General features: G+C 36.8%; 100 protein-coding genes, 11 long non-coding RNA genes and 2 other non-coding genes across 152 annotated transcripts; 46 read left to right on the top strand and 67 right to left on the bottom strand.

Annotated features, from left to right (window-relative positions):
- The first annotated feature begins 3,638 nt into the window (after positions 1-3,638).
- Positions 3,639-5,182, top strand: LOC110857630. 2 transcript variants are annotated; one of them, XM_035858095.1, is made up of 5 exons: positions 3,679-3,719; positions 3,802-3,888; positions 3,962-4,093; positions 4,164-4,408; positions 4,558-5,182. In XM_035858095.1, exons 2-5 carry the CDS (start codon positions 3,808-3,810, stop codon positions 4,964-4,966), a joined length of 867 nt encoding a protein of 288 aa, XP_035713988.1. In that variant the 5' UTR covers positions 3,679-3,719; positions 3,802-3,807; the 3' UTR covers positions 4,967-5,182. The 2 variants fall into 2 exon arrangements, with proteins under 2 accessions (XP_021961921.1, XP_035713988.1); XM_022106229.2 differs by having other exon boundaries at positions 3,639-3,888.
- LOC118438213 lies at positions 4,988-9,136 on the bottom strand. Its single transcript, XM_035858094.1, has 6 exons — positions 7,677-9,136; positions 7,515-7,594; positions 6,663-7,442; positions 6,039-6,483; positions 5,643-5,767; positions 4,988-5,567 (listed from the first exon to the last, which is right to left on the bottom strand). Exons 1-6 carry the CDS (start codon positions 7,963-7,965, stop codon positions 5,439-5,441), a joined length of 1,848 nt encoding a protein of 615 aa, XP_035713987.1. The 5' UTR covers positions 7,966-9,136; the 3' UTR covers positions 4,988-5,438.
- A 1,120-nt stretch (positions 9,137-10,256) lies between these two features.
- LOC118438212 lies at positions 10,257-12,009 on the bottom strand. Its single transcript, XM_035858093.1, has 7 exons — positions 11,992-12,009; positions 11,779-11,919; positions 11,544-11,717; positions 11,250-11,472; positions 11,152-11,169; positions 10,776-11,091; positions 10,257-10,713 (listed from the first exon to the last, which is right to left on the bottom strand). Exons 2-7 carry the CDS (start codon positions 11,786-11,788, stop codon positions 10,522-10,524), a joined length of 933 nt encoding a protein of 310 aa, XP_035713986.1. The 5' UTR covers positions 11,789-11,919; positions 11,992-12,009; the 3' UTR covers positions 10,257-10,521.
- A 422-nt stretch (positions 12,010-12,431) lies between these two features.
- On the bottom strand, positions 12,432-16,334 carry LOC118438211. Its single transcript, XM_035858092.1, has 5 exons — positions 15,171-16,334; positions 15,002-15,066; positions 14,515-14,912; positions 14,341-14,418; positions 12,432-14,224 (listed from the first exon to the last, which is right to left on the bottom strand). The coding sequence occupies exons 1-5, from the start codon at positions 15,971-15,973 to the stop codon at positions 12,680-12,682; spliced, it is 2,889 nt and encodes a 962-aa protein (XP_035713985.1). The 5' UTR covers positions 15,974-16,334; the 3' UTR covers positions 12,432-12,679.
- A 533-nt stretch (positions 16,335-16,867) lies between these two features.
- Positions 16,868-18,616, top strand: LOC110857701. Of its 2 annotated transcripts, XM_022106309.2 has the most exons (4): positions 16,868-17,026; positions 17,109-17,184; positions 17,353-17,837; positions 17,905-18,616. In XM_022106309.2, exons 1-4 carry the CDS (start codon positions 17,024-17,026, stop codon positions 18,130-18,132), a joined length of 792 nt encoding a protein of 263 aa, XP_021962001.1. In that variant the 5' UTR covers positions 16,868-17,023; the 3' UTR covers positions 18,133-18,616. The 2 variants fall into 2 exon arrangements, with proteins under 2 accessions (XP_021962001.1, XP_021962002.1); XM_022106310.2 differs by lacking the exon at positions 16,868-17,026 and having other exon boundaries at positions 17,033-17,184.
- Positions 18,617-19,511: 895 nt separating this feature from the next.
- LOC110857700 lies at positions 19,512-20,405 on the bottom strand. Its single transcript, XM_022106308.2, has 4 exons — positions 20,221-20,405; positions 20,132-20,153; positions 19,968-20,060; positions 19,512-19,899 (listed from the first exon to the last, which is right to left on the bottom strand). The coding sequence occupies exons 1-4, from the start codon at positions 20,347-20,349 to the stop codon at positions 19,640-19,642; spliced, it is 504 nt and encodes a 167-aa protein (XP_021962000.1). The 5' UTR covers positions 20,350-20,405; the 3' UTR covers positions 19,512-19,639.
- A 1,115-nt stretch (positions 20,406-21,520) lies between these two features.
- Positions 21,521-25,678, top strand: LOC110857846. Its single transcript, XM_035858091.1, has 7 exons — positions 21,521-22,285; positions 22,375-23,420; positions 23,487-23,735; positions 24,172-24,558; positions 24,631-24,871; positions 24,941-25,236; positions 25,337-25,678. Exons 2-7 carry the CDS (start codon positions 23,252-23,254, stop codon positions 25,537-25,539), a joined length of 1,545 nt encoding a protein of 514 aa, XP_035713984.1. The 5' UTR covers positions 21,521-22,285; positions 22,375-23,251; the 3' UTR covers positions 25,540-25,678.
- Positions 25,679-25,979: 301 nt separating this feature from the next.
- Positions 25,980-28,436, bottom strand: LOC110857699 (UDP-glucuronosyltransferase 2B15). The gene is made up of 7 exons (XM_022106306.2): positions 28,341-28,436; positions 27,970-28,245; positions 27,510-27,783; positions 27,003-27,336; positions 26,709-26,937; positions 26,408-26,627; positions 25,980-26,337 (listed from the first exon to the last, which is right to left on the bottom strand). The coding sequence occupies exons 1-7, from the start codon at positions 28,381-28,383 to the stop codon at positions 26,049-26,051; spliced, it is 1,665 nt and encodes a 554-aa protein (XP_021961998.2). The 5' UTR covers positions 28,384-28,436; the 3' UTR covers positions 25,980-26,048.
- A 2,182-nt stretch (positions 28,437-30,618) lies between these two features.
- LOC110857845 (UDP-glucuronosyltransferase 2B13) lies at positions 30,619-31,447 on the bottom strand. The gene is made up of 4 exons (XM_022106456.2): positions 31,284-31,447; positions 31,115-31,185; positions 30,797-31,010; positions 30,619-30,719 (listed from the first exon to the last, which is right to left on the bottom strand). The coding sequence occupies exons 1-3, from the start codon at positions 31,445-31,447 to the stop codon at positions 30,817-30,819; spliced, it is 429 nt and encodes a 142-aa protein (XP_021962148.1). The 3' UTR covers positions 30,619-30,719; positions 30,797-30,816.
- A 1,397-nt stretch (positions 31,448-32,844) lies between these two features.
- On the bottom strand, positions 32,845-41,883 carry LOC110857698 (titin homolog). Of its 4 annotated transcripts, XM_022106305.2 has the most exons (13): positions 41,865-41,883; positions 41,669-41,705; positions 40,881-41,056; positions 40,378-40,690; positions 40,234-40,301; positions 39,962-40,105; positions 39,676-39,846; positions 39,460-39,600; positions 39,264-39,389; positions 37,536-39,181; positions 33,875-37,443; positions 33,345-33,782; positions 32,845-33,265 (listed from the first exon to the last, which is right to left on the bottom strand). In XM_022106305.2, exons 3-13 carry the CDS (start codon positions 40,886-40,888, stop codon positions 33,260-33,262), a joined length of 6,630 nt encoding a protein of 2,209 aa, XP_021961997.1. In that variant the 5' UTR covers positions 40,889-41,056; positions 41,669-41,705; positions 41,865-41,883; the 3' UTR covers positions 32,845-33,259. The 4 variants fall into 4 exon arrangements, with proteins under 4 accessions (XP_021961997.1, XP_035713982.1, XP_021961996.1 ...); XM_035858089.1 differs by lacking the exon at positions 41,865-41,883 and having other exon boundaries at positions 41,658-41,836; XM_022106304.2 differs by lacking the exon at positions 41,865-41,883 and having other exon boundaries at positions 41,669-41,836.
- Positions 41,884-48,077: 6,194 nt separating this feature from the next.
- On the top strand, positions 48,078-48,482 carry LOC110857844 (DBH-like monooxygenase protein 1). The gene is made up of 2 exons (XM_035858223.1): positions 48,078-48,405; positions 48,478-48,482. Exons 1-2 carry the CDS (start codon positions 48,078-48,080, stop codon positions 48,480-48,482), a joined length of 333 nt encoding a protein of 110 aa, XP_035714116.1.
- A 2,339-nt stretch (positions 48,483-50,821) lies between these two features.
- LOC118438240 lies at positions 50,822-52,322 on the bottom strand. The gene is made up of 3 exons (XM_035858149.1): positions 52,250-52,322; positions 52,139-52,185; positions 50,822-51,994 (listed from the first exon to the last, which is right to left on the bottom strand). The coding sequence occupies exons 1-3, from the start codon at positions 52,311-52,313 to the stop codon at positions 51,557-51,559; spliced, it is 549 nt and encodes a 182-aa protein (XP_035714042.1). The 5' UTR covers positions 52,314-52,322; the 3' UTR covers positions 50,822-51,556.
- A 2,325-nt stretch (positions 52,323-54,647) lies between these two features.
- On the bottom strand, positions 54,648-55,974 carry LOC110857737 (L-selectin). Its single transcript, XM_022106349.2, has 5 exons — positions 55,820-55,974; positions 55,555-55,733; positions 55,140-55,352; positions 55,011-55,076; positions 54,648-54,775 (listed from the first exon to the last, which is right to left on the bottom strand). The coding sequence occupies exons 1-5, from the start codon at positions 55,896-55,898 to the stop codon at positions 54,731-54,733; spliced, it is 582 nt and encodes a 193-aa protein (XP_021962041.1). The 5' UTR covers positions 55,899-55,974; the 3' UTR covers positions 54,648-54,730.
- Positions 55,975-56,694: 720 nt separating this feature from the next.
- Positions 56,695-59,218, bottom strand: LOC110857520. The gene is made up of 4 exons (XM_022106108.2): positions 58,764-59,218; positions 58,550-58,678; positions 57,837-58,445; positions 56,695-57,761 (listed from the first exon to the last, which is right to left on the bottom strand). The coding sequence occupies exons 1-4, from the start codon at positions 58,968-58,970 to the stop codon at positions 57,600-57,602; spliced, it is 1,107 nt and encodes a 368-aa protein (XP_021961800.1). The 5' UTR covers positions 58,971-59,218; the 3' UTR covers positions 56,695-57,599.
- An 886-nt stretch (positions 59,219-60,104) lies between these two features.
- On the top strand, positions 60,105-62,492 carry LOC110857843 (cytochrome P450 2U1). Its single transcript, XM_035858059.1, has 9 exons — positions 60,105-60,226; positions 60,361-60,499; positions 60,631-60,848; positions 60,913-61,226; positions 61,331-61,439; positions 61,508-61,688; positions 61,752-61,869; positions 61,946-62,087; positions 62,158-62,492. The coding sequence occupies exons 4-9, from the start codon at positions 61,191-61,193 to the stop codon at positions 62,334-62,336; spliced, it is 765 nt and encodes a 254-aa protein (XP_035713952.1). The 5' UTR covers positions 60,105-60,226; positions 60,361-60,499; positions 60,631-60,848; positions 60,913-61,190; the 3' UTR covers positions 62,337-62,492.
- Positions 62,493-63,441: 949 nt separating this feature from the next.
- Positions 63,442-64,673, bottom strand: LOC118438283. The gene is made up of 3 exons (XM_035858221.1): positions 64,506-64,673; positions 64,205-64,441; positions 63,442-64,062 (listed from the first exon to the last, which is right to left on the bottom strand). The coding sequence occupies exons 1-3, from the start codon at positions 64,671-64,673 to the stop codon at positions 63,442-63,444; spliced, it is 1,026 nt and encodes a 341-aa protein (XP_035714114.1).
- Positions 64,674-65,789: 1,116 nt separating this feature from the next.
- LOC118438252 lies at positions 65,790-67,527 on the top strand. The gene is made up of 2 exons (XM_035858166.1): positions 65,790-67,303; positions 67,375-67,527. The coding sequence occupies exon 1, from the start codon at positions 66,033-66,035 to the stop codon at positions 67,155-67,157; it is 1,125 nt and encodes a 374-aa protein (XP_035714059.1). The 5' UTR covers positions 65,790-66,032; the 3' UTR covers positions 67,158-67,303; positions 67,375-67,527.
- A 73-nt stretch (positions 67,528-67,600) lies between these two features.
- On the bottom strand, positions 67,601-72,444 carry LOC110857703. 2 transcript variants are annotated; one of them, XM_035858019.1, is made up of 9 exons: positions 72,196-72,267; positions 72,061-72,127; positions 71,051-71,166; positions 69,039-70,976; positions 68,513-68,975; positions 68,127-68,441; positions 67,948-68,058; positions 67,792-67,881; positions 67,601-67,713 (listed from the first exon to the last, which is right to left on the bottom strand). In XM_035858019.1, the coding sequence occupies exons 4-9, from the start codon at positions 69,404-69,406 to the stop codon at positions 67,654-67,656; spliced, it is 1,407 nt and encodes a 468-aa protein (XP_035713912.1). In that variant the 5' UTR covers positions 69,407-70,976; positions 71,051-71,166; positions 72,061-72,127; positions 72,196-72,267; the 3' UTR covers positions 67,601-67,653. The 2 variants fall into 2 exon arrangements, with proteins under 2 accessions (XP_035713912.1, XP_021962004.1); XM_022106312.2 differs by lacking the exons at positions 67,601-67,713; positions 67,792-67,881; positions 67,948-68,058; positions 68,127-68,441; positions 68,513-68,975 and having other exon boundaries at positions 69,540-70,976; positions 72,196-72,444.
- LOC110857784 (CD209 antigen-like protein C) lies at positions 72,072-79,827 on the top strand. 2 transcript variants are annotated; one of them, XR_004836642.1, is made up of 4 exons: positions 72,072-72,145; positions 79,116-79,174; positions 79,257-79,371; positions 79,440-79,827. XR_004836642.1 is itself a non-coding variant. In XM_022106397.2 (4 exons), exons 1-4 carry the CDS (start codon positions 78,792-78,794, stop codon positions 79,676-79,678), a joined length of 486 nt encoding a protein of 161 aa, XP_021962089.1. In that variant the 5' UTR covers positions 78,668-78,791; the 3' UTR covers positions 79,679-79,827. The 2 variants fall into 2 exon arrangements, 1 of the variants encoding a protein (XP_021962089.1); XM_022106397.2 differs by lacking the exon at positions 72,072-72,145 and adding an exon at positions 78,668-78,864.
- LOC110857631 (phospholipase A1 VesT1.02) lies at positions 73,219-77,787 on the bottom strand. 10 transcript variants are annotated; one of them, XM_035858017.1, is made up of 8 exons: positions 77,038-77,787; positions 76,667-76,740; positions 75,397-76,599; positions 75,226-75,325; positions 75,088-75,104; positions 74,008-74,995; positions 73,819-73,928; positions 73,239-73,731 (listed from the first exon to the last, which is right to left on the bottom strand). In XM_035858017.1, the coding sequence occupies exons 1-3, from the start codon at positions 77,661-77,663 to the stop codon at positions 76,370-76,372; spliced, it is 930 nt and encodes a 309-aa protein (XP_035713910.1). In that variant the 5' UTR covers positions 77,664-77,787; the 3' UTR covers positions 73,239-73,731; positions 73,819-73,928; positions 74,008-74,995; positions 75,088-75,104; positions 75,226-75,325; positions 75,397-76,369. The 10 variants fall into 10 exon arrangements, with proteins under 10 accessions (XP_035713905.1, XP_035713907.1, XP_035713909.1 ...); XM_035858018.1 differs by having other exon boundaries at positions 75,226-75,311; XM_022106230.2 differs by having other exon boundaries at positions 75,088-75,325.
- A 590-nt stretch (positions 79,828-80,417) lies between the features above and the next one.
- Positions 80,418-82,293, top strand: LOC110857747. Its single transcript, XR_002548703.2, has 2 exons — positions 80,418-80,584; positions 81,910-82,293. It is a non-coding gene; the product is annotated as an uncharacterized LOC110857747 (long non-coding RNA).
- A 140-nt stretch (positions 82,294-82,433) lies between these two features.
- Positions 82,434-87,331, top strand: LOC110857514 (serine protease nudel). Its single transcript, XM_022106100.2, has 3 exons — positions 82,434-83,126; positions 85,658-85,994; positions 86,060-87,331. Exons 1-3 carry the CDS (start codon positions 82,658-82,660, stop codon positions 87,174-87,176), a joined length of 1,923 nt encoding a protein of 640 aa, XP_021961792.1. The 5' UTR covers positions 82,434-82,657; the 3' UTR covers positions 87,177-87,331.
- Positions 87,332-87,371: 40 nt separating this feature from the next.
- On the bottom strand, positions 87,372-91,210 carry LOC110857516 (vascular endothelial growth factor receptor 1). Of its 2 annotated transcripts, XM_022106104.2 has the most exons (10): positions 90,691-91,068; positions 90,296-90,392; positions 90,121-90,206; positions 89,749-90,043; positions 89,014-89,304; positions 88,633-88,750; positions 88,459-88,552; positions 88,140-88,268; positions 87,856-88,064; positions 87,372-87,583 (listed from the first exon to the last, which is right to left on the bottom strand). In XM_022106104.2, exons 1-10 carry the CDS (start codon positions 90,769-90,771, stop codon positions 87,436-87,438), a joined length of 1,548 nt encoding a protein of 515 aa, XP_021961796.1. In that variant the 5' UTR covers positions 90,772-91,068; the 3' UTR covers positions 87,372-87,435. The 2 variants fall into 2 exon arrangements, with proteins under 2 accessions (XP_021961796.1, XP_035713892.1); XM_035857999.1 differs by lacking the exon at positions 87,372-87,583 and having other exon boundaries at positions 87,862-88,064; positions 88,126-88,268; positions 90,691-91,210.
- Positions 91,211-91,308: 98 nt separating this feature from the next.
- Positions 91,309-94,821, bottom strand: LOC110857515 (platelet-derived growth factor receptor alpha). Of its 4 annotated transcripts, XR_002548685.2 has the most exons (12): positions 94,573-94,799; positions 94,294-94,483; positions 94,121-94,214; positions 93,970-94,055; positions 93,628-93,910; positions 93,277-93,555; positions 93,089-93,206; positions 92,893-93,019; positions 92,711-92,827; positions 92,310-92,527; positions 92,007-92,222; positions 91,309-91,920 (listed from the first exon to the last, which is right to left on the bottom strand). XR_002548685.2 is itself a non-coding variant. In XM_022106103.2 (11 exons), the coding sequence occupies exons 2-11, from the start codon at positions 94,381-94,383 to the stop codon at positions 92,081-92,083; spliced, it is 1,473 nt and encodes a 490-aa protein (XP_021961795.1). In that variant the 5' UTR covers positions 94,384-94,483; positions 94,573-94,821; the 3' UTR covers positions 91,309-92,080. The 4 variants fall into 4 exon arrangements, 3 of the variants coding, with proteins under 3 accessions (XP_021961795.1, XP_021961793.1, XP_021961794.1); XM_022106103.2 differs by having other exon boundaries at positions 91,309-92,222; positions 92,391-92,527; positions 94,573-94,821; XM_022106101.2 differs by having other exon boundaries at positions 91,309-92,222.
- Positions 94,822-95,185: 364 nt separating this feature from the next.
- Positions 95,186-100,504, bottom strand: LOC110857842 (fibroblast growth factor receptor 1). Of its 2 annotated transcripts, none has more exons than XM_035857998.1 (10): positions 99,872-100,504; positions 99,459-99,574; positions 99,303-99,388; positions 98,934-99,228; positions 97,155-97,445; positions 96,784-96,901; positions 96,620-96,713; positions 96,255-96,383; positions 95,975-96,183; positions 95,186-95,694 (listed from the first exon to the last, which is right to left on the bottom strand). In XM_035857998.1, exons 2-10 carry the CDS (start codon positions 99,526-99,528, stop codon positions 95,532-95,534), a joined length of 1,455 nt encoding a protein of 484 aa, XP_035713891.1. In that variant the 5' UTR covers positions 99,529-99,574; positions 99,872-100,504; the 3' UTR covers positions 95,186-95,531. The 2 variants fall into 2 exon arrangements, with proteins under 2 accessions (XP_035713891.1, XP_021962144.1); XM_022106452.2 differs by having other exon boundaries at positions 99,478-99,574.
- A 142-nt stretch (positions 100,505-100,646) lies between these two features.
- On the bottom strand, positions 100,647-104,038 carry LOC110857684 (platelet-derived growth factor receptor alpha). 2 transcript variants are annotated; one of them, XM_022106291.2, is made up of 10 exons: positions 103,669-104,038; positions 103,514-103,607; positions 103,365-103,450; positions 103,028-103,304; positions 102,486-102,764; positions 102,307-102,418; positions 102,121-102,217; positions 101,944-102,051; positions 101,102-101,238; positions 100,647-100,933 (listed from the first exon to the last, which is right to left on the bottom strand). In XM_022106291.2, exons 1-10 carry the CDS (start codon positions 103,756-103,758, stop codon positions 100,798-100,800), a joined length of 1,416 nt encoding a protein of 471 aa, XP_021961983.1. In that variant the 5' UTR covers positions 103,759-104,038; the 3' UTR covers positions 100,647-100,797. The 2 variants fall into 2 exon arrangements, with proteins under 2 accessions (XP_021961983.1, XP_021961982.1); XM_022106290.2 differs by having other exon boundaries at positions 101,021-101,238; positions 103,669-104,028.
- A 6,242-nt stretch (positions 104,039-110,280) lies between these two features.
- On the top strand, positions 110,281-110,739 carry LOC118438349 (protein Star-like). Its single transcript, XM_035858338.1, has 2 exons — positions 110,281-110,485; positions 110,592-110,739. The coding sequence occupies exons 1-2, from the start codon at positions 110,282-110,284 to the stop codon at positions 110,736-110,738; spliced, it is 351 nt and encodes a 116-aa protein (XP_035714231.1). The 5' UTR covers position 110,281; the 3' UTR covers position 110,739.
- A 924-nt stretch (positions 110,740-111,663) lies between these two features.
- Positions 111,664-114,029, bottom strand: LOC110857841 (P2X purinoceptor 2). The gene is made up of 4 exons (XM_022106451.2): positions 113,520-114,029; positions 112,590-113,000; positions 112,030-112,180; positions 111,664-111,951 (listed from the first exon to the last, which is right to left on the bottom strand). The coding sequence occupies exons 1-4, from the start codon at positions 113,615-113,617 to the stop codon at positions 111,721-111,723; spliced, it is 891 nt and encodes a 296-aa protein (XP_021962143.2). The 5' UTR covers positions 113,618-114,029; the 3' UTR covers positions 111,664-111,720.
- Positions 114,030-118,181: 4,152 nt separating this feature from the next.
- On the bottom strand, positions 118,182-119,571 carry LOC110857839 (P2X purinoceptor 6). Its single transcript, XM_022106450.2, has 4 exons — positions 119,471-119,571; positions 119,283-119,402; positions 118,609-118,882; positions 118,182-118,537 (listed from the first exon to the last, which is right to left on the bottom strand). The coding sequence occupies exons 1-4, from the start codon at positions 119,518-119,520 to the stop codon at positions 118,238-118,240; spliced, it is 744 nt and encodes a 247-aa protein (XP_021962142.1). The 5' UTR covers positions 119,521-119,571; the 3' UTR covers positions 118,182-118,237.
- A 400-nt stretch (positions 119,572-119,971) lies between these two features.
- Positions 119,972-122,653, bottom strand: LOC110857571 (oxygen-dependent choline dehydrogenase). 2 transcript variants are annotated; one of them, XM_022106159.2, is made up of 10 exons: positions 122,411-122,653; positions 122,130-122,326; positions 121,845-122,043; positions 121,652-121,777; positions 121,458-121,585; positions 121,211-121,381; positions 120,956-121,117; positions 120,593-120,899; positions 120,317-120,521; positions 119,972-120,245 (listed from the first exon to the last, which is right to left on the bottom strand). In XM_022106159.2, exons 1-10 carry the CDS (start codon positions 122,559-122,561, stop codon positions 120,089-120,091), a joined length of 1,803 nt encoding a protein of 600 aa, XP_021961851.1. In that variant the 5' UTR covers positions 122,562-122,653; the 3' UTR covers positions 119,972-120,088. The 2 variants fall into 2 exon arrangements, with proteins under 2 accessions (XP_021961851.1, XP_035713973.1); XM_035858080.1 differs by having other exon boundaries at positions 122,415-122,556.
- Positions 122,654-123,051: 398 nt separating this feature from the next.
- LOC118438205 lies at positions 123,052-126,560 on the bottom strand. The gene is made up of 4 exons (XM_035858079.1): positions 125,504-126,560; positions 124,890-125,340; positions 124,051-124,724; positions 123,052-123,778 (listed from the first exon to the last, which is right to left on the bottom strand). The coding sequence occupies exons 1-4, from the start codon at positions 126,132-126,134 to the stop codon at positions 123,270-123,272; spliced, it is 2,265 nt and encodes a 754-aa protein (XP_035713972.1). The 5' UTR covers positions 126,135-126,560; the 3' UTR covers positions 123,052-123,269.
- Positions 126,561-127,462: 902 nt separating this feature from the next.
- LOC118438317 lies at positions 127,463-128,851 on the top strand. Its single transcript, XR_004836689.1, has 2 exons — positions 127,463-128,017; positions 128,141-128,851. It is a non-coding gene; the product is annotated as an uncharacterized LOC118438317 (long non-coding RNA).
- LOC110857677 lies at positions 128,778-130,054 on the bottom strand. The gene is made up of 2 exons (XM_022106281.2): positions 129,542-130,054; positions 128,778-129,265 (listed from the first exon to the last, which is right to left on the bottom strand). Exons 1-2 carry the CDS (start codon positions 129,934-129,936, stop codon positions 128,941-128,943), a joined length of 720 nt encoding a protein of 239 aa, XP_021961973.1. The 5' UTR covers positions 129,937-130,054; the 3' UTR covers positions 128,778-128,940.
- Positions 130,055-131,089: 1,035 nt separating this feature from the next.
- LOC118438325 lies at positions 131,090-132,704 on the top strand. Its single transcript, XM_035858291.1, has 4 exons — positions 131,090-131,374; positions 131,475-132,145; positions 132,210-132,462; positions 132,537-132,704. Exons 1-4 carry the CDS (start codon positions 131,161-131,163, stop codon positions 132,566-132,568), a joined length of 1,170 nt encoding a protein of 389 aa, XP_035714184.1. The 5' UTR covers positions 131,090-131,160; the 3' UTR covers positions 132,569-132,704.
- Positions 132,705-133,922: 1,218 nt separating this feature from the next.
- LOC110857634 (pectate lyase A) lies at positions 133,923-135,391 on the bottom strand. The gene is made up of 3 exons (XM_022106234.2): positions 135,200-135,391; positions 134,647-135,110; positions 133,923-134,422 (listed from the first exon to the last, which is right to left on the bottom strand). Exons 1-3 carry the CDS (start codon positions 135,306-135,308, stop codon positions 134,048-134,050), a joined length of 948 nt encoding a protein of 315 aa, XP_021961926.1. The 5' UTR covers positions 135,309-135,391; the 3' UTR covers positions 133,923-134,047.
- Positions 135,392-136,289: 898 nt separating this feature from the next.
- Positions 136,290-136,931, top strand: LOC118438314. Its single transcript, XR_004836687.1, has 2 exons — positions 136,290-136,507; positions 136,752-136,931. It is a non-coding gene; the product is annotated as an uncharacterized LOC118438314 (long non-coding RNA).
- On the bottom strand, positions 136,621-138,925 carry LOC110857649. 2 transcript variants are annotated; one of them, XM_022106251.2, is made up of 4 exons: positions 138,592-138,925; positions 137,293-138,235; positions 137,044-137,114; positions 136,621-136,975 (listed from the first exon to the last, which is right to left on the bottom strand). In XM_022106251.2, the coding sequence occupies exons 1-4, from the start codon at positions 138,634-138,636 to the stop codon at positions 136,880-136,882; spliced, it is 1,155 nt and encodes a 384-aa protein (XP_021961943.1). In that variant the 5' UTR covers positions 138,637-138,925; the 3' UTR covers positions 136,621-136,879. The 2 variants fall into 2 exon arrangements, with proteins under 2 accessions (XP_021961943.1, XP_021961942.1); XM_022106250.2 differs by having other exon boundaries at positions 136,621-136,980; positions 138,592-138,920.
- A 3,990-nt stretch (positions 138,926-142,915) lies between these two features.
- On the bottom strand, positions 142,916-144,956 carry LOC110857838 (cytochrome P450 6j1). The gene is made up of 5 exons (XM_022106449.2): positions 144,502-144,956; positions 144,205-144,368; positions 143,775-144,131; positions 143,379-143,692; positions 142,916-143,300 (listed from the first exon to the last, which is right to left on the bottom strand). Exons 1-5 carry the CDS (start codon positions 144,793-144,795, stop codon positions 143,134-143,136), a joined length of 1,296 nt encoding a protein of 431 aa, XP_021962141.1. The 5' UTR covers positions 144,796-144,956; the 3' UTR covers positions 142,916-143,133.
- Positions 144,957-146,307: 1,351 nt separating this feature from the next.
- LOC110857602 (retinal-binding protein) lies at positions 146,308-150,067 on the bottom strand. The gene is made up of 5 exons (XM_022106200.2): positions 149,956-150,067; positions 149,441-149,642; positions 149,017-149,342; positions 148,589-148,941; positions 146,308-146,773 (listed from the first exon to the last, which is right to left on the bottom strand). The coding sequence occupies exons 2-5, from the start codon at positions 149,615-149,617 to the stop codon at positions 146,403-146,405; spliced, it is 1,227 nt and encodes a 408-aa protein (XP_021961892.1). The 5' UTR covers positions 149,618-149,642; positions 149,956-150,067; the 3' UTR covers positions 146,308-146,402.
- Positions 150,068-153,674: 3,607 nt separating this feature from the next.
- On the top strand, positions 153,675-155,732 carry LOC110857837. The gene is made up of 3 exons (XM_022106448.2): positions 153,675-154,216; positions 154,644-155,014; positions 155,167-155,732. The coding sequence occupies exons 2-3, from the start codon at positions 154,759-154,761 to the stop codon at positions 155,628-155,630; spliced, it is 720 nt and encodes a 239-aa protein (XP_021962140.1). The 5' UTR covers positions 153,675-154,216; positions 154,644-154,758; the 3' UTR covers positions 155,631-155,732.
- Positions 155,733-156,203: 471 nt separating this feature from the next.
- LOC110857606 (ATM1-type heavy metal exporter) lies at positions 156,204-160,030 on the bottom strand. Its single transcript, XM_022106205.2, has 10 exons — positions 159,868-160,030; positions 159,236-159,800; positions 158,521-158,735; positions 157,824-158,443; positions 157,533-157,740; positions 157,288-157,466; positions 157,075-157,204; positions 156,961-157,002; positions 156,484-156,704; positions 156,204-156,384 (listed from the first exon to the last, which is right to left on the bottom strand). Exons 1-10 carry the CDS (start codon positions 159,904-159,906, stop codon positions 156,294-156,296), a joined length of 2,310 nt encoding a protein of 769 aa, XP_021961897.2. The 5' UTR covers positions 159,907-160,030; the 3' UTR covers positions 156,204-156,293.
- An 830-nt stretch (positions 160,031-160,860) lies between these two features.
- On the bottom strand, positions 160,861-167,186 carry LOC110857764. Of its 2 annotated transcripts, XM_035858334.1 has the most exons (14): positions 166,548-167,186; positions 166,189-166,359; positions 165,910-166,075; positions 165,719-165,802; positions 164,014-164,288; positions 163,441-163,503; positions 163,181-163,349; positions 162,564-162,825; positions 162,376-162,492; positions 162,228-162,306; positions 161,721-161,929; positions 161,401-161,651; positions 161,098-161,331; positions 160,861-161,012 (listed from the first exon to the last, which is right to left on the bottom strand). In XM_035858334.1, the coding sequence occupies exons 3-13, from the start codon at positions 165,931-165,933 to the stop codon at positions 161,212-161,214; spliced, it is 1,653 nt and encodes a 550-aa protein (XP_035714227.1). In that variant the 5' UTR covers positions 165,934-166,075; positions 166,189-166,359; positions 166,548-167,186; the 3' UTR covers positions 160,861-161,012; positions 161,098-161,211. The 2 variants fall into 2 exon arrangements, with proteins under 2 accessions (XP_035714227.1, XP_021962067.2); XM_022106375.2 differs by having other exon boundaries at positions 165,910-166,359.
- Positions 167,187-168,896: 1,710 nt separating this feature from the next.
- LOC110857803 lies at positions 168,897-169,372 on the bottom strand. Its single transcript, XR_002548713.2, has 2 exons — positions 169,173-169,372; positions 168,897-169,094 (listed from the first exon to the last, which is right to left on the bottom strand). It is a non-coding gene; the product is annotated as an uncharacterized LOC110857803 (long non-coding RNA).
- Positions 169,373-171,636: 2,264 nt separating this feature from the next.
- Positions 171,637-175,906, bottom strand: LOC110857836. The gene is made up of 7 exons (XM_022106447.2): positions 175,420-175,906; positions 175,002-175,338; positions 174,225-174,560; positions 173,903-174,120; positions 172,961-173,126; positions 172,068-172,345; positions 171,637-171,970 (listed from the first exon to the last, which is right to left on the bottom strand). The coding sequence occupies exons 1-7, from the start codon at positions 175,527-175,529 to the stop codon at positions 171,721-171,723; spliced, it is 1,695 nt and encodes a 564-aa protein (XP_021962139.1). The 5' UTR covers positions 175,530-175,906; the 3' UTR covers positions 171,637-171,720.
- A 2,469-nt stretch (positions 175,907-178,375) lies between these two features.
- Positions 178,376-180,039, bottom strand: LOC110857835 (bacillopeptidase F). The gene is made up of 3 exons (XM_022106446.2): positions 179,771-180,039; positions 179,424-179,702; positions 178,376-179,347 (listed from the first exon to the last, which is right to left on the bottom strand). The coding sequence occupies exons 1-3, from the start codon at positions 180,014-180,016 to the stop codon at positions 178,469-178,471; spliced, it is 1,404 nt and encodes a 467-aa protein (XP_021962138.1). The 5' UTR covers positions 180,017-180,039; the 3' UTR covers positions 178,376-178,468.
- A 1,765-nt stretch (positions 180,040-181,804) lies between these two features.
- LOC110857679 lies at positions 181,805-183,016 on the top strand. Its single transcript, XM_022106283.2, has 5 exons — positions 181,805-182,091; positions 182,178-182,248; positions 182,312-182,377; positions 182,480-182,595; positions 182,686-183,016. The coding sequence occupies exons 1-5, from the start codon at positions 181,972-181,974 to the stop codon at positions 182,916-182,918; spliced, it is 606 nt and encodes a 201-aa protein (XP_021961975.1). The 5' UTR covers positions 181,805-181,971; the 3' UTR covers positions 182,919-183,016.
- A 4,938-nt stretch (positions 183,017-187,954) lies between these two features.
- LOC110857944 (calpain clp-1-like) lies at positions 187,955-190,623 on the top strand. Its single transcript, XM_035858300.1, has 8 exons — positions 187,955-188,417; positions 188,534-188,674; positions 188,759-188,828; positions 188,919-189,043; positions 189,124-189,258; positions 189,481-189,673; positions 189,760-189,902; positions 189,968-190,623. Exons 4-8 carry the CDS (start codon positions 188,961-188,963, stop codon positions 190,131-190,133), a joined length of 720 nt encoding a protein of 239 aa, XP_035714193.1. The 5' UTR covers positions 187,955-188,417; positions 188,534-188,674; positions 188,759-188,828; positions 188,919-188,960; the 3' UTR covers positions 190,134-190,623.
- Positions 190,624-198,777: 8,154 nt separating this feature from the next.
- Positions 198,778-204,934, top strand: LOC110857834. Of its 3 annotated transcripts, none has more exons than XM_035858239.1 (9): positions 198,778-198,997; positions 199,060-199,297; positions 200,377-200,887; positions 201,837-201,867; positions 201,939-202,148; positions 202,225-202,438; positions 202,512-203,070; positions 203,157-203,251; positions 204,631-204,934. In XM_035858239.1, the coding sequence occupies exons 1-6, from the start codon at positions 198,853-198,855 to the stop codon at positions 202,386-202,388; spliced, it is 1,299 nt and encodes a 432-aa protein (XP_035714132.1). In that variant the 5' UTR covers positions 198,778-198,852; the 3' UTR covers positions 202,389-202,438; positions 202,512-203,070; positions 203,157-203,251; positions 204,631-204,934. The 3 variants fall into 3 exon arrangements, with proteins under 3 accessions (XP_035714132.1, XP_035714131.1, XP_035714130.1); XM_035858238.1 differs by having other exon boundaries at positions 204,627-204,934; XM_035858237.1 differs by having other exon boundaries at positions 203,157-203,301; positions 204,588-204,934.
- Positions 204,935-205,062: 128 nt separating this feature from the next.
- On the bottom strand, positions 205,063-207,054 carry LOC118438290. The gene is made up of 2 exons (XM_035858240.1): positions 206,085-207,054; positions 205,063-205,706 (listed from the first exon to the last, which is right to left on the bottom strand). Exons 1-2 carry the CDS (start codon positions 206,953-206,955, stop codon positions 205,492-205,494), a joined length of 1,086 nt encoding a protein of 361 aa, XP_035714133.1. The 5' UTR covers positions 206,956-207,054; the 3' UTR covers positions 205,063-205,491.
- A 5,750-nt stretch (positions 207,055-212,804) lies between these two features.
- LOC110857646 lies at positions 212,805-214,311 on the bottom strand. The gene is made up of 4 exons (XM_022106247.2): positions 214,150-214,311; positions 213,792-214,079; positions 213,394-213,594; positions 212,805-213,323 (listed from the first exon to the last, which is right to left on the bottom strand). Exons 1-4 carry the CDS (start codon positions 214,195-214,197, stop codon positions 213,126-213,128), a joined length of 735 nt encoding a protein of 244 aa, XP_021961939.1. The 5' UTR covers positions 214,198-214,311; the 3' UTR covers positions 212,805-213,125.
- A 3,963-nt stretch (positions 214,312-218,274) lies between these two features.
- On the bottom strand, positions 218,275-220,828 carry LOC110857928. Its single transcript, XM_035858008.1, has 5 exons — positions 220,435-220,828; positions 219,686-219,865; positions 218,992-219,599; positions 218,796-218,917; positions 218,275-218,697 (listed from the first exon to the last, which is right to left on the bottom strand). The coding sequence occupies exons 2-5, from the start codon at positions 219,688-219,690 to the stop codon at positions 218,416-218,418; spliced, it is 1,017 nt and encodes a 338-aa protein (XP_035713901.1). The 5' UTR covers positions 219,691-219,865; positions 220,435-220,828; the 3' UTR covers positions 218,275-218,415.
- Positions 220,829-221,013: 185 nt separating this feature from the next.
- LOC110857738 (glycine receptor subunit alphaZ1) lies at positions 221,014-225,529 on the bottom strand. Its single transcript, XM_022106350.2, has 12 exons — positions 225,425-225,529; positions 224,083-224,624; positions 223,556-223,832; positions 223,108-223,273; positions 222,822-223,010; positions 222,580-222,741; positions 222,357-222,523; positions 222,257-222,291; positions 222,161-222,198; positions 221,968-222,034; positions 221,824-221,857; positions 221,014-221,749 (listed from the first exon to the last, which is right to left on the bottom strand). The coding sequence occupies exons 2-12, from the start codon at positions 224,151-224,153 to the stop codon at positions 221,270-221,272; spliced, it is 1,686 nt and encodes a 561-aa protein (XP_021962042.1). The 5' UTR covers positions 224,154-224,624; positions 225,425-225,529; the 3' UTR covers positions 221,014-221,269.
- On the top strand, positions 221,458-223,270 carry LOC118438176. Of its 2 annotated transcripts, XR_004836641.1 has the most exons (7): positions 221,458-221,597; positions 221,663-221,896; positions 221,974-222,301; positions 222,368-222,453; positions 222,588-222,769; positions 222,840-223,060; positions 223,131-223,270. It is a non-coding gene; the product is annotated as an uncharacterized LOC118438176 (long non-coding RNA). The 2 variants fall into 2 exon arrangements; XR_004836640.1 differs by having other exon boundaries at positions 222,368-222,769.
- Positions 225,530-227,234: 1,705 nt separating the features above from the next.
- LOC110857932 lies at positions 227,235-229,065 on the top strand. The gene is made up of 3 exons (XM_022106541.2): positions 227,235-227,487; positions 227,855-228,159; positions 228,644-229,065. Exons 1-3 carry the CDS (start codon positions 227,409-227,411, stop codon positions 228,935-228,937), a joined length of 678 nt encoding a protein of 225 aa, XP_021962233.1. The 5' UTR covers positions 227,235-227,408; the 3' UTR covers positions 228,938-229,065.
- Positions 229,066-229,718: 653 nt separating this feature from the next.
- Positions 229,719-231,576, bottom strand: LOC110857930 (protein real-time). The gene is made up of 7 exons (XM_022106539.2): positions 231,113-231,576; positions 230,966-231,032; positions 230,854-230,897; positions 230,666-230,783; positions 230,276-230,470; positions 230,124-230,204; positions 229,719-230,037 (listed from the first exon to the last, which is right to left on the bottom strand). Exons 1-7 carry the CDS (start codon positions 231,158-231,160, stop codon positions 229,838-229,840), a joined length of 753 nt encoding a protein of 250 aa, XP_021962231.1. The 5' UTR covers positions 231,161-231,576; the 3' UTR covers positions 229,719-229,837.
- Positions 231,577-232,796: 1,220 nt separating this feature from the next.
- On the top strand, positions 232,797-235,333 carry LOC110857931. The gene is made up of 3 exons (XM_022106540.2): positions 232,797-234,528; positions 234,812-234,930; positions 235,036-235,333. Exons 1-3 carry the CDS (start codon positions 233,258-233,260, stop codon positions 235,230-235,232), a joined length of 1,587 nt encoding a protein of 528 aa, XP_021962232.2. The 5' UTR covers positions 232,797-233,257; the 3' UTR covers positions 235,233-235,333.
- Positions 235,334-235,360: 27 nt separating this feature from the next.
- LOC110857934 (peptidoglycan-recognition protein LB) lies at positions 235,361-236,401 on the bottom strand. The gene is made up of 3 exons (XM_022106542.2): positions 235,913-236,401; positions 235,735-235,853; positions 235,361-235,669 (listed from the first exon to the last, which is right to left on the bottom strand). Exons 1-3 carry the CDS (start codon positions 236,146-236,148, stop codon positions 235,464-235,466), a joined length of 561 nt encoding a protein of 186 aa, XP_021962234.1. The 5' UTR covers positions 236,149-236,401; the 3' UTR covers positions 235,361-235,463.
- A 643-nt stretch (positions 236,402-237,044) lies between these two features.
- On the bottom strand, positions 237,045-238,672 carry LOC110857929. The gene is made up of 2 exons (XM_022106538.2): positions 238,392-238,672; positions 237,045-238,198 (listed from the first exon to the last, which is right to left on the bottom strand). Exons 1-2 carry the CDS (start codon positions 238,575-238,577, stop codon positions 237,578-237,580), a joined length of 807 nt encoding a protein of 268 aa, XP_021962230.1. The 5' UTR covers positions 238,578-238,672; the 3' UTR covers positions 237,045-237,577.
- A 7,987-nt stretch (positions 238,673-246,659) lies between these two features.
- LOC118438308 lies at positions 246,660-247,357 on the top strand. Its single transcript, XR_004836686.1, has 2 exons — positions 246,660-246,815; positions 246,901-247,357. It is a non-coding gene; the product is annotated as an uncharacterized LOC118438308 (long non-coding RNA).
- A 523-nt stretch (positions 247,358-247,880) lies between these two features.
- Positions 247,881-249,590, bottom strand: LOC118438307. Its single transcript, XM_035858265.1, has 2 exons — positions 249,047-249,590; positions 247,881-248,855 (listed from the first exon to the last, which is right to left on the bottom strand). Exons 1-2 carry the CDS (start codon positions 249,459-249,461, stop codon positions 248,026-248,028), a joined length of 1,245 nt encoding a protein of 414 aa, XP_035714158.1. The 5' UTR covers positions 249,462-249,590; the 3' UTR covers positions 247,881-248,025.
- Positions 249,591-250,726: 1,136 nt separating this feature from the next.
- Positions 250,727-251,887, top strand: LOC110857584 (UPF0314 protein BBta_0150). The gene is made up of 2 exons (XM_022106180.2): positions 250,727-250,992; positions 251,066-251,887. Exons 1-2 carry the CDS (start codon positions 250,900-250,902, stop codon positions 251,720-251,722), a joined length of 750 nt encoding a protein of 249 aa, XP_021961872.1. The 5' UTR covers positions 250,727-250,899; the 3' UTR covers positions 251,723-251,887.
- A 24-nt stretch (positions 251,888-251,911) lies between these two features.
- On the bottom strand, positions 251,912-253,609 carry LOC110857585. Its single transcript, XM_022106181.2, has 2 exons — positions 252,594-253,609; positions 251,912-252,510 (listed from the first exon to the last, which is right to left on the bottom strand). Exons 1-2 carry the CDS (start codon positions 253,531-253,533, stop codon positions 252,230-252,232), a joined length of 1,221 nt encoding a protein of 406 aa, XP_021961873.2. The 5' UTR covers positions 253,534-253,609; the 3' UTR covers positions 251,912-252,229.
- A 3,099-nt stretch (positions 253,610-256,708) lies between these two features.
- On the bottom strand, positions 256,709-259,954 carry LOC110857832. The gene is made up of 8 exons (XM_022106442.2): positions 259,694-259,954; positions 259,519-259,605; positions 259,278-259,419; positions 258,938-259,181; positions 258,453-258,858; positions 257,526-258,372; positions 257,306-257,460; positions 256,709-257,222 (listed from the first exon to the last, which is right to left on the bottom strand). The coding sequence occupies exons 2-8, from the start codon at positions 259,582-259,584 to the stop codon at positions 256,965-256,967; spliced, it is 2,118 nt and encodes a 705-aa protein (XP_021962134.1). The 5' UTR covers positions 259,585-259,605; positions 259,694-259,954; the 3' UTR covers positions 256,709-256,964.
- Positions 259,955-260,371: 417 nt separating this feature from the next.
- LOC110857623 lies at positions 260,372-262,764 on the top strand. 2 transcript variants are annotated; one of them, XR_002548693.2, is made up of 5 exons: positions 260,372-261,419; positions 261,490-261,623; positions 261,698-261,804; positions 261,874-262,174; positions 262,252-262,764. XR_002548693.2 is itself a non-coding variant. In XM_022106223.2 (4 exons), exons 1-4 carry the CDS (start codon positions 261,200-261,202, stop codon positions 262,088-262,090), a joined length of 678 nt encoding a protein of 225 aa, XP_021961915.1. In that variant the 5' UTR covers positions 260,373-261,199; the 3' UTR covers positions 262,091-262,723. The 2 variants fall into 2 exon arrangements, 1 of the variants encoding a protein (XP_021961915.1); XM_022106223.2 differs by having other exon boundaries at positions 260,373-261,419; positions 261,874-262,723.
- Positions 262,765-263,150: 386 nt separating this feature from the next.
- On the bottom strand, positions 263,151-265,694 carry LOC110857560 (filamin-A). 2 transcript variants are annotated; one of them, XR_002548691.2, is made up of 4 exons: positions 265,521-265,694; positions 265,360-265,455; positions 265,099-265,192; positions 263,151-263,909 (listed from the first exon to the last, which is right to left on the bottom strand). XR_002548691.2 is itself a non-coding variant. In XM_022106150.2 (3 exons), exons 2-3 carry the CDS (start codon positions 265,148-265,150, stop codon positions 263,689-263,691), a joined length of 273 nt encoding a protein of 90 aa, XP_021961842.1. In that variant the 5' UTR covers positions 265,151-265,192; positions 265,360-265,692; the 3' UTR covers positions 263,151-263,688. The 2 variants fall into 2 exon arrangements, 1 of the variants encoding a protein (XP_021961842.1); XM_022106150.2 differs by having other exon boundaries at positions 265,360-265,692.
- A 3,130-nt stretch (positions 265,695-268,824) lies between these two features.
- Positions 268,825-273,256, top strand: LOC110857662. Of its 3 annotated transcripts, none has more exons than XM_035857996.1 (7): positions 268,825-268,983; positions 269,084-269,284; positions 269,430-270,326; positions 270,425-270,887; positions 270,959-271,089; positions 271,166-271,257; positions 273,091-273,256. In XM_035857996.1, the coding sequence occupies exons 2-7, from the start codon at positions 269,243-269,245 to the stop codon at positions 273,107-273,109; spliced, it is 1,644 nt and encodes a 547-aa protein (XP_035713889.1). In that variant the 5' UTR covers positions 268,825-268,983; positions 269,084-269,242; the 3' UTR covers positions 273,110-273,256. The 3 variants fall into 3 exon arrangements, with proteins under 3 accessions (XP_035713889.1, XP_035713888.1, XP_035713890.1); XM_035857995.1 differs by lacking the exon at positions 273,091-273,256 and adding an exon at positions 272,593-272,989; XM_035857997.1 differs by lacking the exon at positions 273,091-273,256 and adding an exon at positions 271,388-271,432.
- Positions 273,120-274,509, top strand: LOC110857620 (host cell factor 2). Its single transcript, XM_035858219.1, has 5 exons — positions 273,120-273,770; positions 273,873-274,010; positions 274,061-274,256; positions 274,327-274,419; positions 274,505-274,509. Exons 1-5 carry the CDS (start codon positions 273,120-273,122, stop codon positions 274,507-274,509), a joined length of 1,083 nt encoding a protein of 360 aa, XP_035714112.1.
- Positions 274,327-277,561, top strand: LOC110857622. The gene is made up of 5 exons (XM_022106222.2): positions 274,327-274,419; positions 276,369-276,541; positions 276,614-276,892; positions 276,965-277,150; positions 277,245-277,561. The coding sequence occupies exons 2-5, from the start codon at positions 276,494-276,496 to the stop codon at positions 277,449-277,451; spliced, it is 720 nt and encodes a 239-aa protein (XP_021961914.1). The 5' UTR covers positions 274,327-274,419; positions 276,369-276,493; the 3' UTR covers positions 277,452-277,561.
- A 26-nt stretch (positions 277,562-277,587) lies between these two features.
- On the bottom strand, positions 277,588-280,331 carry LOC110857619. The gene is made up of 3 exons (XM_022106218.2): positions 279,345-280,331; positions 278,758-279,197; positions 277,588-278,122 (listed from the first exon to the last, which is right to left on the bottom strand). The coding sequence occupies exons 1-3, from the start codon at positions 280,203-280,205 to the stop codon at positions 277,663-277,665; spliced, it is 1,761 nt and encodes a 586-aa protein (XP_021961910.2). The 5' UTR covers positions 280,206-280,331; the 3' UTR covers positions 277,588-277,662.
- Positions 280,332-282,894: 2,563 nt separating this feature from the next.
- On the top strand, positions 282,895-285,677 carry LOC110857686 (probable phosphoglycerate mutase GpmB). Its single transcript, XM_022106293.2, has 5 exons — positions 282,895-283,055; positions 283,168-283,243; positions 283,334-283,495; positions 283,566-283,721; positions 285,307-285,677. Exons 1-5 carry the CDS (start codon positions 283,012-283,014, stop codon positions 285,589-285,591), a joined length of 723 nt encoding a protein of 240 aa, XP_021961985.1. The 5' UTR covers positions 282,895-283,011; the 3' UTR covers positions 285,592-285,677.
- LOC110857831 (cholesterol 7-desaturase) lies at positions 285,665-288,137 on the bottom strand. The gene is made up of 7 exons (XM_022106441.2): positions 287,855-288,137; positions 287,585-287,798; positions 287,081-287,281; positions 286,836-287,008; positions 286,245-286,466; positions 286,003-286,176; positions 285,665-285,880 (listed from the first exon to the last, which is right to left on the bottom strand). Exons 1-7 carry the CDS (start codon positions 288,008-288,010, stop codon positions 285,716-285,718), a joined length of 1,305 nt encoding a protein of 434 aa, XP_021962133.2. The 5' UTR covers positions 288,011-288,137; the 3' UTR covers positions 285,665-285,715.
- Positions 288,138-288,650: 513 nt separating this feature from the next.
- LOC118438353 lies at positions 288,651-288,769 on the top strand. The gene has a single exon (XR_004836704.1). It is a non-coding gene; the product is annotated as a 5S ribosomal RNA (ribosomal RNA).
- An 8,643-nt stretch (positions 288,770-297,412) lies between these two features.
- On the top strand, positions 297,413-300,385 carry LOC110857577 (acetyl-coenzyme A transporter 1). The gene is made up of 6 exons (XM_022106166.2): positions 297,413-298,080; positions 298,407-298,767; positions 299,180-299,257; positions 299,339-299,445; positions 299,517-299,637; positions 299,866-300,385. Exons 1-6 carry the CDS (start codon positions 297,542-297,544, stop codon positions 300,199-300,201), a joined length of 1,542 nt encoding a protein of 513 aa, XP_021961858.1. The 5' UTR covers positions 297,413-297,541; the 3' UTR covers positions 300,202-300,385.
- A 125-nt stretch (positions 300,386-300,510) lies between these two features.
- On the top strand, positions 300,511-303,195 carry LOC110857544. 2 transcript variants are annotated; one of them, XM_022106131.2, is made up of 4 exons: positions 300,511-300,711; positions 300,972-301,449; positions 301,864-302,591; positions 302,689-303,195. In XM_022106131.2, exons 2-4 carry the CDS (start codon positions 300,983-300,985, stop codon positions 302,823-302,825), a joined length of 1,332 nt encoding a protein of 443 aa, XP_021961823.2. In that variant the 5' UTR covers positions 300,511-300,711; positions 300,972-300,982; the 3' UTR covers positions 302,826-303,195. The 2 variants fall into 2 exon arrangements, with proteins under 2 accessions (XP_021961823.2, XP_035713932.1); XM_035858039.1 differs by lacking the exon at positions 300,511-300,711 and adding an exon at positions 300,753-300,914.
- Positions 303,196-303,600: 405 nt separating this feature from the next.
- On the bottom strand, positions 303,601-305,973 carry LOC110857543 (zinc metalloproteinase/disintegrin). The gene is made up of 8 exons (XM_022106129.2): positions 305,551-305,973; positions 305,283-305,467; positions 305,090-305,186; positions 304,771-305,012; positions 304,384-304,664; positions 304,165-304,314; positions 303,817-304,093; positions 303,601-303,743 (listed from the first exon to the last, which is right to left on the bottom strand). The coding sequence occupies exons 1-8, from the start codon at positions 305,678-305,680 to the stop codon at positions 303,714-303,716; spliced, it is 1,392 nt and encodes a 463-aa protein (XP_021961821.1). The 5' UTR covers positions 305,681-305,973; the 3' UTR covers positions 303,601-303,713.
- Positions 305,974-306,525: 552 nt separating this feature from the next.
- On the bottom strand, positions 306,526-306,644 carry LOC118438352. The gene has a single exon (XR_004836703.1). It is a non-coding gene; the product is annotated as a 5S ribosomal RNA (ribosomal RNA).
- Positions 306,645-307,841: 1,197 nt separating this feature from the next.
- On the bottom strand, positions 307,842-311,768 carry LOC110857830. The gene has a single exon (XM_022106440.1). It carries the CDS (start codon positions 311,766-311,768, stop codon positions 307,842-307,844), a length of 3,927 nt encoding a protein of 1,308 aa, XP_021962132.1.
- A 63-nt stretch (positions 311,769-311,831) lies between these two features.
- Positions 311,832-313,190, bottom strand: LOC110857829. Its single transcript, XM_022106439.1, has one exon. The coding sequence runs from the start codon at positions 313,188-313,190 to the stop codon at positions 311,832-311,834; it is 1,359 nt and encodes a 452-aa protein (XP_021962131.1).
- A 934-nt stretch (positions 313,191-314,124) lies between these two features.
- On the bottom strand, positions 314,125-315,058 carry LOC110857744. The gene is made up of 2 exons (XM_022106356.2): positions 314,905-315,058; positions 314,125-314,824 (listed from the first exon to the last, which is right to left on the bottom strand). Exons 1-2 carry the CDS (start codon positions 314,955-314,957, stop codon positions 314,308-314,310), a joined length of 570 nt encoding a protein of 189 aa, XP_021962048.1. The 5' UTR covers positions 314,958-315,058; the 3' UTR covers positions 314,125-314,307.
- A 589-nt stretch (positions 315,059-315,647) lies between these two features.
- On the bottom strand, positions 315,648-318,710 carry LOC110857530 (chorion peroxidase). The gene is made up of 5 exons (XM_022106118.2): positions 318,411-318,710; positions 317,765-317,996; positions 317,442-317,683; positions 317,339-317,375; positions 315,648-317,261 (listed from the first exon to the last, which is right to left on the bottom strand). The coding sequence occupies exons 1-5, from the start codon at positions 318,676-318,678 to the stop codon at positions 315,836-315,838; spliced, it is 2,205 nt and encodes a 734-aa protein (XP_021961810.1). The 5' UTR covers positions 318,679-318,710; the 3' UTR covers positions 315,648-315,835.
- Positions 318,711-320,256: 1,546 nt separating this feature from the next.
- Positions 320,257-331,092, bottom strand: LOC110857828 (ATP-binding cassette sub-family A member 3). Its single transcript, XM_022106438.2, has 39 exons — positions 330,879-331,092; positions 330,557-330,798; positions 330,364-330,476; positions 330,112-330,281; positions 329,607-329,663; positions 329,409-329,532; positions 329,073-329,323; positions 328,475-328,718; positions 327,914-328,237; positions 327,510-327,541; positions 327,206-327,416; positions 327,112-327,126; positions 326,936-327,049; positions 326,804-326,874; positions 326,583-326,732; positions 326,496-326,509; positions 326,300-326,409; positions 325,982-326,068; positions 325,667-325,916; positions 325,140-325,266; positions 324,996-325,061; positions 324,831-324,926; positions 324,594-324,746; positions 324,240-324,529; positions 323,820-324,125; positions 323,312-323,346; positions 323,010-323,234; positions 322,648-322,942; positions 322,369-322,448; positions 322,243-322,287; positions 322,064-322,170; positions 321,834-321,991; positions 321,714-321,771; positions 321,617-321,641; positions 321,460-321,547; positions 321,220-321,388; positions 321,016-321,142; positions 320,787-320,938; positions 320,257-320,708 (listed from the first exon to the last, which is right to left on the bottom strand). The coding sequence occupies exons 2-39, from the start codon at positions 330,775-330,777 to the stop codon at positions 320,661-320,663; spliced, it is 5,208 nt and encodes a 1,735-aa protein (XP_021962130.1). The 5' UTR covers positions 330,778-330,798; positions 330,879-331,092; the 3' UTR covers positions 320,257-320,660.
- A 9,107-nt stretch (positions 331,093-340,199) lies between these two features.
- On the bottom strand, positions 340,200-341,890 carry LOC110857726. Its single transcript, XM_022106337.2, has 4 exons — positions 341,621-341,890; positions 340,817-341,543; positions 340,641-340,748; positions 340,200-340,478 (listed from the first exon to the last, which is right to left on the bottom strand). Exons 1-4 carry the CDS (start codon positions 341,632-341,634, stop codon positions 340,278-340,280), a joined length of 1,050 nt encoding a protein of 349 aa, XP_021962029.1. The 5' UTR covers positions 341,635-341,890; the 3' UTR covers positions 340,200-340,277.
- Positions 341,891-345,567: 3,677 nt separating this feature from the next.
- On the top strand, positions 345,568-348,819 carry LOC118438179 (glutamate receptor ionotropic, kainate 4-like). Its single transcript, XM_035858033.1, has 6 exons — positions 345,568-345,979; positions 346,221-346,726; positions 346,808-346,876; positions 347,274-347,664; positions 347,737-348,067; positions 348,220-348,819. Exons 1-6 carry the CDS (start codon positions 345,615-345,617, stop codon positions 348,613-348,615), a joined length of 2,058 nt encoding a protein of 685 aa, XP_035713926.1. The 5' UTR covers positions 345,568-345,614; the 3' UTR covers positions 348,616-348,819.
- Positions 348,820-349,317: 498 nt separating this feature from the next.
- LOC110857660 lies at positions 349,318-351,159 on the top strand. The gene is made up of 6 exons (XM_022106262.2): positions 349,318-349,395; positions 349,467-349,603; positions 349,674-349,894; positions 349,952-350,252; positions 350,614-350,819; positions 350,896-351,159. Exons 2-6 carry the CDS (start codon positions 349,492-349,494, stop codon positions 351,064-351,066), a joined length of 1,011 nt encoding a protein of 336 aa, XP_021961954.1. The 5' UTR covers positions 349,318-349,395; positions 349,467-349,491; the 3' UTR covers positions 351,067-351,159.
- A 4,915-nt stretch (positions 351,160-356,074) lies between these two features.
- LOC110857743 (phospholipase A and acyltransferase 4) lies at positions 356,075-357,160 on the bottom strand. Its single transcript, XM_022106354.2, has 2 exons — positions 356,567-357,160; positions 356,075-356,506 (listed from the first exon to the last, which is right to left on the bottom strand). The coding sequence occupies exons 1-2, from the start codon at positions 356,753-356,755 to the stop codon at positions 356,102-356,104; spliced, it is 594 nt and encodes a 197-aa protein (XP_021962046.1). The 5' UTR covers positions 356,756-357,160; the 3' UTR covers positions 356,075-356,101.
- A 1,584-nt stretch (positions 357,161-358,744) lies between these two features.
- Positions 358,745-360,684, bottom strand: LOC110857538 (baculoviral IAP repeat-containing protein 7). The gene is made up of 2 exons (XM_022106127.2): positions 360,357-360,684; positions 358,745-360,262 (listed from the first exon to the last, which is right to left on the bottom strand). Exon 2 carries the CDS (start codon positions 360,219-360,221, stop codon positions 359,331-359,333), a length of 891 nt encoding a protein of 296 aa, XP_021961819.1. The 5' UTR covers positions 360,222-360,262; positions 360,357-360,684; the 3' UTR covers positions 358,745-359,330.
- A 1,392-nt stretch (positions 360,685-362,076) lies between these two features.
- On the top strand, positions 362,077-368,780 carry LOC110857935 (oocyte zinc finger protein XlCOF6). The gene is made up of 7 exons (XM_035858032.1): positions 362,077-362,096; positions 365,869-366,243; positions 366,307-366,580; positions 366,683-367,525; positions 367,587-367,889; positions 367,965-368,043; positions 368,120-368,780. Exons 2-7 carry the CDS (start codon positions 365,880-365,882, stop codon positions 368,528-368,530), a joined length of 2,274 nt encoding a protein of 757 aa, XP_035713925.1. The 5' UTR covers positions 362,077-362,096; positions 365,869-365,879; the 3' UTR covers positions 368,531-368,780.
- LOC110857939 (alpha-tocopherol transfer protein-like) lies at positions 368,532-371,479 on the bottom strand. Its single transcript, XM_022106546.2, has 6 exons — positions 371,274-371,479; positions 371,077-371,177; positions 370,844-370,997; positions 370,570-370,769; positions 370,367-370,477; positions 368,532-369,329 (listed from the first exon to the last, which is right to left on the bottom strand). Exons 1-6 carry the CDS (start codon positions 371,332-371,334, stop codon positions 369,153-369,155), a joined length of 804 nt encoding a protein of 267 aa, XP_021962238.1. The 5' UTR covers positions 371,335-371,479; the 3' UTR covers positions 368,532-369,152.
- Positions 371,480-375,888: 4,409 nt separating this feature from the next.
- Positions 375,889-377,470, bottom strand: LOC110857940. Its single transcript, XR_002548719.2, has 2 exons — positions 376,699-377,470; positions 375,889-376,633 (listed from the first exon to the last, which is right to left on the bottom strand). It is a non-coding gene; the product is annotated as an uncharacterized LOC110857940 (long non-coding RNA).
- A 2,782-nt stretch (positions 377,471-380,252) lies between these two features.
- LOC118438182 (probable leucine aminopeptidase 1) lies at positions 380,253-382,055 on the bottom strand. Its single transcript, XM_035858042.1, has 2 exons — positions 381,707-382,055; positions 380,253-381,643 (listed from the first exon to the last, which is right to left on the bottom strand). Exons 1-2 carry the CDS (start codon positions 381,942-381,944, stop codon positions 380,772-380,774), a joined length of 1,110 nt encoding a protein of 369 aa, XP_035713935.1. The 5' UTR covers positions 381,945-382,055; the 3' UTR covers positions 380,253-380,771.
- A 2,059-nt stretch (positions 382,056-384,114) lies between these two features.
- On the top strand, positions 384,115-387,139 carry LOC118438189. The gene is made up of 4 exons (XM_035858051.1): positions 384,115-384,207; positions 384,296-384,417; positions 384,508-384,590; positions 386,849-387,139. Exons 1-4 carry the CDS (start codon positions 384,159-384,161, stop codon positions 386,955-386,957), a joined length of 363 nt encoding a protein of 120 aa, XP_035713944.1. The 5' UTR covers positions 384,115-384,158; the 3' UTR covers positions 386,958-387,139.
- A 5,850-nt stretch (positions 387,140-392,989) lies between these two features.
- Positions 392,990-394,642, bottom strand: LOC110857938 (probable leucine aminopeptidase MCYG_03459). The gene is made up of 3 exons (XM_022106545.2): positions 394,344-394,642; positions 393,934-394,264; positions 392,990-393,567 (listed from the first exon to the last, which is right to left on the bottom strand). Exons 1-3 carry the CDS (start codon positions 394,576-394,578, stop codon positions 393,111-393,113), a joined length of 1,023 nt encoding a protein of 340 aa, XP_021962237.1. The 5' UTR covers positions 394,579-394,642; the 3' UTR covers positions 392,990-393,110.
- A 2,864-nt stretch (positions 394,643-397,506) lies between these two features.
- LOC110857936 lies at positions 397,507-401,456 on the top strand. Its single transcript, XM_035858041.1, has 3 exons — positions 397,507-398,382; positions 398,561-398,763; positions 400,525-401,456. Exons 1-3 carry the CDS (start codon positions 398,307-398,309, stop codon positions 401,365-401,367), a joined length of 1,122 nt encoding a protein of 373 aa, XP_035713934.1. The 5' UTR covers positions 397,507-398,306; the 3' UTR covers positions 401,368-401,456.
- Positions 401,457-401,459: 3 nt separating this feature from the next.
- Positions 401,460-402,327, bottom strand: LOC118438192. Its single transcript, XR_004836652.1, has 3 exons — positions 402,193-402,327; positions 402,033-402,105; positions 401,460-401,558 (listed from the first exon to the last, which is right to left on the bottom strand). It is a non-coding gene; the product is annotated as an uncharacterized LOC118438192 (long non-coding RNA).
- Positions 401,579-405,451, top strand: LOC118438190. 2 transcript variants are annotated; one of them, XR_004836650.1, is made up of 4 exons: positions 401,579-402,081; positions 402,160-404,878; positions 404,966-405,049; positions 405,134-405,451. It is a non-coding gene; the product is annotated as an uncharacterized LOC118438190 (long non-coding RNA). The 2 variants fall into 2 exon arrangements; XR_004836649.1 differs by having other exon boundaries at positions 401,579-404,538; positions 404,609-404,878.
- Positions 404,405-405,167, bottom strand: LOC118438187. The gene is made up of 3 exons (XM_035858049.1): positions 405,071-405,167; positions 404,585-404,989; positions 404,405-404,528 (listed from the first exon to the last, which is right to left on the bottom strand). Exons 1-3 carry the CDS (start codon positions 405,143-405,145, stop codon positions 404,463-404,465), a joined length of 546 nt encoding a protein of 181 aa, XP_035713942.1. The 5' UTR covers positions 405,146-405,167; the 3' UTR covers positions 404,405-404,462.
- A 4,513-nt stretch (positions 405,452-409,964) lies between the features above and the next one.
- LOC118438185 lies at positions 409,965-411,506 on the top strand. The gene is made up of 2 exons (XM_035858047.1): positions 409,965-411,045; positions 411,131-411,506. Exons 1-2 carry the CDS (start codon positions 410,634-410,636, stop codon positions 411,349-411,351), a joined length of 633 nt encoding a protein of 210 aa, XP_035713940.1. The 5' UTR covers positions 409,965-410,633; the 3' UTR covers positions 411,352-411,506.
- A 707-nt stretch (positions 411,507-412,213) lies between these two features.
- On the top strand, positions 412,214-414,915 carry LOC118438181 (lipase member K-like). Its single transcript, XM_035858040.1, has 7 exons — positions 412,214-412,936; positions 413,010-413,208; positions 413,479-413,602; positions 413,663-413,915; positions 414,204-414,365; positions 414,434-414,661; positions 414,731-414,915. Exons 1-7 carry the CDS (start codon positions 412,754-412,756, stop codon positions 414,905-414,907), a joined length of 1,326 nt encoding a protein of 441 aa, XP_035713933.1. The 5' UTR covers positions 412,214-412,753; the 3' UTR covers positions 414,908-414,915.
- LOC118438184 lies at positions 414,904-416,572 on the bottom strand. Its single transcript, XM_035858044.1, has 6 exons — positions 416,323-416,572; positions 416,058-416,235; positions 415,873-415,988; positions 415,734-415,807; positions 415,312-415,661; positions 414,904-415,250 (listed from the first exon to the last, which is right to left on the bottom strand). The coding sequence occupies exons 2-6, from the start codon at positions 416,191-416,193 to the stop codon at positions 415,033-415,035; spliced, it is 894 nt and encodes a 297-aa protein (XP_035713937.1). The 5' UTR covers positions 416,194-416,235; positions 416,323-416,572; the 3' UTR covers positions 414,904-415,032.
- A 46-nt stretch (positions 416,573-416,618) lies between these two features.
- Positions 416,619-418,320, bottom strand: LOC110857827 (ABC transporter G family member 23). Its single transcript, XM_035858046.1, has 9 exons — positions 418,187-418,320; positions 418,067-418,096; positions 417,946-417,971; positions 417,774-417,877; positions 417,541-417,694; positions 417,410-417,477; positions 417,303-417,342; positions 417,109-417,202; positions 416,619-417,032 (listed from the first exon to the last, which is right to left on the bottom strand). Exons 5-9 carry the CDS (start codon positions 417,639-417,641, stop codon positions 416,634-416,636), a joined length of 702 nt encoding a protein of 233 aa, XP_035713939.1. The 5' UTR covers positions 417,642-417,694; positions 417,774-417,877; positions 417,946-417,971; positions 418,067-418,096; positions 418,187-418,320; the 3' UTR covers positions 416,619-416,633.
- Positions 418,321-419,560: 1,240 nt separating this feature from the next.
- Positions 419,561-428,140, bottom strand: LOC110857825 (ABC transporter G family member 20). 3 transcript variants are annotated; one of them, XM_035858034.1, is made up of 16 exons: positions 425,784-428,140; positions 425,542-425,695; positions 425,425-425,454; positions 425,325-425,350; positions 425,160-425,263; positions 424,927-425,080; positions 424,796-424,863; positions 424,688-424,727; positions 424,488-424,581; positions 424,041-424,423; positions 423,713-423,968; positions 423,462-423,639; positions 423,274-423,389; positions 422,217-422,284; positions 421,796-422,145; positions 419,561-421,722 (listed from the first exon to the last, which is right to left on the bottom strand). In XM_035858034.1, exons 6-16 carry the CDS (start codon positions 425,025-425,027, stop codon positions 421,502-421,504), a joined length of 1,875 nt encoding a protein of 624 aa, XP_035713927.1. In that variant the 5' UTR covers positions 425,028-425,080; positions 425,160-425,263; positions 425,325-425,350; positions 425,425-425,454; positions 425,542-425,695; positions 425,784-428,140; the 3' UTR covers positions 419,561-421,501. The 3 variants fall into 3 exon arrangements, with proteins under 3 accessions (XP_035713927.1, XP_035713928.1, XP_035713929.1); XM_035858035.1 differs by having other exon boundaries at positions 425,542-425,673; XM_035858036.1 differs by having other exon boundaries at positions 425,542-425,638.
- Positions 428,141-428,953: 813 nt separating this feature from the next.
- Positions 428,954-429,936, top strand: LOC118438281. Its single transcript, XM_035858218.1, has 3 exons — positions 428,954-429,068; positions 429,131-429,323; positions 429,530-429,936. The coding sequence occupies exons 1-3, from the start codon at positions 428,976-428,978 to the stop codon at positions 429,934-429,936; spliced, it is 693 nt and encodes a 230-aa protein (XP_035714111.1). The 5' UTR covers positions 428,954-428,975.
- Positions 429,937-431,225: 1,289 nt separating this feature from the next.
- LOC110857704 lies at positions 431,226-434,505 on the top strand. The gene is made up of 5 exons (XM_022106313.2): positions 431,226-431,594; positions 432,206-432,365; positions 432,440-433,713; positions 433,790-434,023; positions 434,114-434,505. Exons 1-5 carry the CDS (start codon positions 431,316-431,318, stop codon positions 434,339-434,341), a joined length of 2,175 nt encoding a protein of 724 aa, XP_021962005.1. The 5' UTR covers positions 431,226-431,315; the 3' UTR covers positions 434,342-434,505.
- A 797-nt stretch (positions 434,506-435,302) lies between these two features.
- LOC110857615 (platelet-activating factor acetylhydrolase IB subunit beta) lies at positions 435,303-436,359 on the bottom strand. Its single transcript, XM_022106214.2, has 2 exons — positions 435,968-436,359; positions 435,303-435,719 (listed from the first exon to the last, which is right to left on the bottom strand). Exons 1-2 carry the CDS (start codon positions 436,302-436,304, stop codon positions 435,358-435,360), a joined length of 699 nt encoding a protein of 232 aa, XP_021961906.1. The 5' UTR covers positions 436,305-436,359; the 3' UTR covers positions 435,303-435,357.
- A 4,157-nt stretch (positions 436,360-440,516) lies between these two features.
- LOC118438188 lies at positions 440,517-442,088 on the top strand. Its single transcript, XM_035858050.1, has 3 exons — positions 440,517-441,416; positions 441,514-441,666; positions 441,743-442,088. The coding sequence occupies exons 1-3, from the start codon at positions 441,261-441,263 to the stop codon at positions 441,818-441,820; spliced, it is 387 nt and encodes a 128-aa protein (XP_035713943.1). The 5' UTR covers positions 440,517-441,260; the 3' UTR covers positions 441,821-442,088.
- Positions 441,817-444,579, bottom strand: LOC110857588. Its single transcript, XM_022106185.2, has 5 exons — positions 444,251-444,579; positions 444,011-444,065; positions 442,643-443,942; positions 442,259-442,404; positions 441,817-442,179 (listed from the first exon to the last, which is right to left on the bottom strand). Exons 2-5 carry the CDS (start codon positions 444,059-444,061, stop codon positions 442,108-442,110), a joined length of 1,569 nt encoding a protein of 522 aa, XP_021961877.1. The 5' UTR covers positions 444,062-444,065; positions 444,251-444,579; the 3' UTR covers positions 441,817-442,107.
- Positions 444,580-445,020: 441 nt separating this feature from the next.
- On the top strand, positions 445,021-448,330 carry LOC110857779 (zinc finger protein 236). 2 transcript variants are annotated; one of them, XM_035858031.1, is made up of 7 exons: positions 445,021-445,187; positions 445,363-445,563; positions 445,639-445,819; positions 445,933-446,130; positions 446,202-446,411; positions 446,479-447,357; positions 447,458-448,330. In XM_035858031.1, exons 2-7 carry the CDS (start codon positions 445,363-445,365, stop codon positions 448,084-448,086), a joined length of 2,298 nt encoding a protein of 765 aa, XP_035713924.1. In that variant the 5' UTR covers positions 445,021-445,187; the 3' UTR covers positions 448,087-448,330. The 2 variants fall into 2 exon arrangements, with proteins under 2 accessions (XP_035713924.1, XP_021962084.1); XM_022106392.2 differs by having other exon boundaries at positions 445,022-445,187; positions 445,903-446,130.
- Positions 448,331-453,318: 4,988 nt separating this feature from the next.
- On the top strand, positions 453,319-454,699 carry LOC110857705 (glutathione S-transferase 3). Of its 2 annotated transcripts, none has more exons than XM_022106317.2 (3): positions 453,319-453,789; positions 453,886-454,057; positions 454,313-454,699. In XM_022106317.2, the coding sequence occupies exons 1-3, from the start codon at positions 453,763-453,765 to the stop codon at positions 454,624-454,626; spliced, it is 513 nt and encodes a 170-aa protein (XP_021962009.1). In that variant the 5' UTR covers positions 453,319-453,762; the 3' UTR covers positions 454,627-454,699. The 2 variants fall into 2 exon arrangements, with proteins under 2 accessions (XP_021962009.1, XP_021962008.1); XM_022106316.2 differs by having other exon boundaries at positions 453,341-453,789; positions 453,886-454,053.
- A 637-nt stretch (positions 454,700-455,336) lies between these two features.
- On the top strand, positions 455,337-456,238 carry LOC110857654. Its single transcript, XR_002548694.2, has 4 exons — positions 455,337-455,570; positions 455,660-455,738; positions 455,830-455,904; positions 455,976-456,238. It is a non-coding gene; the product is annotated as an uncharacterized LOC110857654 (long non-coding RNA).
- On the bottom strand, positions 456,231-457,865 carry LOC110857655. Its single transcript, XR_002548695.2, has 3 exons — positions 457,484-457,865; positions 456,881-456,957; positions 456,231-456,807 (listed from the first exon to the last, which is right to left on the bottom strand). It is a non-coding gene; the product is annotated as an uncharacterized LOC110857655 (long non-coding RNA).
- Positions 457,866-457,908: 43 nt separating this feature from the next.
- LOC118438186 lies at positions 457,909-459,109 on the top strand. The gene is made up of 2 exons (XM_035858048.1): positions 457,909-458,255; positions 458,331-459,109. Exon 2 carries the CDS (start codon positions 458,344-458,346, stop codon positions 458,938-458,940), a length of 597 nt encoding a protein of 198 aa, XP_035713941.1. The 5' UTR covers positions 457,909-458,255; positions 458,331-458,343; the 3' UTR covers positions 458,941-459,109.
- A 44-nt stretch (positions 459,110-459,153) lies between these two features.
- Positions 459,154-461,485, bottom strand: LOC118438180. Its single transcript, XM_035858037.1, has 3 exons — positions 461,086-461,485; positions 460,793-460,882; positions 459,154-460,557 (listed from the first exon to the last, which is right to left on the bottom strand). Exons 1-3 carry the CDS (start codon positions 461,342-461,344, stop codon positions 459,236-459,238), a joined length of 1,671 nt encoding a protein of 556 aa, XP_035713930.1. The 5' UTR covers positions 461,345-461,485; the 3' UTR covers positions 459,154-459,235.
- A 672-nt stretch (positions 461,486-462,157) lies between these two features.
- Positions 462,158-466,861, top strand: LOC110857576 (zinc finger protein 492). Of its 2 annotated transcripts, XR_004836648.1 has the most exons (7): positions 462,158-462,469; positions 462,556-462,729; positions 462,814-462,864; positions 462,956-463,523; positions 463,580-463,942; positions 464,140-465,241; positions 466,043-466,861. XR_004836648.1 is itself a non-coding variant. In XM_022106165.2 (6 exons), the coding sequence occupies exons 2-6, from the start codon at positions 462,571-462,573 to the stop codon at positions 465,159-465,161; spliced, it is 2,163 nt and encodes a 720-aa protein (XP_021961857.1). In that variant the 5' UTR covers positions 462,158-462,469; positions 462,556-462,570; the 3' UTR covers positions 465,162-465,412. The 2 variants fall into 2 exon arrangements, 1 of the variants encoding a protein (XP_021961857.1); XM_022106165.2 differs by lacking the exon at positions 466,043-466,861 and having other exon boundaries at positions 464,140-465,412.
- Positions 466,862-471,960: the final 5,099 nt, after the last annotated feature.

The following is a 471,960-nucleotide window of genomic DNA, read 5'->3' as shown; positions in this document are numbered from 1 at the left end:
ACAACTCATGGTCAAATTTGGATAAGTGATGCACTATGTATGTATCTGTATAAGCATAATGGACTGTATATGCACGCGAAATTTATTGTCAATATATGTACATAAACCTGAAAATCTTCATTTAGCCGGAACTGTTGACCAATTTCTTCATTATTTTATAGTGCTGTTATGAATTTTTCAATGTCCCATGTACATATAATACCATATTATTAATATGTATGTATGTAGATATCAGACAACAAACATAGATGTGATTAGTTACATATGTGGAATGATCTTTTTGCCAATATTAATTCTGCATTTTGGTAGATTAGCTAACCCTAAGTTTTCCAGATTGTTAGTAATTGTTACATATGTATGCAATGTACTCGTGCGATGTGCATTACATATGTATATGTATAATTCAAGTATTAAAGTATCTATGGGTAAAGCATACGAATAAACAGATGATTTAATATTCAAAACATAATAGTTTTATTTTTGAGAACCATTAAATATTTTTACGTACATATGTATGATATGTACTTGCATGCTTAAGCACGTATATAAAAAACTGAAATTCTTTAAAATGTAAGTTAGGATAAAAATGGCATGCTTATATAATTACCCACGGACAGTGCATAAGTGTGAAAATTCCGGCCCTGGTGAAATGTAGGAAGGCCCGGCCCCTTGTCAATTTTGTAATTTTGAACAAGCGCTTAATTGGGTTGCCACGTAGCATACCCGCCTATTTTGCGGTTAGCTAGAACTACCAAACCAGCTCGGCGCGCGGGTATGGATAGTTCAGTCTTTATTAAATTTTCGCCCTAAATAAGATCACCATCAGCGTTACCAAAGCGGGAAAAATGCGCAGCAAATTTAAAACATGAAAAAATTGCCAGCCTTGGGTGTGAGCTTTCTTCTCTTCTTATGCAAATATCCCGCTAAATTTGAGCCTTGGTAGATGGTGCTATTTGCAAATTTCATACTAATTATATTTGTGATCGATTTACACTAATTTGGTCCAAATCCTTGAGAACGTTGGGAGACCCCCATTGTAAGTAATTTTAAATTGTTCTGCAGATAAATAAGCGGACCCATATTTTTGCGTTTTCTTGAATGAGAAATCGTTGGCGGGATTTTTAATTAAATTGAGCATTCATTAAGAATGTGTCATGGTTTGCAAACCAGTTATTGTTAACTGATATCCATTTACACGTGAATAAAAGTTGAAATGAAATGAAATGAAAGAAAATTAGGGTTTTTTAAGAAACACTGGCTTCTCGAATTTTAACCTGAGTTAAGAAATTAAAATATACCCAGTAGTCGCAAAAGAACTGTTACAAGAAAACCTTACTGTAGCGAGCCCAGTTTATACAATTTTGAAAAAATAATTACATCACTGAAAAACCAATGAAATTCTGTATAAGAAACACTTTGCTTTATAAAATTTCAACCTAATAAAACGACACGAGCCCGGAGTCTTGGTGTCAACTTCGCGATTGCGGTACGCATGCGTTCCAAGGGATATTGGTGGTATTTCTAGATGGGATATTTTTGTCGGACTCCAAACCTATATGAGGTTTTGCACATATATATAGCTTCAGTTTGGACCATAAATCGTATTCCAGAGGTTGAGGTTCAGTGATGATGAATTTTATACTTGGTCCAAAATGGAGGCAGGAATTTTTTTATTTCAATCGCCCATTTAGTATTTTGGCATGATGAGCAAGACCTGAGCTGTCCTTAAATGTCTAGAGGCTACTTTTGTATTGGGAATGGCTTCGCTCGAAAACTTCAAAAAAGTTTTTTTTTTGATATGAAAGCTTACCCCTAGAGGTAGAAAGATCACTTTTTCTGACCAAATCCACCTTACGCCCCATAAAAAATTCACAGAAGCAGGATGGTGGATTAAATTGATATTTTTGAAATTTGTGTGAATAATATGAACTGGGGGGGTGTATGTAGACACGGTCCTTTTGCTTATTTTATATGGCCTCAATTGTGAAAGTTTGCGCATCTTTTAAAAATGTTTGTTTTCATTTTTCAAGCGCGTACCGGATGTTTACTTGCCGTAATGTTCGCAAGTGTTTGTCCTCATATCTTAAAGACATAAGTCCAACGTTTAGTTTGAGGGCCCGAAACATTGTTCTATTTAGCCTAACAATTTGCAGGGAAATTTTTGTTAGGGTCTGGTATGAATTTGGACGAATTCAGGTTTGCTGAACCTTCATGATTTTTTATGACCTTTTTACGTTCCTTTTCACTTTTTTTCACTCATCAACATTTCCAGTATCAGCGAATCATTTTAAGAGAGAGTCGATCAACTTGTGATCAGGTCCGACTTTTATTGATCAATTAAAAAATGTCGGACTTGTTTGCTTACCAAATGTTGGTAGAAAATCTCGACACGCCGTCTTCAACAGTATATCATATTTGTACCTTGGGTCATAAAAATTTTGGAACCACCATTTCTGATGAACAATTGCATGGAGATTTCAATAAAAAATAGTACAACTTTCTAAAAAATTGTTTTGCCTGCTTAATTTACCCGAGAATTCTTGTAACAGTTCTTTTGCGAGTACTGGGTACGTTTGTTCGGAATTAAATTAAGTATATAGTTCTTAGAACTGCAAGCTTTTAAAAATTTTGAATTAACATATTTTGCGTTCAAGCATTTTTAAAATTCAGTAATAGCGCAAAATTTGAAATAAAATTTTTAGGGAAGAGAGTAATATTGAACAAATAATTTTTTAAATTTTTGAAATGAGGTTAAAATACGAAAATTATGCAACATTTAGAAAAGCCTTGAATTGCAGTCAAAATTGACTTACGAATTCAGGACCAGGCGAAAACATGTAAATTCATGAAAACACTATAATTTGATTTGATTCACCAACATAAAATTAGTGCCGTCCAAATCGTATCCCCGCATTGCAAACCACAAAGTTTGTTTTAAAATCCAATTAAGTAAGTCAAGCGAATTCTGCCATGCACCACTTTCATAGAATTATCTCAAAGTAGTTATCAGCGAAAAATAACAATTAATTGACTCGATTTCAATTTGGTCGTTGGTTGATTTTGTTGGACTTCGGGTAGCGGATTTTTTTTTCGCTACCGGCTGGAACCCTACTTCCTAAGCCTAAATATAGTACACTAAACTTTGAAAAAGAACCTCTCGTATTCTGAGCTTGCATTAGAATTTAAAAATTAAATTTGTGGGAAAAATCTTATGAAATCCAGAATTTCCTATGACGCGGGCCCGGCCCCTTCGGGGCCCGGCCCTGGTGCGCGTCACCACCTACCACCTGCACGCGGAGGCCCTGCTCACGGAAACTTTCATAACTATGTATGCATACTTACCATGGAACGATCCAGCTTGCAAGATAAACTTTTTCCAGAAAGAATAATTAGCATGATACATAAATATGTACATAAATGGAAAGAGCTCTGGGTAAAGAATAGCATAGTTATATGTACATAAGTACATACATACGTATGTAAATACACATACCTATATTATCAATGCCTGCAACGCTGCTGTATTACATATACATCAATCATAAAATTTACTGATATATGTATGTATGCATACATTCGACGATAGTCTGTATGCTGTTATTACGTAAGTAATTTAGTCCATGTCAGCTTGAGGGATGAGCTTTCATCAGTCCGGATAGAATGTTGTAGATCAGTCTGTGATCAAGTGAACGGCATTTGTAGTATTGCACTCAAAAATTGTAATTAAATATTACAAAGAAACTTTACTCATCAACCTGAAAGGGCTAAACAAATAGATTTTCATATTTTGTAACTACATAGTTAAACATGTCGTTTACCAAAGTCAAGGAAGAAGACTACACAAAGTTGGTTACCACTTTGGAGTCCAGGCTACCAAAATCAAGCATGGTGCATATATAACTACATACAAGTTAACTGACATGGTTCAAAATTAATAACTATTTTTTACTTAAATTTATAGGGCTACAATGTGCTACAAATGAAAATTAAGGGGATACATCCACCCTCAACTATGACGAAAATTTATGCATTTTCTGGAAATTATGAACCAGACGAAGAAAATGTGTTTCTTGTCATAATTATGCAACGTCAGGTAAAACTCTCTAGATACAAAATTTTGAAATTTTGTTCTGAAATTTGTAAAATAAAATTGATGTTCTTAGAATGCAAATGATACCTCGATAATCGTTTCGACCCCACCCAACCCAACGGAGGAGATGAACTCTGCCTTTGAGAAATTGGTTAATTGGGATGGCAAAGTATTTTTCTGTGCTGTCGATATAGCATATTCTGCCAAGATTATTGATATGTGCAAAAGACGAGAAAATCTGGACAGGACGTCGAAATGTGATTTTCTCTACGTTCCACTCGATGTGGCGAGGAATATACGGGATGAGGACATCAAAGGGTATTATACTTCACTAAATGCTAATTTTCACCACATCTTGGGCGCAAGTTGCCACCGAGTGAATTACTAACCCACATTAATTAATAGAATTGTATGCATGTGCACTTGGCCAACAACATTGATTTTAACGAATCTCTAATTTTCATCAGATCTGTTGACCAAGAAAACCTCAAAATTTCCCAACTTTCTCCAAGCGACGCTAAATTTGTCGTGGACAATTGGAAATTTGCCTTCCCAGGGGCTGAAGCTGTCATGTCGGAACAAATAAGCTGCATCGGGTCGGCCGGCGTTTATTTCGGACCTGATTCTGAACTAGTCAGTTGCGTATCAATTTTTACTATGGGCTCAATCAACGCGTTATTTACGTCGGAGAAAGTACGAGGCAAAGGTTACGGGTATCTCACGATGAAAAAGGTCTGTCAGGTGGCTGGAGCTAGGGGACTAATTCCAAACGTGCAGGTGGAAATTGGCAACACCCCGTCGAACAAGTTGATGGAGAAGGTTGGGTTTATAAAATCCCATGAAATAGAGTGGGTCTGGTGTAGTCCGAAAAAGTGAAAATTATGTAAAGATTAGGCATTACTTTGTTGTGGGTGGGTTTTATTGGACAGATTTTTTTACAAAATTAAGCTATGTTACGTAAAGTTATGCATATAACATCAAATATATTCATCACACATTTATTACTTTCAAGTTATCCTAGGTCATGATTTTATCAGGTTAATAAACATCACCAATTAGTTAAATAAACTGTTTTATGTATGGCTCATGTAACCAATTTCGTACTTTTTTTGCAAATGTGTATGCATGTATGTTTTTATTTCTTCCCATTTTTGTTGCATCTTTACGCTTTACTGAGTTCTTTTTATTAAATAAAGAGACAACAAGGATGGCATTATTTGCATATGCACAGTAAACAATGGCTCGGAATCATTTACTGTGTACATACACATTTGGTGACAAAATGTGTTATACATTCATATGTTACATGAGTCATTACCCTGCTGGTTGTGGACGAAGATGTTGGATTTTACATATTTTGAAGGTCTTCATCCAACAAGAGTCGGATGTCCATGCTAATCACCGGTCTTGATATGATAGTAACTGGCAATAAGTTGCCCGACTTGGTGACCAGGTTCTTTCCGATGAGGGGAATAATCTGAAAAATGCGTGTGCAATTAATTATTTTACTTATGTTTACGCATAAAAATTTGCATATGTAAATTCTTGTTACCCCCTCTCCTTCAAAGGTAATTTTGCTAATCTGCTTGCATGACTGAAGCATAACCTCAAATCCAGGTTTGTTGTAGCTGTCGATATATGCGGAACGAGTGAACTCGAGGTTGACGACGACGGATGCTAAAATTAGTAAGGGATATATAATTTTGCACAATTTTGCGAACTTTTATATTCTAGGTATTCATTTGCGAGTTCACATGTTCGGCTCATATATCTGCATTTTTTAAACTTTTTACGAGCTAAATACTTCCCTACATACATATGTAGGAGATGCACAAGTTCGCAAATCAATTCGCAAGCAAATATTTTTGCGAATTTTCGAACTTAATTTTTTTGTTAATAAAGATGCAAACTCGCAATGCATACCCTCATTATTTTGTGTAATGATTACCCTTAAGTCTGGAAATGGCATCCAGTGCAATCATCGCATATATGAAGCGATGAATTCTCGACACCGTGATGGTTAAATGGTCTCTGTTCAACTTGCCGAAAGCTTCAATGCGTCGGGTAAAGTGTCGCATTTTGTTTTCATCCGTCAAATCCGGGCAGATCATGACAACCTCTAAATTCTTCAAGGTTGGAAATATCTGACGAATCCGTTTGACCGAGTCGACCGTGCCATCCCCCCAAAGTTCCAGAGATTCTAGCCGATCGTGCGGAATGTGCAGGGCGGAGACGCAGGAACTCACGCCGAGTCGTTTTTTCGAACGGAGATACAGCTCCTTCAAGACGGGAACTTTCTTTGGGGACCAATCATTCTGGATGGAAAATAGGTCGACTTCCAGTACGGTGAGGATTATGAGGAGCGGCATTGTTGGCAGAGTAAAATTTTCGTCCTAAAAAACATTAAGAATTTTTCTGAGTTGTTTTTTTGCTAGGGAAAATTTTGAAAAAAAATCCCATTTCAGCAAAATGTTTACTGAATCTCAAACTTATGTTTAATTGCTAAGTTTACATGGCGTGAGTACGCCCAATGTGTCATACATTCATAATTAGACTAAAAATTAGCACTCACCACATTATAATTCCCAGCGGTTGAAACCTTACCCTCGAGATCATCCATTTTAAGGACCAGTTCAACCAGCGAATTCTTCACATCGGCCAACATCCCATTCAATTTCTGCATGCTGAACATGACCTGTCCCGTGTGTTTGTAGGTCCCCTTGAACTCCAAGCATTTCAACATCTTGCACTCAGCCAAGCATGGCGTCTGATTTCCAGAAATTTGCAAAATTCCCAAATTGGGTGCTGCATTGACCAATTTTTGCAAAATTTGACCAAACGGAGATTTCTCCCTGGCCAAGTGGACATTCAATCTCGTCAAACTTGGCCGTTTGGGAAGCATGCACAACTGATTTTGGGAAATGGCTTCCTCCGGAACGTGTGGTTCGTGAAGGGTCAATTCTTTCAAGTGCGGAAATTTCAAGATGGACAACGACCTTATTAACGGAGCCAGAGAGAAGTTTGAATTGATGGAGAAGTCCAGCACTTCCGTTACCTCATGAATTTGCGTGAATAAGGTGAAAAAGTTTTTGGTCATGATTTCATGCCGGATTTCCTTGAGTAAGTTGTTTTCGGGATTTCTGCAATTGCAAAATATGACTTTGACAATCTTTGCGAGCTTGGGGTTGAAGGGGGGCAGGATTCTGGAGCAGTGATGTGGGAGCATGTGGCAGGTCATGAAGTAGGTCCGCGTGGCGAGATGGGTGGCGCCAATGTCCGCCCAAGTTTGACAAATTTGTCGGGCGATCTTTAAAGTTCGGGTGTCCAACTTGGAGAAAATGGAGTCGAGAATCTATAGGAAAGTTCAAAAGGGTATATATAAATTGGCACACATTACTGCGAATTATGCGGAATATCGTTGTACCAGAGGATTCATGAGGGCGAGCGATGTCTCGGAGGGCGGACCTGTTGATTGAGTTTCAGGTTTGTGTGGTGGTGGGGAATCTGTTTAAATTATTGAAATTAGGATAAACTCGTTAATTAAAATTTGGCGTAATTGTGTTTTTACTATGTAATTATCACTTACCGCCTTCATCGCGGCTAGATTCCTCCTCCAAGATCTTGTAAAGTTTGCAAACATAACGGGACATTTTGTTTCCAAGTTTTGACAACAAACGAATATTATCTTGCGGATAAATATCTAAGTGTTCTACGCCGACACGAAAATAATATTGAGCCCAATTTCCCGTGTGTGCGGGTAAGGACGAGATGTTATTTCGGAGGAGAGGAGAAAGCAGGAGAGGACGTGGGGAAAGCTGCCGAGAAAATGGAGAAAGCAGGGAGAAAGCACTCACTCCCGGAGAAAGTAATAGCATCCGCCTCCACGCTGGCTGCAACCAAGGGTAACAACTTGTCCTTGATTTGGAGAAATCGCTCTGTGCGCGTGTCGTGCTTTCACCTTCACCTGTGGATCATGTTGTGTGCTTATAGGACTCACCTTTCCCTCCAGGGACAGCTTTATTCTCTCCTCGACAGGGAAACAAGATCCGTAATGATGACATGCTTGACATGTGTATGGACGAGATAGATTAGCCTCAACACCAGAGTTCTTTCCGGTCCGGATATTCATAAGGGAGATGCGAAATCTTGCGAGTTTTACATAAGTATGTATGTACCATGCCTGAAAAAAGCTGCATTGTTGTTGGGGGAGGATGTAGTATTGATTTTGCACTGATTTTTATTAGATTAAGCTGTTATGTATGGATTATCACTGGCAGAAACATAGACTTGCCTGCATGTACACATATGTGCATTTGCATATGTATGTAGGAATGCATACTGATAAGAAAGTATGTCTGAATGATGTTACTTTTAGCATTTAATGAGTAAGCACAATTGCCAGTGTGACTGGTTTTTGGATCATTAATTGTAATAATTGTATCTAATTAAGTATGTTTGTACCTGAAAATGAGCCGATTGTAAAAAATGTTGAATTGGGAGGCTGATTTTTAAGTTTGAACACATTTTATTTTAGAAATGTTACGAAATCTATTGATTTTTTTGCCACATGTCTTCATTTTTATTACATAAATTCCATATCACATTAACGAATATCAGTACACGAAATCGGAGAGGTGGTACTTTGTCATTGGTAGATTGCTTTGACATTACTCTCTCCTTGGAAGGAATTTGATATAGGATTTTGTGCGTGGAGAAAATCACATCTCGAGGAGAGAGCTATTTATGGATAACATCTCTTTGACAACGTTGTTGACAACTTTATAGTTTAGCCCACGCTTGTTTTTCTGTGGAGTGCAAACCATTGTCCAAACAAACTCGATTGAATATGTACTAAAAATTTTAGTTATGCATGCAATGTACAATTTAACTGAAAACATATTTTGTACGGAATTGAATTGTACATTATTCTTTACTCGTGATAAGCAATAATTAATCCAAATATAGATACATCTATCATATGTATATATAGCATAGCAAATTTCTGCATCCAGTGTCAATTATTAGCAAAGAATCGTATAAATCGCTTAATAAAAGTACTTCAGAATTTAGAAACGAATATGTTATGAAGTGGTTATGAATATTATTTACATACTAACGAATTCAAATCATAAATCTCGATTTAAATCACGTCAAAACGTGACGTTAATAACACGATTGCTTCATTCAAGTATCATATAAGTACTTATTTATGTGTATTTCTAGCTGCGTGCAAAAACTTGTAAATATTTGACAATAACAATTTTTTCATATGCGTACCTACTAAACCTGCAGAACAACAGTATCACGATGACCATGCAGTTTAACTACAACTTGTGAGTCACAAGTTTCCCAATTATGTGTATCGTTAAGTGACTGTCTTCACTTAAAAATAAATCTGTACATTTCCATGAGAACATAAGCATCATTTGCAACTCGATACATACATAGATTCGTGACATTCGTCGTTCTCCCGAATCCAGACCAGTGAGGAAAGGGTTAAATTTTGTGATCTGTTTGTCTTTACTTTACTGTGGATGAAGTTCTAACCCTGCAGACTTATTACACCGCTTTGTAGCATTAATTTCACGACGTCACCGGTCAAAAAAATTTTTTCCTCCAAACTGGTCCAAAATAAAAGTCTAGCATGGGAATAGTATAGAAAAATTATTTTTAGCGTTCTATGACCCCTGGGTCATGAATTAAGGGCCCCTGAAGGGTCAAATAGCGTTCCCTGATAACCCCATGCAAATGGGGTATCAAATTAATCCCCTGGACCAGGGGAACCAGAAAAATATTTTTATAAATTTTTATGACCCTTGAGTCGTGAACTAGGAGCCCTTGAAGGGTTAAATATCACTCCCTCACAACTAAAGGCAAGTGGGGTATCAAATTAATCCCCTGGACAAGGGGAACCCAAAAAATATTTTTCTGGATTTTTTTGACCCTCAGGTCAAGAGTTAAGGGCCCCCGAAGGGTCAAAATAGTAACCATGGTAACCCCATGCAAGTGGGGTATCAAATTAATCCCCTGGCAAAGGGCAAGCATAAAAATATTTTCCTGAATTTTTTTGACCTATAGGTCAAGAGTTAAGGGTCCCTGAAGGGTCAACATAGTAACCATGGTAACTAAGGTGAATGGGGTATCAAATTAATCCCCTGGACCAGGGGAATCAGAAAAATATTTTTTGGTTTTTGTGACGTATAGGTCAAGAGTTAAGGGCCCCTGAAGGGTCAAATAATAACTTATTGTATTTTACTAAACGGGACATTATTTTAAAGTTTTCAGTTTTGCAAGAATGTTAAGTAGAGAGGGGTAGGCATATTTTTGAAAATTTCGTACAAATTTAATGAATAATAATTCTTAACACTATGTACAAATCGGATTCACTATTTATAATATTTATTATGTATTGAATCCATTGAAGTTAAAATCTAGGTTGATTCTGGTGGGAAGGTTAATCTCCTCCTAGAAGTTGCACATTCTTCTTCAGGCAAGTCTTCTTCTTCCCCAGCCTGTGAGTATTCAATATCATTGTGTATTTGCATTCGGAATCTATCAACTACTTCGTCAACATCGTCAGGGTCCTCATCTTCGTCGTCAGACACATCATCTGCTGCTGTAATCTGTATATTATGTATAAGTTATGTATTTTTTTACTAATAGTTTACTGTCACCAAGAACTCACTCGAATGGGGTTGGCTGAAGCTACACGTGTTTGGAAGTCATCAAGGAAGTCATCAAAATGTCCATCATTTTTCCAATACTCGTCCTCCAATCTATTTACAATAATAATGTAGAAATTGCGAATTATTCCCATAATAGCGAATCTTGGTTTTACGAACCGGTGCACATGTTTGATGTGTTTCTGCCATTGTTCCTTTGTGTATGTTGTCATAATTCTCTCAGCCTCAGCTTGTGCAAACTCAGCGGTCCCCTGTGTGTTTGCAGCCCTAACTGCGTGCTTGATGTCTTTCCACACGTACTCAATTGGGTTCAAGTCGCTAAAAATAGTTATTACATGAATATTCTTATTACCGTTACCTATGATTACCAGTTCTTACCAGTTATATGTGGGTAATCTGGAAAATACGTAAATACAGTGTTTAAATAAATATTACAAATTATTAGTAAATTACCCATGAATAGAAAATAACTTTACCGGACAACAGTGTTTCCATATTTCAATGCCTCCTTATCCACAATGTAATATTCATTTCCGTTTTTAAGGTCTTGAACCATTTTCCATAATTCAGGTCGTCTCATTTGCTTTACAGGTTTTAGTTTCAGCTTTTCAGGGCCCTCTAAATTATCATTCAGCCAGTCGTATAGCTCTTGTTTTCGGGATGTAGATTTTGGGGCTTCCTTGGTGCTGTGATACGGAGCTGACAAATTTAAATAAATGAAATTCAAATTAAAATGGAATTTACAAATACAAATTATTGGATGATATTACCGTTATCAATAACAATTATGCATGGACCATAATTATCTTTTATCTTTTGATTAAGATCCTTCCACCAAGCCATGTAAGCGACACCGTTAACGTTTGCGTGGTAATCCATCTGGACTTTCTTCTTTGATACTGGATATACCTTCATAGCGCCAGGTACGAATCCATCCTCTCCACCTGTGAAGATAATTATTATTTTGAAATAATTTCCTATTTAATGTGGATAGTTGAACTGCACCTGCATGCATCACAATGATACGTGGTCCTCTAGAAATTTTCGGGTTTTGGAAGGAGTATAAAGCCGCTTCATGAAATGACTTTGGTGAATTAATAACCCAGCCTTTTCCAGTTCTAGCATAACTATCGACCCACGTTTCATCTGAATAAATATAATGCATTAATAATTATATTAAATTAAATTAAAACATTTTTGATATTTAATCAGCCAAACCTGTGTAGACAACACATTTTGGGTTGTCGTGGGACCGTAGGGAGTGTAAAATAATTTATAATATTATTTTAAGAAATTTGTCCACCATTTAGCATTTAGGAATTACGAAATAAGTCATCGATAAGTTTTTTGAATGGTAATTATAATTGTAGAAAATGATCCTTATGGCGGTACACATTACCTATGTACGTACATTACCTATGTACGTACATTACCTATGTACGTATGTACATTACCTATGTATGTACATTACCTATGTATTGAGTGGGTTGTTGAAGGATTCGGATATTGATTAAGTGTAAGAGGGTGAATGAGAAGAAAAGGGGCGCGTTGGCCTGGTAATAAGTTTAAAAAAAAAAAAAAAAAAAGTAGCCATTTGTAAAAAATAAGTAGTCTGTAAGTTGAACTCGAAGAGAGAGGAAGTGTGATTTTTGCTGTTCATGCCAAATAGTTTGATTGAAATAAAGCTCCATTTTAATTTCCAAAAATAAGTATTTACAAGCTTGGTTATTTTAATTGCGAGTTAAAGTTAAGATTTCATCATCCTAAAGTCAAGTCAAGCGCTGAAAGCATTATCAAAGTCATTTTTAGGGCATAAGTAGCCAAAGTCTAGATTTCAAGTAAAGTTATATTACGGAAGAGGTACTAGTCCAGATAAGTAAGCTTGTCACGAGGATATCTGGTCAAGTTAAGTGTGCCTCCCGTGACATGGGTTCTCGGACTGACGATTTTTAATCATTACGGACAGATATTCATATCGCTTCTGCACGATGTCTGATCTCATGAGGATAACTGCTCGCTTATCAACAGTTTTGAATCTAAATCCTAATTGCTTAATGAGTTTTCTTAACGTCCACTTGGAACATTTGAACGCTGTAAGAGTTTCTCCTCGGGCTATCCGACCATCTTCTTCTTCCTTGACTTCCTCCATCAGTTTTGTGTATACGTTATGCATTGTTGGTGCTTGATTATTAGCATAGAATTGATGAATGATTCGTTTAACGTGCTCAGTTCGGAAGTCGTCAAACTGATCCATCACTGGCGTTGGTCTAATACGTTTCTTACCAGGTGTTTTTATACTATTCGTTTTGTAATTCTCCATTGTCTGATAAACTGTTCTCTCTCCAATTCCTAGAATCTGGCTAGTTTTGGTGACAGAGTTTCCTGTTAGTATTTCACACTGTACCTGGTTACTGTCAAAGAATACTTTGGCGTTGACAATTAACTTTTGAGCTGTCGCCTGTAGTGAAACACCAAGTAGTTGGAATGGGAGTTTAGTATTTGGTTGTTTACAGTCGTTTTTCGCTTTCGGTGTTGCTTTCTCAATTTCAAAGGCTAATTGTTGCATAGGAAAACTCGTAGGACTGCACCTCGAAAGACTAAGGTAAGGTTTGGTTCCATCATTCCGTCTAGGAACATCAGATAAAGGAATTCGCATTTCACCTTCCCCCAATACCTGTTCTTTAGCTCTGAGAAGGGAATAGAAATATCCACACTCAGAATCCGGACAAGGAGGACCAACAATTAGGACATCTTGAATGAACTCGTTTATAAGGTTCATCTTTTCGTCGTTTATGGGGGTTGGGAGATAGCCTACCGTGTCACTGCCGGGTGGAACATTTTGGATTAGTGAAAAAGATTGAACTGCTTGATGAAATTGCCCTTGATTGTGTCCGAAGTGAAGTAAAATTATGCAGTACGTCAATGACTCGGCAGGTAAGATTCCTTCGAGATGGTCACTAGTAATCTGGCTGTCAGAAAACAACATATCTGGTGCAACTTGTTTCGATCCGAGGACAAAGTAGAAATTTTTTATTTTGCGTTGCGTAGTTTGTTTCTCTTGTATGATTGAGAAGATCTTGTTCTGGAAAGATGCGTACATTACTTGGTGGATAGTCATCCCGCCCACAAGGATTATTTCAACGAATCCGTTAAGTGAATTAGTTTTTGGAGGACGAGCGCCTTTTGGGGAAATACGAACATGTTCAATAAACGAAATCTGGTTATCATCATTCTTGGTTGCAAATTCGTTCAAAATCATCCTACATCCCCCTTTGTAAGGGGCCGTTGGGTAAATGTCTGTTCCCACACATGTATCTTCACCTTCTGTACTCTTGGATGCATACTCTGTATTTGAAGTGTCCATTGGTGATTCACCGCCAGGAGCTGACCCTTCCCCTAACTCTTCACGTTGTCCACAGTGCCCACGTTCATCATCTCCATCACCATCCTCCTGTATTGATCAGAACAAAAACGTACATGAGCTTGTTACTACAATAACAATTTCACGATGTCCCCCACAACATCCGCGGTCGCTGCTATTTATAAATATGTTGCAATATTTCTCACAAGTGCGTCTGCATTGGTGTCCATTTCATCCACATTTGAGCATGGCATGACGAGGGAATTCATGTCAGACTGTTTTTGCTAAAAGTGATAAACTTGTATGAAATGCGTCTGTGCTCTCAGACAATAAATCGATGAATCTGAGCTAGCATTAATAGTGCAAAAATATAATCTTACATCGATATGCGGTGGATTTACATTAGTTTCTGGATCCACCGTGTAGCAGCTCCCTAGCCAAATATTTTGCAGAATACTTATCCACTTTGACTCCTGAGCTTGGCCTTCCCAGATGGCACGAGCAGTTGTTAGTGTTCCTGCTGAAGTTTTATCGTACACCGTTTCATGTGCAAAATGCAAAGTTAAACTGGGATAAAATCCTGCTGGGTAGAAATATAAGAAGGATGTATAGGACCCTCCAATTTGACTTTCGAAATATTTTTTGGCACTCATTGCGGCCGCAAAAAGTGGGAACAGATCTTTTCGATGTAATTGCACAGTAGTTAGAAGTGCCTCGTCTGCCTCTGATGGTAGAACCCCTAGCAAATAATCGACGTCATGTTTGCGGCATGCTGCATCTGTGAATAATATCAACACAAAAATTATAAAATTAATTTTCACAAATTTGACTTGGTTAGTGTATGAGCATAAATTGGGCAACAATTACCAACAGCATTTATTGGGCCACCGAGATCATCCTGCTTCTCAATATCGGTGGCAGGCCCGCAATATCTTAATTAATACCAATAATAAAATTATGTTAATAAAGAATCATTTCATAAAGATTCCAATCGCAACTTCAAAAATAAAAAAACTCATCCAAAATAACCAATTACCTATATCCAGGGAGATTGAAAGGTAATCCGCTTGGCGCCTTTTTAACTTTAGCTTTCTCCAAGGAAAGTATAATACCACGTGGGCGTCGGAGAGATCCAGGATGGAAAAATGCATCTTGACGAAGATGAAAGCAAGATGGCAATTTACCTTCGTTGGTAGGAATAAACGTGTGCTTTCTGGCAAAGAAGGCTGAATGCAGGAGACTTGTGTAGTTGAACCTGATGCATGATATTTGGTTGCACAGAATTAGAACTGTGCATGCAGAAGGAAGAGGAGTAGTGCCTTGAATAGCTTTAGTTACTGCTTGCTTGGTGGTACAGTTCTTCGTTTCAGCCGCTATATTACAATAAGTGTCACTAATTTTTTCCTGAGTTAAGTCGGATAGTTTATTGGATGGAAATGTGTGGTTGGCGTTTGAAATTGTGATGTTATTTAGTAGATAACGGCTGGCATCCACGAAACTTTTAAAATAAAAAGTTACATAGCTTTCACTTCCCCATACCCGTATCTTTTTATTTTCATACTCTACTTCTTCAATTTTGATAGTGTCACTGAAGAACATAACAGTTTCATTAATTTCCATACACATCGTTTGATTACATATCAGAAATCCACTGCAATTGGATGGTAATGTCTCCTTGAACCAGATAACCAATCCACCCAGGTTATCCGTCTCATCACACACAACTTTAACCTGTTTATCTATTTCTATTTTATCGACATTCGCGCAACTTTTACCACAAACACAATGAACTATATATAACACATACAGTGTTCCATAAATTAAGTTATGCAACGTCATCTTCAATTTTAAAAATTAATAATTGAGCGGATACCAGTAAGTACAAACTCCAAAACTTAAATTTCAAAATGTCGACTGGAGAAGCCAGCAAGGATAAGGGGTCTCCCATCACCTCATATATTTATAATGCATCAGTTTTTAGGGGATATTCATCACCCCAACCATTAACCCAATCCTTCCCCAAACAAGATGGTGCATAAAGATATGTATATGAGAAAGGGACCAGTTTATACAAACATAAGTATGCTGCCTGAGACAGGCTATGAAGCCTGGTTACCATGGTTACTATGTTGACCCTTCAGGGACCCTTAACTCTTGACCTATAGGTCAAAAAAATTCAGGAAAATATTTTTATGCTTGCCCTTTGCCAGGGGATTAATTTGATACCCCACTTGCATGGGGTTACCATGGTTACTATTTTGACCCTTCGGGGGCCCTTAACTCTTGACCTGAGGGTCAAAAAAATCCAGAAAAATATTTTTTGGGTTCCCCTTGTCCAGGGGATTAATTTGATACCCCACTTGCCTTTAGTTGTGAGGGAGTGATATTTAACCCTTCAAGGGCTCCTAGTTCACGACTCAAGGGTCATAAAAATTTATAAAAATATTTTTCTGGTTCCCCTGGTCCAGGGGATTAATTTGATACCCCATTTGCATGGGGTTATCAGGGAACGCTATTTGACCCTTCAGGGGCCCTTAATTCATGACCCAGGGGTCATAGAACGCTAAAAATAATTTTTCTATACTATTCCCATGCTAGACTTTTATTTTGGACCAGTTTGGAGGAAAAAATTTTTTTGACCGGTGACGTCGTGAAATTAATGCTACAAAGCGGTGTAATAAGTCTGCAGGGTTAGAACTTCATCCACAGTAGCATGCGATTTTAGCCAACAGATTACTTTCTATCTATCCTGCTGTGCTGAGTCACGTATACAAAATACACATGCCTGTATGTATATGAACACATATAATACGCAACAAACAACAATCATTTCCTTCCAGTCACTTCTTTTTACAACTAACAAAAAGTATCTACCCAACTTTATGTACAATGGTAAATACGACGTGTACAGTATCATCTAATCTGTCTGGAGTTTTTGTCTGAACTGAAGGAGTATTTTTCTGCTTAATTGTAGGTGATCAGACGTGCAATCTCGAGTAAACTTTCTTTCGTTCTATTATTTACGACTACTACGAGGATGATTTCTGCAGGTTAGTATTTACAAATTGTTTCTTATTAGGGGATAAAATGGGTTTGAAATGTTGTAAGAAAAAAAAGATAGAATCGTTCAAGAAATCACATTTTTCTAAATAACCGGCATATTAAAGTCTGTTAAAATTTTCTTTAGTTTAAACGTGTCAAAATAAATCTGTTTTCAGTTTCTGCCTCCACCGCCCGCCGGGACGTGTACACTCCTCCAGATCTCGACAAGCTAACATCTGACGCCAGGTCTTGGTATTTACAAGGAGTCACAAACGCCAACGCCAGCCTGCGCCCTGAGTTTCAATCCATCGTCGACCTTATTGCGCAAGGGACACAACCCTCCGAGGTCAAACCACTGCTCAAAAAACAGTTGGAGTCCCTTCTTTCGCAAGTTAAGGAGGCAAATGATAACACAAAAATTCTTGTCCCACGACTTGGTGGACTTGTCGATTCGCTCAACAGCTGGGCCGCGGACCCAATCTGTCTCTGGGCCAAGATGAAGTTAAAGGCTACCCTCTGGTTCCTGGAGGGCAAGAGGGATAACAAATCATACTATTTGCTCAACGGGGGTGGTCTGTGGTGCAAGGAGAGGGTCGCCATGCTAAGCGGGACGGAGGAGGCGACGGGGAAAAAGTTGAGGCAGGATTTGGACGGGTTGCAGGTATATATTTTTCCTGAAATTGTTTATAAAAAATGAACCTGGATGAATAAAATTTGATGGATCACAGGACACGATACTCGAGGCAAGGGACACACTTGACGACGCGGCGCAAATATATGTCCAAGGTGTGACCAAGTTGATCGAGTTGGTGAAGGACGTTGGCAGCAATGGGGACGCAATTAGGAAGATTGTCGGAGAAATGAAGGCCAGTGGGGATGCGAGGAGTGGAAATATTTTGAAGAGTGGGGACGATGCTGTGGCTGCGATTAAGGAGAAAATTGATGCACTGGTTTAGAAGACGGTTGGATTGGATTAATTGACATTTAACAAAAATATGAAGAGACTATTGAGCTAAAAAAAACTGGACTGATTTATTTATAGATGTAGTGAGCTTATGTATTTATTGTTAGTTACCAAGCGTTTTGTGATAATATATATCTCACTGTAGCTGATGACAAAGCTACGTTACGCGTATGTAGGATGAAATAATTGGTTCTAGATAAAGTTGAATATAAATTTAGCTTGGTAGTTTCATCACCAAGGCCAAATTTTTGAGTGCATGAAATTATGTACTGCTCAGTGCTCATATGATTTAAAAAATGAATGAGTATTAAGAACAACAGTAAAAAGCGAAATTTGCATTGCATATTAAATATACAGATTTGTGAATACATACCTAATTTGTTAATTGTTATATCATTTAATTTATATTCAATAAAATTGATGCGGAATCTATATACATATGTATGTAGAATTATAACCACACATGTGTACAAAAATCGTATAGTAGTTATAGCTCATTCCATGTTCAACTCTTCAAATTTTTGTATAACTCTCTCATACTCTCTGGATCTACACGTTTACATGAAAAAGTCCAAAGATTTCAAAAATTGCCATTTCATTAATCCACATCCTGTATTTATTATAAGTTATAGAAAGCGACGAAAATAGGGTTTATTGAACGGGATCATGTACATACTACATACATATATATCTGAACATGTGTCAATATGCATGGTATAAGACATTTAATCATACGGCAAATAAATTTCGAATAATTCTCACATTGTTTTAATGCATAAATATGCACCTATATGAAAGTATACGATGGTGATTCATCAACTTCATAAAGTTGATGATGTTAACATCAACCAACATAAGAATGAGACGAATGCATTGAAATATAATTCGTACTTTGCAAACGGCGATGACGCACTATTTTAGGTACTAATTTATGTACATACGTACATTTTTCATAATTTTATTATTTCCCATGAACACCATACTAGCGTAAAATGTCCAGCAATGCGAATAATTAGGTCGTCAAGCAATAAATCAGAGTTGTACATGTATACATACATCTATACCGACAGTGGCGGCGGAAGATGACGTCATCGTGGGGACATTATCGTTGCAGGATATAAGAAGGCGGGACTTCTTAACATTGACAGGATACCAATGTCCCCCCAATGACGTCATCTTCCGCCGCCACTGTATACCGATGATAAGTGCATAGGATCATTACCAGCATATGGCGCTGTTCGTAAACTTCGTAACGCTGGCCAGTATGGGCAGGATAGGGAAAATTCCTATCTTCCCATAGTTAGGCAGCGTTACGAAGTTTATGAACAGCGCCTATGCTGCGTCATTTAATTTATCTCAAAGACTTGTCCCTTTTTAAACATTTAATTAAATAGCTGATTTATTTCAATTTTCACTCATACATATTCAGCATATGAGTATGTACATAAAGCAAATTTCAAATTCTTATTGTTTTTCAAAATCTGACAATAAAACTCAGCTTATCTGCCAACTCCGAAAAGAATGTCGACAAAGGCAGACACGCAAATCTCCAAACGCATAGTGTCTGACGCGCTAATATAGGCTTTGAATTCGACGGTCTGTCCGGACAAGATATCGTTGGGGACAATGGAGTACTTCGCCGTGTAGATAAATCCTGGCTGGACGGAAGAGTTGGCCAGCTCGGTCTCCAAGATGATCATGCAGAATCCGGCAGACATGCAGATTTCAATCTTCAGAATGAGTGAGGGTGCAGCCATGCCTTATCAGGGGCAAAGTACATAATTAGCTAGTTAGTACGCTACATTAATTAAAAGTTGATTGACATACTGGGCATAAAGTCCTCTTCACAATTATAAATTGATCCAGGTTGCAATTCACAGTAGCCTTCACATCCCGAAATTCTCAACTGGAGTGGTGTACCTGCAGATAATTTTGCTCCTTTACTACCTCAAAATATAAGTCAAGGTAAGAATTAATTTAATTGAACGGACCTACACCACCGCAACGGCCGACCTTAAATTTAAACAGAAATGCAAATTAATTATCACACTTTAATGATTTTTTAAGCGTGGCTCCTTACCGGCTGGACCACTCCGAGCGTGGTGCCATCAAAGGGGGCGACCCCTTTCTTTACAACGACGGCAGAGCTGATCGCCGAGGCGATGGAGCCCGTAGCGAAGAGGGCGACGAGGGCGAAAACCTTGAACATTTTTGGAGGTTGTTGAAAAGGTGTGGATCCAGTAAATTGAGTTATGACCAATGTCACCTCTTTTATAAGGTGTTGACGATATTGCAAAATTATCACGAGATGGATTATAAAGTGTGTTGATAAGTAGGATTGAATGGGTTGTCAAGCTTGGTTTTGATAAGGACGCTTGGGGTGCAAGAGGATGACGGGTTGCGTAAGAGTGATGCATAGCGTATTCACGAGGTTCGAATTGTAGTGGGCAGGGCAGCATGGATAGTGTTGCATGCGGATTGGAACCTGACCTGATTTAAGTAAATTTTAATGCAGAGGTTTTTAAAATCTTTTGAGATTTTGTGTAAATTTCCATACATCAAAAATTGCAGATCATTTCTAATATTTCAAAACAATCGAGCTATATGTGTGTAAAAAATCCATAAAAATAAAATAGAAAATACACATAAACTTAAAAATTTTGGAATACAAAAGGTACAATTATATTTTTACGGTACACGTTTGATGAGCGATTTCGATGTAGGGCCATTTTTTAATCCTACAAATATGGAGAGCGGTTTAGTAGAAAATTTCGTTTTTTAGATATGTACGTATGTATGTACATATTTTACTGTGAAAATGTTTCAAACTCGCGTCAAGCTAATTAATATATCCATGGGAATAGTGAAACGATATGATTTCTATATTTATATTTCTCTAAACTGATCTGATCTGATCTATGTATCTGCGTGCAACACTTTACTTGTTCACGCAGTATATGAACAACTAATTGGTTTTGAAGTTTGTACGGCAGTGATTACATTGGAACAATGTGTGTCTTCCGTCAAGTTTAATCGATGGTAGTCCCGAAATGATTAAGTTGTACGATCCCTGGAATTTAATCATTATAAATATGTTTGTAATATCACCTGCCTCCTATGTACATACATATGCAAGTATGCGTTCATTATATTCAATTTATTCGAAATCTGATGCATAGATTTGAACATATAACAGGATCTAAATGTAGGTATACATATGTAAATTCGCACACATAAATTGTCTATGTACAAATAAATCAAAATTCTTGTATTGTGCTGAAATAGGCGCATTAAATACTTATTTGTATATTTAAAAAAATACTGCACACGTTATGCTACAGATTTTCAATCACTTCTCGTATTAAATATCCAAGTTTTAAGTTCGGTTAATCCGTATATTGGTTTCTGAGATTTGTGTGTAAAATGATTTTAATAATAATAATAGCTTATTCCCTTCATATTTGGTAGAAATACATTTCAAAAGAAATCATTTATATCCTGAAGTTCAGGAAATACATGTTGTAGTCATCAAATCATATAAAAAATCTATTACATAAAAATTTACATAACAATTTACATAAATATGTTTCGGATTTACAATGGCTGGTTATTGTGAATCAACAAAAATGACATCTGTCCATTAATCTTGCGATAGTATGTAAATATGATAACTTTGATGATAACAATGAAAAATTAATATACAATTGAGACACCGGAATTTTAGTCGGTATTTCGTCTAATCGGTGCCAAAGCATTTCGAACTTTACATAATAGTGTTCATGCATACATACGTATAACTCACACTTAAAAAACTGGAGGGGGAAACATATCACTATTTACAGATTTTAAATGCATTTACGTCGTAATGTTAGTCAATTGTCTACAATTAGGGGAAAACCACGAGGTCAGGTCGTACAAGAGGAGAGCTAGATAATTGTATGGATGGATAGACTAAATGTTCTACATATTTTTACATATTAAAACAATAAAGCCATTTTGCCACAACAAATTAACCACTAGTTAGCACAAAAGGCATCTCGTAGGATAATTTAATTTCCAGCTTCAGAGAATATTCAATTAAATAGTTTTAATTAATGTTAAACCAATGTTGACTTCAACATGTGCACAGGGTATGTACGATTGAGGTAAGTCACAACAGAATGTGCTATGAACGAATATAATACGATTTGAAAATGTATGAAGAAAGTAAAACTTTTTAAATTGTCCTACATAGTTCATCGACAAGCCTGGATCTTGTTGTGTATGGTGCGAATGTTCGAAGTATTTCGGGAATTTTCGTACGTCGACCACATAAAGTTAATGTATTTAATGCATGTAGGACTAAAACTCGTAAACAGTAAACACATTATGGTACTTCAAATATGTAAATGTGTATACTATGAAAACATTACAAATCGACTAGTTGCACTAACTGGTTATGTAAATTTATAACCTGTATTTATAATTGATCACATTCTTGTTTTTACTAGTTTTCCCGCTACTGAAACATTAAATTTCGACGACATAACATCGTACCCTACAAAATAGATAAATAGACTTATCTAACATATGAATATTTACAAATACAACTGTACAATGTTTCGAATACATACCTAAGTACTTACGCATTATGCTAAAAATTAGACACACGAACAATTTAAACTTATCGTAATTATGCATGCATCCATAATTTATGCATACAAATTTACACACTTTTCTTCTTCTTTATTAAGAATGATGCTCCTCAAAATATATTTATTTATCTACATTCTCCAGTAAGGAAATTGCTACATATATCTTTGGCTCTAGTTATTTTTATTTTATTTTAAGATCTAATTTTATTTTTACATTATAATTTACCACCAACTATGCTTAAATGTATGAAAGAAAGTAATAAAATAAATTGATATCATCTTGATTTTTACATATTTCCTAGGCAATTACCACACACGTGCATGCACAATACATATTTACATATATGCTCACAGCATGGCTGCGCAGGAAAAACCTGTTCCTTGACCAAAAAGTATGGATATGCAACATGCAAATAACTCCTGGACAACTAAATACTATCTCAATGCTAAGTAAAATTGCTAGCATTTAGTCTTAAAATGGTGGCCATACTAATTTTAACGATACTTTTCATTCTCGCTTTGCCCCCACTTTTCTTCATCCCCCTAGTTTTGTGTCGAATTCACAGAATATGTGTCATTCTGGCAGCAAAGATATTTCAAAGGGGCAAGCTACTACATATCCTGCATGACATGAGCACCTTGTTTGGTAAGATTTTGAAAAAAATTATTTAATTCTTGGCTGAGAAAATTTTCAAAACGTCTCTTAATACAGATGCGGGTCCAACTTTCACAAGAAAGGCGATGACAATCGTTACAATCCTGGAAGTAAACAGTAGTCGCTTCGACATTGAAAAACTTAGGAAAAATTTTGAATTCAAGGTTTTAGACCATAGAAAAAAATCGAACGATTCAGCTACTCTATACCCTGAACTTCAATGCAAATTGGTGCAATGGTGGGGCTACTATTTTTGGGAGAAGTGCGAAAGTTTTGATATCAAGAATCAAATAAAATATGTAAATGGTGAGATGCGAGATAATGAGGGTATTCATGACGAGTTCGAAATCGTATCGTTAGCAACGTCAGCACACAAAAAGTTCGCAAGTTGGCAAAAAATTTGGCTTGCAAATTTCGTTTGCGAACTTGTTCTGGATACTGTTCAGCCAATATTAATAGTGTCAATTCATTGGAACATTTTCTCAGAGGTTATTTGGTTTTTGGAAAATAATATAAAACAATCTCCGAGGAAACCTTTCAGATTTTTTCAGACTTATTATAAGTATGTATTAATACATACATATTGGCTGAACAGTAGTATGCACATATTTTAATTCACAATTTTTTTAAAATTAAATACGTTGCAATGCGAAGATGCCAACTCGTAATGAATCCCCCCAATATTTCGTTTTTGAAAAAATATGAGGAAATGTGTCACACAAATTACTGTCGATTCCCATAGAGAGAGAATTTCCAAAATTGGACTTCACAAATCCCGAAAATTTGAGCAAACTGTACAACTACGCCTCCCACGGAAGAGTTTGGCAGAAGGATTCACCACTCTGGGAATTTCTCCTCGTGGAAAACGTCGACACGCCGCGTGGTGGTGGCAGAACGTTTCTAATTTGGAGATGCGCTCATGTCCTTTGCGATGGTCGATCGGTTTTTAAACTTGTGAGAAAATTGTTTGACGATGCAATCGATACTTTGCCTGTGCCGACAACCGTCGAGAGGAAAAATTCGGGTGGATCATCGCTGTCGAAAGTGTCGAAATTTTTACGCCTCCCTTACGCCATAGTTGAATACGTCGTCAACGTGGAATTTGACAATACTCGTGTTCCCCAACAGTGTATGTAAATTATCAAAAAATAAATTATAGTGATAAAATTATTATGTAATTTTATGAAATGTAAATGATCAGATTTCCACCTCGAGAAAGACTCCTGTGACATATTTTCCATGACGACCAACTCCTTGTCAATGGCAGACTTAAAGAGGATAAAAAATGCGTATCGCGTCGACTTTATCACTCTCCTCCTCGCCGGTGTAGCTGCCGGAATAAGGGACGCTTATCTTAAAAGAGGTCTGAAAATCGATACCCATATTAAAGTTGCGTTCATCCTGCCCGCTAAAAATCATCGGGACGTTTTGATGAATCATTTGTGAGTGTATGTATAAGTTATGGCGGGATTTTAAAAAATTTCAGCTTACTTAATTATGTGTGTAATTAGGACAACTGGCGCCATTTTACTGCCAATCGGAGAGGAAGATTCGGTAAAACGATTACTCTTAATTCGCAACCGGGTCGCAGCTTTTAGATCCTCGGGCATACCCGAAATTTTGAATTGGTACTATAATTTGCTGGGATCATTACCACTGCCCATTTTGAAAAAATTGATACAATATCAACCCGAGGCTACCGTCATGGTGAACAATATTTTCGGACATGAGGAGAAATTGTACCTTCACGGGGACGAAGTTAACGTTCCTTTTACAGGAGTGAATATTGCTGTAGCGGAAAATTCAGGTGAGCAAATATGCATAGTCAATTTGTCGACATAAATCCAACCCATTCAGATTTTTATGAATTATAACAAAATAAAATTTCTAAAACAAATTTTGACCAGGATATGCCTACGATGTGAGATTTTACCCCTATGACGGAGCCGGTTATCTGGGTGTGAGTGGATTTGACGAGTATTTTTCCAACGTGGACGATACATCAAAATATTTGGATAATTGTATTTCCGAGTGGAACAATTTATCCAATCTGGTATTCGCCAGCTCCAAGGAGACTTCTATGGAAAGTATGCAAATTAAGTGCATGTAAGGAAATTGTGTCTTCCTTCTACAAGTAAAATCTTGACATGAATAGGTTAATTAGCAATATGCTATTTTTTATTTATTTGTCATGTTTCCAAGGTTAAGATAAAAAATAAAAGTGGAAGTTAACCATAAACTAATTAGGATTTAACTGCCTAATTTTGGTTCCTGTTTCTACATATTAATTGATGTGGGTCTCAATTCCTTATAGGTGAATCATGTACAAATATTTCCTGCTCCAAATTGCATGACATGAATCAAATGAGGAAAACCTTATTGACATTGAATAGATGCATTTGTTGTTAAACAGGTTTCCCTACTGTCATGAATACGAGGAAATGCAGGCGTATCGTAGGGAACCATTAAGAGTAAAAGTACAAGTGGTTCAAGATCAAGATCATGTCGATTGATTAAGCAATCATAAATTTGACACTTGACAACTGCGGATTAAGACAAAAAGCAGGATACATTTTTATTTGTAAAGATAAATAAGTCTAGAAAAAGTAAAACCCGTTGCTAATCTAGTTTGATTTTCGAGCAAATCAATAAATTGAGAACTCCACTAAACAAGTGGTAAATCGCGAATACTAAAATGGCAAAAATGGTGATTCCACAAAAAGCTATGAATCCCCAAATGTCGAGCATCCTTCTCTCGTACCACGTCCTCTGAAGGCCGATCGGTCTCAAGTGGGAGCAGCAGGCGTCATGTCGGAGAACGTATTCGATCCACCAAACCGCACTTTCTACCGGTGGAGAAGGACGGTCTCGGAAAAATTTAGAAATTCTGGCCGTATTTTCCTTATATCTGGGAATGGTTTAATTTTGAGATTAATTTAGCTTGAGATTTTTTTTTGAAATATTTGGCTAACAAATACTTTGGATTGTTGAGAACTTGTAAAATTGCCGTTAACAATTTTTCCTCCGTTAACTCCCGAATTTCCAGAGCAATTGCGGTTTCCCTCTGATGAGCTCGTGCTGCTTGGTAGTCTTGGTCGGAAAAGAAAGGGATAACAATCATCGGAACGGCGTGGTAAATCGCTTCCTGCGTCCCCAGGACACCGCCATGACCGATGAATGCCTTAATTTTTGGATGTGCTAAAAATGAGTGAAATGTTTTTTGCGAATAAATAATTTTATTTAATTTATAACTTTTTAGAAAATTATCTATGTAGGTACCTATCAAATCCTGCTGAGGTATCCAGTTGACTGTTTTAATATTGCTGGCCAATCCGTATGGAGGTTTCGCATTAAATTTGACTATAAACTTCATATCCGGGACTTTCGACATCGCATTGAAAAAATAATTTTGCAAGTATTTCGGCAAACTTGACAAATCTGCGTATGTTCCAAAACTCAAAAGTATGAATCCCTTGGTTGACGAGTTCGTTATAAAACTTTCCAAATCCTGTCAGATTTTTGTTACAAATTAGAAAATTATTCGCATTTGCAAATCTTTCTAATAAATCCGACCTCTGGCAAAGGTTTCCTTTCGTCAGAACAGTGCGTTCCTCCAATGCCGATAAAATTCGGGGGTAAAGATCTCGCATATTCCTCGCTGGGATGCGTGTTAGTGAAAATGAGACTGGTGTTTCGCTCTATGACATCGATCGGGGGCAAATCGTCAAGTTCCAGTCTGTCTCGCAAGATGGCTTCAATCTTCGGAAATGTCGACCTGTATCGCCACCATTGCCAGGACAGGGAAACCAGCTCGTTCCGTAGACTTTGAAAAAATGTCATGTCTTTGGCGTACTGGGTTTGAATTTCGGGCAGGTTTTCATCCGGGTAGGCGTAAGCATCTTTAAACCTAATTTTTGAGATATATTGGGGGTATTCAATACGAGTTCGCATGCTCGGATCGAAAAATCATTTGGAAAAATTTGCGGACCAAATACTACTCTTGGAGATGCGCAAATAAATTTTCAAGCCGATTTTTTTTGCCAGATTATTTTGAAATTTAGCAGCTTTAAAAAAAATTACCACATCATATGGGTCGTTGACGAGTAGGCGATATGTTTCGCACCAAATTTGTGAACCAGACCGTACCCACACTCGTTGTACATTGTGTTTGAAACTATTAAATCAAAGGAAGATGTTTCCACCCAAGTCTGAAATTCAGGCTTCTTCATTAAGGCTTCGCAGCTCCGAATGGCCAACTGGTCCACATGACTCCACATGTTTTCAATTCCTGCGACACCCTCGCGGAGACGGAGACCGATTTTGTCAATGTCCATTATACCAATGTCTTTCGCCACTGTAATTATGAAATAATTATAATAATTAATTAATATAATATATAATATATAATGCAATATAATTATATAATATAATTATATAATATAATTATAATATAAATAAATATAATTATATAATATATAATTAATATAATATATAATTAATTGCATATATGTATGCATGTTTATTTTCGCAAAAATCTTACAATTATGAGGAACATAGTCCGTAATGTTGACGTGGTGGGATTGAGCGACCTGGTTTTTGTTGGGGTAAGGCGACAAAAATGTGACGTTATGACCAGATTCGGCCAATCGCTGTATAATTGGCCACACCCCAATCCTATGCGAGTAACCGGACACCACAAAGTAAAATAATATGTTAGCCGTTGATCCGAAATTGACGAGGGAACAGAATACTATTAAAATTATGAAGCGCATTTTACTACTGTTAAGAGGGAGAAACTGGATTTGAACTTTGGAGACTGTTAAAGAAAATGTGTACCAAAATGATGACTTGTTAATTAAGATATGTATCTTGACAGTGGCGAATTATACAATTATTGAGTATACTATATACCTATTATTGTCGTGCTGAGAGGTGGCAAATGTTCCATGTGCATGAGAACTTAATTTTTGCACGTGCTACAGGGAATTTTAGTAATCTATGTCCAACTCGTTGTATGTAAGCTATGTAAATGAAGAGTGAGACGATTAGTTGTTTTGACCAGGTTGAGATCCTGTCAAGGTTTTTCTGGAAACCAATAATAAGTTTGCCTAATAAATATTTAGTGAACTGACAATGTGTGGAATTGTAGTTCGTCCTGCATGAATTGACATATGCGCATCCTACTGTTTTTAGGTGTAGTGGACCGGAAGTGGATAAGAAGATATATATATGATCATATTTATGTTGGTTGACATATACGAACAAAGAGACAAAATGTTGAAAAGAGGATATAAATAAAGTGTGTAATTAAATCTAAGTAATAAATATGTTTTTACTTTGGAAGTTGTACAATAACAAAGCTGTTAAATTTAGAATAAATGCCATATTTTTTTAGTGAATAATAGAGTTTTCAATTATTTTTAAGCATGGAAAGTAATTGCGTTAAAAAATTCGGGTTCAAAGATTGATTCAAAGATTGGATCAATGATTTTGATTGTTATACTCAAAGTCTAACTTCGCAAAGCCACTTAATGCAAATGCGTCCAATTTTATTTTATTTCACAGCGTCGAATAATAAATGTATCAAAACAATGAGGATTAGTATATGTGCATTTTTTGTAAGAAATTTTATTTTGATCAATTCAACAGTGGAAACTCCAGTCTGTAATTAAACAGTACAGATTATGTTTTTTCTCTACATGAATACATACATAAATCGTACCGTCTCGCCATTGGCGAGACGGTACAAGTTCCATATAAAAAATCCTTAGTGAATTGAATGCAGTGTTTAATGTATGTAAAATCAATAAAAAATAAAAAAATAAAAAAAGTTATCTAAATAATTGCATGCAAACTTTGGATTATCATGGTCTCGTCATTTACATATAAGGTTCCTTAGATGTACATACATCTTATGCAAAATGCAAACAAGGATAAATGAAATGTGCATTTAATATAAAAATGATCAGTCCATCAAAACCTAAAGTGCTTCCGAATTTCGATAAGTTGTCATTAAATTGCCAACCCTAAGCACATTAAGAATGTCGGATATCTTGAACTTGTAACATCATGCAAATTTAGTCATCTAGTCACGTTCAACTGCACATTTGTACTTGAAAGTTCGTTACATGTCACAAATACATAAGTGCATATTTATGCATGTGTTTTCGGTTATTTACGTGATGAAAATAAATTAATCATGCACATTAGGAAATGCATATTGCATATCCAACATTGTATCATACATACGACGCCGCGAAATAATGCTACCAGGGAGGTAATAAATTTATTTCCGTATTCCTTATGTACACAAAATTACGCGAATTTTAAGCTATCATACATCAATATCGTTCGAAGATGATAAAACAAGATCTGATTTGTTTGTATACAATAAATTTCGTTATTCTTCTCATGCATATTAAATATTAAATTTCTGTTGAATTTTTAGTAATCGGAATGGAATAGGATCCCACCGGTAGAAAAATTAGCTTCTTATTCTTACTATACATAATCGAAAGTTAAAACGTCACTTTTATCACTTTCATGCTGATCCCGCACCAAAGTGGTGTATCCCATCGCCAAGAGATTTCAAACATAGCCTGCAGCTCACAATCAGTGGTGTCCTCCGTTTAAAAAAAGTTAAATTGGCATGTCCTCAAAAAAATATATAACGAACGACAAAATGAAATATGAAAAAAGTTTTATGCTTCGAAAAATATGAAATTATGTAAAACCTGCAAGATTTGTTAATAAAAGATGCATGAGCATACATACATACATAAACATTATTGGGTAATTCATTTTATTTATTGTTTGGAATTTTGTTGAGTTATTTCCGTTTTTTCTTTAAAAGTACGTTGTCAGTAGTCGAATTTCTACAACAGCACAATCTGAAAAGCTGTACTAGCACCAAAATGAAAACTAGGACAGTGGTCACGAGGAACATGATAACGTTGAACGAATGGTACTGGAAGGTGGTGAGTTTTCGAGCTGTGGACCTCAAGTGAGAGGCACCTTTGTGCCGCAAAACATACTCCGTCCAGAACACAGCAGTATTCAGAGGACAACTCGCGCCAACATAAGTTTTACAAACTCAACTGCTTTAAGGAAAAAAAACCTGATAAATAATGCTCACGTTGAATTGTTCAAACATAATTAATGGCAAATTCCAATTTCTCCTCGGTCAAGTCCAGTATTTCGGGATTCCTAAAATTAGGACGCCATGATAAGTGCTCTCCTGAGTGCTCAAAAGTCCTCCGTGACTTATGAATAACTTGATGTTCTTGTGACCTGGTCAGGAAAATATATGCGATGTAAATAAATATTCTTGTAAATATCTATCATTCACAACAACAGAGTCAGCTTACCTGCTGAGGTAACCATTTATTCAATTTAACGTTTCAATTTGAAGGTCTGCCATTTGCTCAGATTCAAATTTCCAAAGCACCCTTTGCTTTAATCTAGAAAACGCATTTAAGAACATTTTTCTCGTCTCCTCCGGAAGAGTGACTCCTTTTATCACGGTTCCCAAACTAAAGAAAATGAAACCATCCGGCGCAGCAGACAGCCACTCGTACAAATCTTTGTAAATAAAATTAGGAAATTGTAATGCTACGTTATGTAAATGACCTGATGCGTGTTGTGCTAGTTTGCGCTGACCTTTGATAATGACTCAGCTCCCCTGCAATGAATTCCCCCAATTTCTTCAATATCTTGGAAAATTGGTCTCGGGTTGTTGATGGAGAAATGACTATTACTGAAAATCATGCTGACATTGGATTCAATCTCAGCCACATCGCGATAGTCTTGTCCGAGATATTTTCTATAGATTTCTGTGTTTGAAGGCACAACAACCCAACGAAAAGATAATCAAACGCCCAAGTCAACAGAGAGTTGACCAAACGTTGCGAAAAGGTCATGTCATCCGAAAATTCCAACATTGGATTCGGGACAAAAGACGGTGGCATACGCATTCCCATCATTTGTGCAATGTATCCCGATACCGGCATGCGGCTCATGCTGATAAATGGAGTTTGAAATTTATGTATCAAGCCGTCAAAACAATTGTTGAAATTTGAGCTAATAATTATCAAATCAAACTGCTCCTCAAGTAGTTCTTGAAATTCTGGGTTGTTGAAAACTGCATGACATGCATCGAAAATAAATTGAAACTCAAATGACATAATCCACGTAAACTTGTTCTGACTTCGTCTCCTGCTTTCGATTGGATCAGTGGCGACATTGTCAAGGTCCTCCAACACAAGAGGAGCAATTGGGACGATTTCCTTAAAGTTATTTAGCTTGATGTTGGAAGGAGAAGGCGTCACGAATGTAATATTGTGTTCCTTTAAAGCCAATTCTTTCGCTAAAGGGGTGAACAAATAGTCTCACTTCTCGAAGCCAGTGGTAAAATAAAGAGTATCCTTTCTGCAGAAATAGCTTGAGTGAAAGTGATCATTATGATAAACAAGGATGACGCTCTGGGTGCAAAAGGACCATATTAAAAATTCGTAGATTACGGAATCCGTATTACGGATGGGTGACACAGTAAAACCACACTAAATCGTAAGAACTGATGGGATGTCCTTGAGTTAATGTATTATATCATTTTAATTCTCGGCAATTTAGATATGTAAAGTATTTACATGCAGCCTCTAGCATACCAAGTCAATCGTGCATGGATGGACAGTGTTTTTTGCATGAACCTGAAAGAGTATTACATCATACGAGATGTATCGGACACTGCGGAAAACTACACATACAATCATAGAGCTGTATGTAAATATTAAGTATAAGGTGTTCACAATATTATTATTTTTGTGCATGCATAGTGCATAAAATCTGTCTTCTACGACCATTTTTGAAAATCAGTGGGGCCAACCTTTAAAATAAGAATTTGATGGTTGTGACATTGTATTTTCACTTTGATACACAAATATGACCAAGATTCCGAATACCATCCCGGATTTTACGACCATTCTGAACCAACGACCCCACCGGTCACCACCACTTCACCGATTTTGCTCATCGCTGAACTTATGTAACTCCTCATTTGCCCCTGGGAAGAATTTTTGACCAGTATGTATTTATGTATGTACATATGCATGAGTTGGATTAAAAATCGTCCAACCTAATCTGAATAAGTAAATTATCACAAAAACGCCCAATTTGTTGTTTTAATATTTTCATGTTACGTAAAACTCGGGGAAGTTATACATATGTATTTATTTGTACTGTCCAACATTCCATGAAATTTTGGGAAAGTTACAAATTAATAATTACAGTAGTACAAAAAGTAGGTGTACAAAATATAAAATAACTAACATGCCATAACAGGAATAGAATAAGCAAGAGTATTTCACAACATTGGCAAACTAAGTATCACTGTTACATTTGAGCAGGCATTTAAAAATTGTTATGTATATATTATTACATTATGGCTTATAAGTAGATTACGGTGGTCAAAGTAGAAGAATTAAGTTACAAATCTCGATTTTTTTAGCAATCTCAGAACAGTTGACAATATGTCAAACGAATAAATAAGCTGCACTAAACTATCGTAATTAATAAATATCTCGGTACTTACATATAATAGTTGATATAAATATTTCATCGTAAATAATGTAAATGTCATATTATTTTAAGGAAGGCCACAGAAAATGAGAATAGTGCATTCTGCTCGATTATTCCTTTGTACTAGGTTTACAGGCAAATTGAATTAGTTGCGTATTTAAATATTTTTTGAAAGTGGTAAAGGTATGGTCCGTGGTTTTATCATTATTTATTTGCATGCAGGTTATCCATGTCAGCAACATCACACTTCCCCGAGTTCACATCTGCAAAATAAATCAAGATTTAGTACCGACATCATTCATAAATGTAAATAAGTTCGGTTAAACTTATTGATGTAACTACCTGATCATTGCCCGAGTTATTCATCCCATTATAAATGAGTTGGGTGTTGCAAGCGCTTAAAAATCTGGCCACTTCGTTATTCGGTGGCAGAGAAACTTGCGGTGGTTGATATGGTGGCGGAGGTGGGTGGACCATCGGTGATGCTAGATGAATCGGCTGCCTCTGAACTTCTGTTTGCCTTTGGTGTTGGATTTGTGTTTGTTGTTGTTGTTGATAGTACGAGGCATGCTGGTTGTTATTATGTCCCCGACTCATGTTCTGATTGTTCAGTTGGGGTGCATAAATCAGTTGTTGTTGTTGTTGCTGCTGCTGCTGTCCTTGAAATTGGTTGGTCGGGAGGACGCTGCTTCTTGCCATTCCGACATATTCAACTTCCTCCGGTGAAGGAGGATTGTAGTTATTATTATAGCTAGTCGCTACCTGTTGTTGTTGGTACATCTACGTAAATATTTCCAAACAAATTAGTTAATTAGTACACTGAGTTTCTTTAAAAGAATAATTTACACATGTAATAAAACTTGAATTCTTACATTTTGCGACGGCACTCTCCCACTACTTTGTAATAGCTGGCTAATATTCAATACTGGAGAAGACTGACTTGACCTCGGCTCAGGTGGGGTCATATTTTGCGGCGAAGTTCGATAGACTTCCAGACCAGGCTGATTTTGTGGAAGGAATTGCTGCTGTAATGAATAACTTGTGGAACTATTCATATTATTAATGTATTGGTCAGGGACATGGGTCGTTCTGACTGTTGAGGTTTGTGTTCTCGGTTGTGTCGGAACAATTTGCGAGTTGGTATACCCGGGTACCAGGTTTGATGAATAAGACGGAATTTGGGCAACGGGTTGTTGTTGCTGCGATTGATTAGCTGTCCTCGGGGCCTCCCGCATGATCGGGCCTCCGAGATGGATTCGACTAGTGACATTATTAGTAGCAGTATTAGTAGCATTTGGAGAACTGGCCATCCTGGTGGAAACAGGCTGTATGTTCTGAGGGGTACTTGGCCTCGACTGGCGACCGGTGCCCGGTTCCCCTCTCGAAGGTCGACGTGCACCCCCACGCCCGGCAGGAGTTTGAGGTCTGCTCGATCCGAATGGAGATCCAGCAGGGGTTGCGACGGGCATATTGTACTGTTGAATGCGCGCAGATCGTATGGTGGCATTAGGCGCCACTCCCGCCGCCGTTTCTTTCGGGTTCGCTTCGAATTGCCGTCCACTTATTTCGAACAATATTTTCATATCGTTCTTAAATGAATACTCTTGACTCTCGCTGTCCTGCGGGGGAGGGGTGACATTTTTTCCGCGGTACACATTTTCTCTTATCTTACATACAATGTTGTCCAACTGTTTGCTGAATCCTTTAAATCCAACTTGAAGTTGGTCAAAGAGGACACAAGATTTATCGACTTGTGTCCTGATGTGGAATGTCCTCACGTGGTCCCAAGTTTGCGTTATTTGTTCAAGGGTAATCTTGAATCGAGAAATTTTCGGCTTTATAGCGACGATAATATTTTGCAGAGTTCCTTCCGTTTCGCCAATATTTTCCGTCCTTATAATGTAATAATTTAGGACGCGGCTAATCCGGTAGTGAAGCAAGGAGAGATTTGTCTCCCAGTTCGAACATGCCGATTCACCGAGGAAAAGTGATATGGCGATTAGTTTGAGAAAATAGTCCGCCATAACTTCAATCGGGATTCTCTCTACTTCAGAGTAATTGTAATAACTCTCAGGGATGTCGTATATTGTTGACAAGTTCTCCGACTCTATTTTGACGTTGGAGTAGTCCACGATGGCCAAACTCAATATGAACATGTCGCGAAGCTTGCGAAAGGCGAGGGATTTTTCTGGACCAGGACTTGCAGCAAGGAAATTTTGTATGGATGCATTGATCTTTGCTGCGATCAATGTTGCTTTTGGGTCCATTTCTGTCAGGATGGTTTGAGTACGGTCTTCACTGGTCGTGGAGAATAGGTCCCCTCGAATACGAAGGGCAGGAATTTCACTTTCTCCACCGTTTCCACCGGAACCTTGACTAGTAGTGGCAAGATTAAGATTAATATTGGAAAATTGGTTGACGCTATGTGGCCCCTGGACTTGCGATTCTTCGTCATTGTCATCTATTGTTACGATTTCGAGGGGAATATTTTCAAACGAATTTGACGTTGTATATACGGTGGTTTCCACGGTATCTGAGTTTACACGGTCAGTTTCGATGGGTGGTGGAGGTGGTGTCACGAGTTCTTCGACTGAAGAGTGAGTGTTAATTGTTACACAAGGATTTGGAACAATTACGTTGGTTTCAACCCCAAAATTAGGCAACGAGGAGGGGAGAGTGCTAATTTCTACTTGTTCTGGTACATTTATTGGGGAATTTGTGGAACAAGGTGGTTCTACTATCAAAGAGATATCGGTTCCCAGGAGAGTGGACAAAGTATCTTGATTCGTGATTTCTGCTGGTGGTGGTTGCCCAACCAACGATTCTTTTTCTAGTGCACACTCTGGACTATTTGAAGTTTCCCCGACTGATCTGATCTGTGCTGGTGATTCACAAGCGGCGAGGAATGAGTCCATGTCGACATGGACAAGGTCACTACGAAGGGACAAGTTGGTAGTGTCCAATCTATCTCCTTGTGCAATTATGGACGAGTTCGAACAATTGGTAGAAGACGAATTGTCACCCTCGGTGGTATCCATTTCATGATTAACAATTGGTTCCTTATCAGTGGAAGTATTTTCTTGAATTGTTACCGTACCGCTAATTTGAGAAGAACTGACTTGATCTTCCTGAATAGCGGGACACGTTTGAGGTGCGCCTTCCTCTCGTGTGTCGAGAGTTTGGGGTATTGTTAGTGTTGTTGAATTAATTATTGAAATAATGTCAGAAATATGTATGGTTAGATTGTTTGATAAATTAGAAATCTCCGTACGGCCCGATTCAAGTTCCGGTAATTTGTCATCTTGGAAAGCCTCACTGGAACTTTGCTCCGGTGAAATAATGTCAGAATTATTTATAGCCAGAGTGTTGGTATTTGATACATTAGAAATTTCCATGCTGTCCGATTCTAAATTTCCTCCAGGCTCCGGTAATTTGTCGACTTGGCAAGTGTCACTAGGACTTTTCTCTGGTAAAATAATGTCTGAATTGTTTACAGTTTGAGTGTTGGTATTTGACACACTACAAATTTCCATGCTGTCCGATTTTAAATTTTCTTCATGCTCCTGTGGCTCACCTTGGCAAGTGCCATTTACATTTTTTTCTAGTTCAGTGCTTATTGTGGTTTGATCTTCTATTAATTTGTCCTGTTGAGTATTACTCAACAAAGTGTGTGGCGGTGGTTGCTCCAACTCGATCGATTGACTAGACGTTAAAGGTTTTACCACTAATGACTCTGTTGTCACATCTGCCTCATTTAGACCGACCACGAGAGAGTTGTCATCCTTGGTAGAAATCACTTGAATTTGAGATCGTGTCACTTCATCATTCTCATCAGTATTTTGAACATTTAAATGGCTTGGTACATTGCCAGCATCTTGGTCATTATCTGGGTTGGAGATGGGGCTGTATACATTTGTGGATGCAGGATTTGCAATAATCCCACAATCTTCGTCGTCACTGCTAATTTGATCCAAATTTGATACTGGAGTTTCATTATTCGTTGTGCAAGAAGTAGCTGCTGTAGAACTTGTTCCTGGCTCACCTGACTTGTGAACCTGGTTGGATTGAGATCTGTTCTGAGTTTCTTCAGACTCATGAATTGGCGATCCTACATTTGATGATGACGATACGGGAGAATATGATGTGCTTTTCGCATTGGTCTCGTTATATGGAGAAGGAGAACATTCACCCTCTTCTTCCGCATTATTATCACTATTGTCCTCAGCCTCAGAAGATGACTCTGAGGCGGGGGTATAAGCGAGGATAATTCTATCATCGTGATCGGACTGCTCGGTAACTACTGTTGTCACATCACTCCCGTCAGATTCCACCATCCCATCATGCGTCTCATTCTCTTTAGAGGATGCCTCTAAAGATGCCGGAGCCTGTCTCTCTTTCCACATGCGTAAAGTATTTTGAAAGCGAATTTTCTTTTCCTCATCTAAAAATAAAATTTGTGCTGCGTTAATTAAAATATTTTTAATGAGTATGCAAATACAATGAATTAAATAAGCGATATAAAAATGTACATACCTTGTCGATATTGTTCAAGAATAGCTTGAGCCTTCTCACTAGTCTCGTCCTTATCGGCGGGAACGTCAGAATGTGCTGGTTTGGAAGGTCCTGGATTGGAAGTTTGGGGAGGAGTAGGTTTTGGAGATGGATTGGAAGTTTGGGGAGGAGTAGGTTTTGGAGATGGATTGGAAGTTTGGGGAGGAGTAGGTTTTGGAGATGGATTGGAAGTTTGCAGAGGAGTAGGTTTTAGAGATGGATTGGAAGTTTGGGGAGGAGTAGGTTTTAGAGATGGATTGGAAGTTTGGGGAGGAGGAAGTGTTGGAGATGGATTGGAAGTTTGGGTAGGAGGAAGTGTTGGAGACGGATTCTCGATAATCATGACGCTACTGGTATCTGAATCAGAGTCGGAAAGACCAATAATGGTAGTATCATTTGCCTTTGGAAGGGGATCTGCCACCAAGTTTGGAGACAACTTGATGATAGGTCTTTTCCGTTCATGACGGGAGTCTTTATCGGCTATAGAATCATTTTTCTGTTTTGGGTTTAACGGTGTGGAATCAACCGAAGATCCTTTCGATAATTTTGGTTGATTTTGAAGAGATTTAGCCGTGGAGCCAGATTTGGAATGAGCAGGTTTGGCAAGGTCACGAATAGCTCTTGGAGGTATAGCGGGGATACAATTTCCTGGGTTGTACGTTTTGTCTTGTGCAGTGTGAACAGATTTATTAGATTTCCTAGAACTTGAGCATTCCCCTGAGCTTGTCATCGATTTATCTATAAGATTTGAATTTGGTCGATTTTGTTTTGTTGATATGTCGGATCCACCATCGGACATATCACTTGGGGACGTAGGGACGTTATCAACTATGGTCACCGTTTCAATAGAGTTTTGCAATCGATCCATGTCTTTTGCATTACTTTCAAAAATGAATAAACTGCTCAAAGGCGCAGACGGTTTGGGAACTTCAAAGCTCGGTGTTTTATTTTCTTTGCGAATATTGCTCGTTTTAGTAGAGGATTGATTTGACGACTTGGGGATAGTTGTTGTAGAGCTTGCATTTGTTAACGCAGGAGTTTTTGGCCGTGGAGGAATTTGCACCGGTCGGGGGGGAATTTGAACCTGTCGTGGGCCAATTTGCACCGGCCGTGGAGGAATTTGCATCGGCCGTGGACCAATTTGCACCGGTCGTGTGGGAATTTGTAACGGTCGTGGGGGAGTTTGTACCGGCCGTGTGGGAATTTGTAGGCGGATTTGTATTGACCGTGGGGGTTGCTGTTGGCGAATTTCCTCTTGCCGTGCGGCTGGCTGTTGGCGAATTTGTTCTGGCCGTGGGGGTGGCTGTTGGTGAATTTGTCCTGGCCGTGGGGGTAACTGTTGGCGAATTTCTTCTGGGCGTGGAGGTGAAGGTATTTTCTTTGGTGGTGAAGTTGAAGAAAAATTGGGAGGTGGGACCGGTAGCGGAGATGGTTTTGGTGGTGGAATTGAAACCGGGGTAATTTCGGGCGACGGTGCAAGCTGAGGGGACGGTTTTTGTGGTGTCGCTAGCTGTGGACTTCCAGCTACAGGACTCCACGGACTTGTGTTACTATCAGGGGACGTAAATGGAACTTGTGGTGCCTGAGCTGAGTTTGTTTGCATAGGCCTCAAGGGACGATCTTTCAATCTTAAAAAATATCAAAATAATAATAAGTTTACAATAAGCATACAAAGTTAGTAAGCTAATTAGAAATGCCTCGTCAACTTACTTTGCCAGTGCCACTGCACTGTAAATTCCAGCCTCCTTGCTCCTCAGTCGTGGATCCACGACATCATCTTCCTCCCAGTTCTCTACAACATTCGGTGATGATTGTGGTGCTCGTGATTTGTTAAGCCTAAAAAATAAGGCATAGCCCTTCAAAATACATTGGTGAAATGAGTAACAATACAAAATATCGAACTAACACAAAAGATTCTGCTGGCCGTTTTCTTGAGGCATTATCCATATTACTGGGTTCTCTCCCACCATCGTTTTGTCTATAATTACGCTCCTTGTTACGAGGCGATCGAGATCTAAAGGATGGTGCACGGTACGGTTTGTTGTATCTAAATTAAGAAATTTGCACAGTCATTAATGCAGAGCCATGATTCAGCCTACTAATGAGAACTTTGATAACCAACCTATCACCACCTCGTCCTCTACCCCTTCCCCGACCTCGGTATCGTTGAGATTGAGGTGAATCAGAATCCCTTTGTCTCTTGGGTGGTGGCGGAGATTGCGAATTATTTGAGTGACAAGATTCTTCTTCGTAGTCTTCGAAGACCTCTCCACTGTAATAATATGTTTTCTTTCTGAAAGTATAATAAAGATATTTAATCAAAAAAAAATTTAATCCATTGAGCTAATTTTATTAAATAATCAAATTAGTTGTAAAATTTTTCTCTATTAAGTAGTGCATAATTATACCGTGGTTTTGTTAATCCAGGACTCGCCGTCCCTCGTTGTCGTCGTGATGGTGATGGACTAGTCGATCTGTCACGTTCTGAATCCTTATGTGTATTGTCAGACCTCTGACGGCTGTTACTTCTATTTGGGGAAGGATTCCGACACCTGTGTGACATGACATATTAATACTTATTACCAAATTCAGTAACAAATTGAATTAAACAACAATAACTAAGTAAAATTTATGGATTAAAAAAATTAAAATTTGGCACATCTTTGTCGCCACAGTTTACCGTTCCTTTCGCTCCCTTTCAGAAAATATGTCAGGTGGTGGTGACATTGTTCTCGAGGCACCGTTGTCCTAAAAGTGTAACACCAATTAATTGTGTAATTACTAAATACTTAGAGATTAGGCAATCATTAACTAGACGACGTACGGAACTCCTCTCAGGTCGAAAAGGTCTCCTATCTGAACCTCGACCACCGCGGCCTCGTAAGCTGCCCCGTCTGGGACCTCGGAATTCTAACCCACGTCCACGGCCACGACCACGCGTATTTAAAAAGCCTCCGCGCCGTTCTCCTCGTCGCGTGTCACCACTTTTTCGGGAATCATAGTCATTCCTGCTTCTACCATTGTCCCTGTTGTCAGATCTAGTGATATTAGCGTCACTTTCTCCCACCCCACTCCCACTCTGATTGACGGGCTGAGTACTCGAATGTCCGTAGTCAAACAGTACATTGTTGTCGTCCCTAACAAACGAATTGATAAAAACAATGATTGAAATTTTTTTGGTGTGTGCGAAAAAGTAATAAATGAATGAATGAATAAAATCAACATGGTGGTTAATTTAGCAAAACGAATTTGCAACTGCCAGAAAACTTCAATAATGTAAAAGAACTTAATAATTTGTACAAAGAAAAGTTCAAAACAATTAAATACCTTTCCATCCTCAGTTATTGACTAGTAAAGTCAATAAAAATCATTAAGAATTCAATCAATAACTTTCTTCCCATGGCACGTCACATTCATCCACTTCACAGGAAGACTAGAGAAAGGAAGAGATGAAGAATCCATCAAAGTTGTCCCCTTTTTTGTTTAAGGCAGCTGGATGAAAGCTGTACGTGACAATAAATGATAAAACTTATCAGTTAATTAATTATTTACTGGGTCGTATTTCATATCAGTGCACATTAATTGCATGTATTCCATGTTTTGTATTTGGGACAAACTGATCAAAAAGGTTAATTTGTCCAGGTGAAATCAGAACTACTTTTGTTTATCTCTCTCCAAATATGAACCACAAACTGCAAGCAATACATCTTTATCAATAATAGCGTTCCATTCTTCCACTAAAAAATTAATAGTGACGGTTAATTTCAAATTAATTTTCGCGACAACAAGGAAAACATAGAATACCCTTGTCAATCATGTGTTCAGTTAATTAACTGTGAACCCGTCCTTGTAATTATTTGTACAAACAAATACATATAAATTGTAGTTTCACAAGCAGAACTAAAATTCAAAATCGCTCTAGAACCATTTTCCCGTCAAAAGTAATTATATTCTGCGCAGTATTCACACCAAGAAAACGACGGCACCTCGACAATTTTAACGCGGAAAGTAAACAAACACAAAAAATAGTAAAAGTCTGACCTTAACCTACTTACAATTAATTCGAACAAGCAGTAACAAATTTGCTACGTAAATTTCACTAACCGCAAACTTACACGATATTTAGTATGCCCACAATTCAGAGTATTCATTCTGTAACAATTTTTCAAGAAAATTTAAGCTCGTAAGAATTATTTTTTGTCTTCTTCTCCACTCCAAGTACACATTGGATATGGAGATCGAACTTGGTATTTGTCGAGTGGCGGGCGGCGGAAGGACGAATGAATGAGCAACGTTCAAACTTGCACTTACTTGTTATTAAGTAGCGTCAGCTACTTATTGTGATCGTTTTGTCCGTCCGTCCGTCCGTCCGTAAGCAGGATATCTTTAGAATGCCTCAACATAATCAAACCCCGTTTTCGCCATTGTGCTTCTAATTTTTAGTTCTCGGTCGAGTTCGAAAATGGGGTCAATCGGACCACACCCCACAGCGCCAGGGGGTGTGGTCCAAATTAAATTTAACATTAATTTTCATATGGGGTGTCATTTTAAAGGAAATTTCACCACGAATTCAATGGCGTTAAAATTTTTGACCTCATGACCTTCAGGACGAGGTCAAAGGTCAAAAAATACGTAACTGTCATATGGGATATCATTTTGAAGGAAATTTGACTGCGATTTCAAGGACGTTAATATTTTTGACCTCATGACCGTTGGGACGAGGTCATATACGGAAACTTTAAAGGAAACTTGAATCGGTCTGACGCTACTTATTTACATTCGTTTGGAGGGTTTATTTGTTAAGTCAGCCATGCAGGAATCAACGAGAACACCTGAGAGAGTGATAAAACAATGGAAAGTATTGTGTATTGTACTACGCATTAAATTCCTAATAACAATAATGCAACGATTTGCAAAAATTGATGTTGCTTCCGCTTGTTATAACTACAACAGTGATTAATCTGATGATGGTGGTGGTGGTTGGTTGAGGCAGCAAAAGTTAAATAAATGAATCGTGTCCTTGCAATGTGTTTGATATTTTTATATACCTAATCATTCCAAATATCTGTACAGCTTAGCGTACTGTATATCGCTTGCTATGGTTATGCTATGGTATCATTCTTGGCTTAGGATTAGTACAGTGCAACTGGGAGGAATGAGATTTTTCTGAGACTCGAGGTGAGACGAGACGGGTTGGGAATAATGTTGCGCTGGGAAAATTGAGACCAGTCGGATTCCGTCTGCGACACTTTACTTTATGTACATGGGTAAAAATATGCAATATGCTATGTAAAATGAGCACGTGGGATAGGATGAGATTGAATTTGTAGTCAGGTTGAAATGACAAAGAATTGTATATTCTGAAATTAATGATGTTCTTCATGGGGTGGTTACATGGAATAGAAATACTTACAAGATCGCTCATATATGGGGTGGTTAGTTAGGTTACTTACATATTTCTTAACCATGTACTTAGGATTAAAGACACCCAGACCAGCGACGACGGCATATGCCAGACAATCTGGTGGTCAATCATTTCCTATCGCCAGTCTTTACACATGATTAAATTTCTAGGAAGGAAAGTGATCTTGGATATGCTACATAGTACTTACTAGAAATTTTATGCAGGTTTGAACTTTGGATCTATGTACATATGTATGTTTATACTTAGGATTAATATTTGCGTCATGATTGTAAAATACAATAAACACTCCGCTCACGTCCTTTTTGGACTTTTTGACCCTCACGCTTGTTAAATGTGTATGTTGCTAATGCGGTGGTAAGTTACCATTGGTAACTAACTTACAGATAGGAATGAAACACAGACTTTAGACCGAATGAGACCCAAACAATAAATATGCACTTTTTATCTTATTATTGATTTTGTTACGCTGTTTGACTTCAATAAACATAGATGCATACGTGCCTCTATTCTGTTCTCTTGTTTTATCTACTATATCTTTATCTTGTTTGGCTGTTGAGTCATCAGCGTTGATTGGCTGGTGATAAGCCGGGTTCAAATGTTGAAAGTGTCATTTCGGAGAAACGAAATAAGTTGAGACAATTAAGTTTAGTGGTCATGCTCAGAAAAGACAATTGCATCCAAAGAGGCGAAAATAAGTAAATTATGAGTTTAGATACGGAAGGATAAAGTACACCCAAATCTCAACCTTGCGATTGAAACTCAGGTAGTTTCTAGAACCTGACTTATTTATCGTCATAATAAAATATGTAAGTGCGAAATGAAAAATGAAACCAATATACCCGACTGGCACCCTTTCCTCTTGGAAATATTTTATACTTTCATATTTACGACTTCCATATTCCTACGGTAACAAGCAACACGGGTCTTTATCCCACGATACATATGTAAGCATACAGACATAACTTGACCAGACAAAATATTTTGTTATGAATTTACAAATAGTAGAAAAATTAGAGCTTTTTTATGATACACTTATCCCACATAAAGGATGAACTAATGTGTAAACCTTAAAGTTTTTGCATAGTGACTAAATACATAATCCTAGCACTGCGTCAAAAAATAAATCGGGTAAGGTGAATGACGTCATCTATAACTTGACGCTAATTTTTATGCACATATTTACATAAATAAACCCTGTTGTTCAGTTAGCTAACTAAGCTAATACTTAAATTGCATTTAAATGTCTTCTCCGTGCTGTGCAGATTAAAATATGAAGCCTTTTTTATCAATATTTAACAGAACTGTTAAAGTGTATGCCATGCTATGGCATCAGAAATGTGACTAATCGTAAGTACCTTGTATGAAATTGAGAAAGGACGACATTTTTAACAAAATATACTACTTTCAAACTTTACTTACATATCGCCGCAACTGTTTCAAGCCTTGAGATTTAAAGCACTGTCGTCTTTCTTAATTATATTTCTTGGGTTTTGACCGATCTATAATTAGCTGGACGCCTGAGGGGAGTTAAACCACACAGAACTTCCGAGTCACTAATAAATTGAAGACATGTCCTCCAGAAGAGAAATGAAGTTAAGCACCAAAATATGCACGAAACTAACTTGCTACTGTTAAAATATGCATGTTAACAAAGTTTTCCATATTTATCAATTTTTAAGTTTGTCGACTTTTATGAGGGCTGAGCATTTTCCAACCTTTTTCCCAGGACAAGGGATTAAAAGGGTCCTTTTGTTTTTATGCCTCATTAGAAGGGACACTTCGTTTGAGCATAACTCTGCGTAGTTTGTATGGTCACTTCTGACCACATATTATTACATATGTATGAATGTCTCCTATGTACTGTCAAAACCTTAAAACCAAGTTGTTTAATAAAAATCACCATCAGTCTAAAAATATCTTCCAGTGAGATCATTTTTACTTTCAGCTACCTCATCCATGCTGGCGGAACGAATCATGTCCACTATGTGTCAAGATAACGCACATTTGTGTACCATGGAAGAATATAAGTATGATGACATAACTTGTCTTAAGCATTGCTAGATATGATTTGGGAGTCGTTAGAGTTGGATATCCAACCGCATCCGATCCAGATACTGTATCTGGATCGGATGCGGTATTGATATTTAGGGAATAAAACTCGTCTAGTAGATATCTGTAATGAACCATCTTCGACATCTTTCAAGTATTAGTAAGAAGTTCGTTTTAGGCATTATGAAGATACATATATAAATATATGCATATATGCAAATATGTACATAAATATGTAATACATGCACTTGTAGCATGTACTTTTGTATAGTGGACTCTGGCCGTGGAAGTCGCGATCTCTTGTACTAAAATTTTCTATGACATTCCTACCGAACTCATCTCAACCAAAGTTTGCATTTATCCATGGATTCATTTATGAATATACGTATTTATGTAATTTCTTATAGAAGCTTGCAAATTTCATTGGTTGGAGTGATGTGGTTGCCTTGAAGTCTTAGCGCGACTAATTTATTTAGCCTTTCATTCATTCCATTCCGGCTTGTTAAAGCTAGAATAGTGGATTTGGTTAGATATTTAATATTAACCACTCATCTTCATCTTTTTGAATGAAAATAAATGGCGTGGTTAATTAATAAATTTTGCCAGTTTATACACTTCACACTTTAAAGATATATGTAGATGGAAAAAATTATCGTATTTCGAATGAGATTTAAGTATGTATAACATTCCTATAACATGCGAGTTATGAATGGACAGCAATCTTCCTATTTTGCTGAATATGCACATTTTCACTCTACTTACGAAATATCCGTATTCTTCGAATAAGATTGATAACGAGAATGACGGTTATTCTATGTACGTACATATCTTATTCGCGATACGGGCATACCTACATATATATGTATGTATATATGTATATATGTACATACTTATGCAACCTGAGATTTATACCTTTGACTTACATGTCTCCTTTTAATTAAAATCAAACTTTTGATGAGGATATTTGAAGAAGTATGTACATGTTTAATTCTGCACTGGATGGAAATCTTAATGCCAAATCTGAAAAGGTGCAATTTAATATTAATTTATGTATTTAGGTTTCTTGTCCCGGTTTTGCATAAAATTTCGTACAGCACATGAGCTATGATTGCTTCTAGTGGCTGGGCCTGGGTTCTCTTTCAAACTCATGATTGATGAGTTATGAATCAAATTTACTCCTTTTTTCTAATAATCTTCGGAGGGAAAAAGGGTGGGATTCATTCTCATCACTGGGATTAGTGATGAACAAGGGGTCATCCGAAATCTGAGTGTTTGGCGTAGTGGCGTCATTTTTTACTGCTAATTAAGTTATGATCATATTTCCAATTAATCATTAACTTAATTGTACCTATTACACCTTCTACACACTCGCGTGACACTAAATCGTCTACCCACGGAAATGCATACTATCACATGGTACTTACCAACCATTTTAATAGAAATTAGTTAATTAATTTACGTGTAAATAAGTATGTATTTATCTTATCCAAGTTCATTCATAAAATCTTCCACCTGTTCTCGAGTAGGAACTGAGTCACAGATCATGCGGATCGTAAATTTGTAATCTTTATTCAAGCAAGCATATAATTTGTAATGTCAAATGGCACTTGTTGATACGATGTCAAAATGCATGTTTTGATAACAATATGATGTGCGACTCAATCGCCAAAAAAATAATTTGCACACCACCTTGTGATTCCCCACCTCAGACAAAAAAAAGAAATACCTCAACCTGTCAATTGAACTTACATCCCTCACGAGATTTTGACTCACTTATCGGAGGTATGCACCCATCCACCGCTTACAAGCCTACTTTGGGACAGCATAAATTGGACCGTTTTCGGATTCATGAACACAGTTAACCTTGTCTCGTTCAAGTAAATACAAGTCAATCGATATTGAAGATGCAGAAAAACGTAATATTTCTTCTGCTAACAATTCCGGCCTCATTGGCATTATCAATTCCGAGAGATTACATCAACCAAGAAACTTTAGATGGGGAAGGGAAATTGATTTTACGATGGGAAGTAATCGGCGACACGATTGAATTTGAGTTAGAAGCAGAGTCCCTTGGTTTTGTGGGGTTTGGCATTTCTCCTTCGGGAACAATGACGGATGCCGACATTTTCATTGCGGGCGTTAAGGAGGATGGCACAGTTTATTCTGGGGTAAAAGTTTTAGTTTAATCTAATTAAGATAAATGCTGAAAATCTTAGTTTCTTCAGGACTATCACGGCGTTGGTGAAATGGCTCCCGTTTTAGATGCGAAATCAGATTGGGAATTGATATACGCGAGCGAGGAGGTTTCTGAGAATAAGACGATTTTAAGATTCTCTCGTCTCTTAAATACCTGCGATGATGAAGACTATCCAATCGGGGTGAGGGACGACTGTGACCAATTTATGCCCAATTTTGACATCAAATTAACTAATTCCATACTTTAGAATGACACGAACCGTATCATTTGGGCGTTGGGATCCACCGACACGATCACTTATCACGGACCGACTACTCGAGGGACTAAAAGCACGAACTTGATTCACACCGCAGCGCCGGAAATGGATGTGACCGCTTTGGCAAACTTCACAGTTTCGGTGACAACAACAATGCCAGCGCTGGACACGTCGTACTGGTGCACGTTTCACAAAGGACCCATCCTCAGTGGAAAGCATCACGTGGTTGCAGTAAGTTGAGACTTAAATAATTTTCATATGTGAATATGTGTAAATTTTAATTAACAGACTTCCCTTAATTTTCCATCAGTTCGATAAATCCTACCGTCCCTCGACTCCTTCCAGCACACGCATCACTTCGTCATTTACAACTGCAAAGTTCCCACGGGAAGTAACCAGACGGAGGAGGAAATCTTTGATGAGTTCACGTATGAAAATGGTGTCATTGGCGATCATTGCCACAGCACACAAACCCTTCCGGTCGCACTTTGTCAGTCGGTCATGTACACTTGGGCCAAGGGTGGCAAAGTACGTGCATAATTATTTCTGAGAGATGGGCAAGGATTTAATGCTAGAATTTTTATTTGATTGCAGATGATGATATTTCCTGACAATGTGGGTTTTCCGATCGGGGAGCACGGCGCAATTCCGCATTACTACATGTTGGAAATTCATTACGATAATCCGGCCTTGATCGAGGGCCTTCGTTTCGAATCTGGCCTGGCCATGTACTACACGGACGAACTTCGGCCCATTGATGCAGGAATAATTGCGTTGGGGCAGATGGTCGATGTGGGGTTGACGGTGCCCCCAATGACGGATAATTTCAAGGTGGTCGGTCACTGCAGTCCGGAGTGCACGAGGACCGGTATCAGACCTGAAGGGATCACGGTGTTTGCCTCAATGCAGCACTCGCATAAATCTGGTGAGCAAATCCGTTACTTTTTAAATTGGAGGGTATTGATTTGGTAATAAGTTTTATATTGGGTGTACTCAGGATAACGCCTTATTTAGCATCGAAAATCATTTAGCAAATTTGCGAACCTAAAAAAGTTCAAAAATTCAGAAAACGTTTTATTTAATTTTCATTCATTTCTGAAATTTCTATCAATTGCGGTTGAGAATTGAGAGGATTGAGTTTGCTAGTGAGAGCTAAAAACATTCCCAGTCAGTTGCTGGGTAATTTTACAAAAAATCCATGGTTTTCCAGCAAAAATTTTGTAAAAATCTCTCAACTTCCACAAACAATCACAAATGGAGATCGCTATGCTTTCGTAAGATTTGTAAAGGTTAGCGTAACTACGCTCTATTATTTTTTACAAATGTTTGCAAAATTGTAAGACGCTCTTCGTACGTACAAAATTTGTAGATTTTTTACAGCTAATTGTACCCAGACAACAAATTTATTGAAATTTAAATTTGCACACATTTTGCTTAATTTGTTTGATTATTATCTCATTCCTCTATTTGTAAATATTATCGACAGGAAGGAAAATGAGGACTCGTCACTTTAGAGGAAACTTGGAATTGCCATGGCTCGATTACGATGACCATTACGACTTTGATTTCCAACAGAACAAGATCCTCCTGCAGCCCAGGATCCTGCTGCCAGGTGACCAGCTCTCCGTCGAATGCACTTACAGCTCCTCTTGGAAAAATGGTGAAGCTGTGATTGGGGGATATTCCACGTATGAAGAAATGTGTCAAAATCTGATCTGGTACTGGCCAAGTGCTGGAATGTCATGCATGTCGTCGTACGATGTGAGCAAGCACTTGGCTGACTTTGGGGTGGAGACGTATCACAAAGTGCAAGAGGCTACGGGTACGCGATACCACATCGACACGCCGGTCGAACTGGCCGGAGACTTTTTTGACCTCGTAAGCTACAAGTTTAACTGGACGAAGGAGTTTCAAGATGCGTATTCTTTGGAACGGTTGAATGGACCGCAAATATCGGGATGCAATGGACAAGTCGTTGAAACGAGGTATCCAGAAGGCTTGATCGAGTATGTTCCAGAAGACGTTTGTAATCCTGAACAGGTCACAACCAACCCAACAGTTCCGACCTCAACTCTAGTTACGACACCGACAGACGTAACCACTCCCACGATTCCAACAACAACTGGAAATGGTGATAGTTCTGCAGGAAAGTTTGAGGGTTTTGTTGTCCTGCAAGTTACAGCAGTCATCCTAAGCTCTTTGATATTAAGTTAGGAATTGGATTCATTTTAAGTTTCATTAATCGGATACGTTAGAAATAAGTATATGTAAATAATTATGATATTCTATGATCGTCCAATACTCAAAAAAACAGGCCACAACATTATCATGTTTTTAAATCTGCTCAATAAAAATGAAGCTTAATCAGACTTTCCTCAAATGAAAAAAGGTTGCAATTACAATTCCACAAATGTATGTACATAAGTACATAGATACTTTCCAGTAGCAAATAAATACATACGCACCTCATGCACATGCTATAGAAAAATAATTTTTGATCACTAGACAAATAAAAGTCTCAATTTACCTCATTGAAAAAATAAAAAAACACTGCTTCAGTACTAAACATATATATTCTGCACTGCAGATTTTGCAGAATCTGCAGTCTAAAAATGCAGCCGAGCAGGTAATTTACTTAGAAAAAATAGCCCCCAGTCGTTACTTGATCTAATCCAAATATCATTTCACGTTAAAGCAATTTTACTGACATTTGCTCATTTTAAAAATCCATATGTACCTACCTATATTGATAGAAAGTAATCATTTGATTTCAGACATTTCAAAATGGTTTCACACATGTAAAAACATTTATCAATCACGGGTGGGGAAAATGTACACATCTGCGCGTGAAAGCCTGCTATGAATTTGACGGATTAATTGACTTTCTTTCATCTGTCACACAAATAGGATTGTTCAAAATGTTATTGAAAGGATTTGACATTACGCACATAGGTACATAAATACGTACATAATATGTCATTATCCACACATAGTCATTAATAGCAGCCCAAATTCTACTGTTCTACATAGATTTATAAAGTTCTACCACAATAAATTGCGTATCAATGTAATTTCCACAAATACTCTTCTCGGATTCCTTTCAACCAAAAGCTTGCTCCAGGCAGAAGTTTGAGAATTTGATCAAATATCCGAGTAATTGTGTTTCCAAGTGAGAAAGGGCATAGCATAGCGTGTAAGCTTATCCCGACAGACCGCAACATTCCCATAGTTTCACTTTCTCTCCCGGAGAGAAAGTTAGCCGTAATCTCTCAAGCTAAGTATGTATGAAAGACTTCATTCAAATTCAATTATGTGCCTATATTTACTATTGTGCTGATAAATACATGTAATACTACAAATTCATAAATGTCAAAGTATAAGGTACTTATTTGCACCAAATTCGCAACCATCTACATAAGTATCATAAATGTCTGTATGTACGTACATACATATATATTAATTCATCGGATTATGTACATACACGTTGACTTATATAAAACAACTCCAACATTTCGATTGGACAAAGTACAGCTAGTGGAAATTAAACATTCATTATAAACTTGGCTAACCTGATACAGGACTTCAAGTAAATTGTGTGTACATACATTGAGACAGTTGACACAGTATTTTATAGTTTATAAACTGTAAAAATATAAAAGGATGCCCTGCATCTTTGTAAGCAAACTTACAATAAATTTATAAGGTGATCTTCCTTGACAATCTTTTTTCTCTACACTTGAACAACCTTTTCAGTATGTTTATGGATTTTACTAGTATCTATCTAGATACTTAGGTTACTAAAGAACGTTATGTAACGCTAAATACTTATCATACACATTTAATGTACTCAAGGAAACACCAGAGTGCATAAACTTTTTTGTTGTCCGTGGTTTCTCCTTAGGAGGAAACACACAGAGAAAAAGCTTAGGAATCTTGTTAGGTTGTAAATATCTACATATGTGAATTGGCTTATTACACATACCGGAAAATGTACAAAGGTACCAAACATGTCATTCTTAATAAATTGGCAAGATACATACATGTGTGTTTGACAGGGTCTTAATAAAAAACACGAATTACACATAAACCTCAACTTGCACCTGTTGCATCATCACAGCCTGAGTATCACGTTGAATTATTTCATTACGCTCCGTTGTTATTGTAATGTTCGGAATGTGACATGTCACAATTCCCTGCGTGCTGTGCCGACTAAAATCCGAGTTACTCATCCTCATCTCAATCCCAGCGTGGCCAGATTTCTTCCTGCCTCGTAATAAATCACTCGCCCACAATAATATGAGTGGAAGGCACATGACGTACACGAAGAACAGAATTGACACGATGTACATCGCGGTGGGATATTCTTTAAGGAGACGCGTGGAAGGTTTTCGGGTCAGCTCGTAACAAATGTTGAAAATTCCGAGGGGAATCCAGTAGCTGACAAAGATGATCGAATTACAATAAAGGAACCGGACACGTTGAACTTTCCTTCGGATTTTATCCGTATGAACGACCTGTAACAAATTGGCATTGATTATAAGGTTTGTCACGGTTGGTAATTTTGTAAATTTTATGTAATTGGTGTACATATATTTTTAAAATTCTCCTGATAAATACAGGATGATATATTTTCATATAAAATGAAATTTAGTACTGACCTTAACTTTGTACAAGTACTTGAATTTTGAGCGAACAATGTATAATTCTGTATGAAATAAAATCACGCATAACTTGGCATCAAATTTAATTGCTATATTTCGAAATCTTACCAAAAATTAGGACGCCTCCCACTACGAAGTGAAATATAATACTTCTCACAACTTGGAAAACCATCCTGTGCAAGGTTGCAACCTGCACACATACGTAACAAAGTTGAGAAAATGGCTTGGCTACACATTTATAAATAGGTTTCCATTAATTAATTAAGACGTCTAATTGGGCTTTCACCAACTTTGACACAGACAGCTTTCTCCGAATCGTACTCCATGGTCCAGAGTGCAGGCAGAGCTGCGAACACGGCCACACTCCAAATGGCGAGCAACATTTTGGCAATTTTCACTTTGGGAAAGCTCGGCTTTAATTTTCTCATCCGCTCGTAACTTATGGACAGAATTGTTAAGGGGAGCAAATTTAACGCCATCGCTGCAATTAATACGCAATTTTCCCATGCACTCATTTTTATCGCAAACGCTGACTTTTTTCATATATTTACCTCTCTGAATGTATATCGCATTACAGAGATATTCCAATCTCAACCTTTTGTCAAATTCGAATATTGACAAAATAGAGAGCACCGCACTGTATACGACAACAGTGCACAAATTTCCGATCAGGATTGCCATATCTCTAAAACATATTTACATACATACACAACCATAATTTGTAGTCAGATTTATTGAGACAATTCACATAGTAATTGATAACTTGTAAAATTCGTAACTTTTGTAAGATAATTTTACTAACTTTTGCAACATATTTATGTAAAAAGACGGCCTTGATCTGAATAAGTTTACAAAATTTTGTACCCTAATTCTCCTCAGAAATACTTGTCAAAGTTTGTAAGTATTTATACAGAATTTACGGATTTTATGTATTTACAATGCTACCAAGGCCTTCGTTAATTATTTCAGTATTTTCAATCAAATAACTGAGTAACTAACCTTACTTTCCGCTTCCTGTAAACTCTGCAAATCACTGACACGATCCCAACATTGATAATTATACACGTAACGTATAAAGTTGTCCCGATTACTTTGAAGAAATTAAAGCCACTGCTTTTGTCCCCACTTTCACCAGAGTTGGTTTGATTCGTATGATTTGTAATCATGCTGACAAGTACTTAGCGAAATGAAATCCCTTTATGCACGTATTTACTTATGAGGAGATGACTGTTTCATGTCAGCCATGCAACAGTTGGCAAATACGGTGAGCAGAGCTTGACATGCTTGAAAGACGGGATCTCAACTCCGTCTGACACTTTATTTGCGGAGGCAAGTGAGAGAAAGGTTTGATCCGAGAGAGGACTAAGGGCTATTTATTTTCTCAACTATTTGATCAGGATGCTTTGATCTGCTGATTAAATAAAAATGTGTCAGACGCAGTCGGTAAGTAAATACGCTACATATACGATAAATTGGATGAAACTTAATACCGTGTAAATTCGGATTTCCTAATTTAATTATCATGTTGAACTTTCACCTTGCAAAATGGTATATGTGTGCATGTTCCAAAATGTGTGAGAATTTCAGGGATGTTCATATGTACGTATGCCAATATATGTAAAGGTATTTGCATAAGCACATGTGATTATATACGTTTTATTCATATGTATCTATGTTTGTAACGTTCTGTAGTATCGAATGATGATGGAAAATTTAATTAAAAACAATTCGGGCTCTTTAAGAAGGTTTCAAGTGCGAAGAGGTTCAACCTTCAGTAATGTGCTGGACATAACATACGATTTCGTTGAATTTAACGTGTCACATCCATCGCACACGTAAATGTCAAAAGTAAAGTAAATAACAATTTAAATAGATAAGTAGCTTGAAAAAAATGGTAAAAGTGGGTACGTGTAGAATGTAGAACCATGTTACAAAGTCTGACAAATTAGTCTGGGTTTCCCTCTGCCATTACATATTTATTTCTCGGCTGCGAAGACCCTGCATGCCTTTATGGCGTAAGAAATTTCTATAGATGAGATTAAATAGTAGTTGAAAAGCCTAGGAAAATTGCACTCTGACCTTGATTCGTATACACATTTTGTAAGTATGTAGTATGTACCTACCATAGGTACTGTACCATACAAATGACTTATGTAACAATATATGCATTTACATCGATTTTGTATAAATTCTTTCTGTCTTATAATCCTGTCTGTAATTCAATGTACATACATACATAGTCCAGTCTCAAACTGCCTCCGTTTTGACATGTATCATTTTCACTCGTGCAGATTATTAAGCATAAAAGTACTAACTTTCTTCGTGTTTTGCTGACAATTAAAAAATATATATGGATGTATATGTACATGTACATACAAAAATACTGTGTTCATGAATTTTGGTGCAAATCAATCTAGGAATTAATTAATGTTGACTAGTATGAACTTGATTGATGCTGCAAGTAAATCTTTACGGATTTACTACATATATTTCTATTTATGACATATTTATTTTCACTTATTTTCAAATAATTTATTTTAGAATTAATGGCGCACGTCACAACAAATATATGTACATTAAATATGTATATTACTGACTCTCACAAACGAATGGCTTGGTGTGGTAGCAGGCAACCTAAGAATAGTAATTTAGAATTAAATCATACTCATACTAATTTATGTGTAATCATCAAGTGTAGGAGTTTTTCAATCTGGAATTGAAAAACTTGGGAAAAAATAACGATGAGGATAAATGGACGAGATTCTATTTCAGAATTACGACTTAAAAATTGATACGTGTTACTTGAAAATTGCCAAAGTGTAATGTGTAAAGTGTAAAGTGTAAATTGATTCCGCCTTAATTTACTTACATCATGCCAGCGGATCCCGTCTTGGTAAAAATTGTTAAGGAATGACAGGCAGTGTTCCTCGTAACCCTGAATATACAGAAATAATTATAAATTTGGAACCTTAAACTGTAAAAAAGTCCAGCAACTTACCCGATATCCGAAATCTCCGGGGGTATTTTCTCTATTATCTGGCTGAGGTTTTTTAGCTCCTCCGGTGTGGGACCAGTCGCCATTGGCACGATTGTTGGTGGGTCCAATTCGAGCTCCTGAACCAGCCCAGTACCAACTGTTGACGAGGTCAAAGCCCGGGTTTCGTCGCCCACTGGTCCAAATGTACTTCACTGCGCCAGATGCGATGCGTTGCTGTTGATTAAGAAGTAGAATTAAATATTAACTTTAATTTGCATTTTTGGAAATTTTAGAAATAATTTTTTGGGGATGCACTTTTGGTAAACTAGGGTCGATCTTTGATGCGAGTGGTCATCATAAAATTTTATGAACTCTTCGTTTGGATAATTTTGGAAATGTATTTTTTGCATATTCTTATGATAAGTTCTAATCTCACCTTGATAAAATCATTTTCTCCTCCAGTCTCTATGCTGACGAGGTCCATGCAATGTTCTCTGCAAATTTTTTGTGCACCATCCCAGTCCAGATTTAAATTTGAGGTGGGTCCATTTTCCCAAGAGAACAAATAATTGTGTGACACACCACGGTTGTCTCGGAATTGAGTGGTCCTCGCTCCTACATTACATGACGGATAATTTTTGTTGTTATCCATATTTACCAAAATTTTTGAAATTGTGGAAAGTATGAAAATCTTTACGCACCTCGACAAGAAGTAGACTGGCTAGAGACCAGGGAGCACAAGGCAGCCCCCAAAAATAGAGAACAAAGCGTCTTGTTCATTTCTGATGATGATGCGTTTGATGACAGACGTGAAACTGCAATGAATCAGGTTGAGAAGGAAACTCACTTTTATTGCGGAGATGATGCTGGTGCCCTTGGACTGGGATAAATGCATACGTTCCTCGTCACCCCTTTAGCGAGTCGTCATAACAGGAACAAGAGGGCAAAATTAAGATACTATATCTTCAAATCTGATAAATAATAGATACATAAATCATGCAATTTCTGAATAACGTGATAATAAGCAAGCAGCATCCTTCCGGAATTAAGACAAAACATGGAACTTGTTCTGACCAGATTTAATCCCTTATAGATAAATACAGCACGAGTAGAGGAAGGAAGAAGTACATATTTACTTGGTATATTTTTTTGCGTCATAAATACCTAAAATTTGCATTGATTATGCAAATTTGTGGTTAGAATGAAATGAAGAACGTGACGATGAGGGCATGACAAGGTGAGAAATGATGATGAAGACGTTTGTAAGATGATTATGAAAAGTTGATTGGAACAATATTGCAGTGAAGCTGGTGCAATTTGCATATGTGGTATATGCCTTTCTATGTACATATTTTAGTTTTGCGTGTATATTGTATATTGTCTCATGTTACATACTCGTACTTAAATGAACTTGTCCAGATGTCAAGCAACTAGCCATTTAAATTGACCATGACACTGACACTGAATCTCAAAATTATTGCAGAAAAAGCGTGTGCACCTATGTACTTTAATATATAAATTATTCGCATACTTTTATCAGAGCGTGATAAGTTCACATTTTACTGGTAATATTCTATTATTTAAAAAACATTTATTTACGTATGTTGCGTATATTCTTTCGAGTTACAACGGTTCGTCTATGGATTCGTTTATGATCAAAATATGTACATATCTATGTAAATATATCACAGTATATTTATCTAACTAAATATTTGTGCAGCGGATTCTCGGCTACCTTCATTACGGTACTATGACTAAATTGGTTGAGCGGAATTAATTTGCACAATTAAGATGAATAAGTAAATAAATAAATATTATATCACATCAAGTATTCACTCTTCAGTTTATGATAGAAAACGACGCGATGACTCCCATCTACAAGTTTGACCCCTTGAGCATAATAATTATCAGCAAGCATCTGTTCGGTGTACTCATCCGGTGTAAAATCAATAGGAAGAATTGTTTCGTAACAATTTGGTGGGATTATTGGAGCATGGGAATTAACGGGGAGCGGAACATCTTCACTTGTTCTGGGTTTCTTCGTCCTCTTGGAGGGAAGAAGCATTCTGGCAGACCAACCAAGTGTGTCGTAGGAGGGAAATAGGGTGGGGTTCATTCTTATCACGACATTGGGATCGGTGATGAACAAGGGATCATCCGAAGTCGGAATGTTTGGCATAGTGGCGTCATTTTCTTCATTTGCTGGTGGGGTGAAATATTTCTCTTGTCTTTCTTCTTTAATTGGCGGATTTGTTGCGGCGTCATCATGTTGGGATTGCTTCTCAGTTTTAATTTTCTTTTTCTTAGAAATGGATGAACTGGTAGGGGTCTGAATGGCAGTACAATTTGTTACCAGTTGACATGACTTGTCTGATTCTTGGTCACGTTTTCGTTTCTTTTGAATTTTCAATTTCGTTTTACCGTACGGATCGGTAACAGAGTCGGTTATCATTGGATCATGAATTTCTCTGCTTGACAATTCTATGAAGAATACATTTGGATCATAAATGAGCTTTTTGAGGAGCAAGTCCTGATTAGGATATGTGTTCGATAGAATGGCCCTTGCTCTCCAGAGGTACTACTGGAGGATGGGTTGTGCAATGTGCATATCACGCTCCAAAGGTTTAGAATGTGATTCATATTCTGCAAGATTTATGATTAACCAAAACAAATTAAATTAATTAATAAAATTATAAGTCAAGCAAAATCATACTTCACCTTGTCAATGTCTGTGCGCACGGCTGCCTCGAACAAATTGGCAAACATCTTGTTCTCGCCTGCCGTGAGCACTAAATTGTCCCCTGTCACTTTTTTTCTTCTCAGCAAAATCCCGACGTATACCCAGAGAAAGGATAACGCTTCCACAACACTGTAAGGCTGTGTGCGGTACTCCTGATTAAGATGGTTCAGAATTGTGATAATCGTCCAATTGGCTTTTAGAGCATTATCATGACTAATATCCACCATTTCTCTGATTAGGCTGGGCACCATCATGAGACTACCACCAGACTGAATATATGTCCTCAGCTTGTTCTTTAGTTTGTGGAACTCACGGAAATCAAATTTTTTTCTAATGTCTATATCCTGAATGTTTTCGTAGTAATCAACAGGTTTATTTCCAAACGCGGCTGGGGCAATGTCGTGCAAAGTTTTGATTTCTGCCGAGAATAATTGGGCTCTTGTAGTGATAATTTGTTCCATGGTGCAATATCTCACTTCTCGGGATGATCCTATATCTACCGGTATCATTAGTTGTTCTTGGTCGAGTGGACCAAATCTTTTAGTGCAGTCCATCATAACCATGATTTTGTGGAGGTCGAGCAGCGACTAAAAATAAAATAAAATTATTTGTTGTAATGCACAATTAGCAATTCTTATTTGCAAAAACTGTTCAAATTGTTTTAAACAATGCACAAAATAGACGAACAAACCTCGGCCTGATGTTCGACACAGAATTTATAGAGTTGTTTTAAAAAAGGAGTGCTTTTCTTTGACCCTTGATTAATAATAACCGAATAAGCCCAACAGAACGCGACCCAATATTTGTCATTTGTCTTCATCTACATAAGTATTAACAAATTGAAAAATAAAATATAATGATTCAAATAAGTGACTTGATATTTTTGCATTTGTCCAAAACCTTACCACTTGCTCCATGTGTTTTAAACATCTGTTGACAATGTTGACATCTTGTGATTGGATAAAGAAGACTAGTTCGGTAATGTACTTGAACTCTTTTTTTTTCGAAACTGTATCTTTAGGCTGTACGGATAGATATACTCGTATAATTTTGTTTACCAGATTTTTAAATGTCGTGAGCAAGGGACCACGAGGGATTTCCTTAGGGGCCATTGGCTTCAGTTCTACGGAAGTGTACAGCTAAATGAAAATGATTAATTGCTTATAATTTTGCAATTGCTTAATAAGTTTGGGTATGGTACGAAAAATTATTATTTAAATGTATGTGAAGGCTGTGAATAAGCCGGTTGTGATTTTGGTGGAATTTTCATACTTTTGGATGGAGTGAGATGAGATTGAACTTTCACTCCAAGAGACAAGTTATTTTTTAAACCTTACTGTTTGCATGTTGTTGATGCGAGTTTGCATGTATCTATGTAATTAATGAATCTGACAAATTTTAACTATGAATGTTACGCCTTGTTAATTTATGAAACTTAAAAAATCGTGGAAAACTGACACTGCATAAATAAAGTAGTCTACTACCTATGTTGATTGCAACTGATTAAATTGGTAAATATATTATTTAATAATAAGTTTATGCATATGAATTGGTTTACATATCTGTGGTGCATTACGATAGTTGAAATAAGTTTATGGTGAAATCTGCAATTCCCAAAATAGTGCAAAAACACAATTTTGTAGAATTGCAAGACGAGAGGTTAAAGGATGGTTCTGGTTTTTGCACGTATATATGTACAGTTATCTAATCTAATAAATAGTTATATGAACATGAATATGATACCCATCTCAATAAAATTGCTGTTAAATATGTTGCTGCATGTAATTGGTCAGTCCCACAAAATATAAAACACTTATTAACCAAGTGTCCAATCCTGTTTTTGTTAACCCAGCATGGAACAAAGCAGATTTTTTTGTGTACAATTTTGTATCACCGGCTGAACTGGACATAAGATCAAGTTGTCGTGAAATATTCCATGATTTCATACGCATTATATATGTATGTGCATGTGTATATGTATACATATACATATGCATCATGTATGATGCATATATAAATAGTAAGTACATACATTCAGAATATGCACATATGTAAATGCCCTTCTCCAGTCCAAGGCTGCACGTGTCGAAATCTTCCCGTATGTATATGCTAAACTTACTTGCTCTCATCCTAAACAATATACTGGACATACCACTTTTTACAATCAATTCATTTAAGCGATGCAATATTTACATGCATTTATATAGATAAAATGTCAATGATCGCACTATTTTAGTTACATAATCTCAGTAGCTAAATTTGTTTCGTTGGAGAAAGATGTTTGCCTATTACGCTCTCGCAGTTATTGCTTTCCTGATAATTTACTATTTAGTATTAAAACATGATCATAGTAATAAGGAACCACCTGGTATGCAATTTTATTTTACACGCTTCACGAGTTACATACAAATACAAGTAGCACTTTACATTTGTGAATTTATTCTGAAAAATTTGGGATGATTTGAAAACCTTGATGTTATTAAGCCGTTCATTTTTGTTCAGGGCCAAAACCATGGCCAATTATAGGAAATCTGCTCGATTTGGCAAAGGCATCGGATAACATGACCTTATCAATGGGAACACTGGCAGAAAAATATGGGGAAATATATTCCTTAAAGATAGATGGGATCCAAAAGGACAGGTGGGTACAATTTTTGTCATTCATTGGTAATCAATGCCAATGCCTCCATAATTTAAGTAATTTCCTAATTGCGGATACATGCATGAAAATTAAAGATGATATACTAAGGATTACTTTCATTTCGCCAACAGTCATCCTCACATCGAAAGAAGCCATACAAACCATCTTCACCAATGAAGCCACCTTTGCTCGAGATTTCTCTGGAATGTTTGCAGATCGAAGTTTTAATAAAAATTTAGGAATTGCCCTTTCTGAAGGAGAAGTTTGGGAAAAGTTGAGACCTTGGGCGTTTAAAACTTTACGAGAATTCGGTTTCGGCAAATCTTCCGACATGGAACATTTCATTCAGGTGAAAGAATATTCAACACGTACATAAATTTAAAGGGTGCAGATTTTAAACATGAAATTTTCAGGATGCATCCCAGCGCTTATTCGCCTCAATTGACGACAAGATCAGAACTGATAAGAAGAGTTGTGACCTCGATGTCGAGCTTCTCTTCAACGATTCCATTCTTTCGATCATGTGGCAAATGATTGTTGGTCAGCTTTCTCCAAAGACGAACCGTACATCAAAACACTAGCGGAGAAAGGAGATGCTTTCATTCGAGCCAGCATTTTTGGGACAGGGATCGTCAATGCATTTCCATTTTTGAGATTCGTCTTTCCAAAGGCGTTAGGATACGATGTGCAAATGGATTATTTCAACACGTCAAATACAGTCGCACTAGTAAGGATCATAGAACAAAATTCAAAAATTTAAAATTTCAACGTTAGGATTTCAAATTTTTAAATAATGTACATACTTAAACAAGTATTTTATCCAATTTGCAGAACTTGTTCAAGGAAATGCAAGAAAAATGGACTACATCACATATAACCCCGACAAATTTATTGGAAGCCTTTGTTCAAAATTGTAGCACGGATCCGAAGATTTTTAATAGTAGTGAAATTTAAGATGAACAAATTAAGCTTAACTAATAATTAGTTAACCTATGTTTATTTATTCAGGTGAAAATTTCCAGCTCACATTTCAAGACTTGCATCTCGCCAGTACCGACACGTCCAGCACTTACATGGAGTTTGTGATGCTGTACCTCGTAACTTATCCGGATGTACAGGAGAAGATTTATCGAGAAATTTTAAAAGTTGCCCCGGATGGGAGAGCCTTTCGTTTTTCAGATAGAAAAGAGTATGCTTAAAAGATTTGATTTAAGTTGAATCGCTAAGAAAATGCATATTTTGATAAAATTAGGATGCCGTACCTTCAAGCCTTCTTCTTGGAGACGCATAGGAAGGGTCGAGTCCTCCAGAATCTGTTGCCTCGTCGCGCTCTGTCAGATCTTGCTTATAAGGACTACATTATTAAAAAGGTGCGGAATTACATAATGAAAAATATTTAATTGATGGATAGTATTTCTATATGGGCATTTATGTACTTTTTCTTAGGATACCATTATCATGGCCGACACGCGGCTGTACAATGAAAGCGAAGAAAATTGGACAGATCCCGATGCATTCAGACCGGAACGTTTTCTTAACGAGGACGGACAAGTTGTGAATGCAGGAAATATTATCTCTTTTTCGTTTGGTAAGTTATTTACTGTAGTTGCGTTAGTCTAAAAAATTATTAAAAATTAAAAATTAACTTTTTTCCTCAGGGAAGAGAAACTGTCCTGGAGAACTGCATGCGAACATTGTTGCCTTTTTGTTGACCACCTCACTTCTGCAACGGTACAAGTTGAGCGTTCCGAAAGGTCATGAAAAGCCCAGGTTAGACATGAGGCCTGGATTAACTTTAAAACCGTACCCGTTTCAAGCCACATTTGCCAAGCGATAGGATAAGGACATCAAGTACTTATAAGTTTTGATAAGGTTAGATAAGGAATTATATTTGTCACATGTGTATGTTTTTCTAAATTTCGAAGTAATTTGTAAAGATGGTGTTACTCGTAATAATATGAGCTGTATTTTGCCGATATGCTCGCCAATTGAATATGTGCAGCATTTTTACATTAAATTGAAAATGCAAACGGTTAATATGTTCAATGTACACATGCACATATTTAGATGTGTATATAATCACCCAAGTTTCCCATTTATTTCCATGCATGCAAGTCAATCAACAGTGAATAGATCGTTTTTTACCGACATACATATATACGTATTACTAATATATAAAATGAAAGCCATGAATTTAATGCATACTAGCATACATAAATTCTATTGTACGAATTTGTACCGAAATCCGAAATACGAGCGTATGTAATGTGCGTACATACAACATACATATTTACATAGAATATGAACAAAGTCAAATGTAAATCGTTAACTAAATACAAGCAAGGTTACCCAACCCTTAAGCATCATTTTTTTGCGACTTCGATCAAAGTTTGTTGAATTCTGAACGTGCTGATCAGACCACTCTACGTTTAATTCTACTCTTAAGTGGGTGGTGTAGTAGTTAGTAGTGTAGTAATGGGCGGTGTCGTAGTGGGTGGTGTCGTAGTGGGTGGTATACTAGTGGACGATGAGATTTCTATGGGCGCAAAAGATGTCATCCGGTTCATCAATGTCGTTGTTTTAGCATACTCTTCATTCTGATTACAAGAACAATCGACCTTTGTATGTCCACCGGTTTGTATAATCACGACAAAAAGGCCCATCACGATGAGAAGCATCTAAAAAACAAATTTTTATAATTTACATTTAAATCATTTAATGGGCGAGAATGTAAGACTCACATTTACTAAAACCTTACTGCTGGCAACAAACGTGCCAAAAATTTTAATCCCAACTGGGTGACCATTTAAGTCTCCCGAGACAAGGGACATCCTCACGTCTGACGGGATCACGATGTGATCCTGGTCGAGTAGATATTCGCGGAATTTAGACACCTATATATGAAAATTGTATTAGCAAAATGATCTTGCATTTATGATTTGTCATGTACGCATTTTTGTACAAACCTCGTCACAAATCCAGGCCGCCAAAACGAGGTACGTGACACTGAAGAAGATCAAGTACAGGCTCAGTGCATCCGCGTAGTAATCACCATTCGGCATGGAGCCTACAATCGTGATGATTTCCATCGTTTCCATGACAAAAAGAAAGCTTAGCAACGTTCCCATGGCGTGATTTATTGATTTCGACAAGGATTTCAGATCCTGCCATTGTGCCAGCAACGTGTACGAGTCGAAATAATGGTCGGGCGACTTGTTCCCCAATTTTGATGTGAACGCGCACGCAGCTTCGTGCAGGACCATGACTCCCAAAAACAGTCCGGTTTGCATAAACACCATGAAAGAAAAGGTGCAGAGGGTGGCGGTCAAGTGGAACGTGGAGAGGATGATGTAACCAAATAGTGTGCTGTAGGATGTAACAGAGTTATCGGGGATTCCGTGGAAGTAGGACGCACTCCAAAATGACCGGGCTGATGAGACGTAATTGTAGAAATTGTGGGAGAGGTCGTAGTTGATGAGGTGGGAAAAGATCGACACGAGGCCTGGGAGGATGAAGGGAAGGATGCTGATGACTATGTAAATTAGGTCCGTTTTAGGAAATCCCTGAAAGTTGGAATAATTTAGCGTTCAAGTTATGGAGCACGCTAGGAAGAAATTTACATAGTGTTTGCAATTCCCGTAATGGGAAAATTTAAGAAATTATTGTTTACATGTCTACATAAGTCCTGCCAATTAAAAGACTTACTCGTGATTTCTTGCAATGCTCGAAATACTTGATGGACTGTGTTATCATGTCAGTGATTCTTCCCTGACGAAATCTCCACACAAAGGAACTGAACGAAATGGTTAGAAATGACGATACGAAGGGCAGGATCACAGCAAAATAAGAAATTACACCAGTTATTTCGTTATTTAGAAGTGCGGTCATAGTGGACATGAGGGAGTACAGGATAACAAGGAAATGCACGATACCGCAAAATACCTGCAAAACGTGGAGATTAAAAAAATGTTTTACTACATTGTGAAAATTTGCCAAGTAAATGTACCATTTGCTTAAGATTTGTTTCTAGAATATATTCTCCACCACCCAATTTTGGAATCGGATCTTGCTCCGCATCTTTATCTTTTGGAATTTTGAATCGAAACGGAACGACTCCCAAGTGGTAGCAATATTCGAAAAATGAGACAAAAGTTGGAGGAATAATTGTTCCCATTATGACTTCAAATTAGAGTTTAGATCAGCTACTTAGAGAGTGTCAACTTCAAGTGGGATTTATAGACTGGTCAAATCTCGGTTTATATGTAGGATTTTATTCGAAAAATAACGAATTCGTTTCATTGTTTGCATTTTGACTTGACGTAAAAATGGGACAGTTAAAATGCCACTCTGGTCTTTAAAAGCGCCACATTTACGCACGAAGCTGACTGAAACAATAAATAGTTGTATTGTTAATTTAAATGGGACCGTAGGACAAAAGATGATGGAGAGCTCGTCGGCAAATTTATAAACATTGTACCGATCAGTAATTATTAAACGATACTGATCAATCTCAATCATAAACGTAAACGTATTATTAATGTCTTTTTTATTGATAATGTGAGTGTTATGAAATGCATTCACTTCATATATACATATGTACAACTTATGAATACATTTTGCATAAAAGGTGTACAATATATAAAAAATATTTAAGTTATATACTTATTGTGCTCTTTATGATGGATCGACATGTAATATAAGCATGCATTTTAGGCAAGTGCATAAAACAAAATACATGTGCTGCTAATTGTTTCAGATATGATTGATTTATCTATGTGTATGAATGCTACTGTAAAGTATATTACATAATATTTACTTAGGTTAGTACTTACATGGCGTGTAGATTTGATTAAGCAAATGTACATATTTCGTCAACGCAATGTAATGGATAAGCACTTTGTCCCTACTTGTGTGACAACGTTATGTAGTTGAATTTACTTTATATTTATCTACATAAATGCATGCGGTCATAGCAGTAATTTAGGTAATTTGTTCGACCTGTTCTCCATGCATTTGGCCACTATTAATATTCTTACGTAGTGGGGTTATTAGGAATTTTTCAACATCAAGTGCGTACAAGTACAACGACCTCAGTGGTTATTTATTTAAGTTATTGCCTCAAAAGATAGGGAACAAAGAACTGCCTTTGCAAATTTATTTGGAAGCAAAAGTACTTCCCATAATTGTTCAATATTATGCACCCTTCAACCCCCAAATCTTCACACGACATGAAATTTGTACAAAGCACGCTTTAAAATGTATGTGCGCACATATTTCGACGAGGTTTTTGTTTGTTATTAATTTTTTTAATGGAGTGAATAAGTACCATCCCAAACAAACAACGGACTTCTCTAGTGTTACGCCTAAGTTTTTTTTATTTTCTGGTACTAATAAGCCAGTATAATAACCCTCAATTGATACATAATTCACAGGACAATTATTTTTCTGGCCAAGGTATAATATTAACTACGTACTTATTCATTCGGAACTTTCTCCGTATTGATAAAGGTAGTGATTCCTTTTCGCTAGAAAAATGCAAATCCGGCCTCATCTAATAATTCCCCCCGCACCGACAAAATCCCTCCTGCACGGGGCTAAGTTACCTTTTCGAATACAACAATTCGCCGGTTTCCTTCCATTATCCATCACAACGCCCGGTTCCAGAAAACCCCTCTCGCTCGACTGTCCCCCCTGGTACAAATCCCCATCCACATTACTCCCCATTTTCTACACACTACTCACACTTTCCCCCATGACAAATAGCCAGGATCCCGACCATTACGAGCAGATAACTGCGGAATATGTCTCCAAGGGACGCAATACCTTCAGCGCGGTCACAAGTTGTTGGGGATTTTGTTCCATCATATGTCCCTTGCTCATCAGGTTGTATCTCGTCACTAGTAGGAAACGTGTTGCCACATTCTGGCAGAAATTCACCGCCATTGTTACCATTTTGGAGGCAAATTTTGCCCACGAGGAGGGCACCCTAAAAACATTCTTAAGGAAAATCAGTGTGAAATGTGTTGTCCATATATCTCTGCAAGTAACAATGTCCTCCTTTTCGACTGGGGTGTATCTATATTTCACGAACGTTGTGAATTCGGATTTCAATATTATCGGCTTCATGCGAGACCTATCTTTCAGTTGGCTTGATTTCCTGACGAATTTTTGTCTTCATGGAGTCATTTATTTTGTGATGAGCTATGAACTTTGTGTGACTCGATTGCTGAACGTTTTACGGGATGAGCTGAACCGGAAATGGTTGACAAATTTGGGGAAAGTTAGGAGCATGGTGGAATTTTATTACCGTTTGGACAACAATGTGCAAGAATTTAACTCCCTGTTTGGCAGGGTTTTGAATATTTATGTTGTTTATACTTTAGGAAATTTGTTATATTCGATTTATTTCGTTGTGATATCGTTCAGTACGAAGGACACTTTTTCGGGTGGATTTAATCTGGTAAAATTGGCATTGTCTACCACTTACTTTTATTGCTTGGTAAATAGTTCGAGTGAATTGGAAGAGAAAAGTAGAATGTTTGCTAAAAGGGTTAAGTTTATTGATTATGATGACCATGATGAGTCACGCATGACTTGGGTAGCTGAGAAAATTGCGATATATAAATTGAGCCAATCTACAAATAATCAGGTTTGTTAATTAGTCAATTAAATAAATATTGAAGGTATATCTTTAATTGGCATCGTCTACTTTTACAGAAACACGAATTTAAGGAGTTTCCGTCCCTTGATCCGATAATTATTGCAAATTCGATGCTGGATTTGAATTTGCGACTTTTGATCTCAGTAAGATTTGGAATTTTTGATATTTTAGTATAAGTTTTTTAAATATGTTGAAAACTCTTACATATTTCTAGATGATTGCTGCCATTACAACGTACGTGGTTATTATCTATCAATTCCAATCAGTGGACAGTTCGTAATTTTATCTAAATACAAATAGTCGTTGATAAAATATGCATGGGTGTGAAAATTGCTTAAATACGAATAAAGACATCTAAACATCTAAATATTTATCTATGCAATCAACGGAGAAGAAATAAAGTTTTTTTTTCACGGCATGTTGTATTTATAAATCTGGTTAAGCTCTTTTTGTTCACATGATTTATTGAGGCATTTACATACTTATTTAAAAATTATGCTGGTCTCTTAAATTGAAGGAGAACAACAAGATACGACGCAAGATTGCTGCACACCTTAAATTATCACATTATTAAAAATTCTGTATGCATTTATTTTCATAAATTAAAATTATCGTTACATGTACAACTTACGGACAATAGTAACTTCTTATTGAGAACAATCACATTTCCAAACGTAACTTGGGTAGGATTTGTTAATATCATGTTCGAAATTAGTTGCATCTAAGAAAATATAAAAAATATCAGGGAAACTTCAATTCTTTATTTAGTAATAGCTTATTTACATACTTCAACACGTGCCCTGGAATCGATATAATGCTCTCCAGCTCTTTCCATTTCTTGGAAACATTGCCCTCCCTCTGGTCTCATGGATACTATAAACCTTGCAATTTTTTGTTCCTGCTCAAGAAAATGTGGCATCATAATTCAGTAATTCGAACATACAAATTTCGCATAAAAATGCACACCTCTTCTTTCAAAACTTCGGCCAAACTTCCCTTCATGTACGTCCTCGCCATGGAAAATACCAAACCACCCACAGCATACGGGATCATGGCTCCACTCTCCTCCACATTCTCCAAGACGAGGCTAAATGCCATGTAAGAAATGCACAAACTCGATACAAAAAAGAAAAACAAGTCATTCAACTCCGGAATTGAACTAATTTCCTCAAAAATCTTGACTTGTTCTCGGACCGAAATAATCAAGGATTTCCACTCATTAACGTGACGATCCGTTATTCGGATGCCGTTTTCATACTGGGTGCGAATCCCGTGTAGGATCTGAAAATTGACAATTATGCATTTGATAAAAACGGAGAAAAAAGAAAGTATGTAGAATCGGATTTCATCACCTCTCTGTAAAAGATCCACACCGTCACTAAACTTAAAAGTGTGTTAGCTGTGGAAATCGTGAACGCAGTGGTGACAAATGCGACGAAACTAAATTTCAGAAATATATCAAACAGTGCGAATTCCTCGGTTAACATGCGGCCTGGATATGTGACGGCTTTATAGAGTGTTGAACAATAGGTGAAGATTAGTACGAAGCTCAATCCTTTTTTAAACTGGAGTAAGCAATTTAAATTCATGGCATAATCGGATCCAAAAGCGGTGTCGAAATGTTTAGAAATTTCTGACCAGGTATTGACAAAGCGGACAAATTTGTTAATTTGTATGCGGACGGAGGTCGTATTGACGAATCCGTATATAGGGAGCATTACTTGAAATGCGCGGTCAATTACGAGGACCGTAGATGATTTTGTGGGGGCTTGTCGGTTTTGAAAAAATCCGTCCGATTCCGCGGCACGAGTAAATCTGAAAATTTCATCGCAACATAATTTAGACACTCGATCAAAAAATTGAGAATGAACGACTCACACTTGGAAACCAAGGTCAATATTGAACTCCCTGTTTAGAAAGTAGGTTATGAGCGCGAAATACATTAAAATTGTGATGATGACGCAGTACGCGAACCATGCCGACTTTAATTTAAATTCAAGCCGTGTTGCACCCTTGTTTGATATAATTCTTACAGGGAGAAAGCCAAAAAGGCGTGAAATATAGAATAAAATACTGTAAATTTTGACAACTTCGTAAAACTTTGCTTCTTTTTTGACATTAGTGATTGTATCGTTGTCTCTGTTCGGCATATGTGAATTAGCATGCAAGGATTTTACAACCTTAATTGGGTTAATTTTAGGAGGAATGTCTATGAAGAATAATGATGGATTCTTTATTTTATCCATTGCTAAGGATAAGTTGATGCAAAAAAATAAATTCTCAAGATTTCGGAGGTATCGAGCAATTTATGCTTGTGTTTTGTTACGAACGACGATGGCTATGAGGGGTGCGGAATAACCGTGGTCGACAGATTCGGGATGTTTTTCTTAAACTTTCCTTTATTTCCATAACTCTGACTACTTATCCTTAACTAAGACCATGGCTCAAGCCACACTTATCCTAAAGCTAAATCCATACTGAACACCTCTCTCTCTCTCTCTTTCTCTCGTACTCAGTATCCTAATAATAGAAGTGTCCCGAACCTGGCATGTCCCCTCATGTCGGATCTTTGGCATAACAGTTTGTGGACGAGAGTCTGCTAACCAATTGTCATTGTTTTCTGGGCGTCGTCTCCTCCAGAGTCGCGTCAACTTTATTCGATGTGTAATTGCTTATTAGTTCCAATACTTGTCATTTATCAGGCTAATTCAAGACGCGGCAAATAAATAATGCACACATGTCAAATATGTTAAATTTAACCTCATGTCGTGCTCGATAATTAGTTTTTGTTAATTGGTAGTTTTTCTTGGCGAGGCGAATAGTATTATTTTAGGACGACTTTTTATTCCTGGGGGAGTCAAAGTCAAGCGTGTGTGGAAATTTAAAATTTTTAAGTCACAAATTTGGTAAAATTTCCTAAAACTTCAAGGATGAAGAGCTTTCACCCAACTTTTTCATTCGACCCTTAATTGAACTCTTTCACCACTTTCATTTGCAAGTACAAATTTTCCGAAGCCATTTTTCGTCATCATTTACATTGCCAACTGAAATAAAGCACCAAATTTTTCACAACACTGGAATTAGTTTTATTGAATTATTGATCTGATTTCAATTATGTATTATTATCAATAAAATAAAATATCCCATAATAAATTCTCTCCGCACCACTGCTCGAATTCTGACGCATGCTAGTCAGCATCCCTCACAAAAATATGTAGAACACAATTCCACGTACATAATATTGCACAATTTGTCTTAATTTTAACGATGATAAGTGGCAACAATTATTCGCACTATGATTTTCTTCTCCATTTTCTTCTTCTTCAGCTCGAATAAATATTTACATACACGATTAATTAACTTAATGAGCAGAGGAATTATAAATTATTCATTGAGCGAGTTCACATCGTCAACTTTGGAAACGATGTGTGTACATATGTAAATTCTCCAAAAATTATGCCTCGCTCATGATGTCGTTTCGTTACCATTTACTGACACACAAAGTTACAAAGGTTGACGTGAACCCGCTCAGTGACACGTAATAAGTAAAATTATTGAAACTTTGAACTGTTTTAATCAAATATGTGTTTACGGCTCCTGATAATTTCCTCCGGTTTCTCCAGTGTACTGATCCACGTTGGAAATCTCCTTGTAAAAGCAGTACACGACCCACAACTCGTACACGACGGGCAGGTCGGACAGCAACGTGATGAAGAACGTGGCGATGGAAAAGTGTCGCACGAGGGTGGCGATAAATCCCACCACGACGATGACGACCAGCGCGATGAGAAAGAATTTCACCTTTTTGGGTGACCTCTATTCATATTAAAAAAGAAGATAGCAAAATTAGCAAAATTTTAAGATAAATTTGAAATAACAGATGAGGTTACCTCATTTGCCCCCTTGAACAAGAGGATAAAATTCATGATGGCACTGATAAAGACGAGGACGCAAACGATCACCCAGTACGCGATAATCATACCGGTAAGTTCGCCCCCGGCGACTTCTGCAAAATAGAGAAAAATTTGCATGCTAAGTATTTTGAGGTATGTACATACATAGATATTAGGCGTACTTATGACAAGCTATATCGGATGCATGTCACACATATCCCAAACTGACAATGAGCATAATTTGGAAAGTTTAGGAGCACTTTTTCTAGAAAACATGGGATTTTTGATGGAAAACTTTTTCAGTAAGTGTGCATGGGTTTATGTCATGCTCGTATTATTATTTCACACACTTATCCTATCAACCATAAAACAAATTATAGAAACCCATGAAACTACGTAAATCTAATTAGGATAACAAGAATTGGTTTTATAAATAGATTTGAGAAATTTACGAAATCTTATTTTGCGAATCCCCCATGAAACAATTGTCCTTACATTCGTAAATTTTCTGAGTTGCAATGTAAAGTAAGCTCAATAAACTACATTTGAGATTAAATATGTACATAAATCTGACTAAATAAATTAAAAACGCATAATTAAAAACGCAACGCATAAGTTGTCATAAGTTTCTCGTTGCTTTCCCCCTATGTATGTAAATTACACATGCATCACAAACACCAATAAATATTTGGGACATGAAAATAGAGTGATTATGTGCGTATATAAGTTTTCGATGGAGAATTGTTGTTGTGAGGTGCAATCCCCGGGCAGCGTAATCGATCTGACTGTACAGTATAATATGTAAATAGTGATAAAGACCAGGTGGGGTTAGCATTTTATAAAGCCCAATACATTTCAACAAGGAAAAACACGGGTCACATATATAATTCATGGCTCTACCCTCTCCCTAATTTCTTCAGGTTTCACTACATATATACCTGCCAACTTTTGACTATTTAATATTATTTGCCATAATTAACTTTAAAGTAATAAGAATTTTATTATACCATTAACTTCAGCTCCAATCGTGACGCAATACAAGGTAAAGATGATGACGAACCAGACCCCCAAAACCTATCAGGATTCACACAGGTTTTAAATTTCTCTTCAAAATTGTCTTTATAAATATTTGCAAAACTCACGATATTTATGGCAGCGATGAGTTGTGCCCCTTGTTGGAGCGTGATCCCGAAGAAGCAGGGGCTCATTAGCCGTTCCATTCCCATGCTGACCGACCGGGGTGTTTTTCCCTAATCGGAGTTTAATGGCAGTTAAAATTGATAACTTGTTATCTCGCAAGGTATTTTTTGGCAGTGGAGAATTTTGTAAGGCTGGAGAAAGTAGTGGGAGAAAGCTACAAGTGCAAAGCTTCACAAAATCGGGGTGCCGCAAGAATGGGAGCCATCGAACCCACTTCACTGCAACGTTGCGCTTATGTACACTTGGAGAACCGGTAGGAATACGTATGGGGTTGGATCGATATCCATTCCTTCACCCGGTCGAGGGCTATTTTCACCAGGAGACGAGCAAGCCGACACTTGCTCGACTTTCTCCAAGATATAGATACAAGTATTTATATATAGGCAAGTTTAAGTAGCGTGGGTATGGACGAATGGACACACGCTATGAATAAGTAGAGGGAGGCTTAAATGTATCTTGGTGTGAGATGCACATATTTATCTCGAGTGGATTGAGGGGGAGGTGCGTGCAAAGATTTTGATCTGTTTTCTTAAATCAAATAAGTTGTGTGATTTATTGGGGAAAATTGATTAAGAATTGAGGAATTGTAATTTACATAGAACAAGTTAGTTATGGGCAGTATTTATTTTTAGTAAGATTGTGGCATTACTGGATCAAGAATTAGAAATTAGTTAATCCCAATTATCCCCATGCAGTCTCTAATCCTGAGTTTTTCCAACTCTGATGATGATGACGATTATATCGACCAAGATGTTTAGTGACAAATCGCACATCTTATTATGCAAGAAATCCCTGCTAGTCTCTCACTTACTTTCTCCGAGCAGAGAAAGTGGCAGAGAGAAAAACAGCACCCGGCATTTTCCTCGAGTTTGGTGAGGAATCATTTCGTTGGAATGCATTTTCCATTGGTTTTCAGTGTGATACCATTTTTTCAAAAGCACAATTTTGAGGAACATGTACATATATGTATGTAGATACCGAAATATTTAGGTTCCCTTGATTTATTGTCATTATAAGTATATAAATAAGTCAAAGTATAAGTATAAGTATATAAATAAGTATATAAATAAGTCAAATAAGTATATAAATAGTTAAACAATTTTGGGTTTCAACATGTCTAACTCTTGAAGTTTAATCTGACGTTCATCGAGTCCATGAATTTATGTTTGGTTCTAATGTATTTTGTTTTAATTTATTGTTTATGTAAAACGATGATATTCCATTCTTCACGGAGAAATGTGCATTTCAACCACATTTGGGAAAAAACTTGTCAACTTTTCCTTCAACCTGGTCAATCCTGCTGAATTCTTCCACGTTTCTGGCAATTCCAGTGAAAATAATTTAACCCTAGGAAATACTACGCAGCCTTCTTTAATACGTGAGAAAAATATGTCACAATTGTTCTTGTACATTTCAATCTGTCTCAGTTCCAGATTTCGGAGGAGTGGAAATTTCTCAGTAAAAGTTGCATTGCCACCCTGATAAGTTAAAGAGCATAATTATTTTCCAATTTATAATTTAAATATCAATTAAAAATTCAACTACTTCCTTCTGGCACCCTTTACCTTAAAGATTTCCCTCATATTCAAACCGTCCAGGAGTAGGAAACTTTCCACTGCGGCCCATAAAGTTGCTGTCGGGTCCCAGTACCGCGCTATCTGGAGAGCTTTGCTAACTATGAAAAATAATTAAGTTAAAAAATTATTATACTAATTTAATTTAATTAAGGCTACTTAAAAATATTCTACTCTCACTCTGTCCAACCGAATATGAAAATTTCTCCAAGCGTGGCAAAGTCGGAAAGTCAAACTGGCTGGGAATATGATCCAGTTCTTCATTAGTAGCCAATTCGATGTCCAATATTTCAAGGGTGCCCGAAATCGTGGTTAAAATTTGATGCAACAATGGAAGACTGAAGTTATCAAGGTACCCAAGTTTGAGTCTTTTTAAGGCCAAGTTAGGTATCAAACTTAATTTCGTTAACATTTCGTGACTTGAGCAGTCGAAATCGACATGGGTCAAGTTTTGCCAGTCGTCATAGTGAAGAAACGACTCCCTGCGGTATCCTTCACAATCCCGAACTTGTAGGCTTTTCACGTTATGCATGGCTCTCATATTCAGTGCGGCGCAGAGCATTGTTAAGTCTTCGGGGGCCATGCGCCCTGCACATTGCTCAGTTTTGAGGAGGCAAATTGTGAAGGATTTTAAATTTTGACATACATTGGGCTTTACCTCGTCCAGCTTTTGCCCGACGTTAAAGTGATTCAGGATTATTTCTAATTTTTGCAAGTTTGGTAATAGCCCGAGCAGTTGGTGGACGAATGAGAGGCTTGCTTCAGGCCAGAGAGTTAATCGGAGGAAGGTTATTCTATCTTGGATATCTGGTTGGGCAAAAAAGTGGAGGATTTTGTCGGCGTGGTTCGGGGTAAGGTACCAAGGGTGGATAACCCTATAACTTGACCAGATAGGTGGCAAGTTGTTGATCCATTGTTTCGACGCCTTATCGCGAGGTGACACTCGTGACCACAGCGCTGACACTGTACCATAGTCTCTCTTGGACACTTTGAAGATGGAGACGATTTTTGATAATAAAGGTGGCAAGTGAATTATTTTCTTAGATAAATGCACAATTGCCAAGGTCTCCAACCGCGTTTGGATTGTCTTTCTGTCCCATGAGGGAGATACGAGGAGTAGATTTTGTAAGTCATGGAATCCCAGGAAGGAGATGATTTTGGTGAGGATCTATTATGAGCAGATATCAACAGGTTTATAGATTTGCGTGCATGTTTTAAATTAAATGTCACATGTCGTTCTTCTTTAAATAATGCACTTACTAAAGAGTTTCCGAAGACTATACATAAAGTGAACGAGTTATGTACTGTGCGGGTGGAGCTTAAACCTGAAGTACCTTGTGCTGAGACTAGGGTTTCTCGTGAGTTTAGCTCCATTCGCACAGCACATAACTAACTCACTTCAAGTATAGTTCGGATAAATGCAAAGATTGCATACTTTTCCTTTGAAGTCTATCCATATTTGCCATAGGATGGGCAGCCTAAAACTGAATTTATGTATCTATATATTTATATATTTACGTAAGTAAGTGCACATTTGGCTTGGTGAATGATTTAACCATTTTAACTTACGTATGACGGTGGTAGGAACTCAATTAAGAAATTTAGCGTTTAATGGGAGCCTTATTTGGCATATATGTTTATGATTGTATCAGAAAATGAGGAACATACATATGTACTTCCAGTTCATATGTATAACACATCTGGTCAGCGCAACCTAAATTCGATTATATAATCGAGCACGAACTCTGGAAACCTGCTCTATACTACTTCTTTTTGCGCAGCATAAGTCCGTCGGATCACTTTTTGCACAACTTGGAGTCCTTACAACTGAACGATGAAAATTATTGAAGATTTTGGATAAAGATTTTAAAAAAAATTAGCTTGATTACTTAATAACGCAAAAGCACGTATTAATAAAAAAAATAATAGCATATACGAACGCTTCTCTTTCCAAACTGATCAGCCCCTCAGCTAGACGGAGCTTACATAAAGTAACCAATAGTTAAAAGAAATCGTGCATGACTAATAGTTTAGTTTGGAATTTGCCTGAGTATATAATTTCCCAATCCTTCATACAGTAACATATCGTTTGTGTAAAAAGCGCGTTTACTTCTTATCTGCATAAGATAACTAGACTTTTGAACAATTTTGTTGATTATGTGCCTTCCTGTCACCACACCTCGCAGCGAATTTCATTAAACTTTATCTCAGCCTCATGGAACGAATTATTTTTCTGGTATAGTCCGAATAATAGACATATGTATTTACATATATACATACACACACAAGGATAACCATAGATTGGTATTTATCACCTAAAATAAACTAACGCTTTAACTTGGCTGAAAGAAACGGATGCATTGATTTAGCAATATTCAATATTGGTTTTTGTATGCGATATGCATGTTTAATAATTTTCCAACTCGGACAAATTCCGAAATATTTAGATCAGATTCTTATTCTCAACAATGGAATTAATAAGGTCAATTGCTTACGTATGTAAGTATTAGAAAATGTGTGGTTCTATGTGCATATGATGGAATTATTCTAAAAATAAATACAGTCCTTTAGTTTTCGGTTCGCAGAAATATCCCATTGTGACTTCGTGTCCGTCGGAATTTGTATATTTGAAACCATTAGCTCCTAAAATTACTGACTTGTTCGTTTGAAATTTCTCCCGTTCCAGGATGCTATCCAGGAACAGCTTTGTTACACCGATGTGGTTGAAATGGTCTAAATATCCCCAGTTCATTTTCCTCGAGGTGGAAATATCTGTAATTACAATACACAATTGTTCGTATCCGAGAACTTTACAGTTTTGAATCGAACAAGAATTTACCCCAAGTGAAGAAATCAACGGTTCCCAAATTTTGATCAGTTCCCAAACAGTCGGTCGTATGAATTACGTCGACCCTGAGGAAATAAATTACACAAATGAATCAGACAAGAAAGAAGAATGATGGAGGAATTATGTACAAATTGCAATTTTTAACTTAATCCCACATTTAAAATTTGACCATCTAAATCACTTTTTCAAGTAAAAAATGTTATAAAATTTAAGAATTGCATACATAAATTCGTTACTTAATGAATTGAAGTTTTTCAAAAAGTGACAACATATATGAAATCATACAAGATATGAAATTGGCGAAATTTATTCTGTATGTATGACTGTCAGCCAGTAATGCTCCCATAATTATGCAAACTTACATATTTGCATCATCCCGTGCTAAGCATGGGAACCCATGGTGTCGAAACAAGGACGAGATCCCACCCGAATTAACCACCACGGCGCCCGCCGGGTCCAACGCGGTTATCCTATTGAATAAATTAATTGTCCCCTCTTGACGAGCCGCTTTCGCAATTGCACCGACCAGATGTGCCCCCAGACTAAAACCGATGGCATGAATGTGAACTTGATTCTTGTAATGATTTCTCACACCGGTTAGAAAAGGTGCTATCTTAACCGCAATTTCCAGCACGTTTTGCACCGCAATCTTATAATTTAACGGGGTTCCGGCATGACTACTCCAATCCAGGAGGATTACGAGGTGTGGGTCAACGGCTTGGGTGAGAATGGCGTCCTTAATTTCAGGGAAATTTTCCCCTCTCTTCCGAATATTGGACGCGTAGCCATGTGCGATTAGGGTGAGGTGAAGTTGACAATCGGGTTTGAATTGTTGCTGCAATTTGATCTTGTCAAAGGTGGAAATGACACAAGTAGAAAAATCGGATGGGCAGCAATCTGTTTGAAATGTGCAAGTTTCTTGCAGAGATTGATTTGGAGTGGTGTGAATTTCAAGAAATGGACACGAATTCGAGGTGGTATTGCCCATTCTGGAAGAGATGTTTAGTAACTATTTGGTTGGAATTGGTCATGTCAGCTGAGGAGTATAAATGTACGAGTATCACTAACTGACTGGAGATGAGTCATGATGTGGTTCGGACTGCTTTATTTTCTGGTTGTTGTTATGAGAATCGTGATATCAGTATCACTGATTACAGTGTTTGATCAAAGCATGCAGGATGTGATGTAAGTATGAATGTACATCGTACGTACGTGCATATGTACATATATATTATGTACACTGTAGGCTTTCATTTATTGTTGGTAGCATTACCAACTACTAGTAAAAAAAGTATTACATAATTATGCTACCTGGTTTGGTAGGAGGAAGACTAGACGAAAGTGTACGTGAATGCTTAATTGAAGAAAATATCTCGCTCCATCATTTTACAATACAATACAATAGCAATGAGCTACAATATACATGCATATATATAAAGAGATATATAAGTATGCATGCATATAAGAAAGCTTGCTGTAATAAATGTATTTATCAAGTAAAATGTCTTAAATACCGAAATAATTAATTATAGTATGTATGTATGTACATATATATACATTTCTAAGTATGTATGTAGGTTTCAATTTACTCATTGGATTTTCCTGCAACCGTAAATGCATAAGTACATATAATTGCATTTAAACTATAATTATGTTCAAGCACTTATCTTTCATACTTGGTCTGTGTGTTCATTCACAAAAATAATTATTTCCCTACATTTACATAAATGCATTTGTACGAGTATGTCTTGATTTTGGGGAATCATCGGTAATATTGTCAAAATGGGAGATTATGTATGAACCGAATCAGTCTAGTTTGACTTCATATCAGTTATGTCATCTATCACCTCATAATTCGATAAGACTTTTACCAAGTGTTACACACTACACATAGTACATATGTATGTGAAAATTAATTAAGTGATAAGATTTTCTCATCAGTGATAAGCATTGAGTCGACATTGCAAAAATACATAATAATTATAACTACTTTTATGCATGCATCTAATTAATCATTCTTTTGTGTTAAAAATTATTGCAAGGTTGAGGTTAGCTGAAACCCCCAAATAAAAATATTTTCTACTTGCAGTTTGTAAACCAACGAAACCATTTCATAATGAGGGCAGTACCCGTCATTGTTTTTATGATGGTTACAGCATCCAATGTGTTTTACACGGTCAACTCGGCAGGTTCGATTGAAATTAGTTAATTTCGCACAAACTGTTTGTGTGTCCAATTAGTAATAAATAGTATAATCCCACGGAGGTTTATCACAACGATTTCCTATGCCATTACAACGCGTCACGACTACGAAATATTTCTAAAATCCTAAAACATATTTTTAAAGAAAAAATGCCAGCTCGGAACACTTGATATATTTCTTAAAAACTCAAATATGTACGGTCTAGCGTGAGTTTTTATTCTTTTATTTATTTGGTAGGACTGCTTGAGATTGGCTCGTTCGAGAACAAAACCTTTTACAGGGAAGCTGAAGGATTTGTAAGTAACATGCAATAGCAATCATTGGGGTTAAATTTTTATTTCAGTGTTACATAAATACATACGTCTACTTTACATATAGTCACACACTTATATGGAATTTGTCGAGTTTTGTCACTCACATGACCTACAACCTGCCTCAATTTCCAATCATGATGAACAATCGACTGTACAACATCACTTTAATGAAACACAGTGTAAGTAGTTTTTATTAAAAATTAAAAGAAAAAGTAAATTTTGTTTAATAAGTTCTTTAAACTTGTAGTTTATCGTCATTTGTGGCTTGGAATTTGGGATATTGGTTCTGAAGGTCAGTGGCATTGGGTTGGTCAAGGTCAAGGGTTGTCATCACCAGTACAAGCTGACTATTCTAACTGGGACCCTAATCATCAGGGTGGAGGCCGGGAGGAAAATTGTGCCATTATTCGGAACAGTGATTTCCTCTGGGTGGACGTTCCTTGCAGTTTTGCAGCAGTTCCACTCTGCCAATCTGATTATGCGTAACTGAGAAGAATATGTACGTAGTTATGTATTTATGTACAAATATATATCTATATGTACGTATGTAAGTACATGTATGTAAATACATGCTTTTATCTTACACAATAAATCTTCATGGGAATAAGTGCAATTAAATTATGCACATCGTTCGAAATTTCACAATCCAGTAATTAGTGCACATATTTATATGCATAATATAATACCCATCATAGGTATGTAGGTATGTATCTGTTCAAATCTTATAACTGGAAGCTTACATAAATCTACGTATTTATTAATTACCAGTCCACTAGACTAATTCATGTGTACATATGAATTATTTTAGATTTTCGGTACCAGTATTTTCAGGTAAACATGTACGTTTGCATATGTATATGTATATATGTATATGTTAAATACTTATGTACTTGTAGTGTTCATAATAGGCACACTATTCGCAATACACAACCATAAAAAGAAACTATTCAGCATTTAACTTTTCATAAGATTTGTACGGGATAGATTTATTTGCCATTGGTCAGTGGGAATCCAAACGCCAATGAGAAGAAATCGTACAATCTATGTTATCAATGTTGACCAAACCATGAATGAGGAGGGTAGCAAAATTCAGCGAATTTTGCACGAATTTTCATTTTTATCATACGTCGTCTCATATCACGATTTATGTAACCAAAGCTAGATATTTACCCTGACTTCATATTTATGTACATGCATATGTACACACGTACATATATGTGCATACATATGTGCATACATAATGTGGACACTGGCTAGGTTTGAAGTGAGAGTAGAGTTGTAAATTGCTTTCTGAGAAATCGGATCATACTTTGTTACTTGGTAGAGTTTAAGCACTCTGGATCACAATTTTTGGTTGAAATTCAAGAAATTGATTCGTCTCATGGGAATTGGGTAAGTTTTGAGTGCATTGCATAATTTAAGCTTAGTTTAAGACTCAATACAACTTCGCTTAGCCTGACAAATGTTGTGTTATGTACATATGTATGTACCCTCCATTAGAATTTATAGATGTACAATTTATTATTTCACTAGCGTATAGCCCGGCCAAGGCCGGGTTCTAGAGTGGGGGGTGTGCCCAAAGCGAAAAATCCGTCATACTATACTTTAAATAATTCGCAGTGAAGACTTTGTCATACTACATACATACATCAGAGTGAGGGTTTGCCCAAATCATACTGCATTTTAATTAACCTGGTCACAGTACAATTTAATTTCCCCCTGTGGGGGTAGTTGAATAGTTAATTACTTAAATTCCCGTCGCGTGGGAGTAACTGCATAGCTAACTATTTAAATTCCCACGCTTCACGCTCCCGTTAAGTTCCATAAACCCCGTTAACTTCTACAATTAACGCCAAGCTATTGACGGATTCGGATTCAGCATCAAAAATACATTCGAATCGATATGCGACATAACGAATAAGCCATATTTGGACAACACGGTCACGGCAAGGTCACGGGGGCCTCGGAGGTCAAAACCATTAATGGCGTTGGATTCAGCGTAAAAAATACATTCGAATTGATATGCCACTCGCTGTGAGTGGAGTTTCTCAAACTAAAATAATTAATTAATAGTGTTTATCAAGATCACTTATCATGATAACCACTATTGATGAGTGATGTATGTATGTATACTGCTCACTCACTCAATTTACTTGCACACTGCAAATATACAAAGACATTTAATTTGAGATTGATGGCAAGCGTACGTGAAAGTCACGTGCAGGCGAAGTGAGACTCATGCAGAAAATTCATGCATGCAACCGTTGCTCCGCGTCCTTCTTTGTCTCCTCTACGGGGCAATTTGCATTGAGAGCCACAGGGACCCAGGCAGAACTTAACACTAACGCTTTATGGAAGTAGATGATATAAAATGTACATACATACATATTTCCTATAATAAAACTTCTGCGAGTTGAATTTACTTTTTACATATTTGCTAAGAAATTATCAACCCTTACACAAACGTACTAGGTTTTGTCATAAAAAATTAGTGTGAGCAACTAAATTAAGTGGCTTCCACTTGTCCAAAGAATTCTAACTAAATATATTTATATAAATATGCATGTATCATAAAATATTTTTTAATTGGACAATACATACTGAGCCAGGGTTATGAGATATATGTACTAAACATACATAGACGGACGAACGGAACGACGGACGGACAGACAGATGGGATTATATTAGCTCTGGTAAAATAATATATTATTTTGCAGGTATTTTGCATGATTTTCACCATGACGCGTAAGTCAACCAGTCTTCTTGTGTACTATTTCCTCCTGGTTTCCATTATCTTGGCTGCCACCTGGAGTCCTGTAGCGGCACAAGATCCACCTGAACCTTCCACAGATCAGGAGAAACAGGCCACAAACGTTCTGGTGATAACATGTCCCAGAGGTCAACATTACTCGCAGCATCAAGGCAGATGTGTCAGAAGATCAAGCAGACCAGGGAGACGATGAATACGTGAATTCTGATTTGTTAATAAAATTTAAAGAAACCATCAAAGAGTTCAATTTACAAAAAACGGGGGAGTCGGAGAAGCTATGTATTTCTCAATTGTATCAATAAAAACTTATCCTTTCACCAGTTCATGCATATCATGTCAAAATGTGTGTATACTGCTTATGTATCTAAACTCCAAAACTTAATGATGGAGTAAGATTCGCATGAAATTCCTGGTAAAACCAGAAGTCAAAAGTTCACTTGATTTATGTTTACTGTGTAATGATCATTTGATGAGTCGTGACTTGCCTGATCAGATCAATCACTCTCATTCCATCTCAAGATCAGTTTTTAGTGCAAAACTACACATGTATGTACACAGTCTGCAGTACGTACAACCATCAAGATTAACATCACCAACATTTACTCACATTGTAAAAACCTAATAATTTGCAAATAGTGAGAGTCAAAATACTTATATCTAGTTCACACTACTACACACATATATAAAAAAAAACAATGGGGAACGTGACCAGTGACCACGTGTCGCCACTAATGGATACCGTCTCCCTGTCGCCATTTACCACTCCTCCGACAACAACGGTGCTACCAGAAGTGACAAAAATCCTGCGCGGTCTGCCCTCCAACTTGGGGGAATTTCCGTACCAAGTTTTCTTCGAGGCGGTCAGACAAAACGAGACGAAACATTGTTCTGGTTCGATCCTGACGTCCGTTCTGGTCCTCACGGCGGCCCATTGCGTCATCGATTCCGCGCCGGAAGAGTGGAACGTGTACGCTGGCCTGACCAAGATAGAGGACAGGAGGCATGAGCAGGTCAAAGGGGTCGCCAAAATCTGGACTCATCCAGACTACAATAAAGGGCGAAAATGGGCAAACGATATTGCGATTTTGGTCTTGTCCTCGCCACTCCGACTGAACCAGTATGTGGAAACAATTTCGATTTATAAAAGACCAGAGAAAGTGAATTGTGAGTGAATCCATAAAATGACAAAATGAGAAATTACATAGAACGAGTATTTTTAGATTCTAGAGTAAAAATTTCAAAATTTTACAACTATTGACTATCGACCCTACTCACGTCAATCTTAACATATATATTTCGCATGTCTTGTAAATTGAGCAAAACAATATAACTTGCGAAGTTTGGGAAATTTACGAGATTTTTCAAAACTATTGCTGGAAAACCATGGGATTTTATTTTTCGCAAAGAAGGAAATCTGTTATGGTGATCGGTTTGGGCTAAATTTTGGTTAATTATAAGACTATGAAGCCCACCAGCGATATTTCTGAATTTTTTATATGATGTCATACAACTATCGAACTACCATTCCTGAAAATTTCAGGAATGGTACATGCCCACAAGTGGAGAAAGAAATATTCTCCTGGGCTATGTTTAACACGTAGTTAGATAGGCCAAAAACAAAAGCGCAGATTAAAATATGAAGACCACAAACGATTTTGCAAAGGGTGCCAATTTAACCGTCCAACGAAAATATAGCTTTATCCAACCAAAATTAATAATTTCGCCAATTATGAAATGCGCAACGAATTGATTTATTTTGCAACAACTTTCATTAAAATGCACAACAAAATAATTAAATTTCCAAATAAGAAATAAACGAAATCCTTACGATAAATAAGAAGGTATAAATATTTAGTCAACAATCAAAGCATTTCCAACTAACTTTTTTCGACCGCGCTTAGCTTAGCTTCCAATTACATCAGTCTTAAGATTATCCGGTACAACAAATATCTTGCTAATTATTCGAATTCCAGCAATATACTTGCATACATATACTTTTTTTAATATAGAGCAAGAACAAGTGGAAGAAATCCAGTCATGCAATTTAAAATTGATAATCCAGAACGCCGGTTTACTTGAAGCGTACGACTCAAACCTTTGCTAATACATTCTTTTGATTAACCCGAGGATTCTATCAATTTCATCCTTTCGAATAGATTTATTTCCTGCTGGTGAAATACATGGCATGGAAGTTTCACTCACGTTCCTAAATCGAAGTCCTGCTTTCTCCCTTGCCAAAGTATATGATTTTGATCAGCAAATTTGAAACTGATGGTGTAATTTGAAACAATTTACTGTCTGGATTATCAGGGTTTCTGTCGAGTCCAATTTAGCAGAAGTTTCATAATACATCCAAAATATTGCCTTAACGGAACTCTCTCTCTGTAAGTGCTTTATTTCCTAATTATAGGAAATAAATTCGTGATTAAGTTTTTGCTTCTTTGTGGGGTTTATTCAACCGAGTCTTCAGAGTCGGATTGATAATTATTTAGTCGCTGAAAATCTGACATTTTCGTTAATTGTTTTACGAAATAACAAGGAATGGCCTGACAAAAGTTGAATGAGAATTGGGAAGAAATGAGAGTTAGTGATGGTAATTGTGAATGATGAAAATAGATACATACCCATATATATCTATCCATTTATGTATACTGTCAATAATATGATAGGCAAAGTAAAGTAATATGATATGTAAAATTTCGTCGGATGCTTTTACATTTTCGTTGGACACAAAAATTAAACCCGTTGCCCATTGCATTATTGGCCAAATTATTAATTTTGGTTGGAATAAACTAAATTTTCGTTGGATGGTACAAAATTGACCCTTTTGCAAATATATTTGCATATGTTGATGGTCATACTATTGGTGATTTTTCATCAAAGAATTGAAGATGGTACATTTCTAGGTTTCGAGAAATTAATTCAAATGTATCAAAAAACATGGAATGAAATGGAAACCATGCAAAATTACCACAGGTATTAATAAAATGGTAACCATGTTGCGCATTGCTACAATTTTGCATAACATTTCCAATGTTTATAAACCAAAGCCCGACAAGAAAAAAACATTGATTACATTCATGGGTTGGAAGTGACTCAAGCAGGACCCTTGGAGTTATAGTAGACATGCTGAATAATTGTTTGATAGTATAATTTGCCAACTCGCCAAGTTTGCAATTAATCGGGGTTCATCTGACAAAGTTGAAAATGAACAGACATACGAACAGACAGACTGGCAAAACGGTTCCCCAAGTCTTAAATCGGGGTAAGAATCATTGAGCGCTATTTACTAATCAAAAACCACTGACAACCAACCGAATTTTGATAAGATATATTAGCCCAAAAAATCGCCTTAATTTCTTATCAAAATAATTCAAAACTCATCGAAATTTAGCTCAAAACGATCACCATAACAGATACCCTTCTTTACCCAGTAAATTAGTATGCTATTTTTGTTTCGCAAAATTATTCCCCAAACTGAATCTCACGCATCACCGGCAAGAGAAATGACAGAAATCCATGAAAACAATAACAAAAACTAAATTTGCGAGATATGCGAAGTTATATTTTGCAACATAAATTTTTTTAGCCTCGCAAATCTGCTAGATAAATAAGTTGACATGCTAAATAAATCCCTGACACTGTCGTGAGTACGCCCCCAGAAAAGAATGTATAATTTTTTGCAAATATTTCAGTTGGAACCGTGGCGACTGTAGCGGGATGGGGAGCCACACTGGTTGCAAACATGTCCCGAAATCTGCTCAAAGTCAACGTCACAGTGACTGCGTGCATAGGTCGAGACCAATTTGACATTCTACCAAAAACCATGATATGTGCGGGGGACGAGAAATACGACGCGTGCGAAGGAGACTCAGGAGCTGCGCTTACAGTGAATACCTCTACTGGAGAAAAGGTCGTCGTAGGAATTGTTTCGTATGGCCAGGCATGCAAATTAGCCGAGAGGAGACCCGGCGTTTACACGAACGTAGCAGAATTTCAGGAATTTATTCAGTCAATCATGGAGAGACACAAGTTAGAATTTTTTAATGCTTTTTAAAAATAATTCCCCAGCACTTATTATTTTTCTATTCATTCAGCACCAGCAAATGCGGCTACAACTCGTTCTACTGCATCGGAGAAGATAAGTGTATCCCGCTCCTCAAATTCTGTGACGGCGTTATCGACTGTGTCGATTGGGCCGACGAATTAGAAGAAAACGGTTGCGAACCTTGCCCCACGGACAACTTCCGCTGCCCCTTCTCGCCCGACTGCCTTCCTAAAACGGCCCTCTGTGATGGCGAGATAGATTGCCCCCAAGGAGAGGACGAGTCTGCCTGCACGACCTGCACCATGAACAGATATCGCTGCCAAAATAGCACCATCTGCCTACCGCGGGACAATGTTTGCGACGGCGTGACACAATGTCCCAACTCAGATGACGAATTAGACTGTCGGACCTGCGTGGACGGGTCCTTCCGCTGTCCAGGTTCGACAAAATGTATCCCGAACGAAAAAAGGTGCGATGGGGTGATCGACTGTCCCCACGCGAAGGATGAGATTGGCTGTAAAGCTTGCTCAAATCCGAGCCTGTACCGATGCCGGGAAACTATGACGTGTATCAATGGGACTAAAAAGTGCGACGGTTCATTAGACTGCCCAAGCGGGGATGACGAACAGGGTTGCGAGTGGTGCACGAACGGCCGCGTAAGGTGTATCGGATTGCCAGAATGTATTGAAAGGGGGCAACGATGCGATGGAAATTTGGACTGCAGTGACGGCCAGGATGAAGCGGGCTGCTCGACTTGTCCCGACGGAAGATTTAGATGTCCCGGGACGCCAATTTGTATTCACGGCAAGCGAGTCTGCGACAATGTTGATGATTGTCCTAAAGGCGAAGACGAAGGGGACTGTCACCTTTCTGTCAGAGTGAATCGCCTCCCAGGACAAAGTCCTTTTCAAATTGTGACGCCAAGAGATGTAAATTTGCCGGAAGGTGGGAGAAGGTTGCTATCCACGTTGGCCCCTGTGATTGAAAACTTTCCACAACTTTGGGACAAGGTGACGGAAAAACCGAAAGAGATTTTGGAAAATTTTGAAAAGAATACGCAAAAAACGTGGGCCCAGGTGACAGAAAAACCGAAAGAGATCGTGCAAAATGTTGGGAGAGAGGTGAGCAAGACTTGGGGTACGGTTAGGGGTTGGTTTGGTGGATGACCAACTACATAATTTGACACATTTAAATATATGTAAGGCGTAAAATGTGACTGTTGAGTAGATTGTCTCGATATTTGTTTTGTTTATAAGATGCTAAATAAATAATTAAATAAACAATTAAGAGTTTAATAAAAATTGGTATGAGATTACTTATATTACTAAAAATAATTCTAACAATTTGCTTAATTTTTGTACATAGTCGTATTTAAAATACATCATTTTGTAAAAATTATGAGGTCTTTAAAACTAGAGATGGCACTTAGCAGTCAATTTCTTCATCATGCATATTTATTGACACATGATCTTGACCTACATTTGAGTATAATTTTTCAAAGAATAACTTGAGCTCGCCAAATCCTGGTCGTTCGGTGGGATCCAGCCTCCAACATTTGCAAAGTTCTTGGTATCTGTCACAGCAAAAGTAAATTAAATGCACCACAATTTTGTATAAATGTTTTCTTTGGTTAAATAATAGGGGTATTCATTACGAATTCGCATCGTTAGCAAAGTTGAAGAATTTTGCAAAAAATTCAGGCTTGAAAATTCATTTCCGAACTTGTGCATCTCCAGGGCTAGTATTTAGATAGTTGCAATTTTTTACAAAATTATATTGCGAATTTGCGATGTGAACGTGCGAGCTTGTAATGAATACCCCAAATAAATAGATTTATCTAGATACATTTCTTGATTTGCATATTGTGGGCATTCCAATCTTAATTCGCCGCTTTGAAGCTGTTGAATGAAATCGGGGCCATATTCTATTCCCACGTAGGGCACCTCCCCACCTGAGAAAAACTCCCAAATTGTGATCCCATAAGACCAAATGTCACAACTCAGGGAGAAATTTTTATCCAAAATCCCTTCGATGGCCATCCATCTCCACGGTATCTGAATAATTTTTGTAGGATTGTAGATTGTACAGGAAAAGTTCATGCTATTTTTGAAGTACCCCTCTTTCCGTACCATCACGTTAGCTTTCGTCCAGCGATGCTTGCAGTGAAATACTTGGTTCGACATTCCGAAATCCCCGATTTTCACTCTCCGGTCGAACGTGAGAAGGATGTTTCGAGCAGCAAGGTCGCCATGAATAACCTAACAAAAATACGTATTAAGCTTTCATCCAAGTGATGGATTAACTACGATTAATGTAGGTCAGAGGTCGACGCCCACAAATTTTGCGGTGTCTCAATGTTAAAGGAATGAATAGGAAATCAGATTTATCGGCAGTGGCAACGCATAAAATTCTACTGGAGGAGTCGGCCTCTGATCTTGTTAGGTTTACTAGTTTGTCGGCAATATATTTCATGCCACTGGCTGTTTCTATAGCCCATTTGACGAGATCACGGAAACACAGCCCAGTCAAAGGTGCATTGTTGCTAAAATCAATTTAAGCAACTAAATACACATAAACAATATGAGAATATTGGTGTTGTTAGTTGTTACACAAACTTCTTACTCCGAGTTGCTAGACATGCTATCTGAATCACTTTCTGACGCCAACTCCGCCCTATTTGACCTCAGGTATTCCAGCATGCTCCCCAGCCCGCAGTATTCCAGCACAATAAAAATTTTTTCTGCGAAATGTACCAAACTATATACAAAATTCTGCGATGCCAATTTTTGTGAAAATTTGCATCGTAAAACTGTAAATATGTAGGATTGTCTGTCTGCACTTTAGTACATAACAAGGTTTTTGCACTTGGTGATTGCTGGGGGATAATTTGTACTAATGCCTGAATGTTGACTTCAAATTAATCCCAAGCAAACCATCATGTGCAAAAACCTTGAGTAAATGATAAGGTTATTAACATATTTAAAATATGTGTAGTGGACATACTTTGCTTAACATCAGTGGTGCAGGCTCCAATTAGATTAACGATATTGTCATGGTTTCCAATATAATTCAAAATTTGTAACTCTCTCAACAATTGCATAAAATGTTGACTTGTCGCAAACCGAGGTACCGTTTTAACAGCGACCATGCGCTCGTTCATGTGGCCAGGTAGATCTTCCTCTGCTAAGAAGTTGGCCTTATATACAACACCAAAGTTACCCTTTCCGAGTGGAGTGATGTAATTTATGACCAATTTGGAGAGTGGAATTTCAAATTCTTTCTGGTATGGGGTCGCTGTGAAAATCAAGTTCGCAATTAATGGCAAAATATATATGCAGATGGACAGTGGGCTACTCACGTCAACCTTAGCTCTCGCATAAAATCTCGTAAATTGAGCAACATAACTTACGACATGTCGCAAAACCTTTACTGGATAACCATAGGATTTTTTTCACAAATTTACCCAGCAATTGGGCACGTTTTTATGATGAGTTCGCAAACTCATCCTCTGTAGTAAATACCTTAGAAATTGCAAGTCATTCATGTAAACCAAATTAAAATAAGACAACTAGAATTGTTTGTACAGATTTGCGACGTTCGCGAAATCAAATTTTACGAATTCCCTCACCACACAAATTTTCTGAATTTCTCAAATTAGCTAAGCAAATATGTTGTGATACGAAATAGAATGTTATCGTGAGTACGCTAAGTAAATTAAATACGTAAATTTGCACCTACTAAGAAACGACCCCCTCGAAGAACGGGATCTACCCCCGTTGAGAAAGAGATCTAATTCCGCATCGCTAAAAATAGTGAGAACTTCATCGGTTGGCCCATTCGAGTCAATTTCTTGAATAAAGTTATAAATGATCCAAAACGAGTAGATCTTATAGGCTGCAAATACCGAGTCCAGTGCGATGAGTGGGATCATGTGCTCCGATGCGAGTACGTTCAATATAATGATGACAACAAATAGGGCTAAATAGATGACAATTGAACCTATTAAACAATTCTTCAATCCGATTGCATATCGCTAGAAAACATAAATTAAAAATAATTACTTAAAAATTAAAAACTACGAAACATGTACAGATCTGTAAACCTACGCACATTGGTTGCATTTTGGTATAAAAAACATGCAATGGTTATCGCGATGAAGTTGTAAAGGTAACAGTAAATCCACGAGCAGATGCATACTTGTGTAATAAAAATTTGAATATTAGATAATTTTAAGCTATGATTAACTGATGAAAATAATCAATTTAATAAATGCCGCAATCCTTACACCAAACTATTGGATCGCTTTTATCCCCCTCGAAATATGTTGGAGGATGATGGAAATCGCTGTATCCAAAAATTACAATGGTTCCAATTTCCACACACTGAAAAAAATGTAATTTAGCGAGGTATGATAATTGTTGAAGCAATTCACGCGGTTACTGGTAACTTGCAAAATTCGTAAGTTTTGTAAAATAATTTTGCCAACTTTTACAAAATAAAGAGGCGTCCTCGGTCTGAGTATTAGTAAGTTGACAAAAACCTGTAATATAATTTTCCTTCGAAATATTTGTAAAATTTTGTAAAATTTTATAATTTCAAGGAATTTACGGGTATTGCAATTTTATCAAGGGGTTGCGTGAATTGTCTTGTTAAATAAGATAATGGTAAATTTTTGCGAACAATTTCCACCAGTGCCAACGCTTTGACAGCCCCTTGCAAATAGAATCCCAGACATGGTAAACAAATTTGGCCAAATTTCATATTTCCGCTTAATTTTAGCAAAGAATATGGAACGTTATGCAGATTTAAGGCTTAACTAATATTAAAGTTTTGTGTAGTTTGATCTGAATTATTTTAGATATAGATAGACACATTTTGCTAACTTTTTAATGAGCTTTAGCAGTGTTATCTTTAGTTAGTACAGTAATTACTGATCTCAAAATCGTAAACTTTGACACACAAATCCGCCACTGTATGAAACTGGTACAATGAATCTGTAATGCTTGTTTGAACGACTTTTTGCTGTACTTTATTTGCGATAAATGTCTTACCAAATATGAACCTACGTAATTTTGCACCTGACATCACATCATGACGAAAGTTTATTTTCAGCGAATATCCTGATTTGATGTAAACATGATTAAAAACACAAAGGAATGCCGGCGCCGCTGTTCTGTTTTGTTGAAGATTTATCTTCGCTCACCACAAATCATTTTTGTGTGTTTTATGTATTTATAAACATCCTGACAAGTTGATTGTACTCTTCATCAAATGAATTTCATCTGCGTAGGTAAATGATGCGAATACAAGAGTTGTAATTATTTATTGATACCAGGATAACAAATTCCACGGAATGCGTCATACACACATTCAACAGTAAATAAATATGTATGTATGTATGTACGTACCTAAATATGTACATAGGATTCGGTCCAGAAGTAAAGAAACATTTGAAAAAGTATATTTATTTGTATCAAAGAAAAATTGTCACTGAGTTTGAACGCGGTAGTTTTGTAGTCCATGCGATTGACTACCCAAATCCGAAAACCGGAGGTCGATATCTCGATTAGTTCAAAAATGAGAACAAAAAATTCAGAGCAACTCGCAAAAAAATTTGCCACTACTACGAAAAAGTGTGCGAGCGCGTCTGGATAATGGTTAATAGTCACTTCGAAAGAGAAAAAATTCATAATGGAGCAATTTGCAGAGTTTTAGATATGTATGAGGGGAGGAGGAATGTTGAATTCAAAAAATAAAAAAATCGTCCAGCTCCTGTAGCGACCCCCAAAGTAATACATGAACTTCAGCAGGGATGCCAAAATAACCTTGGGATATCAGATGGTAATTTGGGCTACAAATTGGGCCTACGTAAATGAGCCAAGTGTAATCCTGGGGACGAATGTCTAATATCTACATACAGAATTCGGAAAATACTTGAAATTATTTATTATGCTAATTAGGGAGTTCTTTTACGTAACTTTGTAGGAATAAAGTACTTGCGAAAGGTATTCAGTCGTCTTGTTGTACTTATGTAACATCGGGATGAATATGGTAGTTAAGTATTTATGCATTAAACTATATTCTCCCTAAATAATTCGACCCCAGACTTGTTTTCATGCTCCATGTAAAGCTTTTCAAAAGTGATTCTCAATTCGGTAAAGGTTGGTCTACTTGTAGGATCCAATGCCCAACATTTGCTCATCTCTTGGTATCTAAACGCATGCATATGTATGTATCAAACAGAAGCAATTTACATATGTAGTTTTCATGGAAACCCAGTTGGCATAAATTTTTCTCACATTTCTTCACTGGCAAATTCAGGGCGTCCAGGTCGTAATTCACCACTTTTTAACTGCTCAATAAAATTGGTGTCATAATACCTATTCTCTGCGTAAGGCGTTTGACCGGCTGAGAAATATTCCCATAAAGTGATCCCGTACGAATAGACGTCAGAGTAGGTTGAGAACCTTAGATCAGTTATCGCTTCGGGGGACATCCATTTAAGGGGTAAATTGTCCTGTGTACAAATATATTAGCATAAGATATAAGATTAGCATAAGTAAATTATGACCAAATCAGCTAGCTTAAATATTTTTTAAATAACTTGACAGTCAGGAAAAATATGTCGTACGGAAATGTCACGGATACGCCGTTTCTGTGCATTCTATATTGGTTGGCTGAAACAATTATGCGTACTTACATTGTTTTGATGTGCGAAGGTTGTGTACAGTTTGGTAGAAAGCCCAAAATTAGTAATTTTTGCTCTGCGATCAAACGAAAGCAGGACATTTCTCGCCGCCAGATCTCCGTGAATTACCTGATGAATGGATACATACTTTGTTTGAGTGGGCTTATTAAAATTTCGAATAGTGAGAAACATACCCTTTCGCTTGCAATGAATTCCATCCCTCTGGCCGTATCAGCCGCCCATCTTAACAAGTCCGATAAGCTTAAGGTACTTCGCCAGGCAGTGTAGTCACTACGAAATTGGGGATAAAATGCGATATCTCTGTATTTTAAGTGTGGGTGGGTATTTAGTTCTCAAGATGCTAATCCTAAGTATACAAATCTATGTAACCTGTGCGAATTGCTCCAATTCCCCATATCTGCATCGGTCATCAACCCCTCTTTGTTGGCAATTAGATAAGATAACAAGTCTCCAAATGAACAGTATTCCATTACGAGGTAAAGCTTTCCTGGAAATCAAAGATTAGTGCGATTTTTGACATTATTTATCTAAAATTAAAAATTGGATATAATGCACACTTTGCTTGACATCCTTCGTACATGCTCCGATCAGATTGACTAAATTCTTATGCTTTCCGATACAATTCAGTATCATAAGTTCTCTCATCAATGGCATGAAATTTTCTCTATGCGCAGTTTTGACAGCCACAGTTTTCACCTCACGAAGTCCAGTAGTGCCGTTAATTTTGGATAGTTCGGCCTTATAGATTCCGAAACTCTCCGGACGTGAGCGTGCGATTAAATAATCGATGCGCAGATTGGATATAGGAATTTCGAATTCCTTGTTATACCCGGTTCCTGCAATATTGGAAAAGTTTTCATGAAATTAGAAAAATATCTGATGAGAATTATCTGTGTGTTAATAACCACCGTGGAATGAGTTATGTCCACCCTCCATGAAAAAATCGTCCAATTCAGCATCCGTTAACTTGTTACTGGATCCATCGGTTTCACCGTTCATCGTAATTTCTCGAATAAAGGAATACAATACCCAAAAGGAGTAGATTTTGTACACAAAAAACACAATACTCACTGCAATCGGGAGAATCAGGTTGTCCCGAAGAACGAAATTTATAGTAATGATTGCAGCTAGTAGGGTCAGGTAGAAAAAAATTGCGGCAAATAGGCAGCATTTTAGGGTTGTCTTAGCCCTCTAAAAATTGAAACGTTGCAAAGAATAAAATTCCCTAATTAATAATTTTAGAGACTTACTTGAGTTGCAGCATTAAACAAAATGATTGCAAGAATGATGGACATTATCTTTTCAATTTGCATATAAATCCAAAGTGTGAGCAAAGCTAGAGAAAATAAGCGTGCACAGTTAATTTAATTTCTAGACAAAAAATAACAAGGTTAACATTACCCCAATCACACAGGCTTTCATATTTACGCTCAAAAATGTCATCTTGGATAACGTCATGGTAGCCGAAGATAAAAAATGCGGCGACTTGGACACCCTAAAGATTTTGTAAGACTTATAACGTACAAATTCCAACAAAGGTATGTATTAATTAATGTATTTATAAAGTATCGCACAATTTCCACCAGAGCCAGAACTTTTACGGATCCTTGCAAATAGAAACCCCAGCAAGGTTGAAATATGTACACCCAAAGTGTAAGTTTCATGTTGAAACGGTCGTAAATTTGAATCCAACGAACCAAGGTCGGCTGATATGATTTTGTGATACGAATTATCTTAATTTAATCTCATTTACGATGGAAGTATCTGAAAAATTACAATATAATTAACTACTTTTGCTTGCTTAAGTTACTAAAATTGGATAAATTTTGCTTCTTTATAAGTTGTAAATAAACCTGCAAAGCTGATGATGCATAAAGTTGTGCATATTTCTGTGAACTGTTTAGCAACCCGACACATACATAATAACATTCTAATATATACCAAGTTATGTATGTATAATCCAACTGATTACAAAATTCACGAAAATCCCATGATGACGAACTTCAATTTCAAATATTTACATAAAAAACAACCACTCTACGCAGATATTATTTAAATTAACTCGAACCACCGAAATGAAAAGTCAATGTTTTGTGAGATATTTAGATATGTTTGCGTATCATATGAGGAATGATCTGATGCGTATCTGATGATCCTCGTAGGAAAGATATTTTCAATGAATTACTGCAACTACGCATGTATTTATTTATGTATATTTATGAATGCAAACCCTAACGATAAACTTTTAATCTGACATCCAGGTTAATAAAGGTACTAAATACTATACATGTGTACGCATTATTTACTTGCATACATATATACATAAGTGCATGCATGAACAGGATGCACGATCTTTAAAATTGAGACATAATAGAATTAGGAAAAATGGAGTACCTTGACCGTATTATATTTGATGCAGAACTTCAGAAACTAACAACATTGTAAGTTTAATTAGCCACTAAAATGTAAGAGGTATTTTTAGCAAGTAATTTTATTAAACGGGTCACGCTCTGGAAATAAGTATGTATACATATGCACAAGACTTCAGTTTTTATGTGACATTGATGGTTTGACAGGGATTTCTTTCGCTAATAACCTAATGGATGCTCTTTATGTGTTAAAATTGAAAGTATCTTTATATTCTGGACAAGGGAAATAAGTAAATAAACAATTCAGAGTTTAATGAAAAAAAATTGATGAGATTACTCATTTTGAAAATAATTGTTCTAAACATTTGCTTAATTTTTGTACATAGTCGTATTTAAAATGCATCATTTTGTAAAAATTAAGAGGTCTTTAAAACTTGAGATAGTTAGCAGTCAACTTCTTCAATATCGGAATCATACATTCGAATCGACACATGGCGACGATCTTGACCTAAGTTTGAGTATATTTTTTTAAAGAATAACTTGAGCTCGGCAAATCCTGGCCTTTCTGTGGGATCTAACTTCCAGCACTTGCAAAGTTCTTGGTATCTGTCATAGCAAAGCAAGAAACAGCTAAATAAATGTATATTTTTCCCATAGATATTTTTTTGCTGAAATAATGAAGGTATTTATTACGAGTTTGCATCGTTAGCAATGTTATCAAAAAATGAAGTTAAAGACGTTGCCCTCATTGCGACCTTGCCCATGTCGAGGGCTAGTATTTAGTTGGCAGTTTTTTTTTCAAAAGTATGTATCTATGTACGTATATTATGATGTGAAAATGCGAACTCGTAATAAATATCCCCAACAAATAGATTTAAATCTGTACATTTCTTCATTTCCGTATTCTGGGCATTCCAATCTCAGCTCGCCACTTCGAAGCTGTTGAATGTAATCAGGGCCATACTCCATTCCCACGTAGGGCACCTCGCCACCTGAGAAAAACTCCCACACTGTGATACCGTACGACCAAATGTCACAGCTCAGGGAGAAATTTTTATCCAAAATCCCTTCGATGGCCATCCATCTCCACGGTATCTGAATATTTTTGAAGGATTGTAGGTACTTATAAAGAAAAAATCGCATGCAATTTTGCCAATGGTATTTACCATCACGTTAGCTTTCGTCCAGCGATGCTTGCAGTGAAATACTTGGTTTGACATCCCGAAATCCCCGATTTTCACTCTCCGGTCGAACGTGAGAAGGATGTTTCGAGCAGCAAGGTCGCCGTGAATAACCTAACGAAATAAGCTTCAAGTTTTTGTCCAATTGATGGATTAGCTACTAGGTTAGAGGTCGACGCCAACCAATGTTTGCGGCGGCCGTGGTACCAATTTTTCCAGTCTCAATGTGGAATGAGTAGGAAATCAGTTTTATATTTATGCGACGGCAAATAAAATGCTACTATAATGCTACTAGTACTGGGGGCGACAGCAGGCGGCGTGGCCTCGACCTCTGATCTTGTTAGATCTACTTTTTTGTCGGCAATGTATTTCATGCCACTGGCCGTCTCCATAGCCCACTTGACAAGGTCACGGAAACACAGCCCAGTCAAAGGTGCATTGTTGCTAAGATAAACTTAAGAAATTAAATATGCACAAATAAGAGAATATTGGTCTTGTTATACAAATTTCTTACTCTGAGTTTCTAGAAAGGCTTTCTGTATCACATTCTGACGTCAACTCGGCCCTATTCGACCTCAGGTATTCCAGCATGCTCCCCAGTCCGCAGTATTCCAGAACGATAAAAATTTTTTCTGAAAAATGTATCTAATTTTATACAAAACTTGTAATGACAACTAAATTTTCGTGAAAGTTTGCATCGTAAAGCTGAAAATAAATAGGATTGTCTGCACTTCAGTGCTTGACAAGGTTTAGCTCTTAGGGATTAATTTGGTGCTAATGCCTGAACGTTTACCTCAAATTAATCCCAAGCAAACTATCATGTACAAATACCTTGAATAGATGATAAGTTCATTTACATATTCAAAATATGTGTAGTGGACATACTTTGCTTAACATCAGTGGTGCAGGCTCCAATTAGATTAACGATATTGTCATGGTTTCCAATATAATTCAAAATTTGCAACTCTCTCAACAATTGCATAAAATGTTGACTTGTCGCAAACCGAGGTACCGTTTTAACAGCGACAATGCGCTCGTTCATGTGGCCAGGTAGATCTTCCTCTGCTAAGAAGTTGGCCTTATATACAACACCAAAGTTACCCTTTCCGAGTGGAGTGATGTAATTTATGACCAAGTTGGAGATTGGAATTTCAAATGCTTTCTGGTATGGCGTCGCTGTGAAATTCAAGTTCACAATTAATGGGCATGGTATGAAGACATTGAGCTTACTCACGTCAACCTTACAATGCGATGACGCCAGCGGTCTCGCTCCGATTTTGACGAAACAACGATAATTATGTAACCTTACACAAATAATTGAACACGTGTTTCGGGATTTTTCATAATGCTCAGCTTAAACGAAATTATGACGTGATCCGTGAGCGAGAATTTCCGTTTCTACCGTGGCATTTTTCTCGTGAGGGAGAAAAATCCAGATTCACGCTTAGCGATTCCATCATAATTTTGTTTAAACTTAAAATGCGTGGGCATGAAGTGGTTTTCTACCGATTTCAAATTGCTCACACAAATTTTGAAAAATTTTGAAAATTTTGAAAATTTTGAAAATTTTGAAAATTCAACAAACCAGAAATTTCGAAAAATCAAAATTTTTGAAAACCAGATTTTTCTTAAGTTACTCAATGAAACTATGTGAAAAATCTTTATGCATTTTTGAAACCGGATAAAGATTTGAAAATTTACCGCATTTCGATAAATCCTTAATTTATTCCAAGATTCAGCCACAACCGAAATAACTCTACCCGTATTTTTACTTTTTCATGAAGACGCGTGATTTCGGTTGTAGCGGAAATTGAATGACTTAAAAAAATTCGATTGAGTAACTTAAGAAAAATCTGGTTTTCAAAAATTTTGATTTTTCGAAATTTCTGGTTTGTTGAATTTTCAAAATTTTCAAAATTTGTGCGAGCAATTTGAATCGGTAGAAAACCACCATTTTAAGTTTAAACACAATTATGATGGAATCGCTAAGCGTGAATCAGGATTTTTCTCCCTCACGAGAAAAATGTCACGGTAGAAATGGAAATTCTCGCTCACGGATCACGTCATAATTTCGTTTAAGCTGAGCATTATGAAAAATCCCGAAACACGTGTTCAATTATTTGTGTAAGGTTACATAATTATCGTTGTTTCGTCAAAATCGGAGCGAGACCGCTGGCGTCATCGCATTGTTAGTATATTTCCCAATTTGAGAATGGCAACATAAGTTACGAAGTTTTGCGAAATTTGGAACATTTCGCTAAACTTTTGCTGGAAAACCGTAAGATTTTTTCCCAAATTTACCCAGTAAATAGTAAATGGGCATGGGCATAATATTCTTATTTCGCAAGATTATTTAGCAAACTCATCATCTAAATTAAATGATTTAGAAATTGGAAATAATTCATGGATACCAAATTTAAATACATATAAGAGAACTGTCTTATCGATTTGCAAAATTTGAGAATTCATATCTTGCGAATTTCCTTGCGACACAAATTGCGCTAGTTAGCTTGGTCGAGGCATTATAATTAAGCACATTTCTGCATAAGTAAAGCATTGAAAAATGTACCTAATTTTAATTCTTCGACCATAAGTGGATTGCGAAATATTCAGGACGTTATCGTGAGTACGCTAAGTAAACTAAATATGTAAATTTGCACCCACTAAGAAACGACCCTCTCGAAGAACGGGATCTACCCCCGTTGAGAAAAAGATCTAATTCCGCATCGCTTAAAATGGTGAGAACTGGATCGAGTCGCCCATTCGAGTCAATGTCTTGGATAAAGTTGTAAATGATCCAAAATGAGTAGATCTTATAGGCTGCAAATACCGAGTCCAGTCCGATGAGTGGGATCATGTGCTCCGATGCGAGTAAGTTCAATATAATGAGGACAACAAATAGGGCCAAATAAGTTAGAATTGAAGCCAGCAAACAGTTCCTCAATCCGATTGCATCTCGCTATAAAAAATTAAATCCAAAATAGTAACTATTAAAAATTAAAAATTACGAAATATGTATGTAAACTGACGTACACTGCTTGCACTTTTGCATAAAAAACATGCAATAAATATCGCGATGAGGTGGTAAAGGTAGCAGTACGCCCACATGCAGATGCATACTTGTGTAATAACAATTTGAATATTAGATAATTTTAAGCTATGATTAACTGATGAAAATAATTAATTTACTAAATGATGAAATCCGTACACCAAACGATTGGATCGCTCTTATCCCCCCGAAAATATTTTGGTAGACCATGAAAATCGTTGTATCCAAAAATTACAATGGTTCCAATTTCCACACACTGAAAAAATGTAATTTAGCGAGGTATGATAATTATTGGAGCAATCCACGCGGTCACTGGTAACTTGCAAAATTAGTAAGTTTTATCAAATAATTTTGCAAACTTTTACAAAATAAAGAGACGTCCTTGGTCTGAGTAAGTTGACAAAAATCTAATTTTCCTTCGAATTTCGAAGTTCGAAATATTTATAAAATTTTGTAAAATTTTATAATTTCAAGGAATTTAAGGATATTGCAAATTTATCAAGGGGTTGCGTGAATTGCCACATTAAAGAAGAAAATTGTAATTTTTACAAACAATTTCCACCAGTGCCAACGCTTTCACAGCTCCTTGCAAATAGATTCCCAAACATGGTAAGAAAATCTGGCCAAATTTCATATTTCGATTTAATTTTAGCAAGGAATATGGAACGTTATGCAGGTTTAAGGTTTAATTAACGTTAAAATTTTGTGTAGTTTGGTCTGAATTATTTTAGATGGAGACATTTTGTTAATTTTTTAATGAGTTCTAGCTTTTTCTAGATAGTTTTCTAGATAGTTTTTTCTGACGTCGAAATCGTCTGAAATCGTAAATATTACACAAATCAACTATGAAACTGGTAAATGAATCTTCAATGCTGGTTTGAACGAACTTTTGCTGTAGTTTATTTACGATAAACGTCTTAATAAAACCTACATAATTTTGCACCTACTATCGCACTAACGATAACAGTTTATTTTCAGCGAATATCCTGATTTTATGTACATAAACATGATAAAAAATATACAATAATGCCGGCGCCACCGTACTGTTTTATTAAAGATTAGGCTTTTCTCGCCAACAAATCATTTTTGTGTGTTTCATGTATTTATAAACATCCTGACAAGTTGATTGTACTCTTCATCAAATGAAGTTCATCTGCGTAGGTAAATGATGCAAATAAAAGTTGTGTTGTTATATTTATTGACGCCAGATAACAAAATTCTAAATACAGCGTGCGTCATACATATATACACGCAGTAAATATGTATGAATGTATATACGTAAACGAGTCAAGATTAATCATAAGGAAGTGCATACATACGTATAGAAATAGATAAATATTTGGAAGTATTTATTATGGTAATTAGGAAGTTTTTTAACTTAATTTCGTGTAAATAAATTACTTGCGGAGTGTACAGCCGTCTTTTTGCACGTATGCATGAAACATTTTCATGAAAAATACACTTAATTTATGTATTAACCTACATTCTCCGTAAATAATTCGACCCCAGACTTTTTTCATGCTCCATGTAAAGCTTTTCAAAAGTGATTCTCAATTCGGTAAAGGTTGGTCTACTTGTAGGATCCAATGCCCAACATTTGCTCATCTCTTGGTATCTAAACGCATGCATATGTATGTATCAAACAGAAGCAATTTACATATGTAGTTTTCATGGAAACCCAGTTGGCATAAATTTTTCTCACATTTCTTCACTGGCAAATTCAGGGCGTCCAGGTCGTAATTCACCACTTTTTAACTGCTCAATAAAATTGGTGTCATAATACCTATTCTCTGCGTAAGGCGTTTGACCGGCTGAGAAATATTCCCATAAAGTGATCCCGTACGAATAGACGTCAGAGTAGGTTGAGAACCTTAGATCAGTTATCGCTTCGGGGGACATCCATTTAAGGGGTAAGTTGTCCTATGTTTAAATATCATGTGGAGTTAATTTTTTGCCAAATCAGTTACTTTAAGCATTTTTTCGAATTAATTTGGCAGGCAAGAAACATGTTTATCGCACGAAAACGGTAGTGATACACCGTTTTTTGTGCATTATGTACTAATACATACGGTACTTCTGTACACGTTTAAAATCTCGTAGTCACATACCTACATTTGTATATACCCCGTACTGGTATTGATTTGGTTATAAGTGTATAACTTCCTATTGGATTGGTAGTAGATTGTTTCTCACTATGGGGGCGCAAACCATGTTCAACCCAAATTATTTTTTGACCACCTTAGTTTGATAGATCAACTATTTAGAAATAACATTCGCGCAGATGTGCAAAATTCGGAGAGTTATGGGTGCCGCAAATTTCCGAAAACTGGAAATTGGACACTGTTTTTTTCCTTGAGCAAAAACCGAACTTGCGGAACCTATAACGCCCTGAATTTTGCCACACTAAATGTTATTTCTAAAGATTTGATCTAGCAAACTAAGTTGGTCAAAAAAATAATCTTGGTTGAATATGGTTTGCGTCCCCATTGCGAGTGGTAAATTTTTCACTACCACAACATTACTGAACGGTTATTACTGTAGGGTCATATGTGCTACGATCAGTAATGATTTAATACCGGTTTTCTAAGAGCGTACTTGTTGGGCGAAACAATTATGCGTACTTACATTATTTTGATGTGCGAAGGTTGTAGTAGTTAGGCCAAAATTAGTAATTTTTGCTCTGCGATCAAACGAAAGCAGTACATTTCTCGCAGCCAAATCTCCGTGAATTACCTGATGAAGAGATGCTTTGTTTGAGTATATATGTAGGCTTATTAAAATTGCGAATAGTAAGAAACATACCCTTTCGCTGGCAATGAATTCCATGCCTCTGGCCGTATCAGCCGCCCATCGTAACAAGTCCGATAAGATTAAAGTACTTTGCCAAGCTGCATAGTCACTACGAAATTGGGGATAAAATGAAACAATTTAGTATTGTATGGGTATTTCTAAGGATGTATTCCTAAGTACGCAAATCTAATATGTAACCTGTGCGAATTGCTCCAATCCCCCATATCGGTCATAAACCAATTTTTATTGGCAATAAGATAGGATAACAAGTCTCCAAATGAACAGTATTCCATTACGAGGGATAGATTTCCTAGAAAATCAAAGATTTGTGGGATTTTTGACATTAATTAAAATCAAAAATTGGATATTATGCACACTTTGCTTGACATCCATCGTGCATGCTCCGATCAGATTGACTAGATTCTCATGCTTTCCGATACAATTCAGTATCATAAGTTCTCTCATCAATGGCATGAAATTTTCTGTATGCGCACTTTTGACAGCGACGGTTTTCACCTCACAAAGTCCTGTGGTGCCGTTAATTGTGGATAGTTTGGCCTTATAGATTTCGAACCTCTCCTGACGTGTGCGTGCGATTAAAGAATCGATGCGCAGATTGGATATAGGAATTTCGAACTCTTTCTTATACGCGGTTCCTGCAAAATTTATTAAGTTTTCAAGAAATAAAAGAAATATCTGGACAAATGTTTAACAAGGGACCTTCACGACCTGTCGTTACAGTTCAGGGTACCCACTATGTTTTTTACTTGGACCCCAGATGAAGGATCCATTCATATTTCCGGAAATATGAATGGATCCTTCATCTGGGGTCTTAGTTAATTCTAAAAAAACATAGTGGATACCCTGGACTCAAACGACAGGTCGTGAGTGTCCCTTGTGAGTATGAATGCATAACCACCGTGAAATGAGTTGTATCCATCCTCGGAGAAAAAATCGTCCAATTCGGCGTCCGATAATGCATTGTCGGCTCCAAAGGCCTTATCGTTCTGAGTAATTTCTCGAATAAAGGAATGCAATACCCAAAAGGAGTAGATTTTGTACACCAAAAATACAATATCAATCGGGAGAATCCAGTTGCCCCGAAGCACGACATTTAGAGTAACGATTGAAGCTAGGAGGCCCAAGTAGAAAAAAATTTCGGCAAATAGGCAGCATTTTAGGGTTGTTTTAGCCCTCTAAAAAAATGGAAATCATGCAAAGAATATTATTCACTAAATCTTAATTTGGAGACATACCTTAGTTGCGGCATTGAACAAAATAATTGCAACAATGATGGAAATTATCTTGTGAAGATGCGTATAAATCCAAAGTGTAAGCAAGACTAGAGAAGATTTGCATAGTTAATTTTCATTACGAGAAAAATAACAAGTTTACCATTTATTACCCCAATCTTGCTTGCTTTCACATTTACGCTCAAAAATGTCTTCTTGGATAACGTCATGGTAGCCGAAGATGAAAAATGTGGCGAATTGGATACCCTAAAATTTTGTGAAATTTAAAATATACAAAACTTATTAGTGCATGTATTGAATATCGCACAATTTCCACCAGAGCCAGAACTTTTACAGATCCTTGCAAATAGAAACCCCAGCATGGTTGAAGAATGTACGCACGATGTTTAAGTTGCATCTTGAAACTTTCAGATATGATTTTGTGACAAGAATGATTTTATTTTAATCTTATTAACGATGGAAGTAAATATTTTAAAAGTTAGGAGGTAATTAACTACAATTTTATTTGCTTTAACTCTAAAGTTGGATAAGTCTGGGTTCTTTATAATTTGTAGAATATATTGTAAATCTGCAAGGGTGGTGATGCACAAAGTTGTGCATAGATATTCCTGTGAACTATTTAGCCTTATACATGCATACATAATTCATTCCGATAAGGTGGTATCAAGTATGCATGTACAATTTAACTGATTACAAAATTCACGAAAAAGCCAGGATGACGAACTTTACATACACATAAAAATACATGACAACCACTCTACGCAAATATTACTTGAATCAACTCGAACCACAGAAGGAAATGACAATGTTTTGTGATAGATATTGATGTTTACGCATCTGAATTAAAATAAATGAAGAGAAAGATTTTCAATGAATTATATACTTCAACTTCATTTATTTGCTTATTTACATATGTATGCATTCAAATTATAATTTATATGCAATTAAACCCAATTCTAAATACGATAAACGCTGGCGATAATCTTTTAATCCTACATTCAGATTAAAAGTAATAAATACTATACATGCACATTGTTTACAAATATATGTGCATAGGTATTCATTCATACGCTTGTGCCCGATTTTTAAAATTGAGACAAAATCGAATCAGCAGAAATGGAGTAGGTTATTAAAATTTAAAACTTTGATACAAAACTTCAGAAACAGAATTGAAGTAGCCGATAAAGAGGAAGTGGTATTTTCACCTATTAATTTTATTAAACGGGTAAAGCTTTGGAAAAGTACATATGCAAAAGGTTTCATGTAACATTGGTGGATTGACAGGAATTTCTTTCGTTCAGTCCAATAACTTTAGCTGGATGCTGTTTAGGTGTTAAAATGGAGTATATATCTTTATAAACTATATTTTGAACAAGGGTCGCAAACTTGTATTGCATATGTACATAGGGACGCCGAATTAATATGAATGAAATAAACCGAATTAAATTACTTAGCAAATACATATTTTAGAAGAGTGACAGACTCAAACAATCAAAGAGCATGTCTCCTTTATACAAACTTGATATATATCGATATTGATGTACATAAGTTGGATTACAGTAAATGCCAAGCATTTATTTCACCACACGTGCTTCACATTTTCATAACGTTTATGTGTATTTTCAAATTATTTATCGATTATATACTTCCAGTCCAATCACACATATATGTTTACTAAAATAGGTATATGCGCTTGTTGAAATCACCCGAAAATTGCACACTCAACATGTACTTAATTTTTTCGGAAACATAAAAGTTACACATTTACATATAAAATGATGAAATTGAAAGAAATTTCATGGATTTTGATAACCATGTTGGTGACATTACCAAGCCCAGTAAATCTAACCCTCGCTCCACCAGAATTTGCAAACTTGATACGAATATTTCAACCCTGTCTTATCGTACTGTTCGACTACACCGGGACAAATTGGATAATTTCATCCTCCATCCCGATAACCAGATTCAAGCTTAAAGTTGCGTATGCAAAATTGTATACGAAAATCGACTCGAGCGATAAAATGTTATCTGCATATGTCGATGTCCATCCAAACTGGACCGTGGCCGTTAACCCGATACCGCGAACCGTGTGTGCCGTCGAGTTTCACTTGTACCCTCCCATCCAATTTGGAACGCTGGAAAATTTCCTCACGATAACGGATGACTTGCGTATTGCCCACCAGAAGACCAATGTTGGTCCCGAGAGAGGAGAATATGCAAAATTGTCGTTTAAAACATCGGAAAATTCGTACTACCGGATTTTGGTCACGGACATATTCGACTCAATTAAATGGACAGCATGGGCGTCGTCTCTTATTTATGTGAAGAAAGCGTCTTATATTGACCCAAGTCTGCTGTGTGTTCTAGCACTTTCCGATTTTGAGCGGGAAGCTAGTTTAAAAAGAAACGACGTAGCACAACTTTACTTTATTTGTGAACTATGTGTAAAATGTCATCTTCAATACGTCCGCTTTTCATCAACTTTTCATTCCCTGGTGGAGTGGAATTCTTACATTTCCTCGTTGACGAGATCAGTAGTAAATGCTAATTGGAAACTTAGTCATCGGGTTATCGATGCGGATGACGTTGAAGAAAAATATGCACAAATCAGTGCAGCTATAAAGACTCCAAATTTTAAATACTTATACTTTCGCGAACACCATAGCGACATGCCGTTGGACATGATCCTCTTCAAGGTAGCGTTCCCAAACGCAACAGTGACCGGATTAGGAGATGATTGTACAACAATGCCCCAAATTGAGGACTCATCGGACGATGTCAAACATGAGAAATTTTTCATGGCCAATTCGCACTCCAGAATTGCATGGGAAGTGTCAACTATCCCAACGGTCATCATGGACGCGTTTTCAGTATATTTACTACCTTATAAAATTCAGGGGCTCGAATTTACAACGTGTCATCAGAAAGAAAGGAATTCTGGCGGAATTTCCAGCCCCAGCCTGACAACACCACTAGATGGCTTCACCTGGCTATTCATCCTTATCACTGGAATTCTTGTCACTGTGTCCTTATCGATCGGATATTTTATTTTGGGTTGGGGAAATAATTTCACTGAAAATATGCTCTACCTCGCTTATGGAGGCCTTCTCGAGCAAAGTAACAGCTGGGCGCAACTCAGTTCTTATTTCGAATTCGAAGCGCAGAATTCAGCTCGACTTTACCAGGTGGCGGGGTATCCAGAAAAGAACGCGAGTCATCGTGGAGCTTTATTTGCACGTATAATTTGCAGCTGTTGGATCCTCTGCTGTCTCGTCGTTTCAAATTCTTACAAAGGCGAGTACGTCAAACGTCAAACTGTTCCACGAGCTGTACCGAGATATTCCCGATTCCAAGAACTACTTGAAAATAAATTTATAATTTACACCATTCCCATCGACACGTCATTTTACCTGACTGTCGTAAATACTACGTCCAATCCGGAAGAAATTGACGCTATTAATTCCGTATTCTCGTTGTTATCAATATTTCCAAACGTTACAGATGGAAACGAGACGCCTTCATTGATTAACCGAATTCGAAACGTTGCAAGGGTACCCGAAAATTATAGCGAAATTATATTCGGACGGGATTCGCTTATTCGGCTTGTTTCGAATTGTAGCAGAAAAATCGCGCTGGTCTCGTGGTCTGATCATGTTGAGCTTGTGCGTGCCAATTTGGAAGCGATTAATCCAGAATATGCTGTTAGCAAGAGTGCTCAGCCACTCGAAAAGATGGCGAAGGGTTGGGCCGTACTAAATTGGGGAGACGCCACAGTACTTTCACGAATATCGGGGATGATGTCGTCAGGCTTGGCGCAGAAGTGGTACCGAGTAACAAAGGAGAAGGAAATATCGCAGTTTATTAAGAAATCGGAAAGCTTGAAGAACCGCTGGGAGCAATTGAAAATGGGTGGGAATCTAAGAGAAACCTTTGCATTGTTTTGTCTCGTGTGCGTTATTGCGATTGGGTCATTTGGATTGGAATTTATAATTGGTATATAATTCGGTATATGTATGCCTTAGTCATGAATCATGTACGTATTTATTAAAGTGTTTTTGTCGAAATTTTAGAAATATTTCTACATATATTGATAACAAATACAAGTAATCATAATGTATTGTTATACGTATATACATAGATGTTACATGTTTGTATTGAAATGAAAACGAAACTGAATGATAAATTGTAAGTAAATAAATGCATTGTTAAATGTAAATGTTGAAAAAGAAATATTAAATACTTTCGAAAAAGTACTTTCCATTTAGCAAATGGAATTCGTAACATGTTTGTTTTAGTAAATATCGGCTTACCACATCTTACGTAATTAAAGCGAGCCTTTTAAAACATGTTTACTGTTTATGGTTGCTGCTTTCAATTGCCGAAATTGCTAATATTTAGAACTTAAATAGTACTCACGAGGATTAAATTAATTATTCTAGTCGACACATAACTCATAATTTAAAATCGAAATAAACCTAATAAACGGCAGAATTTCACAGCATCGTCACCGTGAAAATGACGTCGCTGAAACATTCCGATCCAAAAATGGGATATCTTCATTTATTTTGTACGAAAAGATGTCTTGTCCTTTTCTTCGTCTATATTCCGCTCGTATTAGTATTAATTTATCTTGTCAGGTCAGATTATAAGGTAACTTCATATTATTTATGTATAATTGTGTCAAGTAGTTATGCAAATATTAAATTTCAGTACTTTGCAGGATCCAGTCAAGGAATTGTTGGACGACTTTGCCGTTGCCAGCGGAAATTTGCGACTTGCTCAAGATGATGCCAACATACTGGGGTATATTCGACAAAAATTCCTGCAACCGCCGGCCACCGAGGGAAAAGTAGTTCTAAGCGGAAAGGACGTTCATTTCAAGCATACTTTCGAACAGCAGGAAATGTATCGGTTTATCTATAAAATTCTGGGAAATAAGGTTCGCAAACTTCGCATGACTTTATCAATTGAATCACTTCTTAAAAATTTCCATATTTATGTACAGAATAACGGATTCTTCTTGGAGTGTGGGGCCCACGACGGAGAATTTTACAGTAATACGTTACCTCTCGAAATGCGTCATGGGTGGACTGGACTTCTCGTAGAAGCGGATCCTTACCCACTTCTTGCACTTCGTAAACGGAACCGTCGTTCTTGGATATCTTCGGCATGCTTATCTCCGCACACATTTCCAATCAAGGTCCAATCTTAGTTTAAGTTATTAGGCAACTAAAATTCGAATTGGGGAAAAAAATTGCCCATAACGATTTTGTAGTCTGGTATATACCTAGTACCCGCAAAAGAAGTGTTACAAGATTTCCCGGGTGAATTAACATACATAACAGCAGGCTAGACATTTTTTTAGAAAGTTGTACTATTTTTTATTGAAATCTCCATGCAATTGTCCGTCAGAAACAATGTTTCAAAAATTTTTGTGACCCAAGGTGCCAAATTGATAGACTGGTGAAGAAGACATGTTGCGATTTTTTGGCAACATTTTGGTAAACAATAAAATTCTTCGTTTTTCAATTACTCAATAAAAATCGGAACTGATCGCAAGATCATCGACCGAACTTTAAAACGATCCACTGACACCAGTAGTCTTGATGAGTGAAACCACAGAACTATACTGTTCTATCTAGAAGAAGTACTGGACGAGCGATAGTAGCCACACTATGAGCGCCGTCTATGCACATTCACCAACTAATAATACACTGGTAGGTGTTGCACCCGAGCGCCACCACTTCTCACCTAGCAACTAAATAATACACAGATGGGTATGTGCGCCACCGTCGCTCCAGTTGACACACAACTTTGTATACTCAAATCAGCAGGGAAACATACCCATTGAGTGAAACAAAGGTGGAAAGGAACGGTCAAAAAGGTCATACAAAATCATGAAGGTGCAGAAAACCTGAATTTGTCCAAATTCATGCCGGACCCTAAGAAAAATTTTCCTGCTAATGAACGGGTTGAGTAAAACTATGTCCCGGGCCCTTAAACTAGACATTGAACTTATGTCTTTAAGGCGTGAGGAGAAATACTTGCCAACCGCACGTTAAGTAAAAATAGAGCCATAAGAAGCCAGGCGCTGATCGTGCGGTACGCGCTTGAAAAATGAAAATAAATATTTTGAAAAGATGAGCAAAATTTCACCCTTGAGGCCATATAAAATAAGCAAAAGCACTGTCTACACCCCACTAGTCCATATTACTTACACAAATTTCAAAAATATTAATTGGACCCACCATACTGCTTCTGTGATTCTTTAATTAGGATTTGGTCGGAAAAGTGATTTTTCATCCTCAGAGGTCGAAATTTCGTGTCAAAAAATATTTTTTCGAGTTATCGAGCGAATTGGGGTACTAATGAACCACTCTCGACTCAAAAATAGCCACTAGGCATTTAAGGACGGCTCACGTCCTATTCATAAAGCCAAAATAGTAAATTGGTGGTTAAAGTCCAAAATTCTTGACTCCATTTCGGACCAAGAATAAAATTCATCATCGCCGAACCTCAACCTTCTGGAATATGATATGTGATCCAAATTGAAGCTAGATACATGTGCTAAACCCTACACAAGCTTGGAGTACGAGAAAAAATCTATCCTCTAGAAATGACACCAATATTTTTTTGAACGGATGCGTACCGCGATCGTCAAGTGGACACGAAGTCTCCTGGCTCGTGTCGCCTAATGAGGTTGAAATTATGAAAGGTGAATAATGTTTCCTATACAGAATTTCATTGGCTTTTCAGTTATGTGCTTATTTTTCCAAAATTCGACAAACTGTGGTTGCTACGATAAGTTGTTCTTGTAACAGTTCTTTTGCGAGTACTGGGTATAATCCTTCCGAATTTGGTGAGAATTATTACAATATTGCATAATAATCCTTCAGGTCAAGATGCAACAACATAAATCCATGACGGGGTGGACGTATATGAACGGATGGGGAGCATTCCTTGGGAATGAAGGCGATTACAGGTCATTCGAGGCTCAATGTTTCCCACTTTATTCGATCCTCCGTGCCATCAACGTGACAACGGTGGACTACTTTAGCCTAGACATTGAAGGAGCCGAGCTGTCAGTGTTAAAAACAATTCCGTGGGAAGCTGTACTTATAAAGGTGCGTAATTTGTATGGTAATTAATCCTTTTATAAAATTGTGACCAAATTTATTTTTGATGAAGTGATGGGTAAATTCGATGGATAAATTTTCCTTGTTTCGTTAGACGCTGTCAATTGAGGTTCGCAATAAGACGGATGAGAAGTTGAAGGATTACATGAAATCTGTAGGATTCCAGTTTGTACGTTTTCTTAAAAATGGATTTTCTCATGATCACATTTATGCCCACTCCAGCATTACATTATCAAATTAAGGTCACCCATGCCTTCAAGTATTTATGAATTATGTAATTATCTACTTAAATAAAATTAATTTAATAACGGGACTGTGTACGAATCTAAAATTCGAATAACTCGTTAGAATATGTTCGTTCCTTTAAACAAGTTTTACGCTAGGTATATACGCATCCATTTTTTTATTTTTGTGACAAAAAACCAATGTGAATATGTAAATGTTGGTGCAATCTACTCTAATAAAGCGTTAGTGTTAAGTTCTGGCTGCCTGGCTGGCTGGGTCCCTGTGGCTCTCAATGCAAGTTGCCCCGTAGAGGAGACAAAGAAGGAAGCCACCACTGCATGCATGGCATGAATCCATGCATAAACATGTACATGCTACCTCACATACATACATCACTTATCAATAGTAGTTATCATGATAAGTGATCGTGATAAACACTATTAATTAATTATTTTAGTTTGAGAAACTCCACCCACAGCGAGTGGCATATCAATTCGAATGTATTTTTGACGCTGAATCCGAATCCGTCAATAGCTTGGCGTTAATTATAGAAGTTAACGGGGTTTATGGAACTGAACGGGAGCGTGAAGCGTGGGAATTTAAATTGTTAACTATGCAGTTACTCCCACACGACGGGAATTTAAGTAATTAGCTATTCAACTACTCCCACAGGGGGAAATCAAATTTTACTGTGACCAGGTTAATTAAAAAGCAGTATGACTTGGGCAAACCCTCACTCTGATGTATGTATGTGGTATGACAAAGTCTCCACTGGGAATTATTTAATGTATAGTATGACGGATTTTTCGCTTTGGGCACACCCCCCACTGGAACTCTAGAACCCGGCCTTGGCCGGGCTATACGCTAGTCATTCATAAACTACATGTAAATTCATGAATACTGTAAATAAGTGTGGTAAGACTTCTTTAAGAATTATTGCATTCGTTTGATTCAATAATTGTAAATAGATGATCTTCTGCTTGAATAGAAGTAATGAGCTACAATGTATTTGTTTTTTTGTTGACCAAATCATATTCCCGCCCCTCATTCCAAACGGTAAGTTGATGTCCAGGAGAATTTTTTGATCCAACGTTTGGATTTGGACAGCATTCAAACCGTTCACAAGTAAAATTTGTGCAGAACCAGCCCTTGCAATTGGACGTGGTGGCGATATCTCGTTTGAGGTAAGGAAGTAGTAAGCAACCGACGAAAAATCCCATAATACCAAACTACATAAAAATAGAGAAGAAATTTCATAATTTCATTACACAATTGATGCGTCCTTAACATAAATTAAGTAAGCTCACCACAGTGGAACACCAGCTGAAGAACAGTGCCAGCTCGTCGTACACGGCGTCGAATGTAATCTTTCTCACCTGTCCCTCAACATGCACTACGATTCTGATCCCGTCATACAGAACTACAGTTCTTTTATTATACGCAGAGTAGCTGACGGATCTGAAAGATGGACATACGGTTTTGCAATTATCAACCGCACTGAGTCTCATAATTCTAAAAAAATCCCTTGAGTAGTAGGATATTGAATTCATTACTACATTTGGTAGAAACCAATTAAATTTCCATGATTTCCCATAAAAGACCAATATTTATTTCAACCGGTTTTCCAGTTTTGAGTTTTTCTTGACGAAAGTCACTAAAAATCCAGTTTTTAACATTGGTAGGTACAGGGAAAATTCCCAAACCTGGGAAGAAAATATCCAAAAAAGTGAACTTTTTACCATAGAGTTTTCCACGAAATACTCCTAGTTTCGAGAAATTTTGAAAAGTCTGGATTTTTAAAATGCGTGGCATGACGTAATTGGTATAAATGGGGTTAAAAGTTTGAGGAATCATCCTCCATACTTACGAGTAACCCTGCGAGGCTTGTTTAATGCTATCTCCTTCAAAGTGGGGAACGTCGACTCGCTTAAAGCTATACGAAGGGAGACAATTTTCGAGCGGAATGATATCCAGGTCACAGTCGTATTCCACCTTCAGCATAAATACACCACCCGATAGGGCTACTTCGTTAAAGTCAAAGCGGTCACTTCCGTCTTGGGTTGCATATTTTACAATGTCGTGAAGCCGAAATCTTGGACAGTGTCGGTCAGTTTCTGAGGTTTGATTAAAAATACAAGTTTCAAAATTTGGTCCATTCTTCATATTTTGAACTTGTTTGATATTATTCAACGAGACATCCAATGCAGCTATTTCGGCGGTAGATTTTAAGAAAACTGTGAGGATATGTGCATCCGACAAGAGCGCTTTTCCAGAATTTCTATATAAAATCAGGTAGGCGAAATTAAGAACACAAACACAGTTACATATTTTCTAGTTTTAAGGGCGCATATCATCTTCCATTAGAAATTTTACGTTTTTATCTCATCTTACTTAAACCCGATGTCTTTAAACGTAAACTTTAAAAACTGCATAAACTTCATGAATTTGATGATGATGAAATTTAGATTTCTTAAATGTAAAGTTAATTCTGGTACGTTCATTTCTACAGAAATTTAATCTGGCATATTATTTAGTAAACTACCTAATTTATTTCAAAACCATACATTTGTAATAACAATAATCAAGATTACACTATGTACGTAACATAAATTTCATTAAAGAGAAATTTATTAATGAAATTTAACCCATTTCTTCAAATTCCTGCACTTTTAAAAATTAGCATTTAAAGACATGGAATGAGGGTAGGATGAAAAATTCTAATTTCTTATGGCAGATCCAGTCGCCATCCAAGGCACTAAGATAAGACAAGATGTTAACTACATATTTATGTACGTACAATAACGGTCGAGTGCTCCGTGCGACGGGGCACCATCCACTTATTTCGCATGTTCTCTTATCCTTCTCAATATCGCTGTTGACACATTTTCCCGTCATAATGCCGTGTCCCTTCAGCTTTTGCCCCCCTTTAGGACTGAATTATTAACGTGTACATATGTTCATTTAACTCTACGAATAAATAGAAATAAAAAATTTTAAACTGCTATTATAAAGTTGAAATTAGTATCATTTTAAAGAGCTGTACCCACTGTTCATTAAGATACAAAAATTATCCCCACAATTTCGCAATTTTGATAGTTCTGACCAATTTTAAAGTTAGACTTTTGCGATTAAGAAATCAAGTGTAAGGAAGTAGCTGTTGGTGCTCCTGCTGCTACTCATTCTTCCCACCCCCGGACAAATTTCTTTTTTGTGGACGGATTTGGTCGTGGGGACAAGTTTTTACCCTAATTTCTTAGGGGGAGGTGGATTACCACACCAAGGGAGTGACCTGAATATGATCGTCACTCTTTTCGCTTGTTGGCCCACCTCCATGCTCTTTAAAGAGCCTTTATAGGCAAGATACATATCTTCACCATTTTTTATTTTATTTGAGAACCTGAAATAACCTTGTAAATTACTCGTGTGAAACAAATCTTTACATGGACGTCTTAAAGAAGCAAATGGAGGGGATGGAGGCGAACATTCTGAAGCATCAAGAAACACTGTCGAAACAACTCTCTGACGTGGTTAAGGACCTTGGCGCTTGGCGCGAAAAAATGGAAGGAGAAATATCTTCCTTGAAAGAGGGTCAAACTACAATGGAGGCAAGGATAATCGGTGTCGAAGAAAAACTTTTACGTGAATCAATTAAAGACACGCTGCTGCAAGAAGTAAGAGAGGAGTTTGTCGAGCAAAAGCAGAGGCTAATCCGGATGTGCAATATTATTCTGATGGGAGTGCCTGAATCGACGGAAGGGTTAAATGTTGCGGCACAATTAATGAAAGTAATTGTACCTGAATGGGTGGGTCCTCTACACGACAACCGAATTGGTGACCCTGAAGGAAGAAAGCCTCGTCCTATCCGGATTAACTTATCCACAGTTCAGCAAAAAACCCAGGCATTAAAAAACTGTTCTATGTTGAAGGACAGGACCGAATTTAAGACCATCTCAGTGAGAAAAGATCTAACACGTCAAGAGCAAACGGAATGGAAGGAAAAATCTAAAGCGAGGGTTGTAAAAGGGACGGGCGCAACATCGTCTGAGCGGATGGCCACACGACTTTCAAAGCGGAAGAATGACTGTGAACATGACTCCCAACAATCCAAGATACATCGAGTGGATGTGTCAAACATGGAAACTAACTGACTAGCAACTAAGCGTACTATTTTAATTGGTCATCAAAATGTTCGATCTTATAACCATAAGTTTAGTAGTATTTTGCAGATTTTAAATGACTTTAACCTTGACATTTTATGTTTAACAGAAACATGGTTTAGACCTGACAGTGAGTATTGCATTCCTACAAACTTTGTAATGTACAGAAAGGACCGATCTACTCGAGGGGCTGGAGTTGCAATATTGGTGAGAAATGATTTAAAAGTAAATGAAATATCCTTAACTAATATTGACTGGTCCGATCCCTCTTGCTTAGAATATTTATGTTTATCGATTCAAGTGTGTAATATGAAATCTATTGTAATTGGTTGTTTCTATCGACCAGAGCATAAGAGTGCAGATTTTCCTAATCTGGATAAAGTAATGTCGTACTTAAGCAGGGGGAAAAGAAAAGTGTTTATTTTGGGTGACTTAAATGTAAACATGGCAGAAAATAGTGAAAAAGGGAATAAACTTAAATATATATTGGAGGCACATGGGTTGAAACAGATTGTAACTACTCCTACTCGGGGTGGAAATTTGCTAGATTTGATAATTGTCAAACAAACTCAATCTGTAGATATTACTGCTTGTTATGTCACTGAGCAAGGGATTTCTGACCACTGTCTATGTATAGTAAACTAAAATATAAGACCTCAACCTAAAAATAAACTTGTGATGTACAGGCGTAACTTTAAACATTTTAATCGTGATAGTTTCTGCTCTAAATATTTACAAAAGTTATTCAGGACGGAGTTGACCTCTCAGATTGTGATAAATTTATAAACTGTATTACTTCTTTATACGACAGTGAGGCGCCCATACAACGAACAATTTCACTGTCCAGCAGAAAACAAATAATAGTATCCTCAGGTTCCAGGCGCTTGATAAAGCAGCGTGAATACCATTACAAGTTGTGGAAAAAGTGGGGGTCCGAGTACAACAGACATGAGTACAAATCGTTAAACCACTTTGTCGCAAAGTCGCTCAAAAATGATGTGTTAAAGAGTACAGACCGCTCAATTAAAAAGCTCGGTGTTTGGGCTACACTAAAAAACTTTGGGTTAAGTTTTGGAAAAGTCCAGGGAAACATTAGCGATTCTATTGATGTAAACTTAATTAATGAGTACTATTGTAACTTAGGTTTTCCACAGGGTGTGACACCCTATGACACGTTATTATTCCAGGATTTAAAGAGGGATAACCTTGAACGTTTCTCTGTCAATAAAGTTACGTCCTTTGATATGTACCGAGCGTGGAAGAGTTTGAAACACAAAGGCTCGAAATCCCCTGATCCCACCGGTATCTCTAAGTATATGCTAAATAATATTTTCTCTCTCCCTATTGTAAATGAAACATTATTGTCGCTAATTAACAAGTCTTTTGTATCTGGTTTAGTACCAAATGCGCTGAAATGTTCCAAAGTAGTCCCAATTCCAAAGACAAACTGTGCAAAGGATCCCTGTAACTTTCAATTACCTCAAATATTCTGTCATTAATGGAAAAGATTTATAGCAATAAGTTGGAGGATTTTATCGAGAAAAATAAGACCTTGTCAAATCGGCAGTTTGGTTTTCGGAAAGGGCATAGCACAGAGCACTTAGTGTTAGCGTTAACTGATAAGATCAAAATGATGATCGATAAGGGCTTTATTTGTGCTCTAATTAGCACAGATTTTGCAAAGGCCTTCAACTCTGTTCCTCGTGGTAAATTACTCGAGAAATTATGGGCAAAGTATCAAATATCTGACTGGCCACTGGCTCCGTGACTACTTAACCAACCAAGTACAGTATGTAAGTGTAAATGGTGCTAATTCGAAAATTAAGCGCACTTTGGCAGGAGTCCCTGCTGGCAGTATACTGGGACTGCCATTTTTTACTGCCAAGACTGTTCTCTTTCCAGTTAAACGACCTACCTGAAGTCTTGAGTGAAGGTGAACCATTTTATTTTGCTGATGACAATTATTTTCTTTTTATAGGGAGGGTGCAGGAGCTGGAATTACTAAAAACTAGAATAAACGCGGACATGAATAATCTAGCCAAATATGTTGAATTAAATGGTATGACCCTGCACCCCGATAAAACAAAATTGTTATTACTTGGTACTCCTCAAAATCTCAAGCAATTAAACACATTTAGTTTTACTCTATTAGATACTGTGATAAGATGTTCAGATAGGCTAAAGTGTGTGGGATTTATTATTGATCCAAACCTAAGTTGTAAATTTCATGTTCAACACCTGTCAAAAATAGCATATTTTAGGATCAGATCTTTGTACTCTGTTAAGCAATATTTTTCTAAAAATTCGCTAGCAATTATTGGTACGGCAGTCGTAATGTCAATTTGTAGCTATATGGTTTGGGTATGGGGTCGAACATACGATAAATACTTAGGTGTTGTTGAAAAAGTTATAAGGTCCCTTGCTAGACTGGTGTTGTCCAAACGTAAGTTTGATCCAGTGGCTAAAAAATGAACTAAAGTGGATGTTTCCCAAAGACTTGTGTGACTTTAGGACACTATGTATAATGTTTAAGATAATTAAAAATATTTCTGTTCCATATTTTGACGAGTATTTTACCAAAATTTGTGATGTTCACAATCATGACACCAGAAGATCTCATAATGCTCTGGTTAGCTCTGTTAAACCGAGGACCTCTCATGGTCTAAATACTTTTAATTTCGCTGGTGTAAATTTATGGAATGGTTTAAATAAAGAGCTAAAATTCGAGTCAAGCTACGCTGTTTTCAAAAAGAAACTGAAGTCCAGCTATTTTAACTGATATTTCGTTGACTAATTATCGAGCATCACTTCTAAACCGCTCTTTTACTCTAATATTTAATTTTAGGTATGTATCAGGGTGCATAAACTTTTTTGTTGTCCGTGGTTTCTCCTAAGGGGGTGATGCCAGGATGAAAATTTTTATTCAAAAATTAAAAGTTGGGGAATTGCATGCAATTTTGCTTTGAATTTGGGTGGTTTCCATGGCAAAAGTGCATGCAATTCCCCAATTTTTAATTTTTGAATAAAAATTTTCATCCTAGCATCACCCCCTTAGGAGAAACCACGGACAACAAAAAAGTTTATGCACCCTGGGTATGTATGTACTTGTACCTTAGTTGAAATATTTGTAACTAATAGACTGACTGGCTTGATCAGGTAATTTCCCATGTGCAATGGGGTCTGACAAGTTTATAATGAAAATTTTGTGTTTTTTAAAACTCTTTTTTGGATTAAATAAATCATGCTAAATAAATAAAAAATAATCAAGATTACACTATGTACGTAACATAAATTTCATTAAAGAGAAATTTATTAATGAAATTTAACCCATTTCTTCAAATTCCTGCACTTTTAAAAATTAGCATTTAAAGACATGGAATGAGGGTAGGATGAAAAATTCTAATTTCTTATGGCAGATCCAGTCGCCATCCAAGGCCCTAAGATAAGACAAGATGTTAACTACATATTTATGTACGTACAATAACGGTCGAGTGCTCCGTGCGACGGGGCACCATCCACTTATTTCGCATGTTCTCTTATCCTTCTCAATATCGCTGTTGACACATTTTCCCGTCATAATGCCGTGTCCCTTCAGCTTTTGCTCCCCTTTAGGACAATCTTTGTTCGATGTGCAGAGAAACAATTTGCTATCGACGTCCTGGAAAATGCAATAATTTTTGCATTAAACGTTCCTTCATTTATTGAGGATGCATGTAAATACATATGCACCTCAGGGCAAACACCATCGGAAAGTGTTTGATCTGCTGTAACGGCCACGTTTGTAATGACAATGAGTCCATTTTTTGATGTATCACCTCTTGATGGGATTAAGTCTAACGAGTCCCAAATACGGAGATAGATGTGGGAATCTTTTCGAAAAACGGGGTGCAGGTCGGTCACGCGAATATTTCGAGTGTCAAGCACACCTCTGAGTTTCATCGTTGATGCCACAGCGGTTACAGGATAAGATGTTTGATATTCGTTTTTGGTAAGGAGAATACGTCTGTAATAATGAAAGAAGTGAGATAATGCAGGCGTACTCGCGACAACCAGAGTTTTGTTAATTGCAAAGTGTAAAGTTTTGCAGGGAGATTTTGTAAACTTTTTGCTAGAGAATTACGGGATTCTGTTCGAAAATGTACTGGGCATGTTTTTATTTCGAAAGATTATTTCCCATATGCATCACAAGCAATAAAAGGTACAGAAATTCATGCAAATTAAACAATTCAAATTAACGTAACATGATTCTGTTTTTAAGGGGTTTGCGAAATCATACTCTGTGAGTCTTCTTACAAAACAATTTGTTGAGGTTCGTAAATTTTAGTTGTAATGCCAAATAATAAGTTGCCGTGAGCACCCCCAAGTTTCTGTCGATGTATATAAATATTTTAGGACTAGCTTACGTAATTAAGCCAACGAATATGAAAGTGTAGATGGTAAGGATAAAAATTCTGCAGCACGGGTGTCTATGCTTGGTGGTTGTGTTGTTTTCTTCAATATCGAAGCAAGAATTTATCACAATCCTATAGATAAATTTACATGATACGATTAAACAAGGAAAGATGCAGTATTTGGAAAATGGGTTTCTTACGGGAAACAATATCCGTCTGTTTTTGAAGTAGTTTTTGAATTTTCTGTCATGTTTGACAATTATTAGCCGAATCCTTCGATGATGGTTCGCGAGTATGTAATACATGAATAATCATATTTTGCATATTAGTTTGCGAACATGTTAGTAAAAGACGATTTTATCAGTTTATTTATCATACCTATCACTGCACGAAGTATATAAATACATACAAATAAAACATGTAGTAGTGTGAGTTTACATATTTAAGCATATCGTGGAGATTGGATACCCGCATGTCGCCAGTTTTGTCGGAATTTGTTCATCTGCATTATCTCGTCAATAACAGGATGTAGAGGATTTACAATTGTTTACATATCCTTAAAACACTTCAACCACACGAAATCCCATGAAAGGTTATCGTTAGTAATGTTAACTTTGACCAGTTAATGAGCATATGTAAGTAATGATGCCATTCAAGAAACAAATTCGAATTATAATGGATACAAATCATATCCATAGTTATTTCAGATTTTATACACCATATTTTATTCATATCAAATTCATTTGCCAACAAGTGAAACACCCAGGGAATGATTTATCACATCCATTCGTCAACAATGATTGATACTTATTTATTTATTATGCGTTATTTTGACTAGCTCGACCTCCCCAGTCCCGCATAATGTCTTCAGCTGCCTTCTCCCCGACTAGAATGACCGGGTAGTTAAGATTAGCGTTTGGTGTGGCGGGCAGAACTGAGGCATCGACAACTCGAAGGCCAGGGACGCCAAATACTCTACGATTTTATGTTTCAAATTAATATTTTGATGTTGATATTATCAAGAAATTCCTTGTAGGGGTACGCACCTCAGTTTTGAGTCGGTCACAGCCCCCATTGCGCAAGTTCCAACCATGTGAATCGCAGTGGTAGACAGTTGGTTGATATAGCAAACCCAGTACTCTCGAGAGAGGAAGGGGACGCCGGTACAGCCGCTAATCGGTGTTCCAGCGTACGAAGCCCCCATCGATTGAAACGCTCGAGTCTCAATAATATCAGAAACCAGGTCAATTCCTAGTAGGAAAATTTACATATTTAATCCGAAAAATGCAACAGGTCAATTAATTTTTAATTAATTAGCTTGCCTTCAATCAGAAGTTCAAGATCAGTCGGATCACTGAACCCATTAAAATCAATGTCCGCCAGCTCAACAAAATTCGTCACTCCGGAAACATAAGCGTCCGTATTTAAGGAAACAGACCCCCTTGATTTTGGTCGGTCTAGTTCAAAAAAGAAACACGCTTGGGATTCGACATCGTCATCCATAATCATGGGGCAGGCTGCATCAAGGTTGATTCTTGCATCCGGCCATGTCCCTTGACCTTCTGCTACGGCTCTGCTAGACACGTAAAAGACTTGGGGTCCTTCTTGTAATTCGCCAAACTCACCAAACTAAAAATAAATAAGAAAAAATTATTATAAACAAATTTAAAAACACTACTACTGACCCCGGTGTTCAAATAGGTCGTGAGAGCTTCTTCGAGATCCTCTTCACGAATTCTGGGAAGAAATGGGGCGGCAGACGAGTTAAAAGAGTAAGGTCCAAGGTAAAGGAAGACATGATCGGCCAGATTTTGTCCGACGTTTGGTAGGTCGACGAGAACAGGAATCTATGCGAAATGGCATTCGTTGTTTCAAATTTAGCAAATTTTGAAGACAAATTTGACTTAAGGTAGTAAAGTCGACGCCAAATTTCCTATTACCTCAGCCGCCTCTAAAACATCTCGAGGTCCAATGCCCGACATCATGAGGACCAAAGGAGAATTAATTGCTCCCGCGCTGAGGATAACTTCCTTCGATGCGTGGGCAATTTGGGGGATGCCATGTCGCAAATAGGCCACGCCGTAGGCACGGTTGGACGAGTCGAGGAGAATCTGAGGGTAATTTTTTTCAATTAATTTCCTTGAGTTAAAAATATACCTTTGGGGGGGTAATCAAATACACACATACCCTTGTTACGGTCGAGTACCGGACGACGGTCAGATTTTGCCTGGTAGCTTCAAACGGAGCGATGTAACTTTTGTACGTGCTGACACGACGTCCATCTTCTCCTATTAATTTTTGTATCGGGGCGAAACCTGTTTAACAAGTGACACACGATTAAATAATTTAATGAAAAATTAACATTTAATAAGGTTATAAACTCGGGATTTGTTGTGCATTAGGATCTGCGACAGGATAACCAAGTTCAATCCCAGCTTCAGCCCATTTAGAGAATATTGCTGGCAAATGCGTCCCAACCGTGAGTGGCCCATCGTATCCGTAGTAATCTGTTGTAGCAGAATGAAGCATTATGCGTGATAAGATAATATTCAAGGATAAGTAACACCCACTCACCTGACTCTTCAGGATTGAGCAATTGTCCCACAAAATTTTCAGTCTTCTTAAACAAAGGCAACACATTTTGATATGACCACGACGCGTCGCCGACCATGGCTGCGTAACTGTCCCAGTCGTGAGGAGACCCCCTTTGATGGCAAAGGTCATTGTGGGATCCCGACCCCCCTAACATTTTACCGGTTTCGAGACCTACAATCTGGACATACGGGGGTTAAAATATGTAATTAATCACATTTTTTTCAGATTTTTACTACAGAAAAAAAAGGTACATATTCGGCTTACCCCACCATTACTGAGGGACATATTTCTTTGTGGGATCGATTTGTACAAATAATTACTGTCCGGATCGGTGGCAACTTGTCGGGTGAAGAAGTTGACCTCGCTTTGAGGCACAGGATTTCCGCCAGATTCCAGAAGTAAAACGTTAAATTTTTCAGATAAGCGACCCGCCACTACACATCCGGCCGTACCACCCCCGACTAAATAAAATATACAATGTAGATAGGTACATATGTAGTACAATGTTGATAAGGGTATGAAAAAAACTTGTAAAATTTGCGTACCCACAATGAAATCATAACTTTTGATCCTCGGTATTCCAAAATCGCCTTCAAGATCTCTAAGCGTGACGGCTTTGTCATCTTCAATGTACTTTTTCACGTAGAAGTTGATAACCAGGGGAATAGTCCCGAATAGGAAGGCTGCCAACTTCATTTTATTGTAAAATATTTAATTTCTTGCAAATGTTAAGTTACTTGCTCTGCAGTTCAACAAGTAACGAGTGCAAAGTGAATATGCTACATAGTGGCAACGTAAGCGCATTAATTGCAGGGTGCACCAATCCAGTTCATGTCAGATAAGTGATGGATATCGTGATGGATGACAAGTTAAGGTATTAAATCGTTAAGTGGATTACTCTGTTGTTTTCTGATAAAGGTATTTTACCCGTTCACATTAGGTGGCTCTTATCGAATTAAGAAGTACACATGGACATTGGAATAATTTTTGAAATTTTGTAGTACTTACTCATTATTTTATGAATGTAAGGTTTTATTTTATAACTAAATATGTACATATATTCAAATAATTGTTAGAAAAACTTACGCAAAAACGTCTTGCACATTCTCACTTCTCAGTTAAGTCTAATCAAGATTCTATGTTATTATCATGCCATGATGCTTCCAATTAGGTAGTCGCAATCCAATTTTTTGATTGGCTTATCAAAACAATAACCATAACCATTACAAATTTAGTACAATCAAAAACTCGGTTTTGGGAGCATTGGGCAGATTTTACATACACCTTAAATTTTTCGTCATTTATATTCACATGAACCTCGTGTAAATAAAGATACCAAATATAAAAATATAACAAATGTGCATGTGTATTCCCAGTCTAATATTGCGAAGTTCCAGGTCACTTCTATTGATAAATGTCGATATTGCATTTAGTCTTCAAGTCATTCACAGTTACGCTACCAAAAACCGAACAAGCTTCTAAACAACCGAATAAAATAACTGCATCTTTCTTCAAGGTGTCGATTTCTTTGTTCAAATTATCCAAATCTCCAATTTCAATGAAACATCGGATCAGATTTATCCGTAATTTGAACCCTTGGACTCTATCACCAATTTCTTCTGCAACGTTAATGCACATCGAGAGTAAATCAGCACATTTCTTAAAATCCCAGAACCCATACAGAGCATCGCCCAATGCATATATCGAGTCCTCCAAGAGACACGGATTGTATGATTCTCGCAAATTTTGCAAGATTTTAACTTTTTTCAAAGCCTTCCCAACTTTGGAGGAGTCACATCGGTAATCTTCGGATTTCCAAGCATTCAATTTTGCCAGTATTTTGGCTCGCTTAACTTTTATTGCATTGGGTTCAGAGGAGTCCAAAATGCAGAGGGGACAGGAACATTGAAACTCTGTGAAAATAGAATTCAAAGATAATTTATTAAAAATTCGAATTGGATCACTGAAATAATCCATGCAAATTTTTGTATCTCAGGAAACAGTGTAAATAATAATTTAAGAATGATGCCCTTCATCACGGGACTTAACAAAAAACATTTTCCTTCATAATTTTTTCAAACTTGAGAAGAAACGCAGATATAAAATTTACTTTTATTACCGGAATAGAAAAAAAATGCATGAATTGCCTCAAGAATTTTCGTTTTAAAAATTAAGCAAAAAATACCATGTCCTTTAAAACAGTTCAGTCTTTCCTCATACGTTTTGGTAGGGGCGACGTATAATAAGAAGAGCTCTTCGCCTTGCTTCACGAGTTTGCTCGTCCGTAAGATCATGTAATCTTCGTACACATTCCACGTCACGTTTGCCTCTGTACACGAGTGGTTAAAGAATGATGGCAAAATCCATACACCCGAATATTGGTTGTGTCCCTCCATTTTCTCATCCGTTCCGAATGAATTAATGGACACGATGCGATCAAGCCGTTTCATGTCGACAGATTTTGTCCTGACGTCACCTGGAGTCAAAAATCCAAGCTCATGTCCTGCCGTGAGTGAATAAATCGCGTTTCCGAGACTGGGTTCAATTAGTAATTTGTTGGCGATTTGTGCTACAACTTGATCATGCCCGGGTTTCGAGTGAGCCGTCTTCGAACCGATATTGCTGCTGAAATACAGTTGCGATTTTTCAATTTTTTCGCCATAGTGTGCAAATACTTTGCAACCGAGGAGGACCGTTCCGGCAGGAATGTCTCGAGTGGCGAGGACACCGCGACCTTTACCCGCAACTGGAGATATGATGAAAGAACTGGAATGGATTTCTTGAAGATATGACGTATCCAATGGGGTTGAGGGAGGCTTTATAAATGCGACTAATTGGTCCGGTTTGAAGATTTTCAACCTGAAATAACATAATTTGCTAAATAAAATATATGCATTAAGCACTTAAAAATTTCCCATTTCTAAAAATTTGACCCCACATCTATTAAATGTAATTTCAGATAATTTCAAGCAAAGCAATGTTTGTTGGATTTTCTATTTAGAAGAGTGCGGAAAATTTCATTACTTGCGATGTTTCGCCAATTTTACCAAGTTCTGGAAATCAGTCATTTCCCCGAGATGTCCATTCTGTATGAATGTTTCCTCCAGAAAAGTCAATGTCTCCTCATAATTTCCTAACTCCAATAAAGCCTTGGCTTTCCTGTAAATAGCTCTTTCGTTTTTCTTCTCTCCAAGTTTTAATGCCTCCTCAGCGTAGAAAAGTCCGGTTTGGGGGCAGCCATAGTTGACACACGTGGCAGACAAGTTACAGCACAGGGTGACCTTCTGGCCATCATCTTGAGAGTATTTAAGAGCCACATTGTACCAACGAACCGCGTCCGTGTATCGCTTCGAAACAAACGCCTTGTTGCCCAATGTCTTGGAAATATTGAATATTTCTAAATCTGAAGTATATTTCTGCCAAAATGGGACATGTTGAAAGTGGATCGAAGGAACTGCAGATTTCCATTTCAGTCCTGGAAAATGCGGATAATTAAATATTTTACAAATTTTTCATACTTTAAAGAATGCCGCACCTGAATTATGTAACTCTTAGGTCAAAAATCGTTACGAATGTGGTGACATCCACTTTGTTCCGATTTTGGAGGAATGAATTGATTTATAAAATTATGTACTCACCTGGAAATCTATTTTCCATATCTTTCGGGGTAATCAAGTCCACGAATGCGGGGTTATCACAGCGAACGACAAGTCCCCCACTAGCAGTAGATTTGAACCATGGATTCCTCACAATTAAGTACACACCAAGGGGCAGGACTTCTTGGAAATCAGTGCTCTCCACGGACGAGTCTGGTGACCAGTTGTAAAGTGCAAGACGAACTCCCCATTTTCCGACGGGATCATCCACCACGGTCTCCATCGCGACAATTTTGGACGCCTCGGTTATCGTCCGACAGAGAAAATACTTTCCCCAGAGGACGATGTTAGGATTTTTAGCTAATGTGGAAATCCCTACGCGATTCAAGTCGCTTAACTCCATATCATTTCCAGTCCATCCTTCCGGAAGTGAGTGAAACATTGTGGTCGAAGTTCGGGTGATACATATGCTGGCAGAGCCGTCATGTTGATCCTTGTTCTTTTTGATGTAGTCAAGCTGTCCTATTATGTTCAATTCTTTGTTGGTACACATCCACGTAGTTTGTTCCGTTACGGTGGGATTGGTCAGATTTTCGAGTTCTTGATGTAGATCTGATTTAAATTTGTCGAGGGAGGAGGCTGAATTTGATCCGTGACTTGGGGGAAATGCCATTTTGTTTTAGAATTTGTGAGGGAAGTTGTATGTTTTCGGCTAATTATGGTTTGGGATTTTTTTAAATTTATTTTCAGAATGTATTGTTTCCTTGATATATTTTAGTTACTGCTGCAACAAAAGCGTTAAGGTGCTTATTTAAGGCTACTTCTTAAATTAAATATATAATTTTGTTTGTAGAAAATATTTAGAGAAAACGTTTTAATCAAGTATTTAGTTAATCATTCAAACTCGGAATCCGAGTCTCGGGTAGAAAAATAAGAATTATGTCCCCACATGTGATTGTGTGTGGAATGAGTTGAGGATGGCTAGCAACAAATATTTAGCTGGGCTTAACAATCCATGGTAAAAGATAACACTAACTGCATAAGTTGCGGCACACAATGCTGCATACCTATGTACATAAGCATGCTGTAATCAAATTGTTCGGGTTGACTCGGTAAAACCAAGTCACAACGTTTCAACATTTTAATAAAACGTTTCAAAGAAATGTAGGGTGAAACCAAATGGGATATCAATGATATCCCATTTATCCCATTGATAATATTACTGTTGTTGCCTCGTCTCACGTTGCAACGTGAGACGAGGCAACCGGAACTCGGAAGACAAGTTGTCTTCCGAGTTCCGGTTGATTAACGATAAGTATAAAAATAAATAAAATATGTTGTCAATACCATAAATTGTTACGTATTTGCATGCTATGTATTACTGTAACAATGTATAATCACCCACACACTTATAAAGATGGTGTAATGGAAGATTGTCTTATTTATGGACCTTAATACATACTGAAGCTGGGCTCGGATCTGCGATGTCTAAAAAGTCCTGTTTTGATGGGAATCGAGCGTGCACGCGCTCTCACCTATTCTAGCCAATTTTAAACTTTGACCTAGAGATGCGAAATTTGGCATGTACAGGCACCAACATATGCTACATCATAATATAACATCAATTCCCATTTCGTTCGCTATAAATTTTTCAGGAAAAATCAAAAACCAAATGTCACCCTTATTCCGTTTGGTTTTTAATTTTTCCTGAAAAATTTATAGCGAACAGAATGGGAATTAATGTTATATTATGATGTAGCATATGTTGGTGCCTGTACATGCCAAATTTCGATAACTACACATGCATATATAATATAGCATATGTATGTATATAATACAGCATATATGCAAGTGTACTTATGTATGCACACTCGATGCACTTTCAAACAAAGTAAGGTTAAACAATTAGCGATACTTTGAACACGCTCCCAAGGTGTGTTTCGAATTTTACTCATTAAGCTGAATTTATTCTACAAATAGTTATATAAGTACGTATGTATGTTTTTCCAATCGAGATTAGAAAAAGTTTTATGACGGGACAAAGTCCACTATTAAGTATAGGTATTTTCCATCAACATAATGGAGAGTGCATACAAATACTGCATCATCTGTAATTAAAATTGTTTAGTAAACAGACCGGCTGTTAAGGAGTATGTAAGTAAAACAACAAAGTATTCCTCATGTTGGTAAATAAGTTGGTCGTTCTCATTAGACTTAAATAATCACCTGTGGTTTAAAGATCACCTGTGGACGGGCTGATTTGTTCATGATATTTAATTGTTGCTTGCTTCCTGGTTGGACGCATGTATGCACATTTAATGAATTTGTTATGCATGTATACATCCTGAAACACTTTAGTGCTAGATAATTACATAAATGAACAATTTACTCTAACCGGTAAACACTGAATCGGTCCACTTATGTATCGCTATTATTGTTGTGTCCAGTTTTGTTTCGTTTAAAAACACAAACAGAGTACAAAAGAGATCGGACTAACGCATAATTTCTTAGTCCAATGCAAAACCACCTCATATTTCGACAACCTCAACATAATTTGTAAGTGAAAACCCATATATTTAATTTTTTATTTAACATTTAATAAACATGTATCTCTGAAGTTTTTCCAAATTTGCATGGGTACCCTTGATATTAATAAATTTCCTGATTTCTTTCTTCCAGAAGTCAAAATGCTGTTACTTTCCCCCACTGTTTTAGTCGTGATGAACATTTTGTTTGTGGGAATCATAACGGGAGAAATGATTGGAGACCTGGACCCAGCCAACAGTCCCCCGTGGAAAAGAATACCATCCTCCACATTTGACAATTACAGAATCGTTCTGAACTACAATCAAAGGTTCAATAGAAATAACAGGGACCGATTTGTTGGGGATTTTGGGGCCAAGTAGAAGTTGTGAGTTTAACTAATTAAGTTGCACATATGTAAATGCATGTTCATAAATACTTAGTCATACATACATAATATTTTCTCTTAAGAGTGTAAATATTACAATATTCTTGGATACAAATACACAAATCAATACTGACACAGTGACAACATGTAGGCAAAGTGCGAGCACTGATACAAATGGCACTGGTGCCAAATTAAAAGGATACAATGTATTTTATAGTTCATTTTTGTAGTTGGTTTAAAAATTGAAATTTATTTCTAGCAATTTGATAAAGTGTACCCTAGGAACAAAATTTCGTCAATTGTAACGAAATTGCGGTTGAATTTTAAGAATAAAAAATAATTAGAGATGTGTTAACGTCTAAACCAATGATGAATTATGACATTGTGAACAATACAGAATTTAAATAATGTATTTAAATATAATAATTTATTAACTACTTTCTACTATTCAATTCAGAATAAACTTTTGTCAAATTACACATCAGATCTGCATAGTTACAAATTGCACAAATCTGCACAATTCTCTGATAAGTGATGGATTACTTGAATTTTCGCTTGCAGAATGTACTCATCTTGTTGTCCTCTCATCTTCCCTTAATTGGTACAAAACATCGGTCCGGAAAGTGTATTTGTTTCCGGATGTCAGTAAACTCCCCTCGTGCCAGAGTCTGTGCTCAAAAACTAGCACAGACCCAGCCTTTGGTTGAACTTCGATGGATTTGGGGACCTTATTGGGGGAGGAACTTTTAGTAGAGAGAAACCTCGTCGAACCCCCATCATGCTTTGGTACATCGTTCAGATATGTTTGCAGGGTGATAAATGTAGTCGCACTTCCATCCGGACGGGTGTAAGCGGCGTCATAGTGTTTCTTAAATTTGTCTCCGGGAACATATCTATACATAGATATAAATATGAATATTTATATCGAGAAGAAAATAAATTTTCGGAGAATAAATACATTGTTTTTATCAAATTTACATATATTCATTTGTTGCTTAACAATTTCGAAAAATTAACAAAAAAAATCAAAACCTAGCGAAAAAAATTGAGTAATTTTCGTAATGTAGCTAAAACTTTACTTTAAACGGATCTGTCTGAAGCATTTTCAAAATATCAGCATCTTGTCATCAAAAACTAAAAATTTATTTAAGAAAATGTATGAAATTTACCTCATGAATCGTAACCGTTCATTAATCTCGATGAGTTTATGCTGCTTGAATCTTGACGGGAGTAGGTGACCCATCCGTTCCATCATGATATCCACGAATTCCTTATCATCTACTAGAACCCTGTAACAATCTCTGTGACTCACACGTTGTCCCTTCCTGGCCCCATAATTACTAAGAACCGGAGCATAACCGAGCTCTTCGGAACGATTAATTAAAGAAACACATTCCTCCGGTGAGAACACGTTTTCCAAGACGTATGCGATTTTATAATTCAGTCCTAACTCGCGAAGATCCAAATTTACGCAATTAATTGTCCCATCCTGTCCCTCCTTGCACTTTGCGGTGTACTCGGGCGAGAGCAAGGAGTGGATGGAAGTGTTTTGGTGCGACTGCATAGTTAGATTTATTTGGAAAATATTATTATTAATTTATAGGTGGGATTTCAAAAAAATTTGAAATTTTTTTTATCAAAATATGTAGAGAAGCTTCAGTGGTACTGATTCAGATAAATGTGCGAATGGTATCACGAAGTTCGATGCATAGGATTTAATATCATGACATTTCATCATCCCAATAGTAACCTGATATCAACGTTTGAACGTTTTATTTCTGCGAATTGGTTGCATGTACATCACAGCAAAAGTTGTGCGAAACCAGCGAATTTAACCCTTTCCTCTTTGTTAAGTTGGGCATGTATAGGATAGTGTGTGACATTCAATCCTGAGGATGAGATCATCAGAACGTTACCTATGCTATATCCATACTGTAACTAATAACACAGTCAACAGTAATGGTTCGCCCAACAACATGTATAGTAAATTCTCATGCGTGTTATATTTTTGTTGCACATTCTCTTTTATGGCTGCGGAGTTACAAGCTTGGTGTGCATAGATTAGATAGATTTCATTGGAAATAGATAGAGATGATGATGCAGATCATAATTTACTGTCGTATATTGATTAAATTCGTGTAAGTTTTTACGGATTTCGAATTGCTTCATGCAGGTAACCGAAATGGTAAAGATGTATACACGTGTTCAATTCAGTTCATATTCAATTTCATTGTATTGATTCTTATGTATTTATATGCTTCTGAATAGCATACAAGTATTCATGTATTGGTGTAGAATAAAATGATTTGACTAAATGCTTATTTATTTATTGATTTACTCCTCATTCTTTCTCTTTAGCTCAAATATGTATATTTACATAAAACAAGTTTCAAGTATGTATGTACATATATGTATGTGAACATTCATACATATGTATGTAGGTATACATGTACACATGTTGAATGTTTGCTAAAAATGAACATTGATTAAAATTCAAGTTCTTATGAAATTTCTTGTTTGACATATAAATCCTCCACTATTACACACATACACATGTACATATGCAGTATAAATTTGCGAACTAAAAACATTCAAGAAATGTAGGCAAGTGGAGTATGCATGTATGTCGAAAAAGGAGACATTTCTCTGTAAAACCGATCGATATTTTCCGACGTGATGCGAACCCATAACATTCTTATCCTGCTTTTACCATTCCACCGTCTGAGAGTGAGGAGTGGTTTGTGTATTTACACCGCAATTTCTAACAATCTTCATAAAAATTAAAACCATGGCTATGTTAAACCATGCTTTAGTAGCCCGTACTCAACAGCTTATGGTGGACGCTAACCAAGAAAATCCTCCCACTGCGATTTTTCAGGTTGCTGCAGAGACCAAAAGACCACAGCAAATTCCTGACCGGGTCAACATATTAGTGAGTAAGATTGCCAGTGATGGTGCGATATCCGGAATTGTGGAAGTTATCATGAATAGGTCACACTCTGGTAAGTGTACAGCTGCATGCATATTTCTAATTTCTTAAACTTTGCAACTTTACAAAACTTACATTAATGCATGTACAAACTTGACTTTTTCTCTGTCCAGGATTATTCATCGAGCTGTGTTCCACTTTAAAATATGGAGAGACCAGTGTCGATTTAATTGTTAAAAATCGGACCGAACTTTCTCCAACATTTCGTCGATTATGCGGAATAAGAAAAGCAGCCGTGAAAGCTGATCTCTTCACCTTTATTAAATTTCCCTTCGTTTTAAACGCACAGGATGAATTGCCACCACCACCAACGTTTGACTCGGCCTTATTTTCCATTGAGCACAAACTTGTCGTTCTTATGAAAAAGTATGGCGACTATGTGACCATCAAGGAGAAAGTGATTCAGTTCCCAGGCCAACTTGAAATCTGTCGGGGACCTCATTTGACAAGTTTAATAGAGCAAGAAGTGCGCGTGGATGGGGTGAAAGTCGCCGTTGAACTGCCACGAGATGAATTTCTCATTAGTGAAAGCATCCCATTCACTGTCAGATTGTTGGACTCGTTACGCGTCGGGGTTAAAAAAGTTGAGATTTCTCTCCTGCAAAAGGTACGACTTGACGGAGAGAATGATGCGGAGTCCAGGGTTTTGGATTGTGTAACGTTTAAACGGTTCTTGAAAAGAGAGATGTGTGAACGAAGGGGAAAGTTTAGTGGGAACTGTGTCAAAGTTCCGTCATACTGCTCAACGTGTGATACGTTTTTTAGTATCGGGTATGAAATTGAGGTAAGAATGGTCTGAAATTAGAATTGTGCTGCACATGTATTCTGAAATTTTTTTAATCGTGCAGATTCAGATTGTCACCATGGATTTAAAAACGGCTAGTGGGAGTATACCTGTCACCTTGGGAACCGTTTCTAAAGCACCGATTCCATCCACCGTTCCCCGAGAAGGGGACGAATATGATGCTGCCCTGGCACAAATCCCTAGGAGAAGGTCACCCTCGTTCTTATCGATACGGTCGATGTCGCTCTTGTCCATATTTCCACCCTCATATTCGCAACTGGGGTCGAGAAGATCGTCAATAGCGTCGATTCAGACGTGTAAGTGTTTCAAGAATCATAAATTGTGTTTTGATGTACATATAATTGATTTTGCAAATATTTTTGTCTCCCAGTGCCACCACATTACGACGACGTTGTCCACTAACGTACAGTTGGATTGACCAATATGAGATGGATCAGTATTTGCATGTTAGCTATTACATACGATATGTGGAAATTATTACGGGTGAAGAAGTGTTCACCCGACTTATTTGAAATTATTTGAAATTTCTAAATATTTCGCTTTGACTAAGATACATAAAATACCTTGATGTTGATATTTAAGCCAACATGTGTATATTACTTATAAACTAACAATTACATATTTACTTAATGGGTAGTACCAAGTATAAAGTTTCGGAGATTTATTTATTAAAATTGTATATTTTTCAAACTTGAAAATGTTATACATAAGAAAGCTAAAGGATGATCTAGATATGTTTGTGATAGTAATTGGATGTAATGTAACAGACAAGATTTATGTAATGATGATAAATGCGAATATATGGATTTCAAATAAGTAAGAAATACGAATTAAAACAGGAAGAAATTGTAGTTAAATTAAATGGCAACCACTATAAAAGGTACAAATTGTTAAAATGCATGGGGTGCAATGAGGACCTAGCCTTTCGTATTGCTCTATGACGGTTAAGAAATGTAAACGTGCATTATGGTCGCTTGGCGAAAATGTGGTAGCTGCAAAGCAAAAAACTACTGTGGTACAAGCTCTTGTTATGTCAATTTTAAATTTCACAAATACTGTATGGATTTTTGGAAAGAGCGATAAGCTCAAGTGCTCGCTATGTTTTATGCAAAGGTAAATATGACTCGATTTCAGATAATATTAATGTAGATCTTGAATTGCTACAGATAAATTCAGAAAATATATATAATTTGAAATGTGTAAGCTAGCTTATAACATGTTAAACTGTCCAAATATGTTCATAATTGTATAAAGAAACAACCGAACAGCAGTTTGCTATACATGTAAACTCCAGATTTTATGTAATGTACCTGCCATTATACGTAGTAAATAATGGAATAAATTAAATTACTTCTTATAAAATAAATCATTTTTATATGTCACTTTTATAGTGTTTAAGAAATTAATTAAAAATGATTTTATAAATGAACTGACAGACTCATCCCCAGGGGGCCATTGTGGTAAAAAACATTTCTTTCAATATTACTTGCGCCTAATGTGTTAGAAGTATATAACAAATAATCAATATACTCAGATTTGAAATTAGGAGAGATTATGTATCTTAATTCCAGACCAGCCTGCTTCTCTTATAATATGTGGCATAAGTATAGCATTTTTCTCAAATTGTTAATTTCGTATGTGTTTGAAGGAAGACCCCTAAACACAAGCTTGATCACCAAAATGGCACCTTACGCGTACTCCTATTACTTGCCTTGCAGCTTCGGATTCATGCAATTGTATATTTATGCATGTAAAATAACCTCACTAATAATTTTATTGTTCTGCTATAATAGATTTTATTGTTTAATAATTTATTTAAAATTTTAACAAATATCACGAATAATTTAAATGCTCAACATTCGAATTGAAATCTCAGTCAAATTATGGGAAACTAATCGTATTCCCAGCGCCAGCCCGAACGACTGCAGCAACTCGGTTAAGTGCCTCCATTTCGTAGGAATAAGGTGGGTTGGTGAAGGATCCTTCTTGCGTAATATTTGGCTCCGAATCACCCCAGTCGTTTTCCCTCTCGACGGCGAAACCTTCGAGGTCACTGTCCAAATCCGTGGTCAATGGTGTCACCACGTCGATGAAGATATTCCTCTCGACCAAGACTTGTGCCCCCATGCGACTATTAATCCCAGAAATGTCCACCCTTTCGTACAAATTGTTGTAAATGTGACCCGTTCCGAATCGGAGAGATGGAAGGCGAGAACCGACATCAGTGAACCAGTTGTTGTTGTACGTAATGTGGAGCTAGATTTGCATAAAATTAAGAATTTAATAGAATATTCGTTGGCAAAAACAAAAAAAAGTTTGCAAAAAATTTTGACTTGAAATTGCAAAAACTTGCGTATATCCAAGGCTAGTACATACATATTTAGTTCACATTTAAAAAAAATTATTTTGTGGCTAGGGCTCTTCGTAATAAATTCTCCCGAATATTACTTGACCACATTTTTCTACTTTATTAAGCCTACCTTTCCAGTATCTTCGCCCGCATTGTTGTCAGAATGTCCAACCAAACTGGTCTTGTAAGAATCGTGGAATTTGTTCCAAGAAACGGTGATCCAATCAGCGGCATGTTTCACGTCCAATTGACCGTCGTAGTAATCCTTGCCGTGTTCTCGATCTGCGAAGAATTCATTATGGTCGATCCAGACGTTGGTCGCCTCGTCGATGGAGACGCCATCGTCGGGCGCGATAGAGTAGGAGATTTGAAGACCACGGACAATGACGTTTTGTACGCGGCGGATGTAGAAACCGGATCCAGTAACGCCTGCGCCGGGACTAGCGCCGAGAATAGTTTTGTTTGAACCAGGTCGAACGACGTCGGAAAGTGTAATCATAGATGTGATTTTGACGATGCGGGGATCATTGCCGGTCACAGCGGCTACAAGTTGGGCCTCGTTGGATACGTAGACCGTCTCACCGCCTTGACCACCTGGGAGGAGAATTATAGAAGAAAATTATGTAAGTTGGGTGTTTTTTTTGCAATAATTTTATGTCTGTGAGGTATTTTTGCATATTTACCTGTTGTTCCACCATTGAGAGTGGCGTACCCCGTGACTGTGTTCCATTGCGCAGAGGACAGTGTCGCCCCACATGCCAAGAGAAGGCCGAAAGTCAGGAAGAGTTTCATGTTTAGCAGATTTAATTGATGTGTTTTCAGTCCCGATGTTAAGTCTGGAATGAAACGAGGTGCGGTCCGGTCCGCTATTTGTACCCGAGGGAGTCGTTCGCAAAGGGTGATTGAGTGGATTTTTTGCACACGTTGATCGGTTGATAGCAGGTTTACTGCGTATTTAATAAGAGATGTCGACCAATTTTAGTGTTATAAATAAATTTGATTGCCATCTTATCAAGTTGAACATTGTCCAGGATAATGGGACATGACTGGAGGAATGCCTCTTAATTAATCTATTTTTCTGATATGAATTCAATTGTATATGTAGATCTGACATTCAAAGTACCAACTTGATTTTTGCGCAGGCATATTATTTGAGGGCGTTTATGTAATATTGAAAGGAATTTTTTGTGCACGGTGGCGTTCTTAAATCATGTTTCAAGCGGTCTGTGGTGTGCAAAATCCAACCTGTTTAACCCAATCAACAAACACTTGAAGGTAATTGATCATAGTTTGTATTGGTGAACATCGTGAACGCTGAGTTTGGCATTAGTCATGACACACGAGACTACGTTTTTCAGCTGTCCGATTGTATCTGGACCATCCAGATGAACTACGTGCTTTATGATTAGGGAGATGAGGTCGTATCAAAGTCTAAATTTTCCATGCACAGTTTAAAGTTGGACAGTTTTGGATTAGGTATTTAGTTACGAACAATACGGCAATAGGATATGAGTCTGATTTTATGTTACGAGCATGTGTACATTTCGATTTCTTGTTGTCACCAGGCTAAACTTTCATCTTCATGTATTTAGTTCATACAATGATACAATCTCAAACCTATTGTGAATATCAACAAGATTCGAACCTTGCCAAATCCCAGCTCATGATACATACATACATATGTACATAATTGATGCACATATTTACAGGTATACATATATAGTTAATAAATAATATGCATATGTAGATAGGTAACCATACAGTATTTATTTATCAGTCACAACATTTATTCTGTTAGATTGGCAATGTCATGAATACCGTAAAAAATCATATGGACAAAATGCACCTGTTGAGGTAGTGTACAGGTTATTTAGAAATTTGCAATGGTGCAATTAACATTACATATGTATGTACGTGCATACATACTCGTATATCTGAATACGTATCAAATCTGAAATTTACAAGGATTCGGCCACTCGTACGCTTTCAAGGTCTGTTACAAACATCCCATCGATACTGCGAACCTGTTATCTAATTATATGTACATAGATACATGCATGAACTACCCGCATGAACTGATAAATGCGTACATACGCTTAATACACTTTCGATTTACCATTCTTTACTTCATAACCCAAAACTATTGATACAATTAATTAGTCATCATGTTTCACACTTCTTATCAATTTTATTAAATTAAAAATTAATACTGTCTCATTAATTAATCTTCCTTAGGCTCAATTATTATAGGATTTCTAACATTCGGAAATATATCGATTAATCGAAGAACCCACACATCTCGTCCGGCTGTGCGCCCCCAACGTTTGAGTTCTACCGATAAATTCTTCACTTGCGGAATCTGGTCAATATTTGCGAAAAAGTTGGACCGCCGTGGAGACAAACTTCCAGAAAAGGTCAAATCTAACTGTGTAAGTTGTGGATATTTCTCGGCGAATTTGCTACTCTAAATAAAATTTGAGATATTTAGATACATACATTGCATACAATTTTTAACCAGCATTTTTACCAGGATGCGTAAAATAGCGCGGTCGTAGAGTGAAATGACGCCTTCCCAAGTCACGGATGTGTTTTGTGGAACTGAAACATTGTTTAAAAAAATTATTAATATTTCCATAATGCACAAATTATGCTAAAAATTCACGCCGATTTAAAATTGCGTAAAACTGCCAAATCGTTTAGAGAGTCGTAATATAATTTTGCCAAAATTAGAGTCAATTACAATTTTTGAACATTTTTTTGCACCACTTTCACCTACATTTTCCCACCGAGCAGGTCATCTTCTTAAGTACGGGTAACCTTGGAAAGTCGAAATTTTGCGTCTGCATACTCTTAAGTTCTGCCTCATTCGGACACGTCCTCATACTTCCCAAAGTCACTTGTAGAATCGTCAAGGTCGCCGAATGTTTCTCCAAAATCCTCCTCAACGATGGGAAACTTCCGGGATAAATACCCCCCACTTTTATCACACTTAACCTCTGGTTCAACCCCAGGATCACGGGAACCATGGCATTCCCAAAGAACGGAATTCTTAAATCCGTCCAGTTTTTAAGTTCCAACTTTGCCACAATTTTAAACGCTGCTAACCCAATGCCCGACTGAATTGCGGGGTCCCATACCTCCACCCGCTTAATATTGTGGGGACAATTTCTAAACAGCACGGTCAACAGGGTGGCCATCATGGCGCGTCGTTCCATCTGCGAGGTGATCTCACTGCGAAACTTTAACGTTTCCAAGACCGGAAACTTTCTCCTGACCGAGAGATTAACCACGTTTGGCGTGTTTGCCAGTGAAAATGAATTAGTACACGTTACCTCCAAGACTTTAAGATTTGGTACGAGTTGTAACAACCTATTGAGAAATCCGGGACAAGAATCGCCCAAAATGATGTGTAAGCACTTGACCTCCTCGCCATAAGTTTCTTTCATAAAGGTGAATAATTGGAGTATCATGACGTTGTAGACGGCAGAATCGGAGGAGGAGGTGTCATGCCGGATGACGAAGTTTGAGTGGGTAAAAGTCTCATTTTTTTCAATGGAGGAATTATAAAGTCGTAAGGTTTGGAGATAGTTGGGTTTCGAAAGGTCGACAAAGGTCGATTTTTCCAAGGTGGGACCAAGCTCGGTCGCCCAGTTGTGGCAGACGAGACGACCATTCTTTAAGTCGTGGAGGGGCAGGTAGGACGCTATTTTGGAGAATATCTAAGCGTATAAAAGTGTAATTAACCACTAAAAATTTGACCTATTTTAAATACGAATTACACGCATTTATCCTGCAAATATTAGTAAATGATATCCCGCAGGGCTAAGAAGGTTAGTTGTTAAAAGTAAAATTTCCTCAGAATTTTGCAATTCGATAAACTTTCAAATTTGTTAATGGGAATCAACCATTTAAATTTGCGTAACTGGTAACAGCTTAATCTCGTGTGCAAAAGTTATCTAATTTTATCAATAATTCTGCCCAAAATGTGTGTAATTCGCAGTCAAAATAAACATTTACGAAAATTACTGGTAACATCGAAACAAATAAACAATGTAAAGAGAAACTTTCGTCTTACTTGAGAATTATTGAATATTGTGTAAGATTTGGGTTCTCCGTCCATTATTTATAAGATGACATTGAAAGAATAATTTATGTAACACGACTTGAATAAATGTTCACCAGTTTTCGGCAGGGAATGAACTGGTGACATTGAAAACGACGTACAAATTTCAGACCAGTGACCAGATAAGATAGCTCGTGGCATGATTAAACACTTGATGATGAGGATGATGACATATAAATATACACGTTTGTACGTATGTACGTATGGACATACTCCTGCCGGTATGGATGTATATGCAAGGAAGGATGTGTTTACTATGTGGAGAGTGAATGAATTTATTTTTTAAATGGAATTTTTTGCAGGCGGCGTGGGTTTCTGATTTGATGTTGGTGAATGAGCGAATACAGATATTTGTGCTGGTTGGAATAGTGACCCCATTGAAGCATGACTGACTGGCATGGACACAATGGTACTTGATTAACGTAGGCAGGAATTGTCATGTGCACACAATATAAATTTAGCTTTAGCAGAATTGCAGATATGCAAATGAAAAGTATTTGATGCTTGCACTTCAAAATATGCAATCAACAACTTGACTTTGTAATGCATTGGAAGGGGTAGAATTGTTGAAAATGTAAATGTTATACATACGTGTCATGTTGCGGTTGATTGATTTATATATACATAAATCAGGTTGGAGTTCAATTACATACGATATTTTGAAAGCTTGTAGAATTATTGATAATCATCATTTTCGATAAACATATGTATGTAGGTATGCATCAACAAATTAAGACATCATGCATTGAACCTTTTTGTATGTACGTGCTGTCAGTAGTCCAACAATAAAATGGCAATGCATGAAGATAGCAATGGTAAAGTAAGTATGCATTATGCTTGCTAATATAACTTCTTAACTTGGGAAGTATTTATAATGTACATTTGGATGCAGCATGAAATTCTGAGCGTTTTTCTGCACATGACTTTAACGGAATAGGACAATGTTGTATTTAGCAATCTAATGTTAAAGAGAGGATTTGGTCGAAACACATCGAGTTTAAAAAAATCATAGTCGTTTGTTTCGAATTTGCATAGTTATTGTTTGAGTGTACTCTTTGGAGTTTGAGGACTTCTCACTGAGGAGTCTGATTAATTCCCGAATAGCCCTAATTTGTCGATATTGGATATTGCAAAATTATTATTGTTTAACTAGAATCTAACGAAAAGTACTCATAACAGACAATCAATTTGTTACCTTCATATGCACGTGGATATTAATGAATAAATAATGCTTGCTTATGAAGCTTTTTGCTATATTCATATCAATTTTGTAAATGAAGTTATAAAAGTTTCTTACGTATATACATATGCATATTGTTTTAGTTGCTTTGTTTGTTTACCCAATCTAATCAGAATGACAAATTAAGGAGCAAATCGATAATCTCACATTTGTCCTTCAAGGAGCATTATATAAATTCTATAGTTTTAAATACTTGTTTATTTCCACAACATAACAATCAATAGTTTATTTTTTGGAATTGTATTTACATACTCGCAGTGATACTACATATTTTTAGCAACTTAATAATTAAGCACACATTTTTACTTCAGACCCATGGATAAGTTTCAACTCATCAAAATTTTACGTTTTTTTCTCCACCCCTCGATTTCCAGTGGGGACCTGCTGACCTCTCTTTCCTTCAATCAAAGTTTGTACCGATGGAGTTGGAAACGTCCCTTAAGCTATGATGCATCCAAACATAAATTTACATATAATTCTAAAAAATGTTGGATTTGGTTCTGCACGGAAATCGTACTAAATCTCGTTTTCACCTCTGGTTGCTGCATTTTTCTCCTCTTTCAACATCTCTTTTCAAAGGATGAAATTCTCCCACTTTTCATGACACTGTCCTACATAATTTGCATGGTGTACACCGGGTCTGGATTATTCGTCACTATTGGAGAAATTTATTCTGGGTCAGATATTTGCTCAGGATTTTCGAGAATGCTACAATTTGAGTCTGAAAATTTAAAAGTGGGTCCCGAACCAGCAGCACGGATGGACATGGTCATCTCTCTCGCTCTCCAAGGAGCCGCCCTCCTTCACGCCGTCATACCCCCGTCACTCCCAATTGGCGTCATTTATCTTAAAATTGACCCTTGCTACGTAATGATTACCCGAATCTTGGGAAGCTCTCAATCTACTCCAGTCCTCTGCGTAATCTACGTTATCCGATATTTCGTCACGTTTTGTGTAGCAACGAATATCTGCAGAAATATGTCTTTCATAATTCACATTCTCTCCGTGGTGATAGATTCATGCAACAAAAATGTGGCAGCGTTATGCAAAATTCCAAAAAGTGGGGGCGCCAATTTGAAATTGTGTGTGACCAAGTATACACATTTCTGCCTCGTGTTGCAAGGGTTGAGTGGACCGGGGGACAATTTTATCTTCCTTTTAGCCGGACATGCCCTAATTTTGGAGATCATCCTCATATTTATCACGATCCGATTCTATGACCATCTTCCATTCGCCATTTACCAACTGTTTCCATCGGTGGCGTTGAATATCGCGGTGCTGATGAAGCTCTTGATCCCGTTGACGTTAAAGGTGCGTGAAGATGTGGAAGAATTGCTGCACGGATGGAAAGGAGCGTTGTACACGTCAAAATATTTGAAGAGGAAGGCCGTGTGTTTGAAGCCCGTGGGATGGCGAATGGCGTGTGGAGACGTCGTCTTGTTTGATATGAAGACTTCATTTAAATCGGTTTATTACAAAACTATTTTGGATTTTGTGATCACTGGTTTGTTGGCGTAGGTTAACTTATCGACACATTTTCTTTTCGCTTGTTTTTAAAGACATTGTACTTAATGTTGATAATCATTCGGTTTGAAACGCATTGGTAAATGGTGACACATGGACAATGGTGAACACCGAGCAGTGTTAGTTTAATTACCTATCTAGAAAATTTCAGATTTTCATATCAGTACAATTTTCTCCACATTGTTTAAACTTTTATTATTTTTCTTTCCATGTTCATTTGACATACATTTATTTACATTGAGGCAATTCACGCCCTCCTTCATAACTACGTAAACAGCGTAAAATCCGTAAACTTACAAACGTTTACAAACTTTTACAAAAATTGTCAAGGAAAATCAGTTTACAAACTTTTGTAAACTTACGCAGCTCACAGGCGTCTTTTAATTTTGTAAAGTATTTTGTAAACTCAATTTGCGGAAGAAAAAAATTTGTTCGATACAGAAATTTGGCATAGAGGTTGCTAATGGCTCCTAATGAAAGAATATGAAGTGAAATTGGAAAATTTTTCATCTGGAGGTACCCGAAGGGGTGACCCATACCGATTTTTCAAAATCATCCAATCGAGCTGAAATTTGGTATAGAGGCTGCTAAAGGCTCCTAATGGAAGAATATGAAGTGGAATTGGTAAAAAATCACATCCGGGACCCGTTGGGGTGACCGATACCGATTTCTAAGAAGTTATATATTCAGCTAAGATTTAGTGTGATTTAGGATTAGAATTTAGGAGGGTTGAATTTCGAAATTTTTATAGGAACAGCCTTCACTGTTCGTGGTATTTATTATATCAATAAATGCAGCTCCACAAATTTCTTCCATTAATTTCCGTTTTCTGGAAATGATCGGCATTTTGTTTCAATTATCAGATAAATTTTTACGAAAATAATTGCGAAAGTGAATTCACGGGAAGCTGTTTGTAAACGTTTGTAAGTTTACGGATTTTACGCTGTTTACGTAGTTACCAAGGGTGCGTGAATACCCTCATTGTTTAAATGTAAATACCTATGTATTATGTACATATGTAATACATATTACGTCCGGTGACAGTGTATATTCACAATTTATATATTTACTCGAATAATAAAATAGTTAAATAAATAGTTAAAATAGTTAACGAATAAAATAGTTTTCTACTCACATTGGTACACAAACTGGCGTTATGGATGATAAAACTCGTATGTTAATAAATGTATCGTTATATTTTCGTCTAAAAATTGAATATCTGTATTTATTTAACTAACACAGTTTTGCAACTTTGGTTCATTTGCTCCCCATAAATCCACTTATTGTTAGAGTGCACTTATGAATTTTATCATTTCGGATTATTGAGTTGAAATCGTGTACGACGTACATAGGTACATATTCATGTATCTTGGGCATACACGACATTTTTCAGCAATGGGACCTCATTTTGCAAATTTGTGAAGCTCCAAAAATTTGTTTGATGAGAAGATGGTCAAAATGTTAGTTCGTAAATTTCGTAAGCTTATATTGTTATGCTCAATTCTCGAGATATGCAAAGGTTGTTGTGCGTACATACGCCCATTATTTATTGAGAAAATTTATCAATATAAATAATACAAGCTAATGTTTTTTAAATCGACTTTTCAGTAAATTATAATCATTAAGTATCACATAAATTATAAATATTAACATTATTGTTGACGATTACGACGAAAATCAAATCGCTGACTAATTTAAGTTCGATATTAAAACTGCCTGACATAAAATAATTATTTTCTCGGTACGAATTGAAGATTGACATTCGATGCAACTTTGTAACCCAGAATGTCCTTTTCCATTTTCTCCGGTATTGGGGTCCCTGCTGTCGGTCTTATTGTGAAATTTCGCACAATATATGCCAACGCGACTTTCGTCTCCACAATAGCAAACCTCATCCCTGTTAAAATAATAAATACGTAAATGAATAAGTCAAATCCTTCCTTCGATCCTTATCTTTTAAAGTATAAATTCATACCAATACAACTTCGAGGACCGATTCCGAACGGCATGTAAGCGTAAGGGTTCCTCTTGGCTTTATTTTCCTGATTGAATCGGGTCGGGTCAAACTTGAACGGATTTGGGAAATATTGCTCATCTTTGTGAAATGCATCAGCTGGCACGGCTATCACAGTTCCCTTCCGGATTATTCGTCGTTTTCCACCATTTTTCGTTTCCGGTAAGGCGTAGTCATTATTGCAAATTCGGTCCAGCCTCGCCACGGATGGATACAGTCGCAGCACCTCTGCAATGATAATTAGTCTAAATAGGTAAATGTGAAACCATCCACGTTAAGATTGTAAATTTAAGCGCAAATTTTTGCAAAGTTTGCAATTTTTTTTTTGCAAAATTTGAAAATTTTACACAATTCTACATTTTATTCCCCTTGACCCCATTTTCTTTCCTAGTTTTTAACGCTGAGGAAATTAGTCCCCAGAAAAAGTCGGCCGCTTCAAAATCAAATATCTTTAATTTTAAGAAACTCGACAGTTTCGGAAATTGTTGGGAAATAAGCATCTGTATTTTTTGCCAGATCGGAAACACAAAGATTCGTTCTGCCATGGGGACGACGTCGTTATCCTGAAACGAGTCCACCTTCAGTCCGAACGCGGCTGATGTGATGACTTGCATGGAAAATTTTCGCATCGTGTAGACCACGGGGATGTCGAAGTGGGTCGCATTTTTGGAGAGGTGGTGGCTTTTAATGAACTTTGTCAAGTTGTTGGCACTCCTGTTGAGTAAAAAGAATTCATTTAGTTAAAATGTGAACAAATGATAAATTTATGAAGTTTTTTTCAGCATACTTTTCAAAATGACAAAACATTTTACGAATCCTTCCCGAAGTAAATGTCGGGCTTAAAAAGGTCCTCATATTTTTCCATGGTCGCCCCTCCAAACCGAATAAGCCATCCTTAAAGATTCTATCGACATCGCCAAATGCTCGTCGATCCGTGAAGTGATCAAAATCCTAGGTTTTAAGAAACAGTTAAATTTAATAAAATCTAATTTTGTAAACATAGTAACTTTGCTAAATGAGTTGCGATTCTAAATAAGGCGCTATCGTGAGTATGCCAATTAACACGTATTTATGTATGTCAAACCTTGATAAAAATATCTTTTACGAGATCCAAGTCTCTAACGACGACGATGGGCGTTCCCAATTCTGTCACCACACCGCACGGCTCTTTTTGACGCTCCAACTCCTTGTAGTACTCGACATCCGAGTCAGACACGTTTCCCTTTCCCGTGAATACGTCCCAGCCGGAAATGGTTTCTTCGAGAATGGGCCATCCTTGTTTTTTCCAGTACGTTAATTTTGCGGAATTGTGATTCTTGAAGAAATATCGTAGCAGCCAAAGTGTGGCGAAGAGTAGTGTTATGGAAATCAGCCACATTTTTGAAAATTATTATACTCTTACAACTTGTGAAGAAACTTATTTGTGAGCAAGTGACTTGGTGAACCGAGATTAAATACGTTTTTCTCATGGGAAAAATTTAAGGGTGAAATTGATTAGCTTAATGCCTTATGATTTCAAGTATGTATTTGTACAAAGCTAATGGTGTTTAAGTACAGTGAAGAGGTAAGTGGGCAGACATGATAAGACTTGTTGGTTTTTCGAGTGCTTGTTTGCACACTGAAAAACAATGGCTTATCTGCAATTAAGTTGCTGGAAGGCAACGTTGGTTGTTCGTTTTAATTGTTTACTCGTACTTTTGTAATCACTCATACATGTTTACTGAACGTATTTATAACGCTCTTATTTAACCACGTGTCAGATAATACGACTGGATTTATTATCCTTTAAACTCGAAACTAATGGGTTTTGTTGGGTGATTGGGTAGATTTTGAATCTACCCATTAACTCGTTCATCGGAAATCTACTTTTTATGAATTTCTGCATCTCTTCAACACGAATTCTTTAATTATTATACTTGTGAAATTTGTACGGAATTATGTATGTATCGAATCATTATATGCGAAATTCCACAAAACTTTATAAGTAACACTATGAGATTGTTTATTGAAAATCTATCCATTAACCAAAAATTGTTTGTATTCTTTTAGTGTCTGCCGTGGCGTCGTCGATGGCGTCCGTGTCGACGTCGCTCATACGAGCCTGATCTGGAATCGGAAGAAGAATCCGATTCTGACGAACTGCTCCGACCATGACGCTTTTTGAAGCCCCAAGCACGAGCCATCCCGTCAACCATGTCGTCCCACGGATCAGTCCATCGAAACCGACGGCGTCTCGCCTGGAAATAAAAAATAAGATCAATTTTATAAAATAAAATGTCTATTAAAAATTATGTGTTGCTCGTAATATTTTAATTCTGCGACATTTCGAGACTGAGTAATTCAGATTTAATTGCTAGATGAGACTAATGAATCAATTTACATATTAGTAAACCTACCTCAACAACTGTTGATGTAATCGCCACTAAGAGAATGATTAAGAGGAATTTATTCATTTTTGATGATTTTGATCAAGTTTAATTTCTTGTGTTACACATTCCTTGTTTCAAAAGCTTGTGAAATGAGAGATTATTTTACTACCTATTTTTCCAGTATTTATTGAGAACTAGGCCGGATTTGGATATCCGTACAAAACAAAGTAGTCAACATTTTAATTGTTCTTTCATAACCATTTGATAATTACAGAATTGCCAGGAACTTTATGTGTTGATATAAATAACCATTGGTTTATTATTACCGTAATAGTTGTATGCATTACCCTCTACAAATAATTATGTAAATGCTTAAGCTTGAATGGTCATAAAAGTGTGCATAATAATTTTCTTGAAATATTTCATAAACGGTGGAAATTATGTACGTTTCGGTTGACAAAAAAATGAGAATGGTATGAAATTAAGTGGTTTCAAATTTGAAAACGGATAATAACGACAAATTTGAAAACGGATAATAACGATTTATTTATTTACTTTTTGCATTGATTTTTACAATTAATACTCAAATCAATTAGTAATCAATTAGCTTCTCATGTTAAGCTTCAGGGTTATCTTGACTGGTGGCTGGATCAACGAACGATATTTGATACATGACCGTCTTGGCTTTCATAAGACTGAATCCATTGTCAAAAACGAGGGAATAAATTCCCTCATTTTCACAAACGTGTGATCCCACTTGCACCTGAGTGTGGGCATCGACTCGAGAGAGAGGAATGATATCGACCGATTTATCCTTCTTGGCACGAGCCTCCTTTGAATAAAATAATTGAAATCCGACATCGTGCCCTTCGGATTTGAATTTCCACTCGATAATTGTATCCTTCCCTAAGACTTCGACTTCTTGAATGTATCGCTCACGTGCAGCAATGGTCACCTTCTCAAAGGCGGCGTCCTCCTCAGTTAATCCTGAAAAGGGAGACATTTTCCATAACTAAATTTTGTAAAAGTATTTATCTACATATATCCATTGTAGCCATAACTTATAAATGTTTTATTCAAGTGGGACGTTATGGAGGCAATACCATTGTAAGATAGGAAGGGGAGGAGTTAGATAGATGACATTGCAGGGATAGGGAAATTTAAATTTGTATGCTGTATTGTTCTCACAATTCCACATCCCCACCTCGGTGGGATACATTCTTCCAGTAATTTTGCATATGTATACACAAATGCCAGTTACATATACTTAGGTATATACTGTGTTATCGTGCTGTACTACGCTTATCATAAATTTATGTAACTGACACTTATCATTCTAACTGAATACTAGTAGAGTTGATGCTCTTTAAAAGAAGAGAAAGAGTCTACCCCGTCAGTCTAGGGATTGGCAGTGAATTCACCTGCTTTGGCCGTGAATTCACGGGCCTGAGAGGCTGCAGATTCACGGGCTTCAAGATAAGAAAAACTGTGAATTCACGGCCCGGAAAAAAATAATTTCCAGAGCCGTGAATTTCCCATCAGAACAATCAGTTAGCACGGTTGACGGTTGGCTGTCACTGAATGCTTATCTTAAGTCATCTTATATACACTACAAAGTTTTACTTCCACTATTTGCATATTGTGCAAAATAATCAAGGTTTTCAAAATGTTTGTCATTTTAAGTTCCCACCACTCCCCTTTCCGAGGGGGTGTGGTCATATGCACAAATTAGAATTGTGACGGATTTACACATTATTTTGTGTGAAAATTTCGAAAATCTTTGTCATTTTAAGTTTTTTAAGTTCCCACCACTCCCCCTTCGAGTAGGAGTGGTCATATGCACAAATTCAAACAGTGGCGGTTTTACACATTATTTTGTAAGAATATTTCGGAAATCATCATAATTTTGGACTCTGACCACTCCCCTTGTACACAAATTCAAGTTTTGACGGATTAGTTTATGTGAAAATTCCGAAAATCAAAAATTTGTTGATTTTGATCAAAATCTCACTTTACCCCATACCGGGGGTGTGGTCAAGTAGGGTCAACGTCCCGAACAGTTAAACTTAATATTTTTTCATAATGTGTTGATGCTGACCAAAATCTCACTTTGCCCCACCCTGTGGGTGTGGTCAAGTGGGGCCTCCTTTCAATTTTGAGCATAGTTCATGTAGTATAGGATATCATAAACAAATGCATGAATTTCAGAATATATTCAGGGCACTACTTTCAACTTTTTATTGTTGTTTGCGTTCGACGTGCCAGCGTGCGCATTATTTGAGAAATGTAATTTTTTTCAATTGAAATTGAGTTATTTCGAATTTCGCATGGATGAATTTTTTAAAAATAAACCTCTAAATATGTAAACAAAATTATCCTATTTTTTGGGCCCCTGCGTTTTTTTAAAAAGTTTTCAGAAAAATTAAAATTTTCAAAAAACGAAAATAAAAAATTTTGAAGCCCGTGAAATCACAGCCTTCAAGATAGGAAAAGCTGCAGATTCACAGCCCTAGAATTATTTTTAAATTATTTTTTCTTCTGGGCCGTGAATTCACAGCTTTTCCTATCTTGAAGCCCGTGAATCTGCAGACTTTCAGGCCCGTGAATTCACGGCCAAAGCAGGTGAATTCACTGCCAATCCCTAGACTGCCCGTGGGTTTGTTCCATAAATGAACATGTAAATAATTATGAAAAATACATTATGAAATGTATGTAAATATGTACAAAATACCATATTCAAAAATACTAGTGACCATGATGTATCAACAATTTCACACAAACAAATATAATTTTTTTAGTCACCTCTCATAAAGGCGGTCATATTATCCGGGCCTTGAATCCAAATGGGGTCACCACTACAATAGTCATCTTCTCCTAGAAGCGTGCCTCCCCAGTGCGGGGGAATTCTCTCCACTGGGAACTTTTGTTTCACAACTGCTGCCCACTTTTCCTTGTCTGGTCCGTAAATATCAATCTTATCCAGGGTCGCTTTAGGCATGAAGGGTTTAAGCATGTTGTAAATGAGTGCGAAAACTTTGGGAACATTGATGAACATTGCGTATCGCAGTATTTCTGGGTAGTTCTCATCCATGGAGGTTTGCATTTTAATCATGAATTCGCGACATTGCTTCGTAGCCATTTGTCGGTATGAATATCTGCGAAATGAATGAACATTTTTATAAATATGCATTTTTCTCAGTTTGCAGAAATATATTTGCATATATTCTTACCCTTCAAAATCAGCAATTTCGATCATTTGTGTGACCTTCATGCCAACCTTGGCTCCCTCGTCTTGCATAATTTTGACCATTTTTTCCATAAATATCGTATTATATTTCAGACACTCTTCCGTCCCATATTTTTCAATATGGGAACGTAAGTCGTGTCTCCCCCAGGGGGCAACGAACACGCCGTAGCCATCCTTCGAAATCCCGCAGAACGCGATAGGACCCAATTTCACCATGTCGGGGGGAATTGTGTGACCCTCTCGTTCCAAAATGGTGTCAACTTCGTTTTCTTTCCGCCATTTCATGGATTTTCGTAACATCTCTTCTGCCTTTAAAAAATACAAAATTGTATTTTATTTATTATTTTATTATTTATTGTACATTAAAAATCGTACATAATTATATTAAAAATTTGTAGTTTGCATACCTTGGGAAGATCGAGATACCTTGCTCGTAACCATTTGACGAGAAATGAATCATCAAGTTGATCTCCTTGTAGACCAAGATCGGCAACATTGTTCCGGAGCTGGGATATTTTTTCTTTTTCTTCTGCGGTATATTCTAAGCTCGAAGCAAAAGCGGATTGGAACACTTCGGACGCCATGATTTGGAAAATTTAGAAGGCACACCTGTAAATTCGAAAAATGCGAAAAATATTTATCTTTCGAATCTTTAATATCGGATAAATGTTGCTTTTGGGTCTAATTGTAATACATATTTCGTTAAGAAAAAATATTAAATATTTTTGACATGAATACGCATGTATGTATTTATGAAAATCGCATGCAATTGACATAAACGAACCCCCAAAAAGAAGAACTTGGAGAGCAATAAGTACAAGTCGTGCGAAATATATATTAGACACATTTATAACTTTGCAGAAAAATTAGAGCAAAAACGGTTTCAACAAGCCAAAAAGCATATAAGTAATAATTTCTTTACCGGTTTTTTAGCAGAAATAAATATACTTTCGCCGTTCGACTAGAGATGAACAAGAAGACTGGATGACAAGTGATTTCAGGGTCTGTTATATTTGGCCTGTCATGATAAAAACTCGTGACTCTAATCTAATCATGATCAATTAACAGAGAATTCTATGCTTTATTGTATTGAGCATTGTGCAATTTTTTGTGCGTTTTGCTGTATGGAGAGACGATATTTGTATTTATATGTACTTAACTGGGGAGGATAAGTATGAGAGAACGGACCAAATTGAATTACTGAATGAACAGTTGACTCGTTTATACTTAAATTGGTATGATTTAACGGATTATATTATCTTTTCACTATTCTTTAAACTCTAGACTGGTAATGCAATAGGGTAAACTCTGTAGGGTTAATGGGTAGATTACGTATTTACATATGTAAATCTACCCAGTCCACTCTTAAGGAAATCTACGTTTTTACGAATTTTCGCACTTTTTTTATAACAATTTTATGGTTATTAGACTTCTGAAGGACACATTACTGGAAAAATGTACGAATCATTCAATCATGTTGTTGCAATGCTATGGCGTCGACTATTTTGATCAAGTTTAATAATATTTTTACGTAAAGTTTCACTCTCTGGTTACATATTTACATATTTGCGTTGTAACGCTTTATTTATTGTTAGGCCTACGTATGCATGTCGATACTAAATATTTTACAACGTTAGTTTCCAACTCGTTCCTGAATTTCAGAATTCTTCCTATTTCACTGGGTTGGGTGGGTCATCCTTCTTTTTCATACTGGACAGAAACGCTCTTCCGCTTATGAAGCGTGGTGGTTGTGGTGGCGGCGCGTCGTCTTCCGGCAATGGCAGCGAATCAGCCTTGTTACCAAGCAGAGTTAGGATAACAGTGATCATAGCGAACAAAATCTGTGCAAGAGTAAATTTTTAATTGGGAAAAATTACATAAAAATGTGAAAACTGAAATATTTCTATTTTTACCAAAAAGAGCTTCATATCTTAAATGGTTTTTTTATCTGGGCCGGATTTCAGAAATATTTAGACCTTCGTATTTATGTCACGAAGAAGCTGATCAATAGAGAGAAAAATGGTTTGGAGTGAGCTTTGTCATTTTTTAAACAATCTTTTTCTTTAAATGTCTTTTTGTGATATTTAAAAGTTAAATGCCATTAATTTAGTCATTTAACAATGGTTCGTTACATTGTACAAGTTATGCATGCGTCTGGTTTTAAAAATTTTATGTGAATGTAAGAAAAATATTTATTTAAGTATATGTGCAAACGTATGTATGTAACTTCGCAATTTTGTCGTAGTGTTCTTCATTTGCACAATATTCTCTAAAAAGTTTTATACATAGGTATGCATGTATTGTCGTCTGGAACTGCATTTATGATATTTTGAACCTTGAAGACAGCATTGTATTTCTAACTTCGAATGTGTACCGATGTCGTCATTCATGCGTAAATAGCTTACTATGCTACAGATGAGGTAAAAAAACTCGTTACACCTTAGGATTAGTAGGAGTTTGTCCTCCCCCTTTGCCACTCCCTACTGCCTAAGGGATATGCACATGTTAGAAAAAAATTGTTTATACTTATCCTTAATGAAAAAGTTAACTAAATATATACGGGCATGAACTAGTCCACATTTATTTTTCATCAAAGATTTTCATGAAATCTAAGGTTAGCGTAGTGATTGTTAGATTTGTTTTATTGAGCAAAATACGAGAAATTTTACGAAATGTAAACGTTTAACTGGAATAAAATACCGGTTACGAAATTTTGTAAGTATCATAAGATTTTGTCGAAAATCAAGTCACTACGCTTACGATTTTTACTAAACCTGACCCTTTGTTTTTTCTTCGTAAACTATTTTACAATACTACGGATACGAAGAAATAACTATTACCCTCATTGCCATTGTTACCTGATAAATTATTTTTTTATAAAAATGCAACAACAAAAAAGTGATGTTAATGTTATCCGTGTTGTTTGTAAAAATACATTTTCTATGTACTTTGATGAGTCAGCTTAATAAGACATGCAATCATGTGCCAATTTATTAGACACATTTATTAAATACTTTCTTTTACAAAATTCTAGATAAACTACACTATATACACAGCTGGGTGAAATAATGGAAGTTTTTACAGAATCATAAATTTAGACGTACCAATTTATATGCAGAAAAAGCATGAAAGTCGAAGAATGAGATTAAATTACCACGGCGAGATAATGCAAAATATGACGCCTCAATACTTCGCGATGTCATTGTATATACATACATTTATTTATTCAGTAGTCAGTGGAACTTTTCCACTAAATTGTAATACTTCCACGAATTCCTCCTGACGACTTGAAATTTAATAAATTAAAAATCACAGTTCAATTTGTATATAAAAATGCACTTCACCTACAGTAATCACATGATTGAATCGTCTAACACGAAAAAATCATGAATTCGAAAATTATCGCTGTGTTTCTCTTCGTTACCGTTTTGGTTGTCATGACAACCATGGTGGAAGGACAGAATTGCCCGGATGCGAACGGTTGGGCTTGCTGGGCTAACAGGGGTAGGAGAGACCGAAATTGTAATGGTGAGTATAAAGTTTTTTTTAAATTTTGGTCATAAGATTGTAAAAAAATCAAATTATCTCATTTTCAGAACGTGGGTGGGTACGCTGGTGGTCAAAACGCGGTGGGTTCTTTGGACTGCAAACCTGTTACTGTTGTGGACGTTAAGTTGTGGTTATAGGTTTTCATATGTACATACAGCTTAATAAAATCATGACGGGGTACAATTTTATGACAATTTCGGATTATGCATTATAAATATATCTGGCCGCAATTAAGGATGACCAAATAAATCTACTAGCAAACTTTGGAACATTACAGGACGACCTTCATAATTTCATTTTTGTGTGACACGTGTGACACATATTATAATATCGAGATTTAGTATAATGAGGTGTCATTCTTAAGTACATCAGTAAAAGGATTCACTCAACTGCATAAAATATACGGCAGTATGAATATAGAAATATGATTGACGTGATTGATATGGAAAGAAATATGAAACATGAAAACAAGAATAGAAATATGACTGATAATTGACAATTTTGTTCACTAGCTCAACAAGTTTGTACCACACTCAATCAGCTACTTGACTACATATTTATTTAGACAGAAAAATGGTCTATCGATTATTTAATGTTTCATAAAATAAAGACTACAAGAAATATGATGAGCACACAATCTAACGAGGATATTTAATTCTCTAAAAAATTGCTAGTTTGTGCCTCAATAGAATATTTAATCAGTATCTAAATATGCAAAATGGTTGAAATACATACTACTTAAAATTTACATATTACTTACATATGTTCACCTTTACAAGTTTTGCACATGAACATGTATAGGATATAAACATGAACATGTATACTATATAAATTCATGGTTTTGCAAGTACTCATTGGGAAATATAAGAAATATGTACATATGTATGTATGTATGTACCACTTTAAACCCAGGTTACGACTGAGAGAGAGTGTGAGAAAGGCATGCAATCCATGGCATATCCGGTAGTTACTGTATAAGATTTTGTTGATTTGACTTGGCAGAATTAATGGGTAATTAAGCAGTTCATGAAAACCTATTTACTTTCATTTCATTTCATTTCAACTTTTATTCACGTGTAAATGGATATCAGTTAACAATAACTGGTTTGCAAACCATGACACAAAATGCTATAACTATATACGAAGCATAAAAATATCTAACTACATTGTTCTAACATTTACTTCATAAATAATAATAATAGTCATCAGAACGCTTATTAATTATATATTCACGACATGATTGTACAAATTTAACATAACTCATGTTGGGGTCCCAATCCCTAGGTAGTTTGTTCCAAAGTTTAACTGCTCGATAATGTATCGATTTTTGTGCAAACGTATAAGATGGGACGGTCAATAGGGGCCAAGTACGCCTCCCTGAAGACGAACTAATAGAGTGCAAAAGTTTTTTAAACGCATATTTGTACAGAAATAAGTCACGACGTTCTTTAATTGACAGGAGATTGAACTGCGTTAATAAATCATTCACGTTAATTGATTGCTTATTTAACTTAAACCGCGTGTTTTTCCGGTATCGATACTTTTTTGCTAGAGAAGGATAAAGGATAAATAATCCTTTTACTGAATTCATGTACTTATATGTCTCAGACTTCATGAAGTGTACCCCAATTTTTGTAAGTTTATACTTTAGTACAAAGATATCCCTACCAACTCAACTAGCGATCAAATGACTGCTTGGTGAAATCTGTGCATCGTCGTTATAAATAATTCCCAAATAACAGTTGTCATTAAATTCAAAAAATTAATACAAGCACTCAATCTCTACTTTCAAGAATTCTAAGATTTGAGTTTACGAGCTTGTGAGAACAAAATATTTTTCGAAGTAAAAAATGTCCCCTTATTTGAATATGTCCGAGCTAGTGTAATAAATTAGTAATCAGAGTGCGTGAGACCTCCGATCCTTTCTTTATGATGCTCAATGACACTCCATTTAGTCAGCAAATATTTAATTTTATTACAATTCATGAACAACTCTTAATTTTTATGACTGTTGTACACAATTCTGTCATGAAAATGCATCATTTCCCATCCTTTTTCCAGTATAAAAGCGGATCTTTGAAGTCGAATTTGTCATTACACTTCAACAATTCTAAACTGCAGACATAAATAAATCCGAAGAATAAATTTTCAAAGAATCTGAATCTAGAAAACAAACATGGTTTCCTACGATCCAGAAATCTACCGGAATGTTCCCCTGCTTCCACTAGTAATTCCAAAACTAGAGCGTCTCAACATTTCCGACATCTTGGGCACGGTGGGTCGTGTCTTCGTAAAGCATGGAGTTTTCTCCGATTTCGGGTTTCTCGTCGCCCATCGCCACTTCGATCTGGATTCTGACGAGATTTTAGTGGACTTTGACTCATCCGATGGCCAGATTAGTGTTGCTCTGCCTTGGAAATTTCATTCAAAAGGTAATTATTCTTGAACATACATACACTTTTAAAATTCGAATTTCTTTCTACAAAATTTATACTCTCAATTTTCAACAACGAGGCAAACTAATTTTCTTCGACGTAAATCTCCTATTGATCTTTAATTTTCCAAAATTATTTTCCTTTTGCAGTGAACAAGGTGCAAGGCCCGGGCAATCTGGATCATTTTGAATCATTCGGACTCAGCCGGGACAACAAGGGGGCGACTTCCGTTCTGGCAATGACGTGGGCATTTGATTCTGACGGAGACATTCATCCCTTCGAGTTCGAGATGCGAGGAGATGGGGAAACTTCCCACCGGGAACCACCCCCACCGGCATTTGTGGCCGATTTATTCGCAACTCTGAAGCGTCTTGGTGTCGAAAATATTTTTGGACTTCGCCGTTGTGCCCCCAAATTCTGGGAAACTACGGATGACGCCAAGCGAGCCAATATTTCCCACTTTGGTGACGTCCCCATTCCACTGGAGTTGCGCGATAAGATGAAAGTCATCTATTGGTCATTTAATGCTACAGGGGAAAGCAAGGTGAATGGTATCTGCGTGGGCTGCACCTGTTCCGCCCACGGAGACGGAAATTCTTGCAATTGCAAGTAAATTTAACAATTTTGAACTATTTCATAATAAAGGAACGGTTATAAAGTTGGAAATTTTGACGAAATAAAATGAAATTGTTTTTTTCCTTTGTTTGAAGAAATATTGTATATGTAATATACAACCAATTGATTCATTCATAATTGATCATTCACAGTATTTAGAGGGCAATATCAACATAAATTTATACCATAATGCAGGTCTTTGGTCCGCATATGAAAATATTGGGAAACACTTTCTTGGAATTTTGACTTTCACCCAATGCAATGAAACATATCCTACAATTTACACGAGAAGGGTAGCATTCTAAGTTATGACATGCGTGTACTTAAATATATATGTACTTACATATCTGGACCGCATGAAATAAATTCATAAAAGTAAATTACAAAATTTCCAAAAGCAATCTTAGTGAAGATTCACATAAATATAATTATAGATTACGCATAAAATCTTCCGTTTGTATGAACTCTACATATCTATGTACATATAATTACGCAATTGTCAGTCCTTTAATGCACTGCAATGTCGTATGAATTTGTATGCATGTGTCATGTGTAAAACTGCTCTATCTTATGACTTGTAATTAACTATTAACGTGTTTATTAATCAACGTGTTTCCAAAAATTAATGTATATTTATTTCATGATGATGGCCACACATTGATCAACTAATCGCTGTTTCATGGTCTTTCTTCTCCAACTGATCCATCCACATGGACGCGTATTCCCCACCTTTCGCCAGGAGAGTTTCATGTCTGCAAATTAATTATAACTCATTTACATACATGCTCACACTTCCTCTCGATAATAAATGAAATGCATGCTTTAAAGTAGAATAATATTATTTTACTTACGATCCACTCTCAACTATTCGCCCTCCCATGAGAACGATAATTTCGTCGGCATGCGTTATCGTCGACAGTCTGTGAGCCACGATCAGACTCGTCCGATTTTTGCAAATGTTTTTGAGGACGGATTGAATTTTTCGTTCAGTTTTTGTATCAAGGGCTGATGTGGCTTCGTCGAGGATGAGAATTGGAGGATTTTTCAGAATAGTTCTGGCAATGGCTATTCGCTATGTTTAAATTGAATGAAATTAAATTTTGCAATACGATAGAAAACATGGTGGCATTTATTCCGAGTTCGCATGCAAACTTTTGCAACATAATTTTGAAAAAAAATCTGCGAACCAAATAGTCAAGTTCGCATAAATGGATGTTCAAGACAATTTTGCGAACTTAATATGCGTTTTTTTTTCTAACGATGCGAAGTCGTCGTAAATACCTTCATTTACATACTTCATATGAACATTTTTGTGTTTATGTACATACCTGATTCTCACCGCCGCTGAGCTTCAAACCCCTTTCTCCTACCTGAAAATATGTGATGTGCAATTTATATTATCGGATTTACCAACTATTTTAATTTTCTACCGTCTAACACACCTTGCTGTCATATTTATCTGGAAATTCTAAAATTGCGTCATGGATGTAAGCACATTTTGCTGCATGTTGAACATCATTTTCCGTGATTTGATCCATTTCATCGGTAGGCTTTCCATACTTGATATTATTTCTAAACTCATTGTCAGATATATAAATGGGGTTTATCATTAACAAGAAATATTATGCATAGCGAATAAAATTATACATCCGTACGTAATCGTATCATCGAAGAGTACACAATCTTGAGGAACAACTCCAATTGCTCCCCGTAGAGAAGCTTGTGTAACTTTGGTTACATCCTGATTATCAATTAAAATCCGTCCAGATGACGAGTTGTAAAGTCTAAATATCAATTTCATAACGGTCGATTTGCCCGAGCCGGTTGGACCAACCTGTGGTAAATATAATTGTGTATTGATTTATATAATTATTGCTAATTCAGATTATTGTGTAATTACTAATGCCATGGTTTTCCCAGCTTCCACCCTGAAGCTTATCTCAGACAGGACTTCCCTCTCTGGCACGTAGCTAAATGACACATTTTCAAATCTAACCTCCCCCTCAGCGACCTCTAAATTAGGAGCATTTGGATCATCGCAAATTTCTGGGGTGAGTTCCAATAATTCCACAACGTCGGCCGCATTAATTATAACTTTCTGTCCCCACCTGTTAAATATTACACATTTGCATTATGCAAATTGCATACGTAGATAATTATAATTACATCCCAAGTTTGTTTGCTAACTTACTCATACACCCAACTCATCGAGTCGAAGGGTTGATACGTACTCCAAAAGAACGCTTCTAGCATGACATAGTCACCCAGAGTGAGTTCCGAGTCTCCCAGTACCATCCAGTAACACCACATTTTCGCTGCCGTCTGACCCACCATTCGAACCACATTCTCCAAAAACCAGGACATCGTATTGGCAAAGTGAGAATTAAATTTGAGCAGTTTCGACTCCTGAAATGCTTCCTTGAACCTGTCCACTTCGTATCGCTCCTTGCAAAAGTATTTCACGGTCTCATAGTTGAGCAGGGCATCCACGGATTTCTTCATCTTTTCATTGGAATCCTTCTTGTTTATCTTTTCCAAGCTCGTTTTCCACGTGGACATTATAAACTTGGCGACCACGAGGAAACCCGTGGTGACTAGGACGATGGAGGTTATCTTCCATGGGTATCGAACGGTGAGGTGGGTTATTGAGACGTACAAGGTCAACCACTCGGGAATTACTTTGAGTAACATTTGTTTCAAAAAGTAGGTAAAGTATGAAGACGCCGACTGCAATTTGGTGAGACGACCGCCTGTCCCTTGTTCCAAGTGCCATCGGACACTTTGATGCTGTAGTTTGGTGTAAATCTCGACCTAGGGAAAAATGGGGAGTCGGTGTAAATAATTATATTTTGTATGATTTGTAAAATTCAGTGGGGAATAAGGTTTACCTGCAATCTGCCTTCAGAGTCAGATTCAACATTTCTCCACAAGTAGGTGCGAATAGTATGAGTCATCCCGTACCTTGAGGACAACTTTAACACGGCTATGAGAAGGAGCAGTTCCCAGCGAAAGTTGGACATATTCAGCTCGAGCTTGGCATTTGTGTGGCTTGTGTCATTGTCGGTGATGTTAGTTCTAGATGAGGTGAAAGTCATCGAGTCCACTAAAGGCAAGATAAATAATAATGAAGTGAATAATTGCATTTGATTATTAATAATGAGCGGATAATTATTGAGATCGATTTGCTAGTCCGTCTGTCTGTCAGTGCGATAACTCTGGAACGAGTCAACCTTTTAGAGTTCTGATTTCGAATATTGACATCTAAATTTAAAGTAAGACAATTGTCAAACATATCGAATTTCTTGTTTTGACGGAGTTAGACGTTGTTCAGGTCAGGGATTTCAGAAATCGTTGCAATTTTGATGTATGTACATATGTATGTACTTCTACCTCGAGTAGTCAAAGGTCAAGTCAAAGTCGAAGTCAAAGGTCAAATATGTCGAATCTCAAAAATGTCAAATTAGATATTTTCGAGTTTGGTAGCAAATAAGGCGGAGGCAAACATGTAGCATTTTTTCGATACTCCGTTTCGGCGAGTATTTATGTGTATGTATTATACCGTTGCTTGACTTTATTTCATTACAACCTTATGTTTTTTCTTACCGATTTGTTTGTCCAAAATTTGCTTGAGCAAGTCCACAGGGAGGTCAATGAGTACTAAAAGCACACAGATTCCTGCCGACACTCTCGCCTTATAACTTTTCGGGAGAAAGTATGGCTTCAGAAGCGATATAACTTTTATTGCGTGTGCGATTGATTTTCTTATCTCAAGTTTCTGATAAGCCTCAACTAGTCTTTCACCGTATAGTTCATTCAATAATAAAATTCCTACGGATACATATCTGCTTAAGAGTGTGACATAATAATATGCAAAATATGTGGCTTGATCATTACCAAAAATGGAAAGGATTTGAAGGATCTTGTAAAAAACGACTACATTTTGGACTACGAATAAGCTAATTATCCATGATACCGAATTTTTTCCATTCTCAATTTCGAGAATTTCACATAAAAATGGGATGCTAAATACTTTTAGGGCTAACGCTAGAGTGAAAAAGAATTGAATGTGATGAAATATTAGAGTCAAGTCGATGGAATTTTCGTTTGATTGCGGAAGTAAGGAAAATTCGAATAGTGATACGATCGAAGTAACTCCAACTACAAGTTTCTGTAAATCACACAAACAGTTCTATTTAAAAAAAATGATTCAAAATATTTAATTTATTTACGGTTACCGAAATATTCGATTTTATTTTTGTAGCTTGAAGATCCATAGTTTAATCTGCCTGCAAGCTAGGTACTTTTTTTTAGATCATTTTCTCCTGATTCAAGGATGATCGCGAACAATTAGAAATAAGGATGAGTATAGCAGAGCAAGCTCTTTTTCCTGACGTTGACATTTTGATTTAACCAGGTAATGGATCAATACATATCTATATACATATGTTGCAAAAACGTTCTTTGCTTATCTCTAAACCTCCGATAACTTCGGCTTTTCGCACGCAGTAATGATGTTTGACTTGTGTACCGGCCATGCAAAATAGGTTCTGTGATACATAAACATAACAAGGCATGAGTTTGTTCATGGGAAAGCATGGGCATGAGCATCCTCCTCCTTAGAACTGTCACTATCGATGAAACTATTGCCAAATTTCAAGTCCTAAAACTGTGAATGTTTCATCATAGTGCTACATACATATACCGCGAGTAGGAGCATGCTAACAAAATTACTGAGGTAATCTTATCGTATTTAATTTTAGTGTCTCAATTTCCCTGAACCTTAAGGTGTCTCATAGTCATTTTCTGCTTCCGGAACCCTAGTAATGCTGGATATAGTACATACGTGTAAATTCGTTAGGCACAGTTCAGCGTTTATGAACTTGAGTATCATAAAAAATAAATAAATATGTATCAAAGTTCTGCTAAGGGCTTCCAATTAAATTTAGGGTACTTGTACGTACATATGTACACAAATGTAGATTATTTGAGCTCCAGATAATTTATAATTTATTATTTTAGTAGTGAAAATTTATGACATTAAGGTTAGTTCATTCATTGAAGACTGGCTAAATAGTTGTCATGTGTATGCAAGTGTCATGTGGGTAAGCCTGTCATCGGAGATTGTTACTTGCATTCAAGATTATAAAAATACGAGAGATTGACACAAAAACGTTTTTGCATACATATCGCGGTTGAAGGTGCATTCAATAATTGTTCACGTATTAATGGTTTTATTCCCTTATGAAATTTATTTCAACATATTTGCAACTATTTATATCACACGTGTGCTTTATTCACATAGAAAATTTGTAACCCCTCAAAAAATTTTGATATCCACGGAAGGAATCCTTACACACGAATCATTCATTGTCACCATAGTCTGTTACACATAACAAGCGGTGAATTACTAATTTTACTAATACTTAATTTATTACTTTCTCCATAATGATGCAATACTGTCTTACCAGATACAAAAACAGGAAACTGGACGAACTCAAGAAATGATGAAAGTCATGTTTATCCCAAGGTCCCCAGAGGCAGGGTTGATTCAAATCCGCGGATTCTGCCTGCGTAAGATGTCATTCGAATGTGGAGGGAAGTTCGGAGAGATATTCTCGCATGGTAAATGCGGCCAAGTAAACTGCGAAGCAAATCCAACTGACAACATCCTTTATCGAGAAGCGGCGTTCTTCAGCGACCTGCCGATTCAATTATTAAAACCAATTCAAATTTTACAAGAAACTTACTGCTTAGGAATAATTTACTACCTTGCAAATAAAGTGGACCACGATGACGAAGATTATGTTAAACTCAACCAGTAACAAGACTTGTTCGGAATGCAGATCGCGAATCGGCCACCCAAAAAATATTGGAGGAATTATCACGAGTGTGTTCAAAAACCATTGTAAAATAATCACAAATAAAGAAATTGAGCGATCTGGTCGTATCAGTTGGTCCCATGTGAATCGTCTCCAAAAAATTGAGAACATCTTGGTCAGAGATGTCACCGCTTCAAAATCTAGATTAAAACATCATTTTCAGACAGCTTTGTGGTATCTGGAATTTTATTTAATGTGAACATATTTACGTTGAGCATCGTCATCATCATCTTTCAGCTCTTGATAATACCCGAGGTAGTAAAAGTAGAATGCGTGCAAGGTAAAGGCCAGCTCTAGTAGGACCAATTTTACATAGTGGAAAATTAGGTGATCGATTGTATCTTTTTGTGAATAATATCCCATAGCGAGAAATAGTTCTAGAAAATTGTTGACCACTGCGATGATTGTGGCCCAAAATCTGTGGAGAAAATATTGGTTATGTACATAATATTTAAATGTAGTGCTTCGCAATTATGTAGCTTTGCAGGGTTTGCGTGAAAAACAACTGCAAAAAATTGTTTATTCGCAGGCACAATTTCTTGCAGGAGTGCCAGAAATGCAAGATATAAGCGCTTTATAGCCTATAATTATGATAGAAGGGCGAGCCGTTAGGTGGCGCATATTTTTTGCATTTCTTGCATGTTTTGCAGTGCAGTGCAAGAAATGTAAAGGGTGTAGGAAATCAGGCCTTGTAGCCTTGTGATCAGCATCCTTACGGGGACATGTATGTTGGGTGTCGAAGCTGGCAGACACGGATCCATGAGAGAATATAAAGCATATCGGTGCATGGAGCATCTAACAAAATTCAACTTTAAAAAATTGCATGCACTAAATTCAGCTAAAGTACTTGTATGTATGTATTACCAAGAAGATAGCTGCTCAAGTTAGGACAAACGTGATACATGGCAGAAATAATTCCCTTCAGAATCAACATCATCGCGAAAGCAGTGTCAATCCCGGACTTGTCAGGAATTCCGCATTCTATAATTTGTAAAAAATGATCATTCACTTCGGTTCCTAATTTTTACTTCTTAAAAGTCTGTATTACTGACCAATGGCTCGTGGAGGGTGGTTGGGATCATTAATAAATGGGACAGCTGCTTGGATAAAAATTGTTCTATTCGGCCAGACGAGTCTTCTTAAAACGAGATAAATCAGCAGAGTAATTCCTGCCACCGTGAAAACAAAACTTGACGTGATGGCGTTCATTTCGTAAAACTTCATTGATAGAGATGACGCCGGAAAGAGGTGGGACCGGTAGGAACATACATTGTTGAAGTAGCAGCTTGACAAGTCTGCCGACGTTGTTAGTGCCTACGCATGATATTCAAAATATGTACGTATGTACATAAACTCCGTTTCACATCACGTGAGATCACCACATCGAGTACATTAGCCGAATGAGCGAATTATTTTATTATTCGACACCAGTAATTTTTATTTTGGCGTTTAAATTATTCAATTTCGTATGATTTTTACGCCAAAATAAAAATAAGTGGTGTCAAATAATAACTCAAATAATAATCAAATAATTCGGCTCATTCGGCTAATGTACTCCATGTGATGATCTCTGTGAAACGGAGTTTACATACATCTCTCACAATTCTGGTGCACAGATATATTTGTGTTGCACATATGTATCTCTGCCTGGTTTTGAGATAAGGCTTACCATTATCCGTGTAAATATGAATATGACCACGCCAAAGAAGTAGTGCAAAGTAGCATGTATGGCGTCCGGTAGGTAATGGCGATGTTGGTCTATGTCGTGTTCTTGGGCGGCTGCTCTTGACTCGGCCACCGTTAAAGGTTGTAAAAGGACTCTAGCTTTTCCCAAAAGTCTTCAGTTGTAAAAACATAAATATGGTAAACACTTGGCAAAAATATTTACCGTTTTGAAGATACATACGTAAATATTAGATAAATGCTTACTCATAATCGTCTGCATGGTACCTTACCACAGCGACTGCTGGAATTATTTCTAACCGAGAACTCCTAGCCAAGAGGAATAATTTGGTTTTGACTTGATCATTTAGAAACTAAAACGTTGGGCATACTTAGGACAACCTTCGTTTATCTCGCAAACTGAACACAGCAAAACAGCTTGCAAAATTTTATGACATTTGCAAGATTTCGCAAAACTTTTGCTAGAAAACCATAGAATTTTTCATATGTGTATTTACTTAAGAACTGAGCAGTTTCTTCCCAAAATTACATGTACACTTCGCAAACTAATTTTTCCATAACAAGATGTAACTTACAGAATCCATGCAAAGCAAACTAAATCAAAATAGGATATCAAGCTTTGCGAAATCATACATATTGTGCGAATTGTTTCAAAACATAACTTTTTGGGCTGCGAAAATTTTCTGAATGAGTTGCTATGCTAGATAAATTGAACGTTGTCGAGAATACGCCCAATATACATACATATGTAATCCTAATAAATTTAACAACACTTCTAGATTGGTTAAACTGGCAAAGAAAGAAGGAAAGTATTCTTACCGTATAATCAAGTATATGGAAAGTGAGGCCACATAACTGCATGTGAAGTATACAATCACAAAGGGAAGGTTCCAAAGGGAGGGTTGACCCTCCTTTGTCTTGTCCCAAGCGGAAGGATAAATTTGAATCTGCAACCGATTTTTCCTTTCAACTTGATGGTTATGATGGTCATCATCTTCACCTTCGGAGGTGCAAAGTTTGTCATCGCTCAGAACCACGATGGCAATGGCGAACCCACCCCTGAAGGAATCCACTCTACCGGTCATTTCCCATTGCTACATATCACGGTAATAATTATTGGTGCATGAAGACTAATTTCTCCAGTAGGTACATAAATAAAGAAGTATAACACAAGCTAAATTAACCATTTAAAGAGGACAAGTAAAAGTCATGATGTCCATAATTCGTGTCACCAGGCGACAGTAGAGTTATCTTAATTCGTGAGGGAGGTTTATTTTTAAGGGATCATTATTCGTAACCAAAAAATGCCAGTCAAATATGTTACTCCGTGGCAACATTTTCACAAACAATTCTTAATTTTTAGCCCGACCCAAGGCTTATGTACCCGTGTTGTCCATCTGTACGATGATAACTCTTTTAAAAATTATCCGATCGACTTGATATTTTCCACACATATAGACCATCCAAATACACAACTCGAGTTCGAAGACTGGTTCGATCGGTCAAGTGGTTGGCCGGTAGGGGTCATATGGGTGTCGGGGGTCAAGGGTAACGAAAATTCAAAATTTGCGTGAAAGTTTATAATGACTTGCAATGGAAGAATATAACGTGGAATTGAATATATTTTTATCTTGAGGTACCCTATGGGGTAAATGCTAATCCTAAGTTATTTCTCGACTCCATACTAAATTTCAGCTGATTATATCAATTTTAAGAAATCGGTGTGGACCACCCCCTAGTGTCCCTCTGCAAATTTTTGTTCATATTTAACTTCCTATTATTTCATGAGAAGGCAGATCTCTAGTCCTAATTTCAGCTTTCCATGTTAATCCCTGAAAATTGTTGGGGGTCACCCCATAGGGTCCTTCCAGATGAAAATTTTCCAGATTCCAATGTATATTCTTCCATGAAGAGCCATAAGAAAACTAAATGCCAAATTTCAGTTCGATATTACGACTTTGCAAAATCAGTTGGAGTCCCTTATCATAGGGTCCCTCAACATAAAAATTTTTCGAATTTGGGTTCATATCCTTCCTTTAGGACCCATTTACTACCTCTGCACCAAATTTCAGCTTTCTACGACAATTTCGAAATTTTGGTGCATAATACCCACCCACCCAGATGACACCTACGGGTCAACCAGGGGACCGCTTTTGCCCATCTTCGAACTCGGTTCCTAACTTTGTCCAATATGCATCTAGTAAAAATTTCAAGTCAATCGGCCAACTCGTTCCAGAGTTATCGAAAGACGGACGGACGGACGGACGAACGGACATGACAATTACAGAAGCCCTGGTTCGGGCTAAAAACAAATGTCGACGTCACGAATTATGGCGAATTTGCCTAGGAACGACAAACGTCTACGCCACGAATTAAGGTAAGGTTTTCTGTGGCAACATATGTCATCGTCACGGGGTATGGAGCGGATTTTGGCGATGACATATGCCTTTGTCACGAATTATGGACAACTCGCCAAAGCGACATATGTATGCCACTTTCACAGATTAAATGGTTAAATACATACATTGATGTGTTTGACCCCTTGTTTTAGCATTGGTTGCGAATTGCCTTCGTAATTTATCGTCCGCTCCACGTCGTATACTGGACACTTGTTATTTGCGTAATTACATAGATATTAGTATTTATGTACATAAATGCACACGCGAATTATTTATGCATGTAAGATCTCCTGGTCTATTTTTTCATAGAACTTACGAAAGGGTCCTGCACAGAAATCATTGTGCAAGGAGGGTTGTCCACCAACGAAGTGATTAGTACCGTCAGATTCGCGGCCTCGTCATAGTTTTTATTTGCAAAATCAAAAAGGTAAAATGTTGACACGGTTGGGGATAGAATTTCAGTTACTGTAGAATCCGTCAACCTGGTTACATATGTAAATGGTTTTCAAACACATTCAACATTGGGAATAGAGTAATGTAATAGAGTGATGTATATTTTAGCCCAGAGAAATTTATAAGGTTTTTTTTAGTATACTTGAGAAATATCCCTTTTTCAATTGTAAGAAGCAATGAAAAATCAATACTCCGAATAGTTCCTCCCGGTGTTTCTACAGTGATTAGGAGTTCAAAATCAAACTCGGGTCCATGTTTCTTTCCATGGTCGATGCACAATGTCCCCCCAGCTTCGTAATACCAGTCACTTATCCTACAAATAAGTACACGATGTATGTATGTATGCATATGATGCGCAAAATTTTTGTACATCTTTATTATGCAAGCTGCATTCTAACTGCCAAAAATTGTTGTGCAGAAATAGAATGCGTTCTGCACAATAATTTTTCTGCATAAATATTTTTCCAGAGAAAAATGTGCACAAGTAGCCCATCAACTTACTCTTCAACCGTTGTCTGGCCATCGGGATTGGATCTGTTGTTGACTATTTCCTCGTAGTTGAACGGTAACCGCAATATTTTATATTGATGTCGTTGTTGTTTTATAGTGAATACGAGTGGAAGAAATTTGTCCGAATTTTTCGAGACTTTAATCTTTACCGTTAATTTAATGTCGTTCAACAATTCTTGATGACTTTTAATATACTTGGCAATGGCAGATGTGCCATTAAACGTGCAAGAAGTGTATTCATAAGGAACTCTGGAGATTGAGGAGTTGACCCAGTGTCCAATCGTGCCGACAAGGTTAATTTTTCACAAATGGGAAATGATGTCACTTCTGATGGTGAAATATCAGAAGCGGAAGAATGGAGGCTAAAAATTGTCGAATAAAAAAGTGTTTGAAATAAATACTGTCCCATTTTTATTATTTAATGAAAATTGGCTCTGGCTCTGAAACTTTTCAAAATTTTAACTTTAACCCATTTTCCACTGTTTACAGATATGTAAAATAACGTGCTAAATACGCACGAAACTAAAACTCGCGAGCACTAGTTATCGAGTTACTTTTAGTTATTTATATAATATAAAATAACAAAAGTTTCGAAAATATTTAAATAGTTGCTGACCAAGAAGAAAGTTCGGCACTAAACGTTCTGACCGCTAGTAAATGTCAACGGGGCTTATGTACATGCACTGTTTGATGGATAAGCGTTGACTATGCAGGTTAGGTTAGGTTAGGTTGCAGGAAGGTAAACATGTATGACCATGAATCACTGGTTATGACTCAACTGAGATTTGTAATTACAGATATTTACCCAAGGTAAGTATACATTGGATGCAACAAATTACGCAAAAATTGTATGGTGACAAATGAAGTCTTTCATACCGATCGAATTAGTCTGGCCAATTCGTACCACGGATATATAGTGCCCTCTTAAAAACAATTACATTTTTTTTAAAGTAAATGCGCTCTCAATTCTATTTAAGTATATTAATGATACAGGCTAAGTAGACTATCCTAAATCCCAAAGAAATATTAAATTGGTAAAGAGTAAAGTTTACTCTGGATTTTGTACATTTAGTTTACTTATATAGTATGTATAGAATTGAAAGTGCATTTGCTTTTCAAAAGAGTGACATTATTTTTAAGAGTGTATTTATCTTATCTCTACATAATCCGTGCACGCAATTTGACGCAATATATTCCATATATCTACGATGTATTATGTAATGGTTTCATAAGCTTTATTGTTCGTAGTGAATGAGTCAATGCACTTTTCCGGTAAAGGAGCTGATTCACTTGCATGGGGACAACATATTTGACAAATAAATTATGCTGCTTATTTTTAGAAAATATTCACCATGATTTCAGGAACTAAAGTTCAGACTTGGACTGGTATAATTTAATATATGTTTGTATATTTCAAAATATTTACTTTACATGATAAACTAGGAATTAATGCATTGTTCAAATCAGTAGAAAATATTTTGAATGACTTATTTATATGGGAGGAAGTATACATAAGTATGTATGCAATTTGTCCATGTACATATATAATTTTTTTATCTAAACACACAAGTCATTGACAATGAAAAGTCCAGTTATATCATAAAAAGCAGGTCAGAAAAATATTACAAGTTGATCTAAGCATTTTTAGTGACAATTTACCTACGTATGCAGATCGATTTCATGATACATATGCACAAGAACGACAAAAATCTGTTAATTTAGTTCACAACGTACATAACTTTAAATACTTTCAAAGTTTATATTCTTTATGATCGTATGAAAGTTTGAAGATTAGCAAACTTGCTGATTTCTCCCAGATTGAAGTACATTCGTAATGGTATGTAGCTATGCATGTATGAGGAGCATCCGGGTTTTATCTGTATGCAATCTATTTATTTATGTAGTTCATATTACTATATACATACATATGACATAGGATTTTGTAATACGTATTATGTGATTATACATATGTACATACATACATTCATACATAGATATATGCCATGAGCTTTATCTTGAGTTTTTGTTGCTACAAGTTTTATGGACTGTAAGTTACAGTCTGTAACTTCACAAAACGAATTAATGCAATTTTTCATGTTGTTGTGGAACAGCGGAGGAAAATTGGACCGATCCATAAATATGTATTTGGAAAGGGTTGAAGAAACAACTTTGGGGAATTTCATATTGAGAAATGATCCAGACTAAAATGTTTCCTAATGACGATGTACATGCATGCATGCATATAAACGATGCACATATGTGGAAAATATATAGGCATGTACATAGTTACAGTTGGAGAAAAGTTAACTTATCCCATAATAAATAATAGTCATGTTGAAATTGTTTTGTCTCAGATTTTGGTTATTAATCATGAAATTTTCCAATAAAATATTTATTTTATTCGATTTCGATTAATTTTGAATTTTGAAATACATTTATTGAAACTTCTCCCTTGATAAATTTAACGCCCACAACAGTGACAGGTTTGCAATCCCAGGAAGCCGCCTTTTCGGTTCCAGTAGCGGAGCCACCCACGTGCTGGAAATTAATTATATGTATATTTACATTTTTTGCCAAATTTATAAAAAAAAATAAAAAATAAAGTGTTGAGCTTACGAGGGCAATTGCTATCTCTGCGACCTTGATCCGCCCAGCAGGCCCATCCATTCCCGTCAGGACAATTCTGTCCTTCAACCATGGTTGTCATAACAACCAAGACCGTAACGAAGAGAAAAACTGCGATAAGTTTGGAATTCATGGCTTGTATTTGTTGATTTATTAAATGATGTGCAGAAGATGTGATGTCTGGTTGCAGTTTCTCCGCTGCATTTTATACCCAAAGATTCCATGATTTTTTAATTTATGAAATGCATCATCGTTTTCAAACGAAATGTTTTTCAAGTTCGTGGAAGGATTTTAATTTTATGGAAAATTTTACGAAGTAGTCAAATACTCAAATAGATAAAATTATTATGCACGACCACGATACATCGCGAAACTATCGATGCACCATATTTCGGTGGACATTTTCATGTTAATTAATACACAGAAGGTTCGTAATATAAAGACCAGTTCGTACTGTTTGATTGTCGGATTTTTAGCAAACAATTATTATTTTATGCACCTGTACGAGGTATAAAATACTTAGTTGGAAATTGGCACTACAATAATAGTGTGACAAATAGTTTTATCTTTAATGGAGCAAAACATATATAGAATTTGCTACACAGACAACAACCAACAAATTATGCTCATTTATGTATCTGTAGTATTCTGTAGTTCCGTTTTATATCCAGGTGTACACATTTCCAGTGAAATGTGTACATTTTGCTATGACGAGGACGTCAGAATTAATACTAAATCCTTATACATACATTTTAAATCAAGATGGGGGATCAAAAATAATAATAAATTGCTTATTTGTTACACGTAAAATTATACATTTCCATATGGATTTAGTTTTCGGGTGTGTGCAAATCTCAATAAAGTTATAACCACACCATACACATTTACTTTTTAAATTGTTAATGGACATTCGAATTTGATCCAGATCGTGACCCAAGGACAGCGTAGATAATAATGCCTGACAGCGAGATACTCATGTACACATTCGTCCGTGTGGGGTGCGGGCACACCCAAGGCCAGCGCAGCACCGTTAGTGCGTGTTATCGCCACAGACTTCATACTTCACCCGACAGTAGGCGCGTCCCTGGAAGGCCAAAGAAAAATATGTTAATTGGCTCTGAGCTGCTGATAATTAGTACACCAAAATATTCACCCTGGGCAAATAGTAGTCGTCGTAGTAATCTAGCTCTGCTTTCCGCCAGTGGAATCCTTCCGACAGCATAAAGCCGCACATGATTATCAGAATGGCAAAGCATACTTGGACTTGAAGGGTCGCCATGGTATTGCTTCCAGGGAGAAGGAATTTGAAAATTATGTGATTCTTCGACGACCAATAGCTCTTAGAAAATGACAAGAAAGAAATATTGAATTTATTGATTGACTTTGTGTACATACAAAGGGTTTGAAGGTTGCCCTTGTATTTTTAATATTTCGTCTTTGCAAGTTTTGCTAAGCTCAGACTCAAGACACAATACTTATATAGGAGGTTAAGGTTGTGTAGATATTAAAAAAATTAAATCCCTAGCCAAATTGGTCTGAAGGATTTAACAATCTTGTTGTACATAGTATGTACATTTAACAATGTAACAGTAAAATATCTTAATGGAGTTTATTTAAATCGTATCGATTTTAAATTGCTGCTAAAAGAGCTCGTCATTCAATGTCCTTCCCCGAACTGGATAAAGCCTCAGGACGATGATGAACCTAATTTCGCGACGAATAACTGCCTATGTGGCTGTGGTTGCTATTCTGGGGTTAATTCAGGCCGTAAACTCGGAACCAAGACCTGCTGTACGGGATCCTATAACTTTTTATGCAGTAAAAATTATTAAATTTTCTATAAAATGTGTCCTAAAATCTATTTAGAATTTTTGGGGACCTCGTCAGTGGAATCAATGTTGGGCGAAATGGACCCCATGTGAAATACGGAATCCTTCCAACCCTGAAAAATGCTGCGGATATTGTGACATCATGCGTGGCCCAGGAGATGGTGGTAATTGGGGACGATGTGCTGGACTGCATCGCCATCGCCACGAGGGAAGAAGTTATTTCAGATGTGGATATAAAAATGCTCACTGCCTCGAAAACTGGCATTGTTGCAGTGGTTTCTGCGCCCATATGTCGATGGGAAGTACCTGCTCATGAAATTGTGGATAAATTGTGGGGCGACAAAAACTAATTTTATTATAGCTACTAGCTAGTTGCCATGTAATAAAGTAAAGGTTGAAATAATCTGAGATTGAATTTATGTATTTATATACGTTGCATAAATTTGCATAACTAAGGTGTTGTGAATTGTGACACAAAACTCAGTAAAAAAATCTTAGAATGTGGTTGCAATCACACACTACGGTCATTCTTGACGTGTTATTACCGACTTTATGTAATAAAAAGCTTAATTAATTGGTTGAAATGAGGGCCATTTAAAATTTTATTCGGTAAATTTAGACTTAACTTAATTTGGGAATGTCTTGTTTTAGTTTTATTCCAGAATTCTTCGGATTTTAGAATTAAATGTAACAATAATTGCTTCTACTTGCTAAAATTTATCCAAATCTTTATCATGGAAGTCATCCCATGTCAAGCCGAATTCTGGATTTTCCGCTTCATTGCCTCCCAAACCGGGCCGAGTGTCGGTAATATTATCCGCAAGTAAATCACTTGTGGAGGAAGAAAATTTGATGCACCTCCCAGTATGCTGGATGAAGTCCTTCTTGCATTCACAATTTCCAGGAAGTTTGTCATTTTCCTTACGACATAGCCCGTTCGTGAGACAGTCGTCGTTTGTGCTGGAAAAATGATTACAACGTATGTTTTCCAAGTATTACGTGTTACAATTATACAGTTGGATTATTAAATTTTCTAAAAATGTGTGCAATTATATACTTGCAAGAAACTCCAAGCCCCCGTGCGCAAGTTCTTCTCTCCAAATCATACATATCAGCCTTGTTGGGACATGAGCAAACCTGACGATATTCCGTCACAGATTTATTCGTTTTTCGTACAGTTTCTATCCTACATTTCAATCCGGCAAGATGATCACATTGGCTTGCTCCATATTTTATAGTTTCACATGGATATCCATGACTAATGTGACACTGCCGGTCAAATGAAGGAACGAACCCGGTTTTGCATTTGCAGATAAATTGTGTGGTGTCAACCTCCTGTGATATTTAATTACGTATGAATTAATTTCATAATTCAACAAATTTTTCAGTCTCATATTTAAGTAAATAAACTTATATTCAAACATATTGTTATATTCAAGCCGATATACAATTATTGTAGTTATGGAGACAAGAATACGTATAAGAATAAGTATAAGAATATATGTATGGAAGAAGAGATCTCTCCATGACTAACCTTGGTTATATTGCTTCAAAATATAGGAGTTTGCATTGTTACGTTATTCGATAATACACAAAACTTACGTTTCTCTCTCAGTCGTAAAATTGTACATCTCACGTATATCTCACAATATGTAGTACATAAAATATTGACAAAAATGAGACCATTGAATATAGATTAGAGAGCTTCCGTACTTTCCAATAACAGATTTCGAAGCCCTTTTGATATGTGGTATTTAATATCCGAGGAACGTACTAACTCCAACACCCTGAAATGATTGGACTCCATGACATTAAAATCTAATATTGGCAAGCACGGAAGCTCCCCTCCTCAGAACGTTGGTGTTATATATAAATGTAAATAAATATCCCAATATACATTTTCTAAAAAATAGCAATGCAAGTTTCCTATTATTTGTTATTTTCACTTACGTTACGGACACATGCTGCATTTTTCACGCAGGAATTCATATCCTCTGCTTCACAAGGGGTTCCAACCTGACCGCGACAGCTAACCACGTTATCATCTCCCGAGTACCCTTCATATTTTTGGAGTCCTTCGTTTGGACAAAGACACTTCATAATATTGGATGGATCGCTTAAATTATAAACAAATAAACTTATGAATATATGATCTAATTAATAAAATTTAGGTTTTATAATTTTGCATTTTTTTAATTACACACAATATTCCTGTTTTTCTGCTATAAAACCCTCGATGTCATAACTCTCATTACAAGTAGCTTTGCAATGGCCACGTATACAAATACACTTATAAATATTTTCTATAGATGATTATGCAATAGGACATCTAAAACAGATTTCCCCGGTTTTCGATTTAACTTAAAACCGGTATAAATGTTGCCTAAAAACCAGTTTTATCACGCTCAAAAACCAGTTTTCGATATTTTATAATTTTTTTCTTCAAAATCGTCCTATATATGTATGCCCTATATGGTTTCATGACTATTTTGTTCATCTCAAAAAATCAAGCCAAAAATTATGAGTCACGTGACACTTATCTTTCCGTTGAATGGCCCCTTTGAAGAAAAATATTGGTGATTAAGTTCAATTTTTGAGCAAATCTTCTCTTGCTTTTTCCATCACGGGGCGAAAACAAGGGACGAGTGCGAACTTTGACCCCCAATATTTTTCTTCAAAGGGGCCATTCAACAGAAAGATAAGTGTCACGTGACTCATAATTTTTGGCTTGATTTTTTGAGATAATTCGCTAGTCGATCCCGGTGTAGCTTGAAAAAAGGTTCCATTGTCAGTCGAGCAGTTTCTTACGCTACGTATTTATTTTTGGTGATAGCTTCATGTCTAATCCAATGCCAACTTCACCTTCAGAATTCTATAATGGTTGAAACTTACGGGCTGCAGACAAACTCATCGCTACATGGCTGATCTATTGAACATTCCATGTCGTAAGCCTTTCCACACAAGTTATCCCTCGTTGGAGAAAACCCACTTGGACATTTGCACTTCAATAAAGAACGGTCGCATTCGGCTTGTTGGAAGCAAAAGGCATTTTCAGCAAGTGAATAAGTGTTGCTATAGGGGCCTTGGTGAAAGAAACAATCAGATCCAACCTGCCACCAACAAAAATACAGTTTAATTACTATTGAATTAAAATCAAGTTACGATGCTTGCATGAAATAATTATTCACCACAAACTTAGTCATTTAATTCTCACCTTCGCTAAGCAAATATCCTTTGGGACAATGTAAGAATACCATTGCCAACCCTTTACCGAAAAATCTTGTTTATTTCGAACGTATTTGTCGGGGTCACACTGACACGTTCCCTCAATGCAGATTAATTTCATAGTGGCATTACACTGATTGTCTGAAGTGCAGCGATCGTCAATTCGCTTAACCGGGATGCATTCAGCTGCCTCATAGTCCACATAATAATCTTGAGGACAAGAGCAGGTAGCATTGTAGCAATATGAACCATTCGCGCAGACAGGGCCAAATTGGTTCAAAATGGAGTAGATAAGTTCAAGGCTTGGATCCTGTTCTTCAGGGTTCTACATGTTCGATAATTAAACAATTCGATTAGTATTATTCAAAAATATGGAATTAAAAGGATGTATAAAATTAATTGTGTATTTTATGGCAGAAACAGCATTGAATTTCGTCCATCCGTTATGGTATGGTGGGTCGAAGATTTCATTGGATATGAAGTGACGAGCAATATTTATAAATTTCTTGATAAGTTTTGGAAGTTAATATGAAAGAGTCAAAAAATTTACATTTCACATAAACCTGGTTTAAGTCGCATAAATGTGACCGGAAGTAACCACGTAAGATTTTAGACTAATACCTTATTGCAGACTTGCAAAATTTACGTATATGTACATATATGGGCATATTAAACTACTAACCACCTCTTATTGTCCCGTATTTACCAAATTGTTAGTGGAAATTTTAGAAATATAAGATTTGCATTTACTTATGCAAGAACTTACAGTTCCATTTGACGCTATTATCTGATTCCTGATGGCTTGCCTAAATGTGTCAAACACTCCGATGCAGTTTCTGCCAACTTTCACTTTGCAACTACTTGATTCATTATCAATCCTGATATATGTCATCTCGTCCGGGTTGAAACATTCACATGTCCGATTTCCCCCACATATCAACATCTTTTGCAAATTGCATTCCAAACTTGATCCGCATGCCTCACCAAAATCTTTCCTCAACGTGCATTTGTTTGCATCAAAGTCTTCATAGAATGTGTCAGGGCATTGACAAATACCATCCGTGTTGCATACGGCACCCTCAACACATTCGGCAAGCTCATACCTGTGGTTTGAATTAGAGATCAAAGTTGAAATATTTATTCGCATTTCATCAAGAAAAATGCAAAATCTTATTATTTCTCACCATTTTAATCTTGCATGACCATTATCGTTGTCATCTTCATCTGCCATCCCGAATTTACATCTCTCACCAATAAACGCTACACATTTTCGCTTATCTGGAAGGTATACCATTTCACTTGCTTGATACAGACAAAACGTCCCTGTTCGTGATCACACGTCAGCCAAGCTTCACTCTTACATCGGACAGTTTTGTTGCAAATTTCGCCATAATCTACCCGAAGCCGAGACCTTGCCAATAAAACGGAAGGAGTTTGTGGCGTTGTTGAAATTATCAGTGACGGAAAAATAATGAAAATTAGAAACATGATAAATTTCCACATTTTGGAAATCATATTCCCAAATTTGGAAAGTTTACTGGACCAGTTATGCAAGTCTTATAAATGGGCAAAACTGAGATAAAATTAGATCAGATCGTGGCTTAAATATCTTGAGATTTAGCACCTACAGTCAATGGAAAAAGTATTGGCAACCCCCACGCCAGCTAAATAAAATTGGCTGTAGCCTTGGAGTGCATTATACAATTGGCGTGAAAATATGTTCGCATTTAGCAAATATAATGTAGTTTTCGATTATAATCATGTTTTAATGATTAAAATTAGATTAACACAGTTTTTAAATAATTTGTTGGAAAATTTGCAAAATTAACCCGCAAAAAGTATTGGCAACATGTGGCCAAATTAATTACACGGAACAATATTCTTAATCACCTACCCCATTTCATTACGGTAAGTTAATTAGGCGACAAAATATGACGATAGCTACATTTTAAGTCAGCAGTTGTGTTGTCTGGAACCAAAATGGCGACACCAAACGAGTTATATTTGGCGCGGCAAGAAATATTCATTTATTTTTCGCAAAAAAAACCTGGATATCTAAAAATCAATGGAAAACATACTTTTTCATATTTACTATTGGAAATGTAGCCAAGAAATATAAAATGGCAATTTTAGTTTCTGCTTTTCCATGGTTGCGGAAGAAAAAAGTCACCTTCGCCCAAAGGCAAATGATGAATCAAGCAACAAATTACTTGAAATCGGAAGATTTCAACATCCAAAACCAATTAGAATTTGAGAACCAACTGTGGAGTCAATATTTCATACAATATGGTGATCAATCAAAAATCCTACCAAGGGGTTTTAGGGTCCAGTAGCCCCATAGAAGAGAAGGCCCCCGAAACGAACCAACTCAAGGTATTTAAATCAGCTAAATACCACCCTAAACTAAATAGACTTCCAACGGATGAAGAAGGGTCTAGTGGTCTCACATAAGTAAATTTAACTTATTCGGTGCGGGTTCGATGGTTAGAGTTTGGAGGATGCAAAATGAGGCCCTCAAATATGAATGCTGCCGTCTGGGAGTCAAGCTCGGAATAGGATCGATTATGGTTTGGGGTTGAATGACTAGGTCGTTGCGTAGTAAGCTGGTAATTATCGATGAAGTTATGACCAATGAGGTCTAAATAATCATTCCAAGCGATAATTTGAAATTATTTTGCAAAAACCTGACCTAGAAAGGAATTTAATGTTCCAAAAATGCAGTGACCCCAAACATGTAGCCAAATTAGCAATGCAAGTTTTTGGGGATCTACGAGGTTAAGCTTCTCTCGTTGGTTGCACAGTCTACCGATGTGAATCTGATTGTCTGGGTTGAGAAAGGAGAGACTGATGGAAAACCACTCGTCAAAAAACGAGCTGGACAAAATTTCAAACGAAGATTAGGCAGACATGTTAAAAAGCGTTATAAAAAGATTTTTCCAATCAATTACAATGCGTATTTCTGCTCTTATTGTGTCGAGGGGAGGTGATATGTATTACTAGAAGCAGTTTGTCGCAATAAAATTTGCGTTTTATTGATTTATAATTTTTTAAGTTAAGGGTTGCCAATACTTTTTGCGGGTTAATTTTGCAAATTTTCCAACAAATTGTTTAAAAACTGTGTTAATCTAATTTTAATCAATAAAACATGATTATAATCGAAAACTACATTATATTTGCTAAATGCGTACAAATTTTCATGCCAATTGTATAATGCATTCCATGGCTACAGCCAATTTTATTTAGCTGGCGTGGGGGTTGCCAATACTTTTTCCATTGACTGTATTACGTTTCACAAGATTAATAATTTTATTAGTTATGTATATATGGAAACGATCTTATTGAAATGAATCATTCCATTTACATGAAATTAATATTAAGCGGATTATCTTGTAAAACTAAATGATCTTAAGCAGCACGCATTTGTATATACAATTATGCGAGCTGGATAAAGTTTAGAAGATATGTGTATTAAATATGATTCTTTCTTACTTCGTTAGTTTGTTAGCATGATGAACGAAAGATATGTTCATGTACATATATATGTATGTAGTACATATTTAAGTATACTGATTTTCTTTTTGGTAAGTTCAAGTGGTCAAAACAATTTCTTCCATCTGGAGTATGTAAGTTATTGATAACTATATTTTAAGTTTAATTAAATAGTTCAATACTATGCATAACGACGCACAGTTGACAGTGTTGAGTGTTGAAATATGTGACATGATTTGATTACATACTTAAAATATATCATTCTGTACATTTAATACTAAACGTATTTATTTTTACACAATTCAATGCAAACGTTTCGGCTGGATTAGATTTATCACTAAATTGCCTGTAGAAGTTATGACAAAATAACTTATCAATATTTGTTCTTGAGGTTACGTTAATTTAATATCAATGTTATAAGTACTTAATTCCAAAAATTCAAATTGAGCGAAAACATGGTTCTCAAAAAAGTTCCGAAGACTTTCAAGGTCTTGTTCAAGTATTGACAAATCTTATTCGACAGCATGAGATAAAACAATAAAGTCTTTCAAAGATTTAAAAATTCACCTACTCCAAAATGATGTGCATGATGTCATGTCGAAAGCTTGGACAAGCTTTCGACATGACATCATGTCGAAACACGTTGTGAAATCAATTTTTTGACATTTTATTTATTTGCATAGATTAATTGGTCAAATTCAAAAATTTTCCGGATAATATCGAAATTCTTTTAACATCAAAATTTTACACCACCTTTACAGCCTCCAACAGATTAACGCGTCCATATCCATACACATTGTTTGGATATCCAGACAGATCAGCCGAACTGCTGGTACAGTAAGCTGCCGAATTAGTAATGGCAGGGTCCCTATAGGCCGTACTCATCATCGCAGCATACACCTGTTCTGGAGTGAGAGCCTTATTTTTCGACAAAATCACCGCCCCCGCTCCCGTCGAATGCGGGCTTGCCATGCTAGTACCGGAAATCGTATTGTACGCGGTGTCCGACGTGTTCCAAGCGGAACGAACGTTACTTCCCGGGACGACGATTTGAACTCCGAGTCCGGCCATGTAATCGGCCGCCTGCGATGGTCCGGTGGACGAGTACGAAGCAATCTTGTCATTGCAAGCGGTCGACCCTACCGACAAATGACCGTATTTCGTATAGTTGCTGTCTGCCGGGGACATCACGGTGGAACAGGCCGGTCCAGAGTTACCCGACGAGAAGAAGAACGAAATCCCCATAGCCTTCCAAACCGAGAGAACGCCGAGATAAAAAGTGTTTCCGATCCCGCCACCCCAGCTGTTGTTGATCACGTCGGGGCGGGTAGAGCAGGACTGGGTCTTGTTATCGGGGCAAGATAAGAATTGTCCGCAGGCGAGGAGTTGCTCGTTATCGCACGAAGCAGTGCCACAACCTCGACAAGCAATCCAAGTGGCGCCAGGAGCCACACCGACATTCTTTCCGACCATCGTTCCCATGGTGTGGGAACCGTGACCGTTCGTGTCGCTGGGCACGTTTGTGGAGAAATTGTAGGGGTCAAACCAGTTGAAGAAGGGACGCATATTGTCGCGAAGTTCAACATGGGTGTAACGCACGCCGGTGTCAATGTTGGCGACGACCTGGAAAAATGTAGAGAATGTTTCTGTATATAAATTCTGGAAATTTTGAAAATCTAGAATACATTTCCATACATACCACTCCAGTTCCATTGTAGCCAAGTGCCCAAGTTTCTGGTGCCTGAATTTTTTCCAAGCCCCAGGGACGCCCATCGAGATCATTCTCGCAAGTCAGTGGGATCGAGTCTAACTGAGGCAGTGGTAGACTGATGGGGTTGGTCACGTTCGTAATTGTTGTAAACATGCCGCAGATTGGGGCGATAATGGCAGAGTTGACATTGTCGCAAAACAATTGGTTCGAAATCCAGTAATACCGACATTCTGGAATGGGGAGGAGTGAGCCGAATGGGTTGAGGGCCTAAAATTAAAGAAATTTTGTTATTTCTGAAGACAAAATTTCTTGAAATTTTTGAAATTTTTAAATACCTTCATCTTATCTGTAACGGTTTTCATGAGAGAATTCGCCGTATCAGAGTAGCTTTGAAGTTTGTCAATTAGTGCGACAGGGGAGAGCATGTTGCTCATGCCGAGCTGATTAATGACTTCGGTTGGGGTGGGTGACAATGTAAAGACGACGGTGGACGTCCCTTTGACGTCTTTCGAGATGGTGCAGCCCGCCCATGCTGACGAGGTGGTGACCACGACCAAGAGGAGAATTCTTAGGATTGCCATGACTGTAGATTGTCGTCTGATGCTCGGATTAGGATTTTGGGATGTTTTTATATCAAATTTATTAATAGAATAGGATCTGCTGGATGATTGTTAGTTCTTGAATACATGCATAAAATACTATAATGCTACTTTTTATGCAAACGGGAGCTGGTTCACGGCAGATAAGTGATTGTCGGTCCTTAACGTGAACATATGCGTAGTACGATTTAAAATACTTATGTAAGTAATACCGTAGTATTAGCATTTTAAATTTATGTAATTGTATGAAACACCTGTCGTTTTTGTGCTTGTGTATTGTGGGTTCGGTTGCTGGGCGAACGCCGCCTATTCTTTCGACCAATCACACTGATGTGGACACACGTGACGTATTTGTCTAGCAACCCGTCACACAATGTTAACAGAGAAGCATTTGCCAATTGTCAAAGATAAATTGTGTGGATTTTTGGCACTGCCATCTCGACATTTCATTTGGAAATTTAACCCGGTATGTATCACGGTTTGTGTATTTGAAAAATCTCCGATAGGTTCAGGACATTTGTGTTAGATTGGTATATGCAAAACAATGAGCTTGTTCTTTCTGACCGAAATCGATTATCCATGATGATAGAGACGAAAATAGGCTTAATTAAATCCACGGCAATCGACTCATAATACGTTTAAAGCATAACATTTGGCGTTATATAATTTCACTAATTAAAATTTAAAATTGTCTGATTCGTTAGTCTAAGTTTAACTACGTGACATCAAAAATTAAACATACATTGGGTGCAATCCGTATGTATGTAGATATGTATTTTACTGTATGCGCAAAAAGCAATAAGTACAATTACGTTGGTTATATAAGTATGTACGTACGTACGTATTTATATTTGTGTATGTAGATGTACATATGTTTGCATGCAGGACGTATCAGTAGGTAAATATGTATGTGTGTATGTATGTACATATGTGTATATATTAGTTGCGAAGCAGGTGTGCATGGACTTTTGACTTTTTTTCAAATGCAGATTCAGACTTCGATGCTAGAATTTTAATCTGCACGCACACCAAAATAAACCTGTATACATAATACATATGTACATACATACATATATACATATGGAATATATGGAATGTATATGTCAGCTTTGTCTCGAACTACCTATGTATATAATTAATAAATAATTAATGTAATTACCAATTAGTCGTAGTATTTTTGAATGTATGGAAATATTTTTAAACTTTAGTGTAACCATAATTTGAAACGATTGTATTTTAAAATAGAAGTTAAGTACTTCATGAAATGTGGCATGAATATCTTCAAAAAGTGTGAGTATGTATATACACATTTATGTATGTAGTAAATACATATTTAAGTACATAGAGTTTGCTTCTTATTAATGGGTTTTTTTTAGTTGACCAAGCTATTACTTTCAGGATGGTAGTGGTATGATACAGGTAAATAAATTTCACAATGTATTTTTTTTTTACATATTTAGGTAGCTTAGTTTAAATTATTCCGTTACCTGTTTGATACATATATGGACCCAGATTTCATGCTTAATTTTCATTATGTCATAACAGATTGCACAGCTAGGAGAGTTTGTGTCATTCTTGCCCCCGTCACAAATATCTAAGATAATGCAAATTGATTGATTCACAATCAGATGAAATCGAATAATCGAATATATATATATTACGCTTATCTTCACATGTCATGACCAAACGAATCCATCTTTTGCATTACGCCAACCCAATTCTCGTCTGCACAATAACTAAATATGTAATTAATTACGTTTCTACTGATTACCCTGAAGTGATACATGACATGGAATAAGTAGAAGGTGAACTTGGATCCCACTCTTTTAACAATTACACCCAACTGTATATTTTATTAGTCAGCAGTAAGCATTATTGCACAGAAGAAGCAAAAACAATTCGACACAGATTTTGTCAAAAATAGTTTTTAAAAAATCATGAAAACCACTATTGCCTTGCTCCTCGTTGCCTTTGCTGGAATTCAGGCCCAAATTGGAATTCCTTGCCATTCAAACATCTTTAATTTTACGCCACGTCATAATCTGAACATTTCTCGGGTAAGATTTCACTACGCGTATTTTATAAGTTTTTCATAATTTTTCTTTAAAAAATGACCGCTTTTACTACTATATCTCTTGTGCAGTATGCGGGTACTTGGTACGTCCAAGAAGTTGGGTCGAGCAACATTGGTAACTTCCCACAACCGGATTGGAAGTGAGTCAAAGATTTGCAAAGATTTTTTGTTGAACATTTCATAAAATTTTTATTTTTTATAAGGTGTGAAAAGCATGTATATTCCGCTCCTACCGAGACCGACCCCCCAACTTTGTCTGTCCTAGAAGTGTAAGTTGGACGCGTGACAAATCAATTATATAGTGACGTACGCCAATGACAGGTGTTTGATAAGGTCAACTTTAATGATTTGCTTATCTTTTAATTACATAGTTACGTCAACATTACGGACGGGACTACTTTTTCTGAAGATATGCCAATCTCCGTGAATGCTACGAGGAGCCCGATGAGCGCCATGTGGAGGAAGACTTCCGGCGTGGATGGCGACTGTAAATATTTTCATAATTTATTGAATTTATTTATTATTTTCATGATTTATTTCTAAAATGTTTGCTTATTTTTTATTTTTTATTTTCTAGTGGAGTCGCAGGTCTTCATTATGTCAGCCGATTTGGAGTTTGCCACATGGACGATTATGTACTCGTGCGCCATTCATAAGCCTTTCTTCTTCCGGAGAGAAGTCCTTATGGCGATGACTCGCAGTAGGACGATTCAACCAGATTTGAGGTCGTTTCTTAAAGCTCTCATGGTCGGGGGAGGGTTCCGGATTGGGGATCAGTGGTCAATTGACCAGACAGGATGCACCAATTAAATAAAGCTGTGTGGAAAATTGGAAATAATTTGAAGAAATAGTAATCATGTTAAGTCGGCAAAAATAAATACGGGAAAAAGATGGCTAAATTGCAAGAAGTCGGTTTTTGGGATTTCATTAATTTGCATACATATTTATACCTACATACATATATACATACATATTTGTGATCATTTAACAAATTATTTTGTCGATGGTGTAGAAAGAGATGGTTGTGATTCAAGCTTATCACTTATTTTTTGTTGATCACGGCGTGTAATTGGTCACATTCATAAACTATTACACATTTCTCACGTTTTACTGATACATATGTATCTGAGAATATTTTGATCATTCGAACTTATCTGATAACCGTGACAACTTTGTGCAGGTGTCCGGGGCTATGCAAAAATTTTCCATGACACCTTGATACGCGTCAAGTTGTACATTCCTATAGGCATTATGCAGTGGGGTGAAGTGTGTGAAAATGTTGCCCGATGCATAACATAGTTCAAAAATATATTTAGAATTATGGGTTTCATGAAGTATAGAAGTTGTCGGACGCGGGAGAAGTTTCATAACCCTAAGGCAAGGGTCAAAAATCGTAAGGTTTTTCCGGGGTTTTTGTGGGTGTTTGTAGATTTTGAGGCGGCTTAAAACAATTTTTTAAAATTATACATTAGAGTAAAACTAATTCAGTGTTCATATGCAGCAAGAAATTATAAGCATTTTCATATGTCACTAAGGACTGTAAAGTCGAAAGTTCATTATTTGACAAGTTAACCAAATAGAAACCAAGATTTGCATGTTATGAAAATTCAAGTCGGATGAAAATTTAATTAGTATTAATCTAGGTTGTAGAAATTTTGTTGGTTCAACCGGCCGTAAACAAATAAACAAGGCCCCAAAAAATGGGAAATCTTAGTGAGTCAGTGCAATCACAGTTAATAAATAAAATTAGATTGAATAATTTTTTCATCACCGCTCTCGGTATAATTTTTCCTGGAAGCATTAATTAATCATTTAGAATAATTGCCCCCACCCTCAAAGGGTCTGGAGATTTCATCAGAATAGGAATTAATAGGATCTCCAAATTTATATATCGAAATTGTAGACTTTCAACTCTTTCTAAATTTAAAATTCGCAGTTCACAATTATATTTCATATCGATTAATTTAGTTAACTTTTCGTTCAATAGTAAAAACGCCATCTTGTAATCTCAATTAATTTAATGAATGCAAGAGTTCATGCGTATGCAAAACTAAATTTACAGTGGACCCAGTAAAAAATATCCCGAGAGCGGTGATGCAAAAGTTATTCAATCTAATTTTATTTATTAACTGTGATTGTGCTGACTCACTAAGATTTCCCATTTTTTGGGGCCTTGTTTATTTAAAACTTGTAATTGGTTGTCAATGACATTCTTTTTACTGCACAACCGCCGTTATTATCGGCACCCTGAATATTTTTATTAAATTTTTGATTTTCAAACTTGAATAACACCGTTATTTCTCAACCGATTTAGGTCATTTTGCGCTTAAAATGTCCGGAATGACTTTGACTAAAGTATTTTCAATAAGCGAGCATGAGATACACCACTTATGAATCATAAAAATAAATATGTTTTCAGGGGAACATTTTTGCACATTTTGGCACATAACTTGGGTAAAAATCAAAAATTCGCCAAGTCGACTAGCACATCCTTTCTAAATTACCTAAAAATGATCTGTGCAAAATTTTATCAAAATCGGTTGAGAAATGGCCGAGAAATCGATTTATGTCACTTTTTTTGGGTGGGGTAAATGCATACTTAGCAATTTTTTTTCGTTGTCAGGTATTTGCCTCACTAAGAAAAATCCTACTAAAAAACCAGAAGAATCCACAAAACTCAATTTAGCATTGGCAGTCTGGTTCAAGTGCCGGGGGCTTGGAACTTAGGACAGGGGAAACGTCACCCAAAAGTTCCGAAACAGAACCCACTTGTCGCAGGATTTATCGGGCTTCGATTCCCCGGTACCCTCTTACACAAAAGTTACCATTCCCCGGAACCCAAGATTTTTCTTCGATTTTTCATAAATTGGATGTATTTCGGGGAAAAAAATTTATTGTCTCAAATTAACCTCCCACAAATCAGGAACATTGGATAAAAAAATTAGAATTTTTTAAAGTCGCGCAGGTTCCTAAAATCACAAATTTCTGATAAATTTGAGGAGCGGCAAGCCCAAAAAGGTACGGGGAATCGTCACCCAACTATTTTTTGCTTATATAAATACTTGTTGGGTGACGATTCCCCGTACCTTTTTGGGCTTGCCTCTCCTCAAATTTATCAGAAATTTGTGATTTTAGGAACCTGCGCGACTATAAAAAATTCTAATCTTTTTAACCAATGTTTCTCATTTGTGGGAGGTTAATTTGAACTAATACAAATTTTTCGCGAAATATATCCAATTTACGAAAAATCGAAGAAAAATCTTGGGTTCCGGGGAATGGTAACTTTTGTGTAAGAGGGTACCGGGGAATCGAAGCCCGCTAAATCCTGCGACAAGTGGGTTCTGTTTCCCTGTAACTTGCATAACTAAAATGTCCAGAGGATAGGAACTTTTGGGTGACGTTTCCCCTGTCCTAAGTTCCAAGCCCCCGGCACTTGAACCAGATTGATTGGGGGTTTTCCGAGATTTTACACCCCAATTGTACACAAAAACCCGAGCCCACAAATACCCGAAGTAGCGTACCCTGTCCTAACAGCCCCTCATTTAAAGAGTTGGCAATTGCCATATAATTGTACATACCTACTTGAACCCCTGGTTGGCCACATATCTCTATTTGTCGGTACATACCTATGTAGATTCACATGTGTTGAAGTGCATATACATAAATGTCACATTTGCATGTCTCATTTATTTGTGCATGTATGTATGCAGATACTAAGATACACGGGCTTGTGGTACACGAACAGGAATCTTCTCAGTAAAATCGATGTTATCTTTTCCTGCATTTCATAATCAATTACGACTTGTTGACCATACCTTTGTCGCATTTAAACACAGTAAAAAACGCAGTTGTTAATTTTTACTGAAGTTGTTCATACGCAATTTTATGTGGCTTGTTATTTAAAAAAATATTATGTACATGTGACACCTTTTCGGCTAGCAGCGTCCAGCTTTTTCCAGAAGGCCGAGGTCCATGAAAGATAACACTCTATGATCTTTAGAGGAAAAAAAAATCTGGCTAAAAAATTAGCATAATATAAATACATACATACGTATGTATGTAAGGAACCTAAAAATCTTAGGAATCGTCAATCAACTCGAAGCCCAATGGATTTTCTTTTACTATCGTTCCTGCTAACGGGGCTGATTGCATTTATGGACAATGTAAGTACGATAAATATTTCCGCTTTTTATTCTTATTTTTCCCATTTTTCAAAGTCGTATAGTCAACTGATTCCATACAATTTACCCCATTTTGCAATTTGTGATATACGCAATGGGTACAATGTATGTACATATGTGCATATATAGATCCTGGGTCTAATAACGCTTGGCTTCATCTTCTATACGATCAAGCAGTTTTCCATAATAACAGAAATATTGGGTAAGAATTTCATGTAATTCTTGGGATGCGGAATATTTATCTGATAAAGTAATTACGCAAGTAGGTGTGTAGCTGGGGGCTAATTATGTAAATCTTTAATATTAGATGCACACAACTTGTCATACGAAGTTGTTATATGGGGAGTGACATCGATTTCACTAATCGCGATCATGGGACTATTAAGTCATTTAATCAATTCGTGGATTTATTACGATGTGTACTTTTTCCTTACATTTAATTAAGTATTTCATGCTAGCTAATTTTGACTCAATTTCGCAATCCTTTTAGAAAATCGTTGTTTCGTTACCATGGAAATTCTTAGTTTTCTTGCTTTTCCTTGCCGGTGAAATTGCTGGACTGGTTTTTCCTCTGCTTCTAATTGAAGATTATGACAAGAAAGTCAACCTACTCGTGGGGGCCGGGGAAGAGGAAGCCCCCAAATACATCATTTTCAATCTATTACTCCTAAATAAAGTGACCATTGGATTACTCATCTACCAAATTCTCTCCTTTTGCATTGTGTTTCGGATTCAAGAGAACTTTGTATTTGTGTGTTTGTGTGACTAATGTGTAAATGGCGATGGCGAAATGTGACCGTGTAGGCGTAAATGAGGCGGCGGTGTGGTCACAATCAATTACTTTGTCGGTGTCATTTATTTTACACAAAATAGCCAATGTTACAAATTTTGAGTGTTACAGAGAGACGAGGGACAAAATACGTGTTATTGTTCTGCAGGTTGAAGAGACACTGTTTAATTTTCACAATTGTGCAGGAATATCACACAAAAAGAACGCTACTTTTACAAAAGGGGCCACCCTCTTCTCCTCCTCTCCACCAATCACAAAAGAACACCTTGAAATTTAATTTAATTAAAAGAGGAGGAGAGGAGAGGTCAAACTTTAAATAAAAATACAAAGAGAGGAGATAAAATTGGACAAAACTCCAATTATCTCGAGACATACTGGAGCCCCGTTCAAATTTCCCTACGTGGAACCAGTCTCAAATCAATACATAAAATCATATTATTATATCATGTAAATTGTCATTATCACGAAGAGGTCATCTATTTGTTTAAAAATAATTATTCTGATTTCTCGACGACACATTGTGGGTATTCATTACGAGTTCGCATGTTCGCATCGCAACATAACTTTTTCGACATTGCGAATTTTGCGAAGCAACGAAGTGAAGACACTTCGCAAATGAAAAAGTTCGTAAAATTTTATTAAAATGTCTCGAATTTTGCAATGGGAAAAATACGTTAATTTCCATTAGTTACCGAAATTTTGCATCTGAAATTTACCAAATAAGAAAATTCAAAAATTTGAATGGCACAACTTTGGTAACTAATGGAGATTTATGGACTTTTCCCATTGCGAAATTTGTGAAAAATATTTTGCGAACTAAATACTAGCCTTGGAGATGCGCAAGTTCGCAAATCAATTTTCAAGCCAAATTGTTTTGCGAACTTGCGAACTTTATTTTTTTGCGAACGTTGCCAACGATGCGAACTCGAAATGAATACCCTCATTGTGTTTAATCACAATCGTATGAATAAAAGCACAAAAAAAGTGGTGAAACAATGGAAGATAGAAAGTCCAGATAATGACAAAGATGTGGAAATGGGTTAGCTCTTGATGGACATTTCGCTAAATTATTAAATTGATGCATTATTACAAGGAATAAATTTGCGTTTTGTAGCCGCCTTAGAGCCCCAGATCCGTTTGAAGTCTGTAAATAAATCAGCTCCAGACAAGAAGAATGACCCAGAAGAATATCAACCATTGTATCCAAAATTAGATCAATTATTGGCAGAATTGCCGGCAAAATACGTGGCAAAAGTCACGCCCATGACGTCTAATTTGTACGTACCTATGGACAAGGAAAATGGTTACGTTCCCTCAGAAGCATCCATTAATAGGCAGGTTGGTATTGGTTGCATGAATATTGATTTTCATCCCTAGTCGTATTTGTGATCAAATCAATCGTCAACCAATCGACTGAATGATGGTAAAGTGATTTTTTGAATCTTCATGCTAAGGGTCATATTGGAGGATGTAGTCGATTCGAAGTGGTGAAAGCAGATCAACTGGCCAAACGAGAATTATTTGAAGATGAGGAATTTCCAGCTAATATGGATTCGTTAGGAGAACGATTACAAGTTGAATGGAAGCGTCCTCATGTACGTGTTGACAATGGAGCATTTAATTTTTAAAAATAAATAAGATAACAGCTTTACTGACGATTGGACACTGACAAACTTTAGGAGATTAATGCAGAAGCTAAATTCTTCACGGATGGTGTGGCTCGGTTCGATGTGAAGCAAGGCGAACTCGGTTAATTTTATTTTTATTTTAAGCTGTTCAGTTTTCAAACGATGAAGGTTCGAAAATTTGTATTTGTATGTAATTTCTGACTTTATGTAGGCGACTGCTGGTTTCTGGCTGCACTAGCAAACCTCACACTGAATGAAAAAATTATTTGCCAGAGTTATTCCATCTAACAATGAGTGGACTGGAAGCAGTGATTACGCCGGAGTTTGTCACTTCAAGTACTGATGAAATTCTATTTCTTCACTATTCCGTATTCCGTAAAGAAGCAATAAAATCTTGACATGAATTTATTTCACAGCTTCTTCAAGGATGGAATATGGGAAAATGTGATAATTGACGATAGGCTACCGACCAGAAATGGAAAATTGATTTACATGCATAGCACCGACCCGACAGAATTTTGGAGTGCTCTCATAGAGAAAGCGTTGGCAAAGTAAATAAATAGCTATGTATTCCTACAATTTATTATTGCATTAGTGAGAACAATCAGTAGCCGCGGAAGCGTAGGGGCAATGTCGCCACAGTTATTCGATGCCCCCTCATTTACCCATGTTATTAAACCCTTCCCTCCCCTATCTTACAATGTTACATAGTGTCCCAAAATGTCCCCACTGTATTCGCGGCCACTGAGAAGATTTGTATGTATTTACGACAGACTTTATGGATCGTATGCAAATTTGGATGGAAATGACGGCATTGGTCCGGCCATGCTGAATCTGACTGGAGGAAAAGTAGAGCGTCACTATGTCCAGGAATTTAAGCAAGATCTTGACAAACTTTATGAACTGATTTCGTCTGCCCTATCAACTGGAGAAATGGTTGGTTGTGCCTGTACCATGATGGATCGTGTAATAGAGGATTATATAATTTCTACAATTTTTCATAATTTCGAAGAAAATCGTTTTATTAATTGCAGTACTATTAATTTTTGTAGTCTCTTGGGATTATTGGCGGGCATGCATATTCCATAACAAGTTGTGAAACAATTGAATTCAAAAATGGACAGGAAACTGCTTGTATACGGATTCGAAATCCCTGGGGAAATGAGGTTGAATGGGAAGGACAATTTTCTGATAAGTAAGCATATTAACTAATTTTATTAGTGGATAACGAATTTTGACAGAAAATTGAATTTTATTCAGCCACCCCGTTTGGGAGCTTGTCGATGAGGAAACGAAGCTTGACTTGAAATTGAGGTTTGATAATGATGGCAAATTTTGGTTCCCATTGCCCGAAGTGGTAACACCCCTAGTCGCCAATAATATCGGGCCTCAGGATATTTTCGAGTGGCCAGCGACGTTGGCCTGAGGTACGATCCTGGCCACGCGTTTGAAGATGGGCCGTTGGTGGCCAAAAACTATCGGCCCGACAGTGTGTAAAAATTTTCCCAACCGCGAGCCACCAGTCCCCCAACATGTTTCTGATCACTTGCCACTGTCCCTACCATTCCCCAATCATTTCCAAAACACTCCAATTTCGCACTCAGAATTTATTTTATTCTTTATTTAATATCATGTAAGAGTGGAAAACAAACAAAATTGTCTTTAAAAGGTAACATAATGCATCTATGCGCAATTTCTAAACAATTCAGTTCACAAGATTTCTTTATAGAATTTTCTAGAACAAAAATTCCCAATACACAACTATTTATAGGCTTTTCATACAATGGATTTTTGTTGATAAATGTGTCATATTCAACTATTTTAATATTATTACATTTATTTAGCTTAATTCTACGAACTATAATAATTTCACCAGAGATCAAAGAGTAACCGTTATGTAATAATTTTGTCTTATCATCAACGCATTTTTCGGATAAATTTATTTTAAGTCCGTTACATTTTTCATTTTCTACTATTCTTTTTGCAACCTGTTGTAGATAAAACGTTTTTGCCCTGGTCATTTTCTTTAGTTGCTGCATAAAATTTTCAAAGTCAAACGCACTAATATTGTTCAATCGCCCGAAGTTTATAGCATCTTCATTAATATGTAGCAATCCGTGTACGTTATAAACCATAAAATTTACGTCATAAACTACTTTTGATTGTGATACAAAACTTACTAACAATCGTTTGGCTAAAGCATTCCACTCAGGATCATCAGCATTGGCTGACAAAAGAATGAACATGGCACAATGGAAATAGAGGAAATGATTATAATACTCCGTAGGAAGGATATTTTTTAGTGCTACAGGCCCTGTGTATAGCATGATTGTCCTAAACTCGGTTGCCTTAAAATTGTCTACTTCATTTAGACTTCGTGGTTTTCGCTGAAAATCACGTGGCATGAAAGTTTTAAAACTTGCAAATCTATCAGAAATTTGGTTTATAATTTTACTTTGCATCCTATGGGGCAATTTCCCTTTAGTCCATTGCCGAAGGAGCTTACGCATGATACCTAGGCAGCACATGTGCATATAATCGTAGGGAACCTATGTCACTAAACCTATTTTTAATTTTGATAAAGGGGTAAAAAATTTATGGTGATGGTCGTGCAATTGTGTACGAAATGATTCATCTGTACGAGAAGCTGAGTCTAATTCTGTATAAATCACACTTTTCCCAAATTCACCATGTTGAACACATTTCTCGCACCCTGAATAACTATTGTGATTTTTAATTCCTTTAATAAAACTCCTAGCTGGAGCATCCGCAATAATACTTGAAACTCTAAAATGAAATTTTTTACCTAAATGATTTAGCCCATCTTTCTCTAATATTATTGCTTCGTTTACAAAATCATTTAGAAAATCTAAATTAAGCGGCTTTTGGACGCCATAAAAAAGACCTATTACAAAAACTGAATGATTTTTTAGTTGATCAATTTTACCAAGTATTGGCCAAAATTGTGACCTTGTGCTTCTGCTCAATGGAACTCCATCAACACCTACACATATTGTTACCAGATTATCACCAAAACTTTGAAATAATTTGATAAATATTGTCGACTTTGGCTGCACAATTTCAGCAAAATTTGTAATTAATCTTCTCAAATTATTTTCTATTCCAAAGTATACAAACTCCCCACCAGAAATAAAAAGAGTTTTAACTACTCGAGGAGTTTCTAATAATGTGCGAGGGTCAAGGGGTACATCTAAGTTGGAATTTTCAGTTAATATATGTAAAAGGTCCTTTAAGGCGACATGCGTAATATTATGAGACAAAGCCCATTCCCTAATCTTTTGAGAAAATACTGGCTGCTCTAAATTGAGGGAGTCATTTTGATTATCAGAACTGGTAAAGCTAAAACTGTTACTCTCTGATCTCGGTGACTGTTCTAAATTATTAGATCCAAAACCAACTATAGGAGATTCTAACACTGATTCGCCTGTCAGATACGATGTGGACATTGGAATTGTTGATGCAGTGGAACAATCGATATTATGGAGAAGAGATGTTACTTCCTCCTTTCGTCGTCTTCTTTTTGTTCGATTTGACGTGAGCATTTTTTCGTCTCACTTCTCGTCCGCCGTCTCTATCGTCAGCACCTTTCAACCAAACGGCAACGGAATTTCCAATTTCGTGGTCCGTCGATGAACTGTAGCCCTTAGTTAACCTCACCGATTCTAAAGTAAACAAATCTTTAAATACACTTCAATCTGTATTAACTTGTTTTGAACTTGTCTATTTTACCTCTTATAACTTGGTAAATTGGCGCATCCTTTAAAGCAACTTCAATATCTTTCCCTGCTCCGGTAATAGTAGTGATTTTCGCAAGATTATTTGCAAAAACCTTACCTAAAATTTTGCTAACGACACCGGACAGTCTATTTGCACCCATTAAAGACAACTTGGTGACCTGAAAAGTGAATATATATAAATATATGACGTTCGGTTTAAATAATTTAATAATTTATTTAATTTTGAACCCTAACCAAACAATCACGATTCTCTGGCACCGCCTTTATCCATGCATTGAGTGACTGAAACTCGTCCACCGTCTCCACAGGTATTTTGTGCAGTTTTATTTTTGAAGGAATTGATATGTTAATTCCGCCAGATCGTCGTAGAAGTTCTGTGACGAGTTGCTCCAATTTAGTCAACCGTTCAAGGACAATTTTCTCAAATTCTGTGTATAAATGTATGCAAGTTACACAATAAAATTGTACAAAAAGTGTAAACATGTAAAATGTTTAAATGGGTTTAAATTTTTACGAGTAATATTTCTGCCAACTGCCGTCCCACTGTATCCAGGTAGATTGCTAACACTTCGAGAAGAATCACTTTCATCAGGTTTTGAAGTCAGTGCTACAGGATCAACCAGAACTAATTTTGGGCCAGATGTGATAGGGCTATTATTTGGACCCACTAAAATTATAAAATTAAACGTATCACCAAATAAGTAAAATAATAACCGGCAATTAAAAATATGAATTTTATATTAAGTATTTACCAGCACAAACGCTAGTCTTTTCATTGGTTGGCAGGTTCGTTGTGCTCGGAATCACTTGAATAATTTAGTACGTCTGGTTTTGATTTGGAAGTGGGGGGTAGAGTAAATGATTTCGTGGGAACCTCGATATCACTCCCGTCTACTGAATCCTTGCATGGTGACGATGAAGATGTTGACGATTTTTTCTTCTTCTTTGGCTTATTTCGCTTCCGTCGTCTAGGAAGATGACTTTCCTCATCATCCACAGTAGTTTCAAATGTTGACTGGTTTGACTTTTCGGCTAATCGAAGTACGATAATCGCATCCTCAAAAGTATCTAGAATAAGCAAAAAAGTAATTATGTAATGTGCACAAATATTTGAACTAATTATTGATTTATCTAGTTACCTTTAACTTTCAAAATTTTGCAAGAATGTCGACCCCAATTTTCTTCCGGTGCCTTGTGTTTTTTAACCATAGATGTGACGTTGGGTGATGATGGCCAGTGGACTATTGATGTGTCAATGAACCAATTTGTAGACACAATAGATACAGAATTATCATCCTTAATAAATTCGACAACTGCGAATTTATCTTTCGGGGGAAGAGTGATTTTAGCCATGCTGCCAGAATCTCGTGCTGAAAATCGATTTAAGTTTGTATTCTACGCTGCGGACGATAGGTGGCGTCGCATGGAATAATTGGCCACTAAAGGCCCGACTTCGTGCCGACATTTATTATTAAATGCATTTTAAATATGCTTTTGCCAACGTTTTCCCACTTTCGGGGTGAGGATATGTAGTTTCTTGGGGTACCGAATTTTTAAATTATTCAAGTGGGGAATGGTTGGCAAAGTCGGCCTACCATTGACCACCCTTGCCACTCTAGAATATTCTTCGGCCCGATAATCTTGGCGAGTAGGGATACATTTTACGCATGTGGAAATTTGTAAAATTAATGCTGCTCATGATTACGCTGTTTAAACTTATTTGTACAAGATATGTAAGCTCTGGAATAAAGTCATGGAGTTGGTATATGTAACCGCAAAAATTATTTATTTAACTTTGATTTCTGCTTAAATGTAAATTTATTACATGTAAGAATGTAAATTAATTATTACCTATTTTAGGCTTACAAAATTTACCAGACAATAATATGATTCTTCTTGACGTAAAATTTGTGTTTATCCCTACTTAACGACGTTAATCTCCAATTCAACCAGGATTTGGGAACAATTTCACTAAAAAATGCAACCAATCCTCCCCCAGATAATGAGACACACAATATAAAAACATATTTCAACACTTCCACAGAAACTGGATCCGCTTCCGCAAACTTTACTTCGGCTCTAACTTTTGTAACAGATTTGACCAACATTGCCCGATATTGCTCCCTGCTTACGGCACGTTTCGACGTTTTCAGTCGTTCCTTAATATCTTGAAGAACTTGCCACCTCTCATAAATCCCGGACTGTTCCAACTGTCCGAGACCTCGGGAGAAGAGAGGGTACAAAAAATTACGGTGACCATACCACGGTACTCGTATTATAAACTTGGCCATTTCATGATTTCGAATTACAACCAAACTCGGTAACAACAGAGATAGCCCTTCCAACAGGGTTTCGAGTTCTTTGCCAAGGTCCATTACAGCAAATAAGCCAGATTTTAGAACAAAAGTTGCACTTTCTCCAGCACCGATGGATTTCCTGGTTGAAATATTGTACGAAATATTGATGCCATCTCCGTCCACGAATATTGTTGAGTTATACAGTCGTAAAATAGAATTTAAAAATGGATCGTCACCATTTTTGTGGTAGATTTTGATATCGTTAATAGTCTCTTTTAAAACAGAAATTCGCTTGTCTCCAATTCCTCCTGCCGTCGTGGTGATTATTGGAATAGTTGATGCAACCAATTCTTCCAAAGTTTTTGGCACATTTGGCAAAATTTGTGCCGTCAGACAAGACGAAAGTGATCCTTGATACGTAATTCCTAGTATGAAGGCGACAAAGTACCATGAAACGATCCAAGGGGAAAATTTGAACAGATTGTCGAATTCTCGTTTAACATTGGTACTCGGTTGGGCAAAAAGCGATCTCAACGTCCAAAAAAGTTTGGATGTAATGTTTTTAAAAACTTTGTTCTTTTTAACGTTAACGCTACCATTCGTTAATGTGGTAAATGTTATCACGACTAAAAATAACGAGGAGATATTTGCCATCCAAATAAATTTGTCAAAAGGCATGACCAAACTGTACATGTCGTTCATTCTCGCACTTTCTGAGACGATGACGTACGTGAAGGGAAGTTGCCAAAGTGCTTCAGTGTACACGACGTACTGATACGGATTTCGGTATCGGCTGGAGATTATGGAATCGATAAGTTCCTTATCCGCTACTTCTCCATGAAATGGTAGACCCGCAATTATCCTCGTGTTCGGAATAGTTTTCCCTCTTTCTAGAAGATAGGAAAAATTGTGCTTTCTCGAAATAACGAATGAAACACAGGAAGCTTTTGATAGTAGAAAGCGTCCAAATGTTGCGCTGCACCAATTAGGATTGATTTTTCCGATGGGTGCAACTTCTTCTGGGCCTTGGAGAATAAACGTGTTTTGAAGATCGGCATGGTTAACTTTTTGCCATATTGTATCGAGGAAGGTTGTGTTTAGCACTAGGATTTGAAGTTCTGTCGTAGTGTCGTTATGCAATAATTCGGTTATTTCGAACGCCTTAGTTTTTTCACAGGGGAAACATAAGACAAATATCTTTTGTGTGGGATTCGTCATGTCCATGTCACTACTGAAAATAATGAAAACCTTTGAAGTTATTGTTGTCTCGGTGAGATATTCATTAGCAATTGACGCATTGTGGAAGTTAAACTGAATGAAAATGTAGTCTGGGTTTTGATTCGTCACCGAGAGCACTTGCACTACTTCCATAATCGACATTGTAATTTGGTGAGCTATTAATGCACGATCTGCTGCCTCGGTTTGAGAATTATTTGGAATAAATCCGAGAAGAAGAAGGATATTTGTTTTTGAAAGTTTTGGAATCAGGGAGGTATTCGATAAGTGCAAGGAAGGAGGTGAAACGGTTAAAGTATCAAATGAGTACACACTTCTTGATACGTTCCAATCTGGAATGTTCTCAAGAACTAGGGGAATTTGAGACAATGAAATTATTTGATTTAATTGTAACGTTTTTTCTAAATTGGAATTGTTAAATTCCGAGATAATGTTTAAGGTACGATGTAATTCGGGGATATTTTTTATTAAAGTTCCTTCAACTAAGAAAATAAGCAAGGAAAGTGAAAATCTCCACATGTTTATTCATGCGTCCCCAAACCCTTAAGAAGTTGCATGCACACAAATTACTGATCATGAGACACAAATACATACATAAACTTTGACAGCTACAAGTTTAAACTTTGTTTATTAGTTCAATAGTTGTACATTAAATTGGTAGGTTCATTGTATCAAATTGCCACTCGAGGAGAGACGTTTAGACCCATTTGTTTGGCATACATTTAAGAAAAGAATAATATTTACATAAACACTATACAGCCCTTGATTATACATTTGTATCTGTGCTATGCCATGCATATTTACCTGCTTCACTTATTTAAGTGTATGTATGTATGTAGGAAAACCATAAATATAATGGTCTATAAAATACTTACGTATGAAAATAAAAACCCAGACCCAAGTACATATGTATGCGTCCAAACGTATAATTTTTCTACACAATGTTCAGTCAGGTAAATAATAGTATACATAATTATATCTTCTCAAATGAATTTTCACTGAGTAAATAAGTATGTATGTAGGCATTATTATTTTACTTTGTTGAATACGTATTATTTAAGTTTGAATTAAGCATATTTAATTGTCACCAAATATAAGTATTCTCAGTACGAGAAAACTTGTACATATGTATCACTCTAAATTATGTAACTGGTTTTTGTACCTTAAAAAAACTCGTAGTTAGTGAATTCCAGAACCATCTTTTATTCCTAAGAATTCTTATTTTAATATGTAACCTTTCTCAAGTCTATTTACATATATAGGCAATCGTCACTTACAATTAATCTTAATTATCCTACTGGCTGCCAGTCATTGCCCACTAAAGTCTACTACAAAATTACGCCCTAAGTCGACCCGAAATAATGTTTAGTATTTATAATCCGACATAAATAGTAAGAGTGTAAAGAATTAGTTGATCTTCTTCTTTCCAACAATTCAGTATCACATCGCATAATGCAATGCGTTTGCTTCAACCTGATTTATTTTTACGGGTCGTTTTAGTAATAAAAATTCACGAAAAGTCTGCAAGCTTAATTTAATACCTACATACATAGATAAAAGTTCAAGCTGGAAATGTATCGGATTAAAAAGGGTACAATTAAATAAATAATTCTCATATGCACTAGTTACTAGTGATAAATAATAATTTTATTGTGTATCACGGGTTTTAAAATTATGGAACACCAGATTTATGCTATCTTGCATGGCCTGTTTAATAATGCAAATATGTAGTTAAATGTCTAATACATAATTTGTCCAGATTCTGAAACTATCCATACGGTCGAACTCGTAGTTTTAGTTGTCAAAAGTATTTATATGCAATATTTAAAGATGCACTTCCAACCGATATTACACCCTAGACATTTGAAATTTGTTATAAACGTGCATTAATTTATCAAAATAGATTGCCATCAATTCCCATTCCACCAAATAAAAATGTTGCCGGAAAAAAATAAGAGCTAAATTTAAATTTGATTTTTAATTTTTCCTGAATATCAATCTCTGCAAGCGAGTACTGGTCGTAATGCTTTATGCGAGGTTCAACTAGTTATAAATTTGTTTTCGTGTTACCTGCTACTGTATATTGTACGAATTAAAAGACTTGATTGATGCATGTGAGTAAAAACATCACACACTTGTATATTTAATTGTTTTAGTTGGCTCAGTTTAGTCTAATGTAATCATTAATTACGGTTCATAACTTGACGAAATGATTGACACCCTCGATGCATATTCAGCTGTCATTTTGACAGCCAAACATAGTTAGTTAATTGTATTTTAGAAAAATAAATAAACCCTTGTGAAACAGAATGTTACAAAGTGGCGAAACCAAAATCTTGCGTCTGTTGTTAGTGGCATTTTGCTCCATTTTAAAATATCTTCAAACAGATACCCGACATGTTATGCTTGGATGATCTTGACATTTGACCGTTATATGACTTCAAACCGACCTTGAAATTCAAAATGATTGGTTGAATTCCTTTTTAACCTCCTCGTGAAATTGTCGCAGGGGTTAAAAACAAACTTGCATCTAGCTCCCTGATATGTTGTCGAATGGCACTAACTCCATGGCTCCATCATGTTTGAGAGCTTCAATCAGAACCAGACGGACAGGGCAAAGACATGAAGCTAATTTCCCGACTTAATAATTGAACTGGTGTCCGGTGGGGTTGCAGAGTCATGTGCGAATTAAATTGCGTTCTGGAAATTTCCAATTAAGATAACTTCTCGGTATCTCCTGGATAAACAAATAACCGCGTGATGCAATCAACTTATTGTGCAGATCAATTTATGCAACAAGGAAAACTGCATGAAATTATTTAATATAAATTAAAATAAGTCCAATGGGGTAATCATGATATTCTTAGAGTTGAACCCATTAGAAAAAAGCAAAATGAGGAAGCTATATTTTACAATTACAACTTGCATTCTGATGATTGCAAGGTTTCAGATTGCCTGGGGTTCAGGGTCTCAATTCTCCACAGCCCGTGACGTATTTTGTAAGTAAGAATCACATAGAGTACTACGAAATGTATCTGTACATTAAAATATTTATTTTCAGCACCCCTTGTCAGCATGCAGAACGTCATATCAACTAGTTACAACCAATTTCAATTAATCGCTGGCATGACCGGGTTTCCTTCCAGTGGTACCGAAAACGACCCCAAACAATCGATTTTGTCAAATATTGAAGATACGTTGCCAATTCCGTCGTTAAGATTTGACTTTCACTTTAATCTGGAGTACGACTACATAGCAAGTTGGCTCACTGATGAGATGTTCGGATTTATTGAGAGCCGGTAAGACGAATATACCTGAAAAGTATATTTATATAGCTATATCAGTCGCGATGTTAGGTTTATTGCGAAGTTGAGATGCTCGGCTGGTATAGTTTCTTGTGCACAAATTGCTAAAAAATGTTAACAAGTTTATTCATGTATATCTAGCTTTTAGTAAAATCATTATTATTATAGGGTGAAACCCTATTATGGATGTGCCTTGTCCGTCCGTCTGTCTGTCCGTTCGTGCTCTAACTATTGAACGGATTCGAATTTCGATATGCGGTTTTCGCCATCGTGTTTCTAATTTTAAAAGTACGGACAAGTTCGAAGATGGGCATTGTAGGTCGTAAGGTCACGTCGCCACGGCGACAACGCCAACGTTCAAAGATGTCGAATTTTTTGTTTCGACCGTTTTAGACGTATTTTGGGGCGGGGATTTCAAAAATCGACATAATTTTGACGTGCGATGACCGTGTGACCGTGTAGACGACAAAAAATGTCGAAAATGTCGAAATTTGTCGTTTCGACCGTTTTAGACGTATTTTGGGGTGGGGATTTCAAAAATCGACATGGTTTTGACGTGCGATGATCGTGTGACCGTGTAGACGACAAAAAATGTCGAAAATGTCGAAATTTGTCGTTTCGACCGTTTTAGACGTATTTTTGGGCGGGGATTTCAAAAATCGACATGGTTTTGACGTGCGATGACCGTGTGACCGTGTAGACGGACAAAAAATGTCGAATTTTGTCTTTTCAAACGTTCTAGACGTATTTTGGGGCGGGGATTTCAAAAATCGACATGGTTTTGACGTACGATGACCGTGGGGATGGTATTTACGTAAAATATTTCTCTTATAAAAAGTTATCTCATGTGGTTTCACCCTATTGCTACATTTCGTTTGCAACGGTTTATTAGTTTTGAAATTAGTATATGCAGATATTTGGCAAAATTAAACGGATTGAAATTTTTACAGTGCTACGCAATTTTCTTGAAACTTTAGATAAAATTCATACATGGTTCCTACATTATTATTAATACTTTATATCAATATACCTAATATGATCATATATTCAACTACAAATTCTTTTGTTTTTAGACAAGGAATGTTTTCCGGCTTGTCTCAGCTGAAGGACGAATTTTCTATAAAGTTCTTGAACGCAGAAGGAGATTTCCAAGCTTTACTTTCGATTCAGATTCCGGCCCTATTATTTTCGGGAAATTACGAAACAAACATTACAAATTATCCCTTTGCTGTTCCTACACCAGATCAGGAGATTTCGGGTGCAGGTAGCTACAACTCGTCCTTCAGTTTGGTAGAATTTGTTCTACTAGTGGACGGCAGGGCCCGTCTGGATGAGACCGTCAACATAACAAATGTCAACGTTTCTTTCGATTTTACCAATCCCACTTCAGCGTTTTCAAATCTAGCCTTAAAAAGTTGGACTGGTTGGGGAAATGGGGATATTATAACCTGGTTCCGAACCATTCCTGCATTTTCGGACATACCGAAATTCTTTTCTTGGAATCTGGACGAATTCTCATTTTTTCTAGATTTTCAGAGCGTTGCAAATGAAGTTTTTAGATGTTCTTTACAAAATGCGTTTGAGGTAAGGTGCATATACATAATTACTAACATACTGTGTACAAGTATACCCTAAAAAATGCGGTGACAAGCCTGACTCAACGGTCTTGCAATTGTGGTCAGCAACTTGGTTGCAGGGAACGATACCCTGGGTCTTTGTTGGGGTATCAAATGTCCGGAGTCCAATGGTTAACCTCTTGGCTACCAATTACACACATTTGTGTAACGATTTTTTATCACTTGACTACCATAAACTATTTTTCGGAATATTACTTTGCCTACTAATTACACACATTTGTGTAGCAAAATTATTTTTCTTAGCTACCAAAATATGGTTGGAAATTTTACCTTGTCCCGCATATTACAACTTGATAGATTTCCGTTGACTACCAGAATATTTAAAATCCCTGATATAATTACACATATTTGTGTAACTGGTACGCAATGGAAAACGATCTCGTGTGTAATTGGTAGCTAATGGAAATAATTTTGCTACACAAATGTGTGTAATTGGTACGGAACGGAATATTCCCGAGATATAACTGGTAACTAGGAGGTTAATAGGGATTTTGCGGGTTTTTGTGGGGTCTTTGTTAGATTTTGGAGAAAGCTGAAACAATTTTCACTAAACTACAACTTATTGATAGATCAATGAAAATTACATGTTCGGATTCAGTATGAAATTTTTAGCATCTATATTTACGACCTTAATTTTTAAGTAATTTCTCGTTTCCTGTTTGGTTTACATGCTAAGCATAAACTTTTGACTCAAAAATTCGAGTAAATGAAAATACTGAAAATTTCTTGCTGAATTCAAAGATGGATTTAGTGTTACTCTAATATGTACTTTTAGGAATTTTGTTTCATATCTGTAATCTACAAAAAGTCAAAAACCCAAGTTGGGTCACGTCTACTCTACGTGCGTTGGAGTTTCGTGCATATCTACATAAGTATATCGTTCCACTCTATTACAGGATTGCACGCTTATGGATTTACTAGTTTCGAGTACGTAATTAAACAATAAACATACCACTTGCGCCTCGCAAAACGTAATTTTAAAATAATCTTCCATTTAGCCGATTGTGTGAACAAAGCGATTAGCATCGAATGTCTGAGAACCGGGATTTTTCAATTCCATTTTCTTGACGAAACCAGGCCTGACATGTCACTTAGCACGTTTTACACTCCCGTGGGAATTGGTGTCCCCAAATCTAAAGATTCAAGTAATGTTCCACATGGAAATGTTAAGTATACTTCGTCGTCCGGAGAAAATATACACGACATAGGTAACGTCAGTCTTTGTTAAACATGTTTTTCTAGCCATTTGCTTTTAATAATCCAAACTTTGTAAATATTATATAGTTGAAAGTTTGGCTTTCAATTTTTTGGAAACCTTTGACTCCGATGATGGATTATATTTTCAAGTTCCAGTGGAACTGCGAATGTCTTGGAATAGAACTCGGACCCTCGCTTCGCGACTTGCTATGGAAACTGCTGTGGATCTTCCCGCCGTTGATGTAGACTAGCGGTGGAGAAGTTCTCAGCCGGACTGGGCTATTGGAAATTTTAAAGCTTGGTAAATACATACGTGGAATCTGTTCGTTCTCTAGATGCTAGTTAAGATTTACATTGCCGACATTTTTTTATAGGAATTCCGAAATTGTGGGGCTAAACGATGGAGTCAAGACAATTTCCACTCAATTCCTGGGCGAAAGCGGGGCATTTTTAGCCACATATAATATTACATTCCCATACCTAAATATAACGGGGAGTTACGATACCAACATAATTTTTTATAATAGGAAAACAGCATATATTGGGGGTTGGTGGAACCTTGGGGAGGGAGAGATGTATGGGACGGGTGAATATCAATGGAACGTGAGAGATGCAAAATTAAGCCTTACGGTGTGGGGTAATGCACCAATGGATGGGACGATGTCGCTGTCTAATATAGTATTTGAAATGTCCCACGGCGATCGTAACGCATACCTGGATGGTGCAACATTTACAAATATGACAAATATAATGACAAGCTACTTTGGTAATATATCAATGGAACGGTATCCAGAAAACTGGAAACAAGTATATCCAATTTACACAAGCATCATTCAAACTTTTCTATATGATGACACTGCTGGTGTAAGAAACATAACTTTTGAGGATGTTGTCGCCGACCAGCTTATGTGCGCTCTAAATTATGCTATCCAGGTAATTATTGTCTATAATGTATGCATGTAAAAGTGAATATATTTTGACGGACATAAAATAAGAGGTTCTACTGCTCGATGTTACAGGACTGCAACATATTGGACTTGATAATATCAGGCAAGAAGATCATATATGAGAGATATTTTCGTAGACCCATCTAAATCATGAAATGTGCAGATCGGTATGTATTCAATTCCTGTAGATGACTGTCTGCGATTGGATACAAAAGGCGTTAGGACATGGTTTTGACGAATTCGCGGGTGAATATCTCTGGTGGGGAGTTGAATTTTGAACTGATTTTTGGTCAGTTGCAAGATAATACTCTCAAAAAGATATATTTAAAATTTTAGGCCGATAGCTTTATAAATGCCCCCTCCAGTGCCCCCAGAGTTGGAAGGAGCCAAAAAAACACTTTCCAAACTGAATTTCTCATATAGCATGATAACCTATGAGGTCAGAGGTGAATGATTGTTAATATTACAACCCTAGATAATCATTGCATGTAATAATAAAAGAATCTACATCAATTACATAACGTTGGGCCTCCATCGTCGCTGATACTTTTTCATGAAAATTGATAAATCGGACCGTGCACAGGAAAATTGACCTGCTGACCTTGAAAGCGGACCCACTCGGTCAAATGAAGATTGAGGGCAAAGCTCTAAGTGTCCCAAATAATATTAAATTAAACAGTGAAGATTTTGTGTAAACAGTTCTGGAGAACGACCCTAGCTAATCAGCTGTCGCGGAATCCTAAAAACTCGTGAACTTATTTGGAAAATTAATGGTCAATTTTTTTCGAAAATAAATTTTACTAATCTTTTTGTGTCCCCTACTGCAGAACTATTTTATCTACAAGGTACAAGTGACAAAATAATAAAATTATTGCGTTTTGGTTAGTTAGATTATTTCTGAAGTTCGACATCGAAAACGACGGGAACTTTTCCAAAAAATTTATAAGGTCTGATGAAAACTCAGTCCGTGGGGTTTAACCACTTATCAAAATTGTGTCAAAAGTACTTACAGTGCAATATACTATATGTACCTTGGATAAAAACCACGTTAGGGATTTTTAGCATCAAAGTCGTAAAATGTGGGGGCCTTAAAAGTCGAGGAGTTGCGTTCACGAGAGTATTCCATTAGGACAAGTATGAAGCTAGACTACAAAAGGGACTTAAAAGATAAGCATGAGATAAAAGTGGTTTTATATAGTGAAAAACATGCTAAGTCCCTTGATAATAGTCGCAAAGACGAATTTTGCATCAGGACCTAATAAACAAATCTTTCGTTCAACGCCATTTTATAAGAACACTGGTTTGGAAAACTAAAAAAGGACACCTCTCCAAATTTGACCTTGCCTCATTTCGCAGAGTACACAAAATCGGAAGCCAGATATGCTTACCTATAGTTTGAGACATGGGCTTTCACATAAAAAAAGTTAGAAATCTCTACGACTAAAAACCATCCCGCAATTAAGGTATGAATTCGTCAAAACCATGTCCTAACGCCTTTTGTAGGAAGCAAAGTTGCTTTGATGGATCGGAAATGACTGTTAGACAGCCGGCCACGTGGAGCACACCAATTCCTACGGAAAACCAGGAAACATCGATTAGCCCAACAATACATACCACACAATCTCCAACTACGACAAACTCCATTGGAACCACGACCGAATCAACAACTGAATCAAGCACCCATGAACCAGAGAATCCAATTAATCTTAGATTACTACTGAATCAAACCCAAATTCTACTAGATCAGGCTAAGATGCTGCTTGGAATTGTTCAGGCTTCTGTATAAGTATCAAATTTGAAGTTGTATTTAGTTTGTCAAATTAAACATTATACATTTTATACACGATACATTTCGCATTGATCCGAAAATTTATTACGGGGTTTAAATGCTGCAATTTTTGCTAGTATTAAAACATATGCCAATTTCACAAGGAATTAAACTAAAGTAAATCAGGCATAAAAAAATTTACGGAAAAAGTTTGGATTGATTCGTTAAATTTATTCGTCGCCATATGAAAACATAACTCCTGTACTTATGAACTTATGTATGTACATAGTAGCAATTCCGTATTTAATTCAATAATTAATACTCGTAGCTTATAAATTTCTACCATTCATGCATATATTTAAATGCATCGTTATAAGCTTATCTTACTTAAGTACTTCATACTACCATATAACAGCTAAAGTATGTTCCCATTGCTTACTTACAATTCGTAGCAATTGCTCATCAAATTATTGATTCGGGAAATAACGTGTTTTATATCATCTTACAAATACCAACAACTAGTAGGTAATAGTAGGTATGTAACAACTCATTGTAATGAATACAAATGATAAATTTCACGCCAATTTGTTGTTGCATAAAGCCAAATCCATTACATGTTTTTCGAATTTTTGGACTGATTTAATTTGGACCAAAATCAAGCATCATATCGGGATGTCGTAAGGCAATGGCCCACCCCACCGAAGGTCTTAAACTTGCCCCATCCTCCTCCCACTCCATCCCTACCAGTCCTGCAAACATGACCGTGGGGTCCCGCTTCTTGGTAATTTTTTCTTCCAGGATAACTTCCACGTTCACATAGCTCAGTGGAATGTTCTGAATCTCTAACTTCTTATCTGCGGATAAATTACACACGCACATGTACTAGACATCAATTCAATTAATGCGGAGGTTTACTTAACTGATTATACTTTGAAATGTTATACAGGTCAGAAATATTTTCAGAAGCACAAACAAAGTAAATACGTAAGACGTGTGTATCATTTTCAAGGTAATGAAATATGTAGCAAAATTTTTATAAGCGTAAGATTTTCACGTTGCACAATTAATTTGAAAAGTGTATAAAAATCTCAAAGGCAAATTCATAACCTAAAAAATGAATTGGAGATCAGTGGTTTGTTTACATTTTGTAAAGATAATAAAATTTTGCAACTTATCTGAAGTTACAAAAAGCTTGGCGTTGAATCATATTTTATTGCGAAAAAATTACTTACAATTTTGCAAATTTCCATCCTCATCAAAGAAACAGAACGCTGTTATCCACCCCGTCAGAAACGTTTTCGTCACCGATCCTGACCCCCACCCTTTATTATAATATTCATACTTGCAAATCCTCCCCCACCATCTTGTCTTGGCTTTGCCTTCTTTTGCAGCAATAAATTGGCGGAGAATCTTCTTCAGCTTCTTCACCCACTTTTCTAACCCCTCGTACTCCTTCAGCTTATCGAGCCGCTTATCAATTTTCACCCAATCGGCGACACTTCCTTCCAAAATTACTTCCGGAATACCGCACAGCGTATACTGACAAATGTATTCAAAATATTTTTGCATGCTCGCCATGAAAATGACGCCACACGAGATGACATCATTTTCCGTCGTGGTGGAAAAATTGGGTAAAATCCAGTCCTTGATTTTGCTATCGGTTAAATTTAGGTCGACCGTTTTTCCCATGATCTTGACAAATTCGTCGTACCGTATCGTATCGATGGATGCGACGCCCATGTCGACTTTGAGGGTTTTCTTACCCTTAAAGTTGACAAATGAGGTGCGCAAATTTTCCGAATTCTTATTCACGTAGAAGGAAAACTGTGTCATGATTGCGATCCACACGTCGTCCGGGCGGAGGATGAGGTTTTTGTGGTGGTTGTAGCATTTCAGGACCGTGTCGACCAAGCCGTTTCTTTCGACGAGGGTGGTGGTGTTGGTTAGCGGTGACGAGCGTAGAATTCTGGCACAGGAGAGTTTTCCGTAAAGTGGTAAGTTTTCAAAGTTTGGTAATTCGTGTTGTGACTGCTTTTGTTCGAGAGTGAAGGGAATTGCAATATTTTTTGTAACACGGAATCTGGTTTGAGTGGAAGTAGTCATTTTTATATTATTTGGCAACTCACTTTTGTACGAGCTGGGGATCTATGTTCCACAATTATGACTAAGAAATCGTTGGAGTCTGGATTTTGATTTATATAATGGGCGACAGATGCATGAGTTTAGCCAGAATATTGAGAGCGTATTTTTGTTTGGGGGTGCAATATACGTACGAGTGACTACGTGACTAATATACTGTGTTTCCCCGAAGTGCTAGCTATGTTAAGGTGTAAACAGGATTATCTGGTCAATAAAAGGAGCCGTTAAGTGTATTGATTTTCGGTAATCGATGTGTGTCATAAAATTGAAGCGTATCTGCAAGTGAGAGAATTCTCGAGTGAAAACATTCTGTCTCATTTGGGCAATAAAGTGAGTGAGACGATGTCTTGTTTATGTGAGATCATACGTAAATAGATTAAGCATTTAGCACACTCAGGACCCCAGATTTTCTAGAATTGTGTTTATTGGTTACCAGAAAAGTTCATGTTTTGTAGGTCCGTACATAAGCAAGAGCGTACAGAATTACTGAGTATGCATATTTCATCTTTATTGTGATTAATCTCTATTTATGTCTGTATTTATCGATGTATGTACAAACGTGTAAGCATGAAAAAGCAATTAATACATTTGCGATTTACAAGGAAAACAATAATTTATGACAATGTGCAACTTAATGTAAATAATTTTACTATCCTGAAAATGTAAGATTTCCAAGTATCTTTACATACAATTACAGGTGTTTACTCTTACACGTGCGGTGTAGAATTTCCAAGAGTGAGATGTTTCTCCTGTGATATTCCGATGCAAAGGTGATCCCAAGTTTCGATAAAGGTATAAATGAAAACTTCAGATTTCCAAGATTTCGGATGTCAAACTTTCTTGAATTATAAATTACGGCATTCGACATTACGAAAAATACTTTAGGTATTTACATATGTACATAGAGGAAAATTAGTACCTCTGTTATTGCTACATATAGACCCTAGTTTATATCATCTTAAGATTAGATTAGATACTATGTATGTAAAGTGATCATTTCACATCTATTTATTTTTATGCAGTTGGGAACTGAGAATGTCTAGAAATACTGAAAAGCCATACATATTCAAACACCTGAGAAACACCAGAGAAGAAATAATTGAAAAACAGCATTAAAAAGCAGGGCTTCAATTGGTCCAGAGAGAGGCGACGTTTCGTCGTTTCTTCTACAATATGGTCAACACCAGTAATGTTTTTCACCTCATCCCGAATAATTCGCTTAGTCCCCCTCGTAAAGAATCTATCATACCTCATCCCCCACCACGAATAAATCCCATTATCCTGGAAGGTCTGCAAATGTTTTGCAAATGACTCCCCAACCACATTGTTTGACGCGTACCAACCCCACGCTAGTTTAACCAGGCGGAAATCAGCATTTCTAACTTCAAAAAATCTATTCGTTCCTCTCATTAAGATCGCGAAGTAGATCAATTCCTCATTTCTCAGTAAGGCGACAAATTTCCTTTCTATTTTGATCTCTCCAACCGATCCAGTATAACTTAGGGCAACAATGGGTTTATTAAACATGCCGAGATCGTGTTTATATCCGCCAACCGTTTTGACTCTAGACTTTGGAATATTTGCATCGTGGAGGAGATTGTCTCCCACGGCGAAATCCGCGGAATGCGTAAAAGTATAAATGGCTAGATCAGATTGGTGCAAAATAGCGGGAAAAGTGTCCGGAATGCCGACCGGGGTTGGAGTGGACATAAAAAAGACGTAAACTAGATCAGAGTAGGTATTTGTGATAATGATCATCATTAAGGACCAGGTGGCGATAAGCCAGCCCCCTTGGCGGGTGCGCCTTAATTGTTTCTCAATTGAAGGCACCGAGTTTTCAAGAATTGTTGAGACACACCAAAAAAGGGCGGACGGAAAGAGGGAAAGTTTCCGATTTTCAGGGGAGGCGATAATCGACATGGTAAGCGCCATAAGGATCCCTGAGACGATTAGAAAGGTCCAGGTGTACTGATCGAAAGGCTCCGTCAAAAAAAGGTTTAATGCAAGTTCGCTCTTATTTACGAAAATTGTGTACGACAAGCCTCCAACGTAGTGTACGAAAGGAAATAAACGAATATGACGGGTCGTTGGAACATCTTTGGTTGGGGCGAAATTGACAAATTTTAGGCTTTGTTTGTCATTTCGTTGCTGGGGCGAGGAGAGATTTTTTCTTAGGATGAAATCCAGCAGGATGCACCATTTGGGTGGGAAAACAATATTGACTCGTGTCTTGTAATAGGAAGAGTAACGACTGACCTCGTCACTGGTGCAGTAGTGGAAATAATATTTTGCTACGCCAAAGTTTCTGAGGGAAGAGTCGAAATTGACGTGACTATCGCTGCTGTGTAGATAGACTTGAAATCCGTTCATATCTTTGAGCAGATTTGACCAATAGGTTTGAATTTCTGTGGCTAAACAGGTCGGAGTCGGGCATTTTAGTTCTGAAAATTTTTGCAAGTTTGGGGTTAAAATGTGAATTTTTTTAAGGTGATGGTCGGGGTCTAAATGCAGAAAAATTGCTTTAGTTATGATGGATTTGGTGAGTAAATATTTTGTAAGTTTGTCAAGATTAGGCGTGAGAGGATTTGTAAAAATGATAAAATCCGAAGTTCGCTCGTTAGGATGGGAATTTTCAAGGAATTTGTGGAATAAAGTGGTATTTTGGAAGTTGAGAACTTGAATGAAACAAAACATTTTGCGCATGTCAGGTTTTGGAGGGGGATGAGTTTTGTAAGATATTTGTTTTCGGAGGACGGGAGAAGTGACGATGGTAAGATTGGTTATGTCTTGGAAATTTGTAATTTCTAGGATGCAGTGAGTAAAGAAAGATAGAAAATTTGCAAGGGCAAACATTATGGAGTTTCTGAGAATATTATCAAGTTTTTAGGCTTAGGAGGGAAACTATATATTTGCATATTTATTAACTGTAAACCAACTTCCTTCTAGATTTTTTTATTACTGTTTGTCCTAACTTTATAGTAATTTTGTAATTCATATCGAGCTTATAATTGAGCTTTAAACCTCTTAAACCGGATGGAACATATTACACAAAAGGAACAACAATTTGCATAAGTTTACCAATTATTCATTTAGATTAATAAGATACATAGAAGGAAAACTAGAGTTTTTTAGAATTTTTATAACGTCCAAAGTATAATTGAATAATTACAATTGACCATTCGAGCACGCATGCAAAAGTGTAGGTAGCAAAATTATATTTATAGTGTGATAGTGTTGCAAAAAATCGTTCAGCCTACAGTACATCCGTTTTCTACGTCATTTTTATAATTTAGATATGTACACATACCAATCTAGAGCTTATCAGAACTGTCAGAACCTTTCGTTATGCATACGAATGTACATAAAATGTACATTTGTACGCATAAATTATGTTATGTTGACAGTCTGTAAGTACAAAATGGCTTGCCGTCTAATTTGGGTATCAAATGTAAAATGAAATGTATGACTTTGACAAATGAGTCAAAATATTATCTTGGTTGTAGTTTGATAAATTAAATTCTAAATTAGTTCCAGAAAAGATGCCATAAAAATCCGCAATACTTTGTCGGCAGGGTTTCAACTGGGATAATAACACTGACAACGTACTTGTGAGCGTACTCACGTCACCCTTAGCATATCTCGCATATTTCGCAAATTGAGCATAGCAACATAACTTGCGAAGTTTTGCGAGATATGCGAGATTTCGCAAAAAAATTGCTTGAAAACCATGGGATTTTTTTCGCAAATTTACCCAGCAATTGAGCATGTCCTTATTTCGCAAAATTATTTAGCAAAGTAATTATGCAAGAGAAATTACAGAAATCCATGGAAACAATGCCAAAATGGGTGTTTTTCTGTAGATTCGCGAGATTGGAGAGTTTTGCGAAGTCATATTTTGCAAATCCCCTCACGACAGAAATATTTTGATCTTCGCAAGTTTGCTAAATGAGTTGCGATGCGAAATAAGACGTTGTCGTGAGTACGCCCACTTTGTCATTTACATAGGTGACTTCTGTGATTTTTAAAGCCTTGGATGTCTTCACCAATTATGATTTCTGTAATTTGTAATATATGTAACTCGGAGAAAGTGAACACTTTCTTTAAAATACATTTTAGGACTAGTTTGTATACCAACTTGATATTGGGATTGATCATAAAATTCTGATCATTTTGATGTGTGACTTGAGCCGATTTATATTTAGAAAGTTGTATTTAAAATTCGATTTGCTAAAGATGAAAACAAACTCAGAATTTTATGCCGAATCCGAATCTAGTTTTAAACTAAAGAAAGTTGTTCCATTTTACCATATAGTCAAAGAAATGATGTGATTTTGCAAACACTGATTGCCAAATACTATGGTGCATAAAAACGTAACAATCAATTCTCCTCAGCTACATACATATATATAATATTTAAAACTGAATTTTCTACCCTTGTTTAGGGAAATATATCATAAATGCTCTCACTTCGAGGATTGATGGGTTGAGATGTGCTTCGTTGAACTGGAACTGGTTGCACTTGCATCCCCACTGGAGCAGAGAATTGATGACCGGAAGTGCTACCAATATTATTACGTGATCGTTCGACAACTTCAGTATACTACATAGAAACAATTCATGTCATCATTTCCGGTCTCATTATCCATTTGAAGTTGTCGATGTCTTACGAAATCTGGCTCGAGACGAAATATCATCTCGTCAAGGGGTGTTATCACGGGTCGTATTTCCTCCCGAGTTTGGGGATCAGGCCGGCGTCCTACTCTCACGTGCTCAACATCGGATTGGAAAAGTGACGCAATTCCTCCTCGTCGGTTAAATTTTGGTTCCGGGGGCGATGCTGAAGCCACATTTTCCATGTCAAAGGTTGGTGGAGACGCGGAGAAAGTCCGAGGTTTGTTACCATAGCGAGAAAAACGACTCCATGGTCGCTCATTGATCACTTCGACGGTGGGAAGGACGTATCTTTGGCGTATTCCCTTTTTCGGGCTTTGGTTAAAATCTCCAAGCTCAAAGTCGTTTTCCATTTCGATACTGAGAAATTAATTATGAATTATGAAATACTTTTGAAATTGTGAATTTAAAGTTTCATGAAAAAAGTCATAAAAAGCTTAAACAAATAATTGTTTTACTTACAAATACTTTTGAGAATTATTGCGTCTTATTGGCAAGATGCTAATATCAATTTTAAAGTCTTAATTACACAATTGAGCGAATCGTTATATTAAATTTTATGTATAATGTGATGCAAAAAGTGGCTGGATCTCCGGAATTTATGAGAACGCGTACTTGGAAAAGGAAGCTTGCAACTGAGCGAGCATCTATTACATAACTAGTACGTATTTTGTTTGAAATCAATAAATGCATCCATGTCCGATTTATGAGGTGCGTCACTTAGTTTTTATGTATCACCCAATCATGTGCAAAAAATACAAGTACATATCTACATAAACTTATTGACTCAAGTTAGAGAATATTTAATTAGCCACGATTACGTACATAATACCAACGAAGCCACCCATGCAGTTTTAATCCGGTGTAAAAAAACGGTGTAGGGGAAAGCCAAGTGCGACCAGTGGGAGGGTTCATTGAGCAAAAATACACTTCAGATTAATTTTGATAAGTATGTAAACATGATATGCAAATTAGTCCGATCCACCTTTTGTTGTGCCCTCAACTCTAGTCTTCATTTCATGTACATATGTAAGTATGTAACTACATAAATATCCTTGTCTTTCATGCAACTATTTATGTGCATACAAACATATGTAGATACACGCATATTTATGTGAGTAAAGTCCAGTCTATTTTACGGATTGACAATTTCATACCCGATTTCATGAAGAGTCATGATATTTATTTATAAAAACATAAGAAATTGCAAATAAACTAATCTTGGATTAGAAAACAAATAATATCTTAAAAGAGAAAACCGAAAATAACCTAAATTATAAATTAGCCAGAAATGTCAATATTTTATAAAATCTTCGATCTTAAACTTTGCATAATCTCCTCGTCTCCTTATCTATACACTTCTAGAAATCTCAAGGTTTCTTTCCAAATTAAAAACAATAATTAACCTAGAAATAATATACTTATAAACTCATAACAGAACTTTAGACTGTTTTGAATCGCTTTTATTTATCAGGTTTTTCCACCCCTTCGTCTGCATTCTCCTTTCCTTCTATAGGAAAATTAGGAATCTCAGTGTTCTCCTCTTGTGTCTCGGCGAAATCTTTTTTAACCTGGTCGAAAAGCTTTTTCTTAACAAGATCGGATTTCTTGGCTGCGTCTGAGTGCGAACCTGGCCCAGGTTTCGAGTCATCTTCGTCAAGCTATGGATCATTTGTAAATTCGTGTCATTCGATTAATTAAATATTTGATGGGATGAATAGGTCATATTACCTGATTATCTCGTAGTGAAAGTTTAGCTAGGGAAGTTTCCACCTTTCCGATCTTTCCCTCTTTGATTGCAATCATCTTGTCGAAACAAAATTCAATCAGTTTGACAGCCTTGAATTGCTCCCCGATTTTTAAAAGGTCACTGATTTCCTTTCTGGATGGGATGGATTTGCGAAAAGTGGTGACATTTCCGGTGTAGATAAACTGTGGCGCAGAAAATAGAAAATGCGTAAATCTTAAATACAGATATACATATGTAATACATAACGAAGTTTTCAAGATTAACCTCCTTGCTACCAGTTAATTTTCGGAAATATTCCATGAATGACGCGTATTTCAAAATAATTTGACACAATATTTTGTCACAAATATTATAAATTACAAGATTAGTCCGAAATTACCTCAATCATTCTTTTAAACTGGTCCAAATCCAGATTTGATTGCGACAAGATTGCATACCAGGCATTTTCCCCATTGGATTTTCGTTCCGTCCTCACAATTTTCGCGAGCCGTTTCGAACCTTGCGAGACGATTTCGGAATCCACATGAACATAAGAGTCCGTCGTGTCCCAGTAATTCCCGATAAGGAACATGAAATCTGTACCTTCGCCTTGTTTGGAGAGCTCATAAAGTTCGGCACGATCCGTAGTTGTGACACGTTTTTTCGGGCTGAATGGAACTTTGGGTTTCTGAAAAAATAAGAAACTTTGTATTGGTACACTTACATATTTCGAAATTTCCGTGATTTTTAAAACTTACAAAATTTGTAATGTCCTTAGTAATCTTGACGCCACTGGAAGAAGCCATTCTGTTTTAAGTTTTGTGCGGAATTTATCTGACTTAAACTCACAAATTTAGTTACTGGAGAAGTGAAGGGTGTGATCCTCTTGGTGGTTTGGGGAGTAAAGAATTAAGAATTATTTTATTTATGACAATGCTGGTTTCTAGTTGTCCTCTTTACCTGTGAAGAATGAGTGGGATGATACCTTTGTAAATTATTTTTGTGCTGGACAGGATGTGTTACTTTGAAATACACTTACATACATACATACACTTCTTTAAGGGATATGTACATATGAATAGTCACATGCACAGAATATAAAGGTACGAACATTGCTGACCTTTCAATAAAATTACCTTCAGGGAATTAATAACTTTATCAATATTTCGTGTAAGCGTTGTACACATACCGAATGCATGTAATGTATGCATTTCCATGCATGATACATATGTATGTACTGTACATACATACTTAAATTTGTACGTCTTAAACCCAGGTTTGGTATATTTATGTAAATCACATCCACTACTTTAATTTATCAGATAAAATATTTATTAACGGTTTAAACACCAAGTTAGTTTTATCCATATTTGTGTCTCATGATTTTACATATGTATGTCGTATGTACATAAGTAAATTTACTATCTGAAACCTTGTAAAAATTTGCATTAAAAGATCTCTCAAAAAATAATCCAACCTCTTTGAACTACGTACATTAATACATACATGTAAATACATGTTTGGCCTAAAAATTTTCAAAAACAAATATGTCCACTTATTTACATGCACAATTTAATTTTCAACTATTAAATACTAATAAATAATTACTAAATATGCACCAATGTACCACCGGTATTAAATGAAAGCGTAACTTCAACTCCAAAGATGACCAGCGATACTGCACACAACACCAACAATATGACAACATAACCAAGAAATACATCTATCCGTATATTGTCTTGATTAATTGTTGGGCGATTACAAATCCCACCACTAACACTTTCACTCCCGAAACAGTTAAACGTCTCCTTGTACGCAACCCTTTCCCTGTATTCTTGCGCAAGATGATAATAAGTCTGCCACATGTTGTAATGTCCAGACTCGTACAGGGCGATTACACCCCGCTCGATAAAACTGAAGGTGAACAATCGACTACAACTCCACTTGTAGACCATTGAAAGTCCCCCCGTTTTTGGCGAAGATTTCCCCCAGATGGCACGAAAATTCGGAAATTGTGCCGTCAAAAAATTTGAAAACTTTTCTAACGTTCGTTTTGTATCAAAAATAACGAACCGTTTTGGAGAAAGGGTAACATTCTTTACGGTCACGTGTTTCATTAAGGAATTTACAAAAAGTCGGCTAAGCGGTAACATCAAGGACCAGTTGTCCCTTTCGATTTCTTCCTCATCGATGTCACCTTCATCCACAAAATCGTCAAACTTTGCGTACAATTTCTTCAAAATGGACGGATGTTGGAGGCCCATTTCTTCATTAACTTTCACAATGTGGGTCAGAAGTGCGTCGAATTCTTTATAGTGTGCCGACACAAAGGCGAGATCAGATTTATCGACGAGTTCAGAGATGTCGTCAGGCTCACTAATTTTCACTGGTGAGACAACCACGGAAAGAATCATGGATTTGTAATAGTTCGAAAATCCCAGAGCTATAAACATCCAAAATGCCATGGAAATTCGGGCCGTGTTTAAAAGAGGGATTTGATTACGAGTATCTTTCAGCAAATTAGGATGTGACTGTTCTGATAAGTTTCCGAAAATTATGAGGAACGAAGAAACTAATTCATTTGCATAATTCCTAAGGGAAAAATGTACCAAGAAAAATAGCATGATTGACACCATTATTCCCGAAGATGCCACTAACAGCCACAACTGCCAGTGGAAACATTGTGCTAATCTAGTCAAGCTAAAGTTCTGGGATATCTCGACGACTAAAATGTGCCCGAAATGATCCGTCCTTCCCGCCACGTTTATGGCGTCGTGTCGTCCATTTCTCTCCCGCATATCGGCGTATGACCATCGGTCCATGTACAAATAGTCGTGGTAGTACTCGGACACAATTGTGACCACGGTTCTCCCCTCCTTTGTCCAGCCCAGGGTGTAATTGTGGTGTCCTTGAAGCACCGTTAGAGCACAGGTGGAAGCTATTTCTCTACCGGTTACGATATTTCCGAGGTAACAGGCTTCCTCAGAAATTAGCGGCATTCTGATGGAAAGTACGAGATGCTGGAGAAAATTGTGGTGCAGGTCCGACCAGATTTTAAAAATTGTGGGTAAATTTACTAAACCATTTTTGAGATTAATTGTACGATACACTTTATCCAAACAGTGATAGCAAACGGGGGACAGTTTGTTTTCTACCGTGTCAAGGACAAACATTGGGGATGGAGTGAAAAAGTCGAAAGTTTCGGCTGCATCTAGAAGGTAGTCCATGCTGGAGAGGAAAACCCACGGTATTTCGGCGTATTTTTCGAGAAAAAATGGTATGTCGGTGATTATCAGGATTAGGTCGGAAATTCTATTCAAGTTTGCGAGAGATCGTTCCTCGTAGAATATGTTTCGCCAGAAGGCTTTCAAGAGAGAGTGGTGAATCTCGTGGGGTAGTTTCTGGACGAAATAAAGCTTTAGAAAACAGGGGGAATGTTTCCTCTGATGGTAGTCGTACCGGATGGGGTCATCGTATGGGGATGATACTAGGATAAATAAATAACATGCAAATAATGAAGTGAGATGGAATAAAGGTGCATTTATACGGCACTCCTTGCTAATTTGTGCCATAGTTAAATTATCACATTGGCGCAAGTTTGCAACGAGTGATGTATAAATCCACCTTAAAATTTGTAATATATCTTTTGTAAACCAACCTTTTATTTCACCTTGTAAATCAATTTTATTATGTGTCTTTAAAGTAAAGGGTGAGAAATTAGTGGTGATTGAGGCTTGGAGGGATTGAAACGAAGAAAGTTCAAGGATACTATTTTGTTGGTTTATTGTTATTTGGAGCGTACAGTTTTGAAAAGAGTTTAATAAACCGTAATTGTGAGAGGTTTGTCCCAAGATTAATTTGGTGCTACAGATAATTAAGAAAAGATGGGGGATAAAAATAAGTAAAACATGTATTTTAGCAAGCGTCATGTTGCCAATGTATTTTACAACTGATAGTAAATAAGCGTAAAAATTATTACATGAATATTTTAAAGAACCCCAATTGAAATAAGTAGATAAAATAAAAACAACTTTGTTAGGTCAATGGTTTACACTAAAATTCATGAATAAAACTCTGAATAATGCATATTTATTATAAATTATTTAACAAATTTCTATTACTCCCAAATTGTTGCGCCTTTTACTTTCATATTATCTAGGATTGCAATTCATAAAGTTTTCAATGGAATTACAAATATGTACACAAAAATATATATGTATCTACATACATACATATACTTAAGATGGGTTTAATTTTGTGTATAAAGTGTATTAGCCTTATTGTGTGTATTGTGCATAAGTACATAAATATGCAGAGAAACACTAAATTATGCAATGTACCAGTATTCTTCAATAAAAACTCTTGTCAAGAATGCAAAATACGTTTACGTGTGCATATGTACGTGTTCATGGAACAAATAAAACTTTTAGATGCACACTTGTACTATAAATATGTGTGTCTGGACAGAATATTTTTGCGTACGTCAATTTTTTTCTATCAATTCTTGCCGAACAAAGAAAGCAATAGTGAATTACAAATTCGGTACAGCTATATAAATATCTCATGTAATCCGTACACATTTCCCACGGGTGTTAAATGCATTTATAAATGCAAAAGCATTTTTCAGCAGTATTGAAACAGCCATACATACATTTGCAAAAAAAAATGCGGTTTCATCATGTAAATAAAATTTGTCGAATCCAACTTAAATTGATCATGTTAATGTCTTCTGAATCAAAGACCTCAATCTGACTCACCGATGTGGTCAAAAACTCATATCTGGAAATGACTAAGTGGGTGCCTATTACTATATATTTGCAAACAGTGTAAAATTTAAATGTTATACAAATTAATTAATGTAATTGGATAAATGCAGACAAAAATAAAAGATCAATTCTAATCTTTAATCAATAAGGTGCAACTAGTGGTTTTATAGTTAAACAGTTTCAGGATTTCCTTATAATCTTCTTACAACAATAATACGAGCAATAATCTTCACTCCCAGAAATTAGCACTTTAAAAATTTAACAGGTCAAATTATTTTTACATATCCTAAGTATTTTTGCATTCGGAAAAATTATTTTCAATTTCTCGCTGAGAAGATTCAATTCCAATGAATCTAACTCGTGGTTATAGAAATTGAGCAATTGCATGATGAACACTTCAATTTGATCGATCTGTACCTCGCTTTCATCGACATTTGAGAAGAGAATTTCTTGTCTACTAAGGTTAAGGTAGCATCCATGCTGTTTCAGTTCGAGGTGTCTTAGGCGTGGAAATTTTTCCTTGAAGGCTGCACTACCCGCCTGCACAGAAAAGAGTATGTAAGAAACCACAAGTAAATGTGATTATTGGATGGTTTTAAAATGTTGTATACTTTGTAATAACTAACTAATTAGCTTACTTGGAGTATTCCTCTCATGTTCAAACGATCTAATCCCACTAAACGATCCAGTGGTGAGCTAAAGTCACCCCTAAGCCTACCCATACGCCTCCCTGTACCACACCATGGTCTATTTGGGTTTCCTAGAGAATTATAGGTAGAGTCAGATATGTACATTTGTGCATAATTGACAATTAATAAAAACGCCACCCCTCACGTTTTCCAATTGAGTAAGACAATTTTTCCAGACGGGAAAGTTTCGGAAATTCAGACTGTTCGGGGTGTGTAATATCATCGGTGAAGAGACTAACGTCCAAAATAACAATGGAGGACATATGTCTGGTCATAACTTTTTCCAACCAGTATAAGTTGGAAATATTGTCGAGTTTTAGCTCATTTAAGGAAGAAGGAAGTAAAGTCAATTTTTCCAGAATTTCCTGACAAGCGTAGGGAAAGTGGACACGTGTCAACTTTTTCCAATCGTAGAGGTAAAACATGTAGGGAAGTAATCTGCCTGAATCTTCAAGGTAGATTCTGTCGACATTTTGTATCACGTTTATTCCCAGAATTTCACATAGCATGACAATTTCATTCTTCTTTTCAGCAAAGGCTATTTTAGACTCCTTAGCGATACGGATGATTAACGATTTTAGCAAAGTCGGATTTTCAGATGGTGTTGATTTAACTACAATGTCTGCGTTTTGTCCAATACTAAATTCGGCCAGGATGATTTCTAATGTTTCCAGTCGTGGGAAGAATCCGATCAACTTTTGGACGAAGTTAAGGTCTGAATTGGTTCCGAGGGTAATTCTTAGAAATGTGACCCTGTTCAAATGTTGGTGCTCAATTGTGGTAAAAAATGAGGTAATTTCTAGGACACAGGGATCCTCGTCTGGGGTAGGATGACTCACGGCATAGCCTGACCATGGTGGTGGCGTCTCAGAGTGGGGAGAATTCCATGTCTTGGACAAATTGACAAGCGACAAGTTCTCTCAGCGAGACTGGATTGAGGTAATTTCCCACTCAGGGGAAATTAAGCGTAGATTTTTTAAGTCGTCACAACCCATGTGGGACACGATTTTGGACATTATCTGCGCATGAAAAAATTATGCTTTTACTCCACGTAAATATGAGAACTTATTAAAGATGACGTTGTTTATAATAGGTATTTGGATAATATGCACATATTTAGATAGTACGTTGAACATTTATTAAAAATACGCTGTTTGTTCGTAGTTCTTTTGTCGTAGTCTTTATATTAGTTTGATATACTAGTCATTCTCGAAAGTAAAAGTCGCGTTGGTTTTTGGTTAAGTAAAACATATCTGAAGTATAAATTATATGTATCAAACGAGTCAGTGTGCAAATCTACGGGGATGTTTGCAACACTGAAGTTGTAAAAATTTCGAAAATTATTTCTGCAAAGTTTTATGAAATAAAAAAACACCCTTGATCTGTGTATAACTTTGCAATAAGTTTGTGAGCTAAGTTTTTACTTTGAGATGTTTTTGAACTTTTGTAAGCTTTTGCTAATTTATGGGCGTATTGATTTAATAGAGTTTATTCAGTTAAAAACTCCCGAGTGAATTTACTTAATGTGAAAAATTAATATTTACCAATAGATTTGTATGACGCTTAACTAATTCGTTTAAATACTTACAATGGGATTTCGAAGACAAGGCAGGATAAATTGTCAAATTCCATCCTGGTAAATAAGAACTTTAGATTTTGAGGTAACTAGCAATTCTGTTTTTCAAAAGTATTTAAATCTGTGCAGAAAATGACTCCCAAATTGTGTCAGTATTTATAGGTATGTTTCACGTTAGACAACACTTGCATCGTTGAAACGCTATTTATAAACCATCCTGTAATAAATATGTACATCAGGTTACTCAGAACTTCTGCATTTTCTCAGACATTGTTTATGTACGCGAATCGAACTCGACGGGTTGTAAAAAGGATTTTTTTATTGGAAAGATGCACATTAAGCTCGTAACATATGTAAAATGATGCTTCTAAATGACCCATGTGAAGCCATCATTATCGCAATTATTTTATAGTCATTAAAAACTGCACCAAATGGGATGACTGCTGGGCTCAAGGTTTGATTTCGGCAGAAACATCAATTGTTTAGTTTAAATGAAGACACCGATGACATTGTCGTCAAGTTTCAAAGTACTTAAGTGTAAACTTTTAAAGATTATATTTTCAGCCAAACAAAACAAATGCGCAGTTCCTTCATGTTTTTTTCTGCTTAACGATAACAATTTTATTGCACTTGAGACAAGTTTAGGACTAGCTGAGCTTGTCCGTATGCATACAGATGCATATGTATTCGCATATGTAATAGAGTACGTGGATAATCAAGAATATCAATGTCTTCCTATCTTACACTGGGATCTGACATCCCCTCGACAGTTACAAATGAGCAATTACGTAATGTAGCAAATATTTGCATATTTTTATGTGAACTAATCTAAATTAAAATATTGCATTTAAGGATCATCCCCAATTTTTTCGGTGATACTCGCCATCGTGGTTTCCTCTGACTCTACATATTCTTCCTCGCTTTCACTCCCACCGCCGCGTTTGGCCTCCAGTTCTTGCAACTTTGGGAAAATCACGTGCTTAAAGATATCCTTAAAACGGAACGTGGATTCGACCACTTTCTTTTTCGAGGTTGGTTTGAACTCTGTTTCCTCCCTGGAAAATAGCCGATTCTCTGTCTCCGTCCCATTTTCAAGGGTTGGGAGCGAGTTATATTTGGGCGACGGGTCCCACGCGTAATAATCGGATGCGACGATTAACCAGGTTCCGTACAGGGTGAGGAATGTGATAAAAATTATGGCGAATGACCAAAATGAGTACTTTTTGATGTTCTTTCCCAGGCCGGTGTAAGTCCTGGTCTTGAGGTCGGGACGGACTAATTCTAAGCCGGATTCGGCCTCGTTGCTGTCGAGTTTTGCGGAATTTTCCTGTGTAAAATCGTATATTTGTATAGATCCATAATTGCAAAATATGAGGCATTTAATTGAGTTTCTTTATTAACCTTTTCGGCATCTTCTCTCGATTTTCTACGCAACCTGAGAAAAGTTGGGAAAGGATTAATTTGTCATATTGGGGTTTGCTACATAAATGTTTAGCACGTGGATGTTTGTAACCCGGTAAACTTTACATAATTACTGTGTCTCACCAATAGATGAATGTGAATAGGACCAGTGCCAAAAAGAGGAGGAACATGCAGAACACCATCCAGATATCTATAAATCCATTTTAAACATGTATATTATTGTAATTGGTTGATTTTGTAATGAAGCCTTAATTTGTTTTTCATGCAGATTGAAGATAACTTTTACAAAATTGTGAAGGTACATATTTATACAGACCTATTGCCATTGTGTATGAAACCTGAGGTGATTGTTCCCTGTAAGAAGAGAATTATGAAATGACAAAATATTTATGGAAAACTATAAAATTCTTACCGTACTGCACCGAACATTGCGGTCAACGTGAGTAGCTAGGATTTAGTAAGTTCTTAGTAAGTACTGGATTAGTGTCACTTTAATTTTTACAAATGCATACCGTGGTCATAGAAATACCAATTCGAACTTCCACCATATCCGGTGGAAGTAGGAAGCAGAGCCAAGTGATTAAAATGAGTAAAATGGAAGGAAGGCAGGTCTGTACAAAGTGATAGTTGATATTTCTTCTCATTTGGAGATTGAAAGACAGGGTGGAATAATTTCGGTCTGAAATGCGTGAAAATTGTTACGTAAATTTTGTAATATAACTTTGCAATTCTTACGTTGACAGCAGGGTGCTTGCGACTTTGTAAACATTTCATAAAGCCGTCCTCCCGGTTCGACATCGGAAACTTGGAAATCATAATTGGAATCTTCTGTCTGGTCGAGAAACACACTTTGAGATGGATTCCACAGAACAAATAGTTGTTCTTGGGTGTATGAATCTGTTGAAATTAGGAGCAAATGCATTAAGTTAGCATTTTCTAAAGATTTTAGAGATCATTATTTGCAATTAATTATTTACATGATCTTATGTTCATAGGGCACACTTGAATGTCTGCCGGATAATATTCAAAATTCATATCGCACCGCACTTTGAACGTTTGTCTCGCCTCGAACGTTATGGCACCAGGCATCACCGGATTTTTAACGAGGAAACGAAGATTTACCAGCTTGGTGAGGATGGATGTGCTTTCGACGGATTCCATCTCCTCTGGGAAAGTAAAATTCAGTTGAAAAATTTGTGTCGTTGACAAATCTTAAGTAATTTTCGCAACAAATTTGGAAAAATTTGCGACGTAAATATTTACCTATGAAAATATCTGGCTTCCAGATTTGTTTGAGAAACTCTGCGTCGAGCGTGATCTCTTCAGGTCCATCAGCCGCCTTTTTCTGAGCTTCTTCATCTTCAATAAAAAACTTCCAAACTTCCCAATCTATCCAAGTGATCCCGAGCTCGGTGTCAAGCTCAATTATCTTGAATCAATATGAATATTCGATAAAATGTTAATTTGTAATTGGGCGAACTCAAGGAAACAAAATTTGCACAAACTAATACGCAAGCAAAATGCGCTACAATTTTCTACTAGTTTGCATGCAAAATAGAAGACGTTTTAAACCAACATTTTTGCAATCAAGAAAATGTCGTGATTTATGATCCCATAATTTTAAATTATTTTTAGCTGATTATTAAACAGAGTAAGAAATCTAGTTGCAGAATTGGTGCAAATTAGATAAGTAAGAAATGCAGATACGTACCCCATTGTTGTAATCGACATCCGTCACTTCTCTGATGGAAAGGTGAACCATGACAAAAATTTCTTTGCTGACATTTCCCAGAGGAATGACCAATTTGTTGTAACCCGGAGGAAGAGGCAAAAATCCGACTAAATCCTTGCCAGCCTTTTTCCCCATATTATTTTCCGTCTCAACGGCATCCCCGAAAAGCTGGCCAGAGTGTGAGTCACGGATATTTCTAACAAGTTTGACTTTGTGCAGACTATTTTCGGCTGTTTCTGACTTTGTGGAAGGAAATCTGTAAATGGTTTTATGGGGTTAAATTAATCAGTGAGACATAAATTTATGCGTAAATTCGTAAATTGTGATGGACTCAAAATTGAGCTAAAAAGTGGGAAATTATGCTTGGAACGGAAAGTTATATAACTAATTTTTCAACAATTGGTAATTTTATTTTATTAAATTTCTTGCAATGATGAATATCTAATCTTGAGCTTGAATATGACCAATAAAAATCAATAAATCCCTTTAAACCGCACAAATCTTACCCATTTCCTAATAAGAATATCACAATAGTAACCACTGCTGGTGCCCGATGGCGAAAAAATTGTACCCACATGTTGCGATTATGTATGTATGCACAACCTTCTAAACAATATTCAGTCAGAATTAATATTACGTAATTATTTATTAGGAACGATCACTACGTTATCAACACTGTAGCTGAAATTCAGTTCGGCATAATAATAAAATTCTGAAATATGCTGAAAAACTTCGACTTGTTGCATGGTCCGAGTGTAATTCCCAAGGTTCTATCCATCCTCCAGGCACGCGTCGTTCTGATGCACTCCTCCAGCGTAGAAGGACTAGCTAGAAACAGGTAAATATGTACAAATGGCTGGACATACAAGGTAAGTATCTTTGGAAAGTGGAATAATTAATATGCATGCATCCTTCTCCTGGATTGGATGGACACATCATAACTTGACCAACAAAGCGAGTCCTGATCTCTGGAAACAAGTTGACTTGATTTTCTTGTGCCATCAAAGACGCCATCAAAACCTGATTCGCCTCTTCTTGTTGTCCATGTCTTAAATAATAAAATGAGTAGAATTAGGTAAAATTCGTGGCATTCCAAATTTTATGGATTCCACTTTTGCATATAGACGAGATTATAAGGATGTTAAGGTACTTATGTGTGTATGTATGTACATGCTTGTATATTATTATTATGTGCATACATACATGTACATTTACTATATATTTATGTACAAATGGACATATGAACATACATAAATATGTGATATTCACTCTCTCTCTCAAACGAATTGATGAAATTGCCATTAATCAAGTCATAAAAAATAAGTTGCTTCTTCAATAATATGTAGGAAAAACTAGTGGTTGTGGTTGGATGAAGGTTCTCCTGCTCATCCGCAAACTAATTGAACCTGCTCATTATCATGATACAATATCTATTATTGCTGTAAGCCAGCTATTTAATATGTAATTCTTTGTAGTCGTGTTGATCACCAATTGCGAAATTCTGCATAGTTCATAAAACATGGTAAGTATGGATTCGTTTTCAATTACTGATTCCGTGTATCATACATATTTATCTGGGATCTCTGATGACTAAATAATTGCATTTAAATAAAAAAAGATGAAGACTAGATTTTCTGTGATTCGTGTGATTAAATTTACATGCATACAAGTACTTATGAGTTGACAGATCGCATCATATTTTAGTAGGCATGCTTAATCGTGCCTTATATTTGTATGCAGCAGACATAGGAAAAACACCTAATAAAAGCAAGATCCCTTAATAAATGTAATTATTCATCTCGACAAAAAGTAGTTAACAGCCAATTATAAGGGATGCATATTGCCTACCTGATAACTACTTGCTCCCTTCAAGTGCAGCGATGACGGTGGAATTAATGCCGTGGAATGGATCCCTTTTAGCAAGTGAGACTTTTTTATTAGTAGAAAATCGTGTAATTAATTTACTTATTAAATTATAAATTTTCCTCCGACCCATTGTGATTTGACACAAATAAACGTGTAAAGTTTAGCGATTTTTATGTCGCGTCACCATTCTAATCTGTCATTCCTATTGTGAGTGAGTGACTAATTACCTTGATTGCTTAACTCTACTCGACTGAATGAAAGTAAGGGCTGCACAGGTCAGGCAGGCAGGCCACCTGCTTAACAAGGCATGTTGGATGGTGTAAGGTGCCAATTTTTCTTGATTGGTGGTCATATGCACACAGTTGGAATGAACAAAGACTGGTTTTTACTAGAAAAGCAGAATGATAAGTATATTCAATCTCACTTTCAGTGTACGATATGTTTGATATTAGTGTCCATCCCAAATATATTGAAGCATAAGGACGCATATGCTTCTGACAGATTTTTATGAGGGTTCCTAATGAGGCATTTTTACCGTTTTTTGGTGCTTTTGACGCTCAATTTGAGTTGTGCTGCAATTTGGATGTGTTTTTTGCATTCTTAAAATGTACATATTAAGTATTGGTTTTCCATGCGTGATCAAAACGCATTAGACAATTTAATAAGAGTTGCAGCACCCTGATTAGTCGCATATTCTTGAATGGTGGTCAAATTTATGTCGTTATTCAGACATGCATACCTACATAAGTTGACAATGAGCAACTGTGTCACAAACGTTGGTAGAGAAACATGTTTCACGCGACGGGTGACGGCAATAATAATAATTTAATTAAAAATAAGCATTCTCACATTTCTGCTTTATTAGTTACACAAACGGAATGAATGGGAATGAAAAACATTACGGATTTCAGCGTTAAATAATTTTGACGTGCTGTTAAAAAAATCGGTGAAAGTGAAAACTATGATTGTGGGTTATGCATGTACATAATACTTTGTTATTAGACAATAATTCAGATTTTTAAGATTTTTGTCCAAATTAGGGCAGTTATTTAGAAAAGAATTTTTTGTTATTGCTGTTTCACAATCTTTTGTACAATTGTGACTATTATGTAGACACTTTGATACTAATATTTATGTTCATAAGCGCTAAAAATTGTTGATAAGTAGGTATCCTTGTGAATTCATATTTATAAAGGTTAATGTGTTGCCTGATTATGTACAAATATCGATCTATTGTCTGTGCACAATGCGCAGTGAACTTTATTGGTTATATAATTAATCACCTGAACGACACACCATTATTTACATGCATTGAACAAACAAACATGATAATAATAGAGCAATATAAAGTACCTCAATCAGAGACAAGCCCCCTTTTATTCAGTAAGCAAACCGCATCCAGCAGCCTGACAACAATTAATGCAACAAATCATTTTTATTGCTTGCTTCCTCCTTTTCTTTTTTCTACAATATTTATGGGAAAGATGCAACAACGGAAAGTGATTTCATATCAATGAATGAACTTGATAGATATGCATATTTAAGAATGGATATATTATATTTAGTAGTAGAAGATTAAGATGTCGTTGGCATGGATATTAACATAACAGGTGAAACCAAGGGCCATCACCCAAATGTTTGGTAACTTACTTATTAAGCAAAAATCAACGACAATACGGCACAAAAACAACTACTACAATAAGTGAAAGTGACTCAGGTACCGCTTTTAACTATCTTATCGCACAGGTCGTTAAGATAGTGAACAATTTGTTTTTGGCGTCTTCTGTAAAAAAGTTTGTTGGTCAGTCTTTTCTGAAATTAAGGAGGAGATGGAATAGCCACTTGTGGTGGCTGATTAATTACGCATAATTTATTTTTGTCACACGTTAATCCAAGATTCATATCGCACCGGAAGGAATAAGCCGCTGTTTAAGGAAAGGATTGAGTTTTAGTTAATAAAATTAGCATGGAGCAGTCAATCCATGTCTTACTGGCGTTGTTGTGTTCACTGATTAATCATTTTGTAGTGACGGAAAATAATGCAGGTAAATTTGCATGCGGGGTGTATGAAAATTAATAAAGTTCGTAAAATTGGGGAATTTTCTACAAATTTGCGTCTTATGTTGTAAAAGTTTACAAATTTTCTGGATTCCAAAAATCCGAAGGATAATAATTGCTTCAATTAATTAAAAATTTGCCAAAATAAGTACGGCACTATTACAACAATTAAAAAATCGTGTTTCTATAGTGCATTTTCTAATAGCAAAATAATGAAATATTTTGAGTTGTGCTAAATATGTACATAGTTGTAAATTGTTTTTAACTAAAAATTGACCTGATAAGTTTATAATATTACGAGAAAGTTGGCGTAAATAGTACATGTACCTAATTCCATGCGGCTTTAATCTACAGGAGGTTACACTTATCTTCCACATCCCGGCTTTGGTTTGCCTCTGGTGGGGAGACACCCACCCCTGACGTACGGCTATGGTCACCCCGGCATCGCTGGAGCCGCACCCACGGTGTGGGCAGTGTACGCGTGTCCCCTGTGTCATCAAGTCATTCCAGACCCAGAGTTGGAAACTGTGCTGGACTTTACGAAAAAAATCGGTGACACGATTTGTCAAATCGGGACGACTTTAACTGAAATTGGACTCATTGCACTGGAAGATAATCCAGAAGTGGGAGAAAAAATCATGAAAATGTTGCAAGATCAGGTGGGTACCGTCCTTTGTCGAAAATTAGCAAAACAGATTTCTGCTTATTTTTTTTGCTTAATTACCGGTTTCGTGGGTAAGCTTTCTCAAGCAACTTTTGAAAATTTACTTTACAAAGTTCAAACTTCCAGACATCATTAACTGAAAGGGTTGCAAAGTCTGTAAATTTGATTCAAAATTTCATATTCTTTGTAATTTTATGGAGTTTATAAAGTTCTAAAGTGCTGCGATTTCCTTACATTTCATTCAAATTTACTTATTACAAAACTTTCAACTAAATATTTTGTTAATTCCAATCAGTTCTTGGCTTAAATTACCATTATCAAGTTATATTCGATCAAAACGAAAAGAAAGCATGACCTTGAAATCAAGCTAGATTTAAGCTTATCTTTTATACATATTGCCCAATTAATTTTCTCCGGTTGCGAGCTTAAATTAATTTACCGACTGATTATTTACTCTATGTTTCATGCACTTTTGTCAGGTCGCCTCTGGGTCGAAGGTCATGGCCGAATATACCGGAAGCACTGGATCTACTGCTAAAAAAGGGAGACGTTCCAAACGTGCGGCTATGATGGAAGGTTCCGGGGCACTGGACAAAGTGGGAGATTCGCTCGCCAAGGTGGGCGGGATGATTGGTGACGATATGAAAAAACTGAGTAAACGGGCCCAGGACAAGATCAATAAGAAAAATAAAGATGCACTGGACAAATGTCGAGCTGATAGTTGTAAAGCAGCGTCGAAACTATTGGAGGAGGATGGAGAGAGGCAGAAATAATGAAGGACGAATGTTTTTGTACCAATTTCAGTCATAAATACGTTACACTAGTTACATTTTTTATACGATTTTTTATATTAAACACACTTCTCAATAAAAATGTTCTCAGTAAACAAATTGTTATTTAAGAGGCATTTTATGTATGTTCCAAAATGGTATCGAGGATGTTTATTACGAGTTCGCATGTTCGCAAATTATTTTGCCAAAATTTGGCAGAACAGACCACACAAATTTGTGTGACTCAGGTGCAGACGAAGCTAGTCGATTTCTTGGCAATCAAACATTCTGATTACATATGTAAAATGTGGAAGTGGGGAAGGTTAGAAAACTACGTGAACCTTCACGATGTCATTTACATATTAATTATTATTGCGTTAACTATGTAAATACAAGGAATAATGGAATTAAATATTATAAATCATGTTTCATGCTGTCCTATTCATAAAATGTATGTACCTGGTCCTCACACCAAGCATATTTCTTTTAATGAAATTTTTTTGTCACGTTGTATTTCACATTTTAATACATATATACGTTTGTGCACAGACATAAATGTGTAATAAGTGATCTACTTCATCTAACAGTATTTATTTATGAGACCCAGCATGGTAAATATTATTAAGTTGATGTTTACATTATGTGGTCACATCCTGATTAGCACAAAAATAACATAACTCTACTCCAAGTTTTGACATCTACTGACCTCTGTCTTATTAACAACATGAAGAAGCGACATTTTCGAGATGTGGAAGTAAATTTGTTACGTATACATATAATGAAATATTAAATTAACTGTGTCGTCTTTATTTTCAAAATCCAACAAATTGAATGGTACATGTAAATATGTGTTAAATAAAAATATGCCACAAAATTTACACACGAATGAAATTATGGTTTTGGTTAATTATTGGCTTTCCACTCTTCAACAAGGGTTTGATATTTCTTTCTAAACATGGAAGGAAAGCCTCCCATCGGAATTTTATCCAACAAAACGGGCACCCACTTTTCGGGAGAATTATCATAAATTTCCAACCTTTGAATCGTACTACCAGTCAAAATTGGCCGAATTAAGGGGAATATAACGTCCAGAATCCATGGGGCTGATGAAAAAAGATTACTTTTTTTAGTTAGAAATGTACATGTTTTGCAAATTTATGCACTTTACTAATTATCCAAACATAAATACCATTAATGACAACAGCACGTTCCATCGTTTCCGGAAAATTTTGCTCAAACTCTCTAAAGACTCGGAGTATCAACTGCATTGCTGCACAAAAATGCAAATATTGGTATAATTTCCTACATATTTTAGATTTTATAGGCTTTTATATTTCATACCATCATAATACGTAGTCTGCCAATAGGATAGGTCAGCAAGGTCGAGAATAACCTGGTATTTCCCACCAGGAGTAGTTTTCTCCACGATGTGGTATCCATACGCAGCGATGTATAAGAGATGTCGTTCCAACTCTGGTCCCCACCCGGCCGAAAGAAACTGTCTCCCCTTCCATAGCCCCAAGGGATAATACATCACTGAAAATTGGTGACATAAAAATTAACATGTACAAAATTATTGTTTACGGACGTTATGGATATACAAATACGAAAAACTTTATTGTTTTCTAAATGGTGTCAAGCTTTCAATCTCAATTTTGAGATCGTCAGCAGGACGAAAAAAATTACAAATCAATTATTATTAACGTTAATTAATTTAAAATGTATTCTCACCAACGCGGCCATCCTTGTCAAGGCCGTCGATGCAGAATGGAAAACCTTCCTTCACTTGGGGGGCAATAGCCCAAGTAAGAGCTTTGTTAAAGTCATGGTCAATTTTCCATTGGATATGCTACATACGTAAATTTGTGCATAATTATGTATTAAAATTTACAAAATATCTCGGTTTATAAACATTTTACATTTCTTAACATGTTTTCTGCATCAGTTAGGTTGTGACTACGGCCTGCGGATTAAAATTTATTTTTAAAAAATATTTCAAAGTATGAAATAATAAAATAATTAATTAATTACCTCGGAGAAATCGTAAGATGTCGGTGTCCTTGAGATCATGATTGACGTCAGCCAACCGCACCTTTAACTGTGTATAAAAAATGAATGTAAGTATGTATATGAAAATGTGCAGGTTAGTTACAAAATATTAAACGGAGTTCATTTAACCTGGGTGAGGAGTTGAGATTCTGTGCTGTAATCTGTATTCGCGATCATTTTATTTTCCACTGGTTAAGAAATCAGGAAATACATAACATTTATGCTCTGGTGAGTGAATGCGACCCAGGCTTATGCGGCTGGATCTTAAGATTAGGGGTCAAGGGTTGACTTGGAAGTGGTTCATGTGGTTATGTAGGTCTGCCTAGATGTATGTACATAAATACGTACTAATGTTAGGACGATATGTAGATAAGCATGTTATTTATGGATGGGATGATGAGTGACTAATTGGAAGTATCCAAAAGAAATATGTGTATATGTGCATGGCATGCACTTTTGGTACCAAGACAGAATAGGTATTTCATAAATCCAGACTCTTCTTCCTACAATCTTGAGTATCAATGCATGCACAGAAGTACTCAACTATTTGATGGATGGATGGAAACGGGAAAATTATCACTAATAGATTTGAAATAATTTGAACGTGTGTAAACTTAAAATCAAGATTTTTACAATTATTGGATAAATCTTAGGATTGATTATACAACTGCAACATTAGGATTAGCTAATGTTGCAGTTTGCTAAGAGAAAAAAATAACATTTAATCCACGTTGCAGTTGACATGTGATAAAGAATATCAATCCAATATGAAGTTTACATATGTCGTTTGTTAGTTGTATACACAGACTTAATGTACATTTGCATAATATTCATATTTCTGTGAAATTGCATTTCACAATGTACATACGTATTTTTGTAATGAATACTATTCATTGAATAGTAAAGGTTTGAATGTTAAATATGCATCTGCATAAGGCGACCGACATTATTTATAAATAGCATTTTGATCATGTTTGAATAGTTTATAGTGTGTCACTCAGGGCAAGTTTCTTTTACATGCATAAGTATATACGTAGTTTTTTAACACTGGAATAAACGAAATGCAATTTCTACCCATGCGTGGACATGTTGTATCGGTTAACTTTTGGGTAACGATGAGGGCTGGATATTGCTAAATACTTTAATGTGCATTGCGAATAAAATGTACCCCAATGGCCACTACGTTTGTTTAACATAAGGATAAGCAGATCCGTTCTGACGCCAAAAGGTATCCACATCGAACCTGATAATTTTTATGCCACTTTTGAAAGACGACTAAAACTAGATTCTGAATCATGAAGGTTCGAAACTTATCTGAAGGAAAAGCGGACAAACTCACAGAAGTATTTATTAATGACAATATATAGCAGAATGACTCACACACACCATGCACAATCACAATTATCCAAAACGGTATCGAGTGTCAAGCCGTAAGTTGATACATACCACGCCATAGCAATAGCATGACAACGACGTTATAACGATAACATAAATGATATCCCATGTAACTTCAGCGTAATTTTACAGTCACCTCTCCATCTCCAGTACGATAACAAAATTCCAGCGTCTTACAGAGTAAACGATGTCATATAACGCCGACTATTGGTGCCAGATCTGACGTGTTGCTCGGATAGAATTATAAATCAAATCACATATATCGTCCCTACAGGACATCAATAACTTACTTAAGTTACTCATGCCAATCCTTAACGTACGTGGCAAAATCTGTAAAAACGTGTACATATATTTATGCACGTACAATGCATGTAGCTGTATGCAGTAAGATCCTTAATCTTTGGCGACGCGATTCTTATGCATGCAAATGTACATAACAAGGATGCTGCATTGTATTTCTCCTAACCGACACTTGCTACAATATCGTCACCGTTTTCATCATATTCATATACTAAATATGACATATTTATGTATCAACATCCTTTCTCCCAACATACATCATCTTATTTGTTTGCTTACTGCTTAGCACAAACATAACTATTTTCCCAGTACTGTCAAACATCAAATGAAAAACGTTCTTTAATCCCACCCTAGATTTGTCCATGTATCCACATTGTACATATACAGATTGTGTACGAAGTCAATATAGTGGAAATATTTTTATCGCATTATTCCATTCATACAATCCTTATCCTTAGTTCAACAAAGGATGTAAACCTTGTCAAAATATTGTCACAAAAACACATACTTATAAATATTTCGCATATTTCGTAACTTATTTCATGAAAGTTCGCAAAAACACTTGGACCACTTTGCACGATGGAGTCATTAATTACCCCACGTTACAATGACGACCGTATCCTCGCCGCCCCGGCCAGATTGGTGGATCACCTCCCCTCTAAACTTCACCGCCTCCGCCCCTTCTCCATCCTCCTGGGTAGTGGTCACTTCGGGAAAGTTTTCCTCGTCCGTGACCCCACCGATAGGAAACAGTATGCATTAAAATGCATCCCAATCCCGAACGGGAGAAGGGCCCAAGTTGTGCATGAGGTTGACATCTTGTTGAAATTGGAACACGTCAACATCGTCAAGATTCATGGCGCCTGGCCTGACACGATCGAAGACAAGGGATACTACGATCACTTTGTCTGCAAAGGGGACGACACGTCATCCTCCATCACAACCACGACCATGTCAAGCCAAACCAGCTCGGAAAGTTTCCGTGATGAAATTTTCTCCAGAAATCAGTACAGCAACAAGGAGATCATGTTCATCAAGATGGAATTCTGTGAAGGTGGAACGCTCCAGGATTACTTGGACAATCGGAGTAGCGTTGTCATGACAACCGTTCAAATAATTTTCACCCAGCTCCTCACAGTTCTGGAATATTTGAAGAAATCAAGCATAGTTCATAACGACATTCGCCCAGCAAACGTCCTCTTTCAAGATGGGCTGCTAAAGTTGGCGGATTTTGGTCTGGGTGCGTTACGGGGGGACGACTTGGACGGAAATAGACTTGACTTTTCCATGGAAAATGTGAAAGGTTTAATTAAGACGAGATGCAGTCCATATAAAAGTCCAGAAACCGTATTTTTTGGTCATACCGCCTCCACCAATAAATCTGACCTTTATTCCGTCGGGGTAATCATGTTTAGGCTGCTTTGTACAAATCAGGATAAAGGAAATGTCTGGGATTTGTTCGATAGTGAGAAAGTGGTCGAACTTATGACCAAATTGAGGGGAAAATGGGAGGAAGATTTTGTAAACCTGGTGGAAAAAATGGTTGCATTTTCACCAATTGATAGGCCTGAAGTGGGGTCGGAATTGTTTGCCAAGTTCATTCCCAGGGGGATACAAGATCGAGAAGATGGGAACGAGATGGAGCTGTGTTTCGTGACCAGGTCGGAATGGGGGGCACGTCCACCGAAAGTACCCCTGGATCCGTTACCCCTTCCGGTGGGGATGGTCATCATAATCCACTCCTCCCGTGGAGAGGGATACTGCTCCGATGATTCAGCGTGTGAAGGAGTGATGAGAGAAATTCAAGATTTGCATATGGATTCTAACAAGTGGGATGATATTGGGTACCAGTAAGTACCTAATAAATAGTTATTAAATAGACTGATTAATTAATTAATTTCGTTAATTGATTATTTATATTGGGGATACTCATTACGAGTTTGCATTTTCGCATCGCAATATAATTTTTAAATGCGAACTACATAAATACTAGCTTTGGAGATGCGCAAGTTCGCAAATTAATTTTTCGCGAACTTGCTAACTTTAGTTTTTTTAACGTTTCTAACGATGCCAACTCGTATGGAATACCCTTATTGAAAAATGCATTTGTGTTAATTATAAATTTTAATGTAGATTTGTGGTGGGTGGAAATGGACGGATATATGAGGGGCGTGGCTGGACGAAAGCTGGGGCACATACTCTTCACTACAACAAAATCAGTCTCGGGATTTGTTTAATGGGGGATTTTCGATGTATGTGCATGTGTATCAATATTAATTTGATAATTTGCATAATGATTTTTATATGTACAAGTATACATTTTGTGACTAATATTTTGCAACCATACATGAATTTAGTGCATCTTCCTCCGAAAATTCAGATGGATGCGACGCAAAGATTAATTCAGTACGGGGTTGATCATGGCCATATTAGCGAGTCATATGAACTTTACGGTCACCGAGATGTCCGCAAAGGATTCGACAGTCCGGGAGAATATTTGTATCATGAAATTTGCACCTGGCCACATAAAGCGGAGCCGAAAGTTTTGCAATAAACTGAACAAAAAACTTTTTATGACAATGAATGCGTAATTTATGTATTAGGAAATATTTTTTAACAGTGTTTTGAATTAAATACATTTATATTCAAGTTAAATTATGTAAATTTAAAGTATTTCTAGTGTTTCAAGTATTTCATGATTAAGAAAATGTTTTCGTAACAATTAGTAATTTTAGTGTAGTTTATCTACAATACTTTTAATTTAGTTTTTAATTATTTCGTATAGTTAAAATATTTCATCCGGTTTTGCCACGGCTTTATTCAACCAGGTAGAAAGTACTTTGGTATAAAAAAGTTGCCCAGGACATTCCGTCCCATTTCTGACGTCGCGATGTCCAAATAGTAAATAGTCATCTTTTATGTAACAATTCTCTACTCCGTATTCTATCAAAGTTTTGACAGAGTTCAATTGTTCTGGTGGAGGAAGAATATCTAGAAATGAAAATTTAAGCATATATTAGTTTTTAAAAATTCTATGAAAAATTATAATTTGTCACCTGTAAAATCTCCCAGTAAACAAATTCCAACACTAACGGAGTTATTTCCATAAGAATGAGCTCCAACCCTGTGCCATCCACGACCTTCAAAAATTGTGCCGGATTGTCCAACTAAAAACCTAATATTTATAAGGTGAGTATAATATCTCCGCTAAAAATTCAAACACTAAATACTCACGAGTATCCGATATCGCTCCACTTCCGGTTTTCATTGTCCATGTGGAAATCTTGAATTTTTTTGACGAGAGTGAACTCATCTGAGACGGAGTGACACTCATTTCCTCCCATTAAAGAGTGGTGTATGATAACTTTGGGTACTGGGAGAACTAAATCTTGGATTTCTCGTGGGTCTCGGGCACCCCACTCGGATCGTGGTATCAGGGTCAACTTGGTGGGAATATTGTTGTTGTCCATGGTCGGATATGTAAATTTGTGAGGCGATCAGGGTTAAGAAGTTGTGTTAATTAGTTATAAAATGGATTTAATTGTATGTTTAGAAATTAAATAAATGATAAAATTTTGGCAAGATCAGGACGATATGACACATCTCGAAAATGCATCATATGCTGATAAAGATGATAAAGTGATGTATGCCAATGCTTACAAATATATGTGTGGCCATCCTCTGACTCAAACATACTCGGCACATATCTGACTAGTTGCTGATAGTGTGCATTTGGTGAACCATCAATGTTCCAGTTCCACCACCACCACCACCACCATGTTCCAGTTGTCCTTGTTAATTTGTGTGAAGTTGTAAAATGTCATGACGAGATTACAGACGAACTTGCTTATGCACTATTTTTGCCGTACAAAATTCATATTCTTTTCATGGTGCATATGTACCAAGTGTATTCCAGGATGCGAATCATGGATAGGAAAAATAAAGCATGAAAACTGCTTTAGTCATGCAAATTGTGACGTGTGAGTGAATTGCAAAAAGTGGAAAGAGTGCATAAGTATTTAGTTACTTATGAATACATATGTATGCATTTAAGTATGTTAAAAAATAGATATGTAATGTAAGTACATAAGTATGTACGTGCGTTCAAGTTCGGGGAAATGTACATAACTCCTAATGTAATTTTCATTTACTAACACAATTCGCTTCGAACTATGTAAATAAATAAGCATTAACAGGTGGCTATGGACTAGAGATTTCTGACTGAAACGACTCGCTCTTTGAATAACTTTAACAGTGAATAGTGAATTACATATGCAAAATGTGCTAAATGTTTTTTTTTTACCAGGAGAGAAGCTTGTACTTCAGACAAGTCATTTTACATGCAAAATAAGCAAATACAACTATATAAAATGGAAATATTTATCGAAACTATTAAACTTTTAAAAAAATGAGACGCACAAACCACCATGGTTATGGTGTATTTATTTCTTTTGTGTAATGCCTTTAGTATGCATTTAAATTTATACGTATCCCGATTTTTGTCATCAGGCAAATTAGATGCGAGAAGTTTTCATGTTATTAACTACACAAAATTATAAATTATTCAATTATAAATGTTTCACTCCCATCGTCTAAGACCTACTAGGTAGAGAGCTTACCATACTTAAGTAAATATATTGAAATATCGGCAATTATAGCGTCCGTGATAAAAAAAACTAATCCTAAATAGTGTAAACAAATCTAGTAGATAATTCTAAATCACGCCAGATACCACTTATCATAACATATTTATCATTGCATACTTATGTAATACGACTGCACATGTATTTGCACATATGTAAGCTGCAAATAATTGCCAGTGCAAAAATCATTATTAGCACACAAAATGACACTTTATACTACTAGCTAAATTATTACGTATACATGCACACCTAGATATTATTCTAACTTTCTGAACAACCTCTTCCTATACTTGCAGCAAGGGACGTCTACCTGATTAATTCGCAACATTTCATCCCTCGTGAAATATTTTTCAAAATGGATTTTACACCTGTCGCAAAAAATTATTGCAAAAACGTCCCTCTCTTGGCTACTTTGATACACGAGCTTTTCGCCAAACTCCTCCTTGCCTCGGACCCTTTCTCTCTTCTCCTTTATGTACAAAATAATCCCATAAATCGACACAGTTAAGAGAATCGGCGTCATCAAAGCGATCCCTCCGAGAGGAATGTAACCACCAAACTGCACAAACTTTAGCCACATGAGGAGCATGAAGCAAAATGTGAACAGCCAAAATCCTCCGCATATTCCAAACACGTAGACTGAATCCCAGGTGAAGAACAGAGATTGGAACGGGATCCAGTCAAAGTCGAATTTTTCCATGGAATGGTGCGACGTGGCGATGACCGGGTCAAGACAGGAGCCCATCTGACACAACGCGAGGTGCAAGATGACCGCGTGCGTAATGAGGAGCGATGTCGCTGTGACGTAAATCGTCAAAACCCAAGGATTCGGGGGATGGTGGGAGGCCGAGTTGAATTGCAACTCTACGATACAGAGCTGGCAATATGTAATTGAAAGAATAGTATTAGATCGACTTATCGAAAATTGTGTATCTACTAGCGTAAATTTTGAAAAAAGAATACGAAAATTTTGCAACTTATGCAGTAGTTTCGAAACTGATTTTACAAAATTTACACCGTTTACAAAGATGTGATTAAAGCTAGAAGAGAATAAAATTGTGGATAGTTACGATTGAAAATTGGGCGAAGAGTTCTGACAGGGAAGACGCCATAGATAACTTGGCCTTTCTGAGGTAGATCTGTCTGAATAGATTTTCACGCTGTGGGTGTGACATTTGTGACATGCTCAGAGTCGAGGGGCTGGTGTGTATGGGTGGGGAGATTGTGTTTCTTGTAAATTTCTTGCAGTGCGACATGATAACTTAAGTATTGGGAAAAATTTAAAAATGACAAATAATGAAATAAGTAGAGATGAAATTTAGTGTTTGGTCTGTGTTAGAGTGAAGAGGGAGAGAATGAAGTTAGAGCTTATGTGTATGTATGTACATGTTTCATTAGTTGATAAAGTGGTAACAGTGATTGCATGCATTTATAATTTACGATAAGCGTCAGAGATTAGTTGGGATTATGGAGGCACTTAGGTGATAAGAACTTTTAGCAGAGTATGCAAATTTATTAACTCATTTATTTATGTATATAGATAACAACGTATGCATATGTAGAATCTTTTCTCCAATCTAAATATAATACACGCGACGCGACTCAGGTTAGATATAAAATCATAATAATATAGTTTATCATTTCCTGAGAAAATACATAATTAAGTTTTAGGCACAATTTCTTCAGTAACATTTTTGACCTTGCATGAAATGATTAAATTGTCCTGTACTTTTCTTTTCTTAAAAAATCGTAGCATCCTCAGATTCCTTAGCACGATATTTTTACACTCAATCAACCAACAAATTGCCGCTATTCCACTTATTATTCCACACAGAATGAAAAGTGTAATTATAGCCCCATCCATTGTTAAGGCTCCTTTCGTCCCTTTCACGCCAACGACATATCCCACGGCTCGACGCGTGACAAATTTTCTTGCCAAGACTTCCCTCTCTAATCGGGCATATATCCCCCTCTCAACCAATGTCGTATATCCTTTTGGCACCTTTGACACCCCGGCGTGTCTAAAAATCCACCCACTCGGGACAGGCTCGAATACTTCTTCCCCCCTTTGAAGCGGAATTGATGGGTATTTCCTCGATAAAAAATTAAACTCTGCCTCTAAAGTGTCTGATCTGGTGACAAACGCTACTTTTCCGCATGACATAACTTCCGCTTCGATCCGACGCTGACTACTTGTTTCAGATTCAAGTAAGATACTACGTTTTGGCTGATGGGCATGCATGGGATGAAACAGTTTAAAGACAAGTTTGGTTTGTCGAGGTAATTTTGCGGTAAAATTAGCAGCGTGCATGACCTCTTCGTGAAGAAATTGGGAAAACAAGTACTTCGGACGGGTACTATCCCACCCAATGAGTGGGGAAAGTAAAGAAAAACAATGGCGGGACAAGTATGGGTTTTTAAACTGGTCTGTATCACGATTAAATTCGTGGTAATAGTGTCTGTCAAAAGTTTCCTGATACCAGGCCAACGCCGCGGAGTGGATTCCTTGTTCCGAGTTACAGACCAAATCTTGAAATGTTTTGTGCACTTTTCCCGCTAATGGGGCATTAAGTCCGGTAATCATTAAACCAGTGTAACAATTGGTCAAAATAAAAGCGACTAAGATCCAACCTGCTATAGCGATACGGAAGAATTGTTCCCGCTCCAATGATTTATGAAAAGGACATGGTTCTTCTAGGAGTGTTCGTAAGACAAATAATACCGGGGAAAATGAGACTTTTTTCTGTGTTGTTCCAAATTTGATATATAATGATAACGCAAGAATTATAGAAATTCCACCCGCCAACAAAGGATACCAAACCGTACTTTCAAACGGGCTAATGTAAAACTCGAAGGAAATCTGTTTCTCAGAATAACAAGTCAAAAACTGGAACCCTGTGTATCCCGTGGTCACTAATTTTGTAGAAGGTTTCCAATTTCTTTGAGCCGGTTCGAAATGTAGTGTCGCCGAAAATATAGATCCACATGCTCCATATTTTAGTGTTGCATTATCACTTTTGACGACAGAGAGTGCAATATGCAGATGGATAGAGTGCGACCCTTTGCGGTCGAATGGGTTAATTTCCGAGGATGATATACCACTAAAATCAGTACAAACAGAGATGTCCATCGTCATTATGTCGGTATGAACTAGATCGTTCAAAATCCAATGATCTGGTCGTGTCTGTAATGTTTTGAAACTGATTAAAAAATTACCGCGTCTTTCATCGAGGGGTAAAATGAGATTGCATTGCATCTCCATCCCTGGAACTTGACCCCCTTTAAGGACACACAATTCAGCCTGTTCCTTTTGAGTGAATATAATTCCAAGGTTTTCTACGACCCCGTCATACGAGAAGGTTGGAAATTGGTGGAGTCGCGTCACCATTTCGGGCTTCGAGCGTTGGGTTACCATGGTGACGAACAAGCGTTCCGTCCCACTCATCCATACCGTTTCGTTAAGACTGTAATCCTTGAAGCGGAGATGTCGCTTGTGCGCTAATTTGATCAATTTGAGCATAATTTCCGTACTATTAGATGAATTAGATGAAGATGAATTATTATCCCATGCAGTGTCTGATATTACGAGGAAGCTGAGGTGGCAGGGGGCAATATGACCTGAGAAAATATTGATGGATCGTGACAAGTTTCGGTTTATCTTGTCAAAGGTGTTTATAGTCGTTGGGATAAAGTAAGAGTGGTCGAGGTGGAGGAGAAAGTTGTTTCGACTATTGTGAACTATTTGGACGTCGCAATTTTCAATTCCGTTGAGTAGTTTGAAAATATCGGGTATTTTCAAATAGCCAGAAGTTAAACTTGAGGAGAAAACGAGGAAATAAAATAGTTCCGAAGTACGGAAATTCCGTCCAAATGCAGCCATCTCTTAGAGAAAGTTTATGAGTTCGAACTTGTTGATAAATCGCTCTTACCAAATTTAAAGTATTACAATTACATTGATTTGTTTATAGCCATAGATAGAATTCGTGTCTGCTAATAAATAATGCTTTGCCAGAATCGAGACTCGAAGCTGTGTATGAACCTACATATAAACGCAATATGTTATAGGTTCATGCTTGAAGCCGACAAAGGGCACGACATGGGTTGACGGGAGAGGAAATGGATTTTTCTTGGTAAGGATCGCGACAATTTGGAACCATGTAATTTTGGAAAATTGTCTTTGAACTGTTTACCCTTCTTTTTGCTCGCGTGCGTCATAATTGAGCATGGATAGTAAATAAATCTATATGGAATAATTTAGGTAGAAATGTCAATTACATTTTTAATTGTATCCATACATAAATAAATACATATTTTTATATATGTGCACATGCGTACATAAATATATCATACATATCAATAGTTTTAACAGGAGTTAGCTATTTGTTTTTAAGTTTTGTCAACTATTTTTGTATTTCCTAGGAAATAAATAAGTTACGTATTCATATTTAGTTTGTTGGGATTGTGCAATTACATAAATATGTAGTCTACAGGCTGAACTAAATCGAGCTCATTAAATTGGTTTTCGCATTATGACAAGGCACACTTGATAAAGTTAAAACTATTTAAATATGTACCCAAAAATATTTAGGAGCAAAGAGATCACGTATTTAGACTGCAAAATGATGTAAAACTTTATTTAACTCTATTTTCCTCAAAGTCAAGGCAGCAATTCTTCTGTCGTATAAAATTTGATGGACTTTAACTACCAATAATAATCACGCCAAATTGGGCATATCTATTAAATTCAGCACATATTTCTCAGAATTACTCACAGACTTTGCCGTTCTCATCAAATGCGACGTGCTCTTGAATGTATTATTCTACAAAAAGCATGATTATTACTTCACTAGTTGCGTATTTCATGGCATATGCACTTATCATGCTCAATATGAATTAAAAATCAGCTTTCACTCTGATGTCTAATTTAACATAATCCAACTTCAACCTGTCCATCGTGCGACCACCATGACTGCAATGCACTCGCATAAAATACCTCTTCGAACTCTCAAACTTCCGAGAACAAGACGAACCACTGAACACCAAAGAGCTTTCACATTTCTCAGAAACAAATTCCAAAAATGAAAACTTCCCTCCTAATTTCGGTAACTCTTGCCTTAACAAACTTCGTCCCGACAATAACCTCAATACCTGCCGACGCCAAAACCAAAACCATAAACGCCGACCCTCCCGGTCCCTCGGTGTCTTGGCAGGACAAGATGCGAACCTTGATTTGGCGAACCTTCCCCGGGTATGGCTACTCTGACGAAGAATTTCGCCCATCGACACCCGGCGAGGAGGAAACGCCGGACGCCACCGCGGTCGAGATCTACCTTCGCGACGTGATCATAAACTATTTGGGGACTTCTTACACGAATGGCATTCCTTACGCTGGACTTTTTCTTAGCGCCGATGTCATCACGGAGTACACCGACCCACGAAAATCTTTCGACTCGACAGAATTTAATGACGTAGCTTTTGTCAGGATGCCATCCAGTGGTCGAATTTGGGCCCCCGAGCTGCGATGTTATAATGTTTCCTATGCCGGTGCTGGATCTTGGTTGACCCTGCCTTCCTCTGGGGTAGGTCAAGAAGTTCTGGTTAGCCCGGCGGGAAGGGTATTTCGCCGAGTCCCGGTTAACATTCAGATCGTTGGAAAGCAATCCGGTGGGGATCCGTACTACAACAGAGGAACTTTTAGGATGCAGATCAGTCCTCAACTGTACGGAGAGAAAGAGGTGAAATTGGTGTGGAGGACGAGAAACACGATTTCCATGGCGTTTCAGGATGAGCAATACGAAACCAACTTTTCGACTGGGACGTGTCGACGGACGGAGGATGACGGAAGTTTTGGTGTGAGGAAATTTTGCTGTTTAGAGTTGACGGTGAGAGTGAGGGATAATTTTAGTTCAGATTTAACAAGTACCCCAGCCGTAGGTTAAAAATTGGTTTGTAAAATTGTTTGTGTCGACTTGAAAATAAAACGTACGGATATTTACATACATACATGTCATGAATTTTATGCTATACAAATCTCTTCAAAAAAGTTTTGGACCTTCAGTGTCAGTAAAATTGTACATTTCTGTTTACAACATACATAACCATAATGTCAAGGCATGCTTTATTAGAAAGATTGTTAAGGGACAAAGGTATTTCTGTGGCCTTAATTTTGACCATGTTGCCACCATGGAGGATTTATGAAATCTGTTTTAAAAAATCGTACAAGTCTTCTCCTTCAATTTTATATATGTTTCACAAATCCTCCATGTTGGCATCGATGTGAAAATCCCATCCGAAGGGGGTGGGTTTTAACAAAATATGCAGTACTCAAGCCCAAAAATACCAAATTATGGTAACTATGTAACATATTTGAATTTCATTTTATTATTCCGATGATAAAATTAGCCCGAGCCAGAACTTTTGGAACCGTCGTGTCCGTCCTTCTGTCTGTCTGTATGTCTATCTGTATATCGGGTTTATGATAACTCTCGTTAACCTTATCCTATCGACTTGAAATTTGGTACACATGTAGTATGGGGCAAACAATGAGTTCATTTCGAAGATGAGCAAATCGGTTAACTGGTTGACCTAGTTAGGTGGACATTCTAAAATCCTAAAATCGATGCCACTTAGCATGCAGATTTTGTAGCATGCATTCAGGCATAAGAAGGCATGCTAGTAAAAATTTTGGGTGGCCGATGCCACTTCCACTCAACATTGGCCATTCTACAGCCCGTATTAGAGTACTCTTCTGCATCTTATTTCTCCACTGTCCCTCATGAAATAGCTCCTCCCTATAGGGCGGATTTGTCCTCTGACTCTCTTTAGAGAGTCACGGATTAATCTGACTATGGTTGACCGGTGTGGGTCGTCTGGATGGGCTGGGTATTATTGACCAAAATTTCAAAATTGTCATAGAAAGCTGAAATTTGGTACAGAGATTACTAATCGCTCCTAAAAGAAGAATATTGATTGAGATTGGGAAACTTTTTGTCTGGAGGGACCCGAGGGAGTGACCCATACCGATTTAATAAAATCGCCATATCGAGTTGAAATTTGGTAGAGAGGTTGCTCTTTCCCATGAAAGAGTATGCAATTAAAAGTAAGCAGGGTGTAACCAGTGTGGCCCATAGGGTGACCCCTTTCTAAAAGTTGTTATTCTGAAAGTTGATAGACCGATATTCGAGACATTGGTCATATGCACATATATGTGTACAATACCTGTGTTCATAGTCCGTAATTTGTTGGTGATTTGGTGATGCTTTCACAGGTTCATGATTTCAGCATGTTAATCACCATAACAATTATAAAATCGGAATAAAAATATTTTTTGAAATTATTATGGAGTGTGGATGCGAGAAACCATCAAATCATGACGAAATCATGAACAAATCACGGACTATGGATACAGCTTGTAATGACCGAATTACTATTTGAATCACCCAGTAGGGTCACCCCCACTGGTTTTCTAAAACGGTCGTAGAAGACGGAAATTTGGCATGAACGGATATACCAGGATAATAAATATCAAGTAAATTTCAAGAATTTTTTGTCGTGAGGACCTAAAAGGGTGACCATACTGGTTTTAAAAATTGTTATTTTCAGCTAAAACGACATACAACTTTGGATATTCAAGGTTTTAAAGAAGCGAGCCCCACGGGTAGTAAAGGGGGCAGATTTGTAATTACTAAATACCCGACTAGAACTAAATAAGGTCTGTACTATAGGTTTTTTTTATAATTATCTAATATTACTGATAAATACCATATGATAGACATGAGATTTGGAAAATAGGAGAAATATGACTAGCTCGGCTCGGGCTATGTCAGGTTCGCACTTGTTGAATTAAAATTAAATGGTTACAAATCGGCTCGTGACAACAAAAAATGGGTTCTGCAGGGCCCAGGAAAATTGCTTATCCCTTAATAATCTTTCCAGCTTAGGTATTTTTCTGTTTCTTATACAACGCTATGAATATTTATGTACCAGGCAGCTATATATTTACGTTCGCGACTTCGACTACAGACTTTCTTATATAATTAGGATGGGGTGACAAATGTGCAAAGACAAATGTGCAAACGACAAATGTGCAAAGACATTTGTGCAAACGATAAATGTGCAGCCCGATAAATGTGCAAACGATAAATGTGCAGGAATTTTTCTAAAAAATAGTACAATATATCTTAATATGATTTTAGCAGTCAAATCAAATTATATCTCCTCAAAAAATAAGAATTCTGAAAAATTAATCTTGCTGCGACATCCCTTATGATGTCTGTTGAAGCTGCTGATCTTATACACATATAATGAGCAGTATTAATTTATCATTAACTTAATATTTTACTAAATAATATTTCTATGGTGCATAAATTCCCCCGTACATCTTCGTGAATTCGTGAATTTTAGCCTATCGTATAGCCTGGAATTATGTACATAAATTTATATAAAAATTCTGAATTTCTTTGAAATAATTCAGGATTTCCTTATTTGCTGTCATTTTAAATTATGTCCCCGAAGCGTGTCCATAACTAAATTTTAAGCTTAAATCATGTCAAGATATGTTGTACTATTTGTTAGAAAAATTCCTGCACATTTATCGTTTGCACATTTATCGGGCTGCAGATTTGTCAGGTTGCACATTTATCGTTTGCACAATTGTCTTTGCACGTTTGTCGTTTGCACATTTGTCTTTGCACATTTGTCGGGCCACCTATAATTAGCTACATATGTAAATATGCTGACGTCTAATGTTATACATAGGTGCATATGTAGACTGTGTTATTATGTTTGTATACCTGATTTTAAAAGCACGAAAACGTTACATGTAACCAAATTATCCCATAAAATACATAACATAAAAGTATAAACAACAACAAAACTTGACCGACACGGTTTAAGAGGAATCAAATTTGTGATGCATAAAAACTGCAAAGGTTGCACTATCAAAGGGTTAAGTAAGTGAATGAAAAGTAAATTAAGAACAACTTATGACGCTCGCAACTTCAAAACTGGTTTTAAATATGCAAAGACGAGACGAGACGCGTCAATGAGCAATTATTTTTGCTTTGTTCACTTTGTCTCTGTATTAAGTGCCATGGAATTCATAGTCTACGTGTCCGGATTCCTATATGTACGAATCGCAATTAGGGAAATACACATATATTAAAGTATGTTTGTATGTATGTATGTATGTAGCCCCACTAAAATATCTATCTTGCCGACAGAATTAATACGCGGACTGAATTACACGCGTTTTAATTTTTTTGTATTATACAAAGCGACCAAAAAACCTGCCAAACTGCTCGTCGATGGATGTGTAAAATAAAGCCCTAAACTGCACAAACTGCGTTATGAAACATTCTGTAGACCAATAAAAGCCAAAAATTTGCGGTGCCGGTCATCAAATAATTTTAATCAGCGGAGGAGAAATAATCAAACAAATTAATTAGTATGAGTGACTTTGCCAGTTTTGCAGATCGGATGGGTGCGGATCACAAGTAAGGATTTCTAACCAAATGTGCAATAATTTTGATTCTCCAAATGCATATGCTTAATTAACGTGTTTATTTATGCTGGTTGCAGCTCTTACAATTCGACCACGGGACAAAATAATGGTCAATCGAGTCTTAGCCGATCGACGCCACAAAGTTACAGAACTGATAACACGGAACAAGCTCAACGTGAAGAAAGGGAACGAATGAAACGAAATGCGACCGAAAATTTGTCTCGTCCTCCTGGACCGTTTTGGCGATATTGGATGTCGGGTTGAGATCAAGTGCTATAAACACCTTGTGATTATGCGAATAGACTTATTAATGTAATGAGACTTATTAATGTAATGATGTTTGTAATCAATGATGACATGTTGATCAGGGCTGCAGGCCATATATCAATAAATAAATACTATACTAATACTATTATGCGAATAGAGTTTATATTTATAGATACGTATTTATGTTTATATAAACCTGCCATGGTGTTCAACATATGTAATACATTTGAAGTATTAAAAATAATAAGTCAATTTTGTGTCGTGATATTTACGCGTGATTTTTATTAAAGTGATCTGTTAAATATATATACAAGTCGACGTAGTCTGGCGAGCACTTAATTTCTGGATAGATTTTTGTGTGCTTAATTTCACGCTGAAGTTGCCAGTGCAACCCTTGAATATACAGCTTTGTGGTGCAACCCTTTCGAAATTATTACCCTGTAATATCGACACACATGTAGATATAGAAAGACTTGTACGATTTTCATGCAATTGAACACCACTTATGTCTTCGGGAAAACGAAGGTACAAATTTGTGTATCTAAAAAGGTAAAAGTATGTAAGCGTCACGCCAAGATGTGCTCTATTTTTTACCTTGTATGATTTGTGAGCTGAATATAATTTATTGAATGCATTTTAGAGCGAAATATTAAAGTACAACGTTTAATAAGTAAATTAATTTTATTCGCATGTAAAATTATTTGTGACAATGCAAGTCAGATACAACATTAATCTATAATTGACAATATTTTAGACCTGGTAAGCATCCTACGTAATTATGTACATGCATCAAAAATCTCACACTGAACAATTTGTTAAGTTGAATCTTGAAACATTTTAGACAAGTATGAGATAGAACTTATAAAACATATATAAATATACACACATTTATTTTGCATTATAATCCACAAATATATTTACATCTCACTAATTAATTAAATATCCAGTTGTAATAAAATAATTACATATGTCGCAATTGCTGAAAAGAAGGTCAAAATCGTTGAAGTTTTAATATAAAAGAAATTTCCACACTTGAACCCGAACGGGATGCATGACTGAAGTCTCAATTTCAACAGTTTGAAATAATTTCCCTGTTCCACAACTAGGTTTAAGCTATCCTTCGAATACGACACCCCCCGTAGCCACGATACCCTGAAGCTTTTCGAAACCTCGTACACCTTCCCCATTCCGGGAATCGTGCGACAAAATATGTACATCATGGTGACAAAGAGAAAAATATAGCCGAGCATCAGCGGTGAGTTCGAGTCCCAATAATGCAGTGGCAGAAACGCCACAATGCACCCCATCAAGGAATACCCGCCCATTATAATGGCCAAATTCCAGGCAAACAGTTTGTTCGATTCTTTGACAAGGTGGTCCAATCTTTTATAATAAATTAACGCTTGATCCAACTCAACCAATAATTCGAATGGTGCAAATTTCTCCCTACTTTCAAACGACATCAGATTCAAACAAGACTCTAGGACGCGGCAAAAGTTGAGGCAGCCTGAGACGTGCTGAACCATGAAGCCCAGCTCGTAAATCATAAAGAGGGTGTGCAGGATGGTGGACAGAGTTAGAAATAAGGGGTTCTTGAAGTAGGAACTTTTAGATAAGATGCTGTAAATGAAGACGGGGGAGTCTGGATATTGCAGGTGATGCGTAATCGTGATACCGGCGCCGGTAAGGCTGAACAGGACCATTTTGATGGCCAGCCTGCGAAAGGCAGTTTTGTGCGATGAGGGATTTCTGGAGTTGTATCTTTCTGGAAATATTTTTACAACAGGTTATGCAAATTTAGTAGGCTTGTGAGCAAAAATCCCTAATGCTACCGAGTTAGCATTAGGGAGTTTTTTCAACTTGATTGATTCATGTTATTAGCAACTTCAGTTGTTAATTAATTGCATAAACAGTTAATTTCGTGAGTTGCATTCTACACACGATTTCTTAACTCACCATAAATTTCCAACTCCATGGCGTTAGTCTCCGTGATCCACTGACATATCGCTTCTCCATCCATGAATTGTTTCACAACGACGACCAGCCCCAAACCATACAGACCAAACCATGCAATCAGATTTAAAATCATGCTAGAATCGGAATGTTGGGTTGAAATGGTCCAAACTAATTGCGCCAATAGGAACAATGTTTGCATAAAATTTACTAAAATAACGAATCTATTGAAAATGACGAATAGTCCGGATTTTTGTGTGGATAATTTTCGAAGGGGGTGGATTCCAGTGAAATTTTTGGGCACAGGGTGAAATTCAAAGGCGTATGGGTAAATTCCCACATATTTTAAGTACTTGTAAAACGGAACGTAAATGCTGGCAGATGTGGGTTGAAGATCCGCGCACTTTTCCAATCTCATTTTTCTGTTCAATTAAGTAAGTAAGTTTATTAAATTGGGAGAAAGAGTCAATTTGCTAGTGCATGAAAAAGTTGATACGAACGAATCTATAAAGTGACTATTCCACACAGCGAGTTTGTGCAAATAATATTAGGCAATTAGTGACATGAAAGAGAAATACGTAATTTGTTGCTGATAAAACCCGAGATTAGTTTTACTATGCAATACCATTCTTACATAAAAGAACAGACTTATGAATTAAAAGGAATTGCATATGGTCAATGGCTAAGCCAAACAGTTCTTCGAGTCAGATAATTAATATATATATATGGTTAATTGATGGGCGTTCGAATTTCTTCAATAATAGTATTAGGACATGTGTTTAGTGACTTTATTAAAGTCAGGTGAGCAATTTGATAAGTGCATTTCATCATTTGTTCAATTTCAAAAGAGCTAAATATAGTTGCACCATCTGGAAGTGCATATGACGCGTGATGGTGTGCAAACAAGTTATTAGTCAATTACACGTGCTAGAGTACACAATAACCTGGAAACCTGATACCGGTTCTAGTGATAAAATTGTAACATAATTTCATTTCCCGCAACGGCGGATAGTTAATTCATAGATCCTTGCCCTTTTTCAGGTGCAAATTCTGAATTTGCAATTCATACTGGATATAACATGCCTTGATTCATAAGGTACATACGTTCAAATTACCCAGTATTAAAACTAGCAGTAAAGCTTCATTTAAAATATAGTTCAATCAGTTTTGGTTAAGGGGATTACATGTAGTTACATCACAGATGCATGTAACTACACACCACGCTTAACTATACACAAATTTGCACGTAAGAAGAAATGTAAAAATGTAACCCATTTACGTGTAACCAAACCACCCACCACACATATTTCGCATTAAACGCAATCCATTATGATTCCAGACATGACATCCTCTCTCAATGACAAAGACATTAGCAGGATGTTTTGCATGCAAATTTACCAAGCGTATGTACTTAAAGACTAATACATATATACATTCCCTTCATACTTATATGTACATACATACATCCATAGCTACATTTTGTATAATAAACTCACACAGTAACAAAAGTCGATAAATCTAGTCCACGCTATGAAAACAATTCACTTGAAACATACAGCTCACCACTTATCGTTCATTCTCTATCAAATATGCATATGGACATATGTACACTAATCCATTCTTGTATTTATGTATGTGTACATTATGTACCACGCAAAAAGACAACACAAACCAACTTGTATACATATACACATACTGGATAAAATCACGCAATAATACAGCACGTTTTTCTCCAAACTTGTCTCCTCTTTGCTCTTCTCTCATACATAAAAGAACCAGCTGCAAATTCGACAGCAGCCTAGTCATCTTACAAAATATTCATTTCATACTACTTAATAATTTATTTGTATCACAAAATGGGAAAAATTAACAAAATCCTAATCACGACAATTTCCCTCGTAATTTTTTCCATCTCATGGAATGTCATCCTCGCCGAGGAAGAAAATGTGGTAAGTTTACCTAGCACGTTAAATATTCATTTAAAAATTTACATGTAACATGCTTTGATTCCTTTTTTTGCAGGAAAACACCCCAAATTCTTCGGAAGAAGACTACTTAGCCACTCACATTCCCATTTATATCATCATCATCGTATCACTGCTGACCTTCCAAACCATCGTGCTCGTCCTGCTGGGTCAACCCCTCATTTCTCCCACCGGCCTTCGCGTCTGGTGGGGGGACATCCACTCCCCCGAAAATTCGCAACATATCGCCGATTGGTACACGTTCACCCACATGTTGCACGGACTGCTCATGTTTTACGTGACTTATCCTCTCCCAAATCCACCCATCACGGTCAACGTCGCCTTTCTAATCGGCCTCGTGACCGCCGTGGCGTGGGAGATTATAGAAAATACGTCCTGTGTGATTGAGCGGTACCGAAAAACTGGAGCTTCGACGGAATATCGTGGCGACTCTGTGACGAATTCGTTCTTCGACTCGCTCGCCATGTCGGCAGGATTCTGGTTGGCGTATGGGATCCCGTGGTGGGGTACGTTGGCGTTAGGTTTGCTGGAAGAGGTCGTGCTGGGAGTGGTGATTAGGGACAATATGGTGCTAAACATTGTGCAAATTGTGTACCCGTTTAAGTGCATATCTGACTGGCAGGAGAGGGGGAAGAAGGAGGTGACGAGTACGGGAGTGCAAGAGATCAGGAGGGGGGATGAAGAAGATGATTAACTAAATGTTGTTGAAATTAGTATTAAATTAAGTATTTAACAGTACAAACAATGTTACATTGTTACATATGTGATGGTGCAAATTTAAGTTATCCAGTACTCCTGTGATTTTTATGTCGAAATGTGAATCAGGGTGACCACAGTTAAAAGCAGAGTTACACAAACATCATTTCGTGTCCTAGATAATTTATTTTTAACGCAATGACTTATTTTTTCTGTTGTTACCACAAATTGGGGCATTCCATTGTTCCAATTTTTATTAAACGCCCATTATTCTTGGAATTATACATATTTATGTACATGCATGCAAGTGCATGATTTGTATGTGTTCTTAATTTAGTCGTACATATTTAACTTTATGGTGCTTTAAGAGACATACATTTACATTTACGTACCATGTGTATTTATTCAGACCTCAGAATAAATATTACCTTTTCGTAGTTAAATCATTTCGTAGTATCATTTCAATTTTATTAAGAGACAAATTTTCATTACAACGCCACAAAAACTAAGCATCATACATGTCCAGTACTACTTTAAGTCGTTCCCTAGCAGAATCTCGGTCCCTTTTCCACTTGTCTGGCAATGGTGTGATCTCATCAGCTATCCACCACGGACAAATGTATTTGACAAAATAATTTAACACTGCGCGTTCATTGTGACCAGGAATGTCTCGTGGAGTTTGGACCCCTTGGTTTTTACACTCTTGGAAAAAGTGATTTCTTATGATGTTAAGCTCCTCTTCAGACTGACATTCTTGCAGCGTGTCGGAATCTGACATTGTTCGCACTGCAATTTTTTTAATTGGAAGAAATTAAATCATAATTAACATAATTTTGTAATATTTATTAAGCAATTTGCTTGCAACTTACACCCATCTCTGAAAAAATGGCTCGCTTTGTTATTAACCCGCACAGCACTGAAGACCTTATACCACTCTTGGTCAATGGGAAACGATCCAGAAAATTCGAAATCGATAATTCCCGTAATTTTTAAAGTCTCTTCGTCCACCAATAAATTAAAAGTGTGCAAGTCAACGTGACAAAAAACAAATTCGACATTTTGAGCTATTTCGGAAATTGGGGTCGTTTCCAGGTTGCAAACCTTATCCCTAAAATTTCTTACGCGATGCACTAAATCTGCTCCTTCTCCGTCCATGAGGAACTTGGATTTAAGCAGGTTTTCCAACTCTGAGGTTATCAGGTCACTCAAGTAGTCAAGATAATTACACTGTGGACGTGACTTTGGAGTTCCCAATAAAGGACCTAGTTCAGGATTGTTATTTTCTGATTTATTAAAATAGAAAGATCCAGCCTTGTCAAACTTTAAGGATTGGAAAACTTTCAAAATGTGGACCACGCTTTCCACCACTGACTTCTTTCGGGGGAGACTTAAATCTCGAAAAATATCACCCAGACAGACACCGTTTAATTTTTCCATGAGAATGTATTCATATCCGGTTGGCGAGTTGGTGACATCGGTACAAAAGCCGACCACTTTTGGGACAGGGAGACTCGTATTTTTGGCAATGTATGAAATTGCGGCCACCTCATTTTCCGTCTTTGTTTCCCAACTCTCTGAAAATCTGATGACGTAGTCACCTCCGTCTGATGAGGTTAGCGTATAAGTTGTGTTTCGAGTATTGAAGACGAGACTGTGGTGATAAATTTTGATGCAAGGGGTGGCTAATTTGTGTCTGGTAAGAATGATGGTGGCCTGCTGGAGAGAAAGTGGGGTTCTTGGTGGATTGGACGGTTCTGAGTCGGGGGGATTTTGGGGGGATGGTGTCTTACTTGTTGTGGAAGTTCCCATTGTATTTATAAGTCTGCACAAGGGCAAGTTTACATTACCAACTAAACGTGTTGTCTTTGTTACCCAGCTATTTATAAGTACGTTAACCATTGCCTGATAAAATTAACAAATTATTAAGTAGCTTCAGCTACTTTATGCGAAGACTTTGTCTGTCTGTCTGTCTGTCTGTCCGTTTGTCAGCAGGATAACGGAAGAACGGATTGAGATAATCGAAATCGGTTTTCGCCATTATACATATGACCCTAGGGGGAGGATCCTATCAACTTTTGGGGGCAACCGGACCACCCCCCTTGGTGCCAGGGGGTGTGGTCGGGGCAAAATGAGATTTATAGTGCAATTTGATTTATGGATGAAATAGAGTGAAATGAAGTGATCCCGAGTTGTGCCACACCCCCTCCGCGCCAGGGGGTGTGGTCGGGGCAAAATGAGATTTTAAAAAATTGAATCTATAGGTGAAATGGAGTGAAATTGAGTGTTTTCGCGATGTCATGGGAGTGGTTGGGGTGAAGTAGTCTGAAGCTACTTCCGTATGCGCGTTTGCGACGGTTTATTTAGTAGTACATTGATTAAAAAACGTCAAGAAACGTTTAACTGATATAACGCCGGCGTGATGTTGGATTTAAGCAGCAGGTTTGCATGGCCAGTCCAATATTATCATGTGTATCCCAAACGACCTCGTCACTCGTATCGATTATTGCATGTCCATGCAAATTTTCAATGCAATCAACAACACACAATATCTGTATTACATGAGTTCGGATACCCTAGGTAGTTAAAAAACACTTTGCTGTCCTGGAAGCATAAACGTTTTCTGGCTGTTAGATAGTACATACAAATGTAATATCAAGAAGAGGTTGAATGAGCGTATTATTGATAAGAATTACCAACATACATAAATACAGTATAGGCAGAAAGTCATTATACCCTCATACTTTTTGTACATAAAGCCTCATATTGTTCGAGAAGCTTGAGAGGATGAACTGCAATTTTGCACAATTACTTACTATGATGTAAGGTTTCCGGAACCATACTTTGGATAACGGCGTGGCACAAGCAACGACACGGTGAAATTATATCCAAAATTCCGACAGGAAAAAAGTCTTTATGCCCTTTGACTTTTTGGTACTTTTAATGTAATTTTTGAAAATAAAATCTTAAATCGCCCTTCACGCACCAAATGGTTCATTATTAATTGAAAAATAACATTTGTCTAATGCTGAACTAGTTGTCCGTTACTTAAATTAGCTCATAATCACTCAAACACATCTTAACCCCGGCCTGAGACAAATTGTCGTAAATTTTGATGATGAAAGGCTTCGACACCAAAGAATTACCGACTAACTACCCATTAAGAATGGATGAGTTGCTAGCATAGTCCAGAACTGCAAAAAGTTTGGGATCGAATGGAATTTAACAGCTTTATCATGTACATGGATCACGCCCCCATGGACGGATCAACACAAGTTCTCCAAAAGCCAAAGATTTCACGGTTATCTTCACCAAAAATCAGCTTGGAAACGAGGGAAGAATATAATCTTCGAGTTTCTGTGCGAATTACAGAGGGTAGGATCGCCTAAGATGGATTTGCATAGCGAGCAACATGGAAAATTCTATTTCTCCGCGAGGCCTATATTGCAGACAGCTCTAAATGGGCTAAAAATCATGATAATTGGACGGCTAAATGCTAGAAACTCCTGATATTGTGCGCCGACGTCAACATCAACCTGTTTGGTTCAAATTGGGACCAGTGGAATATGGATTCAGTAAAGAGACGCTGACAAAATCAACTACAGTACGCTAACCATTAAGAATTGGGTGGAAATCGAATTGTTTGGGCGTGACGTTGTGGAAGAGCGTCCGAAACTTTAGTACAATCGAAGTAATAATGTACTCCAACTACTACTGCGACGTTCTGAGTTGGAATTTGATGGTAACGTGAGGAATTAACCGTTGCGGAATAATTATATTGTGAAATAGTAAGGCGATCCAAAGCATGCATCAAAATTATTGAAGATTTGGTTTTCAACAAAAAAGATTGATTGTTGAATTGCCATCCATAATCATCGGACAGCATGTTAATGCACATTTATGATCAATGGTGAAGCCCAAAATTTCACAGCACATGCTATCCAACCTCAAAGGACTGGTCCTCGCCATATAGCTTGAATAGGAGAATTAGGACACTTCTGTCACTAGCTTATTTTTTGGCTCGATGCCGGGATGTGTTTTTGCCTTCCTAAGGGATATGGGAGGACATCCCAGGTGCTAATTTGACTGTTATTTAACACAAACAAATTATGGACACATTTTTTATTGAACTTTAATTGGGGTATAAAGACTTTTTTCCTGTCGGAATTTTGGATATAATTTCACCGTGTCGTTGCTTGTGCCACGCCGTTATCCAAAGTATGGTACCGGAAACCTTACATCATAGTAAGTAATTGTGCAAAATTGCAGTTCATCCTCTCAAGCTTCTCGAACAATATGAGGCTTTATGTACAAAAAGTATTAGGGTATAATGACTTTCTGCCTATACTGTATCTACATATATGAGATGCCGTATACAATTATATACACATATGTACATCATACATTCATTCATAGGTGTGTATGTGTGTATTATATCTGTGTACAGATCACCATGCATAAATAGATGCATACATACATATTTACATATATATGTATCTGTTATTATATGTACATCCATGGTATGTATGTACGTACATACATGTATATACATACAAAACATAATATATGCACGTCTGGTTTCAGTTACAATTTCGCATGCAAGTCGTATGTATAGTATATATGCAGATATGAAATTTGTTTACAAAATGTATAATATTGCATTTATAAATAATTGTTTGTGTAGCTAATCGAATATAAAAAATATGTACTCTGAAATAACGTCTGTGCCATGGTGTATTATCGCAGTCCGGAACTTTCACCGTGCATGGTGATTTATAAACCTAAATACTATATGTGTACGTACATACATATTGAATTCAATGGCCGTGCCACATTGTGAGGAGATGTGATGACGATGGTGATGAAAGATATGCGTAAGTTATTTTGCTATTCAAAATTAGCGTAACTCCTTCATCTCGAGTTTTGGATATAACTCATTTTTTAACGATTCAGACTTGTAAATGATAAAGCATTGTGCATACATATGTACATGTCTCAAAAGATTGCCAACGGTTCAAGTTTATTCCAATGTTTTTAAAAAATTACAATGCATATTCCTGAAAATGTAGTATATGCAAGTAAAACGAAATTGTTAATTAATAAGATTTAACATTGACAAACAGTTAAAATCTCTGTCTACTCTAAGCATCTAACTCTTATATTGTAATTGCAATATGTATTTAATATGTAATACTTATCAAAAGGTCAATAACTAAATAAATTATCAACATCTAAGCATGTATCTACCAGCCCGACTCTGATTTCTCCTCGTAGCTCTGAACATCAAAATCTTCGTCTTTCTTTTCGTATCTGGGAGGAATTCCAGCCCGCAGTTCTCTCTGGATGCGTCCATAATATGGATGAAGTTGAGCAAAAGATTCAATTTTGGTCATCTCGATCCGATCCGAGCAGTCTGCGCTCATCTTGTCTTTTTGACCCGAAAGTTTCACCTCAGAGAAGCCCATCGTCTCGCGGAGGATTCTTCTTCCCACTTTGGAGATCTTTTTCAAAAATAAAATCAAGGTTTTCTAATTAGCCTTATGCAAAGAATAAGTTACTACTTATTTTATAATTACTTAAATACCTGATGCTCTTTGTCCACGTGCAAAAATTCCAACTTTTTAAGCTTTTCAAAGGCAAACTTGACACTGATATCACTCACAAAGTCATCCATTCTCACATAGGCACAATTTGCGCAATTTTCACAGCTCTCGTTCCAGATTGTAAGTCGTTTTAAATCTGAAATGAGAAAATCGTCATAAAAAGGCTCAAATTTGCATTTACATAAGTCATTTATAGCCTACTTTTCAAATTGGTGATTGATGGCAAGATTGGCCTCAATTCGAATTTTCCATCTTGTTTTATGTAATGCAGTTGTTCCTTAGTATATCCGGTGAACAAGGAGTCGATACTGGGTGTTTCGCCATGTAGTGGGACAAAAACTTTCTGCTTGTTCCAACCCAAGGAAATGATTAACTCTTCCAAGCAGGGGGAAGCAAAGGACCAAATCTTCTGTAAAACTGGAAGTAATTGGAAACCAAGATGTAGAACTTTCAAGTGTGGGAAAAGTGTTCCAATTTGAATCATTGTGGCCTCGTTGATCCGTCCTTTGAACTGTAACCACTCCAGTTGTTCGTGTCGTTCTTCATTCCCTGTCGTGAAGAATGTGAGTCCATTGTTTGAATTATTTGAGCATGACTCTGGCAACCAGAGAGCTTCCAAGGAGGGAAATTGTTCCCTTAAATTGATCCTTGGCACCATTATTCTTGTAAAATTTTTTGCCCGGTTGATTGGCACCGTTAACTCCAAGACTTTCAATTTAGGCATACAGTCCGGAAATCGGATACGGTCTCCGGTTCGAAGGCATATTTTGCAACCCCTCTGATGATGTACAAAGCACATTGCGCCGTCATACCACTTCTTCATCTTGGCGGCACCGAAGGATAAATATTCTAAACTGTCTTTCTGCTCTTCTAAAAATTCGATTAATCTATCCTCCAACAAGGCAAAATTTGTCGTAATTAAGCCCAGGCTTAATCGTTTCAGGGATAATTCAGTCTTTCGATCGAGCAGGAGGTCGAGTGTTTCTCGAGATGTAAATGAAAGTGTGATATCGGTCAGGAACACTGGGTTCTCGATCCAAGGTAAAGCCTAAAATTGTGTATAATTGTCCATTAGAAACAAAATTATGTAACTAGTAATTATTTTGAAATCAATAATTATTAACTAGCCTTGCAGAATATGCGATCATAGTCTGTAAAGTAGTTTCCACTAAAAAAATTCGAGTGGAATCCCATACTTTCCAAGTTTGGACATATGGTAACCAAATGTCTAACAAAACTAGAAGAATATGTCAGCCGTCCGCTTTTGTGGTAAATTTTAATACTTTCAATTTGCGTGGGTTCCTCGAAATCGTCATCTCTGAGGAAACCTTTAGCAGCCACATTCATCGGGAGACCGAGGATTACTAAGTGTTGCAGATTTGTACACTGTTCGAGCAGGAGTCGTCTGAAGGTTTCCGAATCGCAGAATTTGTCACCTTGTGGGTCGTACTCTGTTATTGCTTCTGAATCAATGCCAGATGCAGAATCTGAAAAATTGGTATCAATGCAGTCTTGTACTTCTCCTACTGATCGCCTAGTAGTAAATATAACAATTAATTAGATGAATTAAATTATGTTTAGTGACTAAATACAAATTTTTAATTTTAATTTACGTCTTGCGCGGTAAAGAATCCAAATTGAGCTTCAGCTTTATAATGTGATTTCCAAATACTGTGAGAAAATCTTGAATGCTTGAACTCTTGAGGGAAATCATGTTAAAGTAAAAGCTCGAGAATTGGAAGGGGTATTCACCCTCGATGGCATCATCATCCTCAGGATCTAAATAATCGAGGTACTCGGGGACATTGCTCTTCCTGATGGACCTAACGGAGCGGTCAGGATTCCTTATAGACAAGGCTAGAAGAATATAATATATATTGCATATATATTGCAGGTTGTGATAGTAGATGTAATAACTTTGTATGGGTTGCATTTAAGTTAATTATTTTTTACATGTTATTTTAAAAGTTACTGGAGGAAGCTGGTCAAGTTGGTCTACAAGCAGTGAATTTGCCACTTTTTTCCAAAGGGAACAGACCCCTCGGCATGATAGTAAATCGATAGGGGGAAGATAGTCAAGAATCATGTGGGCCACCTAGAACAATGCAAATATTTAAAAACAAAGTTAAAATAGCGAGAACACATTTATTTATCAACACGCTACTCTGGTTCGTTATCTCGTAAATTACATTACCACAGGAATTAGCATAGGATTCAGGGCGGGATCATTGATATCGTCAAAATACAAAAACGAGTCCATAGTTGTAACGAGTCTCGAAAGCTGAAATCAAGTATACAAAAGGGAATCAAATTAATTTAATTATGTTAATAATCGTGTTATTAACAATTAAAATTGATAAATTACTTACCCTTAATTAATTGAGGACTGTCAACTCTGTTTACAAACTAAAATTGATTCTTCCAATTTACTGTCATCTGTTTGATGGAAGTGTTTCGTCCGAGTTTTGCCCTTCCTCACTGCCAATTTGTCTATGGGGCAAGATGATAAACAACAAATGTGTTAAATTCTTTATGAATCTCACATCACAAAAATTTTAGACCCAAATCTTTGTGGGAGTGCCTAAGGTACAGTTGTAAATCTACCAAAGGTAGAAAATATCTTACCAGCTTATCCACCCCCGGAAATGCATTTTTTAACTTTTATCTATAAAAACTCCTCAAGATCTTGTGAATCTGGTGGACGAGACGAATTTGAAAAATGCATCCTTCCTCGAGTAATGATTTTTGAATACATGCTCCCAGAATAATTATAGTATATAGTTACAGCAGTTATCAACATTGAGATGTACAAAGTAAAACAAATCGTTGCACGAAAACCAACAATTTTATACTTGTCTGAAAATTGAACATGGATTAAGCTGCGAATAATGAAAGCCAATTTTTTTACCTATGGAAGAGTCTGTGTTACAAAATATTACCCTAATTAAAAACAATCCAATTTATATTTTAATTATATTAAGTTCAAAACTATGTGCACGCATGGCAAATTTTGCGTTTCATGCATACATAACTGGAAGAATTCATAAAGCAAGATATTATAAACTAATAAATTAGCATGCTTATCGCCCAAACAAACTCGAGCCCTTCCCTGTCCAGCATAACTTTCCGTTTGATGCTTGACCATGTATTTGTTGTAAACCCAGGTCGTGCAAGGCATTATTGCAATCTTATCTACTGCGTCAAACGTCAGCGTTCATTCTTGCTCAGAAATCCTTCACTCATTTCTAGGGCCAATTACGCACACATCAATTACAATTAATCCCCTCAACTGTAATTAATCCCATCAACTCACTAACCCAATTACTTATTTGCCCTGAAATTGTTTGTTTTTTGGAATATCCATGACTCTTGCAGATATTGTCTGTGGCTGACGCAAGTAATACCATTCCCAAGTGTATTTCGCATAAAAAATGGCATTGTCAAACTTTATCTACAGAAGTAATGATCATTGAAATGTGGGAATGTGACAAGGCTGACGTATTTTCTCCACGAATTCAATGATTTGTACTTAAGTGGAATAAGGGGAACTACATAGATCAATATCAATAGACTTATCACTGGGAAACGAAACTACACACAACACACCTCAAACAACAAGGGTATTTAATATATTAATTAGATTTATGTACGTGTTTATGAAAAATCATGCTGCCAAATCATGATTAAAAACCTTCCAAGAGGGATCAACTTGTCTCCTCGGATCTGGAGGGATTTATTTATTTACTTCTATGTCATGATAACGGGACGACATTTTCATATAAAAATGAAACCAAAGTTTATGTAACTCAGTAATATTCGTATTCTCGATCAAGCCGAAGCTAAATCGATCCCCTCAAAAAGTCCAACTAAAAAATATGAAGTCAATCATCATTGCAGTCTCATTTCTGCTGGCCGCAGTTTCCGCCACTCCCACCGGTCTGAAAAATGGCAGAAATGTGGGAATTTTAGGCGTGGTCGATACCACGCGATGTGGAGGCGTTGGGACGCAACGCCAACTGAGGATTAGCGGTTGTGAAGGAAGATGCAGTCTTACCCCTGGTCGAGTTTACGAATGCGAGAATGATTTCATGCCAAGTAAGTCAAGTCAAGTGTGTGACCTTTAAAAGTGTGACCTGAAATGTCAATACTTGTTCATTTCTACCAGGCTCAGCCGCTCCATCGTTGAACCTTCGTGTAGAAGTCTGCACTACTACCGGCTTCTGTATGATCATCATTGACACCGAGCTGCAGGGGTCATCTGTTCAGCCTGGATACCTCTACACGGCCAAGTACACGATGGTATGTGATGTTTCGGATAATTTGAACCTATTCATATGTACCACCCACTTATACATGCGTTTCCTATTTTTCAGGTTCCAAACGACATTTTGGCAGGACAAACTGTCGAATTCCGTGGATATATAACCCATACGGATAACCAGCTTTTGGAGATCTGTGTTAGCGCATTCATCGACATTGTGTAGGACACTTTTTGATTTTTATAAAAAAATTACAAAATGGTTTATGTAAATTGTGACGATTATTTTAGTGGTATTGGACCAACGACACCAACGCCGAGTCCAACTACTCAAGGAACAACTACTCAAGGCACAACTACTCAAGGAACGACTACTCAAGGAACGACTACTCAAGGAACAACTACACAGGGTACAACTACTCAAGGTACAACTATTGGAACAACTCAAGGCACAACTACACAAGGAACTACACAAGGAACAACTACCCAAGGACTCAAGGCTCGCTAAACCACTATACGACGAATGAAATAATCAATTTGTGTTTATTAATCAACAGTGCTAAAGGCTTGACACAAAGACATATATATTCATGTAAATATAATTTGCGTGCATTTTTTACGAATTTTTGCTGCATACTTTCTTTATATTTTTTATTATTTTTTAACCAGTACGACCTTATTCGAGATTACCCAAATTTTTTGAAATCACAATGCAATCCAGCCAGAGTCGGTCAGAACTGACGAGTGACGACTGGGTCCAACATCATACTTACCTTGTTTCTTCGTGCATGCATGAAATACATAGACATGAAATAGACTGACATATATTAAGGCAAGCAAATCTACCATTTCTTAAAATTTTGTATTTCTTAAATTATGTACGAGTTTACTAAAATTAAATGCAATTCGGGCTAACATAAAAAAAATAATGGATGCCAGATTTTTGAGAAAGACATTCATTGCAAAGGTTGTATGCAAAATGTAGCACTTGTTGTAGTATTGTTAGCTTAAATAACAAATACCAATCAAATCATAAAATATAGTACTAATTAACTGAGGTGATATCGTAATTTCGTAATCAATCTACTTATGATGATAATTAATTGCTATTCTCCAACGAACACATGACGAGGCTATTGCCTTAAATAAGTCGTCCAAATAAAGATGACTCATTTTAATACACAAAAACAGCTCAGCGAGTGACGTAAAAGCCACCCGAAGTAAATAATATATGTAAAGGCATGTATTTACAGTCTGAGGTTGTAAGTTTCAAATCCGAGTGTACATAAATTTTATTTTGCTAAAATTTTTTACCACCAGCATGTCAACGTAATTTTATGTACGTCTCATCCTCCGTTGACTCGCACAGCATGTGAATCTCACCCCAACTGCGTCAATCGCTTAAGTTTGACGAGGTCAAAACATTTAATGTCATCCAGGTGGATTTTCTCACTCCGACATTCATCGCCATATTCATCGGCTATCTATCATAAATTCAGCCACGATATATTCTCAAACTTCACTGCGCAATAGAATGCAAGAATTTTAAAACATGTAAAAAAGAATCATTCACTTTTTTACTCTCACATATTTATTTACAAACAAAACAAACAGAGGAATCATAACATTAACGAAACACGACGTTAATAACTTAACATTTTTTTTAAATGAGAACGAATCATGAATTTTAATTAAAGGAGACCAATCACTTTATAATTTTAAATCCGCCAATACATACTCATCGATAACAATAAATACTGTTTAGGTTTATAAATACATAATTATGTAAATAAGGACAAGACTTGATCCATGCAAATACTTATATGTACACCCAAGATATGTACATAGGCAGGTAATGGTGCGTGGATAAGAGGAACAAATAGTGTAATGAGCTCTCAAATGAAATTTCTATAACTTTTTACTAAATCTGTGTTTTCATTTCATTTTTAACTTCTTCTCCCACTTTCTCCAGATTGTGTGTAGTAATTAAATTTTTAGTTAATAAAAGCTCTCATTTTGAATAATTTTTCAGATCTGATCGGTATTAGTGAACACAACCAATTTTCCGTATTTTTTCCCTTTCCGTTTTACCTCATCCTTGGTGGTTTACTTGACCACGACGGTGAAGGGGGAGCCCTCAATGTGATCGTCGTCAAAGGTCACGCTCATCTGATACTCGCCTTCCACCGCTTTCGAATATGTGCACTTAATATTGCCCCCCTTCTCGGAGGCCAGCATGACTTGCGGTTTGGCCGGCCCGGTGAATGCCACGACTAGTTTGGAGTTGTTCATGCCGGCCATGTTGATGGAGAATGTGTTGGGCCCGGCTGGAAAAATAGGCAAGGAGAGGACATTTTTATCAAAAAGGTGACAAATTTTTGAAAACTCGCAAGTAAAAGTCTGTTTATACCGCACTGCTTAGCACCATAGTTAAATTTTAACATAACATTGGCGCAAGTTACCAAGGAGTCAAGTGTAACCCGATCTTAATTTTAATGATGTAAATACATAGTGTTAACAGTTTAAGTAAGTGAAATTTGCACAGTTTGCAAATGTGCTGCATGTCTCCTACCCTTTCATGAACTGTGAAGATTTATGTATCATGTTTACAAGGTATTTATCTGTGCCTTGAATAGCATGCATATTTCTCGAAAAATGCAGTCACTGTAATCTATCCGAAATTCGCGACCCATTTATCTACATATGCAAAAAATTCTTATTCTCTTTGCACATTTCTTTCAAAATACCCATCATAAAAACACCTCTGGCTCAATCTTCCACATCCAATTTCACTCAACACCACCCAACCAAAACTGACTTTGTGTTTTCTACATCTCTTTCGAACCCCTTTTCTTCCGAGTGTCACTGACAAGTACAAATTGAGCAATATGTCTTCACATAACCAGCCAAAGCAAACTGTGCCCGTCTAATTTGCGCTTGTTCCAGTCCAGGGGAAAGACTTTCGAAAAGCTGCTGCTGCCTTGCTCTTCATCTGTCCTCTTCATACTTTACTGAGATTCAAGTTTTTAAGATTTGCATATGTTTATTATTAGCATGTTGGCTCTCTTCCTATTTTTTGCACATTAAGCTTCCACCATAAATAAATACGTATGTACGTACGTACGTAGTAGCACCTACATTCATACATTCATACATATGTACTTAAGTATTTCCTCTCTTTTCTTGTTGTGGGTGCACGACGACAAACTTTTTTTTTCTACGGCGGAAACAAAATATGAGTCATAAATGTGATGAAATGTATCGTATCGTATCTCCGCTGGGCAATCCTGTCTATTTTAACTCTTCTCTTAAAACGTGCTGATTGATCAATGATGACAAACTAAATCTGCAATTTATTTTCTATTTTGACTTTTTTAATGGAAAAAATGAGATATGTGATATGCACATTTTTTACGAAGGAAAACATTCCGCAAGGACGCAACAATTTACGCTTGGAGGATGAAAATAGCAATAAAAATGTTTGCAAATGATATGATTCATGGAGAGATTACGTACTTGCAACTCCGTTATGCAAGGCGTCACCTTCAACGGAAATCAGTTCTGCCATCGTGGTGATGAGACGTAATAAATTTCTCGGGGATTATTTTATCTGCAAAAAAATGTAAACGATGTTAAAGCAATCAATGTTTCTTTTTTGGGGTAAAATGAAATCGAAAAAAAGAAGGGAAACTAATGTGCAATTTTTCTAATGGGTTTTTGCAATATTTCCCGTAATTAAGATTTATGTAGGTATGCCAAATTTACTCAATGATTTACCTGATTGTAACAATCTGTGCGAAACGGGGTCCAACTTTCTCGCTCTTTTTCTTGTTATGAAATGTTCTCTCAACTCTTCTTCTTCTTTGCGTCTCTCTGTATTCCGAATTCTTGTAACGAATTGAATAATTTATAACAAAACAACTGGTCCAGTTGCTTACGTTTATTGTGATTGTTTCGTGTTCCGCGTCGAAATTAAAAATAACCTGGTCGCCGTCTTTCTTCTTCGTCGTTTGGAGTATTTATCCCCGAAGGAAAAGTAAACGAACGGAAGCCACGGCGGTTACAAATAGTCACACGCTCACACTCCCACTATAGAAATATTTATGATGCCGTTCCTCTGCCTTGTTCTCATATTTATATGTTGGCTTCCTGCCTGCGTTTGCATGTATACGTGGACGACAGGTTTATACTTTACTTATGTTTCGCAAAAACTTTACTTAACATCTTCAACTCTGGGATGCATAGATAAACAACGTTTCCAGCATGAAATGAATGAACAAAGGAGAAAAATATATAATGTTGGTTGCATGGTTTTGCGTCATTTTCCACTTGATCAGATAGTTGGGATTGTAAATAAGTGTTTGGATGGAGGAGGGTCTGGTATATGTAAGTAAATATATCGGATTTTTTGAGACGTACGTATACAGTTTTTTATTTTTCTCCTATTTTATTTACACATTTCATGGGCTGGATTACTTAGATTGCAATCTTGTGATGATATTAGCAGATTTTTTTCTACCGGGACGACAGATGCAAATGGAAAGATTTAATTTTATAGAATCGTAATGAAATTAAATGAGTAACATGTGCGGGGAGGGAAAAATGTGTGAATTGCGCAATTAAAAAGATTTTTAGTGTTATCTGATGCAAATTTGTGACCTGATGGGTATATGATAAGAAGATTGGTTAATTTTAACTTTGGGGGTAAAATGGGATCATTTTTGGATATTGTCACAGAAAATGCGTGGATTGCTTAATGAAAAGATATTACTTGTAAAGATTTATTGCGAATAGTTTTGCAAATAATTTTTGCATGGTGATCATTATTTATCTCATTATGCAAATTATTCAGTGTCTGCGTGTCATTATGAGTTATGGCTCCAATAAGGTCGCCTATTACAAAAAGTGTCAAGCCATTTAAATGTTAATACTCCAAATTGAAACCATACCAACGTTGCATAATTATTGCCAATTTGAAGGAACAAGTCTCCTAATTAAGGAGAATGGTAGCTGTCATGGAGAAGAACAGACCACAGCTGCCCGAGGTAATCAAGTACATGGCAAGATTCATCTCTCTCGGCGAAGAAACTTGGCCAAACAGTAAAATTAAAATCATTTCACTCCGAGAAGATAAACAAAGTCGGAATGTGGAACGAAACAAGATAACAAAAAGTCTTAGTTGTTCATCCTCCTCATTTATTTTCTTCTCAGAGGAATGTAATGTATATCTATGTATGTACGTGTGAGGTTGTAGAGTTGAAGAAATTTAGAGAAGATAATATGAGACGAGAAAAAGAACAGTTTTTTAGAGCCGGGGTAAGATGAAATGTGCAAAGTTTTTTTCGCAAAATACTTTGCAATTGATTGATCCATTACTTATTTTGGTTTAATTGATGAATAAATGGCTGGTGGATTAGTAACTTTTTTAGTATAATTAAATATATTGACGTATGTAGATCTGTAAATCTTTATTATTGGCACAGTTTGGAATGCAAAATTGGAGAAGGAATTGAGTTCTAAATCGTATAAAATTGGCACGAAATGCATGCAAATTGCATTTTCTGATAAAGTATGCGAGGAAGTCACAAATCAATCAGATCTTGTTGCACAATCGATAAATTTACAGATGGTGATGGAGTGCGAATTGAATTTCATCCAGAAAAAAATGGTTAATTAGTAAAAATTTGCAAGCAAGAAGTTCCAACATTCTTCATGGTAGTTAACTGGCTTAGTTAATTTGTACTAATTATTCAATTAGCTGAAATCCAATTCATTGTTCTTTCTTACGTTGTTTGTTGAAATCTTGGATTCGTATCGTTTAGTTTTCATGAAATGGAATTTACACGAGCTAAAGTTTAATGCAAGTGTGTGCATGCACATATGCACAAATTTTTAGTATGTTCATGCGTCCATGCATACATATGTATGCATCTGTGTATATGTGTGTACATATGCATGTGCAGATACATACATACATGCATCAGAAAATAAGATTATATCATTCAATATTATTTAATTACTCAATTTTATAGGTCTCAATTGGGCTTTTCATTTCCATACCTTTTTGCGAAAATTGAAAGTACTGTCATCATGAAATAAGAATGAGAAATGTTATTTTTATAAAAATTTATAATAATATCAGTAACATAAATATATATGAATGTGCGTAATGGTTAGTGGTCTCAACGGTTCTCGGTTCTCATAGAACCGAACCGGAACCGATGGCTCGGTTCTGTTCCGGTTTATACGGAGAACCGAACCGAACCGAAACTTTTAGTACCGGTTCGGTTCCGGTTCCAAGTCTTTGAGAACCGAACCGAACCGACCGGTTCGGGGTGAACCGAACTTCATACATAAATCAATTAGCGAAGTTAATCATATTTTTGAAAAAGTTTTACGAATTTCCCGAATACACCTAGTTTCCAAAATGAAATTTTGACGTGGCCGCACCTCTAAAGTTCCCAAAATGAAATTTTGCCTTGGTGACACCCCCAATGTTTCCAAATCGAAATTTTGACTTGATGACACGCCCAAAGTTCCCAAAATCAAATTTTGACTTGGTTACACCCCCAATGTTTCCAAATCGAAATTTTGACTTGATGACACGCCCAAAGTTCCCAAAATCAAATTTTGACTTGGTTACACCCCCAATGTTTCCAAATCGAAATTTTGACTTGATGACACGCCCAAAGTTCCCAAAATGAAATTTTGATTTGGTTACACCCCCAATGCTTCCAAAATGAAATTTTGATTTGGTCTCACCCCCAAAGTTTCCAAAATAGAATTTTGACTTGGTTACACCCCCAATGTTTCCGAAATGAAATCTTGATTCACTTGCACCCCAAACTTGGAATTGTTTTCTAACTTCAATACATAAGTGGTTTTGCTGTTGACATGTGTTAGAATTTGCTTGTTTAAATACAGATAAGTTATTGGCTGTATGTGAAATTTCATCAGAAACACGTGAATTATCATTGTTTGTTGTTTATTGCATATTAATAATACTACCGGTTTGACCCGAACCGCCGGTTCGGTCACGGTTTGGTCCGGTTCCGGTTCGGTTCCAGCTAAAAATAGTTCGGTTCTGTTTCGGTTCTTCAATTCTGGTTCCCGGTTCCAAACCGGTTCTTCCAAGAACCGAACCGAACCGCACCGTTGAGACCACTAGTAATGGTGCTACAAACAAGTATTTATATTTGCATGAATAAGAGTTGCCTGCCGGCCTTTTTTCGATAGCGTACATATTGAAAAGCATAGAAAGTTTGTGGAGGCAACCAACTGGCTCTTTCACACTTCCAATTTTTTTAAACGGAAAATATTCATGGTTTTTTAAATATTTCTTTACTTTCAACTTTTAAAGTCTTCTGTAATTAATATTTAATTCGTGTCATAAATTTAAAGGTAAGTTGGACTTAAAGTATATATAAGTTAAGTATGCATGTACATATGCAGGCATGAAAATATCAAGCTTAATATTAACAAATAATCTAAATCCTTTCAGTTTGCAGTTAGTTCATAATTCATATGGATAATTGACTTTAAAACACGAAATACTAAATGGCACTACCAGCATGCATCGAAGAGGGGACGATGAATTCATCTGACATGATGGCGACACCTTTTATGGCAATTTCTCGTAGAAGTGGAGGAGGTCGATCTGATGAACCCCAAATCACAAAACATTGCATTGGCGATCCCTCTCGTACGTAATTTTCTTCTATTCAATAAATTTTATAAACTTAAAGAGCTTACAATTTATAAATTCTTAAATTTGGTGATTTGTATACAATTTTTGTAAAAGTGTGAAGTGGAGATTAAGTATTTTGAAATATTCTAATCTAATACAGGTGCTGGACGTCATCTTTAACGCTTTGCCTCTCCCATCATTGAAAACAGCACGCCTCGTCTGTCAAACTTGGAACGAGGTGGGAACCACCCACCTCGGGAGGAGGTCGGTTCTCGCTGTGGATAAACTATTTCCTTGTTGTTCTCTCGGCCCTATGCCCCCACTCGATGGAAAACTTGTCCGCCATATTTCTTACAACGTGGATTGTGCATCTGACGATTGCAATACTGATACATGTTCAGACATAACAGGTGTTGAATGTATGTCGAAAAATCTTGGCTCTTTCTTATCCAGAATACAAGACGAGCCTCTTGAAGAAATCCATTTCCAAGTGTTGGATGAACTGTGTCCAGTAATTGCAGAGGCTTTGACCAATTACCCATTTGCTAAATTGACCACCATCTCCCTCGATTTATATGGGGAAGATTATTTCTTCGATTATCGCGAAGAAGAGGATGACATTAACCCCCTCGAGAAGTATTTAATGACTTGGCAATGTCCTTCATTTCCTGTTCGGTCGTCCCTAAAGAAGTTGTCCCTTTGGGTAGGAGACGATGGGAAAAACAAGCCGATGCCTCATTTTCGCAACTTGTTTCAAAAGCTAATAAATTCCGCTCCAAATTTGACTCAGTTAAGGATAGTGGATAATTTCTATCCGGACTTGAGCACATGTAGAAAACTGGAAGTTTTCGAGTATGATGGATTCCCACTGGGGATTAACGTAAGAGATGAACTTCACCCGGCGCAGGCGCATGAAATCTACCAAGACGATGAAACTTATAAAGGGGGCAAGGTGGTTCAAATGTTGGATCAGGTGAAGGATTCCGTGGTGAAAGTTGTCCTCGGAAGGTTGCCTGAAGAAGATGTCGAACTAAGACAACATAAGTCACACGCAAAGGTACATATTCGCAGTTTTATTCCATAAATTTGACAATTTATCAGTCATAAAAACGTCATAAATTAGCTGAGTTAATAATACTGACCAATTATTTGCAGGCATCTCTCTTCATCCTTCCACGCCTCCCAAAATTGACTTCACTGTTCGTCCACGCTGTAAACATTTTCGGTATGAAGGACAATTTAAACTCACACCGACTCCCTAAACTGCAAAATGTCGCGTTAAGAAGCTCCCATAAATGTGAAACTGCTCTAGTCGATCTACTCGAATCCATGTCCTCTACAAATTATGACATAACCTCCCTTAGAATTTGTCTTCCTCCTACTCCTGATCTGATTTCTCGAGTACGGACACTTTTTCCTCACGTCATCAATCTCGAGTTGGAAACACATTATCCGGAGAAGAGGAACCTAACTTCACACGAAAAGGTGAACAATTTCCAAGAGATGGTTCAAATTTTCTACAATTTTGGGCAGCTTGACCATTCCATTGTTCATGTTACGCTGAGGTGTAAATTATTCGACGCTGGGGAAGCAGTGGAAAGCTTGGCACGAATGAGAGGTGATTACTGACAGTCTATTTTTTAAATAGAATTTTTATTACACTAAAATATAACATTAAATTTTCCATAGGCCTTAAAACTCTTCATATTATTGCTAAAAGTAAAACGGGATCGATCGGACGATCAAACTTCTTACCAGGGACGCAAGCTGTATTCTTGTCTTGTGCTGCAATACCTACCGTAATAATGCATGGACTACTGGTAAGTGTGTGACGACGTTATTACATATCATGTCCAATGAATTCTATGAAATTTCAGTAATTTATATCCCAAATAGGTCACTAAACTCACATTAAACCAGATGATGGACTTCATAAAGGAACACAACCTCCCCATTAAGCTAGAAGGGACAAGGGTTCAGCAAGCGAAGTAAAAATCACAGTGTAAATAAGCTTATTGGATGTTGTTTATTAATTAATTACTAATTAATTAATTACGTTAATTTATTGTTGCATAATATGCATGCAACAATAAAAAATATATTACATATTTTTTATAGTGTCTTATAGTGTTTTATAGTGTGTGTGTTATTTTTCTATTTAGTCCGTCTAAATAAATAAGAATTTTTTACTGACAAGGGAACCTTAAGTACTGTCACCTCTTGATTTCCTTCCAAATAGCCTTAATCAATAGATAATTTAGTGAATCTTAAACTTTGTCATAGAACATGCGGTGCAAAATCACGTTTTCGCAAAATATTTGGCAAGAGCTAACCCAAAACGTGCATTTATCCAATGCTTTTAACATATGTAGCCCGCAGCTTTGTTAATGAAATGAAGTTTATAGACTATAGATATACAAAACGTCCGTAATTTCATGCTGATCCTGGATATGCAAAAAGTTGATCCTCATATTTGCAATTTTTTTGATTTTTTTTTGCAAATTTTAAATTTCAAATTTTTTACATATTGCACGTTTTTGGCAAATTGCAAAGTTTTGCAAATTACAATTTGTAAATTTTTTGCAAATTTCAATTTGCAAATTACAAATTGTAATTTGCAAACAATATTGCAATTGTTTGCAAATTATAATTTGTAATTTTTTGCAAACTGCATATTGCAATTTTTTCAATGTTTTGAGCTTAATTTGTTGAAAATTTTCTCAATTGTGTTCAATAAGAAAAATTTGAATCTTAAAAAACTCACATTTTGCCGGAATTAAATAATTATGAAATTCAGATTTAAGACATTTTGCAAAAATTTACAATTTCCAATCTGCAGAAATTCAAATATGAAGAAAATTTGCATTAAAAAATACAACATGCAAAAAAATTCAAACATGTAGATCACTTTTTGCATATTCATGACCAGCATGAAATTACGGACGGTTTGTACATATATCTTTATATCTATAGTCTACAAACTTCATTTCATCATTCACAAAGCTGCTGGCTATGTTAAAAAAAGCATTGGATAAATACACGTTTTGGGTTAGCTCTTGCCAAATATTTCGCGAAAACGTGATTTTGCACCGCATGTTCTATGACAAAGTTTAAGATTCACTAAATTATCTATCGATTAAGGCTATTCGGAAGGAAATCGAGAGGTGACAGTACGTAAGGTTCCCTTGTGAGATACACCACGTACGACTTCTCTGGATCTTAATCACTAAAGTCATTGAAATTAAAATGTTGAAATGCATTGCATGGTGTTCTTTTTTCATAAAAATATATCAGTGCCTCTAACAAAGATATCATTATTTAAGATGCTGCATGATTTTTGACCATTCCATCCCTTTCACGGTGCAATCCATATTGGAGACAGGAAATACAACGGCCAGCAAATCATGTAGCACATAGTGTACCTTCAATACAATATTGCTTGTGTTGTGAGTTATTAAATAAAATTATAGATAATCTTAATAAATTTCATGAAAAGAGAAAAGTGCACGTGGACGAAGAGCAAGTTATTTGGCGAAGGTGAGACAAAATCTTTGCGGCAACCAGGAACCCGGTTCTTCTCCGTCGTTGTTGCTGTCTACAAGAATATTAAAAAATATATGCAGCAGCTTCATTCATTTTAATTAACTCCTTTATAATAATTGGTTAATTAAATCTATATACATACTTAATAATCTGACCTGCTATAGTGTGAAGTAATCTGGTAAATTTTTCATTTGAATAACTGTATGATACAGTGTGGATTCCACACACTTTAATTTATTAACCATTAAATTTATCTGTAATTACTAATTAAATTCTAGGCATTACCATAATGGATGACGAGTTTTGGATGCTCTTAGCACGAGAAGAAAATGAGAAAAGTGTGAAGACTAATACTGAACCAGGCAACGAAACGGTTAAATTATTTGAATCTTCTGATGAAGCTTGGCCAGAATTAGGAAATGTAGACCAATTGGACTTTTCCCTGTTTGACTCTTGTCCCAGTCCATTCGACGCCTTGGATTCAAATATTGAAGACTCTCCTGCTGATGGGAGCAATCATCCAATCCCGTCTCACGAATTTGACCACGGGTATTCAATTCCACACAATCTTCAATTTTTAAAGGATGCGGATCTCTTCAACTTGCTTGCATCGCCGTCATCATCGTCGGGAGTGAGTACGCTCTCAGGTCAAAATGATATCACCAATTCGCCGCCAGTCGCTGTTGTTGCTCCAAATCAGGCAACAGTCGTCACATCTGAAACACCAAAAGACGAAGAAAACGAGGATGGATGGTGTGACGTGGTTTACACGAAATTTAACTTTTGCCGAGTAACACAATACTTCCTCGTCAATGGACAGATTTCTAGTCAGGCCCCAGACGCGGACCTGGAACAAGATTCGGAGTTGGGCAAGAAATGTGTCCAACTGGAACCCGGGACAAAGTACAAGTTTCGAATTGCCGCAATTACCAAATATGGTCGGGGTCCGTGGACTGAGGTTTGTACCTATGCATGCATTATTTGATAGATTCTGTAGACTAAAATATTTTGTATTTTCAGTCCGGCCCCTATAAAACTGGTGTGCCTGGATTTCCTTTAGCGCCAACATGCATCACGATTTCCAAGGAAGCGGAAGGAGCACGGATTTCATGGGACCCTTCAAGAAACGGCGAAACTCTCGAGTATTGTGTCTATCTCGGATCAAGGAATCTCCATGAAGCAAGGCCTTCCTAAATTTGTTTTTCATTAAAATTTGTCATATTTGTATTTTAATTGTCTTTATCTTAGGTGGATAGAAAGGCTGGAAGATCTCTCTCATTTCTTCAAGTTTATTGTGGCACTTTCAACTATTGCATTGTTCAGAATATCTCTCTTGCCTCAGCTTATATTTTCATGAACACGCAACCGGCGATTTTATTTCGTATTGTGGCGAAAAACGAGAAAGGATATGGTCCAGTGACGCAAGTTCGGTGGCTCCAACCAGGTATTTTTGTTTTCTAAGATATAATTTAATTCTGGCTGTTCCTAGTATTATTAGTATCTTAATATTTCAGAATCGGCCATTTTAACTATCAAGCGTACTGCTGAGCCACAACCTTCACTTGGAGGACGCATAAAAAAGCGCAAAAGCGACATCAAGGCTAGAAGTTAGTCATCTAATCTACATAGTATTTCTAGTATTTCTGACTAGTTTTTTATTGTATTGAATTAGTGGTCTCTAATTGTTTTTAGAATAGCTTAGCTTTGATTTTTTCTCTCCCTAGTTTAGAAGCTACCTATAATCCGTTATGAGTTTGCGTCGATTTCAGTCCCAAAACCGAGTGAATTACATGCAGGCATTATAGTCACAAAATGGCTTATCCATTGCTCTTGAGCAATATTATTTTATTTTTATATTCAAGATCTTGATTATAAATTTTGAACTCATTGACAAATAAAGGAATAACTTTATTTATAATTAAAATTAGACAGATAAAACCGAACAATTTCATAAAATGCGGTTATCCTTGAAAATATTTTTTTTACTAAGTCGCTTTATCAACATTCAATTTTATTAATTTATTGCAAACTATGACATATGAGGGGATTAATTGTTCCTTCGTGTCCTTATCATTCTTCGTATCGTAAAATAAGTTACGCCGGTTACAAGATTTTGTAAGCGTCGAAGGATTTTGTCACCCAAAAATCACGTTACTAAGCTTACGAAGCTTGACCCCTTGTTTTTTTCTTTGTAAGCTATTTTACGATACTAATGGTACGGAGGAATAATGAATCCCCTTTGTATACGCATATTTTGAATACTTATAGTTATAGTTGGTTTTACATTACAGTACAAGACTGCTCGCAATAGCAGTTTACATATGCCGTATGTACCAAAGGGAGGGCGGCCTGGTGGATACGAATTTGACCTTGAATAACCCCGGAACGGTTTGTCGTAGCGGGTCAAAACTTTGAACAGACGAGCATGTTATCCTCAGATAGTTGTGTGCAAAATTTCAGCCTTCTACTTTGAAAAATGCCTGCCCCACAGCCCCCAGAAGCTGAGACAGTCATTTCAAATAGTTCCAGAAAAAATCTCGCCCGTGTTTGCAAACAATTTTATTTGAATATTCTGTTGAGGAATAGAAGTGAGCTATTGGTGACAATTGACGAAGAACTATTTTCCCTACAAGTTACTAATTGGGTTCGAAGAGCTTACTACACGACAAATGCCGAAAAAAAATTCAAGAAATTTGGTGCTTTTCAGTGAGGAGAACTTTTTTAAACAGTTGATGGTCGTGGGTGCAATGTCCTGTCGTGGTGTCCTCCCACTTATCAAAGTCCCCCAAAAAGTGAAGGAATCTTCGAAGTATTATGTGGACCTTGTACTGAAACCACTTTTAGAATACAATTTTCCTAATTTGCACGGTAAAATAATAATTAAGGTGATTTTTCATCATGACGGAGCGTCCTCCCAGACGGCAAAGTTGACCCAAGATTATGCAAATGACCTTGAACCTAGATTGGGGATAAAAATCATTTGGAATAGTGAAATACCTATACAATCCCCTGATATAAGTCAAATCGACTTGTTTGAGTTCGGATAGATGAAAAGAAAATCTTTCTGTGGGGACCGAATTTTTTAGACGGAGTTTGGAAAAAGTTGAAACGAGTGTCTCAACTTCTGGGGGCTGTGGGGGAGGCATTTTTGAAAGTAGAGAGTTGAATTTTTGCACACAACTATCTGAGGATAACATGCTCTTCTGTTCAAAATTTTGACCCACTACGACAAACCGTTCCGGGGTTATTCAAGGCCAAATTCGTATCCACCAGGCTGCCCTCCCTTTAGTATTTTGTACATTTGGTGTAACTGTCAACTGTGAAACATTTAGCAAAATGAGGTTTATCCACACACAACTAGAAAATATACCTTATATTTTAATATGACATTCTTTCCAAGTGTTTCCAAAATGTCATTGTTTTGTCTCTCACTATGGTTAAATATAAATTGGAAAGTTGATTTGGGCAGATCCCCCACTGCTTGAGCCACTCAAATTTAGAGTACCCTTTTAACCCATACATTTTTATCCAGTACGCATTTAATTTTTTCCCTTAGTCGTCCCTTGTACCATTCCAGTCACGGATCTGTCCGCCTTTTAAGCCTCAAATATTTACCCACTCACCGCAGCATTTAAATATTTAACTTACAAAAATTTTAAACGACCATATTCCCAACTAATTATGGCTTACTCTGGAGATCAAAAGGCTGTAAAGTTGATGCCATATCTTGTAAGTTAAATGTTTTTTAGCAAATTCAATGTAATGAGTAATTTCAAAAATTTCTCATGAATTTTATTTCAGACGAAAGTATTCTGCCGTTCCTTCCTCTACGAGCCTGAAAGTACGAGCTGCTCATTCGGAACGCAGGCCAACTTTATTTTTATCATTGGCGATTACTTGCAACGTGAGAATTACGAATTCATCGAGTCGAACTGTATCGCACAGGGTTCGGAAGTTTTGAAAACAATCATGGAATCACAGATGACATTGGCCGTCAAGAGTGGAAACTGGTACGCCATCTTGAACGAGAACACTGGATTTAAGCACGTGGACATTGACCAGTTTAAAAGGATGATTGAAGTAATTAAACAAAATCATGCTAACTTACAAAATATATGTTTACAAAATTAATAAATTTACAAAAAATTTCAGTTTATGCATTTTGGCGATGTGAAAGCTCTGTCGGAAAATGCTACACGAGAAGAATTTCACGCTCTGCACTTGACGGCGAAGCGATTCAAAGCAACGAAATTGGAGGAGTTTTGCGTGACAAGAATTCTGGAGATTAAAGAGAAGGAATTGGCATTTGCGGATATTGAGGATGAAAATGTAGTTGAGGTACGCATTTTCGGTATATATTTAATAGATGGTGTATAATGAGGTGATAAAGCAAAAAATTCGTTCAATTTAATTTGTGTACATGTATTTAAAGGCGATTGCTGACTATGCTGGCAACACAGTGGATGAGCCAGAAGCTGTGAACGCAGCATCGCAGACTAAATTTCCTCCGAAATTGATTACCAAGATGGCAAAGGAAATCATGACGCAGGTCCAGACCGAAGTCATCGAAGAGTTAAAAGAAGAGGTACTTGCAAAAATTAGAGTGATGTTGGAGCAGGATAATATTTTTAAGGGATAAATTGACTAAATATTTGTATGTATGACTAAAGTTCTTTGAGAATTACGTGGATTTATATTCTGATCTGACCTCCTATTAATAAGTCTGACTATTAAAGTGAAAAATGCAAAATTAGGTTTAATACTTGGATTACTGATTCATCGTATCTAAAACTTATGATTTTATTCATTATTCCTTGAGTTAACAAAATTAAAAAATATATAATAAATAATTACACCACGTCTTCCCCGTTGGCTAAAATCCCCCTCAAATTCCTCAACTCGTCATTTACACATTGCATCAGCAACTCTGCCTTTTCATGGGTGGGGATGAGCTTCCTGTCGATCGTCGCAGTGATCCGCATGCCACCGTTGTAGCTGAGAAAACCTACCCCCATGCCGGCCGTCCCCTTCATTTGTGGCACCCAGAAGGACACATCCTCCAAGTGATACCGTTCAAAGGAAAGGACAGCGAAATTTGGTCCAGGGAAGTTGGACAAGATCATGGTCGTCATCCAGTTGGTTGCCCAAAACTGGTTGATCCAACTCGGCGGAGCGAGGAGCATGGGGACCGTGCCAAAGTTGGTGAACAGAATGGGCGACGTCTTGAGGAGCTGGACAGATTTGTTGGACACTTTGAGACGCTTCTGCACAGCGTTGTATCCCACAGGGACCACGAGGAAGCCGAGCGTCCTAAGATTTAAAGTGGACAGGATTTAGTAAAATTTTATGCAAAAAATAACTTAGGGTACAAAATTAATAAAAAACGGATTGTTTTACAAACCAAATTCCTAATAAGGATTGAAATTATTTTGACCATATTCGTAAAAATAATAATTGTGATATGTAAATATTTTCGGAAAATTTTCGAAATACTGAGCGTACTCTCTAGAACATCTTATTTTGTATCGCACCATGTAGCAAAAAGTCAAGCAAAGGGGTTCGCAAAATATGACTCCACAAATCTAGCCAATCTCGCAAATCTATTAAAAACGCTTAAATCTTAATATTGTTTCCATGAATTTCTCTTGCTGGTGATGACGAGGATAAGTCTGCGAAATAATCTTGAAAAATAAGAAAATGTCCAATTGCTGGGTAAATCTGCGGAAAAAAACTCCCATGATTTTCCAGCGTTTTGCAAAATCTACCAAATTTCGCAAAGCAAAGCTCGCAAGTTCATGATTTAGGACTGCTATGCGCAATTTGCGAGATATGCGAAGGTTGACGTGAGTTAGCTCACTATGTTTATCAATTAATATTTATGGTATTAGCAAATGCATATTTTTAGCCCAGATACCCGAGTAATTTCAATTTCTCCTCCGACTCACCAGTGATTCACTAATCCATTCATGGGATGCTTTTTCCACGGCATGGGTGCAAATGCTCGCATAATTTTTGGCGTCTTCTCCTCCTGGCCCGTCTTTTTAAGGAAGGATTTAATCCCTGTGCCAAATCCGGTCAGCAAGACGGCCGTCATTGTGACCTTTTGCGCCTTGCTGATTTCTTTGAGACCCGTCATGGACACCTTTTCTGACCGGATCGTCACCCAGTCATGCGTCAACTTTGACTCTCTCCTGACATGCCAAAAATTACGATCCACGTCCATCACGAATTGTTTTAAGTGGTAGTACGGAGACAGAATTATGATTCCGAGGTAGACCATAATTTTCTTAAACAAGGATAATTGTCGGACTGGTGGGGGTGGAATTTTGGACATGTCTTCGTCACTAAAATTGGTCAAGATAAGTTTGAGCAGAGAGTAGCCGTCCTAATAATGCAAAAAAAATATTTAGTAAAATAGGATACACATTTACTCATCAAAATTAAGGTTGGCTAAAAAATTTGCAAAATTTTGCAATTCAGTGACCCAATATTTACTGGATTACCATACAATCTTAACTGAAAAAGACCTCACCGAAAGCGAGTGATGCACTCTAAACACGAATAAAAACTTTTCCTTTTCATCCTCCCCACCAACGGGGGTCGTGGGGACGAAATCGCCATGAACTTTGGCCACCGTGGGGACGAACTTTCTCACAATGAGGATTTCCCAAGGGGACATCCCCCTCTTGAACGGTCGTGTACTTATGGGGCCCATAATTCGGCAGAAATCCTCCTCCGTCACAACACTCGTACTACTTTTGTCCTCATTAACATTATTTTTATAATCGACTTGATTATTATTATTTTTGAAATTGTCCTCATTATTATTATTATTGCCGTCGTCTTCGCTGATCACTCCGACCTCCTGCCCTTTGAGGTGCGCCTCCGTCTCCTCGCAAAACCGGATGTGCTCCTCCAGCACGAAATTTTCTTCCTTTTTCCAAAAAGCGTGTCCCATCCAGGCCTCGTAATAATGCGTGAACTTTTCGTAAATATAGTCATCACCACGTTTCCCATTTCGCACGATGCCTTCATCACTGTACTTGACGTTGAGCACTTTTGTTTGGAAAATGTGCCTCAAATGGGCCAAATCTGGCTTTCCACGGTACGTCAGCATAATGTTGATGACACAGTGACACCTTTTTTGAAAATAGTCCAACCCCACGATCCCATCGCGGGTGTTGACCATGCGGATAAAGTCGGGTCGGAAGTGGGGGGCGAGGTGGCGGATTATGTAGCGATACAGGTACAGGGGGGACATGAGGAGGAGGAACGTGGGGATGAGGAGGAGCCCATAGGTGAAAAATGTCAACAGGATGAAGACCGTTTTCACCATTTTGGAGAAAACTTTTCGGTGGAGGAGGTGTAAAAATGAGGAGAATTGGAATCCCATTTTTGGAAATTTATCTTGGAAAATGTTAAGAAATCATGGAACACTTAGGATATTTACCCCGAACTTGAATATGTGGGAGGGTCGTGTTACATTATCACATAGCAGAGGCTAAAGTATGACTGGATTGGGTGGACGGCACGTCAGTAATATTTAGTACCCCAGGGGACAAAAGGGGAGAATGAGCTTACGTCGCACGAAATATTTCCCAATTTAATCTTGGCATTCATACGAAAATGTGCAACGTTTCGACATCATAATCTTCGTCCTGCCCTTTGCACAAGTTCAGGTCAATGATGCAAGTTGAGTGTCTCTGACATTTAGGTAAATAGGTACGCGGCTAGAATATTGGAAAGGGATACGTATGATAAATTGATAGCAGTATGAACAGAAGGGATAAAAATCCAAAGCTGCAAAAAGTTGTAGGAAACTAATTACTGGTGTAGCAAGTGGTCAAGTATGTAGTAGAAAATACAGTGGTGGTGGTGGTGGCGTCAAGCTATTAAATAAGTTCATACGTAATGCAGCCAAATGTCTAATCAAGCATTGAATGTTAAGTACAAATTGCAAAATTTACTTATAATCGTCGCCGTCATCTTTCAGCTTAATAGTTACATTATTAACCTGCTTAGAAAAGATCAGCCAATAATTTATATACTATTTTGTTGAGACAAATCTATGGTGGGATGACCTGTTTTATTTACTGCATGTAATGGGTGGGATTGAATGAAAGGGCAAGTGCAGTGCAGCAAGGATTGTCAGTTAGTAAATAAAGTGTGTGTATGTAAATATGTACGAAATTGATATTTATGTCATCTCAGAGATGCATACAAGTTTAATGTTATCGTGACATCAAGCCTGCATTTTGGTGTGATATTGTTTGGTGTCACTTCAGATCATAGGTACATATGTACATATACAAAATCTGAATCAATCATGCAAAATTTTCTGAGGAGTTGGATGATACGATTAGGTTTGTTTTTGCAAATATGTAATTAGGGCATCCAGAATCGGAAAATTCTGAAAAACCGGTTTTCGATTTTTCCGATTTTGCCAAACTTTCGTAAAACCGGTTTTCGATTTTTCCGGTTTTTCAAATTTTCGTAAAATCGATTTTCGATTTTATCCAAAACCGGTTTTAAACCGGTTTTCTAACAAAATTCGAAAATTTGATAATTATAAAGCGGTAAAATTTGAAGTTGAACACACATAGGGCATTAATTTGAAAAAAAAAATATTTCAGAATAATTTATTTTTGGACGAAAAACAAGAAATGACAAATATTTAGTGGTTCTAAAACAATTTTTATCAAAAATCGAAAATCGGTTTTCGGGTGTGATAAAACCGGTTTTTTACAAAACCGTTTTTCAGGAAAATTATAAAACCGGTTTTCGGGTAAATCGAAAACCGGTTTTTAACCGGTTTTACAAAATCGGAAAAACCGATTTTGGATGGCCTATATGTAATGTGCATAATGTGTGCGAGACAAAGTAAAAAAAAATTGACCAGTATGTACATATTTTGCAATTACACCTGTACAACCTCACATAAATACATACATGAAGCATTTATGTATGTAAGTAATGCTAACTTGTGTAGACCATGGGATTATGTATGCAAATTATGATGTATTAAGTATTTTTATTATGTGTGTACATCCAGCATAATAATATTATTTTAGTTGGAAACTGCACTACAGATTTGTAGTGATAAAAATTAACTAAATATAAGTACGTATGTATTGGTTCTGATTTTGTTAAGATAATTCAATTCCCCTCCTTTTACAGCATCATTTACTGAAAATACGCATACTTATAGTACTGCCTATTATATTTACTGCATGAAATCATACATATTCACTTAATACGGAAACACGCACATACATATATTCATAAAGATGTCAAACATAACATAATTTTGTATCTGGTTTATTTTATTAATTCCTGGAATGAATTGCCATACATATACCACGCTATGAAATCGTACATACTTCACCAAAAAGTGCTGTAAATCTAATAAGTAATCTAAATTATCATCACTATTGACATTATCACATTCTAATCTATGAAGCCGATCGTGTTAAATAATTCGCACCGCTTTATTTTATTGTTTAATAAAACAATTCACAATTAGACCATAGAGAAAATAGCACTTGATCAGATTAAGTCACTATGCAGACAGAGTTGATATCCCGAATCTAAATTGATTAATTGGTTCATCATTATGTAACCAGGTGCCATTACATTAGTAGGTACGTGAGCAGATATTCATGTTGAACTATTAACCTACCAGTCAGTGGCTGCGGACGTCGTGGGGGCAAATATTGTAGGATTGGGGGAGAGAGGGATTTACTAACCATAGGGACATTGTCCCTCTGTCCCCAGGCTTCCGCTGCCATTGTTACCAGTCATTACTGTTAGAGATTCTTAGAAAAGTAATATGCCTGCATATCAATCACCAAACCAATGTTAATCCTATTCACCATTGTAAATATTGGTATGTTGACAGACACTTATGTTCTAGGGGTTTGCCACAATGCGTACATAAATGCGGACTAGCCAACTGCATTTTATAAACGCGTATCTAAATGTATGTAAAAGTGATACATACATAAAAGTGTGTATGTATTTAAAGGCTTTACAAATATAACAAAGAATGCCTTTATGGAGAGGTAGATATGTAAATTAATAGATAAACCCCAGTCCTGTTCCAGCAGTCATTCCATGAATACATACTCAAAATCTACAAAGGGTTATAATCATTTCAAACTAAGGCCACGTTTTACACAAAATTCACTTCATTTCCAGCCATGACCTCGCCTAAAGTGCAACATTTCATTTATTTTGTTCGCCAGTAAGTCGTCAATTTCCTGTACTCAATAATTGTTTGTTTATATGAGCATACCTAAATGTATGAATTATGAATTATTCTATCTCATGAAATACATTCCTATTCACTAAATTAGTGCTGAATGCGGTGGAAATACTGACGAAAAATTTCCCAAGGAGACTGATGGATTGACGGAGACTGGAAGGGATCAAGTTAGTCGCACACATCTACATATTTAAATTTCAACCCTGTAGAAATATACATACATGTATTTACATAATTAATTTTTTTAAATATGCAAGGCGAAACTTTTAGCCGATGTTCTTCCCGATTTTACCCACGTTTACGCTAGCAGCTACCAGAGAGCTGTCGAAACCGCGGAGAGAATCTTGACCGTGCATAAAGGTCGAGGCAGCTGCACTCCGGGGCTGAAGGTCAAGGTCGAGGCGCGCCTTAAAGAACGCGTAGGTTTCTCGTTTAACCACCTTTAATTTAATTATTTAACAAATTGATAAGACACAATTTGCTTCACAGGACTGTGGGGACCTGACCGCGTTCCGTTGGGACAGTACAATTTGGCAAGAAAAGTTTAAAGAGTTGGCAACTGGAAAGAAATTTTATCAGTTAGAATTTCCTGGAAGTAGCGAAACTTCAGCAGATTTCCAAGCCAAGCAGAAGAACTTTATTAAGGTTGGCTTTGATAACTGCATGTCAACAAATGCTTAAAATCATGGTGACCAGGGTATTCCGACCTGGGTTTTAATGGGTTGGGTTTTATTGGGTTTTAATGGGTTTTAATGGGTTGTAAATGAATAAAACCCACTGGGTTTTACCATGTTAAGTGGGTTTTATTAGGGTTTTAATGGGTTTTATTGGGTTTTAATTGAGTTTTACCTTCAAACTACAGAGGGTTGGGCAAGAAGAAGGAGCCACTTTGCCTGAATTTATTGCGGCCTCATTTTTCGTTTGTTAAGTTTGGTAATTGGTTCAATGTGAGGCCCTTTAGTTTATCTAACGAGGCTCAGTCGCTTTTTCCAACCAGTCATGACCTTTGACACCATTTTCAGAGTGATTCTGCACCACTCGTCCTGAACACTTTTCCAAAGTCCATCAAAACGTACGCGTTTTCCTTTCTAGAAGGCTGTGTTTTAAGTACCCAAATCAAAAAAAAAACATCGGATTGATATCAGAGGAACTAACGAGAGTTTCTGTAGTAGGAATAATTGTTATACCCAAACTTTTTTAAAAATCCTTCGCGTAGGCTGCTATTTTGTGAGAAATAAGTTGGGTTGAGAGCATGATCTCGGGATTTCCTACGAGTCACTTGCTGTAGGTCATTGTGAATGACTCTAGAAATGTTCTCCTACTAACGTTTAACATTTTCGCCATGCAACTTTTAGTTGGTGGATTTACCGTTTTGGCAAAAAAATTGATTTTCCGTATAAACTTTTTGGTTCAAGCGGATCTTGGGTATCCTTTCCGTGGGGGTGGAGCTCTAACCGCTTTTTCCCTCCGCTTGATTCCAACGTTTTTAAGTACATTATAAACGTACTTTCGACCCACAATAAATCCATTTGCAGCAAGTTTTCTAACTATCGCTCTCTGGCTCAATATGTCTTTGGAAAACACTTTTATGGGTGCCTCGCAATCTGGTGGGTCCTGTAGGGGCATTTTTAACCGTAGGGAAAATCTGAATAGTGCTAAATTTTCGTTAACTATCTGGGTATGACATATGCAAATTTTGAAAATGCCGCGACTGTGCATCACACGCCACCCCAAAAATTAGAGTGGCTCCTTCTTCTTGCCCAACCCTCTGTACATTCTAAAAGTTAAATACATCTCCTATACGTTAGAAGACGTTATTTCAATTCATTCTAAAGCAGATTATTTCATTACTATTCTAAGATATGAAAATTCGGAACCAATCAACATTTGACTCCATCCTATAGCATCACAGATTTCAAGTGTTATAAAGCAAAAATAATTTCGGAATAGATACAAATTCCGAATTATTTATGTTAAATTATTACTTAAAACTAATAAAACCCAATAAAACCCATTTAAACCCAATAAAACCCATTAAAACCCAAATAAAACCCAATTAACATGGTAAAACCCATTAAAACCCATGGGTTTTATAATTTTTGATTAAAACCCAGGGTTTTTCCGAACCCTGATGGTGACAGAACTGAAATTCTGTCTGATTTTGCATTATTTTGCATTAACTTAAAGTTATTCATATAATTTTCGTAAATTATGAAATCTATTTTTCCAGGAAATGATTGACACCCTTCGAAAAGATTCGGTGGCGAAAAAATCGTCCTCAATTCTACTCGTCAGCCACGCCATGTACTTGAAGTGTATCATGGATTCAATGATGGATGGAAAATTCTCCGACTTTTTGACATTGTCTCATCCACCGATAACCGACTTTCCATGGGCGACGAAAAACACAACCTGCACGAAGGTGGGGGTTGAATTCAATTTGCAAGATGGTAAAAAGGCAGTGGTGACAGTGCTTGAAACAAATTCAACGAAACATTTAGACATTGAGAAATAAATTTGAAAATATTTTCAAAATTTTGGACCAGTATTTGCAAATTTTAATATAACTCGTAATTAAAGTAAATGAATAACTAGAATGAATGAGCATTATTTATTAACGAGTAATTATGACATATTCACTAAAAATCTGAACGCTTATCCTGAATATTTCCATTCGGCAGGCTACGTTCCGGGTAGAATTGTCCATACCAACGACGGAACAGGGGGATAAATTTGTCCTCTCGGGCGAGGCGTGGCTTGTTCAGAAATTGTTTCCGATTCCAAACCGATATATCTGCTGCAATCTGTTCATTTGGTCAAAAAATTCTTAATTACATAAGAGTTGCAAGTATTTTCAACTTGGAGTTTTAGCAATTATAGGATTTGGGGCAAAATTAGTACATACATATTTCAATATCGCACCCACCTGATTTTTGTCCAGGTAAAGAAGCAACTTTCCAAGAGGACGTAGGAAAATGTTGGAAACATAAAACTGGTGGCGAATTAGACATAAAAGCGGTTCTATCGGCGTCGTCGCCTGAATCATGACACCCGAACCGAACATTGTGTCAAAGTTGAATTGGACAATTCCTGGCCCTATCTTTAGAAAATTAACATATTTATCAAGCCTTTCAAAATTTTTTTATCATAATATTTTATCTTGCTTACAATATACATGGTTAAATCTGTTCGGAAAAATTTCCACCTGTTAAAAAAGCAAATATCCGTGCCCACTTTTGCAACGGCTACGTGACCACCCATCGTTTCTTTGTCTGCCTGTGACCATTCAGCTTCGTAAATAGTTTTTAAAATGTTCCACCCTCCGAGAGAAAATGAATAGCCATGAAGTGGGTCGAGATGTGCAATGTCCGCACCATTCTCAATAATTTCCTGGATTTGAAAAATAAGTTACCACGGAAGTGTTATGTTTTGTGTGTATTTGAAAGTAATGTTGCAATTCGTGCATTTCAGTTTTTTAGGCGTATTCAAACCAAGGGAAAGTGCAAAAGGGAAATTAATAATAATTTCTGAAATTGCAAGGATTTTCAATATTTCTGGAATACATAGTTCCTGAAATTATTGACAATCGCTCTGATGTACATATTTGCGAAATGACTTTTGAGCGATGCGATTTATTGCAAATATTTGTAATTGGCAAAAGTACCACGTGCACTTCGTACACTATGTACATACATATGTAGGAGCACATCCATTTGATAGATTCTCATAAAAATTTCTCATCTTAATAAATATGCCTACCTGTATATGACATGCAATCTCAAACTCCGTCTTCCCACAGGATTTCCATCTCTTATTTTGTATGTATGGCACGATATCGATACTCCAAGATGATTTCTTCTCATCTGAGTCATGCCAAATGTAAATGTTTCCATTGGCTTCCATACTTTCCCACATTTTTAAATGGATGGAAACTGAAATCGAGTTTGGATAGGAAAACTTTGCAAAAATTTATTTGATAACTTGTATTTGCATGATATCCTTACATGCCCCCTTCCTTTCTGCGTACGGAATTTCTACTAATTTCCCATCCCCTCCACGATACCTCCAGTGATGGAAGGGACACTGAATACAGTCCCCTCGCACGGTGCCACCCACGCCTAAATGAGCCCCATTGTGCGGACAGTAAGCGTCTGCAACGTGCACCTGATCAGACTCCATTCCACGCCAGGCGACCAGATTCTCTCCTGAAGAAAAGTGTATTAGGACACTATGAAGCAATTCACTCACAGCTTTTAAACCCAGTCAATTTTGGTTTAAAAACATTCAAATTAAACGTAAAATTGTCCATTTCGGGGACATTTTTTAGTTTTAAATGTGTACCAGGTTAAAAAAAATTGCACACTTTACTGGTAACTGGGCTACAAAAATCCAAGTTATAATATTAAATAAACACCGATTATTTTTTAACGAAAAGTGTGTTTTTTGTGTGGACATCGAAAGAAGTATTCTTAACCATCTTGTAATGCACATACAACAAATGACCTCACCCAAGACATTGATTTCCTTCACTTCTCCGCTTTTTAACGAGTCGGAATCCAATATTGAAAACCAACCGGTTGGATAATGTGGAGGAATATTTCCAATTTTTCTCCTCTTCATTAGCTGGTTAATCTTATATGTTTTGTAGGAATTGGATGATTTATTGGCATCCTTAGTCAGTCCATTTTTATCAAGATGTTCAAATCCGTGAGCAGCAAAGTCCTATGAATAAAGTTTACCTTAAGGGTTACAATTTTACCGATTTTGAACTTAAATACCTCAGCGAAGTTGTAATCCTTCATGAAAATCCAGTAGAAAATGTAACCGATGGCTGCCGATAAGCATACGGTTGGGACTAGATTTTGAAGTAGGATAATATTTTCGAAAAAATTATATATAAAGTCCATGAAAATGTGAAATAAGTCTTGATCCATTTTGTAAGGTTTTTGTTTGAGGAGTTTGTTTGGTTTTCGCTAATAGAAAGATTAATGATGTGCTTGTTGGCTAGACAAATATTTCTCATAATTATTTATACGATTTGGAGGAAAATGTTGAAATTTTCTCACAAGGTGGTAGATACGAGTTTCTGATATAAGGAGTATGACTCATTATTTAGGATATATGCATGTTAGTATTATATGGCATTTACTGATACATTCACAGCCTGCATGCTGCAGGTATCATCAACGTGTCATTGTAGTTACAAAATAAGTCGTAAAATTATATGTGATAAATCCAGGGCGCGATATCATCACTGCGTACGTGCATATTCTCTAACTTCACTGGAAGCATTTCTCAAATTAGAATTGCAATGGCCGCAATGTGTAGCACAAACAATGTGAAACCTCAATAACTAGTTTAATAACTAAATAGTTTTAGTGGGAAACATAAATAACCTGGGAATAGAATTACTTCACCGAGTAAAAAACGAAACGAAAGTTCTGCCAAGGACTTACAGATTATTTATGAATGAAATCTGTGGTGTTCTCGTGGAGCAAATACTGCACGCATACATAAGTACATATGAAACATGAATTTGTCGTGATAAGTGGTGGGTAAAGATGTTGTATTTTCGTCAAGGGCCATACCACGTTGAATGCACCAGTTCTCGTCCGATCACTGAAGTTAAGCAACGTCGGGCCCGGTTAGTACTTGGATGGGTGACCGCTTGGGAATCCCGGGTGCCCTTGGCGTCTACTTTTTTGCTCAATTTTACATTGGTGTTACTGGGATTCAAAATATATAACATTCTGAAATCATTTAACTTTCGGCTTAACTAAAAGTTGACAAAATTTCGGGTGCCCTTGGCGTCTACTTTTTTGCAGATTTTTATACGCATATTTCTTAATCCGATTACACATACAGACACATAATACAGAATAAGTACCTATATTGCAGTATGTATTTTTTGTGCAGGGGTGTAATTTTTTTAAAGAAATTCATCCTTCGAAACCTTTATTCCGGTAGTGACAAATATCGCATTATAAAATTAATTTGTATGCATGCATACTATTTCTATCCCCTACGAGTGTCACTCATATATTCAGAGTATGTACATGAGTAAACAAATTGGAAAAACTTAAAGGGTAAATGTTGGCGTCGTCCATCATTTAGCATTTATTATCTACGCAGCGCACCAACACAGTCCTCCAGAAATATAGCACCAATTCGACCAGTTTGGACACCAGCAATTTGGACACTGCAAGAAAATTAGTCACTATGATCAATCACAAATTATTAATAATTTATATAACTATGCTCACGTTGAGGGGACAGCACCAGTCAGCGACCTCCTCGGTTATCGTGGCGTTTGTAAATCCACCTTTGGCCACGACCTCTGCGGTTGGAAGTGCCTTCCCAGCGAGCACGGACGCCACAAAGATCAAGACCACGAAAGCAATGATACTAAGGGAATAGAGCAATTTTCATAAGTTTTAATAAAATGAGAACTATCTAAATACTTATTAAAACGAAAATATGTAATATGGAAGCTTACGATTTTGAAGACATTTTATTTTTCTGGGATTTTATTTTGTTTATGTAGTATTTGCGTTAGTTCCGTAATGACTTCGGTTTTTGTAGTTTTTGGCTTTGTATTAAATACTTTGTGGCAGGATTGAAACTGATGCAGATTGATCACAATGCCCTACTTTTTATACCCGATTTGTTTACAATATTGCAACTATTATTACATAGGTGTTGTGCGAATGTGATCATTTCATTTCAGAGAAATCACTATTTGATTAATAAATCCACTTGAAAATGTTGTCCCACAAAAATACACTGCGTATACCTTGGTAGTTTCGGATGTTTTCAGTCAAAACATCCGACGTGTGAACGCTTTTCGCGTCACGGTGGCAGTTCGATATTTAAGAGCTTCACGTGTAAAGGATAACACGTTATCAGTTTTCTATTTTAAATGCATACGTTTATAAGCAACACGTTGTTAATTGTTGTTTCCTAGATAAAGCAACTTGTATTCAGTAATTTGTTTGGAGACAGACTTATTAAGTAGGTACTACTTATGTGGACATCCCTCTCGTGGACTGACGTATGTATATGAAACGTTAAATTAATTCTAATCGCAAAAAATCAAATCTAGTTTATTTAATCCAATCGTCACATATTTTCTCAATTTCATAGTTATTTTTACTTCCGTAAATCCTGGAATTATTGATTAATTTTAGACAATTTTGTGACAATTATTTGCGACACTATCCAAGAAGAAAAATAAATATAAATAAACTATACAATGGAAATTATTGATCCTCTAGTGACACCTGGACATATAAGATAAACATTTAGGAATCATTTATTCATAAGAGGCACTAAATATACTTTACCTACAAATGTACAAATGTAAATACCGTAAAGACTCTATTTATAGCCGGGTCTTGAGCCCAAGTTTGAAAAATTTAATAACCTTGCCCCTAATCATGGCATTACTTTAGTGTCCGTTTTTAGATGGTTCAAGTTATGCATAACCGAAAAATAATTTACCCGGGTCTCTAGTTTTACCCGGTTTGAAATTGTGTTCAGATTTGTGCCATCCTTAGACCCGGCTATAAATAGAGTCTTTACGGTATGTACTATACATATGTCTACCAACAAAAACCCCGTTATGAATGAAGCAACGAAGCGTTTTAATTTAAAATAATATTCGTAGTTAACTTTGCAGACAACTTGCATTTGTTTGAAAGTTTAGCCATGGATTTATATAAATATGTAAGTACATATATACTTATGTATTCTAACGATAACCTATAAAACCATTAGATACAGACAAGAAACTTTGGTAACTTGTTTTCCGTCTGAATGAGCAAAGCGTTTAAAATTTTCGAGAGATTTAAAATTTAAATTATATTATTTCCTGTTAACTAAAAACACAAACAAGTTGCGTTTCGATAAAAGTTCGGTAATTTTTTGTTCGTTAATTAAGATAAGTTTTAAAAACTTTTTCAGCCACAGGATATCCAGTCAATTTTCTCCAACATGCTTTAATTTTCTCGTATAAGCGGAATTAAATTTGATATAATTTGTTATTTCATAAAGTTTTATATACATAAGTACATTTACATGTATGTAACTTCCGACAATTTCAGCAGTTGGCAGTAGGAATACTCATGTGTCTCATATTAATTATTAATTTTAGTCCGTATTGTGCCTCTCAAAACCCTTGCATTTGTTTTTCGACATTATTTCATATTAATTTTTAGCAGCCATGGACCTACGTGTAATTCGACATTGTGTCACATTGTTGACACTTTATTGTGTTGCATGCGAAACAAAGGATACAATCCAAATATTCAAATTGTTGAAAGGAGTTGAGAACTGTGACGTTCAAATTGTTCATGGCGATCTTGAATCTGCTAACATCCAGCCATTTCCAAACTTATTACTCCCAACGTCTTTAATTTTTGCGTCTAATTTTCTGATACATCGTATCTGGGTTGGTTTCCAAGATTGGGACAAATTTGCAATCGATATTTCGAAAACACGAGTTTCTCATTGTCAATTAAGCGTATTATTTTCCTCCAAATTTCTCGAGGATGGCAAAGAAACAAAATTTAGCCATTGGACAAGGTTTGGAACAGATAGGCATTTCCGGTTTGGAAAATATGGGGAAGAATGGTCCACCTCGACAAGCAATACGTACGTCGTACTGGTGACAAACTACGATAAGAAAGAATTTGCGAAAGTTTCCATTAATAAATACCTCTCTATATCCTCTATCGAAAATTTCGGAATTGTGTTCAATCAAAGAATGAACAGTTTATTAGAGTTATGCGTCCTAAGAAGTGGAGTAATGCCGGAAATGCAAAATTTTAACTGTGTGACAAACATGCAGTCAAATTTCCTAGAAAAATTTCATGCCATGCAGACTAAACTACAAAACTGGGAATTGACTCTGTTAGAAAACACGGATATCAACATGCCCAAAGGATACAAACGCGGCGATATCGTTGAATTAATAAAATATCCTGAATTCATCAATCCTTTTGATCGTAGCAATATCAACACGTCAGTACATCATCATATTGCGCAATCAGTATTTCGAAAAAGTAATTCGACCCTGTCATTTTGTCGAAGCTGTTCATTAATGTATCATGGAGAAATAAAGTTGGATGTTCTGGAAAGCATTCATTCGTCCCCTACTAAAATCCAAGTTACAGTTGGATTTATTGGTTATCAGTTTTCATCTTGCTACTCCGAGAAGGAAATTACTTTCAGATTTTACATTGCCCCATTTCAGCGGGAAGTTTGGTATGCAATACTGTTTGGCGGGGTAATGGTATACTTGGTAATGGTTCTGATTGTCCGTTTTGTTACAAAAGCACCAGAAGACTTTTCAATATGGATGACTGTTTTAGCCGTAATGTTCGAAAAATGGGGCACAATTCCGGGCCAAGTTGAAAAACCTGATTATACTCGATATCTGCTGATAGGATGGACATTAGCTTGTTTGGTTTTAATAAATTTATACAATGGTCTGATGATATCCGAATTGAATTCACCGATGGCGAGAAACGGACCGGAAATATTTTCCGATTTGGTTTGCAGTTTAGAAGATGCACAACTATTTCATAGCGAAAGATTCAAAAACCCTGGTGAAAGAGTTTTTTCCAAAATGAATGAAACACTTCGCTACTTGGACGAATTCAGGGTGAAATTACAGTACAACAACTTGGAACTTGCAGTCCCCCCAGAGTTAAGCGAAATACCATTTCTCGAAGACGATTCGTGTTTTCGATTATTGTCCCCTGTTTTACAAGGACGTTTGGAAGGCAGCCTTGTTTACGACTTCGAAGACTACTTGTACTGGTGGTACTATAGTTTCAGACAAATTGAGACTTTAATCCCCCTACGTGTATCCCACAATCGAGTTCTCTTGAATTTATTTCATCCAAGGCACGCACGGCGACCGAGGTTAGAAGGTAATCCTGGCATGCAGGATGTGCAATATGCGACAGAGAAGGAGATCGTGTCATGTGGTAAGACTGTCTTTATTGGAGAATCGCCTTTAATAGTGGCAGAGATCGAGTATCTTCGAAAACGATATTTCTGGATTGACTTTCATAAAGGAAGAGATGTCCTGAATGGAGGTCTGATTGGGTGGGTGGTTGAACAAGAGGGAAGAATACCGCACATATCGAGAGGTTACTGGGCAATGATTGAGTCTGGGATTTATGACCGACTTTTAGTAGAAGTCTCAGCGAGGAAAATTATAAAAGAAAAAAGGTTTCTGGGAAACGTGACGGGTAAAAAAATCTCAAAATCGGCCATGATGAATGGGGGAATTGTGACCTTGTTTATTCTGATATTTGGCCTTAATTTAGTGGCTTTTGTATGTTTCCTTTATGAATTTCGTACTTTAGTAGGGCAGAAAATTGTAACGCAATGGGGAACTTTGCGAATTAAGTTTGTATTTAAATTAAGGACTTACATATAAATAGTTACAGTTGTTTGGGAAAATTTGAAATGGACAGTTGCATTTCACTTTTATGTACATAGGTATTAGTATATATAAGTATATATAAATATGTAAATATGTGCGTATGTAATTATTTATTTGCATAATAAATGTGTTACATAATAAATGGAGAATGAAAAAATCTTCAATTTATCACTGGAAATTTATTAGAAACTTACGGAAGCATAGATGGGAACTTTTTATGATTTTGCATTTGTTGTTATTGTTTTGAATTTTGCGTCATTTCACGTGAAGGATAAGCATGAGCAATACTTGGATAAGCCTGTCGCCAAAAAAATTATTCCAACCCGATTTCATTATCGAGGAAACAACAAGATGAATCTAGTAAACAACTCACATGGTACGCACTGGTCAACTTATCAATGCCACACACCTGTGGGCAAATATGGATAACTTGTTATCTGATTTACTTCAATCCTTACCATTGAATCGCGGACGTGACGTGAAACTCGGAAAACATCCGAAACTACGTAGTGTTTTTTATGGGTCAATACTTTCAAGTATGTTTATTAATCAGTTCAGTTAGATACTGATTTCCCTGAAATACAATTAGTCAATTTTGCATAATAATAGTTCTATGTTGTAAACAAATTGGGTATAAAAAGACAGGAATTGTGATGAGTCTGTATCAGTTTCAAGCTTACTTCAAAGTATTACAAATCTCGCAGAAAAATCAAGTTCATTGTAGAACTTTACGCAACTATTAACAGGAAAATCGTACAAAAATTAACATGTCTTCAAAATCGTAAGTTTTCAAATAATTTTTATTAAATAATGTTTTAATCTTTTATTAAAAGTTGTATTCAAGCATACATACAAAACTAATATATTTCTTATTTCTGTAGTATCATTGCTTTCGTGATCTTGATGTTTGTGGCGTCCGTGCTCGCTGGGAAGGCACTTCCAACCCCGGAGGTTGTGGCGAAAGGGGGATTTACAAATGCCACGATAACCGAGGAGATCGCTGACTGGTGCTGCCCGCTAAACGTGAGAATAGTGCACAAATTGTTGATAATTGTTGGTTGACCACTCTTAATGCATGATTGATTTTCTTGCAGTGTCCAAATTGCTTGTGTCCAAACTGGTCGAATTGGTGCTATATTTCTGGAGGACTGTGTTGGTGCGCTGCATAAAAAATTCAGAAGAATAATGAGGCCAATATCAGCACCCATACGCTTAAATTTTTCATGATTTCCATATTTGTATGATAAATATTATGTGTACATAGGTAAAATTAAGTAAGTTTAGTAGGTAGGAAAATATTTTTTTATCATGATAACTTGGAAACTTAAGAATTTTAATAAAAATCTGACAATGGGTAATAGTACACGATTGAATTTTTGACTACAAATGTTTCAATCAATATAAGCACACCTGGATAGCATTACTTATGTAAATAGGCTCTACGTTACAAGTCTGATTCCTGTCTCCAAGACTTTGTTTTACATTATCTATTGGTTCAATCATTATTATTACACCCACAGATCTTGGGTGCACATTTCTACTAATTTAAAAGTATTAATTATTATGAGGCACATTGATACGATTAGTTGCAATCTCACTTTATCCTCTGAGGCAATTTGAGACTTAGATAATTGTTTACAATATCGTTCGGCCAGAAAAAATAGTTATTGATTGTGGTATAAAGGTTCCACCAATCAGAAACCGGTCATTGTAAATCGCACATTCCATTTTGCATACGCTAAAAATAAATAGAATTTCCCATTATTAACAATAGATACTTACATCAACTAACCTTTCTGTTCAACATTACACGTGCATACATGCAGGAAATACATTTATCTAAACTGCGTATGTACCTGGATATTCTACATAAAATATCAAGTCAACACATATTTACACACATACATACGTATTATGGCGTGACCTGGCGATGGGTTTTCATGGGAATCAATCAATCTGAAATTGGAACCTGCGATGTGGATGTATTTACATATGTAGCACACCTGCCGGATATCCCACTATTTCTTTATACTGACAAACACTAGTTTGCATACCTTTATTGCAATGCAAATGTACCAAAAAATGTAAAAATATGTATTCACATATGTATTTATTTATGTGCATATTGACAATCTGCATCTTTATCCGAATTGAAGAAGCAACAAGAACCCACACATTACAAACCAATAATCTTGCATCTTCCTGACACGTGTGCATATTTCTTGGTGCTCAAGCATATGCATATTTTAATTTTATTTCAAACCCAATACATGCCTGTACATACATAAGTTTTTGTTAAATTTGAGCAAACGAGCAAAGGTTCAACGAAGGAAATACATAATGAACTAGATACACGATCAACCGAACAATAGTTAAAAATGACTGTATAAAAGAATGAATGGAGATATGACATGAAGACGTCCATTAGCCACGCGCTTTTATTTTAATGGAATTTTGGGTACCCAAATTATTAGTCCATATGTACATACCTTACACACCTTTCAGGAGGGGAGCTTGCGAGGTTGATAATAACAGATCCTGATGCCCTTTGGATATGTGGTAGGGTCCCATGAGTGTACTAGAACCCTGAAGTGGTTTAACTCCATGGCCACATTTGCGCCCGCCACACCCACTCAAAAATGCTCAAAAACCGCTTTCACTCCGGTTTTCACTCACTCAAATCCACGCCAAAAATCCAATTTTGCTCGGATTTTGAAATTTCTTTCACCATTACACTCCCAGATAGTTGCTTTCTTCAATTCGATATCAAACTCAATATTTTCGAAATTATTAGTATTTTTAAAATTTAAAATTCTGAATGAGCATTGTTGTAGTAATCCACAACGCAAATTATGCCTGCGAAATAATCATCATCAAAATTGAGTTTGACATTGGATTGAAGAAAGCAACTATCTGGGAGTGTAATGGTGAAAGAAATTTCAAAATCCGAGTAAAATTGGATTTTTGGCGTGGATTTGAATGAGTGAAACCTGGAGTGAAAGCGGTTTTTGAGCATTTTTGAGTGGGTGTGGCGGGCGCAAATGTGGCCATGGAGTCAAACCACTTCAGGGTTTTAGTACACTCATAGGACCCTACCACATATCCAAAGGGCATCAGGATCTGTTATTATCAACCTCGCAAGCTCCCCTCCTCAGTGCAACAAACTGCATTCAACTTTTCTCAAGGGGACAAAAAACTTCCTACAAATCCCACATTGCTACCAACCTTAGCATAAAACTATAAATACCTTCTTGTAATTGGAATATTTATCTAACTTTTGACGAGTTTATGTACATAAAACCAATAAAATACTTGACGACCAAACTTTTACATAATAGACGCCACCAAAACAATGCATTTCAGCCATCCCTACTTAATTTCTAATTAATTTTCAACACTTACGTATATAAATATGTAGCATTTATCTCCGAGGATAATTAGCCGACAAGGAAAGTCTCATAAATAAATTGCTCCATGTATCAGTATCACAACTGCATAATGAATACTACAAAATTACTCAATAACATTCAAAATCGATGATAATAATGAAAATCTTATGCAAAAATAACTCCATCCTTTATCAATGAATACGCTCGTTAAAGGATAATTAAGATTCAAGTCAGCCAAGACGCAATTCAATCATTTATCTATCTATTTCGTCCCCCACCACCAAAACCCAGTGCCCAAGGCATATCTACGGTAAGACTGACTTGACATCGTCTTCGGCATCATTGTAGATATTTACCAACCAACTAGCCACCTAACTGCACCACCACGTTAACTTTGTACACACAGAGGACAACGGCTTGCTAAATTTATTTATGTATGCATGTCAGGGTTGCCTATCTCAAAGAATTCATTGTTGATTGTCATTCTTCACTGGTTTATATGTACACACGTATTCCTTCCTCATTCTGGTCCTACATATGCACACATCAACTGTTACTGGTTACTGCCTCCATACACACATTTTTTAAGTGTAAAGTTTGCGTGAAATTAGATAATTAAAATGTTCGGGTGTTTTAAAACCGGGGTTTTCCACCCGAACGGGAAGACGCTCAGCACCACGACGGTCATATCCACGGTAGACGACGAGAAACACACGGAAGTGAGTGAGGAAGAAGATAAGCACGGATTTGCCCGGATGTTGACGGATTGGAGAAGTGTGTGCATTCTCCTTTTCCTTTACACCTTGCAAGGTCTCCCCCTCGGCTTAGCGGGCTCAATCCCGCTCATCATTCAGGAACGCAACGTGACCTATTCGGAGCAGGCCAAGTTTTCACTGGCGGGATGGCCGTTTTCGTTAAAATTGTTGTGGGCGCCGTTAGTGGATGCGATTTATTTTAGAAGAATTGGGAGGAGGAAATCGTGGTTGATTCCGGTCCAGTACTTGATCGGGGGGACGATGTTGTTCCTCTCGTTTTGGGTGGATCATTTACTCGATTCGCTGCAGATCGGGGTGCTCACGGGGTTCTTCTTCTTTCTGAATTTTCTTACGGCTACGCAAGACGTAGCGGTGGATGGATGGGCTTTGACTATGCTGAAAAAGTAAGTGGGCGACGATTTTTGTGTGCGAAATCTTATTTTTGTATCCCACAAGAATAATTAGATAGTCCTCTGCTTGTAATCGATTCACGCGAAACTTTGTAACTGTGCAAGTTGCCAGGTTTAATATTTTTTTTGTAAAGTTCGTAAAGCAATTTTCTTTTTATTTGTGGAAATCTCTGAAAATTTTGGAATCTAATTTGCATGATATCTTACAAATTAGGCGAAAAAATTCTCATAATTGCAAAAAATTTACATAGTTACAAAGTTAGCATTGAATATGGCTTCCTATTATGCGCATAATTTCCCCTATTTTCACCCAATTTTAGAGAAAATGTCGGCCTAGCATCCACCTGTAATGCGGTAGGACAATCTTTTGGAGCATTTATAGGTTACGCCGTATTCATAAATTTAAATTCACCCTCCTTCTCGAACAAATGGTTTCGAACCGTGCCCAACAACGAGGTTGGAATCGTCACTCTCGCCAGTTTTATGGGAATCTGGTCCATCATTTACTTCGTTTGTACCACGCTGCTCTTAATTTTCAAGAATGAGGAGGATGAACCAGGAGCAGAAAATGGTGACGGAGAAAAAAACAATAATTCCATTGTCTCAAGTTATTTACGGCTTTGGGACATCCTAAAATTACCCTCCGTTCGGAAATGTGTGCTGTTTTATTTCACCAGCAGTGTGAGCAGAATATTTTCACGCTAACCTTTGTAACTGTGTATATTTTGTAAACATTCTAAATTTTCTGATGCAAATATGAATTACATATGTACTTTACGAATATTTGGGGTATTCATATGAGATTTTATCAATAAGAACGGTATCAGCAAGACAAAGGTTGCAAAAATCTCAAAAATTTCCTGTCAAAATTATTAGCAAACTTCGCATCCAATGGCTTGTGTTTTTGCAAAAAATATCTTAACCACACCAGCTCATAATGAATACCCACATTACTTATGTACATAACCCCAGCCGTATTTCAATTTTTAACAGAATTTTACAAAGTTTACACAGTTTATGCATGTATATATAAGGTTACAAAATTGACCCGAATACCCTAATTAAGTATGCATCTCATTCGTTACCTTTCTAGCTTGGATTTGCTGCCGTGCATGCCCTCAGCGAATTAAAATTTGTCGAGGCGGGATTACCCAAAGAAGTGAAGGCTCAGGTATACTAACTTGTTTTGCAATATGAAATAAATATGTTTCTAGTGATGCTGGATAAGTAAATGCATATGAGAATTTTTCAGCTATCCGTCCCATTAATCCCGATAAGTTTGCTCGTTCCGGTCCTGGTTTCTAAATGGACGGTAGGAGTCAAACCGATGAGCCTTTTCATGAAGGTGTACATTTTTGCGTAAGCTACAAGGTAAAATTTTTTACTCCTGGGTTGTATCAGATTTAATTTGTGTTTTAATTTTTTGTAAGCTTATTAACCACTGGAGTAATTGCGGGCATGGTTTGGGTAACCGGCGAGGTGAAAGATGACCACGGCGGATTTCCATCCTGGTACGTCCCCACTTTACTAGCAGTGGAAGCCATACTTAAAGTAAGTCCTTAAGCTTGCGTGGTGTTTGTAACCTAGCAAAACTCCGAAAACTTACCCTAAGTTTGCCAAAAAGTTGCAAACTTATGCAAACTATATTTTACAAAGGTTTGTAAAATAAAAAATTTGCAAGTTTACTGGGCTACAAATACCCGAGTGAATAACACGTAATCTGTAATTTTATGTATGCATTTTGTAAGTCTCAATTCTACTTGTACCGTAAACATTTAGATTGTCGAGACAATAATGTTCGTCGCAAAGATGGCATTTGTCGCAAGAATTAGTGACCCCGCCCATGGCGCCACATTTATGACGATGTACAATACGGTTTCTAACTTGGGGAGTGCGTGGCCGAGAGCAGCCGCCCTTTGGTTGGTGGACCCCCTCACGTTCAAATCCTGCCCTTCAAATGAGTCAGGATCACTGTGCACCACAACGTTTGATGGCTATTATGTCGAAACAATTGCCTGTATTGTGATCGGTTTGGTATGGTTCTTATGGGGCAATGTTACCATAAAAAAGCTGCAAAAGAAACCGGAAACTGTGTGGAAACTGGAGAAAAAATAATTTTGTGGAGAAGAAGAAGCTTAATTTATATGCATGTATGTACATATGTATACAGCAACGAAACTACGATTTTTACTCAATTGACCAAACAAACAAATGTAATTACATACGTCAAGTTCATCGTGAAGGGTCCTTTTTCTTGCCCTTTTCATGAGCTACATGAATAAACCATTTTAATCCTAAATATTGGAATACTTAATGCATTTAAATACATTGTAATGCATACTTGATGGACTTGTTGGCCTGGGTTAGTGACTGACAATGATGGTCACCCAGACAACATGAGCAAGTGATGATAGCGATGTTTCTTTTATTGTGTACTTGTGCTGACTGAGATTATGTATGTATTATTTATTCAGTAATGTATGGTGAGATTTATGCACTTGGTAATGCGGTGTTGAGTCACCTACAATCAAAGCATACAATATAAATCCATTCGCATGTCATCTGTTCCAATCAAGTAAGTATGTAATCCGACTGACGCATATGCACACATATTACACCTTATAAGTAAGTAATTTTCTCATTTTATCAGTTTTGGTGCATAAAATTCTTTATCGTTACTCATAAATTTATATCAGATTTGAAAATAAGACACATATCGTAAATTTATTACATCAAAACTTGCGTAAAACAAGTGCAAACTTATTTAATTTGTACATCGAAAAGTATATTACGAACCTATAGACTAAAGGATTTTAATTGAAACGCAAGTACATACTTACTTTAAAGACGTAATTTTAATTTAGTTCTTAAATACTTATTTCTAGATTCCGTAATCATGAGTCAAGAAGACAAGCTTCAATCGGATTCATGCATCCAAAAAGTTCCCATTCACCCGGAAATCGTGACTTTGTCCGTGGTCAAAAAAATCGCGTCTGCGTACAAGGAAGATTCTGAGGTAGTTTCATTCACCTCAAGACTCGCCACAAAACCGGGAGATAACTACATGTCGATCATCTACTCGGTCAAAATCCTTCTAAATAATGGACCAACTTTGACCGAAAATCTGGACATTATGCTAAAAGCGATGCCTCGAGCTGTCTCCCGACAAGAAATGATTAACGAGATGGCCGCCTTTGTTAAAGAGGGAAACATGTACACACAAGTGTTTCCAGAGATTATCAAATTCCAAGAGGAGCTAGGATTGCTAAAAGCAGAATTGTTTTCCTGCTGGCCAACCTGCTACGCCACATTTCACGATGGTGCGAATGATTACTTGGCACTGGAGGATTTACGGGGACAGGGGTGCGTATTTTTTTATTAGCTTTAACTGCGTTTATTCCTTATTTCACGATAACTTCTTATCACGCAATGCTAAAGAAATATATTACATACATTACGAGATGGGGAAATGGTCATGAGATCATGAAGCATAAGCGCAGTTAAATAAATGCATATAATTACTTACTCGTACGTAAATTCAAAACAGCGTCGCACGCCAGCAAAAATGTAGTTTTTTGTTAACCATTGTATTTTTCAACACATCCGAATTTCGAGAAAAATTGATTTTAAAAACTCGGAATTCGGAAATAATAAAAAGAAATTTCATGCCGAAAGTTCATAAATGACATGAAATTGCGACTCGCACCAAAACGTTATTTAATCGGCCGTGGGAGGTGGTAACTCCTGATAATTTTTACAACAATTATTCTTTCCCAGTTTCTCCATGGCTGATCGTACCAATGGCTTGTCGCCCCATCAGATTCGTTCCGTTTTAAAAAATCTGGCCTATTTCCATGCCATCTCGTACTCCCAATTTGGTGGTGATTCCTCTAAAATTATGGAAACTTATCCCTGGTTGGAAGAGAAACTATTTCCCGCCCAAGGAAGCCGGATGACCGATCCTGACTCTATGAAAACATGGATGACTGCAATTCTTATCAAGGACGCGGAAATATTGCGGACCTCGGGTCACACCGAGCAAGCGGAGTTGATCCTTCACAAACTTTGCAGTGATGACGAGGCTGGTGTCAAACTTTGGGACGATTTGTACACCATAGTTTCTGGTGGGATGGATAGTCAAAATGCCGTCATCAATCATGGAGACTGTTGGACGAATAATATTCTTTTTAACGGAGAAACGGATCAAGTAAAGCTGTTGGATTTCCAATTGGCCAGATGCGCCCCGAGGTCGGTGGACATTTCTTACTTCCTGTACTCGAGTGTTCCCCTGGACGACTTGGAAAGTGGGGAGGATGGTTATCTCAGGTGGTATCATGACCATTTTGTGCAGTTCTTGGGGGATAAATTATGCCTGAAAGGGGAGGGGTTAATCTGGGCGGATTTTATGGAGGAGTGGAATCAGTGCAAGATTTACGGCGTGATTTGGGGCCTTGTCTTGGCACCGATTATGTCGGCTGAGCCGGTGGAAATATGTAGCGATCATGGTGTGTTGAGACATTACTTATCTATACATTACTTAACTACATGAAATTATGGACGGAAATTAAAAAAATATTAGTCTTACATTAAATATATTTTCAGAATTGAAAGAGGAAGACTTTGGTGCATACGACATTGGAAATTTGGGTGACGAGGTCACCTCAAGTAAGGAAGAATTGGTCAAGAGGATTTGTTACCTTGCTGTCAATATATTACCGAAATGTCCACAAATGTGTTAAGAATTTAGCACGCTATTCTCCAGCCACCGTCCTATACTGCCAGCTCAATTGAAGTAGTAAATCATGAGATTAATTTTAATAAATTGTTATTTTCTTTAATATAATCTGACTTGCTCATGTGCGAGTTCCCAAATGCGCTTTGAGAAACCTTTGTTGAAGTTACTATATTACGAGTTAAATGGATGATTGCATATAAATAACACCAATAAAATTTAAAGGTAGAATTATCGGATCACATGGATGACATCTTTGAAGTGATTTATTTATAAGCTTTCAGGGTTCAACTGCCCCCTTCTTCAGGTGTAAAAATGTACAGGAAAGAATTATAATTTCATGAATATTTTCAAATTAAACCAAGTTGTTGACCTCATTGGCGTCTCTGGGAATTTTTAATTTTCATACTGAAAAATGAAGTTTCATATTTTCAGGGATATAATTCTGAACACAAATTGGGTTTATTTTTTTTAAATCGGGCTAAAATTCGAAAAGTTACAGCATTTTTAAAAACCCTGATTTTGGCTGAATTTTTTTTTAAATTCCGCCAAGGGCGTAAACATGTAAACATGTCCATTCAGAAAAACGCAAAAATACGGGTCAGCTTATTTCTGGGCCTGAACAATTTCCGGTTTCGATCGGTGATAACCACCTTACACCTCCTCCTCATTGTAAGAAAAATTCATAGCTTTTGCAAAAAAATCGTCATAGGAGCGTAACAAGTGATGGTCATAAGGTATACGTGATGAGGAATCATTGAGCAAGATAACTAACGATATAAAGGTTCACAATTAAATTTTGTTATTTATTTAGTACTAAGGTGTTGTTCACTCTCTTCTATCCACTCCATTAAAATATGTGTTTTGTTTTCAGCTTATTTGTTTTAAAAGGATATCAGTTTTGGCACGTGCCCAGGGTACATCTCTGGAAATATGTAACAATAATATCATAACCCGGTGACCGGGTCCTCTAACATACTAAATATATTACAGCTCACCCCGCCTGTCCCACAGGAAACGCCATCTGGTGCCATCCGATTCAGCGTCACAGTCCAGACACAGGTAAAATTTTCGTCCGGTGCAGGACACGGAGCACGATATTTGCATCGCACATTTTGACACAGCTCGTCAGGGGTGTGGGTATCCGAAACGTATGATTCGGGGCGATAAGCCCGGCAGAAATCGTCCAAATTTATCAAATCGCCTGGTAAGAGGGGCGACGGTGTGTGCCAGGTTGGAGACTCTTGAGAATAGAGACAGTTGGCATTCGTAGTTCTTCAGTACAAAACAATTACAAATTATTTATTTGACCAAGAATTATGCAAATTAGAAGGTTTTAAACTTACCCAAAAAATGTGTTCATCATTGCCTTGCTACAAGTTGAAAAGTAATATCCATTTGGACCAAATCCTCCCGTTGTGCTCATCAGGTAACGGTCCTCATTTGGACACGAATCCGTACCTGCCACGGCATCGCCGTCATGCGCCGAGCCCAAGCTAGAAACCACAATTAAGAATAAGGGATCATACATACATAATTTTATTTGTTAAGGAATTGTGTCTCACTTATGTCCCATTTCGTGGGTTAAAGTCCCAACGCCACGAAATACTGCTCCTGCATCTAGAGTTATTGAAGCCCTCACCGTTTCCCGACACGCTCCACCGCGATAAGCCAGTCCCGCAATGTTCCCCATGCTAACACCGGTAAGCAATGCTCCCAAATCGTGGGGAGGGAAGGCACTCCCGTTTGTGACCAGATATCTCCCAAAGTCGGGTAGAATACCGTTAGGGTCGTAGTTACCATCAGGTCCACGATGGTTTTCGATGAATGGTTGATTTGCAATGTTCTACAAAGTATAGACCGAAATTTGACGATTTTTTAGATTGCGTCATCTGAATGTAGTTATGATTATACTTTATGAAATTTTCTAGTTTAGCTATCCATTTCTTTACCTGAATTGCTACAATTCCAACGAGCTTAACGGTAACCCTGGGATCTAAGCTAGTTGCATATCGGTTGTTAACGCTTCTCACAGCTATGGCGTAATACTCTAAAATCCTGTTAACATCTCCACCCAAGAGTAAAGTTAGCATATTGTCGACTACGATCAGCAATTCTACGGTGACGACAGCGTCGGTGGATCTATTTGCGGTGATGGGTGGATGTGCGAGTCTGATTTCCTCAGGAATTTCCACTATTTGAAAGTGTAAGGTGCTTGGCGTATATATTTATCTGTGTAATTCATATACTTAATTATGTTTGACTACTTACGGTAGTCAGACGCCTCCTCGGACAGACTCTCCTCTACTAATTTGTGGATATTTTCACCATCGTGATAAGAAATCATGCGATTGTTGATATGTCCAAACTAAAAGAAACGAATATTTGGTCACCTTTAGTGCATACAAAATATTTTGGCAAAGACGACTAAACACAGAACATTGTGGTATGCATTGAAGCGTACCAGTTGCGTCTGTCCGTTCACCGTAGTCAATCTGACAACGGCATTTGAGTCCGGATCAATATGGATTTGGTCGTCAAGTTGAGAAATTATTTCCTTCGATGGTGTTCCATCAAGCAGAATTGTTTCACCAGATTCACTTCGGGTTGACAAAATGACCTTGAAGTTATCCTGGAAAATTGGGGTCTCTAAATAAATGCATATGCATAAGACTTTTCAACTCTTAAGATTACTTATTTAGTATCAAACACTGTATGTTGAAGTCTGATACCCGGTTTTCGAAGGTTTAACTGAATTTCGCCCTCGTTAGATGAAATGACCGTGCGTAAAAATTCGGATTTCGGGGCGGAATACGCCCCGGTAAGGAACACCATGACGATCGTAATTCGTGGTAAATTCATTTTTAGTTTTATGGATGATTACATGTGTTGTACTAATTTATTTGGTGGCAAGTTGCCCGTTTTTATACGGGATTGAAGTATTTGAACAATTATTCATTAATATAATCTCATGTGATTTCCCATGCATTCAATCCATGTAATCTTTTTCCAATGAAATCCGTAGGTTTGGAAATTTCCTGGTAGCAAAATTTCATCGAATTTTCAGACCGATGTGCAAGTATTGTCATGAAATTGCGTAATTGATTGATTAGGTTTTAAGTTTAGTGCTTTAACATTATTCGCGTCCTTCTAAATATAAATATTCCAGTGATAATTTATCAATAAAAATAATCGATAAGCTGTCAACCTTGGAGTATACACGCAATTTATCAACATATTTCATGCATCATTATTTTTAATCAAGCTGGAAATTAGGCGAATTTGTGTCGAATGTGATGAATTTCATTTGAGAAAGATTGCTATGATTACATTCGAATAAATCAAGATTATATCAATCAAAAATTGTTTAAATATGTACGTCACCATCTTGTACAAAAACGGACAATTAGCAACCAAATAATTATTCGGTATATATAATTTATATCTACCTGAAATAAATCATCAAGTTGTCGTTTTCATATTTATTAATAAACCAAAAGCTTGCACTTCTATTCAATCAGTGCATGCAAACATGTGTCCATTCGACCCTGGTGACATGCCATGTCGCGTGCATAATTTTTCAATGTACATAAGCTGTTATGACTAAACTAATATTTTGCGAAAAGTTCGTGGCCATTTTTTAAAGTTGAATAGATTTCAAAATGTTTTCCATCGACGCCAATATAAAATTATGCAAAAAGTATGAACGCCAAGGGCACCCGGGATTCCCAAGCGGTCACCCATCCAAGTACTAACCGGGCCCGACGTTGCTTAACTTCAGTGATCGGACGAGAACTGGTGCATTCAACGTGGTATGGCCCTTGACGAAAGTACACCCTCTTTCGCCACCACTTATCAAGACTATTGGCATGCATGTACATATGCATTAACATTGCATGCACATTCGCAATGGATGCTGATTCATCTACATATATGAACAAACAGCAAATTCTCATACACATATAAACACATATTTACTATATAATATAAACATAATTGTCACTATACATTTTTCAGGCAGTTTTTTACAATATAGTAGCAATACCCATTTCTTTCCATCATTGAAAGAAATCTAACAAGGGACACTCACGACCTGTCGTTTGAGTCCAGGGTACCCACTATGTTTTTCAGAATCTACTAGGACCCCAGATGAAAGATTCATTCATATTTCCGTGTAAAACTCATATTTGGCGCCATGGCGTGGCGCCAAATTCGCCAAATTTGCATGTTTTTATTTTTGAAACCGCCATAACTTTTGAAAACCTGTACGGATTTTCAAAATTTTTGGCAAAAATCATGACAAGGAGTTCAACTTTCGTATCCAATGAAATTTTTTCCAAAATTATCACTTTTAACTTTTCGCAAAATTTCGTAATTTTCTTATAAACGGGGGTTCGTCGAAAAAATGCTAAAAATATTTCAAAAATTAGAAATTTTTTATTTTTATTTTTTTCTCAAAAATTTCGACTTTTGTGATCATCTTAAGTATAAAATTTTGAAAATCCGACATAAACTGCAAAAGTTATGGGGGTTTGAAACTGGTCGAAAATGCAAATTTTGAAGTTTGGCGCCACGTCATGGCGCCAAATATGAGTTTTACACGGAAATATGAATGAATCCTTTGTTGAGACCGCGATTTATCCAACTACCCGTTGGGACCCGTCTCGGAAAATTGGCTTATCCTGTCGTTATATGAAGTGACACAAGACTCGATGACTAGCTCACTTTAAACTGATTTTATTGTCCCAATTCCACCAACAAATATATAACATGAATCGGCTGACTTATCATTTAATAGTGACCACTAATCACGAAAATTAATTAAACTATTTATTAAATTGAGAAGAGATTAGAATAATTACACACGGCCATGCCTTCTCTCTCTCACGCACACACCAAAACTCTTTGCACTCTCATTCTGAAACGAAGCTCAAATTCTTACTCTATGCTAAACTAAAATGAGATTTAACATCGCTCCCACCTCTTTTGAGAATGCCTGAACAAAAGATTAAATAATACACATTTACATAACATCATTATTAACACTGTACTCATAATTCCAGTATAAAAGTCGCGTTGGGCTCTTGATTTGTCTCCCAAAACGAGTATGCTTCACGTGGGGCACATCTTGAATGGGGCTAAAATCTTGACATTGGGGCTCGCTGACTTTTTCCCGAATTTTAGCCACCTCCACCTCTGGTAGATCCGTCGATGAAGAGATTTCCATTGGGTACAAGCGTTGGAGGGGTCTTGTCAACACGTGTCCCTTCTTCACCTTCGTCACTGTGTACTGGCCGGACTTCTCCGTCTTTAATTCATAGTCGTGGGCGGTTTGCACTTTGGCGACTCTGCAGTGACCGTCACGTCCTCTAATGATTTCCACAATACGTCCGATTGGCCACTCGTACCTCTTCTTGTTTTCTGCTCCTATTAGAACCACATCTCCAATCTTCAGATTAGCACCCTTGGTCTCATTCCCTCGTTGCACTAATTGAGCCAAGTACTCGGTCCTTAATCGTTGTTGGAGTTGACCTTGAACAACTTGCATCTTCTTATAATTCCCTTCAAGTCCACTTTGACAGACTATAACTCCTTCTGGGAAATGGGCACTCCTACTGGGATGAAGAAACATGGATGGAGTCAAAGGAATTAGGTCACCAGAATCTTCAGTTAACACGGTCAGCGGTCGGTCATTGATGGTTGCTTGAACTGCTGATAAACTGGTGCGCAGCTCTTCACACGTCAATTTAGCCTTTCCCAACATACGACGTAATTGATTCTTCATGGATCGCACCAGACGCTCCCACCATCCTCCCCACCACGGTGCAGAAGGAGGATTCAAAGTCCATTTGATCGCTGACACGTCACACTTCTGGAGAATTTCCTCCCAATCCAGCGTCTTCAGCAAATTTGCTACACCCACAAAATTAGTCCCATTGTCACTGCAGAAGGTTCGGGGACGTCCATAAATATTGATGAACCGCTGCATCGCTCCCATAAATGCTTCCGTACTTAGAGATGACACCACATCAAACGCAACGCACCGGTAGACGGAGCAAGTAAAAAGCACAATCCACATTTTGCTTCCGTCTTTCAGAATCACGGGGCCAGCCAGGTCTACTCCGGTTGTCTCGTACACTTCGCCGGGTGTCACACGATTAGTTGGGAGTGCAGAAGGTTCCACACATAAAGGTCTCACATCATTTCTACGACAATTTGGACATGCTCTAATAATTCTCTTCATTGCTTTCCTTCCTCCCAGGATCCAAAATCGCTCTCTTAATTTGCACAGCAGAAATTGTGCTCCAGGATGAGAATATAACTTATGCAAATCTGTTATCATCATCTTCACTAGATAATGGTCACTGGGGAGAATTACGGGCCATCGAAAGCAATCAGTGTCCTCCTTGTTTAGTAGTCGAGTCTTCACACAAAGTAATCCATTTTTCTCCACCACGGAAAGTTTCTTCTTTAATTCAGTGACATCAGAACGAAGACACTCTTTCTGAATACCGTGGAGAATCTGGTGCTCTGCAACTTTGAATTCACTGTGACTTAACCTTGATCCTTTCACGTGTTTGGTTTTGTCCTTGTTGCAGTTGGTCACGAATCTTAAAATCCATCCCATCACTCTAACGGTCTTGTGAAATGAGGAGAATTTGCAGTGGAACCAGGACTTTTCTCTGAATACTTGCATTATTGTCCTTTTCCGTCCTTTGCCTTCTTTTCGTACCTCATCTTCATCAACTTCACATTTGTTGGATGGCCATTCTTCTTCAGGTCGCTTCAACCAGTTCACGCCCTCCCACCATTTCGACTCAAGTAATTCATTTGGAGGGCAACCACGCGACGGAAGATCTGCAGGGTTGAGTACGCCAGGGACATGCCTCCAATTTGAAACCGAGGTCGAACTTCTTATTTCCTTGACCCGATTCGCCACAAAAGTCCCCCACTCTTCCCCTCTCTGAATCCAGGCAAGAGCTGTAGTGGAGTCCGTCCAGTGAAACTCTCGATCAATTCGAATATCAAGAGAGTCACGCACCATATTCAATAACCGGACTCCAATTAAGCATCCCATCAACTCGAGCCTGGGAATTGTTCCTCCTTTCAAAGGAGCTACACGGGCTTTGGCTTGAACGAGTTGCACACTGACTTCCGGTCCTCGTTCACTTCGAATGTAGATAACTGCTGCATAGGCGTAGCTACTCGCGTCCGTGAATAAATGTAACTGAGTACCACTTGATTCAGCCCGCAGCATCATCCTCCTTGGAATCTTGATTTTTGACAAGAGATAAATTTCTTGGCACCACTTCATAAATTTTGAAACTTGTTCTTCCTCCACCTCATCGTCCCATCCCTTGTCGGTTCGCCACATCTCCTGTAGCATCAACTTTGGTTGAAGAGTGGCAGGGCACGTGAATCCTATGGGGTCGAACAATTTCGCCACGACAGATAATATTTTCCTCTTAGTAACTGGTCCATCGACAATAACAGGCTGCACGTCACAGGATAAAGTGTCATCATGTCGATCCCACACTAATCCTAGTACACCAGTTATTGCCTCTTGTTCAATATTGACACCGCTACATTCCCACTGACGAAGATCCATTTTCGCCTCGGCCAAAATATCTGTTGAAATCTTGCGAAAATCTTCGTACTCTTGCATAGTATTGAATGAGGTCACGCTGTTGTCCACGTACATTGATTGGAGCAGTTTTCGAGCCACAGCTTCATATTCTTGCTTCACATGGGACAAATGCAGCTCCAACACCGCTCCGAGAAGGAAAGGGCTGCAGGTCAATCCAAACACGGCCCGCGTATGACGTAAGGGTTTCACAGTGTTCTGGACTTGATCCTCCCACCACAGGAATTTTTGATAGTCTCTGTCCTCCTCTCGCACCTCAATCATCTGGAAGGCTTTCCGGATGTCCGACACCACTCCAAATCTTCTTTCTCTGAATCTATGCAAAACGGATGGAATGAGCTCAATTAAGTTGGGACCTTTATATAAGCAGTCATTTAAAGACGGTTTCCCAACACTCTTGCAACTTGCATCAAAGACAGGACGAACAGGTGTCGTTTGACTCTCGGGCTTGAACACTGGGCGGTGCGGTAGGTAATGACCAGCTTGATCCTCTTTAAATTCAATCTTGACTGGTTCCACTATTTGCTCATCCTCCCACCCCCGGAACACACTGCTGTACATGTCCACTGCACTTTGATCTTTTAATTTCCTAGTTGTTGACTGAAGTCTCTTCTCAGCAACGAATTTATTGACAGGTAATTCAGGTCTGTTTTCGATCCAAGGTAATCCAACAGAATACCGCCCATCTTCATTTCTTGACACATTATTTTTGAAGTGGGTTTTGGCTTCTTCCTCTTCTTGGAGCTTTGTCTTCACTTGAATTGGATCCTGAATTCCCAAACTGTCCAATGACCACATGTCTTGAACATTAAGTTGACTCTGGAACAGAGAAATCACGGTATTGGAGTGGTGTGACTTATTCGACTTGAGAGGTCCACCCAACGCCCATCCGAAGATCGTTTCCTCTGCATAGAGATCATCTCCCAAATTGCTTCGTCTTCCAGTCATAACTTGTCCTCGCAAATCTGAGCCAATGAGGATTTCAACGTCACACTGGTCGACATTAACTGTGTCCAAATCTGACAAAGTTATTCCTTTTGCTTTAAGCTGGTCCACCCATGGTCCTTTAGGAATTCTCGGCAGCGAAGTACACACAATTGGCTTTTCCCTTAGAATCCATGTCTTCTCGATGGTCCCCAGCATATTCTTCACAATCACTTCTCTCAAGCTTTCTTCATGTAGCTCCGTCACATATCCACCCAGTAAGATATTTTTGACATGTTCTGTGCCTTTTGATTTCGAACCCGTTATGTTCACCGTTCTGGATCCAATATAGCTGACTTGACTTCCTTCGTCAATTAGCATTCTCACACGACACGATCCACTCGGGCCGACAGCACGAACAACGACCACTTTCAATAGCACATCTTAACTCTTGGCGAAATTGTTATGACGAATAACTGAAAGGTTGAGTTCTTCTGGCGGAGGAGTCTCTTTCTTTTCTCCACCGCGACACATTAGTAAGTGATGATTCTTACCGCAACCAAAACATTTCACGGCTCCCTTGCACTTGTTAGCATTGTGACCAATTTTCAGGCACCGGAAGCAAGCTCTTTTCTCTTTTATTTTCTCTTCTTTCTGTTCCAATGATAGATTTCTTGCTTTAAAACAGTCCTGACTCGGGTGATTTGTCTTGTCACAAAATATGCAGCCATTCTTGTTTGCTGTGGAAGCCGTCAGTCCAGCAGAAGTAGGGGTGTCTTCCAATCCCATATTCTTAAATGATTCATGAACTGACTCTCCCTTGTCCTTGCTTCGATCCTTTTGCCCACTCCCTTTCTTTTTGGCAGTCTGATCCAATCCATTTTTCGCAAGGCACCTTTCCTCTTCATCTTCCACCTCCCTCTCCAGAAATGTCATCAAATTGTCGAGTTCTGATTCTCCTTGCTCCAACTTCTTATCTTTTAAGGGACTCCTCTGCCACGCAATGAGGACCTCGTTGGGTAAACAGGACTCGACCAGGGGATACAATAGCTCGTTGGGGTCTGTTAACTTCCCAAGTGACTCCAACGCCTTCAACTTCCCCTTTAATTGATCGTGCAGCATAGATAACCCCATCTTCTTATCTGAGTCTCTTGCTTTCAGTACCATGCCCAATAATTCACGGATGTAGAGCTGGCGAAGAATTTTCTCGTTCCCAAATCTCTTCTTAAGGGCAGCAATGACTAATGGGTAGTTATCGTCTGATCTCGGATAAATCTTGATGACTGCTTGCGCTTTACTTTCAGGGATGATGGCTTGCACAAGATATTGAAATTTCACATTGATTGGCATATTCTCATCTGAATGGATGCCGTTGAACTGAGCCCACCATCCGAGCCATTCCTTCACGTCTCCGCCGAATTTAGTCAGCTCAATTTTCGGTAGTTTGTAACTCGACCTGCCTTCAGCTGACGCCGCACTTCCGGCGACACTTGAGACAGGGCTTGAATTGGTGGAGAGGACTTCCTTGATTTCCATAATAGCGGTCGCTAGCTTTGCTTCATATTCTTCGATCGCCTTTTCCTCTTCATCCAATTCGTCCTGGGTGGAGTTGGCGTCTAACATGCCATCCCTCACCTTCTGATTCAACTCCGATAACTCTTCACTAAGGCTGTTCAGCTTCTGTAATTTGACTCGTAGATAGGTCTCATCATATTCTTCCTTTGCTAGTTCGGTTTCCACTTCTCCTACGATGCGTGTGGTCGCCCACCTCTTGGTAGTTCTCTGCTTCTTAATCTTGTCCATGATGAGAACCTCAAGGACACCAGCAAAAGAAAAGAATTAATAACAAATAAATGTCAACAAATCGTGGAACTCTCTCGACCTCAGCTGCTCCCGAATGCTCAGGATGGAGCCCTCAAAGAGGCAAAACAGAATGGTGACTCCTCTCCAAACACGTTCCTCCCTCGCCAGGTCAGCAGTGCTCTCGCTGGACACAAGGGCAGGTGTCAGTCCAATTCGACTTCTTCTTCTCCTCGCCGGGTCAGCAATGCTCTCGCCGGGCACCAGGATAGATGTCGAAACTATTCACTTCACTTCCTTAGCAGAACAAGATAAGCCCCATACCAGGCGCCAAAAATGTTGAGACCGCGATTTATCCAACTACCCGTTGGGACCCGTCTCGGAAAATTGGCTTATCCTGTCGTTATATGAAGTGACACAAGACTCGATGACTAGCTCACTTTAAACTGATTTTATTGTCCCAATTCCACCAACAAATATATAACATGAATCGGCTGACTTATCATTTAATAGTGACCACTAATCACGAAAATTAATTAAACTATTTATTAAATTGAGAAGAGATTAGAATAATTACACACGGCCATGCCTTCTCTCTCTCACGCACACACCAAAACTCTTTGCACTCTCATTCTGAAACGAAGCTCAAATTCTTACTCTATGCTAAACTAAAATGAGATTTAACATCCTTCATCTGGGGTCCTAGTAGATTCTAAAAAACATAATGGGTACCCTGGACTCAAACGACAGGTCATGAGTGTCCCTTGTAAGTGATAAAACTTTATTTATGCATGCATCTAGCAAAACAGGTTCCGTAATAAATTTGGATTAAATTATGAATTTGTTTCAAAATTGATATCTCTGTACATTAAGGATTTAGTTTTTCTTGTACCACATTAGTGAATTCTTATGTATTAATGATATGGTCAAATGATAATGGAGGTTGAAAAGTTTTATTTAAAAAAAATTTGCACCCACAAAATAGCAGAAATTGCTACACCACGTAATTTTTTACTCAAACTTATCAATTTTGTTAATGTTTCTAATCAGGAAATTAATACGAAACCATTTAAAATTTATAAATTCGCATGCAAACATTCACATCAAATTATAATATTAATTAGGCATCGCTGTCGTTCTCAAGGTCGGAAATGTCACTGTCGAGCATGTCTTCTGTATCGGAATCTACGACAGCGCCCAGTGGAACGTTGGGGGCTGCTGGCGCTGGAGGAATTATTTCTGGACGACGAACCTGCTCGGGAGCTACCTCCACGTTAACGCCACGCGGTCCCAGTCCCCTCAATTTTCGCAGCTTCTCCAACAAAACGAGACGATGTAACTGCTCATCCGTCATGTCACGAGTTTCCTCCGTTTCGTACCGTGCAAGTTGGGCCGCGCCACGTCTTGCTTTCGCCTCCTCGTCGGGAGTCAGTGCCTTCTTGCCGACGACCTGCGTGGTGAGGGTGATGTCTCCCGTGCACTGTTCAAAATGGTGACCCCCTTCGGTCCCAGTGCCAGATGCGAGTCGTCTAGAAGTGGAATTCGGTGGAGGGGCAGCCTGACCATCAGATTGACCTGCGGGTCGACCACCTCGAGGTTGTCCGCCACCGATGCCCCCAGCTCGGAGAGAATCACGGCTGGAAAGTCGGATAAAATGGTATTATTAAGACTAAATATGATGGAATATGAAATTTATGAGATACGGATAATTGCTTACATTTGCTTGGCCAAGTTGGCCCCAAAGTTTGCTGGGAGTGGATTTGAACCCATTTTTGACAGAGGGAAGCGTATGACTGGATGAGGTGATGACTTGGAGAAGAGTGCATTTTTTAAGGGAATGTGTGGCAGAAATAATACGAATGGCTTGTATATTTTTATGAGAGAAAGTACGATTTTCCAAGAAAGGTTAAAAATGTGGACGACAAAAAGGTGCAAGTTTTAATACATGTGTATGCATACATAGATCAGAATTAAGGTTAACGTGCGTATGTACAAAACACCGTTTTTCATGCCTTTTGAACATGTAGGAGTTTAAAGGAGTGTAAAAGTTAGTTGTATTCATCAGATACAGGGATAAATTGCAAGTTTATGTATGTTACTGGACTTTGGTTGAGAAATAGGTTAGGTTTCAGATAAAATCTGAAATAGTACAGGGACTGATTTGACCTGAATTAATTATGTGTCTAGATATCTTGGTAATGTAGGCTAAATGTTAGTTAAGAGGCAGTAATTTCAAAGGATTTCCATTTTCTTAGTACTAAGAAATTAAATCTTAAACATGAGAATAAAGATGTAATTATATAAGTATGCGTATGTACATATTAACACACAAATTCTGGTGGATTGATTCAGTCGTATAACTCCATTTAGTAATTTCCGCGAATCATTGCATAGATATATTGCTACGTCAGAATTATGCAACTATGGACGAACGAATAAAGTATTAAAGCGTTAAATACATAGACATAATTGGCAACTAAATAATTGCATTTAATCAACTAAACATTACGTGTCACATATACTTTCAACAGATTATAACACATCCGAAAACGCAAAGATATTGAAGATATTTCATAATATCGTACAAAAATTGCAAATATTCGCAACATAATTTATTCGTATAAAAAATATAAAAAACGGATACAAACTTAATTAATTAAAAACATTTCAACATTTAATCTTTCCCGCCCAGCGTCGCCACAACTTATCATTCTATTCTCCTCACTGGGCATCTTGAAAACATTCTTTGTTGTCATTTCGACCCCACTATTTTCGCAAATCACATCTCCCAACGTTCTCCTTCTTAAGGTTTGAATCTGCTCTCGCGTAAATGATCCGGCCTGATGCGAATGCGTAAAAAAGTATCGATCCCCATACTTCGCTCTTTTGAACTGTAGCGCCTTCAAACAATTAAACGTATGTCCAGTAACTCCATCCGTGACGGGAACTTCGCTCAGCCCTCCAGAAAAGAGATCAATGTCCATCGGACTAACGTACAAGGTTTTCAAAACATTCCACACATTTTCTGGAATATTTGCCGGCCTATTGTTCCAATTATCCGTCAGTGGCGGCAAATCGCAGAGGGCGCGATACATGAAATAGCCCGGTAAACCGTGGTCTCTTCCCCGCTGCAAGTTCCGCGCTATCAAATCGCCTCCAAATTTGTTACCCTTTTCTTTCAGGAGGAAATTAGTGACATCTTGAGTAATGAAGGTGTCATAAGTTTGCGAATTTTGTGCCATAAGTCCCCCCAAAATTAAGTCGTATCCTTCTCCCCCGTTAAAAGTTATCTGCTCGTGGTCGAAAAAATTGTCTCTAATCTTGTACTCCTTCATGACCTGGAAGCCCTTCATCATTCTGATCAAACCGTTCAACAAGGTGTGTCCGAAACGGTACGCGGCGTCGGCAAAGGCGTGGAAAATACTGGGATCCAAGGCGGAATTGTACTCGGTATAGATTCTCTTGTCGTCAAATGCCAACCCGTATCGGGTCATGGTCTTCCCGCCAAAAATTATGGGGAGGTACTCTCCATACACAAAGTTTTGCCATTCCGCCACCAGGATTCGTCTAGCTTCTTGGAAAATGGTTTCGTCATCCCAATGCGGCCGTTTTCCCGCGATTTGGTCCGCCAAACGGTTATGTTCCCGGAAAAAGAGGGTGTGCATCACGGTCAAGGCGGGCATTTCATTGACGCGTTCCTCACCTCCGTAGAAGTGACCCATGAAGTGGAGTTTCTCTCCGGGGGGCGCCCTGGCTTGGACGGAGGCTACCGTGGGGAGGAAGCCGGGATGGTTTTCGTCCGTTATAAACCGTCCGCCGTACCAGGCTCGAAGCAAATGGCTTTTATTCACCTCGGATGCGTACACATGGGACGCGTCGACAAAGGCGGTGAGGACGTTGAACTGTTCCCGCTGCGCGTGACTGGGGCTGGAAGAACTACCGGGAAAACAGAGAGGTGTGGATCGAGTGAAATCCATGCATTCCTGTGGTTGCTCTAATTGTGAGAAGAAGTAATCATTGTTTGGAATTCGGATGGGGAAACAGTCCATGTTTTTGGAATCTTTGGAACAACATCTAGTTTGGGATGAGGAGAGATGCAATTATTTATGGCTGCAAAAATTAGTATGATTATTTAGGAGTACTAAGCGTACCTTTTATCCGATTCGGGTGTAAGCGTCATGTCGTGGTCTAAATATAATAAAATTCTTAATAAAAACTCTTTAGTAATAAGTGAAAATTGTAATAAGTCCATACCTAAAAATTGTCCAAATTGAGGTATCATATTGGTCATTTTCTGGTCGGGATGAACATAATCGGGATGAAGTGAGACGGAAACGGCGCGGACGTTGGGGAGATTTGTGGCTGGCAGGTGAAATCCTCCGCCACGTGGTTCGTTCCAACCATCTTCATACGCCGAGGGTACCAGACGCCGAAACTCGATGAAGGACGAGCCCCAATATGGATTACCAATGTTGTTACATGTCCCATCAATTGTTCTACAAATTAATGGAAAAATTATCGAAATGCCCTTTCGCAATGTGTTTGTGTAAAGGTGACATCATAATTTACATATTTACCTGTAGCGAGAACTGGGATTGCAGACTAATGGAAGAACTTCTTCTTTTTTGCAATAATCTGGCAATCTTTGAGTCAAGTAGGGGAGGACTTGGTCTTTCCGAATTTGATATTTTCCCGTGAGAATTTCATACGACTTTATGTTTATGTTTGATAATCTCCCAATTTTCAGAGTGGTTGGAGTAAATTTGCAGTAAACGTGACCTCCTAATCCGTGTCCTTTGGCGGAGGCGGCTGAATAAATGAATCAAGGCATACTATTAATTTTAAGAAATTATTTTTACAATTGGCATACTCACGACGGACTTGGGATATGCTCGCAAATTGTGCATTGCAATATAATTTGCAAAATTTGGAAAACTTTTATTTGAAAATCATGGCATTTTTTTTGCAACCACCAACAAGTTATTTTACCCATCCGGCCACTAAAAATTATTTCGCAAACTCATTTGTTCCAGCACAAATAATAGAAATTACAGGACTCCTTGAAAATTAAATAAAAGCAGGACTGTCTTTTATTGTTTTGCGAAATTTTCGAAATCATATTTTTCCAATCCCCTCACAACACAATTTTTTTAATGAGTTGCGATGTTAAAGAAGACGTTGTCGTGAGTACGCCCATTGAGTATGATTTACATATAGAATTACCAGAGTAATTAAAAAATGCTTGATCAGGTTGTTCGCTAGTTGACACAAAATCCTTCGCCTGTTGCACCGAACTTTTTAGTAACAATTGAATCCCAAGGTCTCCATTGTTTGGAATAAAACCGGGAGGTTGTAAAATTTGCAAGTCTCTCGCGTCACTTCGCACGGCATCATCGGCACTAAATCTGATGAGATTTTGACTTGAAGACGAACTTATTAAGAGAAAATGACTGATTAGTAGGAGGATATTTTTTGAAGATGCTCTCTCCATTTTGGTTACGTGGGCAAATGATGGATGACGAATTGTTACGTTTACATTTATTTGAGAGAGCCAGACAACATGGTAAAATATGCATGGTTTTGCAACCTTCATTTGTGTTGTGTCATTGATTTGCAGATTGAAGGAGTAAGTGCACAAGTAGGTGCGTAAATTTTGCTTACGTATGTATGCATAGCTAACTTATGCATGTGACCAAGAGTGCATTGAGGGGAAATTTGTTGTCACTTGGGGTAAATATCGGATGTCGGCAAAATACAGTTTCAAAATTTTTATTAATTCAAATTTAAAAAATTAAGTGCGTATTAAATATGTACATATACTGGAAAATTATGAATTTATCATTTCTGGGAAATTACCCCTTATGCGTTTTAAGCTTATGAATGAAGAAGTTTGAAACTGAATTATCATCACTTGTGCATATTTTTAAAACCAAAAGAAATCCTTTAATGACGACACCATTAAACAAGAAATTTACTGAAACTTGATTTGTACATATTTTTGCGTACATCATTTTAATTTAGAAAATATTTAGCATATTAATTAAAAATTTTGAATGAAGTCTGCCAAAATATTTAGCTTGTATTTTGAAGTCTCTGCATTTTGCCCATCCTTGGTAAATATGAAGAATTGCTTATTTAGGTTAAGTACCTTATGCACGTACGCTTTGCATACATGTGACGTCCAAGAAAACAAGTTGCATTCTCTTCGTCTTCTTCTGAGGGACGCAGTAAACGTATCCACAGATTTGATTGATTTTTAATAAAGGTTGCGTATTATTTGACAGGTTACAAATGGGGTCTAGAAATAACTAGAAATTTCCACTTTTTCCCAGTTATTTTTTAGAGATCGTGATTATTTTGATGGGCAGGTTCAACTACAAGAAGTGAGGAAGACGGAGTCGATGTCAACATTCGGGTGGGACAACGTGTTAACTAATGTTAAATATTGTGTGGTCGTTTCACATTGATTGAGAAATTTGGTAGTTTTCCTTTGTGGATGCTAAAAAATATAAATGTGAGATTGAAAAGTTATGAACGTATGAAAATCTGTATGTTCCCAAATTTCCCATCAAAACCCATGGTCATCGAAACACTGCCACTCAATTAAAATATTTACAAGGATGACATTCAGTCGAGTATTCAAAGGATTTTGTAATGAACTCTGATGACTCATTAATTCCTGGTACTTTGCGAATTGGTTATGCACGAATACACTAAATTAGCAATAAGTTATTAGAATTGAGTACTTTGAGGCATGCACTTCAATGTTTGAGACCAAGAAATACCAGTTTACAGATATTGATGGGCCTTAGCTTGGATGAATTTATTTAAATATTTTTGTATGCTGCATTACGAGATGTACATGTATGCGTTTGAAAAATTTATGTACATTGTTATTTGCAATGAAAGGTTACATGAAAACATGTCAGTTTCCATGAAAATTAAATGCATATTTCTGTGTACATAAATATTACGCGAGGTAGATATGTATGTATCTATGTCACTGTATATGTATTTATATCTGGATTTATGATTTGTTTTATTGACCGGTATTGTCTAAATTGAAAGATGAGGTTAAAATTGTAAGAATTTTATTGTTTTTCTTTCTTTGCATAAAAGTTACAGAGTTCAGCTTCGTCATCGTTGACTAAAAGTATTTAATAATTTGCAAAAAAAACTTGGAGGATAGTAAATATGCACGAATATTGACATGTATGTAACACACTCAAAATATGTTGACAATAAAATTGACACTGCACATACGTAATCAGACTTCGTGGTAAATAATTAGCAACGTGGTAGAGCCTAATCATACCGACTACGCTTTCTGATTGAGATTTTGTTGTCAGCATATTTTTAGTACACATTTATGTATGCAAGTATAAAAAAGCATCCAAATCTGGTCTGCCGGTTGGTATTCATTCATAAATAATTTATTACTCGTCTTCTGAGATGCCTTACATCTCATACGTGTCACTGCTCATCTAGATTAATTTGCGTTTTAGAAAAGTTAAGGAAGACCTGTTCGAAATAAATTAATCAATTAAATAAATTATTATTATATATTCATTTAATTATAAATCATAACGTTAATTTGACCTGTTCTAAACTGGTTTGTCCGACGCTGTAGGCCTCGATTTTGAAGGTGGATTTTGCCTCTTCCATTTTCTTGAACATGTATCCCCAACCTATTGCCGTGTTTTTAATGTGATAATGAACATACCCGGCGTGGATATCTTTTAATTCGCTCCCTACAAAATTGTAACCAGTTTATCAAAATTTTATCAAATTTTTATCGAAACTAAAATGATCCCCAAAAAATACAAACCTGGGAATGTTGCTTCAATATAATTTCTTAAGGGTAGCAGTTCCTTTTCCCATGGTTGCAGTGGCTGCGCAAGGAAGTCAGTTCCACTGCCTTTTCTCAAGTTAGAACTCCTCCGCCGTCCAAATTCCTTAATAAATATGTGCGAAATAATAAATTAGCAAAATGATATCTCAAACTAGATATTAATTGATTGATTTCACAAACCAGCGATTGTCTCGTCAGCCTTCTTTCTTCAATTCCCATTTCAATCTGCGCTATTAGCGTGTACCCTTCGCCAAATTTATTTTTAAGGTGTTGTGGAGATCCTAAACAGCGGAAGCCACCATTTACCATGATTGCGATGCGGGTAGATAAGGCTTCGCACTCATCCATGCTAAAAAAATGATTGGATTGTGCAGTATTTTTTTTGCAAGCGGATGGAATTGGCAGGATATTTGTACATACCTGTGAGAAGTCAGGACAATTGATGTCCCAGAATTTCTGACCTCGCTGATAACATCCCATAAATGCCGGCGTGCAACGGGATCCATACCTTTAAGTAGTAAATAATTCTATGATAAGCTAATTGTAAACTATACGTAAGTAACTATCTTTGACTCACCGGTCGTAGGTTCGTCTAAAAGCACCTGGCAAAGTGTAATTAATACCATTTAATAATAGTTCCATTTTAATCAAGTTGTGCAGAGATATTGATTTACCATGGGTGGATTGCCAACCAAAGCGAGAGCAGTGCTTAATTTCCTTTTGTTTCCGCCACTGAATTTCATGAAAAAATGTTTAGTTAAGAGGGTTTAATAAAAATTCTAATGGTTTTGTACCTGTAGGTCCCACATGGCTTATCAATGTGCTCGTCGAATATCAATCTGGCAGCTAAGGTATTCGCCAAATTTTCAATGTTTCCTTCATGCACGCCACGCAATCTTGCAAAAAGCCGAATAGTTTCCCTCCCAGTTAACTCTGGTATTAAAGCGTCGAACTTAAAGAATGCAGTTAAAAATTAGTTAAATAGACACATCTGTAATTTCATGCAATTTTAAGAGTTGCATACTTGAGGACAGTATCCCAAATTTTGTTGGACTTTTTTAATTTCTGTCTTGACGCTGTGACCATCGATGAATGCGTTACCCGAAGTTACTGGGATGTCTCCAGTTAACACTACATTTCAACAAAGTGATTAAATACTGCATGAAATGGATTTCATAAATTGCAAATGTAGAACTGGCATACTTTTAAATGTTGTAGATTTTCCTGCTCCGTTTATTCCCAAAAGCCCTGCGAAGGATTTTTATTTTATTTTTATTTTGAGGTTTTTGATCATTTTTGCAAAAAAAAATAATACGATTTTATCATTACCAAAACATTCTCCCTTCTGAACTCCTACGCATAAATTGTCAACAGCTTTAAAGTTGCCACCGTAAATTTTTGTTAAATCCCTAAAAATAAAAACAGATATCCTTCAGCTTTTATTAGCATTTTTACATAATTAGAGGGCTTCATTGGTAAAAGCCAAGTTATCCAGAGAACGGGAAAATAACACTTTTCCCACCGAACCAAAATGCGAAAAGCCATTATTTTACAATTTGTCTAACAATATTAGTTTGCGAAGAGAGAAAAAAAAATACATATAATAACCTGAGAATGAGATTGTCCGTGTTGTTCATTTGTTTCAATTTTGTATTTCGAATCCTCATGTTTTCCAGCAGTACGTCCGAGTCGACTAACGCGCCTTCTTCGTCGACTGCTGCATTTTGAGCCGAACTTTCATTCCCCTTTGCCCGGAAATGACAACACACATAATATCGAATCCATCCCAATATTTTGGACTCCTTGATGAAAATGATGACAAAGCAGACCACACCCAGCCCACCACTGAACGTCAAATTGCGACCAATACCACGCGCATCCCATCCCAAATAAGGAATTGGATCTGGCAGTAAGAAAAAATAATTATGCACCAAATTACTTGGCAGTGATAATAATTAGAGATTAATTACAGTCAACGCAGCAAGAAAGGTCGGGATACAGGACGCAGGTTTCGTTAAAATTGAGCAAATCTGGACAGATAGAGTGAAGTTGATGATTTGCTGAGAGAAGTAACAGTCCGTATCCCAGGTTAAAATTTGGCAAAACCATGAAAACCCATTCGCAAACTTCGGCACCCTTTTGTGCTCCAAGTTCTTCAATTTGAAGAATGGAAACGGTTAACATGCATATGATTCCTGGCCAAGATTGAAATATACAAAATTTAATGAAATATAGTCGTTAGCAGAATGAGTTATGTTAGTATTGCTCTAACCTGTGAAAATGTTGAACATCACCATTCTCGTAAAACTGTAAAAAAAATTGCATGCAAACGTGGATTAAATTTCATCAACTTTCACCTACTTATGTACTTATAATTAGAAAATGTTTTTAATGGAAAAATTCAACTTTAAATTTTTATACGCGTATGAAAAAATTTGGGCGTGCTCACGTCATGATAACCTTGGCAAATCTCACAAACTGGTCATAATAGCAGAACCTTTACATAATAACTTTTGAAGAGAAAACCATAGGATTTTCACAAACCTGCATAAGCCGTGAAAACTAAATCAAATTACGGATCGTTTTTATAGCTTTTCCGAAATTTGCGAAATCATATAATTTTACCAATTCAATTTTTAGCTTCGCAAATTTTGATAAATTATGTGTGATGCTAAATATTTAAGATTTTGTCGTGAATACGCCCAATGTCAAAGAAATCAAACTATAAATACTTAATTAAGGGAACCCCAAATTTGTAAAGAGTAATTAATTTGACTCACCCACTAGCCGGGATTTTATATCTGAATGAAAAAAGATACATTAGCGGAATCACACTTGCTCCATACGCCAACAACAAGAGGGCAACGTTGCCCAACATCTCCACGCTTTTGAAATCTTCATGCTGAAAAGCCGCAAAGACAATGATCAGTCCAATGCATGGGACGATATAGTTGACCGCGTCGAAGAGGAAGGACGCTATCCAAAAGATGGGAAATCGAACGCCGGAAACGACTTGTAAATGCTTGGCGTTGGTCTCCCTCTCCTTGATGAGAAACACGACAAAACTTGCGGCCAGGAAGGACATTCTGGAAGATGAGGAGGAATTAATTACCCAACAAATTCCGGTAAATATGTAAATATATGAAAATATGCATGTAAAACAGTTAAGTGTGCCAATGCTTATCATAAAGGTTTCATACCCGAAGGAGACAGCAAATCCCACCTGGAAGCCAGAGGATTGCATACTTCCAGATTGTTTAATTTCAGAAATCTGATCCAGCGGGAGGGGATGGTTGCTCACAGAGATGAAAGCGTCCTCCAGACCACTCGAAGATTGAAGAAGAGCATTATTGATCAAGTTGAGGGCAACGGGAGGACCGTGGTATGGCTGGTTGTTGAAAAAGCCTCGATAAGTGATGTTATCGGGGGAAGAGAGGTCACTCATTGCGGCGATGTGACCATATGCGTAAGATGGCAGGTTATCCCTGGCCTGTCAATAAAAATTTGTAAGTTTTCTGGAAATGATAACTTAACAATTTGTAAGCAAGTCTTACTGTTTGTATTAGTGTCTCGTATATGTTTTCTCTCTCCAGTATTTCAGAGCCGAAGCTTTCCGCAGTATTTTTATAGGCGGAACAGACATTTGGAAGGCCAGGATTAGTTGGACAGTTCATCACCGTGTAGATTTGACCGTATTGCGTGTATTTCTATTTGTAGTTAAAAATTTTAGTTAAATATTCGCAATTTAGTTGGGATATTTATTAATAAAAGTGAAATTAATTTATAATTACTCCGAGATTTAGATCCATTCCTGGAGGATTGGTCAAATTTGGTTGTGACTTGAGCATCACGAGTGTAATGATTAGAAACGCGATGGGAATAATGGTCTACATCATAAAGGAATAATATTCAATATTATGTGCAAAAGTTTAAACCAGGAAAAGTAATCATTTTACCTGAACTGCGATAAGGATTTGGTTTCGAATCGTGTACAAAAACTTTTTCACAATCATGGCAAAAGTCTGAAAATTTGGTGTGCAAAATTGTCATGTAATTTTGAAAGTAGATAAATATGAAAATATGGTTAATTATTAAATTGCCTGTTGAAGTAGAAGTGGGATCCCAGAGTTTCGTTGAGAGTGCAAATTCAAGGAATGAATTTCCACCGGAATGGATGCATTTTTTCCATTTCGTAGTCGGAATTCTTCCTCTGCTTCCTTCCCGACCCTATACGAAATATATTTGGATTTGTAACTTGATTGTATGATTAGGTTTTTTAGGCCAATTCACGTCAAGCCTTGTAACTATGTAAAGTTAAATTGCGTATCTAAAACAAATCAATTTTATATTCGTTACCCAGCAAATTTCATAAACTTACAAAAATTACGAATGATAGTTAGCTTATACATAAATCAAGATTATTCAGTTGCAAACTTATGTATGATTTTTTTTACCGCTTGTTAAATTACTTCATGAAACTTTAAAACACCCAAAGTTGCTTAATACTCAAAAACATACTGCGATAAACGCATGTGGTGCGTTTATACTTTAGAATTTGCCCCAATGTTATAATTTAACTATGTATGGCGCAAGTTAATAAAGAGTATTTGTATTAATAAGAACGAACCTCATAAAAACCTCCTCCATTGTAGTGATGGAACAGCCGTATGAGTCGATTCCGAGTTCAACCTTGTGCTGTTCCATGGCCTCGAACATATCGGGGAAAAGCGGCGACAGTTCGTCAGATAACGAATAGGACAATTCAGACCCAACATTCTGCTGAATTTCAATATTTGGGATCCGTTTCTTTAAAAAGCTTGTGATCCGATTGACATCACAATCCGGTTTTTTCACAATGATCAACTGATATCCGCCGCCTGGAGAATCAATTATTTAGAACTTGCACGAATTATGTGTATAATTTATTAAAGTAGAAAATTACCATATTTCTTTTTCAAGAACAAGGAACTACCACAACATTGTACTTGCCCGTCGGCCATAATTGCAAGACGGTCTGATAACAAATCAGCTGCAAGAGTTGAAAGGAAATTATTAAGTAATTTTTTCCTAGCGTTACTAACAAAACGTATCCCCCATCGTGTGAAGGCTAGTTTGAGGATTTACAAAACCCGTGTTTCATGGCGATAGGTTAATCAAAACCAGACAATATTATTGAGTTTTTGACTTGATGTCAAGGACAAGAACCACGTAATGATACTTAATGCCAGCCACTTAATATTGCCCGAAACCAAGTACACACCTTCATCCATAAAATGTGTAGACAAAATTATCGTCCTATTTTTCTTCTCTTGTTGAATCAAGTCCCAAATTTGTCTACGAGCTCCAGGATCTAGGCCACTGGTTGGTTCGCTATTTATAAAAAAATAAATGTTTCTTTAAAAGAGCCGCAATTTTGTTTGTCGAATTAATTTGTTAAAATTTAACAAAATATTTACTCCAATAGTACGACCTGGAAAAATTAAAAAATATAACCTTTTATAAATATCCTCCAACACTATGATTTTTAATAATATTTAACTTACGGAGCTACCCCCGACGAACGCAATTCCCAAACTCAGCCGTCTTTTCATACCGCCCGACAACGCCTGCGACTGTACGTGCTTTTTGTCTTCCAAGTTAATAGCTTTGAGCATCCTGGCGACTTCTTTGTTTAGTGACTTGGATCCTTTCAACTAAGCAAGTAAGAAGATATTGGCCTTAAATCTGGCTTAACCAAACCCTTACAAATAATTTGTTTACTTACCCTTCCAAAAAATTGCAAATGTTCCAAAACCGTCATCTCGTCAAAGAGTACGTTGTGCTGGGGACAGAGACCTAGCCAAATAATACTTGCATTATTTTCATACTGATTTGCACGGGATCTAAATAAACCCACCTAAATTTTCCCGAACGAATTTGATATCAGTTCGGATATCATACCCGTTTACAATCGCAGTGCCTGAGGTTGAAGGAAATAATCCCGTCAACATGCTCATCGTCGTTGTTTTACCTGTACACGTATTAGTATAGAATTAATCCCTAATTTTCTAAAAAAATTAAAAAAATACAAACCTGCTCCATTGTGACCTGATGTGAGAGAATTATACATATTTAGTAATTTGGGGTTGGTCGTAATTGGTTAAATTATGATAAACTGTTTGCTTACCTAGCAAAGCCGTGATCTGGTTTTCATACATGTTAAGATACAAATTATTGACGGCGGTTTTAGGCCCAAATACTTTTGTAAGTCCTTGAATCTGCACGCCGGCTTTGGAATTTGGCTCTTTTTCGAAATTTTGAGGCTTTTCTTGCCTCGCGTCGGCAGATTTGACTAAAACAGTGTGTTCACCACGGGAAGTCCCAATCCAATACCATTTCTATTTAAAAGTTAATAGTCAGTATATGTGTACATAAATCCAAGAGTTATTTATGTAAATTTATCGTTAAATAGCTGCGAAAAGGTTTATTACCGTGAAAGGAAAATACCATGGCATGGGGAGACCTGTTACCAAATGTAAGTTTATTTAGCAATGATTATAAGTAAAATACATAATAATGCGTGTTTTGAAAGTATCCAATTTTCGCATTATAATCGCATTAGGTTTCAAGTCGTCTGAAATGATGGGCGTACTGACATTTCACTCAAGACATCGTTTCATTGTTACTGCAAGTAGTTATCAATAGCCGAAAATTTCCATTTTTCGGCTAAAAGATGTAAGAAATCTCTCAAACCTTGATACATTTGATCAATTTGCGAGGTACCAGCTATATTTTGTAATATTGTCGTGAATACGCCCATTGATCTTATTTTTCTTATTTTGAAAACCCCTACTATGCATGTGAAAATCAAGGAGTAAAATAAATTTCCACTCACCAAATTCTCCAGGCCAGACCCCTTCTATATACAACGCTATCAGAAGATACAGCACCCCATCCGCCAACAGCATTAGGTTCAAGTCTAAAAAGGTCCAATTGTCATCTGGAGATGCGAGTTCATTTAAATTGCCCCACTGCACGCCCACCCCTGTCCCCTCCCACATGGCGATTAATTGACAACCAAAAGACAACCCCGTATTGCTTAGAAAACTGGCTGATAGTTTTTCAGCTTTACTTAAAGTGTTGTATCGCGTTTGGAGGAACGTGTAGGGCAAGTACGACACAAAGAAAAAGACACCTGCTCCCGTTGCGGCCGAGTTTGCTGAGTAAAAAAAAGGTGCTAATTAATAGAAATCGTAAAAAATCACATCATAAATATGGAATTCATGTGGTCATAAAATTATCACTGCGTTTGTGACAATTTTCCACCTAGTGATAGCAATAATTGTCCACTAAATTCAAATTTTCTACTCCCCATATTGACAAATTTCTCATTTTTGACAAGTTATTTTTACCGTTCGGTAACAAATCAATGCTTAAATTAGGAATAAGTTTTTACCTGATGAAAACAGAGTGGAAACGAGAAAGCTTAAGGTGACCATGCTGAAGGCGTAATTTAGTAGAAAGGCGAGGATCAAGGTGACGTTGGACTTGGTTAGAATGGCCAATTCACCACCATTGTAAATTCTGGCAGTAATTAGAGGTGCCATCATTCCGATTGAGATGAGGATGAGGAGGTAGGATTTGATAAACCAGGCCAACCAGTGCAACCAATTTGGGAGCCCCATCATCTTCATCGACTCCTGTGTAAAGTTAATCCGTGTTTAGGATCGATAAAATTGAAATTCTTAAGCATGGAAAAATTGCGAATAAATACAATTTTCGGAAATTTGTCAATTGGAAGATCAAATATCGAAATTACATTTTTTCTTGTTCTCAATTTTATGAGAATCAGAGTTTAGTGGTACTTAATGTGACTTGAGTACCCCCAATGACCATGACGTGACTCATATGTCACAACCCCAAATAGAGAAACACACCAATGACAAACTTACATAATTTTATGTAAGCTGAAAGTACTGATACATGCAAAATATTTTTACGCTAAAAATTTTTTGCAATATGGGTCACATGCAAAACACAAAACTAATTATTACCTTGAGACGCTTCTCTTTCTCCAGTGTGATTGATTTGGTGATATTGATGACCGAATTAATAAAAGAAAAGACCAGGATCATGGGCAGGAAATCTTTCAAAATGACGAGAAACACATCGTCAATAAATGGTGGGTAAGGCATCCGTTCCAACTGAATGTTGATGGATGAGTTGCTGTTCCCATTTTCCATAAATTTCCGAATTGATGCTTCAACCGCGTTCTGCGTGTATAGAAAACCTTCTATCCAGTAGCCTGCGTCAATGTGTATTAAATGCATGAAAAATACATGAAAAACAAGTACATTTTATCCTCAGATGCTTTTATAATCTCATCTCACCAGGCTCTCCACCATGATGCTCGTTCTCATTTTCAGGATAATCCTCCAGGCCCATGTTTTCAATGGCCTCCCTTGGTCCTAAAATTTGGAACACTGGATACAAAAGTTCTGTCATCCAGCGAGGCTATAAATGAATCATATGTTACGCACAATTTTCTAAATTCATGTCAATTAAAAATTAGATTTTTGTTAGATTACTTGTTCATATGCATTTTCATCCGCGGAATGCTGACTTGCCGGAAATCTCAGAGAATACTGTGAAATTTATTGCAGGTTTATTGGGTGTACTCACGACAACTTCTTATCGTCGCAACTCATTTAACAAATTTTGTGAAGCTCAAAGGGCTATGAAATTTGTGTCGTGAGGGGATTCGCAAATTATGCTTTCGCATATATTTTTGCCACAGCTATCTTGTTTTGATATGTTTTGCATGGATTGTGTAATTTCTATCCCTAGTTATGGAGAAGAAGAGCTTGCAAAATAATTTTTCGAAATAAAAACAAGCATAATTGCTGACAAAATTGCGAACAAATCCGATAGTTTTCCAGGTATTTTTTTAGAAATCCCATGAAATTTCGAAAACCTTACAAAGTTATAAATATCTAGATTTGAGAGATAAGCGATGTCGTTGTGAATACACCCACTATTTAAAGATTATGGATGACAACTTCAATTTTCTGAAAAAAATACTAGTTTACTTACTTTAATATTTCGAACCGAACTCCACTCCTCATGATCAAGACCATCATTAAAAATAATGGCTGCCAAGACCGGGTCTCTGTTTTTGTCTGGAGAACCGACCCCTTTGCAGTCATGGAAACCTCCCTTTCTATACTCGCTAAGCAGCTCCTCCTCAGTTTCATATCCTATGACTTCAAGTTTAATAAAAGTTAATTAAAGCGTGTAAATTAAATAAATAACAATTGAAATATCTAAAATACACAAAGTTTATACCTGTATAGTTTTCTGGTGTTCGAGGGAAATAGGTTTGATACATTGGAGAGTCTGGGGATTCCATTAATTCAATCGTTAGCGCGGAAGTGTTCGGGGCGTAAAGAATTACGCAACTATTTAATATTAAAATTTGCATAATTAAACAAACCAAATATTTAGGTAATTAGATAAAACAATTAATCAATGTGTATACCCTTTCGCAACGCTGGTGCCTTTGACATCATTGACATCAAAGGGGTAAAATATTGTTGGCTCGGTAACATTGTCGGAGGGGATGCTCCCTCGGATGCCCACAAGGAACGCAGCGAAGAAGACGGGGACCATCAACTCCATAAAAGTCCCAAGTTTGTGGCGCTTCTGGAGGATGTAATTCTTCCAGAGGAGAAGTAGAAATTTGCGGAAATTGCTCGTCATCTTGACCTAAGAGTCTCTGGTCTAGCAAGATGTGTAAATAATTAGCATATTTATGTTGGGTCAAAAAATGGTACAAGTTCAACATTTATCTATGTGTATACCTTGAACCTGTTAGTTTTAAAATTTCAGACAAAGTAAATCATCCGTATGTATAATACCCCGGTCAAGGTTGTCTACTTTTTGGACGAGATTTTCACCCCGCACCGAGATTTCTATGACTGGGACGTTGAGATTGGCCCACTGGCTTTAAAAAGTTCTCGCAAATGCGGGCTAAATTACTCGTAAATGGAAGAAATCGTCCGTGCCGATGGGTGAAGCGGTAAGTGAGACTGGGAAGTTTTGAGACTCGTTATTTGTAGAAGTAAGTAAGATAAGTGCTGTTATCTTCATACATATTACTATCAACAATTGGCGTGGTTGATATGAGTCAATAAAAGATAAAATGTAGTGTTGCATTATATGTAACAAGTTGTGAGTCATGTAAGGAGTGAGGTACCCACTTGAACTTGAAGTGCAGTGGGGTAAATAAGGTGGGGCAACCCCCTAAAATTGAATTGGATTCAGTGGACAACTGATATTTTGATAACACATACGCATAGGCCAAAAATATTTGGGTAAAAATAAATTGTATCAAAATTTAAGCATTTTGACACCTGCAGCGTTACGAAACCGGAGGTGCGAAAAATAGTCACATTTTCGTAAAATTTCCGAGTTTAAAAATCTAAAATTAAAAAAAAAATTAAATTTAAAAATTTAAAATTTAAAAATCATTTGAGTTGAGTTAGTAATGAAATTGCATAAAATTTTGAAAATTATATATATTTTTGGACTCCACTAATCCTAAATGCTGCTGGAAGGGACGGAATCATTTATTAGAAGAATACAGGAAATAATTTATCTTTATTTGTAAAGAAAACTTGGGAAAAAATTAAAATTCTTTACTCTGCAATGCATAAAAAAGCCATACCATGAATCTCAAAAATGCTAGGAAAACACCATTAATTTTACAGTTGTAGACATTCTTATTTTTGAAAATTTGAAGTAATTAAATGCCATAGACTTGCAAAAATTATTGTCCTCGGCGTCCTTGCCCTCATCATTAATTTAGGTATGTTTGCACTAAACAATGAATGCATATTAGTAATCCACCATATTGCGGTTGATAAGAAAATTATCTTTCAAATTGACATATACCTTGTCCCCTAAGCGAGTGCCAATTATGACAACAAACGAAAAGACCCAGGTACCCAGGTACATATACACGATGACTAATACGAAATAGTGTAACCACACTTGTAAGTTGGTGGTACGGCGAACCAGTTGGTACGGAAAATATACGTACCGAACCGAACCCCGTACCGAACCAGGTTCGGTACGGGTTCGGTACGGTCGAACTTTTTAATTTTTACTGGTTCGGTACGGTTCGGTACGGGTGAACTTTTCAATTTTTACTGGTTCGGTACGGTTCGGTACGGGCGAACTTTTAATTTTTATTGGTTCGGTACGGTTCGGTACGGGAAATTTTTTAAATGTTAATGGTTCGATTCGGTTCGGTACGGTATGGGGTCTCTTGAGATATTTATACATCAACTTTTCAATTGAGTACATTTTGTAAGGGAAAATGCTGAAATCTAGGTGGTTCGGTACGGCTTTGGTACGGTTCGGTACGGAAATTTTTGTAAATAGGTTCGGTACGGTTCGGTACGGCAACTTTTTTAATTTTTACTGGTTCGGTACGGCATTCTTTTAAAAAATTGCTGGTTCGGTACGGTTCGGTACGGGCGAACTTTTAATTTTTGTTGGTTCGGTACGGTTCGGTACGGCAAGTTTTTTAAATTTTACTGGTTCGGTTCGGTTCGGTACGGCAAACTCAACTTACAAGTGTGAGTGTAACTGATAAGTTTCGTCATACGCACGCAAAAGCAAAAACTATTCCGATAAGCGGTTACGCAACAGCTGGCTGGTTGTCCAAGTTAACCTTTAAAATGACACATATATCACATGCATGTATTAACATATGTACATATTTATTATTTACATCTATCTTATAAGCTGGAAATGTCTGTCGGGGACGGAAGTGAAAGCAATTTTCCGAAACGGAAGTGAAAGTGGAGAAAGTAAAGTTTCGAATGGCGCGAAAATTCAAAACAAATTAAAAATTCAAAAATTAGGAGTCAGATGTTAGTTATCTAGGGGTGGTTATCTAGGAGTGGTTGGGTGACGGTGCTTATCTGGGAGTGGTTGTCCGATGGCGCTTATCTGGGAGTGGTTGTCTGATGGTGCTTATCTGGGGGTGGTTGTCCGATGGTGCTTATCTGGGAGTGGTTGTCAGATGGCGCTTATCTGGGAGTGGTTGTCCGATGGCGCTTATCTGGGAGTGGTTGTCTGATGGTGCTTATCTGGGAGTGGTTGTCTAATGTGCTTATCTGGGAGTGGTTGTCTGATGGTGCTTATCTGGGAGTGGTTGTCTGATGGTGCTTATCTGGGAGTGGTTGTCTGATGGTGCTTATCTGGGAGTGGTTGTCTGATGGTGCTTATCTGGGAGTGGTTGTCTGATGGCGCTTATCTGGGAGTGGTTGTCTGATGGTGCTGGGTGGATATTTCATTGCGAAGTGAAGTGGAAATGAGTTACATTTATCACTCTACTGCGGAGTGGAGTGGGAGTGGAGTAGGAGTGGTCGCGAGCACACAAAAATTGTCACTCAACTGGGGAGTGGAGTGGACGTGGAGTGGGAGTCAGAAAGAAGTACGCAGAATTTGTCACTCCACTGCGGAGTGGAGTGGAAGGGGAGTGGGAGTCAGACACGAGTACACAGAATTTGTCACTCCACTGCGGAGTGGAAGTGGGAGTGGAGTAGAAGTCAGACACGAGTACTCGGAATTTGTCACTCCACTGCGGAGTGGAGTGGAAGTGGAGTGGGAGTGAGTCGCAAGCATAGAAAAATTGTCACTCCACTGAGGAGTGGAGTGGAGTAGGAGTGAAGTAGAAGTGAGTCGCGAGCATAGAAAAATTGTCGCTCCACTGCGGAGTGGAGTGAAGATAACCGCCCAAAATAACCGCCATCTGACAACCATCCCAACCATTAGACATTGAATTTTTTAAATTTAATTTGTTTTCAATTTTCGCGCCATTCGAAACTTGACTTTCTTTACTCTCACTTTCGTTGCGGAAAATTTGCTTTCACTTCCGTTCCCTACAGACATTTCCAGCTCATAATTTTCGCTCGCCCGGCGGGAGACGGGCTTATACGCTAGTACATACATATTTGCATCATGAGGTGCATGAAAAGTATTTCAAAATTTCACCGGTGTTCATCTTTATGCAATAGCTTTTGAGTATGTAAGGAGGATGAAAAAGTGGAGGACTTGATGCGATTAAGGAGGACGTACATAAATATGTAAGGAACTTCGGAAGAAATTTTGCAAAAATTGAGATTGATGTGTCGAGCAGGTTGTATAAAGCGTAAACATTTACATACTTACACATGGAAGAAAAACTATCATTATGTTTCATATGTATAAGGATACATTTGATCTCAGGTATTTGCATGCAGGATAAGATTTTAAACAATGTGCACATACATACTTTCTCAATGTACATTTCGCACTTCTTTTCTCCACAAAGTGGGATTTGCTTAATGCTTGCAAAATCAATGTGCATTGTGTTCTTGTAACGGTTTTCATATCACACTTGTGTATTTTCTTTCTGTATATGAAAAGTCTTGTGTTTTAATGTGATACATAATTTTTGTGGGATATGACGCAAAACTACTACATAATTTTCTTTACGAGACACAAATCAGAAAGAAATAATTCATTTAAATTTGTTAATAAAAAATATTTCAAATTTGATCTTTTGTCACAAGGAGAACTTTAGCAAAGAGCTTATGATGCTCATATCGTGGGAAACTCCACCAAAGGTACAGATGAACAAAAATCTTATCTCTATCTTGAATAATAACACTTTTGGGATATTTAATATCAATAAATATGACACACGCCATCTCCTTCAAATCAAACGGGTCTTAAATTAAAGACAATTTGGTCTAGATCAAAGGGCATCAGATTGTAATTTTCTCTGCAATTTTATTTCTATACGTTTCAGATATTACATAATACACAATTATTTTTTATGAAAAAGATAGTAGTGAAAAATCTAACTGTTTAATACATGTATTCATTTTATCTTGAACGTTATATTGATATAATACTGCATATATTCCTTTCTCCTCCTGCTTGGTTAAATTGAGTACACATTTGTGAGCAGGCAAGCGTGTCGCACTTGATGATTGAGAAAGTATTAAGTTACATATGAGCTGTCCTTTGAACTTTTCACATTACATTGCCTTTCTCCTGTGTGCATTCGAGTTGTCCACGTGTATCTGGTTATGCTACACATTTTGATTAAATACACGAGTACCTGTTTCCACGTATGTACATCTGCATGTGCATACGTAGGTTGGTCTAAAACAGTTCAAGCATAACCATGGTTATCGTTTCCGAGTTACTTGCTTTCCATTCCTTGCTTTCACTCGCTCGAGGAGTGAAAGTTATACAACAACTATTTATACAGAAATCCGAATTCTATTTATTTGCAATCTGTACCATTTCCAAATTAATGTTAGAGCCGTGTCTCACTCGCATTTAACCCTGTTGTATTCATTTCTGACATATTGAGGGTATTCATTGCGAGTTCGTGTCGTAATATTTTTATTTTTATTTTTGAAAACTACACATAAATACTAGTTTTGGAGTAGGGCAAATTATTTTGCAAGTCATTTTCTATAATTTGCGAACTTTTTATATTTTTACGGTAACACCTCTCACAACACGAACTCGTCGTGAATTCCCCCATTGTGCATATGTATGTAGATAATTGTCTTCGAGACAGACAAGTTCGCAACTTGTGTTCAAGTCAACTTTTTTTTTAAATTGGCAAAATTTGTTTGCAAACATTACTCACGATACGAACTCGCCGTGAATACCCCGATTGCTCCCTTCACCAACGTAAGTAATAAAGGAAACCTTGATAAAATCATTGAATTCTGTATCACAAAATAATGGATTTTCTCATATGTAAATACTAATTAATTCGTTGTAAGGCTGCTTTCTCATTAAACCCCCGACTCCGTATTACACGTACACTTCTGCGACTTCCACTTTCTTCGTGACAAGCTGGTTGTCTGATTGTATTAACTCATTCGTAGTAACTCCACTCTCCGTGGTTACAGTGATATTCGGAATATGGGACACTCCATGGGTGCTACATCGACTAAAATCCGAGTTAATCACAGTCATTTCTATTTCTTCACGAACTTTTGTTCGACTCGATCTGTCTTTTGATTTTAATAAATCACTCGTGCACAGTAAAATGAACGGGAGGCACATGACGTACGCGAAGAACAAGATGGATACGATGTACATCGCGACGGGGTATTCTTTATGCAAACTGGTGTCTGGTTTTCGGATCACTTCGTACAAAATGTTGGAAATTCCTAGCGGAACCCAGAAGCAGATGAATATAATCGAGTTGCAATACAGGAAACGGACGCGTTGTACTTTCCGGCGGATTTTGTCGGAGTGGATGACCTTCAGGGGGGAATTATTCAAAAGATTAATTCGTGCATGGTTTAATAAACGGTGTAAATTTTGTAAGATTAACCTATGACATTTACCGAATTGTATTTATTTTAGGAAATTTGTGAGAAATTTTAGTCAAAATTGCAACTTTCTACGGCTTACGCAGCTTGAAAACAATGAAAATTTGACGCTGATACATATTTGTTCCCGAATAAAGTAAAGGAAAATATTTATTTTCAAAATTACTTTACAAGCTTCTACAATAGAAAATAAAAGAACGCCTTAGATCGATAGGCTTAGAAGAGATTTGTAAGTAAGCTGCTTTTTTGGAAGAGTTTGTACACAAGTTGGTTTTGTTACGGAGATTGAGTGAATTGCAAAAATGTTAATCACGTAAAAATAATGGAATACCTTAATTTTGTAAAAGTACTTGAACTTTGAGCGCACTTTGTACAGTTCTAAATATATTCAGACAAGGTACATGACATACATCTGTATCCATTAATTAAGGCCCAATTATTTTTCACCTTACCAAAAACGAGCAAACCTGCGACCACAAAATGGAACACGACACATCGCACAATGTGATAAATCATTCGATGGACGGTACTACTCATCTGAAACAAATCCAAAATTGAGCTCGTATCCAATTAATGGGAAACCATGGCCACAACTTTCACTAACTTTGACACAGATGGCTTTCTCCGGGTCATACTCCATGGTCCAAAGTGCAGGCAGGGCTGCAAGCACGGCCACACTCCAAATGGCGAGCAACATTTTGGCAATCTTCACTTTGGGAAAGCTCGGCTTTAATTTTCTCATCCGCTCGTAACTTATGGACAGAATTGTTAAGGGGAGCACGTTCAAAACCATGGCTGTAATCAATTCAATTATCGTCACTTTGTTTACGTTTAACGAGGGGATTAAATTGGATGTTTGTAACTCAGTGTGTGATCAGTTTACTGTAAACAAACTGTAACTTTTGTGCAATTATTTTGCAAACTAAGAAGAGTTCCGTGTAAGCTTATATGTGTAACAGGTTTGCACTCATTCTGCAAATTTGTACAAAATAAGAGAAACGCAAAACTGCCTTCAGCTATATAAGTGAACTTATATTAGATTTGTGTACTGGTTTCGACTTAATTGTTGCAAAATCTTTGTACAAATATTTGCGAGTTTACATATGTACATATCCCTGAGTTGCAATCACCGGCATGTATATATTGCATAAAGCATGCTTTCCCCACCTCTCTGGATGTATAACGTGTTGCAGAGATATTCCATCGCGAATTTCTTATCAAGCTGGAATATTGATAAGATTGATAGTACCGCGAGGTAGATGACAACCATGCACAGATTTCCAATCAGGATAGTCACGTCTCTAAAATGAGCTCATTAAATTTTAAGAATTTTTGAACACGCCATTTATTTTTTTCTCACCTAATTTTCCGCTTCCGGTAAACTCTGCCAATCACGGCGACAATTGCGACATTGATAAAGATGCATGTCGCGAATAGCGAAGTGCCGATTATTTTGAACCACTTCGACTCACTCGCCGCACCCGCACCACTTGTAGCGTTAACATAGCTCGTAAGATTAGTGAGCATCTTGAATCGCACGACCTATGTAATCATGACATTGGAATTTTGAGCTTAACGGGACGAGAGGAGGAAATGAGGTGTTGAGGAGGCGGCATCTCAGCTCTGACTGTTCTCGGAGATGAAACAAAGTCAGAGAGAGAAAGCTATTTCCGTGGAACGGAAGGGGATTTACTTTCACCGTCACTTTTGTTTGCGCTTATTCAACGCATTTATGTATGTATGTAGCTCGAGAAGGCTACTTTGATCTATATAATTTAACCAACACGTGTCAATATCAGCCTACTCATGGTGTGGGCCAGTCAATGGATTTATTTATGTAAAAAAGGAGAATATTTCAGGCTTTGTGGAGGAGGAGGACAATGTGACGTTTTGACAATTTATGTAAGTAGGTATTTACCAAGGGTTGCATGTATTGGGTTGGACTTTTTGGTTCACTCTTACAAATTCCGTATGAAAATAAGACCAAGCGGTATTCATATATGTATGAATGACTATACCAAATTTGGTAGAGTAAAAATAATTTTCCGGCATTTTTATCACTACCGGAACCGGTATTAAAAATACCGGAAAAAAATATTTTTTACTATTTTTTATTACGTAGTATGTATGTATTAGCTCGATACTAAAGTTTTACCACTCCGGTTGGAAATTTCTACGGACCGGTATATTTACAGAATATTTACAGATTAATACCAAGCGGTGGTTACTTCAATACCGAGAAATCAATGCCTGCGTGACTATACCAGATTTTTAAGAGTGTTTACGCAGAAATTTTATAAGTCACAAAAGGAATTTAATTATTTTTTTTGATCGTTTGAAGAACACTTTGGAGTTTAGGGGGCTCGAGTCGTTTTAGTTTTAGCAGGAATCTTTACAAATGAGTAGGAAAATTTGGTATAGGCTCAGTTTACGTGTTTGTACTACGACCTTCGTAGTGCATATTATGCTCACATGAGTACTAAATTTGTTGAGATTTCTTAAATTTATTGCATAGAGTTCCTCTTGTCGTGAAATTGGAATTGCTGCGAATGTACCTACTTTCTTTTGTTTACATATAAAATTATGTGTTTATGCTGATGAATCCCTTCCAAAAAGTTTAATTAGCTTACAGGCTCATAAATGTGTACGTAGGTATGTACATATGCCTTCATCTTTTGTATTTTGTGCTATTATACTCATTCAATGGAAGAACAAAGACAGACGGAAGCTTTAATTTTGCGAGCATTGTTTTAAGTTTGAAGAGGTAAACACAACGTAAATGCATACAGAAATTACTGTAGGGACTGAACGAGTAAGAAGATCAAAGAATAGTGGAATATGCTTGAAAAGTGGGCGTAAGCTTGATTCACGTATGTATAAGTGTCATTTCCATGAATCTACTCTAATAAAGTGTTAGTATGATCCCTGGGTCCCTGGGTCCGTCTTCGCAATGCAAATTGCCCCATACAGTAGACAAAGAAGGAAGCGGAGCAACCACTGCATGCATGCACTGCACTGCATGAATAAATGAATACATGAACATGTACACCCCACATACATACATCACTCATCAATAGTGGTTATCATGATAAGTGATCGTGATAAACACTATTAATTAATTATTTTAGTTTGAGAAACTCTACCCACAGCGAGTGGCATGTCAATTCGAATGTATTTTTGACGCTGAATCCAACGCCGTCAATGGTTTTGACCTGCGAGGCCGCCGTGACCTCGCCGTGACCGTGGTGTCCAAATCTGGCTTATTCGTGATGTCGCATATCAATTCGAATGTATTTTTGACGCTGAATCCGAATCCGTCAATAGCTTGGCGTTAATTGTAGAAGTTAACGGGGTTTATGGAACTTAACGGGAGCGTGAAGCGTGGGAATTTAAATAGTTAGCTATGCAGTTACTCCCACGCGACGGGAATTTAAGTAATTAGCTATTCAACTACTCCCACAGGGGGGAATCAAATTTTACTGTGACCAGGTTAATTAAAATGCAGTATGACTTGGGCAAACCCTCAGTCTGATGTATGTATGTAGTATGACAATGTTTCCACTGGGAATTATTTAAAATATAGTATGACGGATTTTTCGCTTTGGGCACACCCCCCACTGGAACTCTAGAACCCGGCCTTGGCCGGGCTATACGCTAGTCTATGTATAATTGACTTAAGTAGTTTGTCTATGGAGAAGTAAGTGCATAATTTATGCAGAAAAAACGAAATCATTATGAAATGAAAAGTATGAAATAAATTGATTATTTTTTTAGCAACGATATTTAATTCAACGCAGCTTCTTATTTTTATACATAAATTGGTAATGTAATGAATATAATTCAATGTTTTGGCCAATCTGGAATCCCACCGGACGAATATGCTCCCCTAAAATGGTGCAAAACCACTCGAGATGGTATTCTACTCTGAAAAGCGTCCAATTCTTGAAACATCATTGATTCGGTTTTGTAATCATAAGCCCACGCTGGACAGTCCAGGTCATTGATGGGAAAGGGAAAGTAGGTCGTCTGACAGGGGAGAGCCTAAAAAAAACATTAAAATGGGTCGAATGTCCATAACATGCAATATACATTATGTGCTAAGTCGAGGAGCTTAATATTAGCACATCGTTGCACCTACTACTTTTTGAGTTAGGACACAGCGCATCTTCAACGACGATATTTATAATCGAGGTAAAATGTCACCTTATTTATATATGCCGTAGTCAGTAAGGATTTCCCTTGTTGAACAGCATAATCCCATTCAGCTCCTCGTAACCTGTCCTCCATTGCGTCCGACGTCACAAACGCTACCTGAAAAATTATAAAAATTATTACCTTCTAAGTCGCCAAGATTTCCAAATTTCTCCGAACTTACTTACCTGGACATCAATGCTGTCGAAAATATCGATAAAATGTCTCATGACTGGTTGACTCTTTCCACCCCACGTAATCACGATGTCCCCCCCATTTCCCGACTTTCCCCACCTCCATCCCACCGAGAAATGGGTCTTTAACGACCCCACCGGCTCCTGGGTATGAGCATTGATCACGATTCGGTTCAAATTGTCGAGATATCTCGCCATCCTGACCGAATCCCAGGTTACATCCCAGTTTTCATTGTTGACCGCGACGCCATCAATTTGTTCTCCGAGGGCGGCGTTGGCGCATTCCGTATTGTACCAGACGATGTGGGGAACGTGGCTCTGTTCCGGGACTGATTCTCCCCCGTCAGAGAATAAGGCGTAAATTTTCAACCCTTGTACCTTCCTGTGACCTTCAGCCATGGTTGATTTCACCCATTGTACTCCGGTTGAGGAACAGTCTCGAGTGGACAGAGCGGTGACCGTGTCGTAGAAGAATATTTGCGAAATTTCTCTCCCTGGCCGGTTACAAGTGGACCAGAGCCAGTCCCGTTTTTCTTGAGTGGACCAAGTATGTGTGAAGCAAGGGGAGGATGGAGTATCGTCCCAGGCGTAGAATGCGGTCAGATTGTTGGCACAGCCAGAAATGGAAGGGTCCCACCCATTGCGCCAAACATACATAGCGTAACTTGATGAAATTGGGGAAATCAGGGTGGCGATGAGGTGCACAAACGTGCAAATTACTCTGTGTACAATAATTGGTTTTGTGAGCTTTGGTTAAATAATTTATGTATGCTAATGTGCATAAATATATGTTGTTACCCGATTAGCCACATATTTCCAGATTAATTGTTGTACAATATTATAAAAATGGAGAAAATGTATACTTATGTAGGTACGCGTGCACGTAGATATATGTAGAATATTGTGTAATTTTTAATAGAGCTTTTGCTCAAATATTCAGATATTTGATAACTCGGTCTGTTTCATCTACTGGAAAATTATGTCCTCCCAATCCTCGTATGATTGATAGTCGGCACACTCATAAATAACCACAAAACATGTAAAGAGCTAAATAATATATGTGTGTACTGCTCATATCCCTCTAACATATGCACCTCTTTTATATTATGCTCAGCATGCAACCTCGACCAAAATTTGATTCCCGCGTTCATATCCCTACCATACTAACAGTGTGGGGAGGATACGAGCACGTGATGGTCGAGGTTGCATGTTGACCATAATAGTGAAGTGATGTTGGTGCGGTGGTGGGACATATAGCGAAGGCAGGTGCACTGTGTGCGGATCGCTGAAAAAGTGGACAAATTATTTATGGGTTCGAATCCCAGTCGGGGCATTATTTTGGTTTGCATTTTTGTTGACGTTTTAAGGGTGGAGGGTTCAGAAACCATAATTCCTTTGATGTACGATGACCTGGCGACCGTGAGGCCGGGACGAAAAGTGAGAGATATACAATTTTCCGGCTTTTCATCCCGTGCATACGATCACCAGGTCATTGTACATCAAAGGAATTATGGTTTCTGAACTCTCCACCCTTAAAACGTCAACAAAAATGCAAACCAAAATAATGCCCCGACTGGGATTCGAACCCAAAAATAATTTGTCCACTTTTTCAGCGATCCGCACACAGTGCACCTGCCTTCGCTATATGTGCCACCACCAACATCACTTCACTATAAAAGAGGTGCATACTATCCCCGTACTTAGGCTTTGCACCTCATTTGCATAAATCTCAATAGCCCATTTTCGGCGATACGAGCTTTCCATGTTGAATAAACTCTATGGCTCTCGCGAATGCGTTAAAATATGCAAATGAGGTGCAAGGGCTGAGTGCGAGGATAGTATGTTAGAGGGATATGAGCAGTACACGCTACTGTTCATTAACTAGCTTGAATAGAAATATACATTTATGAACCATCTGTCAAACATAATCAACCCTCATCTGCTTTTTATATATAAAGATGCTTAACAAATTTTTTAATAGTTTATTTACTCCGAATCAAGAATTTTATTAGCAGAAAACTGAAAATATGTATGTACAAGTAAGTATCTACTTGCAGTACATATTTATTTGATACATATTTACGCAAATTTTAAATGTGCATAATTTCTTGCACTTTAAAACTTATTGAATTCTTCATAATTAATAGCATAGGTATTTGTTTGAAATCGGCCATATAGTTTATAGAAATGACTTCTTTTTGTGGATATAATTCTTCAGAAAATCTTCAATGCACATACAACATATGTATCATTTATTTATTACCGATATTTACTTACTTGGCATTGGCATTCAAAGATAAATATGTACAAAAATATTGAAACGCTGCGATGCCTTGCCTAACGGCCTCCAAAATTACAACTGTACGTATTGATATTTAATTTGCGTTTATACTTCACTCCTTGGTAACTTGCGTCATAGTTAAAATATACTATTAGCACAAGTTCCTAAGGAGGAAAGTATAAACGCAGCTTTAATTTATAATTCATTTTGTATGTAATATAATATTTGTAATGATACTACATTAATTAGTGATACATTCAAGGTCTTTGCAGCAATGCAGGATTTGTCATTTAACAAAGTTATGCAACCAAAATGAGACGAGCAGGTATCCAATGATACAAATAGAAATATAGGAAAATACAATAATGGACATGCAACGAGTTTAATGGAAAGAAAGATATGCATCACAATTACAACTCTACATGTCTAATTCTTTGAAAAGAACGAAGTCCGAACCCAGATGAAATTTTGATCCATTGTTTCACCGTGTATTTGGATAATTGGACATCAGATAATACTGACGACAAATGTGAATATGTACACAGCAACCCTAACACTTATGTAATTGAGTAAGTTGAGAAAAACGAGTTCATTTTTGATTCATAATGAACTTCCTGTATCGCGTTTTCTTATGCTTTGATTTATTCATTGTCTGAATTAAGGCTTATCATGGAGAATCCTTGGGTTTGGGTGTGTACTAGCAAATTACCCTCTCATACTGGATATTTAAACCTGTGCTTTCTTGATACTGGAAGTACTTCTGGATACTTGTAAATTATGGCTTATGTATTTGCTTCATTTGAAGGGCTTGGGGTACACTAAAATAAGCATACATATGTAGTTTTAAATTTGATTTGACTCAAAATGGAACGTTTTTTAAACTACACTCGAAGTACTTAGCGAGTTATATGAAAAAAACGAGCAAAACATTAGGAATCACGTGGTACTTATCCTTCCGTTGAATGACCAGTTTTAAGGGGCATTTTTTGGGGGGCAAAGTTCACGGTTCCCCTGTTTTAGATTTGAGATAAAAACAGGCAGAATTGTGAATCTTTCAAGGCAATATATGCCTCACAATGACATTCAACGGAAAGATTAGTACTAATCCTAATTTTTGGCTTAATCTTTTTCAAATACCTCGCTAAGCTATATACATATTTACATATTTAGGTGCAGCTTAAAAAAGGTTCCATTGTCAGTTAAACAATCTGAAACGAAGTACCCTCGAATTTCTAAATAAATTTATCTATATCCACGACCCTTGTTTAAAGTTTAAGAGACATTCGTCGAATCTACACAAATGGATCGGCCCATCCTATGCATCTTTATATCAGTTGTAGGGTTTAGTTGGCTGGAAAAATTGTATCCCATCAATGCCATATTTTCCATGGGAATCTTTCTCCACAAGCGTACTTTTAGATTTATCTCGACGATCATCTGTACAGATTGCGTCAAGTGTTACAACATTTAACGTAATCTGTACTGATGATCGTTCAGATAAATGTGGACAAAGGTTTCCAGGGAAACCACATTTATCTAGATGATCATCAGTACAGATTAAGTTAAATTGTGTAACACTTGACACAATCTGTACAGATGATCGTCGAGATAAATCTAAAATTATATATGGGACAAAGATTCCCATGGAAGATGTATCATTGATGTGATACCATTTTTCCAGCAAATCAGGCCGCATTAGAACTGATCTAAAAATGCATATGATGGACCAATACTTTGTCTATGGATAGATTCTATGAACCTGTCGTTAAGTGTTACAACATTTAACGCAATCTGTACGGATGATCGTTACTGATAAACAATACCCAAAAACCTGACTATACGGTAGAAAAGAGGATTTTGGCAGTTAATCTGAAAAATTTAAAGTCTTAAAAAATGAAAAATACCGTCCTGCAAAAAAGTCTTGTTAAACTATCACTCTTGATCTTATCATACACAAAAAATTAATTCATTATGTATGTAATTAGTGCCATGCATGTTGCACATTTAATTCTTTCCATTCGCCAAGCTGGCAAAATATTTAGCATTAAAGTCGGCAAGCACGTAGATTAATTCAGATATCTGCATTTCAACCTCAAATTGTGCCCACGGGTAACTAACCTGCGAATAAGAAAGCAAACTTTCAAACAAGAAGAAACTATACCATATGAACTTCAACGGGAAAACGTTTACTTTCATTTATTTATAAAGCCCAACACAAATTCAGATTGGCACGGCTTGTTAGTGGACTTATGTAAGTGCATTAGCACTCAATATACATTCACACAACATAATTTGGCTTGAGTCATGTCATGCGATACCCATTAAATTTGCTGTAATTGGCAAGACAACAAAATCGCGGATTATGGCATTAAATTTCATCAATGACACGCCAGTGTCCACACCTATATGTACCTATGAGGATATGTACATCTTGTGTCACCTAAGAATTCGTCACGTATACACGTTTTCCTCAAATAAAAAAATATTACACAAATCCATTCTAAAAAGGAAATGTGCAAGCTGTGGGGTATTTTGATTTTGACGTGTTTCCATCCATTCATGGGGCGTGGAAGCGTCGTAACCACGAAGGGGGAAATATTTCTGGTGGACCTTATCGTCCATCGGTATCCCCACTGTGCCCTATTTTTCGTCCGTCAAAGTAGAGAAAGTGAAGTTGGCAATAATTTGTTGTCAAATGTCGTTAAACGAGTGAAAGTCTCGTCGTATTATAATGCCGTCCATTCGTCGGTTGGAAACCTTTCCACCATTAAGTTCTCGACATTAGTGGAAAATTATAACAGAAAGGCTGACGTTTGTAAACTTGTCGTGGTCACGGTGGATGATTTTCAGCCAGAGTTTTTGGCAGGACTTAAAAGGTAAGAAAATCACATTTTTTTCGGTATTACACACTTCTAGACATTTTTCGTACTGATTTTGGGTGTTGAAAAGTAGAGAAATTGGTCCACTCTACAGGAAAATTGTTAACCGATAATTACTTTAGAAGCGTTTTATTCAAGGAAATAAATTACAATGGTGATAAACGAATGAAAATATCGCATAAGCCGGACTAATTTCTGAACGAAATCTTAATATTTGTATACACACATTTCCCTTTAGTTCGATATCTCCCGTCTACGTCCCCATGGTTAAGAAAGAGTCTGACTTTTGGATCTGGATAACCCCACAACCACCCGAACTGGAAACCCTCCTCTTATCGGATTTCCTTCCGGCTAAGACAAAATACAAACTTGGTCTCACTTTCACCCCGTCTGGAGACCTGATTCTCCGTTCAGTTTGCTTCTACTGTGACGAAGGGCTGCCTCGGATTATAGATTTCTCTTCAGAACGCCCCCTCAGTTTTAACTTCTTTCCCGACTTTCTTCTAAACATGATGGGAAAAACGTTAAGGATAGCGTTTCCCGCCATAAAATCGAGAATCGAAGCCAAGGCTCCGTACATTGGAGTGAACAATGCCGTTCGTGGCATGTGGAAGACTCTGTTTGATGAATTTTTAATGCTAAAGTTCAACTTTACGTATAACATGTTCCTCTCGATGGGAAAAAGTGGAAGTTACATTGGTGGAGGGGGGACCGGGTTGGAACTCCCGAATGGAACTTGGATAGGTAAAAAGATTTGCTGAAGTGATTGTAGATAATTTAAACATTAATTTCGAAACTGAGTAATTGTTTTTATTCTTCTTATAGGAACTGTGGGGGACGTTATGGCTGGTAAAGCGGACGTTGCCATCATCACGGGAAACACTAATAAACGAAGTAAGTTATATACATTATCTATGACACATTCGGCGGGGTGCTCACGTCAAACATTCTTGGTCAAAACGTTGATATTTTGCTGTGACATTTACGGTAATGCGGTAAATAATTTACTGAATTTTTGATGTAGACATGAGTACCCCTAATTTACCTTATGCATGAAAATAAGCAAATGCTTTTACCTCAAAATATCCAACGAAAAGAAAAATTTAACAGGGAAATTTGGAGTGAAAGCATTTACTTATTCTTATGCATAAGGCCCATTATCAGTTGAAATTAAAATCTGAAAGTTCATCAAGAAATTTCGGCTAGCATAAACTACATTTTCTTAATTTGAATTTAAAATTTCTCATGTGTAACTTTAACATTTATTCAAATTATGTATGTATGCTAACAGATCGACAAGTCTCTTTCACCCACTCTTTCTTCGACATTAGCTACTTACACTTCATCACGACCTACGGTGTCCGGGTGTTCTCGCCGGCTGCGCTCCTCTGGTCGTTTGATCTCGTCATGTGGGCCTGCATCGGATTATCCACGCTCGCAGCGTTCATCATCTTTAAACTCATTACACAATTTATGATCGCTCTTGGCATGGATTCCAGCGAGACGATGAGTTTCGCTCGTCGAGGCATCGTCAGTCAGGACAATTGGGGGTTGCGGCACCAGATATTTTTCGTCATGACGAGCTATCTGGATCAGGATTGTGTTCTCCCGACGTTCACACCACTTCGGAGTTTTGTCGCCTTGTGGCTATTTTTTACACTGATTATCACCACGATTTACAGGTTAGGAAAAAATAACCTTAACCCCAACTGATCCATATTTCTGACTGAATTTGGGCATGATTTGTATCACAGGTCGAAGATGGTCAGCCTGCTTGCCTTCCCCGTCCTGGAGAAAATCCCGACAACTTTCGAGCAGTTAGTGGCATCTGACTACACCGTGGGATTCATTAAACATGGGGACGCGGCGTACAATACTTTGGCAGCATCTACGGATCCCGTCTACGTCACGCTGGTGAAGGAGATGGAAATCATTACCGGGAACGGATTAGAATGCTTGGAACGTGTCGTGGAAAAGAAATACGCCTGCCTGGCGTTCGCCTTTTCAACAATTTACCTGCTATATGGGAATCTGTCAGATGCAGACAGTAGGAAATTGGTGTACGCGCCGGAGACGACGTATGCGGTAAGGACACAAGCTGTACGAAACGAAATGTACGAAATATGTTTCCATGCAGCAAACTTAATGAACAGTTGGCCAGTTGGTTAAAAATTTTTATGGACATGTCGCAGTTGACCTGAATTTCCTAAATTAATGCACCGATCTCTTGAATTTAGGTCTTCATGGGTCTCACTCTTGAAGCCGGTTCTATTTACAAGGAAGGCTTTGACCGCTGGCTTTCGTGGGTGAGACCATTTCATCTCGCTGATTTGTGGGAGATGCACGACATGTACTACAACGTCCGCCTTCCGAAAAGAGCTTGGTGGCTGGCGACTAACCAAACGGACAAATTGGAACATTCATCCGCTGCTGAAAGTGATGACCTGACCTTGAAGCATATTTCAGGCGCGTTTTATGCCCTGGCTGGATGTCTCGTGCTCTGCTTCGCGGTCTTCATCCAGGAATTAGTCACCCACCATTGGTCAATGGGATATCAAAAGGTCAGACTGAAGTGGAGGATGGTACTTTTGATGCGAAATATGATTCCACATCGTGAAAAGTTTGTGATATGATAATTATTTGAGAGCAATGATTTGTTGTTTTAGTTTTTGTAATCAATTTATTAAATATATATACACATACCTATGCATAAAATTGTAAATTAGCTACGTTAAGACAATTCTTGGGCAATGTACGCACTCACGTTTATGGGAAATTAAGGCTTTCAATAAAAATAGCGATATTGTTATAATGTCATAAAAATTGAATAAAGTGATTTTCATAAAGGCATTTTTCAAGTTATTTTTCTTTTCCGTTAACTCATAAACTCCTAATACTGTACTGTAAGCCGGAAACTCTCTCCGCGTGAGGGGTCAAAGCAAAAAAGGGTCTGTGGGGTAACACGTAAAAATTTAAACGTTGCCATAATTGAGAAAACACTAATAGAATTTTGTTTCCTACAAAATTTTTCGATATCGCACCTGTGACTTAAACAACAAGTCATGTATACATTCATATACATACATATTATTATGCATATGAAATTTTATGCTTCTGCGCATATAAACATGCGTACATATATATTTATGTAAATACAAACTTGCATACAAATTTGCCAATACAATTTATACTCCAATGAAGAAATATAAGTATTGGTATGTATACATTCGTATGCCTGCGTATAATATATGGTGTAAATATGTATGCATAATTGGTCGTCTGCATTATATTGATCAGTTATGTAACATGTCTGGCAATCCCAGTTGTAACGCAGAGTCATGTCCAAAGTACATTCAAGATAACCTTGTCTCCCACCTGGACGACAAGGCCGAACGAGTACAAACTAAAACCGTGTATGCAAAACTCTTCAATCTTTCATTGGCAAAATTTATTTACAGCTTAACATAAAAACTTTATAATTTAGAAAGTACATATCCAATTTTTTAACGATGGAAGCTTTGAAAATTCGACCAATCGTTGAAGCCGATTCAGACCAGGCTTCCGAGTTGATAGAACAACTTTCTGCCGATACCGGAGAAAAGAGCGTTGTTAACAAAAAAGGTGGAAAATAAATATTTTATGTTAAAATGAAAAATAATAATTTCAATTTTAAACACATTTTTCAATCCAGAACTGATCTCTTTTGCGTTTCCAAAAAATAATTCGCCACCACTTTTCTCCGGAATTGTGGCCGTTGACGAGATTGACCAAATTCTAGGGATGGTGCTTTACAACAGTAAATACACCGCATTTGAAGGTGAAGGTATCGGAATTCAGATTAACACTTTCATCGTTCGAGAAGCCTATCGCCGAAAAGGTGTCGGATTTCGCCTTTTACGCAATTTATGTCAAGTAAACCACTCATTAAAATTAATCTCAATTTGAAGTGACCCATTCACTTTTATTTAGGTTGCTAATGAGAAAGGACAAGAAATTTCTCTCCAGATTCGAAAGGATAACGTTGCAGGGATGAAATTCCTTGTGAAATACGACGCCACAAATTCCACTGGTCAAGGATGGTTACACTACCATTTAAGTTTGGATGCTCTACAAAAGTTGGCCAAATATTCTAGCAATAAGGGGACAAACATTCGAGTCAGACCAGCACAAGTGAAGGATTGTGAAAACATCGCTAAAATGATTCAAGGTTTGGGAACGTCGTATGAAAGACCACAGATGCCAAGTGGTGATAAGAAAATGGAAGCGAATGGTATGCCAATTGGTTAAAAAAATCGCATATGCAGTGACGAATCGCCACTGAGGATTATGAGAAAGCATTTTACGTACGTACTATGGGTGTGCTCATGTCAAAATCTAAAAAAACATACATGCCGACTTGGGAACAAATAAATGGCATCTTTTTCAAGCAAAAATTTTAGGAAATTTTGCAAACTTTACAAATCTTGGCAAGTTATACTCAATTTACGAGTGACATGTTTGTCGTATTGTAAATACACCCAGAAGTTTTGTAAACTTCACAAATTTTGAAGTTCGGCTTAAAAAGTTTATACAATTTTCCCACTTTCCAAAATATGTATAAGTAGTTAATATTGACCTGCTTTTTACAACAGCTTTACAACGTGACGGTTTTGAAAAAAGCAGTCCTGATTATTACGCCTTCGTCGCCGAGGGTGAGGGCGGACTTGTGGGGTACAATTTGATTTACTGTACGTTTCATCCCATCCACGGAAAATTGGTTCATTTGGAAGATCTGTATGTGGACGGGGAGCAGAGAGGGGAAGGCGTTGGGGTTAAATTGTTCCAAGCAGGTGCACAGGTAAGCATTACATAATTTTAATCAAAAAACAATGATAATAGAGTCAATTTTAACCGAAATTATATTTTTTAATTAGTTTGCCGTGGAAAATGGGTGTCATGGATACACATTAGATGTATTGGACACGAATACGAAGGCCGTTAAATTTTATGAAGCATTTGGTGGTGTCAATTTTTCGGCAGGGACGGACGGGGTGCAGTCGATGAAATTAAATACACATGCCATACGTAAAATTATTAATTTGTAGCAATAAGTTTGTAAAATCCGAAAAATTACACGAGTTTACTGAAAATTAAAAAGCAAGTCACAAATTTATTGAGAACTTGATAATCTTACAAAACTTTTTTGGTTACAAAAGGCCTAATTATTATGTGCATTTACATATGTATCTCTAAATTGTAAATACAAATTCGACTTCATAAATCGAGTATATAAGATTCAATGAATTCACGTGTTACACCCCTCAAATTTGAGGTTTACATCGGCCGACCACCTACTGCTCCTTCATCATCATCACTTATTGGTTCACTTTCCACTTTCACCTCGTCAAATTTGCAACCTTCTAAACTGAACTGATCCTCTTTTAAAAAATGCTTTAATATTTTAGCACGACATTTCACAAATGCCATGTCTGAGCCATATTTCGCAATAATTGCTTCTCCTCCGTCGACCCCTTCAAGTCGTAAATGTTCTCCATCCAAAAACACTGGACCACAATTACTATCCTTAATCACCAAATTTTTCTCATTTTCTACGTAAACTCCATAATATTCTTTCTCTTCGGAATAATTATCACAAATTATATTTGTCAATATATTTTTCGTCCCGTATTCTACATAAATTCCATACATTCCAAAATTCTCGGGAATATTGTTGCCAATTCGACATGAAATATTTTCCAAGACATTTTGTTTACTATGACGCAAAATAATTCCGGTAAAGCAATCGTAGCAGAAAACATTTCTGACTGTATTATTTCCTGGCCAAATTTCCACTCCGGTCCGGCACATGGTAATTTTTAAATCGCTTAAAACATTGTGACCTTTCACACCCTTGTCGCCACGGATTTGGATGGCACACTCTAAATTGCTTATGTTTGTATTTGTCACGGTGGTACGTCCGCCCTGGCCTGGATGAGGATTCTTTGGGCGTTGAGATCGTTATAGTCTTTAACTGGAATTGTTATAGCCTTTGATACCCAAATATTATCCAACTTGTTGTGATTTCCCAAAATTTCAATTCCTGGGTTTCTTAACCCACAACGAATTTGAAGGTTAGAAATTGAGCAGTTATTTCCGGTAAGTGTAATAACGGATTCGGTTGAAGAGTCGTCCTCCATTTGAAATATGGTTGTAGAAGGCGAAGCTCCACGGATGTTTATGCAGTCCGAGGTCAGTAAAAATGAGCCCGAGTAAATTCCTTCCGATAGAATAATTGTGCTTGGGAGAGTACAAGCAGCTCTTAATTGTTCCGAGGTGGCCACTTTTGCTTCCGGTCCGACCAGAAGAACTTGAGACATTGAGGTCAATCGGGTAGTTGTGTCTTTCTTGGTCATGCTAATTATGATGGATTTTACATTCGTGGACTGGACGAGGGTCAGTTCATCGCTAATTATAGTGTTGTCACTATGTTTGACAAGTTTGTCAAACGCTACGCTTCTTTCCACCTTGGTCTTGAACAGCTTGACAATTTCCAAAATTATTAACCCCAAGCTGAAAATGTCGGCTTGTTTTCCATATTTTGCCTTTTTGGACTTTTCATTCTTCACTTCTGGGGCTTGGTACGCAGCTGCGCCAGGATTTGCAGTATGAGAGCTGTCCAGGTCAAGCTTACCGAGACGATCGGCATAATCATCCTCCTCCCAAATTGTGTTGTAAGTTGGGCAGGAAAGACCGAAATCTGAAGTAGAAAAACCGAAATCGCCGATTTTTACGGGGAACATATTTTCATGCGAGGCGAAGAAGACATTTTGTGGTTTAAGGTCTCGATGAAGAATATTTTTCTCATGGAGGTATGCCATTCCTTGGATTAATTCTTGTATAATTCTCAATTTAATTTGATCCAGGTTTGCACTTTCTCTTGCTTCTTTGTCCAACCAAGTCCGCAAATTTGGACCACACAATTCCATCTCGATGCATAAAACGGTATGATTTTTCTTCTCAAAGTTTTTCAGTAATATCTTAAATTGTTCGAAATCTTCGTCCCAGAACGATGGCAGATTATCTAAAGGGTGGCCCAAATGTATCTCCCGACCTTTTCTATCAGAAGAACAAGACCCTATTTTTCAAAACCGTGTGACTTGGTGAACCCAAGTTTATTTCCGCACATACCTTAGTATTTGGTCTTTCAACAATTCACCCTAACAATGTCCTCATCGCTTTTGTTGAAACTCTATGATGATCTTTCCAAAGTCATTTTTGGTATGAAATTACACTTTTCTTGAACTTTCGTTGTTATCTCTGCTGTCGAGCATGGTTCTGGATCGATGTACATATTTTACTTATGTATTACCCATTGGTTATCCAAAACACCCACATCCGGATTTTTAGTAGACCACACCCCTTTGCCCCAAACAGATTTACCCTGCCCTACATTTAGCGCCATGGTGGTTTTTGAAGCGTGACTTGTAGCACCATCCTGCCGGAAAAGTACTAACATTTGGAAAAAATTCCTTGTTTCTCATGCTATCAAAGTGTTTATGTTGCATTTTCTCTATAAAATTCTTTACCTTGATATGTGCCATGCTTGCATACTTTGAAAGGTTTTTACGCCAGGCCCAAAAAAACACCCGCAACCATAACTTTCGATACCAATTGTAACACACATATGGGTGGTACATCCGATTTTTTTGCGGTTTTGTATCTCATATTTTGTAGGTTGAATTTTACATACAGCTTAATTCGGGATTCAATGGTCCAGAGGAAATAAGGCCCTGGTTCTTGACCTTGTATTTTTTCACCCAAATCGCCACTTTTTTGAAGTATTTCTCCAAATTTAAGACGGTAATTAACGTTCTTTGGAGATGGTAATGTTTTCCTGGTAAGTTTACAAGTTGCCTGACTAGAATTCGTTGATTTTGCAACCTTCTACATTGTAGTACCGTAAATTTACTTGTTAATAATTTTCAAGCATTTTGAGTCACTTCGTTCTTTTGAACAACTAAGTACCGAACTTCGGTTTTAGGGTAAATCTTGAGCTTAATTGTTGTTTTTCGGTTAGGTGACATCTTTCCACGTCGGTCAGGCCGCTTTTTGTAGTTGGCAAAATTTCTGCTGCTGCGTAGCCTTACTATTTTCCCGACATATCACAATTTCTCCAAATTTTGATTTATTTTTTATTGCTGCGCAACCGAAATTTTTGTCTGAATTCTATGATAGTCACGATCGACCTTCCATATTGGACTACGTATGGTAAAATTTTCAAAATAAAACATTGGCTGGTTCAGAGATTACAGCCTATTTTATCTTAAACTTTTACGAAAAAATTCCTCAGGAGATACATTTGGGCCACCCTTTATATCTTGACGAGAATATGTTTTCTCTTTGAATCGATACAATTTTGTAAGATTAGGGTGTTGGCACGATTTCATATTTTCAAATTCCCGCCTTGCTTTGAACATTTCGTCTTCAGCATCTTTATCGCCATCTTCATTTTCATCTTCATCGCTATCTTCATCATCATCGTCATCATCATCTTCATCCAAATCGTCCAAGTTATCTATTATCTGACCTGCTATAATTTTAACGACAGTTTTATGTCCCTGATTTTGATCAATTGCAGCCATCACAAATCCAAAACTCCCTTTGCCGAGTTTTTGCGTAAATTTTAAATCATTCAGCCAATCCGTCCCGTCAGGATCTCGGAGGATGGACATTAACTGCTTGAATTTGTTATCTTCGCTGGAGATCTGCACTTTAATTTGATCCGTGGTGATATGTCGCGGTAATGCTATCAATTCTTGCACATTTAGAATCATAGAATTACCATACATTAGTATAGATTTGAATAAAGTGCTCAATTTGGCTATGTCCTCATGATATCGAGAGCGCTTAACATTGTCATCCGGTAGTGGAATAGACGCCACGTGTGGGAAAGCCGCTAAGGACACGTTGACCTTGACGAGGGGAGAATTTAGGTTGGTTTCACTTTCACCGGAAAATAACGCGTGAGCAACCAAGTCTCTGATCGGGATTACTTTTTTGTGCAAATAGTTCACCACTTGAACTAAATTTTGTATCATGACGATTTGCTGTTGATGAAATATGGGGGAATCTTTTCGATAGTGATTGGTTAGGACGAATCCGGTTGCAGAGACGTTGTGGGGTTGTTCCATCTTTATGCAGATTGCTTCCATGTCAGTATCCTCGCTATTTTTTGAGGGGGGAAATAGTGGCATATCTGGCTCGGCATATAGTTCTTTGAGGGCAAGGATTTCTGCCGAGGAGAATTTTCTTTGGTAAATTTCAATCTTGTAGATTGATGGGTGGTCAAGAGTCGAGAGGGTTTTGGATTCGTTCAGTCTTCTCGTCACAATTGGGTGGTTGGATAAACGTGTGTCTACAATTGTGAGGTAGCATCGGGTTAAATTGAGGATATTTTTTGTGATGAATTGCGATATTCCAGGAACTCTCCAAACGTTTGTGGCGTATATATTTTCTACGACTTCGTCCTGATTTAAGGGAATTTGAGCCATTGTGGTGTAAGATGATTATTATGTGATGGTGAGACGAGACAGCTACTCTGGAAATATATTTCCAAATAATTTACATATGCATTAAGGAAGAAGAGATTAAACACGATAAATAAATGTGTAATACTAATTGCAAGTATGTACTTAAAAGTTTTGTATAAATTGAGAGCCCAACGATTAAAAGAAAGTTTGGAAGGATAAATCGCCTAAAATTAGAACCAAATTATGTATATAAATATAATGCTAAAATATTGAAGTATTAGTTCTTGAATTTACCGTGATACAGATTTATTTACTTACTTGTATTTTTAGATGTACGTATGAGTATATGTACGTGTGTGCACTGAGGATATGTATTTATAATATACATTGAGTAGGAATTAGTAGAATAAGACAATGTGCATTATATAAAGTTCGCCAATAACCTTTTTTTATTTACTTATTCCCCGCTTTTTCTAAATAAAAAAATTGAGAAATTTAATCAGCACTAAAGTAAATTATGCATTTTGTAATGAAATTAGTCCTGTCATTAATCTCTCATTAACGTAAATAATACTAATTTGGAATTGCAAAGTCTCGACAAACTCGGTAATCAGTATTCGCTTTCTTCTTGATTTGGTTCCAACTCTGCCAGCAATTCCACACTCTCCATCATTTTCTCTGGTGGAATATTTTTGCTCAAACCGTAATCCACCTGCTTGCTAAACCCTACCCCGTAACGCCATAGGGTTCCGTAGAATTCACAGTTTTTTCCAGTAACGGCATACGGCACGATGACAACTTTATTAATATCGGCGTAATTAATTTTGTGCAACCTTCTGTCAGGGACAATGTCTTTTATGGCGTCGAAAATAAGGTCGTCCGATCGTCGTGCATCTGACCCTTTTTCCTTGGCGTAGTCGACAAGATTGTTAATCCGACAGTAGTCCTGGCGAACGAGGGTGGATAATTTGTCGATCCGCTTTTCTGCGTCGGGTCCTTCAGTTCGGTCCTTTACCTGAAATATCAATAAATAATGAGATAACCGATGATAAGATATGAACCACTAATCACTCACTTGTGTGACATGGATGACATATCCCTTTCCCAGATACATCACCCAGTGCTGATAAAGTCCGTAGTATCTGTTGATCTCGATAAGGTCGAAGGGCTGAGCATCGGCCAGAGTTTGAGCCCAAGTCCCCCACTCAGCGATGGGGGTGGCGGATGTGGAGGAGGATGGACTTTCACCATCTTTAGTGGACATGATGAGTTGTTACTTAAATATGTTTCGGAGTAAAGAAATTTTAATTTTGGAAATTCATCTAAATTTTGGAAAATCTAAAAGCAGATCATGATACACAAATTTGAGTGGAATGAGTACAAAATAAAAGTTGTAATGGTTGACGTGCCTGCATGCAGTCAAGGTTTTGGTCACCAACTATTTTATTGTGTGCATGTCCGTCTGACTTGTTTCATGATTTTGCAACCAAAATGTGTTGATATTTTTCTACTGACTGGAGAATTTTTCCTGCTCTTATGGTTTAAGTATGCAATACAGGATGTTTTATTTATAAATATTCATGTGTGTCTATTTAGAGAAAATAAATATAAATATAGACAGCTAAAAAAATACTTAGAATTAAGTATGAATGGATAATTGGGAAAGGACAGGGTTATTAAACGCATTTTCTAATCGTACTTCCCTAAATTGGTTAGCAAATGTATGTAGATATCTATGTATTGCTTTCAGCGTGCTTAGCACGTTGAAAATTAATTTGATAACGATACACATGTGTATTTAATAAGAGCTTCTGGAAATTTTATCTTCCATGAATTATTACATGTGTATGTATTTACATAAATCGGGTGTAATGTTTAATCTGGACTTATGCACGCTGTAATCTCCTCGATATGGAGTACAGTTTCAATTAATAAGCAAAGTTAACCGAAATTAAAGTGCCAGGAACATCAACCAGCTTTCAGGGAATATATATGTGATTAATGAGCCATTAAGAATTAAGCAAATTTACAAGAATTTAAATACTGGAAGTTATAATTCAAAGAATGACATATTGCACGTACTACCTAAACTGACATCATAAAGTAAACATTGAATAATGCCATCAGCAAGCACGTAACCATTTCGGATATAGTCGGCTGTTTTGACCTGGAAAGATGAAAAAATGAAATGTAGCCAACTTTTTTTCTATGAATTGTTTAATCCTATTTTACATGAATTTTGTAGGATTAATTTTTTTATCTAATTAGGTATCAAAAACGATTACAATGGTGTAAAACACGCGTATCGTATTTAGAGTACATATTTTTCTTAGGTGCGGTGAAAAAATAGATTGGCAACGTTATATCTTGTGTAGTATTGTTTTAGGGAGGAGGAGGGCTTATTTACATCGAAAGTTTGTCACTCAAACTGACACAAAAAATGTGAGAAGAAATGTTTTCAATAAGAAAAAATAAGTTTTGTCTAGTTGGTTTTTTATTTATTTGACGATTCGATAAAACGTCTTTCAATTAGGGAGAGATAGGTACATGAAAAAAATTTATAGACCAATAAGGTATTTAGCGAAATTTGTCCACACACCACACCAAATTTCAGGGCACTTTATACCTATGTATGATATATATATGTATAAAATGTACATACATATGTACATACATATGTATAAAATGCCTTGCAATATTTACATATGTAAATAAATATGTACATAGTGGCAATAAACCGAACCTTAGAGATCTTTTATTTTACAGGCAATCAAATTGTTGAGCTTGTTAAAAAACTTAGCCATCACCACGCATAGAAGTTAGTACATAATAGTACATATGACATCATTTTGCATGACTTATTTGCATTTGTCTTTCTGCCAATACCTGACATAATATTTTTATTTATTTTAACCCGTTTGTAAATGCGATTCGTAGCACGAACTTACATTTTCTGCAGACATGAGTCAAACTCATGAAAATTATGCATTTCTATAAACACCAATCTACTATGAATTACAGGTTGTGCATATTATGTGGGTCAGTTTGTTAAAAAAAATTGCGGGTTTTGTGATGATAGGCCCAAGGGAACGCTTATAAAATACATAGCGCAAAATTGGCTACTTTTGTACCCCTCCCTCCCCCTTTTTTAACATGTGGCGCAAATCGACCTGTTACGCAACAGTCCGACCCCTCCCTCCCCTCACTCATTACGTTACGTATTTTATGAATCTTCCCTAATTAATCGTTCAAAATTCTCTCAACGGTTATGCTTTATTCTAATGTCGCTAAGTAAATTAGTTTGTTTGCAAACTTTCAACAACTTACATTACACATTTAACAAAATTATTTCGAGTGGCTGTATTTTACTGAATATCCTAATTGTAAATAGTAAATACGATAAGAAAATAAAGGCACACACAATAATATCGTCAGTCTGTAATATATCCCGGCTTTTCTCTTTACATACAAGTATCTCTCTCCATTATAGGTAATTGACAACACAATCATGATAAGGCTTACATTGTTCAGACACTTCAAAGGTCATATTTCTATCGCTATTATACTCTATCTATACCTAATTTAAACATAACAGTCTATATATGTAGGTACATAGTTCATATAAAATTATGCATTACAATACAACTAAATTCATCTAGTCTTATTAATAATTTCATAGTTCATATTTAAGTAAATTAATACTTGCTTAATATCTTCCTCAGGAAATTTACTCTCAAACTAGAGGAAAGTTACAATTTTTTCCAAAATTACGCAACTTTCTCCAACCGAAAAGTACAGCTTTCCCTCTAAATTATGTAATAATTATTATGCGATGTTTACTAAGCCTCAAAAACTTTCACTCTTCTAGTCACCTTAACTCTACACAAGGCACAAATCTTTAACGTTTTTGCACATGTGTCACAATACGCGTAATGACCGCAGGGTATTAAAATATGCGTCTTTTTCCTCTCCAAGCACACGACACACTGTTTGTCCTCGTCATCCTCGGATTCAGAATTTCCTGCTAGTAGCGACGAAAGAGGGGGTGCAACTGTTAATGGTGGAAATTGTCGTGGTGGCGGGGGAGGTAGGGAAGTAGTAGTTGCACTATTATGCGCCGGTATTGTGAACGATTGTGTCAAATTTTGCAAATTCGTCGACCCCGGTCGGACTTTATATTGGTCTAAAATCATTTCAAACTCGGTGATTTGTGCGGATAATTGTGCCACCGACTTATTTGGTGTGGATGGGAGTGAAAGGGGGGATGAAATTCCAGCAGGTGGGATTAACGAGGATGAACTGGGCGAATTTTGAAGAATTGGCGTAGGTAAAATTACAGAGGGAAGAATTGGCGATGATGATGAAGAACTTGGCGGAAGTGAAATTGAAGAAGATGACACAGAAGGGGGAAACATTCCTGAAGGACTTATCGGTGAATTAGGCGGAGTTGTTTGGACGTCTCCTCGTCGTTTTTTTGCAAGGAATTCTTCCTCAAATATTTTTGCCTGCTCTTCAATTTCTTTCTCAATTTCGCGAATTCTTTTTAACTCTAACAGGGATCTCTTAGCTTGTGGGGGAGTAACTGGTGGGAGGGTTATTCCATCCGGGGTTTGGGCAGAGAGGGTGGTTCTGGAATTATTGCCACATCGCAGACATTTTGATTTTTCGCCAAATATGGACGTTCTATGACGACAAGTGCACACGGGATGGGGTGCTTTAAAAGTTGACATGACGAATGCAACAATTTGCGGAATAATTTTGAAACAAATTCCTGCAAAAACGAAAAGAAGGTGTATTTATTTTATGAAGTACAATCACATTTTTTATTTAATGAAGTGTTCGTTAAAAATTACTATAAGGCTTACACTATCAAATGATTTAAAACTACTCGTATGTAATCCGTCTTTTAATTAATTGGAAGAAAATACTTTCTTTACACGATTACCAATTTACGACCACATTTTATTTCACTCCCCACTTAATTATTCTGTCTGCTCACTTATGTAACTGAATTTTTGTACTTTAACCATATATCTACTTGTATTGAGACAGACTCCAGTAAGGACCACGCTTATTTGGTGGTTATATAATTTATCTGCAAAATTATTTGGTGTAAAATAAAGTGAAAAATTGCCAGGCTGGCAGAACTTTACGCATCTGGGACCCAGTCCATACAAAAAAGGTTGATTCACTTCACTTTCTATATGTATCTATCGCCTGCCTGCCCATTGCCAAGTTCTACAGCATAGAAAAGTATGTCTAATGGGATAAGCCAGTTTTCATTTCATGAGTAAGCCACACTGGACTTGAGAGGGTATTGATAGCGAGGATTCATTCAATACAGTTCTACGTATGTAGAAAGAAAGATACAAAAAGTAATAAAGATTGGGCAAACTCAATAATTTTCGTAAAGTGGGGATTTCTTCAAAATTATAGGCAAAAATGTTATCTTTTACAAATATGGTCGTCTTATTTATCTTGTCGAAACTTGAGAGGAGGCGATAAGGATAAAAATTTAGATAAGTTAAGTTTTATGAGATTATCCTATTTTTTTAGTGATTATGTATCTATGTATGTATGCATTTATGAATTCATATATATGTATGTATGAGTAGGCCGATTTCATATGCAATGCTGGTTAGGTAAGGTCAGTTACATATGTATGTATAACTTTTCGTACTCGTTTAAACAGAAATATAGTTTATCCGTTTTGCAGACATTTTGTTAATGTTACGATCAATCCGAGGAAATTCGGTTCGCATTCTTTACAGCGATATGAAACATTTCGGGTCGTTTATTAATAAGTGCATGACACGACATGGTACGACTTCTTGCTCGTTATTTTCTTAAAAATATTGACTAAACTGACCGTTGGGAAATAGATAACCTTTTAGGAGGCCTTTTCCATGGACTAAATATTGGACATTTATCATAGCTAAAATTGTCGACATATTTAGTTTTATACATGAAAGTTGCATGCACAAACTCATTATTCTCCATGCCCCAGTTTTTGGCTTTCCTTACTTATCCTTAATGAGACTAAATAAATGGTGATGTTACGAAACACTTGTGATCGAGTCGTAGGTTCTATTCTTTGTAAAATGTAATAAAATTTTATTATGCACAAAATGCATACTGGAAAAGAAACCGTGTTGAATTTAAGAACGACCTTTTATCTTATTCGAACCGATGTACTACATAAATATGTATGGACATAGTAGATGGATACATAGTACCTGCCTTTCACTGCATACAACGTGTATTCTTATTTGAAAGAGGTTGAACCAAGTAATAAATGATTATGTGTTTAGCCTTGTAATTATTATGAATGGTCAGGATTTATTAGTGATACTCAACTAGTAAGTATGTTGTATTTTTAGCCCGAACCGGGGCTTATTAAGTTTGATAGTTACAGTATTATGCAACTTCTTGAAATACCAGAATTCATGGAAATACAATAAGTTACATCTACATTTTTATTAGACGTACCTAAATTTGGCAGAAATTGTCTTACTGGACTTATTTTTATTCTTGAAGTGATTTTGATTTTGTGACGCGCTTGGTAATTAACTATTGATATGATTGCCCAAAAACAAAATTGCAAGGTATGTCAGTCTAGGGATTGGCAGTGAATTCACCTGCTTTGGCCGTGAATTCACGGGCCTGAGAGGCTGCAGATTCACGGGCTTCAAGATAAGAAAAACTGTGAATTCACGGCCCGGAAAAAAATAATTTCCAGAGCCGTGAATTTCCCATCAGAACAATCAGTTAGCACGGTTGACGGTTGGCTGTCACTGAATGCTTATCTTAAGTCATCTTATATACACTACAAAGTTTTACTTCCACTATTTGCATATTGTGCAAAATAATCAAGGTTTTCAAAATGTTTGTCATTTTAAGTTCCCACCACTCCCCTTTCCGAGGGGGTGTGGTCATATGCACAAATTAGAATTGTGACGGATTTACACATTATTTTGTGTGAAAATTTCGAAAATCTTTGTCATTTTAAGTTTTTTAAGTTCCCACCACTCCCCCTTCGAGTGGGAGTGGTCATATGCACAAATTCAAACAGTGGCGGTTTTACACATTATTTTGTAAGAATATTTCGGAAATCATCATAATTTTGGACTCTGACCACTCCCCTTCAAGTGGGAGTGGTCATGTACACAAATTCAAATTTTGACGGATTAGTTTATGTGAAAATTCCGAAAATCAAAAATTTGATGATTTTGATCAAAATTTCACTTTACCCCATACCGGGGGTGTGGTCAAGTGGGGTCAACGTCCTAAACAGTTAAACTTAATATTTTTTCATAATGTGTTGATTCTGACCAAAATCTCACTTTGCCCCACCCTGTGGGGGTGTGGTCAAGTAGGGCTACCTTTCAATTTTGAGCATAGTTCATGTAGTATAGGATATCATAAACAAATGCATGAATTTCAAAATATATTCAGGGCACTACTTTCAACTTTTTATTGTTGTTTGCGTTCGACGTGCCAGCGTGCGCATTATTTGAGAAATGTAATTTTTTTCAATTGAAATTGAGTTATTTCGAATTTCGCATGGATGAATTTTTTTTAATAAACCTCTAAATATTTAAACAAAATTATCCTATTTTTTGGGCCCCTGCGTTTTTTTAAAAAGTTTTCAGAAAAATTAAAATTTTCAAAAAACGAAAATAAAAAATTTTGAAGCCCGTGAAATCACAGCCTTAAAGATAGGAAAAGCTACAGATTCACAGCCCTAGAATTATTTTTAAATTATTTTTTCTTCTGGGCCGTGAATTCACAGCTTTTCCTATCTTGAAGCCCGTGAATCTGCAGACTTTCAGGCCCGTGAATTCACGGCCAAAGCAGGTGAATTCACTGCCAATCCCTAGACTGTATGTACATGCGACGCATTCTTGATCGATGTGGTCCGTCGCAATTTTAGATTATTAAGTAGCGTCAGCTACTTATTGTGATCGTTTTGTCCGTCCGTCTGTCCGTCTGTCCTTCCGTCTGTCCGTAAGCAGGATATCTCCAGAACGAGTCAACATAATCAAACCCTGTTTTCGCCATTGTGCTTCTAATTTTTAGTTCTCGATCGAGTTCGAAAATGGGGTCAGTCTGACCACACCCCCCAGCGCCAGGGGGTGTGGTCCAAAATTAAATTCACGTTAATTTTCATATGGGGTATCATTTGAAAGGAAATTTCGCCGCGAATTCGAATACGTTAATATTTTTGACCTTATGACCTTGGCGACGAGGTCAGAGGTCAAAAAATGCATAATTGTCATATGGGGTGTCATTTTTAAGGAAATTTGACCGTGATTTTGGAGACGCTGATATTTTTGACCTCCTGACCTTGCGGACGAGGTCAAGGGTCAACATAATATATAATTGTCATATGGGGTGTCATTTTAAAGGAAATTTGACAACGATTTTGGGGACGTTAATATTTTTGACCTCATGACATTGAGGACAAGGGTCACAGATAAATAATTGTAGGATACGGTGACACTTTAAAGGACATTTCGATCGGTCTGATGCTACTTTTTTATATTCGTTTGTAAGGGTTTATTTATTTTACTGCGCAAATAATTCGTACAGGACCCCGGAATTTCTATATCTAGATATGTATATATTGTAGGTATGTATGTATATATGTTAAACTTTAATAAGAAATCGTAATTATTTGGTTCGATTGAGTAAACATGTGTGCAATTTTGTTGTCGAATTTCATAAAGTTTGAACATGAATTTTGTTTGGAATTGGGAAAAAAACTAATTCATATTGGCAAAGGTGGGAAATATAGTGTACATGTTCATACTTCATACATGTACATATGCATTGTTAATAACTAATATCTTTCTATATCCTTAACTATTCTAAAATGCTGCAAAATTGAAATATATGTACGATATACACAATTGCGTAAATGCAAGTTTGTACTGCATGAAATTTAGATATATTTATATATTAATACTAATATCTCAGTATATTAGATATAAATATGTATTAATAGTATTAATTTAATACTATATATACTATATATACTATATAGTAGAGACTTAGAGATTTTTTGTATTTTTACTTGTACTGTACTGTAGTTACAGTACAATACAAAAATTAGTACAAAATTCAAAAGACCTAGAGAATTTCCATTGTTTTGTACTCTGAAAAATTGTATTGTAAAACTCCGCGAAATAGATGAGTCAAAAATTGAGACAAATCAACTCATGATATACGAAATGAACCCCCTTACACAAAGTGCGTCTAAAATATTCAAAACTAAAAATTCGATATTTTTGACCTTTGACCTCGTTTACAACAGTCACCAGGCTGACATAAGCCGAAATGATAGTGGTTTCTGAACTCCCCGCCTCAAACTAAACACGTCTGCAACGTTCCAAATAAAAAATCAACATTTTTGACCTTTGACCTGGTCTACGTAGTCACGGGGTCTTCGTACCTTAAAATTGTGTCGATTTCTGAAATTATCACCCAAACCCAAATCTAGAACAGTCAACACTTAAATTTTGACCTTTGACCTCGTCCTCCCGGTCATCGGTTGGTCGAAGGTCAAAAGTATTGACGATGATGACTTCTTGGTGAAATTTCCTTTAAAATGACACAACATATGAAAATTAAGGTAGAATTTTGCGTTTATGTCACGCCAAGGTGACCTTGACCTTGACCACGGGGAGCCCATTTTCGAAATCGACCTAGGGTTAAAAATTAGAAGCGAGATAGCGAAAACGGCGTTAGATTATATTGAGGCGTTCAAGAGATATCCTACTTGCCAACCCTTGATTTTTCCACAGTAGTACAAACTGAGCCCGTGTTTCAATTTGTCTACTGTAGACTGTAGAATTAGTACAAAAAGCTAATGACGTCATCATCTAGAGTCCACAGTACAGTCTACAGTCGAAGTACAAGGAATCTCTAACTCTCTAGTATCTAATTAATTAGTATTGTACTGTATACTACATATTTTATTTTTTTCGTATCTTCCTGTTTCCAGTGGTGTGCCCTGCCTGAGTTTTGCATGTACATATGAAACTTGGAAGCAATTTACTTTGTTGTATTTACTTCATCCAAATTTTGAGACGTACTTTTGGCACGAATACGAGTTCATAGCCTAAACAAAACAAAATACAAAATACTTACAGCTGGATTCTCACCGGTAGCAAATTGAAAGTTATTATTAAATCCAATTGTAGCTTAATTAAAAAGCAATTAATTTGTCTTCTCAAGTGTAATGTATTTCTGCTAAAAGTGCAAGCCCTTCGGTATGAAATACTTGTTTTAATAGGTTAAAAATTGCATGTGCATAAGTTTATCAATCGGGCTTATCAATTAATGACATTTCACTGCATTTTTGTTTATTCTTAGATTTAATCAAAATGTCGAACCCAATCTGCCTACTTTGTTTACAAGTTTTCGACAACGATGACGCAGGAAAGTCCCCCAAAACAATAAAAATTGAAACCCTCTGCAATCTGCTGGCATCGTGCCATCCGAATTACAAATATTTACATCAATCTAAATTCGACGACGGCAAGATATGCGAATTTTGCAAAAATTGTTATCCTCTCTTCAGCAGAATGGAAGAAATGAAGAGCCAAATATCATTCCTAGAGCAGGAAATTAGGTCGAAAATTCAGCAAATTCAGAGCAGTTTTGATGCTTCTTCTAAGGTACAAAGTAATGGGGATCATGAAAGGGACAAAATTATAGAACTTCGTGACATGATTTTCCGCCTGACAGGTTGGACACTTCTCAACTCAATTATTAATCAATAACTATTTGACATGCTATTCTTTCCGTTAGGAGAAAATGAGGAGCATGATGCAAATTTTGTATCAGACGAGGTTCAAATCAAAGTGGAAGATAATATTGATCCCATCGGTGATGTGGATGACCAATTCTTTGATGACGACTATAATTCCCATTCCGCAGAAATTGTCGAAAAAACAGAGGAGGAAGAAGCTAATTTACTTGACAATGATGAGGAGGAAGACGACAGCGCCTTTTGTATTACTCCTCACTCTCAAAAGAAGTCGAAAAGGAGACCTACATTGAAAATAACCAAGGCAAAACCTTGGTATGAAAGTTGGACATATTTTTTAATAATTAAGGGACACTATTTGTATGTTAATACGTGGACGTGGACAATGTGCTAATCTTTTAAAGTTGTATATTTTAGCAATAAACGAAAAATAGACGATTCTTCCTCACCCAATGAACAGACAAAAGTGTCGAAGCGGATTAAATTGGAGCCCAAAAACCGAAAACCTCCCAGCCTGCAAGCAACACGGACTTCACCCCGCACCAGAAAACAAACCACTCCACCCCCGTGCGTCAAAAGTCTTGTGATTTCACTCAATAAGGTCCGTCCCATGAAAACCTCCGCTCCAATATCAAACTCAGAATCATCAGATGAGGACAATACGAAATCTGAACCTGGCGATGAGGACGATTGGGTTCCTAAAAGTGAGCATGATGACTACATCGAAGCCTCTGACGACGAAGTTGAAGATAAACATGACGCCACCTTCCTCTTCCACAAGTGTACCTCCTGTGTCAAATCTTTCGCCTCCGAATCCACTCTGAATGTTCATATCGCTCGCTATCATTCTGTCCCGTGCATCGTGCCGTTATGCCCTATAAGGTTTCGCACCCAGGCAGCGAGGAACGCCCATTTGCAGCGTGCGCACCAAGGTCTCGCCCCATATCAGTGTCGAATTTGCAATAAAAAGTGTCAGCGTAAGAACACCCTCGCTGCTCACATGGTCATTCGCCACGAAAAAGGAGAGAAGAAATTCTCCTGTGCCAAGTGCGACAAGGGTTTCTGTCTCGAGGAAAACTTGGAAAGACATTTAAAACTGCACGAGATCGAGGGGATCAAACCCTTCGTTTGTGACGTTTGCGACTCTCGATTTAAGAACGAGGAGAAACGGGACCGACACGCAGAGACACACATACGAGATATTAAGTTTCGGTGCCGACATTGCGGCAAAGGATACCACGATAAGCCAAATATGGAAAAGTAAATGGTTAATTTTCCCGTTTCTTTCTTCTTATTTTTCACTCAAACGTATTATTTTCAGACACGAGCGTACACACACTGGGGAAAGGCCGCTCAAATGTTCTCGATGTGACGCCACCTTCGTCGACAAGCTCACCCTGGAGCGTCACCTCATCCGAGACCACTCCAAAGTCAAACCCCATATTTGTCACATTTGTGGGAAAGGGTTTTATCTTCCCTTCGACCTCAAGATTCATCTAGATCGCCATGATGGCAAACATCTGATCAAATGTGACACTTGTGGCGACACTTTTATAGACCCCAATACGTTACAGGCGCATCGTGTTAAGTTGCACGGTGAGGACCCGGTCGTTTGTGATGAATGGTAATTTTGATTTAAAAAATAATAATAAATGCTTAATGATCGTAAATTTTAAACTTGTTGCCAATTTTGGAAAAGCGGCGGAACTTTCACATCGTTTGGAGGATTAAAGCTACACAAGAAGATTCACGTGGGAGACAAAAAGCATAAATGCCACGTAAGTAAGGCTACCAATTCTGAATAATATTTTTGATGAATTACCGCTTACTTAAAAAATTACTTCCGTATTCCAGATTTGTGGGGCTGGTTTTGTTCGCATTTGCGTACTTAAAATTCACGTGCGATCTCACACGGGGGAACGACCATACGCTTGTACGCAGTGCGATAAAGCTTTCAAGACCAAGAAAAATTTGAGGAGTCACATAAAGGGTATCCACACCGCAGGCTACGTCGTCCCCACTCCTCACAAGTGCCCGCATTGTAGCAAAGGATTTCAATATCCTTATGTTCTGGAGGGTCATATTCGCGCAGTTCACACTGGAGAGCGGCCTTTCACCTGCAACCAGTGCGGAAAGGGTTTCGCCGTGAACTCAGCGCTATCTCTGCATTTGAAAGGGGTCCATGGCGTTGCTTCGGAAAAGAAAGACAGGTTGCCAAGATCGAAAAAAGATACGTTTCACTTAGAAAATGAAGTCAATGATTAAATTTTAAATTAGATAGTATCAAGTACATAAATATGTACCTAACAACTTAAATGTTAGTTTTTATTTTTGCAGTTACAAGTTACATAAATAGGTGATAAACATTGTTACAGAATTAGAGTAGTTTATTCATAAATGGTGTCTGGTTTAATCTGTTTACAAATGAATATCACATAACATATAAAAACCGGCACTTTACAATTATCCTGGAACAACTGACGAGAATAAATACAAACATTTTTAATTTCTAAAATCCTTGACTATTTGTAAAGATGGGAACTGACTGGGACTGGGAATTTTGTTAATTAAATAATTATTAAAATTTGAGCTTTTCTTAGGTGCGGGCAATCGGTCACCGAGGCATTGTAAATATGTCGAAATCATGGTGATTAATGACATGTTACCGCACGCATGTACATAAATACTTACTAGTAGATCATACACAATTATTTAGTACCATAATTATATCACATATAGTATTGCTCACAAGGTAAATAAATACAATTTTCAGCATATTATTCATCCAGTATAGTGCTTTTCAACCTGTGGTATAGTTCAATAAATGTGTAATCTATATACTTGCATGCATACACTGAATACTTATTGCTTCCCTATGAAAATAAAATTAAGACACCATTGCAAGTTCTGCCATTCGTGTGTAAAACCTTTCTTGGTTTCGAATCCCGGGGACGAATTCGTTTTCGAAAGCATCCTCGTCACTGAGATGGCCTCCGAGTGAAACTGGTAAAGCGGTGGCTGGAAGATGGTCATGAAGCGAGGCAAAATCATCGTGGATGAAAAGCTGTAATAAAATATTTAAATTTTTACATTTGTATTTGAATTACAAATACTAAAGGGAGGGCAGCCTGGTGGATACGAATTTGGCCTTGAATAACCCCGGAACGGTTTGTCGTAGCGGGTCAAAATTTTGAACAGAAGAGCATGTTATCCTCAGATAGTTGTGTGCAAAAATTCAACTCTCTACTTTCAAAAATGCCTCCCCCACAGCCCCCAGAAGTTGAGACACTCGTTTCAACTTTTTCCAAACTCCGTCTAAAAAATTCGGTCCCCACAGAAAGATTTTCTTTTCATCTATCCGAACTCAAACAAGTCGATTTGACTTATATCAGGGGATTGTATAGGTATTTCACTATTCCAAATGATTTTTATCCCCAATCTAGGTTCAAGGTCATTTGCATAATCTTGGGTCAACTTTGCCGTCTGGGAGGACGCTCCGTCATGATGAAAAATCACCTTAATTATTATTTTACCGTGCAAATTAGGAAAATTGTATTCTAAAAGTGGTTTCAGTACAAGGTCCACATAATACTTCGAAGATTCCTTCACTTTTTGGGGGACTTTGATAAGTGGGAGGACACCACGACAGGACATTGCACCCACGACCATCAACTGTTTAAAAAAGTTCTCCTCACTGAAAAGCACCAAATTTCTTGAATTTTTTTTCGGCATTTGTCGTGTAGTAAGCTCTTCGAACCCAATTAGTAACTTGTAGGGAAAATAGTTCTTCGTCAATTGTCACCAATAGCTCACTTCTATTCCTCAACAGAATATTCAAATAAAATTGTTTGCAAACACGGGCGAGATTTTTTCTGGAACTATTTGAAATGACTGTCTCAGCTTCTGGGGGCTGTGGGGCAGGCATTTTTCAAAGTAGAAGGCTGAAATTTTGCACACAACTATCTGAGGATAACATGCTCGTCTGTTCAAAGTTTTGACCCGCTACGACAAACCGTTCCGGGGTTATTCAAGGTCAAATTCGTATCCACCAGGCCGCCCTCCCTTTGGTATTTATGTATGCCAATTAAGTAAATTTGTTACCCTTTTGCGTATCTTTTCCTTCATGAATCTCTTACACACGGATACTACTATATTCCCCATCTTGCTAAGATTCAGTAGATGGATTGCCACAACTCTAACTGGAGCATTGTTCTAAAATTATGTGTAACTTTAACAGTATTATTCAGTAAATTGCATATATTAATTTTATGGCTAAGAGTTTTCAACATACATCTCGCCCATACCAGAAAAAAATCGAAATATTGCACAATCCGACTCGGAGTAGCATTTCTAAAGTGTTGGACACAAAATCCAGCCATGTCAATAATCATGATAAATTCGTTTCCTTCCGAATGTGTCATATAATTTCGGATGGATTCGTCCAAATGTAAAACGTTCTCAGCGAGGAGTTCGTGCACATTATTTTTGGATGGATCCCACAAACCTGGAATCAGAAATTCAGCAAAATTAAACAATTGGACATAGATAACTACGTAAATAAACTCATAATTAACTTACTAATTTGTCCAACACCAATGCGCCTACATCCCTTATCCATATATTTTAAAGTCCTAATACACTGCACATCCAACATTGGTAGAGTTGACGGAATCAAATATTTCATAGAAAAACTGGGATACTTTTCCGTTCTGATGTAGACAAATTGCTCCAACTGTATTTGCACGGAAATAAAAGCTCAAATAAAAATAATACAAGTTTCAAAATATGTGCATATCATTCAATCAGCTTACACATTTTAAGGAATCGTTAACATTGTACTTCTTCCCGTTAAGAAATCCAATCAGCATTGCATCGTCAAGTATGTCTTCAATCTTGTGTAACTTTTGGTGCTCTAATAAAAACAATTTTATTAAATGCAAATATTTGCATGTCATAAAATGTGTACATTTATGTAAATTAAAAAAAAATATTTATGTCAAGTAACTACCTGCCAATTTAGATTTCAGCTCGACTAAAGCACTGATTTTGTTTGGGTATTGGGTGCCCATTTTTATGATCAATTGGTAAGTTCACTTCAAATTTATTACTTCAAATAGAAATATAAAAATAATTTTGTTAATTTTTTAACCAATCTGTCTAACGGTCAAAACGATACTGGACGATCCAGCTTACGTAGCAGTAGAAAAAGAATGCATGATACTTGGTGTCAAAGCTAAAGGAATTCGTTATCCTTGTCGAAGGCAACTACATACATACATCATTTATGCAAGGACTCCCTTCGTCCTCTAAATGTCTACTTCTACGAATAAGTCCCTACGTCCATTCAACGTCATCTTGTTTAGTTGTATGCGTTTATGGATAACTACTTAATTGACCTACATATTTGCAGGAATAGTTGAGTTTGGGCAAATCATACATAAGAAAGTGTAAGCTGCTTGATGAGGATGAGGATATTGGTCAAGTTCACGTATATCAACGTGTCTTTTAACTCAAGCGGAAATTTGATGAGCATATCCATGTTAATTAATAGCAACAATGTGCTAGTAATTATACATACAAGTATACTTTTTTGTGTGGATTACATATACATTGACTCCCCAGTTCCACAGAAACGTAAAATAATTGTTTGTATGACTCATCACTATTGAATAGATGAATTAGCATTATAAAACCCTTATGGAAAATAACGTTATTATGCAAATAAGAAGGTTTTATAATGTATGTACTTAGTTGTTATCTATGGTGTTTCAAATTATTATACAAAAACTTAAAATTCGTAAAAACTTATTTAACGCAAACTTTTCAGTGTTGGCGAAAATAATCACACACAATTACATACATGAATAATACATATTTGTTATCTAAGTGTTTCTAGTTGTTATAAAAGCTTATCGCCGCTTGAAAACTAGTCACAATTATGTTCATACATAAAAAACATTTTTAAGCAAACAGAGTTTTAATTCTAGATTGAGGTAACAAACGCTGAAAATAAATTAAGCTGAGCAAAATTCGATCAATTCACGCTTTTTATTAAAATTTGTCGCAGCTAAAGTTTGGGCTGTGCACGTATGTAGATACTTCTTATTAAAAAAAGTTCATAAACAAGAAAGGTAACTGTTATACTGTCTCCATCAATGTCTATACAAATTCATAAGCTGATACATATTTAGATAATAGGCCAACCTATTTAATTTTTATGGCAGACGCTTTTTTTTATATTATACCCACTTGTGAAACAATCAACTCTAAGCCCATTATGTATTTAGCTACGAATTTATGATGTATGCTATAAATTAAAGCATGCATACTTCTATGTACATATCTTATACTTAGGATACTTCTTTATCTTATCCTTAGTCGGCAAGATAAAAGTTTATGACAACTTAATGACATTTCTTTGTTGAATTGGAATAAAGGCAATTTCTTTCAAATGCCAATTGGCATTGTGTATGAAGAATTGTCCATGAAAAAGTACAGCATGACAATAGAAAGCTATGATTTGAAGGAAAATATGGCAGGGTATTCCGAACTAGGGTTTTGGCATGTTGGGTTTTTAAGTTTTATGATTTTAGCTCAAGTCCATGGATATTTTGCATTTGTGTTTCAACAGAACCTTAGTAGAATATGTATCAGTACATGTTTCATAAATAAATGGCGTATTATTGTACTAAAAACAATGGGCGAAACCCAGTAAAACCCGTGCATGGTGTTATTTTTAGTAAAATTTGGGATTGCGTAACCCTGCTAACACTTCTAAATCCGATAATATTTTATGAATTGTCGTTCTCTTGTTAAATTTGGTAAAACATTTCTATTGAAGCTTGTTTATTGTTTACTTTTTTGAATATCAAGCATTTCTGTAATTCATGTCCTTCTGTGTATAGTGTGCGAGCAATATATTAACTTATTTATTTATTTACCTGTGCAATTCGTCCTCTGGAGTAACATTGAATTGAATTACTTAATTTGCATTGACATATATTTCAGCGTGACGTAAATATGGATTTTCAAAACGTTATTATAAAAGTTTGATTTTTTAGTCATTTTGTCTCGTAAATGAGCTGAAATGCATAGTTTTAAGCCTTGGATACTATTGATTGCTGTGCTTGCTGTCTCCACGGAATTAGTCCCTGCACTAATTTCAATTTCTAAAACCCGACAAATATCTCATGAAATAAATCCAGTAAAAATTTCCAGTACTGAAAGAATTTCACTAATAAATCTGCAATATTCCAATGTGAAAAAAATTATACGAGACATTTCAGAATTTCAGAATCCCACCTATTGGAATATTGTCATCCATAATATTAGCCAACGATACGGTTTAGACATGTTGAATAATTTCCAAACTTTGATATCGGACAAAGTACCAGTTGTCACGTCAATTTCAAAATATGATCTTGTACAAAGTATTTCAAAGTCGTCCAGTTTTAGATTTCGTGTGAATAAGCTTAATAAGCTTAATATTAATTACAAGCTTTTCCCGAGACATGTTTTCTGCCAGATCCATAATTTGTACGTCCTTCCCAAAAACAAAAATAGCTTTAGCACTTTATTGGATAAAATCAGATCTAATGTTGTATCGCCATGTTCGCCATTTAACAATTGGCATCTGTTCGTCGTACTGAATCTACTTTATCAAGAAGAAGGACAGATTGAAGATATGTACAAGGTCCCCCGAAATTTAAAGGTCGTATTAAGAAACGCATTTTTATTCCGGACAGATATTGAAGTTCATCATCTATTTGGTTTAATAAGACACAAATGGGTTGAAATATCTTGGAAAGATGAGTCTAGTTTAGTCCAGATTTATAAAAATTCTCAGAAAAATTTTAAACACGAGATGATAACTACGTTATCAGCATATCCAATGGTGCCAAAATATAGAAAGGAACACTCTCGAAGTATTGTACGCACCTCGACAATTGAACATCCCGGGATGCGAATTGGCCACACAATAATTCATTATGTAAACGGAAGTGGTAAAATTGGGATGAGAATCGTTACAAAAATCGACGAAAAAACGGGAGAAAAAGCTATTACAAAAATACCCATAATTGCAGGTAGCAAAAGATCAATAAATTTTTAATCAACCCAAGAATCTAATCGTTGGAAATTTAAATGATTTCAAATTTGCAATTTTTTCAAGGTACGGACGGTCTCGCTCCAACCCTTCAAAAATACTCTCAAGCCATCGCTGAGCCTTTAGGAGTAAATCCCGATCGCTGGAGCTTTGTCGATTTTTCGACAATTTTTTCCATGAATTACGTGGCCTTCATAACTCCGTTACCTCGACTGGAGAAAGGCGATGCAAATTTAAGTGGCTCAATGACTGAAATCTTGAATGATTTACTTAATCCACTTTCATTCACAGTTTGGATAAGTCTTTCTGCATCGTATTTCTTAATCATGATTACAATTTGGGTATCTTTTGCTCTTGTGGAATCTCGGAGAGGTTACTTGTTCCCAGGATCGTTAAGTATTTATTTACTGAATCCATTACTGGATCAGCAAATTTGTCGCAACGCGCTAACCCCACGTGAACACAGGGCTAGTTTTCGGCTTGTGTTGGCATCTTGGCTTTTGACGTGTATCTTGGTCAGTATTTTGTACAAGTCGAGCATCGTGTCTTTTCTGATTCAACCGAAATACGTCCAACCTCCGACGACGTTCAGGGACCTTTTTGTCTCAAATTATAACATATCGAGATCGTCCGGATTTCCTAGACCTATTTTGGATGGGTTTATGCGAGACATGTATCTCAAAGGGTTCAAGAAGGGGACTGTTTTTGAGAGGGTGACTGCATTTGAGGCGTCGGGAAATCGATATGGGGTTAGACGAGAATTAAATTTAATTAACTGCGAAAAAGTTATTTTTTAAAATTACCCTAAAATATGTATGTGTCCGAAACACTATAACGCTTTCAATTTGTATGCGATTTCAAAATTTGAAAATATTTATATTAACTCGAAGGGATTGCGTACAAATAATTATTTTCATTGTGCTTGTGTAATTTTGTTCTAGTGTTACGAAACCGTTTTGAAAAAGGACCATGCCTGCATTGCATACGATGTAACTATTGGTTTCATGGCGAAAGTTGTCTTGACGGATAGACGGGGTCAGCTCTTGTATAAATTGTCAAAGGAAAAAATACTCCCGACACTGACGGGAATACCGATTAGTCCACTTTCATCCTTTAAACGTGAGTAAAAAAAACAGTTGCAGATAAATTAAGCATAAAATTGTAGTGGTAATTGAAACCGTTGTTGTCTGTACTATTAGCGTATGCTGATAGGGTGATATGCCGCCTCATGGCTGGTGGTATTGTGACCAAGTGGTCGGAAATTTATGAATCATTCACAAGTTTGGATGGGCGACGGAGCAGGAATAAAGTGAACGAAATTCGAAATGATGACACCTCCGGACCAAATTTAGTTGTGTCCTTTTCCTCAATTTTATCAACCATGTATCTCCTCACGTCAGGTGCGGGGGTTGGATTAGTTATATTCTTGTGCGAAATTGTGAAGAAATGAGGATGAAATTGCAATTAGTGGCGGATTCGTTGGCATTAGTTGACCCACCAAATACATTTCTGTGTATTATGCTGATAATAAATAACGTTTATTACATTACCAAATTGTGCATCGTTAACATTCATCTTGTACATATTATTCAACTCATTAATCGTGTACCTAATTAAACAATATCAGTAACAAACATACGCATATTCTAAAATAAAATTGACAGCGTGTTATAACATATTTAACAAACGCACACTAAATTAAACGTACACAAAGACGGAACTAAGGATCAGTAAACGGTGCTGTAAATAGTGGCTTTATGCAGATGCAAAAATTTCGCATACGTATTCAGTGATTTCAAAAAATACTGATATTCGTCTAACTAAAGTGACACTTTTTAAAATTAGTTTGTATTTGGTCTCCCCTTTTGGCAAGGCTTGAGTCCACCACACCCTCCTCCTCGTCCTCCTCCTTCTCCTCCAGATCAGACAGGGAGTCGTTAAAGTGGCAATAGTACTTTCTAAAGTGACACTTTCTCCACCCCTTCGAAGGATAATACTGGTCTTGGATGTTACAGAAATTTATGTCGAAATTGAAATTGTTCTCGTATCGAGGTTTGTTCTCTTCTAGAAATTTTTTCCATGTTTGATATCGCGAATGTTGCGAAAATGGACAGTTCTTTTTGTTCGCAAAGAAGACAAAGTTCTTCTCGTCCTCGAAATCGTCGGCCATGCAGGAGAAAAGTTTTAAAAACCAGGAGCAGATAGACGTACTTTTTTCAGTCATTGCGTAAATTTGAGATTATTTTGGGAAGGGGGTTGAGATCCTGGTAATAAGAAATAAATGATTAAAATCGTGACTATTTTTGGGACAGGTTATTAATCAGCTTACTTGTCCAGACTATTTATCCAAACAAATTTGTACCTTGTCAATAAAAACTGTGTAAAGTTGTGTAGTTTTTTTGCAACCTTACCCTTGGCGAAGGGCGAAGCTACATTGTGAGACTTTGTCAGCAAGGTGACCGTTTAGCTGCAACAACTGACAGTTAGGCAAAATTCTTCTTGTTTCCAGGCAGTCTCTCTGTTAGGTTCACATAGCTGCATATATTGGTATTTATATCATTACGTGCAGACAAGGTTCCTAAATCACTTTGAATTAATGTATTATTTCACATCTAGGTAATTCAAGGGTAAACTTGTACTTTTAAAGTATACAAGTATAATATTTCAAATTGACTAAATTGTGCTTTTACACATATTTCAAAGAAAATTAATTTAAAGCTATATTCAAAACTTATACATTCAAGGACATTGAAGTGTACATAAAAGGTTGTAAAATGATTCTACGCAATTTATTCAGCTACTAGATTATAAGCATTCAAGTGAACTACTACATTGAATAAGTATTTAGCGTATGGTCTGTTTTAGAAATGTTTATTTTGAACGCCATGTTTATTATGTAAATAGTACGTAAATGAACGCCTATGGCTAGCATCTAACTATATCTCCCTAACATTTCAATTATTATTTTAATCTAATTAATTATTCCATTTGCAAATAAAACAGCTTGTTTGAAACCCTTTAATGTTTACATAACTGTGTAATAATCACGAGTCTTCTGGTTTCACTGATAGCGGAGAATATTTGGTGATTGCAAACTATGGAAGTGAAGTTTGTTAAGTTGAAATCATCATGCATGTGATCCACGATATTACGTCAGGTAAGTACAATTTATGATGATGTAGCATAACTGACCAAAAATTCCATACATGATAACACCCTGATAACCATATATAATAGTTTATTTACCATGCACTCCACGATGGATGGCATGACGATTTCCCGTAATCAATTATTCTTGAGAGAATGAGGAAAATTCGCGTGCCAGGTCAATTATGTATGGTCATGCTGTTTAGAGTGGCTAATCTGTGGTGTAAAGTTTTAGAGTGTCAGAATGCAATTCATAGAATTTCCCATTGTTTCCACTTCATCACAGTAGAGATTTATGTATGTGGGTCAAAGGTAAGTATGTACGGTTGTGAAGTTGTAAATGGAGATATGTAAATATGTACATATGGATGTTCAATGCATACTTTTTTATTGGATAAAAATGATTAATCAGAAAGTCGGGAATAAATGTATGTATTTTCCAGAAAAGTTAACAATAGGGTTTTTAGACAAAATTAAGAATACGTTAGACATCAAATTTACGTGATGAATACTGTTAGCCACTGATTAAGAATTGACTTTTATCGGAGCATTTTAAAATTCCTTTATAAAAATGAGTCATTCGGGTATTTTAAAAGGCTCCGGTAAAGTCAATGCTTTTACTAGTGGCTAATTCTATTCATCATATGATAAGTACTTATGGCTTGAATTTCTTTTTCACATTACCAATCTCACTTCCATGAACACTCATTTCAAGGAGTAAAACGACACAGCTTAACAAAAATAGGACACCACAGATATCAAATGCTGTCGATATCTTCGAATTGAAATCAAGTCTTGGCACCGTCCCGGAAACCTTGGGAAATTTCCAATTCGCATAATGTCGAAATAATTTGACCGGTTTCTCTCTTTCATACCACTTTTCCCAATGTGAATAAATTCCAGAAGAAACCATGCCCTTGAAACGCTTAAATGTATGGCTGCCTTTTACGGGAAAAAATTGCCAGCCACGTAACCACGAGAAAAATCCTGACTCGCCCAACATGAAAATTTTCCCCTTCTTATTATCATTCAAATATGGAACGAGTTTTTCCAAATTTTCTGTCGAGTCCATATAACCCACTTTCTCACAGGTTGATATTTTCTCAACAAATGTGTCCGGATCCGAATACGAGACCGGGTAAATTAGACGATCCGCATTATTATCTCGATTTATAAATGTACCGTCGTACAATGTCTTCGCCACGTTGCGATATTCTTGCAGAATTTTGGAATTTCCTTGAAATTTGGTTCTAAGGTGTAACTCCATACCAACTCGAACATCGAACAATTCGAGGAGATCTTGTTTAGAAAAATTGTGCAAGGTCAAGTCATCTAAAATACTTTCGAGAGCGATATAAAATTTAAAATTTCGCACGTCCATCATTGTCCTCCAAGGAACGGATATTTCTGGAAGGACGATCATCTCCATGGTAAAGGAGGTCTTATACCAAGCCGGAAGGGTGGTCCCGAGAAGTAGGAGGTAAACTGAGACAATCATTTGAATCGAGAGTTTATGCGTTTTGGGGAACATGATATTTTGATATGCCGCGAGAATTGAATTTTCTAAAGACACTGCGATCACGAAGAAGAAACTAATCGCGCCGATGGCATGATTCGCAATATTTAGAAGCAGGACAGTTACCAGGAGCGAGGTAAGTATGAATGTCCAAGTTAAATAATCGAAAGGAGATAAGATCGGGGCTAATCGAGTCGAATGGACTCCGACACCATGACACGATAAAAATCCGAACGATCTTCTCTCCAGGATAATCACATCGGTTCTGACATCTCCGTACACTAATTCTTGGTTTTGGCCTAGGTCATATTTCTCTGATTGACGTTGATTAGGTGTGCTCCAGTTTCCTTGCAAAAGTGATTCTCGTAGTAAATAGAATCCCATAAATTCATCGAAATTTGATAACTTTGCGATTTCGTAGTCATCAGCAATTTTACCGGGGAGAAAAAATGTGGTATAAACTTGATCGAAAAGAGCGGTATGATTAAAATATGATTCGTACGGAGACCCGTCTACCATTTCAAAAGGATCTTTCCAAATCCCCATATCCCAAAAATATTTGTTTAACGAGATGACTGAATGCGAGACAAGTTCAAAGTTATGAAGGCAAATATCTGGTTCTGCTGGGGAGCATGTTATTTCAATCCATTGGGGCAACATGAAACTTGTGTGAGTGGCATAGTACCGATTGTGATATTGAAATTTCAGATTGTTGTTTTCAAAATCGCTGAATGAGAGAAGGATAAATTCTCTAACGTCTAAAATAACGTTACTCGAATACCGTGCAAAGACACGTTTAAACTGTTGCGGAATTTTTGTAATCCAAAGAATAAACTGTGTAGGTAACCTTTCCGGTATAAAAGGCGCGAAATGGTAAATTGTTCTAAACGAATCTCTTGGTAAGTTTAGGGAATCTTTTCGAAATAAGTAATTGTCAATAACTTTCTTGACTATGGGGTCCTCTTCTGGTTCGAAGAATAGGAAGGCCCAGCAGAATCTTATTGGCTCGCGTAGTCTGATCAATGTTGAAAGTTGGGATCCGTTCTTTGCGAAATTGGGGTGACGTCCAAGATGTGTGACGAATATGAGGGGATGCACAAAGTGTAATTGGCCAATGTTTGCCGAAATAACGATAGTTGTGCAGTTTTCGAACGGTTTTAAGAGTATGTTAGTATGTGTTGCGAACAGTCGTGAGATGAAGAAAAATATGTGAAGAATAATTTGTAATTGCATATTTTATTTCGGATTATGCTTAAAACATGGTGAAATTTGTATGAATTAATTGTGCAAGCGGACTTTAATGTCATAAAACTGTCACTAGTGTTTATGTACATATGTAGAATGCAAGTTATCGAAATGTGTTATACATATCAACTTGACATTACGGACGAGTAAATAAATATTACAAGTAGTGGGTACCTCAGACTGTAAGATAAATAGGCAAACCCATTTTGCAGAAACATATTACGCGGCGTGGCTTATTTTAAGGACATTAATAAAATTGCATAAACCATCAAGGTAAAGTATGTCGACAAGCAGCCACACCCAATCATGTATTTATAGGCGTCCAAACAATTTTTTTACGAAAAACATTGCGTAACCTGAAGTGGTACATACAAATAAATTTAACTGACGATTACTGGCATTTATTTCGATTTGCCTTAAAAAAGTGTTGAAGTGTGTATTTTACGTAATTAGTTTGAAGTAATTATATAGGCCCGGTAAAATTAGTTAATTTTTTACACAAGTTCCGCCAATTCTATCCCTGCCGCAATCGTCATCTTAACAAACTCACCCACCTGCTCGAAACTCATCTTATCACTCGTATCATTCTTCCCATGCATGTACGGAGTTATCGGGTTTTCACTGGCGCAGGCAGCCGGAAATTTATACTTGTTAAACGACGCGTGATCCGAGCAGCCATAGCCACAAACGTGGTCAACAACTGCATACGTGCAGTACTCCTTGACCACCATTTTCAGAAAATCGGTCAGCTTTTTACTCGTATAGTCGGTCACAAACCCAATATCATTTTCCCCCGCGTTGTATCCAACTATATCGTAATTTACCATTGCGACGACCTTGACCCCTTTTTTATAGTAGGATTCCGCAATATCCAACGATCCTCGAAGACCAACCTCTTCGCCGGCATAAAAATGAAATTCTATCGACCTCTTCGGTACAAAATTAGACTGCAAAATAATTCTCAGAGATTCCAGCAATGTCACGCAACCGCTGGCGTTATCATCTGATCCTGGCGCAACCCCACGAGCCGGACTTCTTGAATTTATGGAGTCTAGATGTGCGCCAAATATGACAACTTCTTCCTTTAAGACTGGATCTGCCCCGAGAATTTTAGCGATGACACTATTTTGCGCCCAACTGTGTCTAAATTTGTCTACCGTGACGCGGGAAGCGTTATATGAGCTATTATTAATCGTGCCTGCTACTTGAGATGCGAGCCAGATTGAGGCGTCGACCCCACTTTGAGAGTTGTAGTACCGGTTGGTGTAATTGTCAAAGGTGTCGACAAATGCGGTCATCCGGGAAATATTGATGTTTTTGAAGGTGGAATTAATAGCGGAGTGTAAACGGAGGCTTTCTGGAAATTCTGTGAAAATGAGATATTTAATTAATTAGTTTTTATTTGGTAATGATTTAAGAATTTTCTTACCATGTTTTGCAAAGTAAAACTCGTAAGTGGGAAACTCATGGTTGGTAATATCCATGAAATTGGTGTGTTTTGCCAGCAGAAGATTAATTTCATCTTGGTTCAACCACTTTGCTGGCTCAATTTCATTGACTTTGATGAGCCGTTTGCCATTATTTTGGACAAATGGGTACGAATCGGGGATACAAATTAAGATGGCAAAGGACAAAATTGCCAAGGGATTGATGGAAATAATGGTCATTATGGGAGGACGCGTGAAATAATTTAAATGAACGGTTGTGTAACACGTTATTTTAAGTGTCAAATGATGAATACGAAACCAACTTGCAAGACAGAACCAACATGAAAGAAAAGTGTTTCATTTTTGTTATTGAAAATCCATTTGTGTCATTCAGCCTAATTCAACCTATTTCAGGTACAGATGCATTATTCATACTTGGAGGTCTGGATATTTTAAATCAGTGAATCACATTATATCCAACTACATATGTAATGTACACCCTTAGAAATCTAGTATTAAAATCATACCAAGTGGGATTAATACAAATGTAACTTAACCAAAGTGGTATTAATAAGTAATATGTCGTAGGAATAGCTCAGTTTTACCCTATCGGGAGTAAATTTTATGGTCCAGTATAATTTTTATACCAAAAAATCAATACCTGTGTGCCTATACCAGATTTCTAACAGTGTAGTAATCAAGGTCCATGTGTATGGCATGATACAAATACATACATATGCTAAATATGATAAGGTCAACTTTTAATAAATATTGTGCACCAGACAATTGATATGTGGGAGAATAATATATATTCTATTGTGTATCGATCCAGTCAATGACGAATTGACACACTTTGAATGCACACAATTCTAAAGATTAGTTCATCCTTTGTTATGATTCACCTTGTACATAATACATATGGTGACCTGCTATGTTGTTTCCATTATATGTATGTTTTTTTTCTGGGTGAAGAAGTTTTTACTTGAAAGAAACAGGTATTAAAGCGAACTCTCATGTACATTTGTAAACATCCGGATAAAAAATTTTACATACATTTTAAAAATTTGTTGGAAGCAACCATGTATTTATTTGTATGCCCGATCGATCTTGCCGAAGCGAATAGATTTAAGGTTGATAGATTTTAGATTGTGCATAATTCAAATCGATTATGTAAGCATGTGAAATTGTACAAAATATTGTTTGGGATTGAAAATCCGAAAAGGAATACGGAATTTTACGGAAAATAAGGAATTTTATTTCTTGCTGCAGAAATTAGTTTTGCTTTTCATGACCTCCATCCATGATAATGAAATGTATGAAATTAGAAAATTTGGAATCCAACGATTGTAAAGTTTGACTGAATTTGATTTTCGACGAGATGGTACTGAGGTTCGAAATTGGATTGATATCTCGATTTCGCGAGATGACATTTGTGTACATAGACAAGACTGGCCTGGCAAGTTTGGGATACTGCATTTGACGGTGTCCGTACCAAATAGGTAAGCTTCGGCAGCTGAATTTTTGATTTTCGAATTTCCATCAAAAATAGTTCATAGGGCATGAAATTAGTGTAATAGAGTAAAAGTTTTGAAAACAAGTTTCTCCAACCATCCGCTATGGCCAATTTTGTGAGTTTTGGAAGGGGTTCGTAGTACAGAGATGCTTTCGTCAGTTTTTGAGTTAGGAAGCTGAAATTTCGGATTCTACACCACCTTGAGTGTCTCTTGGCGGCATTTTTCGGCGTTAAGGTCTCATGTCGAAAATGACCTTAAAAACTGTCACTTCTCGCCATCTTGATTTTCCCATGTTGTAGTAAATACAATGTCCAGTCTCACATAGCCCCTTGAATGGGGCATCGTTGGAAAGGTCTTGGCGGGAGGATTAAGAATATATATACTTTTTGGGGTCTGGGACCACCCCCCGATTTTCTACAAATCAAAGAATGTTACGAGTTTTGGTGTACAAACTTTAACACAGCAGTAGATTGAGAGCTTATATAGCAAAATACCGACGAAAACTCAATACTACTCATCGCCCTCTAAAATATCAGGGGGTCGTCCCAGACCCCAAAAAGTATATATATTCTTAATCCTCCCGCCAAGACCTTTCCAACGATGCCCCATTCATGGGGCTATGTGAGACTGGACATTGTATTTACTACAACATGGGAAAATCAAGATGGCGAGAAGTGACAGTTTTTAAGGTCATTTTCGACATGAGACCTTAACGCCGAAAAATGCCGCCAAGAGACACTCAAGGTGGTGTAGAATCCGAAATTTCAGCTTCCTAACTCGAAAACTGACGAAAGCATCTCTGCATTACGACATAACTTACTCTAGTTTCAGTTTATATCCGCACTCCGACTGATTTTCAGTGGATTTGTTTCTCGGCTTGGAAAAAATATTAGCAACTTATTTGAAATTTTAAAATATTCATGGTCTTTATTTCCACGGTATGGCGAAAAACATTGGCACGATGGTTTCCCTATTACCCGGAAGGTTAGGTAAGGTTTTTACTTAAGCAATTTAGTCCCTTTCAAACATTCCGTGATTAATTGAGACAATTAATTTCATCTATACTTTTCAATACAGTCATAGAAATCTTGATCCTCGTTATATTAATATCCTCAAGTCTCGGATCGCCACTCAATAATGACAATACAGACGATAGTTATCAATATGATACTTCCATCCAGGAGGAAGGGATCCACCTGGTATTTCAAAGCCTATTAAATTTACTCTGTCCCTTTCTCTCAAAATTAAGTATGTATGTCTAACACAATTCTCCAAACCAATAAATCTAGACACAAACCTCACCAAGCTATGAAATACGAACCAATCGGAAATCACGACAGCAGAACTATCCCTTCATCATTTATGGTGGATGGTAATGGTGAATTTCAGTTTGCAATACATAATGTTTAAAAACTTAAGTTTTTAAGCAATGAAAATCATTGCACCTCAAAAAAGGCGTAAAATTCTTTCTAACAAGGGAACCTTATGTATTTATAGGTACTGTCACCTCTCGATTTCCTTCCGAATAGCCTTAATCGATAGATAATTTAGTGAAATTTAAACTTTGTCATAGAACATGCGGTGCAAAATCACATTTTCACGAAATATTTGGCAAGAGCTAAACCAAAACGTGCATTTATCCAATGATTTTAACATAGCCAGCAGCATTGTGAATGATGAAATGAAGTTTATAGACTATAGATATACATACTTACAAAACTTTCATGACTAGCATTTAATGCTAGTCATGAATATGCAAAAAGTGATCCACATATTTGAATTTTTTTGCATGTTGCATTTTTTTGCAAATTGCAAATTGTCTTCATATTTGAATTTCTGCAGATTGGAAATTGAAAATTTTTGCAAAATGTCTAAAATCTGAATTTCATATCGAAAGGAAGAAAATCGGAAGGTGACAGTACTTAAGGTTCCCTTGTAAGTATTTATTCTCCGATTTATATACCAGACGCGAGCAACGCTCGGATGATATATGGACTCTAAGTACTCTGTTTACTATCGGTACTATGCGTCAATGAATCGACCATTACAAAAATTAAAGGGTGGCACAAACCTTTTTATGCATGTCTTTTACATACATACCGTCACTTACTTAGGCGTGTCACCTCATTTGCATAAATCTTACTACACCCATTTTCCCATTCGGGCTTCCCATGTTGAATAAACTCCATGTCTCTCGCGAACGCGTCAATATACGCAAATGCAGTGACCGGCTATAAAAATTCGACAGTATGTACATTTAGATTTAGAGTGAAGTTTTTGTAATGGTTGATTTGCTCACACGTACCGATAATATAAATGAACAAAAGAAAGGGAAGTAGTGAAAATAGTATTTCTTATGTTAGAGAATTGGAGACTGTCCTGTAATTACGTAACGCTGAGCTGACTACATAATATGGGGAAGATAGATTTTTTCCATACCCTGCACATAGTGGTCAGCGTTACGCATTTAACGGATAACCCCTTCATGAACGGATCTACTATTAATACCAAGATTCCTAAACTTTTTAGCTCGTTTCCGTGGAGTGAATGTATTAGGATTATGTAATGAGGTTGTCCAAGGATGGGCCATCTTTTAAAAATTATTAAAAATTTTCGAGTTGGGGACAGGCACGCATTTTTTGGCGTTGTCACCCGTTGTTGGGTGAGTGAGAAATTATTTTTCGGTGGACTTTTTCATTTCTAACTCGAATGCATATTATGTGATATTGATGACCACTTCTGCCCCCGATAATTTTGTATATTTCTACACTTATTTGTATACATATTTTTATGAAGATAGCGACCACAACCAGGAGGATAATTCGAGTTCCAGATAAAGAAATGTTTATTTATCTTTAAAAAAACTTGACAAAAATTGACATCCTCATGATTTTAAAAACTTATACCGTTAACAACTCATCTTCGGTATCAGCAGGAGTGGTTTCTGAATCTGCACCAGCAGCTGCTACCTCATCAATTACAAAATCTTCCAGAACTAAATTATCCTCCTCCTCTTCGTCCTCCAGGTCCACCGTTATCGTGGGAGTGATAATTTAATAATGAAAATTTTGTCAAGTTTTAGACAAATGAAAATTTTTCTCCGGAACTCGAATTATCTACCTGGTTGTGCTCTTTATAAAAATATGCATATAAATACGTGTACAAATATATAAAAGTATCGGGGACAAAAATGGTCATCAATATGCAATCGAGTTAAAAATTAAAAGCAGTCCCCAGAAAATGTAGCAAAAATAATTTTTAAAATAATTTCTCACTCACCCAACAACGGGTGACAACGCCAAAAAATGCGTGCCTGTCCCCAACTCGAAAATTTTTAATAATTTTTAAAAGATGGCCCATCCTTGGACAACCTCATTACATAATCCTAATACATTCACTCCACGGAAACGAGCTAAAAAGTTTAGGAATCTTGTATTAATACATAAGTGACAACCTCCCGTGATGATTACATTAATATTTATAATATTAATGCTTTGTCTTGATTTTGTTCCTATAAACGGACCACCGTTCAACGGTGGTCCGTTTTATGTAAACTTAGACTTACAGCGATTGATGTCAGATTATAGATTATTTTAATATTTTAACATTGATCCGTACTTGTTTGTTTAGCTCGCCGTATGGATTGCATGGCGGATACAATCCCAACCGTCAGAGTACAGACAAATCAGACGAAGTAGTGTTTCTCCCAGGAACCGGGCAGGCAGGTTTGGGATTGTAATTCGTACTTTCACGATTGTCAGAGGAATTCATTGTGTGAGAATGAGATTTTGCAATGTGTTTCTAAAATGAATCATGATCTAACATGTTACATTGGAGTTATTAACAAATACAAAGGCACAACTCGAATATTTGGAGCTGGTGGTTGGTACAGATAATTTTGTTTAAAATATTGATATTTTATAATAACGCAATGTTACGATGTGTGTGTGTAAGTATCTTTAATTTAGCTATTTATTTATTTCGCCATATTTATTTATTTCACTAACAAGGAAACATACCGAGGTGTCCAACGAGTTAAGGGTCGACACCTATACCAAAATGACCACAATACATGACTTATTAAACAAACTGAAGGAATTTCCGTGTAAAATTCACTTTTCGTCAAGTTGTGACGATATTTGTGACGAGCGCATGACCATCCGGTTGGCAGCGGGAGAGGTCGGCCGCTGAACGATCAGGTCGACCACAGAGAAGCGTCGTCGTCTTCAGAGATTTCAAATTCTATCAAATTTTGAAAACCACTTGAAATTTTGAAAAAAAATTGAAATTTCTTCAAAATTTCAAAATTTTCTCACAATTTCAAAAATTCTCAAAATCTCAAAAATTTCTTCAAAATTTCAAAAATTTCTTCAAAATTTCAAAAATTTCTTCAAAATTTCAAAAATTTCTTCAAAATTTCAAAAATTTCTTCAAAATTTCAATTTTCTCAAATTTTCAAAATTTTCTCAAAATTTTTTCAGAATTTCAAGTTGTTTTCAAAATTTGAAAGAATTTGAAATCTCCGAAGACGACGACGCTTCTCTGTGGTCGACCTGATCGTTCAGCGGCCGACCTCTCCCGCTGCCAACCGGATGGTCATGCGCTCGTCACAAATATCGTCACAACTTGACGAAAAGTGAATTTTACACGGAAATTCCTTCAGTTTGTTTAATAAGTCATGTATTGTGGTCATTTTGGTATAGGTGTCGACCCTTAACTCGTTGGACACCTCGGTATGTTTCCTTGTAAGTATTACTCTTAAAAAACGTGAAATATGTGGATAAATAATAACTACCTGATTTTGATGATTATTTGAATTGTTCACTAACTTTTATTCCGCGATTATGCATTTGCTTTAGCAAATGATTTCTAAATAATTTACTATCGGGATGATCGTCGTTCCGTACTGTGGCGGGGCAGGACAAATTTCCAGCAAAATGGACAGGAAATAATTCTCAAATTATGTGAGCAGATTAAGAAACAATTGATTCATTGTGGGGTGTACATACGACGGCATGTCACCAGTGACACTGGTCAAATGCAAAAATTATCTTAAATCACTTTGAGTGTAACGTGTTCGTGTACGTGTAATAAAAGATTTTAGATTTTTAAATTCAAAACCTGTAGCATTGAGAGCTACGTAATGTTTTAATTCATCACAATGGGACATCTTCGCATATTTTCAAGTTTGTCCCCAGTATGGCCAAGATGTGACCTTGATATTTGATTGACGGATTCCTACATATGTACATACATATACTAAATAATAGTACTAATACTGTTCCCTGAATACTTGTCTTATCCACCAAATTTTGGGCCAGGCTATGTAACTATGTACATTACACTGAATTGCATACTTTACTCAGGGTAATAAAATTAATTTAGTATAAATTTATTTTGAAATGCTATATAAGACTTAACCCATTAACTGAAATCGCTTTTTTATTAATTCAACGCTAAAAACTAGTTTAACACTTGATACAAGAACGGATGCATTTTTTGGTCCAACTGACCTGGAAACAAACTAGACTCGATATTATGAAAAATTTATACCGGATTTTAAATTCATGAATTGTCCGAATTTTTATCTCACGCAATTTTTACTAACAAGTTTGCCATTACAATTAAAACTATTCTGCTACGGTGGTGAAAGAGGGTTGCGGAAAAATTTGAAACCAGTTTCTTTAAAATTCATAGTTGATGGCGGATTTAAATAAATGTGATTTTACAGATGAAATGCAGTCAGTATAAAAAGCCCGACTTGCATGTGTGGAAGCAGAATTTATTACCCTTAATCAAAAGATTTATCTTTGTTTCTAATTTAATTATTTAAGCAATCATTTCCCCATTTCCTGTTGCGTTAGTTGAAACTTTAGACACTATGATAGCCAAGATAGGTTACTTGCTAACTGTAAGTTAATACATATACATAAAAATATGTCACCTATTTATGTACCTATTTTCCTAATTCTAAAATAGTTTTAATACTTATGTAACTACGCTAGTCAAGTTTTCATTGATAAATTCAACTATTAATTAAAATATTAGTTTACTCATTTTGTTCACAATTTTCAGATCAACTTACAAATCCTGCTGTTTGTAATATTTTTGTCCTCCAGTTTTGGATCTCCCCTGAAAAATCGGAGCAATAATACTGACCTCAATACCCTTCTCGACACAGGAAGAACAGGCCTGGTACAAACATATAAGAAATTAATTCAACAGCTCCATCTACGTGAAATTTATTTGTTGTGCATTTTCCTGCCCAAAAAAATAGGCACAACTTCCACACGATTATAAAACACTAACCAATCGGAAGTCACGACAGAGGAATTTTCCCTTCATCATTTATGGTGGATGGTGGGTCAAATTTTAGTCATCAATAACTCCAGATATTAAATTAACAGTAAGTTATGTAAATAAATATGTACACTACTGATATTCATTATAACCCAACGCTTCATGTTAATATTCATAAATATTGCAATGCTAATTTCTAGCTCTCAACGCTAATCAACTTTGTGTCCCTCGCGAATGTACCAAAATACTTATGATTTGCGATGAATCTCGACAGTATATGTCGCAATAGTTCCTTCGATAACAAATACCTACATACAGTGCATTTACTTTGGCTTGTCATCTCCTTTGCATAAATTTCACTCTGCCCATTTTCGGCGACATTGTGCAATGTTGAGTAAACTCTATGTCTCTCGGGAATGCGTTAAAATATGCAAATGAGGTGACACGCACAAATAATTCCACTATACTTTTCAATACCTGGAGCGTAGATTTTAGTTATGTAGATCTCTCATCAAAATAGCCATTCAAAAATATTTGTCCTTTCAGCTCCCCTTATGGCGGAAACAATCGGCTGGCATCACTTCCCATCCGCTGTCCACCTATCATTTGCACGAAGTCGGAATACCTTGTAGACCCAGGGAGTTGCTCATCTTTCTACCGGTGTGTAAAGTTTCCAGGAGGCCAAATCGAATCATTTCAATATGATTGTCCACCTGGACTAGTTTTCGACATTAGGCTCGAAGTTTGTATCTGGCCAGGTAGCTTGGACTCGGAATGTAAACCCTCTTGCTTAAAGTAGTTTCTATGTAAATCTTGTAAGTATTGAAGATGATAAAGTTGACAGTTAATAAATAAAATGGTTGTAAAATTTCTCAACCGTTTAAAGAAATAAATATAAACATATTACACATTTAGGAAATTTAAAAAAATATATAAATGAATGCATAAATTTTTAATAAATTTTGGGAAATACTCCAATTTTAGAAGCTTATTGTACAGATAAATTTGTAGTTTTATGCTTGAATGGTTAAAATTTTCCGTGTAGGGTGAAGTTGCTGATTTTAAATGTTTGAAGTTATGACAAGGGTACGCAAATTCAGAAGTTTATGTCGGAGATTATTCCTAATCGAGGTTGAGTATATTTTTGTTTTTAAACATCCTTCGTAATTGGTGTGGTCCCAAGGTTAAATGAAAATAAATCAATCTTTGTTCGGCTGGAAAACTTGAGTTTTGAGTCTCTCATATTTAAAACAAACTGTTTAAGCATGCACTCTTTTATGATCTAGTTCCGCAAAAATCCAAGGATCTACAATGTCCAATTGCATAATTTATACAACTTAATTAATTACCTAAGGCATTTTTTTAATAATCCTACGGTAAAAACTAGTGATACAAAGCGTTTAAGATACAGAGCGGGATGCATTTTTGTGCCCAACTGACCCGGGTACAACCCTAACTCGATTTATGAAAAATGTATACCGGATTCAAAATTGGTCAATTATCCGAATTTTTATTCACGGAAATTTTTATTATCAGCAAACTTGTTACGCATAGTGAAACTGTTCTTCTAGAGTGTTAAAATGGGTTGTAGAAAAAATTCCAACTGCCTTCTTTAAAAATCATACTTGATTGTGAAATTTAGAACACGATTTTTCAGAAGAAATAACTCACATAGTATCCGCAGTCCGACCTGTTTGGTAGTTGAATTTAACAATCTTGCAGAACACATGGCATAGTTTGCTCTTAATTTTCAGTACTTATTAAGTATATTAGTGAGCAGTTTAGATATCTATACTATGGCACCCGGGAGAAGTTATCTGCTAACCGTAAGTTTTTTTAACCTGTGACTCCTTTGTATCTTCAATCCTAACATAGGTTTGATATTTGACCATGTAAATCATGTTTTTACCAGAAAACTAAACTATTAATTAAGCAATTAGTTTTATAGCATATACTTTTAATTTTCAGCTTATCCTAGAAATCCTGCTCCTAGTAATATTTTTATCCTCCAATTTTGGATATCTCCTGAAAAATGAAAGTAATAATATGGACGCCAATATTCCTCTCCATAAAGGAAAAATAAAAATGGTATAAACAAGCATAAACTATCTAGAATCATTTCTACATGTCAAATATATTTGTGATGATTTTTTATGTCGAAATAGGCAAAACTTCCACACGACAATGTACAAACCCACCGGAAGTCGCGACAGAGGAATTTTCCTTTCATCATTTACGGTGGATGGTGAGTAACGTCGTAAATTCAATTCACATCATTTCCTAATCCGATTTAGAAATTGTTCAAATGGTTAATTCATGAAGAATGTGTTATAGAAAGTATGCAAAATTGACAGCAGATCTAAGAGATTATGACTTTCGGGGTGAGCTGAAATTGATGAATCAAGATTGCTACAAATGTTAAATTTCAGAAACTTATTTGAATATATAATAACTAGTTTCCTTCGTTCCGATCGTAATAAACCTGCTTTTTAATACATATGCATTAGAGTTTACCTGTACCTATGCACATCTCTGAATAAAATCGTCCATTTTTTACCTTCAAGCTCGCCTTATAACGGATACAATGGTTTCCGCGGATCACCCGCCGGCACCGGACAACGGCAACAGCGTGAATGTCCGCCCGTCACTTGCGACCACTTGGGACAGTTCCTCCCCGACCCTCGGAATTGTCACTCTTTCTACCTGTGCGTGTGGGCAGCAGACCGCTCCCTCGTCCCACACTGGCACCTCTGCCCCGCTGAAGAGGTGTCAGGCAATATAAGACAGATTTTCAACCCAGACCACGGCGTTTGTGTATTTTCAGATGACGTGGAGTGTAAAGTTTATTGCTAAAAATATCATGCATATCTAAACTTAAATTTGCATATACAATTTTGAAAATTTCAATTACATCTGATGAATGAAACACTGTTTTCCTAAAGCTTGTGCTAATAAACAAATAAACATCAAATTTTACATGAATAAACTCCAACAAAACGTCGCTATATAACTCGAGTTGGATTTAATATATGTTTGCGTATTATATATAAGCTGAACACATCCAACATCGGTATTTCAAGTTCCATGTATATATTTTTCTTGTACTGCATAAATACTTATGTATGTACATAGTTTCAAGACAACGAAACTTCGCGGTTTCTCTTATAACTCTTTATGTTCGTGTTACGCATTGGAATTGATCAAGAGTTGGTAAATGTTTAAATACCCTAAATTTTCGAGATAAATGCGTTCATCATTTTTACACACGAGCTTGATCCATATTTTATGTAAATATGTAGGACAAAGTTATTGACTTACAATATCAATTGTTACGTAGACATTCGAGTTCAGAATTTAATCGCTAACCTACATATTCTCATGTATTATGATGTCAAGATTTACGTTAAATGACGACGAATAATTTGAAATGCAATTTTATGCAAAAGAAATCCCTTGTGCAATTTTGAAAACTTGTTTTCAATCAACTTATTTATTGACAATTTAACGTAAAAAATACATGCTCAGCTTTTCTCCCCGAGTTCAATCCCTGTTGCCACCGCAAGTTTAACAAATTCTCCTACCTGTTCAAAACTCATCTTATCGCTGGTGTCCCTTTTCGTGTGGATGTCTGGATTAAAGGGATATTCACTCGCAAACGCGGCGGGAAATTTATACCGGTTAAAGGACGCGTGATCTGAGCATGCGTACCCGCGTGTTCAAAAGCTGTATAACTGCAATATTCTTGGACAACGGTGTTCAGAAATTTGGTCAGTTTGGCGTCAGTGTGATCAGTCACTAGACCAATCTGATTTTTCCCCGCGTTATACCCGACCACGTCAAAATTGACCATGGCCCTCACTTTGGCCCTTTTACTGTAGTAGGCGGATGCCACGTGGCCAGATCCTAAGAGCCCGACCTCTTCTCCGGAATAGAAATGAAATTCGAGCGACCTTTTCGGCACAAAATCTGAGGCCAGTAAAACTCGGAAAGTTTCCATTACGGTGACACAACCACCAGCGTTGTCATCCGATCCTGGCGCTGCAGCGAACCTGTTCCGTTAATGATGCATAATTTACATAGGTATGTATACATAATTATTCTGTAATGGTTTTCGTAATTTTGTCAAAACTAATCTAGGAAACTATGTAACAGTAACAAATCGCACATATTTTGGAAGTAACTTCATGTCAACGAGGTCGCAAATTACGAAAACTTATAAATATTACAAACAAATTACGCGACTGTTCAGCCAATATTAATAGTCTGAAAAAAATCTGAAAGGTTTCGGGGCAGATAATTTGTATTATCTTCCAAAGGCCAAATAACTTCTCAGAAAAATTTCGAAGGAATTGAGACTATTAATATTGGCTGAACTGTGGTAACGACACATTGTCTTGATTAACTTAATGTCGAACCTGTTCTTGGAGTTAATTGAGTCCATGTGCGCTCCAAATATGATTATTTCGTCCTTTAACCCAGAATCGGACCCTTGAATTCGGGCTATGACACTGTTTTGTCGCCATGGATTTGCAAATTTTTCAACTGTAACGCCTGTTCGATTGCTGTTATTGATTGCTTCCGTGGCCTGGGATGCTATCCAGTTTGAAGCGTCAACCCCGCTTTGAGAATTATGGTACCGAGTGGTGAACTTGGCCAAGGAGTTGACGAACGTGGTCATCCGAGGAATGCTGATATTTTCAAATGTTGGTTTAATGAAAGACTGAAAATAAAGTGTTTCTGGAAATTCTGGAAAACAAGATTGAAAAGTGAAATCTTGATTTGTGTTTTAGGAGATGGATCACATTTCTGAAATGTATTTACAAACCTTGTGACGCTAAGTAAACGTCATGAATTGGGGATTTGTGATCCGTAATATCCATAAAATGTGCTTTGTTTGCGAGAAGGACATTAATTTCTTCTTGGGTTACCCATTTAGGTGGATCTTCTTGGTTTACTTTGATAAGACGATTATCATCTTGTTCACGAAATATGGTTGAATTCGAGAAAGAAAATGACGAAAGTAATAAGAAAATGGTTAAAGATTTAGTTTTTAGTTTCATGGTTTGAGTTTATATGTAATTTTATTTAACAAAGGTGAAATCGTGAATATATCGATAAATGTGATAGAATGTGTTTTATTCATCGCATTTATATAAATTCTCTGCTCCACAAATCCAATTTCGGATAAAATTAGACAGATTTTATTCGAATCTTTTGTTTCAATCAGCCAAGTGAATCAGTTGACTTGAAAACAAAATATGAAACAATGGGACATCTGTGCACATCTCTCATTATTTAGATTTTATTCTAAAATGAAATATTTGTATTCCAATATATAGTTTGTAAATACAAACGTACAACTTACATGTACATACATATGTAGATCATAATTGTTTTTACATTTTTCAAATTGTTGATCATTAGCTAATTTAAAATTCGATTGATGAATTGTGCTAAATTGCAGTGAAAATGCACATACTTACAAATATACAAGTGAATATTCTTTAGTTATTTGATTTGCATTTATAAAACAAAACATCGATAAATTCAAATAAAAACCAAATGACGTAGAAATTTAGTACAGGCTAATTTCGATCGACGATAAGATATATACATATATGTACATACATGTATTTCAAGGAAATCAGGCATTCTACGCACGAGTGTATTCTACAATGGGGAAATTAACGTCACACGTCGTACAGAAGCTCGTAACCCGTAATATATTACATAATATGCGTAATATGCTACATAATATGCTACGTAATATGCTACATACATACATTCAAAGGTTTTCGACGACAATTTTACAACAATGTGCACGTGGACCAAGGGAACAATTGCGCATTCAATTAAATTTCATAAATTGCATGTACGTAGTGACTCGATGTATGCATGCATGTATGTACTCTTATGCAGATAGTCCCGTTATTTATTAAGTAGCTTCAGCTACTTTATGACTTTGTTTGTCCGTCCGTCCGTCCGTCTGCAAGCAGGATAACTCTTAAATATTTATTCAATAATACATACTTGACATGACAACTCTTGCATTACCAACCTTGTGTACATACATATACATACATACGTATCTTAATCGGTAAGGAAATGACGTGCATAACTGAAACCGACTCATAAATTGTCATTGTCACGTTTTCCAAAATCTTGTCGGGTACTCCCTCGTTATCACATATGTAAATACATTGTGTACATTTACATATGTAAGCATAATGGCACTTAGCACAGTCTTTGTCGTTGATCAACATTCAATGTACATAGTTGAATTTCTATTGTGGTAATCATGCATTAAGATATTATGCAGAATGGTGGAAGTGTGAAGTTACATATGCATATGTACTTTATTTCTTATTGACATAAAAGAATAATAATAATTTAAGCTATATTGCTTATTTGTCAGCACCTACATAAATTTTGGGTTCTAGGGAGCGTCCATAAATCACGTGATCGATTTTTGGACAATTTTGACCCACTCCCCCCCCTTGGTGATCGGTGGTGATAATTTCGCTACCCCCCCCCCCCACCGGTCACGTGACAGGTTATGATGCTCAAATTAAATCATGTTGTCCGAAATAACAATATTTTTAAATCATTAATCAAATTAGAGCTACATTACACACATGTGTAAATAACTATTTAATACGCCAGTCAGACAAGAATATAAGTCGAAGCAAGTTTCTAAATATGCAAAATGAAAATCAAATTTATATAACGTGCGTGTGGTATGCCAAGAGAATTTATATACACAAACGTGTATAACTCTCATGACACTTATTGGCATATACAAAAGTTAAAAAAACTTTACTCATGTCACGTGACATCTGACCATCTACCCCCCCCTGTGATACTTGGTGACAAATTTCAGACCCCCTCCCCCCCTCTAATCGATCACGTGATTTATGGACGCTCCCCTACTTACAACTTATAAACACGGTGTTTTTGTGATATTTAATTTACACGGTGATTTATCTGTTTTGTGTTAAACATGGAAATTAGCATATTATGTCTCTATTTATTAATAATATAAAATTAACAAAGGGTTGCTTTCAGAAATATCCAATTCGGCAGAAAATTTAAAATTCCGTGAATTAAACATGCACGGACGCTAGAAACATGTATACGTATAACAGCAGCTACACATTGGAACGCCTAAATTAGAAAATGAATGATTTCTATGTTATTAAAATCTTACATTAATCTCCTTGTTGCAATGCAACATATTAAAAATAATAAATAATAAATTAAGAAACTTAATAAACGTTTCTTTGCTTTATTTGTCACGCGTACCGAAAAAACACATTGCGCAAAAAATTGCCATGTGTGTGTAAAGTAAACCCTGTTTATAATTCTTGGAAATATGTACATAGCTATGTACCTATTTACATATTTTCGCTTGACTATCCTGTTACGACTTGTGTTACATATTCGACAATTTCTAAGGATAATTCCTAAGATGTAGCATTAAATTTATGTATACTGACAATGCGAGTCTTTCGCTTGTAAAACTCAGATTTACATGGAGTCAATTTTATTTTGTTGACTACAAACAATAAGCATACCCTTATTTTTTGATTTTTCGCTAATTTGAGCGCGAAAAATCTCATTTGCAATAAATTAGTTGAGGAAAATCTTTGTTGAATTTATTGCTAAAAACCCAACAAACCAACTACAGTTAAAACCCATGAGTCGTTATTTTTTTCATTAAAACCCGTGGACCAATAATTTTTTATTACAACCCTGGGTTTTTCCGAGCCCTGGCACGGAGGCTGCAGTAAAAAATACTTAACACGCATATCGCTTTCATTGTTAAATACATAATTTGTCTGTCAAAAATTATGCATGTACATAAATAAGAGTAAACCATCTCTTTGTACATAGTAACGATTTGTATGTACCTCCTGCGTAGAAAGGAATCAAAAGCCTATAAATTCAGGCAGAAATTTACTGCACTGCACACACGCCAGGCCAGATATTTATCTAATCATTTGCAAATATTACCTCACTCAATTTGCCTAAGGGAATTGGAATCCTTCTTTCCAGAACTTACTGCTGACTCGTGCCCTCAAACGTTAATCAGCAACCAGTGACGCAAGCCTACTCGGTAATAAATTACGTATTGGTTCGGGTTTGTCAGATTATTTACTGCATATTTTTAATATATGTACAAATTCATCAAAGTGTAATAAGCTTTTCATTGAAATTGCGTATCTGTTTTAAAGTAGATTGATACCCAAATATTGTGTTATCTTGTTTGCCAAATTGTTGCTTTATCTCGTCAGGACTGATTTTTTATTTACATTAATTGAACAAATGGACACATATGTAAACTCCATAACGCTGGTTGTGCGAACAGTGTAATTTTCCCAAACGTACGTACAGGGTACAAAAGTCCATTTTGTCATAACGGACAAAATTTTACATATGTACCTAAATCCCAAGAACTCTCGATTTTTGAGGGTCGATTCTCAAAGTCCAGTGAACCCATAATCGCACCTTTATTATAACGAGTTCCTGCTACTTTTTATAAATATATCAAAATTTCTACCTTTCGGAATTTTGACTCGTACGAAATTAGAATTCTAAAAATATTTATGTTGGAATGTAGGCCAAGTGCTACATACAAAGGAATATAAGAAAAGTGTGTAAAGAGTTCTTTTCACTGGTCAATGTGTTTGAAGGGAGAAATATTTGAGTATCTGGTAGGGTTAATTCGGATATATTAAGCTTCTCCAAAATTCAAGGAAGGTTGTCCAGTTCTAAAAGTGCAGTATCCATGAAGCTGTTAGTCATGTACCGGCACAATAAACTCTTCGCGAGGGGAGATATCTCCGGGAAGGATGATTTTAGGGGTAAGAAATTTTGAAATTTTTTAATAATTCAGGAAATTTGTCAGTGCAGAATTTTTGTGCAATTGTGAATTTCGCAACTTTATGCTTATTCCGCAAGCATGGTAATCTTATCAACATATTTCAAATAATAATTTTCAATATAGTCTTTGATTTTCATAATTTTGTAATTTTTTTACAGGCACTATAATGACTTCCAGCAGTATCAGTAGTAGTAGTAGTAGTAGCAGCAGTAGCAGCAGCAGCAGCCATTCCTCTGATTCGGAAGGGCGCAGCGAAGATGACGCAGGTTGGGTATTATCGCCATCAAAAAATAGTTTGGAATTGGAAAATATCAGCGATTCCGAAACAATAACCTTTCATGCCGAACCATCTTTTCCACACGTAAGTGAAGTGAAATGCGTAAAGTTCTTTTTATAAATCAGGGGTGTTTTGAGATTCCTAAATTTGGAGTGTTCTCCTTTAATTTTGAACATTAAGCTATACGGCAATTTACAGTTTCCTATTCCTCAAACATACATAAGAAGGGAGATTTCCAACAACCCTGAAACAGTAATGCTTTGCAGAAAGGAAGTCTTAAAGTTTTTGCAGAAAGAACTTGTGCAAAATTGCACATTTTCAACTACAGCATTTCTGTCTCAACATTGTTTCTCCACATGCATACGGAGGCTCCGCAACTAACACGTGAACGTTTTTGACCTTCAATTACTGGTTGAACGGCTTGGAGTTTAGGTCCCGAACATTTTTTATGTGAAAGCCCTTTTCTCGAGCTACAAGTCGGCATCGGCGATTTCAACTTCTGTACACTGATTTGACCATGGCGAAGTCAACTTTAGACCACTCGTCTCCCATAACTTTCCAAACTCCGTCAAAAGTTTTTCGGTGGCGGAGAAAAGATTTTGTTTCAGATATCCAAAGCCGAATAAATCCATTGGACTTACATAGAGTGACTTAACAGGCATTTCACTATTTTGGATGATTGTTATCCTGAGTCTAGCTTTCAGGTCCTTGGCGTAATCCTGGGTCAAAAGGGCGGTGTGTGATGACGCTGCGCCGTGATGAACTATCACTTTTTTTGTGTCCTTACCATATGGTTTTGGGACATGAATCTCCAAAAGCGGTTTTAAAACAACGTCAATGAAGTACTTCGTAGTTACCTTCACTTTTTGTGGAACTTTGATAAGTGGGAGGACACCACGACCAGATAATGCACCAACCACCATGAACTTGTTGCAAAAGTTTTCCGTGTGCGGGATGGTCAATCTTCTGGAATTATTTTCTTCTTTGGTTGTATAGTAAATTTTTCTATGACCGTTGGTATCTTTAAAGAAAATAATTCTTCATCCAACGACACTAAAAAGTCACTTTTATCTTTTGTCAGGTAATTTATATAAAATTTTTTGGAGGTCAGACGACGATTTTGTTTATGCTTCTCAGTCAGCTGATGGACTCGGATTTTTCTTCTTTTTTGCTTCTGCAAAATTTTAATTGCTCGTCGCACACTAGTCTATGACACTTTGGTTAGACGTGCCACTGCTCTCTGGGGTGGTGAGTTGCCCTTAGAGGTCAGTAGGTCAATTTTCTTAAGCACGGGCCGAATTAGCACTTTTCGGACTCGGGTTTGAGGCATGATGGTTGTCCTTTGGTACGAGCTTGTTGTTGTTGACCTTCATTTATCAGTACCTTATGTATCCCTGTTTTCGAAACTTGTTGTCCTTGAATTTTGAAGTGGTTAATTATGTCTGTGTACGAAAAATTAAGTTTGGAAAGTGTTTTTATGGTACCCTCTTACTCTAAGGTCAATGGTAGGGTCATTTTTGAATCTAGAGAGCTAATTTTTTGCTCAGCCCTTGTCAATAATCATATGTCGCTATGCTCAAAATTTGGAACCGAAACTCCAACCCGTTTTGGAGCAATTCCAGAGTGACCGCGTTCACGTGTTAGTAGCGGATCCTGTACATACGTGCATATGGAAAACTGTAGTGGCGTTTTAGAGAATTTATTGTCTACATGTAAAATACATACTGATTTTACTTAGGATTTTACTGTATCAATAGAAACACCACTGAAATAATTTGGTTGATGGTTGATTATGAAAAGCTCATTAAAGTTGTACACTAATACCAATTTCTTGTTCTCCAACAGTTCGACAATTTGAATCTCACCGTATCTCTCGCGTTTCAATTGAGACTGGAGGATATCGATCATGTCATAAATGAAGACTACTGGGCGAAAATTTTCGCTTCGTATGACACCGAACGTTATACGGTAGCCTATTATATTCTCCAACTGCTGAAAACTCCTGATTGCCTTTACGACTTTGTGGAAACGCTGTTACTCCGAGGTTTCTCCGAGGTCGTGATTAAATCAGTGTTTCGACTTTTAATTAGAAATTCTGGAATTGAAGAAGAAAAATGCGACACACTATTTCAAAAGTGGTATCCTGAAGAGATCAACGAGGAAAGTGCGGAAAAATTGAGATGCGGCGTCGGTCTTGTATTACCCAACCTGATGGAAGCTATGTTATCTAAATTGCGCGATATTTGGAAGGAGGATCGTGGCGGGTGGAAAGTTTATCCCGCGTCACTGCGCATGCTCCAGATTACGAGTGCCGACGGTAGTGTGAAGGTGTCGTTAAGTCATGTCTTAAGTATTCCGGACGAATCAGAAATGATTCTAGTGCCATTCGCGGGAAATTCAAATTGCCATTACGTCATGTTCGTTCTTTATACGAGAGACAAGAAATTGCATACATACGACCCTCTAGGATCGAGAGAAAGTAAGAAATTTAGCGAAAAAGGAGCCACTAGTTTGGTAGAGGTTTTATCAGGAATTAAATTTCGCGGGGGAACCTGGAACGTTGGAGGGCAGTTGGGCGGGCGAAATTTGAACGAAAACTTAACCGAATCAGGAATCGCGGTGTGTCTGACGGCGGAGGAGATGAGAAATGAATTTCTAGAAGATTATGAAAATAATGGGGTAAAATGAGTTAGTTTTGAATAAATTTGTATCTAATTTATTTATTTGATAATTAGTTTTGATCAAAATAAAATTTAGTAATTTTTGATAGTAAAGAATTTTGCATGGTTAAAGTCTATTTGATAAGCAACGAGTTCAATTCGTGCTTTCAACCGCCACATGTTGGGTGAAGTGAGATCCGCCCAACAGAATTTGCATACCTGAAAATTGATAATAATCTTTAGTCGTTTTATGACGCAGGTGCCCAGTGATAACAATCACATGATGTCACTTTGGAAATATCAGCCACTTAATGTTAGCGTGGTCAGTATCAAACCCTGATACGGAAAGTATGCATTTAACATGGCTGTAAATTCGCATACTCGCTAAAATATTTCAACACCACTAAATTATTTAGAATACTGGTATCTGCATGTATTGCACTATCAAAAAATGCCTGATAAGCCTTTATATAATTCATTTGATGTCTACATACGCAAATACTTGTATCGTGTTTTATGTTTGCTTTGACATGCAACAAACTTTCAGGTGATAACAGGTGTGAATTTTATTTTATTTATATAACTTGAAATTTACGTGCATAACAACTGGAAAAGGCTCACTCGCCGTGAGGGGAATTGAAGTCAAATTATATAAGATTAAAATTACATAAATTAAATCATGCCTAAATTTACCAAACAATCATCATCATCAGGATCCTCCCGATGTAGAGCAAACGACCCAGTAAGTTATCACGGTGGCCAAGAACTAAATATTTATCAATATGTATATCTTTTAGTACATAGATATGTGACAATTTAGATTTCGTACATAAGTGTTTTCATCATCTCTTACATTGAATATCGCTGAATAATCCAGTACAAAGATACCCCCGGAAATTCCAACGATATGAGATTTTGCTTCACTAATCAAAATGGCGACACGTCCCCTGGAAAATAAAATGTTTGACATTCCCGCCTCTGTAACGGATGAAATCCAACTTAACATCGAATCTTCTACGCCTTTACAGCAATCACCAGAGAAGTAAAGGCTGGCGCAAATATTTAGAAGGAAAATTAATTTGCGAAAGCTCATCATGAAATCGGAAACTTCTAAAATGTCATTAAAATGGGCAGAGTAGTAGAAGAGGTATTCGCCAATGAACATCAACACAATTTTGCTCATGACTGAATTAACTTGCAATGAGAGGGTCTTGATGGCGGAGAAATTTCGTAAGATGACAGAAGGATCGTCGTACTGAAATTTTGGATCTCAGAGTTAGAATAAATACAGAAATTATTTATAGTGTACTGTATATATTTTACTGTAGTATGTATTGTGTTTGTTGTGTACTGTAGTAATTTATGTCACGTGAAATATGCTAGGGTTGGTGGATCCGATTTGACAATATCCGACTGTTTACTTAACATGGATCCGGTCCGAGCAATCCGATCCGACAGTATCCGATCTATCCGATCTATCGGATCGGATCCATGTTATAGGTATTTAACGTTCGGGTCGGATTTTATCAGGTTACTAACCCTAGCCGAAGCACACATCTAGTTCAAAAAGTTCAAAAAATGCACGTACCATATTATTTTTTTGATGATTTTCTTCCACAAGTTTTTTAAAAGCTTTCCCTGCCACACTAAGAACGATTGACATGACCAGAATTATCCCGTCAGATAAGTATGACATTCTTTGTCGGAAACAAATTCCAAGCGAGGTCAGGAATCCGAGAAAAATATCAAATTCTGTGATTTCATTCCATGTGGGGGCTATTGACTTATCATTTTTCTCTGCTAAGAAAAAATTGTAACGTCCGACGGCTACAAATCTTCGAAAAATCCAGTCCATACTTATCCCCTCGTTGATTATGATCACCTGTGCAATCACATCCGTCGTGGCGTTGATAGTGATGCATGTGCAAAACGTGTAGATGAATCCTTTCAAGAATTTCTAAAATTGTAAATCCAAAATTGTGCAAAACAAGTTTTTTTAGGTATATGAAAATATGCTTTTTTAAGTTACTATATTTTGATTCTTGAAGATATACAAGCGAGAGCTTTGTGCAATAAAATTTGCCAGTTTTACAAATTTATCCCGATCCTTCCAAGCCACGATGACAATGAAGACCTTGTAGAAAAATTTTGCTAGCGTGCCACACGCATCAAAATATTTCGCAGGTCGAACCGTCGTCCATTTATTGGCGAGAAAAAATGTTCGAGACTCTGAGAAATATTGGAAGAGGAGAAGTGTATGCGATATTACGCACAAGATCTGGAATTGCAAAAATTTGGCAGATTTAAAAAGTCCGACATTTTTTAGCAAATAAAATCCGCAATTTATTTTTTATCCACCTGCTGCAGTTTCGACGTGTGTAATTTATAAGTTGGTTGAGACTTATCGTTGAAAGTTTTCACGATTCTGAAAGGAGTTATGAGAAGGTAGTAACCAAAATTGAAAAATACGATGAACAAGACCTCAATCCCCTCTGACACAAAGCTCACCGGGGATTCTTCCTCAACCAAAAACATTTTCGAAATTATGAACTGCTTCTTCATTTTTGCTGGAGACAAATTAACTACGGCTTAACTAAAAATGCTTTAGATATGTGTGATGCCGAACTTCACCCAATTTCTGAATCATCAGTGCAGAACGTGCATGTAAAATATGAACATATGCACGCCAAGAAAAGTCGTTGTTAATTTGATTGATTCATTTGTGTACTTAATCATGACGTAGATACGATTTTAAGTGGTATATTATAAACTAGATAAGTGTACAGTATATTTGCATACATAACCTGAACACTACATCTAATTGGTTTCATTCATGTGCAAATTCCGTATATACATAGATGCTACTTTGACAAAGTGTTTTCTCAAATGTATTATGAATTCAACTAGTGAAGCAATTCAATACAAGAAATTTTAATCGATGCAATTTACACCTACATATCTCGAAAAGTATGCTTGAATAATGCAAATTATTACACAACTCTTTGTTCATCTTTTTTCACTACCCACCAATAATATTGATTGATTATTGATTTATTTAGTCCCAAATACGTTCATCCAAATTGCTAAAATTCTTCAAATTTTTAACAATTTTTAGAAATAATTTTATATCTGCTGTTTTTCTCCAGAAGTAGAGCACACGACCCAGTAGGTTATCATAGTGGCCAAGAACTATAAAAATGTATCGTTAAAATTTTAATAATTTACTTAATACTGTATTTTCTTACATTAAATATCGCTGTATAATCTAGCACAAAAATTCCGCCAGTGAATCCAACAATGTGAGATTTCGCTTCATCGATCAAAATGGCGACGCGTCCACTGGAAAGAAAACTGTTGGACATTCCCGACTCGGTAAAAGATGACAGCCAAGACAGCATAGCGTCTTCCACGCGTTTGCAGCAGTCCCCAGAAAAATAAAGGCTGGCACACACATTGAGGAGGAACATTGATTTCCGAAAACTTTCCATGACATCGGCAACCTCGAAAATGTCGTTGAAATGGGCAGAATAGTAGAAAAGGTACTCCCCAATGTAGATCAGCACAATTTTGCTCATTGCAGAGTTAATTTGAGATGAAAGGACTTTAATGGTTGAAAAATTTTGCAGGACGAGTTCAGGATCTGCGTAACTCTGGGATAATGCATAAAAATGTCAGTGTTGGATTTTACTTTAACCGCCAATTTGTTCGCGGTAAAAATGATAAATTTTTACCTTAACATTTTTTTGACTAATTTCGTCCACTAGTTCCTTAAACCTTTTCCCCGCGACGTTTAGAACGATCGCCATGACAAGAATTATTCCATCGGAAAAGTAAGCCATCCTTTGTCGAAAGCAAATTCCAGCGAAGGCCAGAAATCCGCGGACCATATCAAACGCATTGATTTCATCCCAAGTCGGAGCAATCAGCTTATTGTTTACCTCCGTTTCAAAAAAATTGAATCGTCCGACGGCCACAAATCGGCGAATAATCCAATCTAAGCATATTCCTTGGTTGACAACGCTCACCTGAGCAATCATATCAAAGGTGGCGTTGATGGTGATGAATATGCAAAACGTGTAAATGAATATCTTCAACTTTCTCTAGGATAAATATAACAAATAAATAAATACAAAAAGTAATTTGAAAATACTGATAAAACTATGCAATGTAGAGATATTTCCATACAATATTTTGATTTTTGAAGATGAACAAGTCGGAGTTTTGCAATATAAAATTTGCAAGTTGTACGAATTTATGGCTATCTTTCCAAAATACTCGGACAATGATGATCTTGTAGAAAAATTTTGCCAAGGTGCCACACGCGTCGAAATATTTGGCAGGTAGAACAGTGCTCCAACTATTGGAGAGAATAAATTTCCGGGCCTCCGAGAAATATTGGAAGATGAGAAGAGCGTGCGATATTGCACAAAAGAACTGGAATTTAAAAAAAAGTCGATTAGATTTTAATACGTTAGTTCGATTTGTATATAGGAACAAGGTCTGAAAGTGGTGTTTTTACCTGTTGAACTTTTGCAGTGTGTAATTTATAAGTCGGAAGAGATTTATCGCTCGGAATTTTGACAATTTTGAACGGGCTTATCAGGAGGTAATAACCAAACTTGAAAAATATCGTGAATAAGACTTCGATGCCTTCTTGAATTAAGGTCATCGGGGTTTCTGCCTCAACCAGAAACGTTTTCGGAATTATGAACTGTTTCTTCATTTTATTTGAGGACGAATTACGAGTATAATCTTCAGTGATTAACACGGATTACCAAGCTATGGAGCATTAATAACTTCATTTGTCGCTGTAGGTTTGCAAATAAAAATCCCTCAATTGGCGGGCTTATTTGCTTATCGACGTGCAAAAATTCGTATTAGCGATCTGAAGTCACAGTTTGTCACCGCCTGGTGTTAATATTTGTGTAGGTATAATTTTTCTAAGAAGGCGGAACGTCGTATAAAATACGAATTTTTCCTAATTTAATATCATCAACATGTAAAATGAATAAGATGGTAAATTGAGAACTAATCCAATTAATTTGTTGAGAACGAGTTGGTTTGCTTTTAGACCACTTATGTATGATTCGTTTACTTAATCCTGACGTATATAAATGGTTAAGTGATATACACACTCCCAGCACATGTCTAAATAGGTACTTCATATAATTGCTTTTCGTTTATTAAATTTACAACCCGTACAAAAATACCGGACGAGTTCCTTTATTACAAATGGAACTAATTTTCTTAACTTGCAAATATTTGTACCATCAATTCCCGGAGAATTGGTGGTATTTCTTTAACAATTCCATTTACCTAAGTTATATCTGTCGACATCCAATCATTCTGATAATTGTTAATAAATAAATTGAACAGTTCCAAAATTAGTTCCATTATGAAATTATATGAAAAATTCAACCCACTTAATATCAAACAAATATGAATGAAGAGATTGAAATTAAATTGGGTTTGTTTATTTTAATGATGTTACACACACTTTTCTGAACAATTAGAAACATTTTTACTAGATTACTGCAACCCGTCTTATTTCATACGGCCAAAAATAGTCCACAAGCGATATGCGAATGATGGTCATGTGGTCGGCATCATTGTCCTCCCGAAGTAGAACAAACTATCCAGTACGTTATCATTGTAGCTAGGAACTATTTATACACCAGTTAATTAAGCTTGTAAAAAGTCACACGTGATTACTAACTTCTTACATTAAGCATCGCTGCATAGTCCAGAACAAAGATACTCCCAGAAAATCCAAAAATATGGGACTTCGCTTCACTAATCAAAATGGCGACACGTCCCCTGGAAAACAAAGCGTCTGACATTCCACTCTCCGTCACAGATGAAATCCAAGACAGCATTGCATCTTCTACGCGTTTACAGAAGTCGCCAGAAAAATAAAGAGTGAAAAAAATATTTAGGAGGAAAATCAATTTGCGGGAATTTTCGTGTATATTGCCAAATTGGAAAATTTCATTGAAATGAGCCGAGTAGTAAAAGAGGTATTCGCCAATATAGATGAGCGTAATTGTGCTCATTGCAGAGTTAATTAAGGATGCGAATGCTTTAATGGCCGCGAAATTGTTGAGAATTGCGTCACAATCTGCATAACTCTGCAAGATATTAAGGAAATTTATTAGGTATTTATTTATGTACAGATTTGAATTTAGCCGCTTTTTTATACCTTCCCAGCCCCTGTAATTAGTTTTTTAAATTCCCTCCCAGCCATATTTAGAACGAATGCCATCAAAAGAATGATTCCATCTGAATACAAGGCCATTCTATCTCGGAAGCAAATTCCAAGCGAGGTCAGGAATCCGAGAAAGCTGTCAAATGCAGTGATCTCATCCCAAGTCGGAGCAATCAACTTGTTATTTTCTTCCGTTAAGAAATAATTGAAACGTCCGACGGCAACAAATCGTCGAAAAATCCAACTCAAACTTAAATTTTGGTCGATTACAAAAGGCGTTAGGACATGGTTTTGACGAATTCATATTTTAATTACGGGATGGTTTTTAGTTGTAGAGATTTCTAACATTTTTTATGTGAAAGCCCGTGTCTCAAACTATAGGTAAGCATGTCTGGCTTCCGGTTTTGTGTACTCTGCGAAATGAGGGAAGGTCAAATATAGAGAGGTGTCCTTTTTTAGTTTTCCAAACCAGTGTTCTTATAAAATGGCGTTGAACAAAAGATTTTTTTCTTAGGTCCTGATGCAAAAATCGTCTTTGCGAGTATTATCAAGAGACTTAGCATACTTTTCACTATATAAAACCATTTTTGTCTCATGCTTATCTTTTAAGTCACTTTTGTAGTCTAGCTTCATACTTGTCCTAATGGAATGCTCTCGTTAACGCAACTCCTCGACTTTTAAGGCCCCCACATTTTAGGACTTTGATTCTAAAAATCCCTAACGTTGTTTTTATCCAAGGTACATATAGTATATTGCACTGTAAATATTTTTGATTAAATTTTGATAAGTGGTTACACCCCACGAAATGAGTTTTCATCAAACCCAATAAAATTTTTGGAAAAGTTTCCGTCGTCATCAAGGTTGAACTTCAAAAATAATTTAACTAACCAAAACTTGGTAATTTTATTATTTTGTCACTTGTACCTTGTAGGTAAAATAGTTCTGTAGCAGGGGACACAAAAACGTTATTAAAATTTATTTTCAACAAAATTTGACCATTAATTTTCCAAATAAGTTTACGAGTTTTTTATGATTCCCCGTCAGCTGATTAGCTTGGGTCCTTCTCCAAGACTGCTTACTCAAAATCTTAACTATTTTGTTTAATATTACTCAGGACACTTCCAGCTTTACCCTCAATCTTCATTTGACCCAGTGGGTCTGCATTCAAGGTCAGCAGGTCAATTTTCCCGTGCACGGTCCGATTTATCACTTTTCATGGAAAAATGTCATTGACAATGGAAGGCCAACGTTACGTAATTCATTGTGGATTCTTTTATTATTACATGCAATGATTATCTAGGGTTATAATATTAAGAATAATTCACCTCTGACCTCTTAGGTTATTATGCTATACGAGTACTTAAGTTTGGAAAGTGTTTTTACGGCACCCTCCAACTCTGAGGACACTGGAGGTGTCATTTTTGAAGCTATCACCTTAAAATTTTGGAAATACCTTTTTGAGAGTATTATCTTGCAGTCTACCAAAAATCACTTCAAAATTCTACTCCCTGCCAGAGATATTCACCCGCGAATTCGTCAAAACCATCACCTAACGCCTTTTGTAAACAAAATACAATTCCAAGTTAAAAGGTCCACATTGTATACATACAGATAGGATCTACTCGTGTTCTTATCCAACTCCATATTGCTTAAAGTTACTGATACATAAATCATAATTATGGCTAAAACAATTAATTGTGTAAACTATTTCCCTATATTGACTGCATAAAGGATTCAGAATTTTCACTAATTTGCGCATTAATTTTCCATAATTAACAAAATTATTATCATTGCTATGAGTTACAACTGTCAATTTGCTCTTGAAATCAGGAACACAGTTCGGACATGACCAGGTTTTTGATACAAAGATGTTGCAAAAAGATTTGTCAGAAAGTTTAAAACTGCAATTATTTCTGTGAAAGAAATTTAAACAGTATACACATTGCAATACTCCACTATTCGCACAAGATTCAGCAAGGTCATCTTGAAAAAGTACAGTGTAGTTTGTTCCTTTGTGTATAATCGGAGATGAGACGTCGATGATTTCCTGTCCGCAGAGGTGACAGTCTGGTCCCAAAGCTTGGTCGTCGTCCCAATATACGAAATCAAGTAGGTTGTAGATTTCGCTGTTTTCCTCATCAGCCATCCCGCCTATCAGGACTATTGCGTTGGTTGAGGGATGCGCGAGTATTACAGCTTCATCGATGGTCATCAGTTTTGTCATATTGTGACAGGGCCCGACAAAAAAACCGTACAATAATCAGAGAAAAGGTGAACCATAAATGAACAGATATCTAAAATAAAGGATCGGATCTCGCCTTAAGAAGGCACTTTACGTGCAACAGAGCGGCCAGCCCGCAGACAACCGCACGGTCTCAAACTCCGACCGAGCACTTGGGGCGTAGAGGACGCTCCGTATATAAGCTGGAATCCCCTCAGAAGAAGTACGAGTGGAATGGAGTGAGCAGAATTTTGCTTCTGGAACAGTCCACTTCAGCAGGAACGGGGAGGCCGGTTGTTATAAAATTTAAAAGTTGCACAGAACGGTCAGACACGGTCGTGGTAAAAAAAATTCATCTACCACTATCTTGTTGGGGTCACTAGGGAGGTGATGACACTGATTACGGAGTTGGGGGTGTCGAAAAAACTTCAAATTTTTAAAAACAAAAAATAATATAGAGAGCAGAGAGAAGAGAAATTGTTGCTCTCGTGTTGCTCTGCCGTCGAATGTTTCCACTGTTTCAGCAGTCCATTGCTGGACTAAGATAACAATGTGGGAACATCAGGGATACAAAGGTATGCGTACCAATCTGTCAAAAAATTTGAACTAACAATGTCCTTTTGCAAACTAATCTGGTCAAAAATTAAACCCCGCTGAACATGGTTTGCGCTCCCATTGTAAGTCTGCAAAAATCACTCTTCAATTTCCACTTTCAGGAAGTTCCACCTACTTCTACGACCTGGATTCGGCTTCGTACTACTATCTAGGACCCAAACTAAACGACCGCGTGTTGTCCTTCAAAATCGATATCGGCTCCTGTGTCGAAGCCTATGAACACAGTCCGCCCTCTGGAAAATGGTTTTGGACGATGGATCGGGATTTTCAAGGATTTACACCACAGAGTGGCATGAACGACAGAATATCAAGTATGAAGAAATGTGGCAAAAACACGGTCGAACTGAGGTGCCCGAGTAACACGTTCGTCAAGAAGATTCAGTGGGATGGAAGTAACAATCTGAGAGGAGGGCTGAAACTACACTGTATGCCATATTTTTCCCCGTCGGCAGTATCGATACTGAATCTTCACCCATATTTGTCAATGACACACTCAAGGGAGTGTTTAAACGGCACAAGGGGGATTCGATTTAGCAGAATGCAGTCGTGGGAGGTAGATTACGCCATGGAGCCGGACTGCCACCCTGGCTATACTTCGGGAAGCAATGCCTATTGTGCGAGTGGATATGCTCTTACAGGGGTTAGGATGGAAGTAGAAAACCGATGTGAGCTGGTTAAATACGTTCATTAATTTCTAAAAATTCAAAATATTAACTTATATTGTATTAAAATTCTGTTTCTGAATTTCAGCACGGTTCATAAAATCTTCAAGGATTTACTGCTCCCCGTGGACCAGTCCAAATGGAAGGGGGTCTGCAATTAATGAGGTCAAGGTCGTTGAGCCTCTCTATCTTAGAAATTTGACGAGGTCGGCGATTGTCAAAGGAGCAGTAGTTCCTGGGCAGGACGAGGTTGAAGATTCTAAGGGAAGAGTGGCGACGGGGGGTATTGAACTAAAACCGTATTTCTGAATGCTGGGACCTAATGGAAGTTTTGCTGAAAGATATTGATTATTTTATCAAGATAAATATCTCTTATGATTTGTATACTTGAATAATAAAATTATTAATTTATTTGCTTCGATGAAATAATTTGGATCTAAAGATTTACTCATTATTGGTCAGTAATTAATTTTCATTACACGCCTAACTAGCAATTAAAGTAACTAATTATTCAGTTACTAATTAGTCACGGATTGTTACATATGAGGTATCACAAAGTGAAAATTTGTCATCCCTTCTATCGTAAAATACGCTGTTCAAATATCTTAGCGAATTTCTTGTAAAAATTTAAGAATAATATTTAAAAAATTCATATATATGTACAAGATGAGTACGTTAATGTTAGACGTATGTATACATGTGTATGTACGTATGTACACATGTACATATATGGAAATTACTTCTGATTCCAAGGGACTACAAGCTACAGACAATGTGCACATATTTTCTGGACTATTATTTCGCCACTAATTCTAAGGGGCCTACATAACTTATGTACATAAGTACAAAAGCATATTGATGGTGCCATTGGCTAGCGAATTTATGTAGTAAATAAATAGATATGTACATACAAATTGAGTAAGTTACTCATTCTTTCTGAGATGTTGGCTCATATCCAATTACATAGTTGGGCAATGGTACATGTTGAATAAATTGAATAAATTATAAGCAAGTAGGTTGCAACAAATTGATATTCCGCTAATCATAGTAATCATAGTAAGTATTTATGTATGTACATTTGTACGCATATGTGTATGCAGATATACGAACTCGTGCATATATATGTATTGTTGCTCACATATATATTACTTGTAAAATTTCTCGTTAAGCCTCATTTTCAATGTGGTAACAGAACCAACCAAGCTCCAATAAGCTCACATTTGGTCCTTAGGATTGGTGGGAGTGGTTATTCAGAAAACTAAGGGATACCTAAATATTATATACCTACCTATAATCCAGTTCGGATTGTTTCTCACACAATTTTCCATTCATCCAGCAAATAGCATTCTGAAGAGAATCGCTTCATAATTATACATGTTATCAAACCACATTATGTGCATATTCATAAAAACTGGCGGAGTTTTGTTGCGTAACTAGTACAGCTCTGAAAAAAGTGTATTTATTTCTCATGAATATCACAGACATGCATTTAAAAAATTACATAGATTCACTGGATACACGTGGAATGATTATATTAGGAAACGAGTTTATTACATATGTACCTCAAACTGCATAACTTTTTACAATGCTATTTCTCTAATACAAAGTTGACTCGGCGTTTACACCTTGCCGTGGACCGTGATCTAGGTTTCTCGAAATAATAAAAGTTTGGAATGTGTTTTTACTGTATTTAAGTAATCAATATTTAAGCATGGTGAATTTACTTAACGCTGCAATGTACCTTATATCAGGAATCGTACTAGGTATAAATAATAACACTGATAAACTCAGCCATACTTCATGCAAAATAAAAGATGCGAAAGAATGTGCAAATATTTGGAATAGTGAGGAAAATTTTAAAGAGGAGTATCCAACTTATGCAAATCTTACCACGGTAAATAATTCAATTTAAGTGCTTATCTAACTAACTTTAAATTTAAATGACAAGTTTTTAATATGTATGACAGCCTGACCTTATCGAACGTCAAGGGTATCCTGTCCAGTCATACAAGGTCGTTACTGAAGATGGCTACATTCTTACCTTGTTTCGGGTCTCGCATTCTAACCGATCTCCACCACGTGCTGGGAAGATTCCAGTCCTTCTGATGCATGGATTTACGACTTCTTCAGTTTTATGGGTTTGGATGAAACCTGAGAAAAATTTGCGTAAGTTAATTCAGCGGAGGAATTGTGCGAATACTTAATTCGTGACATATTTAGGTTGCACGTTACCGATATTGTGTGTACCATGTGAATAAGGAATGTGGTAAGAACCTTTTACCGGATGTTGATAACTACCGATTTTGAAATAATGCAACACTTACAATCTCATCTGACATGCACAATTAAGAGACCAAAAAATTGTGATTTTAGCAATAAGCGAAAAATGTAGCGAAAAATATTATCACATTGATAATAATATAAAATTACTTATAGTGTACATGTTGGTGGATGCTGGTTTTGACGTATGGCTTGGAAATGCTCGGGGGACACGGTACTCTCTGGAGCATGTCTCCCTTCCCAGTAATTCTAAAAGAGATCTGAGATATTGGGATTTTAGGTTAGCTGACTAAATTGAATCCTCTCCAAAAATATTGAAACGTATTTTGAAATTTTCAAGTTTTCATGAAATGGGTTACTACGACCTCCCTGCAGTATTCAATCTCATAGAAGAAACGACATCACAGCCCAGCTTTTATTATGTCGGATACTCGATGGGGAATACGCAGTTCTTCTCCGGACTTATGTCACGTCCCGAACTTTCGGTCAAAATTAGGGGCATTTTCTCCTTAGCCACAAGTGGGTTTCAACCGAGTATAACGAATATCCTTTTCCGAACTTTGGTCCCGGTGTTGGCGCCAATGAAAGGAATGGTAGGTGAAAATATGTAAATATTTACATACATTCGTACAGTGGAATTATTTGTGCGTGCCACTTCATTTGCATATTTTGACACATTCACGAAAGACAGAGTTCATTCAACCTATCTAGAAAGCATGTATCCTCGAAAATAGGCATATGTAGTAGGATTTATGCAAATGAGGTGACCCGCACAAACAATTCCACTGTGCACACCCCTTACATATATTGATTTTTACATAGATTAGTACATAGATTTTTGTGAAACTACACATTATTGAGGCATCAATGTATCTTTCCAGCAAATGGTGTCACGTTTAACGGGTGGATATTTAAATCCGACCGGATACATAATACCGGATGGAACATTTACAAAACAATGCTCTATCCCTGTCATAAATTGCGGATTTTGCTACTCCGTGTATTCCGCATTGATGGGGGTGGACCCTTGTCGAGTAGATTTTGTAAGGATTGAAATATTGAGCGCATGTACATCTTTGCTTGAAAATAAAATATTGTACCCAATATTTAGGCCGAGCTACCAGGAATATTGTCACATTTACCGGACACGAGCTCTGTCCGATCTGCATCCCACGTGGCACAAAACATGCTAAGTGGAAAATTTCGACAATATGATTACGGAATTTGGGGAAATGTGAGGCGATATGGAAATATAAATCCTCCAAGTTATGACTGGTCGCGGTATAACGTACCCACCTTCATTTATTATGGAGACAATGATAACTTATCTGTTCCAAAGGTATGTAAAAAGTGTAAAGGCAGAGTAATAAGCTGATGCTGAGCTACATTGTAGCTGATTTATTTACAGGATGTTTTGAGGACGGCAAACGTAATGGGTAAAAACTTGAAGAAAATCGTCCGAATTCCAGATCCCTCGTGGGGCCATATGGATTATGCGGTTGGAAATGATGCCGATATTTATATTTATAAGGACATCACAGACATATTAATGAATGAAACGGTTAATGAAATAAATCTAAATTAACTTGTGGACCGAATTTTATTGGGTTGACCAACTTCAAGAAACATATCCAAGGCAAGAAATAGTACATACAATACACAATACTGTATACCTATGTATAGTGTATTTACAGACTTCTTCACGCAAAATTACAATTTCCTTCTCATCGCAACTCGAACAGTGATAAAAAACGCAATTACAGATACCAGCATAGGGATTAAAATCCCAAAGTAAAACACTTTTGGATTTGTCACCCCCCAGCCTCTCGTCATAATGCTGCGCAACGCTCTGTTCGGATTCGTCGAGGGCAGACAATAGCAGAACGGTTTGTACCACCACGCCACACTTTCTACAGGCCAAAATGTGTCTGAAAGAGAAAAATAATTAGAAATAGTACTCTAAAAACCTAGTTGATGACACTTAATCACCTGAAGCGTATATGCCAAGCAGCAATATCGCTACGCTGACGAAAATTGCATTTATGATGGATCTACAACATTCTGTAAGTAAGGTGGTCAAAGCCGTGATGTTTACACGGAGGACGTAGAAAATGACGAAAATCGAAATCCAGCTCCCAACAATGACATCGCCTCGATACCACCAGAGATGCGTGAAAATTACCACAGCTTGCGGTAACATTATGGCAAGGTCAGTGATGTAATAGGAGAATAAGATCGTCTGATATTTCACACCCGTCGCCAGTGTTCGGGAAAGACTGCTTTGAGTCTTATCGACACTGTGGAATATTGCGGAAATTGTGGAATTGATTCCCCATACCCTAAAATAGTTAGGTATCTTAAATCCTTAAAAATTTGGAAAAAACTATTTATGTAAGTACGCATTTACTTACATTAAGAGATACACCGGTGCTATATAGTGATTCCAAGCATCTGCTAGAGTTAGAGACCCATGGATTGGATTGAACTAGAAATTAGAATTATGTATTTATAAAGTCATCCACACATTTGCCAGTAACATTATTATCATACTTTTAGAGGAAGATTGACTACACGTTTATCCACACCAAACTGGACGGCAAGGTTCTCAAATAGCTGTGCCAAACTTGATAAAATATATTTTCTAGCGTAGTAAGAGACGAGATAATCTAAAATTTCAAAACAAATTCAAAAAGAAAGTATACAAAAATTTTCATATGCCAAATCCCACAACACACTCGAGTTATCGAGTTGCACAGACATTGTTGATCCATCCAGGGTCTCATTATCAGCATGAATATTAAATACGATTCGGTCTCTCAAGTGATCCGAGTAATTCCTCGGAATCATAATGTAGCCAAGAATGCGACCCATTTTCAAAGATTTTAAAGCTTCAAGCTTTGAATCCTTGTGCAACTGTTGGTCACACAAAATTAATAAATATGCATAATTTTTGGTAATTCTGAAATAAATAAATATGTTTGAGTACATATGTTTGCGTACCAAGTTCACAACTGTACCGTCGCCGACTAAAATGTGCAAAAACTGACAGGCAAAATTATTCACCGTGTCATCAGTGTTTCCAGGTCTATAGTTGGTACTATAATTTCCAATTTCTTCAATAAAGGATGCGACATCATTCCGACATGGTTTGTCATAATTCACGACACCAATTTTCAGCCCGATGGGATCAAGCCCAATGCCGTGAAAGGCTAGAAAGCAACTAACCAGTATGCTTGTTATTTGGAATACACAAATCCTGTAATTTCTTCGTTGTTATCATTAATCTACAAATAATTAGGAATCATAAAATGTCATGCATACGTTTTAGATCGTGTGTATATTATCCAATTGCGCTTGACAAGTGCTTTCAGGCTGCTAAATTCCCTCGTCAGAGAAATCCGATTAATCTGATTCACGTGGGGTAAATAATTAGCCGCCATCTTGTCGAGTACAGTTTTCTCATGGATACTTGACTCATTAGAAGATTTCTCGAATTTACGGAATGATGTGAGTTGGACGTTATTTTTAGAGTTGTATGACTTGCATGTTACTTTCGGTTTGGAGATAAATAACCCAGCACAAGTTGGAGGTTCCTGTTTGGCTTTGCACGCTGCAAGAATGGCATCATCCAGTAATGTAACATTATATGTTTTTAATAATCCGGTTGGAGAACCTTCTATCGAAATTGTTCCATCTCGTAAATAACCGATCTGAAATTATGTATATTTTACATGAAATTAATTTTCCGTCCATTTCTTAATATTTAACTTTACGATTTTGTAATACTTTATCGCATTGCTTTGTTTCCTCCACGTAATGTGTCGTGATGAGTATCGTGGTTTGTTGAGTTTTAACCAAGCTTGTGAGGTATCCCCATATCCTGGTGAAAGTGCCAATGCATAAAATTAGTCAGACCAAAACTTCTCCTTTGAATGACATTGCAGACAAAATTCGTCGACAATAAATTTAGTTGTGATTACTTTTGACGTAAAAGCGGATCTATCCCTACGCTTGGTTCATCTGCAGATGTATAATTTTTTATCTTTGAATTGATATAGGCTATTGATTGTTTAAATGATTTTACTACCAAGGATTAAAAGTTCGGGATTATGTAATAACGCGACTCCCAGCGAAACTCGGCGACGTTCTCCACCACTGAATCAAAATCCAGCACAAGTAATATTGTTAAATGGCAACAAATAAATGGTTAACTATTACCTGATTTCATCAACATATTTGTCCACATGTGGCAGGTCTAGTAAAGCTTGCAGCTTTTCCAACTGATCATTTATACAGATTTTTGACATCGAGTGTAACATTCCATAGTAGAAGAATGTTTCCTTCAGCGTGAATGACTCGTAAAGTGAGATTTCTTGGATATGAACATTTGCAAATCTAACGTTGAACGTTCAAAATAAAAATGCTACGGCGTGACATATGTATTTATTAACCTGTGGCATGTATCCTATCACACTGCCCGCAACGCCATTTCTATAATCAGAAATGTCTCTACCAAATATTTCAATCCTCCCAGAGTTCAGTTGCTGGAGTCCAACTACGAAATTAAATTTTGAACTTAAATCAACCCCGCAAAATAATAAACAAAAGTTTTAAATAAATAACCTATGCAGGATAGAAGAGTCGTTTTCCTAAAATTAAATATATTTGTAATAAATAATTCAAGATCAGCATTCGATTTTATTCAGAGTACGTAGTTATATATTTTTTAAAATTTAACTCTTACCCACATCCACTCTGACGAAGTAGGGCATATCTGTTTTCAAATCAAATTTATTTTAGAATTTTTAGCTAATTCACATGTTCCATCGGTGTGTACATAAGTAGATACGTATATTTTTCTCACATTGTTCCCTTATCCACGCTGAGATTAACTCCGTTTAATACAGGAACACCGTCCGAGAAAGATTTCGTAACTGCAACCAATTTTAAAGGAGGCCCCTCTTCAAAAGATAAATCCATGCTTAAATTATGTTTCCTATTTAAATTGTTCCGTCAAGCTATATCCAGTTTAATACTTATTGCAAGACTAATTAGCATTATGATACATGACTGAAAGTAATACATAACTTCATAGTAAAGCGGCTTTCACACGATTTTCATACCTTTTTATTTATGTAGATATGTCAGTGTTGAAGCAGTAAAACCAACATACATACATCCATTTAAAGACCTGGAGATCTAAACCTGGGTTAATTTGTAGATATTACTTTTACATAAGTGCTACGTGTTACCCCAAGAAAGTTGAGCAAGTTCCATTATAGCCATGGCTGCATCTGAAAGAAATTCATCAAATTCCCAAAACACCCATTGTTACTGGAGTCATATTAAAGCACACAGGATGTGGATCTTCACTTGGGGACTGCACATACATACATACATAATTGTTTTATATTGCTCTAATGAACTTACCATGTTTCATCTTATCAATATTTGTTCATCAGTATGACCGGTTCTCATAGGAATGACTTTAACCCTTTAACATGTATAACAAGAAAGTGCATGAAATCGGGGAAGCTATAAGTATGTTGTGGTCATGGTACGGGAGGAGAAATTCAGGAGTTTTATTCAAACTCGAAAAACTGAAAATCAAAAATTTAGAATTTCGTTGTATAGGGAAATATCCAAATTTTCGGGAAGAAAATCTTCAAATTTAGCATTGTGTTGGCATAGGAGAAATCCCTCAAAATTGCAACAAATTTTAGGTCACTGAGAGAAAATGGTGAAAATCAATGACCGTCTAGAAACTACGATTGTCTTCCTTGAGCACCATGACCACGATTTTTGAGGACGACTTCTGTCTTACGATTAGTCCTGAATTAAACCATTTCTCATAAAACGACAATTGTCTTTGTTACAGTTTAAAGGAAACTTCTTCCTTCATCTGTACCACGATTAGGTATGTATGTTTACCATTCCAAACTTGACCATGATCAGGTACTTACTTATGTTCTCTTGGGGTATACATATCTGCAACAAATGTACATGTACATAATTAATACCTGCCATAATGTAAGTATATAATTTAGCACAAACACACATCTATACATATCTATATATATGTGCATAATTATTAAATAGGTTGTTGCAACCAAACGCGTTGGGAAGTTCAAAGTTTTTGAATAGATTTATTAAGAAATAAGTAGTTTCTTGTTAATACGATACGTCCGGAAAAATTGAAATTAACACGCAATAAACATTTATTACTTTTCTTCACATACTTATTTGTGGTTGAGGAAAACATATTTTTATTTAGCGCCTCAATTATCAAAGCTTCCATATTATAAATTTATTTGGATAATCATTTTTGGTATCTGGTAGCAAATGTGAAAAAGAAAAAATATAAATAGCTTTGAATAAATAAGTACTTTCAGAGTGCATGTGCTTGCATGCGTCGAAATTTATGGAACATTTCATCAACATGATACAAATTGAATATGTACTAAAACTATTAAATAGTAAATATCCGAATAGCTTTTAATGTATAGTGCACAAAACAGGTATGCACTTAAATTCAGACGTTTCATCCATCTTTGAAACCAGAATATTTCATACATTTAGTGCAAAGAATCCCAATAGACCCAGTGCCTAGCGAGTCTACTTCAGTTTAAATACTACGTTTTTAATTATAAACAACTTATTAATAAATATGTGTTTTGATTATTATGCAAATTAATCAGTTCACACTGGACTTCCTCACAAGCAAACTTCCGTTTATGTGCATGCAATTATTATTTACATAGGAAATTTACAACCTACTACATATACGCAATAGATATTAATTAAGTTAAGAACAACTTAATTGCAGTTAAATCAGCTACCGTATTATAATTTATTAAAATGTAATTTAATTACATTTATTATATGATCAACTTAATTGAGTAATTAATTACTTTTCACACTAAAAGGATTTGCAAATAGATATTCACCTAATTCTATATTAGATCCAACGATTACATATATTTATGTAATCCAAAGTTGTAAGGGAAGTAGGAAAATCGTGAATAAATAGAAGACAGAATAATTACAAGTTTCATAATGCAATATTTACATTTTGCTTTGATAAGGAATTATCTAGGCCAGGTTTAATTTTCAGTCTGCGTTTTATTTTTTTCATATCCATCTAGAAAATACTATATTCTCAAAATATCTGTATTTTGTATTATTGGCTACCTTAAATTTTAGCCGGTATTTAAATTATGAATTCTGCAAGAGTGGAAATAAATTCATGCGTGGATAATAATCTTTACATGCTTTTCAAATCCAGGGAATGCTTAAAATCTTCGAGAAATTGAGGAAAATTGGTTTAATTTGTGTTAAAATGAATGAATCTGAAGAGTGTGCATTCTGGTGTAGGTTGTGGTCTTTACCCCCACCTCCCACAGCATGTCACGAAATATTCAACCTTCTGGAATATGTATGTATCTTGTCCCCATATTATGTCCCTTAATCAGTACCTGTGAAACTTGTACCAAACATATCTAAATATTTACGTATGAAGTACAATGCCCTGTACGCCGGTTTCGAATTGAAACATGCGGTTTTTGCCAACGTGTGTTTAATTTTTTTTGGGACGGGATAAGTTCAAATATGGGCGTTATAGGTCATAAGGTCATGGCGCCACGGTGATGACATAAACAGTCGAAGATGTCGAATTTATTGTTTTGACCGTTTAAGGCTTTTTTGTGGAGGGGGGAGGGATTTCATCAATCGGCATAGTTTCGACGTGCGATAACCGTGTGACCATGTCGCTTCACCCCTTTGCTACCTTTCGTTTGCAACGGTTTATTAAGTTTACCATAGTGAAATTTTTGAAGAAATGACAAGGAGTTAAAAAAACTTCAAAAAACATAAGGCGAGAGTAATACATTATGTAAAGAATTTTAAGGAGTACTAGATTTTCAGACGAATTTTAGTTCTAAATATTTGCAGTTACTTTTATTCCTATATTCAGCTAAATTTTCATAAAGCGTTCAGAGGTAATATAAAATTATATTCACAGATTTTTGCGCAATGTAATTTTACATTACGCAAAAATTTGTATTTCAAATTTTGACATGACTTAAAATTACTGCAATCTAGTTGTAAGTGGAAGCATCCCAATCACGCATACATGTATGAACATATACCTAAAATTCAGTGTATTTACAGATTTCAACACTCAATACAATTTCCTTCCCATTGCAACTCGAACAGTGATAAAAAACGCAATTACAGATACCAGCAGAGGGATAAAAATCCCATAGTAAAACACTTTTGGATTTGTCACCCCCCAGCCTCTCGTCATAATGCTGCGCAACGCTCCGTTCGGATTTGTCAGGGGCAGACAATAGCATAACGGCTTGTACCACCACGCCACACTTTCTACAGGCCAAAGCGTGTCTGAAAGAGAAAAATAGATAGCAAAAAACATTAGAAACAGTGCTCCAAAACTACATTGACAACATTTAAGTACCTGACGCGTATATGCCAAGCAGCAATATCGCTACGCTGACGAAAATTCCGTTAATGATAGATCTAGAACATTCTGCAAGTAAGGTGGTCAAAGCCGTGATGTTTACACGGAGGACGTAGGAAATTACGAAAATCGAAATCCAGCTCCCAACAATGACATCGCCTCGATACCACCAGAGATGCGTGAAAATTACCACAGCTTGCGGTAACATTATGGCAAGGTCAGTGATGTAATAGGAGAATAAGATCGTCTGATATTTCACACCCGTCGCCAGTGTTCGGGAAAGACTGCTTTGAGTCTTATCGACACTGTGGAATATTGCGGAAATTGTGGAATTGATTCCCCACACCCTAAAATAGTTAGGTGTCGAGATCCTTCAAAATTAAAAAAAATATATTTAAGTATGCAAATATTTACTTACATTAAGAGATACACCGGCGCTATATAATGATTCCAAGTATCTGTTAAAGCACCATGGATTGGGTTGAACTAGAAATTAGAATTAATTAGAGTATCAAATTATTGACAGATTTGCCAACGGTATTATACACAGTCTACTCATAAGTTCCCGTGAAAGCATTTTTGGTGATCAGACACAAAGTATTAGAGCTATTTGTTAGAAATTTTTATGGATGAACAAGGCACTAATATTGTTTAGAAATCATAGCTTCTTTTTCAAGATTTCGTCCACGGGCTTGCACGCAAGACATAACTCGTGATGGGCAGCTCGATCACGGCACGCGCCGTTTTCATGAAAAAAGTGTTCCACACTTTTCCCCATTGAAAAAAAATTTAAAATTAAAAAATGGCCAGATATTTACTCTACAGAAGTCTGACATTCAGTTAAGTATGCGGAAGATAAGAAGTCATCACGATGGTGTGAATGTGAGCAAGTTTGCTGAAGAACGCAAATCTATGTTTCTTACCGCAAAGAGTAACAGTTCGAGCCAAGAATTATTTTCAGGGTGTTTCAGACCCCAAATTTAATAACCAGAACCAGGAACCCTACGAAAATAAACATTGGACCTTTCGACAAGACTCTGCCCCTGTGCAAGGTGCAAAATTGTCCAAAACTGGCTTCAAACTAATTTTTTTGTCTTTTTTCATCAGTAGAACGGTGCTCAGCATCTGCAGACCTTAAGCCTTTTAATTGTGACTGACGGTCAAAAGTATAAATGCAAGTATGCTCTAAATCTCATCCATGTGTGGAAGGCCTGAGGTCACATTTACTGAAGATCTGGGCGCTTTTCTCCCGAAATCCGTACGTGCCGCGATCGAGCAGTTTCGCCACGAATTATGTCTTGTGTACAAGCCCCTGGGGTAAATTGTGAAAACCGAGTTATGATTTCTAAACAATATTAATACCTTGTTCATCCATAAAAATTTCTAACCAATAGCTCTAATACTTTGTGACTGATCACCAAAAATGCTTTCACGGGAACTTATGAGTAGACATGTACTGTTGGCAAATGTCATACCTTTAAAGGAAGATTGACCACACGTTTATCCACGCCAAACCGGACGGCAAGGTTTTCAAATAATTGTGACATGCTTGATACAATGTATTGTCTAGCGTAGTAAGAGACGAGATAATCTAAAATTTCAAACAAAATCAAAAACAAAGTATACAAAAAAAAATTTTCATATGCCAAATCCTATAACACACTTGAGTTATCTAGTTGTACAGACACTGTTGATCCATCGAGGGTCTCATTATTGGCATGAATATTAAACACGATTCGATCTCTCAAATGATCCGAGTAATTCCTTGGAATCATAATGTAGCCAAGAATGTGACCCATTTTCAAAGATTTTGAAGCTTCAAGCTTTGAATCCTTGTGCACCTGTCGGTCACACAAAATTAATAAATATGCATAATTTATCCTGATTTTGAATAATATGAGTAAACATGCATACCAAGTTCACAATTGTACCGTCGCCGACTAAAATGTGTAAAAACTGACAGGCAAAATTATTCACCGTGTCATCAGTGTTTCCAGGTCTATAGTTGGTACTATAATTTCCAATTTCTTCAATAAAGGATGCGACATCATTTCCACATGGTTTGTCATAATTCACGACACCAATTTGCAGACCGATGGGATCAAGCCCAATGCCGTGAAAGGCTAGAAAGCAGCTCACCATTATGCTTATTATTTGGCTTGCACACATCCTGTCATTTTTTTCATTATTATCGTTAATCTCTAAATATGTATCCAATTATGTAGGGAGATAAATATCATACATCTTAAATCGTATATTCATTATCCAATTGCGCTTGACAAGTGCTTTCAGGCTGCTAAATTCCCTCGTAAGCGAAACCCGATTAATCTGATTCACTCCGGGTAAATAATTAGCCACCATCTTGCCGAGTACAGTTTTCTCATGGATACTTGACTCCTTAGAATATTTGTCAGAATGTTTACGGAATGCTGCAAGTTCGACGTTGTTTTGCGGGCTGCATGTTACTTTCGGTTTGGAGATAAATAATCCATCACAATTTGGAGGTTCCTGTTTGGCTTTGCACGCTGCAAGAATGGCATCATCCAGTAATGTAACATTATATGTTTTTAATAATCCGGATGGAGAATCTTCTATTGAAATTTTTCCATCTCGTAAATAACCGATCTGAAATTATGTAATTAAATTAATTTTTCCTTCAGTTCTTAATAATGTTCCGATTTTGTAATACTTTATCGCATTGCTTTGTTTCTTCCACGTAATGTGTCGTGATTAGTATCGAGGTTTCTTGAATTTTAACCAAGCTTGTGAGGTATCCCCATATCCTGCATGGTAAAAGTATGTTAATACATAAAGTTAGTCAGACCAAAACTTCTCCTTCGAATAACATTACAGACAAAATTATCCAAATTTAAATGTAGTTGTGATTACTTTTGACGTAAAAGCGGATCTATCCCTACGCTTGGTTCATCTGCAGATGTATAATTTTGTTATCTTTGAATTGATATAGGCTATTGATTGTTTAAATGATTTTACTACCAAGGATTAAAAGTTCGGGATTATGTAATAACGCGACTCCCAGCGAAACTCGGCGACGTTCTCCACCACTGAATCAAAATCAAGCACAAGTAATATTGTTAAATGGCAACAAATAAATGGTTAACTATTACCTGATTTCATCAACATATTTGTCCACATGTGGCAGGTCTAGTAAAGCTTGCAGCTTTTCCAACTGATCATTTATACAGATTTTTGACATCGAGTGTAACATTCCATAGTAGAAGAATGTTTCCTTCAGCGTGAATGACTCGTAAAGTGAGATTTCTTGGATATGAACATTTGTAAATCTAACGTTGAACGTTCAAAATAAAAATGCTACGGCGTGACATATGTATTTATTAACCTGTGGCATGTATCCTATCACACTGCCCGCAACGCCATTTCTATAATCAGAAATGTCTCTACCAAATATTTCAATTCTCCCAGAGTTCAAGCGTTGGAGTCCAACTACGAAATTAAATTTTGAACTTAAATCAACCACGTAAAATAATAAGTTTTAAAAAATTACCTATGCAGGACAGAAGAGTCGTTTTCCTAAATTTAAACATATTTGTTATATGGAATTCAGGATCAACATGACAGAGAAGTTTTTACAATTTTACTCTTACCCACATCCACTCTGACCAAGTAAGGCATATCTGTTGTTGCATAAAATTCATTTTTGCATTTATGGTAATACTAAATATGCACGTTTTCCATCAGTACATAAATTTAACTTCGCTCACATTGTTCCCTTATCCACGCTGAGATTAACTCCGTTTAATACAGGGGTACCGTCCGAGAAAGATTTCGTCGCTGCAACCAATTTTAAAGGGGGCCCCTCTTCAAAAGATAAATCCATCCTTAAATTATGTTTCCTATTTAAATTGTTCCGTCAAGCTATATCCAGTTTAATACTTATTGCAAGACTAATTAGCATTATGATACATGACTATGTAGTTGAGCAACTTTCTCATGATTTTCATACCTTTTTATTGCTTTTGAAGCAATAAAACCAACATACATACATCCACTTATAGCCCTGGAGAGATCTAAACCTAGGTTAATTTGCAGATATTACTATCTCAGGAAAGTTGAGCAGTACCTGAAAGAAATTCATCAAATTTTCAACACACACATTGTTACGGAAATCATGTTAAAGGTTAATAAAAGTACACAGGATGTGGGATCTTCACTTGAGGAATATACATGATCACTTTATTTTGATACGATGAACTTGCCTGCCATGTTTTATCTTGATCAATACTTGTTCATCACCGGTTCTCATAGGAATTCTTTAACATTGAACTTCTTCCTACATACATCTGCACCACGGTTAGGAATGGTCAGGTATGTTTACCATTTCGAACTTGACCCTGATCTTGTGATATACATACGTGCAACAAATGTGCATGTACATAGTTAATACCTGTCAGAATGGGTACAACATATAGCACACGTACATAACTATATGCACGTATTTATGGACAGTTAATAAATTATGTTGCAATCAAACACAATGGGAAGTTCAAAGTTTGGAGTAGATTTATGTAAATATGTATACAAATTTTTTTCGGAAAATTATTGGTTAATTATTGGTTGACCCTATTGCTACATTTCTTTGCTTCGGTTTATTTAGTTAGCACCTCAATTATCAAACCTTCCAGATTAAACTAGTCTAGATAATCATTTCTGGTATCTAGTAGCAAATGTGAAAAATAAATAATTATAAATGATAACCTTGAATAAATAAATACTTCCAGAGTGCATATGTGAAAATTTATGGAGCATTTCATCAACATGATACAAATTGAGTATGTATACATAAATTAATTAAAACTATCACCATTCGTATATATCAGAGCATAGTAAGTAATATCCGAAAAGCTTTTCGTTTTACGGATATTCACAGTGGTTAAAACAGGTACATACATACTTAAATTCAGAATTATTCAGCTTTTAGATGTTCTTTGACCACAGGATAAATGCATTTAGTGTAAAAAAAAATCCCAAACTGTAGTGCATCCAGACTCATGTCTTGAACTTATAGGTTTGAATGCTAAACGTTCGTCGGATTTGCAGCTCCCTAGTCGTAGATAATGTCTCTGCAATGATTTGGTTGATTTTATGGGTCAAAAAGTTCCTCCATTGGTTTGTTACAAGTTACAATATACCAGAGTAATTGAGATGATATTCAAGTTGCGGCTTAAATTTACCAACAAATGAACTTGCCTATATACATAGTGCAGATACGTATGCACATATTTAGATAAGTACATATATGTGCACATTTGTATTTTGTATTTTGTATTTTGTATTTTTATTTGGATCCTAAACCCTTCCAGGCCGAGGCCCATAGAGTTACATAATAATAATTTAAGTAATATAAATAAAATAAAATAATTAATATTTACTAAAAATACTAATATTTTAAAGTGAGTTCTACTTTAACGATTTTGTTAAGTGAGTTCATAATTGCATGAGTAAGAAAATGATTGCATAATATAAGTTGTCTAATTTGAATAAGTAGTTAAATTTCCATTAGAATATGATTAAAATAATCTGTATAAATTGTAAATGAATGTAATATATGTGCACATGCATGCGCCATGTACATATGTACCGATTTTTTACTTCCCTTGATTCCAAACCCATTTTTACGTTACGCATTTCTCTATAATTACTATCAACTACTGCCCGATAATTATGAAGCCAAAAGTATAAACTCTGCAAAACAACTTTAATAATGGGGCTATTTCGAGAGGGCTAGAATTAAGCAATAAAGTTTCAGTGATGTCAACGGGAACGATTAGATACCGGTAATAATCATTCTTATGTAAATTGATCGATCCATTTTTCTTAGTGAGGCAAATACCTGACAACGAAAAAAAATTGCTAAGTATGCATTTACCCCACCCAAAAAAAGTGACATAAGTCGATTTCTCAGCCATTTCTCAACCGATTTTGATGAAATTTTGCACAGATCATTGTCAGGTAATTTAGAAAAGATGTGCTAGTCGACTTGGCGAATTTTTGATTTTTACCCAAGTTATGTGCCAAAATGTGCAAAAATTTTCCTCTGAAAACATATTTATTTTTATGACTCATAAGTGGTGTATCCCAGCATGCTCGCTTATTGAAAATATTTTAGTCAAAGTCATTTCGGACATTTTAAGCCCAAAATGACCTAAATCGGTTGAGAAATAACGGCGTTATTCAAGTTTGAAAATCAAAAATTTAATAAAAATATTCAAGGTGCCGATAATAACGGCGGTTGTGCAGTAAAAATAATGTCTTTGACAGCCAAATTACAAGTTTTAAATAAACAAGGCCCCAAAAAATGGGAAATCTTAGTGAGTCAGCACAATCACAGTTAATAAATAAAATTAGATTGAATAACTTTTGCATCACCGCTCTCGGGATAATTTTTACTGGGTCCACTGTAAATTTAGTTTTGCATACGCATGAACTCTTGCATTCATTAAATTAATTGAGATTACAAGATGACGTTTTTACTATTGAACGAGAAGTTGAATAAATTAATCGATATGAAATATAATTGTGAACTGCGAATTTTAAATTTAGAAAGAGTTGAAAATCTACAATTTCGATATATAAATTTAGATATCCTATTAATTCCTATTCAGATGAAATCTCCAGACCCTTTGAGGGGGGGGGCAATTATTCTAAATGATTAATTAATGCTTCCAGGAAAAATTATACCGAGAGCGGTGATGAAAAAATTATTCAATCTAATTTTATTTATTAACTGTGATTGTGCTGACTCACTAAGATTTTCCATTTTTTGGGGCCTTGTTTATGAATAAGGTACATAATTCTTTCAAATTGACAACCATAATTACAATTATTAATTGTATACCATTGTATAATTCTCAATTTTTCAAAGTTTCTAATTCACCTGATGAAGGAAAAAGTATTTTCCGGAAGCTTGTGACCAATAAACATGAAACAAATTTACATCCATGAGTTCCAAAATAATGTCTTAATTCTTTCAAATTGTCTCTTTGCTCTTACGTGCTCAATGTTAATCGAGTTTAATTTCGTGAATTTACCTGCTTAGTATTTATAAAATGATCATAGTGTTCGATGTGAAAAGTTTGAGGTGCGATTTTAAATGAGAAACGTTACACTTTGTAGTGAGAGAAATAATACTTTAAAGATGATCATCCTACCACAAAAAATTTTGAAACTGATCAACGATAGCATCACATTTTCTTCGATTTGCAGAACAATTCCATTCCGAAGGGTCAAGGTTAGATTATAATTTGTGCAAAATGTTATTTCAGTAGTAAAAAAATCTTTGCACATATATAGGACGGAAATAATTCAACAATTTACAAAACATATATTCGTACACCTTCTCTTAAATCTGGCGCTCCGATTAGGATGTTAACGTGCTGGATAGTTTTGCTCTTTCAAGTTTTTGCTGGATCTTTCTCAACCTACCGCTTGATTTGGGCAATCTTCTTTCTTGGAGGGTTTGAACACGTTCCGGTTCTTGATATGGGTTTGTGGTTATCATTTTATTGTAGCATTGACTATCATTTCCTAGTCTTCCGGAAGTTATTTTTGCTGATGGAAGTCGGAATTTTACTTGCAACTAAAGAATCATGTGGTGCGACTTTCGTTTTAAATACAAAATGCCAAAAGACAATTTTAACGACCAAATTTGAAAGCGTGCAATTTACTACAGTTCATATGTTACAATTTCAGGATATGTCGCCTATGGATCCTTTGGTTTTGGAATTGGTGCCATTTTTCTAGTCTCCATTTGGTGGAAACATAACGAATACTTGGCCTTTCTCAATTTACTGGTCAAAACCCCCGCCAAAAATGACAAAGGAATAGACGACACTTTCTCTAAAATGATTCCCTGGATAGTTCCTGCAGCTTATTCGCAATGTATGTGCAATAGCATTCTCTTTATTAAGAGGAGTAACGGGGTTCAGTACTTCTGGGGAATTTTGAACCCGGCGTGGCAAACCGATACCATTTTTGTGTTGAGTGCGTTGTACGAGTTTGTTACGGCTTTGAATTCCTGGAATAGCGCACTTTTCGTTTTCTTTACATACTCCTGTTACACGCATTATCTTGGAGTGTATTTAAAGAAATTGGGGTAAGTTGAGGAAAATGGTTAATTATTTCTGGTCTAATCTTAACTTCAATACTTAACTTTTACATTGCAGAAAAAATCAGGAAATTCGCCCATCTTCTAATTTGCAGGCGTGCCGGGCTTGTTCTTCATCCTACAGACAGCTCCAAGTCGTCGATAAACTGTACCACTCTTGTTATGGGGCATACATCATTCCCTTATCAAATTCAGTTTTATTATTTTTAGTCTCTTGGCTGAGTTTTTCGACGTTTAGGTTGTCGAAAACTGGTGTATTGACGGTTACTCAGCCGTCATCTTTTATCTTTCCCCTTGCCACGTTTGCCTTGGGCATTGTCGCATTTTGTGTAAATTCCGAAGGACAGTTACTTTTCGAGGGGTCCACAAATCTTGTAACCGAGTGGAGGAAATGTAGGATGATGAAGAGAATGAGAATAGTTCAAAGTTGTGCCCCACTAAAAGCCCACGTTGGGTCATTTTACTTTCTGAAGAAAATTTCCCCACTGGTGTACATATCAAATACGGTCGGGTTAACGATAAATATGTTGCTAACTTTCTAGCGGATTTGTCAGCGTTGTGTTGTAAGAAATTTGGTTGGAATATTTACTTGTTATGTTATTTATCATGATATTATCATTCTAATATTTTGAGAAGTCTAAATATTTTCAACCCCGGTCAGTACTTTATAATGTCTTAATTAACCTGTTTTTTGGCAATTATTGACATCATCCAGCAATATAATCACACTTATGTAAATGTGTTTATCTCAATAAAAATTATGTTTTAATAGCCACACTTTGATTTATGTATGTAAAGTAAATTTTCAACGGATATTCCTTCTCAGAATTGTTTTGTCGACTGAATGCTTGACATTATGTCATGGCTTATTGATGTATTTAATCAGAAATCAGATTAACAGATATATATTTGTACCACTATAGAGTATAAATACACAGTAAAATCTGTTTACTGCATATGTATGCATGTGTATATGGTATGAAAAAATATATGCATGTCATGTCAATTTTTTGGAGTGAGAAAAGACGTCTGCATTCTATTCATGGGGTATTCCAAGTATGACGGAATGAAGTGAACTCTTAACCTCTGACCGACAAATCTGTCTGCATATTTAAGTCGTCTCCAGTACATATTTACATAAATATGTAAATATAAATATAAGTGCATATGTGCATATTGCTAAAATTCTGCCTGATTTTGTGGTGTAATATGTTATTCGCAAAAGATATAGTGGATGCATGATTATTTAACTTGGTACAAAAGTTACTCTCAATTTTGCTCATTATTAATCAATCCGTCGTGGATGAGTGTTGGCGATTTACATAGCGCAGATTTTGCATTAATTTATTCTGATTTTGTCAAAATTCTAAAATGAAATCGGATTTTGTGTCGATCAAGTTACCACCACCGACGTTAACAAGTACGAAAAGGAAAGAAAAGTTGATATTTCCATTCTGGTTTCAGATCGTGTTTATAACTAGCATAGTCCTATTTACTGTTCTTCTAATTCATCATGAAGTCGAGCTATCGAGATGCACCGGTCATGAGGACCGTATTACTGAACTGGAGGCTCGAGTGTTGGAATTAATGAATTCGATAAGTTTGAAAAGCCAAAACGATGTGTTGGATGGAGGCCCTGAAAATTTGAATGTGAGTCGATTTAACGTTAACTTTATTTTAATTGTATGCACTGTTTGCAGAGGTAAGGGAAAGTAAGAGTGATTAATATTCATGAATGAATGGGCAGACTTGGCCTAAAAATTAAAAACGATTCATTCCAGTTAAAGATTTACATGTGTATGTAGGACAAAGTATTGCAAGACAGTAGGTTCGCTGGCATGCAAATTATGAATCTTTAACGAGCTAAAAGTTACGTCAATTTATTTATGCGTGTGGTTATCGCAGTTTGACGAGGCTAATTGATAATTGGAACAAACAAACATGTCAATAACTAAATAACACATATTCCTGAGGAGCGTGTATGTAGATTACGATCATACGTAGATAAAATTATGAAAAAAATTGATCTCAGTAAATTTCTGAAAGTTGAGTTTGATTGATGTAGATCTGTATACTCGAGTTTTTATAATTCGAAGTAAGAAAGGGTTTTAAATTCATTAAGCATTCTTAACACCAGCTTGACCCAAAAGTTATATTTTATGTCACACTTACACTTTTATGCACATACAAACTTAAAGTAAATTATTTAGAAAATTTACCAAATGGGAAGAGTTGAGTCTTAAATAATCCCCTTTTTTTAGATCCCATCATCGCTTGAATCCGATGGAAATGTGCGATTCAAAAGAGAAAATACTCCTCCCATCCGGCAACAAAGTTATTTCAGGGAGGCAGATTTCTTATCTAGAGTGACGCTTCCTCCCATCGATGGCTACCAATTTCACGAAGAGAGATATGACGGAGGTTCGGCTTCCATATAAAGTATAACTATTCAATGATCACGACTTTACTCACAAATTGACCAATTTCTTAAATAGGTCGTGCCAACGACGGTCCCATAACTCATACGAGAACGTACCACAGCAGCAGTCGATCGAATCGTAACATGGAATTAGTTCAAGAACCGACATCCTACGAGGACCAAGACTTGGGCGGTGCGTCATCAGTGGGAGGTGCGTCATCTCGCGGAGGAAGCAACGGATACCGGTCACATTCTTCTTCGTCAAGTCAACGAAGAGGGTATGAACCAGAAGTTGGAGAAAGTTCAAGTATCGAGGATAACAATGGTGCCAGTGGAAGTATTGGAACGCTGGGAGGATGCACCACTTGTGCGGGCGCTGGAGGAAGTACAGGGGTACAAACGACCTACACTCGAACCAGCACCATAACCCATCCACGTGTCGAAACTGTCCACTATTCTCGCCATGGCGGCTCCTCCTCCACGAATTTAGGCGCTCACCAAGGCTACGAAAGTGAAAGCGGGTCCAGCGAGTTGAACATTGGGGCGCAATCCAACCGCCAAAACCAGAATATGCCTGCGTTAGCTGGAATCCTTCACAATCCGAGAAATGTCTTCAGAACATCCGGAATCGATTTGGGCCTTGGGAAAACATTCACGAGTGGGATGCGGGCAGCTGGATGTGGAAATACGACGACGACAACGACGACACGACGGGGTAATTTGGCCGGGACGGTGGCGCCATGCCTGCAATCGTACAATTATACGGAGGTTAGAGAATATAGCATACCAGTTCCGGCGGGAGATTACAGCGGGACAAGGCGCCAAGGAGGACAGATTGATGTCGTGGAAGAAACCAGTAGATCATCCTCCGGATCTGGAAGTATCACTCGGGAACATCACCCTCCCATGCGGGTCATTGTAGAAGGCTCTCCAACAACCCGGCAAAGAAGTCAAGGAGGAGGTCACGTCACCAGTTCGGGTCAAACTGAGTACAGGGAATTTCATTTCCGCGGCTCTGGAAATACGGATTACGAGTACACCACACTGAGGGAGGTTCCTACTACGACTACTACGACGACGACCCCCAGAACCACCACTACTACTCATCAACCCTACGACGAACGGATGGGGGCTTCCGCGACAAACTACCGCGGTCATACGAGCTACAGGACGTACGAGTCAAATTATGACAACAGGGCGGGAACTTATGGGGGTGGGTATAGCAGGGACGTCGTCATACCCACAACTACGACGACACAACAACCCTACGATGAAAGGATTCGCTATCCAGCCAGCAATTATTACCCGAGGCAGGAGATTATAGTTCCACAACCAATATCTGTTACTGGGGTATTGTAAAACAAATATGCATAATTCGCTAGCAGAGTTTAGTACAGTACATTTACAATGATTTTGCGTCTTACAGTACAAAAGTACTTGCCGTGGTCCGAAACCCTTGGCGGGACATTACCTGGCTGGTGGGACGGGACGTTTGACCTCGGCAGATGGCGTGTTCAAAGAATGGGTGGCGGCTGACTGGATGACGACGACTTCCATTTACACCGAAGATTACTCTCGAAGCGATAGTTTCATTGGTGTCTCGACCGTTACGGGAGCATTTACAGTGAAGAAGGCTGGGGTTTACTTTATCTATGCGCAGGTAAAAATATTGATGCATGCATAAATATATCTGTGTATAACGATATTGCGGAGATTAAGGAGAAACTAATTTTGGTTATAATTTTCGCAGATAAGCTCGGATGACATTAATGGATTCAATGTGGAAGTTAATTCCGCTCCATTCTTAAAGTGTAGAACGACTCCTGCCCTAGCAGGTCCTTGTTACGTTGCAGGACTCCGTTTTCTGGATGCCGATGACCAACTTGTAATCCGGGCGGTGGACATTGTCAGAGTTTCTAGTTTTAATACGGATATGACATATTTTGGAATAATGAATGTTGGTGGAGTTTGCTCTTAAGATATATACTATGTAATTTTAAGTTTTGATGCAGAATTATCTAAGGGAACCAGTATGAGGACATTTGTAGATAGGTATGTGTGAATGATTTAACTGCAGTTGGCAAAAAATATGTAATTTATTAATCACATGAAAGAAAAATAAATGAGAAAATTATTAAAATATGCTAGTTTTATTTTCTTTTCTATATTCTATTTTGGGGCTCTTTATTCTTCTTTTTTTATTCCGACATAATTATCTATTTACCACGCAAAATGCGTATATACATGTACCATCAACCATGTAAAACGTATGCAATGTTTGTTCATGCATACATACATTTACTAATGTAATATGCATTTGGGTGCACTTCATATCATGCCACTTACGGGGAAATTCGGATGACTTCTCACTCCTGATGGATAAGTAAAAAAAAAAGTATGCATGCTCCTATTATTCAATCGAGCTGAATAAATAACTCATCTGAAAACAAAATGCCAGTGTTAAATATGTATGTGCATGTTGCAGTATGCAAGTTGTTAGACCGCCGTGTGTTAATGCAATAAGTGATAATCACCTACTAATTATGAGTTAAAGATTGTGTTAAAATTCATCTAAATCCGAAAATGAGAAAAAGTTGCAACTTAAATAGCTTATAAATTTGTCAATGTTAAATTGTTTAGTTTTTCATGCACCACATGATTTGGAGTCTCATAATCCTAATCTCCTAATCCTACTCATTAAATGACTCACTTTCATACCAGGGAATAAATCTTGCTCGCACCCGGCCATAAGCTTGCTCGCACCGCTTATGGACGGGTGCGAGCAAGATTTATTCCCTGTTTCATACTCCTTAATTCCGACTTAAGTATGCGTAAACGAGTCATGCTACAATTTACTAATTTATATGAATTTCATACTTATCAGTTTAAAACTTCACCATTAACTGGTTACTCATATTTAATCAAAACATAAAATCGGATCATTTTCTTTCCAACATTCTCAAATTTATTTAATACTCGTAATTTCATGTCAAATTAAGCAATAAGGGTAGCATTCCACATTTCTTGGAAGAGTGGGTCCATTGCCCGTTGCCACGCCGCATAACCCGGGGCCAACAAGTGTACCAAGTCTGGGTTGTAGTAATTAATGTTAAATCCTCCATCGCCGCTGTAAAAGGTGTCGATCATGTTCAAGTATCGAATACTGTTTCCATTATCCCAAATCGAGATCATAGAGTTGATAACTTCCACTCTTGCGGTCTGTTCTGCGTTGATTCTTGGTAAAATGCCCAAGAGAAGAATTTTCGTGTTTGGAAGGTTGGATCGGAGGGTGTCAATAATTGCGGAAACGCCTCGTGCAATATCTTCGTTCGTGTTAGCGCCATAATTGTTGGTTCCTGAAAAATAAATAGATTCATAAAGATATTTTGAAATCGGTGTTTTAAACATGGAAAATTATGGACAAAGGCATTCATGAGTTATCGTAAGTTTGAATTTCGAATGAACATTGTGTTACAATTTGGTAACAAATCGTTACGAATTGATGCAAAATTGTTGCAAAATTGTACATATGATTTCTCGATGCATATTGCTGTACATAGTTTAATGAGTAAAATTATTACATATTTTACACCCTAAAACTCACCAATTTTCAGCACGATCAACTTAGGATTTAAATTTTGGATTTCTCCATTGAGAATTCGCCAAAGAACGTGTTCCGTTCGGTCGCCCCCAATTCCGTAGTTTGCCGCCCCCAAGGGTGCATACGCCGTGTTCCACGTTGGTAAACCGGTACTTCTCCACGCGTCGGTGATGGAGTCTCCGTAGAAAAGGACATTAATGTTCGCTCCGTTGTTCAAACTGTTTTCGACAAAGCCATCATGACGGTCTAGCCAAGCTTGGTCACGAGGCTCTGGAATCCATGGCACGCCGGCGAAGGTGGCAGCCACCAGAGACAATAAGACGACGGATGAGGACAACATTGCAGAAAGCTGTTAATTGGCGAGGCGTGTCGGGAGTGTGATATCAGGTGGAATTTTCAGCCAAGCATTTATATAGGGAGCACTCCACCCTGATTTGCGTAAATGGAGGTAAATATAAATTGGAACAGATAACAGGTTGACTTTGATTAATTAATCGGTTAGATTAGTATACATACTGTCAAAGTGGGATGGTGGGTGGCTGAAAGACCAGGGTTTATGTGGACAAAAGTAGTGATATTGTGTTTAAACATGGTGCATTTTAGAGTTAAATACTTGCTAAAATTAGTTTTGGTGGATGGCTTGAATTATAACTTAGATGACGATATCTGAGTTATAGATAAGCCCAGATACAGCTTATGCATAAATGTAAATATGTACTGAAAAAGAATAAACTACTTCTTTAAAAAAAACTTAGGTGAGGCTTGCTTAAAAGGAGAAAACAAGCTGTTATCATCGTGTATTAGAATGATGTGCTAAATCAATTTTCATCTCATGATTTATAATTTTCGGTAACCAGAACAGCAAAGTATATGCGTTTGGGACCATTTGTCTCGCCGTGGGCCGTGATTAATTGAATACAAATATGCCATCTTAAGTAAATATTAAAATTTTGTCATAATTAAACTTTGTTAATTTGTGATTTTGCAATCTTTGAATATATTTCTAGAATAGGTCTAGATTTAAAAAATTCATGTTCTGCCATTGTATGTAATATTGTATATGGAAATTAACTCATGCTTGGTACATATGATCAGAAATCGATTATGGATAACAAAATTAACCAAAAAATTATGTATCGCTCCATACGACGCATTTTCCGCATGTGTGTAACAAATTCTCTGAACACTAATAAATTTTAAAATTATTTTAATTCACAAAATGGCCCACGGCGAGGCAAATGGTCCCAAACGCATATACTTTGCTGTTCTGTTTACCGAAAATTATAAATCATGAGATGAAAATTGATTTAGCACATTATTCTAATACACGATGATAACAGCTTGTTTTCTCCTTTTAAGCAAGCCTCACCTAAGTTTTTTTTAAAGAATTAGTTTATTTTTTGTTTTTAAGTCTCTTTAAATCTTTAAGTCTTTAAGTTTGTAAGTCGTCATCAATAACAGCTACCAAATTAATACCCCAGTGGGTGTGGATGCGTAGCATACCAATTTAATCCCCAGTGGGTGTGGTTTCGTGGTATACTAATTAATTCCCAGTGGGTGTGGATGCGTGGCATACAAGATTAAATTCCTCCGCCGCCCATGAACCCATAGTCAAGAAATTCAATGTATGTATATACACGCTGTTAGAAATCTCTAATAGAATTCCAAGTTACTGCTTACAATTAATATTAAAATTATGCGGGTAAGAATTTACTAACGAAATAGTAAAGCTTTAATATTGACCTATTACCGCACAGTATTACTTATCAATACCACTTTGGTAGTCATTTCTGAATGTGAATACTGCTTGGTACTATTTTACTGGATTTCTAAAAGTGCATACTGCATACATACAGGTTTACATACAGGTCTTACATGTTTCTATTGCGCTTGTTGTTAATAGAAACGTGGATTTATTATAAGTAATGAAGAACCATTATATAACTGGTTGCAGGTGCCACCAAGAAAAGTCTCTCATTTCTTATCCGATTTCGCTCGGGTTTGCTTTAAATGACGCGTTATAGATTGCGCAGACGTTATAGATTGCGCGTCATAGACTGCGCATGAAAATCAGGGTCTCGCACTATCATTTCATGGAAAAAATGAATTTGCCAGTCGTTTGAAAGTTTAAAATCGATTTTAAATGCCTTAAAATTAGATTGTCATGTCTCTAGACCTGACGGGCATCATCTACGCAGCAAGGTCTGCACGATTGCCTTTTACACCATTTTGATACGATTAGCCGTTTCGCCATAATCTTTGGCAGAATATTTGGAGGGGGGGGGGGGGGTCTGTTTGCATACTTAGGCTTCGCCGTAACCATGCATTTTTTCATGTGGTCATGGTTACTATGCCTCACCTAAGAAAAAGAAAAAGTGAAAACTGCGAACACTAACCGATTAGCATGCATTAACTAAATGCCTCAAATCTCTGACGCCAAACAACACATCAATCAACAGTGATTAATCAGGTTAATCATGGTTAAGTTTGGTATTTGTATTGAAAACTGGAGCATATTTAATAAATACGTCCCGTGATACTTCTATCGGATGGATGCTTAAAATAACTTGCGTGTGATCGATTAAATCGTGAGTATTACATAAATATTTGATAATATACTATGTGTGTCCAGTGCTGTATAAAACTCAACAATGAATTGGTAATGATAAGTAGATAATTTTTAGTAATCAGAGTTTCGTAGTGGTTAAAAATATTTGAAGTCGAATTTACGTGGGTGCAATTAGATATTTAATTTAATTGTATACATGTAGCATATCGAATGTACGCACGTAGCCTATTCTGTATTTGTAATGCATATTATCATTTAATTTAAAAATCATAAATATATCAATCATGATGTAGGAATTTAAGTGCATAGCTGGTAATTGTATTGTTGATAGGAAAATATGCAAATCTGCCTAATTATGATTAAAATGTTACATTTACATAGTTGATGAGACGTAAATCCTGCATTAAATTTTGTTCGCCACAGTATAATAGATGATAGACGCTTATACAGTATAAGGGGGCAGTATAAGTTATACTGCCCCCTTTTTAAAAATTTGGTGCTGTTGATTCCCACTGGGCAACCACTCGACCATTTGGGTCATTTACGAACTCGCCCACTCATAATCTGCATTCTCGCCTTATTAATAATATGCAAAGTTTGCAGCTAATTTCCGCTTTGGCTCTATCATGTACTGAAAACAATAGAAAGACGGGCGTCATGAATACTAAATAAGCCTTGACTCGGGCTAGAAATTTAGCATATTGAGAAGTTACGTAACAAATTAGTTATCTTAATGTAATTTGTGACAATATTAAGAATATAATGCATGCTTTACGAATTTACTGATAATGGAATCGATTTTTCTTCAAATTAAATTAAAAGTATTTATCAACGTAACTGGACAATGGACCATTAAGACGTTTGTGCAAATAAATTGATGAATTGGGCAAACATTTACAGCGATGATAAAAATGCAGTGCAAAAATTCAAATTGGTTTAGAATGTTAACCCCCTTCCACTGGATGGAGTTCATTTGGAAGCAACTTTCAATTGACCATGAATTACATAAACAAGGAGAAACGCAACGACAAAATACTGAATTTTGCTTTCACCAAAAAAAATCCGGTGGATAAAATGAACTCGGAAATAATGCACTGCATGGAAAGTTTTTCAAGTTTCTTGTACTACGCATTTCTTTCTCCGTTCAGGATTATCCTATCCCCAGGAGTTGGACAAGGTTTCATGGTCAAGGGAAATTTTCTACGTAAAGTGAGTAATGGAATTTTGTTTTCTTTATGACGAAAATTTTGTAGAAACAGTTGTGTACCTTAATTTCTAAGTAATTTTAATGGGAACAGAGAAAAACTGCAGGCAGCTGGTTTATTTATTTTTAATCAATAATCATTAATGAAACTTGGGCTATAGCTTAGGCCAGTTTAGGCTACGTTCATGTATTTTTAACCATTCTGAGTAATTCGTTTGGATTTGTACAGATCATTTGTGGTGCAAATCACGCTTATCAAATCTACTTGATCTGTATCAGCAGCCTGACTGGATTTTGGATAGCTTCTGACCTCGTCCGGGTAGATCCTTCACAAATCTACTTTATGGCAAGACACGTAATTTACATTTTCAGCACGGCTGTTTTCTCATACACGATCTGGTTTAAGAGAACGGGATGGGAGAATGTTGTGAGATTGGGAATGCAATTTGGAGGTTCCGAAGTCAGGTTGTCCAGAATTGTGAGTTATGCATGCATATAATTATTGGTATGAATACATTTTTAATGCAAATTCAAAATGTTGATGACAATATAGTGTCCAAGTTAACTTAAAGATATGTTTGGCTTGGTTATGTACTGGAATACTTGAAAATATATAATCATGTATATACCTAATCTATTTGTATGCACACATTCACAATACACAATAAAAGCAACACCTTTAGCATCTTAGGACATTGTGAAATGCAGCTAACAGTGTAAAACTTTCGTAATATGCAGACTATGTATTTAATTTTGAGCGATTAACAGACGACTTGCAATGCATTTACATTTTCTTCAGCTTTGGTTGATTAAAATAAAATTTACTCGTGTCAAAGGTCATAATTACATAATTCTTAACTTTCTCTATCAAATTTTTTCGAGTTTCAGGGCCTGTTTCAAATTCTGGTCATGTATTTCGCCCTGATTATCTTTCCGAGCGCATCAATCATATTTCTAACACAGGAGAAAGTTATATTTGGGGATGCACTATTTCGAGAGACGTACAAAAATCAAAGCTCCTTAAGTCTGGATTTGTACTTCGATCTGGATGGGATCCCCGTTCTGCAAACTTTTCTATCCGTTGTTGCATTGGTGTTAAATATTAACTTCTCCATCTTTGGGAACGTGGCTGTCCTAGGGATAAGCACTTACGTTTGTCTTCTAGCGTATAAATTGGGGTGTGACTGCGAACGTTACTTTATGAAAGATGTTCCGTTTCATGTGGTAAGTACGTACTGAAATTCAACATGTAACTAATTTTAAAATAATGAACAGCGATAATTGAGATCACGAGGCTTCAATTAATCTCGTCATGATTTTTTCGGGCTTAATTATCGTCTAGAATTAAATATTAACAATTAGGCGTTTCTAAAATTAGAAGAATTACTTATAACGCTATGTACGCTACGTGAAACACAAGGTGCCCTGGTTTACCAAAAATGTTGTATTTTTCTTAGGTGAGGAATCTGTACTTCGAATTGAAAACATTTTTCGATCAAATTAATGAATTATTTAGTTTCAACATGGTTGTATTCGTGGCCAATCTGTTGGTTCATTTTAGTAGATCGTTCACTGAAATGATAGAACCAAGCACGACGATACTGTTAAAAGTGGTCACTATGTCGTACTTCGTTTGGTTGAGTGGATGTCTCCTCCTGGCAGCAGTTGGAGCTACAAAGGTGATTCGTTTTTTATATTTTTTCCATAAACTGCAAAGTTGAATTAAATGTGCAATTTGAGATATTTTACTAATATATTTTTGTGCAATTTCACTAGCTCCAATCGTTCTTTGGCTTCATTGCCAAAAATTACGCATCGCCTGAATATGCGGACAATTTAGAAGTAATCAATCTTAAATTGGACATTGAACAGGGTCCGCTTGGTATTAAAGCTCATACTTTTCTGATAACTCATGGTTTCATTGTTACGGTATGCAGATAAAACTAATCAATTAGAAGTAATTATTTTTTAATAACTGCGATTACATGAATGTTTTTTATCTTAGATTTTCAGCCAAGTAATAACTTATGTCGTGGTGCTGCTGCAGTTTACGTCAACACCACCAAAACAGGGGAAGGATTAAATTTAATAATGCTTTTATGCGATACAGGCTTTATTAATAAAATATTCACAATTTCTAAAAATAACGTAATTAATATGTATGTATAAGTTTAGTGTTATCTCTAGAAAAATAACGTAATTAATATGTATGTATAAGTTTAGTGTTATCTCTAGAAAAATACCGGGCAAATTTTATTCAAGTTTGGAATAGTTCATAAACTATACTAAGGAATAGATTTATTAGAATTAATACATATGTATGTGCAAATGGTACTCATTCCCTTTCAAATGTAAAATTCGAAGCCAAATTCAGATAAACCTTAGTGGAATCTCATTTTTCAAAATAAACGTGATAATTTCTTGTCCATTCTTCCCCTGGAACTAAAATTAAACAATAAATACATATTGAAACAAATGATAAGCAAAATTTGAATTTTAATGAAAAATGATTAAATCTGACCTTGACATTTTGTATTTTTACACTTATCATTCCAGCCATCTCTGTCAGCACCTCTTTCACCATGATTAAGTCTTTTTGATTCAAGCCGTCTTCCATGCTATTATCGGTTTCGTAGTAGCCACACAAGATCTCCAAAGTTTTAAGGGCTGAAATATTTAATAAGGCACCTTTAATGTGGAACAACACTCGGAACAGTATTTTTTCGGGAGTAAAGTTGATGGGCTTAAAAATATATACATAAATTATCAAACCCAATATCAACTTCACTATCCCTCTGAGGTAAAAAAAATTAAAGCAACACGAGCAGATTCGTAGCAAAAGCTATATAAAGCGTACGCCATTAGTTGCACATAATTACATTAATATTACAACCTCATATCTTACTTTTAAACATGATCAAATTGGAGGAGAAACATTTCCAAAGCGTCTTCACAGCCTTTGGACAGCTTAAATACTGTAAGTGAAGATGTGTCAATTGGAGAGGGACACAGGCTCTAATAGTGCGTAGCATACACATCGGATTAGATTCTAATTGTCGGGAAATCGTTAGCGTTTCCAGAGCAGGGAATGCCGTCCTTAGTCCACTAAGAGGCTGTGTGTGATGAATGTTTGAAATTGAAAGCTTTTTAATACCAGGGAAAGACACACATGAAGGGTTCGCCGTTATGGCTCTTATGATATGGCCCACACTTCTACTCTTGGTTCGTTCCTTGCTCAGCGATAACTCCGTCAAGTTGGGCATTTTGTCAGGTCTGATGTCTTCAAGTGCGTTTCCAAACCTCAAAATCTCAGTGAAGTCATTCCATAAGGTGGTTAGTTTTGGCATTGGAGGCATTTTGAAGTTGGCAGAAGCAAGGCCTGCGGCTGGGAGAAATTTCGCAGTCGGAACGGTCTCAGGTGTCTTCCATGAGGATGTGTACTTGCCATCTATCAGGAAATTTTCCAAAGTTCCCGAAACTTGGTCCAACATTCTTGTCAGTTCTTTGAAATCAGAGGCAGACACGTTATGCACAAGTTGTTTTAAACTTGTGTTTATGCTTAGAATTTTCAGATTTTTAACCGTGCTAAAATCTGGGTAGAAATGGGGCACAGTTTCAAACGTTGTCAAGTTTGGGGCTGAATTGATGACGAGCTGGGCGAAGGCTTGAAATTGGGTAGGAATGAAACCACACTCAGCGTTAATGGAGAATTTGGTAAGGTTTGTAGTCAGAGGGAGCGCTGGCAAGATAACTTCTTCAAGGGAAGTGCCTCCAGCTTTGCTTTTATTTATCGGCTCAAATATCATTGTCTTCAAATTTGGGCAGAAATTGGACATCATCTGATGCAGCAGTGGGATAAGTGAGGGCTCTATCGTTACTTCTAGATGTTGCACATAATCAGTAAATTTGTCAAAGACGTGAATCATTGTTGACGTGAAGGCCATTGTTTGTTCCCGTTTGAAAAACTCTGCTTGGTTTAAGACCAATGATCTGGCCAATTTTGGGGTCATATTGATACATAGAGCGAGAAAGGGGGTGGCGTCACATATACCGTCATCTTCCCATTTTGGTTGAACATATAAACGTATTTTTGGAATTGACATTGAGACAAAGACTTCGTTCCATACTTTACATACGAGTCGTAACGCAAAAAGTTCGTCGTTGAAGTTGAACACATCTACACGGCTGAAGATTTCACGGAGTATCTGCAAATATTGTGGAATCAATATGTCATTAATTAATTAATAATTAAGCAAAATAGCAAATCCATTACCAAGGGATTTGAGAGTGCCTTCGCGACCGGGGAGGATTCAATATTTTCCATTTTTCTGAAACCAACAATGTCAAAGCTAAGTATGTTAAAGCTCCTGAATTTCAGTACTTAAATATTTAATTATTTCTGTTTTATTAAATGCAATGCAACTACTGCAAGTATATATATACATATGAGTTGATGATGAAAGAAAATCACCACGTCGAAAATGAACAAAATAATGACAGAATGAAAACTTACACGTAAAGTACACATTCGCCAACTTTATAATCACTTTAGTAAAGAGGGTCCAGTTACGAATTCATTATTTTAACTGTCACCTGTGTCGATTTATAATTTTGCAAATATCCAGCTTAAACACGTGACATGTGTCTCACGCTCACATTCCAGAGGCACGACACAAAATCCTATTACTTAATTCAGCACGGCCGATTTGTGTCGGCATGAACTCCTCCGCCATCTGACCACTTACAGCAACGTATGATAGCGCATTCGAAAGCTTGGTCAAAGACGGTGGGAGCCGTCATAGTTTCAATAGTAAAGGTCACGCCATTCAAGGTCAACGGTCACAGGTCACCAAAATTTCAACCCATAACCCCCCACAAATGGGGTGTCATTCGAAAGGTTTTTTAAATACCTATCAGAATATATAAGACAATTTGGGTCTGTGACCTCACCGTGACCTAGAATAACGGTCAAAATCTAACTCAGGCGCCAGACTACATACAACAACGTATGATAGCGCATTTGAAAGCTTATTTCAAGGCTGTTATAGAGGTCATAGTTTGATTAGTGTAGGTCACGCCATTCAAGCAATCAAGGTCACAGGTCACCAAACTTTCAACTGATGTCACCCATGAAGTGGGGTATCATTCGAAAGGTTTTATAAATACCTTCCAGAATATATAAGGCACTTGGGGTCTGTGACCGAGTAGACCCTGGGAATTATTTAATAATATGACGGGTTTCTTGCTTTTCCACGCCCTGTACTGGGAGTCACAGGCCCCGTCCTTGGACGGGCTTTTACTCTAGTATTTACTAAAACCGGCTGATTTGCTCAATCAGTTCACTATGTAATGAAATAAAATAAAACAACATTCATTCTAAAATTTACGATTTTACATTCTAATTATAATAAAACTAAATCAAGTTTGCAGGTTGTGGATGTGGATTTAAGGTAAATCAAAATTTGTGTAAAACTAATTACTATATGCACTTTAATTTGTGCGTTTCTGAATAACATTGTTGTAGCATATTTATGTAAATGTCTTTCACAATTCATTAGACACAAGTTTTTTTTTCATTTTCCGACCAGATAATAAATAATTTAAAATATACTTGTATTATTTTAGATGCGTTGTTGCGTAATTTGTTCGCATAAATTCCGACAACCACCCCCACTTGGTCTATTAGATGGGCAGCTCTGTTCCCTTTACTTTATCAAATGTCTCTTCCCCCAGAATCTATTATCTTCGGAGCAGATCTTGTCAATCATCTCGTCTGGACAAAATCCATCTGAAGTTATCCAGTTTTGCAAGAAATGCCAAGTTCAGGTGGGTCAGTTACACATGCATTCACAGTTATGTAACCAAAGCACAAGGTCAATAATATTTTTAAATTATGATCAGGTTTTAGAATGCAAGACGATATGTGAACAAATTGCTGCTCTTCAAGAACAATACTCCGCGTTGAAGGGAAAGATTAAAGACCAAATTTTGTTGACCAATTTAGAGGTTGGATTGGGCAAGGGGAGGAGTAGGAAGGGCACGATTGATGTCTATACCGAGATCAGAAAGAGGTTGAGAGGAGGTGGGTCAACACATTAATTTAGAATTTAGTGGTGGCGGAGTAGTTACTTTTAGGTGATGAAAAAAATTGTTTAATGTTTTAAGATGAGGAAAAGACTGATGATGCCATTGCAGATCTCACACTCCAACATAATTCCCCACCCTTCTTGCCCCCCTACTTCATTGATTCGATAGATGTGGATGAAAGTAGGGAAATGGAAGATATAGAGTTGTTCCCAGATTTTATTCCTGATAATGCGGAGGAGACGGTTATTAAGGGGACCGACCTACACACATCGTCCCTTCCAGACGAACAACCTAGTCTCATAAAAAGTGAGCTTAGTATTTGAAATAATAAATTGCAAAGTAAATGATAAATTTATTTTGATTTTCTTAATTGGAAGGAGGACGAACTCGAAAAAAGAAAACAAGACAGCAGCCAGTAAAGAAAAAAAATGTGAAAAATATTGATACCCGGTCATCATCAGAGTCAGAATTGGAAACAAAATTGAAAGACGAAGTTGACATTGACTTTGTTATAAAGGAAGAACCAGTCTCGAGCTCTGATGAATATGAACAGGACATAAAACATGTTGACCATGAACCTGAAGACAGTGAGTCATTTGCTTCTCATGGACGTGTATAAAAATACGAAAATGTGATTTATTTTTATCCTCTTAGGGAAATCAAAGCCACGGCCACAGCCACGTGTACGTAAAAAGCGCATTTGCCCTCCTCGAATAATTGATGGGGCGGTGGTAAAAAGACCGATAGGACGACCTCGTGTACCCGAGTCTGAGAAGAAACCAAAATCATATTATTACAAGAAAAAACCTAGAAAGGAATTTAACTGTCCTCTATGCTCTGCTCCCTGGAAAAGTGTAAAACTGTTGATCAATCACCTAAAAATTGATCACGATAAAAAGGAGAGAATCCCAAAGTTTAAGTGTGATGTGGGCCCTTGCTCTAAAATGAGAAAAGCATATTTTAAAGAGGAGTGGTTGAGATATCATCAGAAAAACGTTCACATGAAGGGAAGTGTTCCTCCCACAACCATAAAAGTCGAACTAGCGAAACCTGAACCTGTCGAGGTGGTGGTGAATGGTGCAGTGATGATGACATCGGATGATGGACCCCAACCAGCACCTACAAATTGCACAGAGCAAGCAACGCCGACAAATGTCACAGAGCAGGCAGCACCGATAATTTCCACAGAACAACCAGCGCCGATAAGTTCCACAGAACAACCAGCGCCGATAAGTTCCACAGAACAACCAGCGCCGATAAGTTCCATAGAACAACCAGCGCCAATAAGTTCCACAGAACAACTAGCGCCGATAAGTTCCACAGAACAACCAGTGCAGATAAATTTCACAGAACAACCAGCACCGATAATTGTCACAGAGCTATCAGAACAGAAACATGTCGTACAAGCACTAGCACCGACAGGTGCAACAGAATCAACCCCATCATCACCTACTCCCGCCGATCTTATGGTCATGTCAGCCCTTGAAAAGAGGACTTGTCCCGCATGTTACAGAATACTTGTAACTCCAAATCGTAAGTTTGGTCATGTCACCTCTCAACAAGTATATACATATGTATATTTTTTTATATGAACTATAATATAGTTACTATATTGATCCTGTTTAAATTTCAGACATGCAAGAGCACTACCGGCATGTACACAATATCAATCCCGTCAATCCTTTTATGTGTCACATTTGCCCGAAAGCGTATAAAAGAAAGTCAAGCTTAGACCAGCATATTAAAGATCACGACGTTGTTGAGCCTCTCCCCGCATTCGCATGCGAATCATGCCCCCGCAGATTTCGAAGGAAAGTCGACCTCGAAATGCACTCTAGGATTCACACAGGGGACGCGAAACTCTTCTGTTCCATTTGCAGCATGGGTTTCCGCCAACATTTTAGTTTCAAGAGGCACAATATTCTTCGTCATGGCTCTAGTGGGAAATCGCACGTCTGTAAATTGTGCGGAAAGTCGTTCAAGATGGCAGATGGCCTTAGGCAACACCTCGAGACGCGTTCCCACGGGGGAGGTGGGTCAAGTTGGTTGAAGGTTAAGGAAAAGAAGGCAAAAATGTTGGCGAAAATTAACGACGGGTTGCCCGACGACGGCGAGGATGATATTTTGATTAATACTATTGTGGAGAAGGAAGAAGAGGATGAAAGTCAAAACGAAGCAGTTGTTGAGGTTGTTCCTGGGTCATCGTCATCTATGTGGGTGGGTCAGTGGGCTGCTGGTTGGTATCAGCCTAACCAACAATAATTATTCTCAAATTCTTAAATACTGACGATCTTTCAAGCTGTTCCAAAATGTTTAGTTATTTTTGTGAATTTGTACTCTTGTTTTTCTTGATGTACAAAAGACCGAAGTTACGCAAATTACAAAATATTATGTAGAAGAAATTTTGGTATTTTGTTACATATAAGAGTTGAATGTAAGGATTGACCGTATGTATAGTACACACACAAGCCAAAAATAAATATTGTTGTCTGTTCGTACAATGTTACACTTTATTCCGTATCCCATACTTAATTAATATTATTATCACTCAAAGTTTAAACCTCTAGAACAATTTATATGGAATACGGATGTGATGTTTACAAAGTTTTCTTATCTCAAGACATTATTTACACATTTGACATTCATTCAGGGCATCATCTCAAAATAAAAATACGCATCTTTATAAATAAAATCGTCATTAGTTGTTAGTTGCAAATTAAATTAGCATATGTCGTACATAGGTGCGCAGCTTCCGACTTCCGGAAGTCGGAAGCGGCGACTTTTAGTCGGAAGCGGAGGCGCTGGAAGTCGGAAGCACAAACTTTGGTCGGAAGCGGACGCCGGAGGCTCCCGGAAGCAATGTTGTAGGGGCTATCGGAAGCAGCTTCCGGACGTCGGAAGCGCGATTTTTGGTCGGAAGCGGAAGCACTGCAAGCGAAAATTTTGGTCGGAAGCGGACGCCGGACGCGGAAGCTGTTGGAAGCTGCGCACCTATGATGTCGTATAGTAATTTTTCCCTGTCAACAAGTCATTCCATATTTCATGGAACTTTTAACTTTAAATCATTATGAATTGATAATGATGAAGATCCAGACAAGCTTGTTGATAGGAAAATATTTTCCAGTGATTTACTACATCGTACTCAATAAATGTCACATATGGATATAAATACATATTTACTTATTTGTGTACATGTTGTGCATGGAAATGTATGCATACGCACACATAATAAGTTAATTTTGGAATGCGTACATGTAAATTTTTCGTCGTCGTATATAAACCTGAGTGCAGTACGTTGCAAGCAAAAAATATTAGTAAACTTAACCATTTCTCCAACACGAACTTGCATTGCTTATCTGTACTTCTCCGCATACATAAAATACTTAGTTTACGATGGATAAGTTCATACTCTTTGGACTTGCAATTTGCTTAAGTTTGTCTTTAAGGGTAAAAGGAGCACCTGCTGATGGATTGACAAGAGCATCTTTGGTTGATAACCGCATCACAGGATTTGAAGAACGGTCTTCATGTTCTGGAGGAAATTGTACTGATATTCGAGGGTACGAGGATTCTGGTTTGGGGAAGGCTGGAAATTTGGGAATTCATGGACAGGATGAGTATAAAGTGGAGGTGACACGTTGGCATTGTTGGGGGTGGTGGTGTTGGAGCAGGTATAATTAATTTTGAAATTTGATTTATCTAATTTCCAATTATCTACGTATACATAATTGCCGTGTTAATTTTGTTACATTATAATATCTAGTCTTGGAGAATAGGGTGCAAGTGAACAAGAATATTGAAAATCCTGCTGAGTGGAATCAGTAAACGAATGTATAAAATACTTTAAATTTTAAGACAATGACATTTTTAAGTAAGATTTGTAATTTTCTATTACATATTTCTTGAGTTTAATAAAATTGTAAAACAGTACAATGTTGTATGCATACAATTTGTAAAATTATATGTATGTAAATAAACGTGTATACATATTTATATGAATCTGCGTGCAGTCAGTCCCTATCTGTTTTAATGATTTATTTCATACCAGAATAGAAATCTTATTTTCAATCTCATATGCACATTTCCTAGAAGTCCCATTACCCAACGCATCAAAGAGATAATATTTGTTTTAATACGGTTCCGATTTTCTACCAAAAAACACACCAAAGCCGACAAAACTATGATGCTCAATAAAATATAAAAAGTAACAATACTACCCATCTTATTAACCCTGTCCCTAAATTTCGGTGGCAGTAGTGTACTCACGGCAACAAATGTACGCCGCTGTTCCTCTGCCATCATACGTCCAAGGATTCCACCCTCTAACAAATACTTCAAATAGGTGGGAATTTTTGAATAACCTTGGTCATCAAAAACCCAGCCGTACAATTCGTCCATTAAAACATCACTCCCAACATTAAATTTTACACCGTAAAATTTTTTATCCAGAAAATCTAACGTCGCTGCAATTTCAGACGATTTTGCGATGTACACTGATTTCCCACATTGTCCCAACTCCTTAAAGTTGTTTATACTAGCCATTACCTCTGAATTATTAGTGTAAAATTGTTCACTGGGTTCCATTGAATGTTTTGGATTCATAAGAGCTAGCGTGACCAACGTTTGGCGTGAAATTGATCCGATTTGATCCTGCTCTCGCTTGAATCTGAGGGCCATATGGACAAGAGCCCACACAAATTGGATGCTCGCACGACCATAAAGAACTATGGGAGGTGACATCAGTCTAAAACAGGTCAAAGACTGGTTTTTCATCCTAATCGAACTAGATATCGGAGCGTATAACACGGCTATGTCTGTAGAAGTCCAATGATCTAAATAATTTTTGATTCCGTAACGCTCCATCCATCCCTTGAGGTTTACTCTGTTATTTAAATACGCGTCATAATCAATCCCTGAATTACAGACTTAATCCTGAAAAATAGTCGGTCCCCACCCCGGAAGTGGTGCGTTTAGGCTGGTGATCATCAATCCGTTGTAGCAATTTGTTAAAATAACCGACATCAAGACCCAGCTACCCAGCGTGTAGCGATAAAATGCCTTTTTCTCCATAGAACGTGGAATAGAACCGGATTCTTCCAGCATATTTGCAAGAATAAAAAGCCACGGAGAGAGGTAAGATGTATCATCGCTGTCGTCATACTTTTGAAATAAGACTAGTACCAGGATGAGCGTAGCGACCGTGACGAATATCCCGCACCACACTTCAACTTGAAATGGTGCCGTGTAAAAGGAGAAGGATAGGTATGTGTTGGAGTAACAGGTTAAAAACTTCCACCCAAGATAGGTAACAATTAATGGGGAAGAATCGTACGCAGCGACTTCTACCGGTTTCCATGAAGCGGTAGCGTAAGGATCCTCTTCCCGTGCGTATGACACATTCTCTTTATACAGAAGGATTTGTATCAGGTGATAGTTAATTGGCACTGATGTGATGAAGGGGTTTGACGCTGCTGCAGAAACCTTGTACAAGTCATCAATTAATATTGAATGTTCATCTAGAACCATAAATTTCCACTTTGGAGGAGTTGACAACTCCTGAAATAGTGACACAATTCCCTCCGTATACCCGTGATTAAGTCCCCGTTTACACAGCAGGAACCCAAGACTATTGGCGTGGCGAGAACTGATGCAGAAATTGTACTTGTTCCCGAAATTCGAAAAGATTGCTAGCTTTCGGCCCGAAACAATGGAAATTTCAGTGCTAATCCACACGAGGAAACTGGTTACTTCGGACTTGTTCATGTTTGTCATGAGTATGGGGTAAACATTGACCTTACGCCTTATCCAGTAATTGGTACTACTTGAATAATGTAGTAATTGATGCTGTCCATCAGATAGGAATTGATCGAATAGCCACACTAAGCTGCTCTCGCTATTTTGTTCGTAATGATTTTCGTTCAAGATCAGAATATGAAATTTACAAGGAGATGAATGTGACATTTTAGTGTATAATTTGTCACTTTGGTCGGGTTTCCAGCCTGGATAACTAATATTGACGTATGTGCTTAAATGGAACAGAGTGATTATCGTGGTTAGATCTGGTTCGAAGTTTTCGTTCGTTGCCCCCTCAAGAAAAATTAGCATATCGCAGTCGTGAGGATTATCGAAGTTGGTTGAGAGGTCGCTAATTTTTGGGAGACTATGGATTTCTCTTGATACCACTTGTGGAAGGGAAATTAAGTACAAATAAATTAAAAATGTGATTACCGTCTGCAGAAGTTTGTAGAAATGCATCATATATAATGATTGTATTTGAGTGGAATGTGATTCAAGTTATCGGTTGACGAGCATGATGGCACTGATAAGTGTGAAAGTTACCTAGTAACGCAAATCACAATAAAGAAAGAACATTACGAAAAATTATATGGTGGTTATCGTTGCACTTATCGAAATTAGAGAATTGCGTGTAATGTGTCTCTGACATACATGCATACAGTATGTGTACATTGGGGCATAATGTTAAGCAGTATGGATAAAGTACATACTGTACGAAAGGAATATAAATATTAATAACTTAAACTTTTGATAAGAATTAAGTAAGTGAAAATAATTCATTAGCTCTTCTGTACGATCAATCCATAGCAATAATGCACACAGACCGGGTTTATGTAGAGGGTTCGCCCCGGGAAGTGGTGGTGTGAAATTTGTCACTAAAAATGGCGACAAAATGACACTAAAAGTCTCAAATTTTGGTATAATATGTTAAATACATCTGACGTAATATATCCTCAAACAAAAGTGACTTTAATCCATCATCCACTTCGTATTTAGTCTTTTTAGTAGCGTCCGCCAACAATACTTTTCCGGAAGACTTCGAAAAATTCGTTTCCCGACTTCCTCGCTTTGAAGTTGCGTACGAAATTTGTTTTTCAAGGAAAGCTTATGAAATTTTGAGGGTACGTGGTTGAATATATTTGCAATATTATACGAAAAAATAAGATCTCTGAAACCATTGTTTACTACCCTGCTACTAATTACAAACTGACCACCACTTCCCGGGGCGACCCCTCTACATACACATGTGCATAAATTAATGGCATGCATTTATACGATCACAACTATGTACGTACATACATATGTACATACATACATGCAGGCTATGGGTATTATATTAAAGATTAAATGGCCTACTTATGTAACAGACGATTCTGTCCGTCTACTTACCACGTCATTTACTCCCAAAGAAAGCAACTTTTTTTATTATTTTTCGGTTATGTTTTAGATTTCGACAACAGGCTTCAAAAGTATGTATGTGCATAGAGTCAAGTATGGGTAAATATGTACCTATGCATGTATGCAATTTAGTGGATTAAAAAAAAAATGTGACATGATATGGAGAGATATATGACCATAACTATAGGTCAAATACCAAATTTTGAATGTCCTTGTGAAGTTTAACGTTTTGTGGTTAGTCCTACAGTTATTTTCGCATATTTTTTTAACCAGAGTTTATTTTATTGGGTATACATATAATTCAACATGATCATTATAAAACTTAAATAAATACATGTAAATATAACATCATTGATGTGGTGATGGACTCAAGGTCGTAATAATTTAAGTGAATCAAAAGCATCTGCTGCTTGTGATTAACTAAATTATTTAACTTTAATTTCAAACAAACTTAAAGAGTACATATGCATAGATTTTTCTTATATAATTCAGAAAAATTTCCCAAAATTTAATAATTTATACGGTTGCACACGCTATCTTCTCACATATTTTTGTTTTCTCTCGATAAAGTAGGTAGTAAAATCAAGTGATAATTACACATTTTGCATATAAAACTTTTCCAAATACCATCTTTAACGGCCATGTCGTATAAACTGATATATTTCGACATTGGTGGAAGAGGAGAACCAATCCGGATGATTTTCGCAGCAGCCGGTGTAGAATTCATAGACGACCGGATTAAAGATGAGGATTGGCCGAAAATTAAATCAGGTTGACAACTTAATTTATGATTACTTAACTTGATTATGTAGATGAATGTTTATGTTATGTAAAGTTCACATGCATAATTGTGAAATCACTTCGTAGCAATGCCCTGGGAACAAATACCAGTTTTGGAAATTGACAATGATACGCTCGCCCAGACGGTCACGATTTGTCGCTATCTCGGAAGAAAATTTAATCTGGTTGGCCACACAGAATTTCATGCTGCAAAATGCGACGAATATGTGGACCACTTTAACGACTTCTTCGAATGTAAGTATGTATGTATGATATCACAACTATTTAATATTCTCAACATAGATGAAAGCTCTCGTGACTTATGATTTATTTCACACATTTAAAATTCAGCGCATAAATTCATAGGATTTATAAGAAGCAATTGATAGGACATGACTTTGTTTCCTAATTAGAAACTAATGCACATTTTTACGTAGAATTTCGGTTTTGTAAATGTGCAAAAATATGTTATATGTAAATTATGTATATAAATGCATATACATTCAATTTCCAGATTGGGCCAGGTACTTCTACGAAGAGGATGAAGCTCTTAAGGTGAAATATAAGGAAGAGTTTTTGGCTGTCCACCTCCCCAATTGCTTATCCAAATTCAATTCACTACTTGAGAAAAAGAAACACAAGGATTTTCTCGTCTGTCAAGAACTAACTTGGGCTGATGTTTTTATCGCTACAAAAATGGACAGAATGCAAAAAACGACTGGACAAGAGGTGCTCGACAGTTACGATGCCGTCAAAAAATTCAAAGATACCGTGTTCAATTTTCCAAAAATTCAAGAATATTTAAAACACCATACCGTAAATATATAGCACTTATGCATATTTTGAATTTGTACATAATTTGCCTACATAAAAACTTTGGAATATAAATACCTTTGTGTTATATTTTGCATCAATTATAATTACATATATTAAACTGTGAGACATGTGTACATATACAAATACTATATGCACATAATCTAGCATCACTAGAACCACTCCCAATTAAAAGGGCAGAGATTCACGCTTTACAAACTTTAAAAAACATCTATCTGAGAGACAGTGTGCATATTAATTTGCAATGCATATGATTTATTGCAAATTATTGTGCACATTTAACCGAGGCGGTGACCACTATGGAGTTCACAAACAAAATCATACATATACTCCAGGCAAGGAAAAAAGCTTGTTCATATTTACGTATGTCCATATGTACATGCTTCGGTACATATGTAGATATGTACACATATTATTAAAAACTTGATGTGATGGTGATAATAAATGTGGTTATGCACGAATGTATGCATGTAGAATAGAAGGTCATATTGATTGACAATACCGAATTCCATGCTACAAAATGCGACGAATATGTGGAAACTTGTAACGGCTTCTTTGAATGTATTTATGTACATATACATACACATCTATGTATGATACCACAACATAGACGTACAAATTAGCAAAATAAATTGATGTGCATTTATGCATGCATTTGTGCATCTGTACTTCTTTACTTATTCTATGGTAAATGTAGTTCAGCATATATGTACATGATATAAATACGATCGTACAGTGATATATTGGGAATAACGAAATACGCATATTAATGCCAAAACCCGAGAGCATATGTCAGTAAATTTGCATGTGTATGCACTTAATAACTGTATCCAACTTATCAAGTGAATAATAAACGGGTAGAGAAAGTTTCACAAATATTCTCATAAAATGGCCGGAGTAATGATGGAGGGCAAGTTAAGGATCCACATCACTTACTGGTAAGAAAAAAGGATCTGTGTATTATGCGACAGGGTCGTAAATATAAGCAATTACGGATACTTATATTTGTGTGTATGAACATATTTAGCAAACCTTGAGGGTATGATAAGAAATTCAAAATCCTGCAAGAGGATCTTGACCGCAGCTTCCCATCACAGTTGCATATCGTTCGTAAATATTTCGCACACTTTTTTATATTTCGCTGGGCGATTATTATTTGCAACTTTCATGTAATAGAATTTTAATCCTTCAATTTAGACGGGGGAATCGACCGATGTGATGCCTTCCTTTGAAGTTCAGATTTTAGGGGGACCTCTCGTTTTCACCAACAAGGTACTAGTTACTGCGATAAAAACTAGTAAAAAGGTAAACAATTTGACATACTAACCTATGAACTTTATTAGGAGGGAGTATGACTGACGGATAATACGCCCAATATGGCAACCATTGTTTCTGAGATTGGGAAGGCTCTACAGAATTTGGTTGAATGAAGGGAGAGATTTAAAAATATTGAAGACATATTAACCATTTGTATGCTTTTAATTTCTATACACAACTTTTACCTATGACGCACTTTGCTGAAACCGAAAAGAATCGGGGGCTAAATGCCGATTTGCCGGAAGGCTGTGAAACGTTGTCAATAAAAATATACAGAAAAATTTCAGAATGATTTCAAAAAATTAATTCTTTTAATGATTATAAGTACGAAAATATGCATCCTTTTGCTAAATTCACGTATGTACAATGTCTGTCAAAATTTTCATGACAATTACTACATATTGAAGTGATTGGGAGTTTGACAAGTTAATTTGACAATAAACGCATGTACCAAAATAATACACGTATTTAGTTTAATTAATGTTCACACATAAATGCCGAGAGGTGAAAATATCCATAATTCCAAAATTAGTTTTCATGATTTAAGCACGTGTCACAAATTGTAATTAAACAATGGACCCATTAACCAATAATAATAACTTTGTTTCCGAAGCCTGCAATTGCATCCGACAGTTTGGCACTATGTATGTACATACCGGATGGTATTAAATTTCGTGTCTTAGATTTATACACTTATGTACACGCATCTTAATATCGGGTAGGATAACATCCAGGCATATTTCTGAAACCGATATATCCTTAATATCATGAAACAATGTACATTATACATTTGCATAACAGCATTTGTTGCGGTATCCGCAGTAAACACGAACGTTTCGCAGCAAGCAGTTACGAATTCTGAAAATGAGTTAAACAAAACTTCCGTAAGTTTATCATTTGCTTGAGTCGGAATATTTACTTAATAATTTACAATAATAAATCCAATTAATCAGCAACAACGATCCCTCGGTTGGGATAGCATTCCGAGTCCGAGCAGTTGGGGACAACCTGAAAAGCCAAAAGTGGATCAAACACCGAAAGGCAGCACTAATGGGGATTTAACGAAGATAAATTTTGAAGATCATGTCAAAGCCGTTGCAAGAGATCCGACAAGCATTACGAAAGTTGGAGAAGCTATTACGAGCAGTATGTGCATCAATTTCTCTACATTTTCATCCGTTAATTAATTAACTAAATACGTCCCATATGTATTTTTGGTTGAACATTGGTTGACAGGTATTGGCAATGTTTTCGGCCTTGAGGACGTATTTTTTAACGGGACATTTTTCAGTACCAAATTCCCTAGTGTGCTTAGCTATACGAATACGAACTTTCAGACGGAAGTGGCAATTCGCATGTTCAACCAAAATACAAAAGGTCAATTAAAACTTGGATTCTCAAACATTACGCTTCATCAGGTAAAATATTTTAAGAACGTAATCCATAGTTTATACATAGTCCTTTGTTGAAAAATAAATAAGCAAACGTGTTTATTTTTCTATAATTAATTTTTTCTATAGGTTTACAAACTTACGATCTCATTCATGTCGCAAAACCTGGTGCTTGAGCACTTTGAAATTTCCATGGGAAGTATTTTCTTCCGAGTGCTGGGACTTGGAAAATGGGCAGAGGATGACAGTGACATCATTACGGAAATAATTATGAAAAATAAGGACACGTATCTCAAACTGATAAACACGGCGTGCAAAACTATGATAAATATGGCTCTGCAAGCGGCCAAGGGACTTGTTACGGACTGGGGGGTAGGAAAGTTGTAATATTTGTTGACTAACTTATTTGTCCCCGATTCCACTTTTAGAGCAAAAAATGTGCAAAAATATGCAAAACTTACAATGTTTTTTGATACATATATAAATTCACTGATGACAACTTCTCTACATATTCTGCATGTAACGTGAATAGAGTGAGACTACCAAGTACATGTGAAATTATTCAGTATGCGATTAATCACACCTTATCTGAACCAGACTACAGATAACTGCCTCATGCGAAATCATAAGAGATGAGCAATCCATCCTCTCACATGTAACGTCATTACATTCATGCATGTATCACTACCGGCTAATTCTGTTTACTTTTTCATGCAATTTGGGTAAGATCATGAAGAACTCCACGCCAGAAATATTTAGTGAGCCATTGACATTGACTTCCGTGCATATTTACAAATGTATATAAGCAATCCAGATCTGTCGCTTGAGAACAGTTAGTGATCAACCGTGTTGCAAAATTCGACAGAAAGTTTCTCACAAAAATTCACATATCCATATACCGTTAATATTTGGCAGGTAAGAGTATTCCGTTAGGATTAACTATTTCAGAAATTTTTGTACTAATTTAATCTCCAAACGTAATTAATCTAGATAATAATACACGATGGCGTCATCCAGTAAACTGCAGTTTTTCGTCACCCACCTGATCATACTCATAGTAATTATTTCACCCACCACGACCTCATCACGTATTAGACGAGGTGCCCACACCAATTATCTTCAGGATACCGAAGTGTACACCGAATTTTCGCAATGGGGAGAATGGCAAGAACTCGGAAATCCAGAAAGGGTCTCGCCCAACCTTAATTGCGACCCAGCCTCACCTGTAAACTGCAATTTAACGCAGTCTTTCAAATTGTCAACGTCTTGGAGTTGGAAGATTGGTGGGAATCTTGGGCAAGATATTAAACCCTTGAAAACTGCGATGCGTCGAAGTCATGGTTGGACTAAAAGTGCAGAGATAAGCAGCACCATGACATGTGAGACTGAGCCGGGTGAAATTACGTGGGTCATGTTTCAGCCCAGATACACCGTTATTCATGGTTACGCCAAAAAATACAAGATGCAACGAGAATGTGCATGGTTCCGGTGTCAGGAGAAGAAATTGTACTTTGCCGAGGGTCAGGTCACTGTGATGGACGTCGTCAAAGATTCTGATGGGCGGTTGGACGGGCGTGCGTATTGTGTGACACGTAGTTGATGAGTTATCAGATGTAGGATAGTAAATTGGTTAACCTAAAGCTATTTATTTATATTTTTATAAAATGTGCAGTGCTACTGATGCAAACAATTAATGTACAAATTCATACAATTATTTTAGCTCAATTTTTCACTTATTGAGTTTCTACATAGAAGTTTAATATTTTTGTGATAACCACTAGTGTGTCTTGATGCAAATAAAATCAAACGTAACTACTCTTTTAAATGGAAATTTATTTCGGAAATGTCGATAAAATTATAAATATTATTTAATACTGTTCCCTTCCAATACAAAATCACTGCTCCGCCAACGCAATACTTTCACCGTCACCTTCCACGACATTACTGTAAATTAACCTGTTCGTCTTAAAGAGTTCATCTCGTCTCCATTTCATCAAAATTACAACAAAATAGCTCAAAATACACGTTGTAAGACAAAGCAGGAAACTCAATCCCCACAGAATTAGATTTTGTCGCTCGCTGTAACAATTGTGTGGGCATTCACAACGTAAAGATTGTTTAACTTCCTGGTCACCACTATTTTCATTATTTGTCCCATTTTTCCAATGATAAGGGATTATCTTCTCCACGAAAAAATTACCATGACAAGGCGCACTTATCTCAAAATCTATAACTTTCCCCCCTTTAATTTCACACCCACATGGCAACGTAACATTCCAGGCGCCATATTTAAACCCAGTCATGTTAAAGCGTTGCGAACCATTGGCACATTTGACACTCACGCCGACATCGTCATCCTGCAAAGCGTAGATGAAAGTGTCGTCAGGCGTGTCCATGAAATTGTATTGTTGATACTGAAAATGCCGCTTGTCTGAAGGAATGCAATTTAATTTACATGATGACAAAATTTCGTCCTCGTCATCCACCCACAACGCTTGTGGACATCGATCTGAGGCATCCTGTGACGAGAAATGATTCACCTGCACGCGACATAATTTCTGCTCCTGGTCGGAACAGTAGGTCAAGTGAAGATTTCCTGGAAATACGCTATCCGGAACGAACCTCTTGTCCCTGAGGCCATCAATCCAGCAAAATTCGCCATCCCGGTGGAATATTATGGGTTCAAAGCGTACCATTTTGTACTGATTGAGCATTTTGTCCTTGGCTTGAAATCTGGTCGGGATTAAGACTCTGGCGAGGAGGACGTCGTCGTCAATAAAGAGACAATCTGATAATGGGAGGGTATAATATTTGGATATTTCGTGAAGTGGGATAGCAAATTGGTAGTCGGCAAGGTGAAGGTTTTCTTGAATGGTGGAGGCGAGTAGGTCGCGAGGAATCAAGGTCCAAGGAATCTGACCCTGTCGACAGCTTTGGACGGCTTGAGTAAATTTGTGAGATTCGAGAATTTGGGTGAAAATATCGGTGCCGTTTTTGGTACATGAAATTGGCTCGTTGGTGGAATTAATCTTGACTCGGACGATATCAGTTTCGCACTTGTTCATGAATTTGTAGTAATCTTTTAGTTTGGGACGAGTCGTGTGAAATGTCGCAAAGTGGGGGATGATTTCACGGCAGTAAAACCAGAAATGTTTGTGATCCAAGGTAGCAGAAGATATATTCTTTGAGAATAAGAGGGGACCATCGTTGTGCTCAACTGCAAAAATATTGTTAAGTATTTATTTATTTTATTTTATTTATTTATGAAATATTGAGAGTATTCATAACTTCGCAGGTTTCGCAAAAAAGTTTGGCTTGAGAATTCATTTGCTAACTTGTGCATCTCCAAAGGCCAGTACATATTTACTCGCATTTAAAAAAATTATGTTGTGATTCGAATTTGCGAACTCGTAATGAATCCCTTCAATTATTTAATTGCATTATTTATTCACCTGTATGGTCCGAATCGATAATATCTAATTTTTTATTCCCATGATTGTTGAGTAAATTTAGCAAAGGATTAAGTTTTAGTAGGACGTCGTCTGTTAAAATCGCAAAGGATGCAATGGAGGTATTAACTACAAGTTCGCATGTTCGCATCGCAACATAATTTCGAAAAAATTGTGAACTAAATACTGGAGATAGATACGCAAGTTCGCAAATGAATTTGCAAGCCAAATTTTTTTTGCGAACATGACAACTTTTTTTGCTAACGTTGCTAACGATGCAAACTCGTAATGAATACCCCCACTATTCCTTCCATTTTCACAATTATTGTTAAAATTTTGAATTCCCCATTTTGGCATTTTCACTTCAAACATAATTGCGAAATACGTATCGTAGATGATGGGAAGTCTCGTGGGTGGTTCTGGTATTTCAAAAACGCCGCGGACGTAGCGAACTGGTGCGTTGATGAGTAAATGGGAAAGATTATGAGAACTTTGACACTTTATTAGCCACAGGTGATTAACAAGTACCGGAAAAAATATGATATATTTCCACATTTTATTTTAGGTTGGTTAGGCAAAGTAATTATATTCGTAATTTTTGTGTAACCCGTGTTTCTTACAAGTTACGTATAAAATGGTCAGGAGGACATGGCTTGACAACAAGGCATTTAAAGAAAGTGCACAATATTACGCATACAAGTCAACCAAAAGCATAAACAAGTACTGCATGATTCAGAAGGATGTAACCATTTGCAGAAACATTTGTAATACATACGGCGAGTAAAAGTGTTGGCACTATGTAGTGTTATTTACTGAGGAGTGATTCTCGAGTAAATTGACAACTGACAGACTGAGCCTGAGTACTCTTAATTGATTCAGACTTCGTTCGTGTAAATTTCGGACTAAAGCTATACATAAACAAACAAAACAGATACATACGCAAATATTTGCATAGAAACACTGGACATACGATAAATATGTACATGCAAATGCATACAACCATTCTCGGATCGGGCCAAATGATATGATTAATTAAGCCTGAATAATAATGAGGATTAAGATTAAGGATTACATTTATTTTTAGTTTGGTTAAACTGCGTTAATCGAAAGATGAATGTGGGAATTAAATTTTAATTGGACATAATTTAGTGACTTGATTAGCTTTTCTGAAATTGTTAATTGAGAAAGATTGTTCCCATAAATTAAACTAAAATCAAATCACATTGTTTTCCACCGTGAACATAAATTTATATAAATTCATTTAAACTTTTTCATGCATTTTTTTTTTAAATGCATGCATTATGATGCATTGTTCAACGTCCAGATATTCTTGCCCCACAAATTTGACGTTCTGCCAATCTTAAATTTACTACTGTTAACTGTAAAAACACATGGAAAATGAAAATAAAAACAACTGTCAAAGTGTCAATTTAATAAACATAAACTTTAAAGTTTTGCAATGCAAAATTTGCATAGAAAACCTCAAACCAATATATTACACACATGTGAAACATCCACCTCATTAATTCATCTGAAAAAGTTATCATATAAAAATTAAAACCACTGGAAATAGAAAATACAAATATTTCCGGTTTTTGTAAATCATATTTACATTACATTGCACATTGTTCAGCAGTTCAGCACAAGTTGTAACTTGTAAATGAAAACTGATAACCACAGGTAAATATTATCTTGATGGATTGAAATTGTCAATATATATGCTAATGAGCATTAATATTATTACCTTATGTGTTATGATTGCAAAGATTATAGAAATCGGGATGTCAAAAGCAAGACGACTTTATCGATGCAAAATCTGCGGAATTTTCCTTTCTAGAAGGGAAAAAATTTTATCACATTTCTTCGACAGACATAGTTCGGGTCAGGACTCGTTTGAAGAGGTGGTGCTGCCAGATCTGAAAATCAACGTGACAAGACAGGTGAAAAATTAGCATCAGTTAGATATAGACATACTTTTAAACGTGTATGATAAATTATGCAAATTTTGGAAATATGAATTACAGCGGACAACAACAAACAAAAATGTACCAGAAACGATACTACTACCCGACAATGTACCCGCACAACAAAATCATATGCAAAATTATAATTTCATGTATCTATAATACTGTATAACTTGAATCCTAACACCTTTATTTTTTTCAGATGCCCATAAAATTTGAGCCTAATTACGAAGATTTAGAAAATATTGCAAGTCCTAATTTTACTTTTGGTGAGGATGATGATGACAGCAGTGCAAATGAGAAATACTCATTTCGCATAAACCCGGACATTACCGTACGAGAAGATTCAGAATTAATTAATCAAAGTGTTAAGGCTGAAGACACCCCTCCTACCAGACGAACTTTGAGACCACGAAACCGAAGGAAAATTAGGGAACGTGCAAATTCTGACAAGGACGAGGAGCAAGACGACGAGAGTAGGGACAATGAATTTCAGGTTGGTGAACCAGACCATGAATTCGACTCGGAAGATGACCAATTCTTGGAACACAACACTAAACCAAAGCGGAAACGAAAGTCCATTAGCACCAAGATTAACATTAACAATGGCGTTGCATTGATGACAACCAAGATTAAACTTGACGACGCCGTAGCAAAGGTCAATGGCAATAAAACACCGTCCAGTAGGAAGAAGAATAGCTGTCCGTACTGTCCAGCTAAATTGACTAGCGTTCTCCGTTTAGACGTTCATATACAACAAGTTCATCAAGGTAAGATTTTTAAAATAATTCATGATAATTAATTCTTGGATATATAACATTTACAGGTGTTGAGCCCTTCAAGTGTGAAATTTGTCAAAAATCGTTCAAAAGCTTTAGGGCTGTCCTTCTCCACATCGACATTAGACATCAACCCCACACAACTATCGCACCTCAACAAACCGATCATGACCAAGACTCTGCTCTGTCGAATCATAAACTCGACACGGAACATTTATTTGACAAAATTTTCAAAGTTGAAGAATTCCAGACTAACACAGAAGTTCTTCAAATTGAACCAGAAACTATACCAGAAGAATATACCCGAAAAAAGAAAAAGAGCTACGAAGGAAAATTCTGCTGCAAACATTGTCGTTATCACTTTGCACAAGAGTGGGTCCTTAATGCTCACATTCTGCGCTATCATTACGGTACAGATACAAAAGAGGATAATATTCACGCCAAGCTTTGTAACCGTAAAGTTGACAGATTCCAATATTAAAAGATCGAGTCACATATCACAAAGTCGGCGTGTCAATATTCTCATGATAATATAAAATAATGATATAACGACACCTTTTTACAACTTTAACCAAAGTAATTAATTATTTTAATTATTTTCATTTAGGGGATAAAAATGCATTTCCTTGCGATCACTGTTCGAGAAGGTTCCAAAGAAAAACCAAGCTTTACATGCATCGTAAAATCTCTCATCCTTCTATTTCCACCCCCTACACAGGACCGAAAATTTCCTTACAAGAACAAATATTCCAACTAAAATCTAGAGGATTAAAGGATAAAATCAAACCTTACCCTTCTGTAAAATCTGCCCCCGTGGAAAAATTTACTTGTAAAATTTGCCAAGTTACTCTTCCGTCCCGTACGAGTTGTGAAATCCACTTGTCCCGTGTACACCAAACCGACCAGACAAAATTATTTCCCTGTGATAAATGTGACCTGATCTTCCTGACCGAGTCAGGTCGGAAAATCCATCTCGACCACTTTCACGAGAAAAACATCTCGACCAAATTACACCCATTGGTATGTTCGGTATGCAACAAAGAATGTGCAAGCGTACTAGCCTTCTCTCGACATCAGGAAATCTTTCACTCTAATTGCCCTCGTCTCCCGAAAGAACACCTGTGCGAACTATGCTCCCAAGCCTTTACCATATTATTTGACCTCAAACAACACCAGGTTCGCGTCCATCACGCCGAGTTGGGAGTGGATCCCTTAAAGTGTTCGCATTGTGGGAAAGTATTAAATTCAAAGAGAAGTTTGAAAAGTCACGAAGCTTTGCATGGCGACACTCTTCCCTTCGTTTGCACTCGAGCCCCTTGTACGAGAGGATTTTTACAAGAGGCAGATTTAGAACGACATGTCAAAGCGGTCCACCTCAAGGAAAAGAACTTTGTGTGCGAATTTTGCTCCAAGGCGTTTGCTCAGAAACCAAATCTGATAACGCACTTGAGAACACACACGGGTGAAAAGCCCTACAAGTGTAAGTCGTGTGGGAAAGAGTTTTCTGATAAGCCGACGTACAACAGACATGTTCAAATTCATGGGGATACCGTTCACACGTGTGACAAGTGTGGGAAGAAGTTTAAGGTGTGGCATACGTACAAGGTTCATCTAAAGACGCACAATTAGTTGATTAATTAAGGTCTTGACTGTAATGATTTTATATTTATTGCGAATATTGTGAGTAATTCAATGTTTAGAAAAGTACAGTATGTAACAAAAGTATAGCTACGATGACATATTTTTTATCTCGACATGATGCCGTAATATTTCAACATTGAAACTCCTTACAAAAATGTCAAAAGTATCTGCCGACAATTTCCTCGTCGCCGATTTTTAATGTCGCAGATAGGTCAAAGGTCAGGATTATTTTTCTAAAAAAATTTGAGGCGTCGAAAAAAAAACTTCGTGGATAATTTTTTTTGAACTTTGCAATATTTTTTACTGGATGCGGCATGCGTTTTGAAGAATAATGAGCTTTGGTCGGACCGTGTACGATTTTTTTGACGCCCACAGGAATTTTTCGCCCAGGACAGGTTGAAGGTCTAAAATCGCCGCCTTGGCGAAAATTAAAAAACTGAAATATACGTTTGCATATCCGGACCCTCTATATGCAAACGTATATTTCAGTTTTTTAATTTTCGCCAAGGCGGCGATTTTAGACCTTCAACCTGTCCTGGGCGAAAAATTCCTGTGGGCGCCAAAAAAATCGTACACGGTCCGACCAAAGCTCATTATTCTTCAAAACGCATGCCGCATCCAGTAAAAAATATTGCAAAGTTCAAAAAAAATTATCCACGAAGTTTTTTTTTCGACGCCTCAAATTTTTTTAGAAAAATAATCCTGACCTTTGACCTATCTGCGACATTAAAAATCGGCGACGAGGAAATTGTCGGCAGATACTTTTGACATTTTTGTACGGAGTTTCAATGTTGAAATATTACGGCATCATGTCGAGATAAAAAATATGTCATCGTAGCTATACTTTTGTTACATATTGTATGACTGAGATTTATATTGCAATTTTCAAATTGTTTTTAAAAACAAACTAATCTGGGTAATAAATAAATGTTTTACTACCTCATTTCTCGTTACTTATGTGGAATCTATCTATAATCATTTAAAGTTGCATTTAGTTAATCCACATAAAATTTAACTTGCAAATAAAATAAAAATTCAGCCGTGAGTTTGACTTCATCTACTATTCATGGTGGGCATTATTATTTATTTAGCATTTACTTTGCATAACGGTGGATTGTTTTAGTCATTTAGTAACTAATGACACAATTTCCATTACGTGACATTTTCGATATATGTCATACTGAATAACCTTAATTTTGTATTATGCATATGTATGTATTTGCTTTCTAATTTGAAGCTTTGACAGAAGTATTGTAGTTTCCAAACCTGCCTATCATCTACTTAAGTATGTATGTACATGCATATTTTAGATGTGTGATATATATTTCGAACGACAGTGTACATATTTCTGCCTATTACATAATTGATTTGTATAAAGATATTGTAAATATACGAATTTCACTTCCGTAATTTGTGACAAAAAATTGATTGAAACTTTCTTGATTAACGTAGTTCCTCTGTTGTATGTATTTGTTTGTGAATCACAAGTTGCGATTGCAAAAAATATATATTTGCACTTTAGCTTCAATAGTAGATATTTTCAAAAATTAATTAATTTCACATATGTATGAAACCTTTCATCGAAAATCAAAACGGTTTGATCTAATTAAATACTTGCGAACAGTAATGTTACTCTTATATAAATTGTTTACTCCAAGTCAGTAAAACGCAATAAAACATAAATTCCATACGTCGCTTATGCCTGATTCTTCCTTCAACATTTATGAAAACCTTTGTAATAATGTACATATATTTACATACTTAATATGTACGTAGATGGAATGATTGAAGTTCTAGTTAAGCAATGGGGAAATTAATTAACAGAAACTGCTTTAAACCGGTGATAATACATAAATTCATCAAGAGCAAGTATGTATTTATTTCACCTTGGAGAATATACCAACCAATATTAACTACGTGTTTGTGTATATACGTAGATATGTATAATCTGATGGCATTTGATTAAAACGGCATTATTTGACAACCTAAAGATAAATTGCATATCCTTCAAATCTTTTCCGTTCAGATTAATCACAGTAATTAAAATCAATTCATGTTCCACGTGGATGGCGTGATTTTCACGAAAATATAGAATTCAATTATTTGAGGATTATATTCAAGAATTAATTATCTAACTATGTACCTTACGTATATGAAATACTTTGCGCAATAAATATGCCTATTTATATATGTACATGGAAAGCTAATTAGTGTTTTCAGGAGATGACAGAAATGGTTTTCAGAAAAGCGTAGCTCATTTTTACTAACTTTTAAAAGGAATAAAATTGTCTAATCTCAGCGGTGACTGTACTTTCTGTTTCATGTTCTTATGATTAGTATAGAATAAATTGATCACACTAACAAGGGAACCTTTTTCTAATTGATTCATACTGGTCTCAAACTGTGCCAAACGAAATACAATTAAAACTTTACCATGGAACACTATCAAATTTAATTTGTAGATATTAGAACAAACCAAAATATTCACAAAAAGTAGCATTTTTAAAGCGAAATTCCAACATATAAACACAAACTTCGCATTCCTTTCGAATATTATATGACCACTCTTTGCCTAATATTATTATGCGTTTTTTGGGTAATGGGTCCCCTGTTTGAATTTGAAATCCGCCCGCCACCATGTTAACTTACGGACGAAATGAAACAGCGGCAAAACCAGGGGGACCCATTACCCAAAACATTTATAATAGTCACTCATCATTTGTAAATCACCCATGAATTTTGCTCTCACAAAACGTTTCCACCTTAGTGATGAGATTTTCGCTTTGCCACATATACATACTGAATTTTAACACCTTTGCTGGCATTCTTTATTATTCACCTCCAAATTTCTTTGGTAGACTTTTAATTTAATTGTATTAAATTTGACATAGTTTGAGATGAATATTAAACAATTCGGATCTGAACGTGCTAAAAGGTTTCCTCGTAAGCAAATTTTACCCTGCACGTTCGCACAATGTTATCTTGACCAGCTATCCAAATATAATTACTCTAAATCTGATAACAATAGAATACCCGTTGTATGTATCTCACAAGTCAAAATATTTAACTATGTACAATCCCACGCCTCCGACTTTGCCCTTCTCAGTTCCTCTCAGAACTTTGTCCAGCACGATCAAGATTGTCAATTTCTGGCAGAAAGCTGAAATGTATTCGACACAATTCCTCCCCCTGATTGTTCACCATCTAAAACTATGCGGCATAATAAACTGCCTCCCTTTCGAATTCGACGTTAACTCAAAGCAACTAATTTTGACAAAATCTTTTAGAAAAATCCGAATTTTCCAGTTCCAATGCATCCTGACTGTGATTTACTGTATCGTACTGCTATTTCACCTCTGCTTCTCAGGAACGCTGACAACGCTACAGAAATTCCAAGGATTGCCGTTCTTCTTAATTTACATACTTCTTCTCTGTTGTCGATGGAATGTCTCCCTTAATATTTCTCCCATTCAAGCGGTCAACTCGTTTCTAAAATTTGAGAGAGAATTGCTACCAGGTACTAAATTACTGTCTTAAATTTAGTTTAAATGCATTAAAGGTAATATAGTCTACGTCTATGTTGTATGCATAAAAATTGCAAATTTTGAAAGCGAACTTTGCACATTTTAAAGACAAACTTTTCAAATTTTGAAAGATTAGTTTAGTAAAGTTTCGAGACGTGTTTGGTGTATGGGCCAAATTTGAAAAACTTAAAGTACATTTTCTTTGTATATTTTTGTACAAATTTTGCACAAAAGATTAGCACACATTTTGTCCCTGTTCTTCAAAATGTGTACCTACCTTAATACTTATCTGGAATTTAGATGCTGTAAATATGAAAAAATCCTTCGAAGTCCAAATCATGACTCTGTTTCTTTACCTGGCCCAATTCTCCATCTTCATAATCCCCGTGGGGACTTTCTGTCTCTTGACCTTGCAACCATGCACGCCTCCCTTCCTCCTCTCCATGTCGGGAAAATGTGCCAATATTCACTGGGCCAAGGAGCCTTACTTGATGGGTGTGGTTCTGTTCGAAACATGGATGTCCCTGCATATTCTGCATTCCGGAGCTACGTGGATATTCTATGCAGTCTTTGTCGGTATTGTGTCTATCCTGAACTACTTTCAAGTGTTGACGAGGTTAGTTTCGTACATAAATAGATATTTAAATATGTAAATACAAAGACATGCGATCAATTTGAGGTGGCCGATCCAATGTTATAATTAATTTTCGTCTTAAGCACAGAAAATTATGTAACATATAAAACACACCAATTTTTGGAAGAAACCAAAACTAAACAAATATTTAAACGGAATGAAAATTTTCTGAGATAAAATCAGCAATTGATAACATGCTTAATGTAACCCTTTTCATTGGCCCATTGAATTTGAACTAATTTACATAAACTATGAATTTTAGGCGTCTTGAGGAATCTCTAACAATTTCGGAGAATCAAAATTGCATGCGAATGTATCGATGTATTCAACTCTTGGAAAAATCCTTTAATGGATTTCTCATGGTTCGAACCATTCCTGCGATGGTCGCCTTCATTCCAACGCTACAGATTGTGTCGCAATATGTCTGCATAACGATGCACGACGAAATCGAGATGCCTGGATTTCTTGTATTTCCTCTCATGCTGATTGATTCCGTTATGGTGAATATCATGGTTTTCACTTTGGCGTCTTGGGTGAACAATATTTCGACAAAATTTCTACACAAGTTGGACAAAAAGATTGCTGGATTGAGAGGAACGCGAAAATCGAATCTAAGGAAGGAACAGGTAGCATGTTGCGTGCTGAAGATAAAATTCGGATCAAACTTCATCGACAGTGGGACGCCATTAGTGATCCAAAATTTCTGTTTGACTCAAACCATGTCACTTATTTTGATCCGGTACAGAAATGGGAGGATAGGTTTAGAGTAAATTGGGAATTAAAAATTCATTAAGTATTGAATTATTAAGTCGGAGTAATGGATAGCCTAGATTAGGCTTTGCTTTAATCATCTTATGAACATATAGGTAACGTAATTCGATACTGCTAATGGAAAATGTTGTTTGGCAGTACATAAGTAAATATTAACGTAATTCATGAATTGTATACGTGACATGACATAACCAAATGTGGGATATTCACAATTGTCTGTGTATCCTTAGTATCATAAAATGTATAGCTTATGAAGAAGAAGGGACCAAGCTTCGTAAAAATCGTAAGCTTACGAGGGAACCTTTTATAGTGCCCGGAGCTCCCAGCATAGCCACTATATACATTAGACGCAGTTTTTAATACTAGTCCAATGATGTGACAAAATCTCCGTGTCAAAATGCCATTTGGTCAAGCGGTGACGATTTTAGTGACGCGCCGAACGGTCACTTTCTCCCATGATTTCAATAGCGCAGCTACTTTTCGACACACGCTCCTCATCTTGCTACTGAATTCTCAACTCATTTACTCACTAAGCACACTGGTACTTAATTTAACTATATTTACAATATCATTACAATTTATTATTTATGGCTTATCAATGTTATTTTTGCGTTCGGATTTGAAAGTTGCAAAATGTTCACGCGCACTTTTTGAAGAAAAAATTACTCCACTTGTTTAAATTCATAAGAAGTTGCTATATTTTTTCCGAATAGTTTTTAAACTCCAATATTTTAAAGGAAAAAAATCAATATTGAAAACTTGTAAATCTACTTCCATAAAGCGTTAGTGTTAAGTTCTGCCTGGGTCCCTGTGGCTCTCAATGCAAATTGCCCCGTAGAGGAGACAAAGAAGGACGCGGAGCAACGGTTGCATGCATGAATTTTCTGCATGAGTCTCACTTCTCCTGCACGTGACTTTCACGTACGCTTGCCATCAATCTCAAATTAAATGTCTTTGTATATTTGCAGTGTGCAAGTAAATTGAGTGAGTAAGCAGTATACATACATACATCACTCATCAATAGTGGTTATCATGATAAGTGATCTTGATAAACACTATTAATTAATTATTTTAGTTTGAGAAACTCCACCCACAGCGAGTGGCATATCAATTCGAATGTATTTTTTACGCTGAATCCAACGCCATTAATGGTTTTGACCTCCGAGGCCCCCGTGACCTTGCCGTGACCGTGTTGTCCAAATATGGCTTATTCGTTATGTCGCATATCAATTCGAATGTATTTTTGATGCTGAATCCGAATCCGTCAATAGCTTGGCGTTAATTGTAGAAGTTAACGGGGTTTATGGAACTTAACGGGAGCGTGAAGCGTGGGAATTTAAATAGTTAGCTATGCAGTTACTCCCACGCGACGGGAATTTAAGTAATTAACTATTCAACTACCCCCACAGGGGGAAATTAAATTGTACTGTGACCAGGTTAATTAAAATGCAGTATGATTTGGGCAAACCCTCACTCTGATGTATGTATGTAGTATGACAAAGTCTTCACTGCGAATTATTTAAAGTATAGTATGACGGATTTTTCGCTTTGGGCACACCCCCCACTCTAGAACCCGGCCTTGGCCGGGCTATACGCTAGTGGTAAATAAATTGTAATGATATTGTAAATATACATAGTTAAGTTAGATGTTAGTCTCATCGGTGAACAAATGAGTTGAGATTTCTGTGAGATGGGTGTGGAGCGTGTAGTGAAGAGCTGAAAGGGTACCTGCACTACTAAAAGCATGGCGACCGTGACCGTTCTGCGCGTCACCAAAGTCGTCACCACGTGACCAAATGTCATTTTGACACGGAGATTTTGTCACATCATAGGACTAGTATTAAAAACTGCGTCTAAT

Source organism: Folsomia candida, unplaced genomic scaffold (genome assembly GCF_002217175.1).
Source record: "Folsomia candida strain VU population unplaced genomic scaffold, ASM221717v1 Fcan01_Sc019, whole genome shotgun sequence".
Classification (NCBI taxonomy): Eukaryota; Metazoa; Arthropoda; class Collembola; order Entomobryomorpha; family Isotomidae; genus Folsomia; species Folsomia candida.
The sequence above is the reverse complement of the archived record's forward strand: the minus strand, read 5'-3'. Positions and strand labels throughout refer to the sequence as shown.

Excerpts from the sequence above, each read along its gene's own strand:
- LOC110857784 (XM_022106397.2), top strand. The coding sequence starts at position 78,792 with ATGAGGGCAGTACCCGTCATTGTTTTTATGATGGTTACAGCATCCAAT. Across the intron at positions 79,175-79,256 it reads ACAGGGAAGCTGAAGGATTT|TCACACACTTATATGGAATT; the intron begins GTAAGTAACATG and ends CTTTACATATAG. Across the intron at positions 79,372-79,439 it reads TCACTTTAATGAAACACAGT|TTTATCGTCATTTGTGGCTT; the intron begins GTAAGTAGTTTT and ends TTAAACTTGTAG.
- LOC110857576 (XM_022106165.2), top strand. The coding sequence starts at position 462,571 with ATGTCAAAAGCAAGACGACTTTATCGATGCAAAATCTGCGGAATTTTC. Across the intron at positions 462,865-462,955 it reads CGATACTACTACCCGACAAT|ATGCCCATAAAATTTGAGCC; the intron begins GTACCCGCACAA and ends TATTTTTTTCAG. Across the intron at positions 463,943-464,139 it reads CATTCTGCGCTATCATTACG|GGGATAAAAATGCATTTCCT; the intron begins GTACAGATACAA and ends ATTTTCATTTAG.
- LOC110857834 (XM_035858239.1), top strand. The coding sequence starts at position 198,853 with ATGATATTCTTAGAGTTGAACCCATTAGAAAAAAGCAAAATGAGGAAG. Across the intron at positions 199,298-200,376 it reads TTCGGATTTATTGAGAGCCG|ACAAGGAATGTTTTCCGGCT; the intron begins GTAAGACGAATA and ends TTTTGTTTTTAG. Across the intron at positions 200,888-201,836 it reads CTTTACAAAATGCGTTTGAG|GATTGCACGCTTATGGATTT; the intron begins GTAAGGTGCATA and ends ACTCTATTACAG.
- LOC110857516 (XM_022106104.2), bottom strand. The coding sequence starts at position 90,771 with ATGAAATTTGGCCAAATTTGTTTACCATGTCTGGGATTCTATTTGCAA. Across the intron at positions 89,305-89,748 it reads TTCGAGGGGGTCGTTTCTTA|CGACCCCATACCAGAAAGAA; the intron begins GTAGGTGCAAAT and ends TGATTTTCACAG. Across the intron at positions 88,269-88,458 it reads AATATATTGCCGACAAACTA|GTTATTCATGGCGACCTTGC; the intron begins GTAAACCTAACA and ends TATTTTTGTTAG.
- LOC110857634 (XM_022106234.2), bottom strand. The coding sequence starts at position 135,308 with ATGAAACTCTTCCTGACTTTCGGCCTTCTCTTGGCATGTGGGGCGACA. Across the intron at positions 135,111-135,199 it reads TCTCAATGGTGGAACAACAG|GTGGTCAAGGCGGTGAGACG; the intron begins GTAAATATGCAA and ends TTCTCCTCCCAG. Across the intron at positions 134,423-134,646 it reads CGGGCGAAGATACTGGAAAG|CTCCACATTACGTACAACAA; the intron begins GTAGGCTTAATA and ends ATGCAAATCTAG.
- LOC110857631 (XM_035858009.1), bottom strand. The coding sequence starts at position 75,201 with ATGGAGCTAAACTCACGAGAAACCCTAGTCTCAGCACAAGGTACTTCA. Across the intron at positions 74,996-75,087 it reads TAGTCTTCGGAAACTCTTTA|ATCCTCACCAAAATCATCTC; the intron begins GTAAGTGCATTA and ends TGCTCATAATAG. Across the intron at positions 73,929-74,007 it reads TTCATATTCGGTTGGACAGA|TTAGCAAAGCTCTCCAGATA; the intron begins GTGAGAGTAGAA and ends TATTTTTCATAG.
- LOC110857704 (XM_022106313.2), top strand. The coding sequence starts at position 431,316 with ATGAAATCGGATTTTGTGTCGATCAAGTTACCACCACCGACGTTAACA. Across the intron at positions 432,366-432,439 it reads CGAAGAGAGATATGACGGAG|GTCGTGCCAACGACGGTCCC; the intron begins GTTCGGCTTCCA and ends TTTCTTAAATAG. Across the intron at positions 433,714-433,789 it reads AACCAATATCTGTTACTGGG|TACAAAAGTACTTGCCGTGG; the intron begins GTATTGTAAAAC and ends TGCGTCTTACAG.
- LOC110857622 (XM_022106222.2), top strand. The coding sequence starts at position 276,494 with ATGGCTTACTCTGGAGATCAAAAGGCTGTAAAGTTGATGCCATATCTT. Across the intron at positions 276,893-276,964 it reads AGTTTAAAAGGATGATTGAA|TTTATGCATTTTGGCGATGT; the intron begins GTAATTAAACAA and ends AAAAAATTTCAG. Across the intron at positions 277,151-277,244 it reads AGGATGAAAATGTAGTTGAG|GCGATTGCTGACTATGCTGG; the intron begins GTACGCATTTTC and ends ATGTATTTAAAG.
- LOC118438185 (XM_035858047.1), top strand. The coding sequence starts at position 410,634 with ATGGATCGGGATTTTCAAGGATTTACACCACAGAGTGGCATGAACGAC. Across the intron at positions 411,046-411,130 it reads GATGGAAGTAGAAAACCGAT|CACGGTTCATAAAATCTTCA; the intron begins GTGAGCTGGTTA and ends TCTGAATTTCAG.
- LOC118438290 (XM_035858240.1), bottom strand. The coding sequence starts at position 206,955 with ATGACTACTTCCACTCAAACCAGATTCCGTGTTACAAAAAATATTGCA. Across the intron at positions 205,707-206,084 it reads GGATGGAAATTTGCAAAATT|ATAAGAAGTTAGAGATTCAG; the intron begins GTAAGTAATTTT and ends ATTTATCCGCAG.
- LOC110857779 (XM_022106392.2), top strand. The coding sequence starts at position 445,363 with ATGCGTTGTTGCGTAATTTGTTCGCATAAATTCCGACAACCACCCCCA. Across the intron at positions 446,412-446,478 it reads TGACCATGAACCTGAAGACA|GGAAATCAAAGCCACGGCCA; the intron begins GTGAGTCATTTG and ends TTATCCTCTTAG. Across the intron at positions 447,358-447,457 it reads AATACTTGTAACTCCAAATC|ACATGCAAGAGCACTACCGG; the intron begins GTAAGTTTGGTC and ends TTTAAATTTCAG.
- LOC110857703 (XM_035858019.1), bottom strand. The coding sequence starts at position 69,406 with ATGGATAAAATAAAGAATCCATCATTATTCTTCATAGACATTCCTCCT. Across the intron at positions 68,442-68,512 it reads TGTGGATCTTTTACAGAGAG|ATCCTACACGGGATTCGCAC; the intron begins GTGATGAAATCC and ends GTCAATTTTCAG. Across the intron at positions 67,882-67,947 it reads ATTCCAGGGCACGTGTTGAA|ATGCAACTAATTTCGAACAT; the intron begins GTATGTAAATAA and ends ATATTTTCTTAG.
- LOC110857662 (XM_035857995.1), top strand. The coding sequence starts at position 269,243 with ATGAACCCCAAATCACAAAACATTGCATTGGCGATCCCTCTC. Across the intron at positions 269,285-269,429 it reads TTGCATTGGCGATCCCTCTC|GTGCTGGACGTCATCTTTAA; the intron begins GTACGTAATTTT and ends AATCTAATACAG. Across the intron at positions 271,090-271,165 it reads TAATAATGCATGGACTACTG|GTCACTAAACTCACATTAAA; the intron begins GTAAGTGTGTGA and ends TATCCCAAATAG.
- LOC110857677 (XM_022106281.2), bottom strand. The coding sequence starts at position 129,936 with ATGCAGTCGCACCAAAACACTTCCATCCACTCCTTGCTCTCGCCCGAG. Across the intron at positions 129,266-129,541 it reads GAACGGTTACGATTCATGAG|ATATGTTCCCGGAGACAAAT; the intron begins GTAAATTTCATA and ends ATCTATGTATAG.
- LOC110857623 (XM_022106223.2), top strand. The coding sequence starts at position 261,200 with ATGAAGTCAATCATCATTGCAGTCTCATTTCTGCTGGCCGCAGTTTCC. Across the intron at positions 261,624-261,697 it reads ACACGGCCAAGTACACGATG|GTTCCAAACGACATTTTGGC; the intron begins GTATGTGATGTT and ends CCTATTTTTCAG. Across the intron at positions 261,805-261,873 it reads AGCGCATTCATCGACATTGT|TGGTATTGGACCAACGACAC; the intron begins GTAGGACACTTT and ends CGATTATTTTAG.
- LOC118438179 (XM_035858033.1), top strand. The coding sequence starts at position 345,615 with ATGTGCAAGCTGTGGGGTATTTTGATTTTGACGTGTTTCCATCCATTC. Across the intron at positions 346,727-346,807 it reads CCCGAATGGAACTTGGATAG|GAACTGTGGGGGACGTTATG; the intron begins GTAAAAAGATTT and ends TTCTTCTTATAG. Across the intron at positions 348,068-348,219 it reads CGCCGGAGACGACGTATGCG|GTCTTCATGGGTCTCACTCT; the intron begins GTAAGGACACAA and ends TCTTGAATTTAG.
- LOC110857842 (XM_022106452.2), bottom strand. The coding sequence starts at position 99,952 with ATGAAATTTGGCCAGATTTTCTTACCATGTTTGGGAATCTATTTGCAA. Across the intron at positions 96,902-97,154 it reads CACCACTGATGTTAAGCAAA|AAAAAATTTTTATCGTTCTG; the intron begins GTATGTCCACTA and ends TACATTTTTCAG. Across the intron at positions 95,695-95,974 it reads GAATACGGAAATGAAGAAAT|ATACCAAGAACTTTGCAAGT; the intron begins GTACAGATTTAA and ends TTGCTATGACAG.
- LOC110857827 (XM_035858046.1), bottom strand. The coding sequence starts at position 417,641 with ATGTTACACTCGATGTCAAAAATCTGTATAAATGATCAGTTGGAAAAG. Across the intron at positions 417,343-417,409 it reads TCCCGAACTTTTAATCCTTG|ATGAACCAAGCGTAGGGATA; the intron begins GTAGTAAAATCA and ends ATACATCTGCAG. Across the intron at positions 417,203-417,302 it reads GATCCGCTTTTACGTCAAAA|GATATGGGGATACCTCACAA; the intron begins GTAATCACAACT and ends CACTTTCACCAG.
- LOC110857841 (XM_022106451.2), bottom strand. The coding sequence starts at position 113,617 with ATGACGGGAAAATGTGTCAACAGCGATATTGAGAAGGATAAGAGAACA. Across the intron at positions 113,001-113,519 it reads CGGAGCACTCGACCGTTATT|AAATTCTGGAAAAGCGCTCT; the intron begins GTACGTACATAA and ends GATTTTATATAG. Across the intron at positions 112,181-112,589 it reads CAAGCCTCGCAGGGTTACTC|ATCCGTCAGCTACTCTGCGT; the intron begins GTAAGTATGGAG and ends TCCATCTTTCAG.
- LOC110857606 (XM_022106205.2), bottom strand. The coding sequence starts at position 159,906 with ATGGATCTTCAAGCTACAAAAATAAAATCGAATATTTCG. Across the intron at positions 159,801-159,867 it reads AAATAAAATCGAATATTTCG|AAACTTGTAGTTGGAGTTAC; the intron begins GTAACCGTAAAT and ends TGTGATTTACAG. Across the intron at positions 157,467-157,532 it reads CTGGGAAAACCATGGCATTA|GTTGGTCCAACCGGCTCGGG; the intron begins GTAATTACACAA and ends TATTTACCACAG.
- LOC110857701 (XM_022106309.2), top strand. Across the intron at positions 17,185-17,352 it reads TACGAGGATGATTTCTGCAG|TTTCTGCCTCCACCGCCCGC; the intron begins GTTAGTATTTAC and ends ATCTGTTTTCAG. Across the intron at positions 17,838-17,904 it reads AGGATTTGGACGGGTTGCAG|GACACGATACTCGAGGCAAG; the intron begins GTATATATTTTT and ends GATGGATCACAG.
- LOC118438187 (XM_035858049.1), bottom strand. The coding sequence starts at position 405,145 with ATGGCGATCGTTCTAAACGTCGCGGGGAAAAGGTTTAAGGAACTAGTG. Across the intron at positions 404,990-405,070 it reads TTAGTCAAAAAAATGTTAAG|AGTTACGCAGATCCTGAACT; the intron begins GTAAAAATTTAT and ends GCATTATCCCAG. Across the intron at positions 404,529-404,584 it reads ATTATACAGCGATATTTAAT|TTCTTGGCCACTATGATAAC; the intron begins GTAAGAAAATAC and ends ACATTTTTATAG.
- LOC118438281 (XM_035858218.1), top strand. The coding sequence starts at position 428,976 with ATGATCATCCTACCACAAAAAATTTTGAAACTGATCAACGATAGCATC. Across the intron at positions 429,069-429,130 it reads TTCCATTCCGAAGGGTCAAG|GACGGAAATAATTCAACAAT; the intron begins GTTAGATTATAA and ends GCACATATATAG. Across the intron at positions 429,324-429,529 it reads CGTTCCGGTTCTTGATATGG|GATATGTCGCCTATGGATCC; the intron begins GTTTGTGGTTAT and ends TTACAATTTCAG.
- LOC110857939 (XM_022106546.2), bottom strand. The coding sequence starts at position 371,334 with ATGGGCACCCAATACCCAAACAAAATCAGTGCTTTAGTCGAGCTGAAA. Across the intron at positions 370,770-370,843 it reads CATTGGTGTTGGACAAATTA|GTTTGTGGGATCCATCCAAA; the intron begins GTAAGTTAATTA and ends TTCTGATTCCAG. Across the intron at positions 370,478-370,569 it reads AATATTTCGATTTTTTTCTG|AACAATGCTCCAGTTAGAGT; the intron begins GTATGGGCGAGA and ends ACATAATTTTAG.
- LOC110857835 (XM_022106446.2), bottom strand. The coding sequence starts at position 180,016 with ATGGCAATCCTAAGAATTCTCCTCTTGGTCGTGGTCACCACCTCGTCA. Across the intron at positions 179,703-179,770 it reads CCGTTACAGATAAGATGAAG|GCCCTCAACCCATTCGGCTC; the intron begins GTATTTAAAAAT and ends CTTTAATTTTAG. Across the intron at positions 179,348-179,423 it reads GCTACAATGGAACTGGAGTG|GTCGTCGCCAACATTGACAC; the intron begins GTATGTATGGAA and ends ACATTTTTCCAG.
- LOC110857832 (XM_022106442.2), bottom strand. The coding sequence starts at position 259,584 with ATGGACTCGTTTTTGTATTTTGACGATATCAATGATCCCGCCCTGAAT. Across the intron at positions 259,182-259,277 it reads AGTAACTTTTAAAATAACAT|CCTTGTCTATAAGGAATCCT; the intron begins GTAAAAAATAAT and ends ATATTCTTCTAG. Across the intron at positions 257,461-257,525 it reads ATCAATCACCAATTTGAAAA|ATTTAAAACGACTTACAATC; the intron begins GTAGGCTATAAA and ends TTCTCATTTCAG.
- LOC110857602 (XM_022106200.2), bottom strand. The coding sequence starts at position 149,617 with ATGGCGTCCGAAGTGTTCCAATCCGCTTTTGCTTCGAGCTTAGAATAT. Across the intron at positions 148,942-149,016 it reads GAAATTGCTGATTTTGAAGG|ATATTCATACCGACAAATGG; the intron begins GTAAGAATATAT and ends TTCATTTCGCAG. Across the intron at positions 146,774-148,588 it reads TATGACCGCCTTTATGAGAG|GATTAACTGAGGAGGACGCC; the intron begins GTGACTAAAAAA and ends CTCCCTTTTCAG.
- LOC118438182 (XM_035858042.1), bottom strand. The coding sequence starts at position 381,944 with ATGACCATTATTTCCATCAATCCCTTGGCAATTTTGTCCTTTGCCATC. Across the intron at positions 381,644-381,706 it reads GTTTTACTTTGCAAAACATG|AATTTCCAGAAAGCCTCCGT; the intron begins GTAAGAAAATTC and ends TCATTTTCACAG.
- LOC110857530 (XM_022106118.2), bottom strand. The coding sequence starts at position 318,678 with ATGGAGAGAGCATCTTCAAAAAATATCCTCCTACTAATCAGTCATTTT. Across the intron at positions 317,684-317,764 it reads AATCCCAGTTCTCGCTACAG|AACAATTGATGGGACATGTA; the intron begins GTAAATATGTAA and ends ATTAATTTGTAG. Across the intron at positions 317,376-317,441 it reads TCAATTTGGACAATTTTTAG|ACCACGACATGACGCTTACA; the intron begins GTATGGACTTAT and ends TATTATATTTAG.
- LOC110857938 (XM_022106545.2), bottom strand. The coding sequence starts at position 394,578 with ATGAAACTAAAAACTAAATCTTTAACCATTTTCTTATTACTTTCGTCA. Across the intron at positions 394,265-394,343 it reads CGTTTACTTAGCGTCACAAG|AATTTCCAGAAACACTTTAT; the intron begins GTTTGTAAATAC and ends CTTGTTTTCCAG. Across the intron at positions 393,568-393,933 it reads TCAATTAACTCCAAGAACAG|GTTCGCTGCAGCGCCAGGAT; the intron begins GTTCGACATTAA and ends TTAACGGAACAG.
- LOC110857825 (XM_035858034.1), bottom strand. The coding sequence starts at position 425,027 with ATGTTACACTCGATGTCAAAAATCTGTATAAATGATCAGTTGGAAAAG. Across the intron at positions 424,728-424,795 it reads TCCCGAACTTTTAATCCTTG|ATGAACCAAGCGTAGGGATA; the intron begins GTAGTAAAATCA and ends ATACATCTGCAG. Across the intron at positions 422,146-422,216 it reads GCGCCGGTGTATCTCTTAAT|GGTGTGGGGAATCAATTCCA; the intron begins GTAAGTAAATAT and ends TAACTATTTTAG.
- LOC118438307 (XM_035858265.1), bottom strand. The coding sequence starts at position 249,461 with ATGAGATTGGAAAAGTGCGCGGATCTTCAACCCACATCTGCCAGCATT. Across the intron at positions 248,856-249,046 it reads CATGGAGTTGGAAATTTATG|AAAGATACAACTCCAGAAAT; the intron begins GTGAGTTAAGAA and ends AAATATTTCCAG.
- LOC118438252 (XM_035858166.1), top strand. The coding sequence starts at position 66,033 with ATGCAAATCCGGCCTCATCTAATAATTCCCCCCGCACCGACAAAATCC.
- LOC110857705 (XM_022106316.2), top strand. The coding sequence starts at position 453,660 with ATGTCGTATAAACTGATATATTTCGACATTGGTGGAAGAGGAGAACCA. Across the intron at positions 453,790-453,885 it reads TTGGCCGAAAATTAAATCAG|CAATGCCCTGGGAACAAATA; the intron begins GTTGACAACTTA and ends ATCACTTCGTAG. Across the intron at positions 454,054-454,312 it reads CTTTAACGACTTCTTCGAAT|ATTGGGCCAGGTACTTCTAC; the intron begins GTAAGTATGTAT and ends TTCAATTTCCAG.
- LOC110857930 (XM_022106539.2), bottom strand. The coding sequence starts at position 231,160 with ATGATCGCGAATACAGATTACAGCACAGAATCTCAACTCCTCACCCAG. Across the intron at positions 230,898-230,965 it reads CATCTTACGATTTCTCCGAG|GCCGTAGTCACAACCTAACT; the intron begins GTAATTAATTAA and ends TTTAATCCGCAG. Across the intron at positions 230,038-230,123 it reads ACGTGCTGTTGTCATTAATG|CCCCATGGATTCTGGACGTT; the intron begins GTATTTATGTTT and ends TTTTTTCATCAG.
- LOC118438184 (XM_035858044.1), bottom strand. The coding sequence starts at position 416,193 with ATGGGTCGCATTCTTGGCTACATTATGATTCCGAGGAATTACTCGGAT. Across the intron at positions 415,989-416,057 it reads TGTGCAACTCGATAACTCGA|ATTATCTCGTCTCTTACTAC; the intron begins GTGTGTTGTGGG and ends TTGAAATTTTAG. Across the intron at positions 415,251-415,311 it reads GCTTGGCATATACGCTTCAG|ACACATTTTGGCCTGTAGAA; the intron begins GTGATTAAGTGT and ends TTTCTCTTTCAG.
- LOC110857585 (XM_022106181.2), bottom strand. The coding sequence starts at position 253,533 with ATGGGAACTTCCACAACAAGTAAGACACCATCCCCCCAAAATCCCCCC. Across the intron at positions 252,511-252,593 it reads CCATTTTTTCAGAGATGGGT|TGCGAACAATGTCAGATTCC; the intron begins GTAAGTTGCAAG and ends AAAAAATTGCAG.
- LOC118438211 (XM_035858092.1), bottom strand. The coding sequence starts at position 15,973 with ATGACGTTGCATAACTTAATTTATGGAACACTGTATGTGTTATATATA. Across the intron at positions 15,067-15,170 it reads TTCAATCTCCCTGGATATAG|ATATTGCGGGCCTGCCACCG; the intron begins GTAATTGGTTAT and ends GTATTAATTAAG. Across the intron at positions 14,419-14,514 it reads TAAATCCACCGCATATCGAT|CAAAAACAGTCTGACATGAA; the intron begins GTAAGATTATAT and ends TATCACTTTTAG.
- LOC110857584 (XM_022106180.2), top strand. The coding sequence starts at position 250,900 with ATGGGAAAAATTAACAAAATCCTAATCACGACAATTTCCCTCGTAATT. Across the intron at positions 250,993-251,065 it reads TCGCCGAGGAAGAAAATGTG|GAAAACACCCCAAATTCTTC; the intron begins GTAAGTTTACCT and ends CTTTTTTTGCAG.
- LOC118438213 (XM_035858094.1), bottom strand. The coding sequence starts at position 7,965 with ATGCTATTACTTTCTCCGGGAGTGAGTGCTTTCTCCCTGCTTTCTCCA. Across the intron at positions 7,595-7,676 it reads ATCTAGCCGCGATGAAGGCG|ATTCCCCACCACCACACAAA; the intron begins GTAAGTGATAAT and ends TAATTTAAACAG. Across the intron at positions 5,768-6,038 it reads TGCCATTTCCAGACTTAAGG|CATCCGTCGTCGTCAACCTC; the intron begins GTAATCATTACA and ends TACTAATTTTAG.
- LOC110857928 (XM_035858008.1), bottom strand. Across the intron at positions 218,918-218,991 it reads GTCTTACTCAATTGGAAAAC|GAAACCCAAATAGACCATGG; the intron begins GTGAGGGGTGGC and ends ATAATTCTCTAG. Across the intron at positions 218,698-218,795 it reads ACATGAGAGGAATACTCCAA|GCGGGTAGTGCAGCCTTCAA; the intron begins GTAAGCTAATTA and ends TTTTCTGTGCAG.
- LOC110857588 (XM_022106185.2), bottom strand. The coding sequence starts at position 444,061 with ATGGAAAATATTGAATCCTCCCCGGTCGCGAAGGCACTCTCAAATCCC. Across the intron at positions 442,405-442,642 it reads CAATTTGATCATGTTTAAAA|CCCTTAAAACTTTGGAGATC; the intron begins GTAAGATATGAG and ends TAAATATTTCAG. Across the intron at positions 442,180-442,258 it reads TAAAAATACAAAATGTCAAG|TTCCAGGGGAAGAATGGACA; the intron begins GTCAGATTTAAT and ends GTTTAATTTTAG.
- LOC110857630 (XM_022106229.2), top strand. The coding sequence starts at position 3,808 with ATGTCGTTTACCAAAGTCAAGGAAGAAGACTACACAAAGTTGGTTACC. Across the intron at positions 4,094-4,163 it reads TCATAATTATGCAACGTCAG|AATGCAAATGATACCTCGAT; the intron begins GTAAAACTCTCT and ends TGATGTTCTTAG. Across the intron at positions 4,409-4,557 it reads CGGGATGAGGACATCAAAGG|ATCTGTTGACCAAGAAAACC; the intron begins GTATTATACTTC and ends AATTTTCATCAG.
- LOC118438325 (XM_035858291.1), top strand. The coding sequence starts at position 131,161 with ATGGCTATGTTAAACCATGCTTTAGTAGCCCGTACTCAACAGCTTATG. Across the intron at positions 132,146-132,209 it reads GTATCGGGTATGAAATTGAG|ATTCAGATTGTCACCATGGA; the intron begins GTAAGAATGGTC and ends TTAATCGTGCAG. Across the intron at positions 132,463-132,536 it reads AATAGCGTCGATTCAGACGT|TGCCACCACATTACGACGAC; the intron begins GTAAGTGTTTCA and ends TTTGTCTCCCAG.
- LOC118438283 (XM_035858221.1), bottom strand. The coding sequence starts at position 64,673 with ATGGGAACAATTATTCCTCCAACTTTTGTCTCATTTTTCGAATATTGC. Across the intron at positions 64,442-64,505 it reads AAACAAATCTTAAGCAAATG|GTATTTTGCGGTATCGTGCA; the intron begins GTACATTTACTT and ends CACGTTTTGCAG. Across the intron at positions 64,063-64,204 it reads AGCATTGCAAGAAATCACGA|GGATTTCCTAAAACGGACCT; the intron begins GTAAGTCTTTTA and ends TCCAACTTTCAG.
- LOC110857571 (XM_022106159.2), bottom strand. The coding sequence starts at position 122,561 with ATGAAGTTGGCAGCCTTCCTATTCGGGACTATTCCCCTGGTTATCAAC. Across the intron at positions 121,118-121,210 it reads ATGTTTTAGAGGCGGCTGAG|ATTCCTGTTCTCGTCGACCT; the intron begins GTAATAGGAAAT and ends CATTTCGCATAG. Across the intron at positions 120,900-120,955 it reads CGACCTATTTGAACACCGGG|TTTGGTGAGTTTGGCGAATT; the intron begins GTCAGTAGTAGT and ends ATTTATTTTTAG.
- LOC110857844 (XM_035858223.1), top strand. The coding sequence starts at position 48,078 with ATGATATTTCCTGACAATGTGGGTTTTCCGATCGGGGAGCACGGCGCA.
- LOC110857684 (XM_022106290.2), bottom strand. The coding sequence starts at position 103,758 with ATGCAACTTAAACATCGTGCGTACATTCTTCAACCATGCTGGGGTTTC. Across the intron at positions 103,305-103,364 it reads TGTTCAATGCCGCAACTAAG|AGGGCTAAAACAACCCTAAA; the intron begins GTATGTCTCCAA and ends CCATTTTTTTAG. Across the intron at positions 101,239-101,943 it reads CCTTCGCACATCAAAATAAT|GACAACTTACCCCTTAAATG; the intron begins GTAAGTACGCAT and ends ATTTAAACATAG.
- LOC110857828 (XM_022106438.2), bottom strand. The coding sequence starts at position 330,777 with ATGACGAGCAATTTCCGCAAATTTCTACTTCTCCTCTGGAAGAATTAC. Across the intron at positions 328,719-329,072 it reads AGAAAGAGAAGCGTCTCAAG|GAGTCGATGAAGATGATGGG; the intron begins GTAATAATTAGT and ends AACTTTACACAG. Across the intron at positions 324,126-324,239 it reads GGATTTGCTGTCTCCTTCGG|AATGTCCTTCCTGGCCGCAA; the intron begins GTATGAAACCTT and ends CTCATCTTCCAG.
- LOC110857846 (XM_035858091.1), top strand. The coding sequence starts at position 23,252 with ATGGTGGCCATACTAATTTTAACGATACTTTTCATTCTCGCTTTGCCC. Across the intron at positions 23,421-23,486 it reads TGACATGAGCACCTTGTTTG|ATGCGGGTCCAACTTTCACA; the intron begins GTAAGATTTTGA and ends CTCTTAATACAG. Across the intron at positions 25,237-25,336 it reads TGCTGTAGCGGAAAATTCAG|GATATGCCTACGATGTGAGA; the intron begins GTGAGCAAATAT and ends AATTTTGACCAG.
- LOC110857932 (XM_022106541.2), top strand. The coding sequence starts at position 227,409 with ATGGAGCAGTCAATCCATGTCTTACTGGCGTTGTTGTGTTCACTGATT. Across the intron at positions 227,488-227,854 it reads AGTGACGGAAAATAATGCAG|GAGGTTACACTTATCTTCCA; the intron begins GTAAATTTGCAT and ends TTTAATCTACAG. Across the intron at positions 228,160-228,643 it reads TGAAAATGTTGCAAGATCAG|GTCGCCTCTGGGTCGAAGGT; the intron begins GTGGGTACCGTC and ends CACTTTTGTCAG.
- LOC110857935 (XM_035858032.1), top strand. The coding sequence starts at position 365,880 with ATGTCGAACCCAATCTGCCTACTTTGTTTACAAGTTTTCGACAACGAT. Across the intron at positions 367,526-367,586 it reads GATAAGCCAAATATGGAAAA|ACACGAGCGTACACACACTG; the intron begins GTAAATGGTTAA and ends TATTATTTTCAG. Across the intron at positions 367,890-367,964 it reads CCGGTCGTTTGTGATGAATG|CGGCGGAACTTTCACATCGT; the intron begins GTAATTTTGATT and ends ATTTTGGAAAAG.
- LOC110857679 (XM_022106283.2), top strand. The coding sequence starts at position 181,972 with ATGAAAACCACTATTGCCTTGCTCCTCGTTGCCTTTGCTGGAATTCAG. Across the intron at positions 182,092-182,177 it reads ATAATCTGAACATTTCTCGG|TATGCGGGTACTTGGTACGT; the intron begins GTAAGATTTCAC and ends TCTCTTGTGCAG. Across the intron at positions 182,249-182,311 it reads TTCCCACAACCGGATTGGAA|GTGTGAAAAGCATGTATATT; the intron begins GTGAGTCAAAGA and ends ATTTTTTATAAG.
- LOC110857660 (XM_022106262.2), top strand. The coding sequence starts at position 349,492 with ATGGAAGCTTTGAAAATTCGACCAATCGTTGAAGCCGATTCAGACCAG. Across the intron at positions 349,895-349,951 it reads TTTTACGCAATTTATGTCAA|GTTGCTAATGAGAAAGGACA; the intron begins GTAAACCACTCA and ends ACTTTTATTTAG. Across the intron at positions 350,820-350,895 it reads TGTTCCAAGCAGGTGCACAG|TTTGCCGTGGAAAATGGGTG; the intron begins GTAAGCATTACA and ends TTTTTTAATTAG.
- LOC110857837 (XM_022106448.2), top strand. The coding sequence starts at position 154,759 with ATGGTTTCCTACGATCCAGAAATCTACCGGAATGTTCCCCTGCTTCCA. Across the intron at positions 155,015-155,166 it reads TTGGAAATTTCATTCAAAAG|TGAACAAGGTGCAAGGCCCG; the intron begins GTAATTATTCTT and ends TTCCTTTTGCAG.
- LOC118438181 (XM_035858040.1), top strand. The coding sequence starts at position 412,754 with ATGGTGAATTTACTTAACGCTGCAATGTACCTTATATCAGGAATCGTA. Across the intron at positions 412,937-413,009 it reads CTTATGCAAATCTTACCACG|CCTGACCTTATCGAACGTCA; the intron begins GTAAATAATTCA and ends TATGTATGACAG. Across the intron at positions 414,366-414,433 it reads ACCCTTGTCGAGTAGATTTT|GCCGAGCTACCAGGAATATT; the intron begins GTAAGGATTGAA and ends CCCAATATTTAG.
- LOC110857845 (XM_022106456.2), bottom strand. The coding sequence starts at position 31,447 with ATGAGCCGCATGCCGGTATCGGGATACATTGCACAAATGATGGGAATG. Across the intron at positions 31,186-31,283 it reads TTTGATTATCTTTTCGTTGG|TAATAGTCATTTCTCCATCA; the intron begins GTTGTTGTGCCT and ends CATGATTTTCAG. Across the intron at positions 31,011-31,114 it reads AGAAATTGGGGGAATTCATT|ATTTGTACGAGTGGCTGTCT; the intron begins GCAGGGGAGCTG and ends TTATTTACAAAG.
- LOC118438240 (XM_035858149.1), bottom strand. The coding sequence starts at position 52,313 with ATGGTTTTCCAAGTTGTGAGAAGTATTATATTTCACTTCGTAGTGGGA. Across the intron at positions 52,186-52,249 it reads GGGAGGCGTCCTAATTTTTG|AATTATACATTGTTCGCTCA; the intron begins GTAAGATTTCGA and ends TATTTCATACAG. Across the intron at positions 51,995-52,138 it reads AGTACTTGTACAAAGTTAAG|GTCGTTCATACGGATAAAAT; the intron begins GTCAGTACTAAA and ends AATTTGTTACAG.
- LOC110857944 (XM_035858300.1), top strand. The coding sequence starts at position 188,961 with ATGAAAAAATTATTTGCCAGAGTTATTCCATCTAACAATGAGTGGACT. Across the intron at positions 189,674-189,759 it reads CCTGTACCATGATGGATCGT|TCTCTTGGGATTATTGGCGG; the intron begins GTAATAGAGGAT and ends TAATTTTTGTAG. Across the intron at positions 189,903-189,967 it reads GAAGGACAATTTTCTGATAA|CCACCCCGTTTGGGAGCTTG; the intron begins GTAAGCATATTA and ends AATTTTATTCAG.
- LOC110857929 (XM_022106538.2), bottom strand. The coding sequence starts at position 238,577 with ATGTCGCACTGCAAGAAATTTACAAGAAACACAATCTCCCCACCCATA. Across the intron at positions 238,199-238,391 it reads TCTTCGCCCAATTTTCAATC|CTCTGTATCGTAGAGTTGCA; the intron begins GTAACTATCCAC and ends ACATATTGCCAG.
- LOC110857836 (XM_022106447.2), bottom strand. The coding sequence starts at position 175,529 with ATGGTATACCTTCCAGATAAGCGAAAATGTGTAGCGTTTATTGGTGAG. Across the intron at positions 174,561-175,001 it reads TAATAGCGTCAAATGGAACT|AACCCTGAAGAACAGGATCC; the intron begins GTAAGTTCTTGC and ends TCGAACATGTAG. Across the intron at positions 174,121-174,224 it reads AGGATATTTGCTTAGCGAAG|GTTGGATCTGATTGTTTCTT; the intron begins GTGAGAATTAAA and ends TGTTGGTGGCAG.
- LOC110857931 (XM_022106540.2), top strand. The coding sequence starts at position 233,258 with ATGGAGTCATTAATTACCCCACGTTACAATGACGACCGTATCCTCGCC. Across the intron at positions 234,529-234,811 it reads TGGGATGATATTGGGTACCA|ATTTGTGGTGGGTGGAAATG; the intron begins GTAAGTACCTAA and ends ATTTTAATGTAG. Across the intron at positions 234,931-235,035 it reads TTTAATGGGGGATTTTCGAT|TGCATCTTCCTCCGAAAATT; the intron begins GTATGTGCATGT and ends ACATGAATTTAG.
- LOC110857577 (XM_022106166.2), top strand. The coding sequence starts at position 297,542 with ATGTTCGGGTGTTTTAAAACCGGGGTTTTCCACCCGAACGGGAAGACG. Across the intron at positions 299,258-299,338 it reads CCAAAGAAGTGAAGGCTCAG|CTATCCGTCCCATTAATCCC; the intron begins GTATACTAACTT and ends AGAATTTTTCAG. Across the intron at positions 299,446-299,516 it reads ATGAAGGTGTACATTTTTGC|CTTATTAACCACTGGAGTAA; the intron begins GTAAGCTACAAG and ends ATTTTTTGTAAG.
- LOC110857538 (XM_022106127.2), bottom strand. The coding sequence starts at position 360,221 with ATGTCAACTTTTAAAGCACCCCATCCCGTGTGCACTTGTCGTCATAGA.
- LOC110857649 (XM_022106250.2), bottom strand. The coding sequence starts at position 138,636 with ATGGACGGAGAACCCAAATCTTACACAATATTCAATAATTCTCAA. Across the intron at positions 138,236-138,591 it reads CAATATTCAATAATTCTCAA|ATATTCTCCAAAATAGCGTC; the intron begins GTAAGACGAAAG and ends TTATACGCTTAG. Across the intron at positions 136,981-137,043 it reads GCGCTATTTTACGCATCCTG|AGTAGCAAATTCGCCGAGAA; the intron begins GTAAAAATGCTG and ends AATTTTATTTAG.
- LOC110857738 (XM_022106350.2), bottom strand. The coding sequence starts at position 224,153 with ATGTGGGTACAATTTTTTCGCCATCGGGCACCAGCAGTGGTTACTATT. Across the intron at positions 223,011-223,107 it reads GAAGCCAGATATTTTCATAG|AGGAGATGGAATCCGTCGAA; the intron begins GTAAATATTTAC and ends TTACTTTCCCAG. Across the intron at positions 222,035-222,160 it reads TTCATACACAATGGCAATAG|ATATCTGGATGGTGTTCTGC; the intron begins GTCTGTATAAAT and ends ATGGATTTATAG.
- LOC110857686 (XM_022106293.2), top strand. The coding sequence starts at position 283,012 with ATGACCTCGCCTAAAGTGCAACATTTCATTTATTTTGTTCGCCA. Across the intron at positions 283,244-283,333 it reads CGGAGACTGGAAGGGATCAA|GCGAAACTTTTAGCCGATGT; the intron begins GTTAGTCGCACA and ends TAAATATGCAAG. Across the intron at positions 283,496-283,565 it reads AGGCGCGCCTTAAAGAACGC|GACTGTGGGGACCTGACCGC; the intron begins GTAGGTTTCTCG and ends TTTGCTTCACAG.
- LOC110857743 (XM_022106354.2), bottom strand. The coding sequence starts at position 356,755 with ATGTCCACTAAAGATGGTGAAAGTCCATCCTCCTCCACATCCGCCACC. Across the intron at positions 356,507-356,566 it reads ATGTCATCCATGTCACACAA|GTAAAGGACCGAACTGAAGG; the intron begins GTGAGTGATTAG and ends TTGATATTTCAG.
- LOC110857619 (XM_022106218.2), bottom strand. The coding sequence starts at position 280,205 with ATGGGATTCCAATTCTCCTCATTTTTACACCTCCTCCACCGAAAAGTT. Across the intron at positions 279,198-279,344 it reads GAGTGCATCACTCGCTTTCG|GACGGCTACTCTCTGCTCAA; the intron begins GTGAGGTCTTTT and ends TTGCATTATTAG. Across the intron at positions 278,123-278,757 it reads AATGGATTAGTGAATCACTG|GACGCTCGGCTTCCTCGTGG; the intron begins GTGAGTCGGAGG and ends TTTAAATCTTAG.
- LOC110857936 (XM_035858041.1), top strand. The coding sequence starts at position 398,307 with ATGAAGCTGTTAGTCATGTACCGGCACAATAAACTCTTCGCGAGGGGA. Across the intron at positions 398,383-398,560 it reads CGGGAAGGATGATTTTAGGG|GCACTATAATGACTTCCAGC; the intron begins GTAAGAAATTTT and ends ATTTTTTTACAG. Across the intron at positions 398,764-400,524 it reads CCGAACCATCTTTTCCACAC|TTCGACAATTTGAATCTCAC; the intron begins GTAAGTGAAGTG and ends GTTCTCCAACAG.
- LOC110857829 (XM_022106439.1), bottom strand. The coding sequence starts at position 313,190 with ATGGACAAGATTAAGAAGCAGAGAACTACCAAGAGGTGGGCGACCACA.
- LOC110857520 (XM_022106108.2), bottom strand. The coding sequence starts at position 58,970 with ATGGCCCCTAAGGAAATCCCTCGTGGTCCCTTGCTCACGACATTTAAA. Across the intron at positions 58,446-58,549 it reads GTGTCGAACATCAGGCCGAG|TCGCTGCTCGACCTCCACAA; the intron begins GTTTGTTCGTCT and ends TTTTATTTTTAG. Across the intron at positions 57,762-57,836 it reads TGCGCACAGACATTGACAAG|AATATGAATCACATTCTAAA; the intron begins GTGAAGTATGAT and ends TAAATCTTGCAG.
- LOC118438349 (XM_035858338.1), top strand. The coding sequence starts at position 110,282 with ATGACGGGGTGGACGTATATGAACGGATGGGGAGCATTCCTTGGGAAT. Across the intron at positions 110,486-110,591 it reads GGGAAGCTGTACTTATAAAG|ACGCTGTCAATTGAGGTTCG; the intron begins GTGCGTAATTTG and ends TTGTTTCGTTAG.
- LOC118438205 (XM_035858079.1), bottom strand. The coding sequence starts at position 126,134 with ATGGCATTTCCCCCAAGTCACGGATCAAATTCAGCCTCCTCCCTCGAC. Across the intron at positions 125,341-125,503 it reads TATGGAAAATAGATTTCCAG|GACTGAAATGGAAATCTGCA; the intron begins GTGAGTACATAA and ends CGCATTTTCCAG. Across the intron at positions 124,725-124,889 it reads AAATTGGCGAAACATCGCAA|GTTGAAAATCTTCAAACCGG; the intron begins GTAATGAAATTT and ends ATGTTATTTCAG.
- LOC110857839 (XM_022106450.2), bottom strand. The coding sequence starts at position 119,520 with ATGACAGAAAATTCAAAAACTACTTCAAAAACAGACGGATATTGTTTC. Across the intron at positions 118,883-119,282 it reads ATATTCGTTGGCTTAATTAC|ACGTATTCTCCTTACCAAAA; the intron begins GTAAGCTAGTCC and ends TCATTATTACAG. Across the intron at positions 118,538-118,608 it reads CCGATGGTGTTTGCCCTGAG|GACGTCGATAGCAAATTGTT; the intron begins GTGCATATGTAT and ends TGCATTTTCCAG.
- LOC110857700 (XM_022106308.2), bottom strand. The coding sequence starts at position 20,349 with ATGTTCAAGGTTTTCGCCCTCGTCGCCCTCTTCGCTACGGGCTCCATC. Across the intron at positions 20,061-20,131 it reads CGGCCGTTGCGGTGGTGTAG|GTACACCACTCCAGTTGAGA; the intron begins GTCCGTTCAATT and ends AATTATCTGCAG. Across the intron at positions 19,900-19,967 it reads TGAAGAGGACTTTATGCCCA|GCATGGCTGCACCCTCACTC; the intron begins GTATGTCAATCA and ends GCCCCTGATAAG.
- LOC110857543 (XM_022106129.2), bottom strand. The coding sequence starts at position 305,680 with ATGAATTTACCACGAATTACGATCGTCATGGTGTTCCTTACCGGGGCG. Across the intron at positions 304,094-304,164 it reads ATGATGAACACATTTTTTGG|AACTACGAATGCCAACTGTC; the intron begins GTAAGTTTAAAA and ends TTTGTACTGAAG. Across the intron at positions 303,744-303,816 it reads TTTCCTGTGGGACAGGCGGG|AGATGTACCCTGGGCACGTG; the intron begins GTGAGCTGTAAT and ends ACATATTTCCAG.
- LOC118438188 (XM_035858050.1), top strand. The coding sequence starts at position 441,261 with ATGGTTGTATTCGTGGCCAATCTGTTGGTTCATTTTAGTAGATCGTTC. Across the intron at positions 441,417-441,513 it reads CAGCAGTTGGAGCTACAAAG|CTCCAATCGTTCTTTGGCTT; the intron begins GTGATTCGTTTT and ends CAATTTCACTAG. Across the intron at positions 441,667-441,742 it reads CTCATGGTTTCATTGTTACG|ATTTTCAGCCAAGTAATAAC; the intron begins GTATGCAGATAA and ends TTTTTATCTTAG.
- LOC110857515 (XM_022106101.2), bottom strand. The coding sequence starts at position 94,383 with ATGAAACTTACACTTTGGGTGTACATATTTCAACCTTGCTGGGGTTTC. Across the intron at positions 94,215-94,293 it reads TTCTGGCTCTGGTGGAAATT|GGTGTCCAAGTCGCCGCATT; the intron begins GTGCGATACTTT and ends CAAAATCTTTAG. Across the intron at positions 92,528-92,710 it reads CCTTCGCACATCAAAACAAT|GACAATTTACCCCTTAAATG; the intron begins GTAAGTACGCAT and ends ATTTGTACACAG.
- LOC110857699 (XM_022106306.2), bottom strand. The coding sequence starts at position 28,383 with ATGCACATGGAACATTTGCCACCTCTCAGCACGACAATAATAG. Across the intron at positions 27,784-27,969 it reads GGACTATGTTCCTCATAATT|TGGCGAAAGACATTGGTATA; the intron begins GTAAGATTTTTG and ends TCATAATTACAG. Across the intron at positions 26,628-26,708 it reads ACCTCAGCAGGATTTGATAG|CACATCCAAAAATTAAGGCA; the intron begins GTACCTACATAG and ends ACTCATTTTTAG.
- LOC110857838 (XM_022106449.2), bottom strand. The coding sequence starts at position 144,795 with ATGTGGCTGATTTCCATAACACTACTCTTCGCCACACTTTGGCTGCTA. Across the intron at positions 144,132-144,204 it reads ATGTTTTGTCATTTTGAAAA|GAGTGCCAACAACTTGACAA; the intron begins GTATGCTGAAAA and ends TTTACTCAACAG. Across the intron at positions 143,301-143,378 it reads CGGTCCTCGAAGTTGTATTG|GGATGAGGTTTGCTATTGTG; the intron begins GTATGAATTTAT and ends TTATTTTAACAG.
- LOC110857737 (XM_022106349.2), bottom strand. The coding sequence starts at position 55,898 with ATGAACAAGACGCTTTGTTCTCTATTTTTGGGGGCTGCCTTGTGCTCC. Across the intron at positions 55,734-55,819 it reads CCAGTCTACTTCTTGTCGAG|GAGCGAGGACCACTCAATTC; the intron begins GTGCGTAAAGAT and ends CATGTAATGTAG. Across the intron at positions 55,077-55,139 it reads CCGGAGATTTCGGATATCGG|GGTTACGAGGAACACTGCCT; the intron begins GTAAGTTGCTGG and ends CTGTATATTCAG.
- LOC110857698 (XM_022106305.2), bottom strand. Across the intron at positions 40,106-40,233 it reads GAAAGGGAGCGAAAGGAACG|GTGTCGGAATCCTTCCCCAA; the intron begins GTAAACTGTGGC and ends CATGTCACACAG. Across the intron at positions 39,847-39,961 it reads CCTGGATTAACAAAACCACG|AAAGAAAACATATTATTACA; the intron begins GTATAATTATGC and ends TTATACTTTCAG.
- LOC118438212 (XM_035858093.1), bottom strand. Across the intron at positions 11,473-11,543 it reads CATAATTGTTATTGATAACG|CTCCGTATCACAGCACCAAG; the intron begins GTAATATCATCC and ends TAAATTTGTCAG. Across the intron at positions 10,714-10,775 it reads CTTCAGCCAACCCCATTCGA|ATTACAGCAGCAGATGATGT; the intron begins GTGAGTTCTTGG and ends CATAATATACAG.
- LOC110857514 (XM_022106100.2), top strand. The coding sequence starts at position 82,658 with ATGGGGAACGTGACCAGTGACCACGTGTCGCCACTAATGGATACCGTC. Across the intron at positions 83,127-85,657 it reads AAGACCAGAGAAAGTGAATT|TTGGAACCGTGGCGACTGTA; the intron begins GTGAGTGAATCC and ends CAAATATTTCAG. Across the intron at positions 85,995-86,059 it reads TCAATCATGGAGAGACACAA|CACCAGCAAATGCGGCTACA; the intron begins GTTAGAATTTTT and ends CTATTCATTCAG.
- LOC118438180 (XM_035858037.1), bottom strand. The coding sequence starts at position 461,344 with ATGTGGAAATATATCATATTTTTTCCGGTACTTGTTAATCACCTGTGG. Across the intron at positions 460,883-461,085 it reads AAATGGAAGGAATAGTGGGG|ACGACGTCCTACTAAAACTT; the intron begins GTATTCATTACG and ends CGATTTTAACAG. Across the intron at positions 460,558-460,792 it reads TATCGATTCGGACCATACAG|TTGAGCACAACGATGGTCCC; the intron begins GTGAATAAATAA and ends ATATTTTTGCAG.
- LOC110857744 (XM_022106356.2), bottom strand. The coding sequence starts at position 314,957 with ATGGGTTCAAATCCACTCCCAGCAAACTTTGGGGCCAACTTGGCCAAG. Across the intron at positions 314,825-314,904 it reads GCCAACTTGGCCAAGCAAAT|CCGTGATTCTCTCCGAGCTG; the intron begins GTAAGCAATTAT and ends CCGACTTTCCAG.
- LOC110857830 (XM_022106440.1), bottom strand. The coding sequence starts at position 311,768 with ATGCTAATTGACGAAGGAAGTCAAGTCAGCTATATTGGATCCAGAACG.
- LOC110857831 (XM_022106441.2), bottom strand. The coding sequence starts at position 288,010 with ATGGATCAAGACTTATTTCACATTTTCATGGACTTTATATATAATTTT. Across the intron at positions 287,799-287,854 it reads AGGATTACAACTTCGCTGAG|GACTTTGCTGCTCACGGATT; the intron begins GTATTTAAGTTC and ends CTTTATTCATAG. Across the intron at positions 286,467-286,835 it reads AGATTGCATGTCATATACAG|GAAATTATTGAGAATGGTGC; the intron begins GTAGGCATATTT and ends TTTCAAATCCAG.
- LOC110857764 (XM_022106375.2), bottom strand. The coding sequence starts at position 165,933 with ATGATTTCTGTGCAGGACCCTTTC. Across the intron at positions 162,826-163,180 it reads TCATATTTACACGGATAATG|GCACTAACAACGTCGGCAGA; the intron begins GTAAGCCTTATC and ends TATCATGCGTAG. Across the intron at positions 161,332-161,400 it reads TGGTCCACTTTATTTGCAAG|GTCGCTGAAGAACGCCGCTT; the intron begins GTAGTAAATTAT and ends TTGAATCGGCAG.
- LOC110857560 (XM_022106150.2), bottom strand. The coding sequence starts at position 265,150 with ATGGCAGAACTGATTTCCGTTGAAGGTGACGCCTTGCATAACGGAGTT. Across the intron at positions 263,910-265,098 it reads CTTGCATAACGGAGTTGCAA|CCGGGCCCAACACATTCTCC; the intron begins GTACGTAATCTC and ends CTATTTTTCCAG.
- LOC118438186 (XM_035858048.1), top strand. The coding sequence starts at position 458,344 with ATGGCGTCATCCAGTAAACTGCAGTTTTTCGTCACCCACCTGATCATA.
- LOC110857544 (XM_022106131.2), top strand. The coding sequence starts at position 300,983 with ATGAGTCAAGAAGACAAGCTTCAATCGGATTCATGCATCCAAAAAGTT. Across the intron at positions 301,450-301,863 it reads GAGGATTTACGGGGACAGGG|TTTCTCCATGGCTGATCGTA; the intron begins GTGCGTATTTTT and ends ATTCTTTCCCAG. Across the intron at positions 302,592-302,688 it reads GGAAATATGTAGCGATCATG|AATTGAAAGAGGAAGACTTT; the intron begins GTGTGTTGAGAC and ends ATATATTTTCAG.
- LOC110857934 (XM_022106542.2), bottom strand. The coding sequence starts at position 236,148 with ATGGACAACAACAATATTCCCACCAAGTTGACCCTGATACCACGATCC. Across the intron at positions 235,854-235,912 it reads TGGAGCGATATCGGATACTC|GTTTTTAGTTGGACAATCCG; the intron begins GTGAGTATTTAG and ends TATAAATATTAG. Across the intron at positions 235,670-235,734 it reads TTTACTGGGAGATTTTACAG|ATATTCTTCCTCCACCAGAA; the intron begins GTGACAAATTAT and ends TTTCATTTCTAG.
- LOC118438189 (XM_035858051.1), top strand. The coding sequence starts at position 384,159 with ATGGCGAAAAACATTGGCACGATGGTTTCCCTATTACCCGGAAGGTTA. Across the intron at positions 384,418-384,507 it reads AGGAGGAAGGGATCCACCTG|ACACAAACCTCACCAAGCTA; the intron begins GTATTTCAAAGC and ends CAATAAATCTAG. Across the intron at positions 384,591-386,848 it reads TTCATCATTTATGGTGGATG|CTCGCCGTATGGATTGCATG; the intron begins GTAATGGTGAAT and ends TTGTTTGTTTAG.
- LOC110857843 (XM_035858059.1), top strand. The coding sequence starts at position 61,191 with ATGGATTATTTCAACACGTCAAATACAGTCGCACTA. Across the intron at positions 61,689-61,751 it reads CGTTTTTCAGATAGAAAAGA|GATGCCGTACCTTCAAGCCT; the intron begins GTATGCTTAAAA and ends TGATAAAATTAG. Across the intron at positions 62,088-62,157 it reads TATTATCTCTTTTTCGTTTG|GGAAGAGAAACTGTCCTGGA; the intron begins GTAAGTTATTTA and ends TTTTTTCCTCAG.
- LOC110857646 (XM_022106247.2), bottom strand. The coding sequence starts at position 214,197 with ATGGCTTCTTCCAGTGGCGTCAAGATTACTAAGGACATTACAAATTTT. Across the intron at positions 214,080-214,149 it reads CTAAGGACATTACAAATTTT|AAACCCAAAGTTCCATTCAG; the intron begins GTAAGTTTTAAA and ends TTATTTTTTCAG. Across the intron at positions 213,595-213,791 it reads AGTTTAAAAGAATGATTGAG|TTTATCTACACCGGAAATGT; the intron begins GTAATTTCGGAC and ends TCTGCGCCACAG.
- LOC110857726 (XM_022106337.2), bottom strand. Across the intron at positions 340,749-340,816 it reads TCGACAGCATTGATGTCCAG|GTAGCGTTTGTGACGTCGGA; the intron begins GTAAGTAAGTTC and ends ATAATTTTTCAG. Across the intron at positions 340,479-340,640 it reads CTACGGCATATATAAATAAG|GCTCTCCCCTGTCAGACGAC; the intron begins GTGACATTTTAC and ends TGTTTTTTTTAG.
- LOC110857615 (XM_022106214.2), bottom strand. The coding sequence starts at position 436,304 with ATGTTGTCCTCATCCGTCGTCTTATTGTCTCTGGTGGCTGCCACCTTC. Across the intron at positions 435,720-435,967 it reads GTTGATCGTGCTGAAAATTG|GAACCAACAATTATGGCGCT; the intron begins GTGAGTTTTAGG and ends TTTATTTTTCAG.
- LOC110857620 (XM_035858219.1), top strand. The coding sequence starts at position 273,120 with ATGCTCTTAGCACGAGAAGAAAATGAGAAAAGTGTGAAGACTAATACT. Across the intron at positions 273,771-273,872 it reads GTCGGGGTCCGTGGACTGAG|CGCCAACATGCATCACGATT; the intron begins GTTTGTACCTAT and ends GATTTCCTTTAG. Across the intron at positions 274,011-274,060 it reads AGCAAGGCCTTCCTAAATTT|GTGGATAGAAAGGCTGGAAG; the intron begins GTTTTTCATTAA and ends TCTTTATCTTAG.